Source organism: Anser cygnoides, chromosome 5, assembly GCF_040182565.1.
Source record: "Anser cygnoides isolate HZ-2024a breed goose chromosome 5, Taihu_goose_T2T_genome, whole genome shotgun sequence".
NCBI lineage: Eukaryota > Metazoa > Chordata > Aves > Anseriformes > Anatidae > Anser > Anser cygnoides.
In genome coordinates this window covers 11,770,431-12,242,534 of record NC_089877.1, presented here as the reverse complement: position 1 = coordinate 12,242,534, position 472,104 = coordinate 11,770,431, and the positions used below count along the sequence as shown (strand labels likewise).

The 472,104-nt window shown below is 41.7% G+C and overlaps 2 protein-coding genes and 1 long non-coding RNA gene across 12 annotated transcripts; 2 read left to right on the top strand and 1 right to left on the bottom strand.

Moving 5' to 3' along the window:
* The first annotated feature begins 7,193 nt into the window (after positions 1–7,193).
* Positions 7,194–429,776, top strand: NAV2 (neuron navigator 2). Of its 9 annotated transcripts, XM_066997396.1 has the most exons (40): positions 7,194–7,326; positions 7,561–8,184; positions 256,773–256,890; positions 263,274–263,326; positions 279,849–279,921; positions 287,818–288,091; positions 289,607–289,675; positions 293,215–293,372; positions 315,896–316,994; positions 319,931–320,043; positions 323,291–323,399; positions 325,166–325,555; positions 339,969–340,091; positions 373,853–373,991; positions 379,592–379,883; positions 380,799–381,501; positions 385,487–385,954; positions 387,069–387,134; positions 388,371–388,415; positions 390,691–390,851; positions 393,267–393,455; positions 398,598–398,650; positions 400,312–400,335; positions 400,455–400,529; positions 403,622–403,705; positions 404,507–404,618; positions 405,197–405,342; positions 407,823–407,995; positions 410,694–410,847; positions 411,384–411,543; positions 412,026–412,126; positions 413,809–413,904; positions 414,290–414,458; positions 416,149–416,384; positions 417,609–417,763; positions 418,244–418,315; positions 418,798–418,994; positions 419,454–419,572; positions 424,690–424,893; positions 426,013–429,776. In XM_066997396.1, the coding sequence occupies exons 2-40, from the start codon at positions 8,095–8,097 to the stop codon at positions 426,136–426,138; spliced, it is 7,188 nt and encodes a 2,395-aa protein (XP_066853497.1). In that variant the 5' UTR covers positions 7,194–7,326; positions 7,561–8,094; the 3' UTR covers positions 426,139–429,776. The 9 variants fall into 9 exon arrangements, with proteins under 9 accessions (XP_066853497.1, XP_066853494.1, XP_047905970.2 ...); XM_066997393.1 differs by lacking the exons at positions 7,194–7,326; positions 7,561–8,184 and adding an exon at positions 194,947–195,781; XM_066997399.1 differs by lacking the exons at positions 7,194–7,326; positions 7,561–8,184 and adding an exon at positions 211,329–211,980.
* LOC106033878 (uncharacterized) lies at positions 88,690–121,829 on the top strand. Of its 2 annotated transcripts, none has more exons than XR_010831685.1 (4): positions 88,690–90,227; positions 106,764–107,015; positions 108,440–112,898; positions 113,134–121,829. It is a non-coding gene; the product is annotated as an uncharacterized lncRNA (long non-coding RNA). The 2 variants fall into 2 exon arrangements; XR_001205621.3 differs by lacking the exon at positions 88,690–90,227 and adding an exon at positions 91,302–91,921.
* Positions 429,777–439,236: 9,460 nt separating the features above from the next.
* DBX1 (developing brain homeobox 1) lies at positions 439,237–443,185 on the bottom strand. Its single transcript, XM_066997209.1, has 4 exons — positions 442,586–443,185; positions 442,190–442,291; positions 440,852–441,054; positions 439,237–440,539 (listed from the first exon to the last, which is right to left on the bottom strand). The coding sequence occupies exons 1-4, from the start codon at positions 442,932–442,934 to the stop codon at positions 440,162–440,164; spliced, it is 1,032 nt and encodes a 343-aa protein (XP_066853310.1). The 5' UTR covers positions 442,935–443,185; the 3' UTR covers positions 439,237–440,161.
* Between the last annotated feature and the right edge of the window lie 28,919 nt (positions 443,186–472,104).

Below are 472,104 nucleotides of genomic sequence, written 5' to 3'. Positions count from 1 at the left end.
TCATAGAATACCTGCTCTCCTCCTCAAATTCTAGGACCCCATGCATCAAAGGCTTTGCATGCTTTCTGAAAAATACTGTTTTTATCATTTCTCAGGATTTTTCATCCTTTGGGACAAATTCTGCTAACTATCAAGGTAATTATTTATATATGAAACATACCAGGTTAGCAAAGGCAGAGGAATTTGGGCATGAAAGGTGTAAGTGCATCTTAATGTATTGTATACTGTGCATGTTCCCTGCCTCCATTCTGGTGAGTGCCAAGACTCCTTCCATGTGCTGTGGTCTCTGTGAACATCTCTCTAACTCCACTGGTCTTTTTTAAGTTATTTCATATTTTCATCAAACTATAGTCTGTCTGGGCTTATCTTCCTCTTACTGACTAGTCCAAAATAGTTACCAATTTTCAGTCACTGTGATGAAGACTTGAAAATAAGCAGGGATTTTGCCTTTTTATTATAGTATTGTAATGGTGGGAAACTTAAGTCAGGAGCTTTTTCAATCTGCGTCTGCCTGTTTTGATTCATGGCTAGATTGAGGAGGATGTCAAGCATCCTAGTTTGCGAATCAAAATGCGTATCAATAGCATCAAAACAAGTAACAGAATTCCAGAGGAAGGTGCAGTCCTAAACTTTGTAATTTGTAAAGCAAATCCCTTTCAGCACAAATGTACTCTGTAAAATCTGTTGTTTCTGTAAATTTAATATGTTCAAAACAACTTTTTTTTTTTCTCAAACTAATCTATTTCTTGTCTATTTCTGCTTCTGTCATTGTATCCAAACAGATTTTGTCTGTATATAAGCAGTTGTAAACATTTCTGAAAAATTTTTGGCAGTATGGTGAATTGCCTTGAAGGTGCATAGGATATAAATAGAGCAAAATAGTGGGTTTTCCATATGCTCTAAGTGCTATATGAAATTTTAGGAATGCTATTTCCCACTTTTATCCATTAATCTCTTTGAGTTACAATCTTTCAATCATTACTTTTTCTCTCAGGACTGCTGTGAGGCTTAATTCATTAATGTCTGTAAAGTGCTTTGAAATCCTTAGATGAAAGGGATTATAGAAGTGCAAAATATTAATATAAAAGCAAAAATGTGAATCCACAACTGCTCTCCTTCTGTCCCTTAGCTCACCTGTTCCGTGACTTTTGTAGTGATATAAACTTACCTTAGGATTGAGGCGAATACTTTGTCCTTTGATGTACAGATAATGTAAGGTTGTAAACGCCTATTTTTTTAAAGACTTTTTCTTATTAGCATAGTTAATGTAAAAACTTCTTAGCAATGGTTTAAATCTTCTTTTCACAGTCTCACTGCTTCCCCGATTAAAATGGTTAAATCCAGCTGAATCTTCTTGGACTGCACCAGTGCTGAAAGATTCGTACTACTCTCCATAGGCTTAGATTAGGAAAACTATCAGATTTGTGTAATTTTAGACTGTAAAATAACTGGCATAACATAGTCTTTCCAAAATGCATAATTTGTTTTCTGGGTGGGAACCATCTTTTCTATCCTAACATCAGCATTCATTTCTGTAAAGCATATTCTCTGCTTTTATAGGTTTGTGGGATAATTCAGGTTAGAATGACCTCAGATCTCTGGTCCAACCCCCTGTTCAAAGCAAGGTTAGCTTGTAAGATCAGACCAAGTTTCTCAGGGCTTTATCCAGTCAGAGATTTTCTTATTCTGCCAGCTTCTGTATGGAGCCACTAGATCATTCATGAACTCAGCTGCTTCTGTTTCCATTGCAATCTAAAACCTGTAGAAGCCTCTAGTCATTTTAAGCAGAATTAATATCCCCAAATCCAACATCCCATAATAATCTTCTCAAAAACTGGTGCAGATGTTACTACTGGGACACAAGGAATTTTTTTTTCATCTTAATTTCTTTCTGTAACCACAAGATTGTCCAGGGACCTTCCCAGTAACTTCTTTTTCCCTGCAAGGAAAATCAGGTAGAGGGTACAAACTGTTAATGAGCCTGTGGGAAACAAGCCAGCAGCCTTTTCAAGACGTTGCAGTACTGCGCATTTAAGGACAGAGTTAGGGTAAGGAAATAAGGGCTGCCTACTCAGCTTCTTGTTTTGGGTACTGAAAGTCCTCCTCTCTTAGGAGGCTGCTTAGACAAGAACTTTCCTCTCTCCTGTAGCCATTAATTAAAATCTGCAGAAAGCTGTTTTTCTCAGGCATTCATGAGTGCCCTCTTAACCCATACCAGGCATCCTCATACTGACTGGCTTTCACTGTCCCCAAGAGGAAAGGATCAGTTTCCTGCCTTCTGAGCCAGTGTGAAAAGACCGACCTTCTGCAGAAGGTTTCAGTTTTCTCTCCAGTGCTGGTCTTACGGCTCCCAGCTGGGTAAGGCTTTGTGTTATTGCAATCTTTATTGACAAGTCGAAAAGAGAAAACTCTCTCGGTGCAGACCCCCACATTACCACCAAACCTGCATTCAGAGCTCAGTTAAAGCATTCACGATGACCTGATTCCAGTTGTCCAGAGCAGAGTAGCTAGTCATATTTTTAAAAAGATATCGCAGCACCCGTCATCATCCCACTGGAGTTTATATGAACTTTTCCAACCATAGCTGATTTATTTCAGAATAATTCCTTTGTGCTGCTGTCGTGCCATTATTCTGCTCTTCCAGTTCAGCCATTTAATGTGTGTAGAAAACTCTGGTAACCTGTTTATTATGCACACAGAGCAGATATCTACAAGCCAATTGTGGAGAGTAGCTAGTTTGAATCTGTATTCAAATACTCAAATAAACGTATGTTTATTCAGATTTCTCTTTAAAGTTCAGACTCTGAAAGTTTCTCCTGTATTACATATGCATGGTGTTGATATAATCTGGAGTTCTGAGTTCTTGTAATATTGCTACTAGATATTAGACTCGCGTTGTTTTAGCACCACTTCTTCCTCAAAGGAAAATTAATCATTTACTAAACTAGAATGCTAACATGAATGATTGTCTTGTTATGCATATGCTGATTTGTTTAAATTTTTCAGCCTCCTAGGTCCCTTCTGAAAACAAGCTTAGCCAACCAAACTTAACAAGCTTTTACTTGAGTGTGTGTAAATGTTAAATAAACAAAATATTTTTGCTGCTTATGCTTGCAGTATTCAGCTTCATTAAACATGTTTGTATGCAGTCTGTAACCTTTTACAGTGTAACAGGCTGAATGACTAACTTGTAAGACAGATTCAGATAGAAGAAGACATGGAAAATGTGCTTTGGACAAGTTGTTTGGATGTAGATCTCCCTAGACACTCTCAGGGTTCCCTGTTCAAGCAAAATAAAGATTTCTGTCTCGGAAACCATGAGGCGTATGCCAGGTCAGGCTGGCTTCTCAGAGATGGACTGAAGCTGGCTGGTTTCCCTTTCCAGGGAATAACAATTAATAAGCTTTTTGCACTGTGAAGTTGTCCATGGTTAAAGGTGCCCCTACAGCCAAGCACGAATCCTCCGGTAACAATGCAGTTGTGGGCCCAGGCTGGCGTGGTGTGAGGTTTGTGCATCCCACTTCCTTTGACAGCCTGAGAAAGGGTTTGTTTCCAATTAGGCGGCTGGGCCAGGCTTCAGAGGCCAAGGACGTATTAACAGCAGAGAGAATTTTAAGAATGCCACCACATCTGGCAGATGCTCAGGGAAGACCTTGAGAGCACAGGCAAACAACTGATGCCTGCTTTTAGCCTCACCTGCCAAAGTAAGGATTAAACAAATGTGAGCAAATTGCATAATCTCACCTTTGTTTTATTCCAAAGCACGCTGGCCAATATCAAGATTTTGAAGTCCTTAGGCACAGTAAGTACTTGCTTATTCTGAGAACAATGCCATCGATACCGATGGAATTACAGCGTGGCGAGATGCCACTTACTAGGAAATTCTGATATCCTGAAAGAACATATTTGCTGGTTAAAGGAACAAGCAAGTTGCTTCTGCAGTATGGAAGTTGTGGTAAATCTTGGGGCAGTGGCTCACAGTGATCCTAACAAATCCTTGCAAAAATTGTAATCATGACAGACCACAAAAAATGCCAACTGCTCATGCATACAAGCCATGCATGACATTATTTACTTTAAGGAGATGTCTTGTAGTCATGGAAGTCAAGTGACAACTCTGAGAATAAAAAAAAATGCTGGCTAGCAATGCAGTAATTGATCAAGAGGGTTGTCTTAAAATGTTTCCAATGTAAATACAAGGCACTGTGAAACACAGTCTCAGTTCAGAAAAAAATACTGTAGAAGCATGGTTTTATGGTATGTTATGACATCTAAGCATCTGTCCTTATGAGCTATACTGGGGAATCTACATAAGTACTTCTTCCCAAAGAGGTCAGGGTACCCGCTTTCTAATGAGTGTAGGGTGGCCATAAGTCTTAGTGAACAGCTGCCCCTTCTCTTTCAAATCTCCCATTTAATTTTAGCATTTGAACTTTCTCTTTTGTCTGATGGTTTTCAGATCACAGAAGTAGTAAATTGGTGAAGCAGCTTCTAAGATGTTAGATACCGATCTTGCTCCGTTAATAAATGAGCAGTTGACTTCATTTTGTATAAAGAAATCTTTATTAGTTAAAAAAAAAACACCCCTGGAAAAAAAAAAAAAAAAAGAATACAACAAAGAATGACAGCATCTGTCTGTCACAGAGTAAATCTACTAGCTATCTAAAGAGTTAATCTTTCAAAGACTAAACCTAATAATATTGGATTTCATAGAGGTAAATAGATTCTCAAAAGCAACAACTCTTCTTAATGTACATGCATTATACAATACTATTTTAAAAATGCTAAATAAGACATTTTTAAGAATTCATTGCTGTAAATTGGAACTTATATGAACATTCAGTTTGATTAGCTATAGCCAAAAGCTAAAAGATATGTAACAGAGCCTGAAAAATTAATGAAAGCCTTGCTATTTTAGTTTAACATCCCTGTTTTTTTGCTCTCTAAACACCCCTACCATTGCAGCCATCGGTTTCATAACGATGTTTTACCAGACCTTGAAGCAGACGCACAGACAAATGAACTCAAAATTGTTCTGAAAAGTCTGTGAAAACACCTCAGGAAACGTTGACTCTTACAGTCTAAGGATCAAAGCTGGATTATCTAAAGTTAAATTATTTAAATTCCTTAGACGATGAATTGCATGTAGCTGTTTATGAATGTTTTGTTTTCTAATTAGGAAACTTACTTCTTACTTATTCTAAAATGCTAGTCTTTTAGGAGTATGAATACTACTCAGCATTTTTAGGCATCTTTTACTGTTTTATAACTGAACTTTCAGTGACATTTTGTAGTGTCAGAAAATATGCACTTACAAAGGAAGCCTCATATTTCACACGTATGGTGAGCAGTGCAATTACGGCATCGTAGTTTTCGTCTAATTTAAATTAGTGTTGTATCGCAGTGGTAATTAAAAATGCACTGGGCCAGATACTACTGTCCTTGTGGAGCCCACAACCCCAAAGCATGTTCGGTGTTATTAGTTTGCTCTTAATTATTGTGGACTTGGAAGTTTCAGCGAAGACCAAGGGCTTATTTTGTTAGAATTCATATGGAGTTTGTGGTAAAAGACAATCTTTGATTTACTGCATTTACAGTGCAAATCCCCATGATAGGCATTTAGCTTTATCCTGTGGGACCCAGTGTTCTTCACCAGTAACTGGTGTGGGTTTAGGAGACAGAAATCTGACAGACTTGGGAGCCCCGAGTCTCAGGCTGGCGCTCCTACCGCAGCAACATTTCATTTCTGTGAACATACTGGTTGGCTTCTTAATGGCAATTGGGATTTGAATGGCACTCTGTCTGAACCAAAGGTGTGCATTTAAAAAGTGTTGTTACTGATTTATACAGGACAATGACTGTTAGCTGTTGTTTTATAAGGATTCTTAAATAAGGAAATGACTACTGTGTTAATGCCCAGTGAAGTCATGAAATTGCTCCGGGTTTCAGTTCTCATCCCTGACATGAGAACTTGGGCTTTGATCATTATCTTTTTAGAGTCCAAGTCTGTAATTTAACACGATTACTTTCACCTATCTAGCAGGCTGCAACACATCAAAAGGGTAAGCACCAACAAGAAGGGGAATAGCCTGTGGTTAAGATGCTGATGTTAGTTTAGAGAGCCGATTTTGGCAAACTTCTTTCATCAGTTCTGCGCCACAGCTTCCTGCTTCTAAAAAAGAGATTAAAATGTGTTTTTTCTTTTTCCTCTTGTCTTTGCCTGTCTAGGTTGTAAGCATTGGTGAGAGTACATATGTGCAACATCTTGTGTGTTACTGCTTCTTGTGCAGCTGCAGCATTTAATCAATACAAACATGCCTTGTGCTCCTTTGATTCATAAAACGCTGAATGTCTCGCTAATCTGAGCCAGAAAGGAACATATATTTGCAGATGACCTTTAACTGGAAAGCGTAGAAGATCACTGTACTTGCTTTTCAGTTGAGGAGTACAAAACCAGTAATGCAAATGTTCAGTTTCTTGGCATGCAAATCGACAGACGAGGTGGTGGCACACCTGCCTTTTCAGCGCTCAACACATCATGCGTGCAGAGGAAGAAAATAAAGAGGGTTATACTTCTGTAGTTCTCGACAGTCAAGGATTCTTTCAAAGAGAAAATCCATCACTTTGAAGAATTCACAGAAGAAACCCTCCGCAGCAACCAAAGCTGCAGGCAAGCAAGCGAAAGGCAAAATAAAACTGCCGAGAAAAATAAATGAGGGCCTTTACAGCAGTCCTGTTGAAGTGAAATTTCCCTTTTTCACCGACTAGCCTACTACAATCTCCTTTTCTCCACTCTCCACATATGTTAAAAGATGTTCTAAAAGCAGCAATCTTGTGCAGAAGTGGAGTTCCTAATGCGCTATAAAACATCTCCTGTACTAAAACGCCACCGCAATTTCATGATTCGGCTTAATTCCTTGTTCCTGGGGCCTCCACAGGAGCAAGTGCTCGGTGGCTGAGCCCTCACAGAGGCGCCGCGCTCCCGGCCCGGCCCGGCCCTTCAGCGCCATTTTGTGCCGCAGGGCGGCGCTGCGGGCCGGGGGCGGGGCCTCCCCGGCGCGGGGGCGGGGCCTCCCCTCCCGGTGCGCGCCTCCCGCCCGCAGCGCGGCTCTCATTGCCTCGTGCGGCCGCAGCCCCCGCCCGCCATTGGCCCGGCGGCCCCACGTGGGGGGCGAAGGGGCGGGAGGCCGGTTGCCCGGGTAACGGCAGGGCGAGTAGCGGCGGCGGCAGCGCCGGGCGGCGGAGCTCAGCCGAGCCCAGCCGAGCGGAGCGGAGCCGGGCGGCCCTCGCCCTGCGCTGCCCCGCGCCGGCACCGCCCAGCCCCAGGTACCGGCACCGGAGCGAAACTTTGTCCCGGCGGCCGCGGGGCTCCGGGGTACCGGGGGGGAGCGGGGGGTACCGGGGGGTGCAGGAGCCCCGCGGGCGGTCTGTGAAGAGCCCCCAGGGAGGCGCTGAGGGACATTTGGGGGGCTTGGGCGGGCGGGCAGGGAGTATCAGCCGCTACGTGCCCTGCTCGCAAACCGCTTATTTGTTTATTTTTTCCTTTCCCCCTCCCCTTAGGTGTTGGTTTGGCTGCGTACGAGAAGAGGATGACAGGCGTGCGCGGCTGGTTTTACGTAATTAGCACCTGCTAGATTGGCAAAAGGCAATTATCGCCGGGAAGTGTTTACATTGATTTATGGGAGGAAGGCGGCCCAGGAGAGGGATGCTGATAATCTCAACGCAGTGGATTAAATGCACATTTACACCTTTATTGACGTATAAATTATCCGTGCCAGCAATGCACTGAAAAGGCTGCTGATGGAGCAATAATGTGGCACAAAGTACTGGGTTCGGATTCAGCTCCATCATCCTTCTGTAAGGCATGGAAATGGAACCCCATGTCTGAGCTGAAATAGAAGACAGAGGCTCGCAGGGGGGCTGCCCGGTCAGACAATGAGCACTGATGGCAAACAGGAACTGAGAAGGATGGCAAAAAGCACGGACGAGGTCTGAAGGAGTCCGCTTGCTATTTTTTTTCAGTTACTTTTAGATTTTTGTTGTTGTTGTTCGTGCTATGGATTTTTAGGGAAAGCTGAGAGAGGCCGGAGGAGTATGTGTAGCTGGGAAATGGAACCTGGCTCTGAATCCAGCCAACATCAGAAAAGAAAGCCCGTGACACATGGACTGGAAGATCAAAAAAGGGTAAGTGACAAAAGGCCTCTCTGCTTAAATTGTTGGATGAGATGCAAGTGGCAGAAGAGCTCCTTATAACACTTCTGTCAACTGCAGTTGCTGCTCACTATGCCTAGCCCGCAGCAGATCTCTTCTCCTTATATATTAAAAAAAAAAAAAAAAGTTGTCTTTCTGTTCAGACTTCTTGCAATGTATGGAGCAAGGAGCTGAGGAGAGTGGAAATGGCAATATGAGTAAAGTGAGGGAGGTATCTCCAGAATGTTGGATAGTTGCTGATGAAGAGAACTGTGGTGTAAATGATGTACATTGACTCTTGCTAAGTCTGCTTAGATTGTTGATTTCTTGTAGCTTTAACTCTTACTGGTATCGCTAGAGAGACTAAAAAATTGCTTTCTTGGGATTTGGCCAGTAAATTTGCTGAAAATGTGGCATAGTTGTCGGCGTCCTTATTGTCCTGATGATAATGTTATCGTTTTTGTGTAGTTCCCAGACATGACCAACTTGAAACAACACAAAATGCACAGTGGAACATACTTAATGTCAGCTGACAGATCCCATTTTGCGCAAGTGCTTTGTGGAAGCCTGGTGTGTCAAGGTGGCATTGTATTATTTAATGATAATTGATTGGCTCTGTGTATTAAGTTGACCTAAATGAAGTTGCCATCTCGGAAAAACGGTATCTTGCAACCAACTGGGGCTTCAAAGTTGTTTTCTTGGCACCAGTCAGTCAAACAGACTGTAATACTTGATATGCTTCTACTGTACGTGTATCATTTGTATTGTTTTCCATGCGGATTTGTTTGTTGGTTTAAAACAATGAAAAGAACAACAACGAAAACCAGTGCTGTTACTTGGCTTTGTGTGAAGAGCTCCCTTTTCCTGTAGCTTTTGTACGTGATTTGTATTTCTCTTGAAATAAGTTGGGGTGGGGGGTAAGAGGGACCATCAAATATTATTTTGCTGTTCAACAGTGCTCTCTAATTTTGGAGAGGAGAAGGCATGTGTCACAAATTCATCGAGTCTACTGAAGAGTCAGCGTGGATTCTCTGTCACCCCATTAGAAATCAAAGCAGCTTGGAAAACTTTCAGAAATTAGATAAAACATAGCTGTTTCCTCAGAAGAATAATGTTTAAGGAATACTTATTTGGGCAACCAACTAGAAGTCCAAAATAGATATTTTAATTGCACCAAGCACGATCTGTTACCTGATAAGCTGACATGGTCTTCCTTCTGCTTTTTCAAGGAAGCCTTTTGGAGCTGAAGAAAATCAATAAGGGCAGCAATAAAATCCTTCTATTGACTTTATTTCTGGAGGCCACTCATATTTTATTTTTTCTTCAGGCATACAGTAGCGTACTGTTTATCAAGTAGATGGGAAAAACATTTGGGACCTGAGACACCAAAGTAGACTCTGACTGTTTGGATGCACCAAAATTAATATGCTGTGATGTCTGCCTCTCCTTGCTGATAGGTATAGATGCCTACATCTCCCATCTGCTCCTGGCTCAGGGTATTTGGTGTACATGTAGTATGGGGTCTCTGAAAGTATAATATAACCCCAAGTGAGGCTCAGTGGCAGCTGGGATAACATCAATTGGTCATGCTTTGCTGACATTCATTTTAACTTGAACTCTAGCCGTCATGGAGATTATTAAATTTATAATGATATATGTAAGATCCATTTTAATGACTCTTCATGCTTGGGTGATCTCTCTCACTTCTGTTTGCAAAACAAGTCTTAATAGAGTATTACATTTCATTTCCTATTGAATTTTCCAGGGAAAGGTTTCTGAAGAGAGCTTCACTTAGACTTGTGTTTACTGGGAAAAACAATTTTGGAATAAAAGTGTTGACATGACGCAGTTGTTATGGTGGAGTTGAATAATAATATAAACTGTGATGTTCTTAAGCTTAAAATTCTTTGATTTCTTATTGGAAAAAAATGTGTATGTGATCCAGGGCCGTTAGAAGTGTCTACTGATGATTAATTCTGTTACTAAAAAATGAGGTTAGTACTGGAAGAAATAAAACCAAGCTCATTTTAAATCAGACAAATGCATATTTTTTTTATTAATGGTATATTTTATGGCTATAAAGTCAGCCTTTCTTTAGTGTTTCTGAAGCGGTAAGCAATCAGGGTGTGTATATATGCCAATCGATGATGCATCTGGCATATCTTCCCCAAGTAAAGTGCTAGATTTGCATTTATGGTATAGAAATAAAGGCATTGCTTGATTTGCTTTTTTCTTCCTGTAAACATATTTCTAGGTATCTACTTCATACTTCTATTGATCAAAGCGAGGCAAGGTTTAGTATTTATGTTCATTGTTTAGTGGTACGAGGCTTGGCTTTTTGCAGTTTGGCTGATCTGCAAGAACTAGAAATCGAGCTCTGTATGGCACCACGGAAATCAGTAGAGGCAGGTTCTTTTCGCTCCTCTCTGTATTAGCTTTCCAGCCAGACTTTAAAAGTACTCTACTATGATGTTCAGGGTAGCATAGCATCTAGCAGCGCAGCTTAGGCTGGCTGTAGTGAGAACTACAAAGCCGGATTGCTTGGAACTTGTAATATAGCCCTAAAAAATATGATCGGGTTAAACAACCGTGTAAGTGGTCCAACTGAAGGTAGTCGGATTACTAATGTGAATGAAGCAAGCGGTTTTTACGCCAATATGTGACCTTGGCAACAAAGTCTTTCAATGCAAGAGATGACATAGCTGATACACACAAATTCAACAAGCCTCTAGTACGTTATTTAATGTTAGCAAAAACGGGCAGTCAGTCATTACCAGTAACTTGACAGTTAGGTTTTTCTTTGCAGAGGAGACTTGAGGGCGTCACTGTAAAGCAGGTGAAAGACATGGCTACGGTAATCTTGTCATATTTCAGCTGTCCTAGATCATGGAAGACTTTTCATCCCTGTGTTCTGATTTAAATGCACTTTCTGTTGAGGAACGAAAGGAAATATTTCTTCAGTTGACTTCCAGCCTTCATTCCCAGTCTTTCTAATTGCCTATTTGGATTAGTAGCTCTGTTACACTCGCGTTAGGTTAGCGGGACACGGTAAAGAAATGCGTTCATGTAGTGGTGACTGAAGTGTCTTCTGCTGTCATTTGCTGAATACTCTGTGATTGAACAATGAGGAAAGTATAATTGTGAAATGAACTTGTACTTAGGAATGACCTAAATGTGCATTTTATACGCTTATTTGTGTTCTGTTGTCCAACTACACTTTGGGATCTAATGTAAAAATGAACAAAAAAAGGCAATATAAGCAAAGATTTAAGTCTGCCTTCCTGGACTGGTAGGTTTTAGACAGGTCCATCCTCAGGCCTGTGGCACAGAAGGCAGCATGCAGGGATCGCAGCTCATGGGTGGGTGTTGTAGGCACCCACGGGTGGCAGTATCATCAGCAAGAAGGGGTCACCCATCACTTGGAAGCGCCAGTCCAAATTGCCCAGAGATGCTGCCACAGATGGGTGCTAGGTCTGACACTGTACCTGGCTAAAGCTTTTTCATAGGGTGTGTCTTCTGTTTGGTTTTTGTTGAAACTACCTTCATGATAGGTATGGCTGAAGCCATATGCTGTATTTTTCTCTTCGGTTTATGTTGCATTTCCTTAGGTTATATTGATGTACATTGGAGTTGCTTCAGGGTACTTTGCTGCTCCCTTCTATCAAAGTCATCTTAAAGAGCATAAGTGGTCTCGCACGTATTGACCTTCTGTTACAAAGAACAAGTAGGGTTTAAGGTGGGGTAACGTAGGCTGCGTACCGTTTTGTTGGTGGGTGTTTGTGCCGAGACATTAAAGCGGTTGATTGCTGCTGAGATGTCAAGCCAGTGTGAAAGCACTCAAGTATAACCCCTATAAACTGCAGCAAGCCTTAGCTTATGGAGTTAACAGCAAGCGGCTGTGTGGTGCTTTAAGAACGTCGCTAATTGGGCTCGTTTGGAAAAAGAAATGCAAGAAAAATTCACCAAGTGAAAGAACTGCGGAAAAAGTCATGGTCATGCCTTCATCTAACAAATACTGAAAACCTTCTATAAGCACAACAGTCTATGTAAGGTTTTAGTTCTTAATTGAGGAGTTTGTATTTTTTTTTCCCTTGTAATTAAGATCATTGAAATACCTACTTTCAACTTAATATCAATAAGTCAGATTTGGGACTTGGTTGCATGGATAAATCTTGGTGATCTCTCTCGTGCTCAGCTTCTGCATGCAGGTCGTAAGTTTGATGTATTTAAGATGCTCCTGAAACACATTTTGTGGACGTGCTGTCTGAGACTATTTCAAGCCACTCTTTGTTAAGAAATTGGCTCAAAGAAATAAGTGGTTCTGCTCATATTGGTGATGTAAAATTGAATCTTTGTGATTGTTACAGGGTACTCTGTTCTTATTTTTCTTCTTTTTTTTTCTTTCCTCTTAAAGTTGTTTCTATAGTGGTTTTAATGAGGAAGCTGTAGGAGTAAGTGTGATTTCCTTATTGCAAGTCCTTTCCTAATCAGGCTAGAGTCTTAACGAAATTTCTTGGATGAAGAAACAGTGCCAACTACGACTGTCAAATGTATTTATATAAGGTAAACAGTGAATCTTGTCTGTTGAGCTGATGCCTGTTGTAATATCTGGCTGGTAAAAGGAATTGCACTTGCGTAAGTTTTTGAAAATTGGGTGTGACTTTTTCCAACTTGTGTCAATTTACATTAAGATGTGGTCCAAAGGAGCTGCGCTGATTTAGACCTGTCAAAATAAGACTGCGAGTGGTGAGGTGCTTGCACTTGAGATGGCGGTGGAATCTTGTCTCACCCAGAGCTGGCTCAGGTGTGGTGCCGGCAGCTGGTAGTGTCTTTGCCCTGTCCTCTTCCCCCAAGTCTTCTGCGTTCATGTAAAATGAAAAAAGCTCACGTGTGATTTCTTGACGTCTTACCAATACTTGTGCAAATGACAGGTCTTTACCTCTGTTCTGTTGTGTGAAAGTGAGTGAATGACATGCAGCATATGTACGTGTGCTGTAAGTTGTTATACAGGTACGGACAGCTCCTAAAACAGATGGAGCGTGTACGGGTGGGCTCTGTAAGGGAGGTGTGCTGGGTTATTTATTTCTGTTCCTCTTGGTGATCACCTTACTATTGAGACTCGTAAGAAGTTCAGTGTTTCTGTGGCTATGTGGGTAGCATTTTAGGTGATGTTCAGTGATCCAAGTGAAAGATCAAAATCCACCTTCGTTTTAGGTTGAATTGAAGTAGATCTGTTCACGTTCAAGGACTAATGTTGGCATACAGAGCCTGAAAATGAAAAAAGGTTTACAACTACTGCAAAACTGGAGAGAAGAGAACAACAGCAATTCCCATTTATGTCCTAATGATTTAGTTGCTAACATGGCACACAAACCTCTTTCATGTCAACTTTTTTTTTTTCTCTCTGATTGAAATTGAGTTTCTTGGTAAATACCTGGTATCAAATTTGTCTTTCTCTCCCGGAGAATGAAGCTATAGTTGTGACAGTGTCAGAACCACTTCAGTCTTCTATATTAGGCATGATTTTGTTTTTCAGTTGCTAATGTTCTGGAGCCTCCTTCCAAACAGTTATCCCTGAAGGGGTCCCTCCCAAGGTATTCAAGATGTCAGTTCTGTGATATTGTAAAGAGGAAAGGGGATACCTCAAGAATAGATAACTAAGACCAAATAATGACTTCTGCCTGATCTGCAATGGCTATCTCATATCTGCCAAGCTGTTCGTGTTGCTACATTATGCAGTTTGTGTTAAGCGATTAAATCTATCTTTAAGGAATCCCTGTGTGTTGGAGTGTTTCGGGATATGTACATTGGCATGCTTCCATCCTCTTCTTGCCTGACAATGCTAAATTAAATTCTCAAAGGCATTTGCGTGATGCAGAAGGACACTTCTTACATTGAGCGAGAATAAAATAATGAACAAAAAACCCTGTGCTCACTGGGACCCTTCTTTTACTCACCTCAAGTGAAGCTTATTAGCTTAAAATAACTTTGCCTTGACTTAGGAGTTCATCTGAAGTTCTAAGGATATGAAAAGCATCCATTTATAAGCACAGCGTTGTTGCACAACAGTGTATTTTACCTTTCTCAATCATTTGGGTGTGCTTTGAATATCCTGATTTTATGGATGGGTTAAGTGACGAAGGGCAGTATTGGCTTTCCACGTTAACACATCTTAAAGCCTCTGTTAGAGAGAGTAAAGTTGATGAGGAGATGCAGCCAGCTGAGAGACGAGACTGACAAAGAGCTGCTGCTTGTTGTGGCTCTGTACTGATGGACCGGTTGTGTGAAACGTTACGCTGCTGAGGAGAGGACTCTGGAAATCCGTTAAAAATGTGTACAGTGCCTTTTGCAAACTTCCTGATGGCGCTGTTCTAGTGGAATGCCCGGCTCTGGGTCTTCATCTTAACCCAGGGTACAGCAGGGGGATAGATCAGACTACGTTCATCGGAGCTGAGCCCGCCTCTCTGCCAAAGCAGGTGGTTTTATTCCCAAATTCTGGAAAGCCTCTGGAAATGATTGTATGGAAGAGCATTTACACAGGGCCATTTAAATGGAACCATACAAAATTAGGTAGAGATGATTTCTATATGCTGAAACTCTGCACTGAGCCACACAGGAGTGCCGATAATTTCCAGTCCCAAAGGGGTGAGGGCTGGTGCTGACAGGACACCCAGACTGCTTTCTTCACCTGCAAGAACGTCCCCGCTTGCATGTGTATGCATCTCTGTAGCATCTCGTTTTACGCTGGCCTTTTTTCCTCTTCGGTGATGACAGATTAGGAGTACGCTGGCGTGATCTGCGGGGACAGATCCGCAGCGGCCTGTGCGGTGAGCCGTGCGCCCGCGGCGCTGATCGATAGCCGCTGTGCTGGGGCGGTGGGGCGAGCCAGGCCGGCCTCAGGCCCCCGCTGACAGGGTCTTCGCACCCCGAGGCGTGAGACACCACTCGCCTGATCTCGAATGGCCACGGGCTCTAATGGGCATTAATTAGCCAGGACATTTTAAAATTCAGTCAGGCAGCTTGGTTCGGGGGGCGTCTCCGGTCAGCGGTGGGCTGTGCAGGTGGGCTGTACTCAGTGCTGAGTGCTGTCTTCTCCATCTGCCCAGCTCCTGGCTGGGGCCTGGGGAATGGAGGGGACAGCTCCGGAGCCAAGGCTCTGAAGTTGGACTCAGTGGTGCAGCTCTCGGTGCAGCCCTCCCCAGGCTTTTGGGGTGTTCGATTTTTGTTTTCTCGTTTTTTTCGCACATGCCATGCAGCTCTTGCGTTGGGGCTTTTCACAGTGCCATCCCGGTCTGTGCTGCCCAAGGTGCTAAGTGTGAGCGACCTTGTTGCTCTAACTGCACGTCCTGCTGTAGAAGTGAGGATTTGATTGCTAGGACCCTAACAGCTCCATCAATCTAATTTCAAAGATATCGAAGCCAAATGTTTTAGCAGTAAATGTAAGTACTATATAGTCTAAGTAGTCTTTATAATACAAAGAATACATCATACATATATATTATAGCATAAAGAGCACTCATTTCAAAATAAAATACGTATCTAATGCTGAAAAGGGAAAGCCTGCTGCACTCGTATCAAGCATGGATTATAGGATGCTACAGGGAACTCGCTGCCTAATAAAACTTCTGGTTCTGGTTAGATTGTCAAAACTTATTCTGGAATGATCAGGTTCCAGACTGTCCTTGGAAGTGTTTCTCCAGCAGCGAAATGCGCTCATCCGTTCCTCCCTTCTTTTACAGTGCTGATGAATCTGCTGCTGAGATTTAGCAGAAATGTCCGCATTACCCATGTTTTTTTCTGTTTGAAATGTAGCAAAACCATCTCTTCTGTGCTACAGGATGCCTTTCTACTGATGCACAGCATATGTAGCCAGCCTGCTCCTGCAGTCCTTACACATGTGAGTAGTGCAATGTAAATAAATTAGTGCATTTCTTCAGGTTAGTCAGTGTTGTGAAAGTGAGCCCTATGTTTTTGTTTGTTTAATAGAGCAGGTGTCTGTCTCAGCCTGTTATTTAAAAGGTACGAGTAGGTAAAAATTAGAGGTTGTGTTTTTAATTAAAGTATTTTTATACAGCAAGTGTGACTTTTAGATAACACGCACTAGAACTCATTAGTGTGTAGTTTGCCGCACACCTCTTTAGAAAAATGTTCATTATTATGCAAATGGATAGCCTCTGGCTTTATAGTAATTGTTGTATGGAATAATGTGTGGGCCGTGATATTAAATTCTTTAAAACCTAAATAGCTGGGAACCTCATAGTGGCCAGATATTGCCTGTCACAGTGTCTGTGCCTGGAAGCGAGTCTGATACACCAGAGCTCAGCTATCTTTTTTGATATCCCTGGTGAAGGGAGTGGTAAGAAAGGCAAAGACAGTGGGAAGAAGGAGGGGCAGGAGTGCAAAGGGAATAGACTCTGTGATAATACTGACTTATTTACTAATTTCAGGCCTTATCACAAGGCTAAGCTTACCTCAGGGGTCTGTCGGAAAGGCAGGCATTAGAGAGAGAGAGATGCATTTATTCAGTATTTGTTTTCAGGCACTGAATGTTAGGGTTTTGTTGTTGTTTTGTTGTTTGTTTTCTGATGGCTTATAGTCTAGTTTGACAGATGTGGCATAAGGTTATTTATGCTTGCATATTGCAGCAGCTCTCAGATATTTAAGAAAAATATTAGTAATGACTTCAAGTAGCAATAAAGCTATAATGTATTCTTCGACAAAGAAATTAAATTTGGGTTGTCTGTAGTACTGTATCTACATCTTAAAACATATCGATGCGTGTTTGTGGCTCTGTGTTAGTGCAGATGAAGGAGATTTTTTTGCAAGTGTGAGAGAGATGCATTTCTTGGCCATGCATTTCTCTTTGGAAAGCGTTGTATGTCTGTGTCTGAATTTAAGTTCATGTATAATTTTCAAAGGACTGCTGAAAGAAGTATCTAGAACGTAATACAACCTAGTAGTAAAATAGCTGTATTAGAGGTGAAAGCTGATAATTCTTTTTTCTAACATTGTTCAAAGTTACATTGGCCTAACTTGAAAGTAACTGGTAGGAAACTGCTAGACTAAGTTATCTGAACTTCTCACCTGCAACCTGCTTTCAGAGCGGTATCTTACTGGTCTTCATGTTTTCCAGATCAAGTCAAAATTTCCTTTTTCTTTGCAGATGAAAACTGGAAGGAATAGTATATCTATTAGGCTTTTTTTTCTTTTTCTGTGGCACTTTTCCCCTTGACCAGTTCACACTCTTTTTTTCTGGCGATGTGAAGTGACTCAGAGGTAGGACAAGACAGCAAGCCACGGTCTTAGGTGGAAATGGCAAATGTATAGTATTACAGGAGAGACTGAGCCAGTGGAGATATCTAGACCTTCCTGGTATTCCTCAGAAGCTTGCTGCAGCTTCTGATAGGAAGCAGACCTGTCTTTGGGAGTCTGAGGTTGGCAGGAAGAGGCTCCTGGCACATTCCAATGGCAATAAAACTTGGTGAGAGAACAGTCTTTCTTCCTTTTGCCGAAGACTGTCAATCAACTGCCTTACAAATTAGCCTGTCCTTACACCATTAGGGAGAAAATAGCATGGTATTGAAGACTGTGATTCCTTTTCTTGCTAACCGAATATGATACATGGATGTCTCTTGAGGCTATCACACATTGATGGTAATAAATATCTACTCAGACTTGCCTAGCTGTTTTTTCAGTGTTCTGCTCTTGAAAAAGGAGATGTGTTCAAGGGAGCTGAGGGGTAGGGGAGTAGCTTCCAAGATTTGATAATAGAGTAAGTTGAGAAATCAATAGAGACGAGGTAAGCTTGTTACAGGAAAAAAAAAGCCACTCATTTATAGGTGGAAAACTAGAAATCTATGTGCTATAAACATTTAGCTTGCACTGTGTTTATTTTCTGAAGTCGTCAGTTCTTCCTTGTGATGACAGCAGCGACTATCAGATCTTCAGTGACTTGGAGGATTTGTTTTGAATAAACAACATACATCTGATATGACTACTCCAAAAATGTAACAAGGCAGATGGAATTGCCTGTGTTATTTGTGTGTATTTCTCTGAATTTTTCCAGTTCAAGCATCTACTGTTTTCATCAGTGATTTTGCTGTATCACGTCAAACAAGGTAATGATTTTTTAAATGTCTTGGATTTAGTGCCGTGGTATTCAAAATTTCTAAGCACAGCCTGTGAAGACAGAAATAAGAGAGGTTAGAAACTGGTGCACAAAATGGCTAGATTTTGGATAAGATAACTTGGATTGTAGTTAATTTGCTGCAAGACTGACAGGAACTGGGCTTCACTTCCTTTTTTTTTTTTTTTCCCATTGGTCCACAGCATAAAAATGAGATGGTAATAGTTGAATTATTGAAAGAAGTGTGTTCTTTCCATATCGGCCAGAAGTGATGACTTGATCAAAGTCAATATAAAATACTAAATTAAGTAGAAGTTGCATCAGTTTATGTTAGTTGCTTAAAATAGTGCTTTAATGTTATCTAGGCTTACAGCTCATGTGCTAGTAAATGGAGAAAATCATCGCTAAACACCAGAAGAAATCTTTCTTTCAAGCATACTTAGTTTTTGTAATTTTAGGTTCCTACTACGCTTCATTGTTGTGAAACTCATGTTAATCTTGCATGCTGTCTCAGTGCTGCAAAGCTGTTTGTGACATGACCTTGGTGCTTGAATCCTGGAATTTTTGGTTTCTTTGATGAAATTATTTTTTTGCCTTTGAATTTGCGTTCCAAACCTTCATCGTTTCATTCAAAATGCTGACTTCTGGAGCTTGAGCTCAGCAATAGGAGCAGCCTGTCTTTAAACTCATTTTCCTTCAACCTCTTTACCTTGACTAAATAAAAAGAAGATTAGTTATACTATGTATGTGTTAGGACTGGAATAAAATCTTCATAAATATTTATCAAGTGGGAAAGCAAATACATGGATGCATGCTTTTTAAAGTCAAATAATGTGTCATAATAATCGGCTGGCAGAGGATGAAAGTTGAGCATAGGGACATTTTTCACTTTGCAGGGTCTCCATATGAACTTTGGGTGTAGTGCAGCATGTTGAAACACTAAAATGGGTGGATGAGTGTATAGACTAGGGTCTGTGCAGATAGATCACGGCTTTAGGATGAGCCTGGAACATTAAATCTTGATGGTGGGTGGCCTAGTATCATCTGCAGTAGCTGAATCTGAAGTGAAGATGTTTAATGCTGTGACAGAATCAAAATGGGCCTGAATTTACATACTGCATCGTGACAGTGTCCTAACTGTTGACTGTGTGATTTAGGAGGCTATACTGTTGATTGATAAGGTATAAACTACAAATCCTGCAGGGTTCTTCTGGATTTCCTGGCCCGCAGCATCTTTTTATGGGAAAGTTCATAAGATGGTGTAAAAGGCATCTGCCTGCTGGGCTCTTCTATCTGTAACACGGGATAAAATTCAGTTTCCAAAGCATCTTGGAACCTCCAAATGACAGGGCTGAGTGATGCTAGCAAAAAAAATCCAGGTTTCTTAACATACATTGTAGCCAGTAACAGCATAAATGCAATATCTTTATGATGGTTGTGTGGAACTGTTCTGTCTTTATTTGATCTACAGATATCTTCAGCTCCTAGTGGTAGCTATTCATTTTTTTTTTGTGCATATGAGCACCTCTTTAAAGAGCAGAATATTAGTTCTGGTAGATCAAATGAATCTGGCTGGCAGCATAGCCCTTGGTGGCGTTTAGGCAATGTGGGTCCGAGGTCCTTGGCTGATCTCCCGATCAGGGGGAGTGGGAGGGTGGTGGAGGAGAGCTGTGGCTGGCTCGTGCTTTTCCTCCTGCTCCTGCAAGTTCTTGCAGTTCTGTTTTTTGTGTGTGTTTATTTGTTGCCACAAGTAAAAATGGAAATTGTAGTGGGTAGTCTTTATGAATGACAAGAAATACTTGTTTTGTCTGCCACAGCTAAAACACAAAGCAGGCAATGTGAAGGCGAAAATAATGCAAGTGTTCACCTCATATAAGGAAATCATCTTAAAAGTTAAAACACATGCTTGTCCTTATTGCTATACATGCTAACACAAATATACGTTCTGTAAGTGGCTGTTCCATAGGTGTGGCTTCTCATTTTTCTATCGAAGTACAGGCAGTTCCTACCTGTACAAAATTCTGATGTGTTCTGCAGACAGTGACCAGAAGACGTATGTGTTCATAAAATGGGCTGTGGCATCAGAGGAGTGCGTGGAAATGGCAGCGAGCCATTCCTCATGCTGTTAGGGTGTAAAGACAGCCAAGTAGCTCCATCTAATCTGCATCAGTTGTACGTGTTGCCAGAGATGATGAAATAGAGGCTTCTCCCCTCTCCCTCTGCCTGTTTTCATTTCTTCTGCCTTAAGGTGATGTATCATGGCTGCGTATGCTGTTCAATAAAGGCTGGTGGCTGCACAGTGCAGGATGACTTCTTTACGATCGAGCTGCATGTAGAAACCAATTGAACATGCTGATTAACTTTTACACTGTGTCCTCAAAGTAAACTTCTAATTGATTTCACAAATACTATGATTTTGGATGGGTGGGGACAATAGCGTAAAGGTCTCATGCATCCTGCTTCTATGATCTACAGTAGCGGTTAAGATTGCAATTCACATAGTAAGCCTTTTTGGTAGGTGTACTTCAAATATTCAAAGCAGAACAAATTTTTATTTATTTATTTAATTATTTTTTGCAGCAAACCTTCTCTGAGTGGGAGAGTCTAAGCTAGCAGGATGGTTAGAGGAGGTCGGGGCCTCTTCTCTCTTAGCCCTCACAAGGCCTGTGTGCTCCGCAGTTATAACTCTGATCATGAATTCATTTACTTGCATCTATTCCTGGAGTCCTGGGAAACTGGTCCAGATTCAACAATTTCCCTACACAGGGGACAAGAAAGGACAGTCCCTGTCTTTGTGCCACAACACATGCAGAATTCCCAGACCTCCCTGGTCCCCGATGAACCTCGAGGCGTGCTATTACCAACCTCATACAGGATGGAGTGCTCGCTCCGGAGCGCCCCGTAAGTGCTGCGCTAGCCGACCAGCTGGGGGTGGTGATACAGAGACCATTAGCGTGGTCCTTGGAGGATACAACAGGACGGCATTATGCGTCCTTACAGCTTGCCTGGGTTTTCAGCAAAATTTAAGCATGCCCGGATATCGTGTCCAAATTCTTTTGGGAATTTGGAATGACTGACTTTCTTCTGTGAGATAATAGCATGCTGAATTTTTTTGTTGCAAGTCAATTCCTGTGATGAAATTTAATGACACCTTTTGTTGCCAATTCAGATTAATAATCTAGAATGCTTTTTACATCATTACATTGATTTCTATCATCACAGCCATTCTTCATAGAGTGTGGGTTCCCAGGTAGGATTTTAGTGCCGTTTAAGTAATGAAGACAGTCTGTTTTGATTTCTATTTAACGATTGGAGGAAGACTTTTTTTTTTGTACTATGGTATCTTTTTATGCAGACAGTGTCAAAGGTAAAATAAAATAATGACTGTTGAATTAGGTTACTTTTCATCCTTATCACTTGAGAGGAAAACATGTCTGTGCCCTTCAGCAAATTGCTCGGTATTAAGTTTTAGACTTGAGTATCTTAACTATTGTGTGTCTACAACTTATGCACATTGTCAGTCATATTGCACCGCAGCATATGCTACGTTAACCCAGAACTTCGTACAGCTACAAACCCCTTGGAAATGAAGGCTTTCATGAGGCAGACCTCAAACATCTGACATGCTGCCTAGTGTTGAACTTGGGAAGCCAACAACTATTCATAACTACTGATGGTGGCTTAATATCCATGTTTTTGTTGTTTTTGGCTACCTGCCCAGATTTTACAGTGATGAGTAGTTATCTTTGCGACCTTTCACATTGTTGACTGTGGTTATTAATGTGTTGCGCACACTTGCGTTGCATCAAATACCAATTTTTTGGTAATAGGAAAAGAATATCTAATTAGGGAACTAATGTAATTCATTTCACACACTGTAATTCGGGTATTGCTTTTGGAAAAGAGTAATGAGTAGTGTGCAGTATGATTTTATGATGTAGTTACGGGAGTACTAGGTTGTTAATTTGGTCGATATCAGCTTCCTGTTGTAGTGACTGAAACGGGATCGTATGAACACAAGCGTATCTAAAAAAAATACTCTGAGGAAGAAAATCTTTTAAATCACTAGATGCTTTGTATACCCTTTTAAATGATAAATCATAACGATAGATAGCAAATGCTTGTAAAAACAAGACGACTACAATTCAGAAATCTTGTTTTTGTAGGCAAAACTGCATGAAATTGGTAGTGTGTGCTGATAAGCACACGATACGAGATGCTTATCTTCTAGGCATTGTGTAGAAAATGTAAAACTGATGATTGGAAGTTGAGATGCATAGTGTTCTCATAGTTGGGTACCTTTCATGTAATTACACCTCATTCAGTTGCTATAGTATTTCTTCTATTGATGTCACGTAACCTGAAGCTTAATTTTTTTCCTTTCTGAAGGCACTGAAGCAGATTGCACCTCAGGATATCCCAGCAAGATAAGCAATATCTAGGATGTAAAAGAACTGAGCTGTAAGATAGGTCATCTGTGATAGGTTTCCACACCAGATTTTTCCTGAAATTGTTACCATTAGCTTTTCTACTGTTGGTGTAATTGTCTGTTAAGCTTCTTTACAGAAGGCTGTAAAGGATTCAAGGGGTTTTTAGTGCTGTTACATTTGCACTATTTACTAATGCAGAACCTGTAGTTGTTTCATGGATTAGAAAATATGTATATATTAATTTCTATTCACATGGCTAATGTCTGATGTATTTAACTGATATTCTTTCTGGTTTGTGTCATGATTACTTCATTATGCTGTAAATGTTTGCAGGACTCCAGACCTTGTAGTTCTCAGTGGGGAATTTGCATTAAAATTGGTAGGGGTTCTGAGTGTTGAAAGCTGCTTGAGTGGGCATCAGCTGTGATTTCAGGCAGGGAAACGTAAGTGGTAGAAAATGTGTGTGTATATATTCCATATGTATCTGCTAATGTACTGTTGGGGCAATCAAGGGGATGATTCCTTTGGTGATATGCTGGTTAGGTGAAAGGGGGATGTGCGTTCACTTCTGAACGGGAGATTTTTCTACCCAGAAAACCTCTGCATTAGAGCAGGGGCCAACAGAGAAAATACAAGAGTATTTCAGTAAAGCTGAAGGATGGGGGATGAAGATGGAAGAGATGTAAGTGCAATGAAACAGGACTGCGGCTGAGCAGAAGACAGTCAAGACTACTTTGCACCTTCCTCTCAAGAATTTTGAGCCTACTTGGAAAACTGTACTAAGCTGACATTTTCTAAATGCTGTTCTAGCAGTTTGCTAGGATATATCCTCAAGTAAAGCTACGAGAACAGGAACATGTTTTTTGAAAATGAGTTCGAACAAAATTCACACCAGGTTGGAAATCTTTGTGCAAAGAGCAAAGGTGCAAATTTGCTCCCTTTGCTCACTGCAGCCTTAAAGGAAAGGTTCTTAAATAACAGATCTTGTGTTGTGTGGAGAAGAAACACAGTTGTAACAAGTTAGTTTGGCAGAGAAGTAATATATGTGTCTCGTTAAACATAATACGAAGTATTATTTACTAGTACATCAAGGATTTGGCTGTGACCTGTATTTCAAGTGCATTCACACAAGGAGAATGACGAGCTGTATTAAACTGCTGAACAGTCAAACACACAGCTTGCATCTTTGCATGCTGTTTTATCCCCAGCCTTCATCCTTCTGTTTTGTCTAAATAGTTTGTAAGATCTCTGGGATGAGAACTCCATCATCTCTCTGTGGAAAGGCATGCGACAAACTTGTACCATAAATAAGAGGCAGCGTTTTTTGCCAGGGTCTTTCCATAAAGATGCACTCGTGTTTTTATAACTGGAACTGTCTCAATCCTTCCTTCTCCAGTGAGGTGATGAAAATAGAGAAGCAAGAAACTAGGCATGGAACAGCTCTGTGATGGTTTACACTGTTTCTGGATGTACTCTTTCCATCTTTCTGGATGTGTTCATACTGCATTACCTCCGTGGTCCATCCAAGACTGAGAAATGAAGCACAGTAACTAGAGGAAGAAATGGAAAAAGCTGAAGAATTGCTTTCATAGTTGGTTTTCTGTGGAGGGGAGGGATTTATAGTCTTTTTTTCACAATCTAGCTTGTATTTTGCTGGAGACTACCAGTGGTGCTTTAAAGCCTGTGTTATTTCCCCAAGTACTTGGAATTCACAGGTATGAGTTAGGCCGGTCCTTTTCTGCTGTGAAATTCAGTTTGTGATCCATTGAATAATTTTCAGTTTAAGCTCTTGTGATTATGTTGATACACTCTAAAGAAAAACTTGGTTATCTCGTTAGAGGCCTTGCATAAGGGGCTTGATTTTGCCCCTTTTTTCTTCTAGACTTGAAGCATCCTTGCCACTCCAGACCCAGCGTAAGATCCTATGATGTATGTAGATGATACTCAGAAGAGCGATGCGCAGTGGTCTGTGCGCATGGTTGCTGAAGACTTGCGTGTAAGCAAAGAAGAAAAATACTTGTCGGAGAACACGAGGGTTTTCCAGTACCGTGTTTCCAAAGATGTCCTTCCTCAGCAGTACAGTCACTTGCAATTAAGAGCTTAGAGGCAAGGACTGAGGCTCAGCATGACGTGAAAAGTCCTATGATTCTCAGCCACAATACACCACAACGCTTTTCCATCAGGAATGTTCAGATTTTCATGACATTGCTTAGAGATGTGTACAGGAACAAATCTGGAAGTGATTTAGAAACCAGAACTGGCCTAGCATACTGTGGAAGCAGATAACTCCATGGTCATGCTGCTTAGAATATGATGAGGCTCGCAGTTCCTCCTCAAATTACCGAAACTTAACAAGTTTGGTACCAATTTACCAAAATCCACCAGGCGAATACCAAAATTCACATTCAGTTGAGAGGATTCCTTATCTGATAAGGAATTGCCAATTTGCGATACTGATTCTCACAGTTTAAAAAAAAAAAATATATATATTTTATATGTTTAGCGAATTATCAGGGTGGGTGTGATGCCTATGGAAAATGAGCACTGCCTGTCACTAATTTGACCATTCACTGTGTTGCGCTAGAGGCAACTTTACTCGTAATTACGTGTGGTGTTGTTCGTATTATGGCACCACATCAAGAAATCCCTTTTTAGTACTGTGAGTTCATTTGAAATGCACACTGGTAAGAGAGTAATGGACAAGACAGTAGCTGGAGAGGAAGAAATCTTGTTATAAGTGTTCTCTGCTTGCTTAACTTGTATGGTTGGTAGCTGAAATACCTGTCTTAGGCAAGAACAACCTGTGTGACTTGTCCTTGAATGCGCATCTTGGAATTTAGACTCAAAACTGAATCAATTAATAAATGCATGCTTTGATCATGTGTTGTCACCAGGTTTCCCACCAGATTCTTGTGACTACACTCTCTGGCTTTAACATACAGTCCTTGTACCTCCGTTGTTTATTGAGAAGGTCTGGCATTGAAGTAGGGCCAGACAATGGGCAAGGCGTTGCGGGCTGCTAGCAGATAGCCAGCAAAAGTTGTTTCTGGGCCATCTGAGTTTTGCATCAAGCAGCTTATTTTCAAATTCTGCGTAGAGCGTGTGTTGTTTTTGTTGGATCCCCGTTCTAGGCCTTTGATGGTAAAGAAAACTTCTGACTAAATATTTTGAAGACTTGTACTCTGTAAATCTCTTCATGTTCTCCAAGAGTAATATGTTAAGAGTACAAAGACTTTCTGTTCTATGATTGCTACCAAATCTCCCTTATTTATTTATTTATTTTTTATTATTCATGACATGAATCCAGAGCTAGAGTTGGCAGGCACATGGTCTGGATTTCCAGACTCCAGGTCTTCCATGGAAGAAAGGTTGCTCAGTGCAAAATAGTATTAGCGTGTAGCTGAACATAAGGCCTGGAGTTCAGAGTTCGTGTATGCTGTGTCCCATGTTCGCTTGTGCGGAACAAGATGAAGAACAGAAGCTTGAGTTAAAACTTTGGTGTGGTGTGAAGGCTTTAATTGTGCTGATTTTTAGAGGATGCTAACAGATGTCCAGACAGAAAATTGATTCTGAGCTGGAACTCCTCATTCTCAATGTGAGATGCGGCCCCTTTTCCATCCTGGTTGGAGGTGACTGAAAATGGTTCTCTGGAACAGTGTCACCAAGAACTGAAGGCTTCAGCATTCCCAGATGCCTTTCAGCGTTTTTGATGTTGGGCATAGTTCAGAAGCTGAACGGGTGACTATCACGGCTATGGCGTAAGGCCGAATGGGGGGGTACCAGCATGACTAAACTCAGCTTCCCTGCCTGAGTGCGTAGAGGTCCTCACCAAACAACTGCCAGCCTTGGGTGATGTTTTTCTGATGCTGGCTCCAGCAAGAGTCTCCATTGCTCAGTCACAGCTTGAGGAAGCTGAGGAAAACTCAACGTGGTGGTCACCGTGCTAATATGTTGCTGATACTTAGCTCCAAGGGGCCTGTTTCATCTGTGTCTCCTAGTGCGGTTGTACCACCAGTAATTCCTTCTGCATGTGGCTTCAACTATGTCTTCCGTAGCTATTAATGACTTCTGGTAAAACTTCTGTCATCTTTTCCCTCTTATTACACAGCAGTGTATTACACCAGAGCACCATTAGTTGTTTGGCCTACATAAATTGATTTCCCAGATTAAAATGGTAGCTTTCTAGAAGGAAAAAACAAAACAAAACAAACTGTATTTTTACATTATTTACATTTATTTACACATGAAGCATTTCCAAACAAACAAAAACCTTGAAGGCTGTGTGTATCTGCCTGAACATATGAGCATGACAATGTAAGCAGGTGGTATGTGATGTGTATATCAGGGCTGGCTCATACACATGAGATTGATATGTTACTTATGGAGATCTTCAAAGTGGTAATGTGTGGTCTGTTGATCCAGGAAAATAATAATCAACCAACATGTATATTTCACAGAAATGCATTGTCATATCTAAGGCATAATAATTCTCATAAACCTCCAAGTTAGCCTTGGTGCCATGCTGAGTGAATGCAGAGCTGTGTGGTCAGTGCAATTACCTGCAGATGTGGCTGGCAATCTGTATGCTGAAATGCATCTATTTCTGTGCATATCAACGGAAACATGCATGATTCATGAGGATGGATCAGTGAAAAGAATTAAATAGTGAAGTATGAGATGAAGAGGTTATGTTTAGAGCACACTAAACTGGTGTGTGTATAAATGCATATACTTCCAAATTGTGCAATACGTGTGTATAAAGCGCCCTATTCTTTAATAAATATTTGTATGTTTCAGCCTATCATTTTGGTTTAAACTATGTAATCTACCACGGCAAATACGTTTTTAGACCTTGGCAGACCTTGCCAAATGATTACTTTTACCAGCTGTTCCCACTACTGAAAGAGCTTTACATTTGAAATAAATAAAATCATAGCCTGTTTCCTCACTTGAATGCCACTGAAAGATTTGGACAGTTGCTCTGTAATTAGCTGCCTACTTATTTGAAAGGTTAGAGTTGCAGCGAATATAATGCGTTTGCCACTTTAGCTACTACATCAGAATCTGTCTCCTCTCTCTTGTTGAGCAGAGACAGTTATCTCCGGTCATGTAAACCCCATTTACAGGTAAGGCAAATAATAGGTTTAGAAATAGAAAAATGCTCAGATAGCCACTCTCACCCCAAAAATTATAAAATCTAATGTTGTTAATGATAGCTTTCATAAGTTTCTGCTGTGCAGTCCATTTCTTGAGGCTGTGTGTTTCCATTAATTTTATTTAAAATTTAAGGATTGATCCTAAAAGAGAATGTGCAACAGAGCCCACTTTTGTGATGAAATGCAGCGCTGGTGTGATATGACCTCTTCTTGATTTGTACTTGTAATTTAGAGAACGTGGTGTTTTGGTTGTGGTTTCCTGCGTGTTTGTGGCTTTTTGAAACTTCCTTCCATACTAAATTAACTCTTTATTTTAAATATTAGCCCCAGCTGTACTAGTATTCATTTGAGAACATGATGAGCATAATTGGAAGCATAGGGTTAATACTCATTTTTCCAAGCTTCAAATGAAGTTCAGTCATGTTCTCAGTGACCAAGAAAACTCTAAGCTTAAAAGGTTAAAATGAGTCTCATTATAGCATTCATAGATGTATAATCAAATTGTGAAGGTGGTTTATATAAACGTGCTTTGTTTAAGTGACCAAGCTGGAGAAGTCTCTCTACAGTAGGTCTGTCTTGGAATAGGCAATTCAAGGTAAAGAATACTATTTCAGTAACTTCTTATTTTCAAATAATTATGTGTGTCCTCCTGCTGATACTGTTTTTTGTTGCTGGTGTTGAGAGTTCGCTGGGTTGTTCTTTTCCCTGGTATTTTCCTTGCTTGTATTAATGGAAGTACGAGGGCTGGCTGGATCCCTTGGTCTTCCATTTTCAGCGTGAGCCTGTGAACTGCTGCATGCAAATTTATTGGCTGCAGAAAGAAAGCAGTGGTGTTTAACAAACAAACAAAAAAGGCTATGTCATTGCTGGTGTTTGTGTAATGTGTCACAGTTGTCTAGTTGGTTCCTGGTAACAGCTAGAACTAACTTCACGTGAAGCGTATTTGTGAGCGCCTTGCCGTATGATGACGTTGATGGTTGGTGTTGACCTTGTCCTTGATCACAGTGTCACGTCTCCAGCTGCTACGGCCTGGGGCTTGGAGGAGCCCTTGTCCAGGGCCAGAGTCGGCCTGATCCAGCCACTATTTGCTGGCGGTAGGCTTTTCTTCTCTGCATTAAGAAAGCGTCACGTCAAGCACATAATGAATGTGTCCATGCCGTCAGCTGAAGCAGAAATAAGAACGGTACATAACTTCCACATTCCATTTTGTTCTGTTGATTGTGATTGTTGATTTGCTCTTTCTTTTTAATAGTTTGTCGTAAAATCCTATAGTAGCTTACAGTTATTTCACCCCACTTCAAGGAGTAAGACTTCCTTTCCCCTACGAAGGATTTCCTGTTCTTAATGGGGAAAATAACACATCCGTTCCTTCCTGGGTGGCTCTTCAGATGAAACTTGCACTCCTTTGGTAACAAACCCTATTAATCTGATCGTGGAACAGGGCTGGGCCTTGAAGGTAATTAAAAGAACCAAGTTTTATCTACTGAAATGTTTCATCTGAGAAAGAGAGAGGCTGTCAGAACTGGATGGGTGCATTTGTGCATTTTTTTCCTTCTTCCTCTTTCTAACAAAGGCTGAATTGTGAATTCGAAACACTTTCAGTGTTTGCCTCTGCACAACAGTGATTTTAAGTAGGGTAAGTGCCCTACTTACTTTTGTCTTTTTATCCTTATTTATGACAAAGTGTGCTTCTGTTTGGCATAACTGTGGACTTGAAGATCAAATGCATAAATTCACAAAACCTCTGCAGTTGCTCTTAAACTTTGCAACTGTAGTCGCTCCAGCTGTCGAGTTAAAATAATTATTTCTCCTCACAGGAGTTTAAAATAGCTTTGCTGGTAGAAAAAACTGTGAGCAAGAGCAATATAATTGGTTTGGCACCCTGAGGTCTTTTATTTAGCTAGCTTTCCCAGTTATGCCTGTGCAGTAATGCTTATCTGTATGTTAGATCCTGAATGTGAAATGAATAATCCTTTGTGTAAACACAAACAGATAAAATTTTATCACTTACTACAGCTATTTTCATTTAGTGAGTTGCATCTGAAATCCAGAATGACAGATTAAAGCGGAAGATAAAGTCGAAGATGTTAGCAACAGCTTATGACTAAAGAGGCTAATGGGGCACTGTAGCAGTCAAGGAGGGGGGGAAGCTAGTCGTGGCTGAGATGGTGTTCAAGGGGACGTGGTCTTGCAAGGTGAAAAATCTGAACGAAAGGACTCCTTTCCTAACATGGGACAGCTTTTACCTATCTCTTTTCTGTCTTTCCTCTTGCCTCTTTCCAAATAACCTTAGAGCACATGTGTTTTAGAAAAGACATAAAAAAAAAAAATCACGTAAGGAAGCACGTTTCTTAAAACCTTTCTTGTGTTCTGCTCGGTCCTGTCTTGGCTTTGATGAGGCAGGTAAAGGGTTGGGTGTGAGTTCCCCAAATGCTGATGCTTCTCCCTGGCCTTTACCACAAGCCTCCCTATCCTGACCCCTCGTTCTTGCCTGGCAGTTGGCAAAGATGGGATCCTAGAACATCTCAGCATTTAAATAAGTAAGAAGCGGAGGCATTTGAAATTGATGCCATGTTTTTTATGCGGCCAGAAGCTGGACTTTACACTGGCATCCTCTGCGTGAATTGTTAGTGCTAGCTTCTAGCTGGAGCTAGCAGCTTACTGTTCACAGCAGGTGCCTAATGGACACCTCAGCTCGCATTTGTGTCACCCAGAAGCACCACTGCCTCAAAGAGCTCTTCCTCCTATTTACGGCTGTGTTAGCTTCTGTATTCAGATGTGTTGCAGGTATTCCCCACTGAACTGGTATTTACAGCCCTGCAGAAATATTTATAAAGCACTTACATTCACTGCTCCCTAACAGCTTGGCACAAGCTCCGGGGAAGCAGTATCCTGCCTCCTTTCTCACGTCTCGTGATTCACTACATCTCAAATTTATGGCTGCTGTGTTAATAGAAATGGAAATGGCAATGCTACCTGGCTTCAAGGATATTTTCCCTCTCCTGTTGGCTTACTAAGTGCTCTCTACACTCCCTGCTTCCTGTGGGTCAACTGAAGCAGCTAATCCTGGCTTTGACCAAGAAGTGGTTCCCTTCCCTGGTTCCGTTCTCATATTTCTCTCTAGGTGCTTACTGATCTGATGAAAAGTGTGTGGCTTTTGCTAATGTTTGGAATGAATTTATGATTTCCCCCCCTCTTTCAGCTATTCTGTAGAAAATAATGCTTTGCACTTTCAGAACGCTTTGTAGTCACCTATGAAGTGACTATGTCACCTTCATAGTTTCCCATAATATTTCAGTTGTCTCAAGCTTCCCTCATACGCACTAGTGCAAAAACAGCACCTTGTCCTTCTGGAGGAAGAAATGAATGAAGAGCTGGGCAAGTCTGGTGGTTTGATGAAGTACCGATTATATCTGAGTTTACATGGGGTTGGAGGTTAGACCAATGATGAACGTGCCTCTGGTTTGTAAGCCTTGACTGCTTAATTTAATCTTCTATGTGTGTGTTTAAATATAAATCCTCATTTATTATTAATAATGATATGCATGCTTTTAAGAAAAATAAAACCCAAACTTGTCTCCTTCCTCCTGCTTAGCACTTCCTCTGATTTCAGTGAGACAATGAGACAATCAGGGCAGCTCTAGGTGAGATCCTTCAGATCAAAATATTTCTTAGGTTGTTGATGTATCTTGGCTTTTTTCCTCTCCTAGGCTGATTTCGTTAAATGATTTTTTTTCAGGCTGTCTATTTGTAGTGAGATCGCTGATCCCTGTTCTCCATGTTGGTAAAAGCAGGAGATTGCAGGTGCTCTGTAGTAATAACCAGCAGCCATGTAGCTGTGGCTCAGATACATGGCAGTAAGGGCGCACCAGCTGTCCTGCTCAGAGGAATTGGATTGTATTTTTTCCGGTTGCTTTGTAGCAGTCCTTTACCTCCAGAATAACATTATGTCACTGTAAGAAAGGGTATATTTTTTATTTTGTTGCATTTTTTTAACTGCAATATATTTGAAATCAGTATATTGGCATTAGATTTTATTTTTTTGCCTTTGAACCATTATTTTGGGAAATGTACCGTTTTGATGTAGTTCCATGTAAAATATACAACCTTTTATGAATAAGAAGAAAAGGCTGTATACAGAAAATACCTAGCTCCTCCGTTAAATGTGGCTACTTTCATGCCTTATAAAGAGAAACATTAATAATTAACTTTTAATTAACATTTCTCTTTACAAGGCATTAAAGAGAAACACTGTATGGCAGGGGGGTTGGAACCAGCAGATCTTTAAGGTCCCTTCCAAGCCAAGTCATTCTATGATTCCATAAATAAGGCAGGGCCTTCAAAGGAATTGGTTACGGAGGTGCCCACCCTGAAGGCTAGATGGAGCTAAGCACTGGTGGTAAACGCACTTCATTTGGCTTCCCATAAGGCAGGTGGCAAACTTCCTGTTCTTTCAGAGTGATTTTGTTTGCACTCCTATGTTTATTTGTTTTTAATGTGCCATTTAAGAACAAAACACGTGAATCTCCATTCACTCTTCAAGCACTTAGTTTTAGCCATGTAAAGTTTTAATACGACTTGTAGGACTAAGCACTCTCAACATCAAAACATGGACAGCAATTGCTGCCTTCATTTTTGCCAAGGCACGGAACTCAGACAAGTTATTTTTGCTTTCAGGGTATTTCAAAGGATGAGTTTGCATATATATATATATATATATATATATGCATATATAATATATATATTATATAGCTATATATATATAATATAGCTTCTTGATTTGAACATTGGAGTGAATATAAAGGAGAGGATGTAGATGACAGATAATCGGCACTATTTTTATTTAAAGAATGGTACTTTACTTTTTGGAAGAACTTGGATGTTTATAATTCTTTGTTCATTAGGTACAAATACAGTTATTGTATTGGAAGTAAATATTGGAGAATTGGGAGAAAAGTATATAGACAAGTGAGCTACTGCCAGTTTGTTGATCACAGTTAATGCTATGATCAGTTTCCACTTCTGTGTATTTTCAAGTATACTTGAAAGCCTATCTTCAGCAATTTCTGAATGAAAGCAAGCAGAAATAACGTGGTAAGAAAACTCATGCCGTGAATTTTGTAGTTGTCTTCTGGTTCTTATTCCTGGTAAGAACTGGATGCTCAAGCATGCTTCAATCAGGGGAAAAAGGAAATATAAGATAAAATATTTTGGACAAAACTCCTAGCAGCTCATGTTTACTGAGTAGTTGCATCTAAAATGCAAACTTCATTATCAGTAATGATAACTGCTGAAAATTGCGTGCTCTCAAAATAACTATTACCACTTGGCTTGAATCTCTTGGCAGACATCTCCAGCTATTTAAGATCAAAATAGCGCTTAATGGGTTTAAGTAATCAATAGTCCCAAAGACTTCTCAAGATCTTAGTACATGAAATATTCATAGTTTATATTTGTCTTTTAAGGATCTACTCAGATTGTTAACACATTGCAAAGTGCTAAGTTTGCAAAGTGCTTCTATTAAATGATGTTAAGATGCTTACAACAAGTACAAGATGTTTGTTTTATGTATTGATGCAAATAAATGCTATTTCCATTCTGTTGAAGTACATAGTTACTTTGAAGCTCGCTGTAGACGGTGATTTGCTGACAGGCTCATTTCCCTGCAGGGTGGCAAAGTACATCTTGGGAAAAAAAATGGCATTTTCCTTGAGTTCTTATATTTGAAGCCACATAATATTTCTCTCCTAAAAATGTCTCGAGCACACCTGCTGGACGTGTTCATGGAACAGCATCTGTGCAACTCGGTTTTGTTTGATCTGGGGGCAGGAGTGAGGCGCATGCCCTCTGGGATCTGGTTGAGGCACCGAGAGCTGGGCAGGAAGACGGGCATCAGCCAGAAGGCAGGTTGACGGATGTCAGGGTACGCTTCCGAAATCCCCCAGCAGCTCTGAATTAATGCCGTGTTTCAGCTATCAAGCGTTTCAGTAGAAGCAGGAATTCGAAGGGAGGCTGTGCCTGCCCCGTTGATGCCAGGAAAAGCGATGGCTGCGTTGTAGGACCTTGGTGCCCATGCAGGAATTTACTGCTGGCAGGCAGCTGACCAAGTCTGCCTTTGCTGCTTCTTGGTTACAGCTATTGGGAATAGTAAAATTGCTGTCCTTTGTAGCCTGCGTTCTTCCTTTTCCTTCCACTTAGGACTCTCCTAATTTTATCGTTGTATGTTCCTGTCCTTCAGAAAAACGCTGCGCATGGGTAGCCCTGGGACAAATTCTCTTTGGGCTGCAGCAGAGCAAGGGCAGCCAAGTTGGAGGAGAGGAGGCTGCGGGCCTAGGAATAGCAGAGCCTTTATTTTAACTAGGTGGCTTTGGTTCTATGTCAAAGTGTTGACATCAGCACTGCAGAGCTGTATGAAAAGCATTATTTTCAAAAGAATAGCTTTTATGCTTTTGTTGGCCCTCTCCCTGGAGAGTAATACACTTATAAAATCCTATTCTTGATTGAATCTTAAGCTGGTATTAAGTTTCTAAGCACAATAAAAAATAGTCAATAAGCTCCTTGCTTTAAACTTTTCTGTCTATCAGCAGTTTTTTTTTTTCTTCCCTTATTGAAAAGGTAACTGGTAGGGGGCTTTGTTAGACTAAGGCCTTCAAACACGAGGGTGAGCAGGTGCCAGCAGCTGCTGCCAGCAGCCCAAGCAGGTCTGTGTTTGCTGTGCCTTTGGGGAAGGCAAACAGGGGCTTCTTGTGCACAGAAAGTGAGGACTTGGGGTTGTGAGGGGTGTGTGTGCATTTTCCCTTGATTTCTTGCAGATCCAAGGGTTCGGGCTGGACTCTTAGATCTTACTACCATAACCACGAACACTTTCAAATTGCCTTTTAGCACCCTGTGTCTTATAAATGAGGCTGTCCACACCAAGCTGAAGTAGAATAGTCTTTACTGTCTCTAGTGGAGACCGAAATCTTAAAGAAACAGGCTTTTTCTTTTCTTTTTTTCTGTCCTACACGGATAAAGATTCAAGAGGAAATTGCTATTGATTGAGAAGCCAGGTGTTGCTATCTGGTCAGCTTGCTGCACTGCTATAGCAACTGTTTGGGTCTCACCGGCAGTTTTTATTTAATGGCTTCTCAATCTTCATCCTCAAGCCGAGTAAATGAAAGTGATTATGATATTTTGGTTTCATTGATATTCAAGTGCTTTCAAGGTGGAACTGGTGATTTGGAAACATTAGATAAATGCATAGCTCCCACCAGTGATGGCTTGACAGCTGGAGTACTGTAAGACCTTAGCTTGGAGCACATGATACGAAAACGCTGCTGATCTGGATGTCTTAGGTTTAAGCATAGAAATGGTCAGATGGCATAAGTCAGTGTCTGCCAAAAACAGAAATTTTGGAAGAAAGCTCTAACTTGCATATCTAGTGAGCACTTGTCTTTCAAATGTCACCTGCACACAGGTTGAATTGTTTTTTTTAGTGGTAGATTTGTACTGATGTCTGATACACCTTTAAAGCTTAACTTATTTTTCCTCTTTAGCAATCCCATAATATTATTTATGTCGAATTTCACTTGGATGGGAAGAATGGGGTAGGGGAGCTAAGAGGCTGTCCCATCCATCTTTTGAGGGTGGTGGATGTTGAATGGTAGCCTGATGTTTTAAATCATCATCGCGTGGCTGTGCAGCAGTATTTAGGCAAGGTTGCTCCTGAGCAATTGCTCCTAGGAGACTTTTTCAGTCAGTTCCTGCTTGCTCGTCCTCTCTCACCACCCTCAGCCCTTAACAAGGCAGAAAAGCAGTCATGTATGTTACAGGAGAGAAGTAGATCAAATAAAGCCTCTAAGAGATGTCCTTTCTTGTGTATTAGTTTCTGACTGACATGCAGCGAAAGCATCATTTTTGGGAGGCAGGAGGAAGCGCTGCAATCCGTTTTGCTCGTGCCAAGAGCAGCGCTTCTGTGAAAATTACAAAATGGATCCCTTTGCCTCCTATTTTAGGAGATACCTTCCTTCCTAGCTGTTCTTGCTGCTAAATTGTCATTTGCCTGTGCATACCCGTAAGGATGTTAAGTAACATTCAGTGGAGGCCTTATCTGTTCTGCTGGCAAAACCCTGTCTCTTAGGAGGGTCCATGCAATATGCTAGATTTTTCTGTCTTACTTAAATACTTGGTATTTAAATCCCGTGGTTTAGATGGATGTAGCTGTACGTACTCAACTGTCCATTCTTCGTGTATTTTTTTGACCACTTTAGCTTTTCTCGATAGTGCTGTATATTTCACTTACACTGCTTTTCTTGGTGTATTTTCTAAGGCAGATATATAGGAAGTTGCTTGAGTCTCAGCTCTGCTGTCAAATCCTTCTGCCAGCCTGTCTGGCTGATGAGAATTTCCTTCAGACCGCTTCAGTGTTCGTAAATAGGCTTGATGTAAGTCATGTCACAGTAAAAGCGATGAAAAAATTTTGTATTAAATGTGATGCTAGTCCAGTGATCCTGATAAGATTGGTACAACCGTACATCAGCGCAATTTAGAGAGATAGCTGTTGTGAATAGAATTTAAACCAGACATCCCCATGGAAAAAGGGTAGTTAAAATGTTGTTTAAATTGGAATAGCACAGAGAAGACACGGAATATAAATAGACTACACTGATAGAAAACAAAGCTAATTGTGGGGAGCACGGTATGAATGTTAAGGTCCTGCTTTGGTTTTGTTTATTCCTATGCATTTGGATTGTGTTGGTAGTTTTAATTTTACCCAGTGTGAACTTGGTGTCAAAATAAATAACACCACATCTTCTTAAATGTCAGAAGTCAGCTTGGCCAAAAAGGTTAATCTTAGGAAGTACTATAGTGCAAATAGGGGAGGAAAAAAAAATAGTCTCTGTACAAAGAAGAAGTAGGCATTAATAAACTGCAGAATCTTTAGTTCTGTAGCTTTTTTTATTGCTTATTTTTCCTCACCTTTACCTAGCTATCCTTACCTAAGCAGAGAAGTGACATGAATTCTTTGTGTTGTGAGATAAACCTGTGCTGTATCTTGAACATAACATGATTTCCTCACCCCTGTAACACGACGTAGGAAACAGGGGCCCCAAATTTGCCTTGATTGCTTGGAAGCAGTGAGACAGAGCCTGTGAAAGATAGTTCCCTGTGGAAAATACCTGCAGCGAGAGAAAATGTCCTTTCTGCCTGTTGTGATGGACAGCTTGCAGCTGGTCATCATGTACACAGGCAAGGATGGATGCGACTAAGAACTGCCGTGATACTGTGTACCGCTCAGACAGCTTCTGCTTGTTCTTCTCAAGTCCTGGTCATCGCTCCTAATTAATTGTGTCCGAAAGGATTACTGTCACCATGCGTCAATTCCTACCTGGGCTAGGTTGATGCAGAATTTCCTCCCTGCTCCCAGGCTGAAATGGCTTCAGCTAAACAATATACATTAACCAACGGCGCTCGTCACTTACGCTTTAGCTTTCCCAGCTTTAAATAAATGTCCAAGCTGAGCAGCTGGAGCTCAGGCTTGTCACTGGTGAAGTCTTAGCTCAGAAGAGTCCAGGGATGCTGTGCTGCTGACCCCGTTGGGCAGCAGAGAGGGCACTTGAGCACACAGCTGGGCTCGCCCCTGGGTGCCAAAGCTTGCCCTGGGAGCCTGTCGCTTATTCTGGCTTGCAAAAAGCATTGTTAGGGCTTTACGCTTCATTTTGCAAGTAATATGGGATCAGCACCCCTATCAACACTAGGATAGAAGACGTGACAGGTCATATACTGAGAAAATAAGGTGGTTCGTTTTTTGTACCTGCATTTTCCTTGCTCTGTGTTGTGCACCATTAGGTTTACAATAAGTTATTGATTGTGGGGTATGATCGTAATACAGATACAGTGACCAAGTGTAAATGTCATATTCTGTATGTTCTACCTACCTCTCCTGTGTCTGATTAGATATTCAAATGGTGAGTTACAAATGCTTGTAGCAAAAGCCTCCATCTCATAGAAATGCAATATACATGTTGGCAGTCAGTTCCAAAATGCAGAAGGACCATAACTGCAGCTAAAGACACCTGAAGGAGGCTCGAGTATACCACCTTGAGCTGGGGGTTTCTTTACTTTATTTACTACTCAGATGACAACTGGCTTTGCAGTGCTTGTTGTTAAACTAGGGGTGCTCAAGATTTAGGTTTAGTAGCATAAAAAGTCAGTATTTTGTACCATGGCCAACCAGAAGCATAATGTCTCAGCTGGATATAAATATTTCAGCAAATACCAGTTTAAGGCACTCCAGGAATCTTTCGGTATCCTGTTAGCCTAAAAGGTTTTTATATAATCTCCTTTAAAGGGAGCTTTTAAAAAAAATAATAATGATTTTTTTTAAATAGAAACTCTAGGTAGAAATATTTGTACTGGTAAAAAAAAAAAAAAAAGGCTCTGCAGGGCTTCTTTGATGTCCTTCAGGCCTGTTATTGATTTATGTATCAACAAAATGCATTCAGCACATCTTGTCCTTGCTTCCATGGCTGTGAGGTTGTATTGGAAAGGTTGGATACGATTCAGGGAGAAAGGAACAGCCAAGTATTTACTGATGTGTGTCTGAAGAAAGCTACACCTGCAGCTTGTGTGTCCAAAGGAGAAGGCTCTTAGCAGCGTGCTGGCTGTGGGACGAGGTGACAGGAGGCCCTGAGTTACCAGCAGGAGGCTCCCATGGATTTCACTGCTCTGCCCTCACTGCAGCGTTCCCATCAGAAAACGGTTCAGGAATCTGAGTCTGGAGGATCCTCAAAGCTTTAACTGCCAAAGGCAAGAGTGGGCAGTAGGACTGGTGAGCTAGGCAATGGGAAACTTGCAGAGTGACACGGGCAATTTGCAATATCAGTCTCCTTATATCTCTTTGGGTGCTCTCCTGGTTCCTCTGGTGAAGAACTGAAACGTGGCTGCAGGGGAGGGCTACGCTCCTTAGCCTGTCAGAGTTCTTCGTGCCGCCCTACGCAGAAGATAAAATCTGGATACTAGCAGAAATTGCCCTGAGAACAAACAGATAATGTGCAAGCTGATCCTTGATTTCTCTTTCTGTGCTGTTCATTTGTGGTGACTTCACTTCTCACTTTGAATTGTAGCTAGAGAATGAATCCCAAATGCTCAGTCTCTGGTGAAGCTGTTAAGGTGCTCCTGTTCTTGGCGAGGGGAGATTTTGTCCCATGCTTTGGGTGAGTAACCTAGCACACTTCCCTAGCACACTTCACGTTGCACTCTTGAGCCTAAATATATGAACTTCCCTTCTGGGGAAGGTGTACTGCGTTTTGCTGGGCATATATTTATGATGGTATATCCATGGAAAATGTATTATAAATGAATGAAAGTGAAAAATGGCACTGTTACAATCTTAATCTTGCAGTCCGTTAAATCGTCTGAATATGAACATCATTCATTATTCTCAAACTGTAAAAGTCACTGCAGTGTTTGCACACTTGCTGTTGGACCTTCATTTATTTCCCCGTGGAATGTCGCTCAATTTTTCTGATGCTAACTTGGGATTCTTAAAGCCTTGTGGACATCCGTTCTATTCTTGTATGCCTACTTTACTATGTCTTTTGGTAGACTGAATCCGTGGGTCATTTTTTTAATGTAAGGGAATGCTTAAATTCGTTAAAGCTAAGAAGTTAAAAACAGTGCGAACATGATAATAACGTAAACAAAAAGCACCTTATGGATCCTAGGATGTTCTCCACTGAGGCTGTGGGTTGGCCGGTGTTTAAAAAATCTGGTGCAGCTTTCTTAAAGAGCAATCCCTCAAGTTCTGTCTCGCTGTGATATATACACTTTCTAGAAGCCAATATTAGAATAAGCTTTTTCTCATCATTTTTATGCGTAGTGGAATACACATTTGAAAAACCGTGTACCGTAACTCTCCAGAGCTGTCATATCAGGACTTGCTCTCCTAAGCTGGTGCAAGAAATAGGGGAGGTGGGAAACTAAATACCAGTGTGTGCGAGTGTTTATGCTTCTGTCTTGTAGCCCCTTACTTGCATTACTTACTTTACATTTTTGGGATTTCACCAATGTTTAAAAAAAAAAAAAAAGGATTTGACAGACTGGAGACTTGGCAGAAAGCGGCAGAGCTGTTGGCGATCCTTTCTGATGGCAAAGGTACCTGCTGTTGTTGTGGACGCTCTTCTGAATAATCCTGAACAGCTCTCACCCAGATTTCCCAAAATGATCCAGCAGAATTATTTCTCCAGGAGTGTTCTGGAGTGAAATTTGGAGGAGGAAAATAAAATGCATTAAATGCAGTAAGTGTGCTTCAGCTTAGATGCCATTTAATTGTAGTCTCTTTAACCTTTTTCTCCTTTTTTTGATTACTTGACTTTTTCTCCTCCAGATTTTCATAAATCAAAACTATGATTCGATCATTAATAATCCCTAATATTTTTTTAATTAACTGTATTGAGCTTTGGATTTTGGAGCCTTGGTGAAATATTCTTTTCCTCCAGTTATGACAGTCAGTGTGAGGACTTATTTTCTTCTGTTGTGCTTGAAGTGAAATTTTAAAACTTCGTCATAGTTGTAGGAGATTAGAAATGAATTTTGAGAGAGAGGTCAAATACTTCTTAAATAAAACTATGGACTTTGGGGAGAAGTTATGTGTACGAAATGCCACAGAACTTATTTTCAGGTGACCACCGTACCAGTGCAAATGAGCGTGATCTCGATGTTGATTTGAATCTTTCCTTTTGCTTTATTCACACCTTTTCAGCAAAATCCCCGTCTGAGGCTGGTGTGGAAGCAGCTAGAGCTTGTGCTGGATGACAGAGCAGCACATAAGAGCAGGCAGGCAGCTGACATAACTTATGCCAATATATGCTCCCGGGGGATAAATCCTCAGCTGGTACGAATTACCACAGCTTCATTAGCGCAAGTGAGGGATGTCAGGCTGTACCCAGCTGACGATGCGGCCTTGTGGCTGTAAAACCTCCAGAGGAGAAGCATGGCTCGGTGTGTTCATGCACACACGTGTGCGAGGCGTGAAGCCTGGCAGTTTCAGCCTGTGCAGCCCCAGAGGAGGCATTCCAAGGTCTGCGGTTTGCAGTGCCTCAAAAATTCAGGCTCGGGCTGTGGGGTGGCTGCAGCCGTCCCACCTGAGCTGTGCCACAGTCCTGTTGTGTGGCAGCAGGTACTGCTCAAGGAGAAACAGGCTGAGATCTCATCTGGCTGGGGCTCAAATGCCGACCCATTTCCCTGGAGATGACAAGCTAATGGCTTGTCCGCAGAGCCGTGCGGTTTTTCCTAGTTCTCCTGGAAACGAATGGAGCCGGAGCGGAATCGTGTGCTGCCTTGCGATAGCGTAATGCTCTTACAGAGCTATTTGTACGGCAAGCTGCTTTCGTGGACAAATTAGACATGCAGAATTTCCAGATTTTGCCTTATTCAAATTTTAATTAACTCCGTGTAATAAGCTGTAAGCACATTAATATCAACAAAATACTTCGTATTGTATCTGTTAATACTCAGAAGATAAAGGCAGAAGTATTGTTTTCATACAAAGACCAGTGAAGCTATAAATAATGGGGAGCTCTTTTATGAAATTGGAACAGGCAGTAAGAATAATCCTGCTTTTTCAATAGCAGATTTCAAATAGTAAGCATGCAGCCAAAGGTGCTTGAATGGGGTTTTTTAATATCACATGCATCGTTTTAAGTTTATATTTTAAAAATTGATAGATTCATTTGCATTCCCTAGCTTGGACAGATGGTGTGATCCGTAACAAAATACTCAGCAGCATACTAAAAAGGATCATTTCGGCACCTTTTTGCTGCAAGCACGTCTCATCCAAATAGCGAGGGATAGCTTTTGAAATGAACCATGCTCACGTGGATCGTTTTAAGGTGAAAACATTACCTGGGCATCCACAGCTACCAGCTGGATGGCTTATTGCGCTTGGAAGAAACGTCTATGGATGTCAGTAGGAGACATCCTGGAGAAGTCATGGAAAACAGGAGTCCTGGCTGCTGTTTCAGGCTGTGCTCTGACATTTGTGGCAGTGGGGCATGAGCTGGAGCTCAGCCTGCAGCCACCCATCTCGCTCCCTCCCAGCCTCCTCCACCAGCAGCAGATGCGTTCTTGCAGCTGTTTGGAGAACCTATATTGGGAAATGTTGGAAGGAAATGTTGGAAAACACCAGCTGAAAAGGAGCCCGCTCCTTCATTTGTTTAAAAACCTTTCCTTGGGAGTAGGGACTTGCTTGCCTGTCACCCAGAGCAGGTCCTGATCCACTTAACCATGCGGCCAGGGATGCTCAGTGCCCCCACCCTTGGGTGCTGCTCAGCTGAAATGAGCAGCTGCGAGGGATGAGGGCTCCCGAAATTGCTTTGGGCCACTGAGCCCAAAGGCGTGTGGCTACGCTGGGGTTTGTATCCCTGCAGTAACATGGCCATGCTTTGATAAGCTATTTTTGGCTGTGTGCTCAAAATTAAGTCTAAGAAATATTTTTGTAAGAGTCTGTCTTTCTTTTATTTTAAAGAAAAACCATGATCGTATGTTTAAAAGGTAAGCGAGAAGTGCTAGTTATTGTATTTTCTACCATTCTACTTAGCCTAGCCTGGTTTCCATCTGGAGAATTTGGAATAATTCTGAATTTGGAGCTGGTCTCGGTGACCTCTGTTCTGTGTCATTGGTATTATGGCTCCTTTGTACACGGAGACCAGGCAAAGGCTGGCTATCAGGGGATTTTTGAAGAAAGTCCTTTACAGAGGACAATTATTTTAGTAATAATTGGAACTTATTTAGAAAAATACCACTGGAATTCTACTGAAGGGGACATCTGTGGTTGCAAATGAGAGAAAAAAAACCCTGTTTCAAACCCTGCCAGTTGAGCAAAACTACAATATGTTCTGAAAGTCAAGCTGCGTTTTCTCATTTTTGCACATCGTAACCAGTAATAAAAGTCTTTGGGGCTAAATTAGATTCTCTGTTTCACTTCTGAAAACTCAATTGCTTTTCTATTGTCAGCAGCAGCACCAGCGCGAGCCAACCTACAGAAAATAAGACTGTGGCAAAGGTTAGTGCAGGGATAATTACAGAATCACTTGGAAAAGTTTCAACTGGTACAGGAGTATTTCTTGTGAAGAATTTTACCCCCCAAAATGTAATCTATGCCTCTCGGTATACTGCAAGCAGTAAAGAAAAGGATTTTTAAATCTCCAGGTGCTGTCTTGAAGAAATGACTTACTGTTTTTAAAGTATAAATCAGCTCTGGAGAACTGCATGCTCATGCAAATGCATATTTTCGTATTGGTGCTTTTGTTTGTGCATTGTTTTTTTGTGAGGAACAGAAGTTCAGTCCCACAAATTTCTGTGTTGCTATCTGGGGAGGGCTGGGAGCTGTAGATACCGGCACCAGGATTTCTCAGTGGCAGGCTGAGATCAGCAATGTTTTACTTGGTTAGGAAGGAAATGCCTCGGTGCAGGAATAAATACTGGATTGCATTATAGCAGCAGTTATTAACCTATCAATTTTGCTTGCCTGAATAACTGCTAATGGAGATATAACTGTCTGCAGGTTTGAGCAGAAATAATGAGAGCTGGGAAATAATTGTTGTACGGATGTACTGTTACATAAAACTAATAATAAAAGCATTTAGGATGAGAACCTGGAGAAACAGCCTTTTACTTGCAGGAAGGGGCGTGCGCTTAAGAAGCCGTTTGTACCATCGAGCGGTGATTTGGGCCTAGATTGGAAAAGTAGTTCTGTGTGCAAGAGGGTGCAACATTCAAGGAAATTTGATGGTAGAATTTTGGAGTCTTAATTCCGTCCCCGAGGTCAATTGTCTTTGTAGCGTGGGCATTTTGGGCTGCAGTACTTCATGGCCTTGTATCCTGAAGCTGATCAGGAGGAGATGTTGATCTCTGGCTTTTTGCAAGCCCGTGTTCTGTATCTCTCTTGCTTGTTCCAATTATAAATTGGAGGCTCAGCCACTCGGTTGTTCTGCAGGCTCCTGCTTGTATGCTTTAATTTGGATGAAGTGCTCTGGCAGCTGAAATGCTGAAGTCAGTGGTAGGTACTGATTTATTATCCAGATGCCATCGGTTTCCTGTATGTGTGAACATGGAGATTAATCTTAGCCGTGCTGTGTGAAGACCCAAATCACAGGAGTTGTCCCAGGATATTCAGTCCCTGTGGCTGCTGTCCCCCCCAGGACATGCCGATGCTTCACAGATGTAGAGGACTGACCAAAGGCCAGCCTTGGTCACAGGAGTCTAGATAGGGGTTAATCAAGACACAACGTTGCTGTGACTCCTCTAAATCTTGATTCCCAGAAGTCACATCTTCCCAATTCCTGTGGAAAGGTCATTTTGAGAAGCACTAGCTCACCTCTCACCACAACACAACAGTTTCAAGAGCTGCCCGTGGTGGTGCTGAGGGGCTGCCCAGCACCGTGCCGCCACACGTGCGCTAAATGCAGCCCAAATGTTCTCATTTACGAGATGTGGCGTTCATGAACCATTACAGTGCTAATAGCTGACCTCCTTCCTGTAATATTTTTGATCAGAAAAGGCGTTTTTGTAAATGAGAGTAATGCAGGATGCTTCTTGAGCCTGCGGTGGCTGACCCTGACGCTCAGGGATCACAGTGATGTCTCAGGCACTCAGGAGTTGTTTATAGGATTCCTGTACCGTTTGTCAAATGTTTTTTTTTTTTTTCTAACAGGAAAATCACATTTCTGCGGGCATACTGTAATGAGCCTTTAATGGCAGCATAAGTTTCAGGATGTGAAGCGATGCAGGTTTTTTAACATATCCTGAGCCCTGAGTTCCAGTTTGGCCGAGCTGGCCGTGCCAAGCACTGCTGCTTGGGATTTTAGCGACCACAATTCAGAGCAGTAAGTACACCTAACGGCTTTTAACATTGCCTCATCGCAAATTAAACATGACAACTATATCACTCCAACCAGGAGTAGGAAACAACAACACCACAGATTTGAAATCTTCAGCTGCTTTTCAGCAGTGTCCAAAATGCTCAGGGTTGGCTGTTTCTGATGCTTACGTGCTGTATCTGTGAAGTAGTTTGTTACTCATCACATCTGTTCCCAAATGAAAAGATGCATTTTTTCACCATTGCTTTTACCTGTTTGATGCTGATGACACAATCTGTCTTTGGGTTTTGACACAGTTCTGGCTCGTAATGTAGAAGAGAAAGTTGAACATGGCTTTTTCGGAGTATCCGCTTGGTAACAGCAATCTCGTATGTGTTTGGTGGTAGATTTCCAGATTAACATATTGAACAGCCTTAATTTGAAAGCCCATCTAGGTCAGCTGTTATCTACTGTTGGCACTCGCATCAATTTTTAGCTATTGTTTGGTCCTTTTAGTAGTTGTTACTGCAGCTCCCGAGAAGCACAGTGGGCCAAAGGTTTTGGTGTTTGCTCCTGCCACCCAGAGAAATAATGAGATTGGTACAGCAATAGAAGAGCCTCCACGTCAGGAAAGCAGAGCCTTACAATTAAGTTGTGTGGAGGGTAAAGGCAGAACATCTCTACTTCTGAAACCACATATCTATGGCTAGAAGAATAAAGATATTTAACATAGCTTTGTCCTTTAGGAGTTGATCTGGCATTAAGTTCAGGCAAAGGTGCTTTCTTATTCCTGAGGGAGTTGCTGAATATGAGCTCTGGTCATCACCTGCTGGCTGCCCCTAGGCTCCCTCTGCAGCGGGGAAAGAGCCGGCTCAGCCCTGGCTGTATCGGAGGCTGTGACGAGGCCACCGCTGAGCCATAATTTCATTTGCTGAGCTTGATTGTGACTGAGACGATCCCAGCTTATTGTTATAACCTGTTATTACAGCAATAATAACCTGGTGGTTTTGCTATTGAATGTGGCGGGATTAGTACGTGAAGTGAGAAGGGGCTATCGTGTTAACTCGGTATTATAAAGTCATGGTTAAACTTAGAAGTTTCCTCTCCTGAAGGGAAAGAGGCAACTGTCCTACAGACTTGGAAGCAGGTGAAAATCTGGAACTCACCCTCGAGTAAATGAAGATGAATTATGCTATCCTACTATGATCTGGAAATAAGAATGCTGTATCTATAGGCTGAACAGCATGTCAGAATGGAACTGGCATCTCGCCTTTTCATGCAGTATATCACTGAGAAAACCCTGAGCTATTCCCAGGATTTTGCATTAAATTTCTCCTCTCCAGGCACACAGCTAGGTAGGTCTGTGGTGTGTGTGGATTTTGGTGCTGGGATGCATCGTGAGAAGTAAGGGTTGCTCAGTGCCCTGGAAAGCATGCCAGGGCCAAAAATCCATGTTAATAAATTATCAGTTGATTTGACGCATCTATTGGTCAGGCGGATCAGGATCTCTAACTTCTAATTGGTGGCCTTTATCTCAGAGACCATTTAAATTAAAATAAAACAAAACATTTTTGTGTCTACCAGACAAAGGCTGTGCTTTTCCTTTTCCCTAAGGTAAACGGAGCTTGCTTCTGCCCTCGCTCGGTGATGCAGAAAACAAAGTTCAACTAAAATACCTTCAAAGGAACGGGGATGAGTGCAGGACTTAAGCCCTGTGTTCTCTACAAAATAAAATGTGAGAAATAAGAGTTACAGGAGACCTGTAAAGCATGACATGGTCAAAAATTAGGTCAAAATTAGGCTTGCTGGTAGTATCTGTTTATATATGTGTGTATATATAGAGAGCAGCAGCAGACGTGGTGGGGACCTCATGTTCTTTGTGTCTGCCGCCAGCGTGCCCTCGCTCTGCACATTGTCTTGGTGTTAAGTGTGGCAATAATAAGAAATGTTTTAGCTATTTGTTCATAAATGTTGTCATCCAACGGAAAGTGGCCCTGCAGGTGCCGCAGGTGTTAACCACAGTGCTTCTGTGTCTTGAAGAGATCTAAAGGATGCTTAAAGCGTGCTCTGAAGCACGCAATAAAAATGAGGCGAATTGGAATTTTAACATCTACACGGTGCGTTCACATTACTTCTTACTGCCATGTTCTTTAAGAACTTACAAGTCATGATTTATACGGAAATCCTTAAAGAGGAGGAGATGTGGTTTGGGTGGTAATAATGCTTCAAAACAGTAACTGTGATAGATCTTTGTTTTGTTATTAAATATTAACTTTTATTATTTTTTAAGGGGAAAAAAAAAAGAGGGGTGTCTTCACAATGTTCCATGTCATAAACACAAGTCTGCATAAGCACAAGAGTCTGGGTGTTAGTTTTTCATGGTAGCTGCATCTTCATGGACTAAACCTTTCAGGATCTTGGAGTCCATGGAATGCAACTTTTGGGCTGTCAGAAGCAGGGTGAGAAGTATGGACCGCTCCTGAAGAAGCCACGATATATTCTTCATATCAGAGTCACAAAATGGTTGAAGTTAGAAGGGACCTCTATAGATCATCTCGTCCAACCTGCCCCCAAATCCTTGACTTTTCTTGATATCAGCAGGACCCTTTTGTAGTTTGAAATAGAGTAACTAGCATTGGTGTTGAATTTGATAAAAAAACAAAAATCCCACGGAATGATTTTATTATGTACTTTACAGTATTAATAATCTACCTGTTTCTCAGTCCAGAGTTGCAGTTTTCTGATGATGAGGCTTACTGTATGAAAAATTAATTTCCTGGGCCATCTTAATTTTCCACGATACTCCAAGCACGAATTTAAAACTTTCAGTTCTTCTGTTAGAACAGATGACAGCAGAAACTTTATCAAAATTGTTTTCAAGGAGGAGTTTAGAGTAATTTGGATTTTACAAAGCTTGAAAAGTAGGCATTATTTTTTCTTGAAATTTGGCAAAAAAAAAAAAAAGAATCCTATGCTAATTGTAGTGGCTGGAGGCATACTACAATCACGTTTCTGTGCATGTCTTTGTACAGAAATACTCAACAGGTCTGTTATGCTGGTTGCATGTAGTGTGATTTGTTGGACTAGGAAAAGGCCTTCTCGAGTTATAGAATCATAGAATCATAGAAAAATTAGGGTTGGAAAAGACCTTCAAGATCATCTCGTCCAACCATCCTCCTACCACCAGTATCACCCACTAAACCATGTCCCTATGCGCCAGGTCCAACTTTTTCTTGAACACCCCCAGGGACGGTGACTTCACCACTTTCCTGGGCAACCCCTCCTAATGCCTGACCGCTCGTTCTGAGAAGAAATGTCTCCTAATTGTTTTAATTGTTGAAGGGTAGTGCTCTTTCTAATTTCGATTTTTCGAAAGATTCGAAAGAATCTTCGAAAAAGATTTCGAAGATTTTTCTAATCTTTCGATTTTTCTAATCGTTGAAGAGTAGGGGTGTGAAGTTTCCATTTTTCCACTCACCAGGGACATCGCCCAAATGCCAGGACTTTTCAGCTATGATGGAGAGAGGCTTGGCAACTACATCAGCCAGTTCCCTCAGGACCCTGGGATTCATGTCATCAGGTCCCACAGACTTGTACCTGCTTAGATTCATCAGGTGGTCTCGAACCTGCTCTTCACTTACAGTGGGTGGGACTTTGCTCCCCAAGCCTCCATTTACGGGTCCAGGGAAATGAAAGACTTGGGAAGCCCGCCTACCAGTGCAGACGGAGGCAAAGAAGTTGCTGAGTACCTCAGCCTTCTCCGATTACTCAGATATAGAAACTCACTCCTAATGTAAGAAATGAACCACCTATAATTACTTACTAATATTTTCATCCCTCAGTCTATTTTCACTAGTGTTAAAGGCGCATAGTGGCCCACGGGGACTCCTCCTGTAACTCCAGCGCAGCAGCCTGAAGGAAGCTGGGTCCTCTCTTGTGCTCTTCCTCAAGGCACTGCGCAGGAGATGCCACCTCTCGCACAAGGGCTGGGGGAAGGGAAAGGAGCATTTACACAACCCCTGAGAATCGGCAACAGAGTTGTTTATTGCTGGGTGTTGTGGTTTAACCCGGCCGGCAGCTGAACACCACACAGCCATTTGCTCACCCTCCCCCCTCCCCCTCTGGGATGGGGGAGAGAAACGGGAAAGTGAAGCCGGTGAGTTGAGATAAAGACAGTTTATTAAGACAGGAAAATAATAATAATAACAGTACTACTAATAATAATGTGTACAAACAAGTGATGCACAATGCAATTGCTCACCACCCGCTGACCGATGCCCAGCCTATCCCCGAGCAGCCGGCCCCCCCACCCCGGCCAGCCACCCCTATATATTGTTTAGCATGACGCCAGATGGTATGGAATACCCCTTTGGCCAGTTTGGGTCAGCTGTCCTGGGTCTGTCCCCTCCCAGCTCCTGCTGCTGCACCCCCAGCCTGCTCGCTGGCAGGACAGAGCGAGAAGCTGAAAAGTCCTTGGCCTGGTGTAAGCACTGCTCTGCAACAATTAAAACATCAGCGTGTTATCAGCGCTCTTCTCATCCTAATCCAAAACATAGCACCCTACCAGGTACTAGGAGGAAAATTAACTCTGTCCTAACTGGAACCAGGACAGATATCCACCCCTTATTCCATACCATTTATGTCATGCTCAGGTTACACTCTTTCCAATACATTCTAATTAATCACCATTTTCATCTATGGTATATAGCAATCATGGTAGTGATGACATACAGTATTATATAATAATTAACATACTGCAATTCAACTCATCCAGGTCCCTGAGCAAAAGCAATCCCACGAATGGGTTTGCCTTTTCCTGAGGCAGGAGTAGCCCAGACTGTTTTACCCAGCACGTTTCTTACGTGCACTACAGGAACTTTATCCCCTTCTGCAGTGCGTAACAGCTTTGGTTGGGCAGGTCCAGCTCGGTTGGCAGATCCCCTAGTATTGACTAACCAGGTGGCCTTTGCCAAATGTGTATCCCAATTTTTGAATGTCCCAGCACCCATTGCTTTCAGTGTAGTCTTTAACAGTCCATTCTATCGTTCAACTTTTCCAGAGGCTGGTGCATGATAAGGGATGTGATACACCCACTCAATACCGTGTTCTTTGGCCCAAGTGTCTATAAGGTTGTTTCGGAAATGAGTCCCGTTGTCTGACTCAATTCTCTCTGGGGTGCCATGTTGCCATAGGACTTGCTTTTCAAGGCCCAGGATAGTGTTCCGGGCGGTGGCATGGGGCACAGGATATGTTTCCAGCCATCCGGTGGTTGCTTCCACCATTGTAAGTACGTGGCGCTTGCCGTTGCGGGTTTGAGGGAGTGTGATGTAATCAATCTGCCAGGCCTCTCCATATTTATATTTCAGCCATCGTCCTCCATACCAAAGAGGCTTTGACCATTTGGCTTGCTTGATTGCAGCACATGTTTCACAATCATGAATAACCTGTGCTATAGTGTCCATGGTCAGGTCCACCCCTCGATCACGAGCCCATCTGTATGTTGCATCTCTACCTTGATGGCCTGAGGTGTCATGGGCCCATCGGGCTATAAATAATTCACCTTTATGTTGCCAGTCCAGGTCCACCTGAGCCACTTCAATCTTAGCAGCCTGATCCACCTGCTGGTTGTTTTGATGTTCTTCAGTAGCCCGATTCTTGGGCACATGAGCATCTACATGGCGTACCTTTACAACCAGGTTCTCTACCCGGGCAGCAATATCTTGCCACAATGCCGCAGCCCAGATGGGCTTGCCCCTACGCTGCCAGTTGTTCTGCTTCCATTGCTGTAACCACCCCCACAGGGCATTTGCTACCATCCATGAATCAGTATAGAGATTGAGAACCGGCCACTTTTCTCATTCAGCAATATCTAAAGCCAGCTGAATGGCTTTCACTTCTGCAAACTGACTCGATTCACCTTCTCCTGCAGCAGCTTCTGCAACTCGTCGTGTAGGACTCCATACAGCAGCTTTCCATCTCCGATGCTTTCCCACAATACGACAGGACCCATCAGTGAACAGGGCATGTTTCTTCTCATTTTCCGGTAGCTTGTTGTACAGTGGGGCTTCTTCAGCACGGACCACCTCCTCCTCTGATGATATCCCAAAGTATTTGCCTTCTGGCCAGTCCATAATCACCTCCAAGATTCCTGGGCGACTGGGGTTTCCTATTCGAGCTCGCTGAGTAATCAGTGCAACCCACTTGCTCCATGTAGCATCAGTTGCATGATGTGTAGAGGGGACCCTTCCTTTGAACATCCAGCCTAGTACCGGCAGTCGGGGTGCCAGGAGGAGCTGCGCTTCAGTACCGACCACTTCCGAAGCAGATCGAACTCCTTCATATGCTGCCAATATCTCCTTTTCAGTTGGAGTATAGCGGGCCTCAGATCCTCTGTATCCCCGACTCCAAAACCCCAGGGGTCGACCTCGAGTTTCCCCAGGTTCTTTCTGCCAGAGGCTCCAGGTGGGACCATTCTCCCCGGCTGCGGTGTAGAGCACATTCTTTACATCTGCTCCTGTTCGGACTGGCCCGAGGGCTACTGCATGAACTATTTCCTGCTTAATTTGTTCAAAGGCTTGTCGTTGCTCAGGGCCCCATTCAAAAGCATTCTTCTTACGGGTTACTTGGTAGAGCGGGTTTACAATCAGACTGTAATTTGGAATATGCATTCTCCAAAACCCCACGACACCTAGGAAAGTTTGTGTTTCTTTTTTGCTAGTTGGTGGAGACATAGCTCTTATTTTGCTGATCACATCCATTGGGATTTGACGACATCCATCTTGCCATTTTATTCCTAAAAACTGGATCTCTCGTGCAGGTCCTTTATTTTGTTTTATGGCAAAACCGGCCTTCAGAAGGATTTGGACTATTTTCTTCTCTTTCTCGAAAACTTCCTCTGCAGTGTCACCCCACACAATGATGTCATCGATGTACTGCAGGTGTTCAGGAGCTTCCCCCTGCTCCAGCGCAGACTGGATCAGTCCATGGCAAATGGTAGGGCTGTGTTTCCACCCCTGGGGCAGCCGATTCCAAGTATATTGGACTCCCCTCCAAGTGAAAGCAAACTGTGGCCTGTGCTGTGCTGCTAGAGGGATGGAGAAAAATGCATTAGCGATATCAATTGTGGCATACCACTTGGCTGCCTTTGATTCCAGTTCATACTGGAGTTCTAGCATGTCCGGCACTGCAGCACTCAGCGGTGGCGTGACTTCGTTCAGGCCACGATAGTCCACTGTTAGTCTCCACTCACCATTAGACTTTCGCACTGGCCGTATGGGACTATTAAAAGGTGAATGAGTCTTGCTGATCACTCCTTGGCTCTCCAGTTGACGAATTAGCTTATGGATGGGACTCAGGGAGTCTCGGTTGGTGCGATATTGCCGCCGGTGCACAGTTGTGGTAGCGATCGGCACTTGCTGTTCTTCAACCCTCAGCAACCCCACAACAGAAGGGTCCTCTGAGAGACCGGGCAAGGTAGACAACCGTCTCTAAGCTGTCTCTAGCTGTCTCTAAGGCAGCTATGCCAAAAGCCCAGCGGAACCCTTTTGGGTCCTTGAAATATCCTCTTCTAAGATAGTCTATGCCAAGGATGCACGGAGCATCCGGGCCAGTCACAATACGGTGCTTTTGCCACTCATTCCCGGTTAGACTCACTTCAGCCTCCAATACAGTTAACTGCTGGGATCCCCCCGTCACACCATAAATACAGATGGGCTCTGGCCCTTTATAGCTTGATGGCATTAGAGTACATTGTGCACCGGTGTCTACTAAAGCCTTATACTTCTGTGCGTCTGACGTGCCAGGCCATCGAATCCACACAGTCCAATAAACTCGATTGTCCCTTTCCTCCCCCTGGCTGGAGGCAGGGCCCCTCTAGTCCTGGTCAGAATCTTCATTTCTGTGTTTAAAGGACTGCCTGCTGGAAGTTGGAGCAGCAAACTTTTCAGAGAACCCCTTTTTCCCGATTGTTTTCTTTTGCAACTCACGTACCCGTGCCTCTAGGGTCGCAGTAGATTTTCCATCCCATTTTCTCATGTCCTCTCCATGGTCACGTAGGTAAAACCACAGGGTGGCGTGGGGTGTGTGCCCACCATATTGTCTTCCTTGCATGGATGAACACGTACCCCTAATAGCTGAGACACTGGTTTGTACAGGGGGGGAGGAAAATAAACTCTCTTTAAGTTGGTGGACCTCTTCAGAAAGTTTCTCCGAAGCATTCTTTTTTAGCCGGTGGACGCTGGTTCGTTCAGGTCGGGGGGAAGATAAATTCTCTTTAAGTTGGTGGGACTCTTCAGAGAGTTTCTCCACAGCCGAGACGCAAGCCTGTAGGGAAGAGGAGAGACTTTCTTCATACTGCCGGAGTTGTTTAGCCACTTCATCCACTGTGGGTTCCTCATCCTCTTTCCAGGCCATTACTGCCAATGAGCTGGCATATGATGATGGTGCACTCTGTACAAACTTCTGCCACATGGGTCGTGTACACTGGACTTCATCTGGATCTGTGGATATTTGTGCGTCGTCTAGGTCCTTATAAATTACCTCCCGTATGGCTAATTCCCTCAGGTACTGAATTCCCTTCTCCATGGTGGTCCACTTACCTGGTAGACATACAAGTTCTTCCTTGAAGGGATACCTTTCCTTCACAGCTGACAGGAGACGCCTCCAGAGGCTGTGAGATCATGCTCCATCTCCAGTTGCTTTGTCAATGCATGCGTCCCTAGCAAGGGATCCCAGCCGCCTGGCTTCCTTGCCCTCTAATTCCTGGCTGCGGGAGCTGGAGCAGCTGCGGGAGCTGGAGCGGCTGCGGGAGCTGGAGCTAGGTTGCTAGTAGCATCAATTGCAGCTCGATAGGCACAAGCCAGACCCCAGCACGCTACAGTGATTTGTGTCACTTTGGAACTGCCAGAGTCATGACACCTTTTTTTCAAGCATTCTACTGGTTTTTTAGGATTTTGCAGTTGTTCAGGGGTGAATGTTCAAAACACTGGAGGTGCCCACTGCTCTAGAAACCTGCCCATATCCTCCCACACTCCCTGCCACTCGCAACTATCCCGCCTCAAGACAGATCTCCGGATGAGATTCCTAAGTAGTTGTTTAACCCTCAACAAAACCTGAAGCGCATTCAGGAGACATAACAACAAGAGCAGGCTGGTCTGAGTATCACAAGGATATTCAACATCTCGGAGAACCACCGTAACTAGCTCGGGGGGTAAGAGGGTAGTGGTGAAGGAGAAAGGGAGAGTGAACAGGTAGGGAAACATGTCTTCCCCTGTCCTCTTCACAGATTGGCTCCCTGACGAAAAAAGGCAATAGGTGTAATTGCTAATAGTTTCCGAGATATGGGTTCCAAAGTATAGAGTCAACAACAGTGCTGAGTACAAATACCAGGTTAGAGTCATGACCAGAAATCTCATCATTTCATAAGCCATTGTTACACCGCACAGTACCATAACAATCTTAAACCAGGGCCCGGAAAGGATAAACAGCGTGACGGGGAGCACATACAGAAAGTAAGGTGCTATAAAACTCAATTTGGAAAACAGGCACAGCAGACTTGAGATTAAGGCAATCAACATCGTGACTAGCAACTATTAAGCAGTCCAATACTTATACCAATTTTAATTTAACACACTCTGGTCAAATCTGTCGTTATCTCAACCCTTCGTGCCCCACGCTGGGCGCCAAAAGGACTGTTGTGGTTTAACCCGGCCGGCAGCTACACCCCACACAGCCGTTCGCTCACACAGCCTCTGGGATGGGGGAGAGAAACGGGAAAGTGAAGCCTGTGAGTTGAGATAAAGACAGTTTATTAAGACAGGAAAATAATAATAACAATAATAATAATAATGATAATAGCACTACTAATAATAATGTGTAAGAAACAAGTGATGCACAATGCAATTGCTCACCACCCGCTGACCGATGCCCAGCCTATCCCCGAGCAGCCGGCCCCCCACCCCGGCCAGCCACCCCTATATATTGTTTAGCATGATGTCAGATGGTATGGAATACCCCTTTGGCCAGTTTGGGTCAGCTGTCCTGGGTCTGTCCCCTCCCAGCTCCTGCTGCACCCCCAGCCTGCCCGCTGGCAGGACAGAGCGAGAAGCCGAAAAGTCCTTGGCTTGGTGTAAGCACTGCTCTGCCACAATTAAAACATCAGCATGTTATCAGCGCTCTTCTCATCCTAATCCAAAACATAGCACCCTACCAGGTACTAGGAGGAAAATTAACTCTGTCCTAACTGAAACCGGGACACCAGGACATCTTGCAGGTGAGCCTGCGGGATGTCCGTGGTGTTTGGTGGCTCCAAGCTAATGCTTGGGATGGGGCCTGAGCAACAAGTAGGGAGCTCACCGGGCACTCCTGTGACGCTGTTGGTGTGCTCTGATGGCAGAGAGCGAAGACATGCCGGGGTAGTCCCAGGTCTGATCTGGCTGAGGTGGATCCACTTCCATTGGTTCCTCTGCCTCTTCTGGTGAACCGAGCTCCATGGGCTCCACGGTGTTTGGCAGAAGGACAAGCCAGTCCTTGCCCGGGACTGCCCAAACGGGATGCCTTCCATCAGGAATGTTTTCAGGCCAGGGTGCCGAACCAGGGGGTCGTCCAGTTCCGTGCCTAGGTCCCATGCCACTCTCTAGTTCATTTCCATGCATGGTTTCAACGCTGCCGTCTGTTTTACAGCCATGGCTGGGTCCCACGCTGTATTCTGGACGACAGGCATGCCTCTGCTCCACGCGGCTGTCTGCTTGGTGCTCCTGCTTTCGCTCCAGGCCACCACTGTGACACGGGGAAGGCCCAGGCCCCCTGTCGCTGTATGGCTGAGGGGGCGGCCCGTTCCCCGCGTTGTTGCGGTGCCAGTGGTACTGCCGGGAAGTGTCTGTGGGCTGCGTGCCAGAGGTCTCTCGGGCACAGATGTTTCTTGTGCCACCAGCACTACCCTTCTGCCCATGACACTTCTCCTTATCGTTAGCTGCCTTCCTTGGTGCTTCCTTGGACTGCATTGCTGTCCTCGCACACCAAGAAGGGCTGCCTCTCGCCTCCCTGCTTCTGCTCTACCTCCTGCTGCACAAGCTGGCTGTCAGAGGGCCTTGAAGCTCAGCGAGTGCTGGGCCAGCTGCAGGGGGCCTGTTTTGTAGGGCCCGCAGCACAGGCGGGGCAGTGGTGGCCCCTGTGACCTCAGCAAGCCTCTCTGATGGAGTGGCCCACGCGTGGCCAAAGGCGGCTGTGTTGGGAGCGGCCTGGAAGATGCCCTCACGTGGACAAGGACAAGGATTGAGGGGGCTGAGGGCCCCTTTTCTGGGGCTGGCTCACCTGGGCCATTTGGCTTGCCAGAGAGAAAGGCTGCCCCACGCGGTCGTGCCTCATCCCGTTTTTCTCCAGGTCTCCAAGGGTTAAGATCTCTAAAAGAAAACAACGCCAACAAAAACAAAACAGGCCAATTCAGTTTTGACTGCTTTAGCCTTTTGAAGTACCCATCATGACTATTAATAACTTGGAAAAGTTTTTGCTCCATGTTCGGAATGTGACGGTAAAATTCTGCAACACGCTCATGGTGTGGGAGGATTTTTGGTTACATTCAGAGCCTGAGTCTGGAAATTTGTGCTTGAACTGGGAAAAGCAAGGGATGTGTTTAATTGACAGGCTCAAGCACTCTCTTCTTACAAGAGAGAAAAAGACAGCACTTAAACTTGATAACTCCTTACAAATAACAAGTGAGGAATAAAGATAGGACATCAGCATTCCTCAAGAGGGAGAAGAAACATGAAATGGAGTTAAACATGTCCTTTACACACACACGTGCACTGTGTATTGTAGAGTACAACGTGAGTGCATGGCTAATGATTTCCCTACCTGCACTCCCAGTTGGATTACTGGTGTCTTATCTCTGCGCCCTGCAGTACACCCTTTTATAAATCATATGCTTGATTCACCGACGGGGGTTAGGAGCTTCAGCTGAGAGTAGGGTCCTCTGGTGGGAGTTGTTAGATACTCCCCACTCTCTTTGTAACACAACAGCATGAGTGAGCATGGGCAATGAGTAAGAGGAAGTTACTGACGTTTTCAGTATTCAGCTCTCCTGTTGCTGGCCAAGGCACTTTCCATGACCTTACGAACCCATCAACTTACTGACAAAGTGCAGTAAGAGTGGTTACCAAACCGAGGTTTTTCAGGCACGCCGCCTTCTCCTGCAGTAAGATAGTGATTTTTTTTAAGTGTGTTTTCCTGTTGGTTCTCCCCCCAACCTGCAACATATTTGGCAGAAGTAGGCAGAGCTTTCCTATCTAACCCTTATTTTCTCGAGCACGTGGACTGAGCCTACTTTTATTGGAGTCTGACGTGGTCTTGATGCCTTAACTTTTTGTGTAGCTACTGGCGAGGAACATGTCATCGTTTTGAGTAACATAGTGTTTTGTATGCGGTTTTGCTGACTCTTAGTAACTTCTAAAAACTAGATTACAGCTTGTTATTGTATTTGATTATACATCTGTTTTCAATAATAATAAAAAAAAAAGGCAAGAGAGTTGTTCTGTTTTCCTTCCCAGAGTTATGTGGTCTAACTCAGAGGCAGATCCTTGCTGCACTGCATGCTGTATTTATTGTTAATTCAGCCTGTCAAGGAAACCAACATTAGGTGCAGAGTATGATTCTGGTTATCTTGATTTTGCTGTTGTTATTCCGAATGTGGTTCCTTCTGTGGCTGCGTATAACCTAGGAGAAAACAAAATGTCCATGTTGTCCGCTCTGTCTGCTCTGGGGTTTCTGCGAAAGCGCGGTTCTGTGGGGGCGAACAGCAAAAGTTCCGCTTCTGTATTGCTCTGAGTGGCTACAGGGTGAGGGACTTGTTGCAGTAATAATTTTCAGGAGGAAAAACATTAAAAAAAAAAAAAAAAGAGTAACCTGTCTGGTAGAGAGGTGTATGGCCCGTCCACCCTGTATTTGCTGAGAGCCTGGGGCTGCCCGAGCCCTGCATCACCTCCAGCCTCCCGTTCCCCCTTCTCCTTCACCTGCAATGCGATTTTACTCAGTTCCTGCTGGCAGTGTGGATTTTTGGGTTTTAGCTAAATCTGTCTTGCAAAACATGATGGTTGGGTAAGATGCGATTTTGCTTTAATTATGATTACATTACTTTATGAATTAACCAGAGGATCTCATGAGACTGGAATCTTTTGACACATGAGAAAATTGCCTTTCTTTAACAAGCTGCTTCAAGCATGCAAGGTAATATTAGCATTTTTCAGTTATAGCTCCAGGGGATTAAATAATAAGGGGAAGTATTGTACCTACAATTATATGGTGTGCAAGTGTGTGTAACAGTCTTAAAACCAAGCAGACACCGAAGAAATCAGTTGAACTACTGAACCCGTGACATTTTGCAGTGCAAGTGTGAGTAGGGATTTTTCTTTATGAAATTGCTTTATAAGATGGGTTTTTAAGACAACCTGAAGACACCTGAAAAATTGTATTTCATAGACTTGTAAAGGTTGTCATTTGAATACATTCGGAAAAAGAAAAAAAAAAAGCCTAACTCGATACACCTGTTTCAATATCAGGATAATGACCTGAATGCAACTTTTAAGGGAGGGAAGGGGAATTTTCATACGAGCTGTTTTGTTTTGAGGACGTAGTAATTGCGGTAAAGTCAACAATTGGACCTGAGAAGATGTACTGCTTGATTAAGCTTCTTGTGAAGTAAATGCGATAGGACGTGGTATCTGTACATGCCTGTAACACATATGCTGCATATGATGTTGTCTTCAAACTACGATATGCCTCTTTTAATGCCTCTAAAGGCATGCTTAAGTTGAGCATTTGCTTAGATGTGCTCGTTCTGAATTGAAATTGTTCAAGACTTGGCAGCAATCAAAGGTAGTCAGTTTTAAAAATTATGGACGAGGAATAGCAGAAGAGCTTGTGCTCAAATTGAAAAGGAATCAGACAACTTGTGTGCCTTCAGCCTGTTTTACTCAATGTGGCCTTCGGAGGGTTGCTGCTGGCTTGTGGTATCGAATGCAGCGAAGTGGAAAATTGGCACTGAGGGGTTTAAGCCCTTGTTATCGTGGCCGCAGCTATTTGGTTGGTGTTTCGATGACAGAACTCAGTCGTGTTCTACACAAATGCATCAGGTAACGGCATTCAGTGAACCTAGAGAAGTCGGGGTAGTTATAGGAAAATATATAAGTGTTGCAATGTTCTTGCTCTAAAAAGAAGGTATATGCGTAATACATATTTTATAGATGAGTAAATGTCCACTAGAAAAGGCAAATGATGTGATTTTAAGAATCAGTGATAGAACCTCGGGATTTTCACGTCTGGATTTATTTGAAGTACTAGCCAAAGCATTGTGCCCGTGAAACAGCAACTAAAAGTGGGGTTTGTGTGCAAATGCTCTCAGCAGTGCAAGCTGAATTCAGTATCGATAGTCTCTTGATTGCTTATGGTCAAACTTAATCAGAAACTTGTATCGGCATGTTGATTTATTTATTTTTTATTTGTTCTGATAACTGTAGAGAGCACTCAGAATTGGTATGGAGGAGGAACAAAGCCCTGTAGTATGTGTGTGATGCAGAACAACTGTTTAACTTTCTTGCTCAGACCCTTTCGTCCACTTCTGAATCGCCTCTTGTTCCTTGGTTGCCACCAAAGATTCACTTGATAGGAGCTTTATGGAACAAATGGATTTAACCTGATCAGAAGTTTGCAATCAGCACAGTAAATTGGCAGTTACTTTGGGTAAATATTAGCTATGACAAATTAAAATGCCTTTTTCTGGCATTCATGTGCTTCATCTCACAGTGGTAATTGCAGTTACTGTTATTGCTTGTACTTGTTGTGAGGCACCCGTTCATAAGCTAATTGCTCAATTCAATTTAAAATAACTTTTCAGGACTTAGAGGCAGCATTTCCAAAACATCACAGGCATTCTCATCAGCTGACCTGAGTCGTGCCTTCGTGGGTTTATTTTATTTTTTGATACAATTGCAAAAACAAGTGGCAGTCAGGTTGCGTTTGGTGGGGTCTTGTGCTGCAATGAAAGACAAGGCTCTATTAAAAAAAGAAAAAGCTGCACTGGGGTGGCTGAGCATTGGTTATTTCACCATCATCAGTCCTTCAGCCTAAGAGCCTGGCTACATCATGGTGCCTGGTTTGGCTGGGGTCTGTCAGCTGAAGCTGGGAGCACCTTAAATGACTTTGTACGCTCTGACACAGCCTTGCATGAGTTGTTACTGGCAAACTATTTTTATTTTTACCTCTTTGACAGTTATTTTTTATTCAAGCTGGAATAATCATCTTCCTTCACACTTGTCCCCCGCAGCTGTTCCTGCTGCTTTGCTTCTCCTTCGGCTGTTTTAAAAATCCTCTTCAGGGTTTGCAAGCTGTAGGTTCATTCAAGTTGTCGTTCCTGGTTACATTTTGAGCACTCGTGAGGCTGTCGTCGTGGTCCAGCTCCAGCCGATCCCTTGCAGGGGCAGGCACAGCAGGCCGGGTGGTGTTGGCAGGGATGTCAGCTGCTGGGGGTGATCGTGCTGCTTAAAAGACAAATGCTTCCAAAATGTCATTTTGAGCATAGGTTATCTTACAGTTAATATACATTTCCTCTGAGTAATAGGCCCAGTTGTGCCGCAGAGCGCTTACTTGAGATGTGTGTTGCTGTGGCTCTAGTTTTGTTCTTAGAGATGTGCTAAGAACTTGTGTGTGACCTTGCAGGAAAACTGTTAGATGTATAAAAACTTGCACTGAAAATCTGACCATCTTGGGGTTTGTGTGCGTAGAGGGGGAAGGTGTGCCTACATCTGCATCTGTTCTTCATGATGTGTTGTGAGATATCTAACGGGGGTCTCTACAGCTGTCATGACCTATGGTAGTGGCCAACACAACCCTTCGATAGATCCTTTTTCTTCCTTCCTTCTCTCAATAGCACTTTGAGCAGTTGTGATTCTCCACCTCTGTAGAGAAGTCCTAACAACTTAGTAACTGCATTCCTGAATTAGTAGTTGATAAAAATGTAAGCAGCGATTTATTTCATAACAGAAGCAGTAATCGGTTTAGATTTTAATAAAATGGAGACAGTTTCCTCCTTAGCTGTATGTTATGTGATGGCAGATTATTGAAGAGTTTCAACATTTGCGTCTTTCCTACTGGAAGCTAAGAAATAAAAATGAAATGTGCTGCACATTAGCTGTCTGAATATGAAGCAAAAGATAATTTTTCTATTGGCAATAACACAAGCTTGGGATAGCTGTAAATACTTTTATTCAGAGTTCACTGATCTCCGTTGGCTTTAGATCAGGTTAAAGGGGATAAATCACTTCTGCAGCAATTATTTTCATGGCTGTTAAGTGTACAGGCAGGCTGCAAAATCTGTGTATGTAGTCACACTGCTAGGATATGCTGGAAACCTTTGACTAGCTAATGTGCATTTCCAGTGCTGCAGCAATGGGCTTACTTGGCAAACAGTCACTTGAAATCAGGGCTGGACAACTCTCAGTAGTCAGATGTGACATTACTTGGTTTCTTCTTATGCTTCTGAAAGGAACTGTGACATTTCATATATATAGAGAGATAGCTTTCCAGTCTAAACTTGGATGAACTTGAAACTAACCTTCCTTACCCTGGAAAAGTTTTTGTTTGGTTTGGCTTATTTATTTATTTTTTGTCCCTTGGTGAATTCACCCATCCAATTTTCTGTTGAGCCGTGTAAATTCTTAATGACATGGCCGAGGAAATCGCGTGAGGGTGGCAGCAACTGAGCCCAGGCAGGCTGCCTCCTCTGGCTGTGCTGGCTTTTGCTGCCTGAAACTTACCCGAATGCATGACAGTACCCAAACAGCTTGTTGTTTTGTGCTGACATTGGACTGTAGGAGATACATAAGGAAATTCTGGAAATTGTTCAATCTTCAAAGCTGCAGGAAGAAACTGGAAGCACCGCTTGGGAGGTGTTGGGCATCAGCCCCTTGCAAAATGCATCCTGTGCTGTGGAAGCTGTGTCTGTCGTGTGGGTGCTATGGGGAGCACTATGAGGAGGATGGGAAGGGGAGTCAATGCTAAAAAGGTTTGAAATGTTACAAAATGTGTAAAACACTGTCTGCAGAGCCTTCACCGTTGCTACCTGCAGCAGAATTGCCCTGCTACACAAGAGCAGTGTCTGGTGCATGGTTGTAACGTAGGTATTGTGTCCCAGTGGATTTCTTAGTGTTTGGCACACGAACACATGTTTTCGGTGACAGTAATGTTGCGGTTTGTGGTGGGCAGAGATAAGACTGCCTGCAGTTTGTGTCCTAGCCCCTAATGTTTGGTGTATTTCCTTTTTAAACTTGGTCCGTGCCTTCCGACAAGCCACAACTTCCCTTTTCAGATTAATTACTATCATTGCCAAGAAGTGATTCATGCGCTATTTTACCTGTGCCTAAAGGAACTTTTCCCTCTTAGGTTAATCATCGAATTAGATGAATTATGCTGATTAGACACCAGCCCTGACTCATGTAACTCATCACTTCCATCATAGCTGCTCGGAACGGGATGATTAAACCCGCTCCAGACCCAGCTGGAACGAGCTGCGGGAGTAACTCCAGTGCTGCAGGATCTGCATTGAGAGCTGCCTGGAGCGCTGTATTTTCAGGGTGGAAAGCCATAGCATGCAAGAGTCCCCTGTATTTCCTTTTCCAGAATGTTGTGCCTCTCATACGACTACTTTTCTTGGGTAGACCAGTAGACCAGTTAAATCAACCCTTTTCTTGCTACCTGTTTAGTTATGGTGATTCATCGTGGTCAGTTTTTGATATTTGTTGCCTTAAGTTGGTTTTGAAACTCAGTACAAGAATGACACTTGCAAGCCCTCTTGGGCAAACAGGATATTTTTTTTGCCTGGCCTCCGCATGGAGGTATTTTTCAACATGAGGCCATGTAACATCCTTCTTGAAAATGATCCTAAATTTCCGAGCAGGGGGAAGCCATGCTGCTGCGTCCTGCTTCTGGGCTGTTCCTGTTGGAGGCTGGGCTGGCTGCCATCTCCCTTGTGCAGGCAAAGCCATCCTTTGGGGACATATGGAGAACCAGTCTTTGTTCTCTGTCTGTCCGCAGGAGCACGAAAGAGCAGCTGAGGGCTTCTGTGACTTCTTTTGGCTTCTTTCTGTGCCCTCTGGGGACCTCGTGCCAAAAAAAGTACCGCCGGTGCCAGGTTCGTGGGAAATGACAGCTCGCAGCATGTGATACATCTCATTATTTTCTGGGCTGCCACATGGTACTGAAATGTTTCTGTTTCAAAAATAAAAATAAAAGAAGTGTGCAAAGGCCTTCCTAATTACCTTCTGATTTCTGGATCGCAGGAGCACGCGTTGTGACTTGAAGGATGGAGCTGGTGCCAGGAGCCCATATGCCCAGTTCCCAGCTCTGCCATTGTTTGGATTCTCATGTGTTTTCAGGATTTGTAGAGCTGGGAGCTTGTGAAACCTCTAACTGTGGCAGGACTCGTATTTAAAGCCAGGAGAGTTGATGCACTGACACATACTTCCTCCTATAATTACAAAAGTGTTGTTAAAAAAGAAAATTGATACAGATCTCAAAAATCAGGTCTTTACATAGGTAATATCTAAACTGGATTCAGGCTGCATTACAGAGCTTTTGTTTTCACTTTGGAAGAAGGCAGGGAGAAACCGTGAAATGGTAATTGTTCCACTGATGAGCAGCTTTCCAAAGTGCAGGTTGGTTTCTTGTTTTTAAGCTTGTGTGGAGACTATCTTTATTCCAAGTCCTAGCCGATGATCTATTTCCCCAGTGCAGGGCAGTATTATGTTCGGAAAGCCTTGCGTCTTGTCGTTTTACTCTAGCTTTCAAAGCCTGGAGCAATGGAGCCCTAATAAGAGCTACCTTGAAGTAACAGAGTTTGGGATGTTGGTCCTAATTATTCACAGTAAAACATATGCCAGATTTCTCTGGGTAAACGTGCCAGACACGCACAGACTGTTGTTATTTGCACACGGGATAGCATCGCAGGCCGGCAGGCTGTACGACGGTTGATGCGTTGCTTGTCCCTGGGGGTTACCGTTCCCTTTGTTCCCGTGCCTGCCTCCCCTGGGAAGCGAGGGGATCCCCCTCGGGCTGCCTGCTTTGCCCTAGGTCAGTGCTTCGGGAAGCCGAGTAGCAGACAGCATCCTGATGGGTGAGGTGGGTCTCGGGGAGCGCTCCCAGCCCTGACTTTGTGTGCGTACAGGAAGCAGGGGGAGACGTTTCGGTTCGGGAGCGACAGCTGCTTATGTGGCCACCTTGGGAAGGGCTGGAAATACAGATGTCACCGCTTCTCCAGGTTGTGGGCAGCAACTTCCCAGCTGCTGGAAGAGCTGCTCCAACTGCGAGTCCCTCAAATGTGAGGCAGAAGCAATAAATTGTGTTCTTTAAAATGCTGCAGCATTGTGTCTTCATTTACTGCAAGTGTATGTATTGGGTGGTAATTTCTCCAAACTTTATTGAGTGTTTATTTCTCCGTGTTAGTTTTATAATTTGATTTCCTGTTGGTGAATTCACTTTTCTCTTGTGTGCCTCTTTTCTCAGATCTCTAATTTCTTGTCTGAGGCTGTTTTACTGCTGCATGGCAGGCCAATGTTTATTCAGTTAAAAACAATATTGTTTTCTTACAGTCTGTACTTTCTTGTTATTCAAGTTCATATAGCAGAGGAGCAGCAGAAAGCATCCATCTGGCTCCATCCCAAAGGCTGGTGTCCAAAGACTGGCATCCTTGCTTGGCAGCACGCGGCACAGGAGCGCGCTGGCTGCCAAGGGAGCAGCAGTACCGTGGCTGGCAGAGGCTGATTCACCAGCTGAGGGCAGCTTCAATGGGAAGGGGCAGCGCTATCGCTGGGAGCGGGGTGTCACTATCGGCGGGTACCATATGCTGTTGTTAGGCAAGGTATTACTTACAAGGGAGAGGAACAACTCGAGTAGATAAGGCTAGTTTCCTTTGGTGATGCTTACGTGACGGAGTACGTAAGGAAGGATGCAGCGTTTAAGTTGCAGATGGGTTTATACCTGGGTGTTAAGTTTGGTACAGCACTAAACATCACACAAACTTGAGTTACTATACGGGCTCTTGCTAATTTTACTCCGTGCTGTAAAGTGTTATTTACCATGTCGTTTTCTTTTTGCTCTGGTTTAGATAAGGAATTACCTAGGGTGAGGGTATCCTTGGATGCTGTAGAAGCTGTGGTTCTGTAGCATATGATGAGTGAGGGACACAAAATATATTAAAAGACAAACCAACCAGACCCTGTTTTTACTGAATAGAAGTCCTAAGATCGGTGAAGTAAAATCAAGTAGGAAAAAAACCCCTCAGTATCTAATCGTGATGAGGGAGCAGGTGAAAGTTTGTGATACCACAATGAAAATAACAGTAGCGACTGGGGTATAATAAAACCCCAGTTTTATAAAATAAAACTGGGGTATAATAAATGGTGCTCTGGAGGTGGGACACATCACGTTAGTGGGTGGAAAAACTTGGCCTCAAGACTTTGAGCCCTAAACAAGTTCTTACCAGCTGAACATCCTGAAATCAGGAAAAAAAAAGTAGCTGGAGGCTTTCACACGGGGGACGCTTCCAGTTTTGTGTTAACCTTGTTCTGCTGACTCGGTTGAGCTTATGAGGAATTCTCTGAGAGAAAACAAATGAGGATCTGAAAATGGTTCTAAACATGTCTGGATCCAAATCCCAGGTTCCACCCTGTGGATGTTTTTGGGGCGGCGTGAACATTTCATGTCTGCTAGACCTTTCTTAGCATAGGAGCTCCAGCTGCAATGCCAACTTCAGGAGTCTGTGTGAGTTGTTAATCCAGGTGGTTCCCACTTCTGATTCACTGCGTGACTTTCAAGCAATGGTATCTACAAAACTGGGGAGGTGATTTGGTGTGGTGGGCACTGGAAACAAATTGCACGGCTTCAGAATTCTTCGAGCTGTTGTTGCTGAAAAAAGCAACGTCAAATCATAGCCTGAAGTATATGATGCAAAGCAGTAAAATTACGCACTGATGTGAGGTTCTTCAGGAAGCGAAGGAAAATGGACCAGGGAGATTGTTTTAAAAAAAAAAAAAAAGTCTTATATGGCATTGTATTACTCGCAAATGAATAGGGGTGTTGGAAATAAAGCATTCCTGATGCTGCCGGATTATAGGTTTATGATTTAAATGTGGTTGGAAAAAAATGAACTATTTAATTCTACTCTCATTTACTTTAATATAAATCAAGGGCAAGTCTTTTGAAATTGGCAGGTTTAGGCTGGTGTAAAGCCCATGCAGGGAACATTTTAATCAGGGTAGGATATGTTGCCTCTAATAGGAGTCCTGATCGTAATAGAGCAGGAGCAGCTGGGACCTCAGGGAGTCTGGTGGCCCACTTCCCTGCCACCTGAACAATGAATCTGGCAGCTCAAAATCTGCCTATTGGAAAAGTCTGTGAAAGGGGATAATGAGCGGGTCAGATACACTTCCAAAGGTCCCTGTTCAATTGTTCCTTTCTCCTTTAACACCTGAAACATTCGGATTTTGCAAAATAAGAATAGTGGCACCACACTTCCGAGACGTACAATAGCAGGTTGGGGTGATTTGGAATAAGGACCAGCAGTAAGGGCTGAGGCTTCTACGTTCCTTCTAGCTGAAGACAGAGCAATGCTACTATGGCTGGTCGGGAAGAAAAGTGCTGCCTTGACTGAAGCTCCCTATAGCTGTGAGGTTTTTCTACTGCTTTTGTCTGTTTGTGGCACAAGAGCCAGAGAAGTGTTCTGTCAAACATAGCACAACTCTCTCCCTGAAACTCATAGTACCTTTTTTCTCCATCACCTCTATAATTCAAGCTCCAACTCTCACCTATGCATATATTTATGCTGCTTCTTCACCTGATTTCTTGCGCAGAAAATTTTGTGCTTTCCCCCTTCATTTCCAGTGCATTTCTGCACTAGCTGGATGTTCATCCTACCGCATTGTACCCTTTACTCCTTCACTGCCCAGGTGCTCTCATCCTTATGCCCCGGACTCCTACAGTCGTGACTCCTCTTCCCGTGCCTGTAATCATTCCTTACTCCTCTCGGTGCTCTCCTGCACCCCTTCTACCCTCGGGCACAAGGGGCACCTCGCAGCCCTGTAGTCTCAGGAAACAGATGAGGGCTGTTCTTGCAGTTGTGTGTTTTTCTTCATTGTCGTGTAGTCTGGAAGGAGAGAACGTAAGCTTTCCATGACACAGACAGCTTGGGAAGAAACCATTCCCAGTGCTTGTGCCTGGAATGGTGCGGCAGAAGGCGTGTGTCAGTGCCAGGAGCAGCCAGGGGGCTGGATGTAGCCCCGTCTGTCCGCATCACCTGCTTTGGGTCCTCCTCTCCACACTAGGGGATCTGCTACAGTGCTCGATACAAGCGATGCTACAATTGCTTCTTGCAGTCTCCATCTTTAGAGTTGTGAGCCAAATAATTAAGGACAGCTTTTGTGTGCTTTGGGGGGGGGGATTAAAAACCAAACAAAAAGCAACTGCTCTCTTCCTTGCATACCTTCTTCTTGCCGTGCTGTGTTCCAGTGATCTTGCATTCAAGACACAAGTGCTTTGGACTTCCAGAACGTGAGCAAAGTATGAGCATTTACCTGTGGCTTTGTAAGGCTTCAGGGACGTGTTTTCTGTGTGTGGAGTGTTTGGTTTTATACTGCTGAACATGGAGACTGAAAGCCATTTCCGTATACTTCCGAAAATGTTTTGACTGCAGTTTAAGCAGTAGCAATGCTGAGTGGATACCGGAGGGGATCATGAAACAAGCCGTTCTTACCTGCCTTGCTTTCTTTGCTGCTTTTAAGCCAGTTTGGCTTCCAGGTCCGAGGGCTGAAGCCCTGCAGAGAGGTTTACTGCTGGGGCAGAGAGAGGCCCAGCAGATGTCCGGAGGAGCAGTGGCTGCCCCAGGAGAGCAGGGAGGGGGAGCGTGCGGCTGGGACCTGGGGAAGCAGCGAGTCCTTGGCCTTCTGGTGGCATCGAGGTGTGGGATCGAGCACCACGATAACACCGAAAGGGGGTCAGCCGGGCTCTCTTCAACAATGTGATCTCACATCTCTCCTGCGCTTGAGCTAGAACCCGTGTGCGGGCTCTTAGGGTGACTTTAAGCAGCTTAGGAATCGCCTCTTTGCTGGGTTTTTACAGTCCATCTGAACTGGTCTCCTGGGAGGCTGCAGCCAAAAATGCCAGCATTGCTCTCTTCCCCAGGGCAGACTCCTTATGAGCTTCTCTCTCACCAATAAAGATGTGAACGGCTGCGCTGGCCGAGTTCCCTGACCTGGGCTCCCTGAGGGACCAGGAGGTGCCGCGGTGACCAGGCTTACAGCAGCAGGGCCACCTCTGCCGCTGTCACCCGCCTGCTGGGCTGGCAGCAGTGGGATTGCCTTCCCTCCTCTCACCTGCGGCTGGTCTGTGGCACGAGAACAGGATTTCCTATCCCATCAGCATTTAAGGTGTCTTAATGTGACTCCGCACAACGCTTTGTTCAGCAGCAGTTGGCTTATTTCTCTTCCCCTCAGATCAGGCACTTCCCACAGGATTGCCTTGCTGGACATCAGGGTTAGGGGCTTTTGCCCTGTAGTCTTTCTCACACGCAGGATAGAGAGTGGATGGGGAGGTTTTTTCATTCTTTGGTGTTGTCTTGTTGCTCTTTCAGGCATTTGTGATAGAACAGGTGGATTACACTAGAAAGAATTCAGAACTGTAGATATGCATGTTGCCAAAACCACTTACCTGTGATTTTTTTTTGTGTGTGCTGTGATATCATGGGTGAAAATACATTTTTTCCCATTCTGTTTCATTTGTTTCTATCCTATTAAATGCTATGTACGCGTGGCAGAAGGCAACTAATACGACTTAGGTGTACCAAAGATGTCAAGAGATAGTATTTCAGGCATGGCAGCTTACAATTTATTGGCTTAGTTCTTTTTAAAAACCTTTTTAAAAATCATTTTTCTCTGGAGCTGTTGAAGATCAGGTGAAAGATTCTGCACGGATCCCATCAACACGGTCGTGCTGAGCGCAGATGGACCGCTCCTGGAAATGGTCCCAAACGATGGATCACTCATCTGATGCGGAGCGATGCACCAGAAAACTGCAGATCATCATGACCACCCTCTGACTTTTCAAAGCTTTGGCTCTTTTAACTTATACCTGTCTGCCTGTTTTGCTGCTCAGGAAACCTTCAATAAAAAAAAGTTCAGTTAGAAACATGAAGACATGGATGATTTAAAAGAGAAACTAGTACGGCGCATCTGAACTGAGCGGAGGGAAGACTGGAATTATACTTCCTTGTATCGCAAATAAAGTCCTTGTATATAAAATACTTCCTTGTATATAAAATAAAATTTTCATTCCGGTTGACAGCGGCAAACCTGCACATAAGTATAATAGACTTATTTTGCACTTCTGTCAATAGTATCATTTATAATTGAAACATTTAAAATGTTTTTTTTCAAATGAAACACCAGGATCATTTCTTGTGTATGTGTTCTTTGATGCATGTGATGCATGTGATCTTCACTTTCAAGCCTTGTTATCAGAAAAGCGTTTTGATAGTTGAATGCTGGTACATTAAGATTAAGGAATAATAAAAAAAGAAGTCATAAGAAGCTGAGAAGTTGATTATTATTCGTTGTAAATGTATGCAGCGAACCAGTCATTTCTGAAGGTGGTGGCTCAGGGAGCTGCAGAAACTAATCTGGCAGGAGTATTTCTAGTGAAGCCCCTGATCGATACTAAAGGATATTATCTCCTTCTCCCCGTCTGTTGCTCTGATTTTTCATATTGTTCCTCAGCATTTCCTTCTCTGCGGACAGCCCCAGACCTGGTGCTCATGGGGCTGCTGTCAGTGAAAGGCTCCCTGCTCTGTTGCTGGAAGCTGCCCTTGTCAGCTGCTCATGGTGTGCCTGAGCAATGCAAATGGGTGTTTCCAGCCAGGATATATTGAATTTCCACTGGCCTAGAAGGGTAGCAATTGGGATCAATTTTTTATCTGTGGTTAATAAGCTGATGAAATCATATCGGTGGTGGGAGAAGCTGCTGGGTGACTCGTACGTTAGGTAAAGCCCAGCCTGCCCTGGTCTGGAGTTTGGTGCACTAACACCAGCATTGTGGAGCCATAAGACAACAGTGTCATTCCCTTTAATGTGCTTGGCAGGGGACAGGAATGGGGTGGCAGAAATGAGCTCAGGCGCTGTAAGCCTCAGCTGCACCCTGCCCGCATGTGCTCCATCCTCACCGGGTCATTTAGCAAATCAGCGGTGTGAAAACAACGATGGAAATATAGACTTAGTCTGTGTTAGTTTACTTTTTGCTGTTACCTCGGTCATTTAATGGCTCTCACCTCCATCATCTTTGCAGACTGATTCATGGGAGCGCTCACCAGCTTTCCTGAAAACCTCTCCTTTTCCGGGAGCAATGCGCTCGGGCAGTTTGTTACTGCTGGGGTGACACAGGTTGTTATATCTAAAGGGACACAAGCAAATGGGCCTTGTTTTACTTTCACTTAGCCCAATTTAACTACAAAATTAGTTAGCAGATTCAAAATTCTGCTAACTAGAAAAAAATTGACTTTCTTCCCTCTTTGGCAGAAACAGATTTAATTGTACTATTTTTAATCAAGCGAGAATTGAACTCTTCAGAGCAAAGTATTAATACCAGCCTTCTTAAATATAAGACCCGTGAGCAAAGCTAGTTGAAATTCCTAGGAGTTAATTATTTTTAGATGTAATTTTTTGTAAACAGATGTTATGAAAGGAGCTTGTGTGATTTGAAGCCGTAGCTTCATGTTAACCTGTACCATTCTTCTTAATACGGTACCTATGACGTTGAGGTATGTGTTCATTTATTTTATACGTATGTTTTTTAAATTAAATATGTGAAGAAAAGGAATTTTCCAGTCTGTCATGGGTCTTGCTGCTAACGTCTTAGTTTAGCTCGTTATCCTTTATGTAATGCTGATCTTTAATATGCGTGTTTTAAATCCCAAAGCTGATTTTGAGGAGGAGCGTGGTTTCTTCCTAACAAACCAGCAGTGGGACGGCAGCCACAACGAATGACTTAGTGCCCTGCTGCCCTGGGGGTTGTATTGCTGTACCTCCACTTGCCTGGCCTAAAACATTTAGGTCTCCACTTAATTCACAGCAGGTAGGGATTCTTGGCAGGTTTTCTGGGACGTATCTGAATAGCCACGGCATTTAGGATGTCAATAATCAGTTTAAGTGTTGAAAGCAGAAGAGGGTATATATTTGAACAAACAAATTATAAGAACTTTGATTTTTTTTTGATTAAGTCTCTATGACAATGTTTCCCTTTATCTGAACTCTTGCTATAGGCATTCTTAATTACAGATCCAGAAATAGGCCTGGTTTAATCAATCACATGCTCGTGTCCCTGGCAAGAATGTAGTAGTCATCTACCTAAGGAGGTTATGGGCAAGAATATTTTTCATAAGAAGTAGGATTTGAGTAAACTCCACAATTAATATTTGAATCTGTACTGCGTGAGGCCATGCATACTGCACGAGGGTATGTTACTCGGTGTTCATGCCTGGTGGAGTGCCAGGAGCTGACCAGTGGGGCTGTCAGAGGAGAGCAAGGCCGCGCCGGGCAGCTTACCCGTCAGCGTGAGTTATTAGGCCGGGGCTTGCTGTCTGCCTCTTTTTGCAAACCTGATAAAATATTTTGGTCCTTTTCTCCTTACTATGTAGTAACTTTAAGGTAAGTCAGGTCCCTTATAGTGCCATTTTTGTTCAGGTGGCTGGAAGAAGAGGCTGAGGAGGGACTAGGGTGCTTGTGGTCACCGCAGAGGAAGTGGTAGCGATGTGTGCGACTTGGAAGAAAGGCAGAACTGTTTCTTTCAGTGGTTGAATTTGGTTGAGTTTTAGTTACTTAGAATAGTTAGCACTTTTAATTTGTGAACTGTTAATGCTCTGCGTTTCAGATAGGATCTGTGGTGTTATCTACAAACTGTGAGTAAAATAAAATCCATTCTTGGTAACTTAGAAATTTAGCCTATAAATTATTCATCCTACGTTATTAATCTGGCTTCTGTGAACAAAAAAGTCATCGTGATACCTAATTCCTTTTGTTCAAACTGGTTTATTCATCACCATATTTTAATGACATTGGAAATGTTTTTTTCCCCTCATTTTTCATTTATTCTAGCCTGCATAATTGGCAATAAAATGAGTAGTATTTAATGTTTCCTCTTAAAAGCCTAAATATTTAGCTGAGACATTGCTAGCATAGTGGGATGCTTCTGTCCTGTTCTGTGCAGATCAGGGCTGGGAGCTGATAGACTCTCATTCTCCACCACCCAGAAAATTAAAAGTGAATAACCAATACCAGAAAAGCAAAAAGATCTGAATTGCTGCAATGTGTACTTCAAGCTGTTTCTGAATCAGTTTAAAGGCAGGACCACATAATTACATTGTCATGATAACCAAATTTTAGACCATGTATTTATAGATTTTTTGCTATGTATTGAAAAAATAATAATGAAAAAATCTTGGTACGTCTTTTTGAGATTGAGCTTCCATTCAGCAACCAGAGTGAGATAAACCTTGCACTATTAATTAACAAAACAAACAAAAAACCTGAGGAATAATTTTGTGAAGGTTTATTTCCCAAAGGAACTATCAGAAGCAAACTGGGAAAACAGTCTTTTTTATTCAAAACCCGATCATGCATTGACTTTTGGGTACGGGAACTGGGCTCAGTGCCCTGCTGCTGACATGTGCTTGTACTTGTTTTGTTCTGTTTTTTCCCCCTTATCCTCATCGTTAAATCCAGAATACTTGTTTCCTCTCATGATTGTGACAGCAGAACTGCTGTAAAAATTACGCGGCATATTATGCTACAGTGCAGATAAAGATATAATTCCACTTTAGGGAGCAAGCGTTGCCTCCATCTCAAGTTGGTTACGGAGACTAGTACATATGAACACAAGTCTGATGCCCACTGAAGAAAATGTTAGTGTACGGGTCAGGTTTGGACGCCGCCATGTCTGGGATCTGCGTGAGCTGCCAGGGGCCTGCCCAACCCCAGGGGGACCCCGCTACCGCTGAGACACAGCCGGGACCTCCAGCATCCCTCAGCTCCGCGGGCCTCCCCCAAATTGTGAGCGCGACGGGCCGCCTTCCTTGGGGCCATGCGGTGGCAGGTCGCTGCCCACCGTGAGGAGGGTGCCGCGTGCAGGCCCGTGGAGGTGCGGAGGGTTCGAGGAGGAGCCGGTGGAGCTCCTGGCTGGCTTCTGCGCCTCGCAGGGAAAGGCTGCCTTGAAATCTGCTGCGCTGGAAGTGGGACCCAGGGGTTTCTCTTTGGGTTGGTAACGATGTCAGAGGATTTGGCATTGATGAGGTTCAGATGTGTTGACTATCCTTTTCTAGTGCTGCACTGAATAGATTACGTGACATAAACAGCGCCGGCACTGGCTGAGCTTCCCTCAGTCTTTGTCTCTAATAAGTATGAAGACATGCACTGTATAAAAAAAGCAATGTGGACTTCTCAGCATGCCTAACTGGGTGTTTTTTTCTTTTCAATTACCTTTTGCTTAGTGGCAGGCAGCAACATCACAGGTAGGTACTTTATTTTTTTGTGTCCTCAACATGCCTACCTTGTCAGATCAGCGAGGCTCATGCAGCTGGAACATCTTCTTTAAAAATGAAATTATTTAATGAGGTAATGACCAAGCGAGGCGAAGAAGGATTTTGTTAGAGCTAAAGTCGTTTTCAATTATAGAAGACAAGTGCCCAATTTGAGAATATTTTAATATTAAACCCAGTAGTGATTATGAAAGTTATTCAATTCAGCAGCAAGTCAACATTGACACTCATATCTGAATAAGTGGGAAGGAAGTCAGAGTTACAGTGTTACCTGATTAACTACAAGGCAAATAAGAACTAATATTTCCTTTCAGCTATACTATTCACTTCTCTACTGATAGGTACAAATTAAAGCCACTGAATCCACACCTGCGCCCAAGTGAGCACAATTCCTTGTAACATGCTGAAATGCCCAGGTCTAACATTTTCTAGGGCTGTTACTTCTAACGGATGTGGACTTTACATTATTTTCTTGAACAGCGAAGTATGTTTCCATTTGTAGAAGACAACTGCATCTTTATATGGCTCAGTTGTTTCCAAGTCCTAAGTGGAAGAGGAATGATAATAATAATAATAATACAAAAGTGTCGGTTTTAATCAATATCTTCAGACATTATGGGAATTGAATTCTACCTTGCTGCTAATATATTAGGTATATTCTGCTTTATCTTCTCTCACAGAATTGATTTGCCACTATTCAGTTCACTTGGCTCTTGTCATGCAAATTGTGGCATTTCTCCCCCATTGACTGCACAAACTGAGATTAGATTTGAAAATCGAGTCTCACTGACCAGCTGCCGTGTATTTTTCATTTGATTTCTGCCTCCTTCACTTCCCAGTCCCGTTCCCTTGTTTTCACCTCCTTGGCTGGTAATGCGCTGATAACGTGGTCCCGGGGGAGGAAGCTGGGGGCACGGCTCAGTGCAGCTGGGGCTGGAGCTGCCGGCCGGCTCCCGCACACCCGTGTGCTAGGACGTGCTGCTCGCTTCCAGCTGCTTGTGCTCGTGTCCCTCTCACGTCTGGGGGAAAGTGCAGATGGTTCTGTGCCTGGAGTTCGGTGGGTAGTGAGGTGCGCTAGCCAGCAGCGGGATTTATTTCGTCTTTGTCTGGGGCCAGGACTTGGGAATGAGCTTGCTTGCTTCCCGACGTGACCCGGCGTGTCAAGCAGATGATTCTAAATTAGGTGTAAATTGAGACAGGGGTAGCTGAACATGAAATAAGTGTCAGAACAGGACCCTTGCTTTAAGTTTTCTTGTATTGTGACTGCTTCGTCAGGGCACTGATGGCTGCGTTAATATTGAATGTTCGGGGTGCGTGGTAGGTGCTAGCAGTGACAACCCAAAAAGGGGGTACAGCAAGAAGAGGGAGCAGGACAGAACTCCTGGTTGCGCTGATGAATTCTTCCTTTTTGCCTGAGCGTTGTTTGATCACTCACTGTAACAACTGAAGGCTGCAGAACCCTTGGTGTTTTTGCAAGATAGGGAAATAAATACTGTTGTTTGAATGGGAGGGGTACTAAGGTTTGTGCAGACTGAGGTCAATTTCTTTGTTTTCCAAGATAAATACAAACACAGTAATGACTCTAGAATTCAATATACTAATTTTCATATAAAATCCTGTATGCAAAGGATGGTTTGATTATAGCTAGTCATAGTTGACGTGCTTTGATTGACAAAGCACAGACGGTTTGATTGTAGCTATTGATAGCTGCTTGTAATGTTGTTAACTCAGTAGAAGCGTAATACATCTTGCACCCATTTTAATGGATACATAGCAAAATCAAATCAGTTATTTCCATGTACCTGGCTTCCTGGCATGGAAGGTGCAGTCACAGCGTGGCTCAGCGCCCTTTGGAAAACCCTCGGTGCAGGAGGGCCGTGCCATCCAGTCGTTCAGCAAGAGCTGCTCAAGGAGTTGGAGTCTCAGCTTGGAAAACTCTTCATGGGCAAGCTCTTTGCCGTGGTACTTCACTGTCTTTCACTGTTTGCTTTTAGCCTTTACTATTGGTAGTCTCAAAATTCAGCTAACGTTCAAATTACTGTTTTTCAGATTCTTTCATGACGTAGCTATCAACATAACCAATATGTAGGATATGATGTACATTAATTATAGGCATATCTTGAAGATCTTCCCTTCATTAGCAGAAACATCTTTCATAGGAACAGATTGGAGATCTAATACCAAATTTCATGAAAGACTTCTCTTAGAACACTATTAATCATGGGTTTCTTTGTAAATTAAAAGAAAACATTCTCAGTACATACGTAGGAAATGCTGTAATTTAGAAGTGTGCATGTATACATATATGTATCTATATTTCATATGACAAATAGGTTGGATTTCTGCATAAGTACAAATGTAATTCATTCTTTCTGAGGGCAGGGCAACCCAGCCCATGCTTTCTGTAGGATGAATAACACTGTATGTAATACGTTGTTATTGTACACCCTCTTGATGTGTCTTCAGCTCATTCTTGGATTCCCTTTCAGTGAGCAGGTGCCTGTGGTGCCAAGCACAGAACTAAGTGAATGAAGGCCTCCATGTGGGTGTGAGCTGCTCAAACCCTTGTGGCCCGATAGGAAGGGCCCTTCCTGACCCAGGGACTGATGCTCTGCAGCAGCACCTACAACCACATGGCTTAAAAATCTTAAATCAGGTCAGTTTTAGGCCAGTGTCTGTTTACCTGTAGTTCTGCTCAGGAAGGGGTCTCCCAGTCCAGAGTAGAGGTGAAAGGTGCAGAGGCTGGCACCATCCCCTCACCTCGCCTGGACTCTCTGCACCTGCACTGACAGCCCAGAAGTTGCTTTTCGCTTAAAGATGCTCATTCAGGTTTCTAGGCAACCGAGCCCATTTTCACTTCCCCCCACTGCGAGATAAGAGCTGACTCCTCATGCGGGGAGGCGAGACCATGATGGATTTCGGCAGCCTTTAATTTGAGCTGGAAATAAAATGTAGCCCTCGAATGGCAGGGCAAGGCAGCTTGAAGAAATGCACGGCATTGGGAGTGATAAGGAGCAAATTGCTGCTGGTGATTAAGCCGTTGCACAACATGGTGCCTGCCTCAGGTGCGCAGCAGCGAGCGCAGCCTGGCTGTGCTCTGGGCTGGGTGTGTCACGGTGAGGTGAGAGTAGGACGAGGTCTCTCAGTTTGGACTCTTCTCAGCTGTGATCAAACAAAGACGACTTTCCTCCCCGTCTCCCTGGTTTCATAGCCAAGCCCTGGTTTCTGCCTTGGGCAGCCTCCCTGGGTGCAGGATCTGGGTAAGGGTTTGCTGGTGTCCGCACCACAACGGCACTTCTCGGTCTCCTTCCCTTCCCACTCACTAATGGCAAAGGAGATGCTAAGACCACCTGGCCTGCTACAGCATCACAGATCGGGCAGCCCAGTGCATGCAGCATTAAGGCACACTTGAAAAACTAAGCAATTTCGTGTATGTTACATGAAAGGTGGAGCCGAGCAGGGCGCGAGAAGACGTGCACCTCTGCCGGCAGCACTGGAGCAGTGGCAGGATGGAGGCTTACGTAGCTCACAGTAGTCATGTTTGGAAGCAGAGATTTGGCAGTGTCCCTTCCTCAGAGGGTTTTGCAGGCCAAATGGTTAGCGTAATGGATATTGGAGGTGTTAGCAATTTTACTCATGGGGATCTTAAAGGGAATGCAACACTTAACTTTTCCCTGTTTGTAGGGTGTTTATGTGGCAAGGTTTTGGTAGCAGGGGGCCATAGGGGTGGCTTCTATGAGAAAAACCTAGAAGCTGCCCCATGTTACGTAAGGGTCTGCTGACCAGAGCCAAGTCAATAAGTGATGTTGTTTGAGCCTTTGTGAGAGCATATTTAAGACAGGGGGAAAAAGAAAGCTGCTACACAGCAGCTGGGAGAGAGTGAGAGGAGTGAGAAACAGCCTTGCAGGCACCAAGGTCAGTGCAGAAGGGGCGGGAGAGGTGCTCCAGACTCTGGAGCAGAAGCTCCCCTGCAGCCTGTGGAGAGGCCCATGGTGAAGCAGGCTGTCCCCCTGCAGCCCATGGGTCCCACACGGAGCAGATCTCCACGCTGCAGCCCCCCCGTGGAGGAGCCCCCGGTGGAGCAGGTGGATGTGGCCTGGAGGAGGCTGCGGCCCACGGAGAGCCCCCGCAGGAGCAGGCCCCGGGCCGGAGCTGCAGCCCGTGGAGAGGAGCCCACGCAGGAGCAGGGGGTCTGGGGGGAGCTGCTGCCTGTGGGGGACCCGTGCTGGAGCAGTTCGCTCCTGGGGGGATGGACCCCGTGGTACGGAGCCATATCTGGAGCAGTCCTTGAAGAGCTGCTGCCTGTGGGCAGCCCACGCCGGATCAGTTCGGCAAGGACGGCATCCCGTGGGAGGGACCCCACAGCACAGGGGAAGAGAGTGACAGTGAAGGAGCGGCAGAGACAAAGTGCTATAGACACTGTTATAGAGTATGTTTTGCCCGTCAGAACAATTCTTGAGCAATCTCCCCATCCTTATCTCAACCCTTGAGCCCTTTGCATTACATTTTCTCCCCCTTTCCCTTTGAGGAGGGGGAGTGAGAGAGTGGCTGAGGTGGAGCTCGGCCACCCACCCGAGTAAAACCACCACACTGTTTTGGACTCCGTTTTGTGTACTGATGTTTCCACCTTAATTCCCACCAGTGTGTTGTCCTGAAAACTTCTTTCCAGCATTGTGGTCCTGAATTGAACAAATTCTGTTATCTCTCTGTTGGGAAAGTGAAGGAAAACTAGACTGCCTTTTACCTAGCTGTTGTCTGTAGGTGAATGAATTTATAATCTCAAACTAGTAGCTGCGTGTGTTTGTTTAATGTCTGGCATATTGTATAAATCCTTCCCTAGGAGGGAATTATTTTATCCACGCCAACCACTTCACCACACAGCTGCAGCAGTGACAGATACTGCCTCGGCGCTTGTGGACGGACCTTTCAAGCACGGTGACCTGCGGGGCAGCTGCGCAGGGCGAGAGGAGAGCAGATGAGCCTCTGCTGCAGGTGCTGGCTGCCCCGGCAGCTTTCGGCTGCGGGTTGCAGCCTTCTGGGTCTGGGGCTTCTCCCGTGAGCTGGAAGACAAAGAGGGATGCTGTTAGGCGGAGGGGTTGTGTTCTCTCCGAGCTTGTGTTTGTCCTAGGTTATTGACATATTGGTATTCATTTAATGTCTTAGAGCTTCTAAATTGAGGGCAAAGGGTTAAATGTTATCACAAATTGTAGCTGTGTTCCAGTATTCATCACCCTTCAGCGGGTCCTCCTCCACCCTCCCTTTTCAGCTGTGCCGCTGTGTGTAATCCCTCCAGCATTATTCCTCTGGATACCTTTTATTTTATTTGTCTGGACAGGATGTTCTTGCCTCTAATTATAACACTGTATTTTGGATGTCGCCCAAAATATATGGTTTAAATTCATTTTGCCACTGCAAGTAGCAAGACACAGCTGGAAATAATGTTAACCTAGAGTATTTGTAAGTCTTACGCTCCTTTGTACCTGCAGTCAAAGGAACCATAGCTGATATTATTGTTAAATTTAATTTTTATTGACAGGTGTTTTAGCTGTTGTAGCTTTTGGACTGTCAGCTACCTTTTCTTTTTGTATATCTGTGTATATACATGTTTTTGAAGAAGAGGTTAGAGAGATTAATTGTCTTTTGATGCTGTGTTGCTGGTGGATTTGGTAAAACATTCATAGGAACATAAGTGATCTTTGTTAGTGAAATTGTTGTTTTTACCCCTGTCCTGGGTTTTAATGTGAACCAATCTTAGTTTTTGAAGCTAAAGCAAGCCACATTTCACCCCCTCTCTATCAGTTAATATTTAGTTTTGCCTCATTTTTGGCCTTAGCCGCCTTCTAATTTTAAAACTTGAAAGGTACTTCCTGTGTAACTTAGGTTTTCAAATAATGTATTTAATAACTGAGTGAAAAGCACTGAATCAGACACAGTAATTGTATTTAAGTAAGATCTTAAAAATAAAATACTCGTTAGCAGAGATGGAGAAGCCTACTAGTCTATGAATTTTCACAGCGGGAAAGCAAATAGAATTAGGAAATGGGATGGCATAGTAAAACTAGTAAACAGAATTGGGTGATTAAACTCTACATGTGGGAATTGCTTACTACTGACCTGTTCCCTGGCTAAGTTTTTCATATCAGTATGGAACTGGAAAAAAGTAATGTAGAGGGGACTCAGTGGTATTTTAAACGATAACATTTGACATGCAGGATCAAACTGTATAAATAAATACTAATATTTCTTGTCTTTTAATACTGTTGCCAGTATTTTCAGCGTTAGATGTTGCATGAACTTGAAGTTGTGTGCTTGGTGGCAGTCGGCATAACTTTCAGGCGCGTTTCAGATGGGTGGATTTAACTGCTTATATTTATGCCTCCAGGTATGTACATTAAATCATCATGGTGACTGAACTCTTGCATTCTACTATTATTTTATTAATCTTACAGTAAGAATGCATGAAATACGACTTACCGAGAAACAAAACTTAACAAATAGCCCTCATGTCTTGAACCTGGAGTTGCTGCCAGGTGCCAGCTGGAGATGCTCCACCAAATGCAAAGTTTGCAGAGAAAGCTGGGCTGCTGGGTCTTGTGGCAGGTATTTGGAGAGGAGGATGAAAAATCCACCCGTAACTTCATCATGACAGAATGTGTTGGTTTCTGAGAATTGTGGAGTTTTGTTGAACCTGTTTGGCTGCAGTAAGATTCTGACAAAACCCAGGCACAAGCCTGCAAGGGTCCCGGGTTACTGCCTGCACGTGTGCCTGGCAGCTTCTCCGATTCCTGACACTCATGTTTCAGCAGCTTCTGGAGCTTCAGTTTCTTAGGTGTGGAATAAGCTAGTTGTCATGTGAGACTTTGCAGAGTCCACATGTACAGCATCATGCAGGATTTCATGGAAGCCACAGCTCCGTTGACTTCTATAGGAATATGGGAGGTTTGTACTTTTGCTCCTAATCGAACAAGCTGGAATATTTGTGCTACAAACTTTCTAGGAATGTTGTTACTGTTTTCTGCCAGCCTAACAGGCGTATACAGTCAAGGTAAAAACTGCTTCTTCTTCTTTCAGTTTTCCTTTCCCAAAAAAAGATGCTGCTCTCCTAGTGCTTGTGTCTTGTCGTGTTAACTTCAGTGTAGGTTAAATTACTCTGACCGTGGCATTTTTATAGCAGTACATGTACAGCATTTTGCTTAATCACGTGTATGTGTATATGTAAAAAGTACCAATTTAATGCCATTTAATACTTTATGTGGGTGTATATAAAAAACACTAACAGCCTGATATTGCAGTGAAACCTAGATATAACAGGGTGCACTGGTGATGGGATCGTAGCCCCTTTCATAGGCTGAGATGCCATTTGGTCCAGTGGAGTGCACTGCTGAATTTGATAGGCCATTCTGTTTAGCAGGATTGCAAACTATATTCATATTTTTAAATGCTATTTCTGTTAATACTTTCCTCCATTATTACCTTTTATCAGGACCTTTTCCTTCTTCTCTGCCACAGATACTAAATGATGTAAATTGGTGGTAATATATCAATATCCTAGAATTGCTTCTTTACTTCCCTCTTCAAATAGATAGACTGGAATAGTGCTAAGACAGGGTTTCTTATGTTTTATTCCCCTAAGTCTTTTTTTCTCTCCAGGAGAGGTAAATATACACTGGTGCTTTGCAATTTTAGATCTCAGACCCGCTTCTCAAAGCTTTGCCTGAAGGTAGGCACCAAGTACAATTGTGATAGATGCAGAACGCTTGCTGCTGCTACTGACATGATTGACAACATGATTTGTGCAAATTATCCATTTTTATTTACAGTTACAAACACCTACCATTGTGGTGAAAAAATTTTATGCTGTGCTTCTTTCATGTTGTATTCACATCACATTCACAAGAGCCCAATCTCAAAGACAGTGACCTGAAAATGAGAGGATAGAAGTCAGTACTTCTTCCTACCATTTTATTGGTGTTGGGAAAAATTTGCTCTCAGCATCTATTATGCTTCAATTTTCCCTGGCTTTATTAGAGAGGGGTGATAATTCAAGGCTTTTTTTCTTCCGACAGAAAGCTGGGCTATGTTCTCTGCTAACATGATGCAAATGCCCTTTTTTTTCTTTCTCTGGGCAGAGAAAAGCCAGAGGGTTGGTAACACAACACATTCAGCAAGGACTGCAAATCCTATCTGCACACAATGATAAAACATATCCCTAAATATGTAAATTAGCCCTCTCAGGCTCTAAGCTAATTTTCATGTGTATAGTGGAAACAAAAAACATAATAAGGAAAGATGTAGCTGTTTAACCAGATTATCTTTAAAAAGTGACACAGATAGATGCTGGCTAATAGCCAGATTCTGCTGAAAAGTCTGCCTTACAAAGCATATTAAGGCCTTTCGCTCTCAGAACTGCACCCTTCTTTGTAGTCTTGGAAGACAAAGGGTTTAATTGTGTTTTGTTATTCTGCGATAAACTGTGCTGCCTGATTTAGCCACCCTGTTCTTCAAATGCCTCTAGGGACCGTTTGGCTGCTTGAATAGGAGCTCTAAGAGGAGTTACGGGTCAGGACCTCTGCTTAGTCCTATTAACAAAAGTTATGACTGACTGCTCCTTTTTGGCCAGTAATCTCTCCTCATTTCCTATTAATGAATGCATTTCTACACGTTTCAAATTTAAAAAGGAGCTAGGAATTCACCTTACCTATGGGCTTTATGGACTGGGAAGATCGCTTAGTATTTTTCAGTTATGAGGCCGTGACAACTTGTAATGCGTAGGTATACCTCCACTGCTGCCGTGGGAGCTGGTGGAGGGATGCTCTCTATGGACTAGCTGGGGGAAGGGTGCCTGCTCCTTGTTTTAGCACCTTCCACTTATGGCTAAATCTTCATACTCCAAAGTGGCCCTGGGGAAGCAGGTCCTATCTCACCTCCAGCAGCTGCTTGTGTGCTGCTAACACGGCACTACGGTTTGGGACCGGCTTTCCTCTGCCTTGGTTGCCTTCTTGCACTGGCTTTGCTGTACTGAATGAGCATGCTCGCTTTGCTGATAACTCAATGTGTGCATAGCCTTACACGTGCCGTGTGCTATTGAAGTATAACGTACTTAAATCGTACTGGCTTTAATGGGCTACTGACTTTTTTTCTCCAAATTTTCCGGGCGATGAGGAGAACAATATTGAGCTATAAGTTTCCTAATTGCACAAGACTGGGGGAAATGTGTGGGAAAGCTCCATTTCACATTTTATTGATGTTTATTCATTACACTTCTCGACAAAAACACTGCTTTACCCAATTCTTTTGTAAATGTACTTCCAATGTTCTGTTTGCTCAGATGATTGTTAGTTGGTTTGGTGGTCTTATGTCCTGCGTGTTTGTGGACAGGATTCTGTAGTATCAGGCTTCAAGTTTCTCTATAAAACTGTCATGAAATGTGCCTGCATGTACAGTACACATGGTCGATGCTAACTCTAGAAGCTGGATACAGGTCCCTGCAATCGTACCTGTGTTACACTTGTATAAACCTGCTTAGTAGCTCCGCACCTCACTGCGACATCTTGTGCAGTAGCCTGCACAAATCGGGCATGGCCGGTTTGGTTGTCGTCATGCAGTACTGCAGGCAGTTTGTGCTACAGGCATGCCAAAATGACAAACCTGATTAAATTGAAGAGGGAATTAAAACAAAACAAAGTTATCTGAATCTGAAATATCTATATTTTGCTGATTTTTGACTTGAGCATCCTTACATTTCTTTCTGTACTTCCGTATCAAATTGACCTCATTTTAGATGTATTTTTCTAACTTTATTATACCTTTCAACTGAAAGCGAGGTAAAAAAGTTTGAAGTGTTCAGAAAAATGTGCATCTGTAGCAATGTGAAATTATTATTAATGCTAACAAGTACACAAAATACTTTAAATGCCTGTTACGTTTTTCAGATTCTTCACTGTCTGTAAATTCTGCAGCTTTTGAGTGTCCATAATATCTCAGTTATGAAGTAGGTCCTGCTTGATTCTAATCATTTCTGTCGACCATAAATTAATGACTTAATACTGCATTAAAAAAAAGTCTAAGCTATTAATGTGCATGCACATTACCTACATTTATAACCTGGAAAGTGTAATTCTTTTAGCATTTGCTAGGCTCTTCTTATAGATTTGCTTAAAAATAGAAAAATTAATGTACTGGAACGATTTTGAAAGGCCCATAAATAATGAGCTGAGGACCAAAAGCTTGAAACATAGCTAAGGTTATGTTAATTATGATTAATTACTTGGAGAGGTTTGTTAGAAGCCTCTTAGCAACTGTGAACTGTAATTATTGCCCATCAGTGCAAGCACATCAGTGGAGACTTCAGCCAATGTATCTGTTCATGGCTGAAGGTTTATCCTCGCAACTTTTGTTGTAATTTGTCTTAGATACGATACCCTTAAGCGTAGTTCCTGGCGATAGTGTGACATGGCTTAAAAACTCTGATCTGAAATCTTTCATAATTGACCACATGAAATGAATCCGGCCGTGCCTTAAATGCAGTGGGCCCACATGGTGCTGGTGGAGGAAGGCAGCCCAAAGACCCAATTCAGCCTGGTGACGCTTCAGTCTGATGGCTTGTCTTTTTCTCTGAAAGAAAGACTGAAAGTAGTGTTTTCAGGTAGTTTGTGTGCATCTTCTGGGTGCACGTGGTTTAACAGGATCCGGAAGCTGTGACGTCCGTGGAAAGCCACAGAATATCAAAATCCAGACAAGGAGAGATAAAGGATCATCGTGTTTTCCTGGTTTGAGTTTGGATCTTGGCTACTGGCGTTGTGCTCAGAAGAAGAGCCAGCTCCTTGCAGCTGAGCCCATCTTTGCAGACGTCTCTTCCCTCAGCTGCACTGCCCTCCTCCTAGCCAAGGGCAAGGCACTGTGCCAGAGACGGTCATGAAGAAATATAAGGAAAAAGATTCAGAGCTGTCATTCACTGCCTGAGTAGCACTACCGGCAGTCCACGTGCATGAAGAGCAAGAGGTGGTTTTTTTTTTCCTTTTACACCGCTATTGTTTAATCTCCATGTTCACCAGGGAGTTGTTCTCATTTAACTACATCGATTCTTGTAAACCAATTGAGTCAGCTGCTCCGAAACTGTTTATCGTTAAGGCCTCTCTTGCCTTTATGCCTCTTTGTGTTACTGAAAAAATAATAAGGAGACTTTGGGAAACTGAAAAGAAGGAAGATTAGATTGCGTGTAAGTAACCTGCATTGGTGCAGGAACTGTGTAGTGCTTAAATGCTAAATTGCAGCTGAAGAGCAGATTACTGGAGCCTTAAAAGCTACTGACACTAAAAACGTAATTTCGGTATTAAAAATGTTCAGCTGCAGCTGAAAACGGTCCTGGTATGAGATGGTGATACACCATCTTCTTAGCATGGCCACGCGTGGCATCGGGGAGCCCACGGGACGTTGGGTCGGGAGCACGGCCCCGCAGGGGCTATGGTAGGGCGAGGGGAGAGGGGCAGGTGAAGGCAGGCCACCCACCTCCTGTACCGGTGTTACTGCTGTGAGCTCTTTGTGATGCGAACCTATGGCTTAAGTGCAGCTCAGGGAGTAGTTTTACTGTAATTGGTTTTGAAATGCTGTGTCCTACTGTAAAAATTTTTGACACAATGGGGAAAAAGCTAAAAACAATTACTTGAAAATAAATTCAGAGAGAATGTGACTTCACAAATAGGAAATAAATGAAAACTTGAACTTCTCAAAAACATTACCAAGTACACGTTTGTTGCAGACTACTGGTTTGTTATCAGGAATGACATGCCTGGATATTAAAGCTCCCCCTCCACCTATTGGTGAGGTGAGAGGGAAAAGAAGTTCGCATTACAGCTTGGTGGCGTGTTTGAAATGAAGAGTTAGTTTGGTCTAAGTCACCGTGAGGAGGTGGTTAACTTCTCCAGTGCTGTTTGAGCCTTGCTCCATGGTATAGGCGATTGTGCATCAGGACTTGTGTGTTTTCCTCTGAGCCTGCAACATACCCGTCACTGAGCTGCTTGGTGTGCTGACTGTACGATCGGAATTGCTATTTGTGTAGTCAGGTATCCATCTCATGTAGAGTTTTGTCATAGCTGTCACTGTAGTGTGAGCGACATTTCATTATATTGCTTAATGTGCTCAGTCTTCTCGGCCGGACTGAATTCCGGACGAAGCATACAGCCTAGCTCAGGAGGGAAGGAGATGCTCTCCGCCGCAGCAGGTCTGCGTTTCATCAGGAGGCGGCCCAGGAACCGTCCCTTGGTGACGGAGGCGAAATTCTTCTTGTCCACAAGTGAGGTAGGCTGCCACCACTCATTAGCATTGTGAGGACTAATGAGCTAGTGTTTGTAAGATGCTTTGACATCTACCAGATAGAAAGTATCTCATAGGAGAAGCGGAGCACAAAAACAAGAATGTTTTTTTTTTTTTCTGTTGAGAAATGTTGGCTGAGAAGCGGGATATTCCGTTTTCAACATTGACCTTTTGAGCTTTTGTTCCCATGAAAACAGGTGAGTAGATTGAACTGACTCGGGAGCCAATCTTCTTCCCACTGGAAATAATGTGAAACATCTGATTTTTGCTCCTGCCAGTGGGTTCGCTCTTACACGGCGGTTTCGTTCCGATGCCTTCGTGCTCTGCACGTAATTCCCACGAACGCTAATGGGACTTAAATGGGCAAGTCCCTCGGGAGCCGGTGTACATCTGCATTCCCCCGCAGGACCCAACTCAGTGCGGCTACAGCCGTGTTGCCACAGGGACCCGGGGTGACGGCTGTTGTGCTGTGCTCCTCGGGGGGCTGATGATGGTCACTGTCCCAACGGGGCTGCGCTGGTAGCACAAACGTGAGAGTAAATGAACAGGTACTGTGTAAAAATCCGTTCTCATTAGCGGTAATTAACTAGAGCTCTATAGGTTTCTAATCGGAAAAAGCCAATTTGATATGTAAATGTCTTGTACTAGCTGAATCTAAATGAGCAGATCAGGTGCAAAGGACGATGCATCTTCCAAAAGGAGTTTGCAAAAACCTCCACGCTTTGCTGCAGTCCTTTCTGCTTACACTTGGCTCCCCAGTCCCAGTGCAGGAAGTGTTTCCCTTGAGCTGAGTTTGAGACATCGAAAGAAGAATGTTGTCCTTTCAGGCGAGATTGACTGAAAGACTAGCAAGAAGTAAAAATCAAGGACCTATCATTTTTGAACCATAAATGCCCATACATACACTTGCAGTCTTTCTCTGCTACTCAGGTATCATAGAAACAGGAATTCAAGTGTAAAAATCCCAGAACATCACAAGATTCATTACAGAAAGCTCTGTTAATGGGTGTTTGATGTCCTCCTGCAGGAAGTTCCCTTACACTTAAGCAACATCATTTAGTTTGTCCTAACTGATTTTTTTTTCTTGCTGCAGTTTTAGGCAATTAATTGATGTGGTGTTGCAATTTTCTTTACGTTTCAGAGTTTTTCAGTCCCTAGGTCACTTATTTTCGGAGTTTTTTTGCCATAGCAGAGAACTTGTGATCACCTGTAACTGAAGCCAGTGCTATGAGTTTATTTCAATAAGCTGTTGTGCACAAGGGCTGGGATTTAATTACCTGTTGAAAGCTTGCAACCAAAGATTTGAGGAAGCATCTGAAACCGCCTGGCAACTGCTGTGTATAGGTGCAAATTGAATGAAATTGTTAGGGCTAAACAATACCCGAGAGGTCCTTTGGAAGGAAAACAAATAAAGGAATTACACCTTTACCTTGTAAGGATTTAACTTGGCATACAGGACATCCCTTTAAGTGAGTTCTCAATGAATATCAGGATATTTATTATTTGTGCAGCACCAGCTTTTGAAACACAGTTTAAGAGATGTAAAAATGCCAGCAGTGTTGCCGTGGGGCAGGTGGCCCTGCATTGCTGTGCCTGCAGCTTGGGGTTAGGGGAAGCTGGGCAGAACTAGAGCATTGTACGTTACTCTGTCCTGGCTTTGGCCAGGAATTTCACGGATCAGCTGGGCGGTAAGGCAGTCCTGACTCGTCATCGTATTTGGATATTCATCGCGTTCGGGTGCAGAAGTTGCCACTGAGATCCCTGCCACTAAGATCCCTGTGTGTCAGATGTGCTCAGCGCTACGGAGCACGGCACTGACACCCACAGACTGGGGCAGCTGGGACTCGAGTGGCGTGAACCAGAGTAGTGCAGTGGTGCTCAGTGATGGAAACATCAGATCCCTGCTCTGATCTCGCCCGTTGTTTAACTCATGAACAGCACCGCTGAACGTGGAGAGAAGCAGTTAAGCTTTTCCGTCCCAGTCGCCATTTAATGTTGAGTGATCAGTTCATTTATGAAATCTATACTCATCTGACAGGCTAAAACAATAACCAGATCACTGTCACATCTGCTCATCTCAGCAGTATTTCCTTCTAGCTGTTTAGCTTCCATTTTATAATGCTTGTTAAATGTTTTGACACGGCTTTGTGGCTAGTATACCGCACGGAAGTCCCAGGTGACCTCCTACCCTGGCAGTATGTACACCCTATGGTTGCTTTGATTTCAAGATGAAGTAAGGTCATGGACATCATTTGGTGCGTTAAGAAGCAACCAGAAATATTGCCACAGAAAAAAGGCTGTGACTGCTGACTGGAGCCAGGAAGCTTACAAGTGTATGAAAGTTTTATACTTGCCCAGTTCTTTTTCCTTGCGTTTTGTGTTCCTGTTCAGCTCAAGGTGAAAAACGGTGTTTGTACAATCATAATCGCGGTACCCTTCATTACTGTTAAGAGTATTTTTAGTTATTTTATGTAAGTAGCAATATTGGAGATAGTCGTTTATATAGGACTGGTAACACCTTTGTTGTCATCATGACAATAGAAAAAGAAGTGTGAATTTTAGACCATATTTAGACCTTGATATTTGAGGTATGTACATACACGGTGGCCCCTTGAGCCAGAAAATAGTGCTGAATTCTGTCCATACAACACAAACCACCAGTGTCTTGGTGAAGTGAAATGCATCAATTCAATTTTTTTTTTGAAGCCTATAACTACTTAATTGTTTGGTTTAACCTTCGCTTCAACTCCATTTTCTTTTGATTTTGAATGCCTGCATTTAAATTAGCTGAATAGTCCTTTTTATTTTTTATATATACACATTTATATTTTTCCTTGCCTGAGAATGGTCTGATTGCAAACCGAGCTCTTTCAGTGGAGCTGCCACAGTCACCTACAGTGACAGTGAACCTACAGATCCCACGGAGCCGGGGTCGTGGGCATGCAGGACCTGCCGAAACCTGTCTGCTGTATGTGCGCTTGCCACTTGTCTCACCAGCGTTTTGTTAGTCTGTGATGGCTGTTGGCAAATATATTTTTTGCTGAATTATCTGGTTATCTGACTTGTTTGAGGCGAGGCAGTAAAAATCTACCTTCTCTAATCTATTAAGTTTTTAGTCAGTGCTAGAAATGACCTGTTAGTCGTGGATTTTTTTTCCTTGTCATGTATGTTTTATATTCTGCTTACCAAAAGGAATAAATAAAGTTGGCTTGATTATGGTATGTTAATAACTTCAGTGTGCAAAAGTACTGAATAATAGGAAAGCTACAACAAAAAACAACACCTAGAAGCTGAAGCCATGTGATGTAAATGGGAAAGGCAGAATATTTTCAAAAGTGAGGCCATTAGACCTTGCAAAAGTCAATCAAAACTCACAGCCTTTCTTGGTGCTTTTAATTCAATACGGGGATGGTTTTGTGGGAGTTAGCTTTAATCAATTTCAGGTTATTGGTCTCAGCTTGAAACTTAATGACTGACACTAGGGATGGAAAACAGATGTGCCAGCGATTCCCTCTGTCCTTTAAGTCCATGAAGCCCCCTCTCCTTCCTTTGATTTTATGCCCCATACTGAGGTGTCCTGGTGTGTTTTTGAACTTAAGGCTTATGCTCACTTCTTTGGACCTGCTTTTTTCTTTCTTTTTTTTTTTTTTCCCCTTCTTTTAGAAATTCCCGCTTTCAGCGTTTGCCACTTGCTGGCTTCCTGTTCCTACATGATGAAGGGAAAGTTGGTGAGCTGAGCCTGGTCCTGCTCGGGATGGGGAGCAGCTGCTCGCAGGAGGCTGTCACTCAGGTGGTGGATCACACAGGCAGTGCTCGCTATGTGCTTATGAAATGGGAAATACTTTGTGCTGTCTATGTAAAAATACAAAATACCATTGTATAGTTAAGCCTGTGAAAACAAGCAAGGTACCTAAGCTACAAAAGTTTAGGCCAAAATCCGATGGGTGAAGTTACTGACATCTTATCAGGTGTAGCTGCTTGCAGCTGGTGATGCACTTAGTAATGCATTTGCAGCCTAACTTGTTTTTCTTAGGCTTGAGTGTTTTGGGTTCTATGTGTGTGTGGGTTTTTTTTTTTCCTCACAAAGCACATTTCTCTGATGTAGCAACTTCTTGATACCTGTTACTGAGTTAATCAGCTCTTAAAGTCTAAAACAAAAGAGTTTCATCAGTCGATAAGACTGCCTTAAATATTTGTGGCAGATGATTGACAGCACTGTCAAATCTGATCCCCGAGTACCACCTGAAGCTCACAGAAGAAAGTGAGGGCTCTTTTTAGCTGAGGAGTGATCCTCTTCAATCACAGGTAGGGTCCTTGTGGCAGCAGTGTTGCCTGCTTATGTGGTGCCCTCAGCAACTTCACTTGCTGAACAAGTCATGGCAGTGACAAACGTGACTGCTTACCTCATCACCAGCACCTCTGCAAAATGTTCAACTCATCTTTTACACCAAACCCGTGTGCTGGCAGCTTAAAATTCGAGCACCTTTGCCAAAGTCAGAGGTGAAGAGGCATGACTTGGAGGGAATCTGTAGCTGGGTGCACTCAGAGAGGCAGCACATGGTGAGTGAGGCCTGGTGGGTTCCATGTCACTGTACAAAAAAACTCACTTATTTGGTGTTTTAGGAGAGATTAAACTTTGGTATAAAGCTTCCTAAGCAGAGCTGTTTGTGCTTTGCAGCCAGATTTGTCTATTTGGCAGTTGCCCGTGAGTAGCTGAAAATCTGTAGGTGGCAACTTTAATAAGTCAGCATTTTATGAGCTATTACAGTTCAACTTTATTGAACAGTTTAAAATACCTGCTTGGCCTTTTTTTCCGTTTTGGCACCAAAATGTGTATCTAATGGGTAGATCTAAAATAGAACACAGAAAAAAAAAGTTCACCTTTGTCCTGATGTCCAGAATTAATCACTGAACATGCAAGACAGTCTCCTTTACTGAGGAAGGATAATTAATTCATATTCGAATAGAAAAAAAGACTTTTTTTTTTTAAATGACTGATTAGGCATCTTGGGACTAAATCTGTACAGTTGTTTGTTTTTTTTAAAAGATGGAATAAATAGTTTAAAAATGCCAAATACTAGTGAATAGTTTTAGATTTAATACCTAAATGGCTCCTGAGTGCCAAAGAGGTTTTATTTGTATATAAAAAAGGAAATGAAGTGCAGTGTGTACTCATGAAACACTGCCATGACAATAGGAAGAACTATAAAGCTCATGAGATGCACAAAATAACTGTTCGTACTAATTTTCTCATGTCTAATGAGATACAAGGCTTCCTCTAACAAGTTCATTGTTGGCTGCATTTGCACACGCGTGTAGGGATTGATGGGAGTATTCAGAGCTGCCCGGTATATTGCAGGGAATATCAAACAGGCGTGATTAAAGTTCCTCTAGGAGCTTCGTAGCTCTAATGTTTTCACTTCTGTGCGTAATTTCTTGACATTAGCATTGACTAATGTATGTTTTTCACGAATATCTGTGGCTAGAGGTTTGTATCAATCATTAGCTGTAATTGGAAGTAATATGCTTGGTAAATCCTGTGTTATAAATGCTGGAATGGTTTATAATGTTTTAAAATGTTTTACTGATTTAAAATTATTAAATTCTATTGCCAGAGGAGAGAGAGAGATTTTATTCTTTGTAGCATCTGATTTCAGTAAATGTGTAATTGTGTATGGAGCTGAGCACTTCATCCTTTGCCAAGGGAGTACCTTGAATTTTCAGAGATTTAAAGGGACCATGCAGCGCTTAGGATGCTGAGAATATTTCAGAATGTGGTATGTAGGAAAAAGCACTTAGTGGAAATCCACAAAATAACCTTTGTTAGTAAACTAGATCTGATTTGATGTTTTTTAACAATAGCTAAGCCTCCTTCTGCAGCAGTCTGAACTGAAGAGTCTGTCAAAATGGTTTCACTCTTACTGCTTGGCTGTGGGTAATAGCAAAATAGCTTTTAAAATTTGTTAGTTTTTCCTGATTAAATGCATATATGCACCTATCTATATCTTTGGTGAATAGCAGACTATTTTTTGAGCATTTTAACAGGGGGCAGTCATACCTACTGCATCTCCAAGTCTTTGCAGAATCGAGCCCTGACGTGATGCAGCTGGGGTTGGCTGCAATAAAGCACTGGGTTGGTGGAGGAAAAAAGGGCTGAGCAGGATGGGGAGCACGCTCCCTGTGAGGCTGCGTCCTTCGCTCCCCTGCACCCGGTGTCGAGGGATGGATTTATGGATTCCGTGAAAAAATAGAAGGTACTAAAAAATGCCTTGCATGTCGGGAGAGGGACTTTATGTGAGGAAAAACCCCAACCTTTCCATTTCTACAAGTCACAAATTGTGTTGAGCGTGGTGGTGGCTTTCAGTGTTGCCCGCTGGGCAGCGCTTGCTGCCTGCTCTCTGACTGGGTGGGTGGCAAAGAGCACGAGGAAGGGGCTCAAGCACAAAGCTGTGCTGTGTTTGTGTGCTCACCTCTGGAGAGAGAGAGAAGGCAGGGGGCTGGGAGTTACCGCGCTGGTTAAAAACGAACACGTTTTCTTACCAAGTCTCATTGAGATGAAATGTTGCGGAGAGAGCAAACCGGGCCTTGTTCTTCTTCTTTTTATTTTTTTTATATACTAGCATAAAATGTCCAGGGGAATGTGCGTGTTTCTATGGTTACAGGATTGTGTCCTCTTGTGGACCATAAGGCTGATGATAAATGATGCTGGTGATGCTGTATTACACCTGAAATGCCCCACGGGTAGCGGGGACCCTTCCCGTGCTGAGGAAACCCTCGAAGCCTCAGACCAAGGGGCACGATTGGAGCTCCCCGCTAAGTTAAGCAGGAACTTTTTAGAAAGAGTAGTAATGACTAGCAAAAATAGCAAACAAATGCGAAAAGCTACTAAATGTGTTCTTTCCTAAGACGTCCCCTTTGTAGTAGCTAAATTGGAAGTTGGAGATATTTTTATTCACTATTAGCTTACGCGAAATGAAGAAAAATCCCGAAGAAAAAATGATGAAAATTTAATCAAAACCTTGGAAAACCTTGGTGTCCGGACGGTGGCCTGGCACTGATGGGCGTGGAGGGTTTGGGTACTTGCTGGGTCTATGTAGCAGAAATGCAAAGACCCCAATGTTGTGTCTGCTTAAGTGTGCCACACTGCACAGCGTGTCTGGGGGGAAAGAGAATCCATCGTCAGCTCCAAGCCTCCCTGGAAGTGCTTTCATGGCTTCCTTGTGGCAAGGGACACAGTTACCTGAAAGGCACCAAGTGTTGCTGAGAATATGTGCAAACGGTGTAGTCCAGAAGATGTACAGCTGGGTGTTCGCTCTACAGAGGTACAGCTGGGTGCTTTTTGTAGCTCAGACGATGTACAGCTGGGTATTTTCTTTGTAGGCAATTTACATCCTCCATGAGAATAGGAGGAGCAGGGAAAGAAATTACCTGTGAAAAGCAACCTGACTACAGAACTCTGCCATGTTGTATCATTAGTTTCCTGCACTGATAACAGAATTTGATTTTACAGCTAAAATAGAGGTTTAAACAAACCAAAGTACTGTATGAATTCTGTCCTGTATCTCATTTCCTTAGAAATAGCTGGTTAAGCTTAGTATTCCTTATTACCCCATGTAATATTGAAGATATGCAGAAAATGCAGGTGGTTATGCCCATTGAAGATGAATCCCTTGCAAAGCTGGGTCAAGGGTAGGAATTACAATTTTTCTGGAAATGGGAAATGCTGCTCTTCCCCAGAATGAAATATTATAGGGTTACAGTGTTGACACAGAGAGCTGACATGATGCTGCTGAGGTTGATTGGATTAGAAAGGGATTAAGCAGTAATGGGATTGGAAGATACTTCTTGAATGAAAAGACAGCTGTAGAGGATTTTGAAAGGAAGGTTTATAGGGTTGAGGCAGTTCAGCCTTGTGGTCGTAGCCTTGTGTTGAATCAGTTGGCAGTATGGAGGTCGGGCTCTGTTGCGAAGAAGCTTTTCAACGCTGAGGTAGCACACACACAGTATCAGGATCTGAACCCTTAACTCAGGGGGTTTACATCGACTTTAACAGAAGCATCTTCATGTAAACTCTTAATAATAACGAAAATACGAAGTTCTATGAGGTTGTGTTTTCTAAGCAAGGGTGAGAACAATGTTAAACGTCGTAATGTAATGTGTTGGCAAAGGCCTGTGTTAACGATGCGCTATCCTTTTTTTGCCTACATCATTGGTGAACGTGTGTAGTACTACAAAAAATGTTCATCTCTGCTGCTAGACCATGGTTAAAAGGAATAACAGAGAACTGAACAACAAAACGCATCCACTGTGTGCATGCTTTTTCTCTACAGAGAGATTTGTGTGGAGCAGAAACATCCTTGGAAGTCAGATGTAAAAATCCTTTTAATCTTACCCTGTATTTGCAGTAATCCCGAAGGCATTTGACTCTTCGCAATTTTAAGGGAAAAGGAGAAAATGGTGCAGGATCTAGGTTATAAGGGATTAGGAAAGCTCATGATTTCCAAACGCCGTTCAGGTGGTGGGATGTAGAAGAAATGACTGGCTTTTTGACTTTTGGGGTAGACACCTTTTGATCAGTGTAAAGCAGATGATGAAATGTGTAAGGTGATGCATCATAGCCCAGGAAGAAGGCAAATGCAGCTTGTCAGAGACCTCGTGAAGGGAAATATTTGTCCCTTTAAGTGGGTATATTCTGTGCTTTGCAATGGTCAGCTTTATGGATGGTAGGACGAAAAAGAAGGTATCACTGAATATTCCAGCTGTTTAAGCCTCTGAGTCCATTGAAAACCTGAACCCCTTTATGGATATGTGGGTGCATGCCTTCGTTTCTGTTAGCAGCTGTTAACTTTGCTCATTCCTTCATATTTGCTTCTTCTGAGCATTATTTATCTTTAATGGCTTGAGTTAATGGGCTAATGGCATTGCTGGTTTGTGCTGTGAGCTTAGCAGAGAGTAAGATACCACGTACGGCCTTGTTCAGGGAGGCAGACACTTGATTTGGAAGGAACCTGTCACTGCCAGTTTTCTTCTGGCAACCAACGTTGCAAGCTTCAATTTTTCAAGTCATTTAGCGCATTCAGCTGGAATCATAGCTTGAAATCCTGTGTGATTTTGCCAGTGGAGATGAGATACCTGCTCACCAAGGTTAGTGCTCATTTTAAAATTGCTGTAGACGTGATCAATTTTTGATATTGAAGATTACATTTTAATGGGAATAGTGCTCATCTTCTGCATTAATTGGAGATGGTGTTAACCGAATTAGCCTTCTATAAGGACAGCTTTGCTGAACGGGCATCGATATTGCTAGAATAGTCCATCTGGGACTTGGCTACGTGTCTGATCTCAGCAACACGCTGTAGGGATGAGTACCATAGGTGGAATGTGGTGTTTGAAATGTCAGCTGGGTTTTCAGCTGTACTGGTTTTGAGCTTTGCTAGCTCTCCCCCTGCCGTGTTATAAGAAGGTGCTCGTTGCTCCTGGGCGCTGTACCCAGGCGGCTGTGTCAGCTCTCGTTGTGCCCTTCTTTGTACTCTGGTTAGCAGAAGTTGTTCATTCTTTCAGAAACAGTGCTTTTGAAAATCAACCATTACAGATACAATGCTGAGATAAGTGGCAGAAAAATCTTATCAGGAACGGACACCTGCACGTGCTGTGTAATCAGGGTTTCTGAGTGGTAAGGAATTCCTGCCGCTCAGAAGTCCAGCTCCATCTCAGGAGTAGGCTCCCGCGTGCTCTGTGAACAGTTTTTGGCTTTGATGTGGTGACATTTTGAAAAATAGCGATATGCTGACCAATTCTGTTAGTCATTTTTCAGTGACGTGTCCTTATATTACAGAAGAAAAGGTTGCTGTTAGGTGGCTTAGGATTAGCTGACTGTAGAAGAAGAGGTATCTGTACCTGACAGGCGTATTCGCTGTTGTTAGTTTGAGAACCCTTAAAAACTACTGTTGTGTGGTTACTGGGCAGCAACTGAATCCTGGCTTAGTGCTGGTGAGATGGCAGTGGCACAAAACAATAAAATGGTCAAAGCCCCCTGATAAAGGCAAGATTTAAGAAACAGAGCTGGTAAATCAAATACGTTTGCATCAGTTTCTGTTCTCTTGTAATATTTCTCTGAGTATATCCTCATTTCACGTGATTAACTGTTGTTTGTATAAAAGGCAAGCCTGTGGCTTGGTACAAAACTATGTTTAGGAATTTCTGGCTGGTATTCCTCCTGCTCCATGCGTGTGTGCTGCAGGGGTTGAGTTTTTTTTAATAAGGGTTGTAAATATTTGGGCAGACGGTTGCAGATTAGTTACGATTTAACTGAAGGCTTTGTGCTGATTACCATTGTTGTACAAATACCGAGGGTGGGGATAGACGAGGAATGGAAAACTGTTTGCCACCTTTTTGGCAGACGGATGCATGTCTCTTGTAACCTTTGGGCCAGACAGCTCGGCAGTCTGATGAGCCTGAATTATTCAGGAGGCAGTGAAGATTAGTTAGCTAGTGAGAGTATGTATTGATCTGCCAGCATTCCTTCTGCCGTGTTGATCTTGGAAAATAGTAAATAACTTTTAAAGTAGGTTTTTATTTTGGTGCAAACAAACATTTGCTGGCTGGCTTTTTTGCATAAATAATTGCAGGGTTTTTTTGGTAATCTTTGCTAGATGCTAATCCATTCGCTAAGATAGCATAACGCCTGTGCATTTGTTGTTGTTGGTTGTTATCAAATGCTTTGAGCTTTGCTTGTGCTTCTGGAGGTGACTTCCTTGCAGCACGTTTACCGGGAGGCTGCTGGCCCCTGCGAGGTGCTGAGGTGCTCCATCGCTTCCCTTCCTGGTTCTCTGCTAGCAGCTTTGCACGTGTGACAGACAAACCCAGAGGTGCTTTGCTTTTCGCTGCCAAGCGTAAGCGCGTTTGGTTGGGGGGGAGAAAAGCGCATCAGTTATCAGGGTGGCCAACAATAAGTCTGACACCGTCTTATATCCTTCCGCAGCCAGATCCATTTCTTCCAGGCAATTACCGGCTTCTCTTTCAGATAAGATACAGGTTTATTGAGTTCCCGCTGTGCAATTACAGTTGGGAGGAACAGATTGCTGCGTACACCCAGCCTGGGCCATGGAGTGCGTTGCAGTGGGAAGCAGCAGACGGATGCTGCCGGGTGGCGGTGTTTTGGGATGTGAGCTGGAGGCTACGGGGAGGGACTTGAGATCAATTTCACTTTCTGGCCAGACAGAGCCAGCCTAATTCTTGCACCAACTAGTGGCACGTGGAGCTGCAGAATGAGTTTCCTCTTTAATATGGAAAATGCTAAGATCCACCATTAGCTTAAACACACACGTTCAAATTTCCAGTGTATAACAAGGCAAATGGTACTATTGTCATTTTTTTCCCCAAAATAAATGCAAATTGTATAAACTGTCAGCATTTGAGACAAGATGGCTCAGATCTCAGTGGTGCTGGATGAAATGCTCCTGCTTGTCGCGTTTATGAAAGATTATGAAATGTTAGGGACCCAAAGAGGGGCTCATTCATATGCAGACACTGTGCTGCCAGGATTAGCATTCCTTTCTCAACACTTTAACTGCACGAGGATTTCCTGGTGGTATTCTTGCTTTTAGAAGGTAAGGACAATTATTTTAAAGCACGTAGCAGGCACGTGCATCTTTTAAACTACAGCAACTCCAATGACTTCTCAGGACATTTATTTTCTTTTGACTGCGAGTATGTATTTTTGTGTTTTAGAATGACTGTCTCTCAGTGAAAACTGCTTTGTATTCTCACCCTTCACCCATATCATGCTCACTCAAGTTACAAGCTTATGCAAATGTTTTCTCCCTGTCATTGCTCTGCATGGCTGAAGGTTTGAGTCAGGCTGGGAAACCGAAGCCTGGCTGTTTGTGTGGCTGGCGTCTGTTTTGTGTAACTGCAAATGTACAAATTCCAGCGCTTTTTTATCTTCTGTATGGTTTGTAACTTCAGTGCATGCTCCTCGTCTTAATTATTTACTTGTTTGAGTGTAGCTATGTCGTTTTCAGAAACAAAAAGGTTTCTCTGCCAGCAAAAGGGTGCTGCAAAAGGAGTCTAATGCTGTTGCGTTATCTCAGGTGAATCTCTTGGAGCCAAATTGCCTTAAATTAATGAGGATTTTTGCTGGTAAAATAATCAAGTCTTGGAAAATGGTGAAAGATAGGTATTGTTCCACACAGTTTTCTGTACTGTGCTTTAACTAAAAATAAGGCAGTTGCACAATTTTATCTTCCGTTGGCACCTTCATTATTTCCTTGTTGTTGAAGCGTTAAATAGGTACGGAATGCACAGTTACCTCTACTACAGGATAAACAACATTGCCAGTAACATTGTACATGTGACTGTGGTTTAATTATAAACATCAAATATGACATTTACAATATCTCAGGTATTTTTAAAGTGAAGCATAAACGTTATCCTTAGATAACTTGTCTGACAGGAACAAGGCTCCCAGAGAAAGTGAGCCCTGCTGTGCTGTGCCCTCTTGCTAGTAAAGTCAGCGTGGGATGGATTTGGACTCAGTATCACACCTTTCCTCCTGACTCACTGGAGCTCATGAAATTGAGATCCCAAATCAAATTTTGGCCTACCTTTAGGAAAAAAAGTTCCACTTACAAGAAGTTCAGAGAAACCAATGTTGGTAAAAATTGTTTAATTATAGTTGATGTAGCGAAGGCTTAGTATAGCAAGCCCTGTTTTCACTTCATGCGCTGACGGCTCTGAGTTTGGTGAGCTAAGCATCTGCAGCTCTAGTTAAATCCACTGGGACGTTTGTGCCTGGGAAAATGAGCATGCTGTGCTGCCTTACAGTAACTTTTCTCTGCAAGGCAGGACTTCTAGATGTGGACGTGACATGTGTCATCATTATTGCAGCTGCAGGTAGAGACTAGGTACTGTATTGCCAACCTTAGCTTTCTCTTCGTATTTAAAAAATTGTCTTGATTTCCATTATTTGTGAATCTTGTGCTGCCACGAGTGCCAGGGGATGAGTGGTGGCAGCACATCTTTTCCATCTCCAGCTGCATTACAGGAGGTCGTCATTGTCTATAGTCACCCCTGGCCCAATTGCTTTTCTGAGCTGTAAGATAACTGATGAAAACCATGAATCTGAATCCTGGCATAATTCGGTTCAACCTTAATAGTACTGAAATAGTAATCAGTCAATCTATCGTCTTGTTAACGGCAAGGCTGGCACTTGTGCAGAGACAGCTGCTGTGTGTTGTAACCCTGAAGATCGCCATCATCTTTCTGTAAATAAGAATTAACTGCACGGTTTTAAAAGCAGTGAAGGCTGGTAAATACTGCTCCCGTTTCCACCAAGCCGAATGTGTTTAAAGCTTTTACGTATATCCTTTGTAAATAGCGTAATGTTTGCAATCTGGAAAATGATCCTGTGCCACTTGACTAAGAGCTAGCAATCAGCTATCGAAATTGCATCCGCTATCTAATTGCATCTGTGTGATTCCATGATCTTTGCTCTGTACTGTTGGGACCCACCATCTCCCTAGTAATACCTTAAAACGAGAGCAAGTGCCTTGATGAAATATCAGTGCTTAAAATTGGAGGCAAGCCTTAATATCTAATTCAGTCAAGACTGGTTGATAGAATTAAAATCAGTATTATTTTTTTTCCTAAATCAAAATTAGACAGTATATGTGGTTGAATGCCCCATCCCTGGAGGTGTTCAAAACCAGGTTGGAAGAGGCCATGGGCAACCTGATACAGGTGGCATCTGTGACCATGGCAAGGGGATCCCTTACAACCCAAGCCATTCTATGATTCTATCAGGTGAACTGCCCAAACCTGATTTCAACTTTTTAACATGATGTTCCTTGTTTTTACCCTCTGTGTACCTTACTTAGCTTTTACTATCCAAAATATCCTGTGGTAAACCTCTCATTTTGACCACATACTGTGCAAAGCAATTACTTGTTGTTTTAGATAAGGTGAGAACAGTTGCTCCTTGTTCACGTTTTCCATGATCCTCACAATTCTCCAGACTTCTGCTGTACCTCTCTCCCTCATCAGTCTTATTTTTTCTTGCCTGGGACCCTTCATAAAGAAGACACATACCATGCCTTTGATCAGCTTGATAACCTTCTCTCTTTCCATTTCTAACTTCTTGACATGGAGGACTCAAGAAGAACATATACTGGTTTACACAGTTATTGTAATTATATTTTGGCTTTCAACTTTGATTTGTCTTAATAATTTATAATAATTTTGTGTTACTGAGCACTAAGCTTACATTTTACTATTACAAATCTAGAATCCCATTCATGTATCACAGTAATGGATGGCCAGTTCAACGTATATCTTTGTGTTTCTCATTTCCTCATGCCTCACTTTCTAACCAATTTATTTGCCACTTTATCGCTCAGTCACTTAGCATCTTGAGGTCCTTCTGCAGTTCTTCACGGTCAGTTATATATTGTCTTTGCTTGATTCAAGAGAATCCCAGTAGAATGATCTGAAGTATAACTAGCTCAGTTTCAAGTAATAATAAGAAGAAGTGAATACTAAGGATTTTCTTGGAAGCTTCTGACTGCTAGCATTTACTTCAGCAACTCATAGAACTGATCATGCAAGTTCTATTTTCATTATTTATTTTTAATGTAAAAAGAGGAACAAAGAGAAACACATGGAACCCCAAAGATTAGAACTTTAACAGGTTGTAAACATCACTGTGAACTTTGCCTAAAAGCCTTTTGGTATCTAGTGTGACTTGGAGAACAGCTTGTATAATCCAGTATTTGATATCAATATTACATGATTTGAAGTAGCTTTCATCTGTGGAATATGCAACAAATGATAGAACCTTTAGGTGTCAAAGTGCTGTTTCAAAAGGATAAACCCATTTTTTGATTAATTTACTCTGACATAGTCAAAAAGAAGGCACAGATATATATCTTTAGATCTATATTAATCTCCTTAATAGCAACCATGTGCTCAGTTTCACATCTTGTATAAGACAGTAAAAGTTAAAACAACCTGATTAAAAATCAAAAAGGCCAAGGGGAAGTGAGAAGTTTATGCTGATGCCATTTTACACAGCTGGGAAAAACAACATTCTCCATGTTAAGGGAAGTTTCATTTTTTTATCCCTATATCTTTCCTGTTATTCCACAAATCCCACTGAAAGTGAATGTATTTAAAACATTTTTACCACTTGCATTGGCTTGCTGGTATTAAACATTCTCAGTAAATTTTCCCAGTAATTTTTCCCAGTTTTCATAGTACTCAATTTCATTAAGACCAGTCATAGTGGCAACGGCACACGGCATTGCTAGTCAGTTGAGGGAAGTGATTGTCCCTCTGCTCTGCGCTGGTGCAGCCTCACCTCGAGTACTGTGTGCAGTTCTGGGCACCACAGTACAAAAAGGATGTAAAACTGCTGGAGAGTGCCCAGAGGAGGGCGACGAAGATGGTGAAGGGCCTAGAGGGGAAGACATATGAGGAGTAGCTGAGGTCACTGGGCCTGTTCAGCCTGGAGAAGAGGAGGCTGAGGGGGGACCTCATCGCAGTCTACAGCTTCCTCACGAGGGGGAGTAGAGGGGCAGGGGACCTATTCTCCGTAATCACCAGTGACAGGACCCGAGCGAATGGTGTCAAGCTGAGGCAGGGGAAGTTTACGCTGGACATCAGGAAGAGGCTCTTCACCGAGAGGGTGGTCGCACACTGGAACAGGCTCCCCAGTGAAGCAGTCACTGCACCGAGCCTGTCTGAATTTAAGAAGCGATTGGACTGTTCTCTTAGTCACATGGTCTAAAATTTTGGGCAGACCTGTGCGGTGCCAGGAGTTGGACTTGATGTTCCTTATGGGTCCCTTCCAACTCGGGATATTCTATGCTTCTATGAATGCTTTCTCTGTAAGTATTATGCTTCAGTGACTATTGAGAGAGATCTGCTGCTGCTCTAAATTCATGTAGCTCCTTTGTTAATCACTAGTTAATGCTGCTTAAATTGGAGGGATTCATCCTACGAAACTAGGCACCTAATGAAGACTTTGACTAAACTGGCAGTCTGGATTACACAGAAATGGAGGAAGGCCTCATTGGGTTTTAATAGTCTTCCAGCAATCAAAAAACTGGCCTGGTTAATTTTACAGCTTAAAGATGCAAAAATTGGAGTTGTTGTGATCTGTAATGTAAATCACTTCTGCAGTGCCCTTGTAGATGTAAACTTTGGCCTACAGGTAGACAACACAGCTGTGTGATCTTGTGACCCCATGCACTGCCTGCATCCCCTAGGTGTACATCTTTAGCAATTTCTGAGATTTTCTTCCCCATTTTATCTAACAGTAATACCGTAATTTAAATATTCTTGCTGCTTCTGGAAACAGCTTTTCTATGAATTCTGAATACTGTACTCAGTTTTTGAACAGAAGTAGAATAAGAGAATGCAGAGCAAATCATTGCATTGTATTAAAAAGGACAGAAAGAGAAGTGCTACAGCTGAAAAAGGGACTTCATTGCACCCCCGTGTGGGATCCTTGAAGAGCCCATGGGAAAGAAGTTGTTGCTTGTTCAAGGGCGGTATGGCAAGTGGTCTCCGTTAATGTTTTTCATGTAGAATATGGAATTGAACCTTTGTCTTCAGAAATGACTAAACTTGCCTTGGATGTTTTGTATTTTTAGGCTCAGCATGTGCCACCCGACTCCTCTGGTGCCAGTAAATTACCCGTGTGGGCGGTCTGTATCTAAACGCTAGCTGTGCTGGGGTCAGCTATCGGGTTGTTTGTATTTGGCTATATGTTCCTAATTATACAGATAATCACTTGAACATTGCTTAAACTTTTACTTTGGGAATTTAGCTCTTACAAACCCTAATTTATAATGAGTTTATTTGCATTCTCTTTATTCTTTATTAATAAACCATGGTTCGGCGGTTTCAGCTGACTACTTTGATCACGGTGTCTGGTTCACAAACAGTTTCATTCCCTATTGACATTTAAAATGCGGTGTTGTGGCTATGCAAACAAGCGCACATTACTACAGTTTGAAGAATTAGCATCTCTGCTTATTGTAAAATAATAACAAATGACTCTCTCCTGCTCATATGTGGTTGTTCATTAAGTGAGCGAAGTGAGGTCATGAGTTCAGGAATCCCTCGTGGCATGACCTTGCGGTGGAACATCGGCAGTGGGTTATTGGTGCTTTATGGCATCTGTTACTATCGATTTTTCTTCTTAATTTATTTGTTTTTAAACTCCAGGAAAGAGGAAGGAAACATTTCAATAGTTCGCTTCTGGGAAACGGTAGTTTGTGGACCATTCTTCCATTGAGGGGAGAAGAGAAATAAAAAGAACAAATAAACAGAAAATTCATGGGGATCAGAGCACTTAATGAGAAACACTGATCACTGCTAAGTAAGTTGGAGTATGCCTGGACTGCTAGGTAGGTGTGTATCTGAGCCCTGAAATTTCGGTCTCTTCTATTGGACCCACCTCCTTTCCTAAGGGTTAGCAGCTTCTCATCACCTGCAATATGTAGGACTGGAATAGCCCTGGAAGAAAGTTGACCGCAGTGAAAACAGGATGCCTTATGCCACTGGAAGTTTCTTTGCTGTCCCTTTTGATCCCCCAGAGATGCCAGGCACTTGATTGAAACATCAATCCCTCTTGCTGTGGAAAGGGGAGAGAGCACCTCAGTATGCCTTCTGTAAGAGCAGAAGTAGAAATTTTTTTTTTCTTTTCCTTAGATTCAAATGCCTCCCCTTCTGTTGGAAGAAATTATTCCAGTCAAAAGCTATCTGTACCTCGAAGTAGTTTAAGGCTTGGAAATCCTGTAGGGATCAGATTCGTTTACCTGAATATACTTAATACTTAATAGGAATTACTTGGTAATTCTTTCCTCACTTGAGGCAAGAGGAACATGTAGGACTCTTTCAGCTGCATCAACGAACTGGTGTCTGACCTTTGATGTAATCTTCCTTTGCTATGGCTTCATTGTATATGCAGTGGGGAAAAATACCGAGTGCCGCATCTCATTCATAGGGGCACTTTGAAGTTAAATTCCCCATTACAAAACGTTTTCAGATCCCTGGAGGGAAGACTGTAGTACTGGAACCTGCAGTGAGGAACCATGAGGGAGAAGGAAAGTTATGTATTTGGTTATTATAATACACTTACCCAATCTACTGACTCTAAGTATAATAGTTGAGCAGAAGTGTGTTGGCTCATGATGGTTGAGGGGTGTAGAATAAGGTTGGAAGCAGGCGTTTTTCTGAAATATTCTGAAATAGAAATACTTCCTGAAAGACCTATGAGAGATAGTCTGATCCAAGACCTGGAACAAGTGTGGAGCAGGTTGGCTGTATGTGTGCTCACAAAGAAAATGTCTTTCTTCCAAAATGTGTGCCATGCTAAGCTTGTTTTCCACCACCAAGTTCACAAACCCCGTAACTGCATCCAGGTGCCTGAAGCCCTACATGCAGATATCCTCAACGTGCAGGGCTACATTTCAGTTGCTTTACAACTTCTGTAGCTGAGTGGGAAGAGCAGAAATACTGTGGACTTGTTTTAATCTCATTGCCTCATTGCTGCATATGCTTTAGTGGCTGTGAGCGGCTTCATATGTTAATGCTAAAATGAGCAATGAAACAGCATGAACAACTTAAATTTAAATCACTTAAATGATTAATGTTTAATTTGTTCTTGTAGTTAACTCATTCCCAGCGGCAGTGGCAGTGGTTCTGAGATGAGACTTGTTTGTATCATTGAATTGTGTTCGCTGCTATAAAATGCAACGGGTGCTGATGTGCTCTTGAGTAAAGAAGATCAGCGGAACTCTGCGTCTTCAAAAAGTCCGGCCTCATTGCAATACTGTTTCCTAAACTACGTAAGGAATCAGACAATGCTGTTAAAGCAGTAGGAATGACCCCTCCAGAGGCTGTGTCACAGTGCCAGTCTCCTGTAGAGCTGGGGCACTGGGACTTACTATGGACATGGCCTCGCTGCTCTGTCACGTAGCAAGGGGATCCCTCTCTTTCTACTGATTGAATATCCGTTCTAACATCAGGAAGAGGACTGCTTTCCTTCCCTTTTTATAGCAAATTCCAACTCTGTTCTTTCATTCTGTACCAGGAAATCTGGGTAGCCAGTGCGTGTGCACTGATGGGGGAAGAGCTCTCCTGCGAGTGCTCTCCAAAAGGTGTGGGTGTGACACTGCGTTCCTTAGCTCGGGAATATCACAGGGCAGGGAAATTGTGGCCTGTGGCTGCTGTGTGCTGGTGGTTTGTCTGTTTTGTCGTCCTTTTGTTATTTCTCATCTGGTTCTCAATCAACATCTACCACGTTTTAAAATTTCTGCAAAGGGCTTTAAGGCACTTCTCGTTTATTCACGCTGCACCTTGGCACGCGTTCCTCAACTCGCAGATAAATGGCCTGGAAAATTTCATGCTTGAGCAACTGCCCTTCCCTTTGTCACATATGCACATGAAACCTGGAAGCATTTCATATAATGTTGCTGCAATAAAGAGGGGTTTCATAGCCATGGAAGCAAGAGAACCATACTACTTAAGGATGATGTACTTGGAGAACAGAGGGACGAGCTGTGAAATGTGTCTGTACTGTACAGTTGCCTAAATATCCTGGGTGTTTAAGCACCCGATGTATTTATTGTATCTGTGAGAATTTCAGCTGGTACAGGGAACCTGAGGGGGGGTTTCATCATTTTTCATATTTGTTGATTAAATTATAAAGCAGACATGCTGTAAAATGAAAATAATTTATGAAACCTGTAGCTTGGCCATTTGTTTGAGATGGTGAAATCATAACAAATATGCATACTCACGAATTCGTAGGTGCTTTCAGCAGAGAAGTATCATCTGTTCTTGAGCAGGCACAGGATGACAGGTTCGTGGTAGCAATTGTAGGGACTTAAAATGCAGATCATGCCAGAAGAAAAGATGTGCGCCTGAGCTGTGGTGCCCATGGGAGCCATTTTCTTCAGTGGGTCATTTTATTTTCTAATAATTGGACGCTATCATTGATTTGAGCTGCAAGCCACCTGGTATCTTACTTAAGCACCATGTTTACTGTATTAGACCACACAGTCTTGCTCATTTGGGCAGTCTCCTGAAAGTCATCTGGTTAGCTTGTTTGAGAAGGCAACCCTTATATAAAAAAAAATAAAATATATATATATATATGCGGCTCAGTGCTCACAAAAGACAATTCCTAGCCATTTTACGTAAATTGTGGGGCTCGAGTCATTCTTAGAATGGTTTCTGCCTACACAGAATTATGACTCTTGCTCTAATATAGTAATGATAAAACAAAACAAAAATTCCTCATCTTGAAGCTTCATGTGAAATTATTCTTTTTATCTTGGTTGAACAGTTTCTCCACTGACATTAGGCCTCTCCAGTTTATGTCCTTGCAAAGAGCTGTTTTTCTTAGGGTAGAATTAAGGATGTAAAAAAAAAATCCTGGAATCAGTGGACTTTGTCACGGAAGCAAATGAACATTGCCTGACTTGATTTGGTCCAATAAATTACTAGCTTTTTGAAACCGTGATGATAGATGTGGAAAGTGATTAGCAAACTAATTAACAAGCCATCATACTTATTAATCACAGAAACACTCAGTAAGTCACCAAAAGGTTGGCTTCATGTTGCCTATGAGAAACTGCACGGTATGGTTTTGAAAACATTTTTTTAATTGAAGAGTAGGATTAGGATGGACGAGCTGAGGCAGGGGATGGCTGCAGATCTCTCACAGCTGAGTGGTTCGAGAGCTGCAGTGGCAATCAGGCCCCCAGATTTATATGGATCTAAACAACTTCAGATACGGCCAAATGAAAACTTAATAATAAAAAGGAATTCAGCTGTGAAATGAACTTCAGAAATGAGGTAAGCCACAGTTTCCCTGCTTTAAGACCTTACTGCAGCAGTCACCTCTTTTTCTTTGTGTTAGAAATCCTTATTTATGGATTTAAAAGGTGGAGGCAAGAGTAGGTGACCCAAACTCACATATGGATTAGAGGATTTTCTCTTTTTTCCCTGCTCTTGCAGTAATTTCAGGAAATAGAAAGACATAATCTTTAAAGCATAATAAACATAAATATATTCCTTTTCCAGGTATTCTGTTCTGAGGGTTGTATTGCATGAAGCAGCATTTGGTCGTTGAAATAGAAACTGCTGTGAGTAAAACTAGAAGGAATCACTGGCTTTGTCGTGCATAACACAGAGCAAATGCCTTCTCGCAGTGTGCTGTGAAGTAAAAGAAATATAATTATCAAATTGTCTCCGTGTTTGCTGAGCTGAGATGCAGCACTTACCTAATCCTACACTTGGTGCGACTCCTTCCTGTGGCTCCCGCAGGCTCTCAAGGTCAGTTGCATTCATTTGATGTTAATGGGCTTTGCAAACCAATGCAATCGATATCAGCTCACGCGCTTATCTACTGCCAAGGAGTTCCCCGTACGATTTCTATTCAATTTTACTTTTCCTGAGCTAGTTTAATGCAGAAACAATACATCTCGTAGAAAAACAGATGAGAAAAGAAACTATCATGGACTAATTTGCAGCGGTTATCTCCCTGTTATTTCCCATTCTGACAGCGTGCATCTGTTTAATGCTATGCACAGTACCCTTATATACAAAGAACAAAAACGGGCAGTCGATGCTGCCAGACCACTGCATGTTGGCCGTGTTCATTCTTCGAGTTACCTGGCAACTGCTGCAGATGGTCTTAATTAAAAGTGCCGTGAATCTTTTTAAAAAGAGGTTAATGGTCTCAAATACCAAACCCCCAAGTTCATTCTCTGGGCCTGACACTTGGCCAAATAGGCTGAGAGAGGACTAACTTTTAGAGGATATTATGCTCCAACTTGCATGGGCTTTGTCAAATAACCAAATCATACATTCGGTTTAATTTTTGTTTGCCAGCTTTACGCAACGTTGCTCTTCTGCAGCAAGCCGTTTCCTACAGAAGAGGCCTTCTTGGCTTGCAGTTTCATCTGCAAGAACTGAAAGAGTCGGATAGGATGGAGTAGGGGCTAAGGATGTTTCCCTTGGAGGATTTGCTTGTATGCCTATATGAACATACTACTGTAAAAGCTTCATTACAGGTCTTTATCATTTGTGCCTTAAAACAAGATATTTGACTCAAGGGTGCAGCTCGTACTAACGCTGTGCGTGGGCATTTGGTCACTGCTCGGAGGGAAATGTACCATCTGCTGAAGCAAAAACACTTCCTGCAGGTTTTCTTGATGGTCTCTCATGCATGTAATAACTCAGTCCAACTCTACTTAGTACAGCAGATCTAGTGGGATCTGCAGGTCGTAGCCTGTAGCAATCCTCCACATCCATGTAATTAAAAACTAAACATTTATATTGTCTGTAGTTTCTAGTCACAACGGAGGTGTCGCGTTTTCCCTTTCCCTGGTCTGTCATTTCTGGCAGTTTCTAAGAACCTCTCAGCCAACCTAATTAAATAATCAAGGCTGCTGCTTCCCTCTCCATAGCTTATTTTGGTGCATTTGTTCTCATTCCTTTATCCGTTATTTTCCAGAACTTAACAAAGCAGTAAAAACAGTAATTAGTGCTCTTTAATTGGTTATAAATAATAATATAACAGACTTACTGTCAAAATAACAACACAAAGCAATCTGCTCTTTGAGAATCTTTCAGGTTCCTAGCATTAAGGCGTTCAAAGTGGTAAATTATATTACAGTAATTAGCTTCAGAAAACACACACTGTCAATATATTTTATCCTGACGCCTGTCACAAGCTAAATGCACGTCTCTTTCAGGTCTGGTTGCTGGTCCTTATTCTCCTGCTGTATAGCACCGATTGAATCATCGCATCTTCCTGCTTTGTATTTGGACCACTTGCTGTGTACCCGACTCATAATCTGTTTTTCCTCAGCTTCGCGATCCCGGCACGACGTTATCAGTCCCGCCGCAGTGTTGCTAGCCCGTTTTCTTTGTCTGCAAAGGGACTTGTCTCCTGCAGCGGGTACATTATTAATGAAGCTGCTAAAGGGAAAAAAGCTGCCTGGCCGTGTAGGGCGGCAGAGGTACCTGGGGAAGGCAGACGGGGAAGTTCGGGGAGCCCCAGGCGGTTGGCACGGGGTGCAGATGGTAGGAAGGCACAGACAAGTGACCTCCAGGTTTCCCCCAAGATGATTTTCTGCCCAAGGGCAGGACAAAAGGGTGCTTTCCAACAGCAACGAGAGAATTAAAACAGATGGGTAGGGTATGCGACAGGAGCTCGTGGCAGTGAAGATTCACACTTCACAGATAGCGATAGTTTAGCATTTTTAATCTTGTTATTCTTGCTCAAGCCCTGGAAAATTGACAAAAATGTATTTTGGAATCTCCCCTTCATTACAAAATGAATAGAAAAGCATCAGGGAAATGCACGTAACGTTGTTTTCCTGCATACTGGTTTAGATGCTGTGTAGCGTTAATGTGTTTTATTGACATCCAGCATTCTCTGTGATTCATAAGTAATGATGAGGTAATCTAGAGACGGGTCTCCTTCCACCCGCCCAAAAGTGACAAATACAACCTTTGGCAGAATCCTCAGCTTGCTCATTTGCCATAAAACCCTTGAGAAATCTCTCATGTACATGAGACACAGCTGCAACAAACAGCTACATTTCTTTCCTTTTTTTTTTGGAAAGAATGACAGTGCTTGCTGAATTATTTAATGCTATAGGGATCTTATAAATTTATATATTGGTAAGGTGATAAGATTTGACATGTTTGAAGGTGTTTTTTTAGTGTGAAAGCATATATGATAGCTTATCATGGTGTACTAGGAATAATAAAAAGAGGAGGGGGCTTTTTCCCCCCTTCATCGCTCCTGTTAGTGCTAACACTGACTCACTAGTCTTTTTGGCTTTTATATGGGGGCGAGGGGAACACAAGTCATCAGTAAGTGGCAGCTGAAGGCATAATCTAAGGTTCGAGCTGTTTCGTTTTTCTCAGCACGCTGATTCAGGAGGAAACGTGCCTCAGAGGGTTGGCTCAGCTCTTTGCTTTTCAGGGTAAGGTAGCCAGAGGTACCCTACTGCAGTGGGGTTTTATTCTCAGTACTGAAGCTAAGATTTTGTTGGCTCGATGTGAATATCCAGACTGTCTTGGCATGCTTTCCAAGGCTGCTTGAAGCCGCAGTCAGTGTCCTGACTCGTCCATGGAGGCATGCGCTGTCCTTTTCTCCCCCAGCCCTGGCAGCGTCTGGGCGTCAGTAGTGCCACAGGTATTTGCAGATATGCAGGTGCCTTGTTTTTTTAAAAAGGAAGTTATTTCTCTTTGGAATTTGTATACAAATATTTACTTGAGTTTTTTTTTTTTTTTACAAAAGATTTTGTCAAACTGAGTGTGAGACGGTTGGATTTGAAATTACAGAAGAAATACTGACTCAAGGAGAGGGTGTGTGCTCTGTGGTGCTGACTGTGGCAGAATGCCCCCGGCACGCAAAAAGGAAAGACCTAGGAGGGCAGTTTCGACCCAATGGATTAGTATCACAGTATCACAGATTTCTAGGTTGGAAGAGACCTCAAGATCATTGAGTCCAACCTCCGACCTAACACTAAGTACTCCACTAAACCATATCGCTAAGCTCTACATCTAAACGTCTTTTAAAGACCTCCAGGTGACTCCACCACCTCCCTGGGCAGCCCGTTCCAATGCTTAATAACCCTTTCGGTAAAGAAGTACTTCCTAACATCCAACCTAAACCTCCCCTGTCGCAACTTTCGCCCATTCCCCCTCGTCCTGTCACCAGGCACGTAGGAGAACTGACCAACCCCCACCTCTCTACAGCCTCCTTTAAGGTACCTGTAGAGAGCGATGAGTTCTCCCCTGAGCCTCCTCTTCTCCAGGCTGAACAAGCCCAGCTCCCTCAGCCGCTCCTCGTAAGCCTTGTTCTCCAGACCCCTCACCAGCCTCGTTGCCCTTCTCTGGACTCTCTCGAGCACGTCCATGTCCTTCCTGTAGCGAGGGGCCCAAAACTGAACACAGTACTCGAGGTGCGGCCTCACCAGAGCTGAGTACAGGGGCACAATCACCTCCCTAGACCTGCTGGCCACACTGCTTCTTATGCAAGCCAGGATGCTGTTGGCCTTCTTGGCCACCTGAGCACACTGCTGGCTCATTTTCAGCTGCCTATCAACCAATACTCCCAGGTCCCTCTCGGCCAGGCAGCTTTCCAACCACTCATCTCCCAGCCTGTAGCTCTGCTTGGGGTTGTTGCAGCCCAGGTGCAGGACCCGGCACTTGGCCTTGTTGAACTTCATACAGTTGACCTCAGCCCATCGCTCCAGCCTATCCAGATCCTCCTGCAGAGCCTTCCTGCCCTCGAGCAGATCGACACATGCACTTAGCTTGGTGTCATCTGCAAACTTGCTGAGGGTGCACTGGACGCCCTCATCCAGATCATCGATAAAGATATTAAAGAGGACCGGCCCCAGTACCGAGCCCTGGGGGACACCACTAGTGACCGGCCTCCAACCAGATTTGACTCCATTCACCACAACTCACTGGGCCCGGCTATCCAGCCAGTTTCTAACCCAGCGAAGCGTACGCCAGTCCAAGCCCCGAGCAGCCAGTTTCTTGAGGAGAATGTTGTGGGGAACGGTGTCAAAAGCCTTACTGAAGTCAAGGTAAACCACATCCACAGCCTTCCCCTCATCCACCAAGCGCGTCACTTGGTCATAGAAGGAGATCAGGTTCGTCAAGCAGGACCTGCCTTTCATAAACCCATGCTGAAAAAAACATAGTAAAACATCTCTGTATTTTTCACATAAAGGACTTTCTCAATGACGCTGTTATCGGGATGCTCAGTGCTGTGTATGTGCGCAGATGGGTTAACACAGGCAAAACCTAGTGAGCTGCGAGCATCAGAGGTGACTTGAGTGAGGTGGATGGAGACGTTCCCTCTTGGTGGGTTTGCTTTCCCCATGTTGTAGCACAGATCGCAGCATAGAGGACGTCGCTGAGAAATGCAAACGCCTCCTGAAGTGGACTCCTCGTTTCAAGTGTTGATTCCCTTTGCCCTCACCACACGCGTGCTGTGTCACCTAACCGCAGGTTTTATTTGCTTGTAAAATATGTCAGTTACCTAATAAAACTGCTCTAATGGGGTTGTACATTGGTTACGTGAGCTCCTCTTGCTAAAGGTTATGGAGCAGGGAAGTGTGTATATCCTTCGTGCCCACCCCACAGAAGTCTTGCTGAAACAGATACCTGAGAGATGTCTCGGCAGCTAATTTTTGCAGTTGTGAACAATCTGTGTATCACAGCTGGATACTTATCTCATGGCTAACTGCGTCTGTAGCTCTTGCTTGGTTGTACTCGCAAGCCCGTGAAACGGCCAGAGATGAGCAGTTTGTTATGTAAACGGGTTAGGCTGTAGCTGCAGGTGGATACTGAGCAATAAAAGGGGATTTAAGTTGCCAGCTTCTTCCCAGTGACCCTGTAGGTGGGCGTCTGGCGGTCTCTTTGGCGAGGGGCATTTTCTGCATCCTCGGCGCAGGGCGGTCACTGATGGGAAGGGACCAGCTGCCCTCTGCTGGGTGCTGCAAGAAGTAAGGAACTGCTCATTTGCACAGCTTCACATCGTGCTGGGAAATTACACAGCTAGCTGTAATCCACTTTCGCTAAGCTGTCCCAAAGCTCCCAAGTTGCTCTTCTGTGTTTCATCATGCTGACTTTTTTGAAAAATGCATTCAACTCATTGAATGTGCTAACGAAAAAGAGGAGAAAAAAATAAAAGGCACCGGGTGCCTCCAGTGGAGTTTCAAACTTTCAAACACTTGTAAATCTGAAATGAAATCTGGGTATTTCCACGTTTCAGCTAGACGTATTGATGGCGATCTGATACAGCACGGAAGGGTGAGTTTCGGAAGTGTTTCTGGATTGAGGAGCATTGTGTGCTGCTGGAGGTACGAGCATTGTACCAATGTATGCAGCAGAAACCAACCCAAAGGCGTGGGCACGGTGAGCTGTTGGTGTGAGTGGCGGGCATGTACTGCGTGCAGAGCTTGGTGAGATGCCACTGGGAACGACAGGCAGTCAAAAACTAAAAATCAGGTAAAAGAGGAAGAGTGGCTTAAGGCTTGGGTAAATATTAAAATACTAAATATTATTAGTTGGAATGTTTTTTTTAAGGGAAGGAGTTTTCCTTCAGGAGGCAGCCCATGCTGGTTCTCCTCTTCCAGCGGTGCTCCAGACTCAGATCCCAGTGGCTGAGATGGATTTGAGGTGAGGACAGAATTAGCTTTATACTGCACTCGTCAGATACAACCTAACAACAAAAGGAGTGTAATTTTTAAGGCCTGGCCCCACGGAAGGCAGCCCAGCTGGATATCCCGCTGTCAAGCGGGTTGAGCAGACAGCCGTGGCAGCAACTGAAGTTAAATAGCTATTTTAGTTCCCCCTTTACTAAAGTCAATGAAATCACTGTTAAATGGCTTCTGTAACCTCTTTTCTTCCTCAGCCTTTCGCAAATGAGCATGGCCATGTTTGTTCTGCAGAAATTCTGGGGTGGAGCCCAGGACTCGTCCTGTCCTGTGGGTGCTCTGGCCGTGGTCGAGCCAAACCCGAGGACTTCCTACAACAGAGGCTGAGCATCTCCCTGCCTGACCTGCTGGGCACGGCGTGGAAGATGTGGCGCCTTAGAAGAGAAGAGAGAGCTTTAGCTGTGAAACATGGTGGATTGGGTCTCCTGAGTGTCCTAAGGGTGGTGGTGGAAGGCAGCTCCTTTCTTCACTGGATGCAGCTGCATGTCCCGAGTCCCTGCACCTCAGGGACCTGCGGTGGTTCCAGTTTCACCATAGATCTCCACAAAGGCGTGAAATCCCAGCGACGCTAAATGATAAACGTTTTCTTTTTTTCCCCTCTTGCATATTATTGGAGAAAAGCTATGAAGCAAACGATGTAAAATGAATAGCTGGGGTCTGTGGTTAGCTATTAGACTTGCAAAGACTTGTTTTACATAGAAGATGGAAGAATCGGGGGCTTTTCTGAATGGATCTTACCTCTTCCTTATCTTCTAGCAGTGTTGTTTGTATTTAGTTTTAGTTCAGCTGATCTCAGAAGAGATCTCCTAGCCATCCCGTTAAAGCAGTGTCTGTAACATACTGCTAGGCTTGCCTGAACCGACGCGCACTGTTTGTGTGCTGCTGCACCTATAGGGCTAGATGCAGGAATCTGTGCAGCGGTCCGTAAAGATGCGAGACTGGTAATACCTTTATAGGATGAACGCTCGTCTGTGTGGGGATGATGGAGCATTTGCCAATAGCAGCACACGTGTTTCTTGTCTATACCTAGGGGAGGGTTGTTAATGATGCAGTCATTTCCTCCTCTTAGTTCCCAGGACAGAAGTTAATGACTAGCAAATAGCATCGCAGGGGAAAGTGAATGTAGCGTTCCTGCTCTGTGTGTGCCTGTTGGGAATCCCATATAAAGCTATTGTGTCAAGCTAATTTGATAAATACTTAAAGAAATTGGACATCAGGAAATTATGGTGTGTTTTTAATGCCTTTGCGGAACAGAAAGTGAACTGTTTTTTCAGCAGGCAGTGGCCATTATTGAGAATCTCAGTAAAGGACCTGGGGAAACATAGAGCTTTTCTCGGCTGATGTTAACTGCTTCCCCTGCTCCCTGCTTTCACAGCAATAAAGTACAAGCCTTAAAGGAGACTTCGCATGAGTATGCAGACAAAAGTCTGGATAGCACCCTCCCCTCCAAACCCTGCATTAGTAGCGGTCACCTACACCTGGAAGCTGAAGTTGCCCTTTCTGAAAATGTCAAACATTCTGGGCAATGACCTAGGCTCCTCTGTTTCAGGGTTTCGAAAATAACTTGCAGGGTAATTCACTTTTTCCTGGGGGGGAGCGTGGGGAGGATGTTTTAGCAGTAGTGTGTTAAACTCAATTAAAGGAGCGATAGTCATAGTATCAGTTTGTGGTATATCATGAAAGACAGTCCACAAGAAGCATTATAGCAAACAGCCAATTAAAAAACCTAATTTTTCCTCTAAACATGTGCAAATGAATGCAACCAACTAATTGGTTTACAGCAACAATAACAAAATGAGAGATGTTTCTTCTCTCTCAGTTCCTATTTAATGGTGCTGTCATTTAAGTTTTCCATCCAAATGTCTGGAAAAAGATGAACCAGGCAGGGACTCCTGTGAATGCTTTATTGCCAGATGCTATTCCCATGAGGCCGGATTCATAATGCGGATTTTATGGCAATACAGGTCTTAGGGCAATTCAGATGTCTGGCAATTAAAGGTAAGGATTGCATGTGATCTGGGATATCAGCTAAATGCTCTGCCTTTATAAACCCGCTTTCTCTTCCTGAAGTTGGCTTATATGGGAAGAGTAATGTTTATGTTGGGTATTAGGCACAGTTTGTTGCTATATGCCTTTTTTATAACAGGCAAATGCACAGGGCAGGATTACAGATGTTCTTGGCTGTTAGGCTGAGTGTGCTTTGTAAACGTGCAGTTGAAAGAAAGAGTACTGGTTAAAAATGGATGCAGGAGAGAAGGACTGGGCTCTTCATCAAGCAGCAGACTTGAACTTGAATCGATGTTTGTGTGTCTGCTCTTCGCTCTGGTTTCTGGTGGTTGAACTAGAAGGAGCCAGGTCTCAGCATCCTGTCAAAGTTAATTGGGGGTGGGGAAATAAGCAACGCAACTGCTACTGAATTCTAGACACTCAGAAGGGAAAAATCATATGCAATGACATTTTTCATATTTACGAACACTTGAGTTAACACAACAAGCAAAGCCAAAACGTGTTTCTCAATCGTTTAGATTCCTTCTGTTCTCACATGGAAACAGAAAACATGCAAACACCACAATAAGTTGTTTAAAAGCAAATGCTCAGAGATGAGTAGAAAGCAGATGTTTGTAACTTGTCCAGTGTGACTGCAGTGTGTTTTCCAGGATTGTGGTGTTTCTTTTACTGCTAGGTACCATTTCACCAACAAATTACGATTGCAAGCCCTTTAGTCAGTGCCTTTTGTTCAGTGAGGACGCTTGTGAATAAATATATGCGGTATTAGTCCTGCTCTGAAGCACACGTATTGCTCTACAGCAAGCATTTCCAGTGGCTTTCAGGTAATCTGTTACATCAACAAAATGGGAAGTGTTTGCAGAGAAGGGAGGCTGAAAGCTGCCGATAGAATAACTTGCGACTGCTTCCAAGAAGTAGCTAAACAGGAAAATAGATTCAGGGGCAATAGATAGACCTTCGCTTTTTGTGGTTGTTGGACCCGATTCCTATTTGCTCCAGTGGGTTATAAAAAGCCTCTCTTTCTTTTTGCACCATCCGAGAGCCGCAGGTACCTCTGAACCACACAGCGAGCTGCTTGCGCTTCATCTGCTCTGTACTGGAAAGGAGAAGAAGGAGCCAACCCTGCTGGCATCTAAACCTATGGCTTCAGGGTGTTTTTTTTTTTCTCTAGATCAGACCACTGAGCCATTCCTTCTGGTTATTTAACCAATTTTATTTGAAGAAGAACACGTGAGTGCAAATATGATGGCTAGGCGTACTTGATGTTGGGAACTGTGCGTTTCTGTCGCTGCAGAGTTGTTTCACTTTGCTTTTGAAGGGGTAGCAACGTGTTAGTTAGAAATGCCTTACAGTTGCTGGCAACTGAGGTTTTGGGTACTCCTTTCCACTGTGAATCGTTTTGATCAGCACAAGGCTTGCTGTCCTCCTCAGGTACCTTCAGCACAGCTGCAGGCCTGCCATCTCCCCCAGCGCTTGGAGTAGACCAGGAGCTCTGTGGGCGATCCGGCCGTGGGATGGTTCCCCAGCTGTACTGAGCACTGCTGGCCTGTTTGGCATCTGCTCAGAGCAGGTTGGCTACAGTAAATCGGCATGGTTTTGTGATGGGGGGGAAAATGTCAGTGACAAATAAGCCGGGTCTGCATTCACATCGCTTGTCTGATCCAGCGCGGAGCTTTGCTGTGCTCAGTGTGAACGGCCAGAGGCAAAAGCAAAAAGGCTCCTGAACTTTGAAGAAACCTGTCTTTTAGTCCTTCAAAGGTTTTTTTTTTAATTATTATTTTTTATTCTTTCTAGAGCAGCTAGTCTTTTTAATGCCAAAACCATTGGCCATATGTATATATTTGGTTTTATATTCCTGGTGATAGTTTCCAAAAATAATAAATATTGAGCAGAAAAAATAAACTGCCTCAAGCATGCCTATCTCCCTGCAGAAAATAATTTGGGAACGTTTTTCATTATGCAGCAACGTATTCAGAAAATACCTTTGTGGCATGCTCCCTTTTGCTGTAAATAATTATTGATATTTCAGTCGCTGAGGTCCCGCTGTTTGCCTGTAGCTGTAGGGTATCATTTGTAATTTTCTGACAACAGGGGGCAGAATGAGTTTATGTTTTAAAGGAAGAAAAATCATTGTCAGAGAGGAGTCAATGACTTTTTTTTCCTAAATGTAAGCTTCATCTTATTGAAAGAGATAATACCAAGTACTTCTGCGTTTAAATCTGCTGTGCAGAACCTGTAGAGGTCTAAGCGTTTCAAGAGCTCAGTTGCTATCTTAGATCCTCTTTTATTAAGCAGATAAGGCAGTTAATCTATAAGTTTGTATTTATTTAGGTTGATTCAAAATCTTTTTTATTAACTGTTTATTTAATTTTAGCCACCCAATATGGCTCTGGCAAGCTCTCAGCATACTTCTGGCTGCCTTGACTGTCTAAAGAGACTTTTGGCAGGGTCCTAGGTCTGGGATTTGCACGCTTTTTCCATCCTAACAAGCATGCTTGAGGCGCCTAACCATACTTAGAAAATAAAAAAGGAACAAACTTCACTTAACCATGAAAGGAGTAGGAAGGGAATCTGTTGCTTCCATTATTACCTCTGCACGCCTTGGTCTAATTTTGACTTTGATGCTGAAGAAATGGCAACCTGACTTCTATTGCACTTAAAGGTACAAAAGCATCCTAAACTGTCTGTAATAATTACTTCATTTCTTTTAAAGAAGAAAAACAACTTTGAGGGTTTGGATGAAGTGTTTTTCAAATATTCATGGTTATCTAACTAGGTAACACATGGCTTCCAGAACAGACTGGAATCCAACTTAATACGTTGTGAATCTTTTTATTTTTCTCCTAATGATTAGCCGCCTACTGTGTATTCAATGCTACTGGCCCGAGTTTCTTATTGATATGTAGGAGAACCATTACCTAGGGAAAATATTTGCAGGTCTCATCAGAGCTGCAAATAACAGGTCAGTTACAGCTCAGTACCTAAGAGAGAGCATACTCTTGAATTTTCTTAGTGTTGGACTTGGGTTTCCCGATGATGTTAGAGTCAGAGCACAGACGGCTTTGTTTTTAGCTGACCCGAACTGAATTATCAGTGGCACTGCTAAGCTGGTGGCTAAGGGCAACCTTCATTTAGAATACGACGTTGGAAACTCCATATACGTTCTTTATATGGAAATGTTTATACAGTGTAAACTTCTGCTTAGCAAAGCAACTCTTTTTCATCTGGACAGTCTCTCCATACAATGCATCATGCCAGACAATAGATGAAGTGTTTTAATGGTGGTAAGCAGTGTGCGTGCGTATGTATATACATATAAAAATATATATACGTATATTTATATATATATGTATACACACACACATGTGAAATGTCCTTTCATTTCCTGCCTTTTAAGGGGAGATTGTATCGTGGAGCTACCTACCACCAGTAGGACGTTTAGCTCCTGCACTTGAATGCCCAAGAACTCATTTTTTTGGAGACAGATTGTTTACATGTTACGAATGGGACAATCTATTCCTTACAAGTCGCAATTAAAATGCGCAGGTTTTGCTAGCGTTGCAAAAAATGAGTGGGATGTTGCTTGGGGAAATGGCGATAGTGTGTGCAGTAGCTGTTTAAAAGTACTGCTGCTCGTCATGAGCTCCTAAAGACAGCGGTCATCCAATGTATAAACTCGCCTGTTCTCTGCGTAGTGACAGAGACAGCATTTTCCTAAAATAAGTTTTACTGTTTTGAATGGCTGCAAATAAAAATTGCAGACATCTTTGTCTACAGATGTGATCAAAAAGTCTTTCCTAAAACTACTTGTTGTGCGGTGCTTTTGGGGATGAAAGGAAGACTGAGACGGCACAACAGAATGTGCTTTCTGTAACATCTATAATTGCGATGCCTATGATTTAGTGTAGATTATGTTCCAGTACTGCCTAGCGAGGAGGAAGTACAGATGGAAGCAGCCGCTTCCCCTGCCCACCGCCTGCAGTGCCCAGGCCTGGGCCCTTTCTTCGTCCCACAGTAAGAAAGCATCGAGGGGTGCGACACAAGGATGGGCCTAAGCCTTTTATGCCTGCTTAAGGATTTCCTTGAGCAGGAATCACAGAATCATAGAATGGCCTGGGTTGAAAAGGACCTTAAAGATCACCTAGTTTCAACCTGCCTGCACTGGGCAGGGTTGCCAACCACTAGAGCAGGCTGCCCGGAGCCGCATCCAGCCTGGCCTTGAATGCCTCCAGGGATGGGGCATCCACACCCTCCTTGGGCAACCCCTTCCAGTGCCTCACCACCCTGAGTGAAAAACGTTCTCCTCATTTCCAACCTGAATCTCCCCTGTCTTAGTTTAAAACCATTCCCCCTTGTCCTATCGCTACCAACACAAGCAAACAGGCGTTCCCCCTCCTGTTTATACGCTCCCTTCAAGTACTGGAAGGCCGCAATGAGGTCTCCCCGGAGCCTTCTCTTCTCCAAGCTAAACAAGCCCAGTTCCCTCCCTGCAGTTTCTGCATAGGAGAGGTGCTCCAGCCCTCTGATCATCTTAGTGGCCCTCCTCTGGACCCGTTCCAGGAGCTCCACATCCTTCTTGTGCTGGGGGCCCCAGACCTGCACGCAGTACTCCAGGTGGGGTCTCACAAGGGCAGAGCAGAGGGGGACAATCACCTCCCTCTGCCTGCTGGCCACCCCTTTTTTAATGCAGCCCAGGACCGCTTCTAACAGCAAGTTCGGTAGCTGAAATGATGGCAGGCAAGCAAGGTCACGCTGGTTATTTAGTGCGTATGGAAGAGTTGCCTTGTCTCCCAGTTCTTCAGCTTCCAGGCCAATATTAACTTTGTCCTGGAAGTGTTCTCTTATTTTGTCTTGTTTTATTGATGCTCTTATTGGCATGGTAATTCAAAATAAACGTGGCTTACGGATATCTGCTGTAGGTACTGCATTGTAAGTGTAAATAGTTAGTGTTGGTTCTGTGGAGCTGTGGTCATTAACTTCTACCCCTGTTATTGTACATTCAGCTCTGAGTGTTTTTAATTCAAAAACAATACTACATGAAAAACTTGTTTTAGAGCATTAATTTGTCACTAAATATTAACTGACCTAGCTGTGAATTTTGAACGTATGCCATTCCAAACGCTTCCAAAATGCAGTGTGTATTTTTGCTTTTGAAATAGAAATGCCAAGTGCAACTAGAGGAAACGGATGGTTTTATTTTTAGCTGCTCGGTGCTTCTTCTCACAAGCTTCCTCCTGAGAAAGACTAGAGAAGTTCTCAGCAACCTTTAGCAGAGACAGGAATGATACTGTGTGAGAGAAGCTTCTATGTTTGCTGTTGATCTCTTACCTATGGCATTACCTTATGTTGGGCTAATACTAAAAATAAACAAAAACTTTGCCGACAGTCACAGGTGAAGTCAATAACCCACAGTTTGGGTACCACCTGGTTGTGTATTTGTGCATTTTTGATGAATCCACCATTGGCACTCTGTTGTGGGCATGGAGTGGCCGTGGTACCCATCTTTCTGGGTAGCAGGGACAGACAAGTGTCTTCCAGTGACATGGGAAGGAAAAAAAAGGGGCATTGCTGTGCATAACTGAGAAAAATTAGTTAAGTCATTAAGAAATCTTTCCTGAAGTTCTGTCTGAACTTCATTTTTTTGAACTTCAACCTCCATGCCCATATGTTAAGCAAGTTTTTACCTTCCTCAGGGCTTGCATGCAATTTCAGTAGTTGCTTCCTTGGTCGGCTTGCAGTGGCACGTAGGAAGATACAACTACATGCCTGGGGTTTTATCAGAAAATAGGTTGAGATTCAGGAACAACTTATTAGGGGAGAGAGAACTCACTATGTGGGCAAACTGGATAGGCTGAAGGGGGCTCCAGGATGGTGCTGGGGCATTTCCAGAGTTTTGTTCATCAGCTTCTGACCAGCTGTCACAGCACTCTCATGAAAGGGGATTCTCTTGTGAAGGTATTCCTAGAATTCTTTCACAGTCCATAAAATATACCACCTACGGACTTAGTGTTCCCCTGGAATACGGAGGGTGCTTGCCATTTCTCTTGGACGCCACTGAATTGAACTTGCTCTTGCTCGTGGGAGGTATGGACCTCACCGTTTTCGTTTTGACCTTCAAAAAGTCAGTATTCAAAAAAATGAGAGGCAAAAATAGTCTGTTTCAGTGGCCTAATATGGGCACGTATATTATTCATTCAGCAAAATAAGTGGTAAATTCCAGTTAAAGCAAGCACCTGTTTCTCTGTCCCTTCAACGCCGGGCTGGCTTTCTGCTGTTTTTATTCCTTTCCCACTGTGTGGAGGGCCTGACTGTATAAATAGGGGCTGCCAAGAAAAACAGCCTACAAAAGGTATTAATGCTCTTCTCCACAAGCTATCGGCCCCTCGAATAAGCCTCATTAGGAACACGCAACGCAACCCAGGAGCAGTAACGGAGGGGAGCAGAAGCATGTACGTGGGTTTGCGTTAGGTGCATCTCCCGGGGGGGTCAGGGAGCAGCCTGGGACCCGCGGGCTCTGGGCGCGAGGTGAACGGGAGCGCTATGTAAGGCAAAGTCCTCGCGGTCGCCCTGCTGGCGAGGGGAGCTGGCTCGCCTTGGAGCTCGACCAGCCTTCAACGTAAGCTGCAGCACGCGAGTGCAGTGGGGGAAAAAACGCGCTGCCTCTGCCAGGTCTCCTGCTGCAGCGAAAGGAATATTCCCCCCCCCCCTCCTGTGCCCTGCTCCGTGCTCTATCTTTTTAACAGCTTCATTTCCTTTCTTTTCAGCAGATCTCTTGGTGAAATGCTTTCCATCAGTTCAGGCTATTTTTATCCCCTTATCACAGCTAAATAGTTCCCTGGCTGTGCTGCCGGGGCTGGTGTGCCCGTGGTGGGCAGTGGGTACGGGCACGTGGGAGGGCAGGGGCAGGGCAGGGTGCTGCTTTCGGCAGCTTCCGATAACGCCAAACCAGCTCCCACCTCGGCAGGATGGTGCTGTGCAAATAAAAACAAGGCCCAGACCCCCCCCCCAAATCTACCAGTTTTTACAGATTTTTTTTTGCCCTGCAGTTATTGTGCGGAGATGATGCCTCTTATCAAAGCACACGGAAGGACAAGATTGGAGTAGAGTGGGTGGAGGCTGTGGTGTGGACTTTTTTTTACCTACAGATTCTGATGTTTATTCTAACAAAATGAGTATAAACAGGTGGGGACCAAAAATCCTATGCTGTGCACAGCAGGAGTGTGCAAGCTCCGGTACCTGTTATTTAAGTGTTTCCAAGCATGTGATCTACGCTTGCCAATTCACGTGATATTTGTTATGATGAGTGTATTCGAACTTGGTCTTTCCAGTCCTATTATTTTCAGGGTTTTTCCATGCACAGGGAAAGTAATTATTTCACCACATCCCTTTTGGGAGGACTTTCTACCAAGACTCCCTGGGAGCACTTGTTCTGCTTTCTTACTGAGGCTGACTGAATTTTTAATCCCTTGGAAATTGTATAGGTGTGTGGAGGAGGGAATTCCATAGGTGTCTCTGCACCTCACTGAAACTATTGGTTCACTGTCTAGAAAGCTTTTTGCAGGAAATGGGATCGTGTTCCCTAGATTTTAGGCAAACTCAATACGTTAAGCAGTAGCAGAGCAGATAGTGAATTAAGAAAATGCATATGATATGTCAAACTGCTATGTAAAGGGAAGAAAATATATGTTCACTATTGGAATTTCTTCCCCAAAAGCTCCCTTTTACTGTTAAGGCTTAAGTTGAAATGGAAATGCAGTAGCTGTACGACTCTCACGCATTACATTTATTTTGTAGTAAAGGCATTTTACTCATTTCTGTTACTGTTCGTCCTTAGGTTGTTTCCTGTATACGCTATATTAATTTCTTAATTTACATATTAACAACATTGTTAATTTACATAGAAGATAACTCAAGAAATGCTAACTGGTAAGTTAGCAAGTCTTTCTTTATATTGATATATAAAATCAAGTCAGTCCACGTGTACGTGTGTATATTGCTCAGTTTGCCAGCTTAGAAATTATCCTTGCACGCTGCCCAGACACCCGGCAGCTGTAAATGGTCGTGTTCTTCCCTCTCCTGTAGCACATCTCCGCTGTGATGCAGTCCCACCACAGAGAAAGGATGCTGAAGTTCACGAATTTTGTCATCAATGTGCACGCAGTGAGCAATCCGTGTGTCAGGTATAGTGTGGGATTTTTGCTTGTAGGGCATCCAGTCACTGGAGAAGAGAAGAAGGCCACCAGCTCCTTCCACAACTTTGGCAGGCATTCTTTACAAAAAATTTGTTAACAGAAGTCTGAGCCTTGCAGTGGCAGCAAGCGTGGAGTTCTGTTGCTTCTATATTCCTTAAGGCAGGAGCAAGCTTTTTAGGTTTCCCTGGTTGTTTAAAAGACTTGGCTTGAAGTGAATGTAGTCTTCTATGTAATACACAGTCAGAAATCTGGAATTAGAAATCCAGCCTCTGTTGTGCTTTAAGTCAGTCCCATGATTATTCAGCCAATCTTGTTTTTCTTTTTTTTTTTTTTTTTTCCCCCTTTCTAACCAATTGAAAAATAGATGGGGCAAATGCTTTTCAGAACATGCCTGGGAACTTTCTGTGAGCTGACAGGTATATCAAATTTGGCATTAAATGCTGTCTGTGAAAAATGAGTTTTCAAACAAAAAGGCGTGAGTCTGAGGGAGATGGCAGCAGGCAGAAGTGAAGTTGTGAATCTGACAGAAGTTAATTTGATTGTTGTGGTATTTGAAGGTCACTTGAAATAATTTGGCTGCGGGTGGAGTTTCTCTTGGGAAAAAGTGGAAATCAGCTATCTGGTGTATGTTAACTTCAGGGAGAATATTGTTGTTCAGCAAAATGTGCTTGTGTTTTGCCTTGTAGTGGGATGCTCCTTGGTGATCATAGCTGAATGTTCCCATATTTAAATGGCAACTTCTGTTTTATTACTATCTTAATTCTAATTTGATGTTAGCTTTGTAATTGTTAGGTCTTTAACCTGACTAGGGAGCTGGAGCAGTGTTACCGTAGTTCTTCTGTTTTCAGGGTTCAGCCCAACCTATTGCCACAGCACGAAGAACTCTGCTCCTCTTTGTTTTTCCTTTCTTCCCTTCTCTTCATGCCTTTGAGTTATATCAAGCTCCTACTATTAAAAATAAAGGCTTAAAGTTCACCCTTATCTTTGCAATATTGTCATATCCATTTTGTGCTTTATCTATTGGATTTTTAAGAATAGGTTTCACTTACTAATTTTGTCTTCTATTCTTCCAGATATAATAGCACGTATTACTTGGCTTGACATCATGAAATAATGATGATTATCTAAAAATAACTCTTCAGTGGTATTCTCTAGGTATCGCTTCTTTGCCTTTAGGCATACTAGCATTTGGTGTGAGTTTAAGTTGTCTGGTTTTTTTTGGTTTGGTTGGTTTTTTTTTTTTTTTGCATTCCAGTACACTAAATGTATTAATATATTAAAAATGCAAGCTGTCCTGGCATGTTTTTGATTGCAATGGGATTATGGCTTTGAAGGAGTGTTACTTGTAATATATTACCCTGCTGTAATTGGCAGTTGCTATTACTAATAAGTGTTTGTAAGAGGATCCTCATTCTGTAGTGTCATGTTCTATTCACAAAATCTCTGCAGGTAGGTTGGGGTCAGATCTGTTTCTCCTATTGATCTCTTTCTAGCAGAAGTACAGCTGAAGAAAACAAAGACTTCCTTGTCTCTGCTGCCTCTTAAAACTGCTTTGGCAACTCAAAGCTTTTATTCCAAATCCTAAAGCAGATCCTGCTTATATGGTTCTTTGATCAAGCGTGTAGGATGTTACGGATCCTTAAAATGTATGATGCTCAATAGCAAGAAACCACAGCGGGGCTTCCTGCTCAGATTGCTTTTAATAATGGTAAGGATTCCTTAAGCCTAAAATCCGAAGTTTATGTTGTGACATAGTGTGTTGAATGGCATAACTAAGGCGGGTTGGGTTGGGTTTGTGAAGAAGACTAGTGCTTTTCTGCACAACCATGATTAGAAGAATCTGCTTTCTTTGTGATTTCTTCTGAGAAAAAAGAAGTTTTTTGTGTGGACAGAGATGGGTTGAATTGAGACTTGGTTAGAAAATTAGATCCAAGAACTCTAGGAAAACTGTGAAGAAACTTGCTGTCATGCCTCAGTCAGCATAGAACCATCTTTTCAAAATGCCTCTGATATGCATCTTTGTTATTTGGCAAAATTACACCGTGTATCATTTTCTTCATCTGAATTTGCCTAGGTTCCATCACCGTGGGTAAAATAGCTTTTTAGGAAGGAGGCAAGGTTTGTATTGATGCAGGTGTACGGTGAAGTTGAAAGGGATATGCTTGCTTGTGATGTCTGCGCGGCAGGCAGAACGTACTTTCAAAGCAAAGAGAAGAAACCCCTCAAAACCTGTCGGCACAAAGCAAGTCCAGAATGATCTTGAAGTGCGTCAGTGGGCAACTCAGCATATAACGTATTGTCCTTGTTTACCTACAGAGCCCCAGTGGAGCACACCCTCTTCAGAAAACACTAGCAACAGGTCAGTGTTAGTGTCATTATTCTGTCTAGATAAATCTGTGTGCTTTTACACCGTGGATGATGCCATTTAGCATTATTGAATTCTGTTACAGGAATACGGGGTAAAGGTGGACGGCATTCAAATGAATCAGCAGATTTCATGAATCAGGAGTGTTACTCATGGTGACAGTGATCAAATCAAAGTCAGTGATCAAATAAGATTATTGCGTACATGGTAAATAAGGTTTTTTTAAAATACTGAGTTACTTGTTCATTTTAAATAATATCCTAATATAGGAAATGAACAGGTGCTGTAACTTGGTATTTGTTTCCAAATAATGGTGAACGTGAAGTTTCTAGAGGCAGATGTATGCGGATGGGAATGCCAGACCGTACTTTCAGGATGAACAAAGGTGGGCGCAGTGACTTCAGAAACTTGATATTTCTTACCAAAGGCAAGAAGGAAAGGTGGTGTGAGTGTAGGTAGGTCCATCGTAGCTTCAGTTCTACACAGTCTCTTTAGTAGGGTGGCTAGTGTGGGGAAGCGACAAGCAGTAACAGATCTCATACAACTAGCTTATGGGTCCGATATCTGAGCTGTTTTAATTGAGAAATGCCTTTTTCAATGCATCCAAAATGTTAGGTAATACAGTAGGCCTCGTGGAAAAATAGTAATGATTAGAGCCTTAACTCTCACCTTTGAAAGAAGCAAAGAGATGATTTTGCCCAGTTCACAGAGTGAGAAGAAAAGGAGGTCAACTCCCCGTTGAGTACTGCTATCGAGATGTCCAGTTCTCTTGAGTACAGCAAATGTTTTATTCTAAACCAACAGTATCATAATTTTTCACCTATGTGATGAAGCTTCCTTTGCTTTCCTTGCATCTGACATGTTGCTTCTCCTCGCTTCCCTTATTTTCACCTGTACAAGGAAGGGGTGTGTGCCATGACTTCTGCACTAGCCCAGCATTTCCTTCTGTTCCCATTGAGAAGGGGGCAAGGACCAGTGCTGTGTGTGGGGGAGCACCACAAAGGGCTGGGGTTGGAGTTGAATGCTAGATCCGGCTGCTTTCTCTTCCATCAGAGATTTTTGGAGCAAGCACTGCGTTTCAGAGATTGTGTCCTTGTAATGAAGGAACGGGAAGGGAACGTGTTCTACTCCGCATATCCTGTCAGTTCAAGTCGTACCCAACACACGCGTCGGCTGGGCTCATGCCATGGGGGAGATTGCAAACAGGCCAGAGTGGGAAGAAAAGTGACAAACATGGAGGTGTCATGAACTTAAAAACATAAATATTTATGAGCCTGATGGGAATCTGGATGTTTTTTATTCCCTGAAGGAAAACTTCAGAAAGGTAAGCTTGATTTTTTATTCCGCACACCCTAGAAATTTGGGATGGAAGAGAAGACGACATGGTCTTTTGTTCCATCCTGGTTTCTGCTCTCACTTGATGGATCAACCTCCACAGGACTGCAAATTCCTTCAAAATTCAAATTTTATAGCAAAACTAATCATCCAGCCTCTGGACTGGTTGTGATTGTTCCTGTTAAGCCTTAGCCTAACATAAATGATCTTAAAGCTCAAAACACCTAGAAAGTCTTTATCCTTTTTAGCATGTGACTGCATTCTTAGGCTAGGAGCTGAATTAAAGAACATTCCTAACCAGGTCAGAAAATGAGATTTCACTACCGAAGTGGTTGGAAGTAAATAAAGTGGGGCCTTTCAGGTACTACTTGACATTTCTTCAAGACTTGAAACTACTCTGACCTCTTGATCAAAAGATGCAGTGCTGCAATCATCGAGGTCATTACAGAGAAAGGTAAGAGGGCTGCTTAAGAGTCTGCGTAACCAGGCTTCATCACATTAGTCCATGATTCAGGCTGAGTGTGTGCTGCAAAGAGATGACAGCAGGCACTTCAGAGCAGGAAATGAAGAGAAAACACTCTCAGCTTCGCTGCTGTATTGACTGCTCCCCTCTATCTTTTAAGCAGGACAGATCAATTTTACAGAAATGTGAACTAACCATTGAATGGGCTTCATCTGTAGAATTTCAGATATTAAAGGACTTCCCTTTACACTGAGTGCTGTATTGTCACCCTCACCCTGAGAGAAATCAAAGCTGATTTTGAAATGCTGTTGTGTTGGGTGCGTGTGGAGATCAGCCCCGGTTCAATTTTGCTGACCTTCCAGTATCAGTGGGATTCTTTCCATCAGATTACTAAAGCTTTGCTTCTGTTTTTATCTTTTTTACTGACACTGTCTGATCCTTGGATGCTTTGTCATGTAGACTAGTTTGTATTTGACACCACAAGGAATTCTCTGTATCTGCTATTTGACCTTAAAGTATTACTAGAGGGAGTTGGTAGAACTTCTAGGTCGACTTTCCAAATGCATTCTACATCTTGAAGTGGTCACTTGCATTTTAACACGACTAAACATGCCAAGCTGAAGGGCAGTAAGGATCGGATCAATAAGTAAAGCTGCGGTGGATCTGCATATTTGTTTTTCCTTTAATTTTTACTTCAGCATTAATCCTACTCTAAAACTAATTATGACAGTGCTTTTAGCTAATGGAGGCTAACAATTACCGACTTTATCACTGTTTTGCACTAGCACATGTCTCTTACCTAGAGCATAAAAAGCGGATGACGCTTGTCTGGAAGAAAGCTGGTGTTATTTGTCTGTGGAGTATCAAAGCAAACGTTTCCGTGTGCCTCTTCGAGTGGGGGAGTGCTGAGGATGAAGAGAACAGGGTTCAGCTTTACCCGTGTGCCATACGGAGCCTTAATTCCACCTTGGAAATCTAAACAAATGGTGGTACAGCCACTGCTTTTCATAGGAAATAGGAGATGGTTAGCTTACTTGTCTAATAGGGAAGATTGCCTAGTACATGAGGGAATCTGGTTTGGATCTCCTCCTTCCTCCTGTCCTTCTGGCAGGGCCTAACAGCAGTCAGACAGCCTTCGGGACAGGATTACCTCAGCCTTTTCTCTTGTGTAGCCTTGTAAAGCAAACGGACAAAAAAAAAAAAAAAGAAAACCCTCAGCATTCGCTGGCGCAAGAGCTTGCTGCCTCCCCTCCAGGTGAGTGCCAGAGCCAGCAGACAGTCGAGTCACCGCTACCTTTCGCCCAAAGCCGATGTAGTCATTTTGTGCAAAATGAAAGGCTGTCAACAGGGATGATGGAAGAGGAGCCGCCTCGGCCTGGCGTAAGAGCTGGTGGTTGCAACATCCAGCAGGTTTGTGCAAGGCTTCAGCCCAAATAACAGCTTGGGATGAAGCCAGAGCAGGATTTGAACCACGATGCTGCCATGCGGTCCAAAACCACCACTGACTCGTTTTTCATTTCTAGATTTGCCATGGAAAACATGTTTTTTACTCTATGCTGTTTAGTACATTCAATTGAAACTTACAGTTAGGGATAGTTTAACCAAAATTAGGTTTTAATGATTAATTTATTGGCTAAAAAAAAAAAATCCCACAACTCTGATAATCGAAATTTTCCAGTGATCGTAAAGTGAAATATTTGTGGTAGCAAGTAGGGCTGTACAATGACTGAACGATCCAGTTTTCAGCGCTGGTGTATTTGTAAATTTTCTGTTATCAGAAAATCTGCATAAGTCAGTCTGTGGTGTGGAAGAGCCGGGCTTTGTTGGTGCACGGCTTTATGGGCTCGTCTGGGACCGTGAGCTGGGGCTTTAGGAGCTCAGGGGCGTCCTGACAGCTCCCCCAAAAAGACGGTCCTTAGACACTTGCAGGTATGGTCTGCAGTGATCTGCTGTGACAGGGCCACATCTGCCTGTGAGCTTGGCAACTCTGTTCTTTCACTTTCTATTAAAAAAAAAAAAAGCCAAAAAAAACTTTATAAACAGAAAATCCTATAATCCTATTGTAAATGGAGCATATTAGTGCATCAGGGTGTTCTTAGCTTCTTATTACTACAGAAAAGAATATTAGATTAACAGAAAAATGTCTGCCTCTACCTGACTTGATATAATTACTATTTAACGTGAGTAGGAGCCAAACTCTGGTATTTCAAGACCAACCTTTTTATTTTTAAGCAAACAATATCTATTTATAAGTTACATAATTATCTACTAGGTACTTTATTCATATCTAGCTGTCCTATTGACTGTTTTCTTAATAAAATGAGTAGTATGGTCATTGAGCTATTACATTGCCAGCGACTGATGTGCGGCCCGAGCAAGCTTTCCTGCAGCTTCTAAAGCACCTGGAAAGTGGGGAGAGCCTCTGAACAGAACCACGTGAAAGAGACCTTTATTCAGGCGCCCTACATGTTAATGTTTCGTGGTCAGTGTATACCGGTGGGGAACTTAAAGTGCTGCTCTTCTGCTAAGTGATGTTATGTCGTGAAAACCCTCGTGTTCCCTTACTGTCCAAAGGGACTAGTAGAGGACTTAAATAAATGTACTGTAGTTTAAAAAAAAAAAACAAAAACTGATCCTCGAGTATGTGCTTTCAACACTTCTAATTAACAACTCTCATTTAATTTGGCAATATATTTAGCAATGTTTAACCTCAAATACAATTTAACAAGACAGATGCAAACGAGAGCAATGGGACAAACAAAGTTGAAGTTCCTGGCTGCTGTCAGTGCATTTGTTTTGCAAAATGGGTCCCTCAGCCTGGTTTCCTTCACAGTGTCCCGAGAAGACCTTGCTCTAGTTTTTTAAAAGCGTCGGTATGTGTTCTGCCTGTGATTTGTGCAAGTATTTCCATTAAAGTTAATCAATCAACACTGAATAACAAATGCTTTTACCATGAATGGAAGCGGTTGGGTGTGCAAGGAGGGCAGAACTGTGCGTGTAAAGGCAGCACAGAGAACACAAGGAACCTCAGAGGGGTGTTTGCTGTTTGATAAGTTTTGAATGGTTGCCTTTTGAGATAGAGAGGCTGATTAGGAGTTGTAGAATGCGCAGATTGTTTTCCTATTATGTGCTTCACCAAATAATGGAAGCAGAAACAGGATAGTGCCTAAAATGTAAAGGGAGGGGGAGTAAGAGAAAATAAAAATATTTTTGACTAACATCCCCTCTTTTTCTGTGCGTATGTTTTTTTTTCATCGTTAAACATAGCAGAGGCATTTTTTCAGCACATTGCACCTGAAGACACTCTGTGACAACTGGTATTTAAATAGCAATGTCTACTTTTCGTGCAGCAGCGGTCGGTTCTGCAGTGTTTGCATATCTATGATTTTAGCAGAAGGAAATGTGATTACCTGGTCATGCTACCTGTCATCTGAAGGGAACATCCACACTCTGGTTGATGGTGTAAGCACACGCGGGTCCGGCCACAGTAAGAGATGACTTGAAATATATAACTTAGGAATCTGAGGACACCTACCTGAAAGAGCAGGGACTGTAAGCTGGGAATTGCACCCTGATAGCTCTGGGTTTTGGCCCTGGGCATCGCTGCTTCGAAACCGTGAGCTGGGCCATGACGGAGGAGGTGTGGGAGAGGACCAGAGCTACCATCGTGGGGAATGCATATGCTTCCTCTGTCTTGTATACAGTTAGTTATTTTTCCAGTCATGTAGTTTTCTTGTCGTCTTTAGCTGAGCCACTGCCTTAGATCTGGTTTGAATTAGTGGGCACTTCAGCTTTTATTTGGCAGCAGCGAGCTGCAAGTTTAAAAGCAGCTAATTATACGTCCTTGGGATTAGAGGGCTTGTATAGAAAACTAAATTGCCATTTAGTCCCCTCAGAGGTTGCACTGTTTCCTTTAGTTATGCTTCCTAAATTGACATCCCCTACGAAGAGTGTGTGCAGTTTGGTTAGCCTGGTTTGTAGCTGTTGGGCATCGCTGGTGCTGAGCCTTCTGAGGCCAGGAAAGAATCTCCCGGAGCTGGCTGGGCACTTCTGGGGTGGGAGCAGAGAGCTGAAGGGTGGTTAGGGTTCAGACAGATGATTTACGTCTTGCAAAAGAGACTTGTTCTTCAGCCCAGTCCCTGTTAGCTTGTTTATGCCCAAGTGCTTTGTCTTAGGAAGTATTATTTCAGAGTGGGTAATGAACATAGTGGTAGAGTTATGTACCTTTTTTAAAAATACCTGAGGCTAGGTTTTTTGTTCATTTGTTTTAAGAAGTGATCAAAAAAAAGATTTGTGTTAAGAAGTCTTTTTTTTTTTCTGAGTTTTAGTATATAATACTTTGCCTTCAGGAAGAAAACTCTAGAGGTTTAGACTGAATCTTTGAATTATATAACATCCAGTAAAGAAAGTTACAGCAAAGACAGTTTGTTTTTTGTTTTATTATTATTTTAAACTATTATTTTCCATTAAAATCTGGGTAATTTTATTTAAATATTTCTCTTCGCAGTGGAATTTTATGGATTAATTCAGTTGGTCAGGGGAATGACAGGCTCTTGTTGCACTTACTAAGCTATTTAACTCTGATCTGAAGCGAGGAAGAGATTTCCTGTGGAGCTCTTTTTGGTTCATGTTAAGCTAAAACGTCCTCTGAATGTTCGGTCCTTCTCTATTCAGGAAACACTCGTGCATTGTTTCATTTGTATGGTTTTGTCATGAGGCTCTGTTTAATTATGCACAAATGACTTGCACAGAAATCTCAAACATGACAAATATCTGTTAAAGGCTAGAAAAAAACCCTCTGTAATCTCAAATAGCAAATTCTTAGAATGGGATATATTGTGTGGGCAAAAAGTCAATGGTTGAGGCTGAGGATGAGAGTGTTGCCGGTAATATTTTACCTAAATTCACAAGAGTTCTTAGAGCTCTTTGCAATTTGTTTTTTGTCCAGAATTGGTGGCAGATACTTGTGTTTTGTGCTAATCAGAGCAAGTGAAACATTTGACTAGAGAGGTGCATAACTTGGTAGAAAAGCAAATGCTTAGAAAAATGTATTACATTTAAAAATCAAACAAATAAGTTGGGAGTATCTCATTAAGCACAGAAATCTCATTCCTACGGAGAGACTTTTCCAATATGCTTAAACTATGTTGGTTCAAGATAGATGCTGCAGCCTCTGAATGTGTTACGCATCTATCACAGGTTAGTGTTTCTGTGAGTACTTTGGATTTACTTACATTTTGTTAGTTTTACTTACATTTTGTTAGTTCTCGGGACAATGACTCCCTATGGGATATGGCAGCATTATTAGTAGCTTTGAAGGCATATATAGGCTTTTCCAGGCTCCCAGGTACAGTGAGGAAGAGGTAAGAAGCTCTTTTCTTCTTGTTTTCTTCCTTAGTCTTCCCTTATGGGCCACATAAATCTGCAAAATTGATTTGAAATGTAAGTGTAAAGAAGAATACACTTTCAGAGTGTTCTTCAACTATAATTAACAAGTGTCACGAGTCATTTATTGTTTGCAAAGACATTGAAACGTTTATTAATGTCACATTTTACTAATGATTTAAGAAAGTATAAGTGAATAGCTCTAAGTTATGACCAGCAGATGCTGTTGACTCATTCACTGTTTTTTAACGTTGAGTCCAGTTGCGCAGTGTTAAATGCTCTGGCCTGGATCTAACAAAAAAATTCACACACATGCTTAATTTTAACATGGGAACTTATGTAGAGGCTTAATCCTGTTCACACGTTTGTGATTGCAGCGTTTACTATGGGACATCATGCAGTAATAATTGGAAGGATGTTCATTAAGCATATTTTATTAATATGATGAACACCATAAATGCAGTGACCTTTGAGATAATTGTCATTTACATATTTTGATTCATTACTACATTTTCCTCTTGTTTATTCATCAGGCATGAAAATGTATGAATTTCTTAGCTTCCAGATGCCGAGCAATATTTCATGTGTTTTATGATAATTTATAAGGGATTTTTTAGAGAATCATCATCTGCTCTCTGATTAAATGACAGAAAGATGGAACTGAGCGCTTCCATTGGCAGAGCTACCCCTCAAAAGCTCTCTCTTCTTATTTCTGACACTTCCAGTGTGAGTATTAAAACAGAGCTTGTATTCCTCGCTGACACGTGCGGATGCAGGTGGGCACACCCCAGCCTAACCTCGTGCCGTGCGGTTCCCTGTCGCCGCGAGTGCAGCATCCTCAGCCGAAGGCTGGCAGCATGGGCAGCAGTGGGGCTGCTGCTGGGGTGCTTGCTGCTTGCATTCCTAAGCCGCATCCTGCTGGTTTAACGCCGGCCTGGGCACGTTGGCATGAGCCGGTGGCACTGCTGATTGCTAAAGCTGGTGGTGTGCGCGGTTCCCACGTTCCCGTTTAACTTGGCAGCTGTTTATGTTGCTGTGTAGATTGCAACACGCTCTCCTGCCTTCCCCCCCCCCTTCCCCAAATCAAAATAAAACAGAAGTGAAGCAAGAATGTTTCTAATGCTTAAATTTATAAAATAAATTTTGAGGTATGATCCTTTCAATTTATTTTTTCAAACCGTTTGCAAAGCTGGTTCAATTTCCGTTTTCATGTGACACGCGGAAAGTCTTCTAAAGATGATGAGGTTGAGTTTCAATTTGAATTTTACTGTTTAGAAATAATTTAAGGATTCTATTACAATCTCTTTTTGGTTTCCGACGAGAAAAGGAGGTGACTGATTGGCGATGACATAGCACGGTTGAAGAACAAGGCCTGTCAAGTATATGAGGCATGTACTTAGTATGTGAAGAGTAAACACTAAGGTGCGATAGTGTTTCTGTCTACAAGCCGTACTCAGTTGCTTCCTCTTAAATTTCAAATTATGAAGGAGCAAACCCAAAGAGCATACCGTTCAATTTACTATTTTAAGGACCTGAGCTATAACATGAAGCTTCCATTTTCTTTATCTAATTGATTATTTTTTTTACCTTTTTATGTCAAGCATGCTTGCTCCCAAAGCAGGAAAATGATTGAAGTATAAGGCAAAAAGGCCTTTTTATTTCTACTGTTCTAACAGTTTGAATTGTTGCCAATCTATTGATGGATTTGTAGATCTCATTTCATTAAATCACCATGTTGCCTTTCCTAATGAAGAAATTACTTTCCTGATGCTCTGAGTCAGCAGCACCTCTAATGCATTGACATTCCCTGGATGCAGTTTCTGTGAAATGAAGGGGCAGCTCTGCTGGTAAAGGTTTTATGTCTTACTGCATTCTCACACTGATGAGCATTTAGGAGCATCTTTAACTTGTAGCGTCCTTTGAAATAACCCATGGAAGATGGGCTTCCCTATTTGCTTGAAGGGGTTTGGTGAGCTGCAGAGAAAAATGGTGTATGGTCTATTCTTACTTGTAGTAGCGCGCCAGTAAAACTCATCTACAGCAGCAATATAATAATATTACACCAAGGAAGCGATTGCACAAAAGAGAATAAAGGTCACGCTCTTGCTGCTTCTTTCTGTGTTTTAATAGAGTATTTGGCTAAAATGTGAAGAGACAGCATGCTAAGCTGTAATATACCACCTATGAGGAAAAACCCAGGACGAGGAAGAAGATGCAGAGGAGCAAAAGAAACGAGTAAAATACCTTAAGAGTGTTTCACAAGTTTCCAGCCTTATTTTTAACTTATTTGCACCTAAAGTGATTTGCTAACTTCCCTTTCTGTCTCTCTCCCTCTCCCCTTAAAAATACAAAGAAGAAAACAAAACAAGAACCCATTCTTGCTTTTAGATTCCCCCGATGTAGCAGTCTTGGCCTTCTTTCATTGTTGTTTCCTGTCAGTCTTAATCTGAAAAACCCATCACACTGAGCCCTTGGAGGCTTCTTTTGGAAGTGTGGAGGAGTAATTATCACGTTTATGATAATCTGCTCGTGGATTAATGACTTGCATTTCAGGATTTGAAGGTGAAATTCTGACTCTCAGGACCAAATTGTGACAGGCAAATGGCTTCAGACTGGCCTTGAACCTGAGCACAGTTGGCTAGGCACTGTTGGGGCCGCCTTTCTGCCCCTGGGCTAGTGACTAAGGCAGCGATTACACTTTTTAGTGGAAATAACAAGCTCTTCTCAACAACAATGATTTCAGAGATGTTCCAAGAACAGGGTTATTTTTTTCCTGTATGTCATTGTGTCTGTGAGAAGATGCACCAAATAATCATTAAAATGAAGTACATGTGACCGCTTCTGTGCCTCCCTTAAAATGATGATTCATACCCAGACTTAATGAGACTCCGGATACAATAAATGGACAGAAAACTGTTCAAAGCTGTGAGTGAATGCAGTGGGCTTGCCTGTCCTGCTAACTGCTTACTGCAGTTAGAAGAGGATTTTCTATCTGAATCAAGGAGGAAGAGAAAGACAAGATGATATATGTTGCATTCTTTATAGAAGAGGACTTGGAATTAATTCCCAACCATTAAAAACTTGAATTTCCTACACCGTATCTGGCTACACAACATCTTTTCTAGGATTTTGAACCTCGTGAAGGTAAATACTGACTTTGTTTTGTTTGTCCCAGCATATGGACTTGAGAAAAACTTGATCATATGTTCTCACATAACACATTTTAATGTCTCAGAACAAAGCCTTATGGTATCTTTTTGCTGTTGCTGATAGTATTTGTCAGATAAAAGTGATTTAGAAGTCTAGAGCAGATATGAATTATGTTGAATTTGCATATCTTGCCATCAGAAACTTGTATCCCTCAAACCTATTCACGTTCTAATACATAATCCATCTGCACACAAAAACACAGTATTTTCTTCAAACCATAATAATTTAAGTTTCTGTCAGCATTTTGTAGTTGATGGAAAACTGGCAGAGCTGGATCCAGCAGAACTGGGCCAGTTTAAATGATCATCAGTTTGCATGTTTGGCATTCTTGGCCTGTTCAGTGTGGTGCTTTACACTTAGTGCTTCAAGATTAGCATGATAGATGAGTGTACTCTGTAAAAGGTTTTTACAATTTATACTCTTACTAACTGTTGTGTTGAACCTGGGAAATAGGTAGTCTTCCTTGATGGATGTCATGTCACAGTAGTACATCAGTTTGTAAATGGGGCATTGCTTTACGGTGTGGTGATGTTGCGATAGAATCGATTTCAAATGAAAAATAGTGGTATACAAACATCAGGAAGTACCAAAATACCTCTGCTGACTCGTGATATCGGTTCACAAGCCATCGTCACTTGCTTTTGTTGCCTTAGCTTTGTTACTGAGGTTCCTTACTGTAGTGTTATTCCCAGAAATTATTAAATTGACTGAAGGCAGAAGGAAGGAGCCTGGTAATTCCAGAAGGCATCAGGGTTCCATGAAAAGCCTGGTGTTTAGCTCAGCACGTTACCCAACACGTGTAGCCTTTACTGTTGGAGGAAGTGCTCAAAGGTGTGGAAGTGCTCAGGCTTTCTTGTAACGTTGACACACTAGAACAATCTCATAGAATGTTACTAGTGATTTGGACAAGACACCCTCAAGTCTATGCATCCTTACACTTAACACTAGGATGTTTGAAACTCAAAATCGTGAACAAGTAAGGCTCCAGGAGCGTACAAAGTTTCTGTTTACCCATGATCTCATAAGTCTGTATCCGTTTACATACATATGTACATATGATATCTGAGAGTTTGGATGCTGTCTGATAGGCTGTACAAGAACAAATTCTGAAGTGTATGCGTATACACACAATGCAGTGTCTGTGTTTCTCTTTCAATCCAGATTCTGCAATATAGTTTCCTTTGGAAAGTAGCCGGAGATAGCAAGATAATTTTGGATGATGTTTCCTTCAGAATTTTATTTGAATGCTCTAGATTCCTTGGTTTCTTTCCGTGCCAGCTCGCTCACTCTCTCTCATCGCTGTGGCCCTGCTAGTAGAGTTATTCTCATGTATGTAGTTGTATAGGTCAGAAAGCTAAGGGCTGTGCTATACCTTGGTCCTTTAACACAGTCACTAAAATTTCAATTTTTTTCCAGTGAAAAATGTCACCACATCTTCCTTGCACGCTGTCTGTGTAAATGGCTTACGACAAGATCTGTTTCATGATTTCACTGATAACCTCTGGCTTGTTTTGCGTCTGCTCTGAGACTGTTAAGCATTAGGCAGATCCAGTCCAAAGCATATATGGCCGTATTAGTGCGTTGTTGTAGTACCTGTGCTGTTAACCGAGGCTCTTAGCTTTCTGTTGTACTTCTCTGGGACAGCTGCCTGTCTTTGGAACTTCAGCTGGCTCGGAGAGATACGGCTCTGAACAAAGCTGCATGTGAAACGTGTACACTGATAGCACAAATCTTACCCTCCAGGGCCTCAGATCGTTCTGTACTATTTTGAGTGCCAAATACATACAATTTTTATGTCCTTCAAAAGAATTTTTTGGACTAGCCTGTATTCAAACCTTCAACTCAAAAAAAATATAGTACTAAATGCAACATAAATAGCAATTTTGAGTGTGTAACAGTACAAAAGATGTTGGTTGCTGTGGGAGTCTGTTCAAACAGAGTTATTAAGGAATTAATAACACCTTTAACAGAAGACAGCTCTACAGATACCAGCTTTTCCATGTGAAAATTTCTAGCATATAACTTATGGGTAGAAGGTTGTGGTAGCAGTTTCGAGCTGTCCTCATTCTACACATCAGACACCTTGTCGTTAGATGTCTAAAAGCTTTTACTTGCATATGAAGAGGCTACATGAAAACCTTGTTGATACTCAGGATAATATTAATTACATTCCAATGTGCAGAAATAAATTTTAGCTTCAGTCAATGCTAGACTTCTGTGAGACACTTTGAAAATAACCTACGCAGGTAGTTCCTATATATATAAAATTTTTCTTTTAGCAGTGATTTTTTTGTCTTTTTGTTTGTTTGTTAACAAAGATAGATGTTGGTGCTAATATCTGCCTCAGACTGAGGAATTAAAATCTTAGTGAAAAGGTTTAGTCCTTAAAAGGAACGCATCGGTCCTCTGATAGGCGTTGTGTGAGTGGGTATTTCTAAGCTGCTACTTCAGATATCCTGGTGAGGGTTTTGGGGAGATGTATCCTGGTGTTTTCTTCGCTCTGTTCATTCCGTTTGCCGCCCTCCTCTCCATGCTCTGAAGCAGTAATTAATGCCTAGGATCAGCGTGGTTGCTGCTGCAGTGAGAATATACTGCAGGAGGAACAAAAGAATGACGTACACTTTGAAAAGAAGCCAGACAGTGAAAAATGATTACAGGCCACTTAATTGCAGGCTTTTCAGGGCAGCAGGTTTAGTTTTGCATCACTTCAAAAACTAATAGTTTCATGGCTTTTTAAAAACAAGATAGCGGAAAAAAAAATGTGACGTGCATTTAAAAGAACAGGGTTGTTTTTACTTGTGTTTTTTTCACTGTGATATCTGGAAAAGTTTACGCTGAAGAGCGGCTTGAAATAAATCATTTTATAAAAAGAAACAAATATTGTGTAAAAAACACAGAAAATGTGATTCACGGTTTCCACTCAGCTAGAGGCATTTGCTGTGGCCCGGCCCCTTGCTGCCGCTCCAGCCGGTGTTGCCCTTGCTTCCAGTGGGAACAGCAGCAGGCTGCCTTAGGGGCAAGAGCGTGACCTGCGTGCCTCCTACGTGGGGTTTGCGTGGCTCCGATTTCTACTTAGCACGTGGCTGTGGGGCGGGAAGACCGGCTGCTACAAGTACAGCAGCTCGCCCATCTCGCCTGCCCCTCGGGGATGCTCTGCTGCCCCGGGGCTTGCCCGCAGGGAGTGGGAGGGCCGAGGCCTGGAGCAGGAGCAGGCCCTCGGGGCCTCCCTGCGGCCGCTGCTGCCTCCCACCAGCACCTGCTCCCGGCGCTTCCCTTCTGAGCGCTCGGGCTTCGTCCCACGCAGCAGGCAGGCCAGCACGAATCTGTCAGGGAGAACTGTTTTCCAGATCAGAAACGCAGAGGAGCGCGGGAAGGCTGCGGTTCCTTGAATGTCCTGGTTCCCGGCAGAGCCGTCCTCTTTGACCAGGTGTAGCTAATGGCTGTTGAATCTCTGTAACCTCATTTTTGTGAGGTGGGCTCCTCAGCGTCTGTCCAGAACCCCTTGTTCTGCATCCATAGCCAAGCCCTGAGCTGGCAAACCTCCTTTGTGTGTTTCCCTTCTGCAGCACGTCAGCCTGATCATGTTGAAGCCACGTATATGCATATTGTGCACATGCACAACTCTGACAGGCCTGTGTTTTTTATATTATGGAGATAGGTACTATTTGAGCAACCTAAACATGTTTCCTCGTTTTTCATGCACCTTTTAGAAATACCCAGTTTTTTTATTTTTATAACCAGTTGCCAACATGGAGTGTCTTCGGCTGTCCTCTGTCATCTTCTTGGGAAGTGTTATGCCTTCTCATCCTTCTGAAGATGAGTTTTAACAAATTATCCATTTGCTAATGACTCATTCCTAAAATGGCATTACCTTGTGTTAAAAGAGATTGATGAAACATTCTCACTGTCATGGAAAGCTGAAATTTTGCTGTGTTGTTTTACACAACTTGCTCTGATTGCAGTTATATAGGCAAGCAAGTATCATATCAGGGGTGAAACTACTGATTTTGTTTTTAATAACACCATTTTAATAGTCATTTCCTGATCAGATTGAGTGCACGGCCTAAACCAAATGAGATATATTTCAGATATGAGTCAGTCCCAAATTTGTTATTAAAATGATGGAAATTATCTGAGAGTTGATGGGGTCTTTCTGATGGCTGTTTTAATTGTGGGATTTTCTCCTGTTTAATATTAGCATCTGAAGAACACTTTGCTAAAGGTTGGATGCATATAGAGGCATTTCAGTTTGTATTTGATAGTTTTTCGCAAGTTTTTTCAGGAAGGGTTTTTGTAAGGAAAGTTTTTAGGGAAAAAGAAGGTGTGCTAGACTTAGCTAGACTTAGTTTCTGATTCTTATATGGTACAGGACATTAGAGGGGGAAGAACGTAACCAAGCATCTCAGCAGTCCTTCTTAAACATCACGAGAAGGAGAATATAATTACTGTGTTTATTCTGTGCCTCTAGCATACTTATTTTTTAAAGTAAACATCGTCTTAACAGCTCTGCATTTCATTATTTACTTTTGCTAGCATCATGCATGTTTTCATGTGTAGGAAAGTCCATACTTCCCTTTAACTGAATGTGTAAAATCTCTTATTTACCCTGAGCTTACATTAGGTAAATGTTATGATAGCATTGAGACGCTGCCACACTAGTTCTAAAGCAGCAGCAGGTTGATTTATCGGTTTGTTTTTATAATATTGAGAGGAAAATGTAGTTAAATATCAGGATTTTGTATGCAAGAAAAGAATATATTTTAATGCTTCTCTTCTGTCACGTAAAAGTCCCTAAATTGCTTTTGGCGTGTAGATAATTTAGAAAGAAATTGCTTTAGTGACAGAAGTGTTTTGAAAATAAACCTTGAGCGAGAATATGAAACCTGTAATTATCTAATGGAAGACCGAAAAGATTTTTGAAAGCAAAACAAACGGTAAAACGGTAGAGTGCTGTGGTTATCTGACCTTTCCACCTGCTGGCGTATCTCTGTATTGTGGAGATGTAGGGCATGATTTTCCAGATTCCCATTAGCTGTAAAACGTTTTGGGTGAGGCATTTGGAACATAAAAACAGCGGGAGCAGTCGTTTGCTTGTGCTCTGAAAAACGGTTTGCAAAACTGTGTGCTTCTGGGGTACCAGAACTTGTAGAGGACTGGTTGAGCGCAAAATCAGGAAACAGTAGTTTTGGGAAGCAGGCGAGTAAGGTATGCAGCAACACCTAGAAGAATATTGTGGGGTTTAGGAGGGTAACAGTTCCTTGCTGCTGGGATGCCGTTCCTGCTGTAGGCGCTCCTGTAATCAGCACCATGCAGCCAGAGATCTGCTCGCCCCATCAGTGTTGCAGCACTGTCTTTGCCCTCCTCTCCTCTTCTCTCTCCTATGTTCATGCCTAAATGTAGTGTCTTCACGGGAGATGTCTCCCTGTACCTTCGTTTCCCACTGGTGAGCCTGTGGCTCTCATTCTTGTCTTAATATCTGAGCTGCTTTTCTGAGTAATTTGCCTGGTAGCAGTGTTCAGAAGAACTTCAAAATTTTAGTCCATTTTTTTTCTGAAATATTTCTTTCTATATTTTTGAGTTTTGCGGCCCCTCCAATGCCTTTCTGCTAGGGATCAGGGCATGCATTTCATGATGCATTGCTGTATGCAGGGTTTTTTTTTGGAGGGGGCTATCGTTTGGGGGACAGCTGCTAAGATTGCGTTGTACACTGGTGACAACTTAGTATTCTTTGCAAGGGTTTACTCACTGTAGAGTTTGAGTCTTGTGAAAGTAGGTCATGAAAGACCTCTGTTAAGAGAACAGTTTAAGTCACAAACAAAAGAAAAGCAAAGATCGCTCTGAGATCTCCAGGACTCTTGTGTTAAAAGGGATTCCCCACAGCCCTTCCTTTCTTTTTGACTCTTTGGTTACCAAACCTGTCGTCCGTGTTTGTTCTTTTTGACCGTGGCTCACTGGTGTGCAGCAGTGCAGTGGCCGGAGACAGATAGTTGTCTCTTCATTTATGAGAAACCCTCGTTATTCTTTACGAATGACTTCTGACCTCAGAGAACTTGAATACTTTGAAAACTTCAGTAAGAACAGGAATCAGAAGGGAAAAAGGTTGCATGACTCCTGTTCGCGTTCGTGCACCCTGGAATTTGGTGGGATTTTGTTGAAGTCACTTGTGTCATTGTTGACTGTGAGAGAGACTAGATTATGACTTCACCTCTGTGTTACTGACATCTAAAAAAGCCTGTATCAATCCTAAAAAAAAAAAAAGTCTCTTTGCTGTTGCAGTGAAAGGTTTACATTAGGTGCTATGGTGATTCAGCAAATGTAGTTTTTTGGGGGGGGGGTGTCTAGCTAGATCCTGACTAGTCTAGGTCACGGTGTCTGGGTGCAGGGGAATGGTTCTTGCATGCATGTCTGCGTAGGAGACGTTAGGGTCAGAAAGTTGAGTAAATCCTTACTCAAACTGATATATAGCTTTAGAAATGCCTGTGTAGCACGTTATATCCCAAGGAAAACTGTACGAATGACCTTGTCGGAGGCGAGGGAGGCGCGTCCCTGGGGAATCAAACTAACACAGTGTGTATATGAGTACTAGCAGGTCGTCCAGCCTGACAGGCTGCGCTTTCCATGCCTTGTGTTACTCGTTGGCTGGTCAGAGCACCTCTCTAGATAGTACAAACCAAGCCACTTTGCTTTGGAAATGTGCTAGTTCACAGCGTGCAGCCACATTTACCTTCTCTAATCCCAAACTTCATCAGTAGGAAATAATTCATCTGATTGCACTGTTGCAAATGGGACAGTCAGTCATAATTATATTAATTTACCATTTCTCCAAAGGATACCTAAATGAAGATGTGGCAGTTGGAAAGCACACTTAATAATTAAAATGTAACTATCTGTGTAGTGCTTCTTGCTGCAAAATTCCACAGGTCTGTGCAAAATAGTGGCAAAATCCAGGCATCTGGATCTCACTTCTGAAGTTAAACACCCGATCAGCCCTGCAGTTGCAGAGATGTGGATTAAGAATTTCATGATTTTTTGCCCTGTGAAGCGTATGAATTGCTTTATTTCTAAAACGCAGCTGCTCCAGACAGGGTTAGGTACCTACCAATGGTAGCAGTGGTAGACCATGGTAGCACTCAGAATCAAGTGTAGATGAGAGAAAATATATAAAGAACCTTGTTAAACTGCTCTGTCGTCCCATCTAGGATAAAGTTGGCTTTGGTTCCTGCCACTACTCCTGTGCCAGGTTAATTCTTTCAAACGGTTACAGTTTAATGGCTTTGAGGTTGCTGCTTTATTGGTTCATACAGTATGAAAGGTCCATTTTGGTACTGGAAGTAACCCCAGCAGTTTGACAAGCAGCTGGGAAGATTTTCTGTGCTTCCAGAAGACATCATACCAAGGAACCTGCATGGGACATGGGTTGATGATGACGGCTGGAAAAGCTAGTCTGGTTTTAGAGTGGATCAAGGTATGGTCTCCAATGGGTAATTAAAAAGAAAAACAAACAAAAAAAAGACCCCTTTGACTTTGTATTTTTTATTTTGGCTAAAATAAAAGTAGAAACCAAAGCAAAGATAACAAAACCACTTGAACTGACAACCATTATGGCCCTAAATAATAATAGTTTTTAACTGGCACTCATTGGCATCTCTGTCAGGAGAACCAGACCCGCCTTCCCCGGCAGGTTGCTGCATTCCTCTGCTGGTACCTCCTTCGCGTGAGCACGGCTGTGTGGTGTGGAGGGCTGAGGCACCAGCACAAGGTAAAATCAACCCAGCAGAAGGCCAAGGAGAGTACATTAGTCCCAGCCCAGCTTGGTTTGCTGCTCGTGCTCGCAGCCAGCCGCAGGAGCGTGTGGCAGCGCAGCGAGAGGACAAGCCTGGGGCTGGGGGTGAGGGAAGGAGCGAGCTGTGCTCCCTGGGGGGGGACGGGGTGGCACCGCGGGGGAGCTGCGCTGGCACAAGGGAGGGGGCAGCAAAGGCTGGGAGGGGGAAGTTGCAGAGTTCTTCCCTCTTTGGCGTTTTGTAGGAGGGTGGAAGGGTATTAGGAACGTGATGTGTAAGCTCTTGTAGCGCAAGGGCATGAAGCACTCCTCATGCTTCTGTACTTGAATCGTCAGCTCTCAATGATTTTGCAATGCTTTGCAAAGGTCTGGCAAGTGATCGTGGTAGGAAATTGCTTTTAGTATCCCTTTTCTGACCCAGGGGGTAGGTGCTGCCCGTGGAACCCTATTATACTGTGAACACAGTGAAACTTGTCTTGTATTGATTTTGGTTTCCAATAGGTCTTCTCTGTTTTTATTTTGATGCGTAAATAAAACACATCATTTAATATTTTCTAATTGGAGCTTATGTGCTAGTTTTAACAGTAAGTATGTACAGGGGTCATCTAAAAATCTCAAACAGGGGAGCAAAGATGAACGCTATCGCCGAAGCTGTTTTTTCTTTGGTTAAAAACAAACAAAGTGAATCACATGTGAGTGGGTGCAAAGAAGCTAAGGAAAATTTTCTGATAGGCCTCTGTATGTGTTGGATGATGTTCACTTCCTTGTGCAACTCTCCTGACTTTCATCCAATATTTTTTTTTATCATGAAGTGAGCTTGTACAGGCATATATTTATTTATCATAAACAACTTAGAAGCTTTAAAAATCTTTTCTGTCTGTCATCCATCTGAATTAAGCTTCCTTTTCATAAATAACCGCATGGTCCTCAGAACACTGTCAGAAGTTGTTTATGTAGCTGAACAGATGACAAAAATGTCTTTTAACACATCTGTGACTAGTGCAAAATGTGTCTTTGTCCTTATGAATCCACCCTCTGCTTTTTCTCAACAGAATGTTAAAAAACGTAGTCAGTAAAATATTAATTGGTAGAGGTGCTCCTGTAGGTGATTTCTTCGGTTGCCACTGTTGATGACGACAGCAGGTTGTCCCTTGCTGCTGGACGTCCCACGCGTGCAGAAGGATGCCCGTCCTCAGCCCTTTTCCTTCCTTTCCTTGTTCCCCCTTCCTGTGGTGTTGCGGGGCTGTCGTGCGGAGGCTGGAGGGGGAGAAAATCGTCGTCCTCTAGCAAACCAGGATGTCAGCCTCGCCTTTTGGCTCCTCCAGCGCTTGCTGCGTTACCGGCTTTGATCTATTTAGAGATAAGGGACTTCATTTCATTTCTCTGACCAGCATTGGAAGTGTCGGAGCAGCCTTTGCTTAGTTTTGGCAGACACTTTGGAGAACGGTGAGGGAGCCTCGGAGCTGGGAGCTCCTCTTGCCTGCAGGAATAAGGACCGGTCAGCTCTTACTGCCCGTTTTAACCCCGGTACTCAGGTAAGAGCCAGAGCCTGCTACAGCTTCTGCCCAGCACGAGCAGAGCACCCGGCAGTGCTTCGCGCACCATGGGTTTGCAAATGTTTCAGCTTGGGTTTGTGATGTTACTGGGGGAAAAAGAGGGTGCCATGCTGGGTTATGGGTGACTGGCCAGGTGCTGATGGCCTTTTTCCAGCCATGATCCTGCCTGGAGGGGAGGGAACTGCTGGTGCCTTCTGCTGTACCCACAGAGCTGCCTGTATCTACCCTACATTTTCAAAAACACCTATGAGGATATATGAAACAAAAACTGAAATACAGAATGATTGATAGAATGTCTTATTCTGTAACTGAAGAAAACTTGAGGTTTTGGACCTTTTTTACACAGCCATTTAATTAAAAAATAACTTTTAAAATGGATTCAAATTGCACTGGAAGCATCTTCTGTCACGGCAGACATTCAATACAATATAAGCTGAGCTTTCAACATCTACATTTCCAATTGTGATGTTCTTGCCTCAGTGACAATTGGGAAGAGTTGTCATCAGTCTGAATATATTGTTTGGTGAGCCACCTGTCTGTCTTTTCTCCTCTCTTACCTGCTCGCATCCTTTTGAGGGCGAAGCCGAGATGGATAAAGCTGAGGAAGGTCTCCCTGCGAAGCGTTGGCCTCAAGGCGTTGTGTTCTCCTGCTAACGCACATTTTATTTGCCCCCTTCTTGCTCTGGCAGCAAACGCAGTGACGTAGCGGTCAGGGCACTTTTCCAAACTCTGAAATTTTACAAGCAGCGCACAGTGGAAACATTTAGAAATCCGTTCCAACGTACATATATATTATGTGTATATGTCCAAATGTAAATATTCAGATCTGTTTGTTAAGTTTTCAATTCGCTAACTTGTTAAAAGTTGCTCGTGTCCGCAGAGAAACTTTCCTTTCTGCGGTCAAAATGACAGCAGGTTTTCTGGGGGAAAAGCTGCCGCTTTCTTATCTTGATGTTCCTCACGGCTTATCTGGACTCCTCAAGCATCCACGTACCGTCTGCTGACAAGGAGAGAGCCGGCAGCTCGGCCAGGTCTGCGTTGCTCACTACTCCTTTGTCGCTAATCAAACTGAAGTGATAGACTGCCCGAGGTTGGAGGTGGAGACAAATGGAGGTTAGAGAAATCTTAATAGCTGAAAATTTAGCTTTTATTCCTTGCTGTATTTTTTTTTTTTCCTAAATTGCCAGTAAGGTATTGACCTGTAGGCAAAATCCACTTGTGATGGTTAATAGGTGGTCAGATTGTTTTGGAAAATGTCGTGTTCCAGTATGTAAATTCCATGACTAATCAAAGACTAATCAAACTCTGACAGGAAAAATAAAAAATAAAAAAAAAATTGAAAAGCTTCAATGTTAATGATTTGCATCTAGATTTGAAGTTTTTTTTTTTTTTAATCTAACCTCTCCCTTAAATTCTATAGCCAAAAGGTCATAGTTTTGCAAAATTCTAGTCTTGATTTTTATTCTTAAGTTTATTCCTATTCCTAGGTCTCAGAATGGGAAAAATTCTTAACCTTGAGTAGCTGGTTCCTGTCCCTTAGATCTTGAACGTCTGCCAGGGAACATGCATCTCCATGAGAACTGCTGATTGTTCAGATCCCATCAAATGGCAGTGAAGGCAGAAAGTCTTTCAGGGAAATGTCTTGGTTTAATGATTATTTTTTTTTGTTGTCTTTTAATTACTAATCGCTTGATTTGAATCCATTGGTGGTAAGGACATAAACCTTGCAGCATCTAAGTCAATGTTTCTCGTCAGAAACCACTGATCTATGTTGACTTGCCTTTTCTGCTTAAGGTCTGTACCAGTTCGCTGCCAGGAGGTCTGTTTTTTAACATTACAGTCAATTCAAAATAAGATAAACTTTGTAAGAAGTAGAAGTTACACTAACAGTGCTTGGCATGTTTGCAATAACAATTTCTCAATTTTTTTTTTTTCCTGGCGGGTTATAGTGCCCTTCTCCATCTTGTGGCACGAGATGCTCAGTTGCAGGTGGGAGTCCCAAAGAGGGGATGGGGACGTGAGGCTGAGAGCACTGGATTTGTTTTTTCATGTCAACCTGCACCGACTTGGGCTTGAAACGCTAGCGAAGCCTGAGACCCATGGGGTTTAAAATCCCCAGAGGGCAAGATTATCCTTCCTCCTTCTCTTGGTGGTACAGCCCCTGTCCTGGGAGGGCTCCGTGTGCTACTCTGGGCTTCCATCATGCAAACCACCAGAAGTGCTGTAACTGCCTTAACACCACTGGTTATTTTTCAGGTACCTATATTGGTATGATATAGTAACGATGCGTTACAGACGTTTGCAGACATGCTATGTTTGTTTCCTTGGTCTTCACCTTACTAAATGTATTTTCAGGCAATTGTATCTAATAATTTGGTGTCAGTGTAGCAAAAAGCATGAGAAGATCCAAACCTGACCTTTAATTTTCAGGTTAGCTGAGCCTGGGAAGGAAATATTACCCATGCTTGATTAAACACGTGCTTACGCCCTTTGCTTCCTCTTGAGTGAATTGATATTTAAGTATATACTTAAGCATGTGCTCGAATACATTCTTGAATTGTGGCCTAATCTCTGCCTGGGAAAGAGGGAAGTGTTCTCCTCTTGCCTATCGACCTTTCTTACCATCACAGCTATGCTACACCTAACTCTGCAAAAACAATGTGCAGCTTTCCTGCCTGGTGAGCAGGTGAATCCTGAAAGTGTTTATCATAAAGAAAAAGCAGAAACATATGTCCATTTTGAATTAGCATTCGGATTTTGCAGGCACTCCAGATTGAGTACGAACAGCCTAATTACTCATTTTGGCATTGTGATCAGACAAACCTGAATAAACTATTCTTAAAATAGCAATTACATTAAAAGCAATATGTTTAATTATGGTTGCTGTTACCTTTTTTCTTTCTGGGGCACGTGTGTTGGTTTTGTAAAGCAGTGGGATCACCCAGAGGTAGGAGCCCGTGTGCTCATGCAACACAGCCATTGCTGTTTTCTTAAAATTTCATCCTGTTATTGATCGCTATTAACTCTTATTCCAAGTGCAACTGGTGGAAGACGAGTTAAAGGATATGGTGCAGAAACTGCCATTGTGTAGGAACAGATCAAGTCCCAGTAAATACGACACACAGTAAACACATAAATAAATGTGTTTTTTTACATAAAAGAGAAGTTTGTAGGAAACAGCAGCCTGGTAACCCAGGTAGCCCAGCTATCTCAGCATCAGCTCCCTAGACAATTGCCATTTGAACTGTGTAATATTTTATAGTAAGCATGGAAATTTTTAATAAATTGTTTGCAGGTGGACAGAAATAATACAGCATTAGGTTAGAAGAAAGGAGTCAGATCTCCACAACACAGTATAAAACATTGTTAATAATGAAATTTTCTCTCTGAATTACTGTCCCTTTGCCCAAATAATAAAAGCTGCAATTTGTTTCATATCAGGAAGTAAAATGAGCAGAAAAGTAATGGGTTTTGTGGAGTGAATGACTGCAGTTACCACAGAAATCAGGAATGTTGGGATTTTGAGGAGCAACTGAACAACTTGTACCTGAATCCACCTATCCGTGAGTAATGTACAGCCACAACAAAGAACAAGAATGGACCGTGTTCTTGGATAGTATTTCTCTTCTATAGCTTGGGTAGTTTTATTCAAAAGAGTAAAATATTTGGGCTTTTACCAGATTTAATAGAATCTTTTTTTTTTTTTTAATGGGCTTCTGTTTCTCTTACCTGCCTGTCCTGCCCAGCAGCTTGAAAGCTGCTGCTCGTGGTTTGGCAAATAGAGCCAGTCCACTTGTGTGCTTTGATGCGTCACTGTGCCATCCCGTTCCAGTGCCCCCCTTTCGATGAAGGGGTGCTGGCACCCCATGTTTCCAGTGTTTATAGTGAGATAGGAAGGTCAAAAGGGATATAGGATCTGAATAGCTTGAATATCCATTTAAAGCAAGCCCTTCTGGGAGCAGAACAATGAAAGCCTGGCTCCCCCTGGGTTTGTCTTGTTTGGATTTTTCTGGTGTCAAATAAGACATCAGGTTTTTGTTATTGTATGTTTTCTTTTTTGTTTTGATTTTTTAAGCCTTTTTGATTAAATTCTGGTACCAAATACTGGGAGCTTGGGCTGCAGTCCTGTCTTCAGTGGAAGCATTGCTGCAGTCCTCTGCTGTGCTCTGTGTTCTTAGGAAACATGCTGGAACTTGCTGTGCTTGAGGCTTGGCTAATACAGTAGCATAAAAAGTCATCAAAGTTATTAGAAGAGAAACAAATGCACAAAGTGAATGATAAGAGTAATCATTTTTCCTTTAATTCTGGCAAAAAATCGGGAGCTGATGAATGGCTACAAAGACTAGGGAAGAGAAGTTCAGTTCTGGTCAGTAATGGCTACTAGTACTAACAGAGCTGTTTACAAAATTTATAGCAAGTTTGGTTTTATTTTTAAAAAAGAAAAAAGTTGATGTTTGAGATAGAGATCACTTGGGGTCAGGCTATCATAACGAATAGCAGAGCACGGTATCACACACTGACAGATAACAGGAGATACGCCTACTGGAAACACTAACAAAAATATGCCTAGTAAATTAAAAACAGATATTGTATCCTTTCTGATGATCCATGTGATCCCAAATCTCATCTATTCAAGAGAAAAACACATTACAATGTGTAAATAATTTCTGGTGCACGTCTGTTCTGCAGCTGAGTTGACTCCAGCCAGGTGCCCTATGGTGCTGCTGTGCTTAGGTGTGGGATCCAGAGGCTTTGAGGAGAAGGCGAGAAGTTGGCTATGGCTCTCAGCGGAAGGTATAAGGAGATAGTTGGGTGTTCCACGCGTAAGACCTATCAGACCTTCACCATTTAATAAATAGCTTCTGAACACAGTGTCAAATTGAATACTGAAGCAAAGGGGTTGTGTTTTCACAGCAGTGCTGAGAACTTCAGTCTGCTGAACAACTGGGTTCCTTTGTGGTTTTGGTCTGCGCACAATGTGTTGCTAATAACAATGCTTTTATTTACTGAATATTCTTCTGACAGGTCATTTGGCTCAGGTGGTATCGAGTTATAATGGCTTTATGCCAGGCGCTGTAGGCTAAGTCACGGATCGTGCTGTCTTGCAGGCTTTGCAGATAATCTGCAGTCAGTCTGGCTCATTGGCAAATTGTTGAAATTGTCCTTCAGGTATTGCATTGCTGGAACGGTCCTGTGCGTGTTATTGCCAACTAAGGGAAGACTGGGTGAGGGGAACGTACCTAAACTCGGTATTTTCGGTCTGATCTTTAAAAACAGAATTTTCTCTGTGGTATTATATAGTTTAATAGCTTTTGTCTCAGAATGTTTTAGTTTTATAGAGGTGCAAATGTTTCTAAGTGCAAATACAAATGCTAGGGTATTAAGTCATATTCCTGTAAGAAAAGAAAAATTGGAAACAATCTGGGGGATGTGAAGCGGAGTCAGTAGGTAAGAGCTTTAAAATGGAGGAGGAGATGAGATGATTTTTAACCATGATACGTGGTTAAACTCTGGAGCTCCTTCCCAGATAATGCAGCAGAAATCTCTCGGGGTTGCTAAAGACATAGCAAATGCCCCTAGGTCAGGAAGCACAGGAGCTACAAATCCTCCTAAGTGGGGGAAGTATGTTGGCATGCTTGTCCCACTCTTAGGGTTTTCTCGAGGCAACTGCTTTTGGCCTCGTGGGACAGGAGATGGGCCTAAGCTGACCCGTGGTCCCACTCCGTTTGTCAGCTCTCAGAAGCCTCAGGCTAAATTCCCACTTTATAGGAAAGGAAACTAAGAAGTGGAGGGCACTCAGGATCCCTTGTCACCTACCAGTGTGAGTGAAACATGGCACTCAGGAGCTTTAGTAGCCTTTTGCAACCATAGGGTGACTCTTTTTCCCTAAAAAGCAATGCATCTTTTCAGCTGTTTAGCTGTCTGAAGGATAATTAGGGTATGAAAATGGAGCACTTGTGGTCAGCCCTGGGCTGCTGGCAGACCTCTTGCATGCTGTGCAGTGAAGACGAAGGTGACTGTAGACCCCCAGGAACGGGATTACAGTGTGAACCCCTCATCGGTCTTAAATTTCTCCTGCTTTGCTCGCCTACAGCTACTGCAGAGGCAGCTGCAATCCAAGGACCTGGTGAGGAGGTGAGAAAGAAAAAGGGGTTGGGACCTGCGGACCAGGCAGTTTTAACCTGTTGTTTAGATTTTGCCTACCGAGATGATAGCAACCTTTAGAAAATGTTTGATGGATAGGCAGGTTTGTGTGCTGCACTGGAAGTACTGGAATGCCCAGCGTGCTTGTGCTGGGCTAGATTCAGCTGCTCTACTTGGATATAATAACGCTGAAATGCTGCACTAAGATGATCCGTCAGAATGTGTCCTTCAGCTCCGCTGCCAGATGTGGCCTTTGGCAGCCAATTTTCCCTTTCAAACCTGTTCCCTCCCCACCACTCCTCCGGTTTGTTTTTCTTTGCTTCCTGTTCCTCCTCTCACCTCAGTAACTACATTTGCCCGAAAAGACCTCGCTCTCTTGTCAATTGGCCCTGAGGAAGAAAGGTCTTCTTATATTATTTTTTTTGTTTAAATACGCTGTACACTGTAAACGCACATGGGTATAGAAAACACTTTTGCAATATTGAAAATTTTGTATGTATTCATTTTTGAGTCCTTATGATCAAGAGCGTGCTCTGCGTGTGCCCTGTAACTGCATTTTCCAGGTGTTTCAAGCTGAGAAATTAGAAGCAGGAGCCACAAGAAGCCACTAATTAAGTCATCTCCCCAGGTGCAAGAGATGCTCTTTCAATTCAACAGGCTGTTGGTTTTCAACACAAAATGAAGTAATCCTTCCAAATGCTTTGCTTATCAGTCTGTGCTGTTCTCGGGGACTCCTTAAGACAAAGAGCGCAATGCGGAGAAAAGCTGGCAGGCCTGAATTGTTCCCAATTTTGTAGCTGACTCCTTTAAAGAATCCAAGTCAAGCTGTCATGGGCAAGCTTTCTGTGCTTTTAACCTTGTGTGATACGAGCCCTTCCAACCGAGGTGTCCACATAACTTCAAGCCATTTAATCCAGTGCAGCATGACAGTACTAAAATGAAATCCTGTTTCAGCAGCTAGAGTCATTTTGTCTTAAGCCTATTAGCAAAAGATCACTTTCTACTCTTTCCTTGCCTGCAGTGGACTCAGTTCTTGGATGTGAACGTTGTGTATAATGATACAGCGCAAAGGATTTTAGTATCTCTGGTCAGACTTCAGTTGGAAGAAACATTTTGGGGCAGTCAAGCACGAAGTGAAAAGTATGAATGAAACCGTGGAAATACTTGTGCAGCAGTTCCTGCTTAAAATTGTTATTTTGCTCTCAGGAGGTGTCAAGTAGCGTTAGTGCTCCCTGCCTTGTAGGGGATAATGCTGGAATGGTGGTTGCTTTTGTCAGGTCACCGATACTGGCTCCAAGTCCATGCTCGTCATCGGAAGCCCTGAGATGAAGGCACTTCTTGCTTTGTGCGTGGCTGGCACTGCTGCGAGCAGCTGGTGCGGTGGCATTTAACCTAACGTCACGTCAAACTGTAAGTCATTATTTTTGCCCTGGGTTAGCCACCGGGGTGGGCGTTGCTGTCCCCAGGGCTGACAAACTGAAGATGCCGGTCATTATCTCGGGCTCTGCTGCCTGGCGTTTCTCTAAGATGCTTTTGTTCACTTAGAGCACTTCCATCGAATGAATATTCATTAATGCATGAAATTGCAAGTTCTTTGAGAAAGATGAGGACTGAGGCCTTTCAGTGCTGTAGAATGAGATGCAAAAAAATGAATCATAAATCACTTGAATTCCGTCTCTAAATTCCACTGCTGCGCTTACTGTAAGAACGTGCATTTAAACAGCTTTGTACTGACAGCTACGCTTACCGCAGTGAAACTCTGACCACCTGCGTGATGGGGATGGACAAGAAAATATTTTCTGTCATTTGAGGTTTCTCCCAAAGTGCTGCCCTTTTGCTGTGTCATTGCCTCCTGGTTCGCATTTGCAGTGGGATGTTCAGGAGTGAGGAGATGGTATTCTCTTTATCTCTGGTATTATGATCAGCAGTGTGGGCACCGCCACACGTGCTGGACCTGTAAATATTTACTCTGTGCCCTGGAATAAAGGAAGGGGTTGGATTTCTTCCAGTTCAGCCTGTGTGGTGATCCTTGAGGTGGGCGCCCAAGGTGCGTGCTGCATCTTGTGGTAGCTGTGCAGGCACAGAGCTCTAGAGCTACCCTGTGATGAAGGTTACGTGATGCTGCAGTTCTCTCTAATTCTTATTCTGCCATAACCTTTCCATTTTTCTCATAACAAGTGAAAAATACTAGCATCTGGTTCCTCTCTCTGGGTCTAGTTATTTTTTGTGCATGTGTTTCATATAAATATAAGCTAAGAACGTTGTTTAGATTTCTACAGAAATTATTTTGCTATGGAAATAATCAGTCTGGAGTAAGTGTGCACATGGACACTTATGTACAGTAATGGCACATTCTTTGTGTGATGAATCCTGGTGGTTTTTTGAAAGGTATGGTGGAGAGGGGGCAGAATTACTCAGCTCTTATTTGCTTCTCCTGTTAGTGCCATGAATGCACATTTTATACGAAAATGTTGACAGTGAGTTTTAGTAAATCAATTTCATGGATGTAGAATAGTATTACACTGGCTAATGTATGGAAATGAATGCACTTCTGTGTACGAGTGCTTTGGAAGATTATGGCTGGAAAGTAGAATCAAGTTGTATAATTACCTGCGAAGGTCAAAACATCTCAGTGGACTGTGAAAGTAGCTTACGTGGATCTTTGAACCCAGTAATTGTATTCTGATTTAAAACACCTGCAGGGCAGCTATTGATAGTTAGAGATGATAGCTGAAGTTATGGAAGAAATGGATGTGCCTGGCAAATACGTTATTAACATCTCTGGTAGGCACAGTAGGAAATCATGCCTAGAAAGCCTTGTCTCAAGTCTGCCCAGCTTCCTTCTGACAGCAAGGATAATCCCAGGTAATCCCCAGCCAATGCTTACAGAAGACAAAGGACCCTCCATTGAAGGAAAGAGTATATAGAAAAGCACATATTAGCACATAGTTCAGAAAACCAAAACTGGGTGGTGGTGGTGATTGTTTTCCCATGTAAAAGTCATAACTTTATCCCAAAGTGATTTTCTTCCATTTGTTTCCAGACACCAATTGTCTTCTGGCCTGCTGGCTGTGTTGAGCTGCCTGGTATTCTGGGCTCCTTGGTGTTTAAGCAGCGTGTTTACTGACTTCTGCATTACGCTTTAACTGGTAGCAAGGGCATAAACATTTAGGTTGGGTTCAGGCTGAGGTCTTCTGTTATTTTCTTATTATTCTGTCTTGCATTCTGCTTTTGTGTGCTGCCTCAGAGGAAACTCGTGCTGGGGTGACCTGAATGAAGTGAAGCCGACAGTTTTCCGAAAGGAGGTTGGTAACACTTCGGCAAGAAAACTGCTGTGGGAGCTCTGGAGGGAGAGGATTAGAATTGTGTTCCTGATGCTAGAAGTCAGTAGCAACGCCATGGAGAGACCCTAGGAGTACCGAATCGTCATCTCCTGTAGCCACTCAAGGCAACTCTTTACAGCTGAAAGGTCAGAGAGTAATATTTCGTGTGCTGCTTTGTTGAATGAGGGCCCAGCTCCAAAAAGCAATAGTTCAGCTGACAAATTTCGAGGGGGAAATTTGTTTGGCTTATTAATAAACATTAGAAGAAATGCTTTCTATGAGTTTTGGATTGTACCCGTCAGTTGCTTGTGTTTTCTGAGGCTCCTTGAGCTTTCCCCGTGGCAGTCTCTTTTTTCCCCTCTGGAGTTGTGCATTTTAATCTGGGAAAATGGGACTTAGACTATTTACTTCAGTCTGCCTTGTGGTCTTTTTCCATGCTTGCCTGCCCTTTCCAACCTCATTGTCCCACTCCTTCTCACGGCTTTTGAATCTTCTGACCTATTTTAAGCATCGTCTCAGTGGTTGGCTGTAAGGGTCTTGCAAGTTTTGTGAATATTGCCACCCAAATGGAACAGAGAAATCGGATTAGTTCTTCACCAACAAAAAAGTTGCAGTGGGAGCCTATTCTCTATTAAACCCAAGAAAACCTGCAAAAGGAGAAATGCTGTCCGTGCATCTAGCACAGTAATAAAAATAATGGAAAAAAAAAGTCAAAGGAAGCTTGTATTTTACTAAACTGTCAATTCCAACCTCTAGACAAAAAGCCATAGGAAAACAGGCTTTATTAGTGCTTCATTAGCTTTGCTTAACAGACTGAAAGGAAAATGAGCACTATACACAAGAGTTGAATGCTGTTCCAAATGTTCCAGATTATTTTCTAACTTGTATTTCTCATGAGCTGTTTAAATTGGCCAACATCTGTGAAGATATTAAAAAATGTTTCTGCTACTGGAAAATGAGAGCGTTCCCCTTCTGCAACCTGCCTCATCGCTTCTCTGCGCTTCTGTGCTGCTGAGTCTGCTTCCATCTGGTTTTAGGTGGCGTTAGCATAACTCAAACTTTGAAACTGCTGAACTTTGTCATACATGGTAATTTGTATAAGCAAGACATTCTTTTGAGTCTAAAATATTTTACATATATATTTATATATATCTGTTTACATATACATATTCCTTATACCAGAGCTGTTGGATAGACACATAACATGCCATTTTTTCTGCCGAGACCCTTGCATATTTATGGCTGTTCCTAGCTATATTTAGTTTGTATGATTGAGTTCTTTCAATTTAAACAAGAAGTGTTTAGAAAGAAAATGTTCCAAAGTGGGCCACATGCTTGCCTCTTGTATGGCATTTTTGTTCGATTATATAGCAGACAGTGTCAGTGGAGCTAAGGCATTTAAAGAAAATACACATTATAAACTCCAGAGGGTATTGACTTAGGCAGCGCTGTTAATACTTAACAAATGCCTTTCCTGATCACAAGTAAATAGGACTTAGGAATTTTGGAGGTCTGGATGCTGTTTCTTTAGTACTGCAGAATAGACATGGTAGCGCCTCTTTGTCCTACGCTGATTTTTTATGAATAAAAGAGCTGTGGCGTTTTCAAGGAGAACAGTAATGAATTGTGGTATATCTTCGTTTTGTATTTTTACATCACAAGTGATAATTTACTTGTCCTTTTCTTAGGGCTCTTGTCAGAATCCCTGTTGCTTAATTTCTTTGCTCTGCTATTAAAACTCACCTTTATATTTTGCACAGGCTAGGAGAGACTAATTTTAGCTCCTGGTAACTAGCACTAATTTAGTTCTTTGTGCTCCCTGAGTGGCCAACAAAGGCCAAATACAAATGTGCATGTTTTATCTTCACAGTAAGCTAAGAATCGAGTCCATAAAAAATGTTTTTTCTCCATAATTCCTATTTTGCTTGTTTTCCCCTCTCATATAGACCTGTGGATGTATTGGGATAATAATGCAAAAAATCGATTTAACTGTGCGAACACAGAAACAGCAAGAAGCCCTAATCGACATCAGGAGTACTTGTGCAGCAGCTGAGCAGAAGGCTGATGTAGATCTGCTGAGAAGGAGCAGTGTTCTCCTCTGTTGAAGTAGGGGGATGGTTGGACCAGATGACCTTGAAGGCCTTTCCCAGCCTTAATGATTCTGTGATCCTATGATGTGGTCTTCCCAGGGCTGTGCTTAGCGGCTGCTAACGCAGCAGAGAAAGCCACCTCACAGGGCAGCACCTGAAGAGCCCATCCAAACTGAAGGAGGATACTGCTTAGATTCTTGCCTATGACACCCGTCTCTCCCCCACAACCCCGAGCACATGAATAGCCTTCTTGCTGTTGAGAAGATAGCATTTTAGAAGCTCATCCCATGAAAAGAATTTGTTCCTTCCTTTAGGTTGGCATGTGAAGCTGGCGATACCTCCTGGATCGAGCTGGCAGTCTCACAGCCTGCAGAAATCTCCCATCTATTCCGGCTGGTGACTCTTCAATGATCTGAGAAAAAATAGCTTTACATAGTCTGCCTGCTGTGGAGGAACGAGCTGTGTAAGGGATATATTTGGACCGCAGGCTAAAAACCTGTTAGTTGCACCCTAAGGGTGGTGTGTCAGATGCATTTCTGTATTACAGAGCTCGATACAGTGGGATCATTTTGCCTGTATTGCAGAGACAGCCCCGGGGTTCAAAGACAGGGAGAAGTTAAGTCAGTTGATGCAGTTTGGGAATACATCTAAAATAGTAAGTTCATTGTGTTATGATGTGTGATTTTTGAACTTTGCAGAAGGTTTGCTGCTGAAGGCTACATGTCAGACGCAGATCTAAAATCTAGTGGTTAGTTTTAAGAAAGATGCGGGACCACAGCTTTAATCCCAGACAGCAGTTATCACACATCAGTAATAGTTTCCTGCCATTAGTGGGGAAGAATTTCTGCTGTGGTTTTCTGTTTTCGAATTCAAAGCGTGAACGTCTGTGCTCCCGAGTCAGACAGACTGAGAAACCAGTGATTGCTTCAGTAGAAACTCTGCTTAATTTTTGGATTTCATTTCCCTTTCCTGTCCTGCTGTGTACACCCAAAAATGTTCCCGTTGTTTTCAGGGTTCTCAATTTCAATACCAGCGAAGGCTGACTGGTTTCCTAAGGTGACTCCAGTGCCGTGCTTGAATCGCACAACAGAGGTATCTGCTAGCAGGCAGGGCCTTACAGACTGATAAAAGAAGCCATTCAGTCAGCAGAAGATAAGCCTTTGTATTTTACTTGCCAGCAAGCAAAGAATGTAAATGGTTCTTTTGCACTTCTGTTATCAGAGATGACGTTCCATGGCATGAAACAGCTTCAGGAGCGTGACTTCCTCCTAACACCGTGCCTGGACAGAGACGTATGGGAGGGCAGGGCTGGAAGATGTCACCAGCCCTCCCTGAGGTACAAAGCCTTTCCTCAGCTGGTAGGCATAACTGCAGAGATTGCAATAAGGCGTAAGGCAGGCACAGCGCGCTGTCTCAGAGCAGATACACGTGGGAGTAAAAAGAGGAAAAAAAGTGGCAGAATAAGATGAATATTTCTAGGTAAAAATAAGTTAGTAAAAACTTGAGGTAGTCATTGCAAACACTCTCAGTGGTTATGTTTATTTATTTTGTATGAAAGTAAAGCAGCATACTGCTAAACTCCAGGCATGCTAGTGGAGTAAGGTGGGAGCCATACGTACAGCTCAGGGCAGGGGATCTGAAAGAGACAAATTTTGTGAGATTTTCTCTGTTCTCCGTAACCTCGTGCTTAGGGAGCCTCCCTTCTCCCGTTGTGTTTTTGTTGCATTGGGATGGGTTTTGTTGGTGGCTCGTTGTTCCTTCACTTCCACTTGTCTTTTTAAGCTACTTCCCTAAGGAACTGACATATATAGGATAATTCTGTTGGTCCTTTTGTCTGTTAGTTCATCTTTTCTACCACCTTCCAGTACGTTTTAAACCCACTTACCAATTTTGAAGGAATCTGGAAGAACGGTAGATGCATCGAATCTCTAGAAATGGCTCGGTGGGGTTAATGAAAATCTCTAGCTGTGTAGAGGGAAGGCCTCAAACTGGTGTCCTCACTGCGGGGGGGAAATGAAACGTAACCTCAGGCTGTTCTGGTTGGGATGGGGGCTGGCCAGGCAGCACCCACCCGCCAGCGCTGGAGGGGTGGTGTGGACGCTGTAGGTTGTTCAAGAACATAGGGAGGAAGCTCTGGGTAGCGCAGGGGAAAGATACTGCCAGGGAGAGGGATGGCAATAGGAGGAGTAAGGTAATAGCAGGTGTATCCTTTCAATACCTAACGGGGGCTTATAAAACAGGTGGAGAGCAACTCTTTCCTTGGGCAGATAATGATAGGGCAAGAGGGAATGGTTTTAAACTAAAAGGCGAGATTTAGATTAGAGGTTAGGAGGAAATTCTTCACTCAGAGGGTGGTGAGGCACTGGCACAGGCTGCCCAGGGAGGCTGTGGATGCCCCATCCCTGGAGGTGTACAAAACCAGGCTAGATGAGGCCTTGGGCAACCTGATCTAGTGGGTGGCACCCCTGCCCTGTGTCAGGGTGGCTGGAAGTGGATGGGCTTTAAGGTCCCTTCCAACTCACAGCATTCTGTGAATCTATGAAGTGGTGAGTCCTCAGGGGCTTGGGGAGACGGGGGGATGTGGTGGTGCATATGGCTGCTGGGGCTGCGTCTTGGAGAAGGGCAAAGAGCAAGGACTGTTATGATGGATGGAGGTGTGCATGGGATTTAGGGCACAAATCCACAGGAGATAACGCTTTCTTGTTCCGATACGGGCAGGACAACTTGTTTCTGGTAGCACACAATTAATTGTGGTTCTCTTTGATAAATGCTAATGTATTCCTATCTCATAAAAGTGCTGCGTTAGCATGTGTCTGGCTGCTGTTTTTCACTGTAGGTCAGCCCGCAGCTTTGTTCACGCAAAAGCGTTGTGTTGGCAAATCAAGGTGGTCGGTCAGTGAGGTGTCGCTTGGTAGGGTTGTTTGGTAGTGGTGTAGTAAAGGACGTGGAAATCAGAACCAGATAAGTGAAGTCTTCCTGTTAGTGGAAAATGATTTCTCTCTTGAAATCGCTTGCTGCTACAGGGAAAAAAACATTCAGACACGGGTGTTTTCAGAAGGGAAGATTTCTAGAAATACATTTTTCCCTGGAATCACGTGAGGTACTGCTTCATCCTCATAGGTTGTACAAATCCATTTTTATGTTTTTGTGGTTGTGTCTTTAACTGCTAAGTATCAAATCATTGTGAGATAAGTAAAAGCACCCAGTGAATCTTCTGTATGCAAAACTTAAGTAAAATTGAATTGAAATGTGTTACGTGAAGATGGCTGTGCTCAGTCAATTTACATTTACAGAACAGCCGTACTGTAGTATGTATTTCAGGAATGTGCAAAGATTTAACATATGTTTCATAGTCTTATTTCAAAAAAAAAAAAGTCATTTGGTGATGACTTAAATAATTTATTCTTACAAATTTGATAAATCTTCATTAACTGCTATTATTTCAAAGCTTCTTTCATTGAGTTTGTCAGTCAAAACAAAATAGAAAAATAGAGCAACCAGGATTTTTAGATTTGAAGCCGCAAGTCATTTCATAATTGATGAACAAATGGGAAAAGCATACATGTGATAAATGATATGTGCATAGAAATTGTAGCCTGTCTACAAGGAGCCATGAAACGGAACTGAATAAGCAATGAAATGGGAAATACATTCAGCCTTACTTGAATTATTTTTGTGAGCATCCAAGATCAATAAGGGTATAAACCAGAGATTACAGCATTACATTAGTATTAATAGAATGCCGTTCACTTTCTGTTTAAAAGTAATTACCGTATGGTTACTTCTGAGCCCTGCTGTGAGTCTGTTTTTGATGAGGCATATGTTTCTGCTTCCTACCTCCTTTTGTTGAAGTGTACAGCAAACCCGACTTGTTTCCTAGCAGCTGGAAGCGTATCCCTGGTCCCGCAGCAGGGTGGCCTACCCAAGGGGTCATTATATTACTTGATGGAAACTTCTTAGCTGTTTGCAGCTTTCTGTGGTGTGAGCGCTCTTCAGAGTATCCGAGTGTTTCTGCATCGGGTACAGAAACCACAAAAACACAGATGTTCTTTGCTTGGAGGTGTTACTGTTAGGAGCTCTCGTGCTTCTCCAGTGTCTTTCCATTCTGTGACCTTTTTCCAGCTTTCCTTGCAAAGGGATAGGTGAACACAGCTCACTCTGGAGTTCATTAGCATCGCTCCAAGCGTCAATTAGCAGTGAAACGGGATTGCGGTAGCAGCAGTGGGATAGTGGTACTTGTGAGAAATGAATCATTTTATCCACCCTCAGGGATGTGACAACTGCCTCCAAAATGCTTCCCCTATAAGATCAGAGACATGGAATCACTGATCTCCATCGTACCGGACTGCTCTGCAGTAAGTGACCACCTGGTCACTCTGCAGCTCTAACAGCTGGTCAAGAGTGCACTGCTAAGGCCCTGAGTGCTGCTGTAAAACAAAACAACAACAAAAACTCTTACTAACCTCCCCTTGAAATAAAGAATGCAGATACAGAGCTGCAGCTTTATTTTCCAAATGACAGTGAAGAGCCCTGTAGTGAAATTTCTGCATTTGAAGTAGTATTGGATCTGAAAGCCTGTGCAGCTGAGTACAGGAGGAGTCTGACCGACTGTCAGCTTTAGTTCATCATTCAAAGGATATTTCTCTATTCCTCTAGTGTAGATCAGAGTGTCTGAAACCCAGGGGGCCCACTTCAAACCAGCCTGGGTATTCATGATGGTATGAAAGGGCTGTGCAGGAATGCTTGCGCTCAGCACGCAATGTGGGTTGGTGCCAAGCACTGCAGTGGGGGAGTTTCCGTGGGTCTCCTCTTGCTAACAGCCTAGTAAAAGCATCCAGAGAAAGGACTTGGGTGCAAATATCTGAAAGGTTCAACACTTTGTGGATGAAGTGCAAGCTCTCTTTGATGATAGTTCGGGTTTTGCTTGCTTTCTGCCAAGCACCAGTATGAATGGTTGGTTCTTCAGTTGCCATTAACATTTCAAGGTGAATGGTTTTCAGATGGCTTTCCTGGAAAACTCGTGTCACTATATTTCCCCGTGTCAGTTCCTTGTCTGTATCTGCACCTTGTCTCCTGTGTCTTTCTGTATTGTCAGCTCTTTGTAGCAGATGCAATCTCTTACCAGTATGTACAAATCCTGCTAGGACCTCCAGGTTTGGATGGGGCTTGGAAATGCTACAGAATAGTGATGAAAGGGCTGATGAAAACTTTCTCTATTTGCAGTTGAGGCTTCGATCATGTGAATTTCCCTTTGAAAGTCCATTTTCTATGAAGAAATTGGACTGCGTTAATAAAAACAAGCAAGCAAACCCCTGCAAAAGATGTTGCCCAAAAAGATAGATGTGGTAATTTATCAATTCTGGTTTCTTTTCAGCATACCTTCTAGGGAATTCCCAATAGCTGTCAACACAAATGTGGTTATGGACCAATTGCGAATCCCCCAAACCACAGACTAAATAAATCTTTTCAGTCCTTCCAGAACATGGTAAATTAGCAAACAGGAGGAAACAGACTCCCGTACACTGCTTCATTGTGGGTTTTTCAAATTTTTAAAAGATGCATCCTGATTGTACGTTGTAATAAGGAAATGAAAGTTATCCCCCATGTGCTTCAATCAGATGAGACTGGGGAATAAGAGGGTTATTAGTCTTAGCTCATTAATTGTGCAGTCTAAGGAAATACCTTAGAATTAATACCTTAGTCTAAGGAAACGTATCTTACCTTCCGCACTTCGTGGACTGAAAGAATCCAGACTACGGTAGCTGTAATACACGTTCCTTCATGTCTGTAGCATAGATAGAAGTATCGGGGGAATTGTGCTACAGAATATTTCAATCAGAGATGATCTACCTATAGATTGAAAGGAAATGGTCTTCATCATAAGGAGAATTAGGCACAATGCATGCAGAGAGTAAGTTACTGAACTAAAAATGGTCCTTTGCTTCTTGGCTAGATTTAAGAATTATATGTCGGCATACTTAAAACTCAGAAATCCATCAATTAATCAGAAGTGCTAAAATATTTAGTACCTGTGTGGCAGAGCTCAGCTTGCCGAGACCCGTGCAGTGTGTGTGTTTGCACTTTTTCAGTTTTCCTGCCGGGCCTCCCTGCCAGGCTTCTCTGCCTCCAGCACCTGGGGCCGCCGGCCGTATCCTCAGGCCTGCTGCTTTCCTCCTCGCAGTAATGCTCTTTCCCTTGCCACGACAGAAAAAGCAGCTCAGCATGTAAACCTCACCCAACCCCGGCGAGGCGGTGGCCCCCGCTGACCCCGCGGCCCTGCTGTGCGCCGAGCAGGGCGGGAGGAGAGGCCTGGCCCCCGGAGGTGGGCGAAGGCAGCCGCCGGCTGAGCAGGTGGGCCTGCTTTGCACCACAAGCACGTCAGTCCTACTAACAAGTTCCTTGGAAAGCGTCAGCCCTTCTGTAAGACTGAGCTTTGCCTTGTAAGCTCTCTGCAAGAAGTTGTAATGCGGCCTGTTGGGATAGCTGTCAGGATGTCCCAGTTCGCTTGTGTATCAGTTGGCTGTATCTAAGCACCATCTGCTTGAAACCTGCTGCTGCAAGTGGCAGCCTGCACTTGAAGCAGTAGTAGATCAGCACGTAGCAACTTAACTGCAGAGACGAACAGCAAAGAAGCAGAAAGAAAAATACCAGGGTATTTTAATGTTGTCTTTGGATGTAAAGTTTCAGGTAGATGAATATTAGGCTTCCAAAAATTCTTTTTAGGTATATAAGTTAAAATACTGTATCTCTTTCTCTCAGGACCCTAAAATGCTTGACTTCATTATATACTATAATATTTCTGAGCTAAAGAAAAATCTGAAATTTTAAAAGTATATTCTAGAATATGCTGACTGTGAATTAGCCAAAAATAGTGAGAATAATTATGCAGCAAAAACAATCTTCTATTTTTTGCTGCAGTGGTTTAAACTAAATAAAAAAAATAATAATAAAAAAGCAAACTTTCCCATGATCGTTAAGAAAAATGCTCCCACATCGTGGACATCAGAAGCAAAACTCTTATTGTTAGCTCCCAGCAGGGGATCAGCTCCCAGCAAGTCAGGAGGGATAATACTATGGGCAAATTGAGCAAATGTCCTTGCCTTTCCAATCAGCTAGCATTTGAAGGGTATTATCCTTGCTAAACTTGTCATCCACGTTAAATGGAAGTTGGACTAAAATTGTGCATACTCTACTTAGCATGACTTTTGAAGAGTTGCCTCTGCAATTTGGGGATTGGATTTAATTCCTGAAGATATAACTCTGCTGTAGCTTTATTTAATCTCTGTTTATTTGCTTAACCATTCTTTGGTTTATAATCTAGTCAGTGTGTTAGGAAACTACTAAGAAATAAGCAAAGTAAAAAAGTAACATCCTGAAAAGCTGAATATCAATCAGATTCAGTAAATTCCTTGCCTGGGGTAATCAGAACATAACTGGTGCTCCTGTATGTTGAGGAGCAGAATAACCATTTTGACATGGAATAGAAAGAGTATGTGCTCAAGTATTCAGTGAATTTGTATGTCTTCCTTTCTAACCAGTGCGTTTCACCTAATTAGAGCTTGAACTGTGAAAGCTACAATAAAAAACGCTGCTAGTGCTCCCTCATTTGCTGTTGCTGTCAGTTGCCCGTTTGACTCCTCTGTTTTGTCCTATTATAGTCATTTTAAAGCTAGATGAATCCAAATATTTGTTAGTCTCATAAATACCATTTCTTCTTCATCCCAGGACTTACCTATCCAAATCTCTTGCAGCCATTAAGTGGGGACTGCAGTCTTCAACAGCTTTAGCTGAAGTCATCTGCTGCAGCACACAAGGCACATTTTCCCCTTGTAATGTGTATATAATAAATCTCTCTCTCTGTATGTAAATAAATATGTTATATAAATATATATAAAGACATAAGGGGATGGAGGAATGTGTGGAGTGTGCACAAGCAAGAGAATGCTCAAATGATCTGAGGCTTTGAAGTAGTCAGAAGACCAGAAGTAGTCTTGAAGACCAGAAAATTACTTCTTCATTAAGCCTCCTATTTCACTGATGTATTGAAATTTCCCTGAAACACAGGTGGAGACATCTTCTGAAGATCAAAATCAGGAAGTGTGGTCTGATGTAGCGTACTACACAGTGCAAATGACTGAGACTTGACTGTAGTTCCTCACTGCTTAGTTTTCATCTCTAGGATGTTAGCTCTACTTCTTTTCTAGCAAAACACATGCATATTTGATTCAGTTCTCATCAAGAATTCATCCTTTCTGCTTCAATGCGTGTGAAAGACTGGCAGCTGGGAATTTCCGCCCGTGGCATATCGTCCCACCAGTACCTGACTGCACAAAACAAAGCACTGTTTTCTCGCATCAGTGAGGTATTATGACACGGAAATATGGCTTTATAAATACAGAAATCACAGCACATCTGAACCAGAGGTGATTTACTAAATAAGACAGTACATGGAGTGCTCCTTAATTTCAAAATGAAAATGAGCGCCTCCGAAAGAACTGACTTAAACTGAGCTGAAGAATGTCCTTTTTTTAATAGCTCAACTTCATACCTACAAACATTTCAGACTGGCTTTTGAATGTGTTGTGTTTGGTAAGCTGAACAGAATGAAAGCCGGCTGGAATTGGAGCAAGTGGTTAGTGATGGTCTGTTCTTCTTAAGATAGAAATGGAACCAATATCACAGCTTAGCAATAAAGATCTCTTTTGGAGGTGCCATCATGCAGATAAAGTAAAGCTGGTGCTGTCTTATGATAACTAAAGCACTATTGTGCTTTGTATAAAGACTGCTAGTGATAGCTTCTGTAAATATCAGTGTACACTGTGACATTTTGCATTCCTAAAGCATCAGTTTTGACCATGTATGATACTTCTCTTTGTTTAGTGTTCCAAATCATTGAACCTTAAAGAGAGATGTGGACTGTTACACAGCTGTTGAATTTCATCCTGCAATGTTCCTGTATTACTTAGGGAGTTTCCAGGAGTTAATGGAAAACTGAGAGAGAAGGGAAACCAAACAATTGTTAGCATTTCTTCAGTAAACTATCACCTGCCAGTTACATAGAACTAAGATGCTAACAAAAGGTGTTTTCCTAGACTTTAAGTAATGAGACAGTAAGTAAAAAAAAATAAATAAAAATCAGTTTCCTTCCTAGCAGACTGAGTTCCTAGTCTCCTACTGAAAGATCTTTGACAGTGCTCATGTTAGTGAATGTTTTTTGTCAGTCTTTGTTTGTGAGGTAATTAATAATTCTGATGTTTCCAAACAGAAGCCTTATTGAAATCCATCCAACCCTGATATGAATTACTGTCTCGACTCTTCATTTCCAGAGAGAAGCCTCCCTTGAAACAGTGATACTTTGCTCTGACACAGTTGTCTCCGGTGGTCTTTTCATGGATGTGATGATCATAAAATGATCTTAATCTCTAATTTATATTTTCACATTAAACTCCACTAAAACAGGAGTATTTTTCTTTCAGCGTTTTCAAGTCTTTGGGTTTATAGGGGTGAGAAATGATAATGGACAGACAGAAATGAAGGAAAACGCTTGAAAAATGCCCTAGCTTTTGAGAAACAATCTCTACATGTTTCCAGGTGGCTCAGCAGGAGACATAAAATGTTAATTTTCTTCTTTGGGTTTTGGGACTTTGTGCTTTGTGGAAATCTTGAAGGATAATCTAAGCTGACTGGAGTCTGGTCCCATGAATTGATTATGATAAATTAATGAAGCAGCTAAAAGGGAAGTCCAATTTAAGAAATGTAGTAGCAGTGAACAAAGGAATCCTGTCCAAATCCTGCACAACTTGTGTTTTTCCTCTTCAGGGAGGAAGAACCCAATGGTGCTGTGGGAATCACGTTATTAGGCGTGACACCTTTAACAAGGGCTTTTGTCCATTAGTTTAATCTAGTTTAAAAGAAATAGAAGGGAAAACAAAAATGATGGCAGTATCATAAATACAATGTTCTTCCTATCTGTCATGCTGTCAGCTGAGCCCTAAGGCTAGTTACAGCCTCTGTTGAAGTGGTCTGTTGGACTGGTCTGCTCCTCTGGGGACTGTGTCAAGCAGGCATCATAGCATGGGCCTCTAATTTCTCAGTTTCTCACTGCCAGAGCAAGGCAGATGTAGTTCAGATGATGAACTCTCATTTATGGATCTGTTTAGAACAAGTAAGTCGTTGTAAGGTTTTCTTTTTTTTTTTTTTTTAAAGGTATATCAGTATCTTTAACAGATGTAGGCATAAGGCTCTAAAGCGACAGACAATAGGAGAGATTTACTGTGGGGATGTCTGACATGTTAACTTTATTGAGTCTTGTGAAAATATACCCAAAGGGCAGTACTGGAGACCTACTGACCTAGAAATGGTAGTGGCTATCCTCTGACAAAGTCAGAAAGTACAGCACTGTGCAGCAAAGGGCTTTGGGGTTTTAAAATAAAAAGTAATTGAAACAGACTTGCCCTCGGATGACCCAGCTTACCATGCGTTTAGAAGTCCCTGTTGTTCCCTGAGAAAACACTTCCAGTTTCTGTCTCTGGGGCTAGAAAGGGCTCAGCGTGCAGCTGAGACAACATGCCTGGTCTCTAGGAAACATTTTCAATTGCTCTGCTGTTCTCGCCTGTGGCAAAGCGAGGTAGCAATCGGGTGACAAAATTTTACACTTAGTAGTGATCAAAACAGGCCCAGCTTAATGCAATTAAGGCCATTCAGACAATCTCAAGGACTTTGTGAAGCAATTCAATTCAGCCTTTGTATGTGCCGGCAGAAAGGGCCGAGCCTTGTAGTAGTTACCTCAGCCTGCATTGGGGAGCTCTGAGGAGGGCTGGTGTGACAGACCCCCGCGGAAGGGCCTGCACCCGATGAGGCCTGGGCAGCGAGTGCTTGCTGGTGCTTTTCTCCCTCAAAGATAACAGCGTTACACAGATAATTTCCTGGTAAGGTGTTGGCACCAGACAGCTCACCACAAAGTGCAAAGTTGCCGACCTGATCAGGAATGAACCAACGAGAGAGGAACATACCAGAGAGACTGTTGTGTAGGGCACTCACTGCCACAGCGCTTACCTGGCTGGACAGCATGATTCAAGGTGCCTGACTGCAGAGCTTCTAGTCCAGTGCAGAGACTCCTGAGTTGGATTTTGTGGCTGGCTTTTTGAAATTGGCAAAATTATACTCACGTCTCCTCTGTAAAACTCTGTGAATCTACAAAAGTAGATGCTATACTATAAGAAAAGGGAGAATTATGGGTGGCTGAGACAGTATCTGTTTCTCAAAGTTTGCTGCAGGCACATGGAAGCTCTGCTTGATGAAATTGATATTTCCTTTGGATCATCCTTGAGTTTTTTGAAATGAAGTGACCTTTCTTAAATCCACGTAATCCGAGTGCACGATCACTCTGAACGCTCTGGAGGACATCCCAGAACATTTAATCTTTTTGTGTTGCAAGAAAAGACTTTCTTATTTCTTTCACTGTGGGCAGTATTTGTACAGCAAAGGTTTTGGAGTATGTTATTTGATGGCGCCCGTGTTTATGTGAGAAAGTCGCATTAGCTTAGTTCGCAGCAGATGCACCAGTGAGCTCCTACTGCTGAGTACATGCTGCTCCCACTTGTGAAGCACAGCATTGCAGGAGCAGTACGTTTCTTCTGAGCGTCTCCCGTGCCAAGTGTGGCCACTGGTCTCTATGCATTCTGGATGGTTTTCAGTAATAAGTTAACTTCCACGCATCCATGTGTTTGCGGTGAGTGCAAGTCAGCGACATTTCAGCAGGATTGTTTCTCTTTATAGTTTGGGGCTTGGCCAGGAGCAAGTATGACCTACATGACCTGTAGCTACTAGAGTAGGTGGATTTAAACTCATGTTAAAAAGCAAGGAATCAATTAGTATTCAAAACTAACGTGTCACCCTCCTTGTGGCAGAATGACGGCTGATAAAAGTACGGCCTTGATAGTCTTAGGTCTGAGTCTGAAAGCTTGCAAGTGTTCCTGGGGAGGAAGTTGTTACTGCTAGAGGCTTTTTTAAAAATGTATTTTTACTTTTTTGGTTGTGGGTCAACTCCTTTCTCTGTTTGATGAAGTCCCAAAATTGAATGCTAAGCTGAAAAAAACAATTTGCATACCACCTTGTGATTGTTGAAAGGAAACGCTCTAGTTCTCTGACAGTTGTATTTCATAAATATTGCACTGAGGTCAAATGTAGGAAAGCACATTGTAAAAATATATGGCAAAGATTTAGAGATTTCCTGGCAATAATTTTAACGTGTCCTCTTTTATTAGTTCTCTTGTAGTTGTTTCTCAAGAGGTTGCTTCATTCATGCAGTGCTAGTTTTCTGCGGAAACAGAATTAATTAGGAAAGGGCAGTGCAGGAATATTGCACGTGACTTGCTCTGAGGAATTCGGTTTCTTCCGAACTCACATTATAATATGTTTTCCTGCTGTAATGCTTGCATATTTCATTCAGTCAGCATAAAAAAGGCATGCTGATGTGGATGGGTTAAGAGAACACATCAGTAGGTTTTTAATCTCACAATTCATGTTCATTGAAATCCAGGAGTTAAGCAAAATCATAGTTTGCAGTTATGAATTTATTTGAAATAGGAATAAACTATTCGGCTTCAGAACAGGAAGAAATATAGTCAGCATTTTCCCCTTTTATGATATGCAAAAGTGATTGAGGTGATTATTTCTCGCAGGAGGGGTTGTTGTTACAGCTGTTCTTGATGTGTCTTTAAGTAGCTGATGAGACCATGTAACTGAAGTTGAACTGAGGCAGCAGATCAGGCTGCCTCTACAGTGGGAGCTACTTAACCCAGTAAGCAAAGTAACTTTGAGGTTTGGAGTGTGAGGTGGTAGTTCAGAGCCAGGTTTTCATCGCTGACTGTAACTGTCTCCTTTGTGGGACTTTGCACTTCCCCACGTACATCAGCGCCTAGCCTCGTGTTGGGTACTCGGGGGAGGTGCGCTGTTATGCACTCATATGGGCTATGTTTAATAAATAGATATAGCTAAATAAAACAGGGTAGTAAGTAAAACAGGGGTGGAAAGAGGTCAGCCACAGCACTGCCGACTGTCTGTCCCACTTGGGAGCAGACAGTGGTCAGTTGAGCCCTCTGCTGCACAGGGGCAATGTGTGCCAGGGACCATTCCTCGTAGGGACGGGGAGCAGCGTGCTGAGCTCCCTGCGTGCTGCTCTGTCCTCCAGCACTATCTGTGTGTTTTGAAACCTCCCACACCTCTTGGTGCCCTCATGGCACACCACGGGGCTCGAAACACACGCTCTGGAACTGCCTGCCGGAGGAGATGCTGGCCGCAATGCAGTCATCACGTTATTTCAGGCACTTAAGGCCGGCGAATGGTTCCTGGCCCTGTTTTATTTAGCCGTAGTCATAGAGACTAGAAAGATTGGGCCTTGATTCATGAGCGGAGATAAAGCTGGCAGAGTCTGTTTTTTCCCTTGTCCCTAGGGAAACAGCAAACAGCTTTAAGTGAATGGGCAAACCGCTACAGGCGGGAACTCGCAGCACCCTGCTCGCGATGGAGGAGCCTCGGCACTGAAAGCTTGGTGCTGCCGAGGGATGACCTTGGGAACATTCACGCCTTTTAGTCAGGGCTACCAGGGTGGCCCTTGGCTGAACAGCGGTAGTCACTGCTTCACCCAAATCATTTTCTACGATGGCACATATTCATAATTTTTTTGGCAACTGACATGGATTTCTACGGCAGCCCTGGACAAATGGGTTTGGAAGAAAGGCACTCAAAATGGGAAGAGGAGCTCGCTGCTTCTTAGCTCAAGCTGTATGGGAGCAGTGTCAGGGAAATCTCACCTGTTTCCCTGCCTGCTGCTGCCATGCTGGGAGCAAGGACGTGGCAGTGTGCTGCTGCACTCAGCAGGGACTCCCCGGCTCTCGGCTGCCCAGTGCAGCCAAATGCCGCTGCCGGCTGTCAGCAGGCCGTGTCAGGCTGCAGCCGGAGCTGGACTTCCCTTTTGTCTTCACGTGACAGAATTTTTCACGTAAAATAGAAAAGACTCCGCTCGTTGCTCAGGCTATTGTTTTGAGGGAGTGAAACCCTCTTCCACCCTTTCCTTCCTCCCCCTGGTGAGGAAGGCCCAAAGCGAACGGCCTGAGGTGAGGCAGGCCCTTAGAAGGGAAAGACCCAGCTCCCAGAAGGGACGGGAGGGCTGTGCTCAGTCAGAGAGCCCGACTCTATCTGTGCGCTGGCTGGCTTGCCAGGAGGCTGCTGGTGGCTGTTCATCATGTAAACGTTCGTGCTTTTGATCTTCAGGGGCCAGATGCTTTTCCCTAACGCAGCCTTGCAAGTTCTTTGCATTTTATGAAAACGAAAGAGCGCTCTGCCTATCAGTGCAGCGACTGTGCTGATGAGTCAGAGGATTTACTGTTCAGCTGCCTAACGGAGTGCGTGCCTTTCAGATGTTTCCAGTACGTTTCGGCCTGAATAGCCTTCCTGAGTAATTGTTTACGTTTGAATTACAGGAACATGCTCTAGCATCCAAAAAGTAATAGAGGGTGGCAGAGCTGCTGGGAATTGATGCAGCGTGTGCGGTCACTTCAGTGTATTTTCTTTCTTCTTAGAAGGATCTTTTAGTTATGCTAGCATTTAGGAAATCTAGTGCTTGTGAAAGTTAGCGAGCATAGAAATGCTGGAAACTGGACTGAAATATGCAGCACAGACTGCAACAACTTTGTGATCATGTACTTTGATTTCACAGTAGAGCTAGGTGTTAAAGCTGGGTGCTTCTCATCTCTTACCCTTTTATGAGTTGGTATTTATTATTTTTCTGAGGTGGACAGTTTGCATTAGGAACTGGATGGGTGAATTTACTTTGAAGGAAAAGTCACTGAGTGTTTAGAATATAGTTTCATCTGTTAAGATCTCTGTTTGTTATTTGGAGAGATTGGACATCATACCTTCGCTGTGAGAAGTTCTGTTTAATAGAATTGAGTCATCTGGTTTCTTGCATATTGGGAATTGTCCTCTTAGTACAGTAATACTGTGATAATTTATTTTTTAATTTGGGGAGGGGTTGGACAGCTATTTGTATTACCAAAAAATTGCACCCCATTTCCAATCTCAGGGTAATAGTTTTCTTAGATACCTCACCACTACATAATGGTAAGGGATGTTGCATGATTCTGTATAGGAGATACTAAATTAATATTATTTTTAAGGAGAAATTAATTAATCTTCCTTTACTCTAGGCTTTTGCTGTCTAGACACATACGTTTGAACTGATTGCCTTACTCTCCTTTTATAGTGAAAGAACAGAAATGGTCATTTTTAGGATGTGATTCACCTGTGCTATTTCAGGGTACACAGTCAGGGATGAGCTCAAATATGTTGTAACAGTGGTGTTTCTCCCCTGTGATGGCAAAGGGAGCTTTAGCTGGTCCTTGCTTTCGGCAGATGCTCTCGTAATCATTGTTCTGTGTACAGTCTGTGACCTGTATGGGTTTTGTTCTATACAAGGTGATCTTTTGTGAATCATTAGAAGAGCTAGCTTCTCATCTAATAATGTCCATAAGACATACTGGGCATGCTGTACTTTGCTTGCAAGTACAGTAAGACTAATACTTTTTTTTATACTGTTTTATTACTTTTCTGTATTTCACTTTTGTATACTCACTCAGCAACCGCAGGCTTACAGATGGGCTCAGTCTGCCATGCCTGACTGTACCCCTCAAGTTGCTTCAGCACATTGGGATTCCAGTGCAGGGTTGCCTTGGAAATAGCAAACTGGAGAAACTGCAGAAGAAATGTAAGAGAAAATATCACACGTGGCTGCAAGAAGCACTCATATCAATCAAAAACGTGAAGAAATTAAGCTTGTATGGTGCTTTCTGATTTTTAGTGTTGTTTTTCGCTTAATAACAGCTGATTGTAGGTGAGTTAAATCTGTGTTGTGCCTGGGATGTTGCTGTTGATCTGTTCCAATTAACCTGTTAGGTTCTCCTCAGGTAAACAGTATCTTTTTAAATAGGGCTGCCCAGCTGGTGGCCTGTAGGCTGGGCCATCACAATCTCCCTGATTCCTGTCTACGTAGACCTGAAGATCTCATCGTGCTTTTACAAGTCTGAAAGACGCTATAATTGGATCAAAGAAATGGCCCGATAATGCTGCTTAGGTTGTATTGCAAAGTTTAGATATTGTTTAGTTTTGTTTATTTATTTAAATCTGTGTCTGGTGTGGCTCTCCATGTGTTTCTGTGTAGAAGCTAATAGCAGTACATCCAGAAATGACACACTGGCAGGCCTCTAACTGTGCCCCAGTAAGGACTGGTGAAGAGAATACGTGGTCCGAGAATAACCAAAGTGTTTGGTTTGGCTTCAATAATCTGCATATCTAAATGATGATCCTATAAAACGGGAAGAATGATGATAAGAAAATGTCTTCTGTGCATGAATGCACAAGGGAAAAAATTGTTTGCTTTTGATCTGTTGTTCTGCTAGCTAGACTGACAGCTGGCCGAGTTACTGGATGTGCTGCGTTGCCATTCTTCATTTCCTTCAACTACAACATACAGGCTTGTTTATGCAGGAACATTTTTTATTTTTTTTCAAAAACAGTGGACATCTGCGTTTCTCATCCATAGAGGGGATAGTTGATTGTTACATCCCAAAGGCTGTAAATGTGCTATAGTCCCACAGCATACTTGTTTAAGCCTTGATTTAGTTGCTGATGATCGAGTAAGTCATCCATAGCGTTCACATAAGACACTGAGTAACTGAAGGAAAACGTCTGTGTCCCATAGTCTGAAACCAGGGAAGAATTCAAGTTGTGATATTCATCTGGTGGAACCAATAACCACTGTACTGTGCCGCATATCCACCTTTACCCGCCAGCTGGTTGCAAGAGTGTGCGTCAGTGTTGACACACCTACTTCTTCCAGGGACCTGCAGCACCCTGGGGGTGAAGCTACCAAGGACCTACTGTTAGTTTTGTCGGAGATGTGATCCTTATCTTTTGGTCTAACGACTTCCTCTGAGGACGAAAGTAGAACTTCGCTTAGCCTGTAATCAAACCTGGATTTACATGCTAGTCATTGTTTCAGACACCCCTCTGCAATGCAGCACATAGGTGAGGTTACAGGGCTCGGTGGAGGTAGTGAAGGTGGCCAAAACTCAGAAACCTGGATCTTTTCCTGGCTCAGATAGAAACCTCAGTGACTTCGGGGGAGGGGGGTGGCAAAGCGTCCATTCTCTCTTCTACGCTTTATTTAAAAGTATTAGCTCCATGCTATTGGCTTAACATAGCTCAGTTTTTATCATAGAACAATCACAGCGGTTAATTCTTCCTTAAAATGTCTTTGGGTATTGTCAGCCACGAACACAGGAAATAATCCTTCATTAGGCTGAGTTATCTAGACACAGTGCAGGCTAGCTGGACTAGTGCTTAAATAATGTTGTATTGACAAGGACTTCCTGTTTTGTACAGGAAAGTTTAGGCACCAGAGGTTAAACCACAGTAGCAGATTCAAATTTCATATCAACGGGTGTAAGCAGCTGATGTAAAACTCCCTGTCCAACAAAAAAAAAAACACTAGTTTTTGGCCTTTGGCAAGAGATTCCCTTAAGAAAGGCATCCAGTATGCTAGCTTTTTACATGCCACGAAATATTTTCTACCTATTTGGTTAAAGATAACCAGTGCCACTGTTAAAGTTTAGCTTTGAATTAGCCAGCACTGTCTGTGTGTGCAGCTTGAGATTTGTAAAGACAGGTAAATTTTGATGAATTAGACGTTGTAATATTTACACATCCTTGCATGTTTTCTTTTCTCTTTTGATCTCTTGTAGAAAATCTGACTTGTGTGTGAAAATATCACAACTGTTGTCCCAGCCTAGCCTTACTGTGGTACAAAGATGACATGTTTAGGTAGATCTGAGCTCTGACTGTGCGATGCCAAGTGCTGTGTGAGCTAGCCAAGAGGCACAAATCAGTCTGGCTTTTGACAAAAAATGTGTTTGTACCTACTCAAAGATGAGAGAGTAACACTTTGTTAGTGAGAAGATTATGCCAGATGTAATTGTCCAGTTCCAATTCCTTTGTCACTTGGTTGGGCAGCATCTCCTGTTGTCTAATTCCTGCTCTCAGAGAAATGGTGTGGTGGTTCCTGTGAGCCATGTTAGAAGCCATGTCCAAGAAAGTGGCAGAGTTGAGGATGACAGAGTTTAGAAAGTCTGACTGATTTTTCCTAGAGGCAATGTACTTTACATGACTCCATATATTACTTCACCTGTCATTATCATTGGAAATTTGAGTGCTGATGTTGTTCTCCAATGGGTAGCATAGCATTTCCACTGCATAAATCAAATATGGGACATAATCTTTAGCAGTTGCTGATTCTATGCAGCAGTAACAAGCCAGAGATATTCCATATCCCAAGACGTGCGTGGCACTTGGGACTTGAAAATGAGAAGGAAAAATTCAGATAGTTTCCTCAAGAAGACTTTGTGTTAGCAAGCAGTCCAGGAGTAACGCTCTCAATCATGTCTAGCTCTTTGAGTTGTATGTGTTGTGGTGCAGGTAACTAATTTCTGAAGAATTTCTCAACTCTTTGGAAGAGGATTAGTTTTCAAATTGTCACACCCAGGGCAATTTTACATTAGGTGAAGCTCTGAAATTTGTAGAAGTTTTCATACATCTGGAAATGGTGGAAGAAAAATAACTCTGCTAGAAACACTGGAAAAGCCCAATTTGTGTTGTTTTTTTTTTTCCAGAACATGTTTTCCAAGGGTATTTTTTGTACTGTAGCTGCTAAATGAAGCTTTTAGTTTTTCTTTGCATAGAAATTAGGAACAAGTCAATGCTTAGTTGACTTTGTCATAGACACAGTCATGGTAGACGGATGCCAGGGTTTCAGAAGTACAAATCTGAGAACCTCAAACGCGGAGTCTTTCAAATCATGTTTTCCATTATTTTATATTGTTGCCCACTGGCTGGGATTTTGATAGCTAAACAAGAACATTCTGTTAAGAACTTAGAGGTAAAGCTGCTGTGACTGCAGTAAGCTGTATAAGCTCTCAGTGTGATGGTCCTTTTGTACCGTTTGCCTCCGTAGCTAGACCTACAAACTCGTTGCATTGAGCTGACCTTAGATTATATTTTGACAGGTGGGCAAGAGGCACTTCCACTTCTTGCTCTCCCTCTCTGTCATTTCAGATGGGCAGTGGGTGGTTCCATAAGTACGTCTTCATTTCTCTGTGTGTTCTGGAAATGGTTCTGGGATGTTGGACACTGAAAAGCTGCTGTAACACTTGAGCAGTCACAGGAAAATACTCCATTCAGCTGTGAGTCCCTTCTGCCTAAGTCTAACTGTTGCTTAGCACTTTCTGTTCTACAACATTGTTGGGTGGGGGGCTGCAGTCCCTCTGTGGCCCCAGGGTCGCAGCATGCCCAGGGCCTTCCCGCGTGTCCCGTCCCAAGGCAGTAGAGCTGCTTGTGCTACACTTATGTCCGGGAAAGGGCTCGTTTCTCTTCTGCTTGTGCCAGGAGTGCAGCTATCCCTAGAGAGAGAGAGAGAAGTTATTTAATATTTTTTCTTGTTCTTTAAGTATTTCTCAAAAGTATTTATTCGGTCACTGGGAGAGCAAAATGATTTCTTGTTTTAGTAACTTCAGGCAGAAATCAATCATGCCCGCTTATATTCCACATCGTTTGTTTATCAAGACTGTAGCTGCATTTTTTTTCTTACAGTTTCTTGGAAATCATCATCTCCTCAACTTCATGTAATTTGATGGGAAGAGAAAATATATTCCTTACAGGTTCTGAGTGTAAACCCAGTGCATAAGCAAAACTATCATATCTAGACATCTAATCCCATGCATATCCATGGGTATCGCTGGTATCCAGGCAATCTGTTTTTGTTTTCTTGGCTCTTGCATTATTTATATGCTGCAGAGTCTTCTGGACAGAAAATTCCATGTGGCTCGATAGCAACCCGCTTGGGATAAATCACCCCAGTTTTCTACTTCTATTTTAAAGCTTAGGATTGTCCACATGTTTTTCTGTTGCTGCTTAGTTCAAATTTATCCATTCCCCAGATCCTTGTGATCCCCCTTAAGGTACTTACCTGGTGCAAGGAGATCCCCCCTGTAGCCTTCTCATCTTCAAATACACACGCTTAAGCGCCTCATCCTGTCATCTTAGCAAAGGCCCGCCATACTTTCGGTCAGACCCGTATCTCGGGGATTTTCTCTAGAATGTGTATGTTGCTTATGAAGATAAGATGTGCCAAGCTCCAGTTTATGCCCCAAAATGGATATTTATAATGGCATAGTATTTTTTTTATGTTTAGAAAGGAACCATTGCAAAGTAATGGAAATGCTCTGCCTACGAAAGGATGGTGCACTGGGCCTGCTTGTGGTGAGCGTGGTGGCAGCAAGCTTCGCTTGCACGGCTGTCAGGGACGAAGGAGAAGTCTTGCAAAATGGCAGTCAGCTGACATAGTGACTGCTGTAGCACAGGAGGTAAGACCAGCTAGCTTCTCAGCAGAGGATGAGTTACTTTGTGGAAGATACCAGCATAGAAACATGTAAATAGCTGGCTGGGCCCCAAAAATATGTTTTACAGTGTGAGGATGGTAGAGAGAAGATAGGCTTTTTGCAAAACTCTAGCAGTGGACATTTCTCATACTGTGTCTTTATGCTTTGGTGCAGAAATTATGGGTATTGAAACATTTTCTTAGGCTATTTGTTGCATGATGTTTGAATCATTTCACTATTCATGTCTGCCAAGAAGTGAAACTTGGAAGTCTGTTTCCTGTAGTCAACTCTGGGTAAAATGCACTGAAAAATACACGGACAAACGGTAGTGGATTTTGTAAAGGTGTAGTTGTATAGCAGGCCAGAAAACAAAACAAAAAAATTAACCCAGCCTTATGCCGTTCATTACTGAGAGAATTCTCTGAGGATCAGAGATTTATCTGGGGATTAAGTAGTAAGAGCAAAGGGACTTAGAGGTAGGAATGGACAAACCTGTGTTGTCTGTTAGAGAATACAAGGGTTGAGCCGAATACATGAGAGATCTGCACATGGCATTTATCCATTTTGCCATTTCCAGTCATTTTCAGTATCATGAGGCTATTCCTCAGCATAATGTTTGGTTAGAAAGCATATATTTTAAAATAAATCAAGTAATATTTTGGATTTTTGTCGTTTGTTTCTTGATGCTTTACTTTAGAATGTTTTTTTCCTTTGAAGTAGAGAAGAATTAGTAGTACTCTGCAGTGTCTTGTCTGCTTTGATCCTTACGTGTTGATCCTGCACTTACCTGCCGTTATAGCTAGATGTCAGCCTCAGATATGAACGAGAGGCTTGTCATTCACAATCAGGTTTATTTTTCATCCTCAACCCCAGAACCGTGAGGATGCTGAGGTGGGATGCGTCAGGAGGAACAGATCTGCTGCCAGAAGACAACCGTTCAAATGGGAATGGTGACGGAAAGGACGTTTTTTGTCCCAAAGAATGGATGGTCACCTTTCCTGGCTGACTACCTCTTCCACTGCAGTGTTCCCAGCTCTTTAGTTGTCTTTTGGAATCTGCTGGTAGGTTAGAATCTCAGTTAATGGTTTATATAAAACCTTGTTACTGTAGTTTTGAGAGACAGGCCTGAAATCACACCTCTTACACTTCATTCCCTTCAATAACTGGGATCTGCCCCCTTCCAAGAGCCCGGCCTAATGGTTTAATTATTCAAGTTAACAGAGCCACTGGTAAGCGTTTGCTTTTCAGACTCTGAGAAGTAGCTGCACTCATAGTGAAGTTTGCTTTTCTGATGACTTCTCTTCCTCAGAGCCTGGTGAGCCTCTTATTTCGTAGATAATCCGCCCTGCCCCTAAAGCTCTGCTCAGAGCCCTTTCTCTGAATGCCTTCTGTCAGTGATGAAGCCTTCGGGGGTGCCAAAGCCTCACCGCCAGCTTGGCACAGGCTGAAGGATGGCACGCTGGGGCAAGGGCAGCTTCAGAGCTGCGACGAAGACAACAGCTTGTATTCTGGAAAACTGGTGATTCAGCCATTCCAGTAACTTGTCACAGGGACCCGACAGCCTCGTAAAGCAGCAGATCTGGGGATGTACCAGTTAACGGAGGGTTGTGACTCAGGGGATGACTTATGCTGGGAACAGCCGAGGGTCGTGGCCTCAGGCATGACTTGCTCTGGGGTGGCTGCCCACCCCGCAGGGGCTGCTGAGGTGGGGCAGCGGCCGCCGAACCTCTGCAGTTTATAGCAGGGGGCTCAGTTCAGAGTAGCAGTGGCTTCGCTTTGCCTGAAAGTGGCTTGCTGTGACCTGCAGCAAGTCGGGGCCTGTTTCCTGGGCATCCTGAGTCATGTGCATCAGGGTCACGGCATGCAGCTGGTCCTGGTGACCTTGTCGGCCCTTCCCGTGTGTCAGCCCTGCCTGTGAGTCAGTGTCACGAGGTGGGACAGACATGCAGTTTGGTGGGAGATTTGCTTGCTAAAGACTTCAATAGGAAAATCAGAAGTTACAGACTGTAAGGATTGTAGATCTGTTATTACAGGCAAGCAAGTAAAAAAGCCCCTGTCTTTACCAGACCTGTGCCAGGAATCAAGCCTGTTTAATGTCAATGTGGCTGCAAATTTACTGAGCTGCTGCCGACGTTTCAATGTGAGGGGTTACCTGAGGGCTTACCCTGGTCCCTGTCTGTAACACACCTCAGTTTAGCTGATTAATCATTTTGCCTAATCTTGTCTTTCTAGGAGTGGCAGAAATTGAGAGACTACTTTGCTGCAGGTCACTTTGTTTCTTCCCTTGCTAGATTTGCAGGGTGGATCCGGTGATATAACCTAAACTTGGAAAGGAAATGTCCTGAATGATATGTTCTCAACTTGACTCATCACTGAGCTGGCTTGCAGCTCTAGAGCTGCCTTTTATCCTCCTCTGAATAAATTACTTGAGTTGTAGTGCCATCTTCCAAATTGTAAGCAACGCCACAATACAAACCCCAACATGAGAGGTGCTTGTCTGATGAGCTGGAAATGTTAGCTCTTAGTTTGCCCGTGACATTGCCTGCGCCTTTCATTGCGCCGTCGCTTCCTTCGTTCCTGCTAATTTCAGCTGCTTGTCTAGTCACAGATTATTTCCATTTCTGTTCTTGTAGCCTGCCAAACTCAGGGCGAGGAAAAGCAGCAGGTGTAAACTCATAGCTGTCAGCAGAACAAACTCAAGGGCGGTATTTTGAATGCTTAGGTGACTTGCTGAAGGAACAGGAATATTTTATTGTGGTTATCTTTGCTTCGGGAGGGATGCTTTTCTTTTTTCTTTTTTTCTTTGCTAAGAAGGCAGTTGCATTTCTGCCTGGGTGACAAAGATTTGGGTTCTGTGGCTTACTTAATAAAATCCCCAAACAATTTGGGTTGGAAGAGACCTTTGGAGGCCATCTGGGAGTGGGAGTGTGCGTGGGAGCGTATGGTGGGGTGCCAGGGACGTGCCCAGGAGCGGTGCAGCCTTCCAAGCCCTGCTCTCAGCAGGCGGCGGTGACACAGAGACACAATCTGGCCGTGGTGGTGACACCTCCTCCCCTGCCACCAGGACCTCAGCGCTGCTCGAGGGTGGCAGCAGCTAGACCTCTGTCGTCTCTGCAGTGGAGGAACCTCAGTAGAGCTCAGCCCTTTCACTGCAGGCACGAAGACTGGTAGACTTCTCTCACCCCATCACTCAGTAGCTGCTGTAGCTCGCTGACGATGTCTCTGAGAAGAAGGATCGCTTGGGAGGTGTTGAGTCAGGCTCGTGAAGGATTTCCAGAGACTGAGCTAAAAGAAGTAATGGAAGCACAAAGGCCTTGGTTTAGGTTTTCTGTACACCCTCATTCGAATCTGGGAATTACTAGCTAAAGATGTTTTTTTCTGTTATACCTATGTGTTAAAATATGTTTTCCCAAGGGAAATACGTTGTCCCTAGATCTTGAGAGCATCCAGCCTAATGCTGACTGTGAGATGAGCTAGAATGCTGGCATCCTCTGTTTTTCTTAAAGAAGTAGACTTTGCATGTCAATGCCTTTACCGCTAGCAGTCACATCTCTTGCATATCTTCATAGCTGCTATTTTGTAGCTGGCACCAGTTTTGGATTAGGGGTAATGCAAGTACAGACAGTAGAAGTAAAAAGAACCATTGGGTTCTCTCAGAAATAACAGTATCAAGTAGCCAAGCCCAGCATAATGTAAAAAACAGCCACTTCTCTCCCACTCAGTGCCTGCTTATTGGAAATAGTGAATGCAGATAATTAACTTAATGCTTAGGATTACTAACAGTATGTAATAGGGAAGGATTTCACATTAACAGGTGACTATATTTCATTTTCAGTGAAAATGCTAACCTTTCTGGTAGTGTTGCCACTGATTAACATTTGCTGTGATGCTGTGTAGTTGAAGTAGGACAGTAAATAAGCTCTCCTGTTCTGCATCAGTTCACAAATACCGGGCAGATCCTTGATCGTATATCTAATAGCAGAAGTGAAGTCAGGTGAGGATGAGGGCAATACCTGGATAACAGAAGGGTGAAGGAAATGCACAGAAGTAGGAGGTTTGGCAATGTCATTCTTGCTTCTGAGTCACTGATGAGCTAAAAATCTGGACAGAGTGTGAGGGGGTGTATCGACAGGACAAGCTAATTGCTGTCACAGCAGTTGCCTCTAATCTTATTTTCATGTATTTATAGTGTGTAAGATAACATTTTCTCTCAAGTGAGCCCTCTTGCAGGCCCCTTGGCACAAAGGGCCCATTTCATATCAGCATCTTATGAAGCAATACTCTGACTACTCAAAAGGGATCATAATTGCTGCACTGCCAGGTTTTACTGGGTACATATTCAGGTTGAATTCAAGAGCTCTAATGGCCTTGATTACGGACCGATAATGAGGTTTGGTGCCATGCTCAAACCCTGAGTGGGAAGAATGGAGAGCAAAGAGGGAGCTGAAATAGGGGACCTTTGGGACAGCTTCCAGCTTTGACTTGTGATCTTTCTTTGTGTGCTCCCAGGCTTTACCCTGTCCATGACTCAATTACTTATTTCACACAAGTATGAAAGATTGTTCTAATGTGGCTGGTTCTTTGTTTCTGAGGGCTGTTTTCAGCCAGTGTCCTTAGCAATTGAATTTGCTTCTACCTTGTTGTATTCAAAGATGCCTTTTACTTGCCGTAATTATCTGCTCCTAGCACAGCTCTGCCACACAGAAGGATCTGTGTGTGTGCATCTACACGCTTCTGAAACCGCTGCCCTTCGTGTTCTTATTCCAGGTGGTAAGCTGTAAGAGGGAAAGGAGGATAAACATTTTGTGGTTTTTGAATCAGGGGAACAGAATTAAGTTTTTCAAGTTTCAAACAGCAGTAGAGTTCTCCCACCCTCCTGTTTATGGGGCTGGGAATCAAAATATTGAGAGTGAAAGGAAAGATAAACAGTACCTGCCTTTATTTGTTCCTTCCTTCAACAACATTATCTCCGTATCTCTCTTTCCATTGTTTTTCTGATTTGTTTGGGACTTAGTAGTGCTGTAAGCATGAAATCAAAACAGATGCTCACATCAAAAGAGAAAGCTGTTATTTTCTATTGCTTTATATATTTTTATATATTATCTATTTGTTATACACTATTTTTTTTTGTACCCATTGTTAGCTTGCATACACATCATAAAGGTTTTTTGTAATGGATTTCTTTTCCATTTGTAAAACTTGGCTCCCTATCTACACTGTAGCCTGCTCTCCTGTTCGTGACATTATTCAGCTTTGGAAATAATTGTGACTGTCTAGTTTAACTGCAGCTTCATCAGTTCATAGGTCCTTAGGTCAAAGAACCTGTGTCTGTAGATTAACCTAGAAAACTGATGTTAGGTGTACCCTTTGGGGGAGAAAAAAAATCAATTGTGGTGCTCCGCATTTTTTAGGTTTATCTGTTTATGGAGCCCAAAACTTGAGCAATTGAAACTTCTTTGTGTTTCTTAACTCAAAGTGAGGCTGGTAGAAGATGCCATGTTTGATAGCATCTATTCCTTAGCAGGAAAATAGCTGCCACCTCCACCCTGCAGTACCAAATCTCTCTTCCTTTGGACTTGCCCACGTATTATTAATGAAGGCCTCTCCACAACCCTTTAATAGAGGAGTCTGGCTTTAGGTATGGCAAGACGTGTATTTTGAGTTACACAAATGCAGATCGGCATTAACTGCAATAGTGGAAATTAGTTCCAGGTTTAAATGAAGTCTCTGCTAGCCTCTCAGTACCCGAGGACCTCCTGTTAAAATAGCCATCACATTTCCTTGGACAGCATGAAGCTATTATTATCTGGCTTTACAATTCATAAAAAGAAAACGAAGAAATACATTTCCAAAGCAGCAACTAATTGTACTTGTTTCTATTTCGGGAAGCCCAGCTGGAGGCGTTTGCCAAGCTGTCAGACCAGCTTGCCTACGTTCACAGGGGAGTTCTGCGGCAGCATGCGCGCCTTTGACTTCCAGTGCCACAGCTCTCCTCCGGTACAAAGCTCTTTTCTGGGCTGATCGGCTCTGTCTTGCTCTGTTCTAACTCTGAAGTCCAAGTGCGTAGGTGTCGGGCAGCTCGTGTGCTGGTTGCACGTGCCCGGCCGCACAAGGGCTGCCCTTGGAGCCGAGCGGCTCGCTCCCCTTGTGGCGCTGCTGGCGAGGTGCTGGGGATGGCACGGAGCACGTCAGCGTTGCCAAGACCACTGCGATTAAATTGTTGCGGAGATAGAGAAAGCCATCTGCTATTTGTTCCCCCTGCCTGCTCGCTATTCGGAAAGCCGGTGCCAGACATTGCTGGCAAGGCCGGCTGACTGGGTGCCAGGCTGTCATGTGGAGAAGGCCTGGCTGCTGCTCAGCCTGGGTCAGGGGCTTGGTGCCCCGTCTGCAGGTGACATTGTGCTTATGTGTGGAAAAGGCTTGGCTGTCACTTCATCGAGGGAAGTTGCAGCAAAGGGTGCGATGGTAGCTGGAGCGTGCCTTCTACAGCTGGTGCCTTTGCGCTGCTGGGTGGCGATCCTAGCTGAGCTGATACAACGTCCTCGCTCTCTTTGGATGTATGGCCATCAGAGTTGGTCTTGTGCCTGCTCCGTCCCTGGAGATAGAGAGGCTTGGGCGATGTAGCCCGGCATCGCTGTCAGGTGGTGGTGACCTCAGGGCTGCTGCTGTGCCTGCGGTGCCGTGAGGGCCAGAGGGGGCCTGCGTCCCCTTCGTGCTCGGCTGGTCTTCAGAGGGTGCAGCACCGGGATGTGGCGGGTGGGCTGCGTGCGGGTCTGACAGCTTCCTTGGAGGCAAGTCATGACTGGGAACCTTCTCTGGCAGAGCGTGGAGTCCTTTGGCACACATCAAATTCCTTAAGCAACAAGAAAACGCTCTAAAAGAATACTAGGATCACTGCAATATTAAGGAGCTAAAGTTTACAAAATGCGAGAAGAGGTCCTAGGTAACTGTGCTTTTTACATTCGTGACATAGTCTTTTTGTCAATGTGACACAGTTTTTAATGGTATGGTCATGTACCATTTTTTCCTACATTGGCCATATACAGCAGGGAGTTAGCAAGTAGCTGTTTAACAGTATGCTTTATTCAAAAAGAACAATATTTCAGACTCAAAGCTCTGTTTACTGTACTTTACTAAATCCTTCTCTAAAAATACAATTCATAAATTCATACTTTTTTTTTTTTTATTCCTCCTCCACTATGGATTTTTCCTTTGCAGTTTTTCAGTAAGTAGTGTTGATCAGTATAATACCTAAATCCTATATCGGCATGAATGTAAATTCACTTCACCTCTGGATGGGATCAATAGATTTTGGAGATGGTGTTATCTCTGTTATGTAGATAAGGGACCAAAACACCGGGAAAGTGAAAACAAGACTAACATTGTCCTTAAAATATAAACCTGATTTAGGGGCATATGCTGTATACTGTTGAATAGGTTCTCTGTCTCTTTTTTTTTTTTTTTTTTTATACCTGGGTGTTCATCACAGTCCTGTTCCCATCGTTGGCTCTGTCTCTGCTCTTCAAACTTCAAAGTGATGATGGTGTTAATATATATATGTACACACACACCCCTGATATGTGACCATCCCCTTTGAGGTTTGGTGTTTGCTGTGAGCAGCAGGAGTGGTGCTGGCACGGCGCTGCCCGTCCCAGAACTCGCAGTGCGTCTGAGCAGCAAGTGCTAGTGGTGGGCCTACGGCGATGGATTCTCACTGATCTTTGTAAAGCAGGTTAAAGCTTTGGTATTTGCTAGTGCTCTAATTTTTAGACAATATGCTAATTACTCTTTTGAATTGGAAATGCCTGTTCAGCACAGTGCAAGAGAAATCGGGATTGACTTTGTGATGCTGTGTCGCAAACAGTGTTGAACCTTTTCCTGTTTATGTAGAAATGCTGTTATGGTTTTCCTAGGCCAAATTAGCCATCGCCACATTTTTATTCCGCTCACAATACACATGCGTGTGCACGCATGCATATGCATACGCAGTTGTAATCTTCTTATTGTTGTGCTCGCAGCGATACTGTCCAGAAGAATTTTTTTCCTAACGTCAGAGTGGAGAGATGATGATGATTGTGGAAGTGGATGCAGCTGTCTGAAAATGAAAAATAAAAGACAAAATAGAAACAGAAATATTTTGCATCTGTGGGGAGGAGAAAAAAAAAGTAATTAGCCAAGGATAGATAAATTGGTTTATGATGAAAGCCCCGAAATGGTGGCACAAAATGTTCCAAAAGGTTTTCTGTACGATGACACCTGTGTTCAGGGTTTCACCCTAGGGATTCTCTGACAAAATTGAGGATTTCTGGCATGGTAGAGCAATAGGGGAGTTAATGTCTGAAATAGGAAGTCATCTCACTTTCAGAAATGAACATTGCTATTTCAGTTTTTAATTTTGATAATTAGCAGTAACAGTTCATCCTCAAATTGTTCCTCTAACATTAGGTGGTCCAGAATTGCGTGACTTAATATGACATTTTATCCTGTCTGGAAGAAGACAGGAACAGCTAACTGCTATTAATTGCGCAAGCTATTTACTGCAAAGAAAATTTGGTTTTCCATTTATATACATACAGATCAGTGCTTCAGCTTCTGCGAAGTGATGCGCTTCAAAGACTTTAACGTTGTGTATTAAACACTAATTTCTGTTACTGAAAGTCTGTCTCAACCTATACTTCATGTCTGTTTAGCCAGGTTGCTTCTCTTGCTGCCCAGCGTGTTAGCAACGTGTTCCTCAGCGACATGCAATGTCTCTGTAAGTTCTCCTTGCCTCTTAAGTGAATGTGTCAGCCTCCTTGGGTGTGCTTTCTGGCATCTTGCTGCATTCTCCTCGGCCCTTCTGGTGGCCACTGATCTGTGGAAGACGCTTCTGTGTTTCCTATCTTATGTTTGGCCAGCTATCAGCCCTGTCTTTGCAGATGAAGTCAGGAAACCTTAAGAGTGTTATTGAGAATGCAAATGAGCTTATTGAGATGTCCTGGTCCTGCTGTTTACACAGATGTTATACCCTAGGGTGAAAACATTGCATCGTAGTTCGCATTTCATGTTGAAATCACTGTTATTGCAGGCCAAGATACTGTTCACATCATTCAGTGTCTTTCTAAGAGATGTGAGAGCAGAACTGAAAGAAAAATCACACCTAAACATGTGCTGTGGTTTCCTTCCTACAATTTTGTCTGCTGGTAGCTTCTGCTTCTGGATCTCCTGCCTAAGCGTGTTCTGGTGGACCAAGTTAGTGTTTATAGCTGATGTCCATTTAAGCCTCTTCCAATGGATCCAGATGTCTTTTGTTTTATTTTGTTTTGTTCAAGAAATAGAGGGATACTTCGGATGAGAAGGGTGCTGAGGAGGCCTCCAGTCCAACTTCCTGCTCAAAGCAGGGTCAGCCATGAGATCAGACCACACTACTCAGGGCTTTTTCCAGGTGGGTCTTAAAAACATCCAAGAACAGTCACAAGCGCGCTCTGGGCTAGGTATGTCCCTGCCTGGTTGTCCTCACAGTGGCGAAGTTTCTCCTTACACCCAGCCTGAACGTCTTGTTGCAGCTTATGCCTGTAGTCCCCTGGCCTCCTGTCAAGCACTGCGGCATAAAACCTGGCTCTGGAAGCTCCCCGGGGCTGCTGCAACGTGCCCCAAAGCCATCTCTTCCTGGCTGAAGAAGGCCCTTCCTCAGCCTCCCCTCACACGGCAGGTGCTCCAGGTCAGCCATCCTGCTGGCCCTCTGCTGAACTCCCTCCAGCTGGTGCAGGCGGGCGGACAAGGAGTGGTTTCTTCGAATTAAAATCGGTGCTGGTTCACTTGCAGTTGTCTGCTTGCCACCGTGCTGCCCGTCTGGATGTTTCTCTGAGGTCTGTTAACGTTGATCCAAAGAGAAGGACACTGCGTGGCTCCATATTGATTCTTGTTTGAGAGCAGATGTATGTGCTTCGTGGGGGGTGACAAGGTTGAATAGGTGGATGCCCGATGATGTTTTTCTAAAGAGACTGAGAGTGAGTGAGCTAAGGAGACACGGAGCTGGTTATGACGAAGGTTGCAGCTCTGGCATCTTGAAGAATCAGTGGAAGTCCCGAAGTCTGGAGGTATAATTGAAGGTGAAACAGATGTTAGATGTGTATCGGAGCTTCATTGTGGATCACTGTCTACAAAAGCTGATATTTAGCCTGTTATTTTCCAGATGATATTTTTTTTTAACATGCTGAGGGAGCAGATGTGCTTATTGTATCCCCCTCCTTTAAGTCATTTTGGGCAGTTAAACAGATGGATGCATTTTGAAATCCAGTAACGTCTCTTTCAGCATCTGTAACGTCATTGTTCCCTGTGCCAAGCAGGGTGCAGCGACCAGAGCATCTGATGAGCACTTTGCCTGTGACAAGCTGCCCCGTTTGCCAAAAGCCAACGATACACTAGTGTTGTGACAGGGACGATTGGATTCTACTGCTTTCACAGCGCCGCGACTTGAGTTTTGCTGCTGGAATAGGCAAAGCTTGTATTAATTCTAGTGCAGGAGGCGACTGTGTCTCTGGAATGCAGGAAATCATTCCATCTGTTGAATTCCATCTATCTGAAAAGAAGGCTGCATATTACTTATCATATGATAAGCTTCAGCCAGATCTTCTTGTGGGGTGATACAGCGTGCTAGGGCTGTGTGGGGTTTCGACACTGACACCTTTGCAAAATATTCCAAACACTCTGCGTAGCATTATTAGAAATCACGTGATGAGATGTTTAAGGTAAATGCAATGCCATCAGGTCTTTATACTGTAGATCTAAACAGTGTAAGTTGAATAAAAAATCACAGGTAAAATTCAGGGTGACAGGAAACCTTAGGATAGAATAATATCCTGTCACTTACCACAAAAAGTTAAATATTGAAATATCAAGTCTGTTTAAGGCAACAAACATCATGAATCATTACTTCCTTTGTTGTGCTATGAAACCAAAATAGGAAAAACATTACAACGCTCAGTGACTTTTTGGATGTGATATTTGGGTGACTGATATTGCAAAAGCTTGGAAAAATCGCTGTTAAAACAGTAGGAGGGGCAGTTACCAGTTTGCTAATGGGAGAACCAAGGAAATGCCAGGACGTTTGAGAAGGGAAACTTGGTCTTGCCATGCATGAGGATGCTTGGTGCTCTTATAACACTTCAGGCTTGAAAATTCAGTATTAGACTAGAAGGCAAAAGGAGTAATTGTTTCCTGTACATTTCCTTGCAAAGTGATTTTTGAAATTTTCTGGTTTTAAACTGAGTGTGATGTTTGGTGTTTGTTTATATTTATATATTTAAATAATATATATGTTATGAATATATATTTTTTTCAATATAAACCAAATTGGTACTTTCTGTTTATCCACAGTTTATGGTAGTCTTCCTCAAACTGCCTTGCAATGGATTATCACACTGGAGATGGAGGTGTCAAATTATTGTTACGGTGATTGTTACTTTGTACAAGTTGATTTTCAAGACCGGTCATGGCTACTGGGCTTAAGGTTGACCTCAGTTATGGTTGTGTGAATTTGAAGAAGTTCCACTGAAATTTCTGACTTAAAAATTTCAGTAGGGCCACTGACCCCCACTTTTACCTTCTGAGGATGTGCTTCGATTTTGTCTTATCATTAAATCAGGACAAATCTTTCTTTGAAGGAGCTGTGGAGGTTGGCAGCATTCGTACTGGGGCTTCGTGTTAAGTGCTTTCAGTGTTTCCTTTTATATCATTACGAACTGTCCAGGTTGTTATATATATTCTGCTAACGCATTCAGAAAAAGCTGGAGTTCATAGCACTGCAATTAATCATTATGACATTGTGTGGTGCATTGCAGGTGACCTCCAGCGGAGAACCGCTCCCGAGTGGTTGCCCTGTGGGAACGCTCTCTTTTTTTGGCTTCTAGTGGCTGCCTGCAGACTGGAGAGGCCTGGGCACCAAATTCGGTTGTGAAGTGTACTTGGCAAAGCCTGCAAGTGCGGGACGATGTTTGTGTTCCTCTGATACCCAGCTGGCAGTTGGTGAGCATGGCAAGCACAACTTATATGGCTCCAGAGCTGCACTGTACGTCATCAACCGAACTGCGTGCCTGGGCTCAGTAAGCAAGGGGACTGTTCTAATACAAATTTGTTGGTAACGTGTACCAACGGCTAAGGAGCTAACGTGAACATAGGATAGGATTGGAACAGCAATTTAAGTAAGATTTGATTAGTGCTTAACATTTTGATGTCAAATTCTGACATTGGCTATAGTAAAACTGTTTTGATTTAGAGCTCTCTGATTTAGAGCTTTATGACTGTCAGCATTTTGTTTGAATGGTCATCATTTGGTCTTCAGAAAACAGCTGAAGTTGCTTGATGGTAATTTGGCCGATTTATGTTTGTTCAAAACTGCTAATGTGGGATAAATTTATGGCAGCTTAGGCTAGGTTGGAATGCCTAAGCAGATCCACTTGTTGAAATAAAGCCTTTTCTTCTGATCTGCTTCTCGGATGGTTTCTGCCTACCTTCAGGCTATGAGCACTCTTGCAGATGATGGAGTGGGTGTGTTTGAAATGTGCTGGTAAGGGACAGCAAGGTTCAGAAGGCCTAATGGTGTGAGATTGTCAGCTGATGGTGTGAGATAGCCAGCTTGTAACTAAAAGGATTTTTCTTCCCTCGCACTTCTCGAGAAGACGGAGTATAACAGCACAGGGAAGAGAGCGCTTTTTTTTTTTTTTTTTTAGTTCATCTTCATATTTCACCTTAACTTGATGATTCTTACCCCTGAAGCGCATTCGTGGTACTTGGTTTATCACCACCTTCCTTCTGTGATATGCTCAGCAGTGTGATTCTAGTCACAGATGCTTTCTTAGCTTTTCCACATACATGAAGCCATGGACAATGTCAAATCAGGCATAAAATAATACAGGAGCTGGTACTGTTAACCTTGAGGAAACAAAGGACACATGAATAGATTAAGAATACCCAGATGCACATCTCTGTTGGGAGGATGTGATTTGTAAGAATCCTCTTAAAACGGTATTGAAATATTTATCCCAGGTGCTGTTAGTGGCATGGGAAGATGTTTATTCTTATGATCGCAGATGTTAAGAGATAGTGAATCAAGGTGAGCTGTAGGTTGTCATGACAAAGCTAGGCCGGTAGGATCATAAAATCTATGCATTATGCCCTATGTGTTACACAGGGGTCACTGCTGTGACTACAGTATAGTCAGACAAGGTCTTTCAATACACATCTACAACTTACAGCATCGCAGAAAGCATTACTTGAAACAAGCTCTTGCATCCCAAATCCCTTCCACTCCTGTTCTTGCTGAGTTTAAGTCTCAGGAATTTACTTAAAGTCAGAAGGAGGGGCCTTTCCAAAGCCAGTCACAGCAACTCTGTTAGTATGTCTGTCTCCAACCAGCTGAGGCCAATTTTACTAGATTCTGAGAAAGTGAGATGGCTACAGGTCCAAAAACAACTGCAGCAAAATGAAATAGAAGAAGCAGCTCAGTGTTGTTGCATTTGCTTAAACAGTAGAAAATTATGTAGCTTTTGAGTAAAACACTACCAGAGTTATCTTTATGTAAAATGCTGGTCATGTAACCCAATGATAAATACATGATGAAATTAAAAAAAAAAAAAAAAGTCTGGAAAGAGGTAGGCAAATTATTTCAGCGTGGTTGTGATGCCAGCTCCTACAATTCATGCTTATGTTACAAAAACATTAAATGTTCTGCTACAGAAACAGTACTAAATAGGAACATTTTTCAGAAGATGCTCATTTAAAATGGTGCCATTTTGTGTCACCATGTGAAAGTTCTGCCTGCATCACTGATGTTGCGAGTGAAACTTCATATGTGTCTTCTAAAAATGCACCAAGGGTGTTTCTTGTCCAGATGGAATTTACCTTGTGTGTTTGTTAAAGCATGACACTGTTATAAAATGAGGTGGAATTAAACCCAGAGTGAATTAGAAACATGTCAGGGGATTACAAAAGGGATTTTAGATCAGAATTAGTGTAATACAGACGAGATTTTTGTGAAAAGAACTGGGAACAGAACCAGGGCTTTCTCCTTTGCTCTATATAAAGAACTCACATGTACAGATTATAATTGCTGTGGTGAGAGGATGCCAAATTATATAATGCCTCTACCACTATTGCTGTTTTCTAACCTCAAGAGTTCCTCTTTTGGGAACACAACCAAAAAAAAAATAAAACGTGATCACATTTATACCTTTATGGTTCTTCCATGAAATGGTAACATAAATCTGCAGACCGGATCGGGCTTTTACATATCCGATACTGTGATCAGTGACAACGGATGGATTTGAATGTGCAAAATGCCTGCAGTGCCAAAAATAGGTCCATATTTATTCCTGTCATAACTTCACTGAAGTTAATGGAGTTGAGCCAAGGCTGAATATGCCCACAGTCTATAGGACAGCTGGCCTTCTGGCAGGATTTGTTTGACAAAAATGCTTTTGTAAGAACAATTACGTCTTCTGATATTGACGGTATATATGGTGACATTTCAAGAACATTCATGTGGATTAAAAATGAAGGTTTCAGATGCATCTACAATGCCTAAAAGACAAGGAAAGCCCTGATAAAGGTATTTGCAAGCAAGAAGTGAGTGTAGTTCCATCAGCAGTTCTGGACTACCAGCCCACTTAATGGGGTTTTCTACTTGTAATAATAATTCTCTATATTTTGTTCACTAACACTAATGTAACTTTAGGCTTCATCGAGGATGGATCTTGAGCACAATTTGAAGGGAAGGTCTGATTCTCTCATCCTTTGCTACATTTGGCGAAGTTGTTCATTTTACTTGCAATACCCACGTGTAATCCATATAGGCGTTTTCTTTCCACTTGGGTTCAGTTGTTAATTGATAGTGTCTGAGCAATGAAGGCAGCCTCGATGGTTTTAGCTTTCCAGAAACATTCGTCTCATTCGTTCAGATTCAAGAGCAGTCAACCCTGGCTTTTTTTCTGTTTACTTGTTTTGTTTTGGGCAACGTGCTGACTTGCCTACAAGCTCTTGAACTACAAACTATTCAAAGAGCTTCTACTGAAGTACTGAGCTGCTTAGTAACATTTTGAGAATATTAAGCCAGTTCTTGACACCAGCCTTGGCACCTCAGATGGCGCTAAGTAGCCGCAGCTTGACTCCTGAGCAAAGGCATTTCCCGAGCTTAAAAATCAGTCCTAGAAGCCAAGTCAAGTCACTACTTCTTTGTTTATTTTATTTATTTATTTATTTTCTCCCAGGGAAATAAAATGCTTGTTTATAGCATATTTTTTTCCTTCCACATGCCCCCAGTCAGGGAGCAGGGTGGATGCTTACTGGACCTCAGGCAGATAAGGGAGAATGTTGTGGTTATTCAAGCAAAAATACTCATCATCTTCGAGCTGCAGGGGAATGTTCTCCTAGTTAGTGGCTCATCTGACAGTTGTGGCAGGAAAGAGTGAAGCTCTTGCTTTTTAATACTGCTTACTGTAAAAGCTGAGATACAGAAATGTGGGTGATTTTCCAAAACTGGGAAAGGGAAAACTGGCTGGGCTTTTCAAAGAGGATAAGGAAGATAGGTTTCCGGATCCCGTTGACTGTCCAGAAAAAAAAGTAGTTTCTTCCACAAATGCTAGCCATAAAAACAGGTAAAAGTAATTATTAAGAGAAAAATGGTGATTAGTCACTTGCAAAGATGGACCAAATTAGCGTTGTCCATCTTCGTAGATCTAGGCAGTATGTGACGTGTTAATGGTTTATGGCCTCACGTTATAGGTGTGTTGCCACTGGATGCATCTCATCATCAGGTCATCTCATTCAATAATTATTAAAGCAGTAATTGGAAGAATCATTTCATTTTATTCAAATTAACTATGTATCTGTCTTGGTATACTGTAACCTCGCCAGTTTCCTAAGATGAAAACAACAACAAAACCTGGCAAGTTCTGTGCATCTGGGATTGGTGGCCTGAACCTAATAAAATGTGTAAGTGAAGAACAGAAAATAAAGCTGTCAATTAGATCTTCTAATAGCTTTTAAACTTTACTGTATTTTATTACAGGCCTAAAATTAGCCTTGTTTTCAGCCTTGGATCTTTTTCAAGCTTTTCGTACTTGAGCCCAATCTTCTTTTTAGTTAGAAAGGCTGAGTTTTCATCACTAAACAATGGAAATGGTATCATAGCATTTTACACATTTCTGTTCCCATAACTACCAGTCCTTTTGTATGGTAAATCTGACTTTCTTTGTCAAGTTGTTGGGCTTTGAAATTTTCTATACAGTTGTGCCTAAGCAGATACTGTGCACTGTTTTTATGGCAGGGAGGTAAACATTGGAAGATCACTCTCAATGAGGTGGATCAATAGAGATGTGCAATTTCCAGTCTGAGATTAGTGGAATAAGAGCTAGAATGGACACAGTTACTCATAAAAATATTTTTTTAAAAAAAAATTTACCCTCTTAGAGTTAATACAAAGCTGCCTGTGGGGCTGGTAGATACATATTTTCAGATGTGCTGAATATCCCAAGAGCAACACAATGCCTAGTTAACGTGGGAGCTGCGTGTGCTTGTGTGGGAGCTTGAATTAGGTGACCAGGAGGCGATGCTAGGTGGGAGACATGGCAGACAGTGGTGGCGGTTTGTCCAGGCTTTGTTTTTGGGTTTAAGCCATCTAGTCAGTGTGAACCAGCTAAAAACAAACCCCAAAACGCCTAATGTCTTCTGAAACTGTTTTTTGTGTTAATGGAGACAGGACTTTTTAACACTGAAATGCTGAGGCAGGATAATAATTTAACTAGAGTGTAACTAACACACATTCTGACTCCCATTTCCAGTTCTGCCACTTACTCCCTCTGCAACCTTGGCTAAGTCATTTCAGAGGACGTCCCCAGAAGGATGCAGGGATGCGGGGACTCATCTGATATCCAGTCGAGCTTTCTCAATCCTAAAACGCTCTCCTAGTCTTGCTGCCTAATCCTAGAGCCCTCTGCACCCTGGAAACGCCACAGGTTTTGGTCTGAACCAGCCCGAGATGGAACAACCTGCCCTTGCACCTTGAAGGCATGCGGGGTGCCACATGGGTGGGAGCGCTCTGTGGGGCCCGAGCCTTGGGGCTGTGGGCAGCCGTCAGGCCACGGGCTGCCCCGAGACCCTTCAGGAGGGCTGTGGGTGCTGCTGTGGGGACCCTCCTCTGCCCACCGGCCCCCTCACAGAGGCTGAGGGGAACGAGGGGCTGAGGGCAGGCCGGGGGCCTCACAGGGCTGCCATCCCCTCAGCGGGAGGCTCCCGGAGCCCTCGGGGCGCTCAGTCAGCCCCGGGGCTTTTTGTCTGAGGGCGCTGTGGCCCGAAGGGCTCCGAAGCCGCCGGCGCGGCCCAGGCCCCTCCTCCGGCGGGGATTTGGCTCCCGCTCCCGCCGGCAGCGCCGCCCCGGCTCCCCGGGGCTGCCGGAGCCCGGCCGTGCCTCAGCCGGGGCCGGCCACAGCCCGAGGCAGAGCGCGGCGGGTGCGGGCAGCGCCAGGGCGGGCGCCTAACATGAGGCGGCGGCCGCTCCCCCCCCTCCCCGGCAGCTGAGCGTGTGCGCTCCGGGTTTTCCCGAGCGGCACACGGGGATCCGGGGAATTTTGCCACCGCGGGCGTGTTTCGGTAGTCGACGTTGCCGCCGCCGGACGGTTTCTCCTTCGGCTCCGGCGTCGCCGTCCTGCGGGCAGATATTAAGGCTTTAAGAGGCTTGGCTCGGTAAGGCTCGCATCCAAGGGCATCAGTCATTAACGCGCTGAGCTGCATCTGCTTCTTGGCTAAGAGCGGAGAAAGACATCTTAAGCTGGAAATCCTGCCCGCCCGCCCTGCGCCGCTGCCGGCGGGGCAGCACACGCTGCAGCGGGTTCCTGGGGGGCTCGGGGATGCAGTGACGGGGAGACGGAGCCAAAGGCTGCCGCTGCTGCCAGGGGGAAAACCCGGCCGGAGGAACGAAGCAGCGAGCTAAACAGCAGCAGAAATAGGAAGGAGGACAGTGGCGAAGAACTGAGAATAAATTCAGAGGAAACAGGTGGAAGGCTGGCACGAAGCTGCGAGATATTTTAGGCTGAAAGCTTTTTTTTTTTTTTTTTTTTTTTACATTCTGAGCTGGTTTTGGAGATCCCTGCAGTCAACCCACCAGGCTGCTCTAGTATAGCAGCTTCCCAACTGTGCCCTTTTCTCTCTCCCTGCCTGCTGTATCCACCGTTGCTGCTGCTGACAGAAACGTGTTAGGAAAGCAGAAAGAGAAAATGCCAGCCATCCTGGTAGCCTCCAAAATGAAATCGGGACTACCTAAACCCGTCCACAGCGCTGCTCCGATCCTGCACGTCCCGACGGCCAGGACCATCCCACAACCCTGTTACCTGAAGTTTGGGAACAAGGTGGAGGTGACGAAGCCATCGTATTCCAGCCAGATTCCTCTCAAGTCTCCTAACGGACAAGAAAATGCGGGAGATGGACTCCCACCAAGGAAGAGTAGCTCGGTAGAAAATGGATTTGACACACAGGTTAGAAAGCGCCGAAGGCTGGGGAGGTGTATGTGAGAACGGATTCACACGTTGAATGCATGCAGCAGGTTTTATGAGGTGGACGGTGGTGTGAGCAGCAGCGGGGGGGTGCGTGTGTAATAACATCTGTCTGCAGTGGTGGGGTGTTTTCTATTCCACATAGTGTGGCATCTCTTACCAAGGGATGATTTTGTAATTTCGCTAGCCTGGTGGGGCTGACACGGGTTGTGAGGGATGGTGCTGTGCGTGCTCTTGCTCTGCGTTGCCTCGTGTACTGGCTTTGCCTGCACTTGGGGGTTTGTGGCAGGGAGATGGCAGGGATGCTGTTCCTGGGGTGCGCTCTTTGTGTCTGTTCTGTAGGTGCTGATTGCGATGGCTGGGTTCCGTGGCTGCAATGTGGAAAGACTGCTGGTTGTCATGACCATATATTGTATTTGGTTGTGGTCACACAGCGCTAGCTGTGTGAACGTTTGGCGTTTGCAGTTTTGAGGGGAACGAAAGGGAGGCAGTGCTTTATGCTCGGTTACAATACAAGTGTCATTCACAGTGCAGCTAAATTAAATAGCTTACATAGGAGAGGGATATTCAAGTGGAATTGTCTGTTTTAATGCTATGTGTGCGTGACATCACAGGTGCAGCCTCTTACCAATTTGCATTTTTTAGAAAACATCCACGTTGTAGTGAAATCTATTGTTTTTACAGATGCTGCTTCTGCATGGGGAGGAGAAACGTACATTCTTCAGCTCGGTTCCTTTTTTGTCAGCATAGTAACGTTTTCAGCATGGCTCAGGCTGCCTTGTGCTGCCGATACCCCAGTGTGCTCAGCAGCAGCATGAGCCATTCGTGTGCTAGCATACTACGGCATGAGCAAAGCGGATGGACGGTCTGCTGCAGCAAGCAGAATCGATTAGCATCTTACAGAGATCGCTGGGTACTTGCATGGTGAATTTTGGACATAGACGTATACGTTACAGGCTTCTCCTACGGGCATCTCAGGCCAGGAGAAGGTGGTGCTACCACTGTACCGGAATGGGAAATGATGATGGATACATCTCTCCTTTTCTCTGCTTTCTTTTCCTTCCTCAGGGAATAATGAGTCATCCCTGCCATCTAGACTTTGAAATCTGTGGCCCCGTAACCCTGTTCTCTTCAGGAAAGCATGACTACTGACTGGGCGTGTTTGGCCTCATGCCCTGAATTTTAGGATATGCTGCACTTTGTTTCCTGGTAGCCAGAATGACATATCAGGCTGGTGAGGCTGGGCTAGCATGCCTGTAGCAGCTCCTCGGGGACCAAGAGCAGAAAAAGGAGACAGACAAGTATTGGTGTCAGGGTGGTGGCAGCAGACAGACTGACCTGTGCATCACATCATGCTCTTAAGAGGGAAACAAATGCTATTTTTCCCTTGTGCTAGTGTCTGTCCTTGTAATTATGAAATGTCAGCAAAATCTCATTATATGCTGTGCTCTCTGATGCACCTTGGTTTCTGCATAGAAATTTACATTCCTGCAAAAGTGATTGTTATTGAAAAATATTTTCTGATCTTACATTATAACCAGAGAGATCCTGCCAGAGTGGTAGCTGTTGGCAGCAGAAAGGAGAATAGAATAGCAAGTTGTTTTTAACCCTTATTATACAGATGTAGTACAAAACCCCATTTGTACATTCTGGTGATGAAAGGGTCTTCAAGCTCGTTTATTTTATTTAAACGGGAAGAGATTGATGCAAAAGAAATGTCAGATAATTTTGAGCTTTAATAACTTCAGCAGTGGGAGAAATCCTAGGCTTTGTCATGCTCAGTAACCTCACTTGGGTATACGTCTTAGCGGGTGACCAGCACCTTTTAAGGTGTGAACGAGTGAGGTTTGTTTTACTATCCATTATCGTGGGTAAACACAGTCCTCTTATGTTATTCTTATTGATTCAACCTTGGTTCCTCTACCCACATCAGCGTGCAGGGTTTTGCCATTCAAGGCAGTGATCTGGGACATCGGTTTATATCTAAAGGGAGATCTTTCCAGATCAGTTATATGAAGGGTGCTGTTCTTTTCTTTTCCTCCCTTCCCCTGTGAAGGAGTGGGAGGAGGCATGGGATAGAGAGACAGCTGCCAGGTGGCGTATTGGTAGCAGAAGCGTTTTTAGCCCAGGAAACCTTCAGCTATATTCAGATGTAGAAGTGTTTTCTGACAATAAACCACGCGAGATTTAGTCTTAAACACCACACTAGGACTAAATATCTCGAATATGTATGTGCTACAGGGTGATCATCTGCTTCTTTGGCTATTTAAAGCACTATATATGGCCCTCGCCATTTTACTGTGCAGGCACCTGGCATTCTCTTTCCCCTGCCAGGGAGAGAATTCACATTCTTCCCATGGCATTTATAGTTTAGATCCAGAAAATGGACTGGTGCTGAGTGTTTTGGCACCTCTCTTCTGGTGATCTGGGTCCCCACGGGGGTTTGCAGCCCACCAGGAATGACAGAATATCTTCCTGTGTGGGTGGAGGACGAGTTGCAAAGAGGTTCTGACACTTGGATCAAAAACCTAGGACAAGAAGTAAAAATGACTGAAATCAGCGTGTCTCGTGCTGTATTCCTTGTGGGGGCTGAACTTGGAATTTGCATCCCCAAACTTTCTCTTAGAGTTAGAGGCATAGGCTGCTGCTATCAAAAGCCAAGGTGGCATCAGACAACTTTCAACGCAACTGGAAGAGAAGCATTGCTTTGATACAACTGCTGAGTGGTTAGAGTATTTGTTCAAGAGAGTAGGATATCTGAGTTCAGCTTCTATGTCAACATGAAGGATTTCAGACTTCTATTATGTCTCTGGAGAGTTTAATAATCGCCAAGCCACAGGATGTTCTGGGAGTATTTAAGGGAGTTTCTCTTAATCCTGTTGAAGTCGGTCCTCTGTGCACTACATAATTAAAAATTCAGTAGCACGGACAAAATAAGGACAGAGAGCAACTCATTTGACCTAATGTTTAGGTCTTCTGCTTACAGATGATCAGACAGATGGTACAGAGCGATATCTTCATGCATATGTCTGAATCTTTCTCCCCCGACATGGTTGTATATGTACTTCCACACTGAATTCATGTTTGCCTTTTTCCTTGCACTTACTGTACTGATGTATTCTAGAAAAGAGGCTGTGTCTAGTGCATAGACTAGAAGTCACAACGTGAAGGTACTAGATCCTGTTCTAACACTGTTGTTGGATGATTCAAGCCACTTGAACACCAGCTCTAGGTCCGTCAGCTTTTCAGTGCCAGACTGTACTCATTTGGATCTCAATTCTTCAAAAGCCATGGGCGCTGCATGTAGTGTTCATTAAAATATTCATTTAAAAAAAAATGCCAAAAATCAAGCTATCCTACTTGGGAAAGTAGGATATCAGTGAGAACTGCTTTCTGTTTTGCTGTGTGGTTATATGTCTTTTTTTTTTTTTTGAACCTTCTTGTTACGGTTTTACATGTGTAAGCTGAATTTTATAGTAACTGGAAATTTTGTGCCTTAAGGCCATATAAGGGCAATGGGTTATTTAAAATGCTGTGCAATTTATAAAAAGCATTCTTCAGTGCGTTTCAGAGGCACTTTCCAAAGAAAGGTCTGAGGGTTTTAGCATCAAGCCCATTGTAAATGCTAGCCTGAAATCTTAGGTCGATGAATCATGGCAGTATCATTTGTATTTTATTGTTACTGATATACATGCTCCATTCATTTTTCCATATTAAACTCCCTGTGTTGTGCACAACAGTATTCTACTGTTGCACTCGTGCTTATTTCGTCTAATTTGAAAACAGCGCCAATAAATTATACCCATGTTTAGAGAGCATTGTTTTGGAAATATTTAACTTTGTTACCAGAGAAACTTCTGTCAAATAGATAGTAAGATAGCAATCTCTCATATACGACGTGGTATTTGTTAGTTATTCTGAAAAAGTCATATGTATTTGGCTACTAAATTTGCATTAATTTTATAAGGCCAAAGTCATTGCCAATTAGAAGTCTTTGGCCACGGTAAAATTGTTTGTGCAGGGTGCAAGAAGGAAGAGGCTGTTGCAAGAACACAGCCTGTTGCGACGTTATTGTGAAAGCCATTGAAGGAGATCATGGATTTAATTACCGTGTTTATTGCTGTTGTGTTGTATACTTTAGCTGCTTTATTTTTGTTCTCTGCAGAACCTAAAAAGCAGTTACTGTTTGGGTCTTCAGTAACTGCAGTAGTCCTATAACCACCGGCACGTTACAAAGTCGTTGGTCCTCCGTTTCCACTCTAGCACCTCGAGTCACTGTGGACAGGCATCAGTCTGACCTGCTATTAAAGCATGTCTTCAGCCATCACCTGAAGCAACCCGCTCGGGTACACGGTTGTCCTTAACGTTTGTTGGGGAGGGGTGGCAGTGGGATTGCGGATACCAAACGTGCACTTCTCTGGCTGCGAGTTGGGCAGCTCGCTTGTCCCTTCCTTGGTAGATGTGGAAGATAGGTGCTCGCTAGGGGTTGGCATGTTCTCCCTCGCTTTTCTCTTTCTCTGTAATTCTTTTAGCTGTTTCTCTCAGGATTTCTAGAACTCTTACAACTATTCATGCTCTCTGCTGAATCCAGTTCAGTAGAGTTCAGTAGAAGTTGCCTAAATCTTTTGTAAAAAAATTCTGTTCAAACTGAACACTTCATTCTGCTTCATTATAGCTGAGTGCAGCAGGTATCATTTTTTCTATCCTACACTTGAGTTTTCAGTTGACAGAGATTTTTAAAAAGATGTAGTTTATTTTTAATTTTTGGCAACAGATCCACCCTGTTGACTCATATTTTTTTTATGATTCACTGTGGCATGATATCATTGCCTGCAATAAAACTACCTCGCTCAGATAGCTCCCATTTTCTATTTTTACACTACATTTTTCTCTTAGTGATATTATTCCATTCACACTGCTTTCCCAATTTGTTAAAAACATTTTGAGTTCTAGGTATATCTCCCAAACTGTTTGGAACACCCATCCAGATTAGAAATGTCCCTGGGTTTTTCTGATTACCTCTTCTGTTCTCCAAGTCAATGCCAATATGGAATGGTAAAGATGCTCCCTTGTGGATCCTTGTAAAACTCTACCTGGTAGGCACTCCCAGGTTGATAGTACACTACCGAAAAATTTCAGAGAGTATTTCAGTTAGTTGTGTGCTGCCTTGGAGTAGTCTAGCTACTCACAAATGGATTATTTAATGGGTTGTTCCAGTGTTTTCCACACTTCAAATCTAGGCTGACATCAGCTGGTTCACGAGCCACGTGTGACTTGCAATCTATAAGCTATCAGTTAGCCCTCTCCACCTCGCTGTCCCCATTCCCATGCCATTGGCAATCCAGAGGAATTTGTATAGTTCAGATATTAGTAATTACTTTTCTAAATGTTAATTATTTTTATCAAAAGCAGTCTTATACCTCCATATCAACTTCTTGCTAATCTGAAGCTTCATGGGGAGAAAGATTTAAAAAAAAATTTACAGAAAAATTATGCCCTCATTTCTCACATGCATTAGCCATTTCTTATTCATGATGTTGGGCTTTGTAGTTTTAGTATAGAGCTGTCTTCAGAAGGGTAGAAATCTTGTGAGTCTTAATCTGGTTCTAGTGGAAAATCAGACGTACATAAACTGATCTCAGTGCTATTATGCAAGCTGCCTCAGTGGTGGAATTGGGTCTCACCAACACTGCTGTGCTAATTATAAAAGAAATGTTGACAAATGTAGTTAGTAATACTGATAACCATAAAAGATGGCTTTTTGCTTTGTTGGAGGAAGCCAAATGAAGTCATGTTTAGGATGTCTGCAAAGAAGTTACTGAAGAGTTGGAAAAATATAAGAAAAGGCATAGATTTAGGCTAGCAAAATCTATAACCGCAAAATTAATTTTAAGTTAGCATTAATTTTAATGAGCTTGCTTATGTAATGGTAGTTATGTCCTTAATTATATTCTTCCAGAAGATTGCTGTATCAGCAGTCTGAGTCTCTTAAGTAGCCAAATCCTTCTATTTATGATTATAATGGTTTTGATTATTATTTTATAGGTACATTATGTTATATATTAAATTGTAAGGTGTTTGTTCCAAATGAAATGTTATCAGAGAACAAACGAGGTAACAAGTTATAAAGTGTTCTATTGTGATTATTAATATGGAGTTTTCAGTAATTTGTCATTTAATTTGAAGAATTACCTTCTTCAAATGCCCTGCATTTGAACAAAAGATGTAAGGTTGCTCTACAAACTCAAGAGGTTATTTCATCATTGTTTTTTCATTTTGAGTCTGCAAAGGGTCACCTGGGTTCTGAGTGCCGTTCATCTTTTAATTGTGACTGGATAACGAGTGAAAAATTTTTTTGCTCTGTTATTGGTTTAAGACAGTTCTTCAGAAAAAAGAGCATTTGTTCATCATTTTATGTTCCTTCCCAAGCTCGGTACCTTGCTGTGGACTTGCCCAAAACGGCATTTCCAAAGCTATGTGTTGGTGACCTTGTGCTGTTGTTGAATTCAATCAAGTTTTCATTGTCCAAGGTGAGTGGTTTTGAAACATCCATTTAATATGACCTTTTTTCCTGCTTTTGAGTTTTATGCTGTTTCTCTGATTACTGCAAATAGGTAGTATCTAAGGGGGCTTCCCAACTTTAATATACTTAACTTAAAAGCACTCTATAGGGGTAGGGATATGGTTCTTACTTTGTAAATGAACGGCTAAGGTACAAAGAGACTTACCCAAGGTCATAGTATCTGCTGTGCTATAGAAAATTACTAGCTCGTCCCCTGACTATTAGATTATCTTTCTCCTTTGCTGCTACTTGTTATTCAATTCAAAACGCTTATGCATACGGTGTCCAAGAGTTCTCCCTCTGTCCTTGAAACTTCTAGCTTATTCCATAAGTTATATTACTTCAGTGAGCATTTTCAACTTTGTCCCTGATTTAAGAAGTATTGCTCTGTAGAAGTATTGCGTGTATTGCTCCGATGCTTTATGCATGGCAGTACCCAAGTAGATACTTTGGTCCCGCTGTCCTCTAACCAGTAACAAGTTCCTTTTTCCTCTTGCTCTCCTTCTCCCTGCCTTTCTTTGTATCCTCAGCTGCACTGGCGAATTTCTCTGGCAGCTTACAGAGTTTGGCTTTTACCTTTCCTCCATTGTTTGTCTCTTCTTTGATGTATGGTTTGTGTTTTAATTTTTTTAGACACTAAATCTCTGCTGGAGGTTTGTTTGAACTGAAGTTTGCGCCAACAGAAATGCATTGAGTTTTTCTAGCTGTCCAACTGCTAGCTTGTATATCTAATTTGTTAATGTTCAAATATGGATAAATTTAATAAGCAAGTGTAAAATGGGGAAACTAAAAGACAGAAGCATTTCTGTGTATGGTAGACCTAGTATAGACAGTACTTTTAGCTGTACAAGTGGTCTTAGTAACTGAAAACCTCACTGACATACTTCACGGAGCTCATCGTAAAGTCTTGTTCTCCAGTCTTCTACAAAATGCTCTCATCAGAAGTAAGGTCTGGTAAATAAAATGAATCTTTCTAAAGGATAAGTACCGAAAACTACCAAATAGAAAGAAACAATGATGAGATGAACACCACCTATGCTCTTTACAAATTCCAGTCGATATTTGGAATATCCAAATTATATGTGGTTTTGTTTGTTGTTTTGTTTGTTTTTAATCTAGAGGGTATTTGAAAAGAAAGCCTTTATTTTATTGAGATGGGAAGGGTGGATTTCATTTTTGGTTTGGGAAATCTGGGGGTTGGTTTTGGCTCTCTGCGATTTCCTTTGAAGAGTCCTTTGAGAAACTTTGTCTACTCCGGAACTTCAGTTTCCATATTATCTCACCCCTGGATTTACATCTCAGTTTAATTTGTAGAGTAGTTCAATGCTTTTAGCCTACGCGTCACTTTTTCCTACCAAAGCAGAAGAAATTAAGGAGGTATTTAAATTAATAATTACTTCGGTTGAACTTCCTAAACTTGCAATACAAAAGAAATTTAAGTATTGTTTTAGAAGATACGGTTTTGAATAAATTGACAGTCGGGCCTTCAGTGGAAGAATTTTTATCTCCTTCCATTTTTTTTTTCTCATTTGCTTTCTGTTTATTTAAGCTATGGGGCTAAATTTTATATTTTGATTCTGGTATAAATCAAGAGATGCTCTTGAAATTTACCCCATTGATTTCATTTGCTCTTCCTTAGACCAAACTGTAGAATCTCAACCAAATTCAGATTCGTTCCCCTGAGAAATCTACCTGACTAAAAATACCCTGGTTGAGTATTATTTTTAGAAACAGTTATATTTGAAGTATATAAATGGTCAGATTTTATGTGTATTATTAGACATGAACTGTTGGTACATTTTGTAACAGGAGGCTGCTGGTTTTCCATTCACCAAGAACTGGAATTCAGTCAAACACTTGGCACTTACTTGTATGTCTCTAATTTTATCTGTAAATTGTTCTTTCTGAAATAGTTTGTGGAAACATTCTCAGTTTATTCAGTTTTGCAAATCACAGGCATGGAAACAATTGCTAAAACCTATAATAAATAAACCGTTTATTAAAGTAAATAATTGAAAAAACAGGTTGCTTCTTATTTTAAATCAGGCTGAGATCCGGACTTTTGCTGTGATTCCACCTTTTTTTTTTTTCCTCTTGAAAGTATTTTTAGGTGTGTTATCCTTGGATTATTTTTCATTTTACTTTTGGGTTATTTTAGAATTGGAAGCAATGTGTGGGAAAACAATAAACGAAAGGAAAAATATCTAACCTCTGGGTTTCGAGATAGGCTTTTACTAGGACTTTTGCCCCTGCGCTTGTTCAGTTTTGGACTGCAATAGCATCCTGTTTTGGACTGTAATGGCATCAGGTTTGCCACCGTGTCTGTGCCCCACTTGGGGTACGAACAGGTTCTTGGCTCTGGTGGTCCCGGGCATCCCCGGGGCACGTACCATGAAGCTTGCGTGGAGGAACCCGGTCATACCCAGCTGGACTTCCACACAAAGTGTGTTTGGTAGAACAAAATGAATACCCCGGAGGGGTTTCATGTTGCTGATTAGGCCTGTGTGGTGACGTCTGGTGGCACATGTGGATACTGAGATGTTTTTACGCTTGGGTATCTGAAAACAGGCATTTAGAAGCTGCTCCCTTTCTCTTTTGCTGTGTCCACTTGAGCCGCCCACTGTTGGAAACTACAGGTAACGGTAGTACTGGTAAGCTAGATGCTGCTTTTCTATGACAAGTTTTTAAGAGTGCAACAGATACCTTTCCGTGTCATGTCTATTTTGGCCGTTTCTCAGATTATGACACTAATTACAAGGAAGTCATTTCTAATCAACTTGTACAAGTGGCCTAGCAGATTTGCTTCCTCCAGCAGATGCAGCTATCAAGCGTAATATCCTAAGTTCAAGGAGATGTAAAGATTCATGTCATGTTTTTCAGTCAGAAACCCTCCTTAGACAACATAGCACGATTCAAAGTTTTATTTTCATAGATTTCATCTAAGAACAGTATCTGTACGTGTGTGTCCAAGGTTAAAAGTCCCGGAACAGATGTCGAGGACACCTTTGCATCTGCAAAGGTCAGTGCACAACTTTGATTATTGCTGGTGGAGACAGTAATTAATGGATTAGTCTGCTAAGACAAATTTGATTCAGTTACAAATTATCCTTCCTTTCAAAGAGCCTTGCAGACATTTAAGTCTTCAAAACTAATTTTAAAAATGTCATCTGTGTTACAAGATCAAGTGTGCGTAGGCTGTTTGAAGCAAGAGCTTAAAAATGGGTTGTTCTTTTTGCTCTGTAACCGCGGGTCAGGCTGCTTTTCAGAATGGGCATACGTATTCCAGGCTCGTCTGTGGCTTTATTGGGATGGATTATTTTGGGAAAGATTATTTTCCGCATTGCTATGTCTTACTCCTCCGAGATGCCCGGGGAGGGAGCGCATGGGGATCTGGTCATGCCGGGTAACGCGGGAGCAGAGCGGAGCGCTGCCAGGGCTGGCTGGCAGAAAGGTGCCCGTCCTCCTGCAGCTGGGAAGGGCAGGAGGAAGGCCTCTGACTTGAGGGCTGTACGAGGCCAGGGGGATACTGAGGAACTTGCTCTAATTTACTGCACAAAACCACTTTCTGCTTTTCAAGAGGGAAGAGCAGCGGTTGCCTAGGAGGCCGTTTCTAAGCAGTTAGATAGAAACTTCCCTCTGCGGCAAACACGATTTTCCTTTTCGTAGCTTTCAATAGGTAGCCTTTTGGCTTTTTACCTGGTAGGCTGAGGACGACATGGAGTGGCTTGGTGTTACAGGATTTAATACTTAGACTCCAAAACCCTCTTTCAAATGTTTTTGCCCCTTATGAGGATCTGCTTGTGAGTCAAAAGTAAAATTCTATGCAAGTAAATGCAAGTAGAACTCCATGATGGAAGCCTCTGCCACGAGTGAGACCGACACGGATCTCCTCCTCTGCCCGCAGCTGCTTGTCCCTGTAGCACCAGGCGATGGGGAGTGCTGTGAATATTAAGTCAAATTTGGAGGTGCGGTGCCTTTCTGTGAGATGTTTGCCTTGCCTTCCCCTAGCCGAGCTGTGGGAGGTACCCACAGCAGAGGTGAGCCCCTGTGGGGTCCCAGCCGGCCCCAGGCCATGAGGGGACCCCAGGCTGGCCCTGTGTGTGGCTGCCTTTGGGCGATGGAGTAGGTACTGAAGGGCAGGTAAGGGGAACCAAGTCTGTCTGCTGTGTCCCGTCCTTGCCAGCAGCTAACCAAGCCTCAGGTGCAGGGGGATGAGCGGAGGGTCCCGTGGGGGGCTTGGGGCTGCCTCTGCCATGGGTTGCTTTGGTCGTCCTAGGGAAGATGTTCCTCTCAGGGGTGCTTTCCAGCTGGAAGGCTGGTGGTGAGAGTTGGAGGACCAGCCCTGTTGGAGGTGAGGTTAGTGTGCGCACACAGTGTGGTGCAGTGGGATGCGAGATGCCCGCAGGTCTCCACCAGTGGTCTGTTTTGTTGGGTTGGTTAGCGAGGCATTTGTACCTAATTTTTAACAGAGAAATCATTCCCAGCTTCTCTTTGTTGAACAGGTTACTTGCAACTGTGGGCACTTGGAAAAAAAAGTAAAAAACAACCAAAAAAAGGCATAGGAAAGAGTCTGAAATCAAAAAACTCCTAGAATGCTCAACAGCAGATTCTTCACTCTCGTGCACAGAATTTCACTTTTGTGCTAAAGCGTCACCTCTGGGCCCCAGCAATACGAGCTAGATACAACCTAGCCAGCCCTCTTTGTCACCTCCAGAGCTCTCCGGGATTCAGCAGGTTTGCACTGGGCCGTTGTCTTCGTAGTCTGAGCAATGGCCGTCAGCATGAGGCATTGTACTGGGGACTGATTCCTCCCCTGGCTCCCTGTGGGCTGCTGCATCAGCAGTAGCAAGCTGATGGATTGTCAGGTCCACTCTGTGCTTATTATGCAGCATTAAGCAAAGAGAGATCTGAAAGTTCAGTGGTCTGCTGGCAAATCATGTAATTCTAGGTAATTTTGCGGTGGTTCTTAGCAGCTTTGATATATATGCATTTTCAACAAATGAAAGCCTTAGGCATTTTGTGCACATTTCAGTCCTGTAACAATACCTGTGGTGGGAGGAGGAGTCTCTTTTATATCAGCTTGTGAATAGCTGCAGAATCACCAAGTGCCGTTCCCCTCCCTCCTCCTTTCTCTTCTGACAGCAGCTGAAATGGCAGGGCTCGGTTTGGCCAGTCCTCTGCATCATTTATAGCGATGCTATTAAATGCTGGACTGAAATGGATGGTAGCTAGGCTAATTTGCATGATTTAAAATGCCAGCTCAGTTTAATGTAGAGCAGCTGGTATATATTTAACTCCTCCAGGAGAAAACTTAATACCAGCAGATCGCATTATCCAGGGCTACACTGTGTTTATTTATTTATTTTCCTGTCTCTTGCTCCATTGTTTCCCACAACACTTGTAGAGATCTTCTATGCTTTGCTGGGAAGGGCTTGGCATTTTATTCATATTTCTGTATGTCACAGAGCTCACAAAGGAAGTAATTGGTCCTGCCGTGCGACAGATACTACTAGTTGCAGCTTCCGAGCATCCACTCACACTGACCTTAGCAAATAGGACTCTAAATTAAGATGTGACATGATGAGGGATGGTGAGATTAGTTGGAAGAGGGACAGGTGTAGAGGCCTGGATTACATGGATTACCACATACTCAATTTCTTAGGGTTAAATTTCAAGGTTGAAAATTGTTAAATCCACAATTACGGAATTAGGACGTGCCATTGCTCTGGGGCTGAGCAGGCAGCCAGAGTCATCTTGTGATGGAAGGAAGGAAGAGTTGGAGGATCAAAGAATTCTTACGCTATCCTGAAATAATTAGCACATACTCAGTGAGAGGATGGAGGGAGCGTAATCTTTTAATACCAACCCTTCTCAAAATTGACCTTGTCACAGGCAGATCCTGCTTCTCACAGATGAGCAGATGTGTGATAGTGTCATTCTTACTGTGTCAGAAATGCTGGCACGGTATTTCGTTGTCTGCCAAAACTTTCTTACCTTTCCATACGCCATGGGCCTCTCATGTGCTAAAGAGCTCTGAGCAGGCATTTGAACAAGATGTGAGGCACTGTGCAGCGAAGCTGGGCTTTACAAAGTCAAGGCTCTGTTAAAGAGGTTACAATGGAGCTTTCTCTTCCCCTGGAAATTTTTTTTTCTCTTGAGCCGTGAATTCAGCTGAGGTTTCTAATGGAACAGTATATTCAATTTTCTAATGGAACAGTATATGCCGATTTTCTATTTCGAAGACCTGTATTAGTTTAATATAAAGGTCATGAAGCTAGAGAGGAAATGTATCTGTTCATTTCTTTTGAGGTACAAATCCTTCAGTATTATATCTCAAGTTCCAGTATTTCTATTACCCTTTTTAAACCTTTGCGCTAAAAGATAGCACAAACTTATTCAGTTGATGTCAATGCTGCATTTAGTGTATAGGCCACAACAGTCGTGCCTGCACAAAGAAAGGTCAAGTCTTCCTTAATGATCATTGGTTACTGTCTTTTTTTTGCTGTGAAAGTAAATCCTCTAAGAAGATGACTTCCTATAATCTTCTTCCATGAATGTAGACAAGTTAAATTACCTTTAGTGATGAAATATTTCATTACTTCATCTCGTGTTGTCCGTGTGTAAGATCATTACCATGCCTGCATGCTGGGGAAGATTATAGGCCTGTACTATACAGTCATATTATTTGTGCTGTGGTTTATTTACACGCTCTGCATATATATAATAACCAGGAGAACTAAGGGAAAATTATATTCAACCCAGTTGAACATCTGAATGTTTTGAAGTATAATGAACAAGTCATTTCAGACATTTGAGAAAAGACTTGCTAATGATTACTCTTAAAGGCAGTAAGCTTATTTAATCAACATTTATCAGTCCTTTAAATAGACAGAAAGCATTTTGTGAGACAGTTTACAAGGTGCTGTTGTAGCTGGGTTACAATAGTGCAGTTTAGTAATAGGTTGTCAGGCTCCAGCAGATCATTTTATTTGTGTTTATCAGGTCCAAATCTAGGCTTATGGAATGGAAGAAATTAGCTAATGAGTTACCAAATCTTTATCAACTATGTCATTTGGATGGCTTTAAATGTTGTTTGTTATGTTTTTATAACTAAGGGAACTAAGGGATAAGTGTATTTCTTTTAATGTTTTTCCTTAGATTAATACAAACTATTCAGGGATCCAGGTTTGACCTCTAAAGTTTAGTATTCCTAACTATTTTCCAGCACAGATATTTTTAACTTGCTGTTTCTAGGACTTTCCCAACTGGTCAAGAGGTTAGGAAAGCCATTTCCACCAGACTGGATGCTCTGTGAAGGCTCGAAAGAACAGTAAGAATGTACTGTATGGCCCCTTTGCTTGGAGCCGTGCCTTTCTGCCGAGAGGCATTGCAGAGCTTACGGGCAGGTGAGCGCGTCGGCCTGGGAGACCCACGCGGAGTTCCTTCACAGCCCTGTCACTGCTTCAGACAAGTCACCTAGAGCTGCCTGCCGTGGTATGTCATGGCAACTTCCTTATCTCACAGGTGTTCTGTGGAGATAAATCCATTATAATTCCAAGCAGCTCAGGTAAAGCGATACCTGGAGCCATGGAATTACCTTAAATAGCTACCTGTGTGACTCTTAAGTCTTCAAGCTTCAGTGTGATCTACTTTTTTCCTTATCATTGATTCTTTTTTCCCCTTAAGGTAATGCTTGAATCAAAGCAAGAGATACTAGATTTAAAATCCTTTCCACTAATGATTTATGGATTTCAAGAAAAATTGTGAATATACGAGGCACATCGTTACCTCTTTGTTAGGAGAAGGTTCTCAGCTATAAACAGAATAGGTGTCATTACTTTGGGCTGTCTTCTGAAAAAAAGCTTTAATGCTGAAAATGCATTAAAGAAAAGATAAGAATTGAAGACCTGCACACAATATTTCAAATTATAATGAGGAGTCTGTGGGCTGTGGGTTACCATCTGCACTCCACTTCGATGCCATCTGCCCACAAGCAGAAAATCACCAGCAGAGAAAATAGTAGGATGTCCTGCAATTATGAAGCCACAAAACCACCAGTTACGCATAAAGACCTTGTGAGATTTGTAATGAAATCCAAGCCTTTGATTGTCCGAAAGGGACTGAAAGGGTAGTGTAAAAAAGACAGGCCGTTGGGATTTTGGGGGACAGAAAAAGGGGATTTTAAGTATTGCTACGTGAATCTCATGCTTAGTAGAAGCAAGGAATCTGCAGAGTGTTAATTCGTAGCATGTAATGCTGTAAACTGAGAACTATCTTCTGAGGCTGAAATTATGCTAATTTATGCAGTTCACATTGCTACTGCAGTTTAAAAATAGCTTAGTTTCTAGAGAACTAGTGCTACTGTATTGCTGTGTGCAGCAGGTTGACTTTGTGTTTAGCTTTGCAAATTTTAGCAGTTTGAACACAGAGCGAAACCCTACTTATGTGGTCTTTTTATGTGAAGGTCCAGTCAGTTACAATGCACTGCATCACTTCCATTCAAGAGACTAAAAGGAGAACATTAGTCCTATGGCTTAGAAATGGCACAGGGGAATTAGTGGATGCTGTGAATAGCTGCAGTGTTGGGCTTGAGACCAAACGCCCAGAAGAATAGTTCAGATTGAAGTGTGTTTTAGGCTTCTTCATATCCAGTTATATTTTGCAGAGCTTGACACCTCTTGCTTAGATGTGTAGTGCTTTGGAGTACCTCCAGGAGGCATTTGATTTGCCTTCTGCCACCGTACACATCATTTTCAGTGCTTTCGGGATGCAGGAAACAAAAAGAGGGGAGAAAAAAGGCCTCATGTATTAGTTGTGATTAAAACCAAGTTGTCACATTTGAACTGAATTTCCAATGAGCGTGGGTGAAAGTGTGAAATAGCAAGCATATCTCAGCTGGAGTCAGTGGGTAATTTTATGGTCTTATTTTAAATTCTGAAGGAGCTTGAATACGTCTAGTAGTTAAAGTCATAATGTAGCTTCATGAACAAACTCATGGGCAACACTAGAGCTGATTTTAAAGATCAAGTAACTTGGGACAAAAAGTCATGACGCGGAACATGCATTTGACCAGCTGTTCTTCTTAAAAAAGATCGCGATGGGTTTTGCCAACCAGGAGATAATTTTTTTTTTTATCCGCATCCTTTGCGTCCTAAGGATGAACAAGCTCAGTTTTAGAAGCCTACAGTGATGGGTGGAAGCCAAGAAAACAAAATTTCCTTTCCTCCTTTTCTTCCACCACCTTCTGTTGTCTTCAGTCATGTTTCTTTTTCTATTCTTTGGATATGACTTCTGATAAAGTGTTAATGCTTCAACCCCTCCTCCTATTACTGATCATGTTTTCACATTTTGCAGCTGGCTCCTTCTCTTTCCCTCCCAGTTAGCTAGCTCAGCTTTTCATGATTAAGCTGCCTTAGAGTCACGGCTGTTTCTAATCAACCTCAAGAGCTGCACATGTGAACTGTGTGCCTCCCTTCTTTTTCTCAGTGCAACCCAACAGTAGGGAAAGCTAACGCATGGCATGGGCTTTTGCTGAAAGAAGTGGGAGGTTTTTGGTAGGTGGCCCAGTGGGAGACGAAGGTCTGATTTCTCTTCTAAGCCATTGCACTGTATAAAACTGGTAGGTTTTCATGATTTATGATGTGTGTCTAACTGCTTAATACTTTGTAGGTAAAACAACACACAGGAGAGAGATGGTGTACTTCAGATATCTAGTTTTGAAATAATAATTTCTCCTTCCTATTTTGCTAAAACCCTTTCACTAAATCAGGTCAGGAATGACTGGTAATCTCTACCGGAGGCCAGCGTGTTCTGTGCTATCTGTTCAGTAGCTGCTGTAGAGAGAAATGTGGGTGTGAATCCATCTGATGTACCAAAATCTTAGTAGAGATCAACAGTTACAATGCAACTTATTCAAGGTCTGCTTTAGGATTCTTTGTAGTGTTTTTTGACTTGCTCAATGAGTAGATGCACGCAGGCCAGAAGGGAGGCTGTTAGAGTGTGGTGTATTTGTTTTGAGGTAATGGAGTTGGATATTACTGATGGTCTGACATCTTTCAACACTTGGGGTTGCCTAGTAAATAAGCCTAGGAAGTGGTGTAGATCAAGGACTGATTTTTGCCAACATTATTATAAAGCCAAATGAATCCTGGTGAGGATAGAGCTATAACTGTATATATACATATAATCTTTAAATTTACCTTTGGAGATATTGTTAATACATCTCTGTTTAAAAACACACACACACGCACACACACACACACACACACACACACACATATATATATATATATATATATATATATATATATATATAACTAAACTGATCAAGAGAAAATTTAGAAACAGTAGTTCTGGGTTACCGGTGGAGGCCAGATTGCTTTTTGATTTATAGCGTGATAATGCCGTGTGATGCCTGCAGCTATACTCGCTGCTCACGTTCGCAGTTGGAATAAATTTCCATCCACCAAGCCCCCTCTGCCTCTTGATGAAAGTTAACCCAAATATAGGTTAGGCAAGAGCATCTCGAGGTGCCTTCCAACCCCTACAATTCTGTGATCTTGGTGGAGGCTGAGGGGAGCGGCCCTGGCGGCCTGCCCCGGGAGGCTGGTCTCCTGCGCGCCGAGCGCGGGCATTTTCGGGCGGGAGGTGACAGCTCGTGATTTTGGGGAGCTGCTGAGGTCTGACCAAACCCTCGGCATGGCTCCGGGGGGTCCGTTCCTCGCACACGGCCGCGGCCCGGCCGAGGCGGCAGCGTGAGGCCGGCGGGGCCGGTGGCCGGGCGGCTGCTGCCACCTGGCGGTGCCGAGCCGCGCCCCGCAGCCGGCCGCGCTGCTAGGCCTCCCCCGGGCTGCTGCGGCCGTACGCGGGCCCTTCTGGGCACGGGGGGAAATCCCCGCTGTGTTCCGTGTCCTCCTTCTGTTCTGGGGGTGCACGGTGCTGTGAAAATTAACACGGAGCCTTTCTCCGAGCACGGTGACCGGCTGCCGTGGCTTGGGCGCAGGCAGGTGCACGGCTCTTGGAGCCTTCACGCTTAGTGTCAGCTCTGGGCTGCCCAATACGGTGCTCGCCTCCTGGCTGGAAAACGGTAAAAGATGTGTAAAAAAAAAAAAAAAAAAGATTTGTGAGTCCGGCAGCTGCCTCTCCTCATAAAGCACCACAAGGCAGAAGCCTCACAGGAGGTAACGCGGTGTCACCCCAGCCTGACGGCGGTCCGGGTAGAGCCACGATTTGGTGGCATATGGAGGCAGAGCTAATGAATACCTCTGAATTGCTTCAGAATAGCCCAGTCACTACATTACCGGCGCAAATTTGATTTTCGTAAGTGATTAGTGTCTTAGCTTACTGAAATCAGTGGATCATTATCAAATTACGACTTTTTGCACTTAACGTAAGTGACTTAATTGTCCTTCCAGTATATAGAGAGTTTTATTGCAATCCCTTTAGTAGGGTGGATACAGAGAAATTTTAGTTAAAAAAGGAAAAAAGAGATGCTGGCTCAGACACTCCAGTGACAAAGCCACATCCTGCAGCTTAATCTGAAGATTCTCTGTCAGTGCAAAACATAGGCATCTGCTGGAGTATTTCAGAGCTTCATAAAGTCTCCCTGTTAATTACTGGCATAGGTTATTTGCTGTGAATCCTTCAGGAATCACATAAAAGCTAAGGTCATCCTTGGCATATATGGGAATTTGGTCTGACTTCTGGTAGGGGTCTGACCTAAATGTTTCCTTCCCTTTGTTGTAGCAGCCATGTATTGTGCTACAAAATCTGTATGTTTCAGGGAAAAATGTAAATTGATTGAAGTCATAAGCATTTCCTGGGGATTTTGGCCAGGAAATTGAAAGCATTACTTGATCTTCTAGAAGGAAAGAGAATCCCTGTAATAGAAACCAATGTATTTTGAACAGCTAAACTGTCATTGTATCATCTTCTAATTTCCAAAGAAGGATCCCAGGATTCATCGTGCTTCTGAAGCATCAGCTTCCCTGCCACCACCAGAATCGAGAGTGCAGGCGCAGCAACCCACCAGACCCCTCTGGTATCCCAGCAGAATGTGCTCCAGTAGCAGCTGAGCCAATCCGACCAGATACAGGGAATCGGAATTAATGTGTAGACTCCTAAGACAGTTATATGGACTGCTTGTAGTAATTTAGACTTCTCCCATTAGCAAATTTATTTCCATTTGTGTTTTTCCCAATACAGCTTACAAGGCTGAGCAAGGTGATTTTACGGGACCTGGAATATGTCTAAATGCATCACTTCTTAACAAATACACTTCCCTCACAAATGGTACATGCAGATTTCACTGCGTTCTTTCAAACAGCATTCTTGCTATGTTTTCTGCTGCAGGAGGCCATTCTGCCTGGAAAGTATCATTATTTTGTAACTTGCTGTTCTCTATTGTTATGAAGGCTAATTTGATTTCTAGGCTTATTAGCAGTAATCACAGTTTCGCCTAGGAGCAGTTAAACCAGCAGGAAGCAGAACAGTCGTTTTGTCCCCGTCAGTTTTGAACAATTTCAATTACTAATATTCCATGTAATGGAAGTCAAACCTTACTGCTCATGTGTGATCTCTTTTCTTCCAGTTTGTATGTGACTGATCCCTACAGAGCCTGGAAATTGAGTTGGGTAGCAGCGATACAGCACACGCTCCTTACAGCGATCCTAGATTGTAATGTGCAGCAGTGATGGACGAAAGCAAATATATTGAATATGGGACATCTTTCCTTTAGTAACGATTTTGTTTATAGCTGAACACTTCTAGTCTTTTCTGTGGTTCTGGTAGCACACTAGAGGGATATCTAGTAATTGAATTGAGAATTGGTAAATGAATAGAAGGGACTGAAGAGTTGTTTTCAGAATAATTATTAGCATAAGATGTGGAAGCTTGGTATGTCGAAGCAAGTGGTCCGTAGGCTGGCTGGGTTGCATGAAAGGTGTTCACCAGCAAGAGCCTTCCAGCAGCCTGCTTCCTCCCAGCTCTCCCAGAAACGCTGCCACTTGCCCACCGCTGAGTTAGGCTCACGCTGGGTACAGCTGGTGAGAGGTGGTGGCACGCACGTGGCCCTTGGAGCTGGCTGCTATCACCTGGGTAGGTGGGTGGCTTCTGGATTAAAAGGCAGGTGAGTGAAGGGCGGGCATCCTTAGGGCAAGCAGGAGTTGTCCCAGTGCTGCTGGGCCATGGTCCGAAGATGCTGAGAGCACAAGGTGAAGCGTCCAGCTGAGCTGTTAGTTACAGGTAGAAGACTGGGAAATGGACTTATTTAAGGATTTGAAAGGGCAAGCACAAAGAGCAATTTAGAACGACTCAATGAAGTGGTTGACTTCTTAAGTCAACAATATCAGATTTGAATGTTTTTAGTTTAGTCTGGACTTAGTGTGATGACAGAGCCTTGATTCTCTAGCCTGTGTAATGGTATCTGTGTGTTTCAAGTTAGCTAAAGAAGGCCCTAACGTGCTGTTGTCCAGGAATACTCTGTGCCAAGGAGAAAAGTGTAACACTTCTCCAAACCGTAAGAGTAGAACACAATTTTTGGAAGGCAGGCTGAGGCAGATGTCACTTTTTTCTTAGCTCTCTTCCTTCCTCCTTTCCTTCCAGGTCCTGGACTTTCATGAATCAAACCTCAAGGTTCTCAAAACCTCACTAGTGCTGTGGTCCGAGTTGCCAGAATGCTTCCCACATAGCTGTGGGTTTGGGAGAGCTGTGGTGCACCCTGCCAGAAAAGTTCTCTGTGTTGGCGGTCTGTATCTCAGAGCAAGGGTCAGTGGAAAGCTGCTGCTTTGGGGCTAAATACTTGGAGAGCGAACCAAGCAACGTTAATAATATTTATCTTCAGCGGAAAACTAGTAATGGCTTGCTCTCAGGTTTGTTTATTTTTACCAGTCACATTAGTGAAGTGCTGTAATAGTAACAGCAGTGAGCCTTCCTCTTTTTTGTTGCTCTGTAATCTGAACGCTGTGCAGCTAGACTAAATGTTGGAAGTAAATCTTCTTTTCAGAGACTGGTTGCCTGCTCCTAGCTTGTGCAGATAAAGCATGTTAGCTTACACTGTGATGAAAGGTGCACGTTATTGCAGTTTATTTCACTTGTGTGAGATGCTAACTCACAGACAGGAATTACTTCTGTGTGGTTTACTTGCTGAGCAAAAGCTTCTTTTTGTAAAGAAAGATGCCTTTTTTATAAACTGCCTTGGTACCACTCCTCTTCATTTTTTTTCCTCTGAAAAGCTTACAACTTAGCTACCTTCTTTCTTTCCACTGTCTGCATGCGACATGCAGCATTCTCAGTTTGCAGGGCTTTGTGACACAACTTTATGCCTGGCAAAAAATGTCAATCTTTTTTTTTTTTGTGCTGAAAGAATGCAGTTTTGGGGAAAATATTTTACTAAAACAAAGCATGCACTTTCTACAGTCATCTTTCATCTTCTTTCAAACTGCTTCCTAAGTTTTTCCCGTTTCTAACTCCCAGCCTCCCAGAGGTTTGTACCTCCCCAATCTCCCAATTTTTTACCTTAATACTTTGGAAGAGTTAAGTGATAAGATGTTTGTGTTCCATCTCTACTGTTAACCAGAAGAGGGCATAAAACACGGCTCAGAGAGGGACTTGGTGAAGTATGGAAGTCCTGCAGAAAGAACCCAAAATATTGGTTGATTTTCTCCTACTTCAATGTGCTATGTATTATACATAAAGTATGCTGGATGTAAATATATTGCATACATAAATAAATGTGCTCTAGGTTAATGGAAATGCTGGAACAAATACATCCAGAGTTGCTAACTTTGAAGTATTGTTTCAGGGTATTTTTTTATTTCCCTTAAATATACTGCAGCTGGTTGCATGCCATCAAGTAAGCTCTCACTTTAATAACAAAAAAGCTGCTAGTGAAACGGAGCTCATTGATTAAATATAACATTATTTAAATATAACTATTACATCAGAAGCTAATGCACAAATTACGCCCCAAATATACATACTTCAAACCTCACTCTTAAAACCGGCCTTAGGACTAACTTAGTATTTTCTAGTACTTTATTTATAGGTATACAGCACTTGAAAACCGATCAGCTGCATTTTATTTCTGCCTTACTTGTTTGGTTTACTTTTTTTTTTAAAGTGACTATTGTGCATCTCTTTTGGTGGTCTTGTGTATGAGAAGTGTAGCAAAGGAGTGTGTCTAAGTGCTTTATAAAGGTGTATTTTTGTCAGCTACGTTGAGTAAATGTTGAGTGGCACCACTAAAATCAATGTAAACCCACCCTATCTTAACAACGTCAGACTCGGGCCCCCAGTGTCAGTGGGAATATTCATGTTAGGCTGTCATATTTCACCAGTTCCTTTAATTTAGATAATTTTGTTGAGACCCCTCAACGTTTGAGGGTGCGATGTTATCAGAAAAAAAAAATTGGAGCACAAAAATAATGCTGAAAACCCTTCAAAAAAGTTACCTGCTGCCTCCAATTGTGGAACTAAAACTTTTTATTTTCTTTATCAGAACAGCTAGTTAGTCTATGAGAAATTAATTCATCAATCATTTGAAGCCGTCTCCTGTTGGAAATACAGAACACTGCTGATGAGGAATTAGATTTTTGTCTCCTAGGGAACAAATTTCCTTCCATGATTACTTGTGTTCTGCTTGCCAGGTTCATTGCATAGAAATACGTTTTTGCTGCTGTGTATTTGCAAGCGCACGACTGTGAAAACAGGCTCAAGGAGTGAGGAACCTGAGCTCATCTTGGTGTGGTTTCTACAGAGAGTTTGTCTGTATCTCTGTTTCTTCTTTTGGGAAGGTGAAAGATTAAGGTCATATGGAAAAGTAAATCTTGGCTGGCTGAAAAAAAAAATTGGGAAAAAAACGTTGAATCAAAGAAACATCCTCTAACTGGGACGGAGATCACTACGGAAATCAAGTGCAACTTGGTGGCTGAATCTGTGGGTATGCCTTTGTTGTTTTGCCCAATCTTTCACTAAGTTAATACACTGTATTTTGGGTAGACGTGTTTGCTCACTGTAGATCTCTTCCTCTCGCAACGAATACTGGTGTCGTGTACAAGGCATACCAGGGAATGAGCATACGGATTTATTATTTACCTAATTTTAAAAATAACTTTCAAAAATAATACTGTGGTTGCAATAGGCATGCTTTAGGATATTCAAAGCATAGTTTGTCACTGTTTTAAAATCTGTTAAGTAGCTTTAAAGGAGTATTATAATCTCCTCCTCAGGGCCTGGCCAGACATCAGTGAAAGAATGTTTAATAAAAATAAAACATAATCTTGTCAAATGTTTAATTTGATGTAATGAAACAGGTCTGGGTCTTTTCTGCCTTGCAGCTTATGTAGTCGCTAGTTCCACAAGTTGAATATGAATTCCAAATGCGAAGTTACAGGGTCAAACTTCAAGGCAAAGAAGAACCTGAATCACATCCGGTCTGTTTTAATTGGATTTTTCTTTTCCAGTCATCATTGTAATGTACATTCTGAACAGACCAGAAACAATTTTTGTACTGAAGCGTGTAGCTAATTAGACACCCGAGCAATGAGAAATGGTGCAATTAGGGAGGAAAAAAAAGCCCGCCTTGTATTCTAATATGACTTTATAGCTAGAAACCCATTAACTTTTTATTAGTTGAAATCCAGACAAAATGCTAATGTTATGTTTTTAAAGAAGCATCTTAATTTAGTGTTTATAAGTAAGTTACCTTAGTAAATGCTAATTACTTCATTCACATCAGACTAGGCCGCAAATCACAGTCTAGATTCAGCCAATGTGGGGAGTGGATTAATGCAATTAGCTAGCACTTTGTTTGCTGCTGTCATGTAAATATAGACAAACTCCTTTTAGAGTGATTGGAGGTAGACTGAAAACAGTAATAAAACTCCTTTTGACGTTCATGGGGTCCGGGTGTGCTTTGTTCCTGAGTGCAGTGTAAAGTGAACTCAGCTAAATGCTTCTGGTTGTTTACAGTGGGGCAGGCTGTAGCTTCTTTGTGCTTATTCATTTTACCTTGAGTTACAGAAAAAAAATCAATGCCAGCAAGCCATGGAAGAAGCGATCCTTGATTATGATGATATATGGGAAAATAAGATTAAACTTAAAACCTTTATTCATAGCTTTGTGCTATTTTAATAATCCGTCAAAAAGATAAGCCAGATTGATAAACTTTTACAGAAGGAATTTAGTCTTTATTTTCAACCAAGTTCTAATCCATTTACAAAACTAGAAGCAATGACTGAGCATCGACTTTAGTGACTAGAAGAGCTTTTTGTAGAAAGAAGTTGTTTTCAGGAAACCTACGTAGGCATCTGATCATGTGTTTACCCTTTTGGGAGATCTTCCACTTCTAAAAGGAGTAGGCATACACTGAGGTTCAGATCTATGTGTCCACCATCACGCAACAGAAGTTTCATTTCTACTTAATGTAGCTCAAAGCACACTTGCATATGAATAGTGCCATGTTTGTTTTTTTCTTTGCAATTAGCATTTCTGCTTCTGCAGATTAACTGTGCAGAGACAGCAGCTAAGTAATGTCTTCAGTTGCAAACTCTTAGAAGCTTGCATCTATTTTGATATTTTTCTTATTTGATGTGTTTGAGGAGATCGGAGTATGAAAATTGAGATGCTAATTTAAAGCAAGTGGCAAGAGTCGCTTTAAAATACTGTCAAAGAAATTGGCAAGCAAAATTGTTTTCCAGTCATTGGACTTACCTTGTGAAGTACATCCCATACATGAACACTGAAGGAAATTAATCTACCCATACTTTTTCTGGGGTCCAGACAATACCCACTGGGAGTTTCGAAAACAAAGCAAAATTAAATCATCTTTCTCCAAGTACAAGTAAAGAACAAAAGGGAGAAAAATCTTAAAAAATGAACTTGAGGAATGGAGAAAAATGTGTGCTAAGTGGTATTTCCTTGTTACTTGTATCAAACGCTCCCTCTGCACAAGCAGTAGTCCAGTAAGGAGAATTCCTGCTACCCAGAAGTGCAGTGAACCAAGGGAAGCTGTCAGAGGAGGGGAGAGAAAAAGAGCTGGAAGGGAGAAGTGAAAGAGCAAAACTAGCACCAACAAGCAGAGAGAGAGGTCTTTGCTTTAGGAGGCTTATCTTTTAAAAACATTGAAATACAGAGCGGAAGAAGACTACATTTTGTGATTAAACAATTTCAGTAAAAGCAGTGAGAACTTGAGTGTTCCCAGTAATGTCTCGCCTTGTTTCTGCTTTCCTGTCTTTCCCAAGCCATTCAAAAGATAGACAACGTCTTTCAGTTGCTCTAGCACTAATGGAAAAAAAAATGAGTCTTGGATTCCCATTTTCTCTGAAACTTAAACAATGTCAATGTACCTGCTGTGAGGCAAACGTTTTGAAAATGGTTTATCTTCATTTTACACTTTGAGCTAGTTGATACAGTTTTCTGACATATACTTTGTCAGGGTGTATTGTAAGGTGTATGTGCTGTCTCCTCAGGCTCTGACTTGTGCCGTGATGTCTTTTTGCTGTGTACCTTTCATTTTTCTTCCAGACTGCATGGCATGCTCATCATTCTTCTTGCTGAACGGGTGTGTTCGGTCTCGGTTTCTGCTTCTCAGTGATTTATGGGTGGTGATGTTTGTAGGTTTTTACCTGTAAGAAGTTCTGTGACCCTTCATTAGTTAGATGATACTGGATTGGTCATTTTTTCCTGGCAGTGAGCTTTCAAATACTCTGTGGTGGAGTTTAGCTGCCTGCCATAAAATATAGTTAAGGCCTGTAAAGAGCCGCATGTGCAGATCTGATAACGTGAACGTCAATAAAAGCTCCGATAACGCACGTGTCAAAGAGCTCAAGTTTAGGGGCTGGGAGCAAGCTAAGAGCTAGCTGATACGCCATGCCTAGTGCCGTCTGTCTTCCTTTCTTCCTTTCTTCCTTTCCTTGTCTTCCTCCCATCAGAGTGGGCTGCCCTCAAGGAGGGTGCCCCGACACCGAGAGGCTGAGGAGCCTCTGCAGGACTGGCAGGTAGGGGCCGCTGCCCCCAAAATGACCTGTTCACGCTGAGGCCAGGAGGAGGTTGGAGAAGTTACTGGCAGGGCTTCTGTTGCAGGAGCAGCTCACCTGACAAGCAGCTTAGGCCCGGTTTGTTTATTAAGACGTCCATTAATTACAGCATAGTGTTTGGAGTAGAGGTGTTGGTGTGTTTCTGAACGAATGTCTCCTTCATTGAGAATTTGAATTGCCAGGTATTTACATTGCCTTAAATCTTACCTGTTTCTTTACAGTTTCAGTTCCTGAAGTCAAGTGAATAATTGGCAACCCAAATTTTACAGAAATGGATTGAACATGAATTATGCGATGTATGTAGCCATGGAACTGTGTTTCACTGCACTTTGAAGCTTTCTGCACATCTCTTCTGCAGATTTCAACAGCATTTTTATTTGCAGTTCAAGAGATTATCAAAGGAGACGTGCATTGTGCTATGTCATTAAGGCTCTAATTATTTAATTCCTTGTATCTTTGTTTTGTAATGTCAAATTAGCTCTTTTCTGACTGCAGCCTGCCATATCACCATGACAAACACAAGTAGTATTTTTCTGTGTAAAGAAAAGGAATCAGCGCAAGTAATTCTGATGGGCATGCAGAGGAAGAAGAAATAATTTCTGCCATGTTTGAATATATCAAGTACTTCTGTTTCTCACAACAGTCTTTCCCGTATTATAAAAATGAGTGTTTCTCTATTTCTCAATGTAGTCTAACTTCTTAGCTCAGGTAAAATGTTCACTGAGGGTATAAAATGTTTGTGGGAACTTGTAAAAATCCATTTTGGTTAGGCTACTGAATGAAGTGCAAATTTATTGCAAAGAGAGGGCAGTAGCATCCTTGTTGCCAATTTAAGCATTCCTAGCACAGGACCAGGGTAAAACTACTCTGTGGTTTCAGCTCTAAATGCAGCCTTTTAGTTACTTGTAAGGTTGCAAGTCACTATGTATATATGTATGCGTACACAATTCAGAATATACATTTCTGCTTGGACCCACCATCTAGGCTTTTTGTTTAGAGAACTTGCGCTCTTGAGTTACCAACCACTTTATTTAGGTTAATGGAGAGCATAAAGGGAAAGATCAGGGCAGTGAAGTGGCATTTGCCAGTTACCTTTAGGAGTTTCAGATAGCAAATCGAGGCTTGGAGTAATACCTTCTTACGGAATTAAAGCTCAGTGTATGTTCTTTTATGGGACAGGTTCCAGATTTTTTGTTGAGGGCTCCTTTGTTAATAATGAGCAGCTATATCCATAGGCTGTAATTTAAACACTTCTTAATACTGTTGTGCGTCTGTTTAAGAAGCATTGTGTAGTTAATTTTATATTATTGTTGGTGTTAAGGGCACTTGGTAAAAACTCAGCAGAAACACAATAACCCTAGTCTGGCTGTATTTTGATCTTTCTATTAAAATTACCCGAATCAAGAATTGCTGTCAAATGCAGTAAGCCAACCTATTTCTGCCTGATATGACTGTTCGTGTTTTTCTACAGAAATATTTAGTAACACCAACCATGGTTTTTAGACTTGAGAAGGGGGTGCTTTGTAAGTTTTATTGAGTTGTATCTCTTGGAAAAAGGCTGGGTTGAAAAAAGTGATTACATTCTTGGCAGTTGGTGACTTTGTGTGCACCCTCACGCTCCATGGCACGTACAGCTTTGGATTGTATGTAGAGTGATCTATCACGGACCCAACTGTCCAGAAACAGCTGGTACCTCTGTTTATGCAGATAAAAAAGGTTGTTTCCACGAATGCAATCAGTATGTTTAAGACTACCTACTTGTTTTCTTACTCTGTCCTTACTAATATGGGAAGGAAAGCAGAGGTTTCATTGCATCTGCAAAATGGCAAAAAGCTTAAACAACGCTGTGCTGCGCTACTGTTTTCTCACTTGTCTTTTTTACTGTAGACAGTAGTTATGTCTCTGTATTTCCTAAATACAGTTTCATTAATGATTTTTAGTTCTGCATCTATTAGTTCAAGTTCACAAGAAATTTTCTTCAACAAATCTCTAGAACTTGGTAACTACTCTGTGCTTTTGCATGGTGAGGGAATGGGTACAGGGCACATCATGTCATGCAGGTGATAGTCATGGAACTGGGAGCATGATCTGGGATTGCGTTCAGAAAGTCATAATCCAAAGGTAGTGCTGCTATAGGAGGTTTTTGGAGTAGAACCCACAGAAGGTTTCCTTGACGAAGCTGACCCTGGTCTGCTGTCTTCAGGCCATTATGAAATAAGTTTTTAATGGCTTTGTTTTTAAGCTGCTGTGATTTTCTAGCAGTGCTGTGCTGTGGCAGAAGCTAAGAAAGTTTCCTGTTCTTATTTCTCACTTTTTTTTTTTCTCTGGTTGTAGTGAGAAAGCAAATACTTCGCTTGATTAAAAGGAACAACCTGCAGGGGATGAATAGTGAGTGGCCTTGGGAATTTCTTAACATCTGTAGAAGAGCATAATGTATTTGGTGATAAAGTGTAGTTTGAGATTTCTCCCCTGCTTCAATATACTTCATCACAGTGGGGAAAATTGAACTGCATGTTTATCTCCACAGCTAAGGGTTCGGGCCCTGCTGGATGCTCACCGAGATTTAATTGCATGAGTAATGACACTGCAGACAAAGAGTATATACTGCGGATGAAATATTCTGTCTGGAAACTCCTAAAAGCAGACAAATGCTGTCGTACGCCATGTCTTCATTTGTGCTCTTGGGTGGTGAACAGGCAAGAGAGGAATGTGGAGAGGCAGGGCTGTGCGGCGAGGAGGTTCAGAAAGGCTCCTTGCAGCCGCTGACTCGCGTGGTTCTTGTGGCACTCAGCTCCCGCACGCCGCAATAGGAGCTTACTGCTCTCCATCACGGGGCTGCCTACTTAATAACGTCAGCGTGGCTTACCCAGTGGGTTTTCTTTATTGCTTTGTTTTGCATTCTTGTAATTTTGGTTACTTTGCAGCAGCTTTTTCAACCTCATCATGTGGTGGCTCAAAAAATTAATGTTTAAAAAAACAGCGAAGACAACCAAACAACTATATCTTGGTGCACTGGTGAGCTCTTGAGTACTATCAGGCTGCAGCTTGCGATGGAGTGTGAGAAACTTGGCACTGCTTTTATGTTCCTTTTGATTCTTGAGGACTGCTGGATGTTACGTTTGGTTGCTGACACAAGGTAGGCAATAGCAGAGATTATAGCAACATTTGTACAGCTTTAACTTGTGTTAATACATTTATGGGAGGAAGAAAAGCCGAAGTGCATTTAAAAACGTGTGGTGATCTGGCCCTAATAGGTTTGAATTGTTAAGTTGATGTTAAAAGCCAACTAAATTAGTGATATGTAATTCTTAAAAGAATTTTCTCCATATGGGGGGTTCTGATTTAATCCCGTGTTTATTACAGGAGTACAGAAGGGTGCATCCTTTTTTTTAACCTTCCCTTCTTGAGAAGTTTTATAGTTGTAGTAATGCTTTCTTTGTATGGCTCCTGTTCTTCAAGGGTTTAAGATTGACATTGGGATTCTCCTGTCAGAAGCTGGACTGCAGGGTAGGTTGTGTTCTCTTTGTCGTAACTAATTGTGGGGTCAGTGGTTTGGTCTGCCAGTAAGACTTACTGCTGTACACTGCGTTGGCTTACTCCTCCTCCTGTCTGTCTGGAAACAGGGAGCTACAAGTGCAAAGTGCAGAGGTTGGCAGGAGCAGATCTGTAGCTGATGTACTTCACTGCGGAGTTTGGAAATAGCCGTTGTTGATTATAAAGTAAGCAGACAATAAAGGTGATAATTCAGTTTGACCTCCTCTGTAAAGCAGTTCACAGGACTCCTCGTGAGTTACTTTCATTCTTGAATTTATGATCTCATATTTGCCCTTACACTTCTCTGACAAGTGGAGTAGTTTAAGCTTTCTGAATCTGGATCTGGGGTGTGCATTTTCTAGTCCTTCAGTCATTCTTGCGGCTCTTCTCTGAAGCCTCTCCAAAGGTTAGTAATCCCGTTGAACTGTTGCAAACGTACCAGCATTAACTACGATGGCCATCCGGATTTGATTACCTTCTTCTTATGTACAAGGAATTGCACTACCCCCATGAGCACAGCAAAAGCCCTGGCATCTTATGGCACATCACGTAAATGATGCTCTTTGCAGATCCCCAAGTCTTCTTTGTATTCACTGAATTCAGAGAAAGTCTTTGCTCTGCGACACCCTGAGTTTCTCATTGCTGCAAGATTACATTTGCTGTATTGAAACACCTCTTTGTGGCTGTAGCCAGCATATTTGAGGTTCTTTAACATTGATCTAATTTGTTTTTATCATTTACTTCTTCCATTAATTATGGACCTCCAAATTGCCTAGACATTCTTTGCCCCCTTCTAGGCTATGCTTGAGAAGGTAAGACTGAAAATAATTCCTGTGAAGCAGTCAGGCTGTTTGTTTCCTTAATGATCATTTCCCATCTGTTACGTACTTTTAAAGCAGTTTCAGTCCAGCCAAGGTACGCTGCGTTTCATGAGAGATGAAGGCAAGTGCCTCACAAAACTCATGTCTGTGTTAGTGCCTTCAGAAGTTTCTATAAACTCAGCAGAAAATACCAGTTCAACAAGACACGTTTTGCAGCAATAGGTGCTTATTTGCCAGCGATAATACTATCTGCTTTAGTTGTGGATTAATTGAGCTTCTTCCAACCAATCTGCACTTTTGTCTGGGGCTCGTTTGACGCTGATAAGGCTGACGGTTACCAAGGCCATCTCACTTTCACTTTTGAAACATTGGCAGCCAGCACAAGCTGTCTCTCAGGCCTCCAAACCTCCCAACAGTTACTGAATATCAAGAATTAGCCGTTTGGGTAGTTCTTTTGTTGGGCATCCTAACATTACCTAATCTACTCATTTAGAAAATGATTAGTTCTGAGGATGCTGTTCAACACCATTTCAAGATCTTTTTGAAGGGAAATTACTGTTTATCGTCCGTAAAGGTATTTGTGATCTAGTCCCATCTTCTCTCCCACATCATACGTAGCAGAAATATTATTATTACTGACAACTTTGTGATTTTTAACCTGCATTTTAATTTTGATATTTCCATTTTGTAATATGTAAAAGGAAAACCTAAATAGTTATTAGCCTTTAGTAAAAGTAAATAAAAATCCAGCTTTCAATGAATAGAAAATTGTAGTGTTTTGTGACAAAACTTCATTTAAGACCAATTAATAAAAACTTCTAATAACATGCTGCCTTTTCTAGGTAATAGTAGTAGCTGACTCTCGGGTGATTAAAAAGCAAAAGTAACGTGAAGTGCAAGAGTGTGACTTTGTTTAATGATTATGTGGCAGGCTGCTAGCACATATTTTTCATAAGCAAACAATGGCTTATTAGTTAACGGATTTCCTTAAGCTTTCTTTATAGTAAATGTTTTGCGGACAATGACTGTATGCACTGAATTCATTCATAATGCTTCCAACACCTGTTTCCTCCTGTTTTTTTCCAACAGTTTTATTTGGAAAGTATGGGGAACTCGAATTAGGTCTCATTAGAGTGCTGGGTATGCTGGAGACCCACGTGTTTCTCTGTCATTGAAGACTCACAAGTGAATAGCAGGCGTATTGTTCAGCACTTTAATAGGGATGTTTAGATGCCCTTTAGAGCTGTAAATAATGTCCTTTTCTGAAGCTCTGCCTTACCTCTGAAGTAACAAATATTTTCTCCGCAGCATCATTTACGTGTTGTCAAAGTTCATAATGAAGCTTTTTGGAGATCTCTAACACTTTCAAGCGAAGGAACTGAAGTACAAGGAAATAGGTTGTCCTTTCTCTTCTGAAATTCGGCTTGGTATGCGAGAGGCATCCCCGCGCTCCATCAGCAGAGCCAGGGCGCAGCAGTCGGGGGAGAGCTCCTGCCGCGATGCTGGCAGGGGGCAAGGGGTCATACGCAGGCTTTGCCTACTTCACTTCCAGTCTTATCTCTTTCATTCTGTCAAGGGAGCCTAAATGAGAGATAGGAGGATGAAAGGCAGCTCCCGAGTCTTCCATTTTAATGGAAGAAATAAATTCCAGTTACACCTGGCAACGCTATCTGGATTCGGTGGATCTTCATCCCAAGCAGAGACTGACTTAGGAAAATCCATTAAGTAAAAGCTTCTAAAAGAAACACAGTTTTTAATTAAGGATATTAATTTTTAAAGTAATGGGGAGTCACAGAAGTTATATTTAAGCCTCAGGAGCTTTGCTTCATTATAGTAATATTTCAGACTGATGAAGTGAGAGCATCTCTGTCCACGTTCAACACGCTTAGTTGGCCTGTAAGGGATTACGTGAGAAAATATTCCGATCTGAGCCACAGCTCAGTTAATGTAAAATTAGATGGTGAACTGTATTTGAAGAAATGAATGGTGGTCAGTTGAAGAGTAATTAAAGCCTACGTCTTTCCATCCAGTATCTGGTGTTTCAATCAAGTTGTTTCTAGCTGGGCCCCTCTTTGAGGGTCAGGTTTTGGCTCTACTTTGTTCCGTGCACACAAAAGCAGCATGAAAAGGTCCCCCAAAACTGAGTTTTCCCTTGCAATGGTGGACAAGAAGTGGCCATTTTCTGGACCTCTCCTCTGCTCCTCACAAGCCCTAGTTCCAGTGCCAGGTTGAGAGTTGAATTTGGCTGCTCAAACTGGCCGAGCAGATCATAAACAACCCATGAGAGGCCTAGGGCATGTCTGAGGCTAGCCTGCCTTGTGCTGTGGGTTGTTTTGGCCCTTTGTGTGGGCCGTAATCCTGAAAGCGTAAAGCTTCTTGTGCCTCAGCTCCCTTTTTGTCTGCAGCCCATGTGTTCTTTGGAAGCAGAGCCCCGTCCTCGAGTCATGATGTTTAGCCAGGTGCCAGCACGTTGATGGGAAGGCCTCGGGATGTTTCCACTGTGTCAGCAGTGAGGAAGGGACAAATTCAACCTCAGCTAGCAGCGTGCAGCTCCTGCGAGTGCTGGCGAGGTGCTCCTACATAATTCTTTTAAAAAAAAAAAAAACCCTTTCGGCTTTGCATCCAGGCTTCTCCCTAAGTGCATTCATTCATTCATTCATTCATGGGTTTGTCAGCAGGTTATTGTGTCTGCCTGTGACCCTCCTGAAGACCATGCATCTTATGTTCCAGCCCTCAAATAGGCTATGACCTTCTCCTGTTTTGAATGTTGGATGAATGACCTTTCAGCAGGGTACTTGCTTATGTGGAGGTCTGACTGGGAGGATTTGGCTGTGCGAGTGCTTTGGTCCACGTTGGCATGAAGCGAAAGAACAAGAGTTCTTTATTCTCAGGACGGGATTCAAATTTTACTTCCATGATTCAAATGTAACCTGCAAGTATAAAGTCTTAAATTCTTTCAACGTGTAGCTCTAAACGTGTAGCTATTCGAGTTAACAACATCGGTGGTGGAATTTTTTTTCAACAGTGAGGGAAAATGATTATTGTTCGTTTCAATAATTATTCTATTTCCCTTATGGCTTAAAAAAACTAACAAAGAAACAAAAAACAGGGTAACAGTTACAGACTTAAGGAATGAAACCCAAGTAGTAGAAGCATAACTGTTAAGGAAAAGCCCTCAGTAAGGAGGTGCGTGCATTTTTTTCCTATGAAAATACTGTGCCCATGCAGAATTTCAGATGCTTATTTGCTGATCTATTGTAGTATTTTATCAGCAGTGTAGTAATGGGTACATGAAACAACCTACCCAGTAAAATTATCCGATAGGGTAATTTTTAGCTAAGAAAGTGATCAGATAGGGTGCAATCTGCTGCTTTTTTTTTTTTTTTAATGTCTTAAATGTAACACGAGAACAAATTCGATATACTTAGTTCTTTTGGTCCCTGCAGACGGCTGAGGGCCACGTTAAGCAACCCATTTGGGTCTGCTCTTCAGGTTACAAATACAGAATCTCGGATTAAAGTTTTGCAGGCATAAACCACATCCCGAAAAAAAGACTCAAGCGCTTCAGCTACAAAACGACCGGCTTAGGGCTGAATGAACCCTGCAGCGCTTCAGGTGCAGAAAGAGTGGCCGAGTGCTTTTGTGTAAGGATTGCATCCTGTCCTGGGGAGTTACGTACAGGAATATCGAAGTGGTAAACACTTACAAAGTGAAGACGGGCGGGCAGTTGCAGCAGGAGGTGTGCTGCCGGCATCCACTAGCCGTCGGTTGTTTCTGCAGGTTCTTGCCTTCCCCCTGCAGCCAGCAAAGCAATCTTTACGTGAGTCACAATTTATATTTGGAGAGAGGGAGGGAAATGGGTGGCCTGGGGAATTGATTCAAACAAGTTTTTCCTTTTCTTTTTTTTTTTTCTTTCCCTGTGGTTCCCTACCATTCATTAGTCGTGCGGCAGAAGCAAAGTCACCCCCGAGTGCCCCGAGCACAGGCTGGGGCTGCGCTGGTGCCGCTGCCAGTGGGACAGGGCTCTCCTGTCCCTCGGCACTCCCCTGTCCGTCCATCCATGCATCCGTCTGTCACAGCACCCCAGCAAGAGGAGCAGGGTGAGCAGGTGCAGCCAAGCTGTCCCGGGGTGGTTTCGCAGGGCGTGCATGGGATGAAATAGGCGCGAGTCTTCCCTCGGAGCAGTGTCTGGTGGGCTGCTGCTGGGAGCAAGGTGCTTCAGGGGAACAGGCAGGGGGTTTCACAGGGGTGCAGGAGAAAACTGGATTGCTCTGGCTGTTGCATGCACCTCAAATACAGAAAAAATGATATAGTGTGGTATTTACTGCCATTCAGTACAGCTGTTAGGGATATTTGAAATGCTCTTACTAATCCCTTGAAATGCAACATCGATGCTCCTGAAGTTGATCTGTGATGTTCCACAGGTGGAATCAGTTCCAAGGCAGTATCTTCTTCTCTATTTCCCCCTTTCCCATGATGTAGTCCTTTCTAATCCAGCATGCCAGGTATAGGTGAAAATCCAGGTGGACGCAGCTGAGATTGCGCTAAATGCCAATAAAGCATGCCAGCTGTAGAAGCCGAGTTCTTACCAGTGTCAGGCTGTCACACGTAGGAGAAACCCCTTGAAATTTACTGCTGTGCTCTGGAGCGCGGCTCCTACCCTTCCTTTGTACTTAGACATCCCCCAAAGTGACGGCTCGCTCGGAACCCCGTGCGCTTCTCCTTCCGAAGCGTTGCTGCGAACAGCGCTGGCTTTTCAGCTTCCCTGCACGCTTCCTGCCCCGCTGCCCCCCCTTCTCCAGCTCTCCCAATCCCCCGGCCCCCTGCAGGGGTGGGTGCTAAGGGCGACCCTGCCGCAGGCGTGGGAACGGGGCTTGGCAGGGAGGCGCGTGCACACGTGGGGCTTCCTCTGCCCACGAGCAGCCTGAGGATGGCTGGCGAGCAGCGGCGAGGGCCAGGAGCAGCTGGCAGCAGCACCTAGCTGGGGTGCAGGGGCTGGACGTGTAGCCTGGGTGCCTGCCGTGGTTTGGCGTGCTGTGGTTTGGTGTGGCGTGGTGTGGCTCCAGCAGGTGCTTGGCCGGCAGCGGGCAGGGACAATGAGCGTGATGCTGTGGCGCTGGGAGCAGAACAACACGAGCATGAAGCTGGTAAGGATTTTGCAACAAAGCCTCGGGAAGCCTGATCGCACCGATTGATGGAAAAATGCCAGTTTCTATGGAGACGGCAGGCGTTTGTGCAGCACTTTTTTTTTTTTTTTTTTTCCTGCCCGGTTCCCGTTTGCAAACGGGAGCTTTTGTCCAGCTGAGGTAGCTCTCCTCGTAAATAGTGAAACAGCAAAATAGCTGGGTTGATGCTTCTCTCCGAGTGGAATGCTGTTTTGCAATAAAGCCGAGCTGGACCTGTTACTCTTTAGTTCATCTTTTTGACTGCTTTAGGTTGTTTAGCCTGTTGTTTGATCTCTGTAGTTAAGCTCACTTATAAGTAGGAATAGAAACACAGATGGTGTGTGTAGCTCTCTCCTCACCTTTTTTTATTTATTGTCTTTTTCCAATTCCTCCTTGAAAACAGTTTTCTTTCTATCTTGCTTGAACAGTTTTATTGTCTGCCAACTGAGAGCATTTTGGGTTTTGTTAATAAACAAAAGACCATTTTAATTTTAAATTCCTATTTGTTCTTCCCAGGAAGGTGAAAAACCTACTGTTCCCTGTAAGTAGAAAGTGCGTGCTTTCTCTGTTCCACCAGCATAAATGAGATCAGGAAACCCGTGTATCTGCCTGTCTGTTTGAATTACTGTCTGTACCAAGATTTAAACTCCGGTCAAAACTTAGAGAGCCTTCACGCAAGCAGCCTTTTCAAAAGCTATTTGATATAAAGAATATCAGGGCAGTGGCTGTCTGAGATAGCTTTAAATTTGCTTTCCCTATCTCTCTGGCAGATTATTTTAAACAATGGAAATTGCAGTTCGATGCAGTTTTAATGTGAAAGATTTCTTTTCCTAAGAAGTTGATAATCAAAGCCAAAGATTTGTTACAGGTCTAATCTGTTAGCCTTTGCTTGTGAAAACCATGTGGTAGCCAAAGGTGCCCAGCACCTCTTAAAATCAGTTTTTGTGATCATAAAAATGTATAGTGCGTCTTGGAATTTAACAGCCTCTCTTTTCAAATACGTTCCTTGCAAGGGATGATGATGTGATGAACACATCTTATTTAAGGAGCAGTTTGTTCTTGGTAGAAAAATGGCTCCTCACACGGGATCGGACAGTTCCACATACTTCACGCGTGAGTACCTACCGGAGTAATGAATTTATGAGCCAGCAGTGAAAACAGTGCAGCTCGATGCAGGGGTTGCCCAGGCTTGGTGCCAGCTAAAGCCAGGTGTTCTGGGAATGGAGGTTACCGGGAGCCCCACCTCCCTTTTCAGATGCAGAGGAAGATCTCTTGAGGAAGCAACAAGAGCTATATGAGCACAAGTGTTTTTGAAAGAAGGTCTTTACATGCGCATTGGCTTTAAAACCACACGCGAATGGAATACAAACAGAACAAGCACCTGTAGGAAATGAGCATTTTAAATAAAGCGGAGAAAATGAGATGTGAGCTGAGAGAGCAAATAGCTGCTGGTGATGGAGGTGCCTTGGTCCAACCCCAGTATGGAGTGTAAAAAGTAATAATAATTAAAAAAAAAAAAAAAGGGTCATCAGCTAAATGAGTGTCAGAAAAAATAGGACAGTGCCCAATGGAACCAAGGGAAATGGCTTTGACATCTCAGAGTACCCAAAAAAAAGTTTTTGATTGGCAACAGCTCTGAGGTGGGACTGAAGACCAAGACAGTGCACGTCTGGCAGGAAACAAGGTGGGATGGGACACGCTTAGCTGTTTGTCATGGTACTTAGTTACACCTGAAATGTTGCCTTTTATAACAATCACTGAAACTGTACAGGCGTGTTGTTTGTCTGGCCATCAAGTTTTACCTGATGCCAAATACGCCATTCATTTATTGGATACGGAATTTATTAGAGCCATCTCTCTTTGGCGTGGTTCTTCAGAGAGCTTCAAAGTAATTCACAAGCAGTTTACTAAGTCTTAAAATGTTTCCACTGGAAACACTGAGTAACGCACAGGAGGGCATTTGCTGTCGTGGTGGGCAGGAGCTGAGTCGCCCTCGTGCTGGGTTGGTGGCGGCCATGCTTTAGGCCGCAGCCGGCGAGGCCCTCGTGGGCCCCGGGGACCCCACAGAACTTTCTGGCCTCTGTTCTTCCTCGCTTCTCCGCAGTACTTTATCTCCCTTTATTCCGGCGAATTTTGTGGGAAAGAAGGGAAGGAAAAAGAAAGCACTGGGCAGCTCTCGTTTTGGGCGAGCTGGTGGTGGCTAGTATAGGATGTGTGTGTAACCAGCGGGCGGTCTTGTGGAGAGCTTGGGCAGTGACAGCAGAAATCACTTCGTGGTTCAGTAGGGAAGTCTTTTTTTTTTCTTCTTAATTGGAATATAGGGCTTTTTAGGGGGGGATGGATAAATCCCTTTGTCTGTTGCTGTCACGCAGTCACTGAATACCAGGTCCTGCAAGAGTTATTCAGGTACGTTTGTGAAAATTAAATGTTGCCATAAGGCTACAGTGCAAAAACAGTCATCTAACTCTGCTTGAAACTCAGTATTGCTTATTCCTCCTCCAAAATTTTGCCTTTGACTAATTTTGGGGAGTGATAACCTAATTTCTATTGCACACAGATATGCGAACAATTTTATTTGTGTTGGTTTTCATTTTATGAAAAATGTGTCACAGAGATTCGGACATGTATTGCAGACGCATTTTTACTTGAAGCCGAGAGGACTTACCGTAAACTGCTTTGAAATAGAGCTTTAAAGGACTTGCAAGGCTCAGACAGGTCCAAACTCCGATAAGGTTAGTGAAAAATTGGGCTTGCCACTTCTGTAGGTGTAGAAAAGATTCTCAATAAACATGACATAAACAACATAGAGCAAATTGGGTACGAGTGTCTTCTGCAAAAGAGTCTTTAGTGCGACTGGCATAAGTCTGACTTTTTTTGGATTTTGGGGGCAGAGGGATGATGGGTTTGTATAATACTCAACTGCACTGCAACATGCATGTGAGCGTTTTCCAGTCTCTAGAGGGACGCAGTTCACTCTGTACGCTCGTCCAGAGAGCTGGCCGCTGGGTTGCTTATGTTTGTGTTGGACTTTGCACCACTTTGCTGCTTTCCCGTTAGGTTTTCACGATGCCACCCTTCAACATTGAAGGGAACAATTTTAAGTGTTTGGAAACGAATTGTACCGGAAGTATTTACAAGTTGTTGCCATATTGGATATAGCTTTATAAACTATTTAGCTGAGGGTAAACCAACTAGACATAAGGCTGTATGTGAGTCGTGTCGCATTCACAGCCAGCATTTCATTTCAGGCATTTTGTCTGTTAATTCAGCTTGGGAACCAAGTCGATGACATCTTCTGAAAGACAGACAGAGAAGGCAAACAGCATTTTTGTTACAAAACACAAGTGTACCCAAGGCCTGGAGATTACTGTCTGTTCTCCACTGAGTTTTTAAGAGTAACTTTGTCTATTTCAGTGGTTTTTATAAATAGAATCATAAGATAATCCAGGTTGGAAGCGACCTCTGGAGGTGACCTAGGACGACCCCTTGCTCCGAGTTAAGTTCATTGGGTTGTCGCTGTGGGCCTTATCCAGTTGACTTTGCCTAGCTCCAAAAATGCACAGCCTCTGTTCCAGTGTTTTACCACTTGCATTGTGAGATGTATTTGCCTTAAACCTACCCAGAATTTCCTTTGATACAACCTGTGATTCTTGCTTGTCCCTTACCCTGCAACTGTCTCCATCCACCCTCCCTAGTTATTTGTAGACAGTAATTTGAGCTCCCTCTAAGCCTCTTCTGGTTTATAGGTGGAACAAACCTGGCTCTTTCTCCTCCCATGAGTTTTCCTAGCTTCAGCGGTGTTTTTGTAACCTACCTAGAACTGACATCCAGTTCCTGCAAAGCTCAAGTCTTAATTCTGGCAAATCTTAAAATTTTACTTTTCACATTAAGTTAATCATCTGTTTGGGACAGTGGGGAAAAAAAACTGATAAAATGTTTGTACAAATTGTTGTCATGAATTATCTTCCTACTATGAGCTTGCTTTTATGATTGGATATATTCCCTGGGAAACCCTGATGAGTTTCTTGCCGGTCTTTGTAGAGAATATTGGTGTTATTTGTGAACATTCAGAAGGATAACCAAGACAGCTTTTTGCTGAATAGATTGTGCCCACTTTGAAGTTCTTCTGTCTCTCAGGATAACAAGGCTGGATTTTGGTAGCTTACTCCTCTTCATGGTAATTTACATGAGTAAGACAAGCATCATACCTGGGTTGATGCTGGGGTTCCTCATTCCTGAGCCTGTAAAACGAATGCTTCATTCTGATTTTCTTTCTGGTTTGCATCTGAGACTAGCAGAACAAAATTTCAACATCCAATATAAAGCCTTCCCCTCCTTTCTTTTCCTTTTTTTTTTTTTGTTTAACCACTGTGAGTCAGCTATACACCTTATGCAAACACTTCTTTTTACCGTAATCAAAACAAGAACTTGTCCCACTCCCTCTTTTATGGCTTTGAGAATTTGCAAGGGCTAATATATTGTTTTTGTGATGATTGAAGATTGCTGCAAAAAGCATGTGATCCTTTTTCTCTATGTGAGGTTTAAATTGTCCTGGTTTTGAGCAGCCCCCAGCCTTGAAGCATGGAAATATAACTTTGAAATCCGAGAAGGTTCCAGCCTTTTTACAAGCCCTAGAATTATATCAGTAGAAACAGTAACTAACTATCTGGCTATAACTGGCAGTAGATAACCTTTTCAATTTTTTTTTTTGTGTTGGGGTTTGGTTTTTCATGAGCCTGCAAGCAACGAGTGAATGAAACTGGTGTGTATGTTTGTCATATCAACGAGATAAATCCTGGGTCTGACAAGGAATAATACCCCAGGATGAAGCCCATATTAAAAGTATTGTTTCTGTAGAAAGAATAGTCTAAACTGGATTGAAAAGTCACATTAGCATCAGTAGGAGCTAGCATTTTAACATGAAACGTAAACAGTGGTGTTTTAAAAACAGTATTCAGATGAACTAACATTTGAGGTTCCTAGGATTTTGTTCTATGTAGCTTATTTTTAACATTTTTCTTTCTCTTAGGAAGTATTTTCTCAGTTGGGGTTGGGTTTGTGGGATGTATACAGGTGGAGAAAACTGAACAGAAGGCTGTTCAGCCTTCGCTGTTTTCCTCTGTTCTTTCTGCCTTTGATTTATAGTACTTGAATGGTATATACTGTTAAGGATATAGAATTCTGTGTAGATTTTTTTTTCTCTATGTAATCTTTCTCTGTTAAGATGTTAACATATTGAATAACATGAGAGAAAATAAATGTGCATGTGTTTTACATAAGGTTGTTACATACAGACACCTGTATTTATGAACAGGACCAGATTCTTTTTTTTTTTTTTTTTGTAGCAGGAAGCAACTTGTATTGGTGTGAATGTGCCTAAGTGTAAATCCAGTCAGAATCTCACCCCTGTTGGAAAGACAATAAGAGCACTTTTTGCACCTGCATTTGCCCTAGCATCAGGGCTTGAGAGGAGGGAGGTTCCAAGAAGGGATGGCTTTCCCATCCTTGCCCTTGCAGAATTAAGGACCCTCGAAGGCAGGGACTGGGAGACGTGCTCCTGCTGAGGACCAGGAGGTGCAGGAAGGAGCTGGGCCATGTCTTCTTCCCATTCCCTCATGGCTGATGAAAAATGCCACTCCATGCTGGCTAGGTAAGAAGGAATGATGCTTCCTGCTCATCCAGTGTAGCTTGGCAGCCCTCCAAATGTGTGCTGAGGGTGAATGGTACCAACTTGACCAACATTCAAGTTTTTCAGAACTCAATGGGCTGTAAGTTGGGTAAAAGAGTGGATTTTTAAAAAATTGCTCTTGTAAAATTGTGACTTAATTCCAAGTCTTCCCTGTGAAGAAAGTATTAAGAGCTTTATCGCTATGTACAAAATTTCTGTCCAGGTTAACACGTGGCTTCCCCTTCTATTAAATATTTTCCTTTAATGCTCTTATCTCAATGTGCCTTCTGGACTAATGTGTAGCGTACAGGAAAGAAAACACTTATTTGGAAGAAACATTTCATTCTGGAAGAGATTTTCAAGTGCTTAAGTTAAAAACTGCAACAGAAGAATTGACTGGGATGATGACAGGTTTGAAAAGTTGTGATTTGATAGACCTATTTTTGCTAGCTGACTTAGCTATACTTTTCATTAAGTGAGGGAAAGAATCTCTGCAGTTCCATAAGCTTTTGCCAATGTATTAGTGACTTATAAGCAGTTTATTTGAATCATGTCGCAGTATTATCTTGCAGCTGATAATTGACTTGATGTTGGAATTGGACCACAGCAAATCACAGAGCTTTTCCAAGTTGAAAAGTTTGGAACCTCATCCAGTTGATAGATGTCTAGATCAAAGGCTTAGTGTCTAGTATTCTACAAAGATTAAAATAAAAGCAAGGTATAATTCAGCATTTCATAGGTTGGGATACTTATGAAAGATACTATTGCATATAATCATACATTTCCCACCCATCTATTTAATCTGCATTACAGAAATGTTCTTTTGACACAAAAGCCTGTGAGTATGCAGCATGTTAAAAGGATATACGCATCTTTTTCCTGAGGAGGATCAGCTAAGAGATGGCAACACATCTGTGAACTGTAGTTGTCCTAACACTGTGAATAAGGCAGGTTTGTTCTGAAGAGGTAATGTAGTGAAACTGCCAGGAGGCAGAAGAAACGTTGTACAGAATATTATACGCAATTGTGCTATTGCTCATGAAAGATCAGTTCAAAGAAACAAGGTCCATTGGGTTGACCAAGAGAAAGAACAACCTGTTTCGTTGTCTGTTTTAACCAGTTTGGGTTGCAAGGGACCTTAAAGATCATCAAGTTCCAGCCCCCCTGCCTTGGCATCTGATTATTCTCTGTAAAAACATGAAAATAGAGCAGAGTGTTTCAAATCAAACCAAGGAGGTACCGAAGCAGCCTATCTCCCAAAGAAATGGGGGTAAACTTCAACATACCTTTTGGGAGAGGCTTTGATTGTTTTATCTCAGTAGCTCTATCGTATAGTTAGTTAAATTGCTAGATTCAGTGCCCAAAGGGTACTTTGCAGACTGTGCTCCTCCTTATCTCCAGGAGCATTGGATTTGTAACTGCAGTGTGTGCGTGTACTGGGGCTCGCAGGGAGGGAGCGAACTTAATTCATGGCAGCCCGTATGCTTTGCGGCTGGCCAGGGTCAACCCACCGTGGTGTGTATTTGTTTTATACAGTATGTAGGTATCTAAGTACTATATAATTCTGCTTAATACATCTTCATATATTTTACACTTATCTAAGAAGGAGTTGATGTCATCGCAGAACTCAGAGAAAATCCAGAAGACAAATTTAACAACATGTAAATGGTTTAATGTGCGTAACATACAGCTTGTAAAGAACAGTTGTATCACATTTCATTGCAGGTATCATAAAAAAAATCACATAAGGAACTTTAGAAGTGCAAATCTAAAAATGTAAGTAGGTGCTACACATTGCCTAGTTTAGGCTTTTTGAAATATTCCAGAATAATCTGTTTCTCTACCTTAATTTAGAATTCAAATGTAGACATTTGAGCCTCATTTAATTCTCTTCTGTGATTATAGCAGTAGACAGAGACTGGAAAGGGAATTGAGGTTGGCTATCCTTCTGATACCCTTCCTGTTCTGGTACAGGATGCCTTTTGGGAATGCAACCTGATTTTCATTTACTTACTTCTGTCCCTCACGGGACATCGAGGGAGGATGAAAAATTATATATGCTGTTTTAAAAACCTTACTATGTCTTTCACTCCCAGTGGCATGTGTTTTTGTGCTAACTCTTCTTTATTGTAGAACACAGAGGGATAGATGCAGATGGTGGGTATATGATAGGATGCAAGATGGAGGGATTTTATTTTTTAATCATTGTCGGACTTGACAGTTGCAACCTACTGATTAATGTAATGTTGTTGTCATGTTCATAGATGTGAAGCCTTAAAACTAATTGGTTTGCATTCTCTTGCTGTTTGTGGTAGGCTGTCCCAAAGTTTTCCTCCAGCATTATCATTTGCTTTGACATATACACAGCCTATTCATTTGTGGCATTTTTGCTAGCATGTCTGCTAGCTGTTCCGCTCCTCTTCCACGGCATTCCCAGCCAAGGAACATCTTACAGTGTGATTTTTAAATAATCCGAATTCCTAGTCATCTTTTGCAAGACAGTTTCTTAATTTCCCAACTCCTTTTCTGTACCATTTCTAAACTGAATGTTCTTTGTTAAATACTGATGACCAGAAGTGTTTGAGATTTTTCAGGTGAAGTCTTACTAGTACATTGTACAAGACCTGTAGTACTTATTAATTTTCCTTAAAAATCTGTCTATAAATAAGCATTCAGTCTCCCTGTCAATGAGTGCTTGCATTTTTTTTATCAGATAGTTCATGATTAGGGTCATTATGGTGAGACAGACTGCTCAGATGTTTCCTGTGCTCCCTTTCAGTCTGAAAAGTCTTACTTCAAGTAATTCAAGCCATTCCCTTCCAATGTGCATTCTGGCCTATTTATTGTCATTACGAATCTGCTTATTAATTTTGAAACATGCCCAGTTTTATTTGGAAAACATAAAAAATTCCTTAAAGGTTATCTGTGCAGTTACCACATTTTATTATCACGATCGCAATCCTGTTATCCATTGAAAATAAGCCTATGTAACTTCTGTTCATTAGTTTCCTAGGGTAATTACTGTGAAAGTGAAGGATGGCAGTGATTTTGGTGAGGGAGGGCATTGTGTTGTGCTTCAAAGAGACTTCTGAAATAAGTGTATCTTCGCCGTACCTTTCTTTTATCTTTTTAATCAGAATCTTTTAAAGGAAGTAGTGGAGAGCTTCAAAAGCACTGTTGAGAATTTGATTTCAATTAGCTGAGAGGGTTTCCTGGTTCTAGCATCTTGCCGTCATGCCGGTGTTGTAAGGTGTTAGATGATCATCTGCCAAACAGTTGGGCACTGTAAAGCAAGCTTGTTTTCTCTTCTGTGCTTCTCCATGGCAGCCATTCAGGGATTCACCAGATTGTTTTTGAGGGTTGTTTACATTTTAAGTAAATAATATTTTTGTATTTTTTTTTAATGACCAAAATTCATGTAAGTAATCAAGGCGCAGAATCAGACTACCACCAGACTCAATACAGATTATACATGACATCAGCATTTTCAAAAAATGTCCTGAATTCTGGTGTATTTTGGCGGAGGCTTCCAAAACTATGCAGTTGCTGCCTTGTTCTTCTGAGCTCTAATGCATATTTTAGAGTTTTGAAGGCATAAATTTTTATTGTTCGGTTTTGGTTTAAGACATTTTGGTTGGAAGTTTACATTAGAAGATCTCCAATACAGGATATCAGGATTTCTAAGGATGAGATGTCTGGGCAGTTAGTCTATTCTGCTCTTCAGCAAAATCATTTTATTTTCATGACTAAGTGTGGATTTGGAAGGGAAATTTTGGTCATTTTGAGAAACATTATTTAGCTCTCGACTAGATTCAGCCACTGAGATCACAACCAGGTTGTACAAGGTACTACTGCAACATCAAGTGCCAGCTCTTGTCCTGGAGCCATCTAGTACAACTATGTCTAAGAAGTATTACCTACATAAGACTGGGGTGGGAGGGGTGACAGGCTCAGAGAAATGAAGAGACTCACCCTGGGCTGCAAACTCTTATTTTCAAGGAATAAGAGGAAATAGTCCACCTGCCATTCTGGGCAGCTCGCTGTCTGATGCAGATAGGGTTCTTTTCTTACGGGTGTCACTTCAACAACCTGTATTAAAAATATTGAAATTCCTGCCTGGTTTGCTTTTTCCTTTGTTGAGAGAGAAGGAACATACGCAGTGAGGTGCCCCGTCCCGGATCAGCAAGCCATGGCAATCTCCGTCCCGAGGTATCCTGCAGTTAACTGATTAACGGCAGCCTGGAGAGAAAGCCGTCAGCCTTCCTGCCTCCTTAACATGTTTGTGTTGCATGGTACTTGGTTTTTCTGTGCTGGAGTTGCCTTTAGCTGGGTCCAGTCCTGTTTCCGCAGAGGTCTATATCAAGGTTTCCGCGCTGAGGAAGGAACACATCTGCTGCAGGGGGAGGCCTGCGGTGACATGGGTGTCGATGGGATGGTCCGAAACCTTTGGCTTTGGAGAAGCAAGCTTAAAGGTGCTTTTAAGCCCGACACGGCAGGGTCACTTTGGGAGCCACCTGTAGAGCTAAGCCCAGATAATCTCTCAGGAGAGCCGTGAGCCCTGCGGAGAGCTGCTGTTCCCGTGTGCCTGCGCTCACCTCCTGCCTCGGGCTCTGAGGTGCGCCGTGTGTGTGACTCAGTCATGGCCGCGTGGGCCGAGGGACGGTGGCTGCTTCGGCGTTACGAGATCTGTTGAAGATGTTGTCTTCAACCGTAGCTTCTTATAAATGTGAGTAATCTATCTTGACGACTTGCAGACTGGAGTTAATGAAGGGATAATACTGCACCCCAGAAGCCTGGGCTGTGGATGTAGCTTAGTTTCTCACCGGGGGAACCAACCTGGCTGTTAGGAAGCAGGCAGGAAACCCAGCGGGTACTGGGGAGGCCTTCCTGCAGGATTATGCAATTTGTAATCAGCTAGAAGAAAATGGAAATACATTCAGGGTCACTCTGAGCTAAAGAGAAAACGCTTAATAAATTTAGCGTGCAATCGGAGGTAAAACAGTACCTCGAACCCAAATTGCATAAAAGCAATAGCCTTTTTTTATGATGGTACTTAATATTAGGCTTGTTATCTATTCTAAAGCAATTTTGTTGTTGTTGTTGTTCTCTAAAATAAAGACCCTTTAATGTCATTTCAGAGGTACAGTGATTGGGGGATTGGCTACATGTGCCTAACAATAATGTGAATGAGGCCATGTGTTGGGTTCAATTTGGTGTCAGCTGTTCATTGCTGATCTTTGACTGGTTAATTTAATGTTCTCTGACATTTGCTCAACAAGCTTATTGTTGTGTTTTTTTTGCTGACAAGTGATTGCTGATGAATTGACTGATTAGAGAATAAGGGAGTCTCAAGATAGCACAAAGCCGTATGCAACACACGGGGAGGCTGTGGATCATTTGCTAAATATTGGAAAGGGGAGGGTTATTTTTAACCCCCATGTAAAAATTATGGGTTCCTTACTTCGTTAGACATCTGCTTTACTGGTTAGACACAACTGATGCTAATTGCGTTTAATTCTGCCGTGGGGTGGTGGCCAGTCCCAGTGTTTTAAGGACTTTTATGAGGTCTGTCAGTCTTAGCCGGGTGCACAGAAATGCCAGTCCGCTAATCTGATCTTGGGTTTATTTGCTTTTTTGAGACAAGCATCTCCAGAGAGATGGGAAAACCAAATGTCAGAAGCATGAAGCAGGTGTCCCTGAAGCATTTGCCAAGCCCTCCCGTATCCATTAACTGTACCTGAGCACTATCTTCTATCTTATGGAGAGAAAGCATAACAGATTGTACCGAATAGACACACATGCTAAAAACACTGCATAGACTAATTCATTTAAATAGGATACTTGAATGTATTGTTTACTGCTAGTTACACTAAATTAGGAAAAATCAGTAATGCATAAATACAGAAACAACAGATGTGCGACATGAAATTATGCAGAAACGTTTCATTCAGAATTGTACTGATAATAGCTTATTTTCTGTGTTACTGGTTTGCTGGACAAGTGCTAGCATATAAAACAGCACAGGCTTCGCTCCTCGCGCGACAGGTGAGTGCTTCTCTTGTCCATGGCTTGGTGTTACTCGCTGAGGAGTTGGTGGACTCACGGTTGGTCTGGTTCAGAGCACCCAAAATCAGCATTATTCTGGTCTGGGGTTTTCATGGCTATGGTCACTTCAGGGTCACCTCGTGGTCTGAAGCTTGAAGTACAAGATTTCTTGCAAGATATTAAAAAAATAAAGCCCCACAACAACAAAACCCCTTGGCCAGCCTATTTTTAAAGGCATTATATATCAGTGAGAATGCTATTTACTTGAGATGCCTCTCACGTTTTAAAACTGGGGTTGTAGACTGGTTACTGGCAGCTTCTTCCAGAATCTCTTCGTCTCCTAGATAGCGTTGGGATCCCAAGTAGATGAGCTGAAACTAATTTCTGTAAGGATCTGCTTTTCCCAACTCCTGCTCTAAATATAAATTTGCCGTGTGGAGCAGAGCAGCTGCTGCCTTTGTCAGCTTTTGCATAGTTCAGTGAGAATTTTTCTTTATTGGCCTTTGTGTCGGAATTGCTGTTAGGGACAAGGGTGTGCTCCTTTAATGCGTGCCTGTAAACATCATTCAGCTCAGCAAGGTCCTTACAACGATGCCCACGCTTTGAGTTGCAATGGGGCTGGCCCCAAACAGCCCTCGAACTGTCACTTGCCTGAATCTATCGTTCGGGCTGTCACGGGGTGCTACCAGCTTTTGCAACCTATTTGTTATTTCGCTCGGGCAGCCTGGTGTATTGTAGTGGTAAATGCAGTCGCTAGCAGGGGACTGATGGCAGGCAGTCTTGTTAATCACGGGTCCAACACTGACAGCTCACTGCAAGAGATATATGGGAAATTATTTGTAGAGACAAAAATGGATCATCCGCAGCATCCTAGTGATTAAGAGATCATACAAATGAAACTTGGAACAGTAGCGTTGCAAAGATGTTAGAAACAACACTGCAAAAGCAAAGGTGTTAGGAAATCCTCTAAATGGCCGCTTTTTCACAGAGGAAAAAAAAAACGAGGAAGAGAAGTCTTACTTTTAGGATATTTTAATAGCAATTTTATATTTCATTTGCAACAGCTATCTGCGTGTGACTGAATTGATTCACTAGAATTCCAGGTTTTACACAATGCTCTTAGCCTGCCTTGTTTTTTTTTTTTTGTTTGTTTTTCTCTAGTAGTTAATGGTTAATTTCTGGATTAAGATTTTAGGATATATGTACACACGCTTTTTTTTTTTTTAATCTAGCAGCATGCTCTTTGTTCCACATTCCTCCAACCCTTGCTCTAGGCAAAAAAGAAAAACTGTTTTTGCTGAAGCCCGTAAGCCTTGTTTCTATGCCAGTAGCTTCTGTCCTGAAGGATGGCCAGTAAATTGCTCTGATTTTATCTGCAGTTAGGCCAGTGGTCTTAGCGGATGTTACTTGAAACCATGCTCAGTTTCATACGTACGTGGGCTTTGACCTGCATCCTTTGTGAACATTTGGCCATACATAAGTATATATTTATATATATATATGTATATAGTGTGGATCAAAATGAATGTTCTTGTCTGAAGAAAAACTAACTTTTTTTTTCCTTTACAAAGTTGAAAGGAAAAAAAAAGTCAAATGCATAATATCTTTGGGCCCCAGTGAAATGACCGCGGTGAATTAGTTACTTGGTTTCATTCCCTGTAAATTCCCTATTAATTTTCATTGCCTTAAACCTGCAAGTCAGCTAATTGTAAGAACGTTAAGTCTGCTGGAGTGACACCATCCTATGTGTAGGTGTTCAGGCAGAAGCAGGACTTGACATGGGAAGCTAAACACAGGATCTAGAACCAAACACGGGATTATGTAGGCAGACATGAAATTACACAGGAGCTTGCATGAGGGAGGCCCTTGTGAGTGTAGTTGGCTGTCATGGCTTTGTGCTTCCTGAATTTTCCACAGCTTGCAGGTGTTTTGGTCAAGCTCCTTGCTGCCAAGCTAAGAGTATTAATAATAACAGAATATTTCAACCATCCCCATTGAAAAAGCTGTGCATCAACAGAGATCACGAGGAGCTACACTATTGAAGTCTTAGCCCGGTAGACCGTCCTCTTCAAGACTTAACACAAAACTATTTAATGGGAATTGTTAAAATCTTTTGTGCTGAAAATAAATGATGTCTACAACTGATCTGCCTCCTGACAGTACATATATTTCTGAACAAAGCTTCAGGAACAGAGCGAAAATTACTTTGTTTGTTCAAATGATTTTTAGGAAGGTGCAGGCGGCCTTCAGGTGGCTGCTAGCTATGCGAGGAAGCTCTCGTGCAGAGATGGCTCTGCCTCCTGTGCTCATGGGGATGGAGCCTTTACTTTCATGTCTCGGTCAGCACTAAAATATTGTCTTTAACTATTAATCACTAGCCTGTTGTAAATTTTGCTAGACTGAATCTCTTTTAAAAGAACTATCTGTTGTAGAAGGCTATGTTAGAGGTTCAGTATCAGAAATTTTACTAAAACCCCAGAGCGTTGATTTCAATCACCAGATCAATGAACGCACAGGCCGGTGTCGCTTCAGTGAACCTCTCTAATTAGGAGATGGGATTTGCAGCAGCAGATTTGGCCGAAGGTCTACTGCAGCTAGCATCCTGCCTCCGGCAGTGCCCAGTGCTGGCTGCTGGGCTGGAAGTCAGCTCCCCCTCTTGTGGTGCAGTAGGTCAGCACCGAGAGAAGCAGCAGAATCTCTTCTGTGTCATGCAGAAGATGGTTCTTCATCCCTGAAACAGTGGATGAATAACAGGGGTCTTGGCAAGCATATCTGTAAATGTCCTTTAGGGATGAAGATGCTCATCCTCTTATGCAGCCTTGAACTGTAATTGGTAGCAGAGGTTAGCCATTTCCTCGTAGGAGGGGAATTTCTTAAATTCTTCATAAATACACAAATACACGAATGGTGACTATAGAAGTCTCTGTTTTAATGACACAGACTATGGTGGAAAAAGGGGAACTAGCCAGTTTTCACCGTAACCTTTGTACTTGAGAACCTTTTTCCTCTGTTCCCGTATTTCCCGTGGTGTGTGTGCATCGTACATCGGCACACTGCCCTTCTCTGAACGTTTTATTTTGATCTGGTGCCAAATGTGCAGCTTCAAACCCTGCCAATTGCCTTCTAACTATATAATTGGCATATAGATCATTTTATAGAAAACACTCCAAGCCCTCTAAATGGAAGCAGGAGGAACTAAGCTGAAAGCAGGGTCATCATTAGAGAATTTAATTTAGGAAGTTAGCAGTCAGTAGAAGATTGAGTTAGATTTATATCTGTGAAACAGATGGCCAACTGCAAGATGATTACGTTAGGTTTATTATGTTTGTGGAAATTAATTCAGCACTTTATTTTTTTGTTGTTGTTTGGGGGAAGAGAAAAAAACTTGTGTGATTTGGTAACCTCTTAGCAGGAACAATTTCTGCAGACCACCATATTCTTCCGTGTAAAATATGGCAAAGCCGTAGGATCACTGGGTACGCGGGAAGCTTTTTGCTGGAGCCAAGTATCTGGTACATGTAGCAACATAGTAAAGGACATTACAAAACTGAAATGCTGCCACCTATGGATAAGTGGTTGTTAGTATTTCCAAATGCAAGCGTGTTACCTCTCAATCTTATCGGCAAAACGTTTAGGGCCAGATACCTGTGTGGGGTGTATGTCCCCATCTGCCTGCCTACGCAAATACATAGCTGTGTGCGTTTCTTCTTCCCTCTTTCCCATTGAAAGGTGAAGATCAGATTTTAAAGTGCTGTAAATCTAATATTAGTTGAGGTTTTTAAGATGTGTCTGAAGTTTTCTGAAAACTTGGCTGTTGATTTTGATGGCTAAATGGGAGCTGAGCTCTTGTAATCCGGCTCTAATTGGGATGCCGGACCCTTCTGAGATTCTTCGTCTTGTTGTGCGTCTCTGGGAGCCAGTCTTTGCCATACAAATTAATGCTCTGCTGTCACAAAGTATTTTTCACTGTGTTAAAAATGCAGCTTAAAATAAAAGGAGGCCTTTCAAAAGTAGGTCACACCTAAGATTTGTCTAGCCAACTGTCCCACTTCTGACAGTGCCTGAGAGCAGGAGCGATGGAAGAGCACTGGAAATAGAAGCATTAGTGGAAGACACGCAAGAAAAATTTAGAAAGATAATTGGCCTTCTTATTCTTCCTGTTGCCATTAATAATCTTTAGAAATTCTGGAATTAATACCTAATTTTCTAATGATCCATTTCAGTACAGCATTCCTGTTCAGAAAAGTTAAATGTGTATTAAGTTTTCTCAAAGTAATTGAGGCTCGAGTACGGGCTTGAAGTAAGTGTGTGGTGAAATGCTGCCTCAAGTTTGGATCCTGTTTTCTCCTTTATTTGTTCGTTCCATCTCCAGGTTTTGCATTCATTTTGCATGGGGGTTATAGCAATGAATAGGTTGCTGGGCTTCTTAAATTTTGGGGGTGGGGATGGGGCAAGGAAAGAAAGGCAAATGCCTTATTTTGTTATAATTCAGCATGGTGAAATACGTATTGTTGCAGAAACACACAGATCTCAGCTCTGACTCTCTTAATTTTGTGAAGCTTAATAAGATTGCTTAAAAGCTGAGATATATATATATATTACAGTTGATTTACATTCTTCGCCAGGGATACTTCCTGTTTTCCTAGTATGACCTTACTTGCTTGCTCTTCCCCCTATTGACAGAGATGTGGATGCTGTTAGTACACAGCACTGGCAAGTGACATTGATGGGATAAAAGCTGAGAAATTGCATTATGTGTTTTTTTTTGTTTTGTTTTTTTTTGTCTTTGTTCAGGTGTTGTCTTTTTCTCCTTTGGACACCTTGAGCTCTTTCTTTTTCTCTTGATGTAATTATCAGGCAGGAATGCAGGAATGGAACAACACTTTTTTTTTCTTTTTTTTCCCCTCCCTCTGATTTTGAGGTACAAACATAATAGTGAATCCATAGCCAGGCAGACAGGGAATATATCATGCTTTAAAAATGGTGGTGTCTTCAGCCTCCCTGCTCTTCTCACAGTCTGAGCTCAGCTCCGTGCAGCTGCAGTGATTTTTTGTCCATCTGTTGGTTACCTCTTGCTTTGCGTCCTTCCAAGTTAGAGAGAGCACTGCCTCGCACCAGCTTCCGGCAGCTTTGCCAACTCCAGAAGCATTGCCTTTCAGAAAAAGTCTTGGACTCTGAACTAAACAACATTTTACAGAATGAGAGCAGCGCAGGTGATGGATTGTGATGAGGGGCATCAGCCAGCCGGTCCCCCGGGTAGGAGGATAACTTTCAAGTGTGGGTATGGACTGAGCCTGCTTGATGAAGCATGAACCAGACCAAAGGGAACGCTGTCTTGTCCTTCCTGGCTAAAAGAGGAGTAGGATTTGGTCTACAGGGTCAGACAAAGGCCAATTTTTGTAGCTGCTTAGTCCCCACAACAAATTCCTTTTGTTAATAATTAAGGGAATTCTTTGTAATGTTTCTGTCCTCGCTATTGGGATCACTTTTGAGAACTCTTCATCTTCACACTTTGCTAAAAGTTGAAATGGTTTAGTTAAGTGCCTTTGGGACCAATTTCATTTGGAGTTGCTTCATAACTGTGAGCATTGTTTTTGGTAACTATTAATTAATGTTTTGTTAATTAATCCTGATAAATTCTTTTTTGAAAAGCAATCAGGAGAAAATAGACTGCAGGAATGAGTTTGTGCTCGGGATGCTTGCTACGTGGCAAATCAGGCTAAATTTCCAGCCCTCTTCAGAGTTTGATAATCCCTTACCCTGCCTTTCTCAGAGTCCATCACAGCATTAACAGGTGAGCTGCCTGCCCAGAGGAGATGCTTCTGAAGTCAGACAGGTTTGTGAGCCCAGGTTTAAAAAAACAGAACAACAAAAAAAATCCAAATGAAACTGTTGTTTGGAACAGCCGGTTACCTTTTACACTTTTTCTGAATAGAGATAATCAGTCCATCTTGGTTAGACAATTTCAGAAGCTAGCTGTCGTAGACTGGGCATGCCAAAATTACATTGGGATTTGGGAACTGACCATGCTGAGTATTGTAGCACTAGCTGCACAAAGCAGCCATGTGTATTTAAGACTGCAGCACCCTGAAGTAAGATGTCCTGCCTCAGTGGGCCTTCTTTCTGGTGCTAACCTCCCCGCTTCTCACCGTGCCATGCCTATTGCAAAATGCTAAATTATTGCTCATAGCTCAGTCAAGCGTTACCCTGGCACATCAGAGGCACGGTACCTGGTGAAAAGTAGTGCGTTTATTTGACGGTGCATCTGGAGGGCTATTCTTCCCCCACCTCCCCAAATCAAACAAAAACCTCTGGGGGCAGAGTGGCCTTTGCTGGAGGCGAGAGGTGGTGTGGAGACAGCGTGGCTATGAAGTTATTTGCTTTTCCTGAAGCGATTAAAAGACACACATAGGTTTTATTCTGTCAGAAGTGTGCCTCTTGAAGAACAAACAGCTGAAGTGTCAGACATCTGTCCTTCAGCCTGGCAAGAGGGGAGCTGAAGCAGTCGTTGCTTCGCACCTTGTCAACATTTGCAACGTTATTTTTTTTAAATATATTAAAAAGAAAAAACGAGCAAGGCAGTTTACAAAGGCCAATTCTCTACTCCTAAAGAACGCCAGCAACGTGATCAGTTCATGATACGTGGGGTGACTTGCATGCTGTGTACACCAGCCCCTGCCCAGCAATGTAGGCAGGTTTTGCGGGTGTCCACCTTAAGTCTAATTGAGCCTCATATTTTATGGCTTGCATTTGCGATTGATAAAGCCCTAAAGTGTTTGAACAATACTGTGAGTGCTCCAAACGTCAAAAAAGATGCATCTGGGTTTTTGTGTGGCCTGGTACAAGCAGGGTCGGCATGCAGCATTTTGGAATTAGGTTCAAAGTGCCAGTCTGCAGAGACACTGGTAGCGTTTTAGGTAAGGGGGTTGTCTCTCTGCTGGGTGGAAAGCCTCTTCTGATTGTGCTTAAAAAATCAAAACAAGATCTTTTTTTTAGTAATTGTCTCTAAATGCCTACAGAGTCTAATGCAGAAGACCAGCTAAACTTAGTTTTCTGCTAGCAGCTTCGTTATTAAAGAGAGATTTAGCGTGTATAAAAATATATTGAACCTGTCTGAAAGGTATTTCAACCCCTGAAGCTCCCTGAGTCGGAGGAAGCAGGGCCAGGAGGGAGCGGTGTCGGGCAGAGCGGGGTGGTAAGCGAGGAGCTGCCGGCGGGGGAGTTGCTAACGCAGTGGAACGTGGCTGTGGCAGAAACCTGACCACAGTGCGTGCATGACTTCGGCTAAAATTAACCATCCAAGCTTCACGTGCCCCTGCGTATATCATCATTTAGCTGTGGACCGCTTGAGAAAGAAGAGCAAGCTGGACTCCAGCAGTACCCGTCGATGTTAAATATGTCAATAAGCAGTACGACCTTTCAGGTCCCTGCTCGTGGGAGAAGTAAATTTTCCTGTCACCATTATAAAACAGTAAGCAGATCCTGGCTCCTTAATCACGGCAGCGGTGCTGTTGAGCAGTGCTCTAACTTCAGCCTCAGAAGTGATTTTTCCCTGTCTTCTGCAGCTTCTTAAGATTTCAGTGATTTCTCCTCGGAGTACAAATTTATCACCTTTCCAGATAAGCCCTTTTCTGTTGCTATTTGTGTGTGACAGTAGATGGAAATGGGGTTATTTCATGTCTGTGAGAGCTGTGGTATCGGAAAATAACTGGGTGTGCAGTCAAGGTGACTGTAGCAAACGTCGATAAAATGGTGCGTTTGTTTCTCTTGTTCTGAGGTCAGTCACGTTTCGTTGGCCTGGGACCAAACGGGTATCCGCACTGCGGCCGAATATGGCTAGGATTGGGTTTCGCTGATAGCTCAGCAACCAGCTCCATCTCGCTTCGGGATACGCCCAGGACTTGTTGCAGGTGTTGGTGTTGCAGATCTCCTTTCTGCTCGTGATTTAAAGCGCTTGACGAGGGGGCACTGAGCAGGTGGCCAGCTGCTTGGCTCCCCCCGGCAGGGGTGGCGTGGAGAGCAGGGGAGCGCTGCGAGCAGAGCCCGCTGCAGCCCCGCCATCGCCCACCGTGCATCGCCCGGGGCTGGGCTGGCCGGCACCAAAATGCGGTGGTGTTGGGAAACCTTCGCGCTTCTGTGCCGGACCCAGAAATGTGCGAAGGTGAAAGGAAGGTAAATAACCTTTTTCATTTTTTATTTTTTTGTAATAAACATAGCAAAATATGCAGTAGATTTAGAGCCAGTATCATGCAGGTGAGGCAGTTTAAAATGTATTGCTTGTTCAGGATCCACACCGGATTTGCTAAACACCAGCTCGCAGAGAAAGCAGTGCATGCCCTGAAGTGCTGGCCCTCCAAGGGTCTGTTACTGGAAAGACTGGCAAGCATGCTAAAATTCACACACATGCTTAGCTGTGTACGCAGCGAGCCAGCCCATTGCTTTTGAATAGTAATCATATGCATGAGAATAGCTCTGCCCAGCTGGGAATCAGGATTTAAAGAGGGGGAAATAAATAGTCCCGGTGGTGTTTGTTTAAATTGCCTATTTCTCTATTTAATTTCCAGGGGTAGTTAATGTATGTGAGTGTCCAGTAAAGTGTAATATGCAGTGGAATACCTCCCACAAACTGGCTAATAACTTAAAGCTGTTCTAACACACACTTGCACATGTGAGTAGAATAAATCATTCAGTTCCACTAAAAAGAAAAAAAAATTACCCCCTTCTTCCCAGTGGGGTGGAAACCAAGACCTCAGTTGGTTGCAGCTTCATTCCCAGTAGCTGAGGATAAATGGAAAGTTGCAGCACTTGAGTTAAATGGTGGTATTTTCCTGGTGTCATGTTGGATACTAACTGGCAGCTAGTTACTAGTGTCTATTTTTAGGGATTTTTTTCCCCCCTTTGAACATCAGCAGGCAGGACGGTTGGGTTAGCAGCAGCACAGGCGCCGCACTGTAACCAGGGTCCTGCTGGAGCTGGTTGGTGTGACTGACCCCGCTGCTCAACAATGAAAAAAGCCTTGATCTATTCTAGTTGGGGTGTACGCTGTCAAAAAGATACTGTTCAGTTGTTATCAAACATCAGGGAGTCTGATTCATGATAGGAAAAAACCAAACAGTTGGTCTGATGAGTTAAGAACTGGCATGGTGGGGGAGGAACTAAAGGTTCGAAGATGTACTTAAGCGTTTATTCCAATTGGAAATTATTGGTGAAAATGAATGAATAGCATAGCTTTTTACTTGTATAGAAGAGGGAAATTATTTTTAAGTAGTTCTGTGTGAACCCTTTCCTTTTTGTAACAAACACACTTGAAAATACCAGCGAGAAAGCGAACTCCATGGGGTGGTTCTTGCATTCCCATGCAGGTCTCAGGTCTGTTTAGAGGATACCCCGGGGTAAATGCCGCTGCCCATCACCTGAATCCAACTGCATGTGCATGGATTTTGGGTCTCAGCTGTGATCTCTGAAGAGTCTCGCCGGGTTCATTGCTCTCATGGTCAGTGTCCTGGCTTTGATGAGGGGAACTGAGGACTATAGTCCTACAGCTGGCTGTGTCGGGCCGTGACCACCAGCAGATCCACATCCTTGCTGGTCAGCACATCTGTGCACCCGGATACCAGCCTGTTGCCTCTGCAGTGGTATCTGTAGGAGGGAAATCTGAGGTATGAGATGCCAACTTCAGACTGCTACAGCTAGCAGGGAAACTTGTGTGTATTGGCTTTGGGGTGATTCTTCTGAGCTTAAAAAGAGCATGTGTATTACTTGTAGGTGGACAGAATCATCAGGATTTTTGCTTTTCACTGTCCAGTATGTTCCCTAGCCCTCCCCAAATGCATACTGGTGACTGTGTGGTCTCTCTGGCTGTGCTTTGTGGCTGCCTTTCCTCTGTCATTGCTGCACAGATTGACACAAAGCTTGGTAAAAGGAGCAATGTAAATCCTTTCCTGAAGACCGGCAGTTCCAAGTGGTGCCAGCAATCAAGTCTGACTGCAGGCGTTACACCACTACGAGGGCTATATAAAAGATGAGGTTCCTTTGTATCAAAGAGCCATCCTGCTCGTCTCAAACTTGCCCGTGAGCTGTTTTTTCCTGGCTTGTCCCAGAGCCGTGCTGTGAGGAGGAGGAGGAGGAGGCAGCCCTTCTGCTGGAGGCACCTCTCCCTCCTCCTGGCCTCCGAGTGTGGGCAGCAGTAAGGCCTGAGGTGACACCGAGTGCAGGGGTCTCCCAGCTGGGACCCACCACTTCTCTTCTCACCACGCCTCCCTCTCTCCCTCTCCTGTCTACAACATGCAGGGATAGCCGTAACGAAAGGGGAGAGGGGGGACTGCAGTGGTCTTGTTGATCGAAGGCTTATCGATCTTGCATCCTTTTTCTTTACAGACAACTTTTTAAAGCTTTTGTGGTTTTTTTCCTCAAAATCTTGCTTGCTTTGTGCAGTAATGTTTTAGCTGTGACTCATAACGTACCAAATATTTCCAAAATCAATATTTACCTGTAATGCACTTAATTCAAACCTGCTGGAATCGGTGTTCACCTGGAACACTCTTAAGTCTAACTTGATGGATTAAAGAAAAAAATATCACATTTGTTTTTAATTTGTTTCCAGATAATTGAACTCCTAAGATCACAGACTGCAGAGAAAAAACCTACCAAACAGCTGAGTCCACCGCTAACAAAAGCCAGAACTTAGACCCCAGTTAAACATTAAGCTGACTGGGCTCAGGCACAAAGACCTGCTGTGGTGGTAATGCCCAGATCATGTTGTTCACTTCTTTTTTCTTAACTAAAATAATGAAGCTGTCTCCAAGGATATATATTTTTAATACTGTCTGAAATCGCCAAAAAGTTATAAAAGCCCATACCAATATAAGCATTATCTGACTGGTTGGAGTTGTAGGTTGTTGGTCAAACGTTTCAGATTGCAGGCATTAGTGTTTTTTAATTAGATGACTGTTAAAGTTACTTTTTTTTTTGTGTCCACACCTCTGACATCATAGTCTGTTTACTGAAAGTACTGAGGAACACTCCAAATTCACGTGTGGAGATAGGCATATATGAATGGAAAGTTTCTCAGCAGTGTTTTCCCAGTTCTTTTATTATTGTTTTCCCAATTATTTGCCTGTTTTTGAACATTTGAAAACATTATGTGCTTTGAAACATTTTTCATGTGTCTAGAAATAGCAGCCATTGTACGTATTGTGTTGGTTTTTTTTAACTTGTTTTTATGGAAAAGGAAAAGAAACATTAGGAATCGTATTTGTGTAATACGTTACAAAGACTTGCAACAAACAGTTTTTGAAAACATCCTGGAAAGTTTCCATAATTAGCTTAATATATGCCATAAAAATGAGCAGTGACCATAAAGAGCTACTACAATAAGCCTCGGTAATTCTGCATTGGTAAGAATGCTTCAGAGCTTGTAAATATATAGCCCTGACAGCTTAAATTAAAAAAAAAAAAAAAGTGAATGCTATGCATATTGCAAAATAATGTGGTATAATAAAGCTTTCAAGGCTCATGCAGATTTATTAAGATGATGATTTTCCTGAAAAAGGCTTTGCTAATCAACTGGTTGAACGAAGTCATGTTCTATTACCTTAGACAGCCCAGAAACAAGTATTTTCACTGTGCTGGTGTTTGTTGATGTGTTGAATGTAATATTTTATACCTGCCATACAAGCTCTGCTCGCAGTTCTGCTAGCAAGCACAGCAACTGCCTTCAGCGTACACCGGAGCAGAGCAGACCTTGCCAACAGCAGGAGTTTGGCTGTGCTACAGGGGCCTAGCTCAGAGGGCTGTGTTCGGGGGGATTTCGCTTTTCCTCCTTCACCAGGAGGGCTCGTTTTGGAGCCGGGCCCTTTGCTGAACTCATGGGTATTTGTGGGCTGTGAACGTAAGGCCTAGCATCCCTGGACGCAGCGGGGACAGGCCCACTTGGAGGCGGCTGTAAAATGGCTGTTCTGTGGTGCCAGCCCGCCGGCTCCTCAAGCCGCGCCGCTGCCGTGGTGTCGGGAGCCGCCCAGAGGACTCTCTGCTCCTTTCCACCCCACTGCCACCTCACCTCTAGCTCTGACCAAGTACTGTTCTGCTTGCATGGTGGTCTGCGCCGTGGAAGTGATCCAGGCTTCACATGGCACACCAAGTCATGGTGTTGTATCCGCTTGAAGGCCTCGGTGGAGCTGTGACGGTGATGGCTGCCCTGTGGTGGCGGGGAGCCCAGGGCTGTGCTGCTGTCAGCTGCCTGCGGGCTCCGGGGCAGCACTGGCACCCGTGTGGGTGGATGGCATGGCCCCTTCCCTGCGTGTAGGAAGTCGGTAGCCCCAGACCTGATTCCTCCCGTCTTTTCTGGGAGTAAGTGAGCCACTCTGGGAGGCAGGAAAGTAGGCACAGGTGATCCTAGTTCTTCAGAGTCGTTAGACCTTTTACAATTATCTTCCTGTTATAGAAAATGTTTTCTTGTAAAAGAAGCTAGGGAACACAATGTCTGGTTTGGGTGAAGTTTCGTTTGTGGTTTTTTTTTGTCCTTTTTTTTTTTTCTCAGTCAGCTAGGGAAATCACTCACACGTACTTGGCATTTATTTCATTAAGATGTTGTTCACTGAGGTGTCTTCTAGCTCTGTTTGTTCACTGAGGTGTTCCAGTGTGGCTTTCTTCTCAAGATCGTGACACTGATGGCATAGGGTAGTCACATCCTGCTGATCTAAAGGTGGAAGTAGAGGATAAATGGAGAAAAAGAAGGGTGTACGTTTTAGATTTTGAATGACTTGTGCATTGCTGTTATCAGCAGTGTTTTACAGATTAAGACAATTAAAAGGGAAGACTCGATAACTAAATAACTAGTCAAAACATCCACTCTTCAGTTTGTCATACTAACGTTCAATCAGCAAGTGCAAGAGGAGCATGACGTTACAGCCCTTGGAGCGCAGAGCTAGAAAAGCTTGTGGGTGCTGTGTTCATGACGCAATTTCTGGCCCAAAAAGTGTGCTAAATATTGTCCTAAAGACACTTGCCTCTAGGTCAGAGTTTCACCCACCAGTGTGTGAGGCCTTTGTCAGTAGCAGAATGCTTGAAAGTTCAAAACAAAACAACACAACAAATGAACCATCCAACCCCAGCCCAGTTACAGGTGGTTTTGTAGGGCCTGTGGCAGGCTGGCAGCGGCCACACGGGTGGCGCTTCTGCTTTCCGATGACTGAATTGGGGCGCCTGCATTTCTAATACACTAGGGACTCATAAGAATAGGGGGCAACCTTAATATGTCCTTGTATTTAAAGGGAAGATCTTGATATTTAGCAGGTTTTCTTTATTTCTTTGGAATAGAAATAGTTCATAGAGAAAAATCTTCCCTTAAATTCTGTGCTATGCTAAGAAATGGTATTTAGTTCTTAACCAGAAATTCCTAGTTGAGTATTTTTCCTACTCCTTTTTGATAACCTGACAGGAAAAGATTTTATAAGCTCTCTGGTGATCGTGGCTAAGCTGCGCTAGCATGTGGTGAGCTGCACTTGTTGCAGATTAAAGAGAGATTTTGACTTGACTGCTTTGTTTGCTTACTTTTCAGATAATACATCTTAAAATAAACCCCAACAGATAGAAGTTGGCATGAGAGATTAAAATCAATTTAATAGGCCGATTTAACCCGTGAGATGGAACTTACTCAAGTTGGTAGATTTAAAGACCTTTAAAGGTTCGTCAGGTAATACAGCAATGGAGTTTCCTCAAAATCGAAATGCTGCATGGTTAATATGTACCAGAAGTGGTTCTTGGAAAAGAATCTTTAAAATCTCTCAAAAACAGATACGAAGAATGAATGTCAAAGCTGCTGGTAGGAAGCTAACGTTACCGCTGTGGAACACTTAGTTCACTGTCTCTGATGATCCATTCGGGCTGTAGCATGTTGAGAAGTTTACTATAGTCTTACGTGAGCTTTGATGTCAGATTTCTGAATAGGAAAAGCCCTGCTATAGTAAGCTGAATACTTGATCTGCACAATGCCTTGAATTTTAATGGTGTTGACTTGTTTCAAACGGCAAAAAAGCAGTTCTTTCAAAGCAGCCTCTCGGATACTGAGACAAAGAAAGAGCTGTGATTTTTAAGGTTGATGTTATGACTAACAAATTCTTTTTGTTTGTTTATTTTCCTAACAGATTTATACGGATTGGGCTAATCACTATCTAGCAAAATCTGGCCACAAGAGGTTGATTAAAGATCTACAGCAAGATGTGACTGATGGCGTCTTATTAGCTGAAATAATCCAGGTTGTAGGTGAGTGACTTTCTCTGTTTGTATCACGTATCGTTTTGTACCAGCCTGCTCAGAAATTGACTGTCTTATCTTCTACATAAACGCAGTGCAGGGTTGGGGGGGGGGGGAACCCTTAAACTGCTTGCCATTATGTGGTAATTTTCTTTCAGAGACTTTGCTAATTAATTTGATAAAGCTTTGTCATAAAGGATAGTGGAAAAATATTTGACGTTGCTGATAAGATCTCCTGACACACTAATATCCCTCTGTACGGCTGAATTTTAAAAAGGCAACCAATAAGGTATTTATTTATTTTGCTACGATGCTGTTAGCCTTCACTATCCCTGTTACTGATACTTTTTTGGGATTGGTCTGAACATAGTTCACAGTGATACTTGCCTGCTATGTTGCAACTTCTAGTTGGATTTGGAAAATCCACGCATGCAGCTAGGAAAGGAGAAGAGGTATGATTTTCATGTGGAAGAACAATGAAATATTTCGTAGCGAGTTTTCTGACGAGGAAGATAATTTATCATCAGGGCAAATCTCAGATACAGGCTAAATTCTGTCAAGCCTTGAGTTCCCTCGGTTTGCAGTAATATTAGTGGATAATGAAGGTTTTAAACAATTTTCTGCGTTGGCCCCGTGTAAAGCTGCATAGTCTCCTTCTTCCCTTGGGCCTGGATCCTTCATTAGTTCCTTCAGAGGCTCATCCATCTGGTATCTGGGATGCCACAAAACACATGCATGGGCCAATGGAGATTGATGGAATCAGAAAGCCTGCTAATGGGAATTAGGACGACTATTGTTAGAAGCAAACTGACAGATTTGAGATGCAAATGAAGAAGACAGCAGTGAAGTAACAAGACATCAGTGCATGCATATTTATGTGTGTTTGAGATGCTGTAAACGAGCTAGTTCCCTGATTTAAGGTACAAATATGTAAACACTTCCCTGATGAAATCGTGAGGCATCGTTCCAATGGCTCCGCTAGAGCTATACTGGAATACATCAAAAAAATTTCATCTCTATATGTTATAGAGCAACATCAGATCTTAACTTCTACAGACCTGTCAAGCAGCAGTTATGTCTCCGTTCCCTTCATAAATATCTAGCTACCTTGTGTGAATACTGTTGTAGAAACATTGTGCATGAGAACACGCGTGTAACAATGCCACCATCAAAATGTGAACCTGGTTGTACCAGATATTTTTGAGTATTGACTTGTGAAAACTTACAAACATCGATTTATGCCCTCTAAAATAATCAGTAACATTGTTGCTTACTTTATTTTACTTTGATTCACCTTTACATTTTTTAGCTATTCTGAGCCATTGCCTTTTGGATAGTATTTAACATTAGGTCTGCAGGACGTAGGTTTAAAAAAAAAAAGGTAAAATACATGGTGAAGGATTTCATTTTTAAAGCATGTTTTTGCATATGAAAGAAAGTTCCTATTTAAACATACTCAGTTGAATCCTCCAAATTAGCAGTGAAGAGAAAGTCATTTGTTTCTGATGTGTATGGCCTTAGGCACGCTGCATCTCATTGTCACAGAGATGGTGATAATTTTCACACATAGAAGTAGCTTTAACTGTAGCCTGCAAGATAAAAGCTTTTTTTTCCTTTTTTTTTTTCCCCTAACAATCAAGACTACATCCTAAGAAAGCTTTGCTAGGCAGTGTAGGAGACATTTTTCATTTTTTTTGCTATGCTTTCTTATGGGTAAAAGTAGCCATCAAGATGCTCCTTTTTGTCATGTGAGTGAAGTGTCTGGAGATTATCTAAACTTACCAAAATTAGTTCAGGTATTCATTATACATCTTTTCTTGTGTTCACCATCTGAGATTTACGTTGCAGATGTTGAATCTTGACATTTCAGTTATCAAACTGAAAAGAGTAAGCATGTGTGTTTTTTTTTTATTGTTTAATGAAGACAATAGAGTTGATGACTGTGCAGACACAATGATTGCAATCCTTTCTGCTTACCTTTCTATAGTGAAATAGCTGTATATTTACAAAAAGAAATTTTATAATTAATACTTTGGTAGTTCTTTAACTTTAGAATCCAGTCAAGGGTTAAATCTAAAAAGATGTGAAACCAAACATCACTGCATTTGATTTAAGAGGATATGATCTTCAGACTTAAAAAGTGCTGGTGATAATATGAAAGCATTATATGGTGACTGTTTATTCTTTTTGCAAGTCAATCGAAACGTATTCGCAGCATTCTGGTTTACTTGGGTTCAAAAATTATGAGTCTATAACAGAATATGTAAGTAACCTATTCCTTTGTAATACCACATAAACCTAGTAGCTATATATAAATTCATGAATGCAGATACACTGGGTCTGTGCATGATCTGAAATTGGTGATAAATAACATTGTCAGTTGGTTCCCTCTGAGATCTTTGAATTTTCAAGAATTCCAATTGATGCTGAAATTAAACTCTAACCCAGTCCACTAGTAGTTTTCCTATTACTCCAGCTAAGTATCCCACTTCAAATGCATACTATGACTTACCTCAGAACAGCTTTTGTGTGCAGATGTGAAAATTGTACTATTACATTTATAGGGGAAGCTTATAGGTTTATATTTCAAACCAGAATCTTGGGATTGGTTTAGCAGTGATTGCTAGTGGTAACTGTCATCATATTTTGGGTGGCACATTATACAAAAGTTCGTTTTACAAATGTTTGAGTCACCATTCAGTTAAAAGCTGCAGGCCAAAGTGAGCAGACGTAGGATGTATATTGCACAGCATTCATTCAGGCATTCACGAAAAAGTAATCTAATGTCTAAGCATACACCTGGAATAGTGAAGAATGCAGAAGAGCTTCTAAGGTTGTAACAGAAAGCTTAATTCATTTTTATGAAGTGTGGCCTTTTTTTTTTTTTTGTATGGATGGTTAGATCTGATTTAGTTCTATGGAGTGCTTAATGAAACAATTCTGATTTCACATCATAATTTTTCATGCATTTGGATTGTCATTTGCTGAAGATTTTTTTTCCCAACAGGAGTGTATATCCGTAGCTACATAAATGGGAAACTGGCCAATAGATTTAAATACTTCTTGGGTACTTTTAATGCCAGAGGTTCCTTTTCACTTTTGTTTTCTTACACTTTTGGCTTGTGGCTTCATAGTATGCCTTCTATCAAAATGCATAAACCCAATTATCTTTCATGCTTTGATTCTGACCCTGTTAGTGAAAGTGCAGTGCCACTCATTACTGCCTTTATTATAGAGTACAGCTGGTTTCTTCTGTCTGGCTTAGCACAACCCTCAATCTGTGTATAAATGGGAAAAATCTGAAAATACTTCAAACCAGCTGAACCCAAATTCGCTGTATCCACACAATCAAATTGCTCTGGTTTTATGAAAGCGAAGCACCACAGAAAAGTGGGTAGCATGAACATGCCCTCAAGGCAATACTGGTACTGGACAAGGAGTACTCCTTGTGTTCTGTTTGCATATGCTTCCATATGCTTCCACAGTCATGGCATAAATATTACTGTGGTCCTGATAGCCATCTTACATGGCTCATAATCACATCCTTGCCAAGCCAAAGCCAATACAGAGCACATGGTCTGTGTAGGACGAACCACTTTTGGTTATTTCCATTGCTGAAGCAAACCTGGGGCTTCTTGTAGACCAACTTCTGTAGGACGTGCACTGATGCTAAACCTGTAGTGAAGAATGCTAATTTTGAACTCCTTTTATCCAAACAGGCAATAGAGAACATCTGCTGGAAGGAAATGCCCACTGGAGGGAGAGAAAAAGGATTTAAAAGGAGGAAGGGCTGGTGGGAGTGGGTGTAAGTTCTGCAGACTTGCAGTCAGTTTGGAAAAAATCTCCAGCATTTCACGTCTGTGGTTATGAATTTGCATCTTGTTCAGGGTTAAGATACAATTTTTAAAGCCTTGATGTTTGCTTGCGACTTCCAGTTCATGTTAACTGATGTAGTATTTCTACATGGCCGTGAGAAACAGAAGCTGTAAGAGTTGCCCATTTATCTCAGCCAGAATGCTGTGCTTTTGCAGCTGTGAAACTTGACGCTTTTCCAAGATCCTGCAGCATTCAGTGACTTATGCTATGAACTGTGCCATCACGCTGCCCATGAGCACACCACACTGTGTTATTTAGGGAAACTCATTCACTGATATCTCTTGCTTTCCAACCTTCTCCACAAGAAAAGCAAATTATGTAATACTTGTTGTCAGTACTATTCCTTGGAGCCAGGTTAAAAGGGTCAGAGATGGGCTCCAGCATACAGACAAAGAATGGGAGCATCAAAATGATTTCCTTTTGAATTAGGCAGACTCCTGCAAAATGCCAATTATGCCCAGAGGCCACTTTGGTGCATCTACCCAGCCTAGTACGAATCTCTGACTTCTTGCCCTGCTTCATGTAAATAGAGAGGCTTGAGTTAGAGTTGAGCCCTGCTGCCAGTTTGCCCCACTGCCAGTCTTGCTGGTTGCTTTCTATTACACCTGGTTTTCATAGCACTTGTACCTGCAGGGGAGAGACAATAATTGCTACAACTTAGTGAAAGGAGAAACCAAGAGCCATAAGTGAGGTGGGAGTGGATGAGAAGGAGAAATTGTAGGGTGTGAGCCTGCACAGGGGAACATGACTGCCCAGGGGGGAGGCAGAAATGGCACCCAATGGAGGAGGTAAATTGGAGCAGAAATTCCAGTTCTGGTTACCGTTCTGATTCCCACCGACTATCTGTGGTCACCTACATATTATATCACCTATCGTAGATAAGGATGACAATGTAAAAGGAAGTGATAACTAATTCGGAAGGGATGAAGAATTATCAACTGGTGTCCAAAAACCTGCAGGTTCACATGTGAGAATTTTGGCAAGAACTTCTCAACATTGAGATACTTTCAGATAGGTGGGTCTGGGTAGTTTGCACACAAAAGCTTAAAAAAGAGGCTGATAATAAACTATGGTTTGCTAACATTGGTTTAAAATAAGTTACATAACATTTTGGAAGTTATAGAGAACTGGGAAAAAAGCTACTGTTTTTAAGGGAAGGTAAATAAAATTACCTGGGTTATTAGGGATATCTCTCTGCCCAAACAAGAGAAAAGCTCATTCAGAATTTCATTAGTCTCCTTTCAAGTAATAATTACAAAAAGTGCAAATTTATATGAATAAGATCTTATCAAACTCATCCGCTATCAGTTTTTTGAATTAACTATTATTATAAATTCAGTTGATAAAGATCTTGCCTAATTCAAAACCAAGCGATAGAAAATATTAAAAGATGGAAGCACAAGATCTGTAAATAGAATACAAAGAAAACATTTTTGTTTCCATAAAACTAAATCTGAGATCACAGTTCGTGAAACAAATGCGTGCTCTTTGTGTGTAGAGGCCAATAAACTATTCTGGGGAACAGTACAACGACTTTATCTGCAACCTTTTTCAGATTAGCATCAATTCCTAATGCATTACTGTGACATAAAGACGTACTGTGACACCTTGGTGTATGAAAAGGGCTATACCCAGGAAGAGTAAAGAAGTTTTGTTAGCTCTTTGCTTGACATTTTTATGACTGCTGTTGGAATACTGTGCCCTATTTGATATTCCTAGCTGAAGAAACATAAAATGAGATGGAGTTCTGACTGAGGTCCTGACAATATACATTAGGTAGAAAACATATCTTGTAATGTACAAAATGATGGGAGACAACTCCATTCAATTCATCAACTGGGAAAGGAAAGCCTACATTTAACACAGTAAAAACTGTGGGAAACAGGGCTTTGATTATAACTGGTTCTTCAGTCTAGCACACAAGCCATTTCAGGGCCCAATACTGAAAGGTGAAACTGAGCAAACAGACTGAAGGCAAACATTTAGACACCTCAGCAGCTTATTTCTCTCGAGACTTTAAAGATTAAAACTACGTATTTTTCTGCAATTGTGTTCCAGGTGAGCCATGGATAAGACGCTTGAAAAGTAGTCTTGTGATTTCAGCTTTTTAAAAAAACAAATAAATTAGACTTGATTGTAATTTTTCTATCTAAACTTCAACTCTACAGAGCATGTCAATTGACAAGCAAGCATCTACACATATGTAGCATACACTTTTCCACCCAGCAGTGATTCAGTTTCCAGAGATTAAATCTTTTTTGTAGTTTAAAGGAGCTACCCGTCAGTGTACAAGATGTTGCCAGACCAGTTGTTTTCCGGCTCCAGCTGTCTCTGGAGGCATGACCCACTAGAAGACTCCAGCTGCTTTTTTAGATGGGTCTCAGTATTTCACACATTCACTTTGATTGGACAACTACAACCTTAAACCCCTTTACTTAGCTAGCAGCAAATGCTCTGCAGTTGATTGGTATGATGTCCTTGGTATAGTTTGTGCTTTATTTTTTTTTTTTTTTCAGCAAATGAAAAGATTGAAGACATCAATGGATGCCCAAAAAATAGATCGCAAATGGTAAGTAGTAAAGTGGTCTGTTGTTTGCATGTATGTGGCTTAGTATTGAATAAGCTTTTGGCACTTCAGTGCCTGGGACTTTTAATAACAACTTTTAGCTAGTTTCTCACAGTAGTTGAAGTTCGTGTATAATCTGAAGAACATTAATACTACAAGTCTTTGCCCTGCTGTACAGGCTTTGAAATAGGCCTAGTCATTTATCATACACTTCTAGTGGATATTGTTATTGGTATTTTATTGGGGGTTGAAATCAGATGATCTTTAAGGTCCCTTCCATTCCAAACCACTCAATGATTCTATTTTATGTTTCTGAAATATCACATAAAGAGGAATATATAAAACTAAAATGTTGGTCCTTGATATATGTAGACTAGTATTGTAGAAGTAGAGTTTTATTTTAAAGTTGGATTAAGAGTTTCTATATTCTTTGAAAAGAAACAAAATAGGTTAGCAGAACGCACTAAATGGGGAAAAAAAGTCAAATTGCAAACTACAAGGTCTTTTTTATGTAAGTTGTTTTTGACTGATAAGTTTTAATTTGTAAAAGATCTAGGTTTTTGTCTTGCTTGTACACAATATTTGAAAGGGGAAAAAAAAAGCTAGTACAATAACCTTAAAAGCATATAGTACCTTGAGAGTATGTCTGCCTTGAGTATCAGTGAAACTAAAATTATAGACATAACTTTACTAAGTAAGTAAGTAGTAAGAAACTGATTTTTGTAATGCCTCTTAGGGAGGAGGGTTTCAAATCTGTCATTTGAAAGAATGTTATTGTGTATCTTGAGGAAAAAAACTCATTTCAAAATAAATATTCTAAAATCTCCCGTTTGCATTGTAGATGCTCGCTTTGGGACACTGGAGCGTTTTTTCAGTCTGTGAAGCTATGTTAATGTTTTTCGTTTTTATGGCTCTCTTCCCAACTGTCCCCACCTCCCAGACCGTAACTTGAGTACAGCTACTCACGTAGTTGAACAAGTAAGATTAAAGATTTGACAAGAGTTTGCTATCTGAAGTCAGGAGCAGCACTGCGTTCTGTTCTTGTTTGGGCTTTTTGTTTTTTTCTTGGAAGTTATCAATCTTGCTCAAACCCATGGAGCAAGCGCTCCTTAAAAAGAAAGCCATCTAAAAGATTTATTGCTGCTACTTTTTACTGCTTTGAAGAGACGGGTTGCTATTCTTGCTGTAGCCACAGCAGCTGTCTGGAGCATAAATAATTGAGGAAATTTTGACAATTACTATAATGTTCCACAAATGCATTGTAAGAACTGAATTTCATTGAGGACTGGAGTCTAAAACAGATTCCATAATGTCATAGCCAAGTCGCTTAAAGTCACTGTTCTCTATAAAGGAACGACATTGTTGTTTTATAGTCTGATGCACACTGTAGGTTGCTTTCAGAAGACAGATCTGGATATAAAAGCATGCAGAGGGTGTGTGCTGCATCAGGAGTTATGAAGAGTGTTGGCAAGAAATGTTTGCTCTGCACTTCCTCCTCCGAGGCTCTAATTTTGTTCCGGTCTCTGGTTCAGGAGGGTGGGGTGAGTAGGGCTGGCCGTTCTGTGTCACCCTGCTCGTGAGACTGAGCCCATTAGTCATAGCCAGGCATCCCCGGTGGTTTTCTTCACATGAAAGCAAGGATTATGCATATAGCTTGCTTTTGTAGGAGCGTGCGTGTTTGCTGAGCAGTTTAGCATCTCACAATGAAGAATATTGAGGCAAGAATAGAAGTTTCTTCATGGAGGTTGTGCTTGCGCAGTTGCTGGTGGCGTTTAAGGAGACGACCCTTTTCCAGGTTTCCTGCATTCTGGGGAAAATGTATACGTTACACTGCTTATTAGGCATGGCAGTCTTCATCCTTAGCATTTCAGGGCACTTTTCCTCTTAATATAGCTCGCGTGCCTGAACAGCCATCTTCCAGAGTGTGGGCCCTGGTGTTTGTGTCTGATACTTCAGTACAGAGGTGATGTCTAGTTCTACTTTTTCAAATGAATCACTTTCAAAATCATATCTACATTGTAGCATCTGTAAGCTGGGCATCACAGCTGAGTAGATGAATTAAATAAATAAAGGCACCATAAACGATGCTATGTTGATTAATAGAAATACAGCACAGCTTAATGGGAATCCTCCTTTCCCCCTTGGGCAGCGACTTGCTTTGTAGGCTCACCATGCTGTGGACAGAGAGACGTGAGAGCTGAATTACGAAGAGCCGGCTCAGGTCCGGCCAGATGTGTCAGCTTGGAAAGCTGGAGCGGATCTGTGTCTGCCCCAGCCCTTTGGAGCGTGTGAATGTGAGCGGATTCGCTTCTGTGTGGTGTGGTCCTAAGCCAGCAAAGCCCAGCGAACCTTAGAGAGCTGAACCCAGAGCCAGAGCAGATCTCTTTGCATCGCTGTTCCCATTGCTACACAATGTTGGAAAGCATGGTACAGATTTGCCCAGATTGAGCATTAGATACAGTTTGGGTCTGTCAGGCTCGAAGCCAGTGCTGCTAAGCCTTGTCAAATGAAGTTCAGTATTGCAAAACCATTTGGGACCATCGGTGCCTATCAGCCTCGACCCAGTGTCAGAAATGACACGACAAAGGCCCCCACTGACCCCATGAAAAGCCCCCTAGGTGAGAACCTCTCTCCTGTTCTCCTGTTGTCTGGCTTTCTCTGCTCTTGGGAGCATCTCTGTCATCTTTTGCTCCAGACAACAGTTGGCTGTTTCTAATATATAATCTCTTATAGTCAGTTCTGTATCTTTCCTCTGCAAAAGAACTTTTTTTTTTTCCCTTTCAAACCTCTATATTTTTGTACTGTAGATGCTTCTCTGAACAAAAGCCTGTAATTGTGGTGATTAGTTCCAGCTGGCACGCAGAAAGTCTTGTGGTTAATGGAGGATGTAGTAGCATGGAGCGTAGGCTCTGGGGCCAAGAAAATTTGGAGATGATCAGCAGAATTGTATTTAGGTTTTTGGAATGAAGTACAAGAAAATATTGGCGTAGTTCTTGAGAACTGAGTGAGGGAGGGTAAAACAGGGCTGGTTTCCTCTCCTACCCACTTCCGAAAAAAAGTCTGAGGTCAATAAGCATGAGTAGGGCTATATCTTTGTTAATGTTTGGTTACAGAAAAACAGGGATGTTTTCCTTTCTAACAGTCAGTTTGCCTCTTGTTTTGGGATGATATTTGAGCTCAATGTTTGACATCCTGCAGTATTTGGGCAATATAGGCGGTGCTGCATGCTACCTTCCCTTGTAGGTAGTGCAGATTATTCCTATTAATGTGAGTAACTCAGTGAGTGCTATTACGAAGGGGTTCGTATCACTTCGATTTGTAAAAATGATTATTACTTAATATATTTGGGGTACTTTAATATACTCTTTTTATACTTTGTTTTTAATATCCTTTTTATACTATGTTTTTAATACTTTATCATAATTATTTTATCAGCAAACAAGTAGAGTACTTAAGGGATTTTGTTTACACAGATACCAAGTCTGGCTTTAATGGGAGCCTGTAGAAATCCTGCTCTGTAAGTGCTGTGTTCTCCCTGGGAGGACATGCGTTTTGTAAAACGGTTGCAGCTTTTGAAGGAAGTTTCATTGCAATTCTTTTAGCACAGCGTGATAACTGAGCATATTATTATCCTGAGTATTAATGCGTACTTCTTGCTTAGCACTGCAAGGAGAGGGGGAGAGAGAGAGAGGCAGTTGTGTTACCTGCTACAGAAGTGATAAATCATAACAGATGAGGTAACAGGAAAGATGAAACGATACAAGAAACATTTGAAAGATCTGAGATTTGTGGAGAGCAAGGTAAAAGAAAAAGATCTGTATCAGCTAAAATAGAAGAGACTGGGGAGAGAGCTGAGTAAAGAAAGCTAATTTTTAGAACATGGACTGGAAGACGTAGAGAGGAGATGCTTGGAATTGAAGAGGTATGTTGGCAGGCACAGGTGACAACTGATGCACAGCCGAAGGTGGGACTGGAAGAAGAAATGAAAGAAGCAGCTGCAATGTTTCTTATAGGAGAGGTAGAGTTGTTTTGTTTTGTTTTTCCATCCTGAATATAAAACTAAGAAATATTGAATGTAGCAGTAGAAAGAGATAAGAGAGATCTTTATTATTTAAGAAAAAAAAAAGAATGAGAAAAGGCTGATGAGAAAATGAAGGTTTTTTAGTGGGAGAAATGATAGGGTGTTACCCGTACTACTGGAGCTTGAAGGAGCGGAGTGATAGCAAAGCTGTCATGCTGAAGGGAGAAGAACGGGGGAATCTGTAGGTGGATAGGGTAGACTCTCTCATGGTTCCATGCAAAGCCTGGGGAAGTTGTGGGACACCCAAGGCAAGAATTTGGAGAAACAGGCATGAATATAGGGTGAACCAACACCACAGTTCCCTCCTATAAACAGGGTAGGAAATAACTGTGGTTTTCATGTCGGTTTGTGGTAGGGTTTTATTATTTTTAAGGATGATTGCTTTGTGTATGTATGTAAGTATCTGTGTTATCGAGTAACAGAGAGGAGGGTTTTTTTGTGTGTGTCTTGACCAGAAGTTTTTCAAGAACCATTCCTTTCTGATGCAGATATCAAGTTGTACTAGTAAAATCGTCAGTCTTTCTGCTGCTGTCTTGCAAACGCAGAGAGTCCTGTACTGCAATGTGGGCCAGAGCCCCCAATTCTTCCCAAGGACTTTAAGAAAGTCAAGATGAAGGCCCTTATTTTCAATACATTCCCTTTTGCAAGGAAACGTTACTCCAATGATGGCAATTTGACTGCTATTTTAATTTTTGACTGATTACTTGTATTGTGAAAATGAGCTGTTCTGCAGTGTGCTTTGGACATCCCAAGCCAAACAGCAGCCTGTATGAGAATTCATCAGCCTGGCAGGGTCCCTGTTTATAAGCGTGTAGTGCAGGAAGTTTTAATTTCATCGCTAAAGTTAATTTGTTCACGTGCCCTCCTTCATGTGATCTCTGCCAGCTTCACTTTTTTTTTCTAAAGAAAGCACAAAAATGCTTCCCCCTTTTCATGACAGATGTTGAAATCTTCGTGATAGCATGTATATGCTGTATATGTTTGTGTTCTTAATGGATGCTTTAGTGAATGGAAATAATAAATGTGAAAGGTGGTGTAATGTGGCCCATATATAACGGGTATACCTGAATACACCTGAATGAGCTGGTTGGCCGGAGTAATGTGAGCTGAAACTGCCTGCCTCGCCTGAGCAGCTCCCTGTATGTGTAACATCTGCTAGGTGGATGAGCTGATGCTTTTTGTACAAATATCTAAAAACAAGTGCTGCAAAAAACGCAGTTAAAATACTCTTAGTTGTTTGTATTTTTCTTGTGGAAATTATTATCGTCGGTTTTAGAAACTGCCCTTTCAGCATTTTAAGTTCCCCTTCAGCTGCACCAGGGTTTCAGCTCATCCCAGCGCGGGCAGAATGCAGCAGGCATCTGCAAAGCTCGTCCCTGAACGCCAAGGACCGCTGTGACATGTTTTTGCCCCATATTACTCCCAGTCGCATTTATCCATGATCTGACCGGTTTACCCAAAGAGCAGCTATGTTTCATTGTGTGAGAAGGGGGATTAAAAACCACGGGTGGGTTCCAGCGGTTTCACCAGATACCCGCCTGGCGTGTTATTCTTCCATCTTCCAGACCTGCCATCCTCTCCAGCCTGCTTCTCCGAACAAAGGCAAGTTGATAGCACCAGTGCTGTCCAAACGTTGCCGCAGCCAGCCACAGTAACTGTGCAAGGGTGCTTCTCCAAAGCCCTGCAGCTCACTGGGGTGGAAGCCTGGCTGCCCGGCTACTCGGTCCCCGCAGCCTGCTGGCCGGGAATGCGCTGCTAAATCAGGGCAGCAGCTCCTTGGGAAAGATTAGAAGCATCACAAGCATTTTTTCCCCCCCCTCCCCCCCCCCCCTGCAAATTCCTACTGTAGGATTTTTTGGAAACACTTCCCTGCAGTTAAATATAGCCTTGTATTTTCAAGTCATATTTCTCCAAGGTTGATCTGAAAATGTAATAAAGGGAAATGTTTGTGTCTGCTGTTTGCCCAGCTTTACTTAGGGAGTTTGTGCCTTATGGTCAGCATGTGTTTACAAGTTTAATCTGTTGAATTTTACTAGTGACAAATGGGTATCTTTTGGCCCTGACCTGCAGCGTGTTTCCATGTGGCTGAATATTAGTTTGAAGGGAAGACATCAGCTGGAGCCACGCCAGCCTGCCCAGCAGCAGACAGCAGCTTTGCTCCTAGAGCTGCTTGTGGAGACACGTGGCCAAATGTGCAAGTTAGGAGTATGGAGCACTGCATTTTCTCTAAGCTTCCTGTGTTGCTCTTGACTGTGTGTGAACGTAAAATACATTTTTTCCTCTATAGAGGAGGTGAGGTATTTGCTCCCTGCTGGGAACCTCGTGTGGTGCTCCTTCCTTCCGCTCCTCTGTAAAAATAACAGAGTTAGGCTTTTGCATGTCATCACGTAGAAAAGAATGATTTACTACATAGGTGATCTGACAGGTTGCTTGTATTTAGATGTCTCTTCTCACTTTCTAATGAGTGTTGCCCTTAGGTACCATTCATTTAACTGTCTGTATTTTTTTCCAGACGCCTGGACTGTTGTTGTTATGCTCTTATGCTTACCATTTGTGTATGGTTATCGGTGAGGCAGGCGTGGTAGGATAACAGATTTCTGTGGTGCAGAGCTTGCAGTCCAAATAAAACCACAAGCACACCCCTTGTTCCCACCCTCCTCCTTTTAACCCTACATAGGAAATAACACAAGAAATCTAGACTGAATCGGGAGAGGGGCTTTTTACACCTCTCTGTCATATGGTGTGATGAAGGGAAATTGTTCCAAAACTCCTCTGCATGTGGAGACAGGGGATAAGGCACGACGTGTACTATTCTACCCATTTGGTGGGTGTATATGGTACCTTTGGAGATGCTGCTTATCACAATCTGTCATTCCCATAAGGGATTGTCTTCTTGGTCCCTTGTGGTCTGCTCTAATTTTACGCCCTACAGAGTGATGCTAGAACTTAGATGTCACCTGTCTCTGCAACAACATTAGGCTCCATAAGGAGCAACAGGGAATTGACTTTAAAAGTAATTTTAGTGGAAGAAAATGGAAGATAAGAACTTAAATACAAAGGCATAGTTAGACTTCATTTGATCACTTATTTCACTATTAATTTAAGCCAAAAGCTGACCTCTTGAATACCTGTGTTTCTACCCCCCTTCTGGATTAAACAGATGAAACAGCAAATATGTAAAGGGGCCAGAGTCATTCCATGTCAGTATGTGGACATCTCTGTCCGTATTTGCTCACGTCTTTCACTTGCATATTTACACGTAAGACTAGAAAAATAACTTGTTTAACATGGCTGCTATTTGAAAGTATTATATAAAATACACGCTTTCCGTAATACTCTGCAAACACAGTTTCTTGCTGTATTTTGCTTAAATGGGGAAAAATGGGAAATTCTGGGTGACGGGGTTTTGCCTTCCTGTGCCCGTGTGTTGGGGCACTTGCAGTATATGATGCTACGGTCCTTGAGAGGCCAAACCAGGTGCAACGGGTTGTTTTACCTTCACTGGGATAATGCTGGTGTTGAATTTGGTGCCATGAGCAAAAAATGTGCTCAGACAGACTAAAAGGTAAAGAAAGCTGTTTGTCTGGCAGTTGCTTCTGGTGCTTAGCTGTTAGTTTCTTTGTGTAGCACTGAGCACTTCACTCTTGAGTACTGGAAATGGATCACAGCTTATACAAGCGTTCATACAGCCCAGAGAAATCAACTTGGTCTCCGTACCTTGTTAGGAATTTTTCATTTCCAGCCATTGCTCATCTGCTGTAACTGGGTGAGAATGGCTATTTTAATTAATTAATTTAAGGTAATAGATATCCATGATGCCTTATCCTTTGGCTTTTTGAAGTAGGACTATTTTTGTGTGTTTGACCTGCCTGAGGACAACCACAACAGTAAAGTTTAGCTAAGTGATTGTGCTGGAGAGCTTCTGTAGGAGATACAACCCAGGATCCAGGTGCAAGGCAGGAGGGAGCACGACTGTGGTGGTGTCCCAGACCAGGACAAGTCAGGAGCAGGTGAAGCTATGACCTTCAGGCACGAGGACGTCCATCAGCCACGGCGGAGAGCACACACTCTGCCTGGGAACAGGCTGTGGCAGCAGCTCTCTTCCCAGGGCTCTTTTTTTAGGAAAGAACAACTGTCCATGGCCATGCTGCAACAGCTCCTTCAAATGACACAGCTATGAAGTGATCATTATGTTGTTATGTTTTTTTTTTTAACTGTATTTGAAAAATGAAACCAGGACATATGCTGGTGTCCTGTGATTCCACTTGTAGTAATTGAGAATCTGTAACTTGTGTTACTTAAAATTAATTATGGCTGGTGGGTTGCTTTATTTTTTATAAATAATCATTTAATTAGTAGGATAGTCCAAATGAAGCTTTTTTTTTTTTTCCTGAGGCAAAAACTCTGTGTATTTTTTTTTTTTGCTACATGAGTTTCATGAAGTTCTGGGTTACTGCTGCGAATTCAAGCTAATAGTCTTCAACCTTTGGGCTAGTATTTCTGAAAATACAACAGAGTGTACAAAGGCCAATGCTTACAGTAAGGAGTAGTTTTAGCATTGGTCATTCCTTTAAGCATTTATGCTCTTAAAAATAGTGGTTTGTATAGCATTCAAGGACATTTTGGGAAGAACCGGATACATCAGATTCACTAGAGACATCGATCGTATTTTACATTTAATCCCAACTGCACAGCACTAGAAACACAGCTTCCAGTCTGAAGCCCCAGATAAAAGAGGATCTCCTGGGAGCAGCCACGGAAAGTGGAAAGGAAATGTAGGTGGGACTCGCTGCAGCCCTCGCCACGTGTTCACTGAGCACAGCTGTGGCTTTTTCTACTGGTCCTGTCTGCAGTTCGATGTGAGATTTAGTGCCCTTAATGGGCAGTCAGTGTGGTAGGTGCTAAACTCCAGTTGAAACTCTGTTGAAACCAGCAAGGAGTTTCATTTGTAGTGTCCTAAATGAATGGCTGTCCTGAGGCAGGTTAGACTGTTGATAATTTTTGCAAAGCTGAAGGTGTCCTCTTCATTTAACAAATCGTAGTTGAGGACATCTCAACATTTCAAATTGCACACAATCGTCATCTGCAACTTTTCAGATATCTTTAAGGCTTGATCCTGAAAAACTGATCAAAAATAGTATTTCCAGGAATATTTTCTTAAGAATTGACTCTTTTTTCCCCTTTAAGAAAATTTCTCTCTTGAAAGGAAAAAAAATGAAAACGAAGTGAGAAGCTGAACGCCCAAACACACTAAGGAAATTTGTGCAAACATTGCATCTGCTTCTTCATTCTTCAACAGTGCCTTGCTGTTCAGAGATGCATTGTGCAGAAAACTGGGGAGCTAGGGTACATGCCCTTCCTCAAGCTCCCTGGGGCTGAGGCCGTTCCCCTCCCAGTACAACTGGTGGCACCATCTCCTCCCTGCGTGGGGACCTGGCTGTTGACAGGGCTGTCAAAAGCCTTGCTTTCCATGCTTACACACGCAGGCGAGCAGCAGAAAGACCAGATTAGCTTGGCAAGACTTCTGAGTCGCGTGGGATTTCCTAAAACCATTCCATTAAAAGTGTCCTCTGAGATTAGAAATGTGGACATCATCAACTGGAGCTTTCTCTGTGGTGCTTACTGCACGCATTGTGTTGTGAGTGCAACTGTGGATATGCTTTTGGTAAAGGAAAATTAAGTATGGACAGTGACTTCATACCATGTATGTACTGTAAGAACCAGGGGGGTGTCTTGTGTAGCGTGTCTCCAGGTTCTGTGCATTTTACGGTACTTTTTTTTTCCTAGGCATGCTGATATAAGCCCCCCTACAGTCACAGCAGAAGAGGTCTTAAATCATACGTGTCGTAAAGTGGAGAAATACTATTTGTCCCATTATTTTTCAGAGGAAGAGCTTGAGGTACAGGAAAGTAAAGGTTTTACCCAAGACCACAGGGAATTGAATGCTGGAGATGAGGCTGAGGCTAGGTGTCCAGCCTTCATTTAGTGCCTAAACCGGCCTTTTCTCTAAAAAGTGAAAATAATGCATTTGTAACAGAGAAGGTCAAGTTTTCACATAAAAGTGGAAACAGCGTAGCCATGAAAATAAATTTTAATTTCTGAGGATATATATGTTATAACTGGGATTCAGAATATGGATTAGCTTCATTTGCCCTTATGTTGCACCTGTTATTTCAGCACAAACATAACCACCAAGTTCTGTCAATGTCCTGAAACTTAACTTTGCAAGATCTTTTTATCCAAATAGTTAGGGTAGCACATGAACAACGTATTTCTCTAAAGGAGCTTTATTTTGACTAGAGTAAATACCAATGAAAATGTATTTTAAGCTAAGCGATAGTAGTTAGTGTTTATATTTTCCTTAGGAAAATGGAATTTGCAATTTTTCCTTAGTATGTCTTTATATATACGTATGTGTAGGAAATAGTGTAAAAAGACTATCAGACGTTATCTGAGAGTGGAAAAAGAACAACAGTCCATGAATTTAAGGATTGTCAAAGATTTTCCAGCTCTTCATAAATTTCATGCTATAACAATATTAAGTATAGAAGCTTGATCTGAAAATACAGACAGGGAGTACATTTTGCATTCAGAAACAGCTTGCTGAAAACAGCTCATGTTTGGCTCTTTCCTTGTTTTCTACGTTGTATGAGAAGTCTGCTGTAATATTGCATAAGAGTTCATGAAGATATAAAATTTCACATTAAATCAATCTTCATTTTCTTCCTTTGAAAACTAATACACTGGACAGAACGTGGAGCCTGAAGTCAAATGGAAAGTCCTGTTCTGAATATAAGTAGTGGTTTTTCTGGATAAACTCAAACTCCACATCTATCACTGTAAAAGCTGGGAGCAGAGGTCTTGCATCACAATACAAGAACCTTCCCGTGGCTTCCAAGGGAAGGAACCTACAAGAAGTTTAACTCCGGTTGTTTGAGAAAAACATCTGTATCTGTCAAAAGGGCAGCGCTGTTTATAATTTACCCTGCTCTGTTTGACTTGGTGGACTTGACTTGAGCTTTAGGTGTAGACTGTTTCCATATTCAAGCCTTTGTGTAACATAATCAATGTTCAGCATATATCAGTGCCCACGCTGGGTCTCCATTTACAAGCTACAGAATAATGATATTTGTGGGTGGGTTTTTTCTTTGTTTCTGCTATGCTCTTTTCTTCTTATACAGGCTAGGGCATGTTTCCTAGGCCATTTTCTTTCTAGCACTGACAAGAATAGAAGTAGAAATTGCTATTATATGACAAGTGCAAAAACATCTGTGGGTGTTGTGGCCAGCGTTGCCAGAAATACACAATTACTGTAAGGTACATTATAAAATAGAGGGAAAACTGACTCATATGCCCAGGAAAGTAATAGTGCAGTGAGAATTAAATAAATGAAGTTGTTAAATTTGTGTGTATTGAAGTGTTATAGATGCTAGGAAGGAATGAGGAGCGTGCAGGTCTGGTGGGAATGAAAACAACCATGTACAGGGATGTACTTGTTATAATGTACTTAGAAATCAGTGAAGACGTGTGACCACAAGCGTTTAATGCTGTCTTTCCAGCCAGAGGCTGGTGGGCAGACCGGTGTAACAAAGAAACTGCTGCTTCCACAGGCTGCTCTGGTGCTGGAAAGTTACGTCCACGCATGACTTCTTCGCCAAGCTGCCTTCTGCTCCCAGCTTTCCGGGTAGCAAATGCCACCCAGGGATTCACGTTACAAGGGAGTTTTCAGGCAGCTGACAAAGCATTCATTTCGCTTCTGCATGTATGAGAATGGCAGTTGTGACACCTCGACTTCTGTTCAGGCGTGAGAGATTAATTCTGTGAGGTTTTATTTTTTGATACAATCTCCTAATTAAACGAAAGCTGTCTTATGTATCATAGCAAAATGACAAATGTGGATAACGAATGCTTGTAAAGTAGCAGCTCGGGCTGGCAGTAGAAAAAATGATCACTGAGGAACTCAACTGTAACTCTTATTTGGATGAACTGCTCTTTTTCTTTCAATTATCTTGCGTAGCAAGCAGAACAAATAACGTGCTTTAATAGCTAGCTTAAACAACTTGGGGGGAGCTGGGGACATCTAAAGCTGTTTGTGAGGAGTCGGACCACAGGCAGTCCTCCGGGGGTGTCTGGTCCCAGGCAGTGGGCAGTGTGAGCATCCTCTGGCGACAGCCGGCTCAGAGGAAGGACAGCCCCTGGAGGTAGGCAGCGGAGTTCGGGGACGTCTGGGCATAAGTAACTGTTGTGTCGGGTGCAGAACTGATAATGCGCTTTGGTAGATGGCTCTACCGTGAACAGCTCGTATGCTGCAGTTTGAAACTGCAAATTCATGAGATGCTTTTGGCAAGGAAGCATAAGAAGGCAAGGCTCAGTTTTGAACTCTCCTGGCAGTGTGTCTGAGTAAGGTAATGGCTGTGGATGTCTGATCCTGGTTTTCCTTTTCCTTTTACATAGCTTTCCCCTGTTTTGAGTAGGCGGGAAATGAGGGACATCCAACTCCCATCTTTCCTGCTTTGCCCCTGCCGTGTTAAATGCTGGTTGGCAAAGCAAATGAGAAGACAGAATAGTCAGCCAGAAATTGTAGCTCACAGTATTAAAGAAAATATATGCTCCCCTTTGGCAAATCCACAGTCTTTTCACATTGGCTCGAAGGGTTTAAACAGTATGCAGACTTGCCCGAGGAAGGGCCCTTACAGTCTCAGCAATGACTTGCTGCTGAATAATGTAATTTCAAGGGGGCCACTGTACTTCATGTCAGAAGTCACAACGCAGGGTAGATGGATCTCTACTGAGCTGAGATCTAACCAGAAACTTCGCTTCTGTCAGGGGTATATCCACCAAAGCGGTCCAATTACCATGCTGCCATTTCAGAAGAGCTAACTATCTCCAACACTTTATGAAATAGTCGATCTTTCTCCATCAAATACTATTGGCAGATTACAGACAGTTAGCTCTTACGTTAAGACAGCAGGGGCTAGAGTTAGCCCTTCCTTGGAGCTTTTGTAGGTAAAATGAATTAAATATTGCACTGTTGGAAACTCTTCTCTTTAAACAAGCAAAATGATTTCCAATGCATTGCACTAATTGTTAGGATAAGGTGATAAACCAAGTTTAGGGCTCTTCACTCAGGCCACTGGCAACAAAACACTATTCACAACATAAGCTACTTAGCAAGACTTCAGTAGCTTTCTTACCTCCAGTTTTTACAATAAGGAAAATTGGTGATTGCTTCCCTCTCTCTTGCATCCCAACAGCACTGTTTCCATACTTTCAGCTCTGGGATGCAGAAGACTGCTCCCTGTTAAAGCATTTGGCACTTTGGCCTCTTAGGAGACTCCACAGAGCCAAGTTGAGTGTGAGTCCTCCACTGGAACTGGATGGCAGTCACAAATCATTTTTGTGTGGGACAGGACACCAGCCAGTCATTGTGTGGGAAGTACTTTGAATTCCCACCAGCACTAAATTTTAATAATTTCAGCTATAGGCCTGCTTTCTGCATTTCATTTTCGTCTTGAATTTCCCCACATTTCTCTGTTTTCCTTATTGAGCTCTATTTTTTTCCTTCAAAATCAATTAATTACATGCCTGTCATTCTGTTGTATAATGCTGTTGGTACCGCAGATGATATTGCACAAATGTTAACGGAATCAGTGCTGTGTTTTTGTCTTTCAGTTCTGTTGTTTCAGTGAATTCCTTATACATGCGATGCTATATATCCACGTAAGATCCTTATCTTAGCGGTTTATTTTCTTGTGTAAGAGGCCTGCTTTTGCAAGCCTATTATTACACTTTATTTCATCATGCTGGTTTCTAAGTACTGAAATAGGATATTTTCCGGTTTCCATAAGATTTTTTCTTAGGAGTTATTGACTGTAATGCATTCTCATTTTTGATAGCCCACTTCCTGTAATCTTTTTTTCTGCATTTTCTACTGCTCTGTTTTTTCCCCTCGTTCTTGCCCCGTATCAGTGGAGCACCACAAAGGCTCGATCTCTCTGTGCTCAGCCAGGCATCGCAGTCGGTGCAGCAGGGTACCCTGCTTACCCCATGACAAGGCAGCGTGGCCCAGCTCTCTTCTCCCGTGTTACAAACACGCAGCTCAAGTCGTCGTGCTCTATGCGGGAGTCAGCCGTCAGCCTGGGAGCGGGAGCCGTATCACTTCATTAGGTGACTAAAAACGCTTGGTGAAAACTGTGGCTTCGTCCCAGGGAAGAGGTTGCAATGATTTTACAGGGCGCTCCTTGAATCTGAGCCAGGTCTGCAATGAGCATGAGGTCAGAAAGTCAGCTGGGACCACTATATAGCACCAGAAATAGGGGCATGGATGGGGAGCTAGCTAGCTACTCAGAAGTTAGTCTTGATCCTGTGGTCACTTGGACCTAATGGAGAATTAGAGCAACGGTGAAGGACCTGGGAGAAGCAAAGCAGTTTAGGGCTCTATGGACTGCAAGAGCTCCTTGGAGTTTCTACAGCTGCAGATCTGGAGTTGAGATGAGATAGCGCTTATCTTTTACTCATTAACCAAAATAACCCTCCCGACTAGGAGAGGAGAAGCCTACCCTGAGTTATGGAAGGCTGGACTTGTTCTTGGAGTGGTAAAGACCAAAGTCTTGATAAGTACGGGTGGTGGAACTGGGTAAGAAGATGGATGCTTTTGCGTGGTGTTTATTCTAGAAAAGGTGAACTTTGGCTTTCCAGTCCCAGGTCACCTCAATAAAAGAGCTGTGTTGAAAACCTGAAAGGGTCGTTGAACACTGAGGAAGGAAACTAAAGCAGATTGACTGCCGTAGCACGTTGAACTGTGGATAAATGGACCTTTGGACCCTACATCCTGCTATAAGCTTTCAGACCTGAGCATTGCAGGCAACTTGGTGAATCTATTTCCAAAGTATATCTAAAACTTCTACCAACCTCATCCTATCACAGTGTTTTAACTGTTGAAATCCCAGTTAGGTAATGCCAATAACTTTTTTTTTTTTCCCTGATAACAGAGAATGTTTTTGGTGTTATATTTATAGACAATAAATGAAACTGCCTTGACAGAAATCCATACTGGGGGTTTTCTGACAGCTTTCCTTGTAGGGTTTTTGTTTTTTTATATGTATATAACTTTGAGGAGGACAGGAAATACAGGTCAGGTGCTGTAAGTGCAGCCTCTCAAGTGCCTTAAGCCCTCATTTTTATATTTGTTCAAGGGCAGGCAAGAGCTGGTCTAGAAGGTGGATCTTTCACGTCCTTTTTTGGCTGTGTCCAAACTTCACAGAAGAAAGGTAGTTACGTGATAGCAGTTGTGGCGGCTGGAGTCTGTTTTCCTTACCTATGAAGTAGAAGAAGTGCTTGAGATGTTATGGGACCTAATTAATGTTTGCAAGATGTTCAAACATGCAGACACTACATGATCACTTCCTAATTGCCCCAACACAAGCAGAAATTGCTTAGTGGTATTATCTGAAAGTCTTCTGTGTAACCATACATGTAATACGTGATATTTCCTAAAATATTGTGGAGGGTTTTGTTTGTTTGTTTTTTTGTCTTTGTTTTGTTGTTTCTGTTTGAATTTTGTTTGGAGGTTCTAGAGGTCTCTAAGATTTGGCTTGTGCATGGAAATGCTTTGTAGGAATCTGAATATGACAGCAGACCTTTGGTGGGAGCTCGGTGGGAACGCAGGCACGAAGCTACAGCTAGATCTCTACTGTAACACTGACTTATGAGGGGGAAATGCCAAACTCTCCCAACCTTTCTGGAGTTCACTTTGTTGAGTAGGATTCAAATCTTGTCTGTATGTGGCACTTGTAGTCACTGGCGTTCAGAACTGTTGTGCATATCCTGTCTGGTCAATTTATCCAATGCTATTTAGTACAGTTAGTTGTACCATCTCTCTGAAGGGCAGGATTTACCCCACAGTGAGAGACCGGGGTTGTCTGTCATTTCTGACATGCAGAGAATGCCGTGAGTAAACATATTTTGGATTCCAGCTGGGGTTTCCAGTTACAGTTTTTATATTTGACTGCTTTTGTGGCTGGAAACTTTTGCCAGCTGTCAACTTAAGAGCAAGTGGCAATCTGCCTCCTCAAGCAAATGTGGCCTCCATGTTTATTTTCAGTTTCACGTTTGTTATACTCATTGTAGGTTAAAAATCCTGGCATAACATCCTTGACCCTTCAGTAAGATATGTAGTCATCATCTTTCATGGTGCGAGTATTAAATAACTTGCTTCACGCAAGTACGAATAGCAGAGAGTCCAGACCCACATAGTAATCAATTTTGGACTGTAGTAACTCAGGAGGCTTCATTTTGTTATGGTTTCCGCATAATGAGCAAAGGGACTTTTTATGTGATACAAAGACTGAGTGCAATAAAGTGTGGCGGGAGATTAAAGTAAACAATTATTACAATGCATATTCTTTTGTGTCTCCTTTTTTTTTTGTTGTTGTTCTTGAATAGATTGAAAACATAGATGCATGCCTGAGTTTCTTGGCTGCTAAGGGAATTAACATACAGGGGCTGTCAGCAGAAGGTGAGTCAATTGGTTGTTTAAGATTTCATTTTAAACAGCGAACTTGAATTGCTGCTTGTGATTGTAACCCGCACGTGCTGTGTAATGGAAAATTCAAGTAATATGAATAATATAAGCTGTTGATGGTCTTTACTCCTTTTTTTCCCGTTCTCAGCATGAAAGGTAGGTAAAATATGTATCTAATCTCCACACGGCTGACTTGTAAAAATAATTAATCTAATTCAGTAACATCTTGGTTTATGTCTGTTAAAAAAGAGATTTTTCATCTAAGTCATATAATTGATACATGGGTTAGAGTGTAGATTTTATGGATATTTAATAACTGTTGGGGGCTGCTTGTCTGTTGAGAGAAAAGGTATTTAGTTCCTCATTCTTCAGTTGTTCTGTTGTCTGAAAAAGGATTCTGCTTTTTTAGATTTAGAGTTCTAAAACTGTGATTCCAAGTGTAAAAAAAAAAAAAAAAAAAGTATCGACCTTGAGTTAATCACTTAGCTTATAAAGAGCACCAGAATTTCTTAAAGGCTGACTCAGTGTAGGATACTCCTCTTCACCAGTGCGTGATGTATGTCAGGATGTATGGTGCCTGGTGCTCAGAAGCTGTTTAACTGCTGTCTTATTAAAAGATCAAACAGATTTCCCTAATTCTCATCACCAGCTTTCACCTCTGCTTTCATTTAAATATGCTGGAAAAGCATTTTGGTTCAGAAGCTGTTAAGACAAACTTTGAATGTATTATGTGACAGCTTCTTCAGCATTTCACAGAACAAATAATTGGATGCGTGGCATCAGGTGAGACCTGAAGTTAGATCTGGTGAGTAAGTCTCTTTGCAAGCTTAGTTTTGAGAGGATTACATTGTCAAATCGTGAATGTACTTATACTTGTGTGTGAGGAATTTAATTGCCTGTATGTGTAAAGCCATGTTTTCTTCCTCTGAGGGAATTCTGTCACTCAAACAAAGGAGGCAGGAAAGGATGTGTAGGTGTGGTGGGCTGACCCCAGCCCACAGCGAGCAGCTGCTCGCTCACTCCCCCACGCTCCCAGCAGGACCAGACAGAGAATAGGAAGGGCTAAAGTGAAAAAACGTGTGGGTCAAGATAAAGATAGTGAAATAAGTGGAGGAAAGAGGAAGAAAAAACCAAAAGTGATGCAAAGGCAGTCACTCACTGAGACCTCCCACAAGGAGACAGATGCCCTGCCACCTTCTGAGCAATGGCCATGTCCCCAGTACCTGGCCCCTCTGTTTTAATGCCGAGCATGACGTTATGTCGCAAGGAATATCCCTTTGGTCACCTGGGGCCAGCTGTCCACGTTGTGTCCCTTCCTGACTTCTTGTCCCCCCCAGCATACTTGACGCTATAAAAAGAGCGAGCCTTGTCACTGTGCGAGTACTGCTCAGCAACAGCAAAAGCACTGGTTCAGCCACAAAGCCAAAGCACAGCACTGTGTGAGCTGCTCTGAAGAAAATGAGCTCCACCCCAGCCAGACTCAGTACCACAGGCGAGGTAACGCATCGTGTTAGAACAGTTGGCATAAATGGAAAAATAGGTAAAATGTAATTTCTGTGTCCAAAACCACGTCTTTGATTTTTATAGATAATCTAAGATCTTCTGTCTGTAAACCTTGCCTGTATCCTTATACAATCACAAATAGAACGCACCTTTGCTCCTTTAAAAATGAAAGAAAAAAGGAGGGATGAATGACAGTCGTTCAGGTCATGTAAACCTACAGAGTTTTTGAAGAGACCACCGAGTCTTCTCTGTGGGAAGAGAAAATGTTCCCTCTCTTGGCCTTGGCTATTGTCAATGCCCCCCAGTGTCTGTGAGCTCTCGTGGACATGGGGTTAAGGATTTGAGACCTAGTGAGCACAGCGTGGAGGGGGAGCGGTGACAACCCGTGCTGCTGCAGCTGTCTCAGGCCCTCAAGGAAACACTGGCTGACCGCAGTTAAACCTTAAGCCCTGGCACCGAGGTGGGACTGCGCAGGACCTCACTCCATGCCACCCTCAGGGGTTGGAACGGACACAGCTGGATCACAAAGATACTTGTTTTAATTTCTGTCTAAGTGGAGCAGAATGTGACTCCTTTTTTTTTTTTTTAGTGATGCAGTGTTGCCACCCATACATGTATTGCGCATTTGCTGGATGCTGAGGTCAGGAATTCCCCCTTCCAGAGTAAAGTCTCTTTATTAGTAAATAACAGGTGCTTTTTTGCACCCCAAAATGTAAATAAATGGTAGTTAGTGGTGCTGGAATGTATTTTTAAGCAGTTGAAAAAATCATTTGCACTAATACTGAATTTAGAGTTAATATTGTTCTGTTTAGTTTAGTGCTATTTTATCTTGAGTATGTTTTCTTTCCATTCTTCTTTATTAATATGTGAGCTATATGCTTTGAGGTTATGATTCAAAGTCTCAGCTGAAACAAACTTTCCCGTATTGACCATGAATGTTGTTTATGAAACGTGTTCCGGATAACCACTGTGGATGAACTGTATGGTGAAACCACCATGTACCCAAGTCTTACATACGTACACCATCTTTCAGAAGTATTCCCAAAATATTTTTAAAAATAAAACTACAACAAAATTAAATATTTTATTTTAAAAAACATTATTGAAAAATTACAACTAAAACTTGCATTTTGGCAACTTGCAAAATAGTTTAAATAATCCTTGCTGTCCTCTAAAGGAAGCCCCCTACATCATCCTGGCGTATGAGATTCTCCAAGCCACTTTAATACGTGTATTTTGAATATAATTTCAGGAAGCTTGTGACGGTTTATAAGCACGGAAAACAAAGTAGTGGGTATTTAGTACATTTTTTTCTAACCTGATATTATGACAGCTAGTAGGAGAAGGGCTAGCTGGACGCTAGCCGTCCTTTTCTGTAGCTTATCCTTCAGCTGGGTTAGAATGCCCATAACAAATCTTTTCCTCCTTTTCAGCCCAAGTACCACCTGCCTTATATGCCTAGATAGCTCAGTTACAGTCAGGATTCTCATGTCAAGAAAAGAAGGTGTGAGCTAAAATTTCTAACAATAGAAAGTTTGTTTACTAAGAAATGATTAAACAGAAAATGCAGGTCTGAGTTCGTAATAAAAGCCAATTTTAACTTCGATGTGATATGTAAATATTGTAAAAATGTAAGATATTTCATATTATTTACCTGTCTTGCAGCAATGCGAAATCTAAGAAAAATAGCAGATTAATTGGTGAGAAAACCGTCAGCGTGCAAAATTGACAGTCCAGTGTTCACACTGGGGAGGGGAAGGCATGTTTCATGTTCATTGCTTTGCTGCCAAATCACAAGGCCAACTCAGTAGCACATAGGTTATCCCATATTTTCTGCTGATTTCATATCTTTTTTTTCTCTCATGCTGTTGCATTTTCTAGGAATTAACATATTAAATCATATGGAAGCTAAGAAGAGACCAGTAATGCCTGCTGAATGAGAATATTTACTGGCTTTGCCACTAACAATAAAAAAAAAAAAGTGACTGCTAAAGAGAGGGGTGAGAAGGAACATTTTTTTATAAAATGAAGCTAAAAGACTAGAATTCAACAAGAAATTTAAGTTTCTGTTCTGAGAGACCATCCTTAGTTGTGCTGTGGAAGGCAGGGAGAACCAAACAGGAGAACACAGAATCTCTTCAGAGTGTTGTAACCGAGCAAGCAAGCTAGTGTTTCTGCACAGGTTGCCAAGACCTGCTAGGTCAACTGCAAATAATTGTGTTTACTCCACTGGCAGAGCCTCATCTAGGAGGAAGTAAGAGATTGTGATTGCTTACAAATGGAAATAAACATTAAAGCCTCTCGTGAGTTACTTGAGAATATGCATTTTTCAATAGTGCAGCTTTAGTGTGGAGGGAAGTTGATAATGTTTCCAAACTAGAATTTGGATAACTCCTAAATACTGAAATAATTTGGGATTTCATATGTAATACCCTTCCAGTGTCAAAACAAAAAAAAAAAAAGTCTTGCTTCAATGTGTGACACAGGCGTTTATGGATTTACGTATGTGACACAGTACTTGTATGGATTTAGGCAGTGAAGATACTTAAGGATCTGTGTTCTCTGAGGATGACCATAGTATGCTAGAGATAGGCCCCCTACTTCAGCAACATGGAGCCAGAGAGGTGTTCCCTTCTCAAAGATTTTGAACTCTTAACATCTCTATTTGTAGTTCCTGAAGAAAAGTATGGAGATGCAATTTCTCTTCTCTTCTTGCTGCTGCTTTTGTTGTCTGTCACTTTGAGCTGTCTGTCCACACCCACACTCTTACTCGTTTCTACAGCTGGGTTTTAGGCTCATGGAGCTGCAGCTGCCCAGCTAAGCTTGCCATCCTTCACACACTTTCCTTACTGCCAAGGTTTTGAAAATTATGGAGAACATAAATGTGCAGTAGAAACTCAAACTGAATTCAGAGATAGCAGCTGCACCTCCTCTGGGTAACAGATTAGCTGGATAACGATCAGCTGAGCAAATCATGAAACCATAAAGCAATGAAAGGAAACATCTTACTAGACTTTGGAACCACTACTATGGAACTTAGACTTTTGCCTCTGAAATGAAGTCTGTGCTTCTGTAGGTAAATGGGTTTGTGTACACACTCTGCAGTCTTGCTGTAAATCCATTTTAGTTCTTTTCCAGTATCAAGGTGGAATTTTTGTTTCCGTAGCACAGATGCCCCACAAAGCTCTTTTGGACGTACCTGAGAGAGTGTGTGTTCACTTACCAAGTTGCCAGATTTTGATTCTACCACACAGCCTGTGTGTTGTTAAGATTCCTTTGGTCTGACAAATTCTGTATTTTTTTGGCATTAAAAAAAATGCATAGATATAGTGGGGGTATAATAATACCTTTTTAAATTTTGCTGCCCTGTTTCTACAAAACTCCCAATATTGTTTATACTCAGATCACACTCCTCAGCAGAGTCTACAAAGTTCATCCCAGCACTCTTCTGGTAGCTTTTATCCCTAAAGTCAGCTCAGAGCCAGTCAGCTTTGAGCTTGTGGTGGCTGAAGTTGAGTCTGTCTGTACTTCACAGATATATCCAGGATTAACTGTGAAGTACATGTACTTCTCAGAATTTTGTCTTAAATTCAGACCTACTTTTGGCTCTTTCCCTCCCCTGCCATCATTCATTATGGACAGAATTTCCTGCTTTTTAAATTTTTTTTCTTTTGTTTAGCAGACCATTGGGTCTCACCTGTTAGGGGAATGAAGAGGGGTTGATGGGGACTGCACGCAGAATTCCTCAGTGGTCAACCATAAGAGGCTTGCGCAGAGTGACAGAAGCATGCATCTGCTATCCCTGGGCGTGAAAATTACGTATATATGACAGCCCGGTTTTCTGGCAGGAGAGATGCAAGCTGCGGAATATGCAGTGGTTCTTAATTTGTACTCCTCCTAGCCGATTTGGCTAACCATTCTGGTCCATGTAAACTAGCTGAACTACTGCCACATGCTTTCCGGAATCAGACGCAAAATAAACTCCTGACTAAATAACAACGATAGGCCGTTTTGGTTGTTCTTCCTTGGTTTGCTTTGATCTCTATTTTGTATATAATTAGTTTATGATTTGCGGAAATTTCATTTGCAAGTTTTCAAGGGATCAGATAAGGGCTTTTCTCTGCTAATCTATCCACCAGACCTTTCTTTTCTTTACCTTTTCCTTCTTTCACAAGGTATTTTTTCATTGATATTTTTTTCAATTTCCAGTAAGCCCAATGTATTTTTGCGCAGAAAGAGATGATTGGCAAGCTATAATTGTAGGTGAAAAAAGCAGCAGCAGAGCCATTACAACATGGGAATTCCCAAAGGGTTGGATTTGCATGGATTGACTTTAAAGCCAAATTCCAGTCTCTTCTAAAATATCCCGAGCGTCTGAAATACACAAAACCAGTTTGGGGCTCCAGATTTAAAGTGAGCGGGTGACGTGCTTGCCCTTATCTGGGTTGCTGCACTTATTTGAGCTGCCCGGTGGCCAGGACAGGAGGCAAGGCAGGAGGCAGGAGAGGCTGGGCAGACAGACAGGGCGCTGTGGGGTTGAAGTGCTCTTCCTGTGCGAAGGGCAGGGGCGAGCTGCCAGGTGAATTACCTCAGTCTGTCTTTAAGATAAGGGAAACAGAACTACCTCTAAAAGTCCTGCCTGAAATACTGCACTTAAAACCCAGAGGGAAAGAGGCTGCTTGTTCTGAAACTTACTAAATTGTTTTTTGTCACCTTAAGCACGTCAGAAGCAGGTTTCTCTTCTGGTTACGACAGAAGACGCATAGCCACAGAAGTTAAGTCGACGGATTTTAGGTGGGGTTATTGTTTTAATCGCCTCTCACTTCACATTGAAATCAGGGCCTTGTTTTCAATTGCGTGTCGCTTTGCTAAGTTTAAACATGTAGACTCACATTTCCTTTATCTCCTGGCTGTGATTTCTTTTATCTCCTGGCCTGTGTTTGTGCAGCTAAGCTTCCCAGTGCCTCTGGGGCTGTTTAGTTATGCTTTGGCCTGTGATTAAATGATACTTTCCTTACAATTCCCATGAGTAAATTGAGTTCTTTGCTAGAGATAAGGAAATCCTTTTTACTGTTCTTTTCTGTCTTTTGCATCTATTTTGCTTTATTGTCTGCTTCCATCCTGTGTCCTCCCTAGCCAAACACAGGCAGATTAGACAAGGAAAGAGCCTCATGTAAAGGGTGATGGGGGAGACTGGGTTTGTGGCCTGACACTGCACGGGGGCAGGAGTAGACTGGGAAAGGGAGAAACGAGCAGGATTCACTGGGATCCCACTGTCCAGGAAGAGGCTAAAGTTGCCTGAGAGAACAAAGGAAGGCAGAGGATGACAACTCTGAGCGCTGGGATTGATAATCCTTTAAATGAGAGAGCAGGGCCCTGGTGGGATAGAGCACTGCTGGAGGAGCCAGACTGCAGGGAAGGAAAAGGGGGAAGGAAATCGAGTCAGAGGAGAGGAGAGGAATGCCCTGGGTCTGGGTGATGACCAGGACTGCTTAGAGAAGGTCTCAGGGTGACTGAGGACATGAATATGGGCCCAAACAAAATTAAGGAAGAAAGTAAATTAGATCAGCTGCTAGGAAGAAAAGGTAGATTGAGGCTTAGCTAGGGAAGGAAACAAAAGTTGGATGCTTGTATAGGAAGGGGAGCAAACTCTTAATATGTGAGCTTGATATTTGCTGGGCAAAGGGCTTGTGGTTAAGAACAGAACCTTGCTACACAGCAAAGATGAACAACACACTGAGAAAAGTGACTGGGAGAGGGAATAATGGATATAGCAGAGCCCATGAATTTATTCATTCACTGTCAACCTATCTTTAAGTACGTCGGATATCCATTCTGTATTAGCTTGTGATAGTATCAAATTGCCAATTATCTGGTTTAATACAGCAGTCTTGCACAATAATCATGTTTTCTAGTGTATAACTTGCACCAGATCTTCTTAATGGAAATGATTAGTCTGATGTTCCAGAAATGATACAATGCAGTGTGGTAACTGAGTAGTTTTTCCTCTTCATGCAAATTTGGGACTGTGAAATTATTTACAGCATGATGTTGTTAATGCATTTGTTGCTGTGTTTTTTGTTGTCTTTTGTTTGTTTTAGTTACTTCAGTTTAAAGGAACTGTTTAAAGGAATTCTCTTTTTAAGCACACTAACGTTAACGCAGAAAATAGCAGAAATGGAAGACGTCTATTGCACTCACTGCAGGGGAAAACTTATTTATTTGTAGTTGGTGCTCAATGGTAATCAGCTGTAATATCAATGAGATTTGCAGAAAGTCTGTCATGTATTGAAGGAAACGAGTTCAGATGGTGTTAAGAAGACTGCACTGTCAAAAAGAAACAACAGCTGATGGCTGATTGAGTAACTCTTGAATATTGCCTTACAGAAATCAGGAATGGGAATCTAAAGGCCATCTTGGGCCTTTTCTTCAGTTTGTCTCGATACAAGCAACAGCAACAGCAGCCACAGAAACAGCAACCACAACACCATCCATCCCAGCAACCTCCCCCAGTGTCCCAGCAAACAGGGCCTCCATCTCAGTGTCAAGTCGGGCTACAGCAACAGCAGCAACAGGTGCCAGCTTCACACCAAACTCAGTGCCAACAGCCCCAGCAAGCTGCACAACATCAGTTAAAAGCACAACCAGAAATGCAGTCAAGGTGGGAAAATTTCCTTTTTTTTTTTTTTCATTGTTTGTTTGTTTTTCTTCTTAAAGGTCTTCAAGAGTCAAAGAAACTGCTTTCTTTAGTTCTACTCTAGAATAAAGTCAGTGTTGGAAATCGAATGCTGGGTAGCAATTGACTTCACACCTTTGGAAATCAAAACACGTGCTTAAATATTTTCTCCATGCTAGAAGTACTCGGTTCAATGAGTGCAGAATACCTGCAAGGCCACCGTATTTTATAAGGATATTTTTCTCAGCATTCCTTTTGCTTCCTTCTACTTGCAAAACATACATATCCTTGCTATTACAGAGTATATACTTTGGACACGTGAAGACCAACTGCAGTTCTGAGTTTACGAGAATATTAGTCCTCACTAAGAAATGGAAGGTTCTGATAGTTGTAGAAGAAATAGAGCTCATCACAACTGGTGATGGTCAAAATCAAATCTAAGTTTACTGGTCAACAAGAATAAGTTGCTGGCTTACATGAAAAAAATGTTCACTGTTAGTGTTTGTTGGTGCTCTTAGATCAGAGTATAGGTAACAGAGGGGGGTCTTTGTATCTTGAAAGTCTTTAATCCTACAGGTGTTCTTTGTGGGTTAGAATAAAAGCCATTGATGAAGGCAGTACTAGTGTGAATACATTTACAGCCTTCTGCTTATCTGACCATTCCACTGTTAAGGGGATGAGCATTTTAGTGGGAATAAGTGGGCAGGATGAAAGGCTGAAGTCATATTTGCTACTCTCTTAGTGAAAGCTTATTTGTTTCAAAATATCACAGGTTAAGTTAAGGCTGATTGGTGTTAAGATAACACATATCGGGGTGAACACTAGCGTAAGTGCTGCTTTATGTGGTATATAGAGAGCTTGAGTGAGGCCTTCTAAGAGAGACACTACTCTGAGCTCGTTTTGGTTTGCTTATGTTTTTCGTAATGAACCATGCTTATCTTAGATGGAAATGGCATTTTGGTGTAATTGAAATATAGTGTTGCTACAGCATGTATAAACTTGTGCAGGATATAATTACTGTAAAACAAGGATGTATTTGGACATATTTCTCTGATTTTGGTGTAAAAAAACGTAAGATGTATGGGATCATTGAATATTGCTTTAATATTTTCAGTCCATTGTGTGGATTGTGCTGGGTTTCAAGCAATTTAAAAATAACCAACTTTGAGGCGTTAAATGTCATAATGTGTATATATATACACACACACGTGCACTTAGTATATAGTAAGCTGAAATTGCTCAGATGCTACAGAAAATCATATATAATAAGTTGAGGAACTGAAGAGTAATACAATGTGAGTTTGCATGCAGAATTGCATCTTCATTACTTTATGAAAATTGATTTTGACCTAAAGTTGTAGTTAGGCAAGAAGGCTCTTTTTCTTGAAATTTATAAAAGCTCCTTACTCCCTTAAACTAGTTACTAAATTCAGTGGCATAAAAAACCAAAAAGTTTCTGTGCTCAATGATGTCTTCCACTTTTTCTTTCCTGTCATACAGTGCATCTCCCAGGGACTCATCTCAAAGCAAAATCATCCGATTCACTCTTGGTCAGAAAAAGTCTTCTAGGTTAGCATTTCTTCATCTTTCGCAAAGCATGAATAATCCTTTTGCAATATTTTTGGATGCATGCGTAGGGTTCATGCTGAATATATTTACTTCCTTGTTTGTAATCAGGCATCTTAAAAGCAGCTGAAACATGCAAGTATTGGACCAATTTTAACTTTTTTCTTTTCTTTTTTTTTCTCTCCAAGGCATGGCCCACAAGAAAATAATTTTGTTTTCTTATCCTTACGAGCTTTTGTTTTTGAGAACAAAACATGGTTCTGGGAGTGCTCTCCCCACTTTCCCCATCTGTATTAGTTGTATTTAGATCTGCATTATTGAAACCAGTAGCGTCAGGCTAGTGCTGTCCCAGCTAGTAAGTGGACCATTCCTCGCACACGCCATGTGAGCCCAAACAGCATTGTGTGGGTGTTTCCATTGGAGCTCCTGCACTCCCCAGTGTTCTGAAGCTGAGAATATCTAATCTCCCTGAAAATGATAAATAGGTATTTCAACTTATTTTTTGTCCTGAATCCCACCTTGGTTTGCGTGCCAGCCCCTATGGCCATTTCATCTCAGCACTCATAAGGATTGCTGTAAGTGTTACTAATGTGGTTATTAATCTTAACTTTCCTTTTATTACAGTTATATAAAAAAATGTTTTATGAGGATGCTTTATATAGTTCTACATTATTAAACTATTCTGTATGATTTTTGCTAAGCTGGTGTACCATTATTTATGATTGTATTCAGCTTGGCAAGTTTGTATAGATTGTTAGTTATGTATAATTTGGATTTATTTCCCCCGTCTTACTTCTTTTACGACAACAGTGAAGGTCTGCATTATAACCCCTGTTAAAATGTTCCCTGTTTCCTTTTTGTGTTCTCTCTTGATCATGATTATGACTTGACAGTTCGTAGTTGCCTAGAGGAGATGCTGAAGAGTAGTAACAGAGAGTGTCCTCTGAGCTCGGTGCCCTGTCTGCGGCTGCAAGAAGCCAGGAACGTCTCCCTGCACCTAGATTTTTTTCCTAGATTTCACAAATGCCACTAAAATATTTTGGCCTAAGACCAAAAGTATGGGCTAAAAAGATCAGTCCGTTAAACTACAGGAAAAAAAAGTAGGAGAGATTATACTTTCTTCAAGAGTTTTTCTTAGCTCATATGTTTTTTATTCTCTGTGTTTTTATTGGCAGTGACAGTCCTGATTGCGTTTAAAACTTGCCATTTCTTGAGTGGTCACAAGCTTTGAGTAGCTTCGTTTACTTTAAAATGCGAGATTTGCAAAGCCTGCGTGGGCATGTGTGGGGAGCCTTTTCTCCTGCCCATCATGGGGACACGTCCCTTGCCTCCTGTCAGACACTAGGAAGCTCCCCTCTAGTACTGGGTGCTCTGGTGGCCCCGCTGCGGTGCTCGGCCCCTACTCGCAGTGTTTCGTCCTTCTGTAGAAACTTACAGCTGAGGTATCTTTTGTGTTCTCCCTACCCATGAGAAACCTAGCTTGTTTCCTATGAAGCAAAACGAGCTCTTAGGGAACTTTCTTGTCTCAATGCCCCCCCCTCAATGCCCCCCAAGACCTACAGAAGAGCAGTGTGGCAGTTGTTACGAAGAGCAGTTGTTCCTTCCCCTGCAATATCCCTGCTTCTTCCCGCATAGTCTCCTCTACCGTGGATGAAGCATCTCTGGGGGGTTCCCATTTGCACTTTCCCGCAGTTACGGCCATGTACAACTTCCTAGCACCCCCCAGTGTTGAAAAAGGATGCTCTTCCTGGCTAAATTGAGGGGCTTGTCTAAAAGGCTTCAACAAAGTAAACCTCAGAACCATGATGTGCTGTGACAGATCTGCGGTGATTTGAGTTTGTGAATGATTTTTTGCTTTCGTAGTTGAATGATGCCCTGATGTTTTTTCCCATTTTGAGCTTTGTAAGCATGTGCATGCAGCTGCTGACATTTTTGTTCTTTTCCTTCATGTTTCTTTCCCTATTTCCTATTTCTTCACTAGTCTTTGAGAAGCCAGTTTGTTTAGGAAGTGCTGCCAGACTCCTTCCTGGCTTCTTTTCCTTCCCATGGGCACAGCAGTGATTTGGTCTGTTGCGTCCCCATTCTTGCAGATAACTGGGACTTCTGCATTTCAACCTATTATTGGCACAGGTTATTTAAGACAAATTGACTATTTTGTTTTATACAGAACAGTGCTAAAGAGATTCTTCTGTACAGAAAATACAAAGACAGCACAGAGAAGTCCCCGTCAGTGCTACTGTATGTGACACGAACTGATACTATCTTTTAATCCTTAATGTGATCTTGTTGCTTTTCAAAACTGTGAGCTGTTTCACTAATTCTCTTCTGTGTGGATTTTGAGTAACTAATAAATCTTTCAATGTTTTATATTTCATCAATTTGGAATGTGGAAATATGCTCATTGGCGCACAAAATACAGTGCAGACATGGCAACTGCGTGTATAAACATTGACTTTGAAGGACTCAAGCACACACATTGTTCTGAGATGCGATGCCTGTGGCTTTCCTACTCATCAGGCTTTTTAGAAAATTCTACCAGTCCCCTTTTGCCTGAAAAGCATGCAACAAGTATCCTTTCCTGTCTACTTGTTCCAGTATCTGAACTGCCTTTTTTTCTAGGTAAATATCTAAATCTTTTAAATATGGGCTACAGTAAGGAAATGCAAAATTGGAGAGTCCTTCCCTGAAACAGCTTGCTGCTATCCTTTTTCAGTTTAAACCAGAAGCTTATACCTGCTCACTGACAATGTGGCTGCCCTAAGAGGGGAAACATAAGCTTTGTGTGATTTTATGGGTGCAAATTAAATCCAGTTAATGTTTTGCTGGGCTTGGCCATTAGGCTTTGTAGCTTTCAGACCACAGCTGTAATGTGCTTCCCTACAAGGAAAAAGGCAGCCGTATTCTATCTCATTGTTATTTCCAAAATAAGCGTAGCCCTGTTCAGCAATCTGGTCTAAGAATAGTAGTGTCTCATTTGGCCTTAAGCTTGCAGCAGTGCTATTACTGCACTGAATATACTGCAGCTATTTCTGATTTACAAGATGTACAGCAAGTGACCATTAATGAAAGCTGAATCATGGAAGAAGGAGCTATATAGAGAAGGTCTGATTATATCACCTTACTCGGTGGGAGGTAGTTAAGTATATTCTTTGTTGAGTCTATTAGAAACAACTTAACTGTTTGCCAATTCTGCTATTAGTCAACGTAGGCAGGAATTTTAGAACTGGATCCTGAAATTTTTTGAGCCAAAAACTCTCATGGAAAGATATTAAAGTATCTGACTAAATGGTTTTGGTTCTCTCTTCTTTTTTTTTTTTTTTTTTTTTTTTTGCCTGATGTGAAGCAATTCAGACTTGAACTGGTTTACCTTGTATTTTTCATCTAGGATGATTTTTTGATTTGTTCTTTCATAAGGACAAAGACCTTAAAAAATATGTTGGTGGTGTCGATCCTTTTCTTTTTCAGCTTACTCGTGGTATTCCACAGTTGCTTTCTCAGAGTTCTTCTTTGTATATCTAATCTTATTGTAATTCTTTCATCAGGCTTCCAGGCCCTACCACGAGGGTGTCTGCTGCAGGCAGTGAGACCAAGACTCGTGGTTCTATTAGTGCCAACAATCGACGCAGCCAGAGCTTTAACAATTACGACAAGTCTAAGCCTGGAATTCTCCCCCCAACACCAACAGGTAGCAATGAAAAAGGTGAGTGCTTGAATTTTTTGCATTCTCAGTTTTTCTGAATAGTGGTTTTATTCAGAGGAAATTGCATTTTCCACTAAGTTCCAGAAGTTGTAAGACTATCTCAAAGTGGTAAGGGGCTCTTTGCAAAAACAAATCCTTATAGAGCTTTAACTTGATGTTTACTCTTACACACTTCTAAAATAAGTGGTGCGTTCTCCAAGTAAATTTTTAATAAACGTTTCCACGTGACTGAGGCTGATAAGTTTTTATTGTGACTACACTGGGTAGAAGATATCATTTCTACGGCAGGCAGTAGGCAAAGAAAAGGTGTAACAGCACATATGGCAATTATATATGAAAGGGTAGATGAATGATTGTTTCTCATATACCTAAATATATCTGTACTAATAAGGATTGAAAGGTGGTTAAAAACAGGTTAAATACTAGCAGTCATGAAGTTTTAGCGTGCAGGTGCATTTGAGTTCTTCCCAAAATATACTTAGTTTAAGCATGTTTTCAAAAGGGAAATCAGTCCCCCTGGATCAGAGCTGGCTTCAGTGACTACCTAGTGAAAATCTTTTTTTGGATTTCAGTGTCAATCTAGTTTAAATTAATGGCAATCGTTTTACTAATTTCATGTTTTCTTGATCAGCCTCTTGTAGAACTACAGTTAGGAACAAAGCACTCTCCAATGACAGTATTTTATAAAATGAAAATTTCTATTGTCATCTAAGTTGACTCCGGTATAGATAATCAGATTATTTCTAAACTTGTGGAATCCGTTGTATTTTTCTAGGTAACTTGTCATAAAAAGAAATTTCCCCACCAGGTCTTCAGTTTATAAAGTTCAGTACTCCTGATACCTAAAAAGCAGATTAGTGAAGGAATGTTTGCCTGGACATCCTTCATATTGTCATTTAGGTTTAGTTCTCCTTCTTAGCATAATGTAGAAAAAAATAAATTCACTGTTTTTAGTTATTGTTATAAGTAAATAACAGTAACTTAGCTCCTTGGCAGAATTAAATTTGACAGTTTATAGAAATTTAGATTATAGTCATTAAAAATGGTAGTGGCTTACAGTGTAAGCAGTCCTTTTTTTCTCCTAGATTCTGTAACTCCTCCTTTCTTGTTAATTCTTCAGTATTTTTGCTCTCACTTCAACATATTGGCTCTATCATTGTCTTAACCATCCCTCTCACCAAGCAAAAGCTACTGGTGCTGACAGCAGTGTGGTTTACATCTCTTCCTTCTCCCCAAGATAACTCGTCCTATGTAAAACTGACTCCACAAGCTTGATTGCTTTACAGCATTTACAACTTTGAATTTTTCTGTGGTAACTTTTTTAAGATTTACTGTCTTATTTCAGTAAAACGTAGTCATTTCTCAGCCATGAAACCAAATGATAGCTTGTAACTGTGTCCTTGCAGAATACTGTAGTATTGATACTATCAAGGGATCTTTTTATTTCAGGATGAGCAGGATGATTTATTGCTCATCTCCCTCAGAATGAGCTTCTACAAAACGTCACAGACAGTATTTTGTTGGCTTGATACTAAAAAGGAAAAGTGTGTTCAAATCTGCTAAAAGAAGAAAAGTGTTAATGTTCAAGTGAGAAAGCTTCATAAACGGCCTGGATGTGTTTAGCTTTTCATTTTTTTAACAAAAAAACTTTTTAGCAATCTGCATTGTGTTTCAAAATGGCCAAGAACCTCAAAACAACTATCATATCTTGGTATTAAGCCTGAATAAAAACAAAGAAACCCCAAATAAATTTCAAAAATATAACAGAAGGATTTGAGCCCCGAAGGACTGTCTGTTTCAAAAGAGACGTGGCATGAAGAGCCCTAGATGCTTTTAAACCTGAAAAGGGATTTTGGTGATATTCTTACCTGATTTGTTATTCTGTTTGAAGATGCTCCTGAGGCAGCCCTCCTGTTCATTGGCATGAGCCATGCACAGGCTCTTCCCAGCTAACGGGGGTAGATACCCCCTACACCAGAGTCTCTTAAAATATCAGCAGACTATAGCTGGCCTGGGTTCTGTTGCAACAGTTGACAGAAATTATTTTTGTTCGAGACTGAAAGAAATAAAAACTAACTGTAAATTATAAACAGAAATTTAATTTCTTATGCAAGTCTTCAGTAGTACTTGCAGCCTCTGTTTCTCTGATTGTTCAGCCTGGTATGCCAGTCAAGGACAAGGAAAGGACACCATGTGGTGGGGTCTAAATGGCATTGGTCTGTTGGGACCTCTGAAGGCTTGCTCTGTTTTAGGGAGTTTCCTTTCAGGAGGAAGATACTTGGTCCTTGAATGCTGTAAAGATGACATTTACAATATAAGAAGCAGCTGGCTTTTCTTGAAAAAGCTAAAATCCCTCTTTACTAGAACTGAGGTTATGACTTGCTGTCCTGAAGGTACACACAAAAGAATAGCTTCAAGAAAAACTGGCGCTGGTGAAACAGGCTTTTTCATTTTGTGTCAAAAACAGACAAAGGGGAGTAGAAAATTAATCCAACAATAAGGCATTTTGTTGAGTAGTTTGACAGGAATGGAAAATGACCACTGAAGAGTTCTTCGATGTTTTTATATGATAAATAGCACCATTTATTTTCCTTTCCTCCACTATTGTCAAAGGTGCTTAAAATACATTATTTAAATTTTATTTCAAGAGTCATGTAGTGTAGGGTTCGAAGGCAGGAACATGATGTATTTTTATAAATGTTGCCGAGAAACCGTGTCTATGGCAATGCATCAGAAATGGCGAGTACTGTGTTCTGTCTGTACTGCTGCTTTTTGAATGGCATTTACTGACTTTGTGTCTATTCACTAAGTTAGTAATCTGACAGAATTCATTAGCTCGGGTTTGTAGCTCTGAGCGCTATAATGCGGCATTAACCAGCAGAGTTTTGGAGGACATGACTGGTGAAAACTGAGTAGATTATCCTAGTCTGCTACGGTCAAATTGTTGGCCTAGGCTGGCAGCTAATTCTGTACCCTTAACAAAGTCGTTGCCCTTACAAAGATAGATCCATACTGTGTTTCAATACTGTCTTCTTGCAGCCATTTGGCAGTGTGCCTTTAGGCTCAAGTCTCCGTGTTGTATGTGCATAACTTCTGTTAACAGTAGTGAGTATTTTGAATGAGAGAAAAGCACTGGGCTGACTCAACTTGCCTGTAGTTCTCGTGCTTGTTTCTTTTCGGGAAAATGTGTTTTTCCTTCTCCAGACCCTCGTGCCCTATGCCTGAGTTTAATTTTGGATTATTACCCTATCTAGCAATTACAGCCCAAACCATAGAAGTGAGGGTATTAGAATTGATGGAGCCTTATTTTCCTGTGAGATATTTCCCCGGTCCCCCTCGTCAATACCAGGCCTTGTGCTGGTGTCCCCTGGCTCCTGGACGGGTGAGGCACGGCGAGCGGTGCGGCGCGGCCCGGGCGTGCATCGGTTGGCTGGGCGATCGGTACCTGTGTACGGGTGGGTGGTAAAGCCGGCAGCTGCCGTCAAGAGAGAACTTGAACTCTCTTGGCTTCCCCTCAGCTTACCAAGATGACTAAATAAGGCAAGTCAAGTGCTGGTTTCAGCCTTGACTTTCTTTTCTTCGTTTTCAGAGAAAAATCTTGCCGTTGGTCTTCTGCCTAGCTCCTCTCTCTCACATACAGAGAAATAACAGTCATTTGTCAACTGGGAAGCTTGACTATCAACTGTTTAGGCAGACAGCTCTGCAACACTCATTCCTCATTGTAATCCATCTCTTCAGTAAGATAAAGTGGTTACTGAAGAAGCATACACGATAATCTGCTTCCTCTCAGTGTTGCAAATGCCTGAAAGAAGTTTTAGTTGGTTTTTTGTTTTGTTTTTGAGGTTCATGGCCTTTATATGTTGCATAAAATACTCAGAACTTTGGTTCTGGGAAAAAAAAAATTAAAAAAATCCAGTCATAAATTATGGCCTTCCAAAAAAAAGGGCTTATGTAAGTTGAACTTGACCTTTACTTAAAAACACAGTCATGACATAAAGTTGGTTTGCATCCATGAGAAACAAAACCAGTTGGTCTGACAAATTTTTGGCTTATTTTACATTAATTGTAACATTGCCAGACAAGTTTATTGTCAAACTGCTAAGACAATTCAAGTTTTCTGACCCATATCCTGAAGTTTGCCTAAGGAAATGAGACTTACACGACCATGTTGTGTGTCAGTCAGCTCCCTTGTGGTAAATTTTGATCCCTTTACACAGTACTAGCTCTGTTACGTGTTTTTGGAGAAGGAAACGGGAGAAAAAGAAATCTGTCTGTTTTGGCAGACTGTTTTGGCATGAGTGATCACTTCATGATAGAAGGTAGCCTTTGGTGTGTTACATTTGAATAGTTTCTTACAAAGTAGGATGTAATTTGCAGCCTTTAAATAATCTGTGGCCTTTCTCTCCAAATGCGAACTGTCTTGTTAGTCAGTCGTCTGTGTCTTGTGGCAAAGAAAGTGCATTAATTGAAACAGAATACATCAGAAATGAAAAGGACAGTAAATGGAGCATGGAGGAATAGCTAGCTACTAGAAAATAAATAACCTAGTTGTTTGTTTTTTTTTTAATATTCCACTAGTCAGTTAATGATGAGACCACTGATTTTCAAGAAATCTAGAAAGGATTTATGTAACATCTAAAACTATTATGCTGTTGTATAACAATAATAGATTCTTGGATGCATGCAAGCCAGTGTGTATGTTGAGATATATGTGTACTCTTAGCAAAGGAGTACACATAAGGAGATATTCTCTGTCATAAAGACCTGGAATGTTGCAGGGCTTTGCTTATCCTGAACGTTGGGAACTGAATTGATTTTGCCAGATGACATTTGCAAGCATTGAAAGAAATTGGAGTGTGAAGTCCAAGTCACAGAAATAAAGCTGACTGTAGCTCCCAGTGTGCTTCTGAAGTCTCCTGTGATCGGCTCTGAGCACAGAGGAAGAAGCAGTTGGTGTACTCGGGCCGTTTCCTAGATAGAAGGATGTAAATACAAGGGTTGATGAAAACTGTGGGTCTGCCCTTCGCCCAAGAGTACGCAGGCCAGTGTAGATAATGAGCATGTTTTAAAAGCACTTTTTTTTACTTCTTTATTTTCAGAAGAAAAAAGAAGCTGTGGGAGATGCTATATGTAACAGACTTCTGGAGATTTTGCAGTTGAACTAAAACCTTTTTTGCAAAGCTAAGTTCAGCTTTCTCTTACAAGCAATGATGGATGGATTCAGAGAAAAATTCTGTGACATGAATAAATGTAACTACCGTTGCTTTAACACATAGGAAAAACATAACAGAAATACATCAAGTAGGATTTCTGAGAAAATGAACTATTCACAGACACTTAAGTAGATATAGATTTATTTTTTTTTAAAGTCCTTCTGGTTGTGTGCACACTACAACATTTGGACAAATAAGATTTATTTGTTGTGTGCAAATAAGAAAAAAGAAAAATTCACACCTCAGGATCCTTGTCATGCCTAATGACAGACTCATTCGATTTTCATATGGTTTAATTTTCCATGTAACAGTCAATAATTGAATGCTAACAGATAATTTAAAATAATACAATATTGGTACGCTATTCTTTTTGGATTTTTTGGAGCTTTATGAAAATAGCATTTGCAGTATACATGTGGTCTTTCTCTTGAGCTGTAGAACTAATTGACAGCTGCTGACAGTTGATGCTTAAGTTTTTTGCGTGTAAGATGATAGGGGGACTGATTTTGTTTGTTTGTTTATTTAGAAACCTGTTGAAATCTTGCAGCATTAAATCAGTGTCTAAACTTTTGGCTATTCACTTCTGGAAATCTGTCAAATCTAGAAATCTCAAAGCATTCAAAAATGAAAATAAAAATCAGTTTGGTAGAAGTCATTAGAATATACGTCTGCTGAAATGCATAACTTACAATGATTTATGAAATTAGAATGTGTTAGGATTACACATGTAATTTCCTGTTCATTTCAGCACCTGTTACAGACTTCATACTAACTGATTCAGTATTGTAACTCTGGTGTGTCTACATGTCTACATGTGTTCAGGAACTGCATGCTTTTCATGTGGTGGTATAATTTGTCTGTCGTGGAGTGAGGTCCAGATCTAAGAAGATCTTCAGGAATCACTGTGTGCTTTGGGTGTATAAATCCAGGGGTGAGATCTTCAAGGCTTCCACTTAACACCTTAAGTACTTAGAAGTCCACGAGCAACTATGTTTACAAATTGGAACTTCTCTAGATGCTTAGAATTCCAACAGTGATCACAAGAGATGAGTGAAAGAAGTGGTTATCTGTGGCCCTTGGGTAGGGCTGCCATTTAGCAGGTGGGGGTCTTGGGCTTTCAAACAATTTGGAGGGCTGTCAATCAGACACAGGAACTAAGGAACCATCTAGGAGAAGAACTCAAATTTCCTGTCTTCCAACCATTTTGTTCCACAGAATGGTGGTACTCTTCTGTGTTTCCATGGACTTTGCATATCTTTTTTTTTTTTTTTTTTTTTTTAATGAAGTGGGATAGCTTCCTGCCAATGTCAATGCAATTATCACTTCCCCACAGCTTATAGCATGGAAGCCTGGGAGGATGTGTTTGAGTTGACTGTTGTTGAGGAGGGTGCAAAGCCTGGGTATTTCCCATGTTTTGGGTGAGCGCTCATACGTAAATGCAATGTAAAATAAGAATAGCTTCCTATAACTCACTTGCAAGGTGTTTTACTGTTTTACTTTTCCAAGGACATACTACAGACCCTTAGGTCAAGATAGGCTGCCTTATTGCTGTCCCAAAACTTTGTACTCAAATCTTGATTTAAGGGATGATCTTCTCTTCAGTATTTTCTTTTACTTTCATAGTCTTCACAAGCTCTCTGACACCAGTTTCAAGTTGAAGAGAAGACTCATCTTCTCTAGCAAGGATGACTTAGACACCCATTTCCATCCTCTAGACGCTTTCTTTGAGGTTAGGGCATGATAGCTTAAACTTGCTTTTTGGAGCTAGCCCCCACAGTTTGTATGGAAAATTTCCTTCACACTCATGGGAATTTCAGTGTCCACTTTCCATGTGCCATAAAATGGCAACATGCTATAGAAAATGCTTTTATTTTCAGTGATGAGCCATTTGTAATTGCTGTAGCCTTCTAGGCAGGGTATTTTTGTGTGTAATTGATGTTATAGGCTTTTATTCATATAAAATTACAAAGAGATTAAAAAAAATTAGAATCTAATTGCATTTTTGGATTGTGGGGAAGTAATGATCCACACAGGCTTGTGGTTTTTGATGTCATCATGATCCCTTCATACAATTGGAGCCTTTTAATTCACATCTGAATAGTCCAAGTTATTTAGTCCACGCATATGTAAGTATACCTTTGGCTTACCTTTTTGGCCTTTAACAGCCTTTAACACCACAAACGTCCTGCAACATGAAAAGCACCAGCCACTTCCTAAGGTCACCACTGAACTCAATTATCATAAACATTTCTAGGGAATGTTAACCATCACATGAGCTTTGCATTTCTATGCCTCTATGTGAATTATATGTTAACAGTTATCTTGAGGCTTCCCGTAGCCATATCCTTCTAATTCTCTAAAATGCTGACCAAATAAGAAATACCCAAAACTTCATTTGCTTGTGCAATTTAGAGTAAAGAAAACTACTTTTTGTCCATGGCAGGAAGGAGCCAAACTGCGTCCTAGGTAGAATCAAGCATGAAACTTAAACTGAAGCACTCAACTTCAGTAAAGAGCTCAATACAGTGGACTTTCTCATTAATCTGTTCCAGTGTTTTGCACAGCTATGCAAAATTGACAGTCCTTTGATACAGGCTTTAAAAGCAGTCTGCTGTTCTGCAACATGGTGGGTATTCCTGACCAGCTCTGAACACCTGCAGGTATCTACTGTCTTCACTGATCTTCAGGCACTCGGTTTTCATTTTGCATTATCAAGAGTCTGGTAGCATTGTATGGGAATATTCCGTTTATTACTCTCTGACTTGTATCCCCAGTCTGTAAAATCCCTAAAATTAGGAAGCTATAGGAAATGCCAACTTAATGTCATGTCCAGTATGTTTATGGTGTGATACAGTAATGTGACTGGTAGGCTTACATGCTTAGGTTTATTTTCTATTTTATTCCTAATATTTTATTTAAAATAATCCTACAGAGGGCAGTAGAAGTCCGTGGGAAAAATGACACATTTCCCTTTGGATTGCATTTTAGATAAAATACCAGTAGAGAAAAGGCACTACTGAACTTGGACCATTTCCATATGAGATCAAAGGAAATGTTTATTTTTCAGATTTCTGAAGAAGGCAGTGCTAATAATGTCAGGTTTCTCATAAACAGGAAGTATTAAGAGAAAGAGAATTCATGCATACGTATTCGTGCACTGAAATGAAATAAATGTTTTAATAGCCATATTCTTGCGAACTTACTGATATGAGTCTCATCAGAGGGTTCTGAAATCAGATCCTGCTGACTCAGCTATAATCTGAGCTCCGTGTGTCTCAGTTTCCAGGTATGGATATCCTGTATTTACAGGAAAGTAAGAGAAGTGTGTGTTCCTCTGGTTGATGTTGCATTCCTTTTCTTTCTTTCAAAGTTTAGGTAATGCCTTTTGGAATGCAGTATATTTTTAATCACCGTCTTTTAGTATGTAAAGGCTGGTTGCTGTATTCACAAGAATGCATGGTGAAGGACATAAGGCATGTGGCACAAGTTCCTTTAGGGGAATTTTCTGTCTGGCAATAGGAATAAAGTTCTTCCCTACAAGAATAATTAAATATTGGAAAAGTTTGTCCAGGGAAGTGGCGGAATCTCCCTTGTTGAAGGTATTCACGACTTGCCTTGACAGAGCCCTGGTTAAACTAATCTAAGACCCTGCTTTCATCTGAAGGTTGGAACAAATGATCTCCAGAGGTCTCTTATAACCTGGACTTGTCTGTGATTTCTACAATTGTTAGAAATGGTTAGTTTTGTAGGGTATTAAAAATAGATGGGACATTGACTAAATAGTGTCAGTGACTTCTTTAAGGGACTCTGTTAGGGAGCAGAGGCAAAGCAAAACTGAAGTGTGCTTTGTGATTGATAGTTTTACCTGGTAAGAACAAATCTTTAATATTTTGTTGCTGTCCTAAATGCCTTTCTTATTTAAATGTTCCATCTTTTCCCTTGTTCTATGCTGATGCTCAGTTCTGGTCTGTTGTTGTGTAAAGCTTTGTATATTGCAATGTAATACCGTGATGGTCCAAACTAGACCATGTTCTACTCATTACAGGCATATTTACCCTGCTAACACAGCTAAAATAGTTCCCATACAGAGGGTAGCACTGATATACAGGGAAGTACCAGGATCCACAGATCTCAGAGAATCAGAGATTCTCATGGCAATGACAATTTTGTGTGCATCAAACCTCTGTGGAGTCGGCACTAAGGGGCTGACATTACTTTAGTCCAGCTATGAGCTCTGGCAAGTATGAAATTACCACACTTTGATACTTTTAAATATTATCTCATTTTACATGAGATTAAATGTTAATACTTCATTAAGTATTACCTAGCTAAACAGGAGGAGATATTAGTGTATCTCAAAGGACAGGTAAGGAATTTCTTTGTATATCTTTTTCACGTTGTGGTATCAAAATAGGACTGACTACCAAGTTAGTGAAATGTTGGCATGGAAACCTCCACTCTGCTGAACAAACATTTCTTACTGGTGTATGGTTACGTACGCCAAATGTGTGCTAAAAATGTGTGTGCTTTGTATGTAGGCAGTTATATTTGTCGGTACAGTTCAAGAGGGCATGACATATCTCATCATAGCTTCAGTAGGAATGACTCTCCAAAGTTAAATTCACATAGCTGCAAAGAAGTGTTCACAGCTAGGAATATGAAAACCCACCTGGTACTGACTCCTGGAGGAGTCATGTTAAATCCTGCGTTGATATAAAAAGCACCTGAGAATACATTCTTGGCTCAGTGTGATACTGAGCTTTTCTCAAACTCAGGATTGCTTAAGGTTATTCAAAAGTAGCAGATTTGGATTAAGTCAACCACAAATTAACCAAAGTCAATTTAAAAATACTGACTTTGAGATTGTTGCGTTCTAAGACCTTACCAGGAACAAGATGAGATATGCATAGTGAAATCAAAACGCAGGGTTCTCACCTTTCGTGTCAGGGGTAGTATCTTGAAGGCTGAAGTTTTCAGCAGCATTCAAATGGACGTTGAAGAAAGGGATGTGCATAAAACAATGAGAAGAAGGGTACAGCATAATTAGAGGTTTGGAAAACTTCCTTTGCAGCTAGGTATTTAAAAGATAAATTTATGTTCTTTGTTTAAAAGGTTACTTCTTTGTTACTTACAAGATATCTGTACGGAGTGAGATTTGTATTAATAAGGACTCTTTATTACCTCAGTAGACTTCATATGAGTATCCATTTGTTTGGAATTTGAAACTAGCCCAATTCAGACAGCAAACTAGATTGGGTTTTTAAGAACACGGGTGATTAGCTGTTGAAAGGGATTAAATTAGACATAATGAGTCCAAATTTGATATCTACCAAGAGCTGATGTTCAGGCAGAGGTTAAGGATTTGGCTCAAATTACTGAATGAAATTCTTTGGCTTAATACGTTTAAGGTCAACTCAGATGATCCTAGTAGTTTTCTTGAATTAAAAATCTTTTATTTAAGAGCATGACAATGGAGGACAAGCCCTCTTCTGTAGCTGCACATAAAACCGGATGAAATATTTGATGTTCAAACTGACTGGGGTTGGCTCCTGTATCAAGGACAGGCTGGGCAGTTGTTCTGTCTTCTGATGTTGCATGTCTTCCTCACCGGAAGCCTTATGTTCTGCTTAACCTCACACAGTTTTTCCACTCTCAATAAATTAATAATAATAAACAGGGACAAAAAGCAGACTCTCTCCTTTCTGCCTAATAATAGTATAAGAATGAAAAAAATGTGGTGAAAAAAAAAGAGCTGAGACTTGTAAAACATGATAGAGATTCCTGTTAAGAAGTTAACTTTTTTTTTTTTATACCCATTTATAGTAGCATTCAGTGTAGAGGCTGAATTTGCAACCGAAGGACTTTTCTGGCAGCAGGTACAGGGCCAGTTATTGTCACAGCTGTGGCAGGGGAGCTAAGACGTTGGGTTCATCCAGACAGCTAGAGTCAGAGCTGGTGAAAGGTTACTGGGATGGCCGAAGTTACAAGTGATTATCCATCTATCTATTTATGCATGCATCCATCCATTCACACACATGGTCAGCCTGTTCCAGGGCTCAGCACCGCCTCTTCTCCTACTCTTCCTTGTTTCCTGGCCAAAGAAAAAGCCATTCTTTGTGGTGTTTAAGGGTTGAGATGATCACACGACACTGACCACAATGAAAGGTTTGACTGACTGCTGTGTTACGGTATTACAAGTGTGATGTTTAAAGCAAACAACCCCCCTGGCTGTTCCTGTTCAGTGGTGGTCAGGTTGCCAGCTGCAGCGCAAACATTTCTTTGCAGGCATGTCAATAACCACCCTGGTCTGATGAGAACTCATTTCAAATTGCTATTGCCCTTTGGGGAAAAAAAAAAAAGTTTAAATAAACTGATTTTATTGTCCCCAATTCATATCAACATGATTTCAAGCTAGAGACCATAACCATATTATAAAATTTTCATTTAACAGTGGGAGAAAACAGTGACGTCCCAGTGCTGGTAAATGAATCTTTTGGGCCTAAAATAGCATTTGTACTCTGTGGTTTTGTTCATTTTGGTAGCCAGGCAAGAGGAGTTATTAGACAAGGGATTGTTTGACTGCCTGAGAAGAGGTAACATGAAAGCCGGGCCTCCAGATCTGATCTCGCAGGTGGCTGCTGTGCAGCTCTGTGCTTGTGAAGCTCTGAGGAAGGCTGTGTTTGTTACTGGCGTCGCTCTGAACCTCTGCAGCGTGCGAAGCTTGCCAGGGTCTGCTGCCAATTAGTCTCACGGGGAGCTTTTCAGAAAGCTCAGTGTGGACCCTGCTTTAAAGGGATCTGAAAGCCACTTGCAGTGCCCTCCCATGTGTTTAAAAAGTCATGGTAATGTTGGTAGCTGATAGAAGCTAGCAAACAACAGTTACTGTAATAAGTCTTAGCATTTTGGATGATAGCTTTTGGTAATTAAAGGCTGAATAGTCCTGAAATAGAAGTGTCTGATATCTTACGAAAGAGAGAGTATATACAACTCCAAAAAGGCAATTTGCAGCTTTTTGGACTCGCTGTCTGCACAGCGCTCCCTGCCCAGTCGGTCCCTGCAACACCTGGTGGCAGCCAGGCGGCTCGCTAAATAACACAGAAATGAGAAATAAAGCCTGGTGTCTCGAGCATAGTCCTTTACGTGCAGTGTGCAACTGTGATTTCCAGCAGAGAACTCTGATATACTTCAATTGATCCAGAAAAGGCATTGACCTTCTCTGTGTGAGCAGCCGAAACTACTGCTGGCCGTGCCAAAGCCCCAGCGCTGCGCCCAGCTCTGCGGCTGCTGGGGGCCAGCTGGTCGCACTGGGGGGCAGCAGCAGCGTTAGCAGCACGCTCCAGAATATCAGAAATCAGCGGAGGTCCTGCGATGGACAGATGCCTCTGAACAGCGTGTGGATGTCGGAAAGCTGGGAAGTGGTTTCATAGAATGAAACGGTCGTCCCCTGCGACAGATTGCTGTAAGTTAAAGGTTTTTTTTTGTGGCAGTCGTATCTTTCTTCATGACTGAAATTGTGTTTGTGTAGGTTTAGAAAAAAATTCCGGGGTTTGACTTTCTAGAACAGTCACTGTGACTTCTGTTTAGTACCCAGTGTGGTTTTAGCTCTGTTTTCGGTTTTCTTTTTCTTCAGAAAATTGAGTGAGCCTAATGTTTACTTTTGAAGTGGTGACTTGATAAGACTGTGCAAAAGTTCCTCAGATTTAAAGAACCGCAAAAGCGGAAAAGGGATTTTCACTCTTAAATAAAAGTGTTTGGCTCAACAGAGAATGTGAAAACATCACAAATTTAGGTCATTCCCCCTTTTAAAAATGTACAAGTGCTTCATCTCGGTGAGGTGCGAAGCAAGGAGCAGATTGCGCTTGGTGTTTAGAAGGCTGCCTGTGTGCCCACGTGTGCTGACAGCCCAGAGTTGCTCTTCGTCCTTGCTGACTGACAGCTTTCTCTGCAAGTCAGACCAATGATAAAACAAGTTTACATAATTTGCCTTGACAAATCCATAACCTTACATGAAAAGATGCAACGTAGTTGGTGTTTCCTACCATTCTGCTGTATGCACTACCAAAAAGCAGATGCTGGAGTAACTCTATCAAGTTTTCTAAATATAAACTTAGAGTGGAGGTATTTATCAAATGTCCACTGTGATTTATTTATCTTTTGATATCGTGAATTTGATGTGGCTTAACGGAAAAAATAAAAACAGAGAGAGAAAGGAAAGTGCATGGGATGACATGAAAGGTACTCTTAGAGTCTGATTGATTGTTTCGTGTTTTCTTCCTGGGAGAATTGCTAGGTTTTTGTTTGCTCCTTAGTCTAAAACTACTTTACACTATCATTAGACAATTTTGAGCCACAATTTTGCAGAGCAGATACACCTGGTTTTAACTCTGTTTAAAGACCAGCATTTAAAATTGTGATAAGTTTACAGCATACATTATCTGGTTTTGGAATTGCATCTGTAAATGAACAGCGGAGTCTGTGCTCCAGCTCTGCAGTAAAACCAAGTGTGCCTGTACCCGAGCGGTGTTTGCTCGTCTGTTCTGAAACGTCCTGTGGCAGATCTGACAGTCGCTTACTGTGTTCCTTCCGGTGTCTGTTTAGTATTATAGGTAGCTTTTAAAAATAAATAAAACAATCAATGGAAAGAGTCAGGATTTTGCTTGGCTAAAAATTAGGCATGTTATTGCCCCCCAGTCTCTGTCCTGTTTATAACTGTCTTTACATATTTGAAGACTTGCGATGCCTCCTCTCAGCCTTCTATTTTCTAGACTAAACAAACTCTACTACTTCAAGTTTCCTCTCGTAGGTTCTTATAGGTTCTCTGTGATAAATCTGGTTTGTCTTGATGATCTCTCCTGGCCTCTTTTGGGGCTGTCAATCTCTTTTAGAGAGGTGCTAGAGCTGGATGCAGTGCTTCATGTGAGGCCTTACTCTTGTGCTGAGTAGGGTGGACTAATTACATTATGTTTTATATGTGACACTCAGAATGCATTCCTGAATGACGTTTGTTTTTTCCTTAGTGTCACATTCTAGAGGGATGCAATTGTTATATACTGTAACTCCTATTTCTTTTCTGCAGTATTGTTGCATAGCTGATTATTTGTGCTTTTATATTTAGGCATTTAATTTCTCCTAAGTACAGAACATTTCAGTCAACTTTAATACACGTAATTGTATTGACTCAAACTATTTCTCCCAGTTACAGTGGATTATTTCCTCTATATTTCCCTACACGTAAGGTTACTGGCTTATGTCATGAGGTGACTGTCATGGGAGTCAGTGTCAAGCAACATGCTTGTCTGTGTATCCTTGGGTATTGCTTGCATCCTGTCACTTTTCCAAATATGTTTTCAAAAGATTGGCTCATCTGAGTGAATCTTCAGCAACATACTTATATTGCGTGTGTGCCTGTAAGACAGCTTAAAGACTTTCAGAATTTAACAAGCCGTATGGCACGTTTATAGGACAAGACACAAGTATGCAGTAAATCATATTCATGTTCAATTCTACAACTTTTTTAACTGGCTAAACTTGGCATTTAAAAATATGTCCTCTTTTACCTAAACGTAGGCTAACTGAAGGTTTAGTCGCAATTGAAATGGAGCTTTGCAAGACCACAGAACCTTGCCGTAGTTCGTGTAAGCCTTAGGAACAAGCCAAAATTGTATTTTAAAAAAGTTTTTGGAAAAAAAAAGAAAAAAGAGAAATAGCCAATGACATGCTCTAAAGTGTACAGTTCATTAGGATTAGGAAAAAAAAAAAAAAAAACACCAAACACCCTTGTGCTTTGAAGTAAAATGTAACCTTGAGAAGGAGCCCAGTGCACATCTGTAGAGCTGTACAGGAGACAGTGGAACCACACTAATTTATACCAGCTGAAGAGCTGGCCCGGGATTTCATGGACTTTACAGTTCGTAGATGTTTCCTTTTAAAATAAATATTTACCATTTCCCGTAAATTTATTGCTGGGTGAATTGTGCCAGAGGAGCAACCATGGAAACTGAAGTTCACTATTAAATCATAGGAAAGAAAACAGGAGTATTGCTACATCCCAGACTTCTGTAAGTGCCAGTATGCTTTTACCACACCAGTAGAAGCCTCCTCTCCCTGGGTATAAGTATATTTCAGCATCTCTGGCCTCTTCCATTTGAGGCTTTTCAGTTGAGCCTTTTGACTGGTCCTTGTCCATAACCAAATGCACCTACAGAATCCATCACTGGCTCCAGAGAACTACTGCCACTTCTGAAGTGGTTGATGAACATCACGTTGTGGTCAACCCTTCATGACTGTAACGAATAGTAGTAGATCATTACTTGCATGTTGTCCTGGCTTGAGAGATCTGCTGCTGCAGATTTCCAACCTAGAAATTGAATGGATTCAACGCATTTTTTATTTTAAGTCTAGCTTATAATATGGTATTATTCTTCCTTAAAGTAGTCTATAGCTTTGCCCAGTGATCTGATAAATGCTAAAAAAAAAAAAAAAAAAAAAAAAACACATGAAGATGTCCAGCCTGACACTGTTCCACTGGTGGCTGTTGCGTGAGAGGAAGAAGTTAAAAAATTATTTTCTTCCACTCCTATGACCAGAACTTTGGTGACACAGCTAGGTCAAGGAGTTTAGAGTAGTTTCATTGAGCAGAAAGATGAAATGAAGAAGACCATAGTGTAGAAAGTAGTATCTGTCTATCTGCTGTTTTATATACAAGTTTAATAGGTTTGCACATATTTACGTATGTTCACGTATAGGTGTCAATATATATGATGGTAAAGTACTGGTATTGCTAAATGGTTTGATTTGACTCATCTGGTTAAACAGAATACCCATGTTCGAGAATACATTGGTATTTGCAACTTTACTGTTTACAGCTAGACAATTATGTGACTTCTGAATGAGCAGAATACGATATTTCTCAGTTAGTAGGTGGCTTAGCTTGGTGCATCGATTCATCAGTGGGAGTTTTCTGAGGTGTTTTTTCCTAATGCCTGTCACTTCTCTTCTAAAAAATTGATTCCATTTCTACCTCCGTGGTCATTCCAAGCCCAAACTGGAGCTAGTGCTAATAATCAGAATAGCCAAGTGTCAGTGTTCTCTACGTGTGGTTCTCAGACCACTAACATGTTTATGGCATATTTCATATCCTACCAACTTGTAGGATAGGTGTTTTGGGTTGAGGCCACTGTGTATACATATTGTCGATGCCACCTCTGTGTAAAGGCTAATGAAGACTCCTCAACAGCTCCTTGCCTGGAATTCATTAATGAATTGAATAACCCTCTTAGGAGTAATCTTGGGGGATTTTATTGTACAAATAATGAGAAGAAAAATCAAGAGTAATGAATAAGAATGGTATTTGTCTAGGACGAAATGGAGAGTGCAACTCGTTTGGAATGGCACAGTAAACTTGCTTTCATTATTTTATGGCAATAGAACTGGTATGTGGTTGACGGAGGTCCCTCCAACTTCTTTCTTAAGCAGTCATGTGGACAGCATTTTGAGTTTTACAGTAACTAAACAAAAACAACAAGCAATTCAAGTGTCTTAGTCGGTTATGTCAAGACAATGAGAAAAGGATTGCCTGTGCTCCAATTTTATTTCCCTTCACCTCAGCAAAAATACCAAGTCTTGGCGATGTAAACTAGTAAACAACAGTACTATTGTTTCATATGCTGAAGCTTTGCGTGAATGGAGGGAACTTTACAGAAATGTGAAAGCTTAGTGACTGGCATATCTTCAGCCTCTGGTACGGGTTTTCAGACGTACAGTACGTTGTTGTGAATACACGCAACTGCTATTGAAGTTGCATAGCCTACCTTGTTGAGGCTGAATAAGTAAAGGAAGGATGGAAGGAAATGAAATGGAAAATATCAAGGAGTAAGGGTAATTTTTCTCCTGTATTACAATAAATTGAATCACCCCTAAAGGGAAGGCCAGTGGATAGAAGTTGAGGAAACCAACTCTAGTCAGCTTGATGAAATTTTTGTACTCAGCAAAGCGAAATGTTTCTTAACTGATCGTCTCTCAGATTACGCAGAGTTTCCCTATCTGGCAATCTCTGCCTTTGAGAAAACATTTTTGTTGCTTTTTGCTGTGGGCCAGAGTAGAAGAGAGAATACAAAGATTCACTCATCTTGCCCGTGGAGGCCGTGCCTCTTCCCCAGCCTTAAGCCAGCCAGTCAGCCTGCTTGCTCCACACAGCTTTAGTTCTCTAGGGTCAGCGGTGTTACAACTGAAATAGAAACTTCTGTGAATCTGAAGAGTTTCGCTTATTTTGAGGGAGGGCTGTGTGCCAGGGTACTCTTGTTAGGAACATTCTGCTCTACCTGTTCTTGTTTTGGGTTATGGAAAGATTCTGATTTTTATAGTAGGTTCCTGGCAGAAATACAGACGTTTCCATACTTCAGGGGTTCGCTAGGCATGATAAATCACCACTGAAGAATAGCTCAACTAAAAAGCTTTTCTCTGTAGGACTCTTAATTGCAGTGTTTTGAAGGAGAGTCTTCTGGTTGGTGGATTGGGGAAGGTCAGGACTCACTAATTATTCCTCTACATGGGAAATGATGAAACTGCCACAACAGTTTCTGCAGTTCTGACACTATAATGTCATAGAGCTGCTCTGCTTTTACGTCCTAAATTAGAGTTTGGTTGTGGATTTCCTTTTAACTCAGTTATCTAATCTATGGGCTGGACTAAAAGATATTTCTCTTCATGAGAACTTCTTATTTTTCCCATAGCTTTGAAATAAAAAATGACAGCTTATTCATTCTGAAATGAATAAAAATAGTGTGAAGTTCTTGACCCTTCTAAGAAGACATAACTATGAGAGTATCCTTTGTCTTTGTGTTGCTTTTCATGCTTGTAATGAAAATGTTTTTGAAAGTTTTCGGTTATAGCAAATCAAAGTACACTTGCTTAGACTGAACATGACAAATGATGGGAAATTGCATATATTTTCTCCTGACCTTATTATAACGTAAGCTCTCAAAGACTTCAGTGGGAGATTTAAATCATAAGCCTTCGGATTCTTTTTTTTCATCACAAATGGGTAGGTTTGCAGTTAAGACTTTGCAGGAGCAGCTGAAATCAGATTTACCCATGCTACAGTGCGTATTGGCATTGGAACTAGACCACCAACATCTTTTTAACAGGAACACTAGGAACAAAATAGATTTCAGGCCAAGATTTGACTTTGAAAAGAGGAAAGAGATCATTATTTATTGTAGACCGTAGCTTGGTTTTGAAAACATTTCTTTTATAGTCAGTTTTAGTTAATGCAGGTTGCTGAAGAAAGAAAATATCTCCCTCACAAAGGAACGCATGAGAAATAATAAGCTTATTAATCGAATGCATGAAACCTGCTCTCCTTTTCATGAAAGAAGGGCCTATGCTACTCTGAATAAAACTTTCCCCTTTGCATGCTGATGTATTATCCACATATTGATGTTACTGCTTCATTAGGAAACCTAGCATTTGAATCTACATTCTGGCAGCAGAATCCCTTTCGTTTACCAAGATTGGTCTTAGGAGTAAAAGAGCCAGCAGACTTGTTTGTGAGAAAGAAAGAAATGGAGAATCAGAAAAAGGCTGGAGCTTTCGTAAACTGAAGCCATTTTTCAAGAGTGTGTTTTACGGTGAACCTTTCATTTCTTACATTAGCATTCTATGGTAGAATCTAAGAAAAACTTGAGGACTTGGAATTTCCAGTTTCACTGTATTTGGCCTGAGAATAAATCAAAATCCATCCAGTTTGTGTAAGAAAATATCTTCTTTCTTTTCCCCAAAGTGTAACAGCTTAGCGCATATATATATATATATATATTTCAAAGTTTATAAATATTTTTTCATTGGTATCAAATGTGTAGAATCCAGCATTCATAGAATGTGCTTACTGGAAAACGTTAGGTAGAGACTCTAAAAATTACATTTATGTCCCCATATACCCATTTTTAAAAAGTTGTTACAGTCATAGTATTGTTGTCCTAATTCTGATTTATCTGACATGTTTGTAGATGAGAAGAAACTCTCTGAATGGAATTGTATTATATTCATTCTACACCACTGGCAGTGGAAGTGCAACTGAGCTCCAAACAGATGTGTGTATGCATTGGGGTCAAACTGAATGCTGTGTTTATTTAAGAAAAAAAAAAAAGTGTATATTGTTCAATGACCAAACCAAATCTCAAAACAAAACACGTAAAAACATTCAGAGAAATTAGAAATGAAAAAGTTCTGGATTTTGTTGGGGGGGAAAAAAATGCTTTTGGATTTGGAAAAATAATCCATTTCATTTGATAGAGCAAAACCTTTTTCCTAAATGTCCAATGAGTGGAGCACTCAGCTGGGCTGTTAGGAGGAAGTTCATTTCCCAAGTGAAACAACACTTGCTGTTTACTTCCAGGAAAACATTGTATTGCTCATAGGAAGGCTGTGCTGATGTGGGCGTTGCCTTCTGTTTCTCCTCCCGCAGCTGATGTGCAGCATGTTAACAGTGAGCTCAGTGTTTGAGCTAGAGGTGGACTTTTACAATTGGGTTGTGGACCACAGCCTGGTCCTCAGGTATCTGTTTTCTGAGGTGTGTGCTTCAGCCTGCAGGTTGCACCTCATGCTAAGACTCTAGGTAGGCTCTGAGATTAGGGAATGCAGAATGGCCTTGTTCTTACGCATAAACACACAACTTGTGGTGTTTTGTGTTTTTGTTTTTTGGTGTTTTTTGTTTGTTTTTTTTTTTTTTTAACTTTAGTTAAGAGTCTCTTTGAAAAGATCACATTTCTTTTCCAAGGATGTTCCATTGGCTGCGTGCTCAGGCTGAGCACCCCGTGCTGGGTTTGTGTTGCTGCATATCTTGTACTAGCCAACTGCACAAATAGCTCTTCCCCCTGCTTCCTGCTGTATTCTCTAGGTATATGTAAAGTAATAAGCACTACTTGGTAGGTGGCTCCTTTATCAATGAATTTCCATGCATCACTTTTATGTTGTCCTAGTCAATTTCCCTATTACTCCTTGCAACTTGGTTTTCCTGAGAGAGTAAAGGGTTCGCTGCCCATTTTGATTTATACATTAGGTTCATCCCTGGATCCGGTTCTAAATTTGGCCTGTGTACGGCCATGAATCAGACAGATCTGTTGATTTATGGGCATAGGTATGCTTTATGTCAAGATCTGTTCAACTTTATTAGGCTGGAATGGACTAGGGACTTAGTTTTGGAAGTACTGTGAATCTGCTGTTTCTGTGGAAGTACCCAGGTATTGAGATGGGCAATTACTCTTATTTATTCATTAGCTGAAGCTATACAAATTATTTGCAAATGACGCACAGTTGGGAGTTTTGTGAAGCTTTTGTTGCATTGCTGAGTGTCTTCTGTGGAATGCAGGCTGAGACAAAGGCTTGCTTGTTTGGACATCACAAAAGGAGAGCATAGCGGCGTTGCAATCAGAAGTAGATGTTGATAGGTAGGAGGACATCTGGAAATAAAAAATAATAAAAAGCAGCAGTGTACTGTCAAAAGCATCAAGGTAAAAGCAATGGTGCAGAGCATCTAAAAGCTGAGGGAGTAATATTTCCAACAGCTTATATAGTAGCTCTGACCTTGCCTTCCTCCTGTCTGTGGGCAGGGCACAGTGACATTGGGTCAGTACCCTCCCTGCGCTGGCAGGTAGTGTGACTCCTGCACTATCACTTGCTCAGCCTTCCTTGATCCATCTGATTGAATTGAGCAGGTTTGAGCAGAGCAAGTGTCATTGCTGTTTGGGGTGTTTGGTGGCTTGGTTTTTCTTTGTGTGCTAGACTAAAACAGGGGTAATTCCCTTGAAGTCAGCAGGCTAGCAGTGTCGTGAAAGAAGCATGATGTGTCTGTAAACTGGTAGATGCTTCTTTCCATCTGCACGTGGGTAGTTGGACTTAGGAAGAGGACTAGCAAGAACAGCCAATATAATAGTTACTGGTTAATAACGGTCCTGGAAATCTTCCAACTTCAGTAATATTTTTTTAAAGTATCATTAATTCATGCTTTGTCCATAACCCTGTGAAATGACTGAGTTTATTATTAAGGAATCTCTAGTACTCTTAGAAACCCGATTCTACATTAAGTCATGAAGATGTATGTGCTTTAAATCTTTAGTAGATCTGGTTTGGATCAGAGGAGGGAGGTTAACAGAGCCGTATCTTCAGTGAGCAGCTGAAAGTGAAGTAAAACAGTCCCTGTGTGGTTGCAGCGGTTCATGATTTACAGGACTGAATTCACTGGGCTGCTCCTGCTGCCGAAAACGCACGCTCTCAACCGCTGTTGATTTTTGAATTAAAAAAATGCAGCTCTATACACAGTTTACTTTATTGCTAGAGGGCAGAGAAATATAGGTAAGAGCCGTTAATCCCCAGCAGGCTGCTGGGCAGGCAAACAGACATAGATGACAAAAGTTAATTGGAAACATGAGCAGTTTAACAGAAAACATATTTGTGATAATTGAGAGAGTAACGTCTCCAGAAAGGAAACTCAGCAAAGAGAAACTTCAGAAGAGAAGTGGCCACTGGTAGGTGAGTGTGATTTTTCAAGCTTTCTTTAAGCTCTACACTAATTTCTCACAAAGAACAAATAACATTAAAAGCAACTAAGATTCCCTCTCTCTGAGGGGGAGGGCTGTACAATTACTGCCACTAGTTTCTCTTACAGCTGGATTAAGATGTGTTGTAATATATAATTTGGGTTCATTGCATAAGGGCACAATTGGTTTTGTTTTTGTATATGGAGTTTTCTTCTACCTTTTTGCATATGATGATCTCTTCCCCTTAACTGAAAGAGCTCCAGATTTATTTTTTTGCCTTACTCTTGCATTTTTTATATTTGAGGTTTTTCTAAGAATTTAACTCGGACAGCAAAAATTTTGCCAAAAGCAGAGAGAACCCTTAGTTAGAAAATAGTGCTGTGTTTTTGCTAATGAAAAAGTATTATGAACCTAATAAGGGAGAACACATGGCAAAAAAACACATTTTGGTTTGAACTGGAGGAAGATTTTTTTCTTTTTTTTTCCTTCTTTCCTTTAAAGAGCAAGTAAATGTAAATTACATAGTAGGAGCTTGCTGCTGTTCAGCTGGATAGGAGGATAGGAAAAGATAACTGGCTTTTATTTTCATTAAGTGATACTGGTGTTTAAAATAGTGAGATGTGTTTATCTTTTTAATGTTACTAATGTAAAGTCCCTAATGTTTTATTGCAGAAAGAATCTCAGACCAGCTTTAATACCAGGTACTACTGTATTTTTTTGTGTGTGTGTTTTTTTATTGTTGTTTTTCTTTTTCTCTTTTTTCTTTTTTTTCCAGAGCCTGCAGACAGTACCGCCTTCCAGCCCACAGGAATGAATGAAAATGTATCATCCTCAGTTCAAAGCTGCAGCAGTACTGTTAGTTGCAATAACTCATCAGCCATCCCTCAGCCCAGCTCTGCTATTAAACCTTGGCGCAGCAAATCCCTCAGTGCTAAGCACACAGCTACGTCTTCCATGTTATCCGTAAAGCAGCCAGTACCGGAGCCTCCAAAGCCACCGTCAGAGATTATCAAAACAACTCCCAATGGCCAAAAATCCATGCTTGAAAAATTGAAACTCTTCAATAGCAAAGGAGGCTCCAAAGCAGGAGGGACAACACTCGAGTGTTCAGGGTCTCGGGACAACAGTTGTGAAAGGCTAGAGACACTTCCCAGCTTTGAGGAAAGCGAGGAAAATGATGCCGCAAATCAGAATGTGAACAATCCAGGATCTATGTCCAGTAGTCCCAAAATTGCACTCAAGGGAATTGCACAAAGAACTTTTAGCCGGGCACTGACTAATAAGAAAAGTTCTCCCAAGGGTAATGAGAAGGATAAAGAGAAACAGAAAGAGAAGGAAAAGGATAAAAGTAAAGACGTTGCAAAAAGAACATCTATCACTGAAAAGCTGGACATGAAAGAGGAACCAAAAGAAGAACAGACAGCGCTAGCAACAACAGAGATGCCAAAAAAGTCCTCAAAGATTGCAAGCTTTATCCCTAAAGGAGGAAAGCTGAATAGCGCCAAGAAGGAGGCCTCTGCCCCTTCGCACAGTGGAATACCAAAACCAGGAATGAAAAACACCACAGGGAAATCCTCAAGTGCCCCAGTTTCTGCAAAAGAGAGTGAGAGAAGCCGCAGCGGGAAACCTGGCTCAGGGCTCTCGCATCAGAAGTCTCAGCTAGACAGCAGGAATTCCAGTTCCTCTTCGAGCTTAGCCTCTTCTGAAGGAAAAGGTATAGGAGGCCTCAACAGCAGCAACAGCAGCCAGTCTGTCAATGGACCAGCCGCTACGACACACACGACAGGAAGCAATACTGTGAGTGTTCAGCTACCTCATCCCCAACAGCAATACAGCCACCCGAACACTGCCACAGTAGCTCCGTTCATGTACAGGTATGGTTAACTGCTCAGCTAAACTCTTTGGAACATGACATTTATGTAGGAAGATTGATTTCGGACGCTCTTTCAGGGCGGTGAGGTGGCAATACAAATGCCACATCATGTAAAGGTTTATTGTTTTGAGAGAATAAATGATTTATACAGTTACACAAAAACCGTTGTCAGAGGCAGTCAGACTACAGTGTTTAAGTTCTAAAAGGGATGTGAATAACTGGTGTTTTCTGATTCTGCTAACAGTTACCGTCAGAGTGCAAACACCTTGACCAACTACTGTGCTTGCCTGTTTTTTGTACCGCGTGGATTAAGTGTATTTTATGCATCACAGCTTTAAAAGTTGTAACAACACCAACTTATTACATAGATAAACTCATTCTCTTAAGCGTGGCTAATGGTGGTGGATGGCTAACTGCCTTGTAAGCAGTAATGAGAAATTGAAAAAAATAATCTCTTAGCATAGGTAAGGCCAGGCAGAAGGTCTGCTCTTGTATGCTTGCACTAACCTTGATTTAGGTCAGCATAAGAGCAGCTGTATGGGGTGACAGCTAACCTGCATCTAGTCCAGCGTCTTCTGTGTGACAATGGCAATAGAGGACACGCTGGGAAAAGTAATAAGAAGGGAGAAAATAAAGAAGCTTTCTGAAAATATGTTCCCAAACCTGTCGGTGACAGAAGAAATTCTTCAGTCTGATATTTTTGTTTTTGACAGCTATCTCCTAGTTTCCTTTGACAACCCTTAATTCCTTCATAGGAAGAGACTGCAAGCAGTTGTTACGTTTTAGTCATCTTCATGCTGCTCATGATTTTGTAGGCCTCTATTATATCCCTCCATCCCTTAAGATGGATCTTTTCTGGCCTGCTTAGTTGCTACTTGTAGAGATGTTCATACCCTTTTGGCCATCTTTGTCACTCCTTTCTGTAATGGTTCAGTTATACTGCATGCTTTTTCCTTTTGATCTCTTGGCGGTTGTGGTGTAAGAATGGTTGGCCATGCTTTTTTTTAAAGTGAAATTAAATTTTTAAATAAGAGTGAAATGAACCTGAAAGAGAGGGATGCAAAATGATTGCTCAGACCTATGTAGGAAGGCAAAATGGGAAGAATGACCCTTGAGTCTTCTGATTCCTTAAGTGTTATCTCCATGTGTATAGAATAAAATGCCAGGTGTCTTTCTCTTATGTAGTTGCATGAAAATGAACCAGTTGGAAAAAATTACCCTAAAACTTGTATTTATATTACACGTTTTGGATTTTTCTTGCTCTCGCTTTCGTCTATATACATCACCATTAGTACTGCTTCTTTGGTTGATGGGTTCTACTAATGTCAGTTTTTTGAAATGTGTTTAGAGGTGAAAATTGCCAGTGCAGCTGTACAGTTGTAATCTAGAATTAAATATAATTTTGTGGTTACAAACTGATTGCTTTATTGTTTATCCCTCGTAATCTGCAAAAATATGTTTATGATGCTCTGGCTAGTTATGTTTATCGCTACAACATCCTATCAATAGGTAAAGTAAAAAAGCACTCTTCTTTGTGTTCATCTTAGGTAAATTGAATATGGATACGATCGTGTGAAGTGTAAAGCAGGTGCAAACTATGTGTTTTCATAATCCAAACATTCTGATAAACTTTAGGCAATATTTATTTGACCTTTTCCAAAAACAAACAAACAAACAAACAAAAAAACAGGAATGAAACTACATATTGGCACCTGGAGTAAATGCTGAGAAACTGAAAAAATAGTCTTTGCAGCATTTGAGGAAAAAAGCCTAACTGTATAATCTTGCTGGCTTTCAAAAAGAAAGAGGAAAATGAAATTATGTTGATATCAATATAGTATTCAGATGCTTTTTTTAGTAATCTGCAAAATGCAGTTGCAGGGAGGTAGTTACATCCTTGTTACTTTGTGATTCTGCCCTATGAATGGGTTGTTGAAGACTGAACCTGGGAATCCTGGCTGCTAATTGTGGAGGCCTTTGCTGTCTCAGCTAACCTCCCTGTCTCTTTATTCACAGCTATGGCGGATTTCGTAACGTGGATCTACAGCTCAGCATAAGTTGTGAGGAAGGAAAATGAGGACAAAGTGCCATAGTTGTAGTTGTACGTGGAAGTTGTAATCTCAGTTTTTCTCAGCTGTCAGTTAAGGCTGCTTTAATCTAAACTTTTCAGCTGCCAATAGACTTTTTGTTTGGTTAAGTTTTTAGCAAAAGATATGACAACTTTCTACGTTTTGCATAAGGTCAACTGAAATTAAGAATATTGCAGTAATAATTGCCTGCTGTGCCTTCTCTTTTGTACAGCACTTATCCTTTTGGCAGGAGAACTTCCAGCTGCTTGTGGATGTGGCTATAAGAGCAAAACACAGCACAACTAGTAAAATGAAATGACCCAAGATTCATTACTTAAATCTGACAACAGATTCTCACCACATCACTTTTTATTACACAACAGCCACCATGTCAGATTAAAAATTGGTGTTTGAAGTTGGTGTTACCCAGGCATTTATTTTAAAATAAAAATGAGTGTCATTACCAGTTACTGAAAAGAAATCAGCAGGAGCGTAACATGCCATCACACACTACCTGTTTTATGTTTATGTAAAACAGATTAATAGAGAGGATCAGATTAGTCATAACAAACTATGTTATTGATAATTAAAATTTATCTGGAAATCCAAGTTTCTTAGCACCGTATCTGAGGAGCTGTGAAGCCTGTGTTTGACTATGAATTTTTTATTTTTTTTACAGCTGAGTGCTTGCTGCCATTTCTAGGACATAGTTCATCATGGGACTAATGAATTATGTAAAATCAGTCTGCTGGTCTATTCTGGAGAGAGGGACAGAGTGGCTGATGGCAGGTGCAATTGTCTAGTTGCTATACTTGAGATACTTTTGATGGAGAGTGACTGCACATCTCTGTTTTGTTTTGCCATTCAGATCACAGACAGACAATGAAGGGAACGTAACAGCCGAGGCCAGCACAGGAGGGGTCAGCATGGATTCTGCTCTTTATGTCAAAACTGGACAGCCTGCTCTTGAAGACCTCTCAGGTATGTCTTGCAAGATGACTTAATAACTGTGTTCCAGTTAAATAAGAACGGGCTAAAGCAAGTTTGAAGTGGTGTAGTGGTGTGTCCCCTATATTTTTTGAAATCATTTGGCATTCTGGGTGCTTAATGTCTTCTGGGACATGTGCAGCACTGTTTAGGATTAAGCTATAAATGAAGACCTTTAATATTCACAAATAAACAAGCTTTTTTTTTTTTTTAAGCTTTTGCTTCAGTGCTTACAGAAGACATTAAGTTAATTTTCTTGATTTTTGATTTCTTTATAGATTTTGAGGAATCTTGACATTCACTCACATGAATCTGATCAATTCCAAAAGTGATGTTTGCAGCAATAAGAGACCAAAATCCAACTTCAGTTTACTGTGTCTAGCATGCGCAAATTGATTGTGATTAGAATACTAGCAAACATATAGAATAATTACAATGTAGCAATCAAAGTTAGAAAGTATTTTGTACGCTTATCTAGAATTACTGCTACTGTAGGAAGTATATGATAATTAGGAGTAATTTTTAAGCTTACCCATGATAACAAAGCAATTTTTAACAACCGTCTTCTATTACGAGTCTAAAATGTATTTTTAAGTCATCAATAGAACGACTTTAAAAGTCATCAAAGTCTCATCAATAGAATATCCCCAATTTTTTCATCTAGTTAGTCTTGATGTCCTCCAGTTTAATGTGAGTTTTGAAACTGTTTATCCTGCTTGGAAAGTCATGTGGCTGTAAGTTTCACAACTGGATTAATTGCATATTGCATTACATATTCTGTCAGCACCATGTTTATACCTGTGTATGCATGTGTTGATGGCAAAGGCGAGAAGCAGAGTCATTGGTGAGGAAAATGGCTGCAGGAAAGCATCAATGAATGTATCTGTTTTATATATAGGTGTATTAAAAAATAAATAAATAAATGGCACAAGGGATAAAATCCTTGAGAACACGGTGTCCAGCTTCTTAGGCTTTTTCAGTATTACCTTTTAATCATTGTATTGCCTAGCCTAAGTCTATTTCACCCTGTAAACTGGGAAATGTTTATAGATCACAGAAGGTCTTTAGTCTTTGATGACAGATGTTATGTAAACACATGCTATTATTCAAGTAGAATATGTAAGTTAGGGATCCAAAAATGAAAGATGACATGACAACCCCAAGCAATGGAGATGCAAAAACCAGCTGTGTGTAGCCAAACTCCACAGACAGCAGCAGTCAATAAAGGAGTCTTAAGGGAAAATGAGCAAGCAAAACAAAATGGTCTCACAACCCAAATAAATAAGAAGAAATAAGTAACAGATTTCTTCTTGCCCTGTATAGAAGCTATTGGTACTTTGAATTTAAAAGCATATATAAAACAAAAGAGTACAGGTAGGGAAAACTGGAAGCTGAATAGTTTAAGGATGTTCCCTATTTATGAAGAGCTAAGTGATTTGATAATAAAGTTTTAGTGACACTATCCGATGTCTGTCTATAATTTAAGTAATTGAACATCATTTAAGTTAAAAATTAGTATCAATTTAGATGAGTGATCTCAGTAGAAATTAATTTACCTGCACTGAGTCTCATGTATGTTCTCTTAAGAAGTCACTTACTCTGTCTTTTTATCTATGAGAGAAATGATCTGTAAAAGAGCACCCTGACCTTTGCTAGGCTAAAGGCCTATAAATATTTTATGTTCTTCACTGCAATGATTTGTAGATCCATGAGTGTAGAAAATGTTTTCTGTTCAGAGACCCGGTGGCTAAAGGAATCTGTCTTGTTAGATGGCTATTTCCAATCCAGCCAGATCATAATTATTTGATCATTTGGCCTAAGTGGAATTTATTGTTAGGTTATTTCCTAGGGAGCAGAGGCCCATAAAAATGCTCACATGGACGCTAACTGAGCCATTTTTGTTTGTCTCAGAAAGGCTGGTGAGTATATAAGCATAAAAATCTATCTTCCCTCCCTTGATAGTTCCTTGTAGTCAGGACTCCAACACCTTGGTAACTGATTTGTGCTACGCTGCTCTGCAAGTAGGACTATGTGACTTGGTCTTTCCAATCCAGCATCGTTCAGCAATGTGAAGTTTAAAGCAAAGAATGTGGGAAGCTCCAATGGCAGAAAGTTAAAAGCTAATTTATCTGTTCCTTAACACTTCTGATTTGTGTAATACGTACATGGCCATGTAAATTAACTATTATATGGATTAACAGTATCCTGGCAGCTTAAAAATGCATTACTTGTGCAGAGATGGCTAATACAAAGTGTAAAAACTTTTAAATTTGCAGTAGTATTTCCTGTAGTCATGAGCTACAAACCCTTTAGAATGAAATCATTCCCTTCTATGACCACCAAAAATTTTCTGATGGCTTTCTGGAGGTTTTCTGTTTCAGCATTCAGCTTACAAAGACTATGTTGGCACTACTAGAAATCAAATGTCACTTCTCTTCAACCTCTTAGAAGATTTAACTACATAAAGCTCATCTGAGTTAGCAACCAAAGCATTTCTTAATTGAGAGCTGAGAGCAAATAAATAAAATAAATTATGCTGAGACACTAGGAGGATTTTTTCATGTGTATAAACTCTTATTTTGGAGTTAAAGAACAGGACAAAAATATGTTTTAGAACAAGTTATTTGAAGAACATAGTTCCTAAATGCCAAGGAAAGTAAAACTCATCCCCCAGCGTTGTGTCATGTAACCCATTTATGTAATGATAACTCTGTTGTGATGAGGACAAGCAAAATCTTTAGCTTTCTAACCCAAAAAGTCACTCAGCATGGAGCACACAGTCAACAGAATTTAGGTCACTGAAAAGCTGTTGCTGTAGAATGAGAAGTATTTGGAATGGGAAAAAGTTGTTCTAGTGAAAATACAGCATTGGAGAATCTGGCTGTGTCAGTTTAATGGTAACCATGTCAATGCATGAGATGGAAATGATGATATTGATGGAGTACATTTTCTAATGAGGTTGAAACTTAACCAGGATTTAAATTGGGTCATATGGGGAAATGACAGTGCAGAAACATCTGGTGCAAAGGAAGCCTGTGAAGTCAAGTTAACAACACAGAACTGATTCTGACCATCTGCGTCAATGGCACTGCCTGCTGTAGGTGAATGGTATCTGTACTGTAACCAGTTTAGAGCGTTACATGTCAGAAAAATGTATTTGAGACAGATTCAGGCAAAGGTAACAGTTCGGTTTTGTGCTGTTTCCTACTTCGTCCTTTCTAATGGCTTATTTTTCCTTTAGGAGAGGATCCAGAAACTCGACGATTACGAACTGTGAAAAACATTGCCGATCTTCGACAGAACTTAGAGGAAACAATGTCCAGTTTACGGGGAACCCAGGTCACTCACAGGTAATAGCATACCTTTACTTATAAGAAAATGCAAATCATTGTGTCCTGTGCATCTCTTAGATCTAGCCAAGTTGCATCCTTGAAAAATGATTAACACTGACAGTGGAAGATACTGATCTTTTACTTGACCTTTAAAGCACGGATTTTGAACTGTATTCACTGTTCACGGATTATCAGCTTTAGGATAAGGAACTGATGGTGGCAGGTTGTATGTAAAAGCAAAGGTGGAGAATAAGCAGTGCTAGTTAAATGCCTTAGGTGATGTTTGAACATAGGTTACTGTTTAAAATGTTTCTTCATCTTATCCTTGAACAACTTCAACGCATCACACCCCTTTGCCCCAGTGTGTAATGTTTTGTTTAAACAAGCAGGTGAACTGTGCCTGACCCACTTGAAAAAGTGCATAACTTGAATTCCTGACCAATCTTTGGACAAACAATTTTTCTGATATTATTAGTCATCCATGTATATAACTTCCTTTTTTTTAAACAATGTTTAGAAATCTCCATCAATATTTAAAATATGTTTTAAATAAACAAAGATTGTTAATACATTTAAACATTCTGTGACTTGAATCTTTTCAGTGTTGAGCTGAAGTCTTGGAACAGTAAGATGCTGGCTCCTAATGAGGTCAGGGTCCTTCCTACGCAGTACTTGGTGCCTTATGGACTTGAGCCCTGCCTGAGTTCATTGGATGAACACTTTGTGCTTTGGCTTTGCATCTAAAATTGAGCCGGAGCTTGCAAAGATAAACTCCCAATATATCTATTTTTCTTTTCATTTTTTAATGAATGTGATAACTCATTATGATTTAATTACTATAACCATAGGGTACTTAGGTTTTTGCAGTGTTTACTTAACACTATATTGGAAATAGCGTAATGTTACTTATTTTAAAAATATCCACGGTAATAATAATAAAAATGTAATGCTGTGTTAGTTGAGCAGGAAAGAAAAAGTGGAGTTCATGTGAGTAGGAGAAGTTGCAGCTATGGATTAGGAAAAAGGCATGTAGACCACAGTAGTATTACTCTTCAAAGGCATGCAATATACTTGCTCAGACGTGCAGAACAGAAGATTTAATATAGTGATGCTTGTCAAAAACTGTATTTGTAGACTGATCTGAAATGCTTTCATAACCAGAGTTCTGTGTAAACATTATCAATATTCAGAAAAATGTATTCAGTTCACTAATACATAAAATATACTTTGAAAAATAAATTAGTCTTGCTTTTCTTCTTATTTCTTCATTTAGCCATTTCCTCAGTGTAGATATAACTCTTATCTTGATGCTGGATGCATCCCCAGAGTATTAGGACTTTGTCATGAATACACTCAAAAAAAGAAAATGTATCAGAAAAATAGTACGTGAGTTGGTGTTCCTTTAGTCAGCTTAATATCATACTCCCTTGCCTAGACTGGCAAAACCATGGTAAAATAGAGTTATATGTGATTGAAGGTGAAAAAATTACACTTGGAAACTATGGATAATGCATTAAAAAATTCCTTCTTAAGTCTTCTGTCATATACTTTGAACACTAGGTGGCCAAGGTGCAAAATTAGTATTATTTAAGAATGGTGTTGGAGGAATGGACCAATCTCTCAAAACTTTGTAGCAAGTGAATTCTGTTCATGCTGTTACTTATTTGCAATTTAGCAAGTGTTCAGTCCATAGCATCCTGCAATTTTTGTGTAACATCACCTGAAGGTTCATGCTCCATAGACCACTCCATATTTAATTACATGATTTTATTTGTTTGTTTTAGCACGTTGGAAACTACATTTGACACCAATGTCACTACCGAGATAAGTGGTCGCAGCATTCTCAGCTTGACAGGACGACCGACCCCCTTATCGTGGAGACTGGGGCAGTCCAGCCCCCGCCTGCAGGCAGGTGATGCTCCATCAATGGGAAACGGGTATCCTCCGAGAGGGAACGCCAGCCGCTTCATTAACACGGAGTCTGGACGTTACATGTATTCAGCACCTTTGCGGAGACAGCTAGCGTCCCGCGGTAGTAATGTCTGCCATGTGGACATCTCAGACAAGGGAAGTGACGAAATAGATCTGGAAGGCATCACCATGGATGCCACCGGCTATATGAGCGATGGAGATGTTCTGGGCAAGAATATCAGGACTGACGACATCACAAGTGGGTGAGTGCCTTTACTTCTGTTCTTAAGTACTATACTCTATGTGATTTTTGCGTTGTGTTAAATGAGACTGTGTTCCCTGTGACTATTTGAAAAATAAATAAATAAAACAACCACAAAGATGGATTTAATAAGCATTTAGAGGGACAGCTCATTACCACAGTTAATTTAGTCAGTGCAATCTAAGCACACGATTTAAGTGTATGTTTAATATATATATATATATATATATTTCTATATATAAATATGTGCACATCAATAAATGTTTTCCTGAACCAGGGTCATTGTGCCAAGTCCAACACATGTTGCAATGCTGATTTACACCCACAAGATGGAGAGAGTGAGGCATTTTTTTCAGTCTTACTGAATCCTTTTGCTATCGGAACATTTAAGGAGAAAGTTCATGTGAATGAAATGAGTTACACCTCGCTGTGTAGGGTAAAATAGTAGGGTAAAAAAAAAATAGTACATGCAAAATAGTCTAAAGAGCAAGTGAATGTGCAGAAGTATGAACTGATAGAAAATTATTATCAAGGTTTTACGACAACATTTAACCTTTGCTTTGACTGGAAAAAAAAGCATTTGTTCTTTGGTTCAAACTCGGTATTCAATTAATTCTGGGAAGTTAGCTATTATTTTCTAGCTATTATTTCTTAGGTTAAATACAGCATTACACTAATGTTAAAAATGATCTTTGAGATGTAGATTGCATATTTACTTTTGTGGTAGCCTTTTCCCTCTCTAGCCACCTTGCATCCTTTGCTGTTCTTTTTCATAAGTGCCACTGATTGTTGCATTGGCTTATTTGGAAGATTTAGTGTCTCATCTTGAAACAGGAAGCTGGAATCCAGCTGCTTCATTGTCACTAACTTAACTGGGAAGCAACCAGAAACCTGCCTGCATTCTGTCTTTTCTGAATCTTTAGATATTTTCAAATTGAAAAGTCAGATTTTATTTTTAGTTCTTATTTCAAGAAGCATATAGTACAGAAGCCAGTGCAAAAGAAAAAAATAAATACAATTCTATTTCACTGCTGCTTGAACTGTTACTACATTAATAATGTATTGTATAGCTAAAATGGTTTGTTTTTATAAAATAAATCAACCTGAGTTTTGTAATGTTTATTGTAGTAACAGTGATTGCTTTTCCTCTGGCACATGAGTTTTATTCAAACTTGTGGCTGTAATTTCGGTCTCAAAGTGAAAATAAATTCTGAGTAGCTGCATGGTTTCTGTAAAACACCAAGGATGAACTAAGAAGTGTCCCTGGAAGAACTGTGTCATCTCAGGCATCCGCTGTTCATATGCTAGAGGAGCCCCAGTCAAGAATGACACTTCAGTCAGCATATAAAGCTCACATTCCAGGTTGAGGGAAAGGGAATAATAAGAATAAATAATAAGAATAAAAAGAACAATAATAGTGAATGATATTTACAGAGAAATATGCGACTTCACTCATCTCTGTGTATGATTTCCTTTTCTGTGTCTACTTGGTCATTCTGTAGAGTATAAAATGGAAGTCTACAAAGTCTGCAAATACAAGAATGGTTTAGATTCATGGTTTAAGGGACTCATAATAAAATGTTTCTGCCAGTTAGTACCTCTGTCACTGAAGCAATGTATTAAAGCAGGGAGTTAAATGCCAACAGTTGGTGAATATAAAATTTAGCAGAACAGTTGTGCTCAAAAGCAGCTCACCCCTTGCTTTAAACATTAGAACATCTTTAACTGATAGAGAAAGAATATGAAGCAGAGTACTGGACTCCTATTTCCCACTAATTTTTGAAGAGGGTAGATAATTTTCCAGTTTTGACTTATATAAGTAGCCACAGATTGATAAATGATAACCTCAATGTAAAGTTCTCAGGACAAGAATGGCTATGTGTATAAATACCTTTTTCTGTTCCGTAGCTGTTGCCTTTAGCTACAAAAGCCTATGCTGCTAAATAATCTGGGTTAGTTTATTTATTTATAGACCATTACTGTAATTACTGACTAAGTTCCAAGGGCAAAATCTGTATTACAGGTCAATCCATAGTCGAAAAGACTCAGCTTCATTTTCAGATTGCCAGTAGTGCTTGAAGTTTGGGCAGTTTGGAGAGCTGCTCATTGCTGCAGTGGTGAGCATTTAAAGGGAACGTTCCTAAAAGCAGCCTCACAACGCTGGGGTTAAATTGTCTGTGGAGAGTAATCGTATGTGCAGATTTCTTGACAAGGGACTATTGCAGGATTGAATTGCAATAACAGCGTTGTATATAATCCCCAAATCAATTGAAAGAGATAAACTTTCTGTCTAAAAGATGAGGGTGTTACCTTTGGTAAATCTCACTGACACCTAATAATGCTGAATTATGCAGTATAAATAGATGTTTTCGTAGCCTGTTTCATGAGTTATCTTCAGGTTATCCACAGTAATAAAAATAGGGTAGCACTGTGTCTTTGTGGGAGAGGAAAAATACATCACTTAAAAATCAGAGAGGTTGCTTGTGAAGAAAGCATCAGTGTGACTTGCTGTGGAATGAATCTCTGAGATCAGTGTTAGGGTGAACATGTCCAATATTTTCAGAAGCTGAGTTACAGTATGCAGAAAACAGCACAAGAGGGCATTTATATCATGAATAGCTCTTTATTAGCTGGTATATGTTTCACTTTGTCATTTTCAGAATTGCTTCAGTGCTGTAGTCTGAAAACCTTGGATCTGTGTTTTCATTGGCAAACTGATAGGGAAGGAAGCCAAAATATTTGTTACAGCCAAAATAAATCCAATAGCCAAGATAAACTATTTTAGCCCTGTAATCCTGATGCTTTCTCTGAAATGTACTGGGTCATGGGAAGTTTCATTTGGCCTCCTTTAGTAAGTCTGCTCAAGCAGAGCTCTGGCATACATTAGGATTGATTTCATAGGGTTCGAAAGAGTATCTTTTCCAAACAGGCAGAAAATCTCTCTTAAAACTAAGAAGGTCTTTAGGTGGTGGATCAAAGGTAAGACGCGGTCCTTATTTAGAAGCTAAAACATGGACAGAATGGCAAAGCAACAGGACTAGGATTTGTGCAATGAGGGAAGTAAGCATACACCTTGCATCTCAGGGGCTTCGTAGCCTCATCAGAAAGGGAAAGCACAAAGCCCAGAACTGTTTCACCTGCCCACTTCAGATAGTTAAGCACTCATTCCAGGTGGGGAGTTTAACTCAGTCCTTTCTGGGGGGTTGGTTTGGAAGGTTTTGTCCGCTGCAGTCTCCCTGTAGCTACTTACATACGTGTTCGTTCTGTCTTTTTGTTTCCCCTCTGTTGTCTCTAATGAGATACTGAGTTCATTTCCTTTTTATCTGTCCTTGGAATGGAACAACAGAGCTGCTGGTCAGAAAGGCCTCTTAAAATTGTTTTCTTTTAATTTAATTAATCCTCTGACCTTGCTTTCTTTACCCTAAAGTGCAGATTTCTCTGCAGTATTAACAGAGTGGATATATTGATTATTGCTTGTCACACACTTTCTCAGGAAATGGCTTGTGGTTGGCAAACAGCACTTGTCAAAACAATTATTTACGGAAATGTCGTTTCCAGAAAAACGTAGATGTGTTGGTTTGACAGCCCGAGCGCCCTAGAGCCCCCGCGCTTGGAGGCAGAGGGGACGTGAGCAGTCCTGCACGTGTACCGTGCGTCTGCTGGCCTGGCCGGGCCCCGTGGCTGGACGCAGCACCTGCCTCGGGGAAGGCCTCGCTGCTGCCTCGCGGGGAGCCGAGCCTCCGAGGGGCAAAAGAGCAGCTGCTAACAGGACGTTGGAGGTACGTGGCACGAAGCTGCGGTCTGGAGGATGAGGGAGGCCTCAAGTCTGGTTCAGTTTTCTGAAAAATAGACACGTCAGGTTTATCTGATTCAGCTGCTGAGGCTGGTGCACAGACCATTTAAAATAACTCTTTTGAGTGTGTCTCACTTAGAGATGTTACTTAGTGGCTCTGATTCCTCACTTACTAAGCCTAGCAATGAACTGTTCCTTCGGCTATTAGCTGAGGACAGAAGGACTCAGCCTGCACACGATGCTAAGGGGCCCTATGATGAAATTCTCCTTGCCCTGACCTCCCTCAGGTGCAGCTGCTGTTGTGGGTGACAGAACATTGTGGCCCAGCCTTTTTACCATTTCATTAATCTCCCCATTTGTTTGATGCTTTGGGGCTGATACGTTCCCATTACAGACCCCTGTTTCCACAACCGCATAATGTGTTTGTGTGCATGATGCTCATGGGATTTTCATTCCTTCTTGTTTATTCAAGCCTTTACTCTCCACAGGGATCTTTCTGCAAGCACTACAAGCAAATGAACTTGGAATATAGATGAAGGGAAACTAAAAGGGAGAGCAGGCCGCTGTAGGGTGGCTTTACCTCACAAAAGCTGAGCTAGAAATCATCTTGGTGGTTCAGAGGCCTGTCTGCTCTAGAGTGACATGGGCCAAAATCATCACTGAAACAGTTCTGTAAAATTCAGAGGCTGTATTTTAGTAGTTGTATCCATTAGGAAGCAACAAAGAGTTCAATATGAAGAGCGGAAATTGAGGATTGATTTCACCAAATGTTGAATAATGTGTTGGATATTTGCAGGAATCTTGTGCCTCAGTTGCTTGATATTATATTATGTGTCGGTCACATGGTGATAACATGTTTTTCAGATGCCAGGCTCATGTGGCGTAACAGATCTTTGCTTGGATTTAAGGTTTTAGAAGAAAGGACTATGCATTTTGCTGCTAATGAAATTTGCTGTTGGTAGCAGTAGTTAAGAGAAACCATTTCCTCCTAAGCTCTCTGCAGCAGAAGTGGTTGTTGCTGAAGGTAACGCGTGGCTAGCTGGAAGTCCAGAGTGGCTGAGCAAGAACTTGTTCACCTGGTACATCGATTGAACGTTAGCTGTGGTCTTTTCCGACCTTTGCCACTGTGGTTACCTCTGTGTTTTTTCTGTATGCTTTGAGTTGCTGTGGGTCACTTACTTTACTGTCCGCTGCACTTGAAACAGCATGATTTTAGTGGTAAGGTTTCATCTTGGTATGGTTACTAGGCAAAGCTGCACATGCAGTCCTTACGGCTATAGCACTTAAACACCACCGAGAACTGTTAGGAGGCTTATTGCATCTTCTTTCTCCCTTTGAGCAGAGCACTTATTTGAACTGCCTTCTGTCTTACTAGAACTGGCTTCTTATATTCTTTTGACATTGCAGAATAGTAGCTTTATATGGTAAATGGATAATTAGCACAACTAATAAGGAAGTCAGCCTAGCAAAGTCAAAGTTGTGACTTCCATGAAATGGTATTCGGGGAGTCGTGATTTCTGAATTCATAGTAAACTATGTTGAAATTGGTTCAGAGGATTTAGGCTTTAAAGTCATAGATGTCCTGGTGCTATGAGAATGAAAAGAAAAAACTGGCAGTGTTTAAATCAAAGTAAGTCTTTTCCTAAGAACTGTATTGAAAGATTTTTAGAGCAGGCACGGCCAGAATATTAAAAAAATATATTTTTTTAAATATCATTAATATTGTATAATATTTTCAAAATATTCTTAAATATTGCACTCAATTCAGGAATAGTTCTGGTGTTAGTTTGAATTAAACTGTCAACAAAACAGTGTTTAATCATCACAAACGATATCTCAGATAACATGTCCTCAAAACACTTGTCTTGCAATTTAGGATTCAGCATAGGAAGACATAATAGGCCTGTAAAGTCATAACCTTAGAGATCAGCTGGAATCAAGCATTTTATTTGGTACACTGCTAAAAATATGAGTAACTCGGTTGGAAAGCAGAAGACAGTGCTTATAGCCATCAGGAGCGAGGGTGTCTTAACCGGTGATAATCAGTTTTCTCCTTCAACACCCCCCCCCCCCCCCCCCCCCCCCCGATTGCCACACAGTACTGTATGATGCTCGGGCCATGTTGGGTCGTATATAATACTCATTGTTTGTGGTGTGTGGTATTTGTTGCTTCTTCGTACATGCTGTCCTAATGTTAATGAGTACCCAAGTACCTGTTATAGCAATTAACCCACGCTGTGTTTGTTTCTGTAATAAACATCTCCGTCGTGTTTGAACTGCTGCTTTGGAGGCAACAGGTTTTTATAATTTGAGCAAAAGGACAGCTTCTAGAGGACAAAATCCGGTCGGACTCTGGGTCAAGCCAGCAGAGGGAGATGCGCGCATATGCACTTGGCCGATGCACGTCTTCTGGCGGGAGGAGGCAGAGCACTTGGGAGGCACTGGGGGCCGCCTCCTGCGCTCCCCAATCTCTGCTGAGAGTCTGGGAAGCAGCAGAATAGCTCCCTCGTTATTTTTCTTTGACCACAACTAGCTCCCTCCCCTAACAAAATTAAAGAGGATGATGGGGAATGGATCCCTTAATCTGTCACTCATTTCTATGTTTTCCACCGAAATCCTAAAATCCTTTAAAGGATTTAGGCATTTAAGTGAAAACCGGCATATGCAAAGCCACATACAGCAGCTGCCTGGTTCTGGCGTAACTTCGACTTGCTCCACGCTGGCAGGCTGTGCTCAGTAGGTAGGATCGTTGTCCCAGCTTAAAAAATGGATTTCCATCCCCCTATTTCATCCAGACTGCTATTTGCACACCTGAAAGAACAGCCCTATTGGGAGTTTTCCAGTCGTGTCTACCTTATTTCGACAGGCTTAGGCCCTCGTGTCATGCAATTAGGTATGTTTTGTTTTCTAAATGTGGCTCTAAGAGGAAGCAAACTTAACTGGGCAAAGGCACTGAAGCAGAAGTGAAAAGTTGCCATCTCTGATCTACTCTCCCAACATGGGTTGTTCATTTCATTTTCATGAATTGCTGGGTAAATTTTAGAAATTGTCTGGGAACTGGAACCCCAGGACTTAGTCCTTCCTCCTTCCAAATGCTGTAATGGCTGTGCTGACGTGCTGTCCTTTATATGGGTGAACCTTGCAGCGGAGGGAACTATTTGGGTTTCACTGCCCTGGCTGTAGTAAGGTGGATGGCTGATGCCCTTTTTACATCCTCTGGAAAGTGTTTAGTCTCATGTTAGTGTTATGTTAGTCAAGTGGTCAGAAGAATTGTTCTCTGAGATGAGTAATGTGCAGTTCATTCTCAGGCCTTACCTCGCTTGTCTGCAATCACCTCATACAGACAAGGGAGGTAAGTCCTGCATCCAACAAAAGGTGTGGAGAAGGATGTAAAATACATTGCAGCAGGAGAGCAGTGCTGTCTTCTTTCGAACAATATTGCATGGACTTTCCATTAAGAATTGATTCCAGGCCTGAACCCTAAAAAGATGGAGGTACCAGCCTTGTAGTCATAATTTGGTTTGTTAAGTTCTACAGAGAGGTGGGAATTCAGACACACATAACGTACTTGTGCTCACTGTGTAGTTTTTTTGTGAATTACTCTTTGGAGCTGCTCACTCTTAGCCTGGATATCCTAGATACGGTTTTGTGCTAGAGAGGCCTACAGGTAGGCCCTAGGTTTAACATCCGCTATGGCCTAACTCCAGCACGCAGGCAATGCTCGCAACTCTGAATCGTGACCTCATAGTCACACAATTTAGGATTAACTTGATGGCCTCACCAGACTGAAATGAATCTGCTAGGAATTAGACATATGTTTTAGGAAAAATGTGGGAAACAACAATAAATGCAGTTAAACAAGATTGCATCTTAAGATAATTAAGCTTTCATTGGTCATTACGAGGGCAAATTTTTTTCTAATCCTAATGAAGTCCTAAGGCTCTAATCAAGCCCTAATGTATCTTAGCAAAGTCATCAGACTCACTGCTGAAATTCCTCTGTGAAGTGTGGGAAGGATCTGTCCTAGTGAATTTTCTCAGTTCTTGCTATCTTCTTAAACATATTTTAATTATCTGGACTCTTTGAAACCTGCTTTTGGAACTGTTAATAATTAATATTGGCATTTGAAGTTTCTCATGACCGTAGCCAAGAGTTTTCCTTCAAGATACACTGCTCCATTCATTTCTGAAGAGCCATTCACCTCCAAGGTAGATGAAGAGGCATAAGTAAAGGTTTAACCCGCCCTTTGTTCCCATAAACAGCCTACAGAAAGGGGGAGAAATTGAAGTGAGAAAGGAGAACATAAAATTAAGTAAGTAGAATATGTGTATTATACTTCATGTAATATAAAACACTTATCAATCTAATATATATATAATCAATATAATCTTAGTCTACTAACTCTACCTGTTGAAAGTCTAGTTACCTTAAATTCATGCTTCTCAGTAACTAACCTGGGTGGGCTGACTTGGATTTGTGAGTTTGAAAAGTGATGGTGGTTGAGTCAGTGTTGGAAATGTACTCTAGAAGAGTCTCCTCTGAAACAGGAATGAATGCAGTGATGTGGAAGATGCTTTCTTTGTCTAATGCTCTTCTCTCACATACTGACATCTTCTGTTAAACTACATCTGCCTAAGATTGTTAATTCCACAGGGAACAAATTTGTTCGGAAGCTTAATAAGAAGCCAGTGTCCTGGAGGGAACAGATGTGGGGTCATATATGAGATTTGACCTATAGTGGCAGCAACCGTTGAAGTCCCTAACAGGCTATGCTGTGCCTAGAATTCCTTCTCTTTGCAAGTGGAAGTTTTATAGTTAACAGCCCTGCAGATTTCTTATAAGGGAGACCTGGCTGAAAAGACACGGAGAAATAAGTTTAGCCCTGGGCAGCAGTGACCAAAAGTTGTTACAGGATGGCTGCTGAGTGACTTATACACCAGGCAGTCTTAATACATCCCAAAATAGAAAAGTATTGATTTCACAGAGAATCTGCTTCTTTTGGTAGATATTTTTTTCCCCAGAAAAAGGTCTGAGGATTAAATAGATGAATTTCTTTTGCTTCTGGACTAGCCGAGACAGCATGATTAAGTAGCTACCGTTCATGTTACTAGTGCTTTACAGTTGGGATGTTTCTCCAAGTAAGCTAGGAAGCTAAAACATATTTACTGAGTTTTGCACAAACTCATTTCTCTTTACTTGTTACAGAAGCAGGTGTCTCCCTCTTCCCAGCAGTTTTGATGATTTTTGAGACTACAATTCATTTGCTGTTTTTTTCTGGTTTTAGATTGTTTGGGTTTAAGCATCTTCAAAATAACTAATAATTTATTCATTAGTTTGTTAGTTGCAAATAGTGATGATTAGTAGAAGTCTATAAATTTATAACTTGCACACTGCCTTAAATATGAAGGGAAATATTAAAATCAGTGAGCGTTACATTTGTGCTTCTATGAACCTGGAAGGTAATATTTGGATCAAATGTTAGGGATTTGGGCTTTGTATTAGCAGTACCAAGCTGAAAGCTCAGGACCTTGTCCTACCACTGAATGCCTTTATTGAAATTCACATGGATCAAAAAATGGAATTTAAACCAGACACATAGCCTGGGCTTGTAGACAGGTATATATTTACCCCTTTGGCTAGGAAGATAAAGAACTGCGCTGACGATGGGCATCATAGCGGAGAGTGGCTAAGCAAGACTAATGGATGGAAGGGACTGGGGGATGAAAACACAGGGGCAAGAAAGACCACACGGTCTAATTCCAAAGTCATGACGGAAAATGCAAACCACACTCATAATAATCTGAACGCTTGGGGTTGCCATCATCCTGCAGTTAGGCTAACATTTATTTTTAAGAGGAAAGGTAGGAGCACCTGGACTTCGAGGCTCAGCTTCAGTTTTGGGATGTGTTGCGTCTCTCCTGCTTGAGGGTTCAACATTATGGAGCTAGATTGATGCTGAGCTTGGTCAGGTTAGGCTTGCCCAGTCTGTTGTGTGCCGCTGACTTTCTGGCTGCTCCTTCTCTTCCTAATACTTAAGAATGCCTGTCCTTTGGCTATCTAATTGCAAAATTGGAAAATTCATATTCATATGTTAGAGTGAAATGAATATATATGAAGTGGTAGAGTTGTCAGACCATAAAAGTAAGTGTGCTGTTGGCTGTCTATATACCTGGGTGAGTGCAGAGAGAAATCAAGTGACTCAGACCGCTAGATTTTACTGATCCCTGGAATAACCTGTTCCTGTTTCCTGTACATGCCTTTCAGGAATGGGAAATAAATCACTTCAGTATCAGAAGTAACCTAAAAATATTGCACTTGGAAAGACTTACTATGGCATTCAAAATTTCAGAGGCACTGAAAGAGAGTATTTGGCTAAAGAAAAGAGAAGTTGAAAGGTTCAGGTTGTCCAGGGGACTCCACAGCAAATTATTTTATTCTTGTAATATTGGGCAGGAAGCCACTTTCTTAAGGAAAAAAGTGTCACCTAGAAAGTGTGATACAAGTTCCAGTTGTGTTAGAAGTGCATAATACTGCTCTTGTTTAACTTGAGTCTTTCCGTAGTAAAAGAGGGAAGTTGGGTTAATTTTGTTTCCTCGCTGATTAAGAGTAGAAGTGTGAAGATGAGTCTTAATTTCTGAAAAGATTAGAAATTCCTTATAACCAATGTTATTACTGTCTCATTCATTGTCCATTCATTAAATGGGAGTATATTTGACTTCAGTTAAAGGCAGTCATCCCCACTGTCTGCTGGTACCATCCCTAAAAGATCCGAGCTATTAACTATATTTAAACATTTACCAACTGTCTAAAAGTCACGGAATTAGGATATTATACTTTTTCCTAGATCCTGTATTTAAACTTTTCATTCTTTTGGAGTAGGTAGAAAAATACTTCAGAGTGCTTGGTTTTGAAATAAGTGTGCTTTGCACATTCCTTAAAATTGGTGAAACTAACAAGGCATTTAGTACGAATTTGACATGTTTTTTAATAAGAAAAGTCAAATAAATGAAACCTAATTGATAATTGGCCTCATGCAATTGTTTGGACTGGAATGGATCACTGCATAGGAGATGAAGCTATTTTAAGGAAAACGTTATCTGTATTCTGGATCATTCTGAAGGATTTGCTAATGGTGTTGAAGGCCATGTGAAACTGGAAAATAAACTCTCAAAATTTAGGTATGCCCCCAGCTCACAGTGATTTTGTCAGAGATGAATTCTGACACAGTCCTAGCACTGACCACTCCTGCAGGCTAAAGAAAGATTGTGTAGTGAGGGCTACGTGTGATGTCGGTCCAAATTAGGCTGCGATGTGACTTCTTACAGGCTTGGAATTTTGTGAAGGCAAGATGGGGATTGAAGTTTTCCTTTTCATCTCGAGTCAGAATACATAAGGTTGTTCTAAAGGCTAGTATAGTTTGTATGATGGGGTGATAAATTCAGATAGCACTGACGACTGTTAGAATTATACACATACAGGATACTTTGGGGGTTTATTCTTCCTTGAGCAAAAGCTTTTAAGATTGTCTTTAGAAAAATATCCCTTAATTACATTCTCCGTTCTTGTAAGGCAAAATTGCAATAATAACGTTGTATTCATAACAGCAAAATGGCTTCTGAGAGACAAGACAGTTTTAGGTTAGAAAGAAAGCAATGGCTGGAGATTTTTGGCACCAGTACTTTCCAATGCGTGTATAATGGGCATTCGTATAGAACTTTTAAACTCTCTTCTCTTGAATAACCTTATGGATAGTAGAGAACTTCTAAATTTTAAAATAGCTTTTATTGTGAGCATATTTTTCTCTGCAGTACCTTGTTCTTTGACCTCAGCGTTCAGTGTCAGCAGGACAATAAGCATTATTGCTTCTGTCATCTTTTTGAAGTTAAACATTTCTGGTTAGAGGACATTGCATGTCGTTTAAAAAAAATAAAAGATGTAAAGCTTTCAATCTGTGATTACACAAACCTGTTTCAGAATACAAAAATCTGTCTTGCGTTGTCCTGGTGTGTAAGAAACTTGTCCTGTTGATATAATGGGTAAAAGGTAGGGGCTGTCTGTGCTTTTTTATGGTGCCTTGATTTGAAAAACACTCATGATCTAGATGTCAAAGATGTTGAAGACACCCAGCTTCCATTGACTTACGTAAGACTTAAGAGTTTTTAAAACCACATAGAGTGTGAAGTCTGTTGATGGTAGTAGCTTTCCATTGATTTCTGCATGACTGACTCTTAAGGGTAATGTGTTTCACTGAACATATGCTGGGTAATAAATATGGAGAACGATCTATTTCAACTGTAGCTGATCTTTTTTATCAAAGGACTAGTCATATGCCAGAGAAAGGTAAAACTAAAAGCTGCTCTTTCCAGTATGTGTTTAATGGGCGTTCATAGAGAAACACGTTTCATGTGCAGGCAAGTATCTGCAATAAACCAATTAGCGTATGTACATGAGATGTTTTTGCAAAACACTGTTTGCATCTTTGTATAACAGTGTCTTAAGCTCCACTTTTCTTTCCCTTTTATTTTAGTAGCTTACAAAAAAAAAGAAAAAAAACAAAACAACAATGCTCTTCCATGATAAAGTATTTATAAACTATGTTAGAATGCAAGACCTAAGGCAAATTCCACACAAGTTACAGAGGAGGTGCTCCCCTCTCTTTTTACAGTCTTTGTTTATGAGTACCGAGAACCCTCTCCCCACAGATTTGCTGAACGGAGAATAGTCTGGGGGCTGACTTTACCAGCTTAGCAACCTCTTTGTTAAACTCCCCAGAGGGACGCCTCGCTTGTTCCAGGGAAGGCCCTGTACAGATTTACAAATCTAACTCAAATGCTAAGCAGCAGATTGTGCAAGGTTTATTGACTTTTTACCATCCCATTTTTCTAAATGTAGTAATTGAATTTGACTTCGGTAAACTACATCTGTTGCAGCAACATCTGTGAAGAAAGTAGTGGAAAAAATGCAGAATCCAAGCTCGAGCTATCTGCTTTACCGCTCTGCCTCTCACCAGTAGAGGCATTACTGACCGAAGCTAGGAGTGTCTTTCCTTTCTGGCTGTGAAAGAGGCTGTCTCGCTGTAAGGGAAAAAGCTATGTGCCTTTTTAAGAAAGAGGGCAATGTCCTGTGTATCTGGATATTATTCTGTGGGCTGCTCTGCTTTCACTCACGAGAGTGGCTAAAGAATTAAGAGGATACAGTCTTTTCAACTCCAGTGAGGTAAGTGACGTGTCCAGCTGTGTGCCAGAGATAGCAATGGTACTGTTGGAGTTGGTGCACTTATTTAATTCTCTGTGCTTTGAAAGTTTTTGTGGTGTGTTTGGGCAGTGTCAGGACTGCTGCTGGAAATGTACCTGGGCTAACAAACTGCTTGTGGTAGCACAGAACTCGGTGCATGCCAACATCTTGAGAGGCAAATGGGAATTGCCTTTCAAGTTTAAAGCTCATTTGACTGTATCTGTGGTTAGAAGTATTTTTAGAAATTAAGCTAAAACAAGAGAAAAGTCCTTCTGTTTTCCTTTGATGCTTTGAACCTGTTCTCATCTTACTGTCATGAAAGGCCACAAAATGTTATTGAAATATTGATGTAGTGCAGCTTGTTGTAAAGTTGTTAAAGAAGAATAGACTGGAGTAACTTCATAATTTGAGTATTTTATTAATGTATTAAAATATTTTATTAATATCCTAAACCAAAGTGCAGGGTTGTTGTACCATTTTTAAAACTTTCTTTTCTTAATTTCCACCACATCTGGAAGTTATGTTGCATAATGCCTATTGTTGACTGTGTTGGTACAGACTTCAGCAAAAGTGCTGGATAACGCAGCCAGCGTTATTGCAAGGAATTGTTCCTGGTGATCAATATTCATCAGTGCTTGTCCACCAACTGTCATCTCTGTTCACTTAACGTTTTTTTGTTTGTCTAAACTAGAAAATAAGAAATGTGCACTTCTTAATACCTAAGAATAACACCTGTGAAATGCAAATGTCTCGAAGTCAGAGTTGCAGACAGAGAAAAATGTAGGATCCAAAACAAGGTTGAAAAAATACTTTTATTTCATGTTGGAACTTTGATTTCTCACAATAAATCTTGGGATATATTTTGCTCATGGACCATTGACAAAATCTAGGGCGAAGTCACTGTGATTTTTGCAGTTAACTTTTAAAAGGGTTGATATATGCATCATGATGTTTTGGACCACACAACGTATTTCAGGATGGTATAAACCATGTTTTTTTAGGCAGGAAGGCATAAGTAATGATATCATTCACAAATACTGAATTACTTCCATCTAGGCATCCTTAATGACAGGTGTTCTTTCTTTGTCAGAGTTATGTTAAAATCCAATTCTTACTAGAGAGAGAGGGTGGAAGATGTAATAGAGAATGATGAGAGAGGGGCAAAAAAAATCTCAGATATATCATTAAGAATAAACTTTTCCTTGCTTCATATTCTGAGTAATATTCTCAACTCAAAAGTGGGGAAAATGCAATATACAATTAAAAATATGCAAAAGGTTATGAGGTGCCTCATAATAAAAATAATATCTAAACATGTTATTGTTTTAATAAAATAATATCTTAAATTTTTAGCGTTTTACTGAATGTGACGTTTATTGTTTCAAAGGTACATGACGGATGGTGGGTTGGGCCTCTACACGCGAAGGCTAAACCGGCTGCCTGATGGCATGGCTGCAGTGCGGGAGACAATGCAGCGTAACACTTCTCTGGGACTGGGAGATGCTGACAGGTAAGGTGTCAACCAGTAAATGCTTGCATATAATTGTGCATTTAATTCAAGCTGTATCTAATACATATTAGAACCCTAAGGTTAAATAGCTTTAGAAATTCAGATAGTGAATACATGACTATAAACTTCTCCAGAGTACGTTAGGCTATGCATGCACTGAGGTGTCAGGATAAATACCAACTTTGTCTTCTGATTGCTCTGTTGAGTTCTCATCTGGGCTTTTGTGCACAGGACTTACACAAGAAAATGTAAAACTTGTATTTTATTAGCTTTTGAAATTAAAAAGTCCAGTGATTCAGTGTGAATGCTGAAGGCCAAAGATGAACAATTAGGCGGGTTAAAAATCCATAAATAATGGGAGTGTTATCATAAAGGAAGCAGGGGGATGGACTGTAATGAGACCTATATTCTGGTGGAGTTGAGTCAAATGGGTTAAATACTTCTGCTTTTAATGGCATCAGCCTATAGCTGCTTCTTTCCCTTCCAAACACAAAACCTGATGAGTGTTATTGCTGATGTACTAAGTGAACTGTATTGTTTTTCTTCCATGAGGTGACCCGAAGTAAAAGATTTTGAATTGTAGGTTTGAACCAGTTTTTGAACTAAAAGTTTTGTTTGTTTGTTTTGTTATTCAAAGGTCTTTCCAGGGACATAAATGTAGTTTGCATAATGTAGTTTGATATGACCGATACAGTCTTGATAGCGATACATGGACTAAGGCATGATTCCAAGGACAAGTGATGGAGAATCTGGCCTTGTTTTCAAAGAAACGTGCTGTAACTGTTTTGGTGTTCTCTTGACATTAGTAAAGATTGGGATGATAAATGTCAATAAAAGAGCCAAAAGCTTTTAGAGAATCTCAGCTCAGTTTCAATTATTAAGTCAACATATGCTTGCCAGTTGCAAAATAGCCTAGATTTTTAAGGAGCTCCTATCTGTTTCTGAAATTTGCAACCTGAAACCCATACTCAGCCAAGAGCATTCCTGGCTGCCTGTAGGTGAAGGCATTGCCACCTGGTGATGTAACTGAAGACAAATCATCCTCGTCTGTTGCTGTAGCTTCTGAACATTGCCACATTAACAGAAGCTAATATAAAACGTACGTTTATAGTACAGAATTTGTCTAATATAAACTATATAATTGTTTGAGTAATAGTGAGCCTTCTGGAGAGCTAGTCATTCATCCCCTGGCTAATAGTTTCTGTGCTTGCAGCACCTTTTCTTGGTACATAAATTATGTTCACATTTTATTTACTAATCTCCTTTCCTGAAGACACCACTCACAAGCACAAATTACATATGTTCCACAAGAAATATTATCTGTATGTTTAAATATATTCCACCTAGAATGGGATTGTGACACACTAAAATGTAATCCCTAGTTAATGGTTAATGTCAGTTATTTCAGCTTTGAAAATAATTCTTTCAGTTCAGATTGGGGGGGGGGGGGGGGGGGCTTACACATGATAAAGACTATGTATAGCTGGCAAGTTAGCTGCAACATGAGATTTGTTTTAGTCTTTTCAGTTTGGAATGCAAGCTTATTCACCTTATTTAGAAGATCAGAGTTCCCTGACAATAGGTGGGCAATTTAAACATAGCTCCTCTTTGGTTCATGGGTGATCATAATGTGCAGTTTAAACAAAGCAAAAGGAAAAAAATAATCTTGGATTCAGCTGCAGTTTTACAGGGTGAAAATTGGCATAAGGAAAAGGAGTTTAATAAAAAAAAGTGCAGTAATGAATTGCTTTTTTCATTCTGTGAAGAGAGGCAATCAGGAGCTTTGAGCTGCTTTATTGGTACATCTAGAACATATGAAGATTAAATTTAGCTTGTTCAAAACAGATGTTAATTGATTGCATGGGAGAATGAGTGTGAAAGGCTATGAACCTTTAGGTATAAGGTTAATCATTAAAAAGTTATCAGAGGAATTTTTGCAATTTGCCTTCTTGTTTAGTTTCTTATGTTATTAATTGTAGAAGTGTAGTTGTAAAGTTCTTACTCGTTGGCTCTGGCGATATAAAGCACAGACCTTAGAAGGTATATTTTCCCCTGCAGCAGGGAAATCCAAATGAGGCAATTTAATTTAACGCTTGATTGCAAGGTTAATGGAATCATTGCACAACACAGCTGAGCTTATTTATTCACTTCAAGACAATTTGTGTTTGCATGGAACAAAGGCATTTTAAATGAAAAAAGGCATTAAGAATGCCCTTTTATTTGGTTTGTGATTTTTTTTAAGGTTTTAAATTAGCCACTTATGGTTTGTCTTCTATGTATATGGACATGGTGCGTACCATCTGGTATCTGAAGTTTGTTTCATATTGCAAGGCACATAGTTGCTTAATCTGAGACTTAATTCTGCCCTTCCAGTCATATATGCAACTTGCGTTTGTAAGTGTATACAAATAAGAGGGAAGAAATTTGAAACTAAGTTTTGAGTAACACTTTCTGTAATTGCTTACTTATATAACTTTTTAATTAGATAAGATAATTGAGACCTGTGCTGACTTATCACATTTTTGTGAACAGGTCAGGAGACTCTATTAATGGATGTGAGCTTATAAAGATCAACTTCAGTGCTGTTATTAAGGAAATAGCTGTATGATTATTATTTTTTTTTAAGCCTCAGTGATGGAGTGCCTAAATAACTACTTCCAAGCATGATTCACATGGGTTGTTTCACTTCAGTAGTTTAATTTGCGGTTGTGTGAACTACAGACCTTTGCATAGGAGTGTAAGGCATAAAAAGGTCTTCCCAGTTTGTCCTTCTGAAAGTCTCTTCTGACTCTAAGGAGCTGTCTCATCAGATATCACGTTACATTGCCTTTGTACTTCGAATAGCTACAGCATTTGTGGACCGGAGGTAAAACACCGCTCAGCTGTTGAGTGTGGATAGGATTGAACTGCTCTTTAAAAGTGTTTCTGTATCGTGATGACTATAATGACAGTCTTATCATACCTACGGCTCTGCGGTTAAAACAAGACCGTATTCAGCTTAACTTTCAGAAGGACTGGTGACTGAAACCAGCTCCTGGTAGTCAATGGCATTTCCTGCTTTTGGCAAGATTCTTGGATAATCCCTGGTGAGAACATGGAGGAGAGGAGACAGAGACAAACAGGAAGGAAAAACTGAAAGTGAAACAGTAATGGAGCAGAAAGCCAGAGGGCATCCCATGCAGAGTATAAATATATCACTATGAATGTCATTGAATGCAGATTTTTTTTTTCAGATACTGTCATTTATAGCAATTTCTTAAAAAGGTAAAAATTCTGGCTTTCAAAATAACTTCAGAGTAATATTTTGCTGTGATTTTGCATTTTGTAAAAACAGGTTAAGGTTAAGGTTGTCTCTTGACTCAGATAATAGCCAGTGTTTCACATTCTTTCACAAAGCAAACCCCCTAAACTGCAGTGTGTTTAAATTCACTAACTGATACTTAATAGCTTGAATCCTGTTAAAGTTACGAGATTATTGAAAAGATGGGTTAGTGTTCAAGGCAGGAGGGAGACTGTTGAACTACCTTGGTAATCATGGGAACCAGCATTACACTTCAGAAGAGTTGAAAAGCAAGCTGAGGCATGTCAACAAGTTTGGGACAATATTGTCCTGTTCTGAAAAGTGGAGAGAGAAGGAGATATTACGGGTTTTAGAAGGCATCAAATTCCACTGTAAACAGCACACTAATATAGACAAAACGCTGAGGGCTGTCATGTAAGAAACTGTATCATGTGTTCTTCTTTTTAGGCACTACTGTATTGTAGACCATGGAAAAATGTTAAAATGTACCAGAAATGCATAATTTTGTTAAGAAATCCTTTGTTATGTAGTTCTGTGGTAGAATAAGACACCTTTAATTACTGAGTATACGTTTGCAGTTTTTCCTCTTAACTGAGACTATGCAGCTAAAGCTAAATGAAGATGTCTGCAATTCCTGGCGTTGCAGTTGAGGACTTAAATCCTACGTTCAGAGAATATCCGTTAGGAATTCTATCCCTTTATTATCTATCTCATTGTTACTGTAGTTTTGCTACTCTAGCACTGGTAGCATGTTACATAGCGGGAAAAAATAAATAAAGTGTGTCTGGAGTAGACACACAAACTGGATAGTCTTTGACTTAAAATGTTAAAACACAATTGGGTTATGTTTTAAACTTCAGGCGGACACAACTCTGATAAAAAGACATAGAAACAGATATTCCTGTATTGTAATGGCAGTGGAATTCCCATCATCTCCTTCCCCCACAGCATCTCCCCCTCCTGCCTTCCTTCCTCAGGGGGGTTGACATAAGTGTTTGTGGAGTTTCACAGTAAATGAGCGTAACAGGGAGATTTGAGCATAACAGGGAGATGCGTCTGGGGTTTTATATGGACGGCTTTGTGGAGGGAGGATCTCCTTTCTGTCAGGAGCAAGGGTACCTACATTCCTAGAAGTCCTCAGGAGACCTCAGCTAAGAAAGATGCTTCCAAGCTGTTACCAATGTACCTGGAGGATCTTACACCATCAATTCACAGTTTGTTCATTTCTAGAAAGCCCCAACAAGTGTACTTGTATACAGTTGTTATGAATAATGTAATATATAAATTCTACTTTTCCCATTTTTTCTTTGGTAAGACGGCAGAACATACCTATATAAAGACCCTGTATACTGAATTGAAAAAAACGTGAAAAATCTCTAGATTGCTTTAAAGTTAAAGTAGATGAAAAAGTAAGCACCCAACACCTTGTCATTCGTTGTTTACTGTATTTGTGCTGTGAGTCCCTGCAATTTATAAATACATGTCCAAGTATAGTTGCTTAATAGCAAAGTCACAGCACTGGTGAGATTCACACACAACAGATCATCTCTGCTTGACCATCTGTTTGGATTTTAACATTAAATCAGGAAAAATACTACTATTTCTAAATATGAAGGTTGTACCGTGGTACCTATAGATACCTATCTCTCTGTCTTTGAAAGACCCCACGTTTATCTTGAGAACTCACTCACAGAAACAAGGAAATTCACATTGCAAAGATTCTTTGAAGTTTATGGCCTTGGGATCTGCAGATTAGAATCACAATACCAAATACTTTTATTTTCCAAGGAATCTTTTAACAACCAGTAGTCCAAAGTGGTTTTAGGTTACATAAAGTAATTGCAAAGTTAAGCAATGAATGAATAGTAGTTGAAAGCAAAGGTAGGGTAGCTATACCTGAGGGCTGAAATTAGCAGTATCTAAAGGAAAAAAAAAAAAAGACATTCTACTTTTAAACAAGGCAAGGTTAGTCAAGGGAAGTAATGTCTTTTGGCAGATCAGTTTCTGTGCTCCGAGAATAGCAAACTTTTGGGAGCATAAGCTTTTCTTCAGGTCTAAAATAGAAGCAAAATTTTTCATTACTAAATACAAGTTGAGAACAGTTGCTCTAAATTTACCTGGATTATTAGTAGTTTAGAGCAACTCTCAAAGACAGACAATACCTGTGAAGCAGAGAAGGATTTAGCGAGGAAAGGCTTAATACAAGGTTTATGTGGTACAGAGCAGAGAGAGATACGGATAATTTATCACCTGTGTAGCATAGAGCGGTTAACTGGGGAGAGGGAGCAAATTATTGCTGACTGTAAAAGTCTGCCTCTTTATTGAAACTATGATTTTTAATATCCACTAGAGTTGTTATTTAGTTATTCTGGTTTATTCTTTGAAGATGCTCTATAGAACTCCCTCGCAGAAGAGAAGGAAGAGGTCAGAGATGAAGTAACTGTGTGAGAATTGCCTCCCTTTGGGCAATGAGGTTCTTTTCAACTTTGTGGCTTGCATGTCAATGCATTCAGTGGGCAGAGTAATGCTTTTTTTTTTTTTTTTTTTAATTCCACACACACATTTTTGGGGGGTATGCATGGTACAGTGGATGAAGTAAATTACTGTGGGAAGAACATATGTGGGATTTGGTGATTGCATCAATTGCATTTAGAAAGGCATGGTGGAATGGAGATCTGTTGGGAGGTTTTACCTTCGTTTCTCAGGCTTGGTCTGCTTTTAGTCATTGAATGATGGTATGCTGAGAGTTTGCTTCCAACAATGAGTTTGGTGAGATTGGGGGCTGTCTGAAGGCTGGAAAGTGTATTGAGGAGATTTTCATCAGAGATGGTAGTTATCTAAAAATTGCTGTCCAGGCTCTAGTTTATCACATCACACAGCAGCATATAGCAGTAGCAATATATGATTGTGGAGGGTTGGGGGTGGGTGATGGCCAAAACGGGTGCCAAAGCAGTTTTGCCAATTTAACTGACTTGTTGTAAAGCAGAAAATTGTTTTCCTATGTGACAGTCCCTTTTCCACATATCCATGGCCAAAAGCAGATTTTACTGCATCATAGGACCTGTGTGCATCCCTGTCCCAGTATGGTAAATCAAGAGTTATCCTGTTCTTGTCTTCTACCTAAGACCTGTTCTAGTAGCCTTGCAGATTGACAAAACAGTTGAGAGCAGTTGTTGAGTTTTTTCAAGAAGTTACTTCCACTGAGGAAGTATAGTTCTACCACGCTATGCTGAACAACAAAGCAGAAACAAACCACCCTACAACTGCAAGCCGCTCCCTCCAAAGTTAGTAGATTAGGTAATCTTTCTGCTAGACTGTCACTGTAGTTTTAAAACCCATTTTCAGGTTTTTTGTTTGTTTGTTTGTTTTTGTTTTGTTTTTTTCTTAGATGTAAGTGCTAAAGACATAGGAATTGCATTTCTTGTTTTAACTTTTTTCCTCATCTCATGCCCCCTTTTCTAGTTACTGTGATTCTGATTCCTCGTTCCTTTATATGTTAGGAGGTATTTCCATCTCTGCTCTGGCATCTAATTAAAATGCTTAAGTTGGAGCTAAAGTTCACTACAAAGCTAATGGAAGATAGCAGGTGCCTCAAGGGAGCAGCTCAAAACGTCCATGGACATCAGGACCCTCTTTTTGCCCATGTATTCCATAGATTGCTCTGTGAGCAGTCACTTCACCTCGAAAGCTGCACTGCTGTGTGTATACAAGTAAAGGGACCTTACCTTTTTCAGAATTACAGATACTGATTCTGTGGAAATAGAAAAACTGCCTAATTTAAACAGCAGAATAATTTGCATGTACAGTGTGGCAAAATCAAGATCCTACTCCAATGGAACGAGATTTTCTCCAAGTGACATTTCCTTCCGTGTGCACCCACTTTATGCATCTAAATACAAAGTTGATCTAAGTGCTGATTTAGAGCCTCTGCTGAACTCCTTGATATTTCTGGTTCCATTGCCAGAGATTAGCACTGTCTTTTCTGTTGTATAAAGTGGCTTTTAAAATACTTTAGGCATGTGGGAAATTACGCTTGTATTCCAAGGGTAAACAAGATTGTAGATACAAAGACCGTTTTGAACTGTATCAGGGTCTTTTGTGCTTTGCATGACAAACTGAAGAATGTGAAATGCTTGCTGACATAGTGCAGACTTTGTTATTTAGTTTTCCATGTCGAATGGCAAGAGAGTCAACATAGTCTCACAACTGACCTACACCAGTAACCTCTGAGTTTGGGATTTGGAGATTGAATAGATAAAACTAATAGCAGACAGCTGTCAGACTCCAATAGAAGAATCCAAGTTTGGGGCTGTTAGACTAGTGTGGAAGCTCATTGTGGTGATAAAGCAATTTTCAAGACGGGTGACTTTTTCAAATATTGTGTACATTACAAAATGTCTCTCCCTGAAAATACAAAGATTCTCCCTTTGGTCTCTATATGTTGTTTCTCCTTAGATAGTTTCTTGGTGCTTTGTAGTTGTCCAAAGCATGTTTCATTGAAATAGGTTTTATGCTCCTCTTCTGTAGCTACGTGTTCTTTTTTGACTGTAATTATATGCTATTAGTATTAGCTTACGTGTTAATAAAAATATTAATGTTAATAGGCAGGATCTAAGCCTTCTGTTTAATGGGTGAACGTTTTCTTTAATTGTATTGTTTGACAAGTTATATCAAAATTTTGAGTTCGATTTTAAGACGCTTTTATCTTTCTGAATGCTCTTCCAAGCGCTTTCTGGGGCTTTTTGTTTCTTTTTCTTTACTCTAATGATTAGCTTTATTCAGTCATTTATTCCAAGTCATGTCCCCTTCAGTGAAAGGAGGGGGCACCCTCTGAAATGACCAGTGGGAAGCCTGCAAGGAATTCAGGATATCCAGATGTGTTGAGGGATCCATTGCCTATATAGAGAAACACTACTCCCAGTTTGGACAGCTAACTAAATAGCCCCCTATATCCAATACGTATCCACATCTGCAGCATAGCAGGAGCAGCTGTAAGGTATGCACAGCTTGAGGTCATATTTTATTTAAAATGGTATGTATTTCATAGGTAGTCATCTCTCTCAGCTGCTGTGTATGGCAGCTCCTCTGCTAATGAAGTAATGGGGATACCTTTGGGCTGACTGATGTCCAGAGAAAGGAAAGAGAGCCTGACCTAGCACTCATCAAGGCAAAGATGCGTTCTGCTAAATTGAAGGTTCGCTCCCTATTTCCAGGGCACTTGAGGAAGAGGTGCATGCTCTTCCCTCCTCGCACAAACATCGTTTACTAATTATAACTTATATTTTCATAAAGAAGGGAATGTCTCATTACTCATGTATGTTTCTACAAAGCATTTGCTGTTCCACTGCTGCAGGGTGACTCTTGAAAGCCAGAAAGCTAACAAGCGTAGAAATCCAGGAGCATGGAGCATGTCATTTGAATGTCCATTTCCACTGGAGGAGCTTTCCAGCTCTGGCAAGGAGCTGCACTGTGTTTTGCAAAAGGGGAGTGACAAGGGAGTGGCAGGGGCAAAAGTGCATCCTTGTATTTTTGCTGCCCTGGGATTCTGGGAGCTACTGTATTTATATCGGGCCATTCCTTGGTGTCATGATAACTTCCTTGGTGGCCAGCAAACTACTCCATATTGGGGGTCAGTAGCCTGCTTATCTTTGAGTCCTACTCTGCTCTTCTCCATTCCTCAGCTTCCTCATGGTTTAGGGATTTTCCAGCAGTATGATAAGGTGACTTTGTGACCTTTTTATGACAGCTAATAGGATTCACAGTGAAGTTGAGACTCCACAGAACAAGTAGTCACTTTGCTCCTGCTTTTTCTGAGCTGAGATTCAACGTCCTGAGGCTTAGTTAATGCAGCTGCATGGGGTTTAAAGATTCTCTGCTGTTACATAAACAGGCATTAAGTCTTTCACATGATAGTCTCATGTTGCTTAGGTATATACAGTTAAACATAGATTTGGCCAGGGTGAATAACTGCATACTCTATACTAGAAACACTTGGAGCTACATTGTGCTCTAACGGGAGTATTATGAGAATGTATATGATTTGGTTTTACTATTGAAAGTTTTTGCTATTCACACTAAAAATAAAACATCTAATTTTATTAACACTTAGGGCAGCAATTCGAGACTAATTAATTTGATGTAAGTCTCATTGGAACAGTGCAAAACCCGTGTGTAGAGTTAGAAAAGCGAGCCTCAGTAGGCTCGAGCATGCTAGAGGCTATGTTTATGTATGTCCAGGTATATATGGTCAGTAAGTAGCCAGAGGATCAGCGCTAAACATTGGAAGCCTGATTACTGCCTGGGCAAAGTCCAAGGGCTGAATTCAGCTCTTTTTTACTATATGATTTTTTTTCCTTCTTAACTGACAAAGGCTCAGCTCAGCAGCTACTGCGGAGTTGCCATGTGCTGCCATCAGCCCCAAGTAATGTTTTTATCTTTTTGATGTACTTTTAACTTTAAAGTTTATCTTCTCTGATTGTGTTGTTAGTTTAAGTTCATTTTCATATATATATCAACTAATTCATTCGTTTTGGTTTGGGGGAAATGAGCAAACCACCTTCAGTGTTCAAAAAGGTTTTATTCCCACTTTCATGTTGATTGTCAAGATTGATTTATTCTTGTTATGAAACTTGCAACTCGAAATACTCTTCATAACGTGACTTAATGCCTTAAACATCTCTTTGAAACGATTGATGTTATTTGATACTATCTGATATGCACATACATAGTTTGGTTTCATTTGCGTTTTTATGCAAAGGTTTCATTTTTATTTTCAGAGACGATTGAAACATAATGTTGCACTTGCAAAACTGGATGTGTTTTGAATGCGTAGTTAAAGGAATGGTATTGTGAAATAGCTAGAAATACCACAGACAACTGTGACTTCCTATGGAAAAAGAGGAGAGGGAAAAGGAAAATGAAAAAACATCAATATGAGTCCCTGGGAAAGAGATGCCAGTATCCAGTGCCACCTGAAGTTCACAGAGGTTATGTTCATCCAGGAAAGCCTTATTATACACTACTTAGTCAATATTTTTGGACTGTGTGGATTCTCTAGCTACTCCTGAATAGAGAATTTACCCATCTATTTGTGCTTTGAGAGCATTTCTGAGCCAAAGGAGTCATGAGATGGATTAGGTTCTAGCAAGAAATTCCATAGAGTCTTAAATATATGCATGCAAAACAAAGAGAGACATTTTCTGAAATCAGAAGATGGTGATTTTGAAGTGAAGTCAGGATGTGTGTTTCTGTGCTCTAGTTTCTGTTGAAATTCTTTGATGTAACTTCAGTTTTAATTGTAACACTACGCCATTTTTTTGTTAGTATAGATGAAAAGCAAGTATGCCATATGATAACTTGAAATTGCTCAACATTCCTTTTGATCAATGGATGCTTTCCAGCAACCAAAGGGTAGAAACAGGTGTCTTCCACACCATGACTTTGAATTTGGTTTCATTTCTGCAAGATCTTCTGACCGTCTCTCAATTTAGCAAAATTCTCCTTCCATGTTTTACGTGCTGACCTTACATTAGCTGTAATGAGCTACACACGCGACTGATAAAATAATCATTCTTGCCTGTGAATCATACCATATGTTTCCCTCGCTATCGTTCTCTCCACCTCTGTAATTCCAGTCATGTTTGAACCAGTTATTTTACCTTGGCCACATCATCTCCTCCGTACTACCAAGTTGTTTTGTCTTACGGCCATTTCTCTCTTTCCAAGCAATGTGTTGTACTTTCAACGCTGGGCATTCATCACAAGCGTCTGCCTTTGTCCTTGATGAATTACTAAAACCCAACTTTGTCCACAAAATGTGTTTGAATCTTTAAGTCGCTTCCCACTTTGGATACATTCTCCTTTTAATAGTACCTGTTTCTGAGTTCACTTTTAGATTTGAACAGTATTGGAATGAAGGAGTGGTGATACATGGTGATGCAGTTAAGCTTATTATGGCAATGTATGTGTCCTCAGATCATTTAGGAACAAGAGATTATTTTAGAAAATGAAAAATGAGAGCCCAAGTTAATTTACGACTTGGCTAAGCACAGGTGTGTGGGATCTTGGGAGGAGAACAATTTTCTGTGAACATTTCCATGAATTGTAGTGAACTGTAGTTATAATAAGTACAGTGGATTCAAGAGATGTGAGGAAAATGCAGAGGAATGATGAGGAGAAACTCTGGCAATTACTGCCTTGTTAACTAGCCTGGGAAGTCTACGCTTTGGGTCTTTTAAATCCATACGAACCCAAGTGCAATCACACATTAAAGAGAATGTGATATAAATAACCAAAGCGGTGTTTTCCAGATGAGCCCTTGTTTGTTCCATGAATAATACTGAAGGCAAGGACTTTCCTCGTAGTTTGTTAGGTGTGTCTGTTGTGATGCAAAACGTGAATGCAATAATCAAACAAGCAGTATGGCTTATTTTTTGATACATCTAGTGATTTTTCTCCTTTCATCATCCTTTGTGCAGATTGCTTTGTTAAGATCTCTAAACAAAGATAGCCAATGACCACTCCTTCATTCCAGAGGAATTCACTAAAATAGAGCGGTCTTTATCAGTATTAGATTATGTCAAGTCTCTGATAGCCACGTGAAACACCTTTTGACAGCTCAGCCTTAACAAGATGGCCACATTCTGCTAGTGTTCAAATGGGACAGACAGATGAGAGGCTGATTTAAAATTCTTTTTGCTTTATTATTACCCTGGAATAAAACTGGAAAGAAGCAAGTGTTGTTTTTTGTTGTTGTTGTTGTTTTTTACCTTTTTTTTCCCCCTCAGAAAATTGCAGAGATTTGTTACAGAGTAGTAATGCAGTGATGAAGGTTCTAAGGTAAAAAGTCAAACTGGGGTCTCTGCTGTGTCTGACTGCGGCAGGAATCGTAGTTTTGGCCTCCTCTATTTGAGTCATTTTTCTAAGAATGTTTAATTATCTCTGTCTCTCTTGCCAAATAATTTGCTGGAAATGAAATTGTTTTAGCATAAGATACTGAAAGGTGTTAATTGGACTCTTGGCTATTCTGGAGCTATCAGATCGTAGAAGCGGGATGGAAAGAATTAAGGTTGAAGTCCTTGAACTCCCACATCTCCCCTGGATGATTTAACTATGAAAATTAGCAAAGGGTCCAAGGGAGTTGTCTTAATTTTATGAAGAGTTACATTTATTTTTTTTATAAACCAATAGAATATTTCATGATATTTAATTGAAAAGATCCAGGCCATCTCGACAGCAACACTGTAGCAGTAGCAGAACTAGCAGTATGAGAGTTGTAGTATTTAGCTTGCCCGAGTATGAGGGGAAAGAGAGTGCTTGTAAACCTCTTTTTAACAAAATAAATTCCTGAGCAGATTACAGTTACTGCTTTAAGCTCCTCTTATGTCACCACTGTGCTGTAAAGGTGCTCTGTTGGGTTAAAAGGTAGCAAACTTCTCAGCGGCCAAAAAAAAAAGGGGAGGGGGGGGGACAGGGAACGATTTAGGCCTATGAAAAACTGCATTAATGGAAAATTGAGGCTATGCATAGCCTATTTGCTGCAAAAAGGAATTGAGGATTCCCTAAGTAACAGATGTCATCATTGTAGAGCAGTGATGTACCTCTGCAGCAGGTCTGTCTCCTGCAGTCCAGAAAAAAAAGCATCCTAAAATGAAAGGACGTAATAAAATGTGTATTTACAGACAATTTCAGTTCTGATGTTTCCCTTCCAACATGACCTTGCCCTATATTTTCCTTCTTCAGACCCACCTGAGGCTTTTTTATCACAGCTCTGTTGCTTTTGTGCAGCCTGTCCCCCTGCCTTCGACTCTGGAGTTTCCATCTAGTTTTGTTTTCCCTTTCCTTATCTGGTTTCCACCTACTCTCCACACACAGTCTTGGCTTTTCTTCTTGACTTATCGTGCCTGTTCTCCAGAGCTCTCCAGAATAAAATATACATATATCTCATAGGAGCAAGGATTCTTGGGGAAGATCAATGTAATTTAATAGTAGAAATCATGGATATTCTCGGAGATTATTGTGCTGTTTTTACTGCAAAGTCCATCCTTAGGTTGGCATGCAGCTTGGAAAACTTCAGGCAAAACATCTCAATTTTGGCAAAACAATAAATAATTGAAATCATTCCCTAAAGATAATTATTTCATCACTGTAACACAGCCATCTCTAAAGCAGAGGGCGTAGCCTCAGAGAGAACAAACACGCAGCGCAAAGCCCAGCAGGGCTGGGGCTGGGGAAGGAATTACTGGGCAAGGAATGGTTTTGCAATTTTTGCTCTTGCAGAAATGCTCTGAAAGGTTATACAATCGTGCAGAGATCCTGGAGCCTCAGGACTTTTGCTGGCTAGGGAGGGGAGTGAGGAAACAGAATCGGTGCTGCAGACCTTCTCTGCAGACAGAGCAAACAAAACTGATCAAGCAAGAAACCTTTGCTCAGTCCTACGGAAAATGTAGAACTGTGCTTTCCTGTTACATTTTGCTGCTGAAATGATTAAAAGTTGAAGTTGCTGGCATGATTAAAAGTTGAATTCATCTGAAATACGATATGAGAAGAGTGGCACGGTGTTAAAAAGGTTTATGACTTTACACAGTTGAGCTTTTGTTTTCTCCCAGTTTCTCATTTTGTCTCCCCCTCTGAAAAGGAAAGGAGTGGGAAGCCGAACTGATTTTAACTTGTTGTCACTTAAGAATTAGAGAGAGATCATTTAGGTGATGTTGCATATATTAACGCATCTTTTAAACAGCCTGCAGCTCAGTCATAATGGTGGTGGGGGATGTAGCACCGTCGGAGAGGCTCCACTGAGCTTTGAACTGGATCAGATGCTTGAGGGCAATTAAACACACAAGATTTCCCACTTTAAACAAAGGCACAGAAGGGAGTCTCCCTGTTTTCTGTGCTGTTAATCATCAAGCAGAGAGAAGAACGAGTAAATGAAGAAAGAAAAGATGGTGCTGTTTAAAGAAAGGATGTTAAACCCCAGCAGGATGCCTGCTTGAGTTGCATCTCAATAAATAATAAGTGCTTGTTATGCTAATAGTCACTATTTTCAATAACGTGATTTGCATACAGATTATATGCGTGTTAATTACACTGTGCGCGTAGCCAATAATGCACATCTTGAGGTTTTTTTTTCTTAGCATTTTCATTTGTAAAATGAGGCATCGCATTAATGAATATTGCAAAGTTTTAGAGTGCAAATGAATAGCTAATGCAATGAACAATGGCATACTGAGCTGGATACCCACTGAAGAAAACTGCACATCCGTAATGTTTATGGGAGGAGCCCAAGATTAGGGTCACCTCTGGCACTGACAACATCTGTCATAGCACCCGATTATAATGAAAATAAAATGAAACAAGAGAGTGCGTGAATGTATGATAATGCAGCGATGCATGATGATAATTAACCCAGCGTTGTATAATTACTTGGTGCATGCTTGTGCAACCAGTGCTGGGTCTTGTCAGTTGCACAAATTTAACCCACATCAAGAATAGGTATATCGCTGTGCCTTTAGATTAGAGCACGAAGTTTAGTGGTTTTATACTGACTTGTTGCCAGTCGTGGGAGGACAGATGATACCTGGTGCTGTGAAGAGGCAGAGTACTGTGGGCAGACTATACCTGCACTGACATGAAGTCTTCCAGAACAAAGTTACTCCTGGAAAAAACGTTGAATTCATTTGAATCAGAGCCATGTTTTTGATAGAGCAGTGCTTTACATCTTCTGATCGTAGCATTTCTGACCCGTTAGGAAGACTGTACTTCTAATGAACTGTGTCTGGAGGGCAGCTCCACATATTCTTTCTTTTCTTCCCTCTTTTCCCACTCACCTGGTGGATGCCTAGTGGTTCTCATTTCATCGTGTCTAATTGAAAGATAGTTTCCACTTGTCTTCCTGACCTACTGACTAAAATGAATGGGTAGAAATTGGTTCATAGACTGTGAGGGCCTAGTGGTAGGAATGAATGGTGACCTATAAAATGTAATAATGTGATAGCTGAAGTTGACTGTCGTGCTGAATCTGCACTGCATCCAGACCCACTTGAGTGTCTTCAGACGTGCATCCGTAAAGCATAATGCAGCGGCAGTTCAGGGATCTCTGAACCATGCTAAGTAATACACTGTAACTATGCCTTCTATATTTGTAGCTGTGCTACTTTTTCTGGTAGCATTTTGACACCATTGAGCTCTGCATTTAGCTTATTACTTACAGTGAAATTAAAAAAAAAAACAATCCACAGTATCTTGGGGAAATATCTAAGAGTTGTCATCTGGCATTCCAGACTAAATATTTTATGTAGTTCATAAAGCATATAGTAGAAATATTTACCTGTTAAGAAATTGTATGAATATAATTTACAAGTGATTATCAGATTAATTTTTCAGGTATCAGATAACGATATCAGGTATCAGATAATCTCTTCCCTATGAGGCACAGATGTTTGGAATTAGTAGTTCACTTTCAAAAGAAAATAACTGTTAAATGCAATAGCTCCCCACATCAATATTCAGTTGTTATTGCCATTGGTGTTCTCACGTCCCATTGCAGCTCATTCTGCCTGCTTTATAGTTATCCTAATATCTATAGCAATTAAAAGGATTTGCTCTTCCAGAAAGAAATTGATGATGTTAATAATGGTCTTACTCTGAGCTGCGACTGAGGTTGCCGAGCACTTGGGTAGGATCTGCAGGAGGTGTTGTTAACACAGGCCTGGTTGTGCACCCGTTCCACTTGGCTGTTTCTTTTGCGAATCCTCTTGACTCCCAAACCTGCTTCTCTTCTGCACTGTATTGCAGTACCCCACTGCGTTGGCCTTCATCCCCGGTACAGAAGCTGTCAGCTGAACTTGCCCAGCTGTGCGCTAGTAGTAATTTCTGCTCCAAGTAGCTTGCTGTGGAGACAAAACCATATGTACCTCACAAACAAGCTCTCGGTCACTGCCCTTATCCTGAGGGAGCTCCTGCTGGGCTCCTGGGAAAGGACACAGGTTTCTCTGGCAGCGACCTGGCAGGGTTGACTGTCATCTTGTCCTTCTGGTGGAATACTAGCACGACATTTCACCCTTAAAGGCTTGCATTGTTTGCAAAGAGAGGGTTTTCTGTGTAAGTTAATATTTTGGAGCAATTGAAAACAAGTTTTCCTTGTCCTGACATTGCTACAGACATGCTGACCTTATGTTAAGAGCAGTTCTGTGGGCTGAAATTTCCTTCAGTCAAGCTCCCGTAAGGCTGATATGTTCTCTACCTGAAACATGCAGCAATACTCCAATCTGTAGGACCATTAGGATTCCCAAGTAAAGCTGTCATTTTATTGGGGCTTAGGAAAGGTCAGAAGTTCTGATTGCAGCATGTTTATGAGAACATAAAAGATTTTCATGTAGGGCATACTTCTAATCAGCTGCATTTTTCATGTATTATTTATTTATCTGACAAGATCAGAGTTTTCTTACTGCTTAATTAAGAATTTCTCTCTCTGAATGAGCAAAAATACTGAATGCCTAGGAGTTGTCTGCATTTATTCACAAAACCAGAAAATACAAAGTTAGGAAAGCCTTTTGTTTAAAAGTGCCCAGTAGTATGAGCTGCTGTCTTGTGGGTAAGCGGTGTCAGTTACCTTTTATGTTAGGATTATAAATGTAAAGAAAATTCAATCGTTTTTTCACCAGACAGAGAAAACAATGGCAGGCATGAGAAATATCTGCAAATTGGTATTACATTAATAGTCTATTGTGAATTTGGAAATGGCAGGTTAGTATGTTTGACAGGCAGCGGTAGCAGGAATAAGACAAAAGCAATTTACGTGGGAAAGTGTGTTCAAAACAGAGGAAAGATTTTTATAAGATAGCCTGAGCAAGAGGCATGTCTTTTGGCTCACGTACGATCTTTGGAACATCCTTATGTTGTATGAGTGAAGTATGTTCCTTTGTTTTATTAGAAGAATGCAGACAGACTTTCAAAATTAAGCAAAAATAATTTTTGTTGAAGTTGAGAGTTTGCATCTTTGTTCTTTGCTTATTACTCTGTTGAAGCGTTCACGTGGTTTGAATATTTGTAGACTCAGTAATACGGAGGATTTACAAGCACTAAAGATCAAGCTGTAACGATGCTAGCTTGATTTAATTGTTCTACTTTAATTAGGATAAATGAGTTTACTTCTCTAGTGGGATGTATTAGCTTTTTGACAGCAACAGCAACAACAAACTACTGTAAATGTACAGATAGCTAATTAGGAGGAGGCCAAAGCAATTAAGATGGGCAAACTGTATTGATCATAACTGAACTGGAGTTGACTAAGATGCAGGTGGTTGACAGCAGTGCTTTTATGGAAGATGCCATGAGATGGTTATTGACTGCTATTGATTAAGATTTCAGTATTATTGGAAGGGGGGGGGGATGTGGGAGAAAATTAAATCAAGTTTTACAGGATTCTTCAAAACCATATTGCAACTACTGGAGGGCTGCTTGTTCAAACATCATTATTTTAGAGTAGTTCTGTAGGTGTTACACATGGCATATTCTTCTTCGGCCTGAGTGCATCCTCTGACGTTGTCCTCTGTTCCTACTGCCTGAAAGGCAAAGAACCTGTGATTCAAACTTTATCTCTTTCTGGGTCGTTCCATACCTCATTATAGCCATAAAGTATATGGCACCTAGATTATGGATTAGTATAGCTTCTTTCATGTCTGGTGATTCTGTTCTCTACAGTATCGCTTGTTGGCAAAGGCGTTATGCTAGAAAGCTCAGAAAACGAACCGTAAATCATACAGGAACCTCTGACGTGTATCCATCCCAAAGTGTTTTTTCAGATTTCTGAAAAGAGAGCAATTGTGCCAACTGCGCTATTTTTATGACTTCATATGTTAGGGATCAAGCCTAAAATCTTAGCGAATGCTGATGACAAGGAAGACTTGTAATGATGTGGAAGTAACATGTTATTCTCTTCAGCAGTTTTTATAAGAACAAATTAACTTTTCTCAATACCCAATGGCACATGTGTAAAATATGTGATTCACAGCGTTATATTCTATGTAGAGAGGACTAATTTTTATGGTTTGGAGAAGGATGCAAAGAAAACGCATTTAGAACAGTGTGAATAACATTTAATTCTTTTGTTTCTTTACGTTGGTTGTTTGCATTTTAAGATCAGATTTCTTTCATTTTTTATAGAATATTCGTACTTACAAGTCATTTGTCCTGTAATTTGCAATTCCTCTCTGGTAATAGCATGCAAGCTGCATCACTGCTCAGCTCCTTAGGTTTTTATTGGATTATCTCCAGTTGCCTGCCTTTTTCTTTCTCCACTGCCACTAGAAAGTAGCCATTTGTGCTTATTCACTCTGATGTGCTTATTCATTTGAAGTGGGCATAGGGAAAAGCATGCCTCACACTCGTGCCAACACAAGCGCTCCATGTAGGCTATGGATAATTTTAAACAATCTTTTAAGTATATGTAAAATGTTATAAACCCATTTTTATCACATATTGCACATACACAATTCATCTTTTCATCTCCATCAGACACGCATGTCACTTTTGGTGGAAGCTGTGATTTTCCTGAACAGTTGGTCAGTGAAAGGAAATTTCTAGATATTTGATGCTCAGTCTACCTTATGCTATGTCTACCTTATGCATAACACATTATCAGTGCAATAATCATTAATCATGTTCTAAGTAATTAATCTTCTTCATATTTGGCTTTTCTGTGTGTGCAGCCTTTTCAGGGCTGAAATCCCTACTCTTTTACTCAAGTGAAATTTTGCTATTGTCTGGAATGACAAGGGGCTTGGCTTCACATTGGCTTGGGACTAGCAAAATGTCACCACGTTTCCCTATGTGTGTAATTGGTCAGTTCCTGTGCATCGCGCGTGTACCCTTGCAGTAGTGCATGCTGATGATTCCTTTTTATTTTCCTCCATACAGCGCTACCTATATGAGTAATGTTAATGAAATCCTCAAGTATTCTATGCTTCATATGTTTACCTATAAAAAATAAATCCAGACAGTACTACCATAATTATAACTCTGTAAGAACTCTCTAAGACGAGAGGACTCTTAACCTTGAGGTTTAAGAATGTGAAGAAGAGTATTTCCTAGCATATATACTTCATCAGTCCACAAACTTGGGGCCTCTTTCATCCAGCAGAATGAGGGGAATTAAAAAATGGGTCTTAATTTTCCCAGACCTAATTCTCCTGCCTTCCAAGCTCCCTTTAGAACCACAATGAAAAACCACAACTTCACAGGACTGTAGCAGCTAGGGAATATTTACTACCATTTTTCTTACTGAGGGATTACATTGATTCCAGTGTTCCTCTGGATTTTACTTTGACACAAAGCATACGTTGATTATGTTCATACATAAAATTTTAGTCCAATTGTCTGATGCATAATAGTTGTAAAGGTGCAGCACTGTTGCTGTGTTGTTGCATTTATTTTCTCATTCATATCTTTGGACAATAAAAACACTTGAAAAAGTATGTATATATTAACTTGAGCACATAAAATAGAAGTGTGTTCAAACGCATGTCTGAGTCTCTTCAGAGTATGTTTTGGCTTTACAATTTTATTTTTTCCTTACTCAAACCATCTTGGTGTTCTTTAGGAGGAAAGAAAGGAAAAGATCTCAAAAAAAAAAAAACGTTGAGATTATTTTAAGACATGAGTTTACCCAGTTGTAATGGTGTCCCTTCCAGGGTGAAATGTGGTAGACGCTTCATACCGCACGTTATAAAACAGCTTACAAAGACCGTGAAGTGCAATGTCTTTACAGTCTACACAGCCTGCATTTCTTTTATAGTCATGGCAGTCATCAAATGCAGACGTTTTATAAGCTCCTAACTGGTAGATCTCAGCTAATGAGAAAAAAATATAGAGGAAGTTAACATATTGCAGGAAAACCTAATTTTCAGGCATTTTGGTGTTCTCTAAGGGAGAGTTTGAAATGAACCAAGATTCGTGCTGCTTGAACCTAGAATGCAAACCTGTAATCATGGTTTTAGGCCTTTTAAAATAAAAATCAAAGAGCAGATTTCTTTCATAAGTATGCAGCAAAAAATCTGCATACAGTTTTAGCTCCGTTCAGACCATGAACGTGATTCTTACTAACGTTAAAGGGGACTAGCACACAATTGTGGAGAGAATGAACGAGCAATTGGAGGCGCAATGATTTTATTACATTGAGCATTAGGACACTTTGCAGCCTTTTCTAAGCAGCTGTTCTTTAGGTAAATTAATACCTGGGGTCTCTTTACTTCTCTCAAACTTTAACTACCATAAAAGAAGTTAATGTAAAGCTGTTCACAGCTTATCTCACCCGATTGCTATGCAAAAGTTCTAACATAAATGCTTTTATAAACTGCAGCCATAACGCACTAATCTTCTGAACTTCCTGACCCATAAAACTATGATTATTACTACATGTAAAATTCATCTGGAAATATCCCTCTGTATTTAGCGTTATGGGTATTATGTTGCAAAATCCCTCCTCCTTTGCAGTGTAAGGGCTGCCAGGAAAAAGAAAGACAATGGGGCTGTAGATTAGTGTGTAGAGAGTAACACTGTACCTTAATCTTGTGATTTTGTTTTTATTTGGAGCTGATGATTTAACCGATGGGATGTTCCAATGCTTTTTTTCCCTAGACTACCATTTCAGATATGATTATTTTGGGAATTAGAACATTTCTTGCTGTTCTTACTTACCATTAGCACAGGTCAGTTGCTGATTTTCTATGCAACTCTGAAAGCAGATAGTTAAGAAGCATCAAGTTTGAGGGAGCTCTTTTGGTCAAGACAGGAAGGATGTCAGAAGTCAGAAGAAAGCTTTGTTATTCCAGTTGTGATTCTTTTAAGTATCTGTAATATCTAAGAGTTGTTTCTAGTAACTATTCTATGATTACAGTAATGAATGAGGAACAGTGCATTAACAGATTTGTTAATAAAGAATACCTTTGAGTCCCCTTAAACTCAGCAGAGGCAATAAAGGATTAGTATTAGTCCATGAGTAAATTTACCCTCGCTTTTATTACGGATAATAAATACTTTTGTTTTAAAAAGCTACGTGATCCTTGTCTAATCTTCAACAAAGCTAATGACATCCATAGCTTTGCATTTTTACATATACACACGGTGAAGGGGCTGGAGTGATTTCACTCTTAAGATGCAGACATACCAAAAAGCCTAAGAGTCATGTTTCTATCTTTTATTCACCACTAGACTAACTTAATATAGATAATAGTCCAGCTGCAAGAAGATATTAAATGAGCAGCCTTTTTTCATTTTAAAACACAAACATTGGTGTTAAATGATGCTTTTCCCAAGCCACTTTTATTATTAGCATTGTTCTAAATTGCAAGTTGTCACATCCACCAGCCCCTAAATTACCAGTCTTCTTTGTTGCTATAGTAACACCATGGCCACTAAAATATAGACTCCAGAATAGAAAGGCAAGCTCAGACTGCAACTCATTTATTTGAAGGTTTTGGCAGAAGAATTTCTCCACAAAGTCTTTATTTTATAACCTTTGAGTACTTGCATTTTAACTCTTTCAAACAAAAGTACAGCATTATGCTAAAACGTGTCTCTTATTTAAGGCGCATGACAGAGTTAATAAATACATCAGTAGGGTTGACTGCTGCCGACTCTTTCCTTCTATTCTCTTTGGCTTCTGGCTGCATGATTGAGGGTTTTCTTGAGGTGAGGCTAAGAATACAGCCCGGTATTGTCTTCTCCACTTCCTCCATCTGAACGGCTGCCCATCTCCCTTTCATGACGCAGTTGCTCATCAGTAACCTGGACAACGGAAACCTACCCTGGTTGGATTGGTAGTGTCATTTCTTACTTGGTGAACAAGTCCTTCTGTAATAACGGGAGTGGACTTGCATATTCCCTTATAGCTGGAAGTCAGTGAGTTAGTCAATGTTAGTAGCTATATAAACTTCACCAAGAGGCAAGTTTTTTGTATGTCCCCCTCTTAAAGTAACAAAATACGATAAAAGTTTTAGGTTTTATCTCAGATTTAATCCCTTGTCCCTATGCAATATTTCCTAGTATTTTCTCTCCATTTTGCAGTCCAATTCCCCGTCTTTAAACTGTTTGTCAAGTTCATCTTACCCCCTCACCAAGGAGGCTGATAAAATCCCTCTTTTTGGTCTCAGACTACCTTTCTGGACCATACTCCTAACCTGAGTATCCCTATTCCAACTCTTTGTCCCCAGTCTCTTCATATGTCTATTTATGCTGTTTCACCCACCTGCCCCCTTCTGCTCGCAGGGATCTTGAACCTGTCCCTTGATTCTCTGTCCATCCTTGGGCTCCCTGGCCCCTTCCACGCCAAGTTACAGTGCTGCCTTCCGTTCCCAAATTCATGGCTACCAAGCACCACCGTGTTTGGCGTCATCTACATGACTATCGCCATTCGTCTCGTGTTTCTAGGATGTACATTTTTGGGGATACTTTTGGGGGGCATTTTCTGCTCTCTGCCTGAAGATTCTCCCCCCTGCACGGAGCCGGTTAGCATGCCAGAGACCCTGTGAATGGTGAGCCTACATGGGTTGTGAGCAACCAGCTTTCCAGTTCTCACTGCCTTACAAGTTTTCTAATGTTTATACATTACGTTTGTGCAGCATCTAGGCATACGGGTAATTAGTGCCTCTGAGCGCTGCTACCCACAGTAAATAGAACTCGCATTGTTTCCCATATTAGAAAAAAAAAATCCCTCATATATGGCAAAAAGTAGAGATCTGGGAAGAATACTGCCAGGAAGTATTTTTATTAGGCTAAAATTAGAGTTTTAAATGCTAGCAACCATAAATTTTTATCAACCAAGTATTTATAAATACCTATCTCTATTCTACTTGAAATAAAGGAAAGTGATAAGTCTATTGCTTTACATCTGTAAATAAGGATTAGTGTATTTAATCCCTAATCAGAGAAATCTTACATATCTTGTCGCAGGTTCATAAGGTAGCGGATACCAGGGGATTTGTATTGAAAATGTTTTCTGTGTTTGTAGATTTGTAAAATTTATATTTTACCAGTATTCCAAATATTTTATGTTAAAGTATTTGAAGCATGTCTTCTGTTTTTATGCTGCTACATTCTCATAAAACAAATTATAGTTATTTTAGCAGTCGTGTTGTTGAATCAGTCTGTGAGACTATAAAAACAGAGTAGGAAATATGCTTTCACAGATTGTAGGCTTTTAGCTGAGATCAAATACCGTCATTTAGTACCTCCAAGTACAGGGTTGCTGACATGAGCTTTTACTTCATATGTTACGGTATGTGATCTGGAGGCACCCAGTCTGCCTGTTTTACTGCCATCAGGTTACAGCTTTTCACAGTTGACCTAGTACCAGCAGAAAGTCTTGACCTCTCACTTTTTCAGCACTTCAGAGGTTAATTTTGTTGAGGGATCAGATTTCTTTCTGGGGGAAGTTTCTGATGATCACCTTCTAGCTAGGCTTTACTTGCCAGTGTCTTTGAGAGCTGCTGCATGTTGAGTGCTCTGCTGGAAAACAAATTTCCTCCAACTTTTTAAAGTCTGTTCCTAGATAGTCAAGTTGTTTTTATTTAGCGGAGTGTTGGATGGTAGCCTAATGAAGGTATCAACCTGTAAAATAAATCTAAGCCCCTTTTCTGGAATTCTTCATGGGCAGCAAGGTGGAGAAGTGCTTTGGCCTAGGAATATTGCAAGGTAAGATGTTTTCTGCACTTTTGAAATCTTGGGCTGCCTGGTGTGTTACACCTTTGTGTAAGTAGGTCTAGTATTTAAAATCCAGCAGCAATGGAAATGTGTTAGAGTATGCAGTAAATGTGAGCTTTCTCTCTGCATTATATATATTTCATCTGACTTGCTGAATCCATGAAATCAATATATTTTATTAGGTTACAAGTATTTTAATAAAATAATAGTAAAGTCCATATGTGAGAACTGACAGCTAGCACTGCATTTGTTTTTTCGGGCTTTACTTCAGAATTCTGTGAGGTTTATTGACTAATTATGAGCATTCATAGGTTGCAGTCTAACTGGGTATCTTTCCACTAGGATTACAGACTTTTAGCCTCAGAAAACTATGGGGCTTTGTTATATTTTAACACTTTGCTTGCTCTCTGTGCAAAAGAAGAATCTCTCTGTGAGAACGAGCTCACACTTCACTGAAACAAAGGCGCGGGTCAGGCTGTTTCTGGCCATTATCACAGCACAGGGTGCACTTGCATTTCAGGGCATACTGTGCAGTTCTGATTCTCACTCCTGTGCAAATTTGTGATGGCTTCCTGATAAACCCTTTGTCTGAGTAAGGTTATAAGATCGTTTTCCTTTTTGCAGCTTCTTTCAAAGAAGCCTAATTTTAAAGCCGGACATAAACCAGGATTCATTGGTACTAGTTAAGATGTTGCAGTTCGGCTAGAAAAAAAAATTACAACAAAAAAACTGCCTCCAGAAATAGTCGTAGCTGACATCTTCAGTGCACACAACTCCACATTACAAAGAATGAAACATTTCACTTGATTGTGTCTGTTGTTTTTTTTTTTTTTGCGAAGTTGCTGGCATGATAACGATAGTCATTTTTCAGCGATTTAGCTTCCTGAGGGATGGTGCTATGCTCTGTGATCAAATTGACACCTTTTATTGCCAAGTTCAGCCGCATTTTAAGAGATACGCCAGCAGGCTGTAATACTTTCAGAGCGACAGATTTTGTGTCTTTCTCCTTTTCCGATGGGAGAACAGCGGTAAGTTCTGCCTGCTTCCTACCCCTGGGCTTAGCTGCCAGCGATGCTGCCGGGTGGAAGAGGAGCAGTTTTCTCTCGCATGTGCAATCTGTTTCCTGTGCACAGGTTTTTGCCTTGACTGATTTATGTAGGAGCTTTACGGTGTGTTCTGAATAATGAAGAGCTTCAACAGTGACTGTAAATTACTCCAAGTCTTCATGCAGAGATCAGTGCTTCATTTCATGCCTGCGTGTTTCCAGGATTACCGTGTGCAGACCTTAAAAGATTCTCGTTCGCGTTACTGCTGGAGCACAGAGCCGGGAGGAATTCAAACCAGGCTGGGAGGCGAAGGAGCCATCTTCTGCCTGCCAGCCGCTGGAGGTGTGGGCTGCGTGGGTGTGCGCAGCAGGCACCTCTCCGGGCTGGGGCCCCTGTGCTGTTGGGGCCCCGGGCAAGTGGTGGCCCCTGGCGCCAGGCTGGTGGCCCTGGCCCCGGGCTGGTGGCCGCAGGGGCTCCCCAGCAGGTGGGCCGGCCAGGGGCGGCTCTCCAGGGCCCACTCAGCAGCAGGGAATTTAAATGCCCGTTGCATGTTTTTGTTTCCACGCTATCCTTCGTTCCCTTCCTTCCCTTGTTTAGTTACGTCAGTCCTTGAAGAATTTAGCTAATCTCTCCTTCTCCTTCTTTGTGCTCAGGCAGCCCGTTTTTATTTTGTTTTGGAGCCATGAATCTTTCCTTTGTTTCCCGAAGCAGACTGCCAGGTAACAGTAGCTGCTTGTGATCTGCTCAGCCCTCACCAGCTCCATTCAGTGCAGAGAGGACTATCAGATGGGAGATCTGTGTCAGAAAGCACATTTCGTGCTTTCAGTAAGTGCCACCCCTTCTCCAAGCCCTAACTCAAATAGTGCCTTTGAGCTGGGAGGCGATGTGATCCCGCGGGTATCTGCAGTGGGCGAGGTGAGCCCTGCTCTCGGGGAGGCACGCAGTGCCCCCAGCGTGTGAGCGCAGCTCTGGGGGCTCGGGCAGCCCCCGACAGGCCGGACCCCGGCCAACAGGGAGAGAAGGGCGTGCTGCGGCTGTGATCCGCACCTGCGGGTCCCCGTGGCGTTTGCCAGTGAACTCCTTGCTCCCTCAGCGCGGCCGCCAGCAAGGGGGAGCGCAGGGAGCTGGGGCAGCCACTGCAGTGTGCTCAGCAGCTTTGACTTGTCCAGTGGGCATCCTGTCGGTTCATCGCTGGGGCATGTGTACACTTCACAGGAATTTCTTGAGAACAGCAGAGATTCTGTGCACAAACACGGTTTTCTGACGTATTAGACAACTTCTCAGCCCTTCTTGCTGTCTTGGAAACAAAGACGTAACAAACGAAGCATACTTTTTACATGATAATGAGCAAGACTTAACGCTGATCTTACAGCGATGCACATAAACTGATTTTCTTGCCAGCTTTCACCGCTTTAAATCAGCTAGAGGCAATGGAGTTGCACAGATACGCTGAGGGACGAGTACCCGCCCCAGTGCCTCGGAAGCAGGGAGGTAAACGTGCCACCAGCTGCAGGGCAATGTCCCAGCAGCACAAGGATGCGTTGTGCACCCACTGTAGGGCTGCTCTGGGCTCCTCCGCACAGGAGGGCTTCGGATAGAACAGTAAATAGGTGACAGCAGCAGCCAAAGGGCAGAGAGGCCAAAACTATGGTTTGTGGCTGATGAACCCAGGAAATAAGGGTTGGTAGCTGGTTGGAGCGTTCGAGCTAGATTCTTCAGAGCTAGCTGTGAGGTAGTGTTCATCCAGTATTTGGGTCAAAGGCAGTGCCTTGCACTGAGTTATCACCTCACCCCGAGGCTGTGTAATGACATAGGAACAATTGTTTTGAACAATGGCCAAAAAACAAGTTCCACCAGTCAAGCATTTTGCAACTTAATACAGTTGCGCGACTGCTCTATTCAGTGACTCTAGACAGTAACTGAAGAGTCTTGGAGCAAAATTTGTGCAGATAAAGAAGTTACCATTGGAATTTCTGCTCTAGAGCCTGAGACTGTTAGTTTCAGTAGAAAGTCAGATTGCTTTCATGTAGTTTTAGACCATTTCAACCAGTAAACTCCCTGAGATTAATTGGTTTTAGCAGCTCCTATGTGTGCCCGCTAAGCTGTGTTCACTTGAAGTTTGAGAATGGCTTGTCAAATTTTAAGGGCAAAATAAAATCTGGTGTTATTTTTATAACGTTATTAGCACAGATATAAAAAGATTAAACAAGTGCACGTGCAATTTTCTAGCTTCCACAAGTCTTTTTTTCCCCAACATTTTTGACACTAATTGATACTTTTCTTTTGATTCTTTTTTTTTTTTTCTTTTTTACAGATAGGTCTTTTAAATGTAAAACCTGAAATGTTATCTTAAATGAATGCTAAACAGAACTTTACAGGGTGCTGCATTTCAGCGTGGTGGTGGTGAACCAAATGGTCACTGAACATTAAAATGGTCTAAATGGCTCTCAACACACAAAAGTTCAACGGTGCACCAAATATATCATTAAAAGGGTGGGATTCTGCTCCAGAAGAAAACAGCTGGAAATGGTCTATATTCATGTTTCCTGTTTTGGTTTTCAGTTCTCATGGTCTCACTTTGCAAGGTGTTTCATGGGAACAGTGCTGTCCCTGAGCTCTACCATTGGTTAGAAACAAAACATTTTGTTTTAAAATACCTATGATGAGATGTAATAAAAGAGCATAATGAAGACATGGGGAAGGTGGGTGATTAATAACCTTGTGAAATACATTAACTAAATCCAATTCTCTCAGAGTAGATTTCCATCCATTCTTTTACGAACACTTATTTGTCACCTTTTATAACAATTTGAAAGGAAAAGCATGTAAGAAGCTGTATATGGTTTTTGGATTTCTGACACGATGATGTCAGTATTATAGGAAATCCCAGAAGAAAACAGTGGAAACTGCAGTATTTAGTACCTCACTTTATAGTGTAATTACATTTTTTCTGGCATTTTAATTTGTCCTTTTAATTCTTTGAAGATGCTGGGAAGTTTCAATCCTTTTACACCTTGACCTTTTTGTTGCTGTTGTTCCCCTATCAACTAATAAATAGTTAAATTTTTAGGTAGAAGAGCATAATTACCATGTTTCCAGTTGAAATATTGTAGAGCCCCAAGGCCCTGTCTTTGACAAATGTATTTTTCAGCAGCTCATTGTAATTTTGGTTTTGACTGAAGAGCCAGAGAAGTAAAAATCCACACCCATCCACAGCAAAGGGTGCGTTTTCAGCCTCTAACAAATTAATGACACTTCTTCCTTGGACTTGCAAATGGAGAAGATTTCTGCAGTGAGGGTGGATGTCCTGAGGATTGCGGGCTGGTTTCACGTGCTGTCCAGGCTGACAAAGAAGAGCCAATTCCGTGGATGATTGTTATGCAAGATGGGAAAGTGCTGATAGACTGTAGAAAAATACAAGTCTGAGCCTAACCGCTTTGCAAACCTGTTTCAAAAAGCAGCTTTGAGCAGTTGACCTGGTGCTTTATGTGGGCGATGTGTACTGGCAATGATGTTAGTCACATCAGAGTGAGCAGCCTGGGAAGGGGAAGGGCACGTTTCACACTCCCCGGAGCCCCGCTCCCTCCAAGTGAGGGTGCTTGGCTTCCTAGGGAGCAGGAGGTGGCTTGGTGTACTTTGGGTAACCAGCTCTGATGAAATGAAAACCCACTTCTACTGCAAAAACAGAGAGAGGGCAGGAGGATGAGGCTGTGCCTTCTACAGAAAGGTGAGGGAAAACCAAGCTGCTATTAGGCTAAAGTTCTCAGGATGTCAGAAACCCTCAGGTACCACCTACCGCATACAATACTTTCATTTGGAAAATTTAAAGCATCAGACAGTGTCTGAGGTATTTGGGAGAGATATTTAAAACTTAAAACTGACAAAGGTGAGCAATGAGCATATACTGCAGGCTGCCCCTTACTGGGCACGGGCAGTTTCACAGCGACGGTGACAGGTACTTTGCACTTGAGACATGAGTAGCGATTACTCCAGGTGGTCCCCATGCCTGCCCAGTATTTGGCACTGGTTAAAACTTCTCTATGCCCTCAGATACATCTCATCTAAGAAAACCCAACATTACTAGCTGTCTGTTCCATTTACATCACCTGTTTTCAGTAGTGGTAATGGTTTTTAAGTGGGTGGTTGTATGATTTCCCTGTATAATAGGCTTTTAAAATTTTATGTAGTTTTCTGTAATCAAAGTAAAGTTTCAGGTGATTGATCAAATAGAGAAAGGAAAGCCCAGGCATTCCAGCTTCAGGTTATGGTTGAGTGGAGTTTTGTTGACATCAGAAATTAGCACCAGCTAAATTACAAAGACGTTATCATGGCTCTGGGAGCCAAGCACGCTGTAATTATGAGGGCTGTTGGGTTCCCCATTCTGCTGCTTTTCATTCGGCTTCAACCATCAAGGCACTGAATCAAGGTAAAAGTGAACTAATTTATGCGGAGGGCTTGAGGTTGTTTCAAGAGCAACGTGAAATAGAGATGCATCAGCTGGGAGACAGATGCTGTCCCCTTGTGAAGCAGCAGTCTTCACCTGCATGCAGATGCGCCCGTGGAGCGGTGTGTACTACACTGGGTTGGTATTACCCCAAATACGGGGTGAGAGAATTATTGGGGTGAAGAGCTTTTAACATAACGGCTCATCAACAGCACGTTAAATGTAGATGTGTTTTAATTAAATTACATTTTAGTGGTGTACATCGTATGCTATTTGCTTCTGAAAGAGCAGAGTTGCTCCCAGATTCTTGCATTGGGATCTTATTTACAGAGTTTAGTGAATTCTACATGCTGCATTCTACATTTATAACTTCTGTAGTGCTGTTCAAAAGAACAACATTAATAATTGGTTACAGAGTCCTTGAACATTATTTTAAATTTCTTAAAATGCTGTTCTTTCCTCTCCCATCATGTCCCGTTGTCCTCCTAGGTAAAGTCTGACCCCTTTAGCCTCCCCTGCTAAAGTGATATTTAATAAACCTAAACCTGAGATGGCTGCTTGTAGCTGACAGCATTTTAATCTTGTCAAAGCAGCTGTGGGCATCAAATCATTTCTTGGTGTAATCAGCATGCTTACAAGAGCTGCGTTGCTTGGTTTCTAGCAGCCAAAATACTAGACATCCCTCTTTGGACCTCCGAATGGCTGACCTTTTCTTGATTTAGTAAGAGATTATTAAACTTGAAAATGCAAAGTTTGAGTTGTTCATAGCTTCCATCAGAACATAAAAGATTTAAAGCCCAGCAATTGTTTAAGGGGAAGCCATGGCAATCAATGTATTCAGATGCATGTTTCTACCTTTGTCTTTAGGCACGTGTGCCAGTTCTGAAGGGCACTTCAATATTTCCACAATGCCTTAGATTGCCCAACTGAAGTCAGTAGGACCAGTTGATACCAGTGAAACTACTGATGATTAACATGAGACACATTCTTTAGATACTGTCGAACTGGGGCCCGTGATAGTTTAAGAGTGGTGAATGGTTAGAAATGTAATGTTTCTGTACATTCTGAAGGTAAAGAAAAATGTTTTTGTCTCCCATACTGGACAAGTTAGCTTGTAATATCTGAATATACATATGGAGATATGCATATCTGAAGTGCATATTTGGTTACTTTTGTACAAGTGAAGACTGAGTTGTATATTGCTAGCAGACAAAAGGGAACTAATTGTTGCATTCGTTCTATCTGTGGAGAACAAAAAAAAAAAGCTTTTAAAAATTCTGCTAAGTGTTAAAGATGAAACTGTGAGACACAGAGGAACAGTATTGTAATTTTTCCACATTGCCCAGTCTCTATAAGAAGGAAATTAAATGGTTAAACATGGAAAATATTAGCAGTGCTGATTTTATTATAGGATTATAGGATTTTGTTATAGGTTCACAAATATGAAAGAAACAGTTGCTACACAAAACTTGGAAAATGTGCAGCTTTTTTATATATAGTTATTAAAATAACTTTTTAAACCTTATTTAAAGCCTTACAAAATCGAGGAACTGAAATTATATTATAGGTTTTGAAAAAATGGTAACTATCACCTATAGGACCCATTTTTAAAAATTGAAATGCAGAAGTTTTATAGATGTCAGTATTTTACTTTAAAATATTTAACTGCCAGCTCTTAAATAAATAAAAGCTGCTTCAAAGAAGTCTTTCAATACTTTTCAAAGTTTTCCACTTTTCCACACTAAACTCTAGAGAAAAAAAATATGTTGTCCTCCCCTTTTAGGTTCCCTAGATTTCTTTGCATAGTCAGCACATCACTCACTGTTATCCTGAGAAAGATAGCAGAAAATAACAGCACAAATAAAACTTCTCTAGAATCTGGCTGTCTGGCTTGGTCAGATGCAAGGAGTCTCAAATTGTACTTGGGGTTGTATTTTAACTTCATTTTACATCTACTTTTTATTACTTCAGACTCTTCTTTAAAAATAGTCAGATTGAGGCAAATCTAGAAAAAAAAAAAAAGCAATCCTTGGAATGGTAGCATCACCAGTAATACAGACATTTCTTCCCAATCAGCGTTGGTGAAGTTATCAAATAGAGTTTGGAAAATCTTAGTGTAAAGCTGGAGCTCTGCCTCTAACTGGGATGCTGCTGAAATTCCATCACAAGTGGCAGGAGCGTGGACGAGCTGACTTCCACCAGGAGAGGGGCTTGAATGCTGCTTGAATGCTCAGTAACACTGAGCCCCGGTAGGCACCATGCGGGTTTGGGGGCTGATCCCGGAGTCTGTCCCTCTGTCTCTGTCCCAGCACCGCTGTCCTGCTGCAGGTTACGATCTGTGTCAGCAAAGTGGTGCATGTAGTACTCCCAAATTTCCTGAAGGCCAGCTCAGCCAGGCTAATTGAAGCTGTCGATCTGAGCTACCCAACTGGCTCATCGGAGATGATGAGTGGAGAACTCCCACAAATGGTCCCGCTGGCAGATTGATGAGGACCGTAACTTGAAACACGGTAGTAGTAAAGAGCAGCTGCAAACAATAACTCTTCCTGCGGGTACACAGAGCAGGTCCCTGTTGCTACTGGTGCTCCTGCAAGCTGGCTGAGCTCTGCTAAATTCCCTGAACTGCCTTATGGAGATGGGAGTGCGTAAGATATTCACAGGTAAAGAAAAAGTGATTAAAATAACTCAAGTGCTATTGGAACTCCTATAGCTGACTGTTTTTTAAAGGTGAGAAAAATGAAATGCTTTTCATTTTGAATTCATTTAGTGCATCAGTGACAGAGCTAAGAACAAAATGTGAGAAACCAGACCTAGATTCCTCAAGTCCCCATTGTTGGCATCTGCTGTTTTTGTTGACATAGTTCAGTCATGTAACACATAAACAGTTTTATGTGCATATATTACATATCATAGAATGGCTCGGGTTGGAAGGGACCTCAAAGCCCATCCAGTTCCAACCCCCCTGCCATAGGTGGGGACACTGCCCACTAGATCATGTTGCTCAGGGCCTCATCCATTTGTGAATGGCTTACGGTGGCTCCTATAGGCAAACTGCGCCTGCAGACTCTTCGCTTACAAGTATTTTAAGCAAAAAGGAAGTACGATGAGGAAGAGCGTATAGAGCTCCCAAAGTCTGAGACCACGCTGATAAATGGCTAGAGAACGGCCAGGAGATGAGCTCTGGCAGCTAGACTTCACGCACGATCTATGAAGTGGGTATTTGTGCACTTCCAGCCATAGTTATCCATCAGTGGACTGAAACGTCTTCGCAGAGCTACTCACAGGGCATTATTTCAATCCTAGCTTTGTTTTTCTTGGAGATGGAGCACTTGTAAGCCAGTTTGTAAATCTCTTCTTAAGCAGCTTATTTTTAAGGGTGTGTTAGGCATGGAGCATCTGGCTTGATTTTAGATCATTTTGATTTTGTCTGTTACAGCATTCAAATCACTTCAGGCATGGATAATTCGTTACATATTTTATATATAATTTATTTATATATATATTTAATATTTGTTGGCATTCTGCACATCCTAAACTTCTAGTTATGTGTTTCTTGGTTACTAGAAGATGTTGAAGGTATCACGCAGTGGAAGAAGGTAGTCGTAAATAGGAAGTTGTTAATGTATCGGCTTGCAGAGGATATGTTGTACAGCTCAGGAGGATTATGTGCATTCTGAAGGACAGAGGCACTCTCTCAAACTTTCAGTTACTCCAAACAGCTCTCTGTTTTTCTAAAAAATTCTGCTACTGGTGATGCTGCAAATGGTAGATCCAGATTGTTGGATCTACCAGGTATGATCCAGGTATACATAGCAACCAGGTATTAGAGATTGCTTCAAGATAGTGGTGCTTTTTGTTTTTGTTTTTCCTTACATTTACATTCCATCTCTGCGTTATGGCTTAGTAAGTGGATGCTACACCTACCCACAACACTTCTCTCTGCCTCCCTGCCCAGGACTGTAGGCATAGTTCCGAGGGCAACTTTCACGTTTGCTTACTGACATAAACTTTCATTTGAGCCAGTAAGAAGAATGACATCATTGGTGCTACCGGCTTAATGATGATAAAGAATAGGCTTTGTGGCAACCCTGTAGTCAATGAGCTGTATGAATTTAGACTTGATTTGCAATGAAGATAAGTTATGAAAATGAGCAGGCCGTTTTCATTTGGCAAGCAGCAGTAGGATAAGGCTTAGAGAAATACTAATTTTCCTTTTGAATTATGTTTTGTCTTTTGACCCGTGTTTTCTTCTTTTGTTATGCGTTTTCTCCAGCTGGGATGACAGCAGCTCTGTCAGCAGTGGGATCAGTGACACCATAGATAATCTTAGTACTGATGACATTAACACCAGCTCTTCTATCAGCTCTTATGCCAACACACCTGCCTCTTCTCGCAAAAACTTAGATGCACAGGTAAGATTTTGGTTTTAGAAGAGTAACGTTGATATTTGTCATTCTCCTGTGTAATCTGTACAATTGTTTAAAGTTGGATGAAGTGTTTATTCATCTCTTCACAGATAGTATTTCTTGACAAAACAATAATTACATGCATGAATATTCTTCCTGTAAGCAGTAACCTTGATCTTATTTGCAGCTGTCTCTACAGCCTTTCAGCAACTCTGGCTGAAAAACTTGGAAACTGACTGAGAAAAGCAATACGAAAGCAAAGAACTATTGTTGTTTTGACTAATGTTTAATACCATGCTACTTCCCGGAATATCAAAACCAAGCTACAGATTCTTAAATTAGTTCACAGTAATGTTTTAGATGTGTCTTTACTACCTTCCCCTTTCCCCTACGTAGCTGAACAATTGAACACACGCAGACCTCAGTACGGTGGGTGTCACTGAAAAGGCAATGTCAAGCAGTAGTAACCACCTTATCGTATGTGGCGTTTATGAATATTTCCTGCGTGTGTGGAATCTGTGGAATCTCTGCTGTGGTGTTATGGCAACAAATGGGTTTTTCCTTCATAGTAGGTCTGCAGTACAGAAAACATGCATTATTAGATGGGATTTATTTATATACTTTTTTTTTTTTTAAGCTCTGGAAAAAGGTATTATCTTTTTTCTTAGAATTTAATTAAGTCAATGTGAAGGTTGAAAGATTATTTACACTTCCATCGGAAATGTAAGTGTACTAGGCAAATGAAATACATTATTGTAAACTTCCAGGGCTGCATGTTACTGCAGGCTTTCTATTTTTTGGCAGCATTTCATAATGAGATAAATTTATGTTCATCTGCAGCCTACATTTACTTATTTTGCACAGACTCCACACATCCAAACAGTATAAAACAAGTGAAGATACCCAACAGTTCTTCATTCATCAGTTAGACTGCATAGTACAGAGATTTGCAATAATATAAACTGCTTCCCCCCCTCTTCAGAATAGCACCCCTCCTCCCCCAAGGAAAAAATACTAGAAGAAGTGCAGGATTAAGAAGTTTGTTCTTTGTTCTTTGTACACCCACCTGCTCCAGGGTCTCAAGTGTCATGTCTCAAAGCAACTGGGACGCAGTGACTTAGCATTGCAGCAGGTAGAGGAGAGGGATGGATGTATGACATTCTCTTCTGTTTCTTTCCTCTTTTATTCTTTTTCCTTTTCATGACTGGACCCGAGATCTGCTTTTAATATCAGTTTTAATGTAGAAGTGTGGTTGCTGTGAAGTGTTACTCTGCCTACAGGACTGTGGTGCAAGCATATATTACTCTTTGTTCCCTTGCCATAGTGCATATTTGAGCCTACATTAAAGATTTCCAGTTAGCCTCTGGTTGTGTATCAGCGATTTCATGTGTGCTCGAAACTGCTAATACAAGTCCTGTACAAGTTGAGAGGAGTTAAGATCTAGTAAGTGTGTTTTTCAGTTCGTAACAGAAAGAGTAACACAGGCACTAGAAGCTTTTTTGACGATTATTTATATCTCAACATTGTAATACTGTTGGGGGGGGAAGGGAAGAAGAAGGAGACGTGACTAAATATTAGCCTAAGAAAAAAATAGAAACTCATTTGACTTCTATCTTCTGATGGATCAGATTCTTGGAAACACCTCTAAAAGATCCAAATCTGTGTTGATGAACACCTCTTCCTCAACTATCACAGCACCTGAGAGTGCAGACCCATAGCAGCAGAAAATGTGCTGAAGCTTGTACAGACAACAGAGGATAGTCATTAGGAGAGGGAGCTGGGAGCCAAGACGTACAAGTTCTGTTTACAGTCTTTTAATTCATGACTGTGACCTGCTTCTCTCGTCAGTTTTCATGACTGAAAATATTTATTCTAGGTATTACTGTTAAATGCAAATTATTATCCATAAAATACTTTGTTTTCATTTAAACAGAAAATCCTATTCTTGTCAACCAAGGGAATGAAGATAGCTTGGAGTGATGTAAACATAAGTACCTTGCAGCGTTGATTTTCTGCTGCCCAAAGTAGTCCTCACTGCTCATGACAATAGCAAGTGCTACATAGATGCTTTTTCTGCCTTACCTGTAGTGCTGTATGATGGCCTGTGCCCAGGTTTGCATTCCCCTGTGTGGTGAGCCACACAGGACTGGCAGACATCTGTCAAGGGATGTGGAATTTTCTTCTCAGGTATCCACCTCTTACGATCTCGTAAAGAGTAGGCATTTAACTTTTAAGCTACCATATCTTTTTGAGGTGGTACAGAAGTTAGGTTTCAGATAATTAAAGAGGGAGCTTGAAGCTAACACATGTGCAACCGGGAGTTCAGACAAATAATAAAGCACATCAAAGGGAGAGAGCCCTAACATGTCAGTGTCTGCTGATAAAATCAGTAACTTATTCAGAATCATCTCTGCGGTGAAGAGGACATACTTGCAGTAGAAAAAATAAGTCTCTGCTAAGAAACTGATTCTCAGAGCTGCTGCGTACTCCCAAATCCAGAAGATGTAGTTCGTCCATCTTTGAGAAGGAAGCCCTAAATTTGGTAGTGACTCCATCTTCCTGGACAGTCATATTTGTAGTCCCCTTTTGGAACTACAAATACATGTTTGGGATCTTAATGCCATGAAGATGCCCTTGGGTTAGTTCTGAACAAGCTAGACATGGGAACTAGAATTTGCCTTACCACATCAGTGTGTATTGCTCTGATTGTGCCAAGTACTGAACCACCTACCATAGCTATTCAGCTTTCAGAGACCTGTATGTTTTCCCCTAGTATTGCACAGACTTGAAGAGTTTATCTTTTGACACAGCACTGCGTATTGTATGCTATTAAGGGCATATCATACGCATAGAGTGAGGAGGAATAAACACCTGGTGGGCATTTAAAAATAATTTATTCAACTGAAATGAGATGAAGAGGTTAGGTTAAGTTGTTAACTTAAGTAAGTTAAGTTGTTCACGTAATACTGAAAAGATCAGAAGAAGAAGAGAGGAGAGGAAACAAGTCCTTTAAATAGAAAAGAGCAGCATCTTTAAACTGTTGGACCAAGATGACTTCTTAGTTTCACTGAAGCAAAGATGGATTTGATTTGTTCACAGCTTTGTGAATAGGTTTACAAAACCCTGTGAAAATGTTTCGAAGTCCTAGAGCTTACTGCCCCTCCCAGCTCAATCAGAGGGCAGCCGTTGTTCCCATCTTACGCATACGTTGTGCTGTGTCCTCCAGCAAACAGTATTTCCACTTTCACCTAATCCAGGCCCTTTAGGTAGGTGGAGTTTCAGCTGAAATTGTAAGCCAGGTTTCACTGTGTTTTGATTTTGATGCCTTAGTCATGTTTTTGTGCTGTTCTCAGTGTTTACTATTAAACAGAAATGTCTCTGGCCAAAAGGGTTCAAGGGTACGTGTGCAGCATTTTGAAGGCTGAGGAAAAAAGTTTGCAAAAAAGTGGGTGTAAGAGTTGAATGAAATAAAATAGAAAAGAGCAGAGAGAGAGGACTTCTTGCAATGCAGTTTTCTGTGTTGAGATTGCGCTGTTTTTAGGGATGTGAAGTGGGAAAACAGAAGGTGCAGGAACGTTTTGTAGTCAACCAAAACTAGAATAAGCCCTTTACCAGTGTGAGTAGGTGTATTTCCTGCTCTCACATGCATATGGGATAAATAGGCAATTCCAGACAAGGTACTTGAAGCAAGATACTAATTAAAGCACACGAGGGATGATGTCGGGGTGGTTTTGTTGGATGACTATTTGTTGTTTCTTGCCTGTGCTCTCTTCCAAGTTGTGTAAACATAGGAGACGTTAGCATGAAATGATGGTTTTTAGAGCAACAGGACATCGAAATGATCACATTGTGAATTTATTGCAAACTTACCAATGTTCGTGAATAAAAAGGTAGCCATCCCAAAATCTGGCAACCATACAAAAAGTTAGGAAGCAGTGTTTCGTTCAAGACTATGCTAAATTGCTCTCTTTGAACGGAGAGTCAGGGAAACAACATTTGAATAATATGAGGAAAATACAACACAAAAATAGCATCCAAATCCATACTTCAGGAAATGCTCATTAGTCCAATGGCTCAATATATAGATAAATAGAGATAAATAACTCAGGTCCTAAACTTATTTTATGTGATTGAAGGAAGACCACTTTGATGTGTGTGTTAGCTTTCACATATTGATCACTTAGACTAGTTTTTCAGGCTTTTAAAAAAGCACTTAGAGTAAAAAGCAGAAGAAATTAAACCACAACCCCACCTAGATTCTGTAAGATTAATGGTGTGATCTGGTAAGAAAGAAAAATCATCAACTTGAAATGTACTTGAGGAACTTAAAAAAAAAAAAAAAAAAAAAAAGGCATTTTGCTGAAAGCATGATAAACTATCTATCCTTTCCTGTGCTGTGCTTTTCTGCTTATCCCAAGTGAGTAGAAGGTTATGAGTTTTATAATGTTTCAGGGTGTTTAACACAGTTTCCTTTGAAGTGTTATTACCGTATGACTACCGCACGGTGCTGAGCACACTTGTCTTTCACTTAGGCTGCAAGAAAGAGATGACACCCAACAACTTCCAAAAATACACCACTAGCTCTTACTTGAGAACTTCACGATCACGTGTTGAATTGGCAGGCTCTTTCATGATACTGTCATGCTTGAGGAGCATTATGAAATTTTTACCTGGATGAGGGTCAAACGTGGACATTGGTCATTTGTACCTGAGCAAAAATAGTTGGTTGTAGTGTTACAAAATTTGCCCAAATTAATCAACAGCATTTGACAGGAGAAGTAGAACTCTGCAAGGAGCATTTTAATAGTAATCATTAGCAACAGGTAAAGCTAATGTAGGGGAAATAGATTTTATTTAAGAGCGTCTGAGAATTTGACAAAAGCTTGTTTAAGAGAAAACTGTGTTTGACATTGATCTTACCAAAATTCTCCATTTGCACAATCTGTCTGTGCAAAGAATATGGAAAAACAGTTTGTAAGAGCTGAATATGAATTTAAAAATGATCTTATTTGTGTATTTATGTCAGACATGAGTATCATTAGAAACTTGTAGGGGATTCTTTTTTCTTCAGCTTGGATGTCTTCCTAATATGTTAGATTAGAATTAACAGCATTCCACATCTTCAGATCTGTTCAAAAAGCTGCCTCATCATGCTCTGGAGATCAGATTGTCAGACAAGAGATAGGAAAGCAGAAAGAACAAGGAAAAGCTAGCTGCACAAGTTTGAAATGATTTTTTGGCATTGCACTAAAAGGGTTCCTGGGAAATTTGAGATGGAGGATTATAAGTGGCAAGGAGCTGAATATATATCCTGTATAAATCAAGTGCTTTTTTCTTTTTTTTTTTTTTGCTTTATTTTATTGGGGGTGGCTTGTATGTTTTTTGTTGTTTTTTTTTTTTTTTTTTCCCCAGTGTATTGGAAAAAATATGCCATTTCCAGGGTTCATTTCTTACTGTGGTATTTCTTTATCAAGGACATGTTAGGTTTATTGGTGCATAGAGATGACTGCTAAGTTTATTCATCAGTTTAATGGTTCTCATCTATGAAGCTGCTTAAAAGAAAGCTTTGCTATGAAGGTTCTAATACAATTCATTATTTGTCCTAGACTGATGCGGAAAAGCATTCCCAGGTTGAGCGGAATTCCTTATGGTCGAGTGATGAAGTCAAGAAATCAGATGGAGGATCTGACAGTGGCATAAAAATGGAGCCAGGATCTAAATGGAGGAGGAATCCCTCTGATGTGTCTGATGAATCTGATAAAAGCACTTCTGGTAGGAAGAACACTGTTATTTCACAGACGGGTTCCTGGCGACGGGGCATGTCAGCTCAGGTTGGCATTACCACACCAAGGACTAAACCTTCTACCACCTCAGGCACATTAAAGACACCTGGAACAGGTGAGAAAAGGTGTAAGAGATAAACAAGCCAAAAAGTGTGATCAGTATGAAAACAGTTTAAATACTTTACACAGGCAGAACCTGAACTTCAGGTAATCCTGTCTTTATTTTTAGGTATTTTTAAAATATACAACAGCTTGTACGTCTGCATTTCTATTTCTGTTCATTTTAAAATGAATATTATGTAGCAGGACGCTGTGAAACTTGTTTTCGTGACAACCCTAGTCATAAGCCAAGCTATTTACTGGGCATAGTATTGCCATATGAAATATAAATAATGTAATTTTAGCTCCTGGAGTCGCAGTTAACTTCAAGAACATACAGTATATGTGGTCGAGGAGATTTTTTTCTCCAGTACTAAACCAGCATGTTTATTTATACTAAACAGTATTTAGTTCTGGATTTTCTTATAAAAGTTTAAGTGATTTTAGCACTTGCAGATGTCTGAATGGAAATTGATTGAATTTAAATAATCAAGTAATACAAGTTAATACTTCTTGTTTGATTGTGTACACAACTGTACCTGGAAAAGTTGAGGTCAGATACTTAACTTTCTTGAAAAATGCCTTTTAGGAAAATTTTCCTGATGGCCTAATACAACTTCTTTCTGATGATTAAAAGGGATCAATCTGTGGTAGCTACAGAGGGCTAAATTTTTTTTTCTTATCTGTCACTATTACATAAGACTGTTCTGTTTTTCATATTCTCAAGGGCAAACACACCACATACTTTCTCTGGCAAGTCTGCATGTATAACTCACAAGAGTGGCATTTAAGTTCAGTGCAGACTAGATCATAATTTTTAACCACACTCTTGTGGCTAACACGCTTTTGCTTTTCATGCTGCTTTGAGTTTCGTCATTTGCTTGATGTTTTCAAGTCATTAAATATTAGAATTCTTTTTCTATTTTTGTAGGGAAAACTGATGACGCCAAGGTATCAGAAAAGGGTAGACTATCTCCTAAAGCTGGACATGTTAAACGTTCCCCATCAGATGCAGGACGCAGCAGTGGTGATGAATCCAAAAAGCTTCCCACAAGTAACTCTAGAACAACTGCTGCTAATGCTAATACATTTGGATTTAAGAAACAGAGCGGGTCAGCTGTAGGCATGACTATAATCACTGCCAGTGGGGCAACTATCACCAGTAGATCAGCTACCCTGGGAAAAATCCCAAAGTCATCTGGACTCATGGGTAGGACCACTGGTCGGAAGACTAGTGTTGATGGCTCACAGAACCAGGATGATGGCTACTTAGCACTTAGTGCCCGAACTAATCTTCAGTATCGTAGTTTGCCCCGGCCTAGTAAATCCAGTAGCAGAAGTGGAGCTGGGAATAGATCTAGTACAAGTAGCATAGACTCCAATGTAAGCAGCAAGTCGGCTGGGTTGCCTGTCCCTAAAATGAGAGAGCCTGCCAAGGTAATTCTTGGAAGCTCTCTGCCAGGATTAGTCAATCAGACTGATAAAGAGAAAGGGATTTCGTCTGACAACGAAAGCGTGGCCTCATGTAATTCTGTTAAAGTGAACCCTGCATCACAGACTGCTTCTAGTGGAGCTCAAAGTTCTCACCAGCAAGGAGCCAAGTACCCCGATGTGGCCTCTCCCACTTTGCGCAGGTAGGCAATAAGTTCATTGATTGTGAAATGATGTTAGTTGGAGCTGAATGATCAGGAATCTTCGAGCCAGGTCTGGCTGTGTTTTGTGGAGCACCTACTATTTAGCGTCCTACATCAAGGTCTTTGTATTCAAATTTAATATCACATAAACAGGTTGGCCAGTGTTGTAAATACTCAGAACTTTGAGATAGCAGCAAGGATTTAACACTGGGAAAAAACAAACAAACAAACAAAACCTGTCTGTCAGAAAGTTTGGCAATTGCGATACAAGTCTGTTAAAAAAAATTGTACCTGAAGGCATTATCCGTATAGATTTCACAGGAATAAATACTTTCTTACATGAAGGTTACTGAAGAATTCTTGCACCAATATATATGTAACAAACTTGGAAAAACTCCAGTGGTGGATCAAATTAAAATTGACAACAGAAGAGTTATTTCAAATCTTCATTCTAAAAGTGTAATTTGACCTACCACACGTAGAATCACGTGCCTAACCCAAACGGATTAGGCCACTGTGTTGTGAGACTCGTAACATTAGGTTATTCAACTACACAGAAGAACCCTAAGTAAAGTTCCTGTCTAAGCTGGGTTGAATTTTCTTATCTCAGTAGTGTTTTTTAAACAGAAATCTTACTTCTATTTCTCCACCAGTACCCCCTATGTTATTTTAACATTAATATTGAGTTGGGCAGGAATTCCTTTGTTGATGCAATGTACATCCAAGTCTTGATATTGGTGAAAAGTTCCGTTAATATTATTTTTCAATTTAATTTGACATTGAGTAGCTTGTCTGTTTCAAGTTGCAGTGTTTTGCATTTCATTTTGTCTTGACACCATAATACCCATACAGTTATGCTACATCATCCTGCTTGCAGTGATGTGATAAAGCCACATTCCATCTGAAGCACCAGTGCAAGCATAATGGCTATGATGGCAGCTTAGACTAAAGCTTTAAAGCTTTAAAGAGTTGTAAACTGTTTCTTTTTAGATGAGTGGTTTTATTTGAAGAGCATTTGTGTGAACAATTCAAGATAATTCATTTACTTTATCCCTGATCATCATTAGATAAACCGTGTCCTTTAGAACATGTGACCTTCATCAGTGACTACTTAAAATGAAAAACTCAAATAGACCTTTGATTTCTAAGGTATACCCCATGACAAATGCAGGTTTTCAGTGTTGCATGCCTCAGGTGCATTAATCTGGAAATATGATTACAGATTTTTTATGATTACTAGAAAGCCATATTGCTAGCCATATAATTGAAATGGTGCATTAGAAATACATGCAACTTCAAAGAGAAGACACTGAGGCTGAATTTCACTGTTCCCTCATTTGATTTAGAATTTTGTTCTTGAATTTTTAGCAGGCTGCCTAAATAAAGAGGCATATGCATCAGAGTTGAATTTAATCTCTTCTGTTCGTTACTGATTTCCAGAATGACAATTAAAAAGATTTTGAGCATTGTTTTATATTCAGTTGAGATGAGTTGCAAACATTATTTTTTGTATGTAATTTTTAAAATATTACACAGAATCACACAATCACAGAATGGTTGAGGTTACAATAAATCAGAAACCGTACCTTTGTGATGGTATAGATTTGCCTGCAGGTCTCCAAACATACATGACTGCTGTGCTGTCATAAACAGTGAAATTCTGTAATTCTGCTATGAGACCTTCACTGTGTCCTCTCAGTATTCTCTTTAGCTCAAGTATTATGAATACATCATTTCTCTTAAATTAAATCATTTTCTATCTTGATAAATTTTATTATTAAATTGGGCATTTGTGCTTTGGAACATGTAATACACTGCTTTTCTGTTTGTGGGAGACGTGCATGACCCAAGAGTCAGCTCAGATCTGACAGTCTCTTGTCAGTAACACTAGAAAGGAGAAAACAGATGTTCTCCCTTGTAGGGTATTTCCTTCAAGAATTAATGTCTGTATTGATGTGACTGTCTTGATGGGTTGGCTTTTTTTCTGAACTGAAGGAATGCTCTTCAGACCGTATCCTCTTTTGACTGTATTTGTTATGAGGCTGTGGTTCAGCAATACTCTGCCTTTGGCAGCAAAGCATTTCTGTTTGTGCCACGGTGCACCATCATTTCAGTTGTATTAGAGGTGCTGTGAAACAGTTTGGGGAAGATGGCATTGCTTACAAACAGCTTGTAAATATGTAGTGTGGGTGGTTTTTTTTTTTTTTTAAAAAAAAAAAAAAAAAGCTCTAGGATCCTATCTGTAAATCTCAGTTCCCCGATGCAATTGAAGAGGCGGTATGCAAAGCATACGAGCAGGAAGGATACCCTAAGCTGGTATTGTTACTGAAGGCCATGTATCAGTGCAGTATGGTTGGACATTTTTCTTCATAGTCACTCTAATAACATGAACTCTAAATAGAACCTAGACTCTAAATATCTCTAAAACCCTGTAAGAATGGGCTTTGCATCTGAGGTCTTTTGCTCCTCTAAGTCAGGGTCTCCTGATCAATGAGGTGTGATGTGGGGTGCAAAGATCTGTGCCAGATCTGTGCTGGTTTGTGGATCCGCATTGCTCTCTCTAAGTCAGGTGCTGAGCGGTTCATGGCACAGATACTTGAGCAGCGCTGGACATGAGGTAGATGTAGATGTGCACCTTAGCCTGGGCCAGCAGAGTTGTCCAAGTGCTTTGCAGCAAGTATGCAATGGCAGCAATCCAGCAGCGGTGCTGCAGACGTTTTGCACAGGCATATCGAAGCTGCAGGTAGCACACGTGCAGTAAGTATAGTGGTTCTCAGCATCGCTGGGCTTACTGCGCTTGTGCTGGAGAGGGCCAGGCTGTATTGCACAGCCTGTGCTCCTGGAAGCATTGGACAGACTGACTTGGTGTGCGTGTGGTATGCAGGCGAACTGAGCATACTTGAAAGCAGAGGAAGTTCTCATGGGTGCATACCCACCCACACCTTTAGTGGCTCTTGGCTGGAAATACTGTAGTCCTCTTTTCTGCAGACAGTTGAGTAGACACCTGCTTTGAAAGATTTCATCCCCAATGTGCACACCATTGATATGAAAAGAGCAAATCCGTATAGATACGGGTGAGGAAAACTAAGAGTCTGAAGGCAGTTAAAGAAGCTAAATGGCAGAAATAGAAGCACTGTTTTGGGGAGGATGTTTGAAGCTATATTCAAAAGCTATGCTTTCTTCAGAACGTTATAAAATGTTTCAGAGTCTAATCTTAAGCAAGTTGATTTCTAAGACATGCTTTTGAGAACTTTCAGACTGACAAAATGAGGGAACTGAAATGTTTTCTTCACTGGCAATGCAGTTGCATGACAGGTAGCAGTGATGCAAATTGGAGAAGCTGCAGTCATCCTTCCCCAACCATGCTTTTATATCCCTTCTCTTGCACTGGTTCTGGCACTTAGCTGGTCTTCTACTGAGCAAGTTCCAGGTGCCAAGCAAGGTAAAATCTCATTTTATGCTCCAAAGTATTAGTTTCCAACAGGTTTAGCTACTGAAGTAAGACAAACATACACATGATATCAGTAAATATTTTTACTGTTACATCCCTGCAAATGCTGCTTCTGTGCAGAGCGTTCAGTGGTTTCCACAGAATTCACCTAACAACAAGCTTTCAACCTCTGCTATTCCATACTTCAGAATAATCAGTGCAAAATTTCTCTGGTATCCTTTTTCCTTAAGAAGCAGAAGACAATACCGCTCTATTTTAGTTGTATAAAGCAGCATTTTAGCTTTGTGAAAGTATTATTTGATGATTCAAAGAAGAAACTCTTAAGATGAATTTGGTGCTACAGAAATTGTCTCTGGACTTGATGTAAGGTGGAATGAACACAAAGAGATTTATAAATTTCTGGTTTTGTATGTCCAATATAGGATCGTTTACCTAATGTTGGTTTTCTGAAATTAATATCTAGGGTTTAGAAATAAAATATCATTGCATTTAGTATTCCATTTTATATATTTTTCATGTCTCTTTTTTTTTCAGACTTTTTGGTGGAAAACCTAGTAAGCAAGTTCCCATCACAACAGCCGAAAATATGAAAAATTCAGTAGTTATATCCAATCCTCATGCTACCATGAACCAGCAGGGTAATCTCGATTCACCATCTGGCAGTGGTATGCTAAGCAGTGGGGGCAGCAGTCCTCTGTATGGTAAAACCACAGATATGAACCAATCTCCACTAGCTTCTAGTCCCAGTTCAGCGCATTCAGCTCCTTCCAACAGTTTAACATGGGGTACCAACGCAAGTAGTTCTTCCGCTGTTAGCAAGGATGGCATTGGATATCAGTCTGTCAGCAGTCTTCATACCAGCTGTGAATCCATTGATATCTCTCTGAGCAGTGGAGGTGGGCTGAGCCATAACTCCTCCAGTGGCTTGATTTCAACCTCTAAAGATGATTCTCTGACTCCCTTTGTCCGAACCAACAGTGTTAAAACTACGTTGTCTGAAAGGTTAGTAGTTTTTTCTCTTGTTTCCGTATCCTTGTATATATATATCCTTGTCTTCAGTGTGAGTGAAGTCCTGGCAGCAGTAGCCAAGAGTGTAGTCGCAATTCAAATTGTGCTTCTTATAAGATAATATTGAGTGATATTACTAGAAGAGACAAGGAAACCATTCCAGGCAAGGAGCCCGGTTCAGAGCAAGATGATTTGTTCAGGTGAGATTTTTCATCTGCTGAGGTAACCAACATCACAACTTTTTCTTGCTACTGTACCTAAAATTTTACATAATACATGAATTGTGCAGAGTACATTATCCTTTCAACGATCTCCTGTTAGTTGATCTGATAGGGGCATTCCAAAAAAAGCCTTATTACTATTTTCATTTGAGAAGCCAACTGTTTCTCGTTAAACTTCTTCGTTATTTGATGAAGGTTGAATCTGGGCTACCAGTGCACAAGTGCTGTGCTGATGATAATGGCTCATGAAAAGACTGCAATTTGACAAGTTTTTCAATTGGAGTCCATGCTGAAGAGAAGTCCCTGTCTCCCTAGTCACTTGATCCCTTCTCTGCCTCTCCTTGCTGCCCTGTCCCATCGCCGCTTGCCCTCTACAATGTTGCAGTACAGGCTTTTCTGTGAATGCTTTAAAGAAATCAAGTGGGAGATGGATCCAACTGAAAAATGATGACCTGAATTGTATTTCAGACTGATCCGTTCCCCAACTCATAGATAACCTGTGTGGACACAGAGTAGGAGCTGGGAGCAGACTGACCAGGGAGGAGGGAGAAGGACTGCTTTTCCAGTGTCAGAGCTGTATTAAAGGCATATTGAGATATCATCTGGATAAAACAGACAGTGACCTGCAGCGCGTGCTCTTTGAGTGGCCTTCTGTAGAAGGTAGTGCCACTGCAAGCGTTGGAAATCAGCTGTATCCTGACACGTAATTAGTTAGTTAGGTAGCAAAATTTTTGTATTAGCATCTTAATGGAAAAAATTATTGCTGAATGTAATGTTTTGGTGGTTTGGGTTTCTGTTTGCGTTTTATTGTAACTCCTTTGTTTTCTCCTCTTTTCATTCTAATATTCCTTCTCTTGTTTTCTGTCTTGTTGGACTGATTCTTCTAGCCCTCTTTCCTCCCCTGCTGCTAGTCCCAAATTCTGCAGAAATACTTTGCCCAGGAGACAGGACAGGTAATGCTGTCTCAGGACAGTAGAACGCACAAGGCTGTAGGTGTTGTTGCCCATCTCGGTGACACAAATTGTTTTGTGAAAGATCATGCTCAGTTGAGTCCTCTGCTGTGTTCATTGTTCAGGTGTGAACTGACACAAAGACATGCCAGTGAGAGTCCACTCAAATACCCCATTTATCTACTAAATCTGGGGAATAGCATATGGCAGAGTTGGCATGTTTTTGTTGTTGCTCTTGAGACTGGGAACATCTTTTGTTGCTTTTTTTTCTCTTTTTTTTTCACATTTGCTCATTTCTTTGCCAAAGGCAATTTGAAAATCTTGCATTTTTTTTCTACCAATCTAAACTCTCACTAGCATTTCAGCATTCCTCTGGCATGCTGCTTTTTCCACTGCGTTTCAGGCTTGTCACTCTTGTTGTGAAGTCCCAGTGTCATTCAGTGTTGTCAGTCCTTTATTGCAGTTTGGTTTGTGAGTGTTTTGTGGGGACTTGGGCGTATCCGTCCGTGTAAAAATAAATGTAAAATCTGGAAAAAAAATCACCTGAGTCTAAACATTCTAGTTCACTTTTGCTCTCTGTTGCAATTTTAGTCAGTCCCACAATGGAAATCAACTGTAACTTAGCTGTATGGATTGTCGTTAAGTTACTTCATTTAAGCATGCAGGTATTTTCTTTAAAAACAAATTAACAGGCTCCGCTCATATACAAAATCATCAGTTGTAAAACCGCAAACTTAAATGTTTGGGGTTTGGCTGGCTAATAGATTCCTTTTACTTTGCTAATGGCATTTAAGCTTTGAAAACTGAAACACTCTGTGCTCAGTGCTGGCACAGCGCAGCCGCGAAAGAGTCACCAGCTGCATTCCCGGCATGGTGCCCATTGAACAAAATGGCAGGAAGGTGGTTCTCACTTGCAGATTCTCATCAGTTCTCACGAATAGTCTGCCCCATGCTTGCTGACGTGTATTTTTAAGCATAGATTTGACACATGGTTCATTGTGGACAAGAGAAATGGCAAAATCACTTTGTGAGCAAATGAGCTTCGCTAGCATGGTATCAGCTGCATGTTTGCGAAAATCCACCTGTGGGTAAGGAGGTTTTTGCATGTCTCTGTAGGAAGGCCCCAGCACTTTTTCCTTGGAAAAGGTGATGTAGATGTTTGCGCTTTTTTCTTCATCCTGATCTTAATCCTTCCCTCTTGTTCTTCTCTGAAGTTCTTTTCTTTTAACTTTTCTGCAGCGACCCACATCTTGATAGGAACACTTTGCCTAAGAAGGGACTCAGGTATTGGTGTTTCCACGCAGTTTAACAGCTTTTGTTGTGGCTTTGGAGTTTGTTGTGTTTCTTTTGTGGCTGGTGGTGATGGTCGCAATGTTTGTAAGAGGTGGCAACAATCTTTATTTTCTTCTTTTCCTTCTTTCTTTCTCTTTTTCTCTTACTCTTTTTTTTTTTTTTTCCTGTAATCCTCAAAGGAGGGCATTTACCACTGTGCTTTTTTCATCCAGTGGCTTCTCAGCTTGAGCAAGAATTGTGGCTTTGCTGGCTGAATTGCTGAAAAGCATCTCATAAACCATCGCTGGGCTTGTCTTGGAAACAATAATTTTGCACCTTTTGTGGCTATTACATGAAATGATATGAGATTATTTTCACCCCTGGGAACCTCGGTGTTGATATAAAAATAGAAGAGATTTTCAGTATTGTCCTGACCTTCTTAGGATGAGATTGGACATGTTCATTTAAAAAAAAAAAAAAAAAGTATTTGCTTCTGAATACTTAAACATGCAGGTGTCTCAGAGATAATTTCTACTCTTCTAGAAAAAGAAAAAAAAAATAAATTACCCAAACAGACTTCTGGCAATCATCACCTAATACATTTTGTGCATCTCTAAGACCGTGATTTTAATGACATGAAAAATTGCACTGAAAATTTTATACCTTTGATACAAGTAATTCTGTCAAGATTATCAACATTAGGTCTTTTTATTAAAATGCTTAGTGTTAGAGAATGTAGCGAAGGTATCAGACAATTTTAAAAAATTGCAACTTCAGAATTGCTTTATGCAGCTTTTGGGATCACTGAGCTGATGCCTTGAAACGGCAGCTGCAATTTATTCTGTGCTTTACACACTGTTCTTCACAGCAGCTTTATCCCATGAAGCTGAGGGCTAAAAGCCTTTCTTAAAATGGAATTTTGTTTAAAATGTTTGTGTGGTTGTCAAGTATGTCTCTAATAAATAAAGGCTCTCTTTTAAGACTGAAACGTTTGAGTGCTGAAGAGGTAGGTATTAATGCTGCAAAAAAAACTCCATTAGCGTGTTAAAGTAAAATGCCTGTTTAAAGCCCTTTTCTTAATAAACTGATAATTGTGTAAAGTTTAAGAGATGCAAATAGTCCTCAGTCAGTGGCTGTTGCTTAAGTATCGAGGCATAAGAAGAAGAATAAAAATCCTGTTTTTAAAAATAGTTTTTTTTTCTATGTTACTGTAGCATTCACATTGATTTAAAACACTCTTAGAAATGATATCTTACTGTATAGTCTTCAGTTGAACAGAATCTAATCAAACAGATAATATCAACTGACTGCATTTTAAGTAATAGGCTCCAAGTGCTTGATTTTTGGAAGGAGAGGTAGTCACACAAATATTTTTCAAAAGTCGATGGCATAGCATAACATGGACACTGAAATCCATCAGCAGACAGTGTCTTTGTCAGTTAGCAAGTTCTATTTTTCTCACTGTTTTGAATCAAGTGTTTCCATTGTGCTCTCCCTGTTGATACCTGTATCCTTCCAGGCATTTCACGTGACGACTGTGGTAACCTACCTATTTTTCAGGCATATACAAAAGCAAATTTAAAACTTGGTCTAAGGTGAAGCTAGTGGGTGTTTTGCCATTGACGTTGGCATGGATAAAATTTCCAGTATTTTCTTTACCTTCAGAAAAGGCTGAATATAGTCTCCTTTATGATTATTTAATGCTATTTAGTTTTGAACTAAATGACATACCCTTCCATTAATGCCTGTGTAATGTGAATTATTGGGTCCCAACTTGTTTAAAAATCAGATAATGGCTTTGTTGACTTGAATTTGATTGTAATATGACGAAAAGCCATCTAAGCTTAGAGATGCACCAAAATATTAAAATAGTGATAGAACTTTGGCATAACCTAAGGAAAGGGAAGGATTTCCAAGCTATGGTTTTGTTTTTCAGACATAGCTGGGTAACACACACTATACTTTATTCTGCAGTACTGCTCTACACAACTTCTGTCTGTAGCTTTTTGTTTACTGCTAGTTTGGTTACTACTGAAGCTGTAGGAAAGGAGTAATTTTTTTTTTTTTTTGCAAACAAATGGAATGAATTAGGCTTGGAACAGCTCCTTAATTCAGAGTTGTATTTTTGTATCGTGTTAGTTCTTAAATTTTATACGTAAGTTTTCCCATCTTTCTTTCCCTCTCCCCCTCCCCAAGTTTTGTGACATTTCATGTTGCTGTTTTTGTTTGTTTGTTTTGTTTTTGAAGTAATTGTCAAAGTTAATTTTGAAATAACTGTTTTCTGCAGGTATACTCCTTCCACCCAACTTCGTAGCCAAGAAGAAGCAAAAGAATGGCTACGGTCACATTCAGCAGGAGGACTTCAGGATACTGCTGGCAATTCTCCATTTTCATCTGGATCCAGCATAACATCACCTTCTGGAACTAGATTTAACTTCTCGCAGCTTGGTGAATAATTATGTTTTGATAATCATAGCAATGCATTGTATGCTTTGAAAATACCGTATTACATAATATAATGCTCTTTCAGCAGCTCCAAGTACCCCATTCAACCTCAGGAAGCACTTCAACTGAAATTAACGTGACTAATCAGCACTGTTATCTTGTGTGCCCAAAGGTGGCATAGTTGCAGTAACTTCGGAAAATTTTTCCCTTGGAGTAATCAGTTGCCTTAATATAAATTGTGGGCTATTAAGTAGAGCTATTTGTTAATATCACACTTAGCTGTGTTTAAAGAAATTAAAATGTTGCCTACCTGCTTAGTAATATTGCTTTAAAAGCCAAGCACATTAATTAGTATTTGTCCTCATTAGTTTAAGTTACTATATCTCTCTATTCAGTAGGCTCATTTGAAAACTGGACAAAGCTCAGTCTGAAACAATATACAAAGTTGTTACCATTCCTTCATTTAATTACACTGATAAAAGTAGACATTTTTAAATGAAGGAAAAAACATAAGTTGCTTTTAACAGGATCCATAATGTATTACAGATTTTAACTGACCACATCATCAGCTGAAATAAACTAATTTAAACTAATTTATGCTAGAATATCTGGAAATATATTTGCATGTTTTCAAGACATGCATCTCATTGTTCATTGATCTGTAACTTGGCGTTCAAGTTGAAACAGTTAAAATGTTTTGTGTAAGAAACAGGTATATTCATGTGAAATAGATGTGCAGAGTTTTTTAAGTTAAAAGTTCAACTCAGATACCGAGTTCTGTAGACAATGAAAAGTCCACCTGAAGTCTCACACACAGTCATTTTACAGTGAGTAATTCCTTTTCCTGAAAGTTCAACTGTCACTGTTTGTAAAGATTCTGTTATCATAAATATTTGCTTGTTCTCCGGTCAAATATTATTTAGTTGCCTTTGCGATTTGTTGAGGCATGAAAATCAATCCTAACAGTAAATGTTTTCTTTTAGTTAAGTGACATCTGGAAAATACTATGTTAAGCAGGCATTTTCCTCCTTCTTTTTTTACTTTCAAATGCCTCTCCATCTATTCTAAAAAGATAAAGAAATAAGATCAAATAAACAGCTTTATGTAAACTAACAATTTACAAAATTTCAGCTGAATAGACACAGTGTAATTGCATTGCCAACAGCTAACAAAATGTCAAGTTCATGAACACACATTAATGGTCAAACAAAAAGGGTGTAGTTTTAGGCTCAGAAAGTTAACTCCTGATGAAGAATATTAAAGATCGCTTACATTAACATGCTTAAAAAATTACTTGGCCACAAGCAATTAACAGAGAAAACATTGTATTTTTCTGTATTCCTAATAAAGGAGCTTGGAGATAGTGAAGTCAAGAAATGCCACTGCAGTTACTTTAACAGCAAATGTTAATGTGAAAGTTAGAACCTTTAAACGGAATTACTGTATTTTCTACATAAAAAGAAGGAAATATTTGAAAGAACAGATTAATCACGTATTCATTGCCTTATATAATTGGTGCCTAGAGGAAACGAATACAGCATGAAGACCAGGGATCAGAAGGCAAAATTGTAAATGTTCATCAGACGTGTCTGTACCAGTTCAGTTGATGGTGTATATGGAAACAGGCAATGACAGTACACCCAGAGGAACTTGCCAGATAAACAGCAGTTTTGTTTTTCTCATTTTTCCACAAACTAATCAGTTCTTAGTAAATAACAGTTATAATTTAGCACAACAGTTGCTTTAAAAATGTGAAAATTGGAGTGGAAGTTTTGTACTCCGAACACTGGCTGTGAGACTGTTGGCTTTTGAGGCAAAAGTGATATTTGTATGGCGTCTTTTAATCGGCAAATTCTACAAGTACGCATGCCTGTGTACTACTTGCAATTCTTAGGAGCTCACAGTGGAAAGAAATAATTCTGAAATATGCAACTATTAGAAAACTAAAGGTCTGAAAATTTCTAACTTCTCTTAAATACAGATAAAAATGTAATTTTCTGGGAACTTGAAGAAGATGGTTCATCAGGCCTGTTTTATGTAGGCAAAATATTAGTTTAAATTCCTCTGGGCATTTTACTCCTTTTTGAGGAAGGACTGTTCCAAATTATATGAGAAATAATTAATTCATGCCTACACAGTGTTGCTGAGTTGACTGCGCTTGTCTGTAGAAACATAAACTTAGTACCCAGTGTTTAAAATGGCCTTATTTACTTGAGTTTTCCTATTTATTAACTAGATCTGCATGCCTTTTACTTGAATCCACTGCAATTAGAAACATAATGATGTCTAGAGAGAATGACAACAAAAATTTGTGTCTCAGAATAAAGAAGTTTGGTTTTTTTTTTGTAGTTGCGTGAACATCAGGCATGAAAATTTGCGGTCACACAAATAACTTGGTGTTTATTCTATTCTTTATAGCAAGCCCAACCACTGCAGCCCAGATGAGCCTTTCAAATCCAACCATGCTACGGACACACAGCCTTTCCAATGCAGACGGTCCTTATGACCCCTATAGTGACACACGCTTCAGGAATAGCTCAATGTCCCTGGATGAGAAAAGCAGAACAATGAGCCGGTCTGGCTCGTTCCGTGATGGCTTTGAAGAAGGTCAGTAAAGGATGTGGTGCTGGAAATGATCAGAAGATGGCATTCTCACATAAACCAAGTGTAAATGTTGTGTTTTTCCGTTCAGCATCACGGTCATTTTAGACCACACTTCTTTGCATAGCATTCTCAGTGGTGTATAAAACTAATCCTAGTGATCTGTGTTCTGAAGGTGTTCGCTCAGTCCTTCTGGCTGGACATAGCTTATGAGTCTTGTACCTGTACCATGTGATTTATACACATCCTTTGCTTCATTTTTAGTGATACCAGAATGCTCAAGTTCATGCTTAGAGTTAGCATATTGAAGTGTTTTCTTGAATAGGAATATTCACCTGACCTGGGCCTCCATATTTGTGTTTGTAGTGTATAAGTAATTGAAATTAGTCAGACTGTTGTTTCTATCCCAGTTAATTTTCAGTTATCTGTATTCAACATGTCTTTCCGTGTTATTTCTGCTGAATGCCATGGGTTCGTATCTGCACAGCTTTCACAGAAGGGCCCTGAGTAGTTCTTCAAAACATTTAAACTCTTCTTTTTTCTTCCTTTGCCTCATTTCAAATAAGCATTCATACGTATTTGATGGAAGAAGCTCAAGTTAATACAAGAAGAAAAATTAATTTACTTGTAAATTAATATTTTGTTTAGTTGTTACTGATCAAGCATCCCTATGGTTGTACGAGGAGTAGCCAACCTACCTGAGCTATGAGTGCACATCAAAACCTCCATATGGTTGCATGCCACAAAACACATGATGCACTTTGAGAAGTCGAGCATGGGGCAGGTTCTGGGAGTGGTTCACAGGAAGGTGACAGGATTAGCTTTTCAAGTCTTAAATCTCCTTTCTGTCAAGGATTGGGAGTTCTGTTGAGTGTCAGGTGCTTTATTGATACAGCTCACATCGGTCTTCGCTGGCTTGCTTCGTCCACTGCTGAAGCTCTGTACTTTAAGCGCTGTGGATACAGTGCCCTGCTGTTGCCACCCCTAAGAGCTAGGCGTGCACAGGAGCTATGCTTTGGTGCTTGCAGGAGCTTTTAAGAGCCACCAGGTGCCTTCCTGCAGATACTGGTTATTCCGTCAGTTCCCTGCCATTGGAAGGGATAGAAAATGTGTAATGGATATGGCTTCGGAAAGAATCAGGGCTAATTCATTACTGAATTCAGATGAACTATAATTCCATTACATTTAATTGTGTTTTAGGGGCCTGTGGTTGAGGGTCTTCCTTAGGGCTTGAAAAAGAGAAAAATAACCCTGAAAACATGTCGCTGCAGGAATTGACCTTTGTGTCATGCTCTCAGAAAGCTAGATGATCAGAAATGGTCAAAGATTGCCTGATAGTCAATTGAATTCCATTCTGTGATGAGCAGTTCTTCTCATACTAAAGAGCAACTTAATATAATTGTTGAATTAATGTAGATCAGTGCATCTGTGTTATATTTAGATGATTTATAGAAAGAGCTACTACAGTAAAACTTATTCAAGTTTTATTGAAGACATCATCAAAAATTTGTAATCTTAGTCTTTTATTATTTTAAGTGTGCCTACAATTGCAGCTAATGCATTTTGGTGTATGGGAGGATAAACTGTATTTTGTAATTCAGAAATTCTTGTCCAGGCAAGAGGCTGGGTTGAATGAATATTTAAGAAGTATTACATGTTTGAGGGAGGGACCATGTAAAAAAGGAAAAGGGAAGCATTAGTGAAGCCAAATGTTCTGCCGAGTGCTTTTCATTCATTTTATTAAAATTCTTTAGTCTTACTGAAGGCAGGGATAGCCCTGTAGCTCCTGCTTATTTCTCAGGGAATGACAAGTTATAAGTTAGCAAGCAGTTCTGAATATGGCACATGAGTTATCCTGTGCTTTCAAAACTGTGTATGTAATTCACGGTGTGTGCGCATGCCTTGAGATGAAAAAGTATTACAGAAATTAAATATGGTTAATGGACAAATTAATTTTATACTAATCTGCCAGTGTCAATAAAGTATAAATCCAGGTCTTAAGTAAAGCTTACCAACCTACATCTTAATTATTAGCATATGAAATTACAAGACATTTGATTCTTGTTAAGTTAAGCACGCCCAGAATTTATTCTTAAAATAAATAAATATATATATATATATATATATATAAAAATTTTGTCTCCATAGCATCAAGTTCTGTCACATTCTCTTGTAGCACAGTGCTTAAGTGGAAATGTTATGAGTCTTGCAGTAATTCTGCTTCTTGCAGGATTTCAGCACTGGGGAGATGCCAGCAGGAACAGCCTCCAAAATATCCAGAACTTCAGAGAAAAACAGCCTAAAACTTAACTGGTCTCTTGGCTCTTCCATTTCCCTGCTTCTGTAGCAATAATTCCTCCCCAGGAGCTGTGTTGCTGTTGGTTTGGCCCTGATGCTTCAGCCTCTTAGACAGAAGAGGAATTGAATTCATTTTTGTTGAGATAAAAATGCTGATTCCTTTTTGTGCTGCTGACTGAAACATCTGTTGTTTTTTCTACTCTTTGGACAGTTGATCATGACTAGACTATTTCTTTGCTAACATGAAAAAATGATACGTGCTTGCATATGCATTTATAGTGCTTTGAAATAATAGTTCCAAAACAATTTGGGTTTGTAGTCTACATGCAGATGCACGTTAACTGCAGAAAACAGGATTCACATCAAGAGCATAGCTGCCTTCAGGCTCCTAATTAAATAGCCTTAAAGTAGCCATCTGCAGGTACTTTAACAAGAAATTGCACAAAAATATTAACTCCTTAGCTCTCCTTGAAACTAGAAATCTCAAATTATATGCACATTCAAATGATGCAGTAGTGGTGTTTTACAAGGCAATATGATTCCCAGAGTTTGAAGTTTTTTCATACTGTTCCTTCTTTTTTCCTTTGAAGTCCCCATGTGATCTTAAAAATTCCAGTGGGTGTGAACTTAAATATGTTTGTCCCCCATTCCTTTCTACAGAGATCAGCTTCTTGTCTGAGCAGTTGTTACGGTCACTTTCTTAAATACATCTCTTATCTTTTATTTTTTTATTTTTAGTAAAAACTGCTTAAAGGAATAGCATAGAGAAACACAGCAAAATAATAATAAGTTGTCTGTGTGAGACCTTTGTTGGCCTTGTGCAATATTGCCTGTGCCCTGGGCATTTCATTTTTTAAACAAAGCGATGCTAAAGATAAAATGAAGGTAGAAACAAAAGTGATGTGGAGATCTTAAATGCATAACATCTATAGTAGGAAGAGAGTTAGAATAAGTGAGAAATCTTCAGCTCGGAAAACGATGACTGAAGGAGGTGATAATGTATAATTTAGTGCATTAATGAAGACGACAGTTATCCATTACTTCTTGTTCCACCAAGGTCCAGAGACACTCAAGGAACTTGCTGACTGATTCAGCAGCAGGCCAAAACAACTAATATATTAATATTAATAACTAATATATTAATATATTATAAGAATATATCTATAAACCAAAGCAATTTTTTTTTTACAGACAAAAATGTGTCGGTGGATTCAGAAGTAATTAAGCAAGTTAATGCTAGGTCACGGGAACTATGAAAAATAATGGTTTGAGTGCAGTTTCTGTCTCAGGAATTTCCATCTCTGCTGATTCCCAGAAGATACAAAGGTGTACCTGGGGAAAATCACCAAGTATCTGCCTTGTTCTTACGTTTCTTTCCCCAAACATTCTCTGTGAGAATGTACTGCAGCCAGAGATTGAATATTTGATTAAACAGACCTTGGGCCTGATTCATTCTGGTAATTTTTATGTTCTTAATACAGCACAGTACTTAGCATCTCACTCTAAAGATCATTTTAATTGAAAACATTATTAACCAGAAAAAGCAAATGGGTGTGAGTTTTTTTACTTTATTGTGGGTTTTTATAAATTGTCTTAAATTCCGCCAGAAGACAACTTAGACTTTGTTTACTTCTCTTTCCAGCCTTGCCTTAGGATATAATGTGAATGGGAAAACAGAACCCATTTATTTTGAATGTAGGAGAATTTCAGTAGGTAATTAAAACACAATGGCAACTTTTCTAAACTTTTTTTGGCTGGAGTATTTAGATGAAAGAAAAAATGATTAACAGGATTTCGTATGCTTTGTACGAAGTTATCTAGAGTTTGAATGAAAGTTTCAGTAAAAGTATTTTGTTTCTAAAAATAAGAAAAGTTATTTGTGCATGTTTCAGGAACAGAAATGATAGCTTCAGGTAGTTGTTTCTTTTAATAGCATAACAAAAAAAAAGATGATGTTACATGTAGATCCTAACACAGTGCGATGGTAACAACCTGAAAAATCAATACATGCGGATATCTTTTACTGAATGCATATTTAAATGCAAAAAGTGCTTGGACTTGGTTCTTTTTCAGAAAATGTTTTGCAGCTATGTTTTCACTCAGGTAATTTTGCTACGAGAGAAAGAAATCACCTTGTTAAAGAAATGTCATTGCCTTAAAGACAGACCAAAAGTCTGCAGGAATAGGAAGTATTCTGATCATTGACACCCATGATGCAGTTCTGTCATAGAGGTGGAAGGAGGATATAGTTATTTTAGAGGACAATTCAGAGTCCCCAGATTAAACAGTACTTTCTGACCTGGGTGCTCCAAATCTTCTGGAGTTCATCTCGGTGCATAGTGGAGCTGGGAATCAGAGTTCTCTCTTGGTCTGTGATTTGACTGCATAAAGAAAACAACTCCCCTATGATCTCATCTAAAACCGAAGATGAAGAAGTTAGACTTAATTTTGAAACCTCTCCTTCATTGCAGTTAATTTGTTCCTTTTTTTAACCTGAATTGTAAGATACGTCTGTCCAAAGAAATATTTATTTCTAAACAAATCTTCATTGAAACTTTTCTTTTTAATCTTGTTGTTCCTCGTTGGGACACCTTGTCGTCCCCCCAGAATTTGTAATATTAAATTGTTAAAACAGCTTTACCAAATCAGAGTTTATGGATTGTGCTCTGTGGCCAAGTATTCTTCCAGCTGAGCATTATTTGTGCAATAACATAATGAAGTTTATGATGGATGATGAACTTTATGAAAGTATTTCCTCATCAGGCACGTAGCTGACAATAGATGATCTACGAAGTTTGCTTTATGTGGTTACAGTATTTATGTTCGGTTTGTTAATTTTCTTTCCTCTAGTGCATGGTTCTTCTCTCTCTTTGGTGTCCAGTACATCATCTATTTATTCGACGGTGAGTATAATGAAATGAATGATTTTACTTTATTAGTCAAAGTTATTGAATTGACTGGTCTTATTGTGCTAATTATTTTTGCCGTTCAAGGAGGAGGAACAAAAGCACTGTTAATTTTCATGTTCGTGTTCTGTAAGCTTTCTCTGAAAGAAATGTTTGTGTTCATAAAGATGCCTGTTGATACTTAGACATGTTCTTATTAACAGAGATATTAATGGCTTAAAAGCAGCAACTTTTTGTTTGAGTCAGTGTTTTACAACTCTGCTAAACAGGTTTCACTGTTAAGGACTTCCGCAAGTCTGAGGAGATTTGAACTGCATTACTTAAAGCACCCCAAATTTGCTGTATCAAGTCATTCCAGCCTTGTATTAAGTATTTGCTATTAAAGAAGCTTGAATAAGTTTTCAATAATGTAGATTTTAATAACTGTAAGGAAGCATTTGCTCACTATGCTAGTAATATTTTCTCCAGAAGTATGTATTTACTTAGGTTATCTGATTCTGAAATAAAACTTTCTGAAGTTTGGAAATACAGATTTTTTTAAAATGCATGTTGCATTGGCTTATTTTCTTCTAATATTCTTACAAAGGATCTTCCATTTAAAGCATGGAAGACTTCCTAAGACTATACCTGTGCTTTAATGGGAAAGTGAGGCTGCAACACGTAGACCCTGTCTTGCCTAACTTCTGTCTGGTTAGTTGGGGTGTTAATTGCAGTGACCTGGGGGCACAAGCAGCTTCCAGCCTACACGTGCTGGTATTCAGTACTGATGATTAAATCCTAGTGGCTAGTTTAATCCCAAACTAGCTAGTTTAAAACTGGATCATGCATTCCTGGTATGCTGTAATCGGAATTTTGGAGGTTTCTAAAAGCATCACCTTTTTAAGAAAACAAAGGGCGAATAGCAATTACTTCTGAAATATGTGTGAATTGAACAGAATCTTTCATTTCAAATTGTTATGCAAGTATGATGCAACTTCACACTTAACCACACATCCACAGCTAAAACAAGGATGTGTGACACGACTACACAGGAAGACTTGCTCTTGGAACAATATGTATAATTGTTTATCAAGCTGTCAAGGCAGCATAGTGTTTTCACATATCTGTTCCACTGTTAGCAGGCTACATGTGTAACGTGGCCTTAAGACCTTGATAATAAATTGAAAATACTGCCTTCCATTGTTAACCTTGCCTCAATCAAGGTCTGTATGAAGCCAAAACAGATAACACATTGGAAGGGTAGAAAACAGACCTTTCCTCTGGGCTGTTGTTTGTAGACATGAGCCACAAGGAGAGTAGTCAGCAGCCACTGCCTTAAGTTTCTCATTTATGTGCTTGCTGTCCAAGCATAAGTGGCTCTTAATAGGGTGGTTTGATGGGTATAATTTTCATGGTGGCTTGTACTGGACATGTTTACATAAGGATAGTGGAGTGTCCAACTTTCTTCCGTTTGCTGGTAACTTGGGTTAGAAACAAGCCACAGTAGCCACAATTTTATCATGCAGACCAGAAGGGATGGTCGGTACATCCCCTTTGCATACTCAGATAACTAGTTACGAGTCCTCAGTTTTTCATCACCACAGTGCCTAGACAGCACAGGTTGTCATGATGGTTATGTTGTAATATCCTCATACATTTTTTCTGGTTTTATTTTATAGCCTGAAGAGAAATGCCAGTCAGAGGTAAGAGCACACTGTGTTTGACAGGCATAAATGTTCTGTCAGGACACTCTGCATTTTCTGTCTTGCTGTTTTATTTCTCCATATTATAGTGCAGTAAAATAATCTCTTAAAATATATAGATCCGCAAGCTACGAAGAGAATTGGATGCATCCCAAGAAAAAGTTTCAGCTCTGACAACTCAGTTGACTGCCAATGTGAGTACAACTCAGAGAACAAATTCTAACGGAATGCATTTAATGCACCAATTACCACCACAGGTCTTCTAAGTGACAAAAAGATTTCATCTGTATAACATTCAGTTCACATTATGTATATGTTTAAAAAAATATCTACATGCATGTGGAACCTTTCCAAAAATATCATCCTCTGTCCTACTGAATTATCTTATGCCTTCCTTTAAATACAGAATTAGAATATTCATCGTGCTTAACACATCTGATAAAAACATTGTGAAGATCTGAAGATGTTTTTATCAGAATCATTGAAGACCAGCTTTTTATTTATTTATTTATGTTATAAATAGTGTCTTATTCTGATATTTGGGTGGGGTGAGGTACAAATGGTGGTTCTAATTGGTAGGAATAAAAATTGGTAGAAACTTGGATTAAAAAACATGAAGTTTTCCTGTTGCGTAAAGAAGTGGGCTAATGGTGTAATCATAGGTAACGGAGGCAGAAGGGGCTCTGAGAATTTATTTACAGTTTCTAAAGAGTGAACATATCCTGATTTTTGCCAGTGTGGGCAATACTGCTTGTTTCCGCTGAGGAATTTGATGTTTAAGACACTTGGAAAAAAAAGATCTTGAAGCCAGGGTGTTGAGGCAACACTATGTGTGACTCTGAGGAAGTTTATGTTCTGTTCTGTAGACACAGATAGGAGAAGTGAAAGACACTAGCTTGCTAGGAAAATAAGCATTCTAGAATAAATAAGCTACAGATGAACAGTGATCAGACCGGGTCACACTGACATCCTCATTTGTGGGAATAGATAAACATAAGAGCACATGTTACTGAAGAGAACATTCTTGTCCAGCAGCTCTTTGAATAAGTACGATACTAAACTTGACGCAGTAAAGGACAGCTTTCATCTGATCAATAGCACCTACCATAAGAAAGATTCAAGGGGAAATGTACTGTAGTGTTTACTGCAGGCATCACAGCGCTGCATCCAGCTTGCAAAATAGAAACGGAAAATCAAGAATACAGTTAGTATAGAAGTCAAATAAAAGTGCTTTGACTGCATGTAGCCTTTCAGTCTCTGACCCAGGAAGAAAAGAAATTAAAAAATCTTCCAAAATCTAAGTTCTTACGTTTGCTTCCTGAAATACAAAAGGGATTGAGTACATTACTTGTTTTTCATCCAAGAACATTTTTTTACATGCGAGAAAGTAAAACCAGATTCACTTGCATGCATTTTTTTTTTTATCACATTATTAAATAACCCAGCTTTCATCCTTCATACAAAGAACTTGTCAGCTATGCAACTCATCTAGCGCTGGCTTAATTTTGTTGCATTCTTCTTCGTAGTGTTGAGATTCAGCAGGCTGTTATTCAGCACAGGAGTTAGTAGCCTCTGCAAGGGCAGCGAGTAGCATGTGCTTAGGGAAAGAGCAGAGGGAATGGTATCTGTGTAGTGACTCTTCTGTGTGCCTATCCCAATTAACATTAATTTGCCCAAGAATTTGTGCATGGTTACTACCAGGCACTATCTTTGCAGATAGTAGATTTTACGTGTGTTGTTGCTGTACATTTTGTTTGTTTTGCAAAAAGTCAGCATCATTCATTATTTTGAAAATATTCCATTTTAGCTGCATTCGCTTTGCAATTTTTTTTCGATTTGTGCTACTTAAACTTCATAGAACTCAGCATACCCTTTATTTGTCCATAAATCAGCTGCAGCTATCTGCAGAGATGTTGCTGTAACTGTTCTGCCAATATGTTTCAGTCTCTAGCCACCTCTCTTTACAGAACATACAGTTTTTCCATGTAAAAGGCCAGGTCTCATCCCAATGAATTTTAGACAAATAAATGCTGATTATAAAGACCATGCTTTACAGACATTTACTTTACACAAGATTTCTTTAAAAATGAAATAATAATAATAACTAAAAAAAAGGCTTTTAATTTAGGCATTTTGAGTTGACCTCTGTATTTAATTTATCAGATATTTTTTGAGTTCTGCTCTATACACACTGTAGCCTTCGATGTTATTCTCAGGCCGTTTGGGACAAGACTTTGTGAAAATGTTTCCCTCTAGTATGTGAAAGTAACTGTTTTCTGTAGCTCACTGAAAATTTCCACAAAGCAATAATTTCAAGGAGCTTGATTTGGATTCAGAAGGGTATTTTTTTCATAAGCTAGGTTCAAAACATGGGTTTGTATCCCACTATTAATCCATGTGGTCCTTTTTTTTTTTAAAAAAAAAAAAAAAAAAGACTTCTGCAAAGTATTGCTGAATGTTACTGAATATCAGTTTGGCTTTTCCCTCTTAACTGCTCCCCCGCCCCCCAAAAACCTTTCAGCTTGTTTTTTAAATAAACCTTTACATTTTCAAAGTAAGGTTTTAACTTACTTTTTGCTATTTTCTCACGGTCTGAGATCTGCTTATTTTCATAGGGGCTGAGGGGAACGAGAGATGCATGTCCCTGTATTATTGTAGTGTTTGTGTTTGCTTTCAATGTGAATGTGAGAACAATTATGTAGGATAAGTCAGCTGTGTGCTGATGATAAGCCTGGAATGGCTCTGTGGAAGGTGGTGCCATTCCCTATATAGTTAGGTGAGAGGATGTCCTTTGCAGATTGGAAAGGTTCCATGCAATTTTATGCATCAAAGCTGGGGGTAACACCTGCCAGAAAACCCACCTTCAGGAGATACCGTACTGATGTGCCAAGTCATGGTGCTGCTCCTACTGCTATGTCCTCTAAAGTGTTTGGTAGCAGCTGCTGCCAAGCATGGCAGCATGGTTTGTAGCCTACAACTGCACGACTTCATGGTGTGCTGCTAGTAGGAGTTCTACACAAATGGCCTGTCGTTTTCTAAAATCCTGACATTGGTCTGTTACCTTCAGCATTTCTAATTTTCCACAACTAAGTTGTTCCTGGTAATTTGTTTGTAAACGTTTTCACAATGCATGCTCAAGTCCTTTGACCTTTCTGAATCACTGTTATTTTCTCTGGATCATTGACACAACAAACAATGAAATACGGTAGTACTCTATTTAAATACCTGCATAAATATTCTTGTTTGAGGAGAGAACAAAATAACTTCTGTCTCGTTTAATTTTCAGGCACACCTTGTGGCAGCATTTGAGCAGAGTCTGGGAAACATGACGATCAGACTGCAGAGCCTAACCATGACAGCTGAACAAAAGGTAAGTTGGAGAAATATTTGTGGAAGGTGCACTTTAAAGATGTGTATCCCAGATGGGCAGATCTGAGATTGCTTTTAAGGATTAAGTCACCGTTGTGCTTTATCTGACAGATTTATAGGGAGGTTTAACTTTTCATTCACAAAAGGTAAATGCGTATGTGGTTTAGACTAATTAACTGTTGAAGACCTTTTCTTAAGATGAGGGGAAGGGCACTGTCAGTACAGAAGCCTTCAGTTCTGTTTGCAGCATTGTTGCTCTTCCTTCTCCTGTGATGTGGAAGTAAGTCACATACACTGTATGCCTTAATTTCCTCAATTGTGGTGAAAGGATAAATTATAGTAAATTTTTTGACTAAGATACTTGTTTTTCGTACTGGGATGTTGTGACAACTGATACAGTTATTCCTATAACTTCTTCCTTTGGATACAAGTCTTCAGTATTGCATATTTTTGTAATAAATTTCTTCCCAATGCATTCACGCCTGTGTGTCCAGATGAAACACTAAGAAAAATCATTGCAAGATGGGCAACATAGATTTTTTTGGACAGTGTGCTTGAATATATTTTACTTGTCTACTACGAGCATGCACATTTCCTTGTATTGCAATAATCAAGCTATTTTGCAGACTATTGAGGATGCATTTCCCCAGGCATACTGAACCTCATTTATATTTTCTTGTAGATATATATTCCATAAATTCTCTGTCAACTCCCAATGCTCAGACCTAGAAGTAATGTTACCAAATACAGCTTGGTAACACTAGCTTTTTTGGATGTATCATCATTTTTTTTCTTATTTAAGGACTCCGAACTGAATGAGTTAAGGAAGACTATTGAACTGCTGAAGAAGCAAAATGCTGCTGCCCAGGCTGCCATTAATGGAGTCATCAACACACCTGAGCTCAACTGCAAAGGTGAGAAACAAGCACTGCATTTCACAACTGTGAAGTGCTCTTGGGACTTGAGTCCTCTTGGTAATGTCTCGTGCAACTCTGTCAGAGATTAACTTTGTCTCATGACCATGCTCTAGTTACTTGAGTTGGTATAATGTGGGGATTTGGAATGGGTATCTGTGTAAATAGTGTGGTAAATTCTACAGAAATAAATGAACGTGTTAGAACTTGAGTGTGAGCTCAATGAATTTACTATAATCGCTTAGTATTTTACCCATCTTAGACACTGATGTGAAGCATCAGGGAGCAAAGACCCCCCTTTTCAGAGCTGTCAAACACTTGGCTTTATTTTCTTTGGTGTTCTCTGTAATTTCCAATATGAAGTTTGAATGCAGTCTTATCATATGTAACTCCTGTTGAACGGTCTGGGTCTGAGATTTTAATCTCCTCACAAGAAATAAGTATTAGGCGCACTGCTTTGAAACAAGCAGTGCATCAGTTGGGGTAAGTGATCGTGTGTTTTTTTCCAACACTGTTCATTTGGGATTGAATGATTAATACAGAATACCAAATTTGACACCACCTCAATTAATATTCAGGAACTGGAGCTGCTCAACCCACAGACCTGCGGATCCGAAGGCAGCACTCTTCAGATAGTGTTTCTAGCATTAACAGTGCTACCAGTCACTCCAGTGTGGGAAGCAACATAGAGAGTGATTCAAAGAAAAAGAAGAGGAAGAACTGGGTGAGTGCATTTTAACGGATTGCGTGAGGTTTTATGTAAAACTGTCAGAACACGCATGGTGAAATGTAGCTGCTCAGCTCCTCCTTCCTCCCCATGCCTCATGTAACAGGTCAGCACAAGAACTAGGCACTGTTTAAATCCTGTGTAAATACTCTTTTGAAGAGTTAATTGAGTCATAAGTGATGTATGTGCTTGTGTAGGCTCTGTGTAGGATTGAATCTTATGTTAACAGCCAAAAGGACAGTCCTATAGTAGAAATACCTGTCAAAGATCAATTCTGGGTAAAAATTATACGGTGTCCAGCCCCTCAGGGAAAACTCTACATTTGTCATTAAAGTAAAACAAATCCATAAATGTCATTAAAGTAAACAAATCCATGATTACAAAAATGAGAGGTTTTTTTTTCTTTTTTCTTTTTGCCTCATAGGGTTCTCTTCTTTTAAGTGAACATGTTAAACACTTTAAGAGCTCTGTTCAGAACGTTACCATGGAGTTCCACAGGAAAAAAAATAAAAACTTAAAAAATTTATTGTGATAAACATTTATTCTTCAAGATTTTGCAACACTTACCTTTCATTTCCCATTTTTCCTTCTTTGCTCGTCATGTACTGTATACAAGGTACCGTGTACTGGAGGAAAGGTACAATATATAAAACTCCATTTTGAATTAGACCACAACTGCCTTAGTGACCTAGTCTGACTGTAGTTTGGACTGAAGTCCCTAGATCCTACATTGTACCCAGTAAAGCAATCCACCCCTTCCTTCCCACGGAATTTAAATTTCCCTTGATCTTTTGGGAGCTTCTCTGTATAGCTACAAAATGTGCTTTGAGCTGGTAAAGTCTTGATTTTTATTTGCACAATATCCCCTCAGAAACATTTATGAAACTCCCTGGACTGTAGGAAATGGCTTTTTGAGCAGGTTCTTGGTTTTATTTCTCTTTTGTCACGGTGGTTTCATTTGGATATCTTGCTAGCTCCTTCGTAACGGTAGTATTGCTTTTCTGCTCCTAAAATCATTCGTTAATTGGAAGCAATGTCATCTCCACATCGCTCTTGTGCGGGGTTTTACAGTAGTTAGGGTAAATTGCTGCACCTTGTAAATTGCTAGCAACTCTTTTCATTTTTGTGACACAAATCTTTTATAATGGTTACGCCTTGGTTAAGATAAACACTTTGAATTTTTTGCTTTAGCTTCTATTCTTTGTTATTGTAATGTAGTAGATACCATTCTACGTCAGCCTAAGTTTCTCATTCATCACACGGCTATCTTTAAAGTAGGTTAAGGAAACATTTCCTTATTATAAACAGAAGACAGGACAATATCTTAACGTTGGTATTAAATATGAGTACGTCATTGCTGTAAAATGAAGATTGGAAATTAAATCAGTAATTTAATGAGAAAATAGTAGTCTGATTTGCACATTGTTAATTCACAAATACTGATGAAGTTCTCAGCCAAAGACCTTTTGTTATATGTAGAAGCAATGCAGCTGTCCACACAGGGCTGAAAAAACAGATTTGCAACATTTCTCAACATAGGAATCTTTGTCTAGTATAAAAATAACTTTCATCTCATATTAAGCCGGACTGTGTTAACTGGTGTTGAACTGTAAATTCAGCATAACGTCAGTTCAGCCACATCAATATTCATTCTATGAGTTTTTTGGCAAATGGCAGGCACATTTAAAAAAAAAATATATATATATATATATATATAGTTGCAGGTGTGTAGAGATGATTCAGTATTTTATCCTGGTGAAATACCTGTTCCTGCAAGGAAAAACATAATATTAATATGGCTGTTAGCCAAAACATTGCATCTGAGCCAAGGAGAAAATATAATTTAAGTAGTTAAGAGGTTTGGATCTGGTGTCTCCCTCAAGTAACGCAAAAATGACTGTATGTTGTTTGAAGCACCTGTTTTTAGAAAATACAGGGTTCTAGTTTTGAAGTAACTCTTGGTCTTTATTGATAATTGGTCATGTTTGTCTTAGAAATCCAGAGCTTTCCTTATCGCTGGCTTTATCTGTTAAAACATGTCTTTTTTCCTTCCCCCCACTTCCTTTTGCTTGCGCTTCTTCCGGCAGGTCAATGAGGTAAGGAAGACCTACTTTAAACTATGAGATACAAAGCTAACCCATCCATTTACATGACTAACCATTTCAGCATCATTAACCTTGTCATGTTATATTATAGCTACAAGTCATTACAGTGTTGATGTAAAGCTCGTTTCACTGAACAGAATTTGCTGTAAAATATTAAAAATAGGAAGCACTGATATCCAGTCTTATTGACCTTATTAATCTCATATAATGGTTGCAGAAAAAAAAGCTTTTTGATTCTCTTTTACCTGTTAAAATCTATGTAATTATGGCTTTGTTGTTTGAAATATTTGCATGTTAGAGTTTTCCTCTGTGGCTTTTTTGTCTGGATGAATTCTTCATGATATGCCTACTGTTGTGGTCTTGTTTTTTCAGTTACGCAGCTCCTTCAAGCAAGCTTTTGGTAAAAAGAAATCTCCCAAGTCAGCATCTTCTCATTCAGATATTGAAGAGATGACTGATTCTTCATTACCTTCATCACCAAAGTTACCGCACCATAACTCTACTACTTCAACACCATTGTTGAGAGCCTCCCATTCCAATTCTCTGTAAGAGTTTTTTAATATTATTGTTATTATTTATTTAATGGAAAATGTACTGGCAGGCATCCTGCTGCACTGGTAGAAGAAAAGAGAAACAATACCATGTTTTGGACAGGTGCAATGTTTTCGGTGCTAGCTTTACAGAAACAAACAATGGCAAAATATACCCTACACCGTCCCATCCTGTTTGGTTTATCTGAATGAGGATCTGCAAATCTGTGTAAGCACTGCAAGAGTTTGACAGCTGTTCAGTTGAGTGTAATGCTAAAACCAGCTGTTCACCATGAGGCCACAGCAGAAGACATAGTGGGCCAGGCAGGATTGTCTTGTGGTTCTGGACTGGTCTGTTGCCACTGGTTGATCCTACTCCCGAGCATTACTTATTTTATCTCCCAGAACGGCCAAGTTTATTTGTTAAAATCCTTAACTCTGTCATAGTAGCAAAACAACGAGCAAAGAACAAACATTTCAACTACTATTTATTTTACATGTTGTGTGCCCTAAGGAGACTACAGGCAAAAGACAGAAAAGTTGAATTTGTATATTCAGGGAATTAAAGATAGGTAAGCTGACTTAGTATTGACTGACACAGTACCTTTCCATGAGTATCCAATAAGCTAAAAATCGTTGCTTCTTTACTGTAGTGTTGTTTCATATTTCACTGGGGAGCTCTCTCAGTAAAACATATTGAGTATGAAGAGTATTTATAACCTGGGTAACCTTTGAGTGCAGAACTAATTGGATCTCTAGCTGTTAATGAAACAAACCAGGCCAAGTCTGGGATTTTGTTTTTTTTTCTGTTGGCTAAAGGCAGCGCATATTGTGCTAAGCTGCAGTGATGATTTCCCAATTTAAGTTGACAAATTCAGCTAAAGGTAAAGATTTACTGGAAATCAAACATCATGGTATAGCGATACAGCCGAACTCACCTAACAGCTTGTTTCTGATGAATGGAAATGACCTGCTCCTCTTTGCTTCTGGACCTCCTGTGCCCGGTCCTTCTCTCACACCGGTTCTGCTACTCATTAGACAATTCTACTGAGCCAATTCAACATGCTAATCAGGTGAAAAATAATTTGAAAGAAAAGTGAACAGGTTTTTTTATCCCAGGTTGCTGAGTTGGATCAGCTTGGCGGACTGATCAGACACAGATGAGTGTTAGAGCTGGTGTAAGCATGGGGGCATGACAGCAACACAGCCAGGAGCAGGCTAGGCAAGGAAGAGTGAGAAGCAAATTTGCTCCTTTTGGTAGCAGCAAGCTATTATATAGACTAATCTGTACGGCCAAACCATATGTCTCCATTTTAAAGTCAGGACTTTGCTGTTGCTTAGCTAACTTTACATTCATGGGAAGGTCACAGACAACGTTGATGTTTCAGTTTGGCTACCTATGAAATAAAGTTAAAATGGTCTTACTGTGCAGTTTTGAATATACACTCACATTTAGAATGTGCTTGGAAAACTGTAAAATGGATTTTGTGTTAACTGTATCAGTAGCTTCTGCATTTGAACAGAGTAAATAAATACAGAAAGATGTAAGAGGTTATATTGTGACACATGTAATTATCAGATGGCCTTACAACCTTGTAAATAACATACAAAACTTCTAGCCTGATTTCAGTTCAAATGCATCTGAGTAAGCATCCAAACTTGAAGTTTTGCCCATCACTTGTTTTCCCATGGAAAGGTGAAAAGAATAGCAATAGTTTCCAGTCAAATAATAGTGATGAAATGTTAGTATCAGAAGATAATCCCCCATGAATTTTTTAAAGCTTCTCCAGACACTTGAGCCTAACTGAATGAGTTTCTGGTGACTACAGCAAATTGTGTTTTAGAACTCTAAGGCTGGTAAATTGTTAAATGATGATCCCGTCCATCATCAGTCAAAACGCTGTGTGCATACATCACATCTTGACAAGAAAGCCAAAAGACTCAACATGAGAAAAGAGAGAAAACTGAGGGAAGGATAGAGCAAAAGTCAAACTTATACATTTTGGCTTATTGGTTTTTTGGTGAAGAAAACATCTCTCATTAACCTGATTTAAGGAGAGACGTTCTAAATGAAATCTCCCTCAAAGCATGCAGCTGGGTAGTTGATCTTTATATAGATACACTTATGAATGAATGTGCTGAAATGTTACTCGTCTAGAATTTTTTTTTTTTTTTTGGGAGGAGGGAAGAAGAACGCCACCAAAAATTTTTTGAGCATGAGTGCTTTAAAGCGAACAGGAATTTATCACGCTTGAATAGGTGTAGAGTTCCAAAGCCCTCCAGAACATTTCAGGGAAACCCAGCTGTGCACACCTGGTGAGCTTTAAATCTTTCTGTAAAATCATCAATCTTCAACCAACTACTGTTACTGCCTGCACCCCCTTAATTTATTTAGATTTTGGCTTTAAAATAGTTATTTTATGGCAACTACCATGAAAAAAGTAGACTATCCAATAGTAGGTAATTTCCTGAATTCTGTTTCATATGCTGATTAAAGAAAACTAACCCTCAGACGTATTTCGCTAAGCTGTAATGTTTCCATGACCTATTTAATATCTGATTTATGGTATCACTAATGCAGTAAGCCAAAACTGTTGCTTACTCCCTGAAGAATATATATATTTTTCTCTCTTTTACTAATAAATGCTGGCAAAGCACTGTCTGAAAAGTAACAAATGGTCTAGTTCAATGTCTCTTTTTCATTCTTTTCCAGAATTTCTGAATGCACAGACAGTGAAGCTGAAACAGTCATGCAGTTACGAAATGAACTAAGAGACAAGGAAATGAAGTTAACTGATATTCGTTTAGAAGCCCTTAGCTCTGCTCATCAGCTTGACCAGCTGCGGGAGGCGATGAACAGAATGCAGGTAGGGGATAACTACACCAAATACTGCAGTGTATATTGAGGTGTTAAACGCTGGCCATCCTGCCACACAATAAAAACATAAAAGGAAGTAAATTCAAAGCTTTTTGAATGCTTACTAAAAAATCGTGTTTACCTGTGTACCAGTGTTATACCTTACACCTTCATTAAGGTCAGCTTGAACCCATGATTTCCGCCTCCCTGAACTCAGCAACAGCTAACTGTTTCAACCCTAGAAACCTGTGGGGAGACCATTCATTGGCTGTCAACAGCTTCTTAAAAAATTCTCAGGCCATCTGCTTTAAAGGAGCTACGTTTCAGTGTTTAGTAAATTCCCACGTATTTTTGTTTTCTAGGACACTTTGAGAAATGTCATAGAAAGGTCATTGTGATAATTAAAATTAATTTACTGCAGTGCCTCAAAATCATGTGAAAAAGGCATTTCCACTGAATTAATATTTCTTCTGTAGTTGCTTATGCTGCGCTATTTTAAGAGTGTGTTTTCACTGTGCCTTCTAACCGCTGACTTGTCTTTTCAAGAGTGAGATTGAAAAATTAAAAGCAGAAAATGATCGGCTGAAATCTGAAAACCACGGCAGCTGTAGCAGGGCTCAGTCTCAGGTTTCCATTTCATCCTCTCCAAGACATTCAGTGGGTCTCTCTCAACACAGTTTGAACCTCACGGAGTCAACCAGTCTCGGTGAGTTTAATGAGAAAGGCGGTGGGCAGGTTTTATCCTGCACTTGGAAGGTTTGGTTTGGTTAGCCATGGAATATGAAAGCATGAAAATTATTAACAGCTAAGGTGTGGAAATATGTCAGGAGCTGGCATAAAGCCTTCTTTTAAAATGTCATCGTAGGTCTGCTACACCCTAGATTGCAGTTGTCCAACTATGACCTCAGCTGCAGAGAGTTGTGTTCAGAGCCATTTAATGGTGTTGTATTAGCCAGGGGGATATTTTGTAGGAAGAAAAATACAGAGCAACTGACTAATGATTTCTTTTTAAAAGTGATCTTGATATTTAGTAAGGACGTCAGTAAACCTGGTTCTTACGTTTAACTTCTGGGCATGTAAAGCCCAGATGTGTTGTAGTTAGACTGCAATAGAAGTGTTAGCATAAACTAGAATAGCCTTCATTGTTATGATACAGCAATGAAAGCTGTCGATGTCATCTGTTCACAGACATGCTGTTAGATGACACTGGCGATGGCTCTGCCCGGAAAGAAGGAGGCAGGCATGTCAAAATAGTTGTCAACTTTCAGGACGAAATGAAATGGAAGGAGGTGAGTTGTATTTTGTCTCCATATAAGCGACTTTGGATTTAAATTTTCTGCCACATTACAATCTCTTTTGAAGGCTTTTATTTGCAAAACATTCGTTACAGATTTCTCAGCAGAATAGTTTACATATCAAACATATCAATAGTGATAGACAAAGCACTAAACTCTCACTTCATTGAACTGCTGAGCGCCAGCAACACCAGTTTGGGTTGTCTCATGGGACTCATCTGCAGTGACTTCTTATTTTACAGCTTCTGCCAGTTGGTGACATCAGCACTAGCCCCGAACCTATGTCAGTAATCAAGGACTGCTAGCCTAGACCGTGTGTCAGTGGTGTAGGTAGTAACATTACAATTAATCTCTGAAAGACAGGTCAATTTTTCAGTCAAGGAGTTGAGCAGACTAATCTGCACCTTGGGGTAGCCTATATTTAAGACTGATCTGTTAAAAGCTGCACAAAGCTCCTTTCTGTTATTATTTCAAGTTTTATTTAAGTTGAAATAATCAAAATGATGCAGTGTGTAGACAGAAGGTAAGCTAAAAAGCTAGAAGCAACAGTATTCCACAAGCATTTGTTAGGTCCAGACTGGGAGAACTGTAACTGTAGTTCAAGTTTTCCTCTCTGGTACAAGTATTTCATTTTTAATCAGTTATTTTTCAGATGTTCTCCTTTCTTAGGCAATGTAAAGAATCTTAAATATCCAAATATGTTTCAAATATTGTGAAATTTCAGCCTGCTTCATGTGTGTAACGCACGCATGAATGTACTACACAATCTTTACCAAGCATTGATCTTCCTGTCTCACATTATGAGTACCTGTAAAAGTGCATTTAAGAAATCATTTAATGGCCTTTGTAAGAGGGGACAGAAATTTCAATAAACAGAAATAAAATCAGCTCAGCAGATCTTCCCATGAAATAACAATTTTGCATTAATAAATTACAGCCCCAGATAAGTAAATTAACAGTAAAAATGTATTGCTAATTCTGTTGGGCTCTACTGTGCTTACTGTCAGTAAAGTTACCGTGTGGAAATGATTCTTTACATTTTAGTTGAACATGAAGTATTACGCTAGAAATCAGTTTTTCTTCAATAAATGTTTCATAGTGAGTACAGCGACAGAGGAATAGAAAAATGAGGTGCATTCCTTTTTCTTTATCTGCTGTAGAAATCAGAAGCAAAATTATTAACTAAAATGGTATAATATGCAAAACATAACACACAAGTTTATGTAGAAATTTATGTAGAATTTCACTAGATTTCTTTGTCTGTGGCATGATTTCTAGAAGTAAATAGGATAGATGTTGAAAATGCAACATATTTTAGATTATGAAGTCACAGAAAAATGAATGCTGTGAACTTCTGCCTAGAATTCCTGAAACTTTCTGACTTTCTGATAAGCTGTAATCTTTTCAGATGCTTTTGAATTGTTTGTGGATTGATTAATAAACACATTTAGCTTAACACTGGGTATTGCTTAAGTATCCTCTAGATTTGTCACTCCAACACTGTAAAAATGTTAAGTAGAGAACAAGGATTTCATATAGTATTCAGAATTTACTATATAAAGAAATAAAGATGCACCATAACTATGCCAGAATTTCAGTTACCTTAAACAGACGTGTGACACAGTTAGGATTTATTTATTAATTTAAATTCACAATTCACACTTATATTCACTTAGGATTCAAGGCCTCGCACCTTCCTCATAGGCTGCATTGGAGTCAGTGGCAAGACCAAATGGGATGTTCTGGATGGTGTGGTTAGGCGGTTGTTTAAGGTTAGTGTATACAATTTGCTCTCTGCTTCAATTCTTCTGTTAGCATTCACAGTGTATTTGACAACAGGAGGCCTGCATGGAGGCTCAGATGTATACACCGGTTTGAATTTGTATGTGTCCAAACAGCACTGACTTTTACAAAGATTTTGTGTGTGACTTCAGAGAAGTCAGCTAACTTTACTGTCAGTTTCCTCATCTGTAAAGCACGTAGCAGTTATTTGTCTATTCTGTCTGCTTTTTCTTTCAGGATTTGCTTGGTACTATTTGAACAGGCATTTGCCAGTATCAAGTAATACTCAACTCAGTGTTGTTGTTGTAGCTTAGAATCTACAGGCTCAAAGCTTTCAGTGTTTCGTAAAATTTTCCATCCTCTTTTTCACCGTAGGAATACATCATTCATGTGGATCCAGTGAGTCAGCTGGGACTGAATTCAGACAGTGTTCTGGGCTATAGCATTGGAGAAATCAAACGCACAAACAGCGCAGAGACACCTGAGCTGTTGCCCTGTGGCTATCTAGTTGGAGAAAACAATACGATTTCGGTTACCATCAAAGGTAATTGCACTCGATCGGTCTGTTGTAGTTCTCAGTAATTACAGTTTTATCAAAGCATACTGTGTCAAGAATCTCAGAGGAGTAGAAACTTTTAGTTGTGTCTATTTTTCCTGTCCTTGCCTTTTATTTACCGTTCTTCTGTTTCCATTTGATGAAGAAAGCACTTAGAGTATGGTAAATCTATAAATTGAGCAAATTTTCGATCTGTAAAAATAGGAATAATTGTACACATAGCAGTTTCCTCCAGATGTCTTAAATCGGTGCCTTGAGTTGTGCTGGAGAGCACCTCACACCACAGGTGTCGCAGTGGAATTGTTTGAGCAGCAAAGTGCTCTTCCAAATGAATAAAAAAACTGGGGTTGAGGTGACGTCCTCAACCACTGCAATTTCAGTGTTAATCAGCTTGCTTGAAGTGACACCACTGAAATATCTAGCATAGGTCTGCATACAGCCATAGAGTAGCACAATACATACGAACGTTGCCAACCACTTTACAGCTCAATTTCAAAGTTTGACTGAGAATTTTGAAAGTATTTTGATTTCTGACTGCTGGTATAAAAAAAAAATCAATTCTGTAGCAGATCAGCACACAGGAAGACAAACGAAGTCATGAAATATCTCAGTTTACTGAAGCTTGATGTGAACTCTGAGTGTTCTGCTCACTTACTTGGAATGCATTGTCCAAGAGTATAATCCCAATTGAAATATTGCTCATATCTGTGAAGCTTCAGTTGATTTTGTATTTAACTTGCAATGTCTTGACTTGTACTTTGAAGGTTCATACATGATAACATTTTTCAATAAAGTATGAGTGTATTTAATCAATTTATGGGAAATCAGTTACTCACATATACCGTTGAGATATAAAGCTGCCTATATAAATATTTAATATTCCAAGTAACCATTGAGGTGCAAACATTTCTATGGGTGATCTGCCAACTTCCCTTTCTTCTGTTTATTTTGAAGCATTGTATGTTTTTCCTGAGCCAATTCTGCCTAAAGTGATTGCTGACATTGCATAAATGCTTATCAGTAGGAGTTTTATGTTAGAAGAGATAGCCATCAGCATACAGAGGAGTTTAATTACATGTGTTTGGGAAAGCAGGGGGAGTTGATGATAGCTGTTTTTTTGTCTAGCGATTCAAAAGTAAACAGGTAAATTCTGTATATATGTGTAGTGTAAGTGTACGTAACAAAATACTGTGAAACACATGGTTCCTGCGTGAAAAACGTAGCCTGGAAACAGTTATATGGTAAATTTTATCTAGAGAAGTTGAATTCTTTGAAAACTGGGAACGCTGATGGAGAATCCAGGTGAAGCTTACAGGTTACTTACTCACTTTTTTATATGTGCTGTTCTCTATTACAAGGGACACCAGAGTGGGGAAGGGATTTCTCTCAGAAATAAGAAACGGTTCGGTCAGGTTGGATCTAAATCTGCTGTTACAAAGTTTTATTTTGGGAGTTTCTCCTACTGCTACTGGGCCCAGGTATATTCACAAAGTCCCACGCTTCAGTTCTGTTTTGGCTTTCCAGTTATTTCAATTAATCTTGATTTGTTAAAACTTCATTAATGGATTGCTTTTCAGCATTACAGCTACTTTTTTTTTAAGGGGAAAAAAAACAACTTGTAGGTAATCTGGATAAAAATTGGGAGTTGCTATAAATGAGGAATCTTTTACTGTTGCAGGTATCTGCGAGAACAGTTTGGACTGTCTTGTGTTTGAATCACTGATCCCCAAGCCTATACTGCAGCGCTACGTCTCTCTCTTGATGGAACACCGACGGATTATCTTGTCTGGCCCTAGTGGCACTGGTAAAACATATCTAGCAAACCGTCTGTCTGAATATATGGTCCTTAGAGAGGGCAGGGAGTTGGCTGATGGAATTATTGCAACCTTCAATGTGGACCATAAATCCAGTAAGGTGAGAAAACAAATCGTTGCTTGCACAGTTAATGTTACCATATGTCAAAAATGAGAGAACTGCTCCTTTGTTAATTCATCAAAAATAGGCAAGTGGGATTTTAAACTTATCTTTCTTTTTAAAGCATTCCGTTAATTCTGAAGGGGACAATATCTAAGTTTTTCAGAACTGTAGATTCACCAGGCTTTGGGGCCTTAAATAGCATGCTTCCAGATGTATGTTTAAACACCTAAAGGCATCATGATTTTCAAGTGGTTAGAAGGCTGAGAATTGCTGAGGAAGTTAAACACCTGCACAAAGTTCCCAGCAACTTCAGCGATCCTCATTGCATGCGGACATTTTTCCAAAAAACATGAAATGCATCTCTAGACCTTCAGAATTTCTGCAGCTACAAGTATCAGCAGTGGTAATCTGCATACGCTGTTCCAGTAGGTACTGTTGTCCAGACACATTCCTGAGCTTGTAAGGCATGTCTCTGCTTTTTATGTGCTTTTGGTTTTGCCAAATATACCTCAAGTGAATGTCTAGGTTTAAAAAAAAAAAAAAAAAAAAAAAAAAAAAAGTTTGATGGCCTTAGGCAGATCTTCCTCTGGAGAACAAGAGTGGTTGAAAGTGTGGTTGTAGGCCACTGGCATAATTTGAGACATGCTATGTAATAAATGCTTTAAAGATGAAGAGAGCTTTTCAGCCACACCCAGTCACCCAGCAGTAGCACTCTGAGCTCATCATTCTTTTGTGTCATTACTGAAGGCATCTAAGTTCGGTCCCTGCTTGAGGAGTGCTTTATACCAGGCTAATTTTGTCAGTTCTGCTTTGATAGAAACACAGCGGCAAGAACAGAGAACAAACCTAGCCGTAACAATAGCAACTGTCCAGCTTGGTATACAGAGATTTGAATAAGTTCCTGAAAAGAAAGAAAAATGCATTTCAGACTTCTGTGTCAGATTAGGACAACACAAATGAAAAAACATAAAGCAAAAGGCAAAATCTTGACCTCTTTAGGCCCTTATCTCATGTAAGTGTCTTTGAATATGTAGCAAAACCTACAGAAGAGAAGGAAAACCATATTTTTCTGTTTCCTCATGGGAAATGTGAACACACGTAAGATGGCGGTCTCTCTTGCTTCAGATTTCATTGCAAAGCCACTAATTTATTTGTATTACCTGGATTTTCAAGAAATATAATGAAAACTTTTTTGTTTTGTTTTTAATGTATGCTTTGCAGGAACTCCGCCAATACCTGTCCAACCTAGCAGACCAGTGTAATAGTGAAAATAATGCTGTGGATATGCCTCTTGTAATCATTTTGGATAATTTGCATCACGTTAGCTCCCTAGGAGAAATTTTTAATGGACTCCTAAACTGCAAGTACCACAAATGGTAAAGAAATCCTAGAACTCATTCCAAATCCCAATAATGTCAAAGAACAGCAGTTCCAGAATATGATCAGAACAATGAACTGTAGATTAATTTGGTAAAGAGGACTGAGATGGTGAGACCATCCATATTATGGGCAGCACTTCAGAGATTTTTTTCTGCATAAAATAATCAATTCTTCTATAATCAGTAATAAAAAAAGTAGTAGATGCGTTGGGTAACTTGCATTCATTTCATGCAGTAGACCTTCAATACTAAAAAGACATTTTTAGCGAAAGGTCCTGCTCTGAGGCTTCGATTTTGCTTTCAGAATTTGATGTTCTTGTAGTTCAGATTCTCAGTAGAGAATCCGGTTACAAGTAACTACAAAAGCCTTCTCTGACCAAAAATAAAAAGTTTGAATAAGCTTTTTAATGTTAAAAACCTAGCATTTTTTATTTTTAACAAAATTTACAAGTTTTATTTGCTTGATTTTTTTAATAGTCCGTATATTATTGGCACAATGAACCAAGCCACCTCCTCAACACCTAATCTTCAACTTCATCATAATTTCAGGTACTGCTTATTCATATTTCTCATTTATGTTTGTGGGCTCACAAAGGAGCAATGGCTACTGAGTCATCTGAAGTTGTTCTTATCAGCTGAAATAGCAAACTGGGATAGAAATACCATTCTCCAGTAGCTGCTGCCCTAACTTGTGCAGCTTTATGTTATGATGCTGTTATTGAAATAACTACAGTTAATAAAACTTTGGCTGTTCAGAGGATTTTTAAGATATTTGATCTTCTAACAAATTTTAAATATGACTATAGGTGAAGCAGATAGCCAGTGAGCAGTAAGACGAAACAAAGCACGATATGAATTGTTTCATCTAATGAACTCATCATTCGAAAATAATTTTTTCTAAGAAAAATATACAACTGGGATCACCCTTTTTGATCACAATAATCATTTAGAAACGATAAGAAATATTTAGCCCAGAATATTTTCTCTTGCACTAAAGAATAATTGCAGACATTTTTGCTGTTCTGCCACAGATGGGTGCTATGTGCTAACCACACTGAGCCAGTCAAAGGCTTTCTCGGCCGTTTCCTGAGGAGAAAACTAATTGAAACAGAGATCAGTGGCAGGATGAGAAATGCAGAGCTGGTTAAAATTATTGATTGGATTCCCAAGGTCTGGCAACATCTGAACAAGTTCTTGGAGGCTCACAGCTCCTCTGATGTTACTATTGGTAAGTGTTCTGCCCATTCTGGAAGAAATGCATTTCCAGACATATATAAACGTATGTATTCTATTTCCTTGTACACCAAATGCATCCTTGCACGTTTCCTTGTACTAGGTAAGGTAATAAAAGGTTTCTTTAAACCCTGCTTTCAGATTCATTTTTTTTACTCTCAGACAAACCATACAAGAAGTTTCTAAACTTATTTTCCCCATTTTGATAGACCTCTGAAGTCCTTGATATCAACTTTGTTAGGAAATCTGGTTAATAGTTTTCACCTCGAAAGCTATGGTTTTTCAAATTGACTCAGAGGATTTTTGAACTCTCATGGAAGAGCACTTCACCAGATAGCTACGTTTGTTCTCTCATCCTTGGCTTCTTTCTCTAGAGAGCTGCAAGTTGTTGCTTGATCCTGTTTTGATTCATGTCGTTATGATTTGAGTGTAATACCTGAATTCCCCTTTCCAGGTCCACGGCTCTTCCTCTCTTGTCCAATAGATGTAGATGGTTCAAGAGTTTGGTTTACTGACCTGTGGAACTACTCCATCATCCCATACCTTCTGGAGGCAGTTAGAGAAGGGCTACAGGTGAGCAGACAAAAATGAAAAATCACAGGTTTTAAAATGGTATCTATTCAGAAGGCAACACAGCATCAGAGAAAACTGAATAATGACAATGTTTTCTGTGGGTGTAACTTTTCACACTAAATACTTGCATGTCTGTGAAAATGTAGTCATTAATTTCAGGGAGAAATACTCTCTTCACTCTACCAGTTTGAAATACAGAGTGGAAGCACATAAATTCCAGAGTGATTTTTTGAAAAGTGCTTAAATGCTAAACTGTTGATGTTTTTAGTGGCAGTTAGGCATCCAAGTGTCTTTCAATAATCTGTTTTCAAAAATCAGTTTTTGATAATCCAGGAGCACACTTTAAAATTGGACTGTGCACCTGAAAAACATGTTTGTGGTCATTAACTGTTACGTATGATTTTCCTTTGCAAATGAAATCTTGAACAGAGGATAAACAAAGACGTATAAGGAGATAAACATATAAATGAACATGATAGGTTCAATATCAGTTTTGATATCAGTATCAAAATATCAAAAAATATCAGTATTGATTATTTCTTCAATCTTCAGGATGAAATTTTGAGTAGATTCCTTTGTAATTCTTTCAGAGTCTATAGTGAAATCATATGATTGCCTGTACTTTGTATCTGATTCACACTGTCTAACAATTTGGATAGCTTTAGGCATTCAATTCTTACATTCATGCAATTCTTAGCATCTCCATGACTATAAAGCATGTTGGAATCACGAGGAATGGCTTAACAGAGGTTTGCTACTGACTTGACATGGAATTATGGAAAAAAAAAATTTAGATTTTTCAGTTCTCTGTTCACAGGGTAAGAACAGCAGCACATAATTTAAAAGGTGTTTTGGGAGATAGCATAATCAAATATGAGTAAATTCTGGGTGTTGCATACATTAAAGTAGTTATTTTTGATAAAGAGTTCTCTGTGAGAAAAATCCCTGTATTTTGATAACGTGAGGATTAGGGCAGATGGAACTTGAAGCTTTCCCCTTGCAGCATCTGTGAAATCTGCTCATTTAAAAATTACTTGTTTTGCAGTAGAGCTAAATGCAAGATCACATTTAAAGAAATAAAAAGGTGGATGACAGTGAGAGTCTGGGAGGTTGAAAAGGGCTGAAGATAAGTGGAGAATAGTAAATTATGCTGATGTATCAGAAGCTTGTGTTTTGGTAAGAGGACAAATGCCATTTTAGGGGTATAACCTATAATCTCATAGAGGTAGGAAGAGGGAAGTACTTCTGTATGATAAAGAAAAAAAGATTTACAAGTTAAAAGGGTTCAGAAATGGGCAATAGGTATAATTTAAGATACAGATAGCATTGTACAGTGAGATGAGAAGTTCAAACTATTCAGTTTACTCAATAGGAAGATGAAACAGTGTTTGGTCTTTGGGAGTCTTCTGCTTCAGTGGGGGAAAAACATTTACTGGCTGTTTGACAAGTTTGCACTAGAAAAATTCAAACTGAGCAAGACACGGTTTGTTATTAGTAAGAATAATTAATAGGTAGGAAATTTTACTACAGAAATAATAGGTTCTCTACCATGTATGTCTCTGAGCCCAAAATCTTTCTGAAACATGAAAGAACTCCCAAGTTACAAGCTCCTTGAGAGAAGAGGTCATGTCACAGAATGGTAATTTTGGGTTTGTGAAGAACAGTTCTCTCCATTCTGGGGCTGCTTAGGGGTCACCTTTACAGTATTCATCGGGATGACTTGTCATGAAGATCCGTTAGAAAAGTGTGAAGGTTTTCTTTTGAAAAACACCTTTTCTTTTCTATGCAATACTGTTTCTGTATTTGAGGTTCAGCTCTTGTTTGGATGGGAGTACTCTGCAGAAAATGAAGCAATAATGAAGAGAAGACACACCAGTTTGAGTACTTGAAAACATGCTTAAAAGGAAAAAAAAAAAAAAGATTTTATGTTGTCCACTTACGAAACACCTGGAGTTTCATTTACTATCTCGGCAGCAGAGATTTATAGATGTTAACACAGAGAGTGAGAAAAAACAGCCTTGTCATAGAAATTTGAGTTTTTACTAATGGCTCCTCATAACTACTAGATACATGCATTGTTCAACAAGTTTTAGTGAGAATTTGTACAAACTGCGTTTACCATTTGAATTTTGACAGTACCTAGAGACTTCATTTTCTTTGAGATGACTGTGGTAGGTACTCAGACATCAGGTTTTCAGAATGCACAAAGAGAAACATAGGTAGAAATAGAACAGAAGAGAAGAACTATTTTTACATAAAAGTTCCTGTAGAGTGTCCCTATACAGGAAGGTAAGGGAAGCTAATACTCTTTTTGACCTAAAACAAGTGAGAAGAGAGGGTGTGTTCTTGTTTCCTCCTGCAATGGGATGCTCAGGCATGTTGTATTGTGTTTTGGAGGTCTTGTATCAGCTGATCAGCAGGTATGGAAAGCATTGAAACATTAGTAACAGAAAGGATGAGAAAGCATAACAATTGATAAAACCCTCTTTTTGCTTCCTCGTTTTGCCTGTTATCTGCATCTTTCTTTGTTATTTGAATGGCTTGCATTTTAAGTGTAAGGATTCCAGTTTCTCACTTTTTGCTTTAGATTCTGTATCTGCTCCGATCCAATTTCCCCAGATCCCACTAATTCATTTCATTTTAAATAATTTCCTAGTTTGCTGTAGAATTCTCTGTTGAGTCTGTGGATGGGAATAAAACATGAGTACTCAAAGAGCAGCCAGAGTTGTACTAATTAATTAACAAGCTAATGCTAGAATGTGTATTTCATTTTTGGCTATTTTCTGTCCCCACACCCACAAAGACTCCTTTAAGAACACATCCTCTCATGCGAAATTGCCTGCCAGAAAGGAAGGGTGGACTGCTGATTTCACTCTGATCTCTCTGGATCTAAACTGAACTATTTTTATGTTTCTGTTTCTCATTTAGAGAACTATTTTGGGTCAAAAACAAGTGAGCCAAAAGAATCCTTAAAATAATTGCTCCCGTTGGAGCTGCTGAGTTTTTGGTTCTTCAGAACAGGGAAGTGAAAATTACAGGGTTTTAAAAACCCATTGTTCTTCCTGCTCGGTATATTGATATGGAATGGAGCACCAACAAAAAGAGGGTCTAAAGTCTCTGTGGCTTCCTGATGCCATCACTCCTACTCCAGTGGTTTCTGTGTGGTGCTTTGTGGACCAACCTGTTAGGTTCTTGCTCCTTAATTGCACCTTCTTTGTCTAGAAAGCATTCATATGAAAGGGGCAGGACTGGTTGCTGTGGATCGGAATAGTAAGCTGGTAATTCAATCTTTCATCTGCTGAAGATATATGATGATTTCATATACTGCAATGGGGATTTGACTTCCTAGCGAATTTTCAGAAATGATCTAGGAACCACACAGACCTTCTAGGCAGCACGGACGTGTGGAAAATATAAAATTCTCTGCCCTTACCAACTGTTACGACTTGCCGTAGATTTGACAACAAGATTAAAATATGCGATCTGACTTACCACAGCTTGAAGACATTATGTTGGGAAAATAATACAATACAGCTCAAGGGCCCAGAGGAGTTATTTTGCGGCAGAAAGCCATGTGTAAGACTGCCTAGCACCACCTGCTGGGCACGCCTGCTCTGTGCTCTGCCTGCTTCAGTGCTGTTCCGGAAAGTGTTCAATACTTTGTGATTTCCGTATGGCATTTGACTGCCATCTATTAGTAAGTTAGCATTCGTGTCTGAGCTTCACCGGAATATAAGTTTCATGTAACTCTTACAGGAAGGCTCTAATAGAACAGATAAAAGACTTTGTTTAGCATGTGCAAATTAACGCAGCCAAATTTTCAAAGAAAGGGTTAGGCTGTGAACTACGTGACATCACTTAGAATGAAAGCTGTTTTTATTCTCTAATATTGCATAGGAGTCTCTGACAAAATGCCATTTGTACACGCTTGCCTGATATATATCTGTGGAAACATTCTGCTGCCATGCAGGAAGATCAGATTTAACCATGCATCCAGGTAAAGTCAGTCTCCTGCATTCTGTTTGGATGCAGCATTTTGGGGGCCTGTTTGCACTGGAAGAATTAGTTTCCATGCTGCAAGAACGTTCCAGTGATTTATGGCAATGTGAGGAACAGCACTAGAAAGCTCAAGTTTGCCCTAACTCTTGCTGTTTGGCAATGGGCAGGATAATAGAATGGGAGTGTGGGGAGGAAGAAATACTAACGAAGAAAACAAGATAGTCTTAGATCCATGAAAGAGATGACAAATTTCTTTGTTATACCGCTGCTTTTTCCCCATGTGCATTGTACAGGAAAGAGAGGTCTCTGAATTCAAGTGACAAAGCGCCAGTAATGAACTCCAGTTGCGGAACGATGCTTAGGCCAGAAAATTCTAAAGCAGAAGTTTAAAGTCACTTAAAGTTGTATTTATGCTTTTGAAAGTCATATGGCATTAAAAGGAATTTATTAGCTAATTAAGGCAAACAGCTGAACGTGACAAGGATATGTAGAGATTCAGTAACACAGAAAAAGTTTTGGAAATAGAGAACACTTACTTGAAATAGGAACACAGTCAAATTCTGTTGGCGCATTTTCTTGGTTGAGTACAAAGAAATTCCCTTGGCTTCAAAAACTTATGCTTTGACATCCATCCATCACTATTACTTGATAACAGGTATTACGTTTCCTCCTGTGCATATTTCTGACTGCAGTTTTACAGCAAACAGATAAGCTGTCTCCTGTTGCGACCTGGATGTGAACGTTAACAGCCTCTTTTCTGTATTTACTTTTATTCAAGTTTAAAAAAAAAAAAAAAAGAGAGAGAGAAGAAGAAAGAAAGAAAAAAACACCTGTCCAAATTGAGGTTATTTTCACATCTCCCTTTTATTAAACGGTACCCATAAAAGTGCATTGCAGCCTCAAAGGAGGTGGTTAGCCTCTTCCAAATCACTTGCCATCAAAAATAATTAAAACGTTGTCATTAGGGTGATGCAAATCTCATTTGGTTTTGCTCAGCCTTACTTGCAAATGTTATCTGCAGTCAAAGAATCATGGCACATTAATTTTGGTTAGGTAAGCATAGAATAAAATGATAAATGAACAGGAATGCTTTAAAAGATGCTTTTGCACTTTTTCAGTTGTATGGGAGGAGAGCTCCCTGGGAGGATCCTGCCAAATGGGTAATGGACACGTACCCCTGGGCGGCCACCCCACAGCACCATGAGTGGCCTCCTCTGCTACAGCTGCGGCCTGAAGATGTGGGGTTTGATGGCTACTCCATGTCACGGGAAGGCTCAACCAGCAAACAAGTTCCAGTGAGTGATGCCGAAGGAGATCCTTTGGTAAGTTCTCAGTTTTGAAACAGCAGATCTGCCTGGTTTCTCTTCTTTACAGGGATTAAAAGCAAGAATGAAAAAGTAAAGGATGGCTGAGAAGTGTTGAAAAGATTTAGAACAAGAAGTCCATGTTTCTTAGGAAGTCATAAAGACAGTTTGTGGAATGTGTTGACGTAGAAAGCCCATAAAGTTTTCAAGAAATAGTGTCAGAAGTTTTTCAGATTCATTCGTTGAGGATATTTTGAGGATTCATTTTTTGAGGAGTGACTGGGGATGTGTCCAATGTTTATTAATTTCTACACCAGAATGAAGTACTTGATTTGGTGACAACCATGTGAATAGTGCAGTGGAGCCATTTGGCTAAGCCTGTTTTGCCACAGTCATGAAATAGCCACGTTACTTTACCTCACATGGTGTTTACAGTCACCAAATGAAAACTGAGATTTTCAATGAGTCTGTCAGCTGTTACACTCTGTGACTGGTGTCAAATTCATGAATCAGAAATACAGTGCAAGTGTATATAAAGGAAATGGTAACGCATATTTGTACAGGGCGTATAAACTGAACTGGAAGGCATGACTAAATACCTGTTTTCTTTCAGTGGGAAACAGTTATTGAAACTATGAATGCCCTGAAGCTATTCTTCTGAGATAGGCATTTTCCCACACAATTGGGAGTACAGAATACATGTTAACTTTCACTAGCTCATGTATAGATAGACAAATATATTTTCAACCTAGATGATTCTATGATTTGAAATATCAAGCTAGACATTAATACATTCATATTTACCTATTTTGACTGTGCTGAACATATTTCCATGGGTTAGAGCAAGAGATGGAAAGGATGCTTGCTCGAACCTTTGGCACAGCTGTGGACTAATCGATACAATCTCTTCATTTTTACCTTTACTGGAAAAGCATACAATTCGTGACTAATGTGTATGCTCCTATAACTGTTTTAAATATAATGCCTCTTTTCAGATGCACATTAATAATTATCCCCATTTCCCTTCCTTTCCTCTGTTACATGCTGGCATAGTGAATGCCACTTTGATTTTCATATGGAGTTGATATTCTTTCTGCCTCAGAATGCCAATAATCATGAACTTCTGTGCCCTTGTAGATGAACATGCTAATGAGACTGCAAGAAGCAGCCAACTACTCAAGTCCCCAGAGTTACGACAGTGACTCTAACAGCAACAGCCATCACGATGACATCCTCGATTCATCTCTGGAGTCAACATTGTGATCTTCATTAGATAGAAATAGGTTGTTTCCATGATTGCTCTCCCACTCGACAAGAGTCCTGATCACAAACTCATGAGAAGAAACATGTTCCTGGGCTGGGCTGGTATCTCAGTATTAGAGCTGCAAGAACAAGAAGACACTTTGAGTCAGTCTTGAACCTGGGTGCAGGCAACCCAAGCAACCTTTGTATTGTTTTTCTTTTTACAGTGATAAGAACTGCACTATTCCTTTGTTTTCTTCTGTTTAGTTGCTGTAAGCTCTCATGCCTAAGATACTGAAGATGTTAAAATCATTGTTACTAAAAGGAAAAAAAAAAAGTTAAAGGAGGGGGGAACTTCACAGCTATGAAGCAAACAGCTTTGTGCCATGTACTGTCCAGAGGAGAGAGGAGAGGAAATTTTTTGCCTATGCTGCTTCTGACCAAACCACATTTAGGTGAGGGCTGGACTTTTACCAAACAGCTTTGCAGATTAAGCTCAGCTTTGTATAGTTCTGGTGCTATAACGATATTGCTTGCCTTGGTAATAATACTCCATAAAGGCAAAGCTGCAAAACAGGGAAGTTTGAATAAATATAGTAGAAAAGAGAAGAAAAAAAAAAAAAAGAAAAGTAAAAGCGCTGCTCTCCTTGCCAGTCTGAGACCTTGGCTTTCTTTCATTGTGTGTTTGTAAAGATATACATATATATAAATAGGAGTATATAAAAATATATATACAGTCTGAACAAATCAGGTTTTTTCAAACACTGTGTAACAATCAATCCTACTAAAAGTTGGCCATTGGGTAGCCCTTTGCTATGCCGGGCCTGATTCTCCTCCCACTTACATCCATGATGCTCAGTTGACTTCAGTGGTGTACACGTGGTTTACACCGATGAGAGTGAGCTTCCCTCCTCCACAGAAATTGGTGCAAGGGCTCTGCCCCTTGAAGCCCTACAGCTTTAAAGGACCTTAGGCAATGCATGGGTGTTCTATCAGCCCTGTACACAGAGGTTAGCTACACCCCTGAAGGGATTAATCAGACTTTCAGTTTTTAATTCTTGCCATGAAATATTACAGCAGTTTTCTAAAAACCTTGGGTTTTGTTCAGAGTTTTTGTTCCGATCAGCACAACCATAAACGGATTAGTTAAAACTCAGCTCTGTGACAGTTTCAGTGCTACTCTGGTGAAAACATTTACTTCCATGCTTTTTCGTTTTAACTACAAAAAATATATATCTTAGCAGTATTCCAGTCTGGAAAAAGGAGGGAAGGTACTGCGTCTTTTAAGTTTACCTAGGCCATGCTTTTGAGTTTTGGCAGAGCTGTGAACCTGGTTTTATTTCTCCTCCTCTCCGAACGCACACACCTACACTATCAGTGTTAAGGCTTGTACTTCTGTTGGGGATCAAGAACACCTCACAAAGAATTGCACTTTCCTTTCTATGGAAGCAAGTGGTTCTAACACCATCACCACCAAGTCAGCTGTCCCGGGCTGTACCTCAGCAAAAACATCAGTCCTCAATATCGATCTGTACTAGCCTTTCCAGCTATCTTTTGGTGCTGAATTTTAAAGCGATGCCTTATTTTGTACTAATTGTGTTGATTAAATTAGTGCTGTATATTACGAGATTTTATTTAAATAAACAGGGCTAAAGTCATCTCTTGGAATATCATAAGTTGCTGTGAATATTGTTTGTATGAGATACTAGAATCTGTTGAAATGTGACAAAAAGGAGGGAAATGAGATAACTTTTCAGGTTCGTATCAATCCGCAGCTACATAAATCACTGAAGAGCTCTTTTATCCATGCAGGAAAACAAAAAAAAAAAAAGAAAAAAAAGAAAGAAAAAAAAAGCTTTTCAACTATAATAAATGCTGTCATTAGTAAATTACAGGAATATGCTGGTTTTTTCAATGTACAAAAGAAAACTTATTACAAACACTTTTTTAAGAGCTTGTTAATCCTTATGGGTTTAAAGTAATGTAACAGACAAGTTCATGCTTCTGTGACTCAGTTTGAGAGGATAGTTTTATTATACCTCATGACTTTCTGTAACATAACTGTACTTACTTTGTCTTACTGAGCTGGTCTTGAATCTGCTCCTGTTACAACTTTTAAGTGCTGATGACTTTTTTTTTTAAAGAAAAATATTGTAAAAGAAAAATTAAAATATTTTAATGTTGGGGGTGGGGGGGCTTGCTGTTGTTACTGTTTTAACCTTATGAACTCTATTTCATTATTTTGCTGAATGAAATACCAAGGGTTACTCAGTCAATGTTCCTACTCTAGTCTTGGTACTGTAAAAATGGGGTGCATCTGTATGGAATCAAATATATAGCATGCTGGTGTTGATTTAAAGAGAGGTTAATTTTTCCAGTAGTCTTGACAATTCTGCTTCCCAGCACTGACTTTACCTGCTACTACTGTGAATCTTGGTACCTAATCCTCCAACTGAATCCATGCAGATACAGCATGTGCCTGTCAAAAATCCAGTTGCAGGGATAGGCCTTTTAAATGGACTTAATATCCTAGAAAATTTCTCACTTAACCTTTAACCGAGTGCTGTAAGACATGTTTATAATGGTGTTTTATTTGTGGGGAACGGGGTATTTTTTTTTCTCATTTTTAATCCTGTGCTTAGGCTCAGGAAGGAATTTCTGTTATCTTTTATTTTTTATTGACACTAGTTTGCATTACAGTAAGAGAGGCAATTTTGAGTGGGCTAGTCATGCTAAGCATCACAACATTCAGTATGTTTTCTGAAACTTCGGGAAGCAGGGTTACCCGTAGTGCACACTTAATTTTTATCAAGACTTCATAGATCTTACTTTAAAAAGTCTTTCTGAAAGTCTTTCTTTAAGTGACTTTGTTATAATTTAAGGCTTTTTTCAATAATGTTTTTCTTTTTGCCTTTTTTCCCTGCGAAGTAATTTTAAAGAAAACAAGATCATGAAGAAAAAAAAAGCAAGATTCTATGCAACAGTCATGTTGAGTTATAAATTGAAAGTATAAACCATTTTCTTTCCTTCAGACCTGCCAAGAATTCTACGGGCCATAAATGAGATGTGGTTTATTTGGGGAAGGGGAGGGAGGGGGTTGGCTAGCCTTTTTGTACATTTTGGAAGAAGCAAACTGATACTTCATTGTTGATGCTTAACTTCGATATTATGTGTATGAAACCTTGTCTAAATGTGGCAATTTTCTTTCAAGAAAAAAATATAAAAACAAAGCAAAAAAATCTTTCTTTGTCAATATTAAATGGAAGGTTGCTGTTTTGATCTAGTCGTTTCCAGTGGAACAGTTTATGAAATATGTTCTATAAGATGTACATTTTTCATTGTAACATAGAAATGTAAATATTTGATTAAAAGTGCTGCATTTTGATGAATTTTTTCTAGCCATTTTTAAAGAGAAAAACTAGGAATTGAGTATTTTGTGTACGTTTATGATGTTTTCCATTTGCTCCTCTCCCTATTTAATTTTCAGTTCTCATTTAGGATTGGAATTTGTGAATGGTCTGTTTGAGATCATGCCTCCCCTTTCTCACCCTCCCTGTTTCTCCCCCTTCCCCGCCCTTGTGTCATGGAGAATAAAGCTGATGATTGTACCAGTCTTAAATTATTCATGATTCAATAAAATTGATGCTTATTTATTCAGATTTGTGGCTTCCCTGAACATTTTGTCTCTTCTTAATTGACATTTTCTGTTTTGCATTCGAAGATTGTGGGTTTTACTTCTTGTTTTTGTTGGCTTCTTAGAAGTATGTGTGAAAAGATACCAACAGCCCTGAGACTCTGTACCCTCACACGGGGAGAAATTTAGCAGAGGTGCTACACCATTACAGTTATCTCCTACAGCTAATGTTTGCACACATTATCCACCACGATCTACTCAAGACAGGACTGTGGGCTACCCACGTGGAATGTCGCTGCAATAAAGCTGTAAGTAAGTCATAGGTGGCCAGCGGGCCGGACGGATCCTAGTGCCAGCTTCTTTTCAAGAGAAATCCCTGCCGGTCGCAGGGGCCATGCACGGCCTGCATGCTGGTTATGCTATGAGCGTGCTTTGCAGAACGGGCTTCTAGGAGTCCTTAACCACAGGACCTTGCAGTCCTGGGAGGATCAGACCGGCCATTTGTAATATAGCCGTGGCATTTTTTCCTTTGTAGAATAAAGGTATTGACACTGACAGAATTTTTCTTGACCACTTCGCTGCCCAGGGCAAGCTCTATTCCACGTGTGCCCTACTGTACGCACAAGACCATCTTAAGGTCTGTGCTTGCTGTGATCGGTCTTTAAGGCTTCTCATTCCCATCTCCAAGGGCAGTAAGCAGCTCAATCCCACGCATTATAACAACTTCCTCTTAACCCTTTTGATTGTGACACAGATTACACCATGCTAAGTTCATGTTGGTCAGTAAGAACATGTAAGGATCTATTTTCCTTCTACTTTACTTGAACTAAATGCTGTGCTCTAACAAGAACAACAAAAAAGTACTCCCCTTTCAGGAAGCATAAATCCCCAAACCTCTGCACTAAAAGTCTAGGTGATAATTCTCAGCAGCAGATTTTATTCTTAATTTTTATGCTTTCCTGCAGACTTGCCAGTTTCTTGTAGTTATCTTGTCTTCTACTTACAGACTTGAACTCCTGACATTGGTAATAGATTCTCCTATATCAAACGAAAGAGAAGAAATTCTGCTGAGAATTGATGGAGTGCATTTGATTTACTTAAATCAAAAAACAGTTGAATCTACAACTCCCAGCAGCTCTTTCTGAAAATCACTGAATAAATCAGGTGTATTTTTCAATAGTTGTGTTGACCTACTTTTCAAACTAAAAAATAAGTATGATACAAAGGTGTCAATTTCACTTATGGGGACACAGCGTTGACTGTAGGAACTTAAAGACATTCCATAACTGATATCAAAAACTGCAGCTCATCCACTGTATAGCCAACAACTGGCTTAGCTATGTCTTTATAGCTTACTCTCAGATGAATAAAAGAGAAATTTTATGGTAGATATTTGCAGGAACACTTAGTGGTATGATTCTCCTACTAAATACTTGGATTTGTCTTTGCAACTTGGGGCAAGCCTAGAGAATGAAGTTGGCTAGGAAGTACCTACATCGTATCAAAAGGAAATTTCTTGGGTCCTAATTGGTAATCATAGAGTCTTGTGGAGCAATTATCTTTTGTAGGCTGTCTTGTTCTTGCATCTATTTTTTCCTTCTCTTGTAATTTTTCCTTCTGAGTTACGAGCATCTTCACTAGCCTTTTAATAGCACAGGGACGCAAGCTGTAACTCAAAGCTGTTCATCAGTAATGGTGGTTTCATCTGTCCCTTAACAGCAGTTTTCCAGAGGCAGAGTAGTGTTGGACATGCTCTAGCAGATTTTCCGTGTTCTGTAAACGTACAGAATTGCATGTTTTGGAATTGGCCCTGTAAGATACTCTAGCCCTGATCTTGGACAACGTTTGAATCAATACTGGACTGGCACCAAGATGCTTGATCTCTCCCAGGACCTCTTCTTCCCTTTCTTCCCTATTTCAGCCTCCCCTGTCCTTTCCCTGTGTTCTTTGTTTGTTTCAGTGCACATTGTCTCGTACGCTCAACTTCACATATTTTTTCCTTTACCTCACCTTCTCTTTAACCTTTATTGCTTGGTGTTTCTGTTTCCAACATCCCATTTTATTCTTATTTTATATCCTGCCCAGATCCACCTCATAATTTCTCAGTGCTTTAGGATCAGCCCAGACTTCCTTTCTGCAGTCAAAGGGGAAATTCCCTGGAGTCATTTTAAGAAGTAGATCAGTTTGCAGCCTGTGACATGTACTTACATCCTTTGCTTTCCACTGATCTTTTCCACTGGTGTCTTGAAGTAGTCGCTTCAAGAGCCGGAGAGGAAGTACCTCCTGGTACCCTACAGGCTTCCGTCCTCTCTTCTGCATTTGTGCGCAGTTTACCCTTTTACTGATGCTGATGATTCTGACATTAACCTCTGTGTCAGGTGTGATAACCGAGGGTTGGAGGTGTGGAGCTACCTCCTTCTCCTCAGTGATTTCTAGTTTTTAATGAAACAGACGATCTGCCACTTAGAGCCCCTCCTTAGCACTGGAGGATCCATACCAGGTTGCTGTTCACAATATGTTTGCAGTACATTGGCAGGAGAGGAGCAGCTGCCTGTGGACCTTATAAAGCCCTCAGTCCTCAACCCCATAGTCAAGCAGGAAAAGACTTTTGGGGGTTAGAGCAGAGCACAGCAGCTGAGGACAATCCCCATCTCTGTCAGTTTTAAGAGAACTGTCTGTAGGCGAGTACTTCTCCATCTACATCTCAATTCGGTTATTCAGTCAGAAAATCCATGGTCCTCTCGTTCCTTGATATACAGATGTTTTCAATTTGTTTCTTCACTGGAGCCTTAAGGAGGCTGAGGAAGCTCCAAGGGATAGAGACCATGTTCTAGCCAAGCATGGGTAATTCCTCCTCCCGCTCGTATAAGAGGTTCACCCACATGGGGCTGGGCAGTTAGGAGCTCTGAAGGACCTTGACTTAAGAAGGGGTCCACAGGCAGAAGGGAGGAGGTTCTTGCTTCTAGTGAGTAATCTAGTAGTAATCCTGACTGGAAGATCATCTTCCATCAAGGAGCTACTGAGTCACACATAAGTTAGCCTGAGTGTGCCCTGCCAGCCACACTCATGCTCCACCTCCTCAGCAAGACAGGGCAAGAAAATATGACAGAAGAGCTTGTGGGTTGAGAGCCCAGCCCTGCAGGGAGAGCAGGCACTAATCACCATCATGGACAAAGCAGGCTTGACTTGGGGAAAATTAATTTATCGCCAGTGAATAACAGACTAGGAGACTGAGAAATAAAAACAAAACTAAAACCGCTTTTCCCTCACCCGTCTTCTTCTCAGGTTCAGAATCGTTTCCAGTTCTTCTACCTCTTTTCCTCAACTGGCACAAGGGGTTAGGGAATGGGGGTTGCAGTTGGTTCCTAATGTTTTGTCTCTGCCAGTCCTTCTTCCTTACGCTCTTCCCCTGCTCCAGTGTGGGGTCCCTCCCATGGGATGCCGTCCTTCAAGCACTGTTCCCACATGGCTCTGTACCACGGGGGCCATCCCTCAGGAGCAAACTGCTCCAGCACGGATCCCCCACGGGCGGCAGCTCCCCCCAGACCCCCTGCTCCTGCGTGGGCTCCTCTCCACGGGCTGCAGCCTCCTCCAGGCCACATCCACCTCCTCCACTGGGGGCTCCTCCATGGGCTGCAGCGTGGAGATCTGCTCCGTGTGGGACCCGTGGGCTGCAGGGGGGCAGCCTGCTCCACCAGGGGCCTCTCCACAGGCCACAGGGGAACCGCTGCTGCGCGCCTGGAGCACCTCCTGCACCGACCTTGGTCTCTGCAAGGCTGGTTCTCTCACATTTTCACACTCCTCTCACTCAATAGCTGCTGCTGTGTATATTTTCGTTGTCGTTTTAACCTTTCTGAACTATGTTATCACAGAGGCACCATCAGCATTGCTGGGCTCCAGCCAGAGGTGGGTCCCTTTTGGAGCCCACTGGCCCTGGCTCTGCCTGACAGAGGCCTCTTCTCACAGAGGCCGCCCTGCAGCCCGCGCTGCCATAACCCAGCCGTGCAAGCCCAGCACAGCCGCGCTGCAAGCACAGTGCGGCCCTCGGGCCTGTGCTGAGGAACTCAACCCCTGAAATCACCCCCCCTCAGCCATCCTCGTAGTGGAGAGCGCTGGCAGCCCCTGCTGGGCACCGCTGACCAAGCCACCTGCGTGGCCTTGCCTTTTGTTCTTGGGAGAACAACCTTTTCCCTGCCTGCTGAAATGATGAAGAGAGTTGTTTTCTGGTAAGAAGAATCCTGTAATAACTCAACTGGCCAAAAGAGGACAGTCTCTTCTACAGGCAGGGCTGACCAGTATGCTGTGTGTGGCTCTGAGGCCTGTTTGATGCCACGCCTCTCAGGGTTCCCTCACCTAAAGGGATATAAGGCTGCTCACGATGTTCTCTTCTCATAGTGTCAATGCTAATAAATAGCATGTTGAGTGACACCTGACTGAGCCTGAGCACCTTTCTCTTGGGGGGGGGGGTCGCAGTGAACCAGCACCACCCAGTGCAAGGCAGCTGTTAGGACACAGAGTTCTTCCCAGAGAACAATGTCAGGTGTGGTAATTTTTTTGTAAGGGAGGTAAAACTAAGTAAAAGCAGCATACCTGGTGCTTATGCAAGTTCATTAAAGTGCTCCTCAAAGGTCCTGGCTGCTCTGATGGGCTTTCGCTGGTGTTATATGCATGTCCTTTGGGCTGGGACGGTGGTGCTGGAGTCTCTTTGGGTGTTTGAACAGTGTTTTTCTTTTATATCAGGTTCAGTCAAGGCCAATAAATAAATAAATAAAAATGCAGAATTTAGATGTATTTAAGGCTCCTGCATTTTAGAATAAAGGATTTAGTAACAAAGGCTGGCAGAAGGGATGATCTTCTACACCTCTTCCCCTCCAAGCTGGGCATTTCTGCCCCTTAGAGGTCTGACACACTAGCATGGCAGTTCCAGGTGCTAGATCGTCTGAAATCAAAGCAAATCAAATAAGACAAATCAGTTCTCTGCAGCTTTCAGCTCTTTAATGATCATTTTGGCCCAGGTACCTGCCAGGGGATGTGCGTTTGGCAAGGGGAGAAGAGGAAACACAACCAGGAGTGAGGCCTAGCCTTATTCCTCTTGACAGCAGTAGAGCCCATAGCTGCCATGTCAAATGCTACCTTAAGCTTCCTGAGTAAAGATTTCTTGAAGGCAGTCAGTGTTTTAGGGACCTGAACTTGGGTCTCCCTAGAGGAGCCCGCTTTCCCTCTGGCTGGGGTCAGTGCTGGCAGCTCTGTCTTTCGCAGGCCTCAGACTGCTCCTGTGGCTGCTGGAAACCAAGGCCTTGTGTCCTGGCCTCTTCGCCTTTAAGATCGTAATCTTAAATCTTTCCTGGATGAGAGGTGCTCATCAAAGGAGACAATTTAAGGTCTTTTTGTTTGTTTGTTTGTTTGTTTTTTCCCCCCAGCTTAGCTGCAGCATTGCCAATGCAAGATGGCTAGCAAGAATTTCTTGCTTACTGTTGTTAGGAAGGACAGTGTTTCATAAAGATAGGATAAATATGTTTTACTGTGCATTGTGTTAACAGCTATGGTTTACTAGATGATTTCTACTTGTACAGATGTGTTCTTTCATGGACACATAGAAGAACTGGCACAGTCCAACGCGGGGCTACCCGCTGTGGTGCCCTGGTGCCAGGGCATCAGCCTTGTTTTGTTCCAGCGCTGAGGTTTCAAAACATCTGGTGCCACCATTCAATGTGGAAATTATTCCACCTCCATGACAGCAAGGAGGCATTCCTGCCACTTTCCCTCCTTTTCAAAAGCATAGAGTTGTATTCAAACAAACAGAATGATCCCTGGCCAGCAGTTTTGTACTAGCCACAGCAAGATAAGCTGGCTTGGGGGAACGTGGGGAGGTGGCCTCTGACATTCCCTCTGTTGATAGTGAATGATGAAACCTTTTACTCTTAGAAATAGACCCAAGCTGAGCTCCCTGTGTGATGCACACCAGGAGCAAGCCCAGGTGTCAGCAGCTCCTTCTAAAGCAACTGGAATCTCTCCACATTTGAGGTTAATGACTCAGTTTCTATTCTTAACAGGAGGCAGAGGAAGGTGTAGCTACTTCTGCAGCCTTCCCTTGGCACAGCTGTCCTGCATTAGTCATCCCATAGTAGCTGTGAACTCTCGGTCAGGAAGGAAACCTTCAGCAAAGAGGAACCTGAAATGGGAGCATTTGAGAGGGGACTGCGTTCCTGCAAGCTGCAGGTGGTGAGTAAACACCAGCTTTATACGTTGATATTAAGGTCTCTCTGAACTTCAGATGGTTGTGCTTGGTGTTTATTTGGTGGTCTTTTCACTGCAAGGAAAAGAAAACTTTGTTGGAAAAAAGTTAGTAAGATTGTTAAGTTTCACATTTTAGGTGTGGGATTTTACTTGTTAAATAGCAATTCTAGGAATTTTTTTGTTTAGTAAGGATGTTTGTCTAGCAGGATAAAATTTAATGATGGTATGCTGGAAAGAGTGCTATAAAATAATTATTTTTGGTAATGATGTTCCAAGCACAGACCAACTATAAAGACCAAAAGGTGTAAGATGACTAGTAGCTTGTTGAACACTGAGTCAGAAGGGATTATGGATAAATGGCATCTGCTCAGATTTTTGAATGTGTTCTTTGTTTCTATATTATAGTATGAGTGATGGTACCTGTTGTTTTTGGAGTACTTTATGATTTTTTAATGTGTCTTTTAATTAAATGTTTTTATAGATTACTCAACTATGGCTTTGTGCTTAATAGATTTGTACAAACAGAGGTTTTAAATAACTGTTATGGGGTTCTCTATCGCTTACAGAGCTGATATTCAGATAATAATGTGTTGTCCAGGGTACCTGTTGTTGATAATGCACACAAGAGCTGTTTTACTGGAATGAACATGAAGTAGATTGTGCTAGCTGCTGTTCAGTGCATGTTTGTGTAACCTTTTAGGTAAGGTTGGGGGATGCGTTTTTGGATAAGCTTTAAAATACTTGCTGTTCGATTTTCCTTTGTGATCTGTGAGATAAATTCTGCATGTGCTTGATTTGTTCTCTTTGTAGTGGTCTGCTGTATACTATCAATTGCTTATGGCTGCAAGGTGTTAGAGGGGTAGAAGACAGTTGAAATGAGTGTCCTGGCCAGGTGTGCCCAATTACCTGATGGGGGAGTAGCTGGAGACCTTGCATGCCTTTGTTAAAAGGGGTTGTTGTACCCTTAATTAAGTGGCCTTTGTAATGAAAGCTTTGTTTCAGCAGAACTCAGCTACCTGCATGCAAGGGAAAAATATTTTTCTGTGGTGTGTGTTACTAACTAAAAATACCTAGGGTGTTATGTATTAGCTTTGCATTGTAACACATGCTTGACTTACATTTAAGGCTGAAGAGTTTGTTTAGCAACATCTTTTTCCAATAGTAAGTCCGTGGAGATAGATCCTGTTTTTTCTTCTGCCGTGTGTAGCATCATACTGCTTCCTTTCTCACTGGGCCGCTCTAAGTAATACTGCGTGTTCCTAGTCCGAATGCTTGATCCCATCACGAGGGCTCTGACAGTGAGTGAGGCTTGCTTGGAAGGACTCTTTTTTTTGTTGTTTTTGCCTGTCATCGATTTTCTCTAAATAAATACAGTTGTGCTCAATCCCTCATTCTGCCTATGTTGTCTTGCTCCTTGATTTCTCCTGGGTCACGCCAAATGCGAATGTGGCCTGCCCACGTTGAGGAGCTGTGGAAAGGGTGAAGGAAATTTGAGCTGATGTTTACCAGGGCCAGGTGGTATTTCTTGATTATTGTTAGTCCCAGGCTTTTAATATTACATCAAAAAAATCAAGTCAGTCTTGGATGGGACTTCTGGCTTCTTAAAGTCTATTGCCTACTAAGGCAAGAGTGGTGCTTAGTGCAAATAATCAGGTACCGCAGCCTCCTGGCTATAGCTTAGGTGCTGGGACCCATGGAGCCACCCAGCAACACGATCTTTTGTGTACTAAAGGAAACTGTTCTGTAGACCTCCGTGAAAAGCAAAGCACTGCATTTATTAGTCAAGAACTATCATAAATAATGTCTTCTGATGTCTAAACGTGAGTGTTTTTTTTTTTTGAACCGTCTTTATGAGCTCTTGTTCTTGGAGAATACTGTGTTTTCTTCTCCTTTTGTCTCATGGATGAAAAGATTTGTGTTGTGGATATGAGGACTGGGGTTTCAAAGTTGTTGTGTGGCTGTTTTTTGTTTTTGAAAAGTGACTGATACATACAATAAAATGTAGTGAAAAAATCTTAGAAAAAGAAGGAATAGAAATGGTTATAGATGTGTTTATATTGGTGGGTTTGTTTAGCTAAGGGAGTGCTGTCCCAGTTGGAAGAGCACGGACTGACAGTTATACAGCCTGTGTCAAGTCAGAAGCAAGGGTGGGAGATGATTTTGTTTTGTTTCCTATCTTGGAAGCACTTGCTTCCTTTCAGTCAAAGACAGAAAGTCCTCCTGCACTTGTGATGTTGGTGCTCAGGGGAGAGGAGTGCTCTGATGAACTTGGAAACATTTTCTCAGCAGGTGGCGTGTTCCTGTCCCTCTGCATGTGGCAGACTGGACGAATGTTTTTCAAACATATATTGTAGATGTGGCGTAACATAATTAGGCTGTGATCTCCCTCTTCTAGAAGTTACTAAAAAATATGTTTTTATTCTTGAAAGGATTTAAAAAAAAAAAAAAAAAAAAACTGTTGTCAAAGTTAAAAAGAACATATTTCTCCTGCCTATTCAGAAAGAACATGAATAAAGGGGTTTTTAATGGCTGCATTTTTGGGAGGCTACTGAGCTTTGAAGATATAAAAGAAGACAGACAGCCTGAGAAGGGGGAGTTTCTAACAATTAGGTCTTGGGAAGAGCAGAATTCATCTTAATTCAAATGTCCTAATTCATACTGCAATATGTGCTAGGTTATCTTTTTAGAGATTTAAAACCTCTCCAAATGAGAACTAAGTTCTTCTGTGAGGGTGAATACCTTCTTTCTGACTCATGTGATCACTGAATCCATTCCTGTGCTATTTCTGCACACACTTAATATGAATGAGTACTCCCATGTAGTGGAGCTCCTGTAGATTCAACAGGTGGTGTGGATTTTACTGTGGTGCCTGATAAAAACTAAGCAAAGAACGATCAGGCTAGTTCCATTTGTTTTAGCTTTGTCCTACCAGAACTATCTTTCCTTAGAAAATGTTTTTTTTTTCTGGCTACCTTACTTTACTGAATTACTGTAGTGTTGATAAAGGGTAGTTTTATTTTGTTTTCCCTATTTGGCCCCAGACGCAACATACAGTAGCTTGCAAACAGGAACCAAGTAGTGCTAAATGACCAAGCTCAGAAGGCTACTTTATTTTATTTGACAAACATTTGCTTTATTATATATACACATATTTAAAGTCTGTACACAGTAAAATACAAAATAAAGGCGTTTCTTTATAAGTTACACAATTAAACAGCTGCATTTGTGTGTAGTTTAGCTGTTGTTTCTTTTAAAAAAAAAAAGGGAAACCTTGTTGAGCCGTTGTTATATTCATTCACAATAACCTTGGTATAAAACATCCATACAGAGTAAGTGTACAAAATAGCGTACAGTTCATATAAGCTGTGCAAAGACAGCCAAGTTCAGTCAAAATCAAAGAGGCACATCCACTTTCCTCTGTCCACATCACAAACAGCAGAGGCAAAGTGGAAAACAAGCACAGGCCTGTGGGCAGAAAAGTGAGTTACAGTGCTTGGTAGGGAAGAACGATGCACAATTAAAAGGGGAAATAGATAAACACCGGAGGTCCCCATTGCACAAGGCATGCTGTTACCTTATACCTTACATCAGCAGCGGTGATGTCCAGGGGCTTGTTGTGCAGGTGCCGGGCTGCTCGGGGTGAGCGCGGGGGGAGGCGGCGCTGGGCTGTACCTCGTTCACGTTACTGACCTTTGGAGGAGCAAGCTGCAAGGTCAGCCGGTCTTCAGGTTTCCAAGTTTTAGTAGCTGCTGGAAATGCACTTGAACAGTGGTAAAAACGGCCACGGTGTCTGTATTTTTGTTGTCGCTGATGATGGTGTTTGGTCTGGAAAAAGCATTTCCCGCAGTAGGATGCGCTCTCTTCCCTGCTGTAAGGGGAGGAGCTGCCTGGTGCTTGCTTTCAGGGGAGTACGGCTAGCTGAGCACGTGCTGGTTGGGAAGCGTGGAGAAGGGGTTGTGAGAAGGCTGACTGATGCTACGAGTATGAAAGCCTTCACGTGGGACACAAAATAAGGAATACCTCTGAGCAGGGAGGCTTACGTCTGTGTGGTAAAGAACCTGCCCTGGAGAAGCATGTGGACATGCAGGTGGGATGTGGCCTCTTCAATTTATAGCACTCTGTTATTTACATCTTTGCAATGTCCCCGTGCGATGGTAGGGGCAGGCAGGTGACCTAAGAGACCGTGATCTCCTCCTCTTCTTCTTCCCCCTCATCATCCTCTTCCTCTGAGTCTGAGAAGTCTGAGGGTTTGCTGGGGCTGCTGGAATGAGATGGGGAAGGAGGCAGCTGGGAGTCCAGTCTGTCCCGCAAGTGCAGGTGCTCTGGGGACTGGTGGTAGCTTAGGGGGTGCCGCGGGCTGGGCAGGCACGTGGTGGGAGCTTCCTCTTCCTCCTCCTCCTCTCCTGCGCACTTCTTGCCGACGTCGCTGAGGTCCGGGTGAGGGTTGAACTTGGTGGGGAGGGTTTGTTCTCTGCAGCCGCCAGAAGAGAGGAGCTCTCTTTCCTTGGAGTTCCTCCACTTCATTCTCCTGTTCTGGAACCAGATCTTCACCTGGGCGGGAGGGAAGCCAGACACAAGCAGTTCAGTAAAGCAGGAACCAGCGAGGCCCTGCTGGCTGCATGCCCGTGTCGGTCGTGTCCGTGACAGAGCTAACAGGAATGCGCAGCCTGACCCTGGCCTCCGGGTGGTAGGGGGGCGGTAGGGCTGTGATCCATCCCAACCCAGGGATCGTGCTGCTCCCATGGCTCTGGCCAACGCTCACGGCCCTGCAGCTCTCCCCTCTCCCATCCCTCTTTCTCCTCCCCTGCTCTTGACCCAGCCCTGGCTCTTCGCGCCCCCCTTCCCCGCCATCACCCCGTTCACCTGCGAGTCCTTGAGGCCCAGCTTGGCCGCCAGCTTCTTCCTGTCGGGCTTGCTGATGTACTTCTGCTTCTGGAACATCTTCTCCAGCGCCTTGCGCTGCACGTCGGAGAAGACGGCGCGGCGCAGCATGCCGCGGCGGGGCTTGCCGCGGGCGGCCAGGGGCCACGAGAAGGTGCCGGGGATGGGCACGACGGCCGAGGCGGCTGCGGGAGAGCGAGGGGGCTGAGCGGAGGGCACCCCACTGGACGGGCCGGCTGGGGCCCCAAAAGGAGCCTTCTGCCCAAATAGCCCCCCAGTAACCAGGATTAAAGCCATCGGCTCAAACGCGTGAGATGTGACAGTGGTGGCCTGCTTTGTTGGGGGGCTCAGGGGTCCCTGAGATGGAGGTGTAAGAAAAAACCTCGCTCTGCTGCTCAGAAGCACTTGTTGGTTTGGTTTTTTTTTTTAGAAAAAAGCTTTTATCGTCTCAGACACTTCTTTTTATGCTTGAGATGAAAATGAGGACTTTGCTAGCTCGAACAAAACCAGCCCTCTTCAGATGCAGTTCTGATCAATCGGTATTCGGCTTCTTATATTAATCTCTTCTCCCCCCTCCTTCCCTCCCTCCCTCCCCCAAGTTGGAGAATTCAACCCGAAGCCATGAAAAGTATCAGCTAATTAGCACATTGCCTGGCTCCCAATGGCATTGGTATGATAAAAAGGGCAGAGTTTTGCCTTTAAAAAAAAAAGGGGGGGGGGAGAACCTCCCCAAGAGAGACAGAGATGCTAATGAAGCGTGAATGGTAATTGTGTAGTAATGAACTAACAGAAAAAGACTGAGGACAAGCAGCTAACGCCATATATTATTGGGACAAAAGAGATTTACACTTTCAAACTAAACACAACGGCATGCCAGGCTCCTCGGGAGAATACTGATGGCACAATCGTCTCTTTCCCCAAATCATTTTCATTAAATGGACATGAAAAGCTATTTATAAAGCTCAAGTTGTTTTTGTTAGGCTATTCACCCGCCGGAGAAAGGGAGCAAATTCCATTATCCGGAGCGTGAATGGAGGAGCTCGGGGTGTTTCTTCCTCTTCCCCCCTTCCCCTGTTTTCCCTTCACATTAATGGCTTGTTGGGGTAATTAGATTTGGGGGGATTATGGCGAGCTGCTCTCCCCGCATCGGGCCGGGGCGGTGCGGGCAGGGCCGCGGTGTCCCCCCCCCCGTTTCCCCGCGTCGGGGGCGCGCCGCAGGTGCGTCGGGGGCGCGCTTGGCGCGGGCAGGCGGGAGCTGGCCGCTGCGGCTGTGGTGCTGAAAGAGGGCAGGGGGCCGGGGGGGGGGGGGGGGGGCGCTACCTGGGAAGTAGGAGGATCTGATGAAGGGCTGGAAGGATCCGTCAAAGTACGGGAAGGAGAACGCCTTGGGGGGGCCGCTCTGCAGTACCGCCGGCGAGGACTCTAGGAGAGAAAGAGGGTTAGGCTCCGGGGGGGTCCTGCGGCCGGGGACCAAGGGGGGTAGGGAGGCTGGGACGGAGGCTGCAGGGAGGGAGGAGGGCAGGGCAGGGCAGGGCGAGCTCGGGGCCCCGCTGCCCCCGTCCAGGCGCCCGCCCGCTCCCGGCGCCGAGGCTGCGGAGCCGGACCCCGGAGGGTCCCTGCCTGCCTTCCTCCCTCCTCCTCCTCCTCTTCCTCGCCCCGAAGCCCGCTCCCTCCCGTCCCTCTCCCCCTCCCCTCGCCGCCCCCACCCCCGCTTACCGGCGCGGGGGGCGGAGGCCAGGATGGCGTTGACCCCAAACTTGAGGAAAGTGGAGTCCCCGCCGGGGGAGGCGGAGGCCGGGGGCGGGCAGCCCCTCCTGGAGGCGGCCGGGCTGCCGAGCTCCGGCGTGGCCGCGTCCGTGCGGGCGGCCGGGGGGGACATGCTGGGCGCCGGGGCGCTTCGCGGCGGAAAGGCGGAGGGCCGGCCGATCCGGATCAGGTCCTCCACCAGGAATCCGGAGTGGCCGGAGAAAGCGGATTGCAGCGACTGCGGCAAGGTGAGGGTGGGCGTGGGCCGCAGCAGGCTGGGGTACACGGCCGGCGGGGCGATGAGGCTGGGGAACATCATCGCCGGGGCCGCCCGCCCGCCCTCCCGGCCGTCTGCCTGCCTGCCTGCCTGTCTGTCTGCGTGCCCTCTTGCCAAGATCCCGCTGGCGAGCCGGGCAGGGTTCTCTGTGCCCTTCCTCCTGGATGCGGGGTTTTATAGTGGTCAGCCCCGCTCGGGCTCTTTGAGCGGTGACAGCCCCAACAATGGGGTTCAACAAAGTTCTCCTCCGGAGCTTCATTCACCGGCCGCCCCGGGGCTCCCCATTGGTCCGGGGCCGCAATTTATGATTGGATTAGACTTCATAAGCACCCCGCGCACAATGGCCGAGCCACAAAGAAAGTGTAGTCATCAATTTTGCATATTGACCGCCTCTTTGGAAGACGTCGCTCCAAAGGCTCCCAGCAGGGTTTTGTTCCGAGGCAACACACATAGGCTAATTAAATGCCTATTTAAAAGTTTCGAATGACATCTTGCCTCGTAGAAAGGGAATTATTTAAAGAAAGCACTAAATTTATTTGCCGCTCCCCCGCTGAGGTTAGGAAATAAATCAATAAATATTCATCTAAACTCTGCTACGGGCTGTCAGGAAAGCACCGGCTTTGGGGGCACGGAAAATACAACCGGGAGAGCGCGGAGTGAGGCTGCGGCGAGGGGGAGAAACGTGCCGAGAGCCGCCGGGGCTGGAGCCCGTCCCGCAGCGGGACCCGCGGCTTGTGGGGTGCTCTCGGAGTGGGGGGGGGGTCCCCGGGCCGGCGAAGGGGCTCGCAGCCGCCCACCGAGGGGGGTGACCGCTTGGGGCCGGGGTAACTCGATTCTGGGAGTGGGAAAGAGCGAGGCGGTTTTGTAGGGGCTGCTCCCGCTCGGGAGGGGAGCTTCATCTCGAGCTGATAACTTAGCGGCGGGGGAGGAAGAGCTTCCCCCCGGCCGGGGAAAGGGAGGCGGTGCCGCGGAGTTTGGGGGCGCTGGGCTGAGCACCCCCCCCCCCCCGGCCGGCAGCCCCCCGGCCGCGGGGTCCGACCGGCGGCGCAGCAGCGAGCGCGGCTTTGGGGCAGGGCGGGCGTGTGCGCATCGCCCGGCGCGGCGCGGCGCGGGTGTGCTTCGTGGCCTTTGGACGATGAAAGCGACTATTGAGAGCGGTTTTACCTGACTTCTCCGCTGCGGAATATAACAGATGTGTTAAACGTCCTATGTTTTAAAAGCACCCCATTCAGCCCTTTGGTGCGGCTGAACCTTTGCAAGCAGAAGTGTGCAGCTCAGCCATGCAGCCTTGATCCTATTAACCATGAACTAACTGTCACCTTCAGCTGTTTTCCCTTTTTACTTTTTAACACAAAGCTTTCTCAAAAATCTTATTAACCAGCTTTATTTCTCTCGATGGTTTTTGTCCGGCCGTTTTGTGTTGATTATCTCCATGTCGATGCTTTAACCATTCAATAAAAGTGCATCTGCGATTTATATCACATTAAGGAAGAAAGAAAGTCTGTTAAACCTCTCCCCTGATCCAAATCAAAAAGTTATTTACTAGGGAGGGTGGAACCGGCCCCCGAAGCCTCCGCCGGGGATGCTGCCGAGCCTCCCCGGTGCCGCAGGCTGCCCTCCAAGCAGACGAGCATCTGCGGCGGGGGACCGGCTCTCGGAAAGCATCGCTTTGAAATAAAACTTGGCCGGAGCGTGTGCCCCCCTCCCCGGCCGCGCTCGTCTCCACGCTTAGCAGGTAAAGCAAAAGGGACAGGACGGGGGGATGCTCGGGGGCCACCCCCTTCCCGCGGCGGGCTGTAGCCCCCCTTGTAGCCCCCGGGGCTTGCGAAGCAGGGGGGAAGAGGGGCCGGGGGCTCTGCTACCGCCACCCCCAGCAGCAGCAGCAGCAGCGCCCCGGCTTCTGCGGTCCTCGCCCCGTGCCTCCGCGGTGGCGCAGCGCTTCTCGTGCCCGTGCGCTCGGGGGCACTTGGCCGCGCTAGGGACCGACTGCTGCTAATTTGGCCGGTCTAAAAAAAAAAAAAGGTGTGTGTGGGGGGAGCTGACATTTTCGGCAAGGTTGGGTCAAGCGCATGCTGGGGCACGCGTGGACCCGGTTCCTTGCGGTGCGTCCGAGCACGCTCGTAAAGAATTCCTTAAGCACCAAGGCGAAAGGGACTAGACATCTATTGAAAGGGAAGATAGACCATAAGAAACCAAGAAATCAGACGAAAGGATCTTATTTTAAGCGATCGCCTTTGGAAGTTTCTTTTCAAAGGCGGCGATCGCTTAAGAGAAGGGCATTCTAATGTCCCAGGATAAAACCTGTGACTAATGCCATTTGACCTATGCTCATGCGGTTTTGTGCTTCCTGCCATTCATTTTAATGTCGTTATCTTCAAATTTATTTCTTAAAAGTCACTCCCTTTCTTTGTCGCCCCCACTTAGGCTAAGAAAAGACAAACGCGGGCGGTGGGGAGGGGGCAGGGCTCGCAGCCTGCGTGTGTCCCATCGGCGGCCGGTAATCCGCATGAAATCGGGGGAGCCGCCGCTTCCAGCCCGCCGGCCCCGCGGCTCGCCCCGGGCGCGGCAGCGCTGCCTTGGCCCGGCCCGGCTCGGCTCGGCTCAGCCCGGCCCGGCCCGTCCCGGCCCCGGGACCGCCGAGCCCGAGGGGCGCAGCCTGGCCCCGCCGCCGTGCCCGAGCCGGGGCCGCGGGGCGAGGCGCTCCGGAGCCGCCCCGGGGCTGCTCCTTCGGGGTTCAGCGCCGGGAAGGGGAAGGGCGGCCGGTGGATCGCGCAGGGCTTTTCTAGAGCCCCCCCCCCCCACACACCTCCCCTTTTCTTGAAAATCCTTCTATTGTGCCAATCAAGCAGATGGTTTGCAGGAAATATAGCTTGGCCCCGGTGACCGAAACTAATTTTAACTAGCTTTCCAAGCCTGGCACGTTTGTTTTGCTCTTACAAAATAGCTAAAAAAACAGCTGGCAAGGGTGAATTAAACCCATTAAAGACACATTTATAAGAAATTATATTCACATAGGTTGCTTGAACCCCCCTAAGAGGGGAGAGATGAGCGTATTGAAATGAAAATGTCCCCGAACACACTACCCTCCTTAACATCGCCTGAGAGTCTCAAAACATTTTACTAAATAGATTAACTTGACTATTGTTTCGCATCACATTTATCAGCTTCATTAAGTGAATAGCTGAACAAATATATTACGCATGCATGAAAAGCTCTTTTGGGGGCTGCCTTATTGTGTCCTCAGCCCTGACAGGTGGTTAACTGTGTTTCTCTCTCCTCTCCCCCCCTCTCTCTCTGCGCAAAGAAAGAGGGATCTTGGGCAGAGCGCACAGCCCAGACTTGGCAAAGGGACCTGGAGGGGAGAGCTACTTTCTTTTCCCTCGCCATTCATCCTGGCCAGCCTAGAGTGCACGCGGCCTGAAATGCAACCAGATGATCCGATCGTGTCAGAAGTAATTAACTTTAGTTTAGTCTCTGTGTCTTGCTTGCGCTTTACGAACTCCTTCCAAGCCTGTTTAATTTGCGTCCTTTCTTCCAAATTTGATTATTTTTGCCCACTTCGTCCTTTTATCTTTTCCCCAACCTCCACCTTTGTTTAAAAAAAAAAAATCTGGTCTCGAACAGTCCCTCTTCTTTCTTCTCCACTGATCTGTCTAATAAACAAGCAAACATGCAACCTCCCTAAAACCAGCTCCTTTCATGAGCTAGGATGTGCGCGTTTGGAGAGCTGGGATCTGCAAAATGCAACGTGCTGCTTCATTCTCTGCCTTAGTTTCCCAGTTCTTTACCATGGGGGAAACGGGCTGGGAACGGGGCAGTGGCTGTTGGGGTTCTTGGATGCTGGGGCTGCGGCACTGCTTGCTTCAGTCGTGGTCTCTGCCCACAAGGTTCTGAGTTAGACCGCACGGACGAAGCGTGGAGACTGAGGGAAAGCAATACCTTCCCGTTTACTTTCTTCAGTCTGTGTTTCTCTCATTCTGATTAAGAAGGTATGAAGACTTACTGGTTGGGTTTTCCTCCCCTTCCCGGAGCAGGGTTTATCTCTGCTCCTCCAAAACACAAACTCAAGCGGTCATCCTTTGCTTACAACAGTGGCAAATTTCTCAGCTCGCTGGCTAAAGAGAGCTCCAAATGGCCCGGTCACCCACACCAGGGTGTGCCGCGCCAGCTGGAAAGTCATGCTGCGCATTCTGCTGCAAACGCTGAGGACCTGTTTGTGCCAACAGACATCTTTCACTGAAACTAAGAGGTGTGATGAGGAAAGTAAAGAAACACCGTAACTGTTACTTAGCAAGAAAAAAAGTGCAAAATTTTTTGCTGGGTTTCTCTAATACTTCTCTAATACTCTTAGAATTGAAATGGTGGAATTTCTTTTAAAAAAGACTTTTTTTCCAGTTGGGAGTGCTGGTGTGATTTATATAAATATATATATATTTTTTTCTCTCATGATAATTCAAATCACTAGGCAATCAGTGATTTCACTGTGGAAGCCTTGCTAGTGATCTCCTTCAGTGAGGTGGTGGGTTCACAGTTCCAGAAGCAGCCATAATCGTTGCTATCTTCATCTGTACATCTCTGGCAACCTGTAGTGGCTCCATAGAGGAAGAGTCTACATGTGTGGACTTCTGGGGAAAGGTGCAATACTTAGTTTCTACAGAAATACACAGGTGTTTGTGTGGATGTTGATATGGAGTGTATTTAATTTCTGGAGCTCTGTCTGAAGAAGAGGGCTGATGAACTTTGTCCCTTGGGGGTTTACCTTAGTAGAGCTGATGAGAAGTGAGTCACCAAGCTCTGGTCTGTGTGCTCTGCTCCCAGTTAACTGGATTAAATTGAAAAGACAGGCAGAAGAAGGCAGATGCATTTCTCTTTGTCCCCCTGGCATGCTTTTCACTGACTTGAGCTGCTTCGGGTGGAGAAAACCTTTGCTTCGCAGACAGCTCGGCTTCACCATGTTCGGTGATGAAGAGCTCTTCCACTTTCGCCCCAGGAAGGGCTGATGAGGTTCTGGTCTTGCTTGCGCCTGTAAGGCTTCCTTGGAATAGCAAATAGCAAAGACCAGAACCTTTCTGAGGGGAGCTTACCTTGTAGAAAATCTGTTTTCTACGTATTTCTAAAAAAGCTGCCTTTGTTTTCTCACTAGCCCTGACACTGGGTAGATACCTGGTGAAGTGTGTTCCCCATTTATGTCTTCAGCTTACTGAAAGCAAATGGAAATGTCTTGGACTGAGGAGAGTGCAAATGTGTAAAGGACATTTTAGAAAACCTTTTTACCGTAGCTGTGGCCTGAGTGTGTTGCTCGTTCTGTCAGGGCTGAAGTCAGGGGCAAAACTCATGCTAATTTCAATGCAGTGGGGTTAAGCCCTAGAAGCGAATTTGAATGTGCTCATCTCTTTTCAGTACTTTGTTGGGAGAGTTTGGATACTGCAGGGGAAACACCAAAGACAACTGAAGTTCAGAATTAGACAGCCAGGATGTTTGAATGGGGTCTTCGTAGTTTGAAACTGGTTTTCTCAGGTTTCTGGTCCTGCCTGCAGAAATTGGAGCTGTTGTACAAAAGATCACCTTTTAGTGGTTGCATTCGTGTTTTCAGCTCTCATCCTGACATGAATTTGGTCTGTCTTCTCCACGCTATTTCTTTAAAAAACAGAAGAAGAAGCTAGGAAGCATCAAATCCTGTGCCTCCAGAAGGGTCCTTAGGGGTACTGGGTAAGATTTAGTAGATTTTAACATTTGACCTAAGGAAATCTGGTAGGGTTGGATCGTCCTGGCATGGATAAGCATTGCAAAACGCTATCTTCTGCTATTTCTGCAGTGTCCTACAGCCAAAGACAGTTTTTAAATCTCAATTCTGATGCTCATCCCTACTATTTTTGTCTCAAGAAGGACGGACTAATCCTGGGATTTACAAGTACTGATCAGAGCGGAATGATCTGGTAATTGAATATCTTTATTTGGAAAAATAGATTCATACAAGGGCTTGCATCTGGTTTCGGGTCCCAGAGTACAAACTGGGACTGACTCTAGACGGGGCTGGAAATCAGAATTCAAAACTGGGGCATTTGCACTCAGAGCAGATGGATGAAACTGTGACACAATCTCGCTGTTTCCAAGAAAAACAGAGTTTGAAAGCTTTAAGAAGAACCTTGCCTTGGCTTATTTTACATTTATCATCGTGTCTTCATGAACGTAGGCATTTCCCTTAAGCAAACAGGTAGGGAGGACTTGCTCTAACGTGCTGTACCTGGCTCTTAGTGTCTCCATGAAGCCAACATGTTTCCAACTTGGGATTTGTGCTGGGAGGCTGACTCCAGCACACAGCCAGGCTGTCTGGGCACGTGGCAAAACCTCAGGTCATCCTCCTGGCCGGGCACTTGTCACCTCTCCCGCTCGGGACCCAGGTGTCCCCTGGCGCTGGGTGCCGCATGGCTGTCCCACCTCTCCTCCCCCAGCCCGCTCACTGGGAGCTACGTGCCTAAGGCAGAAATCCCATCCCAAGCCCCCTCGGTCAGTCGTGTTCCAAGCAGCGCTTTCCTGAAGAGCTACTGTTAAATCACAGGGGCTGTTTATGGCAAATATTTTCAAATAATGCCTTCTTTAGGTAAGAGGGCCAAGTAATTACGTATAGCTTTTTAAGAATGTGCACTTTGTTTCATTTTCCTCTTCATTTAAATTCCAGAGTGCGCAGGACTCCCGTATTTAAGTAGATTTTCACCATGACTAGAGAAGCTTAGTTATCAGTTATGCGCTATAAACAATATGTGGGGGGAGATGTTTTGATCAGAGCTATTCAGCCCTTGCTTGCTAATCTAATTACAAAGTGTAGGTTTCCTGACACAGAGCTGCCTGCACAGAAAAGGCTTTTCTCACACCTGGTGGATTGTTTAGCCAAGCTTTTTAAATGCTTACAGTTTTAAAGGAGAAAAAAAAATCTTCTTAAAAAACAAGTTCCTGTGCCGTGCAATAGAAAGAATTTAGTGGTTGTCAACATGAGTTTAGTATAAGGGTGCTGTGTAAAGTGTGGGTTCACTTTACGTTGACCTTTGGACATAGTAGCCCAAAACATTGTGTTACTTAAGGGCTAAGGAGAGTATGAAAGATAACAGATGTCAGCGATCCTGTTAAATTAAATGTGTGCATGCGTGTATGTATGTGCAGAGATGATGCTTGTATGTTTTTGGGTGTTCATTGTCAGCGCCTCGAGTGCTCCGCAGCTCTGAAAGGGCAGCTTTGAATTGCAGCCCCCAGCAAAACAGCATTTCTGGGCTGTTTAGCCCCCGATTCCTACAAACAAAATAAAGTACCTTGTCGAATAAGGGCCATTGAGCAGGGATGATGGGTTAAGAGTGGGGGTCCGAGGTGGCGGCGTGGGTGCTTGTTTATCAGGGAGGAGTTGTCAGTTGTTCGCTGGGCTGGTGAAAGGAGGGACGCGAGAGTCTGATGGCTGGGGTAGCATTGATGTGAGGTAACGGAGTAATCGGATTGAAAGCGAGCCATGGTATTTATGTCAGTTCACATTTCGTCAAATGAATAATATGAGGTTGCTACCTAGCCCAGGCCTTGGCCCGGGGTTCGGCTCTAAAGGCTCTAGGCCTCATTTGATTCAAATATAAATTAATTCTCACTGGAGCGTTGGCTGATTAATCTATTTGCATAATAGTAGAAAAACTGCAGTGTGGTTACTTTTGCGGGGATTTGGACAAGAAAAGCCTTAAATTCATTTGAAAGAATAGTGTGTGAGAAGTCAGAGAAGCAAAAGCACCTCTATAGGGCTCCCGAAGCCATTTTTTTTCCAGACCCTGATGTGCAAAACTGAAGGCTGAACTTGTTCACACGGAGGTCTGCCGCTGTCCCAAAATAAAATTATATTCTGGGGTCTGTTTGCAGTTACGTTTTGGTACTTCATGTGAATGGCACTGCTTTCAGAAGCTGGGAGAGCGGCATACTTTATAATTTTCAACATTTAACAAAAGCAAGGTCTGTGGGGAGGAAAAAAAATAATAAGTGTGGTGTGTCTTGAAGAGAAAGTGGGCTTTTTTGCTGAAAAAGAAGACCCGCATTCTGCTTGCCTTGAAGCTGGTAGACATTTTGCCAGTGAGAGGAAAAAAAATGCCCTAATGTAGCAAAATGCCAGCCTTCCAGTGGGAGTTTTAAGATTCAGTAAGAGTGGATTGGGGTGCACACATGTGCTGGTGATAACTTGTTCCCTGCTCTCTAGACTCAGTTCAGCACTTCTAGAAAAGTTGGGCTGCTACTTGGGCTCGCTCGAGTTTTAAAGTATTCACAAAGACTCGAGATATCAGCGTGGTGTTGGTGAATGGTGGGAGAGTCTGGGCAAAGTAGGTCCTTCGTGAGTGGACTCAGCAGTGAAAAAGCCCCTACTTCAGACTACAAATGGTTGTGCTCAGAGTTTGGTCATTTCTTTTAATATTAATTACTGAATTCCAACACGGACAAGGGATAGAGGATGTGCCTTGCACCCTCTGCAGCTTTCTGCTTCTGCTGTCTGCAAGGCGTGAGATGGGCTCAGGCCGGAGCGTGCAACTTCACAGCTGTCGTTTATTCCTTACTGTCTTTGGTTGCTGCTCCTAACTTTCTAGTTTTGTTTTGCCTTTATTATTTTTTCATTATTATTTTTAGCATAGCCCATGAATAGTACGATTCTAGTGTAATTATTTTGACCTGGCTCTCGTGCCATTGATTGTTATGTTCCTACAATATCTTCAGCCTTTTTAGAACAATTTAGGAAGGATGTGCTGCTCCTTAGTTGAACACTGTCTTTTTTCAGAGTTTCGGAATTAGGCAAAAGTGTCTGACAAACTGCCACTGAAAAAGGAAAGACGGTGGTCAAAACCCCTTGTTTATGTAAAAACAAACAAAAAAAACCAACCCTACTAGAGTGCCTGAATGTTCAGTGTTGCAACATCAGGGCCTGAAAGCACAAAACAAACTGTTCTAAGCCATGGCCATAAAGCAGCCACACCGCAGTATTTTTGTGGCTAATTCTTGTGGAAGGGGAATGCCTGGGATCTCCAGAAGGTTGGGCCATACAAGCAAATGCCATGCCTGATTAACAGAACGTTGTTACGAGATAATAGTGACTCTGCTGTCTTGCTCTGGTATTTATGAAGAAAAAACAAGACTCAGAAAAAGCCAAGACATCTGCTTTCTGAACAGAAGCCCTTAGTCTGTTGACAACCCTCTAGTCCATTTACTGCATGTCTCTTACACCAAATGATTGATGTAGTTCTGATCGTTTAATCCGGGAGAAGTTGAAGGCAACTGAAATGTAGCCTCTGCGCTAGTCTGACTGACCTGGGTAATGTCCCCGTTCAAATGAGTGTTTAAGAGAGTATTTAAGACAAGTATAAGTCTTTACTTCTCTTCCTTCCACTGTGTGAAGGTACCAAGAGATGTAATGGACAGAAGACAGCGCAGGGCACCAAGGCTCCTGGGTTCGTTCATTTCATGGTCCTATCTACAGAGTCAAGTGGTGTAAACTGATTAACTGCACTGATCCTCTCTGACTCCATCCATCAGGCAGGTCTGGCAGGAGTATTCATAGTTTTCATGAAATCTTTTTCAGACTTCCTCAGGACATTGGTCTCTTTTTTTTTTTTTTTTTTTTTCCCCATACATTGCCAGAAATATATTTAATTACTTGTGTCTACTGCTTAAAGGAAAAACTTATCTTTGAATATTTCTTTTTTTTTTTTTTTCCATTGTACCCTTGTTGCTTGCTATGTTGTTTTTGCAGTTTAGATATGAACTGATCTTACCTCCAACAATTTCTGATAAGGGAGTACAGCAGAAAAAAAAAGGCATCTTGTTCTTTCTCTATTCTCACATCAAAATCGTGAAATAAGGTTGTGTGGGCCACGAGTGACTAAGAAGAACGGTAGGATGGGCACTGTTGATTTGTCAAACTTATTTCATGTGTATACAATGAACTTATCTGTCTGGGCTGTACAACTGATGTTGCAAATGATGCTTAGAAAGCGCAGTTAGAAAAAGAGGCTGAGCTCAGTCTAGCTGCTTGCAGGTGCTGGAAGGTAGATCTGCTCCTCCAGCTGCTTTCACCATGTGAGTCTATGGTTTCACTGGTGGAAGTTAATTTGATCTCTTTGTCAGCCAGTTTTGTTCACTAATGCAGCAGGAAGGTCATCAGAGAAATAAAATAAATGGGTTTTATAATTGAAGAAATCAGCCCAGCTAGGGATGTGCGTGTGTGTGTATGTGAATAAAAATTTGATTCTTCTTTTCAGTTTCATCTTTATGGCACCATAAACTAATGTCAGGAAACTGAAAGTTTCTTTCTCAGTGGTACTACATCTGTTCATGCTTCACCTGAGATAGATTCTGCAAGTGAGGGTCTGTTCCCTAGCAAAAATATGCCTGACGCCTGAGAAAGCAACACCTTGGTAGTGAACCATTTGTTCTGGGACAGCTTTGGACTGCTGGGCAGCTGAGCAGGATCCTTCCCACCTGTTGTGGTTTAACCGGGCTGGCAGCTAAACACCACACAGCCGTTTGCTCACCCTCCCCCCTCCCCCTCTGGGATGGGGGAGAGAAATGGGAAAGTGAAGCCGGTGAGTTGAGATAAAGACAGTTTATTAAGACAGGAATATAATAATAACAATAATAATAATAATAGTGATAATGATAATAGTATTACTAATAATAATGTGTACGAAACAAGTGATGCACAATGCAATTGCTCACCACCCGCTGACTGATGCCCAGCCTATCCCCGAGCAGCCGGCCCCCCACCCCGGCCAGCCACCCCTATATATTGTTTAGCATGACGTCAGATGGTATGGAATACCCCTTTGGCCACTTTGGGTCAGCTGTCCTGGGTCTGTCCCCTCCCAGCTCCTGCCGCACCCCCAGCCTGCTCGCTGGCAGGACAGAGCGAGAAGCCGAAAAGTCCTTGGCCTGGTGTAAACACTGCTCTGCAACAATTAAAACATCAGCATGTTATCAGCGCTCTTCTCATCTTAATCCAAAACATAGCACCCTACCAGCTACTAGGAGGAAAAATTAACTCTGTCCTAACTGGAACCAGGACACCACCACTCTCCTTTTGCCCCTGCTTACCAAAAAGGAAGCATCCCTCTTCAAAACTAGAATGGGGTGCATCTGACCTCCTCCAACTTGACTTAGCAGTTGGAAGTATTTGGTCCAGGGTAAGTTTGAAAGTGATGACATTTACATTGATTTTTCTACTTTGTTCATCCTTTGCTATTTTCTTCACATCTTTCTATCTCAGTACTGTTGCAGAGAGTGAGGTTATCAAAAAGGCCAAGGGGAAGTGAGAAGTTTATGCTGATGCCGTTTTACACAGCTGGGAAAAACAACATTCTCCATGTTAAAGGAAGTTTCGTTTTCTTATCCCTATATCTTTCTCTTTGTTCCACAAATCCCACTGAAAGTGAATGTATTTAAAACATTTTTTACCACTTGCATTGGCATGCTGGTATTAAACATTCTCAGTAAATTTTCCCAGTAATTTTTCCCAGTTTTCATAGTACTTAATTTCATTAAGACCAGTCATAATCTTTCCTTGTCTTTATCTGCATGAAAGTTCTCTAAAAATGATAAACAATGAACCTAAAGGCCACCAAAAGAAAAATATGGGCAGCCAATGTTAAGCAATCCTTTTACTGCCATACAAGACTGTTCAGATTCAAAAGGAAAGTATGGTTAACATTACTAACAGCAGCTATAAATCTAAGAGAATTAATATAGAGGTGTCTTCATCCACCATGAGTGTAAAGAAAGGTGTGGCCTCACCTCGAGTACTGTGTGCAGTTTTGGGCACCACAGTACGAAAAGGATGTAAAACTGTTGGAGAGTGTCCAGAGGAAGACGACGAAGGTGGTGAAGGGCCTAGAGGGTAAAAGACGTATGAGGAGCGGCTTGAGGTCTCTTCAGCCTGGAGAAGAGGAGGCTGAGGGGAGACCTCATCGCAGTCTACAACTTCCTCGCGAGGGGGAGTGGAGGGGCAGGCGCCGATCTATTTTCTTTAGTCACCAGTGGTAGGACCCGCGGCAATGGTGTCAAGCTGAGGCAGGGGAGGTTTAGGCTGGACATCAGGAAGAGGTTCTTCACCGAGAGGGTGGTTGCACACTGGAACAGGCTCCCCAGGGAAGTAGTCACTGCACTAAGCTTGTCTGAATTTAAGAAGTGATTGGACTGTGCACTTAGTCACGTGGTCTAAAATTTTGGGTAGACCTTTGTGGTGCCAGGAGTTGGACTCGATGATCCTTATGGGTCCCTTCCAACTTGGGATATTCTATGATTCTATGAATGTTAGGATGAGTGTAATAAATCCAGAGCTGAGGGCCAGGTGGGCATTTCTGGGTTGGAAAGCCATGAATACCATCTGCATGAAATTCCTGTTTGTATGCTTGCTGTTTGCTCACAGTTGCCTTTGGTAAGGACTTAGGTTGGGTAAGCAGGCAGGTCAGGTTATGAAACTGCAGACAGAAAGGTATCAGGCAGGTTTTCGTGTTTCCTTCTGAGGTTTTTAACTGTAGAAACACCCTTGCAAACTGTTTCAGTGCCACTTACCAAGACAGGCTCGTAGCCAGGCTTCCCCTTTGGTCTCTGTCCATCTGTACTCTTATGTCTCACATTGTTGTTGGTCAGGGTTGAACAAACCTGTGTTTGACATTTCTAGCACAGTTCATTACTGGTAAAAAGGAAACAAGGAGCTTTTCATGTCTGCTGGTACATCAGATATATGACACAGAGAGAAATGATCTTCCACAGAGAGCTGTAGAAAGTTGAACGGCAGAAGTAAAGAACCAACAATGGGATATGCTCAACAATATTTATGTGAGCTTTGTGTTCTCAGATACACTTGGATGGCAGTGAATTGTCAGTTACTATATCAATCTGCCAAGTATGAATAGCTCTCAATGAGCTTGAACGTTCTCAGGTTAAGGCGTCTGTAAGGCTGCTGGAGATTATGCATGATATTGATATGACCTCAATCTGAGGGCATATAAATTAAGCCATTCCTGAGCAAGGGCATCGGCTTGCTCAGCAATGTTCACAGGGAAACACGAGACATTTTGCAAATGGGCGGATATCCCCTCGATCAGTGTAGCTCACTGTTTGTCCTCTTCCATCGTTTTTTATGCTGCGCTCATCACCACGGCTGCACAGACAGCTCTAGAGTTTTCACTAAATTGCCTTGATTTGAAGGAGTTAATCTTTCTGGGAGGGAGTGGCATGATCTTATCTAAAATGTTCTGCACGCACAATATAGATAAGGACCCTTCACCACTTAAGGGTGTAGAAACTAGAAAGCTGTAAGGGTCGTGCTCATCACTGCCAAAGAGGTCAGGACAGGGATTTTTAAATTGTGTCTGAAGTCACAGTCTGGTTACAGATGGTTTACTTAGAGATAATTATTTGTATTCTAGGAGGATGATGGGCTTCTTGGTTGAATCATGTTGTACTAATACACAGTAATGCTTTCCTTCTTTTCTTTTTACCTTCTATGACAGATGGGCAGCTGTTCCATGATACCCATTTCAGATTCTTGAATAGCTCTGGTAGCCATACATATTCTCTGCCTTCCTACAGGAAAATAGCCATAGCTGATCAAACTCATTTATGAAAGAAGATCATGTGATAATTCAGGAAAAAGCATGAAAACTTTTCTGGCCAGTAGCCCACATTTCCCCAGGGTCTTTATCTTGTCCCTGACAAAAAGAAAATCTGCCAAAAGTGCTATCGTCCTCCTTGCTGTACCTTCTGATAAGCAGCACCTCTGTGTTACCATCCTGGGCAGTATATATTGGCAAATCTGTGCCTCGGTTTTGAAGGAAATTCTACAGATGTAGCTCTCTTTGTGTCTTTGTAGCATGCGAGTGCTTTGCACCACTGCGATTAACCAGGAACGCTGTTTTCTCCAGTAATTTTGATGCTCAGAAGTTAGATTTATGCATCAGCTAACTCTGGTCACGGCTTGTGAGCTGGCTGGGATCCTGCCCCGGGAAGCTCTGGCGTGGTGCATCAGGGAAGCAGGTCTGCAGCTCCCTTCTCTGAGGTCCTGCCTAATTTTTCTGTCGTGTTGTGGAGCTGGGCTGTTCTCCTTACAGTGTGTGTGTACACTCATACGACCAGAAATTCACATGCAGATCTGGATTTGCTGCTATATGGGATAATCTCCTGAGGACTGTGGCCTCTCTGTTGACTTCTGGTCACAGACTTCTGAAACATCTGGGTTTGACGCAAACCCACATAAGAAACTCCTTATCCTATGCAGAATGATACTCAAAAGCTGAAGAAAAAAATTCTTACAGGAGCAATATTTGGAGTACTATTGCAGAACCAAAATTTCATAGTATGTTAGTTAACTGATGCTGGGTTTCTGTGGGTCAAGAGTAGTTGTGCAAAATCTGTAATAAAACTATATGGGCATGTGACTTTCACTGAGGTCAGAATCCTCTATTTATATCAGGTAGAAATGTTCAGGTAGATATATCCTGTGGGCATGGCATAAGTGTCTATTTCTTTGGTTTGTTTGTTTTTTGGTTTGGTTGGTTTGGTTTCTTGGCAGAATGACAAGTCTGCTCTTAATGTAAGAGATTTCTATGATTCTCTGTTTAAGTCCTACTATAGGGTAAGGGAGATTGTAATTTTTGCCATTGTGGCTCCTTTGGTAGGGCATATCTTAGTCAATCCAACTATGTTGTGTTGTGGTTTAACCCGGCTGGCAGCTAAACACCACACAGCCGTTCGCTCACCCTCCCCCCTCCCTCTCTGGGATGGGGGAGAGAAACGGGAAAGTGAAGCCTGTGAGTTGAGATAAAGACAGTTTATTAAGACAGGAAAATAATAATAACAATAATAATAATAATAGTGATAATGGTAATAGTATTAACAATAATAATGTGTAAGAAAACAAGTGATGCACAATGCAATTGCTCACCACCCGCTGACCGATGCCCAGCCTATTCCCGAGCAGCCGGCCCCCCACCCCGGCCAGCCACCCCTATATATTGTTTAGCATGATGTCAGATGGTATGGAATACCCCTTTGGCCAGTTTGGGTCAGCTGTCCTGGGTCTGTCCCCTCCCAGCTCCTGCTGCACCCCCAGCCTGCTCGCTGGCAGGACAGAGCAAGAAGCCGAAAAGTCCTTGGCCCGGTGTAAACACTGCTCTGCAACAATTAAAACATCAGCATGTTATCAGCGCTCTTCTCATCCTAATCCAAAACATAGCACCCTACCAGCTACTATGAGCTACTTAACTCTGTCCTAACTGGAACCAGGACAGTTGAAACTATACTTTTCCTCCAAGGGTAACCATGACACATATGGTGGTATAGGTTTTGACTTAGCTGTCGTGACCCATTACAATTGTGCCTCCATCAAAACTTCCAAATCTACTCGTTAGCATCTTCATTGTCAAACCAAGATCTAAAAAACCTTGCGAATAAACGCAGGCCTCTAAAGATGTTTTCATATCTATATTCAGGTTAATGAATCTGTGTTACACAATTGGCAGCTTGCTGATTTAGGACAGCAACTGGAAACAAACAGGATCACAGTATGCAACTTAGACCTTTTGGAATACTTCTGTACTGGTACTATTAAAGATGATTGCTGATTCTTAGTGCTGTCTGATAAGTCCAGGAGGGCCTAGAAGAGAGGAACGATGGAAGGAGAAGCTGAACTTGCATCCCCAAACTGAATACAGAAGCTTTCTGCTTGGTTCGTATAAGTTATTCAAGATATGATGAAAGAGGAAACAGAAGGGGCTTTCTCCCTCCTGTGTACAAAGGCTCAAGACATGCCACCATGCTGGGGGCATTGTGCCCACCACCTCTGTTAGCCATCAGCCCTGACTGATGGTCATGGCAAATGCTGTGCATACACTTGTTTTGGAGGGATGTGATTTATCCTTCCTCAAGACAAATATCTTAATATTGCAGTCTCCTCTGCTATGCCAGCAGCATGTCACGGGCCATGCTGTCCGACACTCAGCTGTGGGCTTCAGCTGCTGAGAAAATACTCTGGTTTCATAGGAGTGCGCTTGGCCATGACTGGCATGGGCACGGTAAGAAAACACTCCATAGAAGGGTGGGTGACAGAACGATCCTGAAAACAATTACTTCAGCAGTATGCGTAAAAAAATTGTAATTTTTCCCACATTCCAGTTCCTGCAGTGAATGACCAGTCTATTAAATCCCATCTCAGACAGTATGGCACAGGATCAATTGCTGTTACTTGCAAGAGTAAGGATTAGTCCCAGAACGAAGTGCAGAAGGCCAAGTCCTGCACTGGTTTATATTGCATCAAGTCCCACTAATTAGAGATCATATTCACAGGATACTTTTCAAAACCAAATTTGGTGCATTACATCAGAGCAGTAGCTTTTGCTCAGGCGAACAGAAATATGGATTTGCATCAACAGAAATAACGGGGGGAGGAAGGAAACCACCTTTAGAAGTTGGAGAATGGTCTGTTGAACTATACTCTGAAAACCATACTATTTGCCAAAATATGCTTACCTTCCTGGCCTAAAAGATGTCTGTGGCTCTCTGATTTGTCTGTCAGGTATAGTTCATTGCCAAGCACAAGTAATTGATTAGCAGCTACTCCTTTAGCATTGGTAGAGAGTTCAGAGTACCATGTGTAATTAACTCATCTTTTAAAAACTCCTGCAGTTCCCATTTGCTGTTTATTTATACAGCACCTGACACAGTGAACCATTATCTAATAGAGGCCTCCAGACTCCTCTTTTATTTATTTATTTTTTTTACCCCCCATTTTTCTGTGCAATGGGTGTGAATGAAATTTTCTAACTCATTTAATTTCTGTGGTTTGGTTCTTTCTAAACACTTGATGGTTCCTCTTGAATGGCAGGGGTACTTCTGGTTCCCATCCAGTGCTAACCAGGCCAAGGCTGTGTGGCTTCCTAAATCAGGTAGACACAGCTGTCTTCTGTTACCGTTATTTTTAGAATTACATAGGTAAGAGCTTTATTGTTACTATGCAAAATAAGATGATAAAATGAGCATTTGTAAATTTTCATATTTACTTTATAAAATATGTATTTCATTGTTATTTTATTTTTATGTTATTAAAGGCAAAGGAAAGATGAAACAGTCTGCTAGTATATAGAACATAACCACATTTACTGTTGACCAATTTTCTAGTAAAATGATTTTGCAATGATTATATGTAGTACAAAGCACGTTGCCTTGCCCACCAGTAGAATGCAACTACAACGTGATCAATACTTGCATTAAATCATCCTGTTGTGCTGGGGTCTTTACAGAGTAATTAGAGCTGTGCTAGTTCAGTGTCTTAACTCAATCAGCATCTCTCAAGCTAAATCAGAGAATGAAAATTGCCCACGGTGTTCATTTTACTTTAGTGACAGTGATCTTACCCTACTTTTGCATTTTCTGAAGAATATGTGATAAGGTAGCTCTGACAATGCAGTAAATCCAATTAATCGTAGATAAATAAACCAGTGCTTGGTTTGCCAGAAATAAACCACACTCTGTTCATTGCTTTATTATGTGTTTATTAAAGTAAACATTAAAAACTTGTAGTGATAGGTGGCCCACATATTGTGGGGCACGGGGGAATATCTGGTGCATACCTACAAGAAATAAAAAGTGATGATAAAATGTAAGTGAACAGTGAATGGCTTTGCATTAAGCGGCAAATCAAACAGAATGGAGACATGAAGATGGGTAAAGCCATGAGGGAGTTTAGTTAATCTTTTTTCTTAATCTTCTTTTTTTTTTCCTCCTCGATAGACTTTAAGACATAACAGGCCATACTGACGCTTTGGAATTTGATCCTGGCCGGTATCGCACAAATCTCAGGGCAAAAAGGTCGTTAAGAGCCTGTTAGGACCTTTTGAACTCTGTCTGCTTGTCAAAAACATCCTCTGAACAGATGCGAGCCACTGGCCTGTCAGAAGTGGGGCAGTACGAAGTTAAAGCCCTTGTAAGGTCTCATTTGGCTAACGATCCCTCTGCGAGCAGTGGTCCCAGTGGCTGCTGGGTGAATAGGAGGTGCTATTTCCAAACACTTAGTTGCCCTCTTGTATAAAAGAAAAAGCACAAGTACATATTAATTAAACAAACATTGCTTCCTTTTTCCTTTCCAAGGAAGATGGCTGTCTTTCTACTCCGACAGGGACCCAACCAGAAGAATTTCCTCGCAAACAAAAAGTGAACAAACCGCGGACAGGCAAAACACTGAGACATTTTCTTTCCTTTTTCCATCGCGCTCTCATTAATTGCTTGGATCTGTGGGGGAAAGGGCTCCAAGCCCGAGCTTTGCACAAAACTCATCCAAGAGTGAAGAGGGCAAGGCGAACACTTAGCCTCTCCAGCTGCCTTCAAGTGAATGGCTTTCTGAGGGCTATGAATGCTCTCTGTCTCTCCCCATACAATGTAGGTGTTACTGCTCACAAGGAGGAAAATAAAGAAAACTCACCAAAATAATCACTTGAAGGGGAGAGAACACAGCCCTGGGGAGTGGGGAAGCACTCTCCAGGTCACGAGTATATAAAATCACACCTTGCTTTCGAAAAGATGGGCTGGGCACAGGTGGTGATGAGGGATGGTGCTTCTGGAGGTTTGGGTGCTTGGAAAGAAGTGCACAGCTCTAAGAGGAGATCAAAGCTGCGTTTTGCAGTGAAATAGCCAAAACCATCAACAACAAAAACAAAAGAAACCAAAATGCACAAAACCCCAAAAGGTGGAGTAGCACATCTGAAATACTTTTTTGTGCACGTTTTCATCCTCAGTTCCTTCTTCTGGCTTTCTGCACTTATACTGTTGTGTGCCTGCACATGGCGTAGCAATACGTTAACGAAAACACAGCCTGTGCCATTTTCCCTCAGTCCTAAAGCTCAGGGAAATGGCTTCATTCATTTTCCCTCAGTCCTAACGCTGAGGGAAATGGCTGAATTCAGCCATTAGCGGTGGGACTGTAAGTGACTTCTGCTTGGACAGAGAGAAAAACAGGCGGTGATCACCGGGATAGCAACGCTTCAGTGATTTCCAATAGCACTTGTGTGGGTGCACCTGTATGCAAGAGAGATCCCTTGTTTGGTCCGCGGAGAGGTGGAGATGCAGAGGATGTGGCGTAGCAGGGCTTTTCTGCTGCCAGCTTCCAGCATTGTTGCATCTGGTCCTTTTTGGATGTTTGCTTTGCACCGCTCATCTTAGCGTTCGATGTACACCTTTGGGATGGGGAGAAGGGAGCTGGCTGGGATCGGATGCCTGCACTTTTAACTCTGATCTTGTTCAGTTTGTATTTAGACCTTCTGAAGCCCTTATGCATTAGTTACTTTTGGTCTGAGCGGACCTTTACTCTTGTGTCAGCACAAAGGGTTTAGGTGCAGCGCTTTCTATGGCAAAAAGCCCTTGCTGGGTCTGAGCAAAATCTCAGCTTTTTCAGGAGCATAGCAACACAAAAGATTTAAGGGGGGAAATTGTTAAAAGGGAAGCCCTTTTCTCTTTGGATTGAATGCAGTGGGGAGATTAAAACTTTCATTTGAGATTTTGCTGTATTCATAGTAGTGAGGCCATGAATAGGTCTAAGTCAGAGCCCACAGTGGTTGTGGTGTGCCCTTTTATTCTCCGGCACATCTTCAGACACAGGTTGTTTTGCACTTGAAAGAGGTGAAAGAGGGGAATGTGGGATTTTGACAGCTGATATTGGCCTCTGAGCTCTTGATGGGGATTTTCTAATTAACCCCAAGGGCCCATCAGGTGGTCAAAATGGAACGATTTCTTGCAGAAAGGGCAAAAAAGTTGGAATTTTCTATTTTTTTTATTTCAGTCAAATGCACCGCGGATGGTTATGAACATCATATGTTGATGAAGCCAATTATATCTCTGGAAGAATCTTGGATACTGCCGAAGCTCAAAATCTCAAGGAAATCTTCCTTGCTTTAGAGAGTTCTTGGACTTTAGTAATAATAATAATAATCACACTAATTAAAGCAAATGCCTTTTTGATCCTGACATAGTTCCCCCAGGTCTGTGATACTGAGACTGTCTGGGAAGCACGCTCCCACTGTGTCCACTGCAGCAGAGTCCCTGGAAATCAGGGGAGCCTTACTGCATGAATGCTGCCAGCAAAGCTTGTTAGGAAAATAGCAGTAACACAAAAAGATTGGACTGAAAGCGTGAGATTTTGCATAAACCTCGAACTTACCCCTCGAGTTCTAAAAGGCAAATTGTGAGCAGACTTTCACGTGTGTGTTGGCACTGTTTTACAGTATTGCAAGGCATACGACACAGAAGCACATGAAGTTTATGGCAGCCACCCCCGTTACCTACTCGCCTGAATCTGACACGCACAGTTGAGGGGTTAAGATGCTAAAATAAAGCCGAAGAGAGTTGTGATACCTGTGGCATTTAATATTGATAGTAGCGCTGAGAGGAAAAAATGGGACAAAAGCTTTGTAATACGTGAACTTTGGGCAGACACACAGGATGGATGGATAGATTAGGTCTAGGAACTAGCATAAAGCATGAATGACTTGTCCAAGATGGTATTAATTTATTTTTTTTTCCTGTTTGGAATGTTTGAGAATGTTTGAGACTCATAAGAGGAAAAAGCAAAGGGAAGGAGAAAAAGGCACAAGGTAGGTGAAGGAGGGTGAAAAGGATCCCAGTGAATTAATTAATTGAGAAGTAATAACCAGTTGGAAGTGGTTGCAACAGGAGCTGGTTCTCTTCCTTTGCCTGAGGCAAACCACAGGTTTGTCCGGCACCGCAGAGCCAAGGATAAGCCGGATGGTGAGGACCACAAGTTCCGCCTTGTCGTCATGAGAGGTCGTGTGGGACGTGCCTACCTTGTTTGCTCTCCACTCAGCCAAACCATGCACCTCACCCACTTTTCCACATCAGCCAAGTCCAAATTGCCCATGATTTGAAACTTGGTCCAGGGTGTTGCCTTGAACAAAGCTTAGCTTTGTGTTGGGCAGGAACATAGATGGACCAAGGGAAAGAGTAAGATGAGGAAGTGGAAAGTACCCAAGTAGGAAACTTATCAGCGTACTCTTAGAAAAGGCTAGCTCTAGGGGAGAGCGAACAGGAAATCTAAATAGAAAATGTAAAGAGTGCAGAACCAGACCAAATGTTTCAAAATGCAACTTAAAACCAAGCGAAACATGCTTTCGCTCACATTTGGCCACAAGATGTTTGGTATTGGTCCAAAACCATTTTTCTGGAATTCAGTGAGTGCATTTTGAGTGAACGGAGCCAAAAGCTGTGGGAATTGAGCTGTTTCTGGTTTTATCTAATGCTTGGAGGCAAATACAGGTATCTGTTAATTTCTATGAGGTAAAAGCTATCCCCTTCTGCTTTTGCAGAAGCGTAGTCACTCTTGGATGACGGGTGAAATTTTGACTTCAGAGCCTGCTACTTAGCATAATGTGCAGGAGGAGAACAGCCTAATTTGGCTATTGAGACCCAAGATGAGTTTGTGCAACGATGTAGAGCTAGTACTTAGTATCTATTAAAATAGATATTAAACTGCAAGGAAATAAACATAGTACCCAAAAATCTACTCAGTGAGCCCTTTGGAGAGTCAGGGTTTCTCTAAACATTTATGTTACAAAGAGGGAGCCGCCACTAATGGAGACTGGATTTTTGGATAATGCTTGCCTAAATGTTATTTAATGGTCCTGAGAATATGAATGAATATACTTGTCTTGGATCAGGAGTTTTATGCTCTACTTAGCCAGGGATTACTCTAAGAAACCTGATGAGGTAGACATTTATCCACCTCCACTGAAGTTAAATTACTTGTATTACTTCTCGCCTAACACATGCTGGAAATGGACTGATTTATTTATTTTTTTCCCCTCCAGTCCCGATCAGCATGGCAGCGTGGGTGAACAAGACATTCATCTCACTGACACGTCTTGTTTCAGCTGTTGCTGTGACAAATTGTTTTTGCTATAGTTCAGCTGAAGTGCTGCAGAGCTGCTGGGAGCGACTACTGTATTCTGGGGGTTGTTCATAACATACTTTAAATAGTTTTTTTTTTTTTTTTTTGAGGACAGCTTTAAATCAAACTGAAAGCAAATGTTACAAAACACTCTCAGCTACAGAGGACTTTACTGAGAAAGCTACCGCTAGAGGGACAAAAAAGTGCAAGGTGGTTCTCGGAGCTCGCGAATCTACCAAACCTGCCAAGTTTTGCAGTGGTGTTAAGCACGATGATTTTTGCCAGAACGTGTAAGAAAGGAATGCTTCCTCTTGTGGGGAGGATTTGGCTCCTGAAACAAAACCCTGCTTCCAGTGCCTGTCAATAATATGTGTTGTTTAGGAACTGGCCTGTACTTTTTATGGATGCTCCTGTGTGTTTCCACCAGCGATTGTTTCAGATTACTATATCAAATTTCATATGTTTTGGCAGGGGTGGAGAAAACAATTTTCTGTGATGATGATTGTGCTGTGTGATATTAAAGACATCCACATGCTCGCTCTCAACTCAACAATTTTCTTCTCATGCTTAAGAAGAGTGGAAAGACCATACATCTGCTATGAATGATTTATTATGGTAAGGTTATCATCGTGAACCAACAAGGGCTTGCCAAGGCACTCCGTGCTTAGATTTATGGTTGCTTTCTTGCTGCTGGTGACCCTTGGTTCTGCAACTTGGTCCTCCTCCAGCTGCATTACCTTGTCGCACTTGGTAGTCTTAATTCAGTTTTTATTTAGTAATCCACAAAGAAAAGCATCCATTGGCTCACAGAATAATGGCACAGTATCAAAAAGGAAAGCATGTTTTCCAAGGAAGAGTTGTTAAAAGTTCTTTCATCTCCCAGCAAGTTTGGATAAAGCCATGGACTTGTGATCCTGAACATTTGAGCATGTCGTGGCCTGCCAGTTAATGAGATTCATTTCCCACACACGTATTTGTAAACTGCTTTTGAAACAAGCTGGAGAGAACTGAGGCACTTTCTTTTTCTAATTCCTCTTCCTTCCTGCTAGACCAAAGAGGCTTCATCCAGATTTCTGTCCCTAGGCATCTGCTGTGTGCCTTCTCATGCGCTGACAGAGGTTTAAGAGCTGAGAAATGAAGAACTTTACAGAGAGAAAAGTTGAAAAGGGGAGTCTGAAATGGAAACCCTTCCAGTAAACTTTCCACATGTTTCAAGTTTTAAGTAGTGGTAGAATAAAAATATAGAAAATGTCCACCTAATGGCTTAATATGTAGAGGCTGTAATACTACTTTAGCAACCACATGAAGGTTGTCTTTGTAATGCATTAGCTTTGCATGGGGATAAATTAATGCAGTTTGATACCTGCTTTTTGTGTACGTTTTTCTTGGCAAGAGTCAGCACAGGAGGATTGTGTGCTCAGTTGTGAACAGTGTCTAATTTTTCTTTGAGTACAGAGAGAAGTGTAACAGCATCTGCTCTAGAAGCTGTCAGGAGAAAAATATTTTCCATCTATTCTCAGATCGTAAGGTAGATAGCGCTTGTGTCTAATGCTGCTCCTCCTTATAATGCCGTTTGCTTATCAGAGTTTACCCACGCGTTTCTCCCTTAATCACTGGGAGGTTAAGGCTCGTCTCTGGAGAACTTACGTGCAGCAGCAGAAACCTCCAGCTGCTTGAGCGGAGCCGCAGCAGTGGAAGAACCCAGCAGAGCGCGCCCAAGTGTGCGCGAGCGGCAGCAGCCGCGGCTGGGTATAACGGGTCGAGCTTTGGGATAAACCAGCGGTGTAAAACCCCCAGCGAGACGCTCCTAATCGCAGCTCAGTGCCGGCCGGGCTGCGGGAGGTCCTGCTTCCTCGCCCGGACAGCCACAAGAGGGCAACATGGGCACGAGCACAGCAAAGCAGGGCTGCCGGGCGAGTCCCAGAGGTGCAAACACGATTTGGGATGCCTGTGGCGTTGGGCGAACCGGCTCGACTTTGGCTTGGGTGCTGGGAGGTCAGGACGTGAGTCCTGCCTGCCCGGCAGTTGCCGGGTGCTCTGGGGAGTCCCCAGATGTGAGCGCCTGCAGGAGGCTGCTCTCTGCTGCCCTACGTGGCAATGTTTCGCTTGTCTGTGAAAGAGGATGGCCTTTGGGATCTGGAGAGGCGCTGCTGCATCTCACAGCGTTATGGTAGATCTTGAGATGTAACGCGCGTCTGCTTCTGGAGCCGTCTAAATCTATATGATTCCCGGCTTTAAAAATTAGCCCTGGTCCTCAGACCTGGGGAAAAAAGCACTGAGAGGTGACCTTTAACATCCTAGAAATTAAAAAGTGAGCTAAAACTCTTCTGTGATTTCAAGAGCGGTAGTACGGTGGCAGCTGCCAGAAAATAAGCCCTCTATGTATGCTTGCTTGGCTAGGAAGTGCAGAAAAACATCCCCAGCGAGGAAACCTCAGGATGCGTCTCACCCAGGGGGCCGACCCCGGAGAGCTGACAGATGCCTGGACAGGAGCTGTCGTGCGGGGCCTGTGCCTCCACGCTGAGCAGGGAGCACGCCTGGGGCAAATGAGGTGCTGCAACAGAACCGAATCCTGGGGTTGTGGTAGCCTGCAGGAGGGAGCTGGTAGCTGTGCGTTTACTTTGACGTCAGTGAATATGGTCTTGAACTCCAGCGACGGGAGGACTTGCTATAAAGTCCCACGGACAAGCCAAGCAGTGGTGGGTTTGCATTTGACTGTGCTTTCGTTAGCTGCAGCTGAGCTTTTTAGCATCTGGGAGAGACCTCCCTTACTGTGCGGCTCCTGCCTGAATATTCAAACATATACTATGTGGATAGGATGCATAAAAGGTAACAGTGTGGTCTGTCTGCCTGGAAAAAGAGAGGCATATCTAGACGATCTGAAAGCTTAAAATGCATGTAAGATTAAAAAAAAAAAATTGTAATTAAGCAACTAAAAAACTATTGTCATAATTTCAAAGGAATAGTTGATAAATTGGATTTAGAGGACGGTTTGGAAGTTGTGTTAATACCTGATTGCTTTTACATTTCCAGCAAAAACGTTCTGGTTCCTTGGAGCTGTTTCTTTAGAAACAGGCTGTGCCCTTAATGAAAGGAATAATTTGAGAAAGAAAACGAGAGAACAGATTTTTCCTGGGTGCCCTTAGAGGAGAAGATCCTGTGTGTGTGAGTCAGGAATCAGTTTGACAAAGAGAAATCTCTCGAGCAAAGAAATCTCATTCTCAAAGGGGTAATATTTCTGTTTACAACAGAGTGCTACAGATCATCAGTGTGTACCTGTCTTGGTTTACACAGAGATTAAATGTCAAGCAACTCATATTTCAGTGTGACTCTACCGCCACCACCACCAGATGTTAGGCTCCTGGAGCTGGGCTTGCTTCCCGTGGAGCTGCCGTGGTGCAGAAGAGCTTCTCTGGGGCTGCAGGCGTTGTGCCTGTGGTACGGTTGCGGAGGATGGTGGTGCTGTGGCTGCTGCACAGCTGTAAGTGACGGACAAGCCAAAGACCAGCAACTTTTCTTACAAAAAAAAACTTATGTGAGTCTGGGCTGATTCTGACACTTGTGATTTGTGTCTATTAAGATGTTGTGGTGGCAGTCATCATGGTTTTGGTTCTTATTCTTTTTCTTTTTTTTTCCTCCCCAGTACTTGACTTTTAATTTTAACTTTCTACTTTACCTATGGTATTCTTAATTTACTGAGAACAATGCCAGCTGAGCTCTTCAAGTAATTTTTGATTCTTTAAGAACTGCTAAGGTCATGTTCACCTTTGGCTTTGTGTATTTATTTATTTATTTATTCACCTGGCCACTAGGTGGGAGCAATGTGTGTGATGTTCCCCACTGCAGCTGAGGGACCAAAGTTGGGATCTTCCAGGAGCTCTCGGGCTGTGGGGAATGTGGGTCAGAAGGCTCCCTGCTAGGTCCTGGGGAACTTGGGAAGAGGGTTACCCTTCTACCTGTACTTGGTCTTTCCTGTTTTTTTTTTGTCTGTTTGTTTGTTTTTTGAGCTGTGTGTGGCGTCGGCCTCACATGAACCTCCCCAGCAGCCTTCAGGAGGGCCAGCTAGGCCACCCCGTGCACTGAAGTGGGTTTCTTCCCTAAACTCACACAACTCCAAGACTTGCCTTTAAACTACGAATTGCACATTTCAGGCATTGACGTTGGATTTAGAGAGGAGGGCAACGGCCGTTGTCTTCTATGTTTGTAGAACTCTGTACGGGCTGTCTTGTGTCATGTTTAAAGGTGCATCTCAACCAAATGGGACAGTGGAAAGCATTAATGAACTTAATCCAGGGTCTCTTCATATCTTAATTATTTGTGTGACTATTTCCCTTTGACCTTTCTCCATGGGCATCCATTTGATGTATTCATGCAAAGAGATGTTTTGCACAGAGGGAGGAAAAAATGTTCACCTGTTCAAAAAGCTGCCACCAGGACGCAGATACAAGCAAAGATTCTTTCTCTCATCACCGTATTATTTTCCTGAACACACTGTAATTTCATCAATTTTCCATGCTTATGGTCATGAATGCTTGACATTACCATGTCTTTGCGTTAACAAAAAAGAAATTTCATGGCTTAAGTTTTCACTAGAAGAATAGGGAAAGCGTGAAAAGCCAGCCAAATTGTGGAGCGCCGCAGTGTCCTTTGTTCAACAGCAAGATTTTCTTGTGGGGAAATTTGTATTGTTTGTTTATTAGTTGGATATTTACAACAAACAAGAACTCATGCAGTTTTCTTCTGTTCTAACTGTTTATTGCTTGGCATCTGAGGGGCAGTTTATTAGATTTCAGGGTATTAATGGAATTAAATCTAAACTGAATGTAACATTTAAACCTTTGTGTATTTGGAAAGCATGTAAATATTTCCTGGGCTAGCCCATGAGCCATTTCGAATGAACGCAGTGCTGTGTTGGTTGGTACTAGGTGGGGGTATAATTCCAAATAATTCTAGGTTACATTTTTTTCCCAGTACATTAACTGGGCTGTTTGCAAAAGCAATCCTAACAAACAGACTGGCAGGTCAGGATGGATATGGCATCCTTAAGTTTGAAATGTTGATTTCTTGCACATGGTAGATGTGTCTATGACCTGAAGTTGGACTAAGGAGGGGGATGTTTCTGAGGGACCTCAGATAACTTGTAACTTGTTAGAACCAAACTTGCCCATTTTCTTCTTTGCTGATCTCTAATGTGGAGCTGCTGAAGATTTGATCGCTTTTGTTATTGTACTTCTGTATGTCTCTGTGCTGGGAGTTGTTACCTTTGCACTTGTACTTAATGAAATAGATGTCCTCGCAGGCTGAGCAAACGGAGCCAGGCATGGACCTCTTCCTGTCTATTTATTCGGAGAATATGGAAGGCAGAGTACAGCCTACGGAGCCTCAGTTGCCAGTGGGGATGCAATAATGTAAAGTTGCTTTCCTAAGCCACTGGACTTGCGTCAAAGGATGTCTGAGCTGAATTAGTAAATCCTTTTAAGAATGTGTTGCATCTTTTCTTTGCTAAATACTGTTTGGTGTTACACTGTTTGTGGTTGATGTGTCTTTCAGTTATGAGACAGATTTAGGTGGGGGAGTCTGTAGATGCGATGACTGTTTTCAAGTTCCGGTTGATGCTGCAGTTGCTGCACAAGTGTCCCTACTTGCACTATCCCATCAACTTAATGGGCTGAGCAACAAACACGTGGGAGTGTTGAGCGTCCCAAGCAGAAACTTTATGTAGTTAGTGAGATTGAGGTTGAACTGTGAAATTATTTTGCTGTTGCTCAAAAGGATGGACTTGTTGGAGTAGGAGAGGAAGAAATGACATCTGGCTTTTCTGAGGCAACAACGTGGGCCCAGCAAGTATGAGATAGACTGCTGTTTCGTTTGCTGGTAGATAGCCACGTATTTCTTCCCATGGAGTGCTTTCAATTGAGAGTGGAACTAATGGAGTTGGCAGTCTATCCAGCTACGCTGATGTACATCAGGAGTAACTTCACTCGAGTTAGCAGTTACTAAAGCATGAAGCTGGAATAAGCAAAAACATTGCAGGGCCTAACAGATGCCTCCTAAGGGAAGACTTGAGCTACCAAATTACATAGTGGTTTCACTCTCCATGAAAATGAAATTAAATCAGATTCCCATATTCGTTGCTCTAGTCTGACAGCCAGGCCTTGATTCATATGCTGTTTCCTCTTTTTCAGTAGTATTTCAGCACACTGTAAATATGCTAATGGAAAACATAAACTGCCTGGACAGCTACTCCTGTGCTTTAATAATAATAATATCTCCAAATACCATTGGGCATGCTAAGAGGAGCAAACTGACAGATGGCTGTATACACCTCCACTAGCTGTTTCCATCTTTTGCTTCTCAGGTATGCAGGTACCTCAGGAAGGATTTAATACTCTCTCTTTAGTTTTAAATGATTGTAATTTCCTTTTTGGCTAACATGACCGGACTTAGCATAGTCCTGTATGTTTGCGTGTAATTGCTTTTATTGGACTTAAGGGATGAAACGGAAGGTGTCTAAGAGCAACAAGTGGGAACGTTTCTGTAAATGCATTGGAAACGTTTGCTGTATAGCCATGTTTTTTTTTTTTTTTTTTTTTTTTTTATCATCAACCAGCTTTGATACAAGTATGAAGTATCCTTAGTGCTTGGGGAGGTTGCGTTGGCAGCCTTTGAGAATGAAATAAGGGTGCCACGTGTGGCGGTGCTGGCTGGCGTGGATGGCATGCAACCCAAAGCTGGTCCCCTGATGTTCCTTGTGGCTCAGCTGCTTTGGGCCATAGAAATGAGATGACGTGCAACCAGGCTAAGACAATACAACTCTTCACAAAGACAGTGAACAGGAGGTAACAAAAAGTGCCATCGCTTCTAAAATGGGGTAGACTTGGATCGATAAGACATGCATTAAAACAAACAAACAAAACACCTTACATCTCCCCTAACAGCACAGTTTTCCAGTAATTAAGATTTCATTAATCTTTCTTAGCTCTTTGGTAGTATCTATAAAAAGTATGCAAGGTGCTGCTTAAAAGTCATTGCAATGTAGTAAAGTATAAAAATGCAGTTTTACTGTGTCGGATGATAATGCCACACAACTACAAGGATATTGAAGGATTATTATTTTTTTTTTTTTAAGTAATTGACTTATGATCCTCTGACAGCTTATGGTTAGTAAGCACTGTGTTTGCTGCACAAGCTGAGACATAGATTTAAGCAAGAGAATCATGTTCAAAATCAGCATCCACTTGAAGAGAAGCTGCCAGCAAA

Bases quoted from the DNA above. Each gene is read 5' to 3' on its own strand.
- NAV2 (XM_066997393.1), top strand. From the start codon at position 195,524: ATGCCAGCCATCCTGGTAGCCTCCAAAATGAAATCGGGACTACCTAAA. The intron at 256,891-263,273 runs GTGAGTGACTTT...TTTTTTTTTCAG, and splicing joins TGAAATAATCCAGGTTGTAG to CAAATGAAAAGATTGAAGAC. The intron at 407,996-410,693 runs GTAAGAGTTTTT...ATTCTTTTCCAG, and splicing joins GCCTCCCATTCCAATTCTCT to AATTTCTGAATGCACAGACA.
- DBX1 (XM_066997209.1), bottom strand. From the start codon at position 442,934: ATGATGTTCCCCAGCCTCATCGCCCCGCCGGCCGTGTACCCCAGCCTG. The intron at 442,292-442,585 runs GTAAGCGGGGGT...TTTCTCTCCTAG, and splicing joins GGCCTCCGCCCCCCGCGCCG to AGTCCTCGCCGGCGGTACTG. The intron at 440,540-440,851 runs GTGAACGGGGTG...CCTCCCGCCCAG, and splicing joins TGGGCCTCAAGGACTCGCAG to GTGAAGATCTGGTTCCAGAA.